The sequence below is a fragment of the Oncorhynchus clarkii genome, chromosome 2 (genome assembly GCF_045791955.1).
Source record: "Oncorhynchus clarkii lewisi isolate Uvic-CL-2024 chromosome 2, UVic_Ocla_1.0, whole genome shotgun sequence".
Classification (NCBI taxonomy): Eukaryota; Metazoa; Chordata; class Actinopteri; order Salmoniformes; family Salmonidae; genus Oncorhynchus; species Oncorhynchus clarkii.
In genome coordinates, this window is record NC_092148.1 from 44,982,968 (window position 1) to 45,559,683 (window position 576,716).

At 41.3% G+C, this 576,716-nt stretch overlaps 1 protein-coding gene across 2 annotated transcripts; it reads right to left on the bottom strand.

Moving 5' to 3' along the window:
- Positions 1 to 11,153: 11,153 nt before the first annotated feature.
- On the bottom strand, positions 11,154 to 270,146 carry LOC139368361 (leucine rich repeat and Ig domain containing 1a). Of its 2 annotated transcripts, XM_071107149.1 has the most exons (3): positions 269,940 to 270,146; positions 130,451 to 130,589; positions 11,154 to 14,980 (listed from the first exon to the last, which is right to left on the bottom strand). In XM_071107149.1, exon 3 carries the CDS (start codon positions 14,966 to 14,968, stop codon positions 13,121 to 13,123), a length of 1,848 nt encoding a protein of 615 aa, XP_070963250.1. In that variant the 5' UTR covers positions 14,969 to 14,980; positions 130,451 to 130,589; positions 269,940 to 270,146; the 3' UTR covers positions 11,154 to 13,120. The 2 variants fall into 2 exon arrangements, with proteins under 2 accessions (XP_070963250.1, XP_070963242.1); XM_071107141.1 differs by lacking the exons at positions 130,451 to 130,589; positions 269,940 to 270,146 and adding an exon at positions 61,903 to 62,317.
- Positions 270,147 to 576,716: the final 306,570 nt, after the last annotated feature.

A 576,716-nucleotide genomic window follows, 5' to 3' on the forward strand; every position in this document is an offset into this window, starting at 1 on the left:
AGGCTATGGTATGTCCCAGCCAAAATGGGACTTGGCAGATAGACTTTTTGGACCGAAACCCAGAGCTAGGCTTGGTCATCTTTGACTCGGCCAAAAGAAAGAACAAAAGCAGACAAAAGCAGGCAGTGAAAAGCGAGAGGGGATGCTCTGTTATGGGTTTTTTGTTTTTGTTTATGGACTATACAGAGCTTAAGGTCATTTCAGATCCGGAGTGTGAGTTTCCCTAGGAAGCTGCACCAGACATAAACCCCTCGACCCAGAAAGATGAAAAGTTTCGGAAAGACGGGAGTGCGAACGTTCACCTCTCTGCTAAACTGCTTCAAAATACATTTGAATATTTAGTTGTAGATGTAAATAGGGCACCCACCATGGAGTGACTACCTCCACTGATCACATGATGATTAGATGTGTAGAGGGGATATTTAAAGGCAACGCATAGGGGAATGATGCTATTTGGAGTCTCTCTGGGAGACTAATTTACCCATATTTACTTCATACACAAATGGCTGCTTAGCTTTCTATTTACAGTGCCTTAATTAAAATACGTTGATAATTAATTTGAGCATATACTATAGTATCCAGTGGCGAACCGTGGCTATTGGACCTAGGCCTGATTTTATTTTCCCAAAGCGTTGTACCAAACTCAAAAATCTAAAAGAACATAGAGACAGCACCCGCACTAATGTTACCAGCAACAACAACCACACTGCTTACACAACCTTTGGTAGCCTAACGCCATCAATATCACACTATCACCTTAAAGTGACAACAGTGACATCAAAGGATGTGAGTTTGACAAGCTTGTGATTCTGAAGGGACCCTAATACCTGCGCACTCCATGTAAAATAAAATATTAGTCTTATTGAACGTCGCTGATCCACAGACAACGGTGCTTTACCCAGTGGTGTTCTCTTGTAATATACTGCCTATGGGGAATGTTATCCTATGGGGAATGTTATCCTATGGGGAATGTTATCCTATGGGGAATGTTATCCTATGGGGAATGTTATCCTATGGGGAATGTTATCCTATGGGGAATGTTATCCTATGGGGAATGTTATCCTATGGGGACAGCTGGAGAAGCCTTTGTAGGTTTTATACTGAATGTTTCCCATGCTTCATGACCTAAAATACAACATCACAGAAATGTTCCATATGCACAAAAAGCTTTTTTTCTCTCAAATTTGTTTACATCCCTGTTAGTGAGCATTGCCAAGAAAATCCATCCACCTGACAGGCGTGGCATATCAAGAAGCTGATCATTACACAGGCCACTCTAAAATGTGCAGTTTTGTCACACAACACAATGCCACAGATGTCTCAAGTTTTTAGGGAGTGTGTGCAATCTGCATGCAGACTGTGGGAATGTCCAACAGAGCTGTTGCCATAGATTTGAAGGTTCATTTCTCTAACATAAGCTGCCTACAATGTTTTTTTTAGAGAATTTGGCAGTATATCCAGCTGGCCTCACAACCGCAGGCCACGTTTAACCACGCCAGCCCAGGACCTTCACATCTGGCTTCTTCACCTGCAGGATTGTCTGAGGAGGAGAGGCGGGTGCTGAGGCGATATGTCTGTAATAAAGCACTTTGTTTGGAAAAAATAATTCTGATTGGCTGGATCTGGCTCCCTAGTGGGTGAGCCTGGCTCCCAAGTGGGTGGGCCTATGCCCTCCTACACCTCATATGCTGCCGTATGAATGGAATAAATGAAATATTATTATTTAGTTTGGCACTTGGGAGCCACAGTCAGTCATGTGAAATTCATAGATTAGGGCCTAATGAATTTACTTCAATTGACTGATTTACTTCTATGAACTGTATTTTTCAAATTGTTGCATGTTGCATTTATATTTTTGTTCAGAATAGATAGGCTAAGCGTTTCCAAATCGAAATGTACAACTATTACTTCCCATTGCAAACATCGTTATCATGTTCTGCACACAAAGTAACCAGTGATCTAAAGATTAAATCCAACAATGTTTCACATGCATAACGCATTATTTTTTATTATAGATAGCTACAGCAAGCGAGCTGCCATAAAAATAAAAAATTCCACTCACCAGATGATGATCGTTTGAAACTTAACTTGAAAGTTAATCTTGAATAGTGCTAAGCGAAGAAATTGGCATCAACATCCTCTTCAATAGCATCTGCTACTGCAGCTACTGCCGCAACCTAGCCTTCAACAAAAATTAGCTAGCATAAACCGTCGGAAAACTACTGCTCGCTATTGCCCAGTGACCTGTCGGCTTTTGAGAAGGTGGAAGTTTCCATACATTTTGTTAAAAATGTGATTGGTTGATTCCACCGTCACTCCAAAATTCTGCTCTAATACAGTTGAATGGAAGATGCCTTCTACCAGAGAGGAAGAAGCGAAGCGACAGGGATAACTGGCCGTTTTTTTCCGCACACCAGGCGAGGAGGTTTTGTATGGAGGTCAATGAGAGTGTCGAATTTGGTTAACAATGAATTGAATGGCTTATTTGCTTCTGTTCTTTTTTAACAAAATATAAGATTCATAATGATTAGGTTGTTATACGGGTGTACTTTCCAACACAAACTGAAGAGGCTGAATCAGAATGACATTGAAAAGAAGAATATAATCCAAAATATAATTTAAATAATATTGAAAAGATAAAATATAATTGTTAAAATTGAACAATTATTTTATAAATCATTGGGCCTTCTCTGAAGGGATAGAAGGCCTTGACAGTTCTCCACTGATAGTATCCATACTTTAACAAAATAATAATGATCACTTTTGTAAACACTATAAAAAATAGAATGTTTTACATTTTTAACATTACTTTTCTTGGCATGCACATAGTAATTGGGGGTGAAAAAAACAGAAGAAGCAATTTTCATCTGGAAAGTGTACAAATAACATACCACTGGGATTGGGGTTGGGTCAGGGAGTTAATTGGGGTCCAGGATATACATTGATCCACAAATACTGGGACAGTGACACATTTATCAGTGACACATTTATCATACCCCAAAGACATGCTAACCTCTCACCACTACAATAACACAGGAGGTTAGCATTTTGTGTGGGTATGATATTTATGCCTCTGTATCTTTCTCACTCATCATTCAGGATTATCCGGATTCATGGCAGCATCCACATTAATGTAATAATGTATAGAAACACATTCTATTCTTATTTACAATAAAATAGACTCCAAAATAACATAAAACATTATTTATTATAAACTATTGGGCACTAAATAATCTATGAATATGGGACCAAAATACTTTTGACTACTTTAATAAGTTAATTTGGTCCCCTATAATATTGCTGTAATTTAAAATTAAAGCTGACAGTCTGCACTTTAACTTCATAGTCATTGTATAATTTAAAATCCAGTGCTGGAGTACAGAGCCAAAACAACAAAAAATGTGTCCCTGTCCAAATACTTTTGGAGCTCACTTTATATCAGTAAAACAATGCCCCTGCAGCATTATTTAACCGGTACTTACCACACAGCTCTTGTCATGCCTGTATGGCAGATAGCCAACTCTAACCTCTCCACAGTAAGGGTCATAGATTTCAGTGGGTACAGCCATCGTCTATAGTTTTCCGGTTTCCATGATCTTGTCATTAATGTATTTCAGCTACTACAACAGTAAAGTACTTCAGGTCTATTATGTGTACTCACTGTGTTAGTCATAGTTTATTTGATTAATGGGAGTCCTCTGCTCTGTTTTTAAATGTAAAAGCAATTACATTTGCTGCAAGTCTAAAAGAAGTGATATCAAACCATAAACTGTTTGAGCCCATAAGATTCCTATAATCATCTTATTCCCTCTTGCTCTCGTTTTGTCGAGTGCTGCTCATGTGTAGTGAATGTGATATCTCAGTGCATTGAGATGTATATTTTCACATGATGTAATTGACTATTGGAATCTGTGGTAAATATGTAGTGATAATGTAGAACTTGGATTATATTGTGGTATGCTAAATGGCACTGAAATGCTAAAAAGCAACTATTACTTAGAATGGCAAAAAAAATGACTGTATGACTTACATGCATCTCAGATCGTATAATGTCCTTGAGATGGAGGCGATTATTTATATAGATCTAAAGTAAACATTTCAGATCTACAGTAAACATACTCAATGCAATCTCAAGCTGAAGTATACCATACTAATTTTGGATGAAGAGGAACCCTCCCAACCTTCAGGCTATTCTCAAACAATATACAACCCAAGTACTCCATTCTGCCACCTCTGGTCTCTTGGCCCTGCTCAGCCCAGTCCAAGCTCTTCTCTGTCATGGCACCCCAATCTTCCAAAAACATCTTAAACCCTACCTCTTCAAAGAGTATCTTAAATAATCTGATAGCTACTTTATTGAGGAAAAATGTACTTACTATGGCTGTGATACAGTATGTAGTTTACCCACCTAGCTATCTTAAGATGAATGCAATAACTGTAAGCCACTCTGGATAAGCGCAGCTAAATTACTAAAATGTCATGTAAATGTAAGAGCCTGACAGTACAGTCTATTTGACATGTTAGTTATTTTTAAACAGTTCAAAGAATCGGGGTCAAAACAATGGGACTCAATGGGTAGGATCAATAGCTAGTTTAGTTGAATAAACCAGACTTAGTTGAATAAACTGATTTAATGTAAAGCACTGTTTTCAAAACTGGCTGTAAATACAGTAAATTAGAGAATGTTATGATGACAGTAGCCTCTACCATGTTTTTACCTCACATTTTGTTCTTGTCAGAAAAAGACTAAAAGAAGGTGGAGGGTATCCAAGCTGTCCTCCCCTTCCAACAATTGGAAAAGGCACATAGAAATATAGGTAGAAATTTGAAACCAAAAGCCAATCATTTTCAATGGATCCCACATGGGATAGTGTCATTACAACCAAATTATATAAAACATTCAATTTTTTTTTCTGAAATATCAATTTAAAAAACTAGACTGCTAGAAATGCAAGCACCGTAAATTAGATAATAATTAATTAATTTGCGCTTCTGAAGTTGGATGGAAAGGGTGGTTGTTTAAAAAAAACTGTCTACTTACAGCCAATCATCCAGCAGCCTCTTGAAATCAGCGCTCCACTCATACCTACTTTTCCAATATAAACTTCCAAAGGCTCTTGAGAACAACTTGAGCGAGGCCTGGAAGCTGAGGCTATGATGACAGCAATGTGAGGTAACATGTAAGTGGATCAAAGGTGTGGATGCTTCCATATGCAGATTTGTATGTGTGGCACCGTGAGAGGCATGGGCATAGGTGTTGCGGAAAGACTCCCAGTTCAGCACCATGGACAGAGCCAACACAGCACAGTAGACAGGTGCGCTCATTTCAGCATCATGGACAGCGGAACTCAGTTCAGCACTGCGCTGCTCACCCAACGCACCTGTGCAGGATTGCTTATCAGCACACCTGCAAGGCATTCCCTAATCAATTTACTGGCACAAAAGGGCAGGCTGGACCTCACTCAAGTGCAGCAGTTAGGATGGGACAACGTGCTTACCCTCCCACTGTGTTTCGTGCGCCTTCCACAGAATCATCAATAAGGAGAGTTACGGACTCTTTAACCACTCTCGTGCCTAGACAATAGACGCTAAAGTAAAAGCATCTGAAACTTCAACGTTTACTCATTGCAGCTTGTGTAGTCGGGCACAACCCACTGTTCCTGACAGTATGAAAAATAAAGCTATATATGTCAGCCATGTTAAATTGAATCATCACAGATACATATGGCAATGCTATGTGGAGCCATGGCAAACCTGCCATGAGTTCAAGATTCTACATATACAGTTGAAGTCGGAAGTTTACATCCACCTTCGCCAAATCAATTTCATCTCAGTCTTAAGTAATTTATTTTAAGAATATGAAATGTCAGACTAATAGTTGAGAGTGATTTATTTCAGCTTTTTTTCTTTCATCACATTCCCAGTGGGTCAGAAGTTTACATACACTCAATTAGTATTTGGTAGCATTACCTTTAAATTGTTTAACATTGGTCAAACGTTTCGGGTAGCCCTTCCACAAGCTTCCCACAATAAGTTGGGTGAATTTTGGCCCATTCAGGTCAGGGCTTTGTGATGGCCACTCCAATACCTTGACTATGTTGTCCTTACTGTAGTCTGGCATTTTTATGGTGGTTTTGGAGAAGTGGCTTCTTCCTTGCTGAGCGACCTTTCAGGTTATTTCAATATAGGACTCGTTTTACTGTGGATATAGATACTTTTGTACCATCTTCACAAGGTCAGTTGCTGTTGTTCTGGGATTGATTTGCACTTTTCGCACCAATGTACGTTCATCTCTAGGAGACAGAACGCGTCTCCTTCCTGAGCGGTATGACAGCTGCATGGTTCCATGGTGTTTATACTTGCGTACAGATGAATGTGGTACCTTCAGGAATTTGGAAATTGCTCCCAGAGATGGACCAGACTTGTGGAGGTCTACCATTTTTTTCTGAGGTCTTGGCTGATTTCTTTTGATTTTCCCATGATGTCAAGCAAAGAGGCACTGAGATTGAAGGCAGTCCTTGAAATACATTCACAGGTACACTTCCAATTGACTCAAATTATGTCAATTAGCCTATCAGAAGCTTCTAAAGCCATGACATCATTATCTGGAATTGTCCAAGCTGTTTAAAGGCATAGTCTAATTAGTGTATGTTAACTTCTTACCCACTGGAATTGTGATACAATGAACTATATGTGAAATAATCTGTCTGTAAACAATTGTTGGAAAAATGACTTGTGTCATGTCCTAACCGACTTGCCAAAACTATAGTTTGTTAACAAGAAAATTGTGGAGTGGTTGAAAGATTAATTTTAATGACTCCAACCTAAGTGTATGTAAACTTCCAACTTCAACTGTACATATGAATCTGATGACATGTGTTTATCTATCTAAACATTGTGTTACTCTGGGATACTGTAACCAGAGGTAAATTCTTATTTTCTGCTCTTTTTTTTACTGTATATCACTAGTTGGTCTAGTTCATTGAGACAATTGTAGGAAAATCACAAGTATATTTTATCCCTTACAAGTTTGTGTTTCAGAGTTATCCTTTGGTTCAAAAGGGGAATACGGATTGTGTGCTTTCATCAAGAAAAACTTGATAAACACAAGCGTAGAAGGGTAGCAATATAATAGCCATTTCTAACATTAAAACGGTACAATCTGCAATATTTACTGCCATTCAATAGTAATTTAAATCAACACATTGATTCTTGAACATTACCCTGAAAATATGCCTCTCATATGCCTAGTATAACTCTTCATTTAAAAATTTCTCCAGCCTTATCCTGCATAGACCTCATAGCAAACAAAGTCCAGGGCTGCCATTTGGATGTAAAACAAATGCAGGATTGTGGCTTTAATGTCTAATTTTCTTAATATTCCATGGTCCTTGATCTATTAGTGATAGAGAATGATTAACATTCAAGGGGGCAGGAAGCATAGCAAGGATTATGCTTCCCTGTAAACAGGAAATTAGCTAGCTTTAAAGCATCTGAATATCCCTGCTACAGTATAGCTAATTGGCTATAATGAGGAGTAGAAAGCAAAACCCCCAACCCCCCTTGGTAATCTACATCCGCCAGATCTGAAAGTCCTTTTCTTACATTTTTAGTGGTAGTTAGAAATAAATAAATGCTTTGAGTTTTAAATCAAGATAGGACTATTATCTGTTTAAAAAACTCCATAGATTGTTTAATACAACATACCATATTTTCAACAATTTAACATCAAGAAAAAAACGTACATAAAAAAAAAATCTGCATATTACCTTTATTGCACAGAACAATTTTAATGGATTTTTTTTTTCTTGGATTTTTAAATATATTTTCATATAAAGTTGGCTGGGACTACATGTTCAACATAGTCCTGGGTCAAAATAAAAAAAAGGAACAAGAGAAAGAAATGAGGTTCCCATGAATCTCTGACTCGACCGGGACCAAAAGACTAAGTACAGTTGCCACACTTTGAACAAAGCGAGCATTCATAATCAGCCAGGGAGGGAACCATGGTTTTCAGCAAAACGGATTACTCCAAAGCTGCTTGCTTCAGACCACTCCATGGGTGAAACCATCTGTGTCGATGCACCATCTGCATATTCAGTCCATACTTCCAACCCGTTACTGTGTGTCGTTGTCTGGAATGTCATCCATCATCAATAACATAGCCTTTATCCTGCACATATCCGCAAAGCCCAGCTGTCCACAGTGTGTAGTTGAAAAGATAAGGGCATTCATTACACATACTGTATATCCAGGAGGATCAGCAGGAAGTTACTTTTTAAAAATTCTTTACACCCTTTTTTGGGATATCATATAGTAAAATAAACCTGCAAAGGAATTTTTGTATGGGGGTGTGGTTGCGGAGGGTCGAGAAATTCAAACAATAATATTTCTGACAACCAAAGCTCCCTAACATGGGATTAAGTGTTTTACAGGTTGCTGAGCACATTAGTAACAAAGTAGAGCATCCCAACTTTTATTCTCCATAAAAATGTTAAGCACAACATAAGCCCATTATGTAAGACTCTTTAGAGTGCACTGTAACATAATTCAAAAGGCAGCAGATAAACAGATACCAAGGTATTCATGCAATAATATGCAATGGAATATACCAGCAGTTGTTGTCATATAGAGTGTAATCAACAGTAGCATCCAATTTTTTTTTGCTGGATTATCTTCTGAACAGAGAGAAGTGTGTGTGTGTGTATAATGTGTCATTTCTGTTATTTGTGTCATTGTTCATTGTTTGCGTATAGACTATGTTTAAAAACACCACATCGATTAGGCTGATTTTAGCTCCCCAGAGAAAAACAAAAATAAATAGATAAGGAACATTCAATGACGTCTTGGTAAGCAACTCGTATAGATTTGGTTTTGTGTTTTAGGTTTATTGTTCTGCTGAAAGGTGAACTAGTTTCTAAGTGTATGTTAGAAAGCAGACAGAACCAGGTTTTCCTCTAGGATTGTGCCTGTGCTTAGCTACATTCCTTTTCTTTTTATCCTGGAAAAACTTTGCAATCCTTTCTGACGACAAGCATACCCATATTATGATGCAGCCACCCCACGATTGAAAATATTGAGAATGGTACCCAGTGATTCAGGACAAAAATGGAATTCCTATGCCACATTTTTTGCAGTATTTTGCAGTTGTTGCAAACAGGATGCATGTTTTGGAATATTGTTTTATTCTGTACAGGCATCGTTCTTTTCACTCTGTCATTTAGGTTAGTATTTTGAAGTAACCACAATGTTTTTGAGCCATCCTCAGGTTTGTCATATTACAGCCATTAAACTCTGTTACTGTTTTATAATCACCATGGCCTCATGGTGAAATCCCTGAGCGGGTTTCTTTCTCTCCGGCAACTCAGTTCGGAAGGAAGTCTGTATCTTTGTAGTACCTGGGTGTATTCATACACCATCCAAAGCCTAATAAACAGCTTCACCATGCTCAAACGGATATTCAGTGTCTGCTTCATTATATTTACCAATCGGTTCCGTTCCTTTGTCAGGCATTGGAAAACTTCCCTGGTCTTTGTGGTTAAATCTGTGCTTGAAATTCACTGCTCGACTAAGGGACCTTACAGACAATTGTATGTGTGGGGTACAGAGATGGGCTAGTTATTAACAAATCATGTTAACCACTATTATTGCACACAGAGTGAGTGCATGCAATTTATTAAGCAAATGTTTACTCATGAACTTATTTAGGCTTGCCATAAAAGGGATTGAATATCTTTTTCAATTTGAAATTATTTGTATTTGACATTATGTGGTATTATGTGTGACCATTTTATATTCAGGCTGTCACAACAAAATGTGGAGAAAGTTAAGGGGTGTGAATGCACTCTATATTATCATTATATTTTATGAAATATGATAAAATAATGCAATGTTTATGGCCAATAAACATTGTGTGCCACAGTGTCTAGCACAAGAAAACAGAGATAATGAGATCTAATCTTGATAAATTAATTAATACATTTAGAGGGGTTTTGAGAAGAATCATGTTCGAACCAAAAGCCGCTATAGAGCAATGACTCAGCTAACCTTATATACAATAAAACTATGCCAACAAAATTACGTATTTGAAACTCCCTTGGTAACAGTTTAAATTAAGTTGCTATTTTACATTTGTAGTAATGATTAAATTACTCTACTAACAACATCAATCAGTAGCATGTTATAGTAATTGTAAAAAGTTGTCTTTGCTTTGTAAATGCATAGTAATGGAATTGTGCATTGTTTGTTATGACACAATAAAGAGTAGACTAAGAAACAGTAACTCAAATACTATACCATTACAATGCAATTACTAAATAATTATGTAGCATTGTTACTCCACTAAAAACAATGTGTTTACTAGAGGAATTACATTGCGCTCCACAGGTATAAAAACAACTTAATGTAAAGTGTACAGTCGTAGCCAAAAGTTTTGAGAATGACACAAATATAAATTTTCACAAAGTCTACTGCCTCAGCTTGTATGATGGCAATTTGCATATACTCCAGAATGTTATGAAGAGTGATCAGATGAATTGCAATTAATTGCAAAGTCCCTCTTTGCCATGCAAATGAACTGAATCCCCCAAAAACATTTCCACTGCATCTCAGCCCTGCCACAAAAGGACCAGCTGACATCATGTCAGGGATTCTCTCGTTAACACAGGTGTGAGTGTTGACGAGGACAAAGAAAACCCCACAAATTCTGACAAACTCCAAGCGTTGATTATGCAAGAATGGGCTGTCATCAGTCAGGATGTGGCCCAGAAGTTAATTGACAGCATGCCAGGGCAGATTGCAGAGGACTTGAAAAAGAAGGGTCAACACTGCAAATATTGACTCTGCATCAACTTCATGCAATTGTCAATAAAAGGCTTTGACACTTATGAAATACTTGTAACTATACTTCAGTATTCCATAGTAAAAACTTTACAAAAATATCTAAAGACAATGAAGCAGCAAACTGTGGAAAATAATATTTATGTAATTCTCAAAACTTTCGGCCACGACTGTAGTGAATGATATGGACGAGATACAGAACCCATATATACACACATACATATATATATATATATATATATATATATATATATATATGTTCCGTGTGTGTGTGTATATATATATATATATATATACACACACCAGTCAAAAGTTTGGACATACCTACTCATTCAAGGGTTTCCATGATTTTACTATTTTCTACGTTGTAGAATATTATTGAAGACATCAAAACTATGTAGTAACCAGAAAAAGTGTTAAACAAATCAAAATTATTTTATATTTGAGATTCTTCAAAGTAGCCACCCTTTGCCTTGAAGACACCTTTGCATTCTCTCAATCAGCTTCATGAGGTAGTCACCTGGAATGCATTTCAATTAACAGGTGTGCCTTGTTAAAAGTACATTTGTGGAATTTCTTTCCTTCTTAATGCGTTTGAGCCAAACAGTTCTGTTGTGACAAGGTAGGGGTGGTATACAGAAGATAGCCCTATTAGATAAAAGACCAAGTCCATATTATGATAAGAACAGCTCAAATAAGCAAAGAGAAACAACAGTCCATCATCACTTTAAGACATGAAGGTCAGTCAACCTGGAACATTTCAAGAACTTTGGCTCGCATGAGGACTGCCACAAGAAAGGAAGACCCAGAGTTACCTCTGCTGCAGAGGATAACTTCATTAGAGTTACCAGCCTCAGAAATTGCAGCCCAAATAAATGCTTCACAGAGTTCAGACACATCTCAACATCAACTGTTCAGAAGATATGGAGAGAATCAGGCCTTCATGGTCGAATTGCTGCAAAGAAACCACTACTAAAGAACACAAATAAGAAGAAGATACATGATTGAGCCAAGAAACATGAGTAATGGACATTAGACCGGTGCAAATCTGTCCTTTGCTCTGACGAGTCCAAATTGGAGATTTTTGGTTCCAACAGCCATGTCTTTGTGAGACGCAGAGTAGGTGAATGGATGATCTCTGCATGTGTGGTTCCCACCGTGAAGCATGGAGGAGTTGTGATGGTATTGGGGTGCTTTGCTGGTGACACTGTCATTGATTTATTTACACTTAACCAGCATGGCTACCACAGCATTCTGCAGTGATACGCCATCCCGTCTGGTTTGTGCTTTGTGGGACTATCATTTGTTTTTCAACAGGACAATGACCCAAAACACTTCCAGGCTGTGTAAGGGCTATTTGACCAAGAAGGAGAGTGATGGAATGCTGCATCAAGATTACCTGGTCTCCACAATCACCCGACCATAACCCAATTGAGATGGTTTGGGATGAGTTGTACAGCAGAGTGAAGGAAAAGCAGCCAACAAGTGCTCTGCATATGTGGAACTCCTTCAAGACTGTTGGAAAAGTATTCCAGGTGACGCTGGTTGAGAGAATGAAAATAGTGTGGTACGCTGTCATTAAGGCAAAGGGTGGCTACTTTGAAGAATCTAAAATCTAAATTATATTTTGATTTGTTTTAACACTTTTTTTGTTACTACATGATTCCATGTGTTATTTCATAGTTTTGATGTCTTCATTATTACTCTACAACGTAGAAAATAGTAAAAATAAAGAAAGACCCTTGAATGAGTAGGTGTGTCCAAACCTTTGACTGGTACTGTATATTCTGACTGACAAAGTACCAGAAGGGATTGTTTAAATGTGCTCATCAACCCATACAATCTACTCTTAACATTTTGGTAAACAAATATTTCAATTTCTGTAAAAAATCTATAAACTAAGAACACAGGCAAAAGGACAGTGAAGGCAGGTTATTACATACATAGAGAAGGGTTCATCTCTTTTTTTCTATAATTTCTTCCCAATATAAATCCACAAGAATATGAATCGCACACAACAAAATTAGCTTTCGAACAAACGTACCTAAAGGCCTTGCAGAAATTGCCAACGCTGTGGAGCGTCTGCTTTGCTATCATCCCCCTCATATACTCAACATATTACGAAAGCAAGGAACTTCTCTCTCCATCTCCAACAGTTAAGTCAGGGAAAACAGATTACTTCATGATTACATCCCAGGATCCACAGATTTGTAAGGGAGGATTTGACGTTTTTTTTTTTTTACAATTTCAAGTTAAGAGTCTGTTTGCTCCCTAGGTCCCGTTAAATCATTTTCATGTTAAACTTGCGAGGGGCGTCTGCGTTGCTGCTGCTCATCCCAGCGTCTGACTTGCGTGGCACATACTCAATCTCTATGTTGTGCTTTGTGGCCCCTTTACCTCTACTCCACAGAAAGAGTAGCACCAGACAAAACAGGACGACACCAAGGAAAGATATGAAACCCATAGTGGTGGCGATGATTAAGGTCTTGATGTCGAAGGGGAACGGGACGTTGGTTCGCGTCCCATTGCCACCATTCTCATTGGGCTGGTTGGAGATGAATGCAAAGGTCTTGTTGGGTTGGTGAGGCCAGTCTGGAGAGTAGCTATGGACGTGCAGGTGGGCGAGAGATGTGTCATTGCCACCGGCGTTGCTGGCTATACACACATACGTTCCATTATCCTGAATCTGCGCGTAGCGCACCTCAAGGGTGCCATCTGGGAATACTGTGAGCCGTCCGATGGTTTTGGTCGTGATGAACTGCTTCTGGGGTGAGAGCCACATGATGACTGGGGCGGGATCACCGTCCGCCTGGCATACAAAATGAACAGTAGTTCCCTCGTCCACAAATTTCTGCTGCGCCTTGCGGTCCCGGATCCTGGACTTGCGACACGTGAAGTAGTTGGGCTGCAGGACGTCCGGGAAATCTTTAAACTCTTTTCCCTGTACGAACTCAGGTGAAGCGCAGGTGGGTTGCTGCCGGTTGAAGTTGAGCCTCCAGCGTCTCCGGAACACCCACAGCAGCCGGCAGTCACATGCCAAGGGGTTATCGTAAAGCGCCAGAGTCTCCAGGTTGCCTACTGAGTGGAACGCAGACTCCTCCAAGGTGCTCAAGGCATTGCCAGACACATTGAAGATCTTCAGATAGTTTAGGCCCCGGAACGAGTAGGGCTCGATCATAGCCAGCCTGCCCCCAACCAGGTGAAACTCCTGGAGCCTCAGAAGGTCATGGAGCTTATTCCCCTCAATGGTGTGGATGGGGTTATAGGACAGATTCAGAAACCGTAGGTAGACCAAGTGCCGGAGAGCCACGTATGGGATGGAGGTCAGGTTGCCATTGGTGATGGTCAGCGAGGTGAGGTTCAGTCCATAGAGGCAATTGGAGGTCATGGTGTCCAGGTAGGGCCAGTTGGCGATCTCCAGCACTTTCAGCCGGTACAGTCTTTTGAAGGAGTAATCCTTAATAACATAGATGTTGAGGTGGCGCAGCCTGAGAAAGATCAAACTGTGAAGGTGGGTGAAGGCCTCGGTGGGCACCGAGGTCAGGTTGCACTTCTCCAAAGTCAGCTGCTCCAGGCTGCTGAGACCATGGAAGGCCCGATGGGAGATGAACACCAAGTCATTGTCGCCCACCTCCATGGAGCGCAAGTTGTACAGGTCTTGGAACATATAGTCCAGCAGGATGACTATCTTGTTCTCACTGATGTCCAACTGGGTGAGGTTGCTGAGGCCCGTGAACACACCCAGCTGGATGAGTTTGAGCTTGTTGCTGCGCAGCCCCAATGTCCGGAGGCCGTACAGGTTGTTGAAGGCGCCGGGCTCAATAGCGGAGATGGTGTTTTCGTTGAGCTCCAGCTCCTCCAGGTTGGGGTAGGTTGCGAACTCATCCATGTTGATGGTCTTGATGCGGTTCTTGCTGAGGTCCAGCAACCGCGTTTCTGTGGGGATGCCCTCAGGGACGGACATAAGCTTCTTGCGGTGGCATATGACTGAGCGCTCCTGGGCATTGCACTCGCAGCGGGACGGGCAACCTGTGGTGGAACCGGACAGTACGGTGCCCAGCATCAGAATCAGAATGGGCTGCCAGCAAGCCACCAGGTAGCTGTGCCCACTCGCTTCCCTGGCCCCCATCCTATCGGTTACCTATGGAGACACAAGAGAGACAGAGAAAGGACATGTCAGAAAAACAATCACTGATTAGATACTCTAAATAACACTGGGCTATTTCCTTATCATTAAAATTGGTGAAAAGTGAGATCACTTTTGTATTGTTTTGAAGCCACATTCTGCAGTATTGCTGCATATAAAATGCTTTGAAGTGTGAGAAAAGGAGTGTCCTATGAAAACATATTATACTATTTGTTCTCTTTTGAAAAATAGTGACTACTATTCTCTGCCAGGCATTTTGACGCCAACAATGAAAAGCAATAAAATGTAAAGCGATGCCATCCTCATGTGACACAATTTGAAATTGAGTGTAAAAGATTTGCTGCAATATTAATGGCACAAAGGAAATATGAATGGGGGTGAGGGGTTACTAGGAATAAGGTATGTATTTGCATAATGGAGAAAACTGACATATATGAATCCTGCAATGCTCACTACTCTACACAGAGCTTCAAAGGCATTTCAGATGCAGGAGGCTCCTGTGAACTGATGGAACATTGTTAGCTGAAGGATTTGCATGCAATGGTTATATCAGCACCATATTAGACTCATTCATGATCCATAAGAGGAAATGTTGAGCTCGGACAGACAGTAGATGTATCACAAAGAATTTGAATCAATTCCTGGCATTCGGGTGTGATGCTGCCTGGTTATGTTTTGTGTGTGTGCCCACTTATTTTTCAGTGGGCATTGAGTGTACTCACTTCTTAAATCTCCACTGCCGTTTCAATTAATAAGGCTGATGGAACAGATCCGAATGCTTAGCTTAAAATGTTGATATACTATTGATTCTTCACATTTTAGATGGGGCAATGTACCTTCGCGTGAATGTTCTAAAATGAAATTTGCAGGAAAAGGGCGTTCTAAAATGTGCATGGACAGAGATGGAAATATCCACAGGAAATGTAGAAAGAGGGGGGGGGGTTAAATATGCAACAATTATCATGGGTTGCTAATATGACCAAGATAATGTATTTTCCTAATAGACAATGAAAGAAAATTGAAAGAAAATCAATAGAACAGGATAAAGCATATGAGTAAGTCTTCATAAAAAATAAATTGCCTTCACATTTCTGTGGTGGGATTTTGTCTATAGGCTACTTTCAAGTAAGGTGAGACATACCTCATAATATGAAGTAACATGTCCTGGTTTCAAACAATTATTTTATTTATTTTTATTTGAACCTTTATTTAACTAGGGCAAGTCAGTTAAGAACAAATTCTTACTTACAATGACAACCTAGGAACAGTGGGTTAACTGCCTTGTTCAGGGGCAGAACGACAGATTTTTAACTTGTCAGCTCGGGGATTCGATTTAGCAACCTTTCGGTTACTGGCCCAATGCTTTAACCACTAGGCTACCTTTCACAGTACAGCTTGGGTTGGCCTGACTGTGAAAGACCAATACGGGATTTATAATTTTAGGTCGTTCAGAGTGTATGTCACTGTTTTTCATATATATTTTTCCTTCGTCGGGCGGGGCGTTTAGATTTTTTTGGGGGAAAATTCTTCCGGCACCATTACACCACTGTGTGTATGGCTTGCATGCATGCATAGCACCTTGCTCAAGATCAATCAGTCATTGCGAGCTCCCTAGTATTAAGTTATGGCATTTCAAAAAGGGGCCAGGTGCAGCTTGAATTAACCAATTTTGAGAAGGTTATCCAATTCATGCTGTTTCAGAGACACGTATGCTGAGCACATCTTTAGAGTGTACCGTTAGCATAAAATATTTCTTTTTTCTTTTTCACCCTGTATTTCCAGCGTGAATGTGCTGTGTGAGTTAAAACAGAGTGGGGAGTGGGGCAGCAGTAGCAATCAAAGACAAATGGTGTCAAGTCTGATGTATGTGCTATGGCTAACATTCAGCTGGAGCAATCTTTTACAATACAATATAGACCATGCAGAGCCAGGGCGGTGGCTTCAGAAAGATAGATACTGGTCTTAAAATCGTAATAACAAACAATATTTACTTTCTATCTTATCCGTCAGTGTTTTCCCCCTCCACTAACCCCGATCCCACACCTTACTCTAAATCGGGTTCATATCCTAATCCCAACCTCTCCATACACTGATACATTATACTATTTCCCTTCACGGTTTTGTTTAGTGTGATTTTTATATTTCTACAATTGTAAAGTGACTTTGGGTCCTTGAAAAGCACTATATAAGTCCCTTTTATTTGTATTATTATTACTAACAATGTCATTAATAATTGATTTTATAATTATACTTTCCATTTTTATGCAAAGAGCCATACTTACGTATTTATTGAAAAAGTTGGATTAAAGGCCCAGTACAGTCAGAAATGTGATTTTTCTGTGTCTTGTATATCTTTCCACACTATGAGGTTGGATTAATGCTGTGAAATTGTGAAAATGACAATAATACCCTTTTAGTTTAAGAGCTGTTTGAAAAGACCGCCTGAAATTTTTCCTGTTTTGGTGAGATGGAGTTTTTACCTGCCTGGTGACATCACCAGACGGTACACATTTGTTAAAACTTCTTGTAACTAGCGGGCAGTATTTTCATTTTTGGAAAAATAACGTTCCCAAAGTAAACGGGCTATTAGTTTACCAACAAAATGGGCGGATGGTGAAGTAGACCTATTTGGTAGTCATCTTAAAAAATATAAATGAACTTACCAAAATCAATTTCAATAGAAAGTTTGCAAAAATAGATAATATTATGCAACCATTAAAACCTTTTGTGACTAGGGGGCAGTATTTTCATTTTTGGAAAAATAACGTTCCCGTAGTAAACGGGATATTTTGTCAGGACAAGATGCTAGAATATGCATATAATTGACAGCTTAGGATAGAAAACACTCTAACGTTTCCAAAACTGTAAAAATATTGTCTGTGTGTATAACAGAACTGATATTGCAGGCGAAAGCCTGAGAAAAATCCAATCAAGAAGTGACTCATGTTTTGAAAGCTCTGCGTTCCAATGCGTCCCTATTGAGCAGTGAATGGGCTATCAACCAGATTCCTTTTTCTACGTATTCCCCAAGGCGTCTACAGCATTTTGATGTAGTTTCACGCATTTATGTTGAAGAATGAACGTAAGCGACTATATTGCGTAAGTAGCCATTTTTCCTCTCAGTCCTACTGAAAAGCAAATTGTCCCGGCGGATATATTATCGAATAGATATTTGTCGATATTATGGAGCTAATTTGGAATATTTTTCGCAGTTTTCGTGACCGCAATTTCCGGTCGATATCTCAGCCAAAGGTGAAGAACAAACGGCGCTATTTTGCCTACAAAAATAATATTTTGGGAAAAAAGGAACCGTTGCTATCTAACTGGGAGTCTCGTGAGTGAAAACATCCAAAGCTCATCAAAGGTAAACGATTTAATTTGATTGCTTTTCTGATTTTCGTGACCAGGTTGCCTGCTGCTAGCTAGGCAAAATGCTATGCTAGGCTATCGATAAACTTACACAAATGCTTGTCTTGCTTTGTCTGTAAAGCATATTTTCAAAATCTGAGATGACAGGGTGATTAACAAAAGGCTAAGCTGTGTTTCAATGTATTTCACTTGTGATTTCATGAATCTGAATATTTTCTAGTAATATTTATGTCCGTTGCGTTATGCTAATTAGTGTCAGATGATGATTACGCTCCCGGATCCGGGATGGGTAGTTACAACAGACCAATAAGAAAGAGAGTTCCAAACCTATCTGCCAACAACAGCTAGTTTTCAGTTTCCCCCTCCCAACTTAGACCACTCTCAGACAAAATGCTTGTTTGAGAAATTGGTCTTTGGTAAGAATCTATTTGACCGTAAGGTACAGTAAGGTACTTAATTGTTACCCAGAAATTATTTGATATCGAAACAAAAGGGGACATAATTCATGATATTCTCTCAAATTCTTCCCAAATTCCCAAATTAATTCTGTATAACAAATATTTTTCTCTTGTAAGTATGCAGAGACCTGTAACCCAATTTCATAGGTGGTGTATTGTTGGGTTTGTACACCCTATTTTTCAGGATGTGGAGCAGAACCCTCAAATGTCCTTAATAATCTTGTAATCTGGCCTTGCACACAAGTCAAGCAATACACAAAAATCTATCTTAAATACAATGTCACAAATTAAGATCCTAAACATTGACATTCACATCCATTCTCTGTGTTTTGTGTCTCAATAGCATCCATTAGCAACTATCAGTTAACCTTATAATTGGTTCTGGGTGGCACATACATCAAACTTGCATCAACACTGATGACAAAAACATTCCTCATGGATAAGTCATTGTTAGAAAAACATTTGGTCCAATTCAGATGTTAGGTACTATATTTATTGTATTTTCCTATAAATTAAAATGGCAAATCTGGGTGCAATCAATTAGATTAATTTCGCAGATAAAGTTATATTTCAACAAAATAATTTCGCAGGAACGCTTTTCTGTTTCAAAACAATCAGATGATGGGTGTCAAAATCCTCTTTCTTGTGATTTTTTGTACAAGAGAAGATAGAATTTCCCCCCATTCCTCTGACAGAGATGCCTATGTAGTTGATTGTGCATAGCCCTATCAAATTTGTGACTGTCTGAAGAACCACAATGACAGCTGAAAGAGGCACACACTTCTATAGGCTATACTGTAGGGTTTTCCTGTAGAGTTTATTAACTGAAATTGGGTCGCGTGTGCAGTGTCAATATTGCATGTGCTTTGAATTATGGAGATTTTGTGTGAAGTAAATACACTAAGCTAAAGGCTTCCATGCAACAATCTGATAAATAATGTGCAATTTAAAAAAAAAAATATTGTTATGGTAGACAGTTAATTAAATTGTGACATATAACTACCATTGTCAATAATTCTTTCTGCAAAGCCCCAAACTGACATTAGATGAATTAGAGGGGTTTATGTTTTTTTCCCTCACTCTCAATTTAATTTGATTCTTCTCGGGGGTCAAGGGTCAGATGGAGATTTTTTATTTATTTGAACCTTTATTTAACTAGGCAAGTCAGTTAAGAACAAATTATTGTTTACAATGATGGCCTAGGAACAGTGGGCTAACTGCCTTGTTCAGGGGCAAAATTGCAGATTTTTACCTTGTCAGCTCGGGGATTCGGTTACTGGCCCAACACTCTAATCATGAGGCTACTTGTCACCCCGCATGTCAATACCATCTCAAACCAATGAGAAAAGGTTTTATCGAAAACGTTTATAGGCACCATCTCTGCGGGATAGTGAATTGGGGTCAATGAGTCTGAAGAACTGCCCATATGTCCCAGAGCAGACATTGCGGCCTCCGAAGTAACTAAATTCTCCTTCTCCTGTTTGTTTTACATGAAAGGTGCACTATGCAGAAATCGCTCCGACATTTCCTGGTTGCTAAAATTCTAATAGTTTGCAACAAAACAAACAAGTATAGTATAGAGAATCATTGTACCATCTAAACCACTGTGATATATATGTTCATCTATTTGAAGATGGTGTACAAAACCAGAAAGTATAAGACTCAAAACCAAAACGTAACAGGAAGCATAGATATAGCGCGCATAGAAATGGTCTACCACTTCTTAGACTTGCTTTCAATGAGAATGACATGTCTATATCTCACATTTCTATGTGAAATTGGTCAGGACGCCTAAAAATATATACATTGCAGCTTTAGCCTAAATTGATCCAAGTTAAAGCAGTCTGATGAGGGAGCCATACAGGATGGATGGCTTAAGCAGCTGGTGGAACATCTGACAGGGGAGAGGAAGTGCAGCTGCCAATCCTTATTTTCCGCTCCACCTTTTTGCCTTTGCTGTGTGTGCCTATTACACATTGGATATCGCTCTCTGAGATGCTATTATGTCCCACATCTTCCTCATTGACACCAAAACCTAATCAAGGAAGCGCTCAACTGTAATCCCTTGCTGGTAAAGCTACATGGCTGCAACATTCGGAGTCTAGGACCACAGTAGGGTATTAGGATGGTAATGAGTACAGGCAGTCCTTCAACGTAAAACTGGGGTCAAAATCCAGATGAAATAATACCAGTCTGATTATTTCATTCTAGCACCTGATTTTCCGAGCCTCATATGAAACAAACAAAAAGCTCAATTGTTTCGATGCAGAAAAAAAAAATCCCTATTTCATTTCGTCCAAATGAAATGAAAGCAGTTTCACATCTTTTTCAAGACTGTTTTAAATAAGGATATGTCGGCAGCTAATGCTCCATTGCAATTACATAAGAAGACAGATAAAGGGAAAGATGCAGAGCACATGGCTATATGAAATGCTAGCCATGTTTAAACATTTATGGCTCCATTTTGTTAACAATCCTGTGTTATCTGTCCCTTGCAGGCATGGCAATCCGAATGCAATTCCTCACTCCAATCAACTCGCCATTGAAGAAATACATTAATTTCAGCAGTAGTGAGAAGAGACCTTCTTATTGGACCAAGACCAATGATAATATCAACGAACGACTAGATGAACGTGTAAGTGACAGCAAACTGGAGAGAAGTGGAAATGCTGCGTGAAATCATGCACAGAGGGTGTGGCTAATGCTATGTGCAATTGACAAGTTCTAGAGAAGTGTCACTTGTCGTGATTATATTCCCTGTTTACAAGATAATTATAGAGGACTGAGATTCTTATTCCAAAACACCAGGAATGGGTGATTGGCAGCTTCATAATTATGATCACAATACATTATTGGCATGAGCAAAAAAAATACTAATGATGCAGTGCTGTCACACAGACATATCACAGGTAAACAATGAATGTACATACCAAACAATTTCAGGACTTATTCACCTTTAGTGACCCTAGCCTGAAATTATGTCAATATAATGTAAAAGCTAACAGAAAATAAAGGTTCTCATTAAATGTTCTTATTTCTGGGGAAATGGAAGTCTCGGATTTATCATCTACAAATTGACCCAAAGAATTCTCTGCCTATTCATTCTTAGAACAATCAGATAAATACATAGAAATGCTCATATTTGAAGACAGTGTGGGAATATACTATATACACACGCACGCACGCACGCACGCACACACACAGTTGAAGTCGGAAGCTTAAATACACTTAGGTTGGAGCCATTAAAACTCGATTTTCAACCACTCCAAAAATTTCTTAACAAACTATAGTTTTGAAAAGTCGGTTAAGACATCTACTCTGTGCATGACACAAGTAATTTTTTCAACAATTGTTTAGAGACAGATTATTTCACTTATAATTCCCTGTATCACAATTCTAGTGGGTCAGAAGTTTACATACACTAAGTTGACCGTGCCTCTAAACAGCTTGGAAAATTCCAGAAAATGATGTCATGGCTTTAGAAGCTTCTGCTAATTGACATCATTTGGGTCAATTGGAGGTGGATGTGGATGTATTTCAAGGCCTACCTTCAAATGTAGTGCCTCTTTTCTCGACATCATGGGAAAATCAAAAGAATTCAGCCAAGAGCTTAGAAAAAAAATTGTAGACCTCTACAAGTCTGGTTCATCCTTGGGATGAAGGTACCACGTTCATCTGTACAAACAAGAGCAGGCAAATGGGACCACACAGCTGTCATACCGCTCGGGAAGGAGATGCGTTCTGTCTCCAAGAGATTAACGTACTTTGGTGCAAAAAGTTTGAATCAATCCCAGAACAACAGCAAAGGACCTTGTGAAGATGCTGGAGGAAACAGGTACAAAAGAATCTATATCCACAGTAAAACGAGTCCTATATCGACATAACCTGAAAGGCCGCTCAGCAAGGAAGAAGCCACTGCTCAGAAACCGCTGTAAAAAAGCCAGACTACGGTTGACCATTGAAAGGGATATCAACCATATTCCTTTTTCTATGGCTTCCCTAAGGTGTCTACAGCGTTTAGACATAGTTTCAGGCCTTTATTTTGAAGAATGAGCGTGAACACATTACGTAAGTGGTCAGGTGGGGGCTCTGAGTGATTTTTGCGCAAAAGAGAGAGGCGGCCATTGTTCCTCCCGGTCCTAGTGAAAAGCCAACTGTCCCGGTTGATATATTATCGAATAGATATTTGAAAAACACCTTGAGGTTTGATTATAAAAATTGTTTGACATGTTTCTGTTGACATTTTGTCTGCGTTGTCGTGACTGCTATTTCTGGTGGATTCCTGGGCATAACGCACCGAACTAACGGAGGTATTTGGATATAAAAAATATCTTTATGGAACAAAAGGAACATTTGCTGTCTAACTGGGAGTCTCGTGAGTGAAAACATCCAAAGATCAAAGGTAAACGGTTCATTTGATTGCTTTTCTGATTTTCTTGACCAAGCTTCCTGATGCTAAGTGTACATAATGCTATGCTAGGCTATCGATAAACTTACACAAACGCTTGTATTGCTTTCGCTGTAAAGCATAATTTCAAAATCTGAGACGACAGGGTGATTAACAAAAGGCTAAGCTGTGTTTCGCTATATTTCACTTGTGATTTCATGAATATTTTCTAGTAATATTTTTTGAGTGTTGCGCTATGCTAATCAGCGTTGCTGATGACAAATATACCGGATCCGGGATGGGTAGTTCTGGGTAGTTCTAAATTTAGAGGCAATGCAAACTTCTGACCCACTGTGAATGTGATGAAAGAAATAAAAGCTGAAATAAATCACTCTCAACTATTATTCTGACATTTCACATTCTTAAAATAATGTGGTGATCCTAACTGACCTAAGACAGGGAATTTTTACTAAGATTAAATGTTAGAAATTGTGAAAAATTGAGTTGAAATCTATTTGGCTAAGGTGTATGTAAACTTCAACTATATATACACTGCTCAAAAAAATAACTAAAATACACTAAAATAACACATCCTCGATCTGAATGAATGAAATATTCTTATTAAATACTTTTTTCTTTACATAGTTGAATGTGCAGACAACAAAATCACACAAATATTATCAATGGAAATCAAATTTATCAACCCATGGAGGTCTGGATTTGGAGTGACACTCAACATTAAAGTGGAAAACCACACTACTGGCTGATCCAACTTTGATGTAATGTCGTTAAAACAAATCAAAATGAGGCTCAGTAGTGTGTGTGACCTCCACGTGCCTGTTTGACCTCCCTACAACGCCTGGGCATGCTCCTGATGAGGTGGCGGATGGTCTCCTGAGGGATCTCCTCCCAGACCTGGACTAAAGCATCCGCCAACTCCTGGACAGTCTGTGGTGCAACGTGGCGTTGGTGGATGGAGCAAGACATGATGTCCCAGATGTGCTCAATTGGATTAAGGTCTGGGGAACGGGCGGGCCAGTACATAGCATCAATGCCTTCCTCTTGCAGGAACTGCTGACACACTCCAGCCACATGAGGTCTAGCATTGTCTTGCATTAGGAGGAACCCAGGGCCAACCGCACCAGCATATGGTCTCACAAGGGGTCTGAGGATCTCATCTCGGTACCTAATGGCAGGCTACCTCTGGAGAGCACATGGAGGGCTGTGCGGCCCCCCAAAGAAATGCCACCCCACACCATGACTGACCCACCGACAAACCGGTCATGCTGAAGGATGTTGCAGGCAGCAGAACGTTCTCCACGCCGTCTCCAGACTCTGTCACGTCTGTCATGTGCTCAGTTTGAACCTGCTTTCATCTGTGAAGAGCACAGGGCGCCAGTGGCGAATTTGCCAATCTTGGTGTTCTCTGGCAAATGCCAAACGTCCTGCACGGTGTTGGGCTGTAAGCACAACCCCCACCTGTGGACGTCGGGCCCTCATACCACCCTCATGAAGTCTGTTTCTGACCGTTTGAGCAGACACATGCACATTTGTGGCCTGCTGGAGGTCATATTGCAGGGCTCTGGCAGTGCTCCTCCTTGCACAAAGGCGGAGGTAGCGGTCCTGCTGCTGGGTTGTTGCCCTCCTACGGCCTCCTCCACGTCTCCTGATGTACTGGCCTGTCTCCTGGTAGCGCCTCCATGCTCTGGACACTACGCTGACAGACACAGCAAACATTCTTGCCACAGCTCGCATTGATGTCCCATCCTGGATGAGCTGCACTACCTGAGCCACTTGTGTGGGTTGTAGACTCCGTCTCATGCTACCACTAGAGTGAAAGCATCGCCAGCATTCAAAAGTGACCAAAACATCAGCCAGGAAGCATAGGAACTGAGAAGTGGTCTGTGGTCACCAACTACAGAACCACTCCTTTATTGGGGGTGTCTTGCTAATTGCCTATCATTTCCACCTGTTGTCTATTCCATTTGCACAACAGCATGTGAAATTTATTGTCAATCAGTGTTGCTTCCTAAGTGGACAGTTTAATTTCACAGAAGTGTGATTGACTTGGAGTTACATTGTGTTGTTTAAGTGTGCCCTTTATTTTTTTGAGCAGTGTATAAGTGTCAAAACAAGATGTACAATTATTATCACAGTAACACCATTGTACAGTACAAATGATCCACCACAACCAGCACATCCACAAAGATGAGCAGAGGGGCTGCATTGTGTTTAGCTACAGCTGGAACATGTATTCTACCTGTCACATTATCTCAGTGCCAAACCAATCCCTCTTAACTACTCTGGTTAAATACCTGTGAGCCTGAGGAAAATCCTTCTGATGATGCTGACAGTGTCTGTCCCACAAAGTGTTAAAAGAAAGCCCTAAGCCAACGCCAAGACACACTGCTCACTCAGCTCCCAGTCTAATCCTGAGGGCCCCCCTCCTCTCCTTTTTATTAGTATTATATGTTCATGACTTTGCTAGTATACAACCATCTGCAATATGTAGAGTGGGATTCGAAATTGACACCCTTTGGACAGTCTCTAGCGCATCTACAGATGGACTATCAGTACAATTTCAACTATCAATCTACTAACATTAACCTTTAACCCTAAAATTAAACCTAACCCTAACCTTAGCAAACAGTTGCTTATCAACAGATGGTCATAATATCAACAAATCTGTAGAGCATAAGGGCATTTAAGTCCGTAGACAGATGGCCATTTAACCATTTCTTTGTGGATTTTGATTGGGTTATTGTCTTGCTGGACCATACACTTGCAGCCAAGTTTCAGCCCCCTGGCAGACGCAACAATGTTTTTGGCTAAAATGTCCTGGTAGTGGGTAAAGTTCATGATGCCGCTGACCTTACCAAGGGCCCCAGGACCAGTGGAAGCAAAATAGCTCCATAACATCAAAGATCCACAACTGTATTTTATAGTAGGTATGTGGTTATTTTCTGCTCATGCATTCTCATGTAATCTGTCCAAAGCACTGGTTACAATCCAATCCGTTTAGCATTTGCTCCCTAAATAGGATTGATACAGTTACATATCGGGATATTATTATTGGTGATATACAGTGCCTTGCGAAAGTATTCGGCCCCCTTGAACTTTGCGACCTTTTGCCACATTTCAGGCTTCAAACATAAAGATATAAAACTGTATTTTTTTGTGAAGAATCAACAACAAGTGGGACACAATAATGAAGTGGAACGACATTTATTGGATATTTCAAACATTTTTAACAAATCAAAAACTGAAAAATTGGGCGTGCAAAATTATTCAGCCCCCTTAAGTTAATACTTTGTAGCGCCACCTTTTGCTGCGATTACAGCTGTAAGTCGCTTGGGGTATGTCTCTATCAGTTTTGCACATCGAGAGACTGACATTTTTTCCCATTCCTCCTTGCAAAACAGCTCGAGCTCAGTGAGGTTGGATGGAGAGCATTTGTGAACAGCAGTTTTCAGTTCTTTCCACAGATTCTCGATTGGATTCAGGTCTGGACTTTGACTTGGCCATTCTAACACCTGGATATGTTTATTTTTGAACCATTCCATTGTAGATTTTGCTTTATGTTTTGGATCATTGTCTTGTTGGAAGACAAATTTCCATCCCAGTCTCAGGTCTTTTGCAGACTCTTTTCTTCCAGAATGGTCCTGTATTTGGCTCCATCCATCTACAATTGGGCCTTTTCAAAACAGACACATCTTTACCTCATGTCGGCCTTCTATATTGCCATTGATTTGGCGGCAACTGAGCAAGAGACATTCAACTTTGACCCTGTTGTTGCGACCCTTGTCATGGTAACCTGCAAATAGCAACGTTGATCAAGTTCTAAGTTACGCCAAAAAGACAGAATGCACTGCTTTAATTTCTTCACATTCCTACCAGTAAGTTAGCAGTTCGCCATACTTAACTACCTTGTAATGTATCTCCAGTTAATCTCAAAACATTGTCAGATATGTTTTGGTAATTTATATGAGATGGCTATAGCCAAGTTAGCTAACAAGCTAGCACTAAATAGTCTTGGGTGGTATACCGTATTCTGGGCTTGGAAATAGCCATGGGATGTTTTTTTTCTTAAAAGTTTTTTTTATAAAAAGTAGAAACAAATATTCAAATGTTAGGTAAATACCTGCAGTGAACTTGTGCAATATGTTAGGAGATAAATACAAATGCATTCTTTATTAAACCTGTCAAATAATTATTTGTTTACAAGTCACTCACTGTTGTGCAGCATGAGGCAGGTGACCTAGTTGGAGTACGGAATTCACAACTAAATATTTGCCAACTAGATATCTTATCACTATTAAGTTAACGGTCTAAATGCTCTGCAGTTGTGCATTTGGTTAGCTAACTAGCTACTTAGCTAAGGTTAGCTTCTTCCAAAATTAAGTTTTGCTTGCCGGTAAAAGCAGAGAATCCCCTACTGGATCAAGAACCTTGCTGTGTAGTATTTGTTTTGTGCGTGCAGCAAACTGAGTAAAAAAAATGTGTTACTTGTATAACTTCATGAGCTGGGATGTCTGTCCTGAAAATAGTTTAGGTCACAGACTGTATAAAATGTTTGCAATGTGCTCATTAGCTCATTCTCTATGGGATTTTCATGTACATGTACCTGTTAGCATTGCTAACCTTTGGGTTACAAAGGCTCAGTGGGGTTTGAAAATAGCGCTCCATGTGTTCAGTGCCAGTATTACCAAATATCCCAGTTTGGTAAAACGTTGGTATTAAGGTATGACTGTGTGGATAACGCCCAAGCCTAGCACTAAACCAAAACGTTGTCTAGAAAGTTGCTTTTAATTGCCTGGTTTGCTAGGCTTGGGCGTTATCCTAAATACATTTTTTAAACAGATGTTTTTTTGTTGCAAAAAATAGAGCAGATACCGTTATTATTTGGACCAGGTTTTGGCATGCAGACAGACGTAAAAAAAAAAAAAACTTTTTCATATTGACAAAGGCAAGTTTGATGTTGGAGAAAAATAGAATGTTCATGATTTAATGTATGACAAAAGCCGGTAAGATGAAAGGGGACAATCATACTGAGGGGTTGGCAGGAATATTTAAACATAATACCTCATGACCATGTCGGCTGGCGGAAAAAAAGTTACAGCTTTGTTGGCGGCAATACCTTTTAGACAAAGAAAAGTCTACATGCTAAAGCTGACGGAAAACCTTTTGGTTTGAAAGGTGTATAAGTCCCACATTTCCTCACCTATCCTCACTTCTCTGACAGAATCTGAAGGCAAAGGTGACCCTCTGTCATTGTGATGCTCAGCCAAGTGGTAGGACATCTCTGGCTGCCCTTGATATGGCAAGGCTTAGATTTGAGTTGACGCCAGACAGATGGGTCGCAAAGCTTTAATCCTGCAGAAAGAAGCAGGTCGGTGCAACAAGGTACAGAATTCCAACAGCGGCCAGCTGTTCCACACCGACTCAGACTGTCGACACACACGTCCCGAACCCGACCTCCAACAGGGTCGGAGACTCACCACCTCCCTCCACCTTACTGAGGCCCAACAACGCTGAAAACTCATACATGCAAGTATTTTGAATCGAGTGAACAGATGTTTCGCAGAAGACCGGCAAAATGTTTCACTTCTTTGCTAGACACTTTTGGAGCTTTGAGAATAACAAGTGTATCCCAATTGCTTAGTAGGATGAAAATGTATAAAAACACACTGTGACTCTGTGTTTTTGCCATGCTGCATCTCACTAAGCACAGAGTTTGGATGCTGACCTGAAATGCCTTAGTATACAGTGCAATCGGAAAGTATTCAGACCCCTTGACTTCTTCCACACTTTGTTACGTTACAGCTTTATTCTAAAATTGATTAAATTGTTATTTCCCTCAATCTACACACAATATCCTATAATGACAAAAGAAAAACTAATTTCATATCACATTTACATGGATCTCTTTCTACTTTGCTCTGTTCATCTGTCATGTGCCTTTTTACTAAGGAGTGGCTTCCGTCTGGCCACCTCTACCATAAAGACCTGATTGGTGGAGTGCTACAGAGATGCTTGTCGTTCTGGAAGATTCTCCCATCTCCACAGAGGAACTCCGGAGCTCTGTCAGAGTGACCATCAGGTTCTTGGTCACCTTTGCGCAGATTGGCTGGGCGGCAAGCTCTAGGAAGAGTCTTGGTGGTTCCTAGGGTTGCAAAGGGTCAGAATTTTCCAGGACATTTTCCATGGGAAGTTAAGCCCGGAAATCTGGGGTATTATGCTTAAATTCATCAAAAACGTTAGTTTATAACAGTGAACATTTTGTGGGATATAATTAAGGCAATTCTAGGTCTCAAGATCTTGCACACTAATGAGATGCTATTGAGCCCACACTACCACATTGTCTGAGCCATGGACTACATGCTTTCTGGTAAGTTTGATTACAATACTGGGTGGGGTGAATATATTTTATATGACATACATTGGGGCAAAAAAGTATTTAGTCAGCCAGCAATTGTGCAAGTTCTCCCACTTAAAAGATGAGAGAGGCCTGTAATTTTCATCATAGGTACACTTCAACTATGACAGACAAAATGAGGAAAAAAATCCAGAAAATCACATTGTAGGATTTTTAATGAATTTATTTGCAAATTATGGTATACTGTGCCAAATCATATGTGAAGAATGCAACAAAGAAGAATAATCATCTGGCCAAGAGCATAAAGTTCCCTTAGCTCTCACAATAAGCAACCTCTGACAAAAGTCCCTCTACTTCTATTCGAGGTGAAAATTATGAATCAGACACCTTATCGATAGCAACAGATCATGGTCTTCCTGGAATCAGAAGTTTTTTTGACTCAATGGGAAACGTAGTCAGAGAAATGCTGATGAAAGTCTTGCTCGAGCTGTGTATGCAACTGGTTCACCCCTGATGCTCACAGGCAATGTGTATTGGAAGAGATTTTTTAATGTTCTTCGCCCAGTATACACCCCTCCAACCAGACATGCCTTATATACATCATGGCACTGAAAACAATGGATACACTCTACAAGAGAGCCAAGGAAATGGTTAGGTATGTGAAGGGTCATCCAATCATAGCAGTAATCTACCTCACCAAGCAAAGTGAGAAGAATAAGAGCACCACATTGAAGCTGCCCAGCAACACCCATTGTGGTGGTGTTGTCATCATGTTTGACAGTCTCCTGGACGGGAAGAAGTCTCTCCAAGATATGGGCACATCACAGTCTGCCGATATGGAGAGACCCATCAAGAGGATCCTCCTGGATGATGTATTTTAGGAGAGAGTGGTAAGCAGCCTGAAACCTATAGCAGTAGTCATTGCACGGATTGAGGGAGACAATGCCATCCAATGCCAAACATAAAATGACTATCCTACCGATCCTTGACTTTGGCGATGTCATTTACAAAATAGCCTCCAACACTCAGCAAATTGACTGTAGTCTATCACAGTGCCATCCGTTTTGTCACCAAAGCCCCATATACCACCCACCACTGTGACCTGTATATTCTCGTTGGCTGGCCCACGCTTCATATTCGTCGCCAAACCCACTGGCTCCAGGTCATCTGTAAGTCTTTGCTAGGTAAAGCACCGCCTTATCTCAGCTCACTGGTCACCATAGCAGCACCCACTCGTAGCACGCGCTCCAGCAGGTATATTTCACTGGTCATCCCCAACGCCAACTCCTCCTTTGGCCGCCAATGACTGGAACGAATTCCAAAAATCACTGAAGCTGGAGTCTTATATCTCCCTCTCTAACTTTAAGCATCAGCTGTCAGAGCAGCTTACCGATCATTGCAGCTGTACACAGTCCATCTGTAAATAGCCCACCCAACTACCTCATCCCCATGTTATTTATTTTTTGCTCCTTTGCACCCCAGTATCTCTACTTGCACATTCATCTTCTGCACATCTATCACTCCAGTGATTAATTGCTAAATTGTAATTATTTCGCCACTATGGCCTATTTATTGTCTTACCTCCCTGATCTTGCTACATTTGCACACACTTTTCTATTGTGTTATTGGCTGTACGTTTGTTTATCCCATGTGTAACTCTGTGTTGTTTGTGTCGTACTGCTTTGCTTTATCTTGGCCAGGTCGCAGTTGTAAATGAGAACTTGTTCTCAACTGGTCTACCAGGTTAAATAAAGGTGAAATATAATTTTAAAAATCATGTCTGATGTTCAGACTCTGCTTGCAGATGTAAAGAGAAGAAATCTGTAATGCCCTGCCCACTTCACTGTTGCTCCAAGCAGAGCAAACTGCAGTTCTGAAATACATAAAAAAGCGTGAAGACTTCTGCCTGAAGCCCATAGACGCTGCAGCGTACATGTTGGACCCAAAGCATGCTGGCAAGAACATCCTGTCTGGTGTAGAGATCAACAAGGCCTATGGTGTTATCACTACTGTGTCTCGCCACCTTGTCCTGGATGACCACAAGGTTCTTAGCAGTCTGGCGAAGTACACTTCCAAGCAAGGGCTTTGGGATGGAGATGAAATATGGCAGTCGTGCCAACATATCTCATCAGCTACCTGGTAGAAGGGACTTTGTGGATCTGAGGTTCTTTCCCGTTGCCTCCATCATCCTCCAAATCCCACCAACATCAGCCGCCTCAGAGCGTAACTGGTCCTTGTTTGGGAACACACACACCAAAGCACGCAACATACTGACCAATAAAAGGGTTGAGAAATTGGTGGCCATCTGGGCAAATTTGAGAATTTTTGAGCCTGACAACAAGCCATCCTCAACAAGGTTGCAAAGTGACAGTGAAGATAAGGCCTCAGAGACTGATGTTCAAGAGATGGACATTGAGGAGGTCCAGGGAGAAGACAGGGAAGCCTGACAAGAAGACAACCAAAGCTTTAGTTTCTAGACTATAATTTTACAGATGCTTGTTAAAAAGGTTTTTTGGGGGAGCTATGATGGAACACTTGGGATCGTTCAATATTCCCTTTCTTTGGTTGTTCAGTGAAATAATTTAATTAAAGTTCAATTCGTAACTAAATTGTTTTTTACATTTATTTTGGAAGGATTTAATAATTTGCAAGTATGTCTACTTATGATAAGGTAAAAGGTTTATGTTTCTGTCTACATTTGATACATTTGAAAAGAAAAGTCCTCTGTCAACTGCGTTTATTTTCAGAAAACTTAACGTGTTAATATTTGCATGAACATAAGATTAAACAACTGAGACACAAACTGAACAATTTCCACAGACGTGATGAACAGAAATAGAATAATGTGTCCCTGTTCAAAATAAAAAGTAAGTCAGTATCTGGTGTGGCCACAAGCTGCATTAAGTACAGCAGTGCATTGCCTCCTCATGCACTGGACTGCACCAGATTTGCCAGTTCTTGCTGTGAGATGTTAACCCACTCTTCCACCAAGGCACCTGCAAGTTCCCGGCCATTTCTGGGGGGAATGGCCCTAGCCCTCACCAATGCAACAGGTCCCAGACGTGCTCAATGGGTTTGAGATTCGGGCTCTTCGCTGGCCATGGCAGAACACTGACATTCCTGTCTTGCAGGAAATCACGCACAGAACGAGCAGTGTGGCTGGTGGCATTGTCATGCTGGACAGTCATTTCAGGATGAGCCTGCAGGAAGGGTACCACATGAGGGAGGAGGATGTCTTCCCTGCAATGACAACAAGCTCAGTCCGATGATGCTGTGACACACCGCCCAAGAGCATGACGGACCCTCCACCTTCAAATCGATCCCGCTCCAAGCCCTCAGTCCAGCCTCTCAGCCTATTGCGGACAGTCTGAGCACTGATGGAGGGATTGTGTGTTCCTGGTGTAACTCTGGCAGATGTTGCCATCCTGTACCTGTCCCGCAGGTGTGATGTTTGGATGTACCAATTCTGTGCAGGTGATGTTACACGTGGTCTGCCACTGCGAGGACGATCAGCTGTCCGTCCTGTCTCCCTGTAGTGCTGTCAATAGGCGAGGACGATCAGCTGTCCGTCCTGTCTCCCTGTAGTGCTGTCAATAGGCGCCTCACATTGCAATGTATTGCCCTGGCCACATCTGCAGTCCTCATGCCACCTTGCAGCATGCCTAAATCACGTTCACGGAGATGAGCAGGGACCCTGGGCAACTTTCTTTTGGTGTTTTTCAGACAGTAGAAAGGCCTCTTTAGTGTCCGAAGTTTTCATAACTGTGACCTTAATTGCCTACCGTCTGTAAGCTGTTGTTAACAACCGTTCCACAGGTGCATGTTCATTCATTGTTTAAGGTTCATTGAACAAGCATGTGAAACAGTGTTTAAACCCTTTACAATGAACCCTTTGGATTTTTACGAATTATCTTTAAAGACAGGGTCCTGAAAAAGGGACATTTCTTTTTTTGCTGAGATTAGATCCAATGCAAAAAACATCTACATTTAAATGGTATTAATATTAATTTGCATTTATTTCCATTAATTCCGACGGGAAGTTTCCACCTCTGAATATTCCCCAAAATGTGCAACGCTAGTGGTTCCAAACTTATTCCATTTAAGAATTATGGAGGACACTGTGTTCTTGGGGACCTTCAAAGCTGCAGAAATGTTTTGGTTTCCATTAGGTTTGGTTTTTCCAATACCGTCAAAACCTTTGAAACTATTTCTTTGAAGATTTTAATAAAATGTTAATATTGGTAGCTACCTCATAAGTAAACACATGCAGTCAACTTGTGCAATTCGTTAGGAGATAAAGCAGATCACAGCCACGTGTTTGTTTGTAAATAGCACAACGGCCTCCACCGATCTACATTTCTTTGTCTGTCCTGTACCTTGTACACACCTGGTTCCCATTACGTTCAATATTATCGCTTGCACAGTGCTCCTTGGGATGTTTAAAGCTTGGGAAATCTTTTTGTATCCAAATCCGGCTTTAAACTTCTTCACAACAGTATCTCGGACCTGCCTGGTGTGTTCCTTGTTCTTCATGATGCTCTCTGCGCTTTTAACGGGCCTCTGAGACTATCACAGTGCAGGTGCATTTATACAGAGACTTGATTACACACAGGTGGAGTGTATTTATCATCATTAGTCATTTAGGTCAACATTGGATCATTCAGAGATCCTCACTGAACTTCTGGAGAGAGTTTGCTGCACTGAAAGTAAAGGGGCTGAATAATTTTGCACGCCCAATTTTTCAGTTTTTGATTTGTTAAAAAAGTTTGAATATATCCAATAAATGTCGATCCACTTCATGATTGTGTCCCACTTGTTGTTGATTCTTCACAAAAAATACAGTTTTATATCTTTATGTTTGAAGCCTGAAATGTGGCAAAAGGTCGCAAAGTTCAAGGGGGCTGAATACTTTCGCAAGGCACTGTATATATTACAGAAGTACAACTCTGTCTGTTTGGGAACCATACAAGTTAATGAACTTACAATGAAAAAGCAAGGTATGGTCATTATATTTTGAATGCTTTTCATAGAAAGAATGTAGCCAGCTACGTTTGCTAAAGTTAATCTTGCATTTTACCAGAGAAAAGTAAGCAACACTAGAAAGTACCAGAGAAAAGTCGAAACATATCAGGCAAGAGCAATGTCTGCTGATAGAATGACCGTGTGAATTCACATCCGAGTGGGGAAGTGTAACTGAAGCAGAAAATTAGTCTGATGCCGAGCAGATACTACAAAATAAGCGTGATAAAACGCAGCGTTGTATTTTTTTTCTCCTTGAAAAATGCTGAATTCTGCATTAACGAGACCCATAAGTTTAACTCGCTAGTTATTTACTAAGTAACCGGCTGAATTAATAAGGAGACGAGGCATCATATAGTGATAGCTTTCTGCCGTGTTTGAGAAATCTGTACAGCTCCCCCTGCTATCTTGATTTCCTTGTTTTTTTCTCCTCTTTGTTCTCGACCCGTCTGATCCTCTCTCCCTCTTCAATGAGCAGATAAGGCAGGCCTGTTCCCTAGCGACTCCAGACTCAAAACAGACACAGTGTGTACACATGATGCTCCAGAGCCAATACTGTTCTTCCTTCAGACAAGCATGCCTCAAAACTTTGTTCAGTTGCACAATGTCTCTCGTTCACAATCGCTTGCAAAGGTCCAAAATCACCAAAAATGACATTCAGTAGCCCCTTCCTATATACAGCGCCTTCGGAAAGTATTCAAACCCATTGACTTTATCCACATTTTGTTACGTTACAGCGGTATTCTAAAAAGGACCTAAAACAATTATCCTCAGCAATCTACACACAATACCTCATAATGACAAAGCAAAAACAGGTTTGTAGAAATGTTTGCCAAGCTATAAAAAAAAACTCAATACATTATTTACATAAGACTCAAAATTGAGCTCAGGTACATTCTGTTTCCATTTATGATCCTTGAGATGTTTCTACAACTTGGAGTCCACCTGTGGTAAATTAAATTGATAGGACATGATTTGGAAAGGCACACACCTGTCTATATAAAGTTCCCAATGTTGACAGCACACTTAAGAGCAAAAACCAAGCCATGAGGTTGAAGGATTTGTCTGTAGAGCTCTGAGACAGGATTGTGTCGAGGCACAGATCTGGGGAAGGGTACTAAAACATTTCTGCAGTATTGAAGGTCCCCAAGAACAGTGGCCTTGATCATTCTTAAAATGGAAGAAGTTTGGAACCACCTAGACTCTTCGTAGACCTGGCTGCCCGGTCAAACGGAGCAATCGGGGGAGAAGGCCTTGGTCAGGGAGGTGACCAAGAACACAATGGTCAACACTCTGACAAAGCTCTAGAGAAGAACAATCATTTCTGCAGCACTCCACCAATCAGGCCTTTATGGTAGAGTTGCCAGACGGAAGCCACTCCTCAGTAAAAGGCACATGACAGCCCGCTTGGAGTTTGCCAAAAGGCACTCAGACCATGAGAAACAAGATTATCTGGTCTGATGAAACCAAGATTGAACTATTTGGCCTGAATGCCAAGCGTCATGTCTACAATGAAGCATGGTGTTGGCCGCATCATGCGGTGGGTATGTTTTTCAGCGGCAGGGACTAGGAGACTAGTCACGATCGAGGCAAAGATCAACAGAGCAAAGTACTGAGAGATCCTTGATGAAAACCTGCTCAAGAGCGCTCAAGACCTCAGACTGGGTCGAAGGTTCCCCTTCCAACAGGACAACAACCCTAAGCACACAGCCAAGACAAAGCAGGAGTGGCTTCAGGATAAGTCTCTGAATGTCGAGTGGCCCAGGCAGAGCCGGGACTTGAACCCGATCAAACATCTGTGGAAAGACCTGAAAATAGCTGTGCACCGACGTTCCCCATTCAACTTGACAGAGCTTGAGAGGATCTGCAGAGAAGAATGGGAGAACTCCCCAAAATACAGGTGTGCCAAGCTTGTAGCGTTATACCTAAGAAGACTTGACTCTGTAATCGCTCCCAAAAGGTGCTTCAACTGAGTACTGTGAAGGGTCTGAATACTTATGGAAATATAATATTTCATTTTGCAACAACAAAAAATATGTTTTTGCTTTGTCATTATGAGATATTGTGTGTAGATTGAGTGGGGGAAAAACAATTTAATCAACTTTAGAATAAGGCTGTAACCTAACACAATACGGAAAAGTCAAGGGGTCTCAACACCATCCGAAGGCACTGTATGTATAACTTCATGAACTGGATTACCTGTCTTTGCAATTTGTTTATATTCGTTTGCGCTTGTTAGCATATTCAGCTAGCAGTTTACATAGAAATTCGCTATTACTTGTGCAATTTATTTTAGCATTCTGATAGTAGACACCCAATGGGCTTTTTACAATTTTTGGGTCCCTCCTTGTGTACTCAACTGTTAATACAGTAAATCCTGGGATGAGAGAAAGACGATATGGAAGTCTGGATACCACCCAACCCTAATTTACATCACAGAGTAGTCCACAAAGTAGTCTAACTAGACCCGTCGCCTCAAAGGACTTTGTCTGCTGTCTCCCCAGTAGAGCAACATTAGCACTCCAAAATGGGTGATGAAGCCAGTGCACAGTTAGGATCTGTTACGTTTAATGATCATACCTTTTCTAGATTATAGCAGAAAGTTATATTCTGTTACTCCCAAGCCCTCAAGTCCTAATTAACACATTGTTTCTCAGATAGTGGAGGGTTTGTTCCTACTGAAGAGGTAGGGTCTCCATGCTCACGATTCCCTCATTAGGTCTGAAGTAGCTCATTATCCTCCTTCCCAAACTCTTTGAATGAATCAGAATTAGCCACAAATTGTTATGGTGCATCGTTTCAAAGGCGAAGCAGCAGAGTATGACGAGGCATTAAGGGCTATCACCCCAAAAAACGTGTGCTCCTCTTTTGATATCGCACTCCAGTGTTCCAATCAAAACATTAATTGACCAAAAAACAGGGGTGAACGCAAATCAATTAAACTTGGCATCTGCCCCACATTGAAGTTTCAATGTTGGGAGGAAACGCGATGACAAGAATAACTTGATTACAGATGAAAGATTGAAGTCCTGCTGAGCCACTGAGCTGTGGGGACTGACTATTCCAGTTACTTTAGTCTCAAAATGTTTTCCAGGCGGGAGGTCTGTTTTTCACACATAAAAACACACAACCTTGGAAATACAACTCAGCTCAGTTCAATGTTTGTACAATAAGGACAGGCCACATTCCCACCGGGAACCAACTTATTTCAGGGTGGAACAATCTCCCTAGACTTATAGCTGCAAACCTCCCCACACTCTGTCAGTTCTCCTGCCTCCCCAGGAGCAGACGACCTTCATAGCTCCTTAGTGCCACTTGCTTCTAAACTGGCGAAAATGAAAACTGCGCAGCCATGGATAAAGAAAATAGGTAATTGATTCAAAGGTCACCTTGTCTCATATTTCACACACCACCGCCGCTGCTTATTTAGCAGGGAGGATTCACAGTGGTAACAAGGCCCCCAAGGTGCTCTACAGAATTCTGTTTTAAAACGTGGGGGCCACAGAGTCTTGGACATGTGGTTAGTCATTCCATTCACACTTGCAGTAAGCAGGCAGAGTATGACCTTTTTCTCAGTGACTACCCACACAACAAAGTCCAGGAATTGGGCTCATTACAGAACCAACCAAGCAAAATGACAAATAGTTATGGCACTCCTGGTACAACAGGGCTTGTACAACAACATTTTTTGTCTTACAGGAATGACACACACTACATGACAAACTATTTCTGTATGGACCACGCTTTGTGCACGGGGGCATTGTCATGCTGAAACAGGAAAGGGCATTCCCCAAACGGTCAAAATGTCCTTGTATGCTGTAACTTTAAGATTTCCCTTTGCTGGAACTAAGGGGCCTAGCCCGTACCATGAAAAACAGCCCCAGACCATTATTCCTCCTCCGCCAAACTTTATAGTTTTACACCACTCCAGCCGAGGCTTGGCTTTGCACATGTTGATCTTAGGCTTGTGTGCCGCTGCTTGGCCATGGAAACCCATTTCATGAATTTCCAGACAAACAGTTGGCGTGCTGACGTTCCTTCCAGAGGCAGTTTGGAACAGACGTGCTACAACACTTGGCTGTCCCATTCTGTGAGCTTGTGTGGCCTACTACTTCGTGGCTGAGCCGTTGTTGCTCCTAGATGTTTCCACTCCACAAATTTATTGTTAACAAACTATAGTTTTGGCATGTCGGTTAGGACATCTACTTTGTGCATGACACAAGTGATATTTACAATAATTGTTTACAGACAGATTATTTCACGTATAATTCACTGTATCACTATTCCAGTCGGTCAGACGTTTGCATACACTAAGTTGACTGTGCCTTTAAACAGCTTGGAAAATTATGTCATGGCTTTAGAAGCTTCTGATAGGCTAATTTACATTATTTTAGTATAATAAAGATGTACCTGTGGATGTATTTCAAGTCCTACCTTCAAACGCAGTGCCTCTTTGCTTGATATCATGGAAAAATCCAAAGAAATCAGCCAAGACCTTGGAAAAAAAAATTGTAGACCTCCACAAGTTTGGTCCATCTTTGGGAGCAATTTCCAAACGCCTGAAAGTACCACGTTCATCTGTACAAACAATAGTACGCAAGTAAAAACACTATGGGACCACGCATACTGCTCAGGAAGGAGATACGTTCTGTCTCCTAGAGATGAACGTACTTTGGTGCAAAAAATGCAAATCAATCGCAGAACAACAGCAAAGGACCTGGTGAAGATGCTGGAGGAAACAGGTACAAAAGTATCTATATCCACAGTAAAACAAGTCCTATATTGACATAACCTGAAAAGCCGCTCAGCAAGGAAGAAGCCACTGCTCCAAAACTGCCATAAAAAAGCCAGACTGCGGTTTGCAACTGCACATGGGGACAAAGATCGTACTTTGTGGAGAAATGTCCTCTGGTCTGATGAAACAAAAATATAACCGTTTGGCCATAATGACCATGTTATGTTACGTTTGGAGGGAAAAGGGGGAGGATTGCAAGCCGAAGAACACCATCCCAACCGTGAAGCACGGGGGTAGCAGCATCATGTTGTGGGGGTGCTTTGCTGCAGGAGGGACTGGTGCACTTCACAAAATAGATGACATCATGAGGATGGAAAAGTATGTGGATATATTGAAGCAACATCTCAAGACACCAGTCAGGAAGATAGAGCTTGTTTGCAAATGGGTCTTCCAAATGGACAATGACGCCAAGCAGACTTCCAAAGTTGTTTTAAAATGGCTTAAGGACAACAAAGTCAAGGTATTGGAGTGGCCATCACAAAGCCCTGACCTCAATCCTATAGAAAATTTGTGGGCAAAACTGAAAAAGCTTGTGCGAGCAAGGAGACCTTCAAACCTGACTCAGTTACACCAGCTCTGTCAGGAGGAATGGGCCAAAATTCACCCAACTTATTGTGGGAAGCTTGTGGAAGGCTACCCGCAACATTTGACCCAAGTGAAACAATTGAAAGGCAATGCTACCAAATACTAATTGAGCATATGTAAACTTCTGACCCACTGGGAATGTGATGAAAGAAATAAAAGCTGAAATAAATCATTCTCTCTACTATTATTCTGACATTTCACATTCTTAAAATAAAGTGGTGATCCTAACTGACCTAAGACAGAGAATCTTTACAAAGGATTAAATCTGCAGGAGCCATGAAGTTACGCTGCCATTACGGCGCAATGCTGACCTAAATGATTCACACCCTTGATAAAGATGAGCAAAAATTACTGTATAAAATAAATAATTCAAATACTGAGCTTTATTATATGCTAAAAAAATTTAGACAAATATTTGTTTTACAAGTAATACATTTTTTTCTCAAAAATTTTGTCAAAATTATTGACACCCTTGTTTTCAATACCTCACCTTGCAAGGATAAAGGAACTGAGCCTTTTTCCTAAAAATGTTTTATGAGTGGGGAGGGATCTTATACCATTCCTCCATGCATAATCCTTCCATATCCTTGATATCCTTCATCTGTGCTTATGGACTGCCCTTTTCAATTCAACCACAGGTTTTGGGCAATATTGACTTTAATCACGGCTGGCATTTAAAGTCTTCCTCCCACTGCAGCAGAAAAATGTCCCAATCGCTTTGCTGGCCTGCAGCTCACAAAGACACATTTAGGAAATTAGCTGTAATTCATGCGGGGAGGAGAGACCCTGTGCTAGATAATGGCACAGCACCTCCAGGCTTCTAGTAGAGGCTATATCCCCACTGGATATAGCCTAATGAATTTATTTCAATTGATTGATTTCCTTATATGAACTGTAACTCAGTAAAATCTTTGAAAATGTTGCATGTTGCATTTATATTTTTGTTCAGTAAAGTTGATTTGATTAAACCACATAGGATGTGTCTATATATGGAATAATACAGATTTAAAAATGTTGACCAATCAATTGAAAGCCCTAGTGACTAATAAACTGGATATAAACATTGTATGGTCTAGAGTCCTCAAATTCAAATCTGGACATTGAACTCTGTTTTTTTCATTCTTTCCCTCTAACCAGGGACTGACTTAGACCTGGGATACCAGGTGGGTACAATTATATATCAGGTAGAACCAGCAGTGGTCTAGACCTCGTAGGGTAAGATTAGAATACCCCTGGGCTAAATAATTCAGATTAAAAGCCAGTCTTTGTGGAACAGTTAACAGCCTTGCAATAATTAAATCAGCATTTAAGGCTTTCCTCCCACGCCCATAGTACTACTTTATCAAACTCTGCCATTGGCTATCAATAGTCCTGGCGTACAACTCACAGGAAATGCATTCAAAAGAGAGCTAGGCTTTATATTTGAAGAGGCAAGTTATTTACCAACAGTAATACTTTTTAAAAAGGATATACTTTCAGAAGGTTTACCCCAACTCTGTGAGATATTAATCTTAAATTAAGAGTTTCCAAGAGACTCCAACTTCGTCCTCACCTCCAAACAAGTCTACAAACAGTGGAAGATTCAAGAGATGCAATTTCATCTCAGCGCGATCCATAAAGGAGGAAAAATGCCGTTGTTTTTCCAAAACAGTTCTTGATTTAGGGCCCTTAAATGCCCACGCTCTTGAATGATATATAAATAAATAAAACTGCCTCAGCAGTCACTTCTGTTTACTCATTAAAAATTGATCTTCTCAAATGTCAATGCAGTGACTTGAGAAAACAATTTATCATAAGTGCTTTATCAAAAAACGGCGGCAAATAAAAAAAAACGCACATGAACCAACACATTAACACACAGTGGGGGAAAAAAAGCGTAGTTGAGCCACAACCCAGAATTAGCTTACCTCCCCGCAATACTAGCAAAGTCAAAGGGCTTCATAAACCACCCACATAATCATAAACAGGTTGCCAGAATATAATATCGAGCTAGGGAAAGTTCTGCCTCTTAAGTCACCATTTAAAAGGCTCTGCTATGCTAGGTTTTAATGGGTGTCGAGCCCATCCTGTTGACTTTGGCCCACTACAAAGAGAACTCAGGACAACAGGCTGTTTAAAATCCAGGGACTGATGCCTCTGCCTAGCCAGTGAGTCAGTGTCCACGCCGCAACTACATTCGTAGAAAAAAAGTGCTATCTAGAACCTAAAAGGGTTCTTTGGCCATCCCCATAGGAGAACCATTTGAAGAACCCTTTTGGGTTCCATGTAGAACACCTTCCACAGAGGGTTCCTAATGGAACCAAAAAAGGTTCTACCTGAAACCAAAAAAGGGTTATGCTATGAGGACAGCCGAAGAACCCTTCTGGAACCATTATTTTCTAAGAGTGTAGAATGAATCTCCTGATTTAAAAATGCTCCAAAACATGTCCGCTTGGCAAGGCATCTGTATAATAGGCTACGGTCTAGTGGGTTATGGATTATATGGGTTAAAAGGAGAATTCAGACCTACCGGGGGTGTAATGTGAATGGTGAGACATTATCAGTTCACTGAAGGAAAAAACATTGCAAATTCTTAACTTAAAGACAGTTCGCCTACAAAACAAATACCAATACTTTCAAATGCATGCCTAAAACATCTCAAACATTATGGGTTGTTGACAACCTAGACTACTTTGAAGGGTTCAAAACACACCTCATCAATAGTATCATCTTCCTAGTACACACATAATCAAACCCTATCTACAAAACACACTAAACTTCAACTTCCATATAAGCCATGCATTGACGTTCATGGAATATATGCACAAATACCTAATTACACAAGCCTATATCTCAAGGATTTGGCCAGACTGCAGGAGGTCCATATTTCTCAATTTCCTGATCAGGTCTTTTCTCATTGCAAAAGAGAACAAACAAGGCCAGCAGGCCAGAGAGACTCCATCTTGGAGATAGCAGAGCCTAATCCCAGTCCTTGGAGAGAACGCATAGAAAGATGAAGCCTTAATTAGTCAGATAAAAACCCACTCAATGGCGATATTGATACTGACTTAGACATGGAAACTAGGCAGATTGAAGACTGGGCTGAGGGGTGGATGGTGGATAAAAAAGTAGTGGTTGGAAAAAGAAGCTGTCCACCCTTCACTCTGGTGTAGCCGCCCCCCCCCCGAGCAATCCCCACCTTCTCCAGTTCTACCTAAGAGGCTTATGGGAAAGAATTCAGACCTTCACATAATCAAAGATTATATGGGAAGAAAACAACAAACAATTTCAAAGTGTTTAAAAGTGGGGAGCTCATGGGAATTCTGTGTAATTAAAATACAAAATTACTTCTCTAAGCTGTCCTCCCATCCTTGTTTTCACCGCCTTTGTTTTCCTGCTATTGTGTGGGCTTAGGTCGTGAAGAAGATACCGAATGGAAGAAACCAAATCTTGGAAGCTCTGCTAATCCTAGAAGTTCATGAGGAGGCAGAATACTCCTGGCAGGGAAATCTATTTCAAACGTTATGGCTAGATCAATGACGAGGTGACCCTGTGTGGATACACAATGACAACGCCTTGACTTTTAACACCACAAACCCTTTGTCAACACTTGTGACCCTCAACAAGGAAATAAAAAATAATAAAACAATCACAAGGCCTCTTCTCAGCTCTCACTCACCCCAAAAAACATCTCCATGGCAATTTCAAAGCAATGAAAGATCTGACACTATTTCAGGTGGCTCATACGCATGTGAATTTACAGATCTCTTTGTGTTGGGAAATCTAATTAGGTCCCAAAAACATTTAATATCAAAACAAATCAAAACCTATCGGCGTGTTGAGATCTGTGATGCATTCTGCCACTCAGCCATTAATTTATGAGAATGACTTGTCTCTTGCTTTTGTTTCCTGTGAAATGAAAGTGTCTTCTATGAGAGGATTCCTTTATAAGCCAAGCACACACTCGCTGTTTGAGATGTGTTATCAAATACACCCTGTGGAAGGGCATCTTGCCTCCTTGTCAGAATAGTATCAATATGAAGCACTGTATTTGAACTGTGAGCTATAGCCAAGCTAGCCCCTGAGTGTGGTCTTTCTCCTATACCATTACATAGGTGGAGCACCCTTGCCCCATTCCTAGATATTGAACAGTAATATACCATGCAATGCATCATCTGTTGATATCAAACCATTTTGGAGACACTTTTAGAGATGCTTATCTCCATTGTGTAGTGTTGGTTTCCACATTGGTAGTGAATATGACATGGGACTTTTATACAGTAGTTTCTTATTTAAATTAGTTTCAATTGAATATACAACATGTAAAAATATTAAACTAGGGAAAATACTAAAATAGCAGGTTTCTTGACAAGGCAGATTCCTGAACGCGTGCCCAGGATTGCCCCAAGGCAAGAGACTTCAATTTGTCCACAGAGCCAACACTCGAGGCTGGCCGAGCAGCCAAGGTGAATGGCACTGACTGCTGGCATTCCTTATCGGCGCTCCTTATTAAAAACATATCAGGAGACAGCTCCATGAACGGCAAAGAATCTGAATTATTTATTTTACATTTGCATATCTACCAAATGCTCAGGCTGGGGGAAACTGCATTAGTGGGGGGAAATTAATTCCAAGGCTCCTTTTTAGGCATAGCCTAACACCGGCTTCACCAATTTACCAAGCCCATTACTTGTCATCTTAAGTAAAAAATTGAATGCATATAGGGAGCCGTATTACAGTTCAGTACAAGACACACAGGAGAAAAGTCATTTCTGCACTTTAGACACTCAATGTCTTCCTGAATTGATTTCCCTTTTTTTCAGTCCCACCTGCCGATCATCCCTAATGAGATAGAGTTGAGTTCACTTTGGCCCCCCTTCTTGCATCTTGGGGCCCCCAAAACCTGTTCTTTCCCCTTCCCAGTCCCGCAGGTACCCAACTACTTTGAGCTTCACAGACCGACAAGGTCAAATGGCATTTCATGTTCTTGTCTTTGATCGTCACTTTTACTCTTTCATCAATCTTGCCACTCTCCTCCATCTCTCCCGTTAAACTCGGTGTGCTCATCCCATTAACATTACATAATTTGATGGGAAGCAGGCGAGGGAAAATCCATCACTAAAGCCAAAGCATAGAACATCTGCATGGACGTGTACAGTTGAAGTCGGAAGTTTACATACAGTGGGGCAAAAAAGTATTTAGTCAGCCACCAATTGTGCAAGTTCTCCCACTTAAAAAGATGAGAGAGGCCTGTCATTTTCATCATAGGTACACTTCAACTATGACAGACAAAATGAGAAAATAAAATCCAGAAAATCACATTGTAGGATTTTTAATGAATTTATTTGCAAATTATGGTGGACAGAGGTCCAATATCAGCAACCATCACTCCTGTGTTCCAACGCTAATCCAAGTTTATCATTTTAAAAGGCTAATTTATCAATAGAAAACCCTTTTGCAATTATCTTAGCACAGCTGAAAACTGTATTGCTGATTAAAGAATCAATACAACTGGCCTTTTTTAGACTAGTTGAGTATCTGGAGCATCAGCATTTGTGGGTTTGATTAAAGGCTCAAAATGGCCAGAAACAAAGACCTTTCTTCTGAAACTCGTCAGTCTAATTCTTGTTCTGAGAAATTTAGGCTATTCCAAGTGAGAAACCGCCAAGAAACTGAGGATCTCGTACAACGCTATGTACTACTCTCTTCACAGAACAGCTCAAACTATCTCTAATCAGAATAGAAAGACGAGTGGGAGGCCCCGGTGCACAACTGAGCAAGAGGACAAGTACATTAGAGTGTCTAGTTTGCGAAACAGATGCCTCAAGTCCTCAACTGGCAGCTTCATTAAATAGTACACGCAAAATACCAGTCTTAACATCAACAGTGAAGAAGCGACTCCGGGATGCTGGCCTTCTAGGCAGAGTTGCAAAGAAAAAGCCATATCTCAGACTGGTCAATAAAAACAAAAGATTAAGATGAGCAAAAGTTCACAGACACTGGACAGAGGAAGATTGTAAAAAAAAAGTGTTGAGGACATTACCTCAACAAATTGACAACTATTTTGTTACATGGCAAAAGCCCTATTCGGACAGGATTCGTTTTTACTTAGGTCAGGTAATGTAATTAAGTGTATGAGCACAAAACAACACATCTGTAATTTTTGTCAAATCTGCTATGTCAGTAATTTTCACATTGTGGTAGTGTAATAATCCCAGCCCGAATAACCTACTTTTTTTGTCAACCTCCCAGGTCTTCTAATAATTCTTATCCCGTGTGAACCAACATTCCTGTGTTTTGAGGGATATTACTGTTTAAAAGGTGCTAAACATAGTTTTTGTTAGAACATGGGAACAAAATGATGCTTAAAACATAACTGACGCTCTATAGTAATACAAGTCCCGTACGAATAGGGCTTTAGACGACACATTATGGGTTATTACTCATTTGCTGGAAAACAGAGATTAGCAGTCAGTTTCAATTACCTAAAAGAAGATTGAAACAATTATGATATCCCTCATGCTCTTTAGGAATATTGGATGTTGGCGTATCAAATGTATCATTACTCAATTAATTAAATTATTTCCTCAAATCTTATTACATTCATACAATTAGCTATTAAGAGAATTTGGGTGGAGATTGGCAGAGAAGTCTTCTTCTATGGTGCATTCAAGAGTTGAATTGCAGGAGGTCTTATAGTTTAGAAACTCAGAGCAATAACACTTGACTGCAGTAAGTCAAATTAAAACAAGCATCAAATCAAATGTATTTATATAGCCCTTCTTACATCAGCTGATATCTCATAGTGCTGTACAGAAACCGAGCCTAAAAACCCAAACAGCAAGCAATGCAAGTGTAGAAGCACGGTGGCTAGGAAAAACTACCTAGAAAGGCCAAAACCTAGGAAGAAACCTAGAGAGGAACCAGGCTATGAGGGGTGGCCAGTCCTCTTCTGGCTGTGCCGGGTGGAGATTATAACAGAACCTGGCCAAGATGTTCAAATGTTCATAAATGACCAGCATGGTAAAATAATAATAATCACAGTAGTTGTCGAGGGTGCAGCAAGTCAGCACCTCAGGAGTAAATGTCAGTTTGCTTTTCATAGCCGATCATTAACCTCATGAAACTCTGGGGGCAGTATTTCATTATTGGATAAAAAACGTTCCCGTTTTAAACGGGATATTTTGTCACGACAATATGCTCGACTATGCATATAATTGACAGCTTTGGATAGAAAACACTCTGACGTTTCCAAAACTGCAAATATATTGTCAGTGGGTACAACAGAACTGATGTTACAGGCGAAACCCAGCTAGAAATCCAATCAGGAAGTGCCCCATATTTTGAAAGCGCTGCATGCCAATGACTCCTTATATGGCTGTGAATGGGCTACGAATGAGCTTACGCTTTCTACGTATTCCCCAAGGTGTCTACAGCATTGTGATGTCTTTTTACGCATTTATGTTGAAGAATAGCCGTAAGGGACCACATTGAGCAAGTGGTCACATGATGGCTCCCGCAGAAAATCTTGCGTAAAGTACACAAGTAGCCATTTTTCCAATCGCTTCTAATGAGAAACCAATTGTCCCGGTGGATATGTTATCGAATAGATACGTGAAAAACACCTTGAGGATTGATTCTAAACAACGTCGGTATTATGGAGCTAATTTTGAAAAAAGTTTGGCGTTGTAGTGACCGCATTTTCCGGTCGATTTCTCAGCCAAACGTGAAGAACAAACGGAGCTATTTCGCCTACAAAAATAATATTTTTGGAAAAAAGGAACATTTGCTATCTAACTGGGAGTCTCGTGAGTGAAAACATCCGAAGTTCTTCAAAGGTAAATGATTTAATTTGATTGCTTTTCTTATTTTCGTGAAAATGTTGCCTGCTGCTAGCAGGGCATAATGCTATGCTAGGCTTACACAAATGCTTGTCTAGCGTTGGCTGTAAAGCATATTTTGAAAATCTGAGATGACAGTGTGATTAACAAAAGGCTAAGCTGTGTCTCAATATATTTCATTTATGATTTTCATGAATAGGAACATTTTCTAGGGATATTTATGTCCGCTGCGTTATGCTAATTATTTGCAGGCGATGATTACGCTCCCGGATCCGGGATGGGTAGTATCAAGATTAAGAGTATCTCTACCGCTCCTGCTGTCTCAAGAGCATGAACCAACCATCTTCCCATCTCCTCTCTGCCGACTGGCATTACACCAACCTCTCCAAAAATCAAATATTGAATGCTCTTTTATTTTTTGACATAAAAATTGTTCTGCAAGGGCTCTTAATTTCGAAGGAAGAACTGTTGTTTTCATGATTTCCTTAATCGAAAATGGTAGATACCCCTATAGACCAACACTGAACAACCAGAGACTTCTCCCCGCCCTTTCAGGGCTGGGCGTCTCAGGTTCTGGACACTCTTGCATCCTACCTGGCTAGGCCGTTCCTACTAGAGGTCGACCGATTATGATTTTTCAACGCTGATACCGATACCGATTATTGGAAGACCCCAAAAAAAAGCCGATACCGATTAATCTGACGGTTTTTTATTTGTAATAATGACAATTACAACAATACTGAATGAACACTTATTTTAACTTAATATAATACATCAATAAAATCAATTTAGCCTCAAATGAATAATGAAACATGTTCAATTTGGTTTAAATAATGTGTTGGAGAAGAAAGTGCAATATGCGCCATGCAAGAAAGCTAACGTTTAAGTTCCTTGCTGAGAACATATGAAAGCTGGTGGTTCCTTTTAACATCTGCGCACGGAACCCGGTAGCGGGCTGAAATTCGACAACATACGGTGATCGCTACATAAATAGTCATATTAAACATTCATGAAATTACAAGTGTCTCACATGTTTTCGAAAGCCTAGAATCTTGCTAATCCAACTGCGTTGTCAGATTTAAAAAAGGATTTACTGTGAAAGAATACGATGCGATTATCTGAGGATAGAGCCCCATAAAAAACAACTATTTCAACCAGCACAGGCTGGCCGGGCAGCCAGCTCTATGAAGAGTCTTGGTGGTTTCAAACTTCTTCCATTTAAGAATATGGAGGCCACTGTGTTCTTAGGGACCTTCAATGCTGCAGACATTTTTTAGTTCCCCTCCCCAGATTTGTTTCTCAACACAATCTTGTCTCAGAGCTCTACGTACAATTCCTTCAACCTCATAGCTTGGTTTTTGCTCTGACATGCACTGTCAACTGTGGTACCTTATATAGACAGGTGTGTGCCTTTCCAAATCATGTCCAATCAATTGAATTTATCATAGGTGGACTCCAAGTTGTAGAAACATCTCAAGGTTGCTCAATGGAAACAGGATGTACCTGAGCTCAATTTCAAGTCTCATAGCAAAGGGTCTGAATATAAAAAAATAAAAATAAAAAAACCTGTTTTCGCTTTGTCATTGTGGTGTATTGTGCGCAGATAAAAAAAAAAGCATCTTTATTTAACTAGGCAAGTCAGTTAAGAACAAATGATTATTTACAATGACGGCCTACCCCGGGCAAACCCGGACGACACTGGGCCAATTGTGCACCGCCCTATGGGACTCCCAATCACGGCCGGATGTGATACTCAGATTGATGAGGAAATTGTTTAATTTAATCTATTTTAGAATAAGTCTGTAACGTAACAAAATGTGGAAAAGGGGAAGGGGTCTGAATACTTTCCTAATGCACTGTACACTAGATATCTCCTCCTGGAAGCATGCCTCCCTACTGGTCGATAAACTGAAATCTGACCTCTTGTTTCCTCCTGCACTTTCCCCTCCATCGATATCTTTATCACTCTGTTTTGAATCCCTCTCCATCTCTTCCACTATCTCTCAATCCATTCCTCTCTCCTTCCCTCTCTTTCTGACCGACCCTTATTAGAAGCCTGGTAAGAAAGCACAGGTTGTTTCTTTTGTTTAAGACATTGGCAAAAATATGTTTCTTAGAGAACACACACAACTGCTTTTCTTGACTTGCTCATTCCACAAAGCCACAGACTCATGAAAGGCTATGAACACTATTCTAATTCAGCTCTTTTAGAGTACTAAAATCAAGATTTTCCTTTGTTCCACTGGAAAAGGCCACATTATTGCAGACCATGAATATACTGGCTATGGCTGTTGACAGACCGATTAAAAGCAACCACATTGATCCCGTAAATTGAAGAGACAATGGGCTTGAAACACATTCAAATATTAGAATTATCTGAGAAGCTGTAATTCGAGCATCAGGGAGGGCCCATTTCCATGCAGTGGTTGAATGCAGAGAGCACGTCTTTAATGAATTCTAATGTGATTAACTGACATTAATGTCTCTCTGAGTCGGGGCAACAAAAAAAGGGGCCTCTGTTAGACGTCTGGATCTTATTGAAAATGTGTTCACTTTAAAGAGATGGGCACCCATTAAAATGTTAGATCTGGTTAAAAATGTATTGGCTTTGAGAGTATGCATTAAGAGCCTGTGGATATTTTTTTATATCCAGCAAAAGCTTTTCCATCAATCCAAAGCTGGTAACCAAAGGGCCTGCATCAATGTCGCTTTTGTAGGATAAAACAAATCTTTGCTTTGACAATACTGTGAACTGTTCTTAGTGATTTAATAAAAAATAACAAATGAAATCATTCTGATCTGAATTTGTCATTCAAGTCGAAATTGAAGGGTGCTGGGTTCCATGGGGTCGTGCGAACGCTCTGACTTTCTTTCTCATCAGTCGAAGGGGTAAGCTAACCGGAGGCAGATGAGAGTGTGGAGAAGAGCACTCATATTGAAACGTTGCACCAACTATCTCAACAGGGTATTTTCACAGCCATTATTTCTGGGATTTAGTACACAACTCTAGCCCTTATCCCCTACTTATTATCATTGAAAAATGCATGTCACACTGGAGTGTTGTTCTAGTAGTAACCATTGAAAACTCACTTATGCCTATGCATCTGTTTTACACCTGGATCAAAGTACAGTTTATCTCAAACAGAAATGGGCCACTAAAACCCTAAACTGTCGAAACGTAATGAATAATGAACCCTGTCACAGCTCCATAACATATACTGCTGAGTATACAAAACATTAAGAACACCTGTTCTATCCATGACAGACTGACCAGGTGAATCTAATTTTATTTGTCAAATGCCCCGAATACAACAGGTATACAACCTTACTGTGTAATGCTTACTTACAAGCTCTTACCAAACATTGCAGTTCAAGAAAAATACTTAAGAAAATATTAACTAAACAAACTAAGGTAAAAAATGTAAAGTAACACAATAACGAGGCTAATATACAGGGGGTACCGGTACAGAGTCAATGTGTGGGGGTACAGGTTAGTCGACGTAATTTGCACATGTAGGTAGGGGTAAAGTGACAATGCATAGATAATAAACTGTGAATAAAAGCAGTGTAAAAACAAAGGGGAAGAGGAGTGGGGGGGGTCAATGTAAATAGTCCAGGTGGCTATTTGATAAATTGTTCAGCAGTCTTATGGTTTGGGAATCCAAGTGATAGCTCCTTATCGATGTCACTTGTTAAATCCACTTCAATCAGTGTCGATGAAAGGGAGGATACAGGTTAAATAATACATTTTAAGCCTTGAGACAAGGATTGCGTATGTGTACCATTCAGAATGTCAAGACAAGTGCCTTTGAAAGGGGTATGGTAGTAGGTGCCAGGCACACTGGTTTGTGCTGCAACACTGCTGGGTTTTTCACGCTCAACAGTTTCCTGTGTGTATCAAGAATGGTCCACCACAGAAAGGTCATCCCGGCCAACTTGACACAAATGTGGGAAGCATTGGAGTCAACATCCCTGTGGAACACTTTCAACACCTTCCATGCCCCCTAACAAATTTAGGCTGTTCTGAGGGCAAAAGGGGAGGGTGCAACTAAATATTAGAACGGTGTTCCTAATGTTTTATAAACTCAGTGTATATCAATGTGGACGCCATAGAAAATAAACAAACCCAAATTACAGAACTGCTTTTGGGCACTGCTTACCTCAGCTACTTCTATTATTTTACCCAGGTGGTGCTAGCTGATGCTGGTTGTCTCTGCTCTCACATCGAGGCAGGAAACCCTACGGAGACCCCACGCTGGGCCGTTAACCGCCCATCTTAATGCAATTTACAGCTCCCCCCATTTGGCGAGTGACACGCATGTCCATCATCACATCCTTCCAATGATGGGAGATGCAGTTTAATTTGTTCCCGGCAATGCCGGCGCCGGCCGAGGCACTGATTGCCCCATGTGCACTGAATACTGATTTCCCCCCATGGAGGGCCACAGTAAGCACAATCACACCTCCAAAGCCCTTGACCCAAGACCTCGCCCAACAACACCACAACTGCCTTTTACAATAACGCATCCTCCTGTGCGCTGTATGACAGGCTGTTATTCCTACCACCAACTGAGATGACAGAGTGAACGTCAATGATGCATTTTACATGGCACAGGAGCTGGAGGATGTTGGATGTGCACAGGCAGCTGCTTCCCACAGTTGTGTCAAGTTGGCTGGATGTCCTTTGGGTGGTGGACCATTCTTGAAATGTGTGCGAAAGACCCAGCAGCAATGCAGTTCTTGACACACACAAACCGATGAGCCTGGCACCTACTACCATACCCCGCTCAAAGGCACTTAAATATTTTGCCTAGCCCATTCACTCTCTGAACGGCACACATACACAAAAAACGCATGAAAATGTATGCACTCACTACTGTAATTCGCTCTGGATAAGAGCGTCTGCTAAATGAATAAAATGTAAAATGTAAATGTCATGGAAAGAGCCTAATGTTTTGTACACTCAGTGTATATCAAGTATTTTCTAATCCAATGTGAGTGAATGCTCTCTACAGTTCCCTATTTACGCAACAGGGAGACAAAAGTTGAGCTTGGCAAGAAGTTGCTTGCTTTAATCCTAATGGCAGAATAAATGAGGCAAGGAACAGCTTCTGGAAATATCACTGTCGAAGTAAACGTCAGGCATCCAATTCGGGTGGCTATTGCCATTTTAAGACACGCAGCTATTGTTTCTGTTACCTCAGGGTTCACAATGTGTATGGGCAGTAACTCTGAACTTCATAAATGCCCACTGGCATTTCTCAAGGATCCAATCAGTCAGTGCATGGTCCATTTCAATTATCATTTGGTTCTTACAGACCTGCTTCTCTCCTTTGGTTCTTACGGACAACTCTCAGGGTTTAACACAGATGATTAAACTGGGTATGTCATTTCCAATTCATCGCATAGCAAAGTACCACATGGGGATTGAGCGGTGAACTGCAGTTGTGATCGATTACAACACTGCATTACTATGTTGTTAAAGCAGAAGTCCAAGGTTTGGTTTATTTTTTCAATTCACCAACATAATGTGCCTATCGGTGTAATAAAATGGAGAGTAATGGTAATTATCATAAGTGTAAGACATTTGGAGTTTACAATGGTATGCCCATGAATAGATAACAGTTCATGTGGCCAACAAAGCATCAGATTGCAACCTACCACCATTGTCTTGTAATACCCTCATGATCACCCATAAAGTATGTCCTGTCCTTTATGCAAGATGTAACCCTTTTCTCCGGTCTTAAAACTGTCCTTTCATTTTAAGGCACCTCGGCAAATCAAATAGAGAAAATAGTGATTCAACATGGCTCTTACCACTGAAGTGGAACATTTTATTTAAGGATTAGTGCTTGTTCTATTTAGCGGCTGTTCTATTTTTGCCAGTCTCAATGACAATACACCTGATTTGTTCTGAAAGTGGTTATGTACTAGCCATACTTCAGCTTTCTGAAAAGCTGAAATGCACAGTCATTATGCCAGAGCTTTTAGATCCACAACATGGTCTCCAAATGTGAATATGGCAACATGCACTCCATCTGACCAACTGTGACAGAGATATTTAGTGTAGGCCTTTGTTTAGTGGATCTGGGTCTTGTTTCCTCGATCTCGAACAAACCCCCAAAATCTGTTACGGGTCTCAGGCTAAGGTTCCATATACAGATGTAGAAACTATTATCCCATATGGAGATATAGAAACTATTATCCCATCCAATTTACAGATTTTAAAACAATTATCTGTAAATGGGGCCTCAGCGCAAGACCTGTAAAACCTCCATAGCGTTAAGTAAGAACCTGAATTACAAAAAAGTGCAATAAATCCCTTTCTACTGCATTGTTTGCATCTGAGTTGTTTCCCAAAAAAACACTGTTGCAACTAGTGCTGAGCGATTAACTGAAATATCAGATATTTTCGGTTGTTAAATAACTAAATGACCAATGTCGGTTCAAGTATTTGAATTCCATTTTGTCCTGTTTTTTTCTGTTAGCGCGATGTGCAGATTCTGTAGAAAGAAATCAGATCAAGCCTAAATTGTGCGATTTAGTAGGGACCTGTAGTTTCCAACAAGCCAATATTCTACATAGTTTAGCGCAGAACTTTTGGGGTAATTTGGTAATTAACTACAATGACCGTAATCCAATGTGCAACACAGAGACTGAGAGAAGAGAGAACACTCAATCGAGAGGGATAAAAAGCAGTTGCTTCGCAAGCCTAAAAATATATTCTCTAAGTGATTGATAGTTTGAAATAAAGTTATCAAATTAAACAAATATTTTATTAAAGTAAAGTCATGTGAATAAATGGTTAATAAGAGATAAACACTTTACCTGGGTATGGGGTAAGTTGAGCATACACTCAACTAAACCCACAACATGATTCTGCTACCCTCGTAATTCACGGTTGGGAGTGTTTTTCGGCTTGAAAGCCACCCCCTTTTTCCTCCAAACATAACGATGGTCATTATGGCCAAACAGTTCAATTTTTGTTTCATCAGACCAGAGGACATTTCTCCAAAAAGTATGATCTTTGTCCCCTCCAATCCACTCAAATTATGTCAATTAGTCTATTAGAAGCTTCTAAGCCATTACATAATTTTATGGAATTTTCCATGCTGTTCAAAGGCACAGTCAACTTAGAGTACATAAACTTCTGGCCCACTGGAATTGTTGGAAAACTTACTTGTGTCATGCACAAAGTAGATGTCCTAACCGACTTGACAAAACTATAGTTTGTTAACAAGAAATTTGTGGAGTGGTTGAAAAAAAGTTTTAATGACTCCAACCTAAGTGTATGTAAACTTCCGACTTCAATTGTACATGTCTTTGCAAGTAATCATTTCACTGTACCGTTTACACCTTCTGTATCCTGTGCATGTGACAAATAAACGTTGATTTGATATAGTATGTGTTTACCAGAGATGGTAATGTGAAAAACAACATGACCTGCATGCACCAAAGTCAAATTAGAATATAACGTTATGCCAACGAGACAGTGTCCAAGTTTTAAAATTCTCCGGTAGAATGCCCTGCTTTTATTTCGTCACACTCACAACTGTAAGCTATTTTCTGTAATTATCTTGCAAATAAGGATCTTGTTATAAGTTTATTTTCCTGGAATAATGAGTACAAACTAAGACCTTGTCAGCTATATGATATGGTAATTTCTTTGTCATAACGACAACGACTAGTTTGATGTCGGACAACAATAGTGTCACAGTGACATCATGAATATTCTATCTACAAACATGTCGATAGACGTAGTATAAACTAGCTTTAAGTCTTAATCTTTGGTTGTTTAGCACATGCCTCACATGTGAATCCTAAAAGAGATGGGCAGGGCTAAGGCTTAAGATGGTGTGAATGATGCAGAACGGATGTAGACAAAGAGGAGCTCTCCACTAGGTGCAGCAAAAATCTTTAAGGGTCATTTTCTCAAAAGTGGGTTTACAAGTTGATCAAAGCAGAATTACTTTCCAATTGTTCCTCAAATGTAGTATATTATATACCATTTTCTACCACTGAGTCTCTACTTTTATCCAATGTAACAAAGACCATTTAAAATGTTGCTACATAAGATCGAAACGAGCCAGTCGGCCACAAATTGCAATACTACTATGCATATTGGGCCAGATTCCGACTTAGGAAATCGCACTTCTGAGTAGGTGGTATTCAGACTTACCTTAAGAAGGTGCGTAACGGGCTTTGCAGGTGTGGTTCCCTTGAACAGGCTGAATAGATTAAATTAAACCGCTGAAAACCACACCACTTGCTGGCCAACAGATTTTCTTATGGAGTTTTCATTCAATAGGCTTTTCAGTACATTTATCTTTAGCCGTACCTTTAATTAGAATGTTGGCGACAGACGAGAGAACGGGTTCATGTATTAGGCATCAATGAAAGAAAGCCATCTAAATATATGCATATTCGTCTCCGTTTCAACACCAAGTGGTAGCTTTAAAAATACTCAGATCTTGTAGATTATTTAGGCAGATTTTAGTGTTAGGAAAGTATGTATGAATAAAAAATAACAGGTTTGGAGAGCCTTTATGCACTAAATATATTCATGAATAAAAAATGGTGGTTTGATTCATTCTGAAAATTGCCACAATTCAGTTCTTTAACCCATGGTACTGCTGGAAGATTAGTGTACACAGAATTATGATAGGGAGAATAGTGTACAATAGTAGGCTATACCCTGATCTATTGCCTGCACTAACCATGGAACTGTGTGATGACACAGCCAAGTATTGCGCCACGTGTCAGGTTCAAACTGTTAATGTTTGGTCTGCGCTCCATAACGTTTTAATTAGCCTACATGTCTTTTTTATATCATCACTTGTTACTAATAATCCTTAGCAACAACCACAAGGCTGTGACGCCATTTACAGAGGAGGTGAATGAAGGTAAACAAAACAATGGAATGATAATGTAGGCTATACCAACTGAAGGGAACTAACAGTAAATTGGCAGTTGAATATGTGTTATTATGCTTACTGATGGTCGACACTGATAGTGGCTAATATTTAACATGATATTAATAGGAAACAGAGAAAGTTTGCCTTTACTGAAGACATTAGAGTGCCCATCCCTGCAAGTTAAAAGGCAGTACAATTTAAATTCTGCATAATGGCATAGCATTTCATAAACTTTTCTGTGGGAAGGTTGATATGTTGATATACTTCAGTTTGCTGCCGTATGACTGTTTTACATTTGTTGGCAGCGATTATAAGGTAAAATGTACCTAAAAACAAGTGTAATTTATATTTACAATTCCCTTATCCAAACAGATTACTAATTTACCTAGCTCTTATCAATAGCTCTTACCACATTGACTAGTGAATTACAGTGCAAGGAGACTGCTGTGATTTCTATCTAAAAACAAATTAAGTAGATGCTTTTCCACTTGGAACCAGTAGGTTCGCTAGACCTTATTCATGGTTTCCTTGCGTGTGAAGGTGGTGGAATGAAGTCAAGGTCAGAATAGTATCTGTAGACACACCTCCGCCACACTTTAATTTATTAGATCTCCACCCAAAACGGAATCAGGGCCATTATGCATAAAACTGACCAAATGTAATCATTATTGGTATGGGGTATAGTGGCAACTTACCCCATGGGTTACTTCCAGCAGTACCATGGGTTAAAGAACTGAATTGTGGCAATTTTCAGAATGAAGGCAAACATTTTCACTATATTAGCCCACACTGCTATAAGGACAGAATTGCAAGCTAGGTTTACCACTGTATATTGTAGCAAACACCAACTGATGTCCAAAACAATCTACTTTTTGTTTAGATATAATAATCATGAAACCTATAATACAAATTCATTTTCAATTTGGCTCAACTTACCCCATTCTCCCCTACATGAAGCACACAGTATTAACATTGTAAGTTAGTTACGACGCCTCATAAACACCATCAAATGTGAAGGGGGGGGGGGGGGGGGGGGAACTAGGCTTTGGCTGTTTTACATGTCACTGAGTTTTATCTCAGGGCCATGGAAGGAAACAATAAATGTCATCATACTGAGGTTCAACCCTGACTGAGCGGAGAGAAGAGGAGAGAGGGATAAGGCAATGTAAAACAACTGTTCCCCAAGTGACACATTTGAAGACAAACCATCCACATCAAGCTGCTCGGGAGGATTTCACACCAGAAGGAGAAATGCAGCTCACTGCTGGAGTCCACAACTGAGGCAACATGAAACACTGCAACACAGCATCTTAACAAACACTGCCACCGCCACTCCAGCAGACCTTGAAAAATTGCATATGGCTGTCCTGGAATGAATCACACAGAGGAGACTGCTGCTACTAAGATTCAAAGGAGGACTACCAAGGACAAACACGGAGGTACAGAGGAGATTGGAAACCAAATAAAAAAGACACCTCCCGCTAACAAACTCAGTGCTAGCCTCGAACTGTCCTTTGAACAATGCATTTGCCTTGAGGCATTACACTGACAACATTGAGGTAGCATCGGGTGAAAAGGGCCAAGTAAACAACTTAATTGGTCTCCCCTATGTCAACTGAAAATAATGTGCTATGTCATCACAGAAATTACCAAATGACAGCCTCACAACGGGGACTAATAAACACCTTGTCAACACAGCAGAAGGTGTCAGCGTTACACCAAGGATGAGTGTCTCTCAGCGACACTGGAACACATCATAAGCCAATATTAGACTCACTGGCACTGCTGGTCATTTGGTGGAACTAAGTACTGCACTGTAGGTTGTCAAGCCTTCAGTCATGTTGTCTTATTTACACGCTACACTTATTTCCCAACCTTGAGGTCTAACTCCCATTAGACAGCTCTGCAAGCATTATGTTGTCAAAATAAGTTTGTAGGTGAGTACTTTAGGTTGTACTGTCTGGTTTTTCGTTTTTTTCCCAACCTCAAACGTGGCTATGTACTAGACACAGGTTACATATTGAATTGCAACCAGTCAAAATGCAAAATCTGATGAAGGTGATTATAATGCAGCAATAATCCCCTCTTGATGTTGAGATTATGTATGGTTTACTGCATGCATGACATGGGAATATCGGACTGTATTTGATCAAATAAAGACAATGTAACCATCAAATATGTCAAAACCTAATGGTATTAAGTGTAAGCTTTGCATTTGTCACAACAAATATACTATAAGGAAAATTCCTTTATTGCCGGTTGCTAAGTGCCTACCCATGTAGAGTATATATGGGTAGGCATAAGAACCCAGTAATATATTATAACATCTGCTTTGGGGTTGGGTTGCCCCAGTATCTGTACATTAGAGATGTCGACAATGAGTATGACGTGTCTCCTCTCTAACGCCCAGGAAGCTCCGATTCAAACTCCCATTAGACAGCTCTGCAAGCATTATGTTGTCAAAATAAGTTTGTTACTCACCAAAGATGGAGTTTCACTGAGCAACTACTTTCCTTTACTCCCATTACGTCCGGTGTGTTCTTCCTTATGATATAAAAATATTTCAACCTTTTTTGGAAGTACATAACGGCCGTAACGGGTGTAAAAGAAGATAGTTGGGTGCTCAGCGAAACTACACATATTTTGACATTATAATGCTTGCAAAGCTGTTTAATGGGAGTTTGAATCAGAGCTTCCTGGGCATTAAGGCTTGCACACTTCGCACCTAATGTGAATCTAGAGTTGGTCTGCCAATCGTTCAGCGCCCTGTGTTTTAGGTACCACCCGCTGTTGATCGTTGCGCACTCGGTTCTCAAATTACGTTCAGAATTGCTAAGTACTCTCCGACAGCAAACGCTATTGGTGTGTCTGAGCCCTTCCTGAGGAGAAATGTTATACTCATCGTCGACATCTTACACACAGATACTGGGGCATTTAATCTGCATCTGTCTATCCTTCATCGGGGGTGAAATGGTGAACGCCATTGACAGGCAGTGCAACAGCAAGGTTGCCAAGCTTTAATTTGTTTAATGAAGGCAGGGTGATTGGATAAAGCGGATAACACTTAGCCTACTATCAGCTGCGGTTAGCAGCAGCCCCCTTGATTTAATGCCCAGATAGGCATACAACCAAAAGCTCTTATGGAACAAACAACAACAATATTGGTGAAAACAATGAGAATACACACTGCCACACCCTTGCAGATGTTAAGCTGTCTCCAACATCTCCAGAGTTCAAGCATCCATCATCTACATGGCTTGTGTTTCACAGATAGCAGGGATGCTGCTTTATTATCTGAGATGACATCTACAGTGAAGCTGCTCTCCCTGTTTCTCTCCTCCCTTAGGCTATTTATAACCCAAAATACATCAGTTTATGAATGTCAGAAGGGCACCAGCATCGCACAGACTTATGATATAATATGTATATGATGTATAGTTATGACAATAAGAAACTAGTATTTGTTTTAAAAAAGGGGACAGACATTAGAATCCAGATAGGCTACAACAAAGGAACAATGTAGCATTATGCTCAAGTTAAATATGCAAGATATGGTCTTGGATAAAAACACATTTTAGCTGCATACTTGATCAACTAACATTATGGCAACCAGCATTGAGACTAATTTTGGATGCACATTATTCCAACGAAATCAACAACATAAGAACAATGAGTGGTTATTATGCTGCACATGTAGTGAGAGCCATCTGCCTCTTTTCAAATACTCTTTTCCCTATAAATAAAATATGACTGATCACAAAGCTCACTCCTGCGTCACAGTGTGACTGAGTTGTAATCCATACATTTTCACGGGCATAGGCGAGAAACCTTTTATGATACTGAATATACTCATCCTTCATCATCCTCACTGATAACACACACGCCACACAGAAAGATCACACACACGCATACACTATCATGGCACACACACACACAGAGAACAGAAAGAGAGGAGGGAGAGAGAGAAATACATGTCCTGAATCACCAACTGGTACCCCTTTTTCAGTAGTCTATCTAGAGGGTATAGTCTTAATTATCTCAATCATACCTACACGTACACAGGATGAATTAGAAAAGGTTACTACACTTGAATTAGCACATGAATGGTTTGGTAATTCACCTGAAGAGGATGTGAATATCTCTACTATTTATACTGCCTACTGCCTATTCAAATTCCTTACTATTGTCAGGGAAACGTACAACATTCAGCTTTCAGTCTCTATAAATCAAGTACATAATTAATATTGTATTGGAACATTATTAAAGGCAATTTAATTAATCATAGTCAGGTGTACGTTTTCACAATGACCACACATTTTAATGAATTGTGGTAATAAGAAAACGGAGGCATTTACGCATCTAAATGGTTTGAAATACAGTCTGTATTTGGATACCGATTTGGAAAGGCTACAATACATATTTCGAAACCCACGCACCAGTCTAGTAAACCGGAGCCCGCCCTGCTCTCTCCCCTTGCACCGTCTGTAACACGACTTTTGGCCGACACTGAGTAATGGTTACATGCACACAATAATACGATAATTGTGAATAGTAATGTAATAGTTCGATGTAAACATGTGCATGCGTTGCAAGAATAACGATTTCTCGATAAAAACCTGTTTACATGCACACATCTGAAATCAGACTAGCTGATGGGACTTTGATACATGCAGAAAATCGCCAATCAAAATAAACGTTCTACCACAGCGACCATGTTATTTTTGTGAAAAATAATTGATTCCGAGTTCGGACGTATAACGTTTGTATGGGAAAACTATTTCTAAAATGCATACTTTCCATTTTTCCGAACTCACTTCACTGGGGCAAAAGAAGGAGGCTCGCGCTGCTCTTGCTAGCACATGCGCAAATCAAATACACCACTGAAACGTAACGTTACACGTCTTAATAATTCGAAAGATTGCTCAGAAACCAATGTTTTAATTGGTATATGCTTGCATCAAATATGACTTTACGCCGATTAAGATAAACAAATGGCATTAATAATGCCATACTCGGCCTACTGCAATAATCAGTTTAATATCGAGTTATTAATATGCATGTAAACGTACTCATTATTGACATCAATTGAACATTAATATAAATGGTATCCATTTCGAGTGTCCTTTCTAAATTGATCAGGTTGGTACCACCGCAACAATACTAGCAGCGGGCGAGTCTAAAGGGATACTCACCTACTACTGCTGTTTCCAAACATCCTTACGCATATCTCCCAACGGCAACTCCCTGTCAAGAAAGAGGCAAATTGAGACCCCCTATCTCGAGTCCATTGCTTTGAAAGACACGATAAATTAAAAAAAAAAAAACACGGTTCCCCCAGATTCCGACACCGCCTGTTACTTAATAGAAATGGATAGTCCGGAGGAACTGCCTTGTTCTTCTGTCTACCGACGACGCACTGGTTCCTCTCTCCGCCAGCTCGCTATCCCTCGGTCGGAAAGGGGCTCCCAATGCGCCTTCAATCGTCCACTAGGAAAAGGATGCGAGTGAAGTGAGCAACTCCCACGCATTCGTTCCTAAGAACACTGTTCTCTCTCCTTGAGGCAAGTCTGCACGGTCAGACTCGAGATGGATATTGTGTGACTGTCGTCTGTAGCTGCAGTTCGCTTTCTTGTCCTCAGAGTTGAGGGAGGCACAACACTGATGCATGCACCTTGTTCGGACCACAGTCAGTGTATGTAGATTAGTGTTCTCACGCATGTTTGACGCATATTAATTTGCACGTGATTTTGCCTATTCATCCCACAGACACTTATTTTAGAGCGACCAGAGTGATGCATCGATTGGATGATTAAACTCAAAACTCCCTACTTAGTAATGCAGTTTTCATTAAATGAGATTATAAAGACATAGCCTATAGGGCCATTCATTCATATCAGTGGGTATGCACTCCAAGTAAACCCAATGGTCTTCAATAAACCTTCATCACTTGAAGACTGAGGGATGATGCTAGTCCATGAACCTGAATGTAGTGTATCTGATTTAAATACAGTTAAGATAATTAAGTCTTTAACATATAGGTTTCTAAAAAATAGCGCCTGTGCCTTTTCTGTAAAGAAAGCAGTACTTATTTTGAAGACCTGGTGGCACTGTCTGCCTCAAATAATCCACACACTCTGACTCCTCAACATTTACAGGGATTTTGGAAATGCCATGACACATGCTCTCAGATAATGTTGAGGAGGACGATATAATGGCTCATTGGTCTCTGCAATTGAAATAAATGTTATGTATCTATATATTGATCAAAGTATACCTCACCATTCCACTTAATGCAAGTACCTTTGCTTTTTCAGATAATACTGAAAAAGCCTTACAACATTGCCCCACCCACACTTTGTGATTTATATTCATGTTGAGAGTGCACTACCATTTTGGATGTATCTAATGTACTTGTCTCATGGTGTTAAAATACTTTTCCTCCACTCCATGTGTTCCCCAGCCTCTTGCATGGAATCTGTGGACCCCTCAGTGCAACTTTTGCCACCAAGGCATCCCAGCTACATGTGAATGTCATCAGCATCAGTTCACGCATGGGCAAGAGGCCCTGGCTTTGAGGACAAGGTGTTTTTTGAGGCATTGGCCTATGTGTTCAACCACTCCGTGGGGAAACATGCCTCAGCTTTCCGGAGCAATACATTGACTGGACATAATTGCACCGTCATATCACCAGCTCTCCCAGCTATATGGGAATCGAAAATCAGTGAGGGAGACAGAAACAGTCAACTTTAGCACGAGGGAAGAGTTTGTGAATGGTCCAAGTGAAATGTAAAGCCAGTTCTATGATTTTGTTCCTGTCTTCCTCAATATAATGTATTTTCTTTCTTTCTTTTTTCGCAGACTAAATGTTTTTTAGATTTTTCTAAACTTTGACCCCAATTTTTTTTTATCCCTAATTTCAAATAAAATATTATTAGTCAAATGCGCCGAATTCAATAGGTGTAGACCTTACAGTGAAATGCTTACTTACGAGCCCCTAACCAACAATGCAGTTTATAAAAATAAGAAATAAATAAGTAAAGAGCAGTAGCAAAACAACAATAGCGAGACTATATACAGGGGTGTACCGGTACAGAGTCAATGTGTGGGGGCACTGGTTAGTTGAGGTAATATGTATGTGTAGGTAGAGTTATTAAAGTGACTACGCATAGATGACAACAACAGATGTAGCAGCAGTGTAAAAGAGGGGGGGGGGGGGCAATGCAAATAGTCTGGGTAGCCATTTGACTAGATGTTCAGGAGTCTTATGGCTTGGGGGTAGAAGCTATTTAGAAGCCTCTTGGACCTAGACTTGGCGCTCCGGTACCGCTTGCCGTGCGGTAGCAGAGAGAACAGTCTATGACTAGGGTGGCTGCAGTCTTTGACAATTTTTAGGTTCTTCCTAACACCGCCTGATATAGAGATCCTGGATGGCAGAAAGCTTGGCCCCAGTGATGTACTGGGCAGTTGCCATACCAGGCAATGATGCAACCAGTCAGGATGCTCTCGATGGTGCAGCTGTAGAAACTTGTGAGGATCTGAGGACCCATGCCAATTCTTTTCAGTCTCCTGAGGGTTAATAGGTTTTGTTGTGCCCTCTTGGGTTCTCTTTTTCCTGTAGTCCACAATCATCTCCTTTGTCTTGATCACGTTGAGGGTGAGGTTGTTGTCCTGGCACCACATGACAAGGTCTCTGACCTCCTCCCTATAGGCTGTCTCATTGTTGTTGGTGATCAGGCCACTGATACCACTGTTGTGTCATCAGCAAATTTAATGATGGTGTTGGAGTCGTGCATGGCCGTGCAGTCATGAATGAACAGAGAGTACAGGAGGGGACTGAGCACGCACCCCTGAGGGTCCCCTGTGTTGAGGATCAGCGTGGGGGATGTGTTGTTACCTACCCTTACCACCTAGGGGAGACCCGTCCATTAGCAGAGGGAGGTGTTTAGTCCCAGGGTCCTTAGTTTATTGATGAGCTTTGAGGGCACTATGGTGTTGAACGCTGAGCTGTAGTCAATGAATAGCATTCTCACATAGGTGTTCCTTTTGTCCAGGTGGGAAAGGGCAGTGTGGAGTGCAATAGAGATTGCATCATCTGTAGATCTTTTAGGGCGGTATGCAAATTGGAGTGGGTCTAGGGTTTCTGGGATAATAGTTTTGATGTGAGCCATGACCAGCCTTTCAAAGCACAAAGCACAAAGTTCTACAGTTCGGTAGTCATTTAGGCAGGTTACCTTAGTGTTCTTGGGCACAGGCACTATGGTGGTCTGCTTAAAACATGTTGGTATTACAGACCCGGACAGGGAGAGGTTGAAAATGTCAGTGAAGACACTTGCCAGTTGGTCAGCGCATGCCCGCAGTACACGTCCTGGTAATCCATCTGACCCTGCGGCCTTGTGAATGTTGTCCTGTTTAAAGGTCTTACTCACGTCAGCTGCGGAGAGCGTGATCACGAAGTCTTCCGGAACAGCTGATGCTTTCATGTATGTTTCAGTGTTATTTGCCTCAAAGCGAGCATATAAGTAGTTTAGCTCGTCTGGGGTAGGCTCGTGTCACATGGCAGCTCTCGGCTGTGCTTCCCTTTGAAGTCTGTAATGGTTTGCAAGCCCTGCCACATCCGACAAACGTCAGTAGTATGATTCGATCTTCGTCCTGTATTGACGCTTTGCCTGTTTGATGGTTCATCGGAGGGCATAGCGGGATTTCTTATAAGCTTCCGGGTTAGAGTCCCGCTCCTTGAAAGCGACAGCTCTAGCCTTTAGCTCATTGCGGATGTTGCCTGTAATCCATGGCTTCTGGTTGGGGTATGTATGTATGGTCAATGTGGGGATGACGTCATCAATGCAGTTATTGATGAAGCCAATGACTGATGTGGTGTACTCCTCAATGCCATCGGAGGAATCCCAGAACATATTCCAGTCTGTGCTAGCAAAACAGTCCTGTAGCTTAGCATCTGCTTCATCTGACCACTTTTTTATTGATCTAGTCACTGGTGCTTCCTGCTTTAATTTTAGCTTGTGAGCAGGAATCAGGAGGATAGAATTATGGTCGGATTTGCCAAATGCAGGGCAAGGGAGAGGTTTGTGTGTGGAGTAAAGAGTAAAGAGTTTTTATGCTGATAGAAATTTGGTGAATCGGATTTAAGTTTCCCTGCATTAAAGTCCCCGGCTACTAGGAGCGCCGCCTCTGGGTGAGTGTTTTCTTGTTTACTTATGGCAGAATACTCATTAGCTCATTCATTGCTATCTTAGTGCCATCTCTGACTGTGGTGCTATGTAAACTCTCTAGGTAGATAGTGTGGTCTACAGCTTATCATGAGATGCTCTATCCCAGGCGAGCAAAAGCTCGAGACTTCCTTAGATATCGTGCACCAGTTGTTATTTACAAAAATACATAGTCCGCCGCACCTTGTCTTACCAGACATTGCTTTTCTATCCTGCCTGTAAGATCCTGGGTGTCGTGAGGGTGAAATCAGGCGTAGGAAAGCAGAGTTCAATAAAGTGCTACTTTAATGCACACACGGTGAACTACGGTCAACCCACTTACGGGTGCTCAAACCAAATGCCCCAGACACAGGGAAACGAAAACAGCCTAGCACTAAATACACAAACATGTACATCTAATGCAAACACCAGGGTTACAATAATCAATCCCGCACAAAGAACCAGGTGGGCCTGCTGACTAATAAAGCCTCACTAATTATAACCAACTCAAAACAGGTGTACTCAATAAACACATAAGGAGGGGGAGAAAATAATCAGTGGCAGCTAGTAGGCCGGCGACGACGACCGCCGAGCCCCACCCGAACGGGAAGGGTAGCCACCTTCGGTCAGAGTCGTGACACTGTCGGTGCAGCATATAACCAGCAAGCTGTATATTGATAGTGTCGTCGTTCAGCCACGACTCTGTGAAGCATAAGATATTACAGTTTTGAATGTCCCGTTGGTAATCTATTTTATTCTCCAGAGATTGCACGTTTGCTATCAGAATGGAAGGAAGTGGGGGTTTATTCGATCGCCTACGAATTCTCAGAAGGCAGCCCGTCCTCCGGAACCTTTTTCTAGGGAGAGGTGAAGGACAAGAGCCGTGCGTCTTCTGAAACACGACTCTGCCAAGACACACTGCTCCCTTAACCCGGAAGCCAGCCGCACCAAATGTGTCGGAGACTGAAGTCTGATTGCAGGCATGCCGGCCCGCCACAAGGAGTCGCTAGAGGGAGATGGGACAAGGACATCCCGGCCAGCCAAACCTTCCCCTATCCCAGTCACGGCCGGCTGTGACACAGCCTGGGATCGAACCCGTGTCTCTAGTGTCGCCTCAAGCACTGTGATGCACTTGGGAGGCATCAAATGTGTCTTGATGGAGAAGGAGCCTATGCTGAGCTTTAACACAACATAACAACAACAGATGTAACAGTAGAGACGTTTCAATGTGTTTGAAGGTGCAACGTCCATTATTATTTGACCTGTGGTGTTTTTAGTAGTCACATGAATGTTTGAATCGTCATGCATGCATGTTAGTGGGGTATTGATGTGGGTTTAGCATGATGCAAAGATTTTTACTCGAGGTCATTGAAACTTGTTCGACATTTTGAAAAGCACTGCATGTGCCACAGCATGGCACCAATCAACACAATAGCACACTGAATTCTTTCAAATATGTACAAAAAATATTTCAACAGATTGTGTGCGTTTTTTTGTGTGGCTTAATTTGTGTGAAAAGACACATTTTTGTGCGACTTCATTCATAGGAAAATACATTTTTGGGGGGCATACTTCGGAACAATATTTTGAAATGTATTAGAGCAATATATGATAGGACTTTCTTTTGTGTCCCACATTTATATAAAATTAAAAAAAATGTGTTAACAACCCAATATTGTTAATCAACCTTGTTGTCACCGAAATAATTACAATGTTTATTTATTTTTTATTAATGCCAATACTGTTTTTTATGCATGTTTTCACTTAATACTTGGGATACTGGTGCACTTGTAGTCCGAAAGGCCCTTTTTCGGTGTAGGCAACAATAGGCCTATGTGATTTTCTTCATAATGTACTTCGTATTTCGTGGAACCTACATTACACAATTTTCTTCATAAGGCATTTAATACAAGGTTCCACTTTTTAGTGTACATTACACCATTGCTTTCATAATGCATTTTATCCAAAGCTATGTTGAATTTTATGAGGGTTGCCTGATTGGAGAAAAATATGATGATGAAGGTATTTGATTGGGGGATGGGACATTATAATACACACCATAACACACACACACACACCATGTTACAGAAAACTCTTGACTTTTGTGTTAATAATTTTTTATAAATATTTGTATCTAGTTGTCATGTACTCATTATCTTTAACTGGTTAAATGTTTGTAGTATGCATTTTTCAGTAATGATTGACATGGTTAAATAGTCAAAAATCTCTGCTTGATTTAGCTTTTTGTATATTTGGCATTTTTACACATTCTGTTTTTCCACTGAAGAAAGCAATAATTAATCAACACACTAATGTAAATAAATGAACACTACCGGTTATAAAACAAAAATGGCTCTCCATAAATAAATGGTGAGAAATGCTCAGTCTGAAGCCAAGAATAGTGGTTTTATAGAGTTTGAAATGAATTAAATATCTTAATTAACACTAAGCTATGTTCAATGTCAGCAGCAATTTCCAGTGAGAAATGCTCAGTCTGAAGCCAATCGGGTATGGGTTTCACATCCCTATAATAATGATACAGGTTATATCAGCATAAAAAAGGGGTTATTTACAACCTATGGGGTATAATATGTAGGGCATAGTGGTATAGGAGACTCTGAAATTAATTAGGTTGCTTTGCTAATTTATTAAAAAATTAATACATATATATACACACTACTCAAAAAAATAAAGGGAACACTTAAACAACACAATGTAAATCCAAGTCAATCACACTTCTGTGAAATCAAACTGTCCACTTAGGAAGCAACACTGATTGACAATACATTTCACATGCTGTTGTGCAAATGGAATAGACAACAGGTGGAAACCATAGGCAATTAGCAAGACATCCCAAATAAAGGAGTGGTTCTGCAGGTGGTGACCACAGACCACTTCTCAGTTCCTATGCTTCCTGGCTGATGTTTTGGTCACTTTTGAATGCTGGTGGTGCTTTCACTCTAGTGGTAGCATGAGACGGAGTCTACAACCCACACAAGTGGCTCAGGTAGTGCAGCTCATCCAGGATGGGACATCAATGCGAGCTGTGGCAAGACGGTTTTCTGTGTCTGTCAGCGTAGTGTCCAGAGCATGGAGGCGCTACCAGGAGACAGGCCAATACATCAGGAGACGTGGAGGAGGCTGTAGGAGGGCAACAACCCAGCAGCAGGACCGCTACCTCTGCCTTTGTGCAAGGAGGAGTAGGAGGAGCACTGCCAGAGCCCTGCAAAATGACCTCCAGCAGGCCACAAATGTGCATGTGTCTGCTCAAACGGTCAGAAACAGACTCCATGAGGGTGGTATGAGAGCCCGACGTCCACAGGTGGGGGTTGTGCTTACAGCCCAACACCGTGCAGGACGTTTGGCATTTGCCAGAGAACACCAAGATTGGCAAATTCGCCACTGGCGCCCTGTCTAGAGACGCCGTGGAGAACGTTCTGCTGCCTGCAACATCCTCCAGCATGACCGGTTTGGCGGTGGGTCAGTCATGGTGTGGGGTGGAAGTTCTTTCGGGGGCCGCACAGCCCTCCATGTGCTCGCCAGAGGTTGCCTGACTGCCATTAGGTACCGAGATGAGATCCTCAGACCCCTTGTGAGACCATATGCTGGTGCGGTTGGCCCTGGGTTCCTCCTAATGCAAGACAATTCTAGACCTCATGTGGCTGGAGTGTGTCAGCAGTTCCTGCAAGAGGAAGGCATTGATGCTATGGACTGGTCCGCCCGTTCCCCAGACCTGAATCCAATTGAGCACATCTGGGACATCATGTCTCGCTCCCTGCACCACAGACTGTCCAGGAGTTGGCGGATGCTTTAGTCCAGGTCTGGGAGGAGATCCCTCAGGAGACCATCCGCCACCTCATCAGGAGCATGCCCAGGCGTTGTAGGGAGGTCATACAGGCATGTGGAGGCCACACACACTACTGAGCCTCATTTTGACTTGTTTTAAGGACATTACATCAAAGTTGGATTAGCCTGTAGTGTGGTTTTCCACTTTATTTTTGAGTGTGACTCCAAATCCAGACCTCCATGGGTTGATACATTTGATTTCCATTGATAATTTGTGTGATTTTGTTGTCAGCACATTCAACTATGTAAAGAAAAAAGTATTTAATAAGAACATTTCATTCATTCAGATCTAGGATGTGTTATTTTAGTGTTCCCTTTATTTTTTGAGCAGTGTATATGTATTATTTTAAAAAAAAGAGCAACACTTTCTACAAATGCTTTTGCTCTGTCATTATGCGGTACTGTGTATTTTTTAAATAAATTAGCAAAATATTCTACAATTGCTTTTGCTTTGGGATACATTTCAAATTAATTAATTCGCCCTAAACCTAAGCTATGTTCAATGTCAGCAGCAGTAGGAGAGTCTGACATGTACCTTGCCTTCGAAAAGTATTCAGACCCCTTGAACTTTTTCCACATTTTGTTAGGTCACAGCCTTATTCTAAAATGCATTCATATTTTTTTTTTTTCTTTCCCACATCAATCTATACACAGTACCCCATAATGACCAAGCAAAATCATTTGTAGAAAATGTTGCATATATATATATAGATATGTCACATATGTATCACATTTACATAAGTATTTAGACCCTTTACCCATTCTTCTCTGCAGATCCTCTCAACTCTGTCAGGTTGGATGGAGAGCGTTGCTGCACAGCTATTTTCAGGTCTCTCCAGAGATGTTCGAACGGGTTCAAGTCCGGGCTCTGGCTGGGCCACTCATGGTCATTCAGAGACATGTCCCGAAGCCATGATGCACATCACAGCCCACTTGCCAAACTCCAAGCGGGCTGTCATGTGCCTTTTACTGACAGGTGTGTGCCTTTCCAAATCATGTCCAAACAATTTAATTTACCACAGGTGGACTCCAATTAAGTTGTAGAAACATCAAGGACGATCAATGGAAAAATGATGCTCCTGAGCTAAATGTGTAGTCTCATAGCAAAGCGTCTGGATACTTATTTTAATAAGGTATTTCAGGTTTTTCATGTTTAATACATTTGAAAAAATTGCTTTATCATTATGGGGTATTGCATGTAGATTGCTGAGGAATTGTTTTATTTAATGCATTTTAGAATAAGTATGTAATGTAACAAAATAAAGGAAAAAGTCAACGGGTCTGAATACTTTGCGAAGGCACTGTAACCCCAGTTCAGCCTTTGGCAATAAGAACCAAGAGGGGCCTAGCTTCGTCCGTCATGACTGGGAAAGGCCTTGATTCTTGGCCGTAGAAAATCCTACATCCATCTCATAACAGGAGGGATCAACAGTGATTCATATTACTAGTTTTCCTCCTAAAAAAGGCTGGTTGTGTTGGCAGTGCATATGATGTGGATCATTGTCAGGTTATTTGATATATAAGCTTCAGGAACAGAAGAACACCATGGTTGTCATGACACTGTCATACCCTGACCTTAGTTCTTTGTTTTCCTTGTTATTCTGGTTAGGTCAGGGTGTGACATGGGTGCTGTAGGTGTTTTATCTTGTCTAGGGGTTTTGTATGTTTATGGGGCTTTTTCCTTTCTAGATAAATTGTATGTCTATGGTTGCCTAGATTGGTTCTCAATTTGAGGTAGCTGTCTATCGTTGTCTCTGATTGGGAACCATATTTAGGCTGCCATATTCTGTGGGTACTTAGTGGGTGATTATCTATGTCTATGTTAGTTGCTTGTGTCAGCACAGTTTTCTTATTATAGCTTCACGGTCGTTTTTTGTTTTGGTTCAGTTTACTTCATGTTCTTTCTTCAATAAAGAAGAATGTATACTAACCACGCTGCGTTTTGATCCTCACCTTCTACTCCATACGACGATCGTGACAGACACTTTAAACAGGTAGTTTGTAAATGTGTAGAATGTGTTTGCTTTGGGTCCACACTGGTAAGTAAATTAGACAGTCAGAGGATTTTCTTCTGAATAACTGGTCAGAGCATAGCCCTTTCCATTGAGCTTCAGGTAACTTGATCACACCTGTAGTGACTACTTCTTTCCTTCACACCCATTATTGCTTATATCACTAGATATGTCAATGTAATTACACCCAACACAATGTTGAAAAACAGAATGCTTCCCACCACTAGATCCCATAACTAAACGTGAGCTGGATGTGATCCCAACGCTGCCACCAGTGTAGCAGAAGAAAGTGAAAGCTGCAACAGGGATTCTAACCAGGCCTCATACGTGGCAAAGTGAGCTCTAATGGCCATTACCATGAAAGCCTAATAGTCCTCTGGGCAGTGGCAGTAGGTCCTACAATGCTGGCATATGCCTTGTTACAATAGTCTAAGTATATAACATGATGTACCCAACCATAATAATCATCATGAAACAGCCTTGGAAGTGCCATAATTGTAAGCCAACATAATTCATTATTTTATATTAACCTGTTTAACTGCATTGATATGGCTTAATTTATCAAATCAAATTGTATTGGTGACACACATATTTAGCAGATGATATTGCTGGTGTAGGGAAATGCTTGTGTTCCTAACTCCAACAGTGCAGTAGTATCTAACATACAACAATACACACAAATATAAAAGTAAAAGAATGGAATTAAGAAATATATAAATATTAGGATGAGCAATGTCAGAATGGCATTGACTAAAATACAATAGAATACAGTACATACATATCAAATTAGTAAAGCAGTATGTAAACATTAAAGTGAACCCTGATTCCATTTCTCTGTACATAGGTCAGCAGCCTCTAAAGTGCAGGGTTGAGTAACCAGGTGGTAGCCAGCTAATGATGGCTATTTAACAGTCAGATGGCTTTGAGATAGAACCTGTTTTTCAGTCTCTCGGTCCCACCTTTGATGCACCTGTACTGACCTCACCTTATGGATGACATCGTGATAAACAGGCCGTGTTTCAGGTGGTTGATATCCTTGATGATCATAATTCAGACTCGTTAAAGCTGCAAATACAATGCAGTTGCACCTGGGATTTCCCACATTTACTGATTAATTAATTTCCCATCGTGAAAATGTATCCCCATTCCCCAATTAAATACCTTCATCAATACCACAAAAAAAAAGACAAATACACCTTTACTCCATTCTGGAAACCCTCATGAAATCCGACCAGTATCCCAAAGTATTAAGCGAAAACAAGCATAGTGTAACGATTCTTGTCCTCCTCTTCTGAGGAGGAGTAGTAAGAAGGATCGGAGGACCAATGCGCAGCGTGGTAAGTGTTATTATATGAACACAAAACAGTCCTGAACGGTGAAATACAAAACACAGAACTGAAAAGAATCACCCACGAAACACAGGTGAAAAAAGGCTACCTAAGTATGATTCTAAATCAGAGACAACTAACGACACCTGCCTCTGATTGAGAACCATACCAGGCCAAACGCAAAGCACAACATAGAAAAACAAACATAGACAACCCACCCAACTCACGCCCTGACCATACTAAAACAAAGACATAATAAAAGAACTAAGGTCAGAACGTGACACATAGAAAACAACATTGGGATTAATCAAAAATGTAAAATAAACGTAAGGCCACTATTATATGTTTTTTGGTAATAACCTGGTTGATTAAAACCTGTTGTGACTAGGAGGCAGTATTTTCATTTTTGGAAAAGAAATGTACCCAAAGTAAACAGGATATTTTGTCAGGACAAGATGCTAGAATATACATATAATTGACAGCTTAGGATAGAAAACACTCAAAAGTTTCCAAAACTGTAAAAATATTGTCTGTGAGTATAACAGAACTGATGTTGCAGGCGAAAGCCTGAGAAAAATCCAATCCCAAAGTGCCTCTTATTTTGAAAGCTCTGCGTTCCAATGCGTCCCTATTGAGCAGTGAATGGGCTATCAACCAGATTAGTTTTTCTACGTATTCCCCAAGGTGTCTACAGCATTGTGACGTAGTTTCATGCCTTTATGTTGAAGAATACTCGTAAGCGGCTGCAATGTGTAAGTGGTCACCTGATGGCTCAGAGTGATTCTCGTGTAAAATACAGAGGTAGCCATTTTTCCAATCGGTCCTACTGAAAAACCAATTGTCCCGGTGGATATATTATCGAATAGATATTTGAAAAACACCTTGAGGATTGATTATAAACAGCGTTTACCATGTTTCTGTCGATATTATGGAGCCAATTTGGAATATTTTTAGGCGTTTTCGTGACCGCAATTTCCGGGCGATTTCTCAGCCAAACGTGAGGAACAAACGGAGCTATTTCGCCTTCAAAAAAGGAACATTTGCTATCTAACTGGGAGTCTCGTGAATTAAAACATCAGAAGCTCGTCAAAGGTAAACAATTTAATTTGATTGCTTTTCTGATTTTCGTGACCAAGTTACCTGCTGCTAGCTGGACATAATGCTATGCTAGGCTATCGATAAACTTACACAAATGCTTGTCTTGCTTTGGCTGTAAAGCATATTTTGAAAATCTGAGATGACAGGGTGATTAACAAAAGGCTATGCTGTGTTTCAATATATTTCACTTGTGATTTTCATGAATAGGAATATTTTCTAGTAATATTTATGTCCGTTGTGTTATGCTAATTAGTGTCAGAGACAACGATCCCGTTCACGGGATGGGAGTTACAACAAGTTAACGATATTTGGTTGTTAACACGTTTGTTTTTTAATATAAATAAATGTTGGACACAAAAAAAGGCACTGCAGAACACCATCGCCCAATAACGTAAAAAAATGCACAAGTTTGCCACCCAAATATACACGGATCAAAAAAATTAAGTGAACACTTAAACTACACAATGTAACTCCAAGTCAATCACACTTCTGTGAAATAAAACTGTCCACTTAGGAAGCAACACTGATTGACAATAAATTTCACATGCTGTTGTGCAAATGGAAAAAACTATAAGCAATTAGCAAGACACCCCCAATAAAGGAGTGGTTCTGCAGGTGGTGACCACAGACCACTTCTCAGTTCCTATGCTTCCTGGCTGATGTGTTGGTCACTTTTGAATGCTGGTGGTGCTTTCACTCTAGTGGTAGCATGAGACAGAGTCTACAACCCACACAAGTGGCTCAGGTAGTGCAGCTCATCCAGGATGGCACATCAATGCGAGCTGTGGCAAGAAGGTTTGCTGTATCTGTCAGCATAGTGTCCAGAGCATGGAGGCGCTACCAGGAAACAGGCCAGTACATTAGGAGACGTGGAGGAGGCTGTAGGAGGGCAACAACTCAGCAGCAGGACCGCTACCTCCGCCTTTGTGCAAGGAGCAGCAGGAGGAGCACTGCCAAAGCCCTGCAAAATGACCTCCAGCAGGCCACAAATGTGCATGTGTCTGCTCAAACGATCAGAAACAGACTCCATGAGGGTGGTATGAGAGCCCGACGTCAACAGGTGGGGGTTGTGCTTACAGCCCAACGCCTTGCAGGACGTTTTGCATTTGCCAGAGAACACCAAGATCGGCAAATTTGCCACTGGCGCCCTGTGCTCTTCACAGATGAAAGCAGGTTCACACTGAGCACATGTGACAGACGTGACAGTCTGGAGACGCCGTGGAGAACGTTCTGCTGCCTGCAACATCCTCCAGCATGACCGGTTTGGCGGTGGGTCAGTCATGGTGTGGGGTGGAAGTTCTTTCGGGGGCCGCACAGCCCTCCATGTGCTCGCCAGAGGTTGCCTGACTGCCATTAGGTACCGAGATGAGATCCTCAGACCCCTTGTGAGACCATATGCTGGTGCGGTTGGCCCTGGGTTCCTCCTAATGCAAGACAATGCTAGACCTCATGTGGGTGGAGTTTGTCAGCAGTTCCTGCAAGAGGAAGACATTGACGCTATGGACTGGCCCGCCCGTTCCCCAGACAATTCATCTGGGACATCATGTCTCGCTCCATCCACCAACGCCACATTGCACCACAGACTGTCCAGGAGTTGGCGGATGCTTTAGTCCAGGTCTGGGAGGAGATCCCTCAGGAGACCATCCGCCACCTCACCGCAGACTTGTTTTCGAGTTGCTGTGCGTTTTGTTGCCAACCTGTTTTGCTACCTGACAAATTTACGGTTTTTACTTTTTAATTACGGTTTATATATATATATTTTTTTCCTCAACTTTTTCACTCCGGACGCTTTATCTGGACATGGTTCGTCAGGACCTCCAACAGCCGAAGCTAAGTAGTAACATTAACATGATGCCTTCTAATTGCAGTCGCTGTACTCGCCTTACGGCGAGGATAGCTATGCTTCAAGCCCAGCTTCAGACGCAATCGTTAGGCAAGGGTAATTTCAGTGTAGGAAAGGATGAAACAGCGTCTGTGCCACCAGTAAGTACAGATAGTAGTATAAATCCCCTGGCACAGTCCCCGCAGCCGGACAACTTTCTCACGGTTTCTGGAAGGAAATGCTGTAGGAACGCTCAACCGGTGTCGTTCATTCAGCCGACAGAAACTTTCAACCGGTTTTCCCCATTAAGCAGCGGGTCGGAGTCAGAGGCCGAGTCTTCTCTGGTCTCTGCTCCTCCCGTTACGGGGTCTGAGACGCCGAAGCTTCCCACCATTAGCTCTGACAAATTGAAAACTCTAGTCATTGGCGACTCCATTACCCGCAGTATTAGACTTCAAACGAATCATCCAGCGATCACACACTGTTTACCGGGGGGCAGGGCTGCCGACGTTAAGGCTAATCTGAAGATGGTGCTGGCTAAAGCTAAAACTGGCGAGTGTAGCGAGTATAGAGATATTGTTATCCACGTCGGCACCAACGATGTTAGGATGAAACAGTCAGAGATCACCAAGCGCAACATAGCTTCTGCGTGTAAATCAGCTAGAAAGATGTGTCGGCATAGAGTAATTGTCTCTGGCCCCCTCCCAGTTAGGGGGAGTGATGAGCTCTACAGCAGAGTCTCACAACTCAATCGCTGGTTGAAAACTGTTTTCTGCCCCTCCCAAAAGATAGAATTTGTAGATAATTGGCCCTCTTTCTGGGACTCACCCACAAACAGGACCAAGCCTGACCTGCTGAGGAGTGACGGACTCCATCCTAGCTGGAGGGGTGCTCTCATTTTATCTACCAACATAGACAGGGCTCTAACTCCTCTAGCTCCACAATGAAATAGGGTGCAGGCCAGGCAGCAGGCTGTTAGCCAGCCTGCCAGCATAGTGGAGTCTGCCACTAGCACAGTCAGTGTAGTCAGCTTAGCTATCACCATTGATACCGTGTCTGTGCCTCGACCTAGGTTGGGCAAAACTAAACATGGCGGTGTTCGCCTTAGCAATCTCACTAGGATAAAGACCACCTCCATTCCTGTCATTATTGAAAGAGATCATGATACCTCACATCTCAAAATAGGGCTACTTAATGTTAGATCCCTTACTTCAAAGGCAATTATAGTCAATGAACTAATCACTGATCATAATCTTGATGTGATTGGCCTGACTGAAACATGGCTTAAGCCTGATGAATTTACTGTGTTAAATGAGGCCTCACCTCCTGGCTACACTAGTGACCAGATCCCCCGTGCATCCCGCAAAGGCGGAGGTGTTGCTAACATTTACGATAGCAAATTTCAATTTACAAAAAAAAAATGACGTTTTCGTCTTTTGAGCTTCTAGTCATGAAATCTATGCAGCCTACTCAATCACTTTTTATAGCTACTGTTTACAGGCCTCCTGGGCCATATACAGAGTTCCTCACTGAGTTCCCTGAATTCCTATCGGACCTTGTAGTCATAGCAGATAATATTCTAATCTTTGGTGACTTTAATATTCACCTGGAAAAGTCCACAGACCCACTCCAAAAGGCTTTCGGAGCCATCATCGACTCAGTGGGTTTTGTCCAACATGTCTCTGGACCCACTCACTGTCACAGTCATACGCTGGACCTAGTTTTGTCCCATGGAATAAATGTTGTGGATCTTAATGTTTTTCCTCATAATCCTGGACTATCGGACCACCATTTTATTACGTTTGCAATTGCAACAAATAATCTGCTCAGACCCCAACCAAGGAACATCAAAAGTAGTGCTATAAATTCACAGACAACACAAAGATTACTTGATGTCCTTCCAGATTCCCTCTGTCTACCCAAGGATGCCAGAGGACAAAAATCATTTAACCTCCTAACTGAGGAACTCAATTTAACCTTGCGCAATACCCTAGATGCAGTTGCACCCCTAAAAACTAAAAACATTTCTCATAAGAAACTGGCTCCCTGGTACACAGAAAATACCCGAGCTCTGAAGCAAGCTTCCAAAAAATTGGAACGGAAATGGCGCCACACCAAACTGGAAGTCTTCCGACTAGCTTGGAAAGACAGTACTGTGCAGTACCGAAGAGCCCTTACTGCTGCTCGATCATCCTATTTTTCTAACTTAATTGAGGAAAATAAGAACAATCCAAAATTCCTTTTTGATACTGTCGCAAAGCTAACTAAAAAGCAGCATTCCCCAAGAGAGGATGACTTTCACTTTAGCAGTGATAAATTCTTGAACTTCTTTGAGGAAAAGATTATGATTATTAGAAAGCAAATTACAGACTCCTCTTTAAATCTGCGTATTCCTTCAAAGCTCAGTTGTCCTGAGTCTGCACAACTCTGCCAGGACCTAGGATCAAGAGAGACGCTCAAGTGTTTTAGTACTATATCTCTTGACACAATGATGAAAATAATCATGGCCTCTAAACCTTCAAGCTGCATACTGGACCCTATTCCAACTAAACTACTGAAAGAGCTGCTTCCTGTGCTTTGCCCTCCTATGTTGAACATAATAAACGGCTCTCTATCCACCGGATGTGTACCAAACTCACTAAAAGTGGCAGTAATAAAACCTCTCTTGAAAAAGCCAAACCTTGACCCAGAAAATATAAAAAACTCACTGCCTTCCTGAAGACAAACAATGTATATGAAATGCTTCAGTCTGGTTTTAGACGCCATCATAGCACTGAGACGGCACTTGTGAAGGTGGTAAATGACATTTTAATGGCATCGGACCGAGGCTCTGCATCTGTCCTCGTGCTCCTAGACCTTAGTGCTGCTTTTGATACCATCGATCACCACATTCTTTTGGAGAGATTGGAAACCCAAATTGGTCTACACGGACAAGTTCTGGCCTGGTTTAGATCTTATCTGTCGGAAAGATATCAGTTTGTCTCTGTGAATGGTTTGTCCTCTGACAAATCAACCGTAAATTTCGGTGTTCCTCAAGGTTCCGTTTTAGGACCTTTTCACTATATATTTTACCTCTTGGGGATGTTATTCGAAAAAAAACATAATGTTAACTTTCACTGCTATGCGGATGACACACGGCTGTTCATTTCAATGAAACATGGTGAAGACCCACAATTGCCCTTGCTAGAAGCATGTGTTTCAGACATAAGGAAGTGGATGGCTGCAAACTTTCTACTTTTAAACTCGGACAAAACAGAGATGCTTGTTCTAGGTCCCAAGAAACAAAGAGATCTTCTGTTGAATCTGACAATTCATCTTAATAATATTGGTTGTACAGTCGTCTCAAATAAAACTGTGAAGGACCTCGGCGTTACTCTGTTCCCTGATCTCTCTTTTGAAGAACATATCAAGATCATTTCAAGGACAGCTTTTTTCCATCTACGTAACATTGCAAAAATCAGAAACTTTCTGTCCAAAAATGATGCAGAAAAATGTATCCATGCTTTTGTCACTTCTAGGTTAGACTACTGCAATGCTCTACTTTCCGGCTACCTGGATAAAGCACTAAATAAACTTCAGTTAGTGCTAAATACGGCTGCTAGAATCCTGACTAGAACCAAAAAATTAGATCATATTACTCCAGTGCTAGCCTCTCTACACTGGCTTCCTGTCAAAGCAAGGGCTGATTTCAAGGTTTTACTGCTAACCTACAAAGCATTACATGGACTTGCTCCTACCTATCTCTCTGATTTGGTCCTGCCGTACATACCTACACGTACGCTACGGTCACAAGACGCAGGCCACCTAATTGTCCCTAGAATTTCTAAGCCAACAGCTGGAGGCAGGGCTTTCTCCTATAGAGCTCCATTTTTATGGAACGGTCTGCCTACCCATGTCAGAGACGCAAACTCGGTCTCAACCTTTAATTCTTTACTGAAGACTCATCGCTTCAGTGGGTCATATGATTGAGTGTAGTCTGGTCCATGAGTGGGAAGGTGAACGGAAAGGCTGGAGCAACGAACCACCCTTTCTGTCTCTGCCTGGCCGGTTCCCCTCTTTCCATTGGGATTCTCTGCCTCAAACCCTATTACAGGGGCTGAGTCACTGGCTTACTGGGGCTCTCTCATGCCGTCCCTGGAGGGGGTGCGTCACCTGAGTGGGTTGATTCACTGATGTGGTCATCCTGTCTGGGTTGGCGCCTCCCCCCCTTGGGTTGTGCCGTGGCGGAGGTCTTTGTGGGCTATACTCAGCCTTGTCTCAGGATGGTAAGTTGGTGGTTGAAGATATCCCTCTAGTGGTGTGGGGGCTGTGCTTTGGCAAAGTGGGTGGGGTTATATCTTTCCTGTTTGGCCCTGTCCGGGGGTGTCCTCGGATGGGGCCACAGTGTCTCCTGACCCCTCCTGTCTCAGCCTCCAGTATTTATGCTGCAGTAGTTTATGTGTCGGGGGGGCTAGGGTCAGTTTGTTATATCTGGAGTACTTCTCCTGTCCTATTCGGTGTCCTGTGTGAATCTAAGTGTGCGTTCTCTAATTCTCTCCTTCTCTCTTTCTTTCTCTCTCTCGGAGGACCTGAGCCCGAGGACCATGCCCCAGGACTACCTGACATGATGACTCCTTGTAGTCCCCAGTCCACCTGGCCGTGCTGCTGCTCCAGTTTCAACTGACCTGAGCCCTAGGACCATGCCCCAGGACTACCTGACATGGTGACTCCTTGCTGTCCCCAGTCCACCTGACCGTGCTGCTGCTCCAGTTTCAACTGTTCTGCCTTATTATTATTCGACCATGCTGGTCATTTATTAACATTTGAACATCTTGGCCATGTTCTGTTATAATCTCCACCCGGCACAGCCAGAAGAGGACTGGCCACCCCACATAGCCTGGTTCCTCTCTAGGTTTCTTCCTAGGTTTTGGCCTTTCTAGGGAGTTTTTCCTAGCCACCGTGCTTCTACACCTGCATTGCTTGCTGTTTGGGGTTTTAGGCTGGGTTTCTGTACAGCACTTTGAGATATCAGCTGATGTACGAAGGGATATAAAAATAAATGTGATTTGATTTGATCAGGAGCATGCCCAGGCGTTGTAGGGAGGTCATACAGGCACGTGGAGGCCACACACACTACTGAGCCTCATTTTGACTTGTTTTAAGGACATAACATCAAAGTTGGATCAGCCTGTAGTGTGGTTTTCCACTTTAATTTTGAGTGTGACTCCAAATCCAGACCTCCATGGGTTGATAAATTTGATTTACATTGATCATTTTTGTGTGATTTTGTTGTCAGCACATTCAACTATGTAAAGAAAAAAGTATTTAATAAGAATATTTCATTCATTTAGATCTAGGATGTGTTATTTTAGTGTTCCCTTTATTTTTTGAGCAGTGTATTTTCCTATGAATGAAGTTGCACAAAAATGTGTCATTTCCTATGAATTAAGTCGCACAAATGTGTGTATTTTCGCGTTAATTAAGCTACCCAAAAACGCACAAAAACACACAATCTGCTGAAAAACCTTTTGTACATATTTGCACGAATTGAGTGTGAGATTGTGTTACACCCCTTGTCAGGGAAAAAGAGATTATACTTTTCAGTGTATCCCGTAACCACTTGAGCCTCAAAGTGTTTGAGGCCACCATAGCAAACTGCAATTTCTGATATCTACTGTATGTCTATGGCATGAACCCTGCTGTAGCACGAAGCGGGCCAGGAGCGTAGACCGTGTCCGAGTTTACAGTATGTGAAATTTCAAAAATGGAGTTTGCTTTAATAATACTGTATCATTAATAATAATAAAAACAAGCCAGAACAGAGACAATAAACAAATCTATATCCAGAGGAAATTAGAACAGAATTAAGAGGTCCTTGAAAGCTTTTCTGAACAGCACGGTCTTGAGCAGTGCCTTAAACATGGACAGAGACTCTTTAGCCCTAATAGTGTCTGGAAGTGTGTTCCACAGCCACGGATGTCATACTCATTTCGGCTTTTCATGTAGTAGAATTCACAGCACACTGGAGGAAGATAATCGTCTTTCCCGGCACAGGTGTGTTTGACAGCAGCTGATAGAGATGTGTCCTGTACCCAAATGAACAAATGGCGGGAATCAACACAATTGCAAATTAGATGAGGAATTCTCAGGATGGGTGAGCATAGTACGTTGATATTTGTTGCTGACTGAATTCGTTTTTACTAAACACTACATTCTAAGTAGTATGTCGTTTTATTAAGTAGTAGGCAAGATAGATTTTATGCAGGTCAGAACTCCAGGTTTGACCTACAGTATACAAGAGAGGGCACCCTATCTTACAAGCCTTTTTTTGCTGGCCCAAAAATAGCTTCCTGGTCACAACTCGAGTAGGTGATTGTGATCCAGACAATTTAGCCTTGTCTGAGACTGGTGGTGACTCTGGGTGAAAATTCAAAGTATCTGGGGAGATCACGCTATCGCTAGATGTAGAATGTGGATCTCTCCCTATGACAACTCCCTAGCCACCAACAATGTTTTAATTGTAGGTGCTGCTTGATCACCTCTGTAACAAATGAAGGCATCCCACTGAGCTTGTGGCATAGCAGAAAGTCCCACAAGTCTAAAAACATTGCATCTACCATTTGTGAGGGCATATCAATGTCCATATTGAATGTCTTGGAGATAATGTTGTATTTACAAGTTGTATCTAACATATATATGTATATATACAAAAAAGTATTTAGTCAGCCCCCAATTGTGCAAGTTCTCCCACTTAAAAAGATGAGAGAGGCCTGTAATTTTCATAATAGGTACACTTCAACTATGACAGACAAAATGAGAAGAAAAAAATCCAGAATATCACATTGTAGGATTTTTTATGAATTTATTTGCAAATTGTGGTGGAAAATAAGTATTTGGTCAATAACAAAAGTTTCTCAATACTTTGTTAGATACCCTTTGTTGGCAATGACAGAGGTCAAACGTTTTCTGTAAGTCTTCAAAAGGTTTTCACACACTGTTGCTGGTATTTTGGCCCATCCCTCCATGCAGATCTCCTCTAGAGCAGTGATGTTTTGGGGCTGTTGCTGGGCAACACAGACTTTCAACTCCCTCCAAAGATTTTTTATGGGGTTGGGATCTGGAGACTGGCTAGGCCACTCAGGACCTTGAAATGCTTCTTACGAAACCACTCGTTCGTTGCCTGGGCGGTGTGTTTGGGATCATTGTCATGCTGAAAGACCCAGCCACGTTTCATCTTCAATGCCCTTGCTGATGGAAGGAGGTTTTCACTCAAAATCTCACGATACATTCATAAAAAAAAAAAAAAAATTATGACACACGATCACCAGGAGCAGGCGAGAAGTCAAAAAGTTCCGTTACAGTCCGTAGAAACATGTCAAACGAAGTATAGAATCAATCTTTAGGATGTTTTTAACATAAATCTTCAATAATGCAATGGAACTCAAGCTAACTATCACATGAACACGCGTCACCAGCTCCTGGCACTCTGACAGACCACTGACTCAAAGAGTCCTCATTCCCCCCTCCTTTACAGTAGAAGCATCAAACAAGGTTCTAAAGACTGTTGACATCTATTGGAAGCCTTGGGAAGTGCAATTTGACCCCATAGATACTGTGTGCTCTCCATCCAACCTCACTGAGCTCGAGCTGTTTTGCAAGGTGGAATGGGAAAAAATTTCAGTCTCTCGATGTGCAAAACTGATAGAGACATACCCCAAGCGACTTACAGCTGTAATCACAGCAAAAGGTGGCGCTACAAAGTATTAACTTAAGGGGGCTGAATAATTTTGCACGCCCAATTTTTCAGTTTTTTATTTGTTAAAAAAGTTTGAAATATCCAATAAATGTCGTTCCACTTCATGATTGTGTCCCACTTGTTGTTGATTCTTCACAAAAAAATACAGTTTTATATCTTTATGTTTGAAGCCTGAAATGTGGCAAAAGGTCGCAAAGTTCAAGGGGGCCGAATACTTTCGCAAGGCACTGTAACAGTACACTTGAAATGAAACCATTTTCTGTGAAAATTAGAAATGTGTAATAGAGAAAATGTAGATAGCTGGAATATCTTGCATCTCCTGTCTGATGCCATGCATGGTTGCCCTTAGTTTGACCATGTAATCCAGACTGGAGTTTTCTCCATTGCCTTAGCTATTATACTCAAACTCCACTGATATCAAAACTCGGTCCTCCAGAAAGTGGAGAGCATACACATAATGTTAGCTAGCGAGCCAGCCAGCTCATTAGACATTAGGTTTATGCTACAAGATACATTTTTTAAAATCTACATTTGACACGATTACCTAGACATACTGACAGGGTCCAATAGACAGACACGTGCTATATGGCAGACCAATCCAAACTCTTTCGGCATGTCCAGCCCACTCATTATCTCAGCCAATCATGGCTAGCGGGAAGGTTGCTTGCATTTTCTGTGGCTAAACCAACTAGGCTTGTAATTTAACAATTGTATCGTATTTGCAGATGGCATACACGTTTGATATTAATGTTCTCATGTTCGAGAAGGCATTTCTTCCAAAATGAGCATTTTGATAAAAAAACATTTTTTTAAACGTTCAAACAGCTCTCCTGTGAAGTCGTGACTTGTGACATACGCCTAGTTTCCTGAATCGGGTCACATATGAACTTTTAACAAGTCACACCTGTTAATTGAAATGCATTATATCAGACTACCTCATGAAGCTGGTTGAGAGAATGCCAAGAGTGTGCAAAGCTGTCAAGGTGCATTATGATCATGCGACGTTTACAGATGCAGGCCAGTAGCATCATTTTCTTTATTAGAGAGGGTCAGATGCAGCATTTCCTGTTCATTGGAGAGCTGGTCATTCGTTCTTCCTTCCCATCCACCACCAATCTTGACAGATGTGTTACTGGAAAAAGGGTCTATTATGAATCGAGGCCAGACCCCCAGACCCCTAAAGGAATCTAGCTCATGGCCTCTGAAACAATGTCCTCTTTAATTTATTTTTTCCACTGGTGAGGCACAATTCATTGCTGGGCGGCCAAGCCTGTCATCTCATCGCACAGACAATAGCCCTGTGACATGAGGGCTCCTCGTAAAATATGTTGTAGGCCCCTGCGCTCTGCAGCACACATCTAATCTGGCCCAAAATCAAATCTCATCCCTTTATTTTTTTCAGGCGGTAGTGATCATGAGTGCTGGGCTAGGCTGCAGTAGGGTGCAGCAACGCCTGAAGAATAATCACTATTTCAGAAGGCTTTGGCGGTGGGGAAACACAAACCTGTATAAAAAGCCCTGAAGGGCATAGGGATTTCAATCACTTTAAAGCCTCCTGCGGCACCGTTGCTTTAGTAAATTGTGGACGGTCAAATCCCAGCCATATCCTTTGAGTGATTGCACACAATGAGTGGTCGATGCTGTTTTGCACTGGTTTCCTATTCATTACAAATACAGTGAGCTCCAAAAGTATTGGGACAGTGACACATTTTTTGTTGTTTGGCTCTGTACTCCTACACTTTGGATTTGAAATTATACAATGATTATGTTAAAGTGCAGACTGTCATCTTTAATTTGAAGGTATTTTCATCCATATCGGGTTAACCGTTTAGAAATTACAGCACTTTTTTGTACATAATCACCCCATTTTAGGGGAACAAAAGTATTGCAACAAATTCACTTAAAAGTGTATTAAAGAAGTCAAAAGTTAAGTATTTGGTCCCAAGCTAGTGACTCTAAACATTTGTTGGAAGCTTTCACTGTTTGTTTTGGTTCCGTTTCAGATTATTTCTTGAATAATGATGAAGGAGAAAAATACAGAATAAATAAATATCATACCACACCCCCAAAAAATCCTAACCTCCCCTGTTATTGTAATAGTGAGAGGATAGCATGTCTTGGGGGTATGATATTTGTGGGTTTGTTACTTTCTCACTCATCATTATTCATGATTCATTCAAAACTATCCGTAATCATGGTAGCATCATTAATGTAGAAGTGGTTAGTTAGAAACATATTCAAAACATTTGCATCTCTGTACCCCACACCAGTGGAGGCTGGTGGGTGGAGCTATAGGAGGATGGTCTCATTTCAATGGCTAGAATGGAATACATGGAATATTATCAAACATATGGAAACCACGTTTGACTCTATTTCAATATTACATTCCATTCATTACAATGAGCCCGCCCCCCTATAGCTCCTCCCACCAGCCTCCACTGCCTGACACAAACAATTATCTGTAAGGTCCTTCAGTTGAGCAGTGAACTTCAAACACAGATTCAACCACAAAGACCAGGGAGGTTTTCCAATGCCTCGCAAAGAAGCGTACCTATTGATACATGGGTAAAAAACTAAAAACTGTCATTGAATATCCCTTCGATCATGGTGAAGTTATTAACTCAGTTGCTGGAGAGGAAGGAAACTGCTCAGGGATTTCACCATGAGGCCAATGGTGATTAAAACAGTTACAGAGTTTAATGGCTGTGATAGGATAAAACTGAGGATGGATGAACAACATTGCAGTTACTCCACAATACTAACCTAAATGACATAGTGAAAAGAAAGAAGCCTATACGGAATACAAATATTCAAAAACATGTATTCTTTCTGCAACAAGGCGCTAAAGTAAAACTGCAAAAAATGTGGCAAAGAAATGAACTTTATGTCCTGAATGCAAAGCGTTAGGTTTGGGACAAATCCAACACAACACATCACTGAGTCTTCATATTTTCAAGCATGGTGGTGGCTGCATCATATTATGGGTATCATTGTCATCGGCAAGTACTAGACAGTTTTATTGGATAAAAATAAACAGAATAGAGCAAAGCACAGGCAAAATCCTAGAAGAAAACCTGATTCAGTCTGCTTTCCAACAGACATTGGGAGACATTCACCTTTCAGCAGGACAATAACCTAAAACACAAGGCCGAATATAGTCTGGAGTTGCTTACCAAGACGGCATTGACTGTTCTTCAGTGGCCTAGTTACAGTTTTGACTTAAATTGGCTTGAAAATCTATGGCAAGACTTGAAAATGGCTGTCTAGAAATGATCAACAACAAATAATGCTGAGTGACAAGTACTTTTATAGGTCGGTTTGATTTTGGTTTCAGTAATTTTTTAAAACATTAAATGTATTATGAAATGAAAAATATTTTTGCTTTTTAATAGCCAAAAAATTTAAAATATTTCATTGTCTCTGTCAGGTCCACATTGCATAGACATCAATAGAAACATTAGAGATTACATTTTTTGCATTTGTCTATATTACTTTGTTTTTATTTGATGACTTTATTATTTTAAAGTCATCATCTCATATCTGCTCAGGCAGTAGCAGCCAAACAGCCAGACAACGTTATCTCTGTAGTACCCATACTGTTCTGTTATTAGTCATCCTATTTAGCGAGGCTAGCTGCAGAGCTGTCTGACAAAATTATTTTAGTAGTTTGTCAAAGAAGATAAGGCATACTTTCACAAACTCTATTCCTCTCTCTTGTTGTTGTGTTGTGTACATTCCTCTCTCATGCAGTCTATGCGGTCTGTGTGTATCTAACCTAATGTAGCAGGCTTGAAAGTCAATCCATCTCTGCCTGAGATGGAAAAAACGTGCGCAATGGATTATGGTGATTGTAGTAATTACCATGTTTCTGCCTTGAACGAGGTTGAATATTTGTTGAATGAAAACTTCCTTCAGACCAGTATCCCACCGAGTTACTGAGTTAATTTTAATCGTGACTAATTTGATTTCTCACTAGAGAAACGACACGTTGGGCACACAAAAAAATAATAATACATGGAATTCAAGTAATTTTACCGATGTCGGTCAGTTAGTTGTTTAATAATCAAGAAAAACTATTTTCGGGGTTAATCACTCAGCAATAACAAACAACTTCACAGAGCTTGAATAACTTTTTAATTAATTTTGTGCAAATCAAAAAGAAAGGAGGACCAAGGCACTCTTCATATAATTGATTAAAATGCCTTTATTAGTGTGGCATGTTCAATAGAAACAAAGTTTTTAAAAACCGACGCGTTTCTGCTGCATGGCCTTCGTCAGTACACGGTTATCTTCCGGGTGACTCTCAAAAAACTTGGCTTGACCACAAACCCAAGGGCTCTTTTAAATGTAACCATTGAAACCATTGCAGTAATATTGCACAGAAGAAGTATTTTGTTGACACAGCTTCCAAAATGGAGTATTACGTCAAGCATTTCATTAACTGCAAAATCACTCATGTCATAGATTGGAATGTCCACAGTGCAAGGTGTTCTACATTGGACGGACAAAGACCCCTTCAAGACCGCTTAGCGGAACACAAGTATGCCATACGGGTAGGAAATGAAGACTACCCCATGGCAAGGCACTACAAGTCCCTACACCATGGCAGCCCTGCCTCCCTACAAGCTATGGGTATTGATCATATTCCGGCCTGTATTAGAAAAGGGGACCGTCTTAAACAGTTAAACCAAAGGGAAAGTTTTTGGATTTACAAACTACAGGCTACTAAATACCCTGCTTTAAGTGAAGATATGGATGTCTCACCCTTCCTGTCGTGATGGATCCATTTGTTCTCATCTAGTGGACATTTTGCTCAATTGCCCATAGCTATGGTTAGACTGTTGTTGTTCATGTTTTGCTGTGTTCTAGTGTACTATGGAATATTGATTTCTTATTCCTGACAATTCTCCCAGTTATACTTAAGGTTAGAACTACCTTTTAGTCTTCTGTTACTTCTAGCTTGGAGTTGTATTTTTATGATAACATAGCTAGAGTATTTCACCTTTTAATGTGTATAGTATTGCTTACTAGGTGTGTCCAATCAATTGTGTAACCACTCCCTCTTCCAATTAGGGCTAATTGAAAAGCTGTTCAAAAGAGGACATTGTATTCCTTTTTTTTTTTGTACTCGCTGACGAAGGCCATGCAGCCAAAACGCGTTGGTTTTTAACCTCTGGCACTTAGCCATCCGGGATCGTGAATACAGCCTCAAGCTCATTACCATAACGCAACGTTAACTATTCATGAAAATCGTAAATGAAATGAAATAAATATGCTAGCTCTCAAGCTTAGCATTTTGTTAACAACACTGTCATCTCAGATTTTCAAAATATGCTTCTCAACCATAGGAAAACAATCATTTGTGTAACAGTAGCTAGCTAGCGTAGCATTTAGCGTTAGCGTTAGCATTCAGCAGGCAACATTTTCACAAAAACCAGAAAAGCATTCAAATAAAATCATTTACCTTTGAAGAACTTCAGATGTTTTCAATGAGGAGACTCTGTTAGATAGCAAATGTTCAGTTTTTCCTGAAAGATTATTTGTTTAGGAGAAATCGCTCCGTTTGGTGCGTCACGTTTGGCTACCAAAAAAACAAAAATCCAGTCATCAAAACACCGGGCGGACCCCTGGAAAATGTAGTCTCTTATGGCCAATCTTCCAATGATATGCCTACAAATACGTCACAATGCTGCAGACATCTTGAAGAAACAACAGAAAGGGCAGGCTCGTTCCTGGTGCATTCACAGCCATATAAGGAGACATTGGAAAACAGAGCCTCAGAAATTCTGCTAATTTCCTGTTTGAAGTTTCATCTTGGTTTCGCCTGTAGCATGAGTTCTGTGGCACTCACAGATAATATCTTTGCAGTTTTGGAAACGTCAGACTGTTTTCTTTCCAAAGCTGTCAATTATATGCATAGTCGAGCATCTTTTCGTGACAAAATATTGCGCTTAAAACAGGCACGTTTTTTTATCCAATAATGAAATAGTGCCCCCATAGACTCAAATGGTTAAAAACTTTGTTTCTATTGAAAATGTCATACTAATAAAGGCATTTTAATCAATTATATGAAGAGTGCCTTGGTCCTCCTTTCTTTTTGATGAACAATTTACCCCTTTTACCAAAGAGCACCTTCTATCTACCAAAATGTACTGTATGTGTAGGTAGTGAATTTTATGTTTTCAATATATCAAACTGTTAATGCATATTATTGGCTATTGATTTGGACACTTAAAAGCAGGGTTTTGACATTGGACTATTTATCAAAAGCAGCGACGGCATATTTTTCAATTTATGTTTTAGGAATGTAGTGTAAATGGATCTCCAACAATGTCCAGTAGTATTCTACTTAATAATCAGGTAAAAACTGCCGAATGAGTCCAAAAACGTGCTATGATATATTTATTTTTAGGATATTTATTTTGCCAAAAAGAAACAGAGCCAACGAACAACATATCTTCGACTTGATCTTCTGCATGTGTATGCTAACTGATTTGTCCGGGCTACCATAGGCATATCCAGGAAGCACTACATCAAAAGGCAGCCTGTATTACTTGATTGTGATCACGTCTCGGCAGAGCCTCCCTCCCAAACTCATATACTTGCAACATTACAAACCATTGGTAACACATAGAAATTATTTCTCATTTGCTCACATTAATGCTCTTCGGGCATCAAAGATACAGTACATCACGATGCCACATGTCCACACAATGCATTATTTGTTTGCTTGGTAGAAGCCTTGTACTGGGAGTGACTACAAGACAGCTCACACATTAACCCTTCACACATTTCTCAGCTGTTTAAACTAAAGGCTAACACCATTTCAAACAATTGTGCATATCTCCATTATCTTTCAATGGTTTTAGGATCTAATCTCAATATTGCAAAAAACAAGCATGCAATGGACCATGTTACGGACTAAAAATTGGTTAGGCCTACTAAGCTATTATCTGAAGATTGAATAAAAATAAGAAGAGGCAAAAATGTGGGTTCATGGTCATGTTTTTATTATGTGCGCTGTTGATTCACTGTAGCCATAACGTAAAAGCACACTGAGGAACTTGTGCAGTAAATTCAATATATTTGTTATACTGGTGACGGAAACTACAATATATGAACAACATGATACCGATTTGGTTGGAGATACAGTGATACCTGATTTTACAGCTATATTGTATCTACCTATGGGAATTTACATCTAAAAGGACCCATAAGAACCCAGATGTGACATTGGTTGTCAAATGAAAGCTAAGAGTCTATACTTTTGAGAAATCAAGGCATTTTTCCAAAAATGTCAATCCTAAAAACTAGGAATAGGCCAAGTCATTGATTTCTGGTCAAACAGATGGAAAAGGGGTCTACCAGAAAAGTCTTAAAAAGGTATTAGAAATACATCGAAACACAATAATGTTGAAGTAAACACCCCTGCAAAATAATATCTACACTTATATTTAAATTTGTAAGTTGCACAAACATTGCATTGTGATTCCGTTACCAAAAATCCACTTTTAACCTGTTAGAGCTCTAGGGGCGCTATTTCATTTTTGGATAAAAAACGTTCCCGTTTTAAGCGCGATATTTTGTCACGAAAAGATGCTCGACTATGCATATTCTTGACAGTTTTGGAAAGAAAACACTCTGAAGTTTCAGAATCTGCAAAGATTTTGTCTGTAAGTGCCCCAGAACAGGGGGCACAGGCGAAACCAAGATGATGCATCACCCAGGAATTAGCAGAATTTCTGAAGCTCTGTTTTCCATTCTCTCCTTATATGGCTGTGATTGCGCAACGAATGAGCCTACACTTTCTGTCGTTCGCCAAAGGTCTTAGCAGCATTGTGACGTATTTGTAGGCATATCATTGGAAGATTGACCATAAGAGACTACATTTTCCAAGTGTCCGCCTGGTGTCCTGCGTCGAATTCGGTGCGCAATTGCCAGCTGCTTCTACTTTACCATTTGATTCAGGGGAGAAAGCATGTGTCCAAGAACGATGTATCAATGAAGAGATATGTGAAAAACACCTTGATGATTGATTCTTAACAACGTTTGCCATGTTTTCAGTCGATATTATGGAGTTAATTTGGAAAAAAGTTCGCGTTTTGAGGACTGAATTTTCGGATTTTTTTTGGTAGCCAAATGTGATGTATAAAACGGAGCTATTTCTAATACACAAGGAATCTTTTTGGAAAAACTGAGCATCTGCTATCTAACTGAGAGTATCCTCATTGAAAACATCAGAAGTTCTTCAAAGGTAAATTATTTTATTTGAAGGCTTTTATGTTTTTGTTAATGTTGCGTGCTGGATGCTAACGCTAAATGCTAATGCGAAATGCTAACGCTAGCTAGCTACTTTTACACAAATTATTGTTTTCCTATGGTTGAGAAGCATATTTTGAAAATCTGAGATGACAGTGTTGTTTACAAAAGGCTAAGCTTGAGAGATGGCATATTTATTTAATTTCATTTGCGATTTTCATAAATAGTTAACGTTGTGTTATGCTAATGAGCTTGCTGATAGATTTACACAATCCTGGATACAGGGGTTTTTTCATAGCTAAACGTGACGCAGAAAACGGAGCGATTTGTCCTAAACAAATAATCTTTCAGGAAAAACTGAACATTTGCTATCTGAGAGTCTCCTCATTGAAAACATCTGAAGTTCTTCAAAGGTAAATGATTTTATTTGAATGCTTTTCTGTTTTTTTGTGTAAATGTTGCCAGCTGAATGCTAATGCTAAATGCTACGTTAGCCATCAATACTGTTACACAAATGCTTGTTTTGCAATGGTTGAGAAGCATATTTTGAAAATCTGAGATGACAGTGTTGTTAACAAAAGGCTAAGCTTGAGAGCTAGCATATTTATTTCATTTCATTTGCGATTTTCATGAATAGTTAACGTTGCGTTATGGTAATGAGCTTGAGTCTGTATTCACGATCCCGGATCCGGGATGGGGAGATCAGAAAGGTTAAGATATTTTCGACCTTCTCTCCCTCATGAGGACAGATGATAATGACAGTTCACAGAAGTAACAAGTGAAGGTAGACCAACCAATTACTTAATGTTTTTAATTATATCAAGTTTGTATATTAATTATTAAGTGATTAAAACTTGTAATTATGTTACCAAATTAATAATGGAATTACTGCAATTGAATTGGCTGCAATGGAAAATTATAGTAGTCACAAACCACAGTTGAGTCACCTCTTCCTTTCCACTGGCATACTGTTATGTTCTGCTCCTAACTGTTTTTTTCTTCTTCTTCTTTCTGTCTGGTGGTCAGAACTAGACTGTGAAAACAGTCTGGACAACCCCTCCTTCTCCCTCTCTCTCTGCCTCTCTCTCACCACTTAATGTCACCTCTCAGCTCTTACTGACAAATACCATGACACCTAACTTTCTATTTACTATAACAAGCATCCTCACCCACTGAGCACTAACCAACACCGGATGTCCATGGACTTTGAAAAGAAGTAGAAATTTGGTCAGTCCGCTCTGGCCGGACCAAATCTGAACCAATCATAGACATCTATGTTTCACAGGTTTGGACAGCACATGGCAGTATGTACAGTAAAGCAGAGTAGAGAACATTACAGTAGAGTTCAGTACCGTAGAGCACACGAGTAAAGTACAGTATAATGTGCTTTATTGTACTGTACTCTACTGTACTGAACATTTCTACTTCAATGTACTGTACTGAACTCTACTGTGCTGTGCTCTACTGTGTTGTACTGGGATGTCGAAACTTGTGAAACATAGATGTCTACGATTGTTTCAGATTTGGTCTGGTCCGGACAAACCAAATGTGGTATTGTTTGCGGACGGAGCTCATTACAATTATACCCCGTTTATAGAATAGTACCGAAATATGCAAAAGAATGATATTGGAAAATAACCTCACACTCAACGTCAACAAAACTAAGGAGATGATTGTGGACTTCAGGAAACAGCAGAGGGAACACCCCCCTATCCACATCGATGGAACAGTAGTGGAGAAGGTAGCAAGTTTTAAGTTCCTCGGCATACACATCACAGACAAACTGAATTGGTCCACTCACACAGACAGCATCGTGAAGAAGGCGCAGCAGCGCCTCTTCAACCTCAGGAGGCTGAAGAAATTCGGCTTGTCACCAAAGGCACTCACAAACTTCTACAGATGCACAATCGAGAGCATCCTGTCGGGCTGTATCACCGCCTGGTACGGCAACTGCTCCGCCCTCAACCGTAAGGCTCTCCAGAGGGTAGTGAGGTCTGCACAACGCATCACCGGGGGCAAACTACCTGCCCTCCAGGACACCTACACCACCCGATGTTACAGGAAGGCCATCAAGGACATCAACCACCCGAGCCACTGCCTGTTCACCCCGCTATCATCCAGAAGGCGAGGTCAGTACAGGTGCATCAAAGCTGGGACCGAGAGACTGAAAAACAGCTTCTATCTCAAGGCCATCAGACTGTTAAACAGCCACCACTAACATTGAGTGGCTGCTGCCAACACACTGACAATGACACTGACTCACTCCAGCCACTTTAATAATAGGAATTGATAGGAAATGATGTAAATATATCACTAGCCACTTTAAACAAAGCTACCTTATATAATGTTACTTACCCTACATTATTCATCTCATATGCATACGTATATACTGTACTCTATATCATCGACTGCATCCTTATGTAATACATGTATCACTAGCCACTTTAACTATGCCACTTTGTTTACATACTCATCTCATATGTATATACTGTACTCAATATCATCTACATCTGAGGGAGATTTTACCTCAATTCTGTTACCAAAGTTTGTGTCTGCACAGTTCTTTCAGTAAATATGTTTTGGTGAAATATACTGTATAAATTGTTCAAAGAGAGTTGTATAGTTTGTTAAACTTTTTAATCAATGGTTTTTGTTTGGCATACATTTTAAAGTAAAAAATCTGAGTCAAAGCGTAATTCAGCTACCATGGAATTGCCCAGAATGAATATCAAATAGCAGATATTGTACTTACATATTGCACTTACATGAGGTTATAGAAAAAGAGTGATATCTATCAAAATGTTGAGGCATAGACCTTCAAATTACTACCACTATCAGACATTCTCCCCCCAGATGGTACCAATCGACCCCCAGGCTCATAGACTGTTAGGACAAATACCCACAATTGAAAGGTATCACAAAACTATTATCTATTATACATACAATTTCCAGCATTAAAACGTAGTTGTACTAACGCTGCCCAAACTTAGAAAGTGAGCCATGGCCCTTCAACAAAAAACAAACAAAAGCCTGCCCTTGACCGGTGAACTTTCCATGCCCTCTCTAAAACACTAACATGGAAGCGAAAAATGTGATCTAAGGGAGTGGAATAACTGTGTTTATGTAACAGCTATAACAAGGAGCCATATAATGTCATTCGGTTGAGGAGATTATACCGGGCTGTGTCCCTAACATTGTTTGGGTCAGACGAGGTCAGGGTTAAGATGATGCCATGCAAAAGGCTGAGAAAACAAATAAGAAGAGAAGGGGAGAGAAGTGAATCAAAACTAGCTGGGAGGTGAACAACAATGACATGGACTAGATTGGTGGGACACAGTCGCAGGCGCAGTCTCTGCAGGAACAAAAGATAGGACAAATTGCAAGTAACCTTCTACATACACAAAGACACATAAACCAATAAACGATTGCTAGCATGGGTTGTCTCATCCGCCAAATTTTGACACTGGTGAAGTCATTGGTTGTACAGGAGAGCCTTGACTTGTGTATTATATGGTGTATCGGCAAATCCTTGACTGAAAAGACTTAAAAAGAAGACATACCAATGGAGTGCAGTATCATTTCCGAAGATGGGAGCCATCTCAAATTCATAAAAACAGAGAGAGGATGTTCTTACCCTGCACCAAGTCTCCTTGAGGTTTGAGGCCATTGCACCCAAACTTAAAACTTAACTGTGACTTTCAAACTATTTCACACCTTATAAAGGAACCATTTTGGCCCATTCTGTCAGCACATACACTAAAACATAAACCAAACTATACTGACAAGACCTGCATGTTATAAAGTTGAATGACTCAATCAATATGTTTCACCTCAGAAACACACAGAAAGCTTAGAGGGTGCATACATTGTACTGGTAACTGATAGTATTTGTTATCGGAGAGAAGATGAATACGGCATCCATTCCACAGGATTAGGTGTCTAAAGGTAAACAAAGTACAGGCCTAGCGCACAGAATATCATTTAACCTCCACACCCCATTACCCCACCATTCCCCCAACATCACCCCCACCCTCATTCCCATAGACCGGATAACACCAGGGAGGCTAAGACATAAATAACACTGACTCTGTCTACACAACACTGTCTCCACGGAATCTCGTTATTTCAGTGCAGTTGTTGGGCAGATTATTGGCCAGAGAAATGTTATGTCAGATCTCAATTGCAAAGCTTTATTTGTTCCTGGGTAATGACAATTTCTCAACGTGTGGCTTCCAGCGAAACAAGGGACCCTCTTGGGAGGGGGGAGTGCGATCATTACCCACAATTCACCCCTGTAGAACAACATCAAAATCCAATGTGAAATGGTTGTCATGTCTGCTAGCGATTGACAGAAAGGTCAAAGGGGATTTTCTGCTTCTCTAATCCGTTAATTAGCCCATGCCGAAATGAACGGAGATAAGAGGCTGAATGTAGCACATCCTTGAACAATGGCTGAAGGTTTTATTCCATCTTCTATCCATTTCCAGCTTCCTAATTTCCTCCTTTTCAATAGACCCATCTTAATACGCTTCCGAAAAAAGCCTGTGAAAGCTTTACAGGGAGATCCAAATGGATGAGCATGACACAAGGGGAATGTGCATCAATAAAGCATTAATGCTGGGCTATAACTGTGTGTGCTACCTAAACCTCCCCGACTAGTCATTACACTCTTAGAGAAAAAGGTGCTATCTAGAACCTAAAGTTTTTTTGGGGCTGGCCCTTTGAAGAACCCTTTCTGGTTCCAGGTAGAACCCTTTCTACAGAAGGTTCTACAAGGAACTGTCACGTTCTGACCTGTATTTCCTTTGTTTTGTATTCATTTAGTATGGTCAGGGCGTGAGTTGGGTGGGCAGTCTATGTTTGTTTTTCTATGTTTTGGCCTAGTATGGTTCTCAATCAGAGGCAGGTGTCATTAGTTGTCTCTGATTGAGAATCATACTTAGGTAGCCTGGGTTTCACTGTGTGTTTGTGGGTGATTGTTCCTGTCTCTGTTTGCACCAGATAGGACCGTTTTAGGTTTTCTCACGTTTGTTGTTTTGTTAGTTTATTCATGTATAGTTTCTTTATTAAAGTACAATGAATAACAACCACGCTGCGTTTTGGTCCGCCTCTACTTCACCCCAAGAGAACCGTTACAGAATCACCCACCACAACAGGACCAAGCGGCGTGGTAACGGGCAGCAGCAGGAGCAGCGTAATAAGGACTTCTGGACTTGGGAAGAAATCCTCAACGGGAGAGGACCCTGGGCAAAGCCAGGGCAGTGTCGCCGCCCCAAGGTGCAGTAAGAGAAACAGCAGCAGGAGCAGCGAGAGGAATGGACATGGGAGGACGAATTGGACGGAGAAGGACCCTGGGCTCAGCCTGGAGAATATCGCCGCCCCACTGGAGGCGGCGAAAGCGGAGAGGCGCTGGCATGAGGAGGCAGCACGGCGACGCGGATGGAAGCCCGAGAGTCAGCCCCAAAAATGTATTGGGGGGGCTCACAGGGAGTATGGCGAGGCCAGGTAGGAGACCTACGGCAACTTCCTGTGCTTACCGGGAGGCTAGAGAGACCGGGCAGGCACCGTGCTATGCTGTGGAGCGCACGGTGTCCCGAGTGCGGGTGCATAGCCCGGTGCGGTACATTCCAGCTCAGCGTATCGGCCGGGCTAGAGTGAGCATTGAGCCAAGTGCCATGAAGCCGGATCTACGCAGCTGGTCTCCAGTGCGTCTCCTTGGGCCGGCTTACATGGCACCAGCCTTGCGCATGGTGTCCCCGGTTCACCTGCATAGCCCAGTGCGGGCTATTCCACCTCGCCGCACTGGCAGGGCGACCGGGAGCATTCAACCAGGTAAGGTTGGGCAGGCTCGGTGCTCAAGAGCTCCAGTGCGCCTGCACGGTCCGGTCTACCCAGTACCACCTCCACGCACCAGCCCTCCGGTGGCAGCTCCCCGCACCAGGCTTCCTGTGCGTGTTCTCGGCCCAGTACCACCAGTGCCAGCACCACGCATCAGGCCTACAGTGTGCCTCGCCTGTCCAGCGCTGCCAGAGTCTCCCGCCTATCTAGCGCTGCCAGAGCCTTCCTCCTCTACAGCGCTGCCGGAGTCTCCCGCCTGTTCAGCGCAGTCAGAGCCTTCCTCCTCTACAGCGCTGTCGGAGTCTCCCGCCTGTTCAGCGCAGTCAGAGTCTTCCTCCTCTACAGCGCTGCCGGAGTCTCCCGCCTGTTTAGCGCTACCAGAGCCTTCCGCCTCTACAGCGCTGCCGGAGTCTCCCGTCTGTTCAGAGCTGCCAGTCTGCAAGGAGCTGCCAGTCTGCAAGGAGCTGCCAGTCTGCAAGGAGCTGCCAGTCTGCAAGGAGCTGCCAGAGCTGCCAGTCTGCAGGATGCCGCCAGAGCTGCCAGTCTGCAAGGAGCCGCCAGAGCTGCCAGTCTGCAAGGAGCCGCTAGAGCCGCCAGTCAGCATGGAGCAGCCAGAGCCGCCAGTCAGCATGGAGCAGCCAGAGCCGCCAGTCAGCATGGAGCAGCCAGAGCCGCCAGTCAGCATGGAGCAGCCAGAGCCGCCAGTCAGCATGGAGCAGCCAGAGCAGCCAGTCAGCATGGAGCAGCCAGAACAGCCAGTCAGCATGGAGCAGCCAGAGCAGCCAGTCAGCATGAAGCAGCCAGAGCTGCCAGTCAGCATGGAGCAGCCAGAGCTGCCAGTCAGCCAGGATCTTCCAGATCCGCCAGTCACCTAGGATTTGTTTTGTATTTATTTAGTATGGTCAGGGCGTGAGTTGGGTGGGCAGTCTGTTTGTTTTTCTATGTTTTGGGTTATTTCTATATTTCTGCCTAGTATGGTTCTCAATCAGAGGCAGGTGTCATTAGTTGTCTCTGATTGAGAATCATACTTAGGTCGCCTGGGTTTCACTGTGTGTTTGTGGGTGATTGTTCCTGTCTCTGTGTTTGCACCAGATAGGACTGTTTTAGGTTTTCTCACGTTTGTTGTTTTGTTAGTTTATTCATGTATAGTTTCTTTATTAAAGTACAATGAATAACAAACACGCTGCGTTTTGGTCCGCCTCTACTTCACCCCAAGAGAACCGTTACAGGAACACAAAACGGTTCTACCTGGAACCAAAAAGGGTTCTCCTATGGCAACAGCTGAAGAACCCTTTTTTCCTAAGAGTGTATAGGACCTGCCAATGGGTAGTTAAACACTAAACAAACCCACTGGTAATCCTGAAAACCTCCCTGGGAGTAAAGAACCATCATGGAAAGCAGCATCTTCTCTAAGTCTGTACACAGTGGTGTGATTCAGAAATAAACCCTAGCCTCTGTACCCAAATGCATTTAATTTCATGTAGATCTGAAATAATTAGATAGATACAAGCATATTCTAGTAGCTCCATCTTGCCTTCTGATAAGTACATTCAGCCATATGTCTTATTGTATTCAATCCTTTTAAATCTACATAAGTGACCCCAGACAATGTTTACTTTTTTATTTGGGGGTTTGGCAGTAAATTGAAAAACATTCTAACAGTATTTCTGATTGACTTTTCAACTCACCATCACATACCTTTAATACGGAGTTATGATAGTCAATTGCAAATTGTCTCACATCCACTAATGAGATGAGTGTGCTTGATGCATGTAGTGTCGGAGCTTCTCAAAGTCAAAGGACGTGGTCGACAGTGCACCCCTCATCTCTGCTGTCACATCCAACCTGGATCGACATTTAGTTTCAATGCAGACGAGAGCACTGAATTCAGCTTCACACAGATATGAGCTGGCAAAGGGTAGACTACCATGAGTTTTATGGTACTTTCCAGACAACTGGGAACAAATCCATTTTTGTTGAATGAATAATGAATATACACTCAGAAAAATGTGTATATTCACGCGCAGAGTGCGGCAGGTGTTTATTTCGCCATCGCAGAAGGCAGGAATCGTGGTCACAGGCTGGCAATGGTCATAGAGGTAAAATCAATGAACAAAAATGAAAGTTCAAGAACACAACGTTGACTAAGAATATAAATACAGAACCTTAGAACTTCAGTGATCTTTAGGTCGGATGGCAGGGTATTCCCTTAGAGTCAGGAACCAAAGCTCCTTAGTGACCCATGAATGCATTGTCTGCAGCATTCGTTCACATGATAGCTTGATCAGCTATTCGATTTCACTTACTGGCATGTCAACTGATCCAGGATCACAGTCAAATGGATTGGGAAGTAGATCCCAAGTGCTCTTCCAAGCGTTGGAGGTGAGCAGTCATCACTCGTGTGAGATACTTACTGATGCTGTTTTCTGTTATTTTCTTTTCATTACACAGAAAGACAACCAAGTCTGTTTTGGAGTGAAATAGAACATTGTCATGCAATGATTCTATATCTCCAAATATTTTTGAGAGCAGGCGTGTGCACAGTGGATGTGGTTTGATGTAGTTTAAAATTGAATTTACCTGCTGGGTATACAGTATTGCCAAGTTCTGTGCTCCGCTCTTTTGCCCGCCAGTTGTTCTCTGTATCATACAATGCGTACATAAGGCAGAGGGAGACACATTCATAACTAGAGTGCAGAGGCCTGCCCGTTGCCCTGCCATAGATGGAGCCCCATCTGTGAAAGCCCCCCATTCGATCACATATGAAATCTGTTTTTCGTCAATATAGCCACGCAACACACTGAACATCCCTTATGCCGTTTCATGTGGGGTCGCAACCCTTAGTTTGGGAACCGCTGGCTTAGGGGGTGCCTAGGGGTTGTTTCTGTACAGGGCCGAAGGTCTTCATAAAAGAGGAAGGGTGTCAACACTAAGCCTACTCTGTGTGATTGTTTTATGACTTAATACGGTATGACATCATTGCTGATCCGTGACTGTCAGCACCGTGTGTATAGGTGGCAGGGAAGTCAGGCGCAGGAGAGTCAAAATGGAGTGTAAATGGAGTCTTTTAATAAATGTCCACGGAACATGCTCCATAACACTAAAAGTACAGACATGAACAAACATGGGTACGAGGACTCGTCGCGCACCAACACAACAAATAAACAACACTGACAATAAAACAATCTCTGACAAAGACATGAGGGGAAACAGAGGGTTAAATACACAACAGGTAATGAATGGGATTGAAAACAGGTGTGTGGGAAGACAAGACAAAACCAATGGAAAATGAAAAATGGATCAATGAAGACTAGAAGACCGGTGACGTCGAACGCCGAGCACCGCCCGAACAAGGAGAGGCAACGACTTCGGCAGAAGTTGTGACAGTGACACACAGTACCAGTCAAAAGTTTGGACATACCTACTCATTCAAGGGTTTTTATTTATTTTTTACAATTTTCTACATTTTAGAATAATAGTGAACACATCAAAACTATGAAATAACACATATGGAATCATGTAGTAACCAAATAATTGTTAAACATATCAAAACATATTCAGATCAGATTGTATTGGTCACATACATGTGTTATCAGGCGTTATTGCAGGTGTAACAAAATATTTGTACATATTTTAGATTCATCAAAGGAGCCTCCATCTGCCTTGATGACAGCTTTGCAACCTCTTGGTATTCTCTCAACAAGTTCCATGAAGAATGCTTTTCCAACAGTCTTGATGGAGTTCCCACATATGCTGAGCACTTTTCGGCTGCTTTTCCTTCACACTGGACAGTTCTGACTTAGAATATGTGGACGACTGTAAACTCTCCTTCCAGACTCACATTAAGCTTCTAGAATCCGCTTCCCATTTCGCAACAAAGAATCATTCACTCATTCTGTCGAACATACCCTTGTAAAAGTGACCATCCTACCGATCCTCGACTTCGGCGATGTCATTTACAAAATATTCTCCAACACTCAAGAAATTGGATGCAAGTCTATCACAGTGCCATCTGTTTTGTCACCAAAGCCCCATATACTACCCATCACTGCGACCTGTATGCTCTCATTGGCTGGCCTCGCTTCATACTCGTCACCAAACCCACTGGCTCCAGGTCATCTCGTCGCCTTTCCTTCCAGTTCTCTGCTGCCAATGACTGGAACAAACTGCAAAATCACTGAAGCTGGAGACTCATATCTCCCTCACTAACTTTAAGCACCAGCTGTCAGAGCAGCTCACAGATCACTGCACCTGTACATAGCCCATCTGTAAATAGCCCAGCCAGTTACCTCATCCCCATACTGTGTTTGTATTTATCTTGCTCCTTTGCACCCCAGCATCTCTACTTGCACATTCATCTTCTGCACATCTATCACTCCAGTGTTTAATTGCTATATAGTAATTACTTTGCCACCATGGCCTATTTATTGCCTTTACCTCCCTTATCTAACCTCATTTGCACACAATGTATATAGACTTGTTTCTAATGTATTATTGACTGTATGTTTGTTTTACTCCATGTGTAACTCTGTGTTGTTGTATGTGTCGAACTGCTTTGCTTTATTTTGGCCAGGTCGCAGTTGTAAATGAGAACTCGTTCTCAACTAGCCTACCTGGTTAAATAAAGGTGAAATATATATATATTTTTTTTAACTCTGCAGTCCAACTCATCCCAAACCATCTCAATTGGGTTGAGGTTCGGGTGATTGTGAAGGCCAGCTCTTCCGATGCAGCACTCCAACTCTTTCCTTCAAAAAGCCCTTACACAGCCTGGAGGTGTGTTATGGGTCAATGTCCTGTTGAAAACGAATGATAGTCCCACTAAGTGCAAACCAGATGGGATGGCGTATCGTTGCAGAATGCTGTGGTAGCCATGCTGGTTAAGTGTGCCTTTAATTCTAAATAAATCACAGACAGTGTCAACAGCAAAGCACCCCTACACCATCACACCTCCATCTCCAAGGTAGTAACCACACATGCAGAGATTACCCCATTCACCTCCTCTGGATCTCACAAAGACATGGAGTTTGGAACCAAAAATCTCAAATTTAGACTAATCAGATCAAAGGACAGATTTCCACTGGTCTAATGTCCATTGCTCGTGTTTCTTTGCCCAAGCAAGTCTCTTCTTCGTAATGGTTTCTTTGCAACAATTCAACCATGAATGCCTGATTCACACTGTATCCTCTGAACAGTTGATGTTGAGATGTGTCTGTTACTTGCATTTATTTGGGCTGCAATCCGAGGTGTAGTTAACTCTAATGAACTTATCCTCTGCAGCAGAGGTAACTCTGGGTCTTCCTTTCCTGTGGCGATCCTCATGAGAGCCAGTTTCATCATATCGCTTGATGATTTTTGCAACTGCACTTGAACAAAACTTTCAAAGTTCTTTAAATGTTCCTGATTGACTGACCGTCATGTTTTAAAGTAATGATGAACTGTCATTTCTCTTTTCTTATTTGAGCTGTTACCAAATAGGGCTATCTTCTGTATACCACCCCTACCTGTCACAACAGAACTGATTGGCTCGAATGCATTAAAAAGGAAAGACATTCCACAAATTAACAAGGTGTAACAGGGTTGGTTATGTTTCCACTTGCCTCTAAAGAAATGTGTATTTAATGTTCAAGCATTCTTATTGGTTAGTTCAACTCTGATGACAATAAGGTGTGTTGTGATTGGCCCCGCTTGCAGATAGGGGGAGATTGCGAACGTCAGGTCTTCCCAGCATGAAAATGTGATGCAAGGGGTAGGTCACGTTCTGAATACTGTTTTCTATTTTACAATGTGTACAAGTTTGCTGTACGTTACTGATTTATACATGTGTGGGTATATGGTACCTGTTAGGGATTGAGGGGGTTTCTGGGATGTGCTTTGGCATATGATTGCTGTAAATAAGTGTGTTAGCTAGCATACACCGATGTAATGGTCACATAAGCCACTGCTTACACAGTTGTCTTCATGCTACAGATTTATATACCGTTAATACCGTTAAGCCCTGCACAACTAACGTGCTGTTTCCCATTTAACAACATGTATTTACACATGTTGTATTTTTGTATTTTGTTCGCCCAGTATGAAAATGTGATGCAAGGGATTTTGCCATCGACAGCCATCAATACCGTTAAGCCCTGCACAACTAACGTGCTGTTTCCCATTTAACAACAGCAGAAATAAATGCTCAACTGGGACCACTGGCCGAAGTGATTTATTTTGAGAAAACACAACGCATGGAGAGGACATATACATCTGTTACAAAGGCACACCTGTTAATTGAAGTACATTGCAGGTGACTTGCTCATGAAGCTGGTTGAGAGAATGCCAAGAGTGTGCAAAGCTGTCATCAATGAAAAGGGTGGCTAATTTGAAGAATCTCAAAAATAAAATATATTTGATTTGTCTAACACTTTTTTGGTTAAAACATGTTTCCATAAGTGTTCTTGATGTCTTCACTATTATTTTACAATGTAGAAAATATTACAAAATAAAGAAAAACCATGGAATGAGTAGGTGTGTCCAAACTTTCGACTGCTACTGTATGTCATTCTCAAAGTGTGATTTTTCGAAGAATGTAAGCTACATTATTGGTATAGCTTTGTGTGATGTGGTGAAGGATTCCCTTGCTATTAAGGAATGGTTTGACAGCACAGATTGTCAAATATTAAAGCATGTCACCAGGAATTAAGTACTTGAGGTATTTTAAGAAAAGTTCTCGCTTCCAAAGGCCAATATTAAAATGCATATGACTTTTTTCCTTTGTTGCACAGACTGGTGTACTGAAGTTCTTGTTGAGAATAGGTCTTGACACACAAGGGGTTAATGGTGATTGGCTTATGCTCATAGATGTAAATTCAGAGAGGAGTTGAGGAAATAGAAAGAGAGAAATTGGTGCACCTTAAGAATGTCATAGCACCAATACCATGACTACCATGAAGTATTCTCTCTTGAAAAGATACAATAATAAGACATTATATTAGCTCAGCCTTCCTCAAGGCCAAGCCTTTGGCGTGTTACAATGTCAAAGTAGGTTCAGCCAGAACCCAACCAACCAAAACAAATCCTGCTGGATCATTGGAATGATATGAAAACCATGTTATCCATACATTTCTATATTCAACTACATACAACTGCACTGTGTAAAATCGTGTCCTCCAGCAAACATAATACATTAATTACATTATTGATTATGTTTTCACCTTGTCCTTCCACAGCTTTCTCCTCAAAACATCCTTTTTATATCCCTTACTCTTTCATATCTCTGACTCAGGGCCTCCCAGCGAAGATATTATTTTCTGTTTAATTCTGTTGTAAGAACAGAGGTTTTGAGACATTTTTCCATTTCATGACTACACTCTGTATACAGGCCTTTCTTTATACACCAGTCAACGAGAGAGGGATGAATCCCAGCATGGGCCTTGCATCAGAGAAGAGGGTGTTGATGCCAGTGAGAGGCTCTGTGTGACTGTGGAAGACAGAGTGATACTTGTACAGTGGGCATCGCTGGATTCGCCCCACACGGAGCTCAGGGCTTTCAAAGGGCAGCCGGTCGGCTGACTCAGCCACTGCCGATGTCCGCCCGACACCAAAGCCAATAATCTCTTGCTGCTCATAGCTGAACACAAATGCTGGGAGAGCAAAGGAAAGGTAGGGGTGTCTCTAGTTGATTTGTAATATGTGCCAGGTGGGAACTGACGACAGACTGCCGATACATGCGATAACACCCATAGAATAAGGAGTATCTCCACACGAAACAGGCCCCATCCACAGGGCACGAGTGGTCACTGAATGGTTTGATGAGCATGACAATTATTTAAACCAAATGCCATGGCCGTCTCAGTCACCAGATCTCAAACCAATTGAACACTTATGGGAGATTCTGGAGCGGTGCCTGAAACAGGGTTTTGCACCACCATCAACAAAACATAAAATTATGGAATTTCTTGTGGAAGAATATATTGTACAGTGCTGATATGTGACTGTGCTTGAAGGATTCTGGTGTCGCATGCCTCCAATAGTTCCAGACACTTGTAAAATCTTCATTGCGTATGTCTTCACACCCCAGAGCTAGTACTTGGTGGAAGTACCTTTGGCAGCCAATACAGCTGTGAATCAATTAGAATAAGAGTATACCAACTTTGCACACATATCCATTGACCTTTCAGGAAAACTCAACACCTATTGGAAAGTCATTCTAGTGTGTCTCTGGCACTAAAATGTGTGTAATTGTTCCACTGAAAAAAATAAAACTCTATCCAAGGTTTAAGTATTCCCGAAGACTGAGGCAGTGTTTCCTCTAACTTTACCTGTGCAATGATCTTTTTCTTATTTAAAAACAAATGTAAAGTAGGTTGGTAGAGAAAAGACTGTGCAAGGGGTGTGTAGACTTTTACTACGCCTGTAAGCCATTGATTCTTGAAGAATATAATTTAGAAATGCCTCATGAACTTAGTTCAACTGTCTAACCCCATCAAATATAAGCTTGTTTAACTGCTTTGTTTGTAAATAATGGAATTGTAAACAAACACTGTATAGCTTCAAAACATTGTTAAAATGATCATTTTGATCTCATGGATAGTCAGTCCTTGCATCCATAGCCTCTATGAATTTTAGAGTGGTTGCATTTCTCCAGCCCCTTCCCTAAGCTGTTTACCCAAAAAGCTGGTGGGGTGACCACTTTGTTGTTGTTTGAACTGCAGATTGCAGGTTTGAATTATAATGTAGGCTATACCAACTGAAGGGATATACGTTTAGTTGGTAATTGTTTACTTCCAATTTTGAGTGTTTACTGTATGATTCATATGCCATAATACTAATCATTCCCTTTCTCATTAAAACCATTTCAGTAAAAGAAAAACATCAGCCCCACTACTTGGAGACAAATAAAATGAGTTGCTAAAGAACACACCTGTCTGGTGTTTCTCAGCCAAGACACAGACAAGCACAGGTACATACTGTACAGGAAAGATGTAGCTTGCAATAGCTAATAAAGTTGGTAAGGTATACAAAGCTATGTTTCTGTCATAATAACTTGCTGTCAGCCAGTTGAAACTACCTAGCATCAGAATGAGTTGCTCTTTATGTGGCTGTTTATGTTATGGATAGGACATATGTTTTTGCATTTCACAAAATAGCTGCAGCATATGTGTCATTATGGTGGATTACGACTTAAACCAGGTACACAGTCAAATTGTGTTGACCTTTTACCAACCATTGGATTGCATTTTTCCTCCATTTAGAGCTATATACATTTGATGAAAGGGTGACAGCCACTTCTTTGCTTTCCAAACCAGACAAGTCTTTGTGGAATATGTCCCAGGGTGTGTCTGTGAAAATACAAACACCAAAGCAAACAGACCATGTCTAACCTGTTATGTAACGCTTGACTGGCATTGAGGCAGTACAGGAACATTGGAAAGAGTGGTAATAGAATAGTGGAAGTAGAAAGAGTGTTGTTTTCTTCGCTTCCATGTCATGTTATTGTGCTTTAGCCAGTGGTAGGAAAAGTACTCAATTGTCATACTTGATTAAAAGCAAAGATACACTACATGACCAAAAGTATGTGGACACCTGCACGCCGAACATCTCAATCCAAAATCATGGGCATTAGTAGGGAGTTGGTCTCCCCTTTGCTGCTATAACAGCCTCCACGCTTCTGGGAAAGTCTTCCACGAGATGTTGGAAAATTGATGCGGGGACTTACTTACATTCAGCCACAAGTGTTAGTGAGGTCGGGCACTGATGTTGGGCAATTAGGCCTGGCTCGCAGTCGTTGTTCCAATTCATCCCAAAGGTAGTCGATGGGGTTGAGGTCAGGGCTCTGTGCAGACCAGTCAAGTTTTTCGACACCGATCTTGACAAAACATTTCTGTATGGACCTCTCTTTGTGCGCGGGGACATTGTCATGCTGAAACAGGAAAGGGCCTTACCCAAACTGTTACCGTAAAAATTGGAAGCACAGAATTGTCTAGAATGTCATTGTGTTAAGATCTTCCTTCACTGGAACTAAGGGGCTTAGCTCGAACCATGAAAACAGCCCAGGGCCATTAAACTTTACAGTTGGCACTATGCATTGAGGCAGGTAGCCTTCTCCTGGCGTCGGACTGCCAGATGGTGAAGTGTGATTCATCACTCCAGAAAATGTGTTTCCACTGCTCCAGAGTCCAATGGTGGCGAGATTTACACCACTCCAACCGATGCTTGGCATTGCACATGGTGATCTTAGGCTTGTGTGCGGCTGCTTAGCCATGGAAACCCATTTTATGAAGCTCCCGAAGAACAGCTTTTTGCTGATGCTGCTTCTAGAGGCAGTTTGGAACTCGGTAGTGAGTGTTGCAACCGAGGACAGACAATTTTTACAAGCGACGCGCTTCATCACTCGGTGGTCCCGTTCTGTGAGCTTGTTTGAACCTACCACTTAGTGGCTGACCCATTGTTGCTCCTAGATGTTTCCACTTCACAATAACAGCACGTACAGTTGCCTGGGACAGCTTTAGTAGGACAGACATTTGAAAAACTGAATTGTTGGTGGTGACTGAGTCACTGAGCTCTTCCGTAAGGCCATTCTACTGCCAATGTTTGTCTATGGAGATTGCATGGCGGTGTGCTCAATTTTATACACCTTTCAGCAACAGATGTGGCTGAAATAGCCGAACCCAGTAATTTGAAGGGGTGTCCACATACTTTCCTATATATAGTGTACCTTAATAGAAAATGACTCAAAAAAAGTCACCCAGTAAAATACTACTAGAGTAAAAATACATTGTTTACATTTAGCAGACACTCTTATCCGTAGCGTCACAGGAGCAATTAGGGTTAAGTGCCTTGCTCAAGGGCACATCAACAGATTTTTCACATACTCTGCTCGGAAATTCGAATCAGCAACCTTTTAAATTACTGGCCTATTGCTCTTAATTAACGACTATGCTAGCCGCCTTAAGTATCTGATTTAAAATGTACTGAAGTGAAGTGGTGGGAAATGTACCCACTTATCATTCTTGACTAAAAGTAAATTCTACACATCAATTTCCTTATGTTAAGCTCAGAGATAATTTACAAAAGCAGTGTTTGTGTTTAGTAAATTCGCCAGATCAGAGGCTGTATGGATGAGAACGTGTTATATTGATAGGTGCGTATATGGACCAACATTCAAAATGTAATGAATACTTTTGGGTGTCAAGGAAAAAGTACATATTTTCATTAGGAATTTGTTGGAGAAAAAGTCAAAGTAAAAGTCCAAAATAAAAATAGTAAAGTAAAGTAAAAAATACTTCAGTAGTTCTTCAACTTACTTTACACCACTGGCTTTATTGTGTTAACGTTTTTGTCATTGCAAACAGTATATATAATCGAAAGTCGAAACTACAACATTATGTGTGCAAAGTGGTGCTTTGACATAAAGGAGCCAAATTGCTCAATTGAATCCAACATGGAGATAAACACTACATTATTCTAAGTCAATAAATGTTTTTCAGGCACTTGGAAAAGCAATGTATAATTGATGTTGAAGGTGTCCCAATGTTCACTGCACATATTTTTCAAGAAATGGTGAAAGTTTGCATTGTCTAAAGTTTTGGAATGCTCCATAGGGTATGTCAATAGTACTACAATCCAATTGTTATTTGCCTTCTATTACAGGGTTGTATGCTCACAAAGGGAATATTTTTGGAGGGTCGACAACTTGTGCAGTTGAAAACTTTTTCTTCGTGAAGTAGTTGTCACAGGGTCTGACTTTACACCCCAAATGGAGTTCCAATTAACACTTCAAATTTAAGGTCAAGGATTGTCCCTATAATCTATAGCGTTAATATCGTCACCCTAGAACATTTTGTGGGAGGCTCCTAGGTCTCTGTGCTCCGAGAACCTGTATGCAATGTAATCACATTGATACCTCTCGTTCCTGAAATGATTCATTCTGCCTTGCGCCTCCTCAATGATCCTCTTTACAGATCATTAAAGTGCCCTCGCCGAAACCTCAGTCTGGCACACATCTCCAGCCGTCTCCCAACTTCAGAAAACGATCCTTCATATGCCAAGACAAACAACACCCAACAAATTGTGTCTCAATGCGCAGTAAAATGATTCACTCACAATCAATGCTATTTTCCTTGGATGCTACACATTTGTTTTTGTCACCAGGCATGTTCGTAGGTAATTTGTCAAATGCCTTCTTTATGCATACTTTGGGCCGGGTTATCAGAATGGAGCTGTATAGGGCTATCCACAAAGGATTGGAGCATGATGGAAAATCACCCATTAGTATTCGGTTGAAATCCTATTGAAGCCTACCCTATTTAGAGTTGTCATGTGAAGAGCACAACCTGGCTACCCCACCTTCTCGACAAGTCCGTCCTAGCTCCATTGTACACCCGTTGCTCGTGAATTATTCCAGAGACCACCGTCTCGTGGCTTGACAGGCAGCAGGCATTGTTCTTGGTGGTGGATGGTCCACCCACTGAGCCATGTGAAGCCATTACTGGGACCCCCCCTCCCCTCGTCCCATCAGGCCCGGCTCTGCTGCTCTCTCCGCCTCTCCATGCCTCTCTGCGGCTCAGCTCACTGTAACCTATCACGCTCCATCAACACAAAAGCCAGGGTAATTGGCGGGATCCATTAAAGGTCTGCTTACAGTCACACTTGCACACTCCATCTCTGGGCCTTTTTTTACACTGTGTGGTTGCCAACATGATGAAGGGCCTCACCTGCACTCCAGCAATCCCACCACCGCTCTGGCTACTGATAATGGATGGCCTACGTATGAAGTTCCATTTCATAAAGAGGGATTTATTTCAAAGATGAAACTGTAAATTGCTTCAGTTGCCACAATGAGGGGCATGGGGGTTGGAGGGTTTGGGGGGGTTTGAGTGACGGGTATTAATTTGGGTGTTACGCATGTGGAGCTGCAGGCTATTGTTTGATGTCAATCTAATTCAGTCAAATCGTCTGTCAACTTGTCACACAAGCATATTGCGGTTGCTTTCGGCTAAACTTTTAAGTAGCTTTCCACTGCACTTTCCACTTCCACTGCAAGTATGTGGCAGGCGTATAGAACAGTTAATCAGGTAAGACTATAATTAAAACGGTATGCACATACTAGTTTAAGGTTCAGGTTAGCTAACCTGATATCTAATAGTTATGTGTGTGGTGACAATTAGCAGTAATCCTTGTTTTTTTCATCAGTTAAATTTTTGATGTTTCGAATTTATGTGTAATGGCGGGTTTCCATCTCTCTGGGGAAAATGTGATCTGCAATCTCTCTCTCTCCCCCCATCTCCCTGGCTTTCTTTTTCGTGACCTTGCAGTAATATCACAGAGATCAGTGTCCCGTCTCTCTCCTCTTCGTCCTCCTGACCAACCTCTCCCATCCACCCTCCCAACCTGACCTGTCAAGAGCTGATAAGCAGAGGGAATAACCAATAGTTGGGAGGGGCCTAAGTCTCCCCCTTTACAAATTATTAAATGTCACTGAGTGTGTGTTCATGTGTTTGTGTGTCTCTGTATGTGTCTGAGTGTGCGTGTCTGTGTGTAGGTGTCAGTATGGATGACTTGTCTGTGTGTGGGAGGTTCATTTACATTTACTCCAGCCTTACCTTTCCAAAGGCATAGCATTGAAGAATAACTCAAAAGAGCAACACAAAATAAACTTTGGAAATGCAAAATATTTTCCACGCATTACGATTGTCTGAGAAATTAGCTAATTTCTTTTCCTTAAAAACTTCTTAAGTATCGGCATCCCATCAACAGGACAGTTGTAAATCATGCAGCGCATTGTCAGGATCGCAGAGTTTAGATAATCAACAAATGTCGGTACATGTAGTGTCTTACATCGGCTGAAAGCTTAAATTCTTGTTAATATAACTGCACTGTCCAATTTACAATAGGTATTACTGCAAAAAAAATGCCATGCTATTGTTTGAGGAGAGCTCCTAACAACAAAACAGTTCTTTCACCGCGATAGGTTTGATAAATTCACCTCTGAAGGTGAAATGTGTACTTACATTCAGAAATGTTGCTCTGATTTATCATCCAAAGGGTCCCAGAGATAACATGAAGTGTTGTTTTTTTAGATAAAATCCTTTTTCATATCCTAAAAGCATCCATGATCAATTTTGTATTCCCACTCGTTCAATTTGCAAAGAAAGGAATCTGTGAAAATCTCACCCAAAACGTTGTTTCAAATGAGTCAAATCACATTTGTATCTATTCCTCAGAGATCCTAGAAGGTAACAAGACTTCACTATTTCGTTAGGGGTGTAGTATATCCTAGTACACCGTATTTGGTCATAGAGCAACGCCTTCATAGCATGCCGATGACGCGGGCGGCCATCACTTGAACGACTGTATCTTTGTCAAATAAGCACCAATCGGGGTCAAAAAAAGCTAGCTAGACAGCCAATGAGTTGGGCTTTACGGGAGTATATGTTGTAAAATGTAACCTTGTACTTGTAACATGTCTTTTCATTTTGGACAAAAAGTATAAGGATATTCAGTTATAAAAACTGGTTGTTTTGCAAATGTTGAACTATATGGCTACTAATACTTGGAAAGCTAAATCAAAGTCCAAGTATACAGATTTCACGATATTCTTGCAGAAAAATGGAATATGAATGCGAATGTCTCCTTCATGATTTTCCCAAATGTACCTGGGGTCTTCACACTAAAAGTCTGGAAGTTCAGTCATACTTGAAGTTATCCATCTGAAACTTTGCACATACACTGCTGCCATCTTGTAGACACTATCGGAATTCCAACCAGAGTGATGGCTATAACAGTGACTTTTCTCTGGCATTTCAAAAATGGTGGTAAAAAAACACGGGTTGCTTTTTCTTTGTTTTTTTCTTCTACCAGATCTATTGTGTTATATTCTCCTACATTCAATTCACATTTCCACAAACTTCAAAGTGTTTCCTTTCAAACGGTACCAAGAATATGCATATCTTTGCTACAGGCAGTTAGATTTGGGTATGTCATTTAGGCGAAAATTTAAAAAAAGGGGCTATCCCCTAAGAATAAACTTAAATACATATTTTTTTCTAAATTGTCACATCATATGTAAACCATTATCATGAAATAAAGAACACACTGAGCATTGTGTGTTCTTTTTAATATGAAAAGATAATTCATTATTAATCTACAGGGAATGGTAACAAAGTTAAAGTGCTGGATTATGCATGAATTGTCATATCGTGTCCCTGCATTTTTTGGAATATTCACAGATTTACATAATGTATTTGTAAAAAGACACTAGTGTTGCATTCAATTCACAGAATTAACCTGCACCAAGGTAAAATCCTGAATTTCATGTTAGGCTCTGCCATACTTTTCATTACAGAAGCACCCCCAAAGGTGACATAATTAAGCAAAGTGGTGGCCTGTTCAACCATTAATCCCTCTGTAAATCTTATCCAATTCCAGGGATGATTAAAATGCCTAGGCAATCCTTTCTAAATATATTGACTTGTGGCAAAATATACTATTTAAAGGTCTGATTGTAAATTCATACAATCACCTTATAAGTGAATAAGACTCCCAAGAGAAACAACTAGCTGGAGTGGAGAGAAGATTTAGAACATAGGAACTCAGCTTCCGATTTTCAGGCTATTTTTTACATTACTGCTTAAATCTTCAGATCTATCATCAAGCCAGTTACCATAGCATCAGACTTCTGTTTGGAATGTAGGATCTCTATAATTTAAACCATTACATTGATCAGGATGGATACATGCCTCATTTTCAGCATACCGAACGAATGAATTTAAATTAGATCAATATGGTTTAACAAATGAAGCATTCATCTCATTACTTCTCAGTCGAACGGTTTGGGCAGTACGAAGGCAGTTTACGAAATGCATTTAGATGGTAAAATAAAAAGGGGTGTGATAAAAAAGACGACAGAGTAACGTGTTGGAGGGGCTTTTGACAGGCTAAAGAAAAACAATATCCTATTACTTATTACTGACAGATAGTGGGGTGGAGAATACATAAATCAATGTAAATAGATGTAGCTTGCGTAATAAAAGCCTGAATTTACTGCATATTTGGAGCCACCCGTGTCTTCTCAACAGCGGCAGTGGCGTAAAGGTACTCAAGATATTTGTCTTCTAAGCAGCTACATTTCCTATTTCAAGTCAAGTCTAGGGATAAAGCCAGTGGCAAAAAGATTCTCAGCGATGGTATAATTTCAATTCGCTGCACCTGTATCAAAATAAGTGTCAAGGGAAAGCAGCCGTTTTATGGGCTCTGACCAACTTTGCGTTGATCTAAACTTTTTTGTACACAATGTTTCCACCATGACCCAAAAGAGCTTCTGGACATTGTTAGGATGAAGATTTCTACTTCAATGTATCAGAGACGCAGGACATGCCGCTCACCCCTGGAACAGGCCGAAAAATTGTTAACAATGGCTGGTGCTAAAAAATCTAATATTAAGGAAGTCTTGAGGTTCTGCTCGCCTGAGCTAGAATACCTCATGATAAGCGGTAGACCATACTGTTTACCAAGAGATTTTTCATTTATATTTTTTTGTAGCTATCTATTTATCACCAGAAACTGATGCTGGCATGAAGACCTCACTCAATGAGCTGAACAGGGCCATAAGCAAACAAGAAAATGCTCATCCAGAAACAGCGCACCTAGTGGCTGGTGATTTAAAATTTAATTTAAACACGTTAACGTTCAGACGGATTACCAGGACGCGTACTCAGAGCCTGTGCTGACCACCTGGCAAGTGTCTTCACTTACATTTTCAACCTCTCCCTGACCCAGTCTGTCATACCTACATGTTTTAAGCAGACCATCCTAGTCCCTGTGCCCAAGAATGGCAAGGTAACCTGTCTAAATGAATATCGCCCCGTGGCACTCACATATGTTGCAATGAAATGCTTCAAAAGGCTGGTCATGGCTCACATCAACACCATCATCCCAGACACCCTGGACCCACTCCAATTTGCATACCATCCCAACAGATCCACAGATGACACTCTCTATTGCACTCCACACTGACCTTTCCCACTTTGACAAGAGGAATACTGTTCAATGACTACAGCTCAACGTTCAACACCATAGTGTTCTCTAAGCTCATCACTAAGCTAAGGACCCTAGGACTGAAAACCTCCCTCTGCAACTATATCCTGGACTTCCTGACGGGCCTCCCCAGGTGGTGAGGGTAGGTAGCAACACATCTGCCACGCTGATCCTCAACAGTGGAGCTCCCCAGGGGTGTGTGCTCAGTCCCCTCCTGTACTCCCTGTTCACCCACGACTGCATGGCCAGGCACGACTCCAACACCATCATTAAGTTTGCTGATGACACAACAGTGGTAGGCCTGATCACCGACAACGACGAGACAGCCTATAGGGAGGAGGTCAGAGACCTGGCCGGGTGGTGCCAGAATAACAACCTATCCTTCATCGTAACCAAGACTAAGGAGATGATTGTGGACTACAGGAAAAGGAGCACCGAGCACGTCCCCATTCTCACCGACTGGGCTGTAGTGGAACAGGTTGAGAGCTTCAAATTCCTTGGTGTCCACATCAACAACAAACTAGAATGGTCCAAACACACCAAGACAGTCATGAAGAGGGCACGACAAAGCCTATTCCCCCTCAGGAAACTAAAAAGATTTGGCATGGGTTCTGAGATCCTCAAAAGGTTCTACAGCTGCAACATCGAGAGCATTCTGACCGGTTGCATCACTGCCTGGTATGGCAATTGCTCGGCCTCCGACCGCAAGGCACTAAAGAGGGTAGTGCGTACGGCCCAGTACATCACTGGGGCAAAGCTGCCTGCCATCCAGGACCTCTACACCAGGCGGTGTCAGAGGAAGGCCCTGAAAATTGTCAAAGACCCCAGCCACCCCATTCATAGACTGTTCTCTCTACTACTGCATGGCAAGCGGTACCGGAGTGCCAAGTCTAGGACAAAAAGGCTACTCAACAGTTTTTTTTACCCCCAAGTCATAAGACTTCTGAACAGGTAACCAAATGGTTACCCAGACTATTTGCATTGCCCCCCCCCCCTTCTTTTACGCTGCTGCTACTCTCTGTTTATCTTTTATGCATAGTCACTTTAGCTATACATTCATGTACATACTACCTCAATTGGCCCAACCAACCAGTGCTCCCGCACATTGGCTAACCGGGCGATCTTCATTGTGTCCCACCACCCGCCAGCCCCTCCTTTTACGCTACTGCTACTCCCTGTTCATCCTATATGCATAGTCACTTTAACCATACCCACATGTACATACTACCTCAATAAGCCTGACTAACCGATGTCTGTATATAGCCTTGCTACGGTTATTTTCAAATGTCTTCTTATTGTGTTTTTTTTCTTTACTTCACACTTTTTTTTCTTCGCACTATTGGTAAGAGCCTGTAAGTAAGGTCTACCTGTTGTATTCGGCGCACGTGACAAATAAACATTGATTTGATTTGACAGCCTGTAGGGAGTTTGTCAGAGACCTAGTAGTGTGGTGCCAGGGCAACAACTTCTCCCTCAACATCAGCAAGACAAAGGAGCTGATCGTGGACTACAGGAAACAGAGGGCAGAGCACACCCCCCATTCACATCGATGGGGCTGAAGTGAGAGCTTCAAGTTCCTTTGTGTCCACATCACAAAAGATCTATCATGGTCCAGACGCACCAACACAGTTGTGAAGAGTGCATGACACCCCTTCCCCCTCAGGAGGCTGAAAAGATTTGGCATGGGCCAAACACAGATTCAACCACAAAGACCAGGGAGGTTTTCCAAAGCCTTGCAAAAAAGGGCACCTATGGGTAAAAAAATAAAGAAGCAGACATTGGATATCCCTTTGAGCATGGTGAAGTTATTAATTACACTTTGGATGGGGTATCAATACACCCAGTCAAAACAAAGAGAGGCGTCCTTCCTAACTCAGTTGACAGAGAGGAAGGAAACTGCTCAGGGATTTAACCATGACCTTAAAACAGTTAGAGTTTAATGGCTACGATAGGAGAAAACTGAGGATGAATCAACAACAAATGTAGTTACTCCACAATACAAACCTAAATTACAGACGGTAAAGAAGGTAGCTTGTACAGAACACAAATATTCTAAACATGCATCAAGTAAAACTGCCAAAAATGTAGCAAAGAAATTAACTTTACGTCCTGAATACATTTGGGGAAATGTTTGGGGCAAATTCAACAAAACACATCACTGAGTACCACTTTTCATATTTTCAAGCATGGTGGTGATTGAATCATGTTATGGGTATGCTCGTCATCGGCATCGGGAAGGACTAGGGAGTTTTTTAGGATGAACAAAAAACTGAATACAGCTAAGCACAGGCAAAATTCTACAGGTAAACCTGGTTCAGTCTGCTTTCCAACCGACACTGGGAGACAAATTCACCTTTCAGCAAGAAAATAACCTAAAACACAAGGCCAAATGTACACAGGAGTTGCTTACTAAGATTACGTTGACTGTTCCTGAGTGGCCTAAGTTACAGTTTTGCTGGAAAATCTATGGCAAGACTTGAAAATGGCTCTCTAGCAATGACTAACACAACAAAGAACTTAAAGAATTTAAAAAAGAATACAGTACAAATATTGTACAATCCGGGAGTGCAAAGCTCTTAGAACTATCCGAGAAAGACTCCGCTTTCAAATGTGATTCTAACATGTATTGACCCAGGGGGTTAAATACTTATGTACCTTACGAATGTAATGAAGATATATTAGTGTTTAACATATATATAATATTTCTTTGCAAATGTTCAAATGTTTCTTACACTTTCACATTACAGAGTATTTTGTGAAGATCGTTGACAAATCAGGGGTGTGAATACTTTCTGAAGACACTGTAAATGTACATGTCTACGTCAATTACCTCGTACCCCTGCACATTGACTCGGTTCTGGTACCCTGTGTATATAGCCAAGTTATTATTACTCATTGTGTATTATACATTTCTATTATACACTGCTCAATAAAGGGAACACTAAAATAGCACATCCTAGATCTGAATGAATGAAATATTCTTATTAAATACTTTTTTCTTTACATAGTTGAATGTGCTGACAACAAAATCACACAAAAATTATCAATGGAAATCAAATTCATCAACCCATGGAGGTCTGGATTTGGAGTCACACTCAAAATTAAAGAGGAAAACCACACCTCAGGCTGATCCAACTTTGATGTAATGTCCGTAAAACAAGTCAAAATGAGTCTCAGTAGTGTGTGTGGCCTCCACGTGCCTGTATGACCTCCCTACAATGCCTGGGCATGCTCCTGATGAGGTGGCGGATGGTCTCCTGAGGGATCTACTCCCAGACCTGGACTAAAGCATCCGCCAACTCCTGGACAGTCGTGGTGGTTGTGGTGCAACGTGGCGTTGGTGGATGGAGCGAGACATGATGTCCCAGATGTGCTCAATTGGATTCAGGTCTGGGGAACGGGCGGGCCAGTCCATAGCATCAATGCCTTCCTCTTGCAGGAACTGCTGACACTCCAGCCACATGAGGTCTAGCATTGTCTTGCATTAGGAGGAACCCAGGGCCAACCGCACCAGCATATGGTCTCACAAGGGGTCTGAGGATCTCATCTCGGTACCTAATGGCAGTCAGGCTACCTCTGGCGAGCACATGGAGGGCTGTGCGGCCCCCGAAAGAAATGCCACCCCACACCATGACTGACCCACCGCCAAGCCGGTCATGCTGGAGGATGTTGCAGGCAGCAGAACGTTCTCCACGGCGTCTCCAGACTCTGTCACTTCTGTCACTTGCTACAGCTCGCATTGATGGCCCATCCTGGATGAGCTGCACTACCTGAGCCACTTGTGTGGGTTGTAGACTCCGTCTCATGCTACCCACTAGAGTGAAAGCACCGCCAGCATTCAAAAGTGACCAAAACATGAGCCAGGAAGCATAGGAACTGAGAAGTGGTCTGTGGTCACCACCTGCAGAACCACTCCTTTATTGGGGGTGTCTTGCTAATTGCCTATAATTTCCACCTGTTGTCTATTCCATTTGCACAACAGCATGTGAAATGTATTGTCAATCAGTGTTGCTTCCTAAGTGGACAGTTTGATTTCACAGAAGTGTGATTGACTTGGAGTTACATTGTGTTGTTTAAGTGTTCCCTTTATTTTTTTGAGCAGTGTATTTACAGTATCAGTCAAAAATGTGGACACCTACTCATTCCAGGTGTTTCTTTATTTTTTCTGTTATCTACATTGTAGAATAATAGCGAAGACATATAAACTATTACATTTCACATATCAACATATACTGTATATTTGAGATTCTTCAAAGTAGCCACCCTTTGCCTTGATGACAGCTCTGCACACTCTTGGCATTCTCTCAATCAGCTTCAACTGGAAAGCTTTTCTAACATTCTTGAAGGAGTTCCCACATATATGCTTAGCACTTGTTGGCTGCTTTTCCTTCACTCTGCAGTCCAACTCATCCCAAACCATCTCAATTGGGTTGAGGTCGGGTGTTTGTGGAGGCCAGGTCATCTCTGCAGAATGCTGGGTAAGTGTGCCTTAAATTCTAAGTAAATCACAGACAGTGTCACCAGCAAAGCACCCCCACACCATCAGACCTCCACCTCCATGCTTCATCCTCCTCTTCCATGCTTGTGAACAACACAGGCCAGAGATCATTCATTCACCTACTCTGCATCTCACAAAGACACGGCAGTTAGAACCAAAAATCTCAAATGTGGACTCATCGGACCAAAGGACATTGCTCATATTTCTTGGCCCAAACAAGTCTCCTTCTTATTGGTATCCTTTAGTAGTGGTTTCTTTGCAGCAATTTGACCATGACGGCCTGATTCACGCTGTCTCCTCTGAACAGTTGATGTTGAGATGTGTCTGTTACTTGAACTCTATGGAAGCATTTATTTGGGATGCAATTTATGAGGTGCAGTTAACCCCAACGAACGTATCCTCTGGGTCTTCCTTTCCTGAGGCGGTCCTCATGAGAGCAACTTTCAACATAGCGCTTGATGGTTTTTGCGACTGCACTTGAAAAAACGTTCAGTTCTTGACATTTTCCGGATTGACTGACCTTCATGTCTTTAAGTAATGATGGACTGTCTTTTCGCTTTGCTTATTTGAGCTTTTCTTGCCATAATGTGGACTTGATCTTTTGCCAAATAGGGTTATCTTCCGTTAATCAACGTTACCTTGTCACAACACAACTGGTTGGCTCAAACGCATTAAGAAGGAAAGACATTCCACAAAGGAACTTTTAACAAGGCACACCTGTTAATTGAAATGCATTCCAGGTGACCTCATGAAGCTGGTTGAGAGAATGCCAAAAGTGTGCAAAGCTGCCATCAAGGCAAATGGTGGCTACTTTGAGGAATCTCAAATATTTTTTGATTTGTTTAACGTTTTTTTGGTTACTACATGATTCCATGTGTGTTTTTTCATACGTTTGATGTCTTCACTATTATTCTGCAATGTCGAAAATAGTAAAAATAAAGAAAAACATTTGAATGAGTAGGTATGTCCAAACTTTTGACTGCTACTTATTAATATTTATATTTTCTCTCTGCATTTTTGGGATTGGCCCATTAGTAAACATTTCACTGTTAGTCCACACCTGTTGTTTACGAAGCATGTGACAAATAACAATTTATTTTACTTGAGATCATCAGCCAAGTTAAAGCCTCTACTTTCCCAATGCAGGGTCCTGACTCCTGTGTTAAAATGGCCTAAATGCCATTTCGAAAGGTGTGGTGCTGTGGTGACCTTCACAATGGCCTGACCACACCATAGAGATAACACTAAAAACCTTACAGGGGGGATTTTTTGGTCCCTAAGTGCAGTGAAGCTTTGAGAACTCTACTTGACCCATGTAGCATATTTAAGGCTCCCTGAATCAACAAATGGGTCACTTTTTGACCCCCAATTATACCTGCCGTCATTCAATTTATTTGTTTTCATACAAATTGCATGTCAGTTTATTTAATCTCATATTTTATGGTGCCTAATTATCCCATTATGACATACCTTCCCCACACAATGTAGGCTCATTTGTGTTGTTTCAAACTGAATCGCATTGGTTTCATTTGCGGCATTATGGAATATACTTGGTTCTTGGACTCCTCAGTATGCTGGTTCTCATTCCAGCCAAAGGTGTTAATTTAACTGAACACTGAACTTCGTGGGTGTGACTCTCAGTAAATTAGTGTCAATGGGAGGTCTCTATACTACCTGTGCTAGATTAGGGGGGTCCTTTGAAAATGAAATTAGATATCGACCCTAGACCTGGACTTCTCTGCTGTATGGTGGTTGGGTTGTGTGGGCTACAGCACTGGGCTCAAGCTAGCATACTGCAAACTCCAGAAAAACCCTGGACTTTTGCACTAGCTAGCACACCTCCTGCTGAGTGTCACTGTCTGACAGTGGCAGAATAGAGAGCTCACATTAATTTCCTGCTCTGACAGTGCACACTAGAGAGACCACAAAGAAACAATAGTCTTCCTATAGCTAGCTAGCGCAGCAGCGCCCATGGACTAGCCTGCCAAGTTCCAAATGTCACTCAAGGTTAAAGGCATGCCACCTTACACAAGACACACATGCCACCGCTGCCTTCGCCTGACGGGTCGAGAAGATCCTCAGGTGCCATTCGTGCACGCTTGTTCCCTGTGTGTGTGGAGGCTTATCGCAAAGCCCTGCCCTCCAAATCCCCTCATCTTCAGCATGGAAATATGCCCCCATCCAAGGCAAAGCTGACCTTGGATTCTCGCTTTGCGCCGTGAAGTGAGGATTAGAGGAAATCTTCCTCAGACACACATTTAGCTCCAAGATGTGTGCCTATTTAGCCCTAGATTTGCTTTAACATAGCAGAAACAAGTAATTTAGAGACGTGAGCGGAGCAGTGGAGGCAGCTCAGAAGAGTAAAACATTAAAAGTGAAACTTTTTCGATAAGTCTATACTAAATATATTCACGTCAACAAATAACCGATTTAAACACACTGTTTTGCAAAGAAGGTTTACAGTAGCCTCAACAGCACCCTCTAGGGTAGCACCATGGTGTAGCTGGAAGACAGATAGATATTTTCCATCCTCCTCTGGGTACATTGACTTCAACACAAATCCTAAGAGGCTCATGTTTTCACCATAAACATACACAGTAATTATGATGACGTCCGGAGGACATCCTCCAACCTATCAGAGTACTTGCAGTATGAACTGACATGTTGTACATCCAATCAAAGGATCAGAGAATGAATCTAGTACTGAAACCATAAGCTACAGTAGCAATGCAGTGCATAAAGTGGGGTGAGTAGGTGACAAAGAGAGAGAAAGACAATAGTCATTTTGAAAAAAAATTAAGGAGAAGCAGCAGAGTGAGAAAGAGAGAAGGCGATATTCTGTTTCACTAATTTAGCCTACTCAATCCGAGAATAATTATATGTATGTTAGCTAGCTTGCTAAAGCTATCCAACACTGCAACTCTTCCAAGTCAAGGTAAGCTTTCGGTTGTATTAATTTATTGCCACAGGGGCCACCTGGTGTAATTGCTAAACTGCTTGCTGTACACTGTACTGTGTGATTGTACACATGGATTATATTGTGTGGTATAATAACAAATTAGTTCTACTATGTTGACTATAACGTTAATATGGTGACAATGATGCCGGCTGTGTAGCGGTTAGCATTAGCGGTTGTGGAGAGGTTTTTGTGCCTGGTAACAGACAGCTGTTGTGTTGTGCACCACAAGCGAAAGGAAAAGATGAGAGGAGGAGAGTGCATATATGCGAGAAGGAATTATACAATGAGCAAAGTGACGATGTATGTGCGGGTGATCAGGGGTGTAATTCATTCCGACAATTCTGTTGCAAAATGTTTCTTTAACAGAAGCAAACTAAACGGGAGGGACCTACCTGAATTTGTCCAATAGAAACTTGTTTGAGTTGCAAAACAAAACCTTTTGCAACTGTTAGGACTAATGATTACACCCTAGATCCGCTAGATGCAGGCAAGAGTGTGCAAGGTGGTATTGAATGTGTCTGGCACCTTGATTAGTAAAAAATTCTCCACCTGTTGGTTGTAGCCACCTCATGATGGATATAGGGCCATTTAGAGTATCATGATATAGCCTAAACCTTTTCACTGTTACACTGAGCTGGGTGAATGGAATATGAATGACAGTCTTCCAAGATGCTGTAATAGAAATAACTCTATGCTCATGAAAAAAAAAACATCCTCCCTAATCTTAAACAGCACCGACCGCCACTGGAGTGGATATACATGTGTCCTCTAACACATGGCCTTTGACACCAGCTTCATTATCTTTTACTTGTTGTGCTAAAAACAGGTCAAGAACAAGTTGGGGAAAGTTTTTGTTTTGGGAAAAAATACTTTACAAAATCAAACTAAACCCCCAGACCCTTTGATCCCAGCCACAGTTCACAATGCTATGATCAATTAAACAGAAACTTTATGCAGTTATTCAGAAATAGGATGGTTAACAGCCTAGAAATGAAAATCATACACCATGAACAGTAACATAATGTCACAGAGAATGTTCCCAAAACATGTGTTCCCAAAATAGTACATTTTTGGACATATTCAATGTTCTTTGCTCTGTTATCATTGCTAGACCTGTAGGATCATTAACATTTTGGAAAACAAGACCTACAGAGTGCTTCTTTGGATCGACTCTTTTTTTATCTTCCTAGCTCTCAAGCTTTTAACACTTTTTCAACATGAAATAATGGGTAACAATAACAGCCCTACAACCTCCAACTGGAGTGCAAAACACATACTGTAATTTGGCACTGTAGTACATTACAGTTTACCCATAGAGACGTGTTGAGAGTGCAGTGGATATGCCACACGGGAAAGCAAAGGAGAGCTTTTTTCATAGTTACAATAATGTGAATTGACAATGTACACAAAGAAAGTTATATTTTATATAACTTGTGTGCTCAATTATCTCAAATGCTATACACTTTGCAAACATTCAAAAACATCCCACTGGGCACACAGAATCATTTCAATGTGGATAATTAGGCAATATCTGGTTGGGACGTTTATCAATGAGATTACAACCTATTTTCACCCACTCAAAAAGACAGTTATTTTAATTTAACCATATAAAAGTACAATCAAATTCCAATGGAAAAACAATGTCTGATTTTGGGTTTTGGTCACCCAAATTTCTCTCACTGCGTTTTTACCATTTAAAACTACAAAAAGTTCAAATGGGAATACAATGTCAGGTATCTTGTATTTATACAACAATTGAATGTGATATCACTGTGATTAATCTAATAGCACAACCAAATGACCTGGAATGCCATTGAGATTACACTAAAAGTACATAATGCAACTGAGCGGTTCTGAGCAGATTATTACTGAAATGGTGAAAATCTCCAAAGATCCACCACCTTTTCTTTCTATCTTGAACATGCATGCTTTCTATGATTACATAAGAAGACATTTATAGTTACAGTAGGTTAACCTCAAAATGTTGCCATGGATGCATTACTCATTTAAGTTTGAATAAATGCTGTTACATTAGTTTGTAAGATAGCCTTAACTAATATTGAATTGTGTTTGGTTGACAACACAGGAGAGTTTCATCTGAGCCACTGGTTTAATCCTATTTAACTTTTATTTTTGGTTTAGCTAACACAACGTGCCATTGGAACACAGGAGTGATGGATGCTGATAATGGGACTCGTTTTAAGCGCGATATTTTGTCACGAAAAGATGCTCGACTATGCATATTCTTGACAGTTTTTGAAAGAAAACACTCTGAAGTTTCAGAATCTGCAAAGATATTGTCTGTAAGTGCCCCAGAACTCATTCTACAGGCGAAACCAAGATGATGCGTCAAGCAGGAAATGAGCAGAATCTCTGAAGCTCTGTTTTCCATTGTCTCCTTATATGGCTGTGATTGCGCAAGGAATGAGCCTACACTTTCTGTCGTTTCCCCAAGGTGTTTACAGCATTGTGACGTATTTGTAGGCATATCATTGGAAGATTGACCATAAGAGACTACATTTTCCAAGTGTCCGCCTGGTGTCCTGCGTGGAATTCGGTGCGCAAACGCCAGCTGCTTGTACTTTTCCATTTGATTAAGGGGAGAAACCATGCTTCCACGAACGATATATCATTGAAGAGATATGTGAAAAACACCTTGAGGATTGATTCTAAACAACGTTTGCCATGTTTTCAGTCGATATTATGGAGTTAATTTGGAAAAAAGTTCGCGTTTTGAGGACTGAATTTTCGTTTTTTTTTTGGTAGCCAAATGTGATGTACAAAACGGAGCTATTTCTAATACATAAATAATCTTTTTTGGAAAAACTGAGCATCTGCTATCTAACTGAGAGTCTCCTCATTGAAAACATCCAAAGTTCTTCAAAGGTAAATGATTTTATTTGAAGGCTTTTATGTTTTTGTTGAAATCTTGCGTGCTGGATGCTAACGCTAATGCTAACGCTAAATGCTACGCTAGCTAGCCACTTTTACACAAATTATTGTTTTCCTATGGTTGAGAAGCATATTTTGAAAATCTGAGATGACAGTGTTGTTTACAAAAGGCTAAGCTTGAGAGATGGCATATTTATTTCATTTCCTTTGCGATTTTCATGAATAGTTAACGTTGCGTTATGGTAATGAGCTTAGGTCTGTAAATAGAATCCCGGATCCGGGTTTGGTCGACGCAACAGGTTAACAATGTCTACACTGAAAATCTAAATTTTTGTCCATTAAAATGTGATTTTCCTTCAAAAACAAGGATATATCTAAGTGACCCCAAACTTTGGCACCGTAGTGTACCTCTTTATTTTGGTTGATGGCTTGAAAAATACCATTTTACTATCAACATTGAAAAAAAGTCTAATCAAATATAACATTTTACATAATTTCAAACACTAGTAACACCTTCATAATATTGAGTACCCACCATCCATAGGGATGATGGTCCATGTTGGCTGGATGTCCTTTGGGTGGTAGACCATTCTTTAAACAAATGGGAAACTGTTGAGCATGAAAAATCCAGGAGCGTTACAGTTCTTGACACAAACCAGTGCGCCTGGCATCTACTACTAAACCTCGTTCAAAGGCACTTAAATCGTTGGTCTTGCCCATTCACCCTCTGAATGGCACACATACACAATCCTTGTCTCAATTGTCTCAAGGCTGTCTTTAACCTGTCTCTTCCCCTTTATCTACACCGATTGAAGTGGATGTAACAATAAAGGATCATAGCTTTCACCTGGATTCACCTAGGCAGTCTAGGTCATGGAAAGAATAGGTGTTCTTAATGCTTTGTATATTCAGTATAGGAAGAAGATTAGAAATGACACACGGAAACAACACAATTTCAATGTATACATAGTTCTGATGATTATGTTGAAATTAGATTGATGTAACAGCCTGTTAATCAGGTTAAGTCAGGTATTTAAGTTAAAGTTTTACCCTAATTTGAATGTTTACAACGCTGGTTAAAATGAGATGAAAGGTTGATTAATTTTTTCAAATCCATTGTATTTTCCAAGATCATTCCACGTCACAATTACGTTGATTCAACCAGTGTGTGCCCAGTGGGTCGTTAGGGTAGATAGGTTCTCTCTTCTCGCACAATTGGGTTATTATGCTGGCTTTTTCATTCAAGGCTTTTTGGTATCTCGGTTCTTTTGCCTAATTACGTCTATAGAGATTAGATTGGCTTTGAAAAAAACTGAAGTGATAAGGTTATAAAGGGAGAATACTTCAGCAATAAGCCCAATGGACCATTACTATCTTGCAACCCTTACAACAGACACCACTTTGAACCGTTAAGCTTGTGTCATTTCTAAAAACCCTCTCCGCGCCGCCTTTCGTGTCAATTGCATCCAAAACGGCCAATTTCCTGTGTAACTTGGTGTTTTCACATTTTCATCATCCCTGCCAGAGCTATCCGGAGGCACTTTGGCCATCACTCATCACTGTTGCGTTGAGAGGCAGCCAATGTGCAGTAAAACTGATGGACGGCATTCCGCATGACTAAAGACAAATGACATGCAGTTTTTTTTTACATTACATTTCTTTCTCTCACCACCAGAGGGTAGGTAAATAGAGAAATGTCCATGTTTATATCACTTCCAATTCAATCGACCACTTTGAACATAACATTTCAGTCAGTGGCAGATGCTGTGAGCAAAAACTCCCTGTCTGTTCCGTTGTTACAATACAAGAGGCGACAAGTAATACAGTTCATAGTCTATATTCTGTTTCATTTTGGACCTTCTCCTATAATCAGTTATTGAGTCTATACATTTGCATAATTACAGTATTGCTGTATTATACGCTCTACTGGGAGGGAAAAACACTGTGTTCTGAAACCTCTGCAGTCTGTCTTATGGCTTGACCTTTGCAATATGGACATTTTGCCTTGTATAAAACTACACATTCAGGACAGTCTCAAAGAGATGAATGCTAAGTAGCAGGTATGTAATAGAGTGAAATGCCTCAATGTGAACATATAGCTAATGACCAATGTAGATGCTGAGTTATAGCTTCTAAAATCCCTGTTCAGACCACAGAGAGCTAAACATGTAGTTATTTGTTACATTTGATTTGTAAAACCTAGAATTACTACTTATTTCTCTGAGAGTGAGGTGGATATACTGTACAGTGCATTCGGAAAGTATTCAGGACTTTTTTCACATTTTGTTGCGTTACAGCCTTCTTCTAAAACTGATTAAATATTTTTTTTACTCATCAATCTACACACAATACCCAAAAATGAAAAAGCAAAAATATGTTTTTAGAAATGTTTGCAAAAAAACTGAAATATCACATTGTTGAAACACTTTTGGCAGCGATTACAGCATCGGTTCTTCTTGGGTATGACGCTACATAGTTGGCACACCTGTACTTGTGGAGTTTCTCCCATTCTTCTCTGCAGATCCTTTCAAGCTCTGTCAGGTTGGATGGGGAGCATTACAGTACAGCTATTTTCAGATCTCTCCAGAGATGTTAGATCGGGTTCAGGGCTCTGGCTGGGCCACTCAAGGACATTCAGAGACTTGTTCCGAAGCTACTTCTGCGTTGTCTTCGCTGTGTGCTTAAAGTCATTGTCCTGTTGGAAGGTGAACCTTCACCACAGTTTGAGTTCCCGAGAGCTCTAGAGGTTTTCATCAACGATCTTACTGTTCATCGTCCCTCGTTCTTGACTAGTCTCCCAGTGGCTGCTGCTGACAAACATCCCCACAGCATTATGCTGCCACCACCATGCTTCACCGTAGGGATGGTGCGAGGTTTCTTGTGTTCTCATGGTCTGAGTCCTTTAGGTGCCTTTTGGCAAACTCCAAGCGGGCTGTCATGTGCATTTTACTGAGGAGTAGCTTCCGTCTGACCATTCTACCATAAAGACCTGATTGGTGGAGTGCTGCAGAGATGGCTGCCTTCTGGAAGGTTCTCACATCTCCACAGTGGAACTCTGGAGCTCTGTCCGAGTGACAATCGGGTTCTTGGTCACCTCCCTGACCAAGGCCCTTCTTTCACATTTGGCCAGGCAGCCATCTCTAGGAAGAGTCTTGGTGTTTCCAAACTTCTTCAATTTAAAAATGGAGGCCACTGTGTTCTTGTGGGCTTTAAATGCTGCAGAAATGTTTCAGTACCTTTCCCCAGATCTGTTCCTTGACATAATCCAGAGCGCTACAGAGAATTCCTTCAACCTCATGGCTTGGTTATTGCACTGACATGCACTGTCAACTGTGGGACCTTATATTGACAGGTGTGTGCCTTCCCAAATCATATCCAATCAATTGAATTTACCACAGGTGGACTCCAATCAAGTTGTATATGCTCAATGGAAACAGGATGCACCTGAGCTCAGTTTCAATTCTCATTGCAAAGGGTCCGAATATGTAAACTTTTTCATAAGTTCTTACAACAATAAAAGCTAATTTACCAACATTTCTGGAAATGGATATATAGTGTTTTGAAATTACACTCTTCACATAGTTCTGAAGATTATGTTAATCAAGTATTTGAGTTGAAGTTTTACCCTAATTTACATTTTTACAATGCTGGTTGAAATTATTTGAAATCAATACTGGTTGATTACTTTTTTTCAAATTCAATGTATTTTCCATGTTGATTCCACGTCACAATAAGTTGACAAATTCACATTAAAAAACAGTGTTAATTCAACTAGTGTGTGCCCAGTGGGAAGGTACTGTAAATAGCAATGATGTCTAAGAAATTGTCAAATATGAGTGTATACAGATGCGGTCCACCACAGCTTGTATGAACAGAGAAAATGTGTTCATCACCTTCTAATAAGGTGTGTGAAAACAACAGATCAGAATGTGTATTATAAATGTTTTTAATCGCACAGACAAGATGCAATGGGTCACCAGGTAATGATGCTCACATGTTATCAAAGGGGGCTCCCAGACAGACGAGTGTGTGTAATGGAATGATAGAGCTAGCAGTGGTGATGATGAGGCCTCCACCATGGGTGAGTGGGCGTGGACACATTACTGAGGTCAGCAGTAACATATGTCCCTGCTATTGGCGACCATTTAAATTACAACCTCAAACAGTTGTCATACACAGAGTGAGAAATGAGTCTGAACGGATGTGTTTTGTTGTTTTGAACATATGTTTTAATTGCTAATATGTATCTTTACCTAGGTGACATCCCAGGACCACAAATACTTCCTGCAGTTTAACTTCATAAAAAAAGGCAGTGTGCGCACAAGCATGTGTAAAAGAACTGAATGAATATTAAATTCATGCTCTATTGAAAAGCTTTGCTGGGTCTAATGCTTTTCAAATTGCCAATTTGCCATTATGCTTAAAAGGAGTGGATTGTGGTGCTGGAAATCATTTCCTTATTGACAAGCCATTAATCAAGCTCTGTGCTGGATATCAGCCAGAAAACCCTTAAAGACAGATGTGCCAAGACACAGCATTGTTGTGTATACATGTACACAGGTTTGTAGAGCTTCATCACCACACCAACACATATTGACCCATTTTGAAATGAGATATAAAGCATCAGAACTTGTCTATGAGAGGAAATAACTATGTTTTAAGATTAAAAACAGCAACTACCCAGGGGGGTTGCAGTGGAGTGTTGAATTAGTGCATCTGAAGCAGGGCTGGGTCAGGAATTCAGCCAACAATATCTCTGCTCATGGGACAAGTGCCAAATAATCTTTAATGTCCACAGTTAGTCAAGACCTTCTAGCTTGTCCGCCAAAAGACAAAACCCTTAGCGGGACAATGAGTAGCCCCTGCTGGCCCTCCAATACCAATGCTACCTGATATTCTGAGGTGCCCTGCTTAGCTTTCATGGGCCAGCTAGCAGATGGGTACAGGGTGGTATTCCTGCATACAGCCATATGGTGACACTATAATCTAGTTATATCTATTTTGATTGAGGAAGGGTAATATATTCACCCCAGACGTATCATCCATTTCATAACGTTTGACAAAAGAGATCTATCAGGTAAGAAGAATAATCTTCTCTGAAACGTAATCCATTTGGCTATCAAACATATAGGATTGATACACATGCAGGCGAAAACAATATGCAGTTTTAAATCAGAAAAGCATAGCTCTATCACAACAGATGTATTGGTATAGGTAAAATGCCATATACTTACAGGCAGTAAATGCTGGCCTGTTGATTCCAACTGGGACCTTGTCACTGCGAGGAGGGCAGAAGGCTGCTGGTGTGAGGTTGGCTCTGTCTCCCCTTAAACCACATTCCCTCGATGCATCCCTGCTCAACAGACCATCCACCTGCAACAGAAAACAACCCATTACAAACCTCAGTACAGGCTGGTGTATTGATGGCAAGACAGAAAGTGAAATACGAGTTATCGAAAGAACACATACTCTGATACCCAGGAAAGGTGCATAAGTTGATATTACACATTTTAAGGTTGTCCATCATGAAAGATGCATACTTAATTCAACAGAATGAAATATACAGTATTTGCATCCACTGGTCCATAGTACACAAACTGGTTATTGCCAGTCTAGTCACAACTCATATCTTTGTTGGTTATCATTGTGTTATATTTCATGAATATTTGATCATATAGTTAACACAATGATACATTGGGAGACTGTCAGAATACCTTCACTGAGCCATTACAACATAGTTGTTCCCGAGACAGTTCCTCAACACTTGAAAGTCCTGGTCTTTATTGTCAAATTTTAGACTGGAAAAAACAGCAGACAGCATTTACATAGATAATCAATTATTCCCTATGAAACATCAGGCAATGTTGTTATGCCAATAGAGGTAGCAACACACGAGCGGTAATGGCTCCGTGGTTGCCAATGATGACCAGAAGAATTTCAATACACAAACATCTTTTTAAATACAAGAAAAAAACTCTACCATGTCACACAAATCCACCGATTATCATACATTCTCATGATTAAGTCAGTTTTAGTGAAGGCACAAATTCATAATTTCAGCTCTGCCACAATACCTTACAGTTGTACATCATACCACTAATGACAACGTTCTGTTTAATTTTCCTCTGTAAGGGGAAGGTGAACAGATTTGGGAAATGTCAGAGATATGTCGAAGTTTTGGAGATCAGAGAAACCACAGGTAATGTCCTTTCAGACGGAAAAGGGAAATTAAGAAATGCTCACCGAAAACCCTCATGAACCCTATTGTATTGACTTAGTCATTGATGTTTTATTAAAGTATTTCATACTGCGGAATAAAATTTATGCACTGGGAAAGTTCAACCAATGATGTCATTGGTTGATTGAGCCTGCTGTCTGATAAAACAATGAATGAGGTTGTGTTTTGTAGCAATTGTTGTGGGCTTTGTGTTTTGCCGATGGTACAATCACGCTAGCAGCGTGAAGATATGGTTGTCTCAACGATGTTCCTATCTGCCACAATATCTACAGTAGCAGTCAAAAGTTTGGACATACCTACTCATTCCAGGGTTTATTTTTTATGATTTTCTACATCATGGAATCAGAGTGAAGACATCAAAACTATGAAATTGCACATATGGAATCATGTAGTAAAACAGTGTTAAACAAATCAAAATATATGTTTTATTTGAAATTCTTCAAAGTAGCCACCCTTTGCCTTGATGACTGCTCTGCACACTCTTGGCATTGTAGTTCGCTAGCTAGCTCGGTAACATTAGGGTTATACAACTCTCTGCTGTTGAAATCTAAATGTTAAGCTAAAAGAAATGTGAGATAATGTCTAAATGCTTTTTATAGTGGAGATCAAGTTCATAAATTGCCTGGCTGGGCTGATGAGACAGTGGATTGCGCAGTTAGTTGGAACAGAGTAAATACGCATTTTAACATCGTAGATTTAGCCGGTGGTAACTTGTGGAATAGAGACCGGCTGAAATGTGATTGTAACCAAAAAGCATTCAGGGTTAGACCCAACCGTTGTATACATAAGGCATGAGGTGGTGTGGTATATGGCCAACATACCAGCTAAGGGCTGTTCTTAAGCACAACTCAACGCGGAGCACCTGGATGCAGTCCTTAGCTGTGGAATATTGGCCATGTACCACACCACCTCATGCCATAAGTATACAACGGTTGGGTCTAACCCTGAATGCTTTAATGCTATTATAAACTCAGTACCAATGTAATTAAAGCAGTAAAAATCTGTTTACTCATACCCGTTGTAATGAATACTCAGGGAGAAAAAGGTGTAGATTCACGCGCAGTTCAGTTCTTTCTGTTTGTATGGTTGTGAGGCTTTGATTGCCTGCCTGTGCCTGCCGCGGCAGATGCTTATTAAGCCTTCGCAAAAGGCAGGAATCATGGTCGCAGGCAGGCAGGCAGGCAGGCAGGCAATCAAAACCAAAACCTCACAACCATACAAACTGAAAGAACTGAACTTGTTAAGTTCCCCAGTTTCTGTGTTGTGGATTGCATGCATGTGTTTCAGGAAAACGGCTTCCTGGAATCCCCCAAGCAGCTGATTGGAGTTGACCATGGTAAATTGGAGCTGAACCCACCCTCTCATCAGAGGACGCAGTTGCCTTCACTTACCAACTCCTTCTCCAGCTATATAAGCCAGTGTTTGGTTGCTCAGATGACAGATGATTGCTGAGAGAAGAGCGATGAGGGTGATAGTCTGTGTTGGTTGTTGTTAGGAGAAAGATTATTAGTGTGTCCTGTGTTGAGTGAGAGAGCTGATTGGTTGTGTATGTTGTGTGCCAATAGAATGCAGTGGTTTTGATTATTGAAATTGTTTTTGTTCCCAGGGGGGAAAGGGGAAGGCACCTAGGGAGTGCTTAGGCAAGAGGCCCGCGGGCATACATATACCCGTAGTATATATACTGTCTATACACACTAGGTAAGACCTGGGCAAACCACTCCCTTGTATTTTGGTTAGTGCACCAGGTGGTGCTAGTTAGGTAAGTAGTGGGTAGGCAGGTAAGGTAGGAGATGGGCTTTGATATTTACTTTCTTTGCCTTGGTTCTGTCCAGCCCCTTTTCCCCAAAATTACCGTGTGACGGAATACATTCCCTGTAAAACGGTACCACTCTCTGCCTTTGTCATTCTTACTCGCAACCAACAATCCCATACCTCTTTCGCTCCACATGGAGTTGAGTTGTAGCAGGGTGTTGTGTTCCCTCTTCCGAGAGGTCTACGTAACAGAACTAAATAGGGAGCTGATGAGACCAGGTGAGAAATGAACACAGGTGAAATCAATGAACAATAATAAGACAGGGCTACGTTCCAGAACACAAAGAAACAGGGCTTTGTTCAAGAACACAAGGTAGACTGAGAAAAGAAAAGCAGAACCTTACACCCGTGGTATACGGTCTGATATACCACGGCTGTCAGCCAATCAGCATTCAGTGCTCGACCCACCCAGTTTATAACGGCAAATTAACACATTTCTTGCAGCAAATACTGCCTCCGTATAAGCGGGATAATCAACTCTGGGTTCTATTCATTCTTTGAAAATAATGCAACTCCATCGAATGCATTGCTCCTCCTTGATTATCCCTTACTTAATCTGATCCTCTTTGACATGTTTAGATTCTAATGGTAAGAGAGTAATTACACATATGTAGTTTAGTTACATAAATATGAAGTGCCTTAACCTCTTGAAACTATTTTCATTTTTGGAAAAATAACGTTCCCAAAGTAAACGGGCTATTTTGTCAGGACATGATGAGCCATGATGTGGTAGTCAACCATGCAAAAGCAGAAAACCTGCCTTTGGGCAGAGCTTTAGCGGTGTGTCGACACTGACTTCGCACCACCCCCATGTAACATAGCTCCACTGTTGCTTTTGAACCATCACTACTTTGAAGAGAACGTGTGTCTTGGCATGCATTTATGGATGGCTGTTCTTACTGTCATCTAGACCACTTGCAATCTGGTGTGGGATTGGTAAGGCACAACAAGATTCCGTGCAAACCGCTTCAATTTCAGCTAGGCAACAAGACCAGCCAGTTGCTGGCATGCTTATCACACAACAAATGGCTGTGAAAGACAACTTGTCAGAACTGGCAATCTGCACCGACTCAAACTATTCCAGACTCACCTTCTTATGCCACTTTCCGTTTTGGAAACAAAAGCACAGGACTACTTTGAATGGCAAAGCAGTGAAAAACAAAGAGCTCATTCTAGCCTGCGATGACATCATAACCAAACACGACATACAGGTGTATTGGAAGAAAGTCAAGGGACATTCCAAATCACCTGGTCGTGCAAACTTGTCAACGACCATGCCAACAGCATGGCGAAATGTGGTACAATTCACAGCACCGAGGAATCCATGGTATCTGCGGTAGCCATGTAGCACTGTGGAAAACATCTTCGCAAGAACATAATGTGTTGCTAACTCATTCATTCCTGAATGGTGACCTAGTAGCAATACAACACCAAGATGTGTCCCTCGCCATTTTGATGGCTTTTTTGTCTGATCCTGTCAATCACCCAGTGTCCGAGCTGGCTTTGGCAGGCTCACACGACGCGTTCGCTGTGTACAACTAAGCAGCACCTCCCACTTGTAGAGGACCTACTGGTTTATGTTTCAGAAACCAACGCAACACAAAGGTGGGTGGTTCCTAAAACACAGTTCCTCAAACGCGCACGGGTACTGATGGCAATCAGAGCCACATACAGCCCTACTGGACGGAACCACACGAGATTGTGGTGAAGCTGTCACCTGTACTTTATCAAATCAGAATCAGCAAAGGTCGACAAAATAACACATTCAAGTGGGTCCAGAGGAACCAAATCAGGTGGTACCCTACCCTCATGGGAATAGAAGGTGTGCAAGCAAGCACCGAATAGATGGAAACTTAGCAAAGTCAGAGTCAGATAAAATTATTTAGTATCCTCAGCTGATACCTTCCAGGAGATCAGTATGTCGCAGATCAGTATGTTTCTTCTCTTCCCAGCTGTAAGACATATGTTCATTATCACTGTTGATATTTGTCACATCTTCTCCTGCTCCTCCCCTCCTGCGTACTAACCACGGGTCCTGGGATTCATCATTACGCACACCTGGCACTCATCATTATGCGAACCTGTTATCTCATTATGATTCACACCTGGACTTCATTACCTTCATCATATCCTCCCCTTTATATGTCACTCCTTTAAGTTCTCACCAGTTGGTATTTTTCTTATGGAATTGTGTTGATGCGGGTTTTGTTGTTTGATTAAACTGTTCACTTGCACCTGCTTTCTGACTCACAGCGCCGTTATTACAGAGTACCAACTCAAACTATGGAAGCAGCAGGTAGGTCGGAAATCTCTCAGACGGACAAGGACAAGGGTACCTTCTACGTCAACACCATGACCAGCCTGCTCAACTGGGGATGGCCAAGTATTAGAGGATACTCTAGAGCCAGTCTACCCAACGAGCCGGGCTCATTCAGCAACCCGCTCAGGTCAGCGATGCCCGTCTATCCCTCCCGGATAAATACGATGGTACACCATCCAAATGTTGTGGAGTCCTCCTTCAGTGCCGGGACGACAACCTCACCCTGGACGCACTCGTTGCGATGGCCATCCGCCTGGATAACCTTCTCCGGGAGAAGGTTATCTAGAGCAGAGTGATGGAGTGATGGTCACATGATGTTCCATCCCCTAGACCAGGAGTAGGTTGGTAGACGCATCTGAGGTGGCATAGGAGCAGTTTTGTCTCAAAGACAGGGTAACCCATTGAAATTGTTTCCTTGTGCTTTTTGTCTCTAAGAAACTGTCCTCCGCAGAGAGGAATTATGATGTCGGTGATTTGGAGCTCCTTGCGGTGAAGATGGGATTAGAGGAGTGGAGACACAGACCATCGGAACCTAGAGTACATAAGGACAGTGAGGAGACTGAATCCATGCCAAGCTAGGTTGGCACTTTTTTTCACCAGGTTCAACTTCACGCTGATCTATCACCCAGGTTCTAAAAACATCAAGGCCGATGCTCTGTCCCACATCTATGATTAGGGACAGGTTCCTGTCCAGAGGGCACCCATAATCCCATCCTCCTGAGTCGGGTGTCCAGCGGTTTGGGACATAGATGTGGCCATCCGCCAGGCTCTATAGAGGGAGTCTGCACCTGGGAATTGTCCTTCCGAGCTCATCTACGTTCCCACAGGGATAAGGGATCGGCTGCTGACCTGGACATCCAGATATTCTTCGCACCATCCACTCCATCTCTGAGAAATACTGGTAGCCCACCTTGGTGCAGGATGTTACTCGGTATGTCAACTCCTGTTCCATATGTGCTCAAACCAAGTCCCCCAGAATGCTCCAGCAGAGAAGCTCCTGTTGCTTCCCGTGCCTCAGTGACCTTGGTCACATCTATCCATAGACTTTGTAACTGATCTTCCCCCCTCTGATGGTTTCACCAGAATGGTGGTAGTGGATAGATTTTCAAAGTCATGTCGCTTAATCCCTCTTTCTGGTCTCCCCACTGCTCTCCAGGTCGCCGAGGCACTCTTTCAGCAAGTCTTCCAGCATTATGGCCTTCCAGTGGACATAGTCTCTGACCGTGGCCCCCAATTCACATCGAGTTTGGAGGGCCTACTTGGAGAGGCTTGGGGTCACGGCCAGTCTCACTTCTGGTTATCGGCCTCAGTCCAACAGGCAGGTGGAGAGGATGAACCAGGAGCTGGGGTACGCCCAGGACTCCCTACATCACTCCTCCACTGGGTTGACCCCCTTCCAGTGTGTTTTGGGTTTCCAGCTGGCTCTGGCCCCGTGGACCTTGGGCCAGACCACTGCTCTTGCTGTAGATGAATAGTTCCGGCGTGATGAGGAAGTGTGGAGTGGCATGTGAGACTCCATCCTGCGTGCCATCCATTGTCAGAAGGAACCCGAAGACCACCACAGCAGTGAGACCCCTGTGTTCCAGTTTGTGGGGCTGTTCAAGGTTCTCCCGAGGATCAACAAGGTGACACAGGTTACAACTACCCACTCACTATCGCATCTCACCCTCTTTTCATGTCTCCCTTCTAAGGCCAGTGGTTCCTGGTCCCCTAGCTGATACTGTCCCCCACAACACACATTGAGGGGGGCCCGGCGTATGCTGTCAGATCCCTACTGGATTCCCGATGTCTTGGGGGCCGGCTCCAGTATTTGGTGGTCTGGGAGGGGTATGGCCCAGAGGAGCATTGTTGGGTTTTGGTGGAGGACATTCTGGCCCCCCACATCATTTGTGATTTCCACCTTGACCGACCCGCTCCTCATCCTCTGGGTGGTCCCTCTGGTCGGCGTTGTCCTGCGGCTGGAGCTGCGCATTAGAGGGGGGGTACTGTCACATCTCCTCCTGCTCCTCCCCTCCGGTGTACGACGTCGCCAGAATACTAACCACCGGTCCTGGGATTCATTATTACGCACACCTGCTAATAATTAGGATTCACACCTGGAATCATTACCTTCATCATTTCCTCCCCTTTCCATGTCATTCCCTTGTGTATTGTTATTGTTTCCTGGTGTGTAGCCTTATGGAATTTTCTAGTTACTGGTTTTGTTGTTTTATTATTCGTTTCACCTGCACCTGCTTCCCGACTCTTCCCGATTCAATATTGTCCCACGCTGTGCTGAATTGGTTGTCCAAAAAAAATTGTTTACAAAAAACAAACCACTGAAATAGTTCAATATCTCCAATTATGCTTTTTTGTAGGCTGGAGTTTCATTGGCTGATCCTGACACTCTGCAACCTGGTCAAAACTAACCCAGCAGATGTACTCACAAGCTGACCTCTATGGAAATTGTTCTCCACAATTTTCCAGGACTCCTTATAACTAGATAAAGAAACCGTGTACCACCAACACATTCCAGCTGTGGCACATTTGAGTTGGGCCTGGGCAGACTGGTTCACCCAGGCAGTTAAGCACGCCCAGCTAGACAAGGCCCATATGTTGGCCCAACTCAAAGTTCAGTCACCCAGTCAGAAAAACGATTCATCGAGGCTCTACTCTCTATAGGTTCAGCCGTAGGGTCACTATTTGCTCTAGGTACCACTGCCATCAACGCAGTCAGTCTAGCCGCAGTCAAATTAAATGTTAGGGAGATTACTGAAGAGATGCCACTTCTCCAGCAACATATGAAATCACAGGCACTCAGGTTGCAACGTGGGAAAGTCTCTCCATGACACTATTCTGGTGGTAAACACACACGCCACTCTCCTGAACAAAACCCTCCTGTCGGTAGGAAAGCTAGTAGAGGTCACAAACCATGACTATACCCATGTACAATTGGTTTGATTGTTATTGGAGGATTTTCTCTATGAAGTTAGCTCTTCTATGGACCACTTGGCCATGAATATAATCTCCTCAAATCTAGTGCCCACTAGCCAGCTACCACTATAAAGCCATTACAGCCACATTTGTCTTATTGTAAGGAGTGTGTCCTGGCAGCAGAGAAGGCAGGCGCATGAGAGCAAAGACTGTGTTACAATGGCGTAGTTTAATATAAAAATCACCGTGAACAAAAACAATATATACAATGGGACAAAACCCCTTCGCACACCAGACATAATGTACACAAGCACTTACAATAAACAATTCCGGACAAGGACATGGGGGAAACAGACGGTTAAATACACAACATGCAATATTGGAATTGAAACCAGATGTGTGGGAAGACAAGACAAAGCAAATGGAAAATGAAAGGTGGATCGGCGATGGCTAGAAGGCCGGCGACGCCGACCGCCGAACGCCGCCCGAACAAGGAGAGGGACCGACTTCGGCGGAAGTCGTGACACCTATAGTCTGATTTTTACTGACAACGACAGATGTTGAACTGGAGAATATCTATAGATTGAAAGCAGTTCTAAACGTAGGGTTTTGGCGCCACACCCCCAGTTGTAGCTTATCAGGAACACAATCCAGATTTCTATCTTACCCCTCTTTGTGGACTTAAGCCTATAACCAGCGAAGTTTAAGTAGGACCATCCGGATATTCTCTTCAAATCATCGTCGCCTACACTGCTCTCATCACCACTCTGGGGATCATCAACATGGCGGATTTGCAGTCCTCAGACGACCACACTGGAGAAGGCCACCCGAAGAAGAAGGCCCAATCAAACCCTTCTCACAAAGCGGAACCCTTTCCAAGAAGAGCGGCAGTTCAGGCCAAGGTATTAGGGTTACTGTGAGCGTAGGTCCCAAATGTATCCAAGTGTTGCTTCCTCTCTCTCTTTAGCTTTCCATCTTGTGTAACAAGTGTCATTGTCTTTGTCCACGAGGGACCTGTTGTCATCGTATTAAGTTGTAATCAATAACCTATACCGTGTGTATGTGTATCCTGTGTTATCATTTAGTTTGTTAGTAAATAAATAATCAAACCAATTTGTGTGGTAGGGAATGATCAGTAAGACTTGTTTGTACAGATTCAATAACGTTCAGAATGAGACTGGTATGAGGTAATTGATCAATCAATAAGTGACTGGTATCGATATATATATATATATATATATATATATATATTCTTGAGTTCATTCGGGAGATGGTAACTTGGTAACTTGTTAAACAACTTCTCCCGTGGTGCCCCAAATTCCTAATGAGTTAATTGTTACATGGTTCATTTAATCTAGTAACATTTAAACATAGTAGGTAAATATTCAATAAATAAGTCATCACATTAATGAAAGTCATGTCACGACACCATCGAGAGCATCCTGACTGGTATGGCAACTGCTCGGCTTGCGGCCGCAAGGCACTACAGAGGGCAGTGCGTATGGCCCAGTACATCACTGGGGCCAAGCTACCTGCCATGCAGAACCTCTACACCAGCATTGTCAGAGGAAGGCCCTAAAAATTGCCCAAGACTCCCAAGACTCCAGTCACCCTAGTCATAGATTGTTCTCTCTGCTACCGCACGGTAAGCGGTTCCGGAGCACCAAGTCTATGTCCAAAAGGCTTCTTAACAGCTTCTACCCACAAACCATAGACTACTGAACAGCTAATGTAAGGGAAATGGACAAAAATGAATGGGTACATATTGGCACCGTACGAAACATATACACAATGTCCAATACCACTCAAATGGATGTCATTTCATTCAAAGCTTATGGCAAATGTCATATGGCAAATGCCAAGTGTCACACAGCAAAAATCCAATAGATGGCGAGTGTGTTCCACAGTAAATGTTCATATTGCAAATGCACATCAAGTCAAGACCCAAATTTTGAAAATTTGAAAGAAAATTCTAAACTTATCACCCCGTTAACTTCTTTGGGGTAGGGGGCAGTATTGGGTAGCTTGGATGAAAAACGTGCCCAAATTAAGCTGCCTGCTACTCAGCCGTAAAAGCTAGAATATGCATATAATTAATACATTTGTATAGAAAACACTCTGAAGGTTCTAAAACTGTTTGAATGATGTCTGAGTATAACAGAACTCATATGGCAGGCAAAAACCTGAGAAAAAATCCAACCAGGAAGTGGGAAATCTGAGGTTTGTAGTTTTTCAACTCAGCCCCCATTGAAGATACAGGGTGATATTAGTTTTGATTCACTTCTCAAGGCTTCCATTAGATGTCAACAGTATTTAGAACCTGTTTTGTGGATTCTACTCTAAAGGAGGTGCTCATAAGGGCTCTTTGAGTGAGTGGTCTGGCAGAGTGCTACAGCCTCGGTCTTGTGCGTTCACGTGAAAGGTAGCTACGTTCCACTTTATTTGTACAGACAAAGGAATTGTCCGATTGGAACATTAATTAAGTTTTATGTTAAAAACATCCTAAAGATTGATTCCATACTTAGGTTGGCATGTTTCTACGGGCTGTAACGGAACTTTTTGAACTTTTCGTCCGACGTTCGGCGCCACCTGAACGCGTTTTTGGATTTGTTTACCAACGCCCTAACAAAAGATGATATTTGGACATAACTGATGGACATTATCGAACAAATCAAACATTTATGGTGGAACTGGGTTTCCTGGGAGTGTATTCTGATGAAGATCATCAAATGTAAGTGAATATTTAAAATGCTGTTTCTAAGTAATGTTGACTACCCAATATGGCGGGTATCTTTTTGGCTGCTTTGTTGTCTAAAGGCTGTACTCAGATTATTGCATGGTTTGCTTTCTCCGTAAAGATTTTTGAAATCTGAAACAATGGTTGCATTTACAGCTCCCCCCTACTTTGTGCAATTTCCGCCTGAAGACATACCCAAATCTAACAGCCTGTAGCTCAGACAAAGAACCAAGGATATGCATATTCTTGGTACCATTTGAAAGAAAACACTCTGAAGTTTGTGTAAATGTGAATTGAATGTTGGAGAATATAACATAATTGATCTGGTTTAGATAAAACAATGAAAAAAAACATACGTTTTTTATTTTTATTTTTGTATCATCTTTAAAATGAACAAGATAAAACAAACATTCAGATAGGATGATGGGGAAAATTTCAGTGAAAAATATAAGAGGGAACAGTACTTGTGCAAAGTTTCAGAATGATAACTTCCAAAATGAGTGTGCTACATGACATTTATCATGAAGTCACCCAGGTGTCCCACACAAGTAGCCCAAATGTGGCCAAATTGGTGAAGGTATACATTTTGAAACAAATAACTATATACAAAATACCAAAATGGTATTCTAACACACTCCCCCAAAAAATGGAGAAAAAAATGAAAAGACAAAAATAGAAAAAAAAAAATATACATTTACAAAATAACATGGGTAACTATTTACACACTTTCAATATTTGGAACACCCTCAGTCCTCTATCAAATCAAATCTATTTATATAGCCCCAGCCTAAAACCCCAAACAGCAAGCAATGCAGGTGTAGAAGCACAGTGGCTAGGAAAAACTCCCTAGAAATGCAAAAACCTAGGAAGAAACCTAGAGAGGAACCAGGCTATGATGGGTGGCCAGTCCTCTTCTGGCTGTGCCGGGTGGAGATCACAGTGGTTGTAGAGGGTGCAACAGGACAGCACCTCAAGAGTAAAAATGAACAGTTTAGGGTTCCAAAGCCGCAGGCAGAACAGTTGAAACTGGAACAAAGGCAAGGCCAGGTGGACTGGGGACAGCAAGGAGTCATCATGCCAGGTATCCCTGATGCATGGTCCTAGGGCTCAGGTCCTCCGAGAGAGAGAAAGAGAGAATTAGAGAGAGCATACTTAAATTCACACAGGACACCGGATAAGACTCCCATTCGGAGTCAGTGTCACTGTGAAAGAAAATGTTCAGTTAGAATAGTTTCACATATGAGCCCTGTATCAACAGGTATAATAAACAGATTTATATAGAGAGTTAAAGGTTGAATATATTAGGTTGAATATATTATTATATTATTATTACATGCTAGATCTACTGTCTCTTTTATATTATGACAGACCAGCTAGATCTACTGTCTTTATTATATTACAACAGACCAGCTGTATCTACTGTCTCCATTTCACTTTGGCCATTGATGTGGTCCTGCCCTCTCCTCGACAGCCTCAAATAGGCTATTTCATGTGGTTTGGGGTGGGGCGGCAGACACACGCATCTCACATTTCATGACATTACATGTTTATTTATTGCTTCTAAATAAAAATAAAAAACACAAATAATATTTTATATTATTAATTTCAAACAAGGGCATTAGCATGATAAGAACTTACCAGTCCCAAACGATGTCCTCTCCCGTTCAAAAAATATTCCTCCACAATCGCTAAATGAAGCGTCCTACAACAATCTCTGTCTCACCTTCCCAATCAATTTATTCTAAAATTGTGTGTACATCTGTATATCTAGACTTAGATTTAGCTTTCCCTGACTTAGTCGCCATAATGATTGATATATAAACAGCTGAATCTGCGTGTTCACCAAACAATGCTGTGCGTAATATGCGTAGCTCCTTCCGGTATGAAACTTCAATAGCGAATGACTCACTTTACGCTGAAGCTTACTACATGGGTTGGTCTTGCAACACATAAACATGGCATATTGCCGTTTAGCTCAGCTCATTGGCTATCTACCCAGCTAGATTTCAAGACGATCAGTGGTCATTGGGTTAAAATACAGTCAATCAACGAAACAGCGGGCAAATCATTGGTGCACAATGATGTCATGACTTGTTGTCTTCAAATCGGTTTCTTTCAGTCAATACGTCCCGCGAAATGGCCCATCAGGTTTGATTGTGTTACAAACAAACCAGTTGATTGCAGTGAAACCAAACATGACTGGAAAAGTCACGTTCTGTGTGGGTTATTTACCTGGAATGTGTCGTCGAAAATGGAATGAGACGGAATTCACGACACAAGCGGTTCACAAAATGTTTCGTGTTAGGCTATAAAAACGGATTTCATCAAACAAAAGATCATTCATTGTGTAACAATGAGCGTTGGAATTGCAAACAGACGAAGATCGTCAAAGGTAAACAATTTATTTTAATGCAGTTTGTGATTATGCTACGCCTGTGCTGGTTAATTTATTTTTATTTTTATGGGGCTCTATGCTCAGATAATCTCATCGTATTCTTTCGCAGTAAATCCTTTTTGAAATCTGACAACGCAGTTGGATTAGCAAGATTCTAGGCTTTCGATACATGTGAGATGTGTATTTTCATGAATGTTTAATATGACTATTTATGTAGCGATCACCGTATGTTGTGGAATTTCAGCCCGCTAGTGGGTTCCGTGCGCAGAGGTTAAGGAGAAGTTTATATAAAGTTCCATGTATAATAGTCGTATCTTTATCAATGTTTATTATGAGTATTTCTGTAAATTGATGTGGCTCTCTGCAATATCACCGCATGTTTTAGAACTACTGAACGTAACGCGCCAATGCAAACTCAGATTTTTTTATATAAATATGAAATATGAAATATCTTTCTGCTTTTTGTGACTCCTCTCTTTGGCTGGAAAACATGTCTGTGTCTTTGTGGCGCTTTTGCTGTAAATCCTTTTTGAAATCAGACACTGTGGATGAATTAACGAGAATTCTATCTTTAAAATGATGTAACATACTTGTATGCTTGAGGAATTTTGATTTTGAGATTTTTGTGGTTTTGAATTTGTCGTCCTGCACTTTCACTGGCTGTTGCGGGACCCTGTTCCGCTAGCGGAACCCCATTCCTAGACAGGTTTAATAACCTTTTAGGGATAGGGGACAGCATTTTCACTTTGGATGAATTGCGTGCCCAAAGTGAACTGCCTCCTACTCTGTCCCAGATGCTAATATATGCATATTATTATTACTACTGGATAGAAAACACTCTGAAGTGTCTAAAACTGTTTGAATTATGTCTGTAGGTATAACAGAAATCATAGGGCAGGCAAACTTCCGAACAGGAAGTGGAAATTCTGGGGCTGGTTGATTTTCAACCCATCGCCTAGTCACATCAAAATAAGATATCGATCTATTCGCACTTCCTACGCCTTCCACTAGATGTCAACAGTCAGTAGAACGTGGAATGAAGCCTCTAGTGTGATGTGGGACCGGATGGCAGCTATTTGAGTCACTGGTCTGGCAGAATGCCAGTTCCTGGTTACGCGCAGTAGTCATTATATCGCCTTGCGTTCCATTACTCTGTAGACAAAACTAATGCTCCGGTTGGAATGTTATTGGATATATATGATAATAACATCCTGAAGATTGATTATCTACTTAGTTTGACCAGTTTATTCGACCTGGAATATAACTTTTTGAAATGTATGTCCGAGTTTGCCTGAACCAGCGCCAGCTTTTGGACATGTGAACTAAACCTGCTAGCAAAAGTAGCTAATTGGACACTAGTAATGGACATTTATGGAACAAAACAACAATTTATTGTGGAACTAGGATTCCGTGCACTGCATTCTGATGAAAGATCATCAAAGGTAAGGGAATATTTATGATGTAATTTCGTATTTCTGTTGACTCCAACATGGCGGAGAAATATATTTACATCTGAGCGACGTCTCAGATTATTGCTATCTGTCAGTGCCTTCTGATTAAAACCTCTTGCGACTCTAGGGGGAGTATTTTCATTTTTGGAGAAAAAAAACGTTCCCGTTTTAAACTGGATATTTTGTCAGGACAAGATGCTAGAATATGCATATAATTGACAGTTTAGGATAGAAAACACTCTAACGTTTCCAAAACTGTAAAGATATTGTCTGTGAGTATAACAGAACTGATGTTGCAGGCGAAAGCCTGAGAAAAATCCAATCCGGAAGTTTCCCAGGTTTTGAAAGCGCTGCGTTCCAATGAGTCCCTATTGAGCTGTGAATGAGCTATCAACCAGATTACGCTTTTCTACGTATTCCCCAAGGTGTCTACAGCACTGTGACGTAGTTTTAGGCATTTATGTTGAAGAATAGCCGTAGGCGGCTACATTGCGCAGGTGGTCACCTGATGGCTCCCAGGGTGACTCTCGCGTAAAATACAGAGGTAGCCATTACTCCAATCGGTCCTACTGAAAAACTAATTGTCCCGATGGATATATTATCGAATAGATATTTGAAAAACACCTTGAGGGTTGATTATAAACAACGTTTGCCATGTTTCTGTTTATATTATGGAGCTAATTTGGAATATTTTTCGTCGTTTTCGTGACTGCAATTTCCGGGCGATTTCTCAGCCAAACGTGAAGAACAAACGGAGCTATTTCGCTTACAAAAATAATATTTTTGGAAAAAAGGAACATTTGCTATTTAACTGGGAGTCTCGTGAGTGAAAACATCTGAAGCTCATCAAAGGTAAACGATTTAATTAGATTGCTCTTCTGATTTCCGTGACCAAGTTACCTGCTGCTAGCTGGACAAAATGCTATGCTAGGCTATCGATAAACGTACACAAATGCTTGTCTAGCTTTGGTTGTAAAGCATATTTTGAAAATCTGAGATGACAGGGTGATTAACAAAAGGCTAAGCTGTGTCTCAATATATTTATTTTGTGATTTTCATGAATAGGAATATTTTCTAGGTATATTTATGTCCGTTGCGTTATGCTAATTAGTTTCAGGCGATGATTACGCTCCCGCATGCGGGATAGGGAGTCAGAGGTTATTAAGACACTGATGCCCTTTGCAACCACGCACCTACAGTTGAAGTCGGAAGTTTACATACACTTAGGTTGGCTTAGGTTGGAGTCATTAAAACTTGTTTTTCAACCACTCCACAAATTTTACAGACAAATTATTTAACTTATAATTAACTGTATCACAATTCCAGTTGGTCAAAAGTTTGTGCCTTTAAACAGCTTGGAAAATTCCAGAAAATGATGTCATGCCTTTAGAAGCTTCTGATAGGCTAATTGACATCATTTGAGTAATTGGAGGTGTACTTGTGGATGTATTTCAAGGCATGCCTTCAAACTCAAAGAGTGCCTCTTTGCTTGACATCATAGGAAAATCAAAAGAAATCAGCCAAGACCTCAGAAGAACAATCCTTGGGAGCAGTTTCCAAATACCTGAAGGTACCACGTTTATCTGTACGAAAATTAGTATGCAAGTATAAACACCAAGTGACCACGCATCCGCTCATACCGCTCAGGAAGGAGACACGTTCTGTCTCCTAGAGATGAACTTAATTTGGTGCTAAAGGTCTAAATCAATCCCGGAACAACAGCAAAGGACCTTGTGAAGATGCTGGAGGAAACAGGTACAAAAGTATCTATATTCACAGTAAAACGAGTCCAATATCGACATAACCTAAAAGGGCGCTCAGCAAGGACGAAGCCACTACTCCAAAATTGCAATGAAAAAGCCAGACTACGGTTTGCAACTGCACCTGGGGACAAATAACATACTTTTTGGAGAAATATACTCTGGTCTGATGAAACAAAAATATAACTGTTCGGCCATCATGACCATTGTTATGTTTGGAGGAAAAAGGGGGAGGCTTGCAAGCCGAAGAACACCATCCCAACCGTGAATCACGGGGGTGGCAGCATCATGTTGTGGGGGTGCTTTGCTGCAGGAGGGACAGGTGCACTTCACAAAATAGATGGCTTCATGAAGAAGGACAATTATGTGGATATATTGAAGCAACATCTCAAGACATCAGTCAGGAAGTTAAAGCTTGGTCACAAGTGGGTCTTCCAAATGAACAATGACCCCAAGCAATTTTCCAAATTTGTGGCAAAATGGCTTAAGGACAACAAAGTCAAGGTATTGGAGTGGCCATCACAAAGCCCTGACCTCAAACCTATAAAACATTTGTGGGCAGAGCTGAAAAAGCGTGTGCGAGCAAGGAGGCCTACAAACCTGACTCCGTTACACCAGGTCTGTCAGGAGGAATGGGCCAAAATTCACCCAACGTATTGTGGGTATTTTGTGGAAGGCTACCCGAAATGTTTGACCTAATTTAAAGGCAATGCTACCAAATACTAATTGAGCGTATGTAAACTTCTGACCCACTGGGAATGTGATGAAAGAAATAAAAGCTGAAATAAATCATTCTCTCTAGTATTATTCTGACATTTCACATTCTTAAAATAAAGTGGTAATCCTAACTGACTTCAAACAGAGAATTTTTACTAGGATTAAATTTCAGTAATTGTGAAAAACTGAGTTTAAATGTATTTGTCAAAGTTGTATGTAAATTTCAGACTTCAATTGCAAATGTGATATTTCATTTTTTATTTTATTTGTCTTTATGTGGTATTGTGTTTAAATGAGGATAAAAAACTATTGAATACATTTTAGAATAAGGCTGTAACATAACAAACTGTGGAGAAAGTCAAGGGATCTGAATACTTTCCAAATGCACTCTATGTAAATTAGATATCTGTATTTAATTTTAAATACATTTTTCAAAAAAATGAAAAACATGCTTTTACTTTTTCATCATGAGGTATTGTGTGTAGATGGGTAAACTCAACCTAATCCATTTTTTATTCAGGCTGTAGCACAACAAGATGTGTAATAAGTCAAGGGTAAGTACACTTTTGAAGGCATTGTATGTCTTGTTGAATTAAGTGTGTTCCTTTGATAAACATGACTGCATCCCTGAATGAACCACCATCTCATAATGAGCTGAAATCTTTTTTGGCAGCAGATGGTTGGGATGTCAATATTTGGGGAGTTTGACCCATAAGAACTCAAGCAAGAGCCCTACAAAAGTTTCCTACTATAGAATTTGCAGCTGGGACTAATTGGCTATGATGTCACATCTTATTCCAGTCAACACAAAATCAGCTAAGCCAAGCTGACAAACCCACAGTTTGGAAAGGACCGTAGGAATGCCTTAGCAAATAGCAAATGCCCTCAATCTGAATGCTACATACATACATGCTGCATTGCGAAGTGGGTGACTACATGGAAATCAGAAGGGGAATATTTTTGCTTTGATTTTGTTGCAGGAGAAAAGGAAGCCATTCAAATGGATCCAAAGCAATGTATTCGCATCTGCGGTGTGATTTATGTGGTTGAGGTGCTGGCAGAAATGGGGAGATTTTGTTCTGCCCAAACAAAACATCTCACTTTTCATCTCCCTCATTACTGGCAAATCAATTTGAATGCAGATTGTTTTCAAGCAGCTGTGATGTGTTAATGGTGTGTTTATTGACGACAAACTATCTTGGCCAGAGTTGGATCAGGAACAAAAAGACAAAAGCCAATCATATGTGTAAAATGTGTGTTCACAAAAATCTTGGACTGTGAACTGAACACACAGACATGTTAATTGAGATGCTATGAAGTTATGAATTAATTTAAACATATTCAGTCGGCCGTAGAGCATTCCAAACTGTAAATAATAAACAATAAGGCAAGAGAGGAGCTGTGAGATGCTGTAACCAAACGAGATTAGGCTGTACACACCAAAAACAGGCCTTTTTAGCTTTCATACATATATTGACATATCAACATCACCTCCTCCAAAACCATCCCCCATCCTCCAAAATAATTAAATCCTCTCATAGTGGCTGTTGAGACTGTGTCCATGACTAGAGTAATTAATAAATGAGTCAATGCTAAGAGTGATGAATTAGATATTGATTGAGAGATCCTTGATGTGGATTTATGAAGCATTAGAGCTGGTAATTGTCCGATGCACTCAGTCACTGTGTGTAATTACACACTAGCTTACACTTTTCCTTTTGACTGACTGACTCCTATTAGCAGCTCTCTTGATGCCGCCTCTCCAGAGCTGGCTGTTACTTGGACTGAATTGTCTTTTTTATGTATTTGATTGACTTACATGCCCCTCCATATAGCCTACAAGAATACAAAAATAGTTGCTGAAAGCCCACCCTTGAGATAAATACTATATCGTCAGTATATGGAATTATAGGTATGGCTACAAATGCCAGGAAACATTAGTAGCAATACATTCATTTGACATGCATGGCCTTTCATGTATGTAAAATTCATGATATTTTGGAGCTTTTCAATAGAATTTTAGTCATTGCTTTACTGATGAAAGCTTTAATTACTTACAATTTCAAATAATTCCAAGGCTTGTCATAAAGTTCCAGTAATAACAGTAATCTTGGTGCCCCCCTTTCCATTCTACTACATGAAAATATCTGTTTGAATGGTGCAGCAGTAAAGAAAGAAATTCCCCACCATTGGGAGGCAAATGGCTGCTGGCATTTTGCAGTATCGCTGGATAAGGGAATGAATTGGCCCTTTTATCATCTATTGATAATTATATATTACCATGATCAAGTATCATGGCCTATTATCATTTATCAGTCTGTCTGTAATTATTCCTGCACCACCGTCACATTGACAGGACCACTGACGATTCTCTCTCCAGTCACATGTAGAAAAGTGTCTAATCTTGACCACTTCGGAGGGTAGAATTGATGGAGGATTGGTGGCACATGGAGGATTATTATGACAATGTAAGGAAAAGATGAGTAAACGACTGGGATGGAGTGGGGTGGGTTGGGTGGACAGTTCTTCAGACACCCACCCTCAGGAGAGGTGTCAGTGGAGAGAAGTGGAGGAGAGGCAATGGCATATCTGGTCATTGTGAAAAGTGACAGCACCAAGGAAGTGCAAAGGAGAGGAATTGTGGTGAGGGAGGGGGGATAATGGGATGGCGATATATGCAAAAGTCCTCGCAAGGGGAAAAAATAAACAAAATGGAAAGCCATATTCGATTGATGATAGGAGTCCAGTGCAAAGACACTACCAGCATGCCTGGGAACAGAAAGCAATTTCAAGGGCAAGAAGAGACGATAAGAAGCAGACTATAACTGTATGCATAAGTGAATTACAGAATAAACAGAAACGACCCCCAAAACGTTTTTCTTCTTGGTCGCTCGTGTTCGCGTGCATGTTACAAATTGTTTCCCTTAGCATGAGTCTTTGCCACCAATAGCTGAGGACATTTTCTCCAGCGCCTGTTGCAAGATTAGGCTATCTCCTTATGCACATGACTGACTCCTTAGGGCCAGTGGCATCCTTGTTTCCCCTCTCTCGATCCCAAGGCCAAAAACATTCATATTTTCAACAGGATTAGTTACCCCACAAGCCACCTGACAGGCGACAGAATTAGCCACACCGTTCATGCCCCTGGCACCCCACCGAACACATCATCTCCTCAATGACTAACAGGGAACATTGTAAGTCGACCTTATGCCAGTCCTTGTCAGTGGCATGTGGCATGTTTATTTCACTTTTATACACAGTCGCCAACTCTATTATACTGGACCCACTCACCATTTAACAATCAAGCATGTCTTCAAAAAACAACCCTGGGATACTCACAGGTGCTATATCTGATCTATGATAACCAGAAAATTGATTATGGTGTAAATGTCAGTCAAATCAGTTGCCAAGCCTTACTGGATTTCTATCTGAAATCCATTACTGACCCTTACAGAATCCAATAAGTCATGTCCCAAAGTTGGTAGCCCAACATAATGATTTATTCAATATGCATGCTAAAGTTTGACCAATATATTCCAAAAACGCTTACTCACTCCAGTTTATGTCTCTGCTATATGTTTACTCTGAAAACATTGTGTTGGTTAATGATTTCAAATTCCGTTGCTTATAGCAGTTCTCAATAATCGTTTACCTCATGCCGCCATATTACACCACTACTTTCCCTAAATCTAACCCTAGTAATCCTTCGCCAAGAATTCTTCAAACCAAGAATTTGAAGCAATAACTGAAACATTGACAGCAGTTTTTATACAGGAATACACTCAAATAAGTACAGCATGATTTTCAGGCTTTTAGTTTTAACCATTCATTTTTCTGCCATTCATATTGATGTATTTAGGTATGCTGGAATCAGTCAGCTATGCACTTTGTCCATTAGGTCAAATCAATCATGTAAAATGACTGGGGGGTATTTAATTATCGTATGTGAGATAACGCAATGACTTCGTATGCATTGGTTGTTAATTTAATTTGTAGCGTTAAAATTGACATCATCTGTCAGAAGACAGTGGCGAATATTGAGGCCATATCACCTGTGGGAAGACAGTGAGGGATATCTCCCATGTAGTCTTTCTCACACTTTTGCTAAATACAACTTTAATAGAAGATTACGTTTATTTTGCTAAAAAGTAGTGAGTAACCCTTCCGAGTAAGCCTTAGACAAGTAATCCAAGCCAGAACGACAGTAAGTGCTTCATCTTAGTGAATGTTTGCTTTTATTTATCATTTAAGGCTACCGTCATGTAGCTATCCGTCCTTACCTTTTATCTAGGGACTGTTAACTTTCCGAGAAACCAGGTATGTGCACTCTGCATCAAATCAGTAACAATGATCAATGTTGGTGCACTGAATGTTCTTAACCTGGTCCTCCAGGTATACTGTATGTGTGACTGAGAGTCTTCTGCGCTAACTACCTTAGGGCTCATGTTGTATTGATGCCATTCTAGTCCGGACAATAACACTTGTGGCTTTGATGGCCTTCCCCCTTGACATACCCATTAATTAATAAATAGCATGGAGGAGTGACTGCTGCTGACAAAAACACCATCCCAGCCCTACACCACAGCTCAGTCAACCCCAGTGAGCTCCTCAATGCAACTCTCAATCCCGGATGTCCTCTGTTGACATGCAAAGCAATTAAGTGGTCCCCCAAACCTCAATTTTCTGTGGTTTAAGAGACTTATTTACCACACTCTTCCTCAAAGAAGGCAGTTCAAAACTAACTCTCATGACTTCATTTGAGGCTACAAAACAATCTTGGTAATTAAGGGGGCCTCATCAGGCCTGGGAGACAGACAGGCCTAAATATGTGGCTTAGCAGCGACGCTCAAAGCCCTGCCACTGAATTAGTTACATTTCTAATCAGAGACGAGCAGTTTTAATAGAACTAGAGGAAGACGGCTGGGGACCCAGGCAGATCCACTTTAATTAAAGGAGCAACAATTAATCAATTACTCATTTGTTAGGTGCAAAGGTAATAAATCAGAATTTGCCAAATGAATTCTAAATTGTTGTGTGTTATTTGTTTGAAAAATACACTTTCTGTTTTGGGGGCCTTTTCAAGCTGTCACAGCTACTGCACAGGGCTCATTTGAAACCACATAAATAAGCAAATAAATAAATGAACAACTTTTTCGTATTTGAAATAGCGGATGGTTAATCACAAGTCATGCTCTTCTGGCAGACTTGACTTTTTACTGTACTGTACAATTTGCATGGGTAGTGATCCACAGAACAATTTATATTATTCCATGCCAATTTCCAGATCATCCATCATGCATTTGCTTCACACTGTCATATTAATCTTCAACCTGTAATTATAATACCGTTAAAATGCTACATATCCCGGAAAATAGGGAAATCGAAGTTCCGCAAATAGCACCAGGTTGTAGTCAGTGAGAGAAGTGTCAGACATAGACAAAGCCTGCATGATTTCTTACAGGCTGAAACTGGCAAAAGTATCAAGGATCCTTTCCAAGGGTATATTAGTTTTACACAGCATAAATGTGCTGAGTGAACCCACAGAGATGATATATAAATGCTTAAACTATAAAACTGCAACTATGTTGACATGCACAATTATTTGGACCATCAACAGGGGTCTCCCAAATGTGACTTGCAAATTCAATCAGCCAGTGTTCAGTCAAACTGAACATCTCAATGATTTATTAATTCAACTAGGCCCCAATGCTGAAGCAGATAACATTTTCTCAAATGTTACAAGAAGCTTTTAAAGTTTATCAGATAATTTGGTCTGCCTCCAAGAAGTGGGTTTTGCATTGACTGTGTCTAATTCCATGGAATCCTCCAATTTAAACAATGTAATGTCAAATTGAGATTGTTGATGAATATATAATGAATGTAAAAGTTAATGACTCAGTATTTCAGACAACTTTATAATGACGTGCTGTTGCTGACATAATACAGCCAGTGATGATTTTAGTAATATCTAATTATATATCTGTCTCTTATTTAAAAAGGGATAATTTAGCCCTCACTTATGGTAATTGCAGTTTGTCTGGTGTATTTCCTTAATATCTGCTAAATAAATCCAGTGAATGGATTTTAGAGTAAGGATATGGAAGCGTCAGACTAAAATGACTATCAACATTTGGGACAGTTTCCCAGACACAGATTTGAGATTCTCCATTAAGCTTGCTTTTTAGGGCATGACAAGACTTAATCTGTGTCCGAGAAACTGCCCCTATATGGCCAAAGTTGACCGCAGGACTAAAGTGCAACATGGTAGCATTACAAATATAATCACAAGAACTCAACAATGGGTGAACAAACAGTGTTGTATATGATTTCATAAATACTTCTCATTTATGTATGAGTCAAGGAGATACTGAGTTACATTTGTTTTCTAATGGTAAACTACATATTAACTTAAAGTTGGACGTCTGTTTGCAATATTATAGCAACAAGGACTCCAACAAACTTTTTCCCCCCTTGAACATCATTGCATGCGCAATGCAAAGTACAGTATGTACAGTATTATCATGATGATGAATGCACCTCTGCTCCATTTATTAAAACCGAACAATAACAAATGCACCTGGTGGCGCTGTTTCACTTTATGTGGATCTCATCGTTAAACTGAAAATTATCACAATTCAGCAGGAATGATTTACTATCTGTCTATTCTTCCTGACAATTTGCAGAAGTCCTCACAAGGATAGTAAAAAAAGGAACATGGGGACAATTCGCCAGTACGCACAAGGAAAAAGGCTGTTTTAGGCTAAAGGGTTAGGATTAGGATTAGAATTAGAGTTAGGGTTAGGTGTTAAGGTTAAGTTTAGGGTTAGGGAGCATAGGATTTTGAATAGGAATCAATCAATTGTTTGGTTTGGTTTGATCCACAAGGATAGTGCATGTGTGAGAATGCCTCTGAGTTCGTGTTTCATGACTCATGCTAACTGTCAAAGCCTGCAAAATGTGAATCTATTTCCATGCATCTGCTTGACGCAGGTTTACTGCCTTGCTTGCTCTACTTCTCAGAACGCCTGTTAATCATGCTAAATGCTGCACTGCTCAATGGGAAAAAAGAAGTAGGGCACCTTGCTATTGTGACTTTATGGAGAGACCAAACCATTTAATCCACAGAGGTCTTCACCTTGACTCCTACCCATTTAAGGCCAAAACAGGCAAGTTTCTGCTGACTGGGTCTTATACCGGCTAACCCTCCATCACTGACACAATCTTCCTCCCAGCACCTATTATTTTTCTCCACCAATGAAAACCAAGTCATTTATGGAAGAAGAAAGAACACTGCTCTGTCTCTGTAAACAAAAAATAACATGGCAGTGCCGTTTCGGGCCACCACAATGACTCAAGGTCCCATGATACATTCATTTTCATTTTCCCACACTGACTAGTATGAAAGTATTTATGCTAGCTGGCATTGGCCAGGGCCATATTCACTGTAAGGTGCTAGAGGCATAATAGTTAGTAAAAATTATATCCCAGGGATGTTAAATGCACAAATGGAAGGAAAATCAGTCCAAGAATAATAGGAAAACAGGCAAGTTCTTCTAGAGCGCCAGATGGTGTGAAATGACAAGATTTACTGCGTGACTAAGAAAAGAAATTGCTGGCAAAAGGAATGAAGCTTATTTCTTAAGCATAAACAAAATAAAGTGCAATGGAATGACATTTTTAAGTCCTGAGATTAATGGGGAATGCAAATTGTGATACAGCAAGACTTACTGTGCCTGGCTTGATCTCAGAAATATAGATGAGTCTGAATAATTTTTATGATGAGGCACATACTTCTGTAGAGACTTTCGGTGCTTTCTCCAAACATTTCACAATGGCTAGCAGAATCTGCCTATTAATAACTGTCACAATTTATCCAACTTACAAAATATGTCTGGTGATGAATACATGTTATTATCTTGTTCATGCATACGATACAGATGTTTGCTGACATAACAACATTGCACATGAACAGCAGGAAGTCTTTGATCATAAATCATACTTAGTTCCCAGCCTTAAGGACAAACTGTTTGGTCTTGTTCTCTAAACTGTTCTGGTCAGTCTTGATATTGTATCCCATGCCACCTCACATTACCAGATGCCCAATTTTCTGAACACTTACTATGCATAAAACAGTTGCAACCGTAACAAAATTATGGACAATGTGCACAGTTTCCGTCATCCCTGTACCTATATGAGAACAACCACAGAGAATACTCTGTAGTCTCAATGGCCTTATCTGTGATTTGCAACTGATGAACTACCAGGAGGATCCTCGGCTTCTCACGTATGGATCAACTGACAGAGAGAAAGGCCCTGATCCATTTCTCTCCCAGAGAGATAAGCACTGTCCATCAGCTTGACTGACATACTGTATCTAAGAGGACAGGTATAATTTAGCAGTCATTGTAGTGGGCTGGACTTGATAGGACTAGATAAACTTTCTCATCCATCCGTTGGACAGATTTCAAATGTAAAGTATACACATGGGAGGGAAAAGCTGCGCTGATATACTCATCAGATATCTACAACAGAGCAAAATGCCATATTCTTGCATTGTGTTCTTACTGAACCCTCTTTTCTCCCCAGGCTTTCAAGCTACATAAGGAGAAGCCTGGAAATCGAGGCTAGTATAACACCAAACTAAATCCCATGAGCAGTCTATTTGTATGAGTAAGGTTTAAGGGAGCTAAATACGACAGTACTCCACTGCTCTTGAGCATCCCTCAATCAGTATTCCACACTTCCCACTTGGCTTCCTCATCTTCACTCAGACAAAGGAACATTTCACCCTGGGGGAATCTGGATTTAATTTGATCATGTAACTGCCCACGAATAGGGCAGGTCTGGGCTTTGCACGCTGAACAATACACTCTATGACGACAACTGGCGTATATGGTCGAGGGGGGGGACATTTGCTTTGTGGCATATTGTGAAGCCTCTATGTTATATTGATTGCATTATCTGTTTTAATGCATGTAGATGTGGTTATCCATGTTTGATAGAGCCATTGGACGTCTTTCAGCATTGTTCCTATCGGCAGATTTATTGATAAATGTACAAAGTGACACATTTTTCCAGACTCTTTTAAGACTACAACTCGGTGTGGGGCGGTGCCTCCTACTCTTGTATCTCGATTGTAAAATGTTTTCTCTTTTTAGTCATAGATATGGCGAACTAAACAGCAAGCAACTGACTAGCCACCTAAACCAGCAACCTAAAGCTAGGTTTACCAGCAAATGTTAGAACATGACTGGAGTTGGCTAGTTAGCCAGGTTCCTGCAAGTTTGCCATGCGCCACACCTCACGTTTCTAACTTATTAGTCAATGTGTAACATTAGCTCTAAAAAACTCTAGGCAGCTTTCTGCCTTTTTTCCTACCGTTTTCAGTGGTAAGCTTCGCCCACGACAGGCTCATGTGAACTACAATCCCGAGGCTGTGTTTTAATGTTTAGAAACGCCAATAATTATCACTTGCAATACACCTTTCAAATCATATCTTATCTTTCATCAGCGAGAAATAATCCTTCAAATATAAAAGATGCAATTACTGTTGAAATTTTGCACTGTTCCATACAGCTATGGGTGCCTCCATCCAACAAAACTACACTTCCACTAACCTTCCAGTGTTATGCTGTAACAACAATATATTACTATGAGGGAATACTAAATCTAACCTGTGAAGGTGTGTATCAATTTAACCCTCAGTTTTTTTTATTAAGTATTTTTCATTGATATGAAAGATAAGGTCGGGCCTCCCGAGTGGCGCAGCAGTCTAAGGCACTGCATCGCAGTACTTGAGGCATCACTACAGACCCGGGTTCAATCCCAGGCTGTGTCTCAGCCAGCCGTGAATGGGAGACCCATGAGGCAGCGCACAATTGGCCCAGAGTAGTCCGGGTTAGGGAGGGTTTGGCCGGCCAGGATTTATTTGTCCCATCAGTCTCTAGCAACTTCTTGTGGCGGGCAGGGCACCTGCAAGCTGACTTCGGTCGCAAGCTGGACAGGGTTTCCTCCGCCACGTTGGTGCGGCTGGCTTTCAGGTTAAGTGAGCAGTGTGTCAAGAAGCAGTGCGGCTTGGCAGGATCATGTTTTGGAGGACGCATGGGCCTCTATCGAGTCATTAGGGGAGTTGCAGCAATTGAATATCTCGAAAATTGGGGAGGAAATAAACACTAAAATAAAAAAAGATAATGCGAGTTAATGTTCAGACTGAGCGTCGAGGTTCTTGACAACCCCCCTGCGGTACAAAAGATGCCTTCGTCCAATGGCTCTTATGTGTAATGTAATGAAATGGAGAGTCATCATCAAGGCCTAGCGTAACAAGTAAACCTAAATGTAACATAATTAACGAAGGTTGACATATTGGTTGTGATTATGACAGTAGAAGCATTTAAATATCACAAAATTATAGGCAAGATAAAGTTAAGATTCCAAACAGATGTAAATAAAAATGATTCTGTCCAGCAAGCTAGCTAGCTAGCTACATTTGCTGACAGTGAGGAGAAGCAATAATGCCAACATTTACTGCTGTAAATCTCTGACAAATATGCATGATAGACATAGTTAGGTACTGTCTGCCTACCTATGTACATTTGTACTGCCTGGTCACTGTGCAAAAGTTGAGGGCTAATTCATTTATTTTCAGGCTAGATATTGTTCTAAATAATCTCTGTGCCTGTGCACATGTATGTTCAGCTAGCCTACCCTAATGTTGATGTTATAATGGCATAGTTCCACTGTAGTTCAAACTGTACAATAAAGTATAATTTATTATATTTTTTGTCTTACAGACAATACTGTGTGGTGTGGTGCCTGGGATTCTTCATGAAGTGGATTCTAGATGTAGAGGACATAATTCCTTTGTCTGGGTGTTTAATTGGAGCCGAACTGTATCCCTCTAGAGGGATTTGACATTATGCTGGATTTCAAGCAGTAGATGACTCAAGAGGAGCTGAATGGCAGTTTGATCATGACAACACCACTCCCATAAATTTCTGATCAACAGATGTCTTCACTTTACACCTCAGACACACACACACACAACAGAGCAGCTGCAGTTAAATCACACTGCTGTGCAGGTATTTCCTGAACTTAACTACACTGATCATACTGTATTTTCTTAATTTGTCTCTTTTGAATGGCAATTTCACCATGACCAACTCTCCCATAAACTGCTGATCACCAGTTCTCTTCACTTTACTGCACATGAAACACACTCAGACACTACTTTACTGTATAACATTCAAATCCAATCAAATGTTATTGGTCGCAAACACATATCTAGCAGATGTTACTATGGATGTAGCGAAATGCTTGTGCTCCTAGTTACAACAGTGAAGTAAGTAATCTAATAACACACAACAATACATGCACATCTAAAAAGTAAAATGGAATTAAGAAAAATATACACAATAACACTCAAAAGTTTGGACACACCTACTCATTCAAGGGTTTTTCTTTATTTTTTTACTATTTTCTACATTGTAGAATAATAGTGAAGACATCAGAACTTTGAAATAACACATATATGGAATCATGTAGTAACCAAACAAGCTTTAAACAAATCAAAATATATTGTATATTTTAGATTCTTCAAAGTAGCCACCATTTGCCTTGATAACAGCTTTGCACACTCTTGGCATTCTCTTAACACGCTTAATGAGGTAGTCACCTGGAATTCATTTCAATAAACAGGTGTGCCTGTTAAAAGTTAATTTGTGAAATGTCTTTTCTTCTTAATGTGTTTGAGTCAATCAGTCGTGTTGTGACAAGGTAGGGGTGGAATACAGAAGGTATTCCTATTTAGTAAAAGACCAAGTCCATATCATAGCAAGAACAGCTCAAATAAGCAAAGAGAAATGACAGAATAGTAAAAATAAAGAAAAACCCTGGAATGAGTAGGTGTCCAAACTTTTGACTGGTACTGTATATTTATACTCCGGACTCTGACATTGCTGGTCCTAATATTTCTATTACATTGATCATCCTAATATTTCTATATTAGGATGAGCAAAGCCGGGATCCGGAGTATTGTCACGTTCGTCGTATTGATGAGACCAAGGCGCAGTGTGATATGAATACATACTTCCTTTAATAAAGAACAAGTACTTAACAAAACAACCGTGACGCTATATAAACTGAGTGCTGACAGGCAACTACACAGACGACAACCCACAAACCCACAAAACCAAAATGTAAAATGGCAACCTAAATAGGATCCCCAATCAGAGACAACGATAAACAGCTGCCTCTGATTGGGAACCAATTCAGGCCACCATAAACCTACATTACCTAGACATACAAAAACCATAGATATACAAAAACCCTAGACAGGACAAAAACCACATACCCACCCTTGTCACACCCTGACCTGACCAAAATAATACATAAAACACAGATAACTAAAGTCAGGGTGTGACAAGTATAAATATAAATATATATACAGTGTCCTCCCTGAATTGTTGCAACCCTATGTAAATGTGACCAAAAAATGGTTTTTAAAAAATGTCATTGTTGTTTATCAGCTTGATTTTACACTCAAAAGATGTGAATCTAACCTTTAACCATCTGTGTCACGATTATTGGCACATTTTTATAAACAAAATCAAATTGATGTATATTCCGATTAAGATTTTACTTTGAAAGTACATCTGAGTCTTTTTGGGAACTCTTAAACAGTCATCCATGAATTCCTGTTTCACTGAGGTATGAATATGAGGTGACACACAGGCTAAACTCCCTTAGTCATCCATCAACATGGGAAAGGCCATAGAATACACAAATGAAATGAGACAAAATGTTGTTGACCTTCACAAATCAGACAATGGCTATAAAAAGATAGCTAAAGGCTTGAAAATACCCATCTCCACTATTAGGGCAACAATTAAGAAATGTAAAACAACTGGAGCTGTGATGAACCTGCCTGGAAGAGAACACAAGTTTATTTTGCCCCAACGCACAGTGGGAAGGATGGTTGAAGTGGTAAAAAAATCTCCAAGGATCACAGTTGGAGAATTGCAGAAGATGGTTACATCTTGGGGTCACCAAAACTAGAAGGGTTGCCAGAAGAAAGCACCTGCTGTCATGAAACCACAAACATAAGCACCTGGAGTTTGCTTAAAATGTCATTGGAACTTTGATTGCAACCAGGTTCTATGGTCTGATGACACTAAAATATAGCTTTTTGGCAACAAAAACCGAAGATGCTTTTGGTGTAAAAAGAGCCGTAACCTAATCCCCACTGTGAAGTATGGTGGTGGATCTGTGATGTTGTGGGGCTGTTTTACTTCCAAAGGCCCTGTAAAACTTGTTAGGATACATGGCTTCTAGGACTCCATTAAGTACCAGGAGATTTTAGGCCAAAACCTGTCTGTCTCTGCCAGGTGGTTAACACTTGGTCATCGTTGGATCTTCCAACAGGACATCGATCCAAAGCATACCTCCAAATCCACACAAAAATGCTTCACTGACCATATAATCAATCTTTGCAATGGCCATCCCAGTCCCCTGACCCACCCCATTGAAAACCTGTGGGGTGAGCTGAAAAAGGATAGTCCACATGCGAGGACCAAGGACTCTGAAGGATCTGGAGAGTTTCTGTATAAATGAATGGTCTCAAATCCCTTCCTATGTGTTCTCCCACCACATCAAACATTATTCGCAAAGGGAGGAGGCACAAAGTATTAGATGCAGGGCTGCCAATTATTGAGAAATATTGACTTCTTGATGACAATATATATATTTTTTACCATTTGAAATAAAGCTTACATTCATATGATATTTTGAGAGAAACATCAAGCTAATAGACACAGACTTTTTTGTTCATATTTACCTAGGGTGCCGATAATTCAGGAGGGCACTGTATATATGATGGGATGTATATACATTATGGACAGTGTATGGATAGAGTATGTAGTATACAGTGGGGCAAAAAAGTATTTAGTCAGCCACCAATTGTGCAAGTTCTCCCACTTAAAAAGATGAGAGAGGCCTGTAATTTTCATCATAGGTACACTTCAACTATTACAGACAAAATGAGAAAATAAAATCCAGAAAATCACATTGTAGGATTTTTTATGAATTTATTTTCAAATACATAGGATAGAATAGTATATGTAGAGCTATAGTTCAATAGGATAGGCCTTGACTACAATACAGTATACAGTGCATTCAAAAAGTATTCAGACCCCTTGACTTTTTTCAAATGTTGTTACGCTACAGCCTTCTTCTAAAACGCCCAATTTTTCAGTTTTTGATTTGTTAAAAAAGTTTGAAATATCCAATAAATGTCGTTCCACTTCATGATTGTGTCCCACTTGTTGTTGATTCTTTCACAAAAAATACAGTTTTATATCTTTATGTTTGAAGCCTGAAATGTGGCAAAAGGTCGCAAAGTTCAAGGGGGCCGAATACTTTCGCAAGGCACTGTACCTTCAATTCCTTGGGTACAGGAACAATGGTGGTAATATTGAAGGAAGAGGGGACAGCGGACTGGGATAGGGAGGGATTGAATATATCCTTAAACATCCCAGCCAGCTGGTCTGCACATGCTCTTAGGATGCAGCTAGGGATGCCGTCTGGGCTGGCATCCTTGCGAGGGTTAACACGCTTAAATGACTGACTCACTTCATCCATGGTGTCGTGTTTTTGGCTATGCCGGATTAAGTGATATGACATGCTATTCCATAAAATCGTTTCTCCGTAATTAATATTACCTGATTGAGCTAATCATGTCAATGTAATTAACTAGAGAGTCGGGGAACCACAAAATAATATTTATAGAGCTTTTATCTTCCGAATAAACTCTTAAAGACCTAGTAATATTTTACATCAATACCAGTCAATATTAATCGTCATCTTAATTCAGTCTCATCTGAAAGTTGCAAATTATTGGTTATCTGCACGAACCCTGGCTAACAAGTTGAATCAGCAATACAAAATTGGGTTTAAATATTTATTTACTAAATACCTAACTAATCACACAATTACAAATACACATAAATAATTCATAACTTGATTACAAATTAAGTCATCAAGGAAAACGTCCCTAGCAGGCGGAACAGATATGACAGCTGGTTACACAAAAGAAAAAGGGCTGGGTTTGAGTGAAAGAGCGGGAAGACTGAGGAACAAAGGGCGAAGCTGTGCTATTGTAAATATCTTATGCATTCTAAATTACCGCCCATTTGGAATAGGAAAATGCAATAAATATTTACTCTGAGCTGCGCTTCGGTAGGTTGGTGGTAGATGGAAGGCCGTGTTGCCCAACCGAGTCCTTTGTCCTTTGAAGAATGTCTCTGCAGGTAAATTGAATACTTTGTAGTAACGTTGTTGTGTGGTAGTCGGGATACTCTGTCTGTTCCTTCCTAGCCCTCGTTTGCAGCGACTTTTGCTAACGCAACGGCTAAGAGGTATCACTTCCGTAGTGAATAAGAGTTAAAAGTTCATACCATTCGCAACCAAAGCTCACGCTGATGTTGGCTTCGTTTTGTGGTTATTATCTGAACCATTCTGACATCGGACCGTCGTCCCCACATCCTCAGAACAGGAGGATACATTGTCGTCAAGGCTTTACATAGGAAAGGAGAGGAGGGCGTGTCTGAAAAGTTGTACAGCCCATGTCCCTTCACAAGGGCGGGCCACCACAAATCTCACATTTTAGAAGCTAAAATCACATTTCATCCCATCGCAAATAATTTCATGTTCAAACATCTAAATTGAACAACAATTCCATGTGAATCCGATAACTATGATGTGTAGACTTTCCATCATCTTATCATTGATGAGAATGTCTTAGATGACAACCGAACTGACATCATATTCATTAAGTACCACCGCATATGTTCAATTGGTCAGATTACCAGAATATTGTTCATTTCCCCCCACCTTCTGATGTTCCCAGAATCTTTATGTTAACCAAGGGTTTTGCAAATGTAACATCAGTAGGGTAGAGAGAGGAAAAAGGGGGGAAGAGGTATTTATGACTGTCATAAACCTACCCCAGGCCAACGTCATGACAATGGAGAATGAGAGATCACAGTCCTCGGAAGCAGCGGTGGCCCACGTCGGCAGCACAGTGTTTTCCTCGAAGCAGGCGAAGAAGGTGTTTAGCTTGTCCGGTAGGAAGACGTCGGTGTCTGCATCGTGGCGGGTTTTCTTGTTGAATACCCAGTTCTCTTTTTCAGTTAGAATTAGTGTACACTCTAGTGGCATGCGAGTCAGCTGACTGTTTTGACTTTATAGCATCCCCAGAAGGTATGGATTATTGAGTCATTGTTACTTTTACACATAAGACATGACTCTGTTGTTTTGTTGTAGAATTTGTGCATTTTGTCTCTTGTATAATACATTCTATAAATGTCCTATGTTTAAGCATCGTTAGTATTTTATATTTTTTGTGGTCCACTTTTCCTATTGCCAATATTTCAGTTTTGTCCATGTACATTTTATATCATGTGATTTTAGAGTATTCTGAAATTATTTTTTAGAAATGGGGGCATTGCATTTCCAATATGGTTCAGGTATATCAGGAGCTCATCAGCAAATAAGTTTAGTTTATATTAATGTTTACCAATACTGATACGGGTTACGTTTGTGTCCTGTCTAATTCTTTCTGCAAGCGGTTCAATTGCCAGTGAAACAGAAGGGGGGAGAGAGGACATCCCTGTCTTGCACCCCCTTCTAAAGCAATTTCAGCTGTAGGATCAGTCCAACGGTTGTTTCATTCTGATTTATATACATCATTTATAGAAGCTTTTAAAAGTCTCATTAATAGCATTGTTGGTTCTAATTAAAGCATTTGTATCCTTATATTTTAAATTATAACTGGTTAGGTATGTATTCATTTAAAAGGGCTGTGAGATGTTTACCAGGTTTATTTGACATTAAATAGTATGCTTTATTTGAGTTTAACCTGTAGTTGATGGCTCTCTTCAAAAGTGATGATCATATTCCCGTTTAAATTCATCTTTACCTTGTAAAAAGCCTTTGGGCTTCTATCATTTCAGGTTTTAAATATGCGCTCTCTTCATGATACAGCAGAATGAGCCGATATCACTATGTCATGAATTATTGAACCCAGTACATTTGAGTGCATGGGACGTACAGTAACTTGTCATTGGAATAATAATCTCCGGGTGACCTGTAAATTATCTGTAGATTTCTGCCTCTTTGGAAGTGTCACGAATACCACCGAAGGTGGCTCCCCTTCCTGCTCGGGTGGCGCTCGGCAGTCGCCGTCGCCGGTCTATTAGCTGCCACCGATCCCTTTTTCCTTTTCGTTTGTTTTTGTCTAATTGTTTTCACCTGTTCCTTGTTGGGGTTTTGGGATGGGTGTTATGGGTGTTCGTTTTGCCCGCTGGTGTTTGTGCGGGCTTGTTGGTTGTTACGTTTGGTGATGTATCGTGTTTAGGTTTTAGGTTTTTTGCTGTCCAGTATTTGGGTTGGTTTAGCGCCAGTGTTTTGGGCATTAACCCATGTTTTGGACCTGTTGCGATTTGAAGGACATTAAAGCGTTTTCCTGTTCATTTCGCTCTCTGCATCTGACTCCTCACTCATTTCACTCACCCGTCGTTACAGAAGCCCGCAACCACCAGATGGAGTCAGCAGGAGCAGCGACCACCCCTCTCCCCACGATGGAGGAGAGAGTCCTTCATCATACGTCCATCCTCCATCGCATCGGATCAGCAATAGATTAAATGATGGGAGAGGATGGATCGTTGGGAGAGGAGTGGTCTCCCTACTACCCCACTTACCCTCCCACCAGCAACTCTACCATCTCCTCCAGCGGGATCCGGTGCCAGCGCTCTGCGCATCACGCCTCCGAGGGAGTACGATGGAGCGGCGGCGGGGTGCCAGGGATTTCTGCTACAACTATAGCTCTAACTGGCCACCGTTCGGCCTGCTCCCTCGGACTAGGAGAGCGTGAGTGTCCTCATCTTCTGCCTGACGGGTAGGGCACTGGAGTGGGCCAACGCCGTTTGGAACGGGCCCGACTCAGCGAGGGGCCACTACCTGGAATTCACGCGCCGTTTCCGGGCTGTGTTCGATCATCCTCCAGGGGCCAAGCGGGGGGTGAGAAGTTGTTCCATCTTCGGCAGGGGACGAGGAGCGCGCAGGACTTTGCGTTGGATATCCGGACTTTGGCCGCTGGAGCTGGGTGGAATGACAGGGCCCTGATAGACCATTATAGGTGTAGCCTAAGAGAGGACGTCCGCAGGGAGCTGGCTTGTCGGGACACTACGCTCAGCTTGTATGAGCTGATCGACATGTCTATCCGGCTAGACCATCTGCTGGCTGCTCGCGGACGTTCTGAAAGGGTCCTGTCAGTTCCACCACCTGCCCCCCCCTCCCGCTGCGTCTAGGGAGACCGGAGGAGGAGGCTCCTCCTGTACGCATTGTGGCCAGAGAGGGCACACTTCCGGTCGGCAGGCGGAACTCTCCTCGGTCACCCATGTGGGTGATAGGGAGTTGTTGGCCATGGTTAAGGCTCTGAAGGTGTGGAGACACTGGCTTGAGGGGGCTAAGCACCCTTTTGTCATCTGGACTGACCATCGTAACCTGGAGTATATCCGATCAGCTAGGAGACTGAATCCTCGTCAGGCAAAGTGGGCCATGTATTTCATCCGATTTCGTTTTACGATCTCGTATCGAACAGGTTCCCTCAATACTAAGGCCAACGCGCTGTCCCGCCTGTACGACACTGATGGCCGGTCCATCGATCCTACTCCCATCACTCCGGCTGCCAAGCTGGTAGCACCGGTAGTATGGGAGGTGGGACCCGGACATCGAGCGGGCACTAAGGGAGGAACCTGCGCCTCCACAGTGCCCGGAGGGTCGTAGGTATGTGCCGCTCGCTGTTCGTGATCAATTGATTCGATGGGCACATAGTCTACCCTCATCAGGTCATCCGGGTATTTCGAGGACGGTGCGAAGTCTTAGAGGGAAGTACTGGTGGCCTACCTTGGTGAGAGACATGCGATTCTATGTCTCCTCCTGTTCGGTATGCGCTCAGAGTAAGGCTCCTAGACATTTGCCACGAGGTGAATTACAACCCCTCCCCGTTCCACAACGGTTGTGGTCCCATCTATCGGTGGATTTTCTTACGGATCTTCCCCTATCTCAGGGGAACATGACAATCCTGGTCGTTGTGGATCAGTTCTCTAAGTCCTGCCGTCTTATCCCGTTGCCCGGACTCCCTACGGCCCTGCAGACTGCGGAGGCACTATTCATCCATGTCTTTCGGCACTACGGGGTGTCCGAGGATATCGTTTCTGATCGGGGTTCCCGGGTTTACGTCCAGAGTATGGAAAGCATTTATGGAGAGGCTGGGGGTCTCGGTCAGCCTGACCTTGGGTTATCACCCGGAGAGTAATGGGCAGGTGGAGAGAGTGAACCAGGAGGTGGGTAGGTTTCTGTGGTTGTATTGCCAGGACCGGCCAGGGGAGTGGGCGAGATACATCCCCTGGGCAGAAATGGCCCAGAACTCACTAAGCCACTCCTCTACCAACATGTCACCGTTTGAGTGCGTGTTGGGGAACCATCCGTTTCTGGCACCATGGCATCAGAGCCAGACCGAGGCTCCTGCGGTGGAGGAGTGGTTGCAGCGCTCTAAGGAGACCTGGAGAGCCGTCCAGGAGTCATTGCGTCAGGCGAGTGGACGGCAGAAGAAGAGCGCTGACCGTCACCGCAGTGAGACCCCCGTGTTTGCACCGGGGGACAGGGTCTGGCTCTCAACCCGAAACCTGCCCCTCCGCCTGCCCTGCGGAAGCTGGGTCCGCAGTGTGTAGGGCCATTTAAAGTCCTGAGCAGAATAAACGAGGTGTGTTATCGATTGTTACTCCCTTCGTATTATCGTACCCCTCGTTTCATGTGTCTCTCCTCAGGCCGGTGGTAGCTGGTCCCATGCAGGAAAGTGAGGTGCCGGAGGTCCCTCCGCCCCCTCTGGACATCGAGGGGTCCCCGGCGTACACGATACGGTCCATTCTGGACCCCATACTCCAGACGGGTGAGGGGCCTGCAGTACCTCGTGGACTGGGAGGGGTACGGGCCGGAGGAGAGGATCTGGGTCCCGGTGGGGGATATATTGGATCCCACTATACTAAGGGAGTTCCATCGCCTCCATCCAGATCGCCCTGCGCCTCGCACCCCCGGGTCGTCCCCAAGGCCGGTGTCAGCGTGCTGCGGGAGCTGAGCATCAGGGAGGGTACTCTCACGAATACCACCGAAGGTGGCTCCCCTTCCTGCTCGGGTGGCGCTCGGCGGTCGTCGTCGCCGGTCTGTTAGCTGCCACCGATCCCTTTTTCCTTTTCGTTTGTTTTTGTCTAATTGTTTTCACCTGTTCCTTGTTGGAGTTTTGGGATGGGTGTTATTTAAGTTCGTTTTGCCAGCTGGTGTTTGTGCGGGCTTGTTGGTTGTTACGTTTGGTGATGTATCGTGTTTTGGTTTTGGGTTTTTCGCTGTCCAGTGTGCGTCTAGGTTTTGGGTTGGTTTAGCGCCAGTGTTTTGGTCATTCACCAATGTTTTGGACCTGTTACGATTTGAAGGACATTAAAGCGTTTTCCCGTTCATTTCGCTCTCTGCATCTGACTCCTCACTCATTTCACTCACCCGTCATTACAGGAAGCTACTTGAATTAGCCTTTTTTATTGCTCTGTCTGTCTTTAGGTCACCTGCAAAAATAGTAGTTCCTGTCTGGCTTGAATCTAATATAGCTTGAATTCTATAAAAAAACACCAGATTTGTCTGAGGAGATATACAATTAAATCAATGTGTATTTTTCACCATGTAAGGTACAATTCAACATTAGAAAACGGCCTTCTTGGTCCAGTTCTCTACTGCCAATGACTGGAACGAATTGTAAAATTCGCTGAAGCTGGAGACTTATATATCCCTCACTAACTTTAAACAGCTATCTGAGCAGCTAACCGATCACTGCAGCTGTACATAGCCCATCTGTAAATAGCCCACCCAATCTACCTACCTCATCCCCATATTGTTTTTATTTACTTTTCTGCTCTTTTGCACACCAGTGGTTCTACTTGCACATCATCATCTGCTCATATATCACTCAGTGTTAACTTCTTGCGATTAGCAATTCCGGATCCGGGAGTGTAATCATAGCCTCAAATGAATTAGCATAACGCAGCAGACATAAATACCCCTAGAAACTTTTCCTATTCATGAAAATCGCAAATGAAATATATTCAAACACAAGCTTAGCCTTTTGTTAATCACACTGTCATCTCAGATTTTCAAAATATGCGTTACAGCCAACGCTAGACAAGCATTTGTGTAAGTTTATCATGGCATAATGCTATGCTAGGCTCTGCTGGCAGCAGGCAACATTTTCACAAAAATAAGAAAAGCAACCAAATTAAATAATTTACCTTTGAAGAACTTCGGATGTTTTCACTCAGGAGACTCCCAGTTAGATAGCAAATGTTCCTTTTTTCCAAAAATGTTATTTTTGTAGGCGAAATAGCTCCCGTTTGTTCATCATGCTTGGCTGAGAAATCGACAGGAAAATGCTACCACTACAACGCCAAACTTTTTTCCAAATTAGCTCCATAATATCGACAGAAACACGGCAAATGTTGTTTAGGATCAATCCTCAAGGTGTTTTTAACATATATATTCGATAATATATCCGTCGAGGCAATTGGTTTCTCATAAGAAGCGATTGGAAAAATGGCTACCTCATTATTTTACGCAAGATTTTCTGCGGGAGACACCATGTGACCACTTGCTAAATATGGTCCCTTACGGCTATTCTTCAACGGGAAATGCGTAAAAAGACGTCACAATGCTGTAGACACCTTGGGGAATACGTAGAAAATGTAAGCTCATTCGTAGCTCATTCACAGCCATATAAGGAGTCATAGCCATGAGGCGGTTTCAAAAAATGCGGCACTTCCTGGTTGAATTTTTATCTGGGTTTCGCCTGTAATATCAGTTCTGTTGCACTCACAGACAATATCTTTGCAGTTTTGGAAACATCAGAGTTTTTTCTATCCAAAGCTGTCAATTATATGCATAGTCGAGCATCTTTTCGTGACAAAATATCTTGTTTAAAACGGAAACGTTTTTCATCCAAAAATTAAAATAGCGCCCCCTACCACCAAAAGGTTAATTTGCTAAACTGTAATTACTTCGCTACTATGGCCTATTTATTGCCTTTCCTCCTCATGCCATTTGCACACACTGTATATTGACTTTATTTTTTCGCTATTGTGTTATTGACTGTACTCTTGTTTATTTCATGTGTAACTCTGTGTTGTTGTTTGTGTCGCACTGCTTTGCTTTATCTTGGCCAGGTCGCAGTTGTAAATGAGAACTTGTTCTCAACTAGCTTACCTGGTTAAAAAGGTGAAATAAAAAATGAAAAAAATTTAAGGGAAAAAGGTGTATTCTTATTTATCAAGATGCTTAACCGTCTGCTGTTACTACAGTCGGTGGCAGTATAGGCCTCTCTAACACAGCTCCTCTTTAAATATTCAATTTCTCCTTTTTTGAAAATGTAACTCTTGAAGGAAGACAACATCTATTGACAATGTCTTTAAATGTTCAAGAACCTTATGTTTGTTTGTGCCATTACTGAGCCTGTTCACATTCCATGTAATGTTGGATTTGACTTCTATAGAATTTTCTGTTCTGTATATCATTGAAGAACCAGAAAGAGCAGACATGTCATAATGAGAGCTGTGGACATTCCATGACAGAGGAGAGTCATAGTATGAATACATAGTTATTGTATACTTTACATACACTATATATACAAAGGTATGTGGACATCCCTTCAAATTAGTGGATTCGGCTATGTTTGCCACAACCGTTGCTGCCAGGTATAGAAAATCAAGCACACAGCCATACAATCTCCATAGACAAACATTGGCAGTAGACTGGCCTTACTGAAGAGCTCAGTGACATTCAACTTGGCACCGTCATAGGATGCCACCTTTCCAACAAGACAGTTCATCTAATTTATGTCACACTAGAGCTGCCCTGGTCAACTGTAAGTGCTGTTATTGTGAGGTAGAAACATCTAGGATCAACAACGGCTCAGCCGCAAAGTGGTATGCCACACAAGCTCACAGAACAGGACTGCCGAGTGCTGAAGCAAAGTAAAAATTGTCTGCCCTCAGTTAACACTCACTACCGAGTTCCAAACTGCCTCTGGAAGCAACTTCAGAAAAAGGAACTGATTGTCGGGAGCTTCATGAAATGGTTTTTCCATGGCTGAGCAGCCACACACAAGCCTAAGATCACCATGCGCAATGTCAAGCGTTGGCTGGAGTGGTGTAAAGCTCACCCCCATTGGGCTCTGGAGCAGTGGAAACGCATTCTCTGAAGTGGTGAATCACACGTTCAGCTGGCAGTCCGACAGGTAAATCTGGGTTTGGCGGATGCCACGAGAAGCCTACCTGCCCGAATGCAAAAATTAAATCAGATCAAATTGTATTTGTCACTTGCACCGAATACAACAGGTGTAGACCATACCGTGAAATGCTTACTTACAAGCCCTTTAGGGTTAGGTGTTCCGCTAGCAGGACAACTTCCGGTGAAACTGGACGGCGCGCAATTCAAATAAATAATCATACAAATTATGGATATTATACATTTAGGTACATATAAGTGTCTTATATCGGCTGAAAGCTTAAATTCTTGTTAATCTAACTGCACTGTCCAATTTAGAGTAACTATTACAGCGAAAACATGTCATGCGATTGTTTTAGGATGGCGCTCCACATCAAAATATTTTTCTACAGGCACAGGCTTCATAAATTCACAAATAGCACAAATTCCTCTGATTTGTCATCCAAAGGGTCCCAGCTATAACTTGTAGTGTCATTTTGTTAGATAAAATCCTTCTTTATATCCCAAAAAGTATGTTTAGTTGGCGCCACCGATTTGAATAATCCATTCATTTCAACAAGTCAAAATACAATTATATTTACTCCTCAGATACCCTAAAATGTAATCAAACTATAATATTTCTTACGGAAAGATGTATGTTCAGTAGGAAACCGATTTTAGCAGTTGCGTTCTGTCTTCATGGCGCGCAAACACGGATTTCCAAGACTGTGTCCATGTACTAAAACTGATATTTCTTATTAGTATTTGAAGTTACAAGCCTAAAACCTTGAACGTAGACTGCTGACACCCTGTGGATGCCATAGGAATTGCATCCAGGGAGCTAATATTCAATATGACCTTTTACTTGGCATTCTAAGAGGATGACCTCTCTCAAAAAGTATTCTGGTTGGTTTTCTTTGGGTTTTCTCCTACCATATCAATTGTGTTATATTCTCCTACATTATTTTAACATTTCTACAAACTTGAAAGTGTTTTCTTTTCAATGGTACCAATTATATGCATATCCTGGCTTCAGGGCCTGAGCAACAGGCAGTTTACTTTGGACACATCATTCAGGCAGAAATTGAGAAAAAAAAGGGGCCTAGCCCTAAGTATGCTTTCCAACAATGCAGTAAAATAAATATAGTTAATTAAATACTTACTAAATAAACTAAAGTTGTCACACCCTGATCTATTTCACCTGTCTTTTTGAATGTCTCCACCCCCCCTCCAGGTGTTGCCCATCTTCCCCATTATCCCCTGTGTATTTATCTCGGTGTTCTCTGTATGTTTGTTGCCAGTTCGACTTGTTTGTCAAGTCAACCAGCATTTTTCATCTCAGTTCCTGCTTCGCCCCAGTCTCTTTTTTTCTCACCCTCCTGGTTTTGACCCTTGTCCCGTCTCTGAGTCAGCCTGCCTGACCACTCTGCCTGCCCCTGACCCTGAGGTTGCTTGCCGTCCTGAACCTTTGCCCCACCTCTGGATTACTGACCTCTGCCTGACCCGACCCTGAGCCTGCCTGCCGTCCTGTACCTTTGCCCCACTACTCTGGGTATCGACCCCTGCCTGCCTTGACCTGTCGTTTTCCTGCCCTGTTGCCGTAATAAACATTGTTACTCCGACACAATCTGCATCTGGGTATGAACTGGACTGACCCAGCAGATGCAAGCCAGCTGACAGAAGCCATCTCCTCCCAAGGAGCCACCATCAGGAGGCACGAGGAACTGCTTCGTGGCCTTATGGAGGGGGTCCAAATGTTGGCGGAACGCCATGATTGGGCATTGGACAGTTTGCTGGAGCAATTCCGCGGATTGTCTGGGAGGCAGCCTACCACGGTGGTAACCCCACAGCCCCTCAGTAACACAACTGCTAGCAGCACCGTCTCATCGGCCACTCCACCTTCGTGGGAGCCGCGTTTACCCCCTCAGAACACTTCAATGGAGAGTCGAGCACTCTCGAGCATTTCTAGCTCAGTGTGCCCTCAGCTTCAGCCCTCCTCCTTCCCCTCAGATCTCAACCAAGATAGACTCTCATCACGCTGATGTCTGGGAGGGCTCTCACCTGGGCTACTGCTGTATGGCAACAGCAGCTGGCCATATGTGTTAGTCTGGAGGGGTTTGTGGGAAGGTGAAAACGTTTTTTTAGGCCCACTCCCCGGGAGAGAAGCTTCCCGGAAGCTAATCCAGCTTCGGCAGGACTCCTGCGGTGTAGCTGACTATCCAGTGGATTTCCACATGTTGGCAGCGGAGAGAGACTTTGTGGCAACTGTTTGGGGAAAGCCCTTCCCTGTTTCAACATGCCCCCGTGCACAAAGTGAGGTCTATACAGAAATGGTTTGTCGAGATCGGTGTGGAAGAACTTAACTGGCCTGCACAGAGCCCTGACCTCAACCACATTGAACACCTTTGGGATGAAATGGAACGCTGACTGCGAGCCATGCCTAATCGCCCAACATCATTGCCAGACCTCACTATTGCTCGTGGCTGAATGGAAGCAAGTCCCCGCAGCAATGTTCCAACATCTAGTGGAAAGCCTTCCCAGCAGAGTGGAGGCTTTTAAAGCAGCAAAGGGGGGACCAACTCCATATTAATGACCATGATTTTGAAATGAGATATTCAACGATACTTTTGGTCATGTAGTGTATATTTAAGTGGTAATGAGTTCGAAGCCGGTGTTTGGAGGATACACAATATATAGTACCAACACAAATCTAGGGTTGCTGCCCAAGCCACCTGGTTGTTCATTCTATCGGTTTGTTTGCTGGAGACGCAAACCAGTCATTCAGCCTTTTTGTTCTGTATCTATCGATGCGACCCAGTCGTTTGTTCTAAATGTACCATTGCCATATGGGCTGGTAATATTATTATCCCTTACTTGCTAGCTAGTCAACTACAGCTAAATTACAGTCACATCAAAAATAACAGAAAAGTAGCTGCAGTTGCATTTATTGAAGCTATTTCCTATTTGGATACAACCATAACAATGAGTTAATGAGGCATGACTTCGCCTGGCATAGAACATCTGCTCACTTGTCATGACATTGTTGTTCAAAGGAGCTAGCCAATGACAAAGCTAACACATATGCAAGCTGATTCATGATTTCTGGAGATTCAGCATTTGTGGGTTCGATTACAGGCTCAAAATGGTCTAGATGGCTAGCATCCCGGAGTCGCCTCTTCACTGTTGACGTTGAGACTGGTGTTTCACAGTTTCTATTTAATGAAGCTGCCAGTTGAGGACTTGTGAGGCGTTTGTTTCTCCAACTAGACACTCCAATGTACTTGCTCGACGCTCCAATGTACTTGTCCTCTTGCTCAGTTGTGCACCGGGGCCTCCCACTCCTCTTTCTATTATGGTTAGAGTTTGTTTGCGCTGCTCTGTGAAGGAAGTAGTACATAGCTTTGTAAGAGATATTCAGTTTCTTGGCAATTTCTTGCATGGAATAGCCTTTCTCAGAACAAGAATAGACTGACGAGTTTCAGAAGAAAGTTCTTTGTTTCTGGCCATTTTGAGCCTGTAAACGAACTCACAAATCCTGATGCTCCAGATAATCAACTAGTCTAAAGAAGGCCAGTCTTTAATCAGCACAACAGTTTTCAACTGTGCTAACATAATTGCAAAAGGGTTTTCTTATGATCAGTTAGCCTTTTAAAATTATAAACTTGGATTAACTAACACAATGTGCCATTGGAACACAGGAGTGATGGGCTTCTGTATGCCTATGTAGATATTCTATAAAAATCTGCCGTTTCAAGCTGCAATAGTAATTTTCAACATTAGCAATGTCTACACTGTATTTTTTGAACAATTTAATATTCTTTTAATGGGCAATAAAATGTGCTTTTCTTTCAAAAACAAGGACATTTCTAAGTGACCCAAACCTTTTAACGGTAGTGTAGGTAGGGGTAAAGTGACTATGCGTAGATAATAAACAAAGAATAGCAGCAGTGTAAAAACAAAGTGTGTGTTGGGGGGTGAGGGGGTGTCAATGTAAATAGTCTGTGTGGCCATTTGATTAATTGTTCAGCAGTCTTATGGCTTGGGGGTAGAAGCTGTTAAGGAGCCTTTTGGACCTAGACTTGGCGCTCCGGTACCGCTTGCCGTGCGGTAGCAGATAGAACAGCCTATGACTTGGGTGACTGGAGTCTTTGACAATTTTTGGGGCCTTCCTCTGACATTGTTATATTGGTCCTGGATGGCAGCGATGCAACTGGTCAGCTGTAGAGCGTTTTGAGGGTCTGGGAAACCATCCCATATCTTTTCAGTCTCCTGAGGGGGAAAAGGTGTCGTGCCCCTTCACGACTGTCTTGGTGTATTTGGACCATGATAATTTGTTGTGGATGTGGACAAAAAAGGAACTTGAAACTCTCAACCCACTCCATTCCCCCATCGATGTTAATGGGGGCATGTCTGCAGCATGATCTATTTTTCTGCATGTACATGTGATAGACAATTGTTTTATTGAGGCGCGTATCAATATTGCTGTAGAGTTAATTGTGGCCTGCAAGTAAATCAAACAACTTAAATTAACGCGTCACTCAGAAAAACAAATGATTCTCGAGTCAGTAAAAATAGTTTTTCAAAAAGAATGAATCGTTTGGGAACTGCACATCACTAATACAGACCTGAGAGCCAATCTGGAAACAAGGTGGAAAGAGCACTAGAGAGAAATGGGCGGATGGATACTTTATCTGTCCCTAGAGCCACCTGAGCTTAAATCACTATCATTATTTGGGGAGAAAAAAAGTGGCCTGTGGACTTGTTCAGTTCAATACATCACAAGTAAATGAACTAGAATGCAAAAAGAAAGAGATGTGGAGAGAGAGATGTGGTGAGAAAGAAAGAGATGTTTAGAGACATAGGAAGAGAGAGACAGGGAGATAGAGGGAAACAAAAGAGCAGCTTCACACTTTTCCTTGATACAGTATTGGGCATTTTGCCAAAACATCCACTGCCTGATTTTCTACTGCTCAAAGAGCCTGTATTTATTTTGACCAAGACCAGCAAGGAATCATAAGGCGGCTCGTACACCTCAGTAATAACAGGCCTCGTCTCATTGTTTTGTTGATCGGTAAGTAAGTAAGCGTGAGGCACTTCTCAGAACTGCCAAGCCCCCACAGGAGGCATTTTGCCTTTTGGTAGGTTGTCATTGTAAATAAGAATTTGTTCTTAACTGACTTGCCTAGTTAAATAAACGTTAAATAAAAATAAGGTGAACAAAAGCCTACCCGGGAACATTGCAATGGGGAGAAATGTGATACACATCAAACCAGGCAGCTTGACTGACAAAATCTTGACAATAAGTGTTTTCAAAATGCAAGATTCCAGGTCTAGTATTTTTTCAATGGTAAATCAAAAGTGATTGCACAGGGTCAAACCAGAAAGAAAATGCTTGAAGAAAGAACAGTCACAATGATTCACAGCTCAAAGACTGGGAGAAAATCGAGGCTACAGAAGCTTTTGCATTCACCTTTATGTCCTTCAAAAAAGCTTGTGAGCTTGCCCAAGCCGAGATGCCACTGGGAAGTAATTGCAAATTCTGCACAGAACCCAAGCTTCCATTCATCAGAAGCTGAAAGGTAGCGACACACTGCTTTTTTGGGGAGATAGAGGATTGATAGTTTGTACGGTGCTAAGTAATGATGAATTCTTGCATTTGTACAAGCTAGCCATTTTCTTTTGGTATGACTCATAAAGAATATTCCCACTTGGCACACCACGTAATTTCAACGTTGAAATGTGGGTAATATTTGGTTGATACGTTGGTCATTGAGGTTTCAACCTTTATTCAACCACTCAAAAAGATGGCCAGAAGTTTGCTGAATTCACAATGTGTTATTACTATGTTTCCATCCATCTTTTAGATGCATAACCAAATTTGATATGATTTGAAAAACTATGTCTGCACTCTGTTCCCTCTAATACCACAACCAAATAACCTGGATTGGCCTACTTAAGCAATAAAGCCTGAGGGGGTGGGGTATACGGCCAATATTCCACAATTAAGGGTTGTTCTTGGGCACGACGCAAAGCAGAGCTGCCTTATTGCTATTATTAACTGGTTACCACTTTTATATAAAGAAAAGAAGATAAATATTTCATTAAAATTAGGCAAATTAAGTGATATATCATTAAGTATGCACATATTTGCATATCGAGTCCAATCTGGAGACTGGATGTCAGCCTAAATATTTTGGTTTAATTTTGTTAAGACACTCCAGGACCGGACTTACACATAGCCAATTTTGGATGTAGACTTTTTTCATTTTTCTATCTGTAAAATAATAAAGAAAGGTACGTAAAAAATTATTTTGAGTGAATTGTTCGAAAGAAAATGTAATCTAAAGTAAAAGTTGGATAACATATCAACAATTTCCTATGTATAAGGCTGGAGAATATATATAAGGATTATCACACATTTTGTGAATGCAGATATTCTGAGGCTGAGAAAAATTAGTTGGTGTTTGGTAAGAGTCTGACTTTCAGGAAATGGCAGTTAGACAAGGGCACTGAATTTAGACTACCTAACGACAAACACCTACAGTGCCTTCAGAAAGTACCCATTTAAGGAAATACAAATTTATATTCTGAGAATGTTGTGGTAATATTAGATCAAACTTAAATACTGTGGAACATTTTTTAAATGTTCTGAGGACCTCCAAGACAAGGCAACATGTATATTGTGTGAACATCAGTGGAATATTATGTAAGGGAATACCCCCCTGAAATGGACAAAAATGAATGGGAAAACATTGGCATTGGACAAACCATGTGCACGGTGTCCAATACCACCCAATGTGGCGTTGATTCATGTAAAGTTGATTACAAATGCCATATGGCAAATGCCAGTTGTAACATTTCAAAAATCCAACAGGTGGCGGGTGCGCTCCACCGGGGTTTTTCATATTGCAAATGCAACCCAAGTCAACATCCAAAAGCAACATTTTGAAAAAGTGAATTTTTTTTCAAAAACTTATCACCCCCCAAAAAAGTGCTTTCTGGACCGTTTTTCAAAATTCTATCGATTTTTTTGTCAATTACACATGTGTAAGAACTGTATGAATATACTTTTGTCCAATTTTATTATCATCATTTTTTATTTTATTTTACTTGCGCATAAGGAATGTGTTTTGTCCATTTGCAATATGATTTCTTCACACACTCTTAAAAAAGTGCTTTCTGGACCGTTTTTTTGAGTCAATTACACATGTATAAGAATTGTATCAACATACTTCAGTCATATTTTATTATCAGCATTTTTTTTTACTTGTGCATAAGGCATATGTTTTCTCCATTTGGAATATGATTTCATAGGAAGTCAAAAGTCAAAAATAGCAAAATTTTATAAAAAACTTCACACACCCTTAAAAAAGTGCTTTCTGGACTGTTTTTTGAAATTCTTTCGAATTTTGTGTCAATTACACACGTATAAGAACTGTATCAACATACTGTTACGGATACAGTTATCCTGTGTGTGTGTGTATCCTGTGTGTGTGTGTTTCTTTTCTTTTCTCTCCTTCTCCCCTCACAGGTGAAAATCATCACTCCCCAATCAGTCAACAATCAACCCATCAATCAGAAGACACACCTCCTCCTGTTTCCTACCCTATCACAGTTCCTTCCCCATGGTTTAAAAACCCCATCATTTGTTTGCTCTAGAGCTCAATCTCTTTGTAAATGCCATGTTGGTAGATCTCTGTTCTTCATAGATTTCAGTAGCTCAATCTCTTTGTAAATGCCATGTTTGTAGATCTCTGTTCTTCGTAGATTTCAGTAGCTCAATCTCTTTGTAAATGCCATGTTTGTAGATCTCTGTTTTTCGACTCTCTCTCTTTGTGTCTTAAACCTCTCTTTTGTTTGAGCACCTCCAAATCACTTTGTCATCTCCTGTGAGTATTGTTTTTGCTTATGGTGTTTGCTGGTGGGAAAAGGGGGAAACCAAGACAAGTCACCCATGGGCATACACTACCCGTAGGTGAACTTTGTTAAATACACTAGTTAGAACTGGGCGGACCACCCACTGTATTTTTGGTTAGTTAGTTAGCTGTTGTTAAAGTAGGCTAGTCTAGCTTAGGGGTGTTTTTGCATATTTATTGTTTCTTTCCTTGGGTCCAGCTCAGCCCCTTTTCCTGCTCCCCCCATTACCGTGTGTTTATAAATAAACCCTGAGTTTGACGGTATTATTTCGGTTGTCGTGGTTATTTCGTTCACACTTACTTTGTCACAACTATAATTTGCATGATATGTTACGGGTCTCTACCATCCCCCCCTAGACTGTCAGGCCAAAAGGGATTCGTAACAATACTTTAGTTGTATTTTATTATCATAATTTTTGTAATTTTTTTTTACTTGTGCATAAGGCATATGTTTTGTCCATTTGCAATTTGATTTCATAGGAAGTCAAAAGTCGAAAATGTGAACTTTAAAATAAAAACTTATCACCCTCGTAAAAAAGTGCTTTCTGGACCGTTTTTCGAAATTGTTTCGATTTTATGTCAATTAATCATGTGTAAGAACTGTATGAATATACTTTTGTAAAATGTTATCATCTTTTTTTTTTTTTTACTTGCATAAGGAATATGATTTGTCCATTTGCAAATAGAATCATATTGCAAGTGCACGTGCATTTGCAATATGTTTCAATGGGCATTTACCATCACGAATTTGTCATGCTCAAAAATCATGCAGAATTGCAAAATTGACTTACCTGATGAACACAGGATGGCCGGGCAGTGATATTTGTTCCTTTCCATCACTCGTTGTGTTGATTTCATCATGTCCATTTGTTTTTTCACTATAGAATCATATTGCAAATGCACTTGCATTTGCAATATGTTTCAATGGGCATTTACATCACGAATTTGGCATGCTCAAAAATCCTGCAGAAATGCAACATTGACTGGCCTGATGAACACAGGATGGCCGGGCATTGATAGTGGGTCTTCTCCATCGCTCGTTGTGTTGATTTCATTATGTCCATTTGTTTATGTTTTCTCACTTTTGCAAAGTCACTGTGCGTTTGCAATATGGTTCAATGGGCATTTACCATCACGAATTTGTCATGCTATAAAAATCCTGCAGGAATGTGAAATTGACTGGCCCGATGAACTCGGGATGGCTAGGCAGTGATTCTGGTTCATCTCAATCGCTCGTTAGGGTTGATTTCAGAATGCCACTTTGGTGATGGTACCTCACTGTTTAAACATATTGCAAATGGACAAGAGTCACCAGCAAGTCACCCTCCATCAGTCAATTAGAGATCATTCTGACACCAAACCCACTTTTTCCAAATCGTTTAGTAGCCAACTATCACATACTTCAGAGCTGGCCCAAAATTCACAACGCCTTCGGTTCAAACCATAATAAAAACGTAAAACACGTAGTTACGTTCTAGCTGCGGGTCCATTTCTGATGTCATGTGTAGGCCTAGCTGAGGTGACCCCGAATCCAAAGTTTCGCCTCGATAGGTCATTTGGTGTCCGAGCTAGACCCTAATTGGTGCTGAAAATCCATTTTTTTCCATGACTTGCTACGGGGTCCTTGAATGAGCTATCGGACAGGAACGTTGGGGTCCGTCTATATGGGCCGAGACGGTCGCAATGCACCTAGTCTTGCGAATCTGGGACATTTCTAAATGTCGTCATTTTCGTGATGCAAAAGTGAATTGAAGTCATTGCAAATGTACGAGGCTGTTTCTCGGTACAAGAACCTTCTAGAGCCACGTAACTCACCACGCACTATCGACCTGAGGTCTAGAACAGGTTTCTAAAGTTTCAGAACTCTAGGTCTGACAGTTCTTTAAAAGTTCCAACAAGGTTAACTAATGCAGGCAGTGTATGTCTCTACGCACCCCAATGTGTCCCTTCTTCCAAGCTGTGTGTGATTTAGTTTTCCTTTGAAATTTTATGGGAAAATTGCCTAATCACTCATATGAAGTTTTGAAAAGATCTGACCTTTTTAACCCTTGGAAACAGCAACTATGACACCATTTAAGTCACTTCCGGTTGGCACAGGAAGCTATAAATAAACTCATAATCTGATTGGGGTATGCCTTTACAGAATCCTGAGTTTTAAGTCTTTACCTTAACTGAGCTATTTTACAGAGGGTTTAGTGAGTGTGTGTTATTTCAGAAAATCCTAGAAAATCACAGAAATCTCGCAGAGCTCCGCAGCACACTTTAAAAAGATTTGTATGAACACCCTGCAACTGGATCTGTAACTGTTTAAAAAAAACACCTATCATTGAACATCACCAATTTGTCATTGTACGATTTCTCTTAAATGACGATAGATAAATGGCTGGTTCTTTTTTTATTGACACCGGAGGCGTATTGGACCTTTAATCCCAGAGAAATGGCCATAACTCAAAAACCGTTGAGGCCTAGACGCCATCTTGTTCGGGGCCAACTGCCCATTATGCCAAACCTACGCTCACCAAGTTTCGGCTTCAAAATATTTTCCGTTTTGGAGATAAGGCCCCGTCGTGATTCGTGATGTTTTGTACAATTGCAATATGATTGCTTATGTCCTCTTGTGGGATTTTCCGGGACAGCAAAATTTGATTATTTTATAAAACGGAAACCGAATGTCCGATAAAGTTCGTTTGATGCCTGCCGCTCGGCCCGACGCCGTCCGCGAATTTTAGAAACTTTTTCGGACGTCTAGTAAGGGACCGTACATTTGCAATATGGACTTTCTCACTAACCATACAGCAAATGTCAAAATGTTCCCTTAAGGTATGTTAAACCTAAAACATATGTTATGAATGTCATAAAAACGAACTTATTTGGAAATTGTGGAACATTGTGGGAATGTTTTATACAACCTATGTGAATATCACAATAATATTTTTGCAACATCCCAGACAACTGGGATTGGGTCTAGTTTCCTGAATTTCCGCCTGACTGACGTGCCCAAAGTAAACTGCCTGTTACTCAGGCCCAGAAGCCAGAATATGCATATAATTGGTAGCAATGGATAGATAACACTAAAACTTTCTAAAACTATTATAGCAATGTCTGAGACTATAACATAATTTATATAGCAGGCGAAAATCAAAGAAAATCCAACCTGAATTTTATTTTTGAGTTCCAAGGCTCTTATGATGGGAACCTATTGTTTCTATGTAAATCTGTCTCCCAGATTGCAATTCCTATGGCTTCCACTAGATGTCAACAGTCTTTATTCAAGGTTTCAGGATTGTTTTTTGAAAAACGAACAAGTATTTGGAGCTTTGGTGAGAAGAGCACCGGAACAGAATCAGTCTTTCAGCTCATGAGGGAGTATGTGCGTGCTTACTAAATTTCCTTTCCTATTGAACATACTACTTTCATTATGAAATATTATAGTTTATTTACATTTTCGAGTACCTGAGGATTAAGTAGAAACGTCGTTTGACTTGTTTGGACAAAGTTTAGCGGTAGCTTTTTGGACTCTTTTGTCAGCATGTTGAACGAGTGGATTACGGAAATCAATGGCGCCAACTAAACTGACTTTATCTAACAAAACGACCATTCATGTTGTAGCTGGGACCCTTGGGATTGCAAACAGAGGAAGATCTTCAAAAGTAAGTGATTTATTTAATCGCCATTTGTGATTTTATGAAATCTGTGCTGGTTGAAAAATGTTGATGTGGGGCGCCGTTCTCAGACAATCGCATGGCATGCTTTCGCCGTAAAGCCTTTTTGAAATTGGACAAGGCAGTTAGATTAACAAGAATGTAAGCTTTTAAATGATATAAGACACTTGTATTTTCATGAATGTTTAATATTATGATTAATTATTTGAATTGGGCGCCCTTAAATTTCATTGGATTTTGATGGCTGGTGTCCCGCTAGCCAACAAGGGACGCCTAATCCCTAAGGAACAAAGACCAGGTGTTCTGTCAACATTCTTGCAAAACCAAAGGAACATTTTGTGCACCCTGATAGAACAATTATCTGAATTTCAGCACGTCCCCACAATGTTCCCACAACCGAAAGAAACATTATGTAAACCTTAAAAGAACAGACAAAATGTGTTCTGTGAACATTCTTGTAACATCAGGTGAATGTTTTTTACACCCTAAAAGAAACGTACAATCATCTGCACAACTGGACAGTTTTAGTGTTTTGTTCTCAGACTGTTCCCACAACCTAATGAAACATTCTGGGACAGATTAAATGTGTTCTAGGAATATTCTTGCAACATCAGGCAAAAACGTTTTACACAAACATTCTATAATCGACACGACAGGACTGTTCTTGTGTTATGAGAACATATGTCGCGACCTAACGAATGTTCTGTGAACTTTCACAGAATAAATTGTAGTTTGCTTGGTACAATCTTATAAAAAGGTACTATCTAGAACCTAAAAGGGTTCCTGCACCATTGGAGAACCTTTTGACAGAGGGTTCGACATGGAACCCAAAAGGGTTCTCCCTAGAACCAAAAAGTGTTCTCCTATGGGGACAGCCGAAGAACCCTTTTGGAACCTTTTTTTTTCTAAAAGTGTAGTGGTTGAGTGAGGAAGGAGCGTGCAGCTTCCGATTGAGTCATATATGAAGGTGACAGTATAGTGTACAAAGTTTGATTAATTGATTTACAATCCAATATGGAGGCCATTAATTAACATACAGCTGAGTCAACAACATATCAATAGTGTTGTTTTCTCTGTAATAGTGTGATGTAATCAATCAATCTCACACATTGACTAATAAATACAAGATTATAATAGGGGGCTCCCAAGTGGTGCAGCGGTCTAAAGCACTGCATCTCAGTGGTAGAGGGTTTGATTCCAGGCTGTATCACAACTGGCCGTGATTGGGAGTCCCACCCAATCACGGCCAGTTTTGCAAATAGAGTTTTTGTGAAACATAATCAGATTAAAGGTGTCACTCTACCTTGACCTTTCAACAGTGTTTAGAGGAACCCTATATTGACTGCATTAGCCCACCAACCTAAAGACTAGGCATTAGCTCAAGGAGGTAATATACAAGGCTTAACCTCTCAGGCAAGGTGATTCATTACACAAACAGCCTTAAATGGACTAAATTTAGTCTTTGTCATATTGCTTTCTTCTTTCCATTGTATTTAGATTGTGGCTGCTATCAACTGATAAGCCACCGAAAGTGACACTTTTGTGAAAATATACTGTGTGTATCAGATTCAGAGAGTCAACAAAATCAGTGGAGGAATCAACTTTCTCCTTTGATCTATAATAACAATAGTCTTGAACTAAGACAAGGTAAAGAAACTGCTCATTATCACACACTCCCTTCTCAGTAAAACCAGAATTGCCTCTCTATAAGAACACTGAAGGAACCATCATAAAACTGCAGTGGGTACCTTGTCAGCTACGTAAAGAAAAACTGCAGATCCTAAAACTATAAATCCCCTTCAAATGAATGATAGGTAGAGTACCATTTAATTGTAATGATAACATCACTTATGCACTACAGCCAGCAGATGACCACCAGACCTATCAGACATGTCACAGACCAGACATGACAGGTACTAGACTGCACACACTTCAATTAGCCGCAGGGAAATTGCAGACGTCAACTAGACAGAGCTCAAAATAGCATAGTGGGAACCTGGACACAGATGACTCCATCAATATTTTGTGTGATTTAGTTTACTGGGGAGCGATGAATAAATAACTATTGCATGGCCCAGTTCTTTTTCCATTGATCAAGTTCCCACTCTCATTTTGAGTCAAAACAATTATTTTGCAATTCCTTTGCACAATACAGAAGCCTTATAATGTTCGCCCCTCCTGTAGCCCATATGTTCTACAGCCACATACCTTTACTTTTATCAGGAGTTGACATAGAACTCCTTCTACAGTACTTAGCACACACATAACACTCAATAGCAACCATATAAATATTATATTTACATAGAAATAGAAATAGACCAGTACCAACAAGAAGACACAGAAGTACCAGAATTAAAAATTATCTGCAAAGACATTTTATTTCCAGATGCACGTCAAGAGAATGGAGTGTTCGAGGAAACCTACTGCCTTAATGACTTAGTCACTTAGCTGTCATTACAGGTTACAACCTGCTTAGTTGTGTGAAGACTGTTTGTTTTCCTCACTTACGCCAAAGGCAGATTATATTTTGTTTTGACAAGAATGTATTTTCCATTAGCTTGTTTGAATAATAACAGTCTCTTAGATCTATATGCTAAACATTAATATAAAGCTACCCTTTCCCACAATAGTACGTTTTTGGACATATTCAATGGTCTGTTGTTGTTGTTTTCAACTGTCATCTGTTGAAATGAAAAGAATGTCAGCAGAAGAAAAAGCAAGAGAGAGGGAGAAAGTGAAAAGCAAAAAGTGAGAGAGAAAATAAGAGAGGGAGAGAGAGAGAGAGATTGCATCCCCATACCCCTAACTTCCTCTCCCATTCTCAAACCACCAGGGAGACCTTGTAGGGAGGGAAAGGGGATATTTTTAGCAGGTCTCACAATTCCTCCTGTAAATAATTACCTGCGTTGTTGCAAAGCTGCCTGCTCATAGGATTGGCCATGTAATGCGGTGCTACATCACACTTCAAAAGCAGAAGCAGGGAAAGGAGAGGACTTACGTCATAGTGAGATCTGCAGTAGGACCCTTGGTGATACGAGGTCTTGTATCCTTACACCACATCATCATGAAGCAAAGGCTTTTGACACTCAAGAAGGCAGGGATGGAAGGGATGTAATAAGAAACGTGACCGGGCACATTTTATGTATAGTGTGTCAGAATTCAATTTATCCCTGAAGACTATGTCCTCCTGGTATGAATAATGGAAACCTAGAGTAGGTTGTTAGAACACTCAGTAATCACAGTTGTGCCGGTTGGATTGTGGCCCGGAAGTGTCTTTCCTTTCATCATTCAAATTCCTTGAAAAACTGGCCTGTAAAAACATATATACAGTTGAAGTCGGAAGTTGACATATACCTTAGCCAAATACATTACACTTAGCTTTTCACAATTCTTGACATTAAATCCTAGTAAAAGCCCCTGTCTTAGGTCAGTTAGGATCACCACTTTATTTTAAGAATGTGAAATGACAGAATAATAGTAGAGAGAATGATTTATTTCAGCTTTCATTTCTTTCATCACATTCCCAGTGGGTCAGAAGTTTACATACACTCAATAAGTATTTGGTAGCATCGCCTTTAAATTGTTTCACTTGGGTCAAACATTTCAGGTAGCCTTCCACAAGCTTCCCACAATAAGTTGGGTGAATTTTGGCCCATTACTCCTGACAGAGCGGTTGTAACTGAGTCAGGTTGGTAGGCCTCCTTGCTCACACACGCTTTTTCAGTTCTGCCCACAAATGTCCTATAAGATTGAGGTCAGGGCTTTGTGATGGCCACTCCAATACCTTTACTTTGTTTTCCTTAAGCCATTTTGCCACAACTTTGGAAGTATGCTTGGGGTCAATGTCCATTTGGAAGACCCATTTGCGACCAAGCTTTACCTTCCTGGCTGATGTCTTGAGATGTTGCTGCAATATATCCACATAATTGTCCTTCCTCATGATGCAATTTCTTTTGTGAAGTCCACCAGTCCCTCCTGAAGCAAAACACCCCACAACATGCTGCTGCCACCCCCGTGCTTCATGGTTGGGATGGTGTTCTTCGGCTTGCAAGCCTCCCCTTTTTCCTCCAAACATAATGATGGTCATTATGGCCAAAAAGTTATATATTTTTTCATCAGACCACAGGATATTTCTCCAAAAAGTATGATCTTTGTCCCCATGTGCAGTTGCAAACCTTAGTCTGGCTTTTGTATGGCGGTTTTGGAGAAGTGGCTTCTTCCTTGCTGAGCGGCCTTTCAGTTTATGTCAGTATAGGACTCCTTTAACTGTTTCCTCCAGCATCTTCACAAGGTCCTTTGCTGTTGTTCTGGGATTGATTTGCCCTTTTCGTACCAAAGTATGTTCATCTCTGAGACAGAACGCGTCTCCTTCCTGAGAGGTATGATGGCTGCATGGTCCCATGGTGTTTATACTTGCGTACTATTGTTTGTACAGATGAACCTGGTACCTTCAGGCGTTAAGAAATTGCCCCCAAGGATGAACCAGACATGGAGGTCTACAATTTTGTTTCTGAGGTCTTGGTTGATTTCTTTTGATGTTCCCATGATGTCAAGCAAAGAGGCACTGCGTTTGAAGAAAGGCCTTGAAATACATCCACAAGTACACCTCCAATTGACTCAAATGATGTCAACTAGCCTATCAGAAGCTTCAAATTTTCTGGAATTTTCCAAGCTGTTTAAAGGCACAGTGAAATGAGTGTATGTAAACTTCTGACATACTGGAATTGTGATACAGTGAATTATTAGTGAAATAATCTGTCTGTAAACAATTGTTGAAAAAATTACTTGTTTCATGCACAAAGTAGATGTCCTAACTGATTTGCCAAAACTATAGTTTGTTAACAAGAAATTTGTGGAGTGGTTGAAAAACAAGTTAATGACAACCTAAATGTATGTAAACTTCCGATTTCAACTGTACATATTTAATAAACAACTGCTATACAGGCATTAATACATTTCTATTTCAATTGAGACTGGATCAAGCATCAAGAGCACATGAATGAAAAAAATCTGACCTTACAGAGTTTGGGCCACAGTGACACCATGTTGGATTTTAGACAGCTACTAGGGCTGAGAATTACAAAGGACATCACAATACAATATTATCATTATATTTAGGTGCTGGTATTATATGCATTACGATTCAATACTGTGATTTCATTGTGATTTAATGTTCCAAACATATTGCTCACCATATGTCTGAAGCAAAGGGACAAGAGAGAGCCATGAGAACGAGTTTTGATCAGTCATAGAAATATAAGTGCTTAAAACAAATTGACTCCTTATTTAAAATAGAAGATGGGGAACGAGCTATGAAGGATAAGACTTCTTGGTACAGGTACAACCAATTAGCACAAAAGTAATGTTGCGTTATTGTCAAAAATAATATCTCTATGTAACTGTAGAAATGTTTCCCCATTACTAACATCTACACTAACCATAAGAAAAATAAGGTCGCAGAGTGCAATTTTCTAAGCGCAACCAACCTTGAGTCTTATAGACATTTTTTTAACATGCCTTGTCTCATCACCAGGTGAATGATAATGGCAAGGAGAAGTAACCTAATCAACATTTTAAAATGAATAGATTTGGCAGATATTATTATTTTGACCTCATTATAATTGGAAGAAGAAGTGTAATTAGCCACCACTAATATTGGTCAGTTTTAAATCAGTTTTGTCCAAAACAAATTTGTGAGAAAGGGTATGAAGGGTACCGTAACAGTTTAAATTTGGTTGGGTTTATTTCAATCCTGCCCACATCTGCTAGCACCCAAGTAATCATCCATTTGCAGAGCAACTGCAAGTAACCAGATCATAATGATCATGGTCAATTTTGTTTGACATTCGCTATCCCTATGGGCCTAGTTAGGGACCATCAGTAAATTACACAGTGTACTGTACATGGGACAATATTTTAAAATGTTAATAGCTCCAAATCTCAATTACCTAAAAATTCACATTCAAATATGTGAAAGCATTTAATGAGACAACTATTTTTTTCTAATTTATTGACGGTCCCTAACTAGTCCCAGAGTTGGCCTATCCAGTGTCAAACCAATTTTGCCACGGTCCCACTCCAGTCAAGATTGAAGCTAATTGGTGAAAGAAGTTGGCTAGCACTCGTAAAATCATTATTCTGCACTCTGGTACACTCAGTTGACAGTGTTTTGAAATTGCAGTAGCTAGCCAGAGTGAATTTACGAAAACACCCGAATGTCCATTGAGAACGCAAAACAACTATAGCATTTAGTTAAGCTAAGAATGATGCTCGAGGACGCCAGGCTGCCTTGCATCACGCACTCCTGCCTTCATCTATTATGCACACCTGCCTTCCCTTGTCACGCGCATCAGCGATATTGGACTCACTCATCACCTGTTTATTACCTCCCCTATATTTGTCAGTTCCCCAGCTATGTTCCCCGCTGCTGCATTGATTGTTCTTTGTCTGTGTTACCCGTGTGCTGATGCTGTTCCTGTCTCATTCTATGTCCGTTCCATATTAAATCTTTGACTCCCCATACCTGCTTCGCCTCTCCAGCATCATCCCCTGACAGAATGCAGCAGCCTTTACACGAAGCATCAGGGAGTTCTGGCATTCCGGATGGTGGTGACGTTGGTCCTGGGTCGCGGCCGATGGAACCGGGGGTGCCTAGCCAGCTCGTTGGGCTTCCATGCCCTGTTGGCTTGGCAGGTTTCCATCCCACGTCATGCTCAACCGGATCATCGGGCTCCCACGCCGCAGCGGGATCGACGGGGGTCCTTGCCTTAGCCGGCTCGACCAGGCTCCCACGTCCCTACCGATTCGTGGGGAGTTTACCCCCAGCCGGCTTGCCCAGCACCCATGTCTTGGCCGGTTCGCCCTAGAGGGGGGGTACTGTCACGCCTGCTCCCACTCTTCCCCCCTGGCACTCGAGGGCGCCAGACTGCCCTGCATCACGCACTCCTGCCTTCATCTATTGTGTACACCTACCTTCCCTTGTCACGCGCATTGGACTCACCTGGACGCACTCATTACCTGCTTATTACCTCCCCTATATTTGTCAGTTCCCCAGCTCTGTTCCTCGCTGCTGCATTGATTGCTCTTTGTCTGTGATGACACTGTTCCTGTCTCGTTCTATGACCGTTCCATATTAAATGTTTGACTCCCCATACCTGCTTCACCTCTCCAGCGTCATCCCCTGACAATAATCAAGTCAATAAACGTTGGGTAGTTAGTTAGATAGCCCATAGTTAATATACTGGCAAGTTTGATGTTTAAGTAGCAAATTAATGTTAGGTAGCTAGCTAACATTCCGGTACATACTGCTGTAGTGATATGCTATGTGGTTCATAAGGACCACATAACCTGTAAGGTATCTCATCTGAAAAGTAGTTACTTGATTACATTGCTCAACATTTTGTAAATATTTGTCATAATTTCGTTGGACTTCGGCTGCATATTTTCCACCATTTCTTCAAATCTGAAAACGATGTGGAGCCACGCCCATTTCCTGAAGAACTGCATTATGGGCCCTAAAGTACGGAAATAGTGTCCTCTGCGTTTAGCCTTCATATTTTGGTGAATTTAGTCTGACATCCGGGTACTTTTGGCATACTAACTATATCCATACTATGGCCAATAAGAATACTATATACTCAATTCACGTCACAAATATTACGGTTAGCTTGGGTAGTATGAGTATTCGAACACAGCTCTACTCTCACAGGCCATTCTGACTTTGAAAGTCGTCGTATTAAAGGGTTGGCGATGGAGGGAGTTTGTTGTCTATGAACTCTGTCAACAGGATTCCAATAGTACATTCAAACAGGCCTGCCAGTCATGGGGTAAACTATTAGGAGTTTCGGAAGCAGGAGACTTAGACAATGATGGTTCATAACATTCAGTGGGATGCTGCCATTGCACATTATATTACTGTGACTAAATGATTGTAAGAAATCAATATGAGGGTTATTCAGCTGTCCCCATAGGATAACCCTTTTTGGTTCAAGATAGAACTGTGGAAAGGGTTCTACATGGAACCAAAAATGGGTTTTCAAAGGATTCTCCTTTGGGAACAGCCAAAGAACCCTTATTGGTTCTAGAACACTGTCACGTCCTGACCTTAGTTCCTTTTTTATGTCTCTATTTTAGTTTGGTCAGGGCGTGAGTTGGGGTGGGCATTCTATGTTTTTGTTCCGTGTGTTATAGTTCTATGTGTTTGGCCTGGTATGGTTCCCAATCAGAGGCAGCTGGCCAATCGTTGTCTCTGATTGAGAACCATACTTAGGTAGCCTGTTCCCACCTGGTGTTGGTGGGTAGTTGTTTGCTGTTTTGTGTTTCGTCACCTGATAGGACTGTTACGATTTTCGTTGTTTCCCTTTGGTTATTTTGTATTCAGTGTTCAGTTATTTTTCATTAAAAAGGACACTTACAATGCTGCGTTTTGGTCAGATCTTTCATACTCCTCATCAGATGAAGAAGATCGTTGCAACCACCTTTTTTTCTAAGAGTGTATGCACTCTCACACACACATGCCATTTTCTCACACATTACACACACACACACACATACAACTTAGAATCATCTTATACCCTGCTGCTACTCTGTTAATCATATCCTATGCCTAGTCACCTTACACATTCAGTGCCTTCGGAAAGTGTTCAAACCCCTCGACTTTTTCCACATTTTGTTAAGTTACAGACTTATTCAAAAATGTATTAAATTGTTTTTTTTCTCTCATCAATCTACACACAATACCTCAGAACGACAAAGGCAAAACATTTTTGCTAATTTATGAATAAAACTGAAATATCATATTTACATAAGTATTTAGACCCTTTACTCAGTACTTTGTTGAAGCACCTTTGGCAGTGATTACAGTCTTCTTGGGTATGATGCTATAAGCTGTATTTGGAGAGTTTCTCCTATTCTTCCCTGCAGATCCTCTCATGCTCTGTCAGGTTGGATGGGGAGCGTGGCTGCACAGCTATTTTCAGGTCTCTCCGCTGTATGCTTAGGGACGTTGTCCTGTTGAATGGTGAATGTTCGCGCCAGTCTGAGGTCCTGAGCACTATGAAGTACGTTTTCATCAAGGATCTCTTTGTACTTTGCTCCGTTAATCTTTGTCTCGATCCTGACTAGTCTCCCAGTCCCTTACGTTGAAAAACATCCCTACAGCATGATGCTACCACCACCATGCTTCACTGTAGGGATAGTGCTAGGTTTTCTCCAGACTTCACAATGGGCATTTAGGCCAAAGGGTTCAATTTTGGTTTCATTAGACCAGAGAGTCTTGTTTCTCATGGTCTGAGAGACTTTAGTTGCCTTTGGGCAAACTCCAAGCGGGCTGTCATATGCTTTTTACTGTGGAGTGGCCTCTATGTGGCCACTCCACATAGAGAGTGGTTGCCCTTCTGGAATGTTCTCCCATCTCCACAGAGGAACTCTAGAGCTCTGTCAGAGTGGCCATCGGCTTCTTGGTCACCTCCCTGACCAAGGCCCTTCTCCCCCGATTGTTCAGTTTGGCCGGTTGGCCAGCACTAGGAAGAGCCTTGGTGGTTCCAAACTTCTTTAATTAAAAAATGGCCACTGTGTTCGTGGGGACCTTCAGTCTTGCAGAAATGTTTTGGTACCCTTCACCGATCTGTGCCTCGACACAATCGTGTCTCGGAGCTCTACGGACAATTCCTTCAACCTCATGGCTTGGTTTTTGCTCTGACATGCACTGTCAACTCGGACCTTATATAGACTGGTGTGTGCCTTTCCAAATCATGTCCAATCAAGTGAATTTATCACAGGTGGACCAATCAAGTTGTAGAAACATCACAAGGATTATAATTTGAAACAGGATGCACATTAGCTCAATTTCCAGTCTCATGGCAAAGGGTCCGAATACTCATGTAAATAAGGTATTTCCGTATTTTTATTTCTAAAAACTTGTTTTCGCTTTGTCATTATGGGGTATTGTGTGTAGATTGTTGAGGGAATTGATTTATTTAATCCATTATATAATAAAGTAACAAAATGTGAAAAAAGTCAAGGGGTGTGAATACCTTCCAAAGGCACTGTATCAAATCCTACCATCTAATCCTATCTCTGCATATTGTAAATATATACATATATTGTTCTTCTTGTTTGTATTTCTTGTGTGTTTTTGTTTTACTTGAATTTTGTATTTTCTTTATAGTACTACTGATTGACTGCTGCATTGTTGGGAAAGAGCAAAAAAGGCATTTCACTGTACTTGTGCATGTGCCATTAAAATTTAGAAATTTAAACGTTTAATTTCACACTCTTGAGAACTAAAACTCTATGAATAGAACACCAGACTCCAACTATTGTAATTCACCAGTAGCGATCAGAATTTATTTTGTAAATTACCATACAAGCTTAGTCCGTAACTTGTGACCATTTCAAAGCACTGACATATAAACTAAATTTCAAAACACACTTCATAATACATGTCAGAGATTTTACTGTACATCATGCATAACATATTGGTAATAAATTATGGCATGATTATGTAGGCTTTGCTGTATGCACTTACATTTAAATGTGTCTATAAATAACTTAAAACCATAAACTGAAGGGCACTGTTCCAATGTCTGACGAAAAGCATCCTTCAATGAGCCTGCTTCTATTCACTGCCAACTACTTGTCCAGTAGAATTTGCTTCGCTGTCTATCGTAACGACCTGCCAATCAACGTGTGCCCTGTCACTAACCATCTTGGGTGATTCATTTATGTTTGAAGTTACATAATATGTTATGCTTCTATCACTTCCATGATGACTGCACTCAGTTACAGTACAGTAGCAGAACAGCAACTGGAGAAGTATGTGATCCAACAACTCAATGTCTACAGAAATATTGACTGACCTCCAACTAACAATCTCTATTTTTAGATTGAAAGGAAAATGCTTTCCAGACAGTTTGTCAGCTGTAGACCTAGATAGAATATCACACTGATACGTTCTTGTAAAAACATACACTTGCTTGACAGTTCCATGTTTGTATGGTAGCTAATGTACATGCGATAGGTACTATATTTGTAGAAGTGTGTTATCTGTGATTACTGTATCAAGGCAAAGAGTGCAATGTTTAATTAAAACTTCTTCAGGCTAGGTTCTATTTTTCTCCACTTCCTGTATGACTGATGTGCCCAAAGTAAACTGCCTGTTACTCAGGCCCATAAGCCAGAATATGCATATAATTGGTACCATTGGAGGGAAAACCCTTTGAAGTTTGTAGAAATGTTAAAATAATGTATGGGAAGATAACACAATTGATATGGTAGGAGACAATCCAAAGAAAAAACAACCTGCATTTTTTTGAGAGAGAGCCCATGCTCTTACAATGGAAAGCTATATGCAATTCCAGCTCCCAGATTGCAATTCCTATGGCTTCCACTAGATGTCAAGTCTTTATTCAAGGTTTCAGGCCCAAACGAAGAAGAGCTGGAAATCAGTCTGTGCACGCGCGATGAAGAGGACGTGCACCTGCTTATTTTGCTTTCCTATTGAACATACTTCTTTCTGAATGAAATATCATAGTTTAATTACATTTAAGGGTACCTGACGATTAAATAGAAACGGATTTTGACTTGTTTTACCAAAGTCTAGAGGTAGATTTTTGGATTCCTTACTCTGCATGTTGAATGAGTGGAGTACTCAATTTGATGGTGCCAACTAAACAGTCTTTTGGGATATAAAGAAGGATTTTATCTAACAAAACGACCATGCATGTTGTAGCTGGGACCTTTTGGATTGCCAATCAGAGTAAGATTTTTAAAAAGTAAGTGAATATTTAATCGCTATTTGTGATTTTATGAAGCCTGTGCTGGTTTTAATGTGGGGCGCCGTCCTCAAACTATCGTATGGCACGCTTTCGCTGTAAAGCCTATTGGAAATCAGACAATGCAGTCAGATGAGCACGACTTTAAGCTTTTAACCAATATAAGACTATTGTATGTACCTAAATGTTTAATACCCATAATTTTAATGATTATTTATTTTAACTGCGCACCCTCCAATTTCACCGGAAGTTGTCGACAGGTGTCCCGCTGGTGGGACGTCTAGCCCTTTAAGACATAAAGATCAGTCAATCCGGAACATTCCAAGAACTTTGAAAATTTCTTAAAGTGCAGTCGCAAAAACCATCAAACTGGCTCTCATGAGGACCAACACATGAATGGAAGACGCAGAGAAACCTCTACTGCAGAGAATAAGTTCATTAGAATTATCAGCCTCAGAAATTGCATCCCAAATAAATGCTTCACAGAGTTCAAGTAACAGACACATCTCAACATCAATTGTTCAGAGGAGAATGTTTGAATCAGGCCTTCATGATTGAACTGCTTCAAAGAAACTACTAAAGAACACCAATAAGAAAAAGAGACTTGCTTGGGCCAAGAGACACGAACAATGGACATTAGACCGGTGGAAATGTGTCCTTTGGTCTGGAGTCCAAATTGGATATTTTTGTTCCAACCGCCGTGTCTTTATGAGATGCGGTGTGGGTGAACGGATGATCTCCGCATATGTATTTCCCACCTTAAAGAATGGAGCAAGAGCTGTGATTGTGTGGGGATGCTTTGCTGGTGACATTGTGATTTATTTAGAATTCAAGGCACATGTAACCAGCATGGCTACCACAGCATTCTGTAGAGATACGCCATCCCGTCTGGTTTGGGCTTCATTCGAAAACATAATGTTAACTTTCACTGCTATGCGGATGACACACAGCTGTACATTTCAATGAAACATGGTGAAGCCCCAAAATTGCCCTCGCTAGAAGCCTGTGTTTCAGGCATAAGGAGGTGGATGGCTGCAAACGTTCTACTTTTATACTCGGACAAAACAGAGATGCTTGTTCTAGGTCCCAAGAAACAAAGAGATCTTCTTTTGAATCGGACAATTAATCTTAATGGTTGTACAGTCATCTCAAATAAAACTGTGAAGGACCTCGACGTTACTCTGGACCCTGATCTCTCTATTAACAAACATATCAAGACTGTTTCAAGTACAGCTTTTTTCCATCTACGTAACATTGCAAAAATCAGAAACTTTCTGTCCAAAAATGATGCAGAATAATTCATCCATGCTTTTGTTACTTCAAGGTTAGACTACTGCAATGCTCTACTTTCCGGCTACCCGGATAAAGCACTAAATAAACTTCAGTTAGTGCTAAATACGGCTGCTAGAATCCTGACTAAAACCCCAAAATTTGATCATATTACTCCATTGCTAGCCTCCCTACACTGGCTTCCTGTCAAGGCAAGGGCTGATTTCAAGGTTTTACTGCTAACCGACAAAGCATTACATGTGCTTGCTCCTACCTATCTCTCTGATGTGGTCCTGCCGTACATACCAACACGTATGCTACAGTCACAAGACGCAGGCCTCCCAATTGTCCCTAGAATTTCTAAGCAAACAGCTGGAGGCAGGGCTTTCTCCTATAGAGCTCAATTTTTATGGAATGGTCTGCCCTTTCTTACAAACCGCCCTTTCTGTCTCTGCCTGGCCGGTTCCCCTCTTTCCACTGGCCTCTAACTATTACAGGGGCTGAGTCACTGGCTTACTGGTGCTCTTTCATGCTGTCCCTAGGAGGGGTGCGTCACTTGAGTGGGTTGAGTCACTGATGGGATCTTCCTGTCTTGGTTGGCGCCCCCCCTTAGGTTGTGCCGTGGCGGATATTTTTGTGGGCTATACTCGGACTTGTCTAAGGATGGTAAGTTGGTGGTTGAAGACATCCCTCTAGTGGTGTGGGGGCTGTGCTTTAGCAAAGTGGGTGAGGTTATATCCTTCCTGTTTGGCCCTGTCCGGGGTTATCATCGGATGGGGCCACAGTGTCTTCTGACCCCTCCTGTCTCAGCCTCCAATATTTATGCTGCAGTAGTTCATGCGTCGGGGTGCTGGGGTCAGTTTGTTATATCTGGAGTACTTCTCCTGTCTTATCCGGTGTCCTGTGTGAATTTAAGTATGCTCTCTCTAATTCTCTCTTTCTCTCTCTCTCTCTGAGGACCTGAGCCCTTGAACCATGCCTCAGGACTACCTGGCATGATGACTCCTTGCTGACCCCAGTCCACCTAGCCGTGCTGCTGCTCCAGTTTCAACTGTTCTGCCTGAGGCTATGGAATCCTGACCTATTCACCGGACGTGCTACCTGTCCCAGACCTATTATTTGACCATGCTGGTCATTTATGAACATTTGAACATCTTGGCCATGTTCTGTTATAATCTCCACCCGGCACAGCAGAAGCGGACTGGCCACCCCTCATAGCCTGGTTCCTCTCTATTTTTCTTCCTAGGTTTTGGCCTTTCTAGGGAGTTTTTCCTAGCCAACGTGCTTCAACACCTGCATTGCTTGCTGTTTGGGGTTTTAGGCTGGGTTTCTGAACAGCACTTTGAGATATCAGCTGATGTACGAAGTGCTATATAAATACATTTGATTTGGCTTAGTCCCACTATTATTTGTTTTTCAACAGGACAATGATCCAACACACCTCCAGGCTATGTAAGGTCTATTTTACCAAGAAGGAGTGATGGAGTGCTGCTTCAGATGACCTGGCCTCCACAATCCCCTGACCTCGACCAAATTAAAATAAATTCATTAAAAATCCTACAATGTGATTTTCTGGATTTTTTTTCTCATTTTGTCTGTCATAGTTGAAGTGTACCTATGATGAAAATTACAGGCCTCTCTCATCTTTTTAAGTGGGAGAACTTGCACAATTGGTGGCTGACAAAATACTTTTTTGCCCCACTGTATATAATATATTTTGATTTGTTTAACACTGTTTTGGTTACAAAATAATTCCATATTTGCTATTTCATAGTTTTTATGTCTTCATTAGTATTACACAATGTAGAAAATAGATTTTAAAAAATGAGTAGGTGTTCAAAACTTTTATCAAGTAGTGTACATGCAGGTAGAGTTAAAGTGAATATGCATAGATGATAAACAGAGAGTAGCAGTAGCATAAAAGAGAGAGGTTGGGGGGGTAGCCATTTCATTAGCTGTTCAGGAGTCTTATGGCTTGGGGGTAGAAGCCTTTTGGACCTAGACTTGGCGCTCCGGTACCGCTTGCCATGTGGTAGCAGAGAGAACAGTCCATGAAGAGTTTGGCTGGAGTCTTTGACAATTTTGACACCGCCTGTTATAGAGGCCCTGGATGGCAGGAAGCTTGGCCCCAGTGATGTACTGGGCCGTATGCATTACCCTCGCACTACGCACTACCTCAACTTGGTGGAATGGTCCATTATTTTCAAGGAATAAAGTGTTTGTATGACAGGGTTTAACTTAAAATGAAGGACAGACATAAATGCATCAATAATCACATGAATATAAATAATAATCTTCAGAAATGACTTCGTCAAAGTAAAAAAATAATTAGGCCTTTTCAATGATGTTGAAACTAGGATTTTTTTTAATAGATTAATTGGGTTTAAATCTTTCTAGAAGTGACATTAGCAATCCTTTACTCATATTAAAAATCTGGTTTATATTAAAGTGCACTTTATTTAATATATCCACCGTTTAAAATTCAATTTTGGTGCATAATTTCTTCATACAATATCTAAATACCATTTAGTGGGATGACCCAGCCATATGCTGACAGCCACAAATGGACAAGGTCCATTATAGTTAAGGTGCTTTCTGCAGGGCAGCAAAACAGGAATGCAAATGTCTTTCTTTATTACTTCAAAATCTACCTGTCTGCTCCTAAACCAAATTGACTTACAGTGCTAACTGGCATACAGCTCGGGATAGGGTAAACACACGACCCTTGGCATAATTTGAGCAGTTTCATAAGACTTCAACAGTGAATCAAAAGATGAACTAGAGGGGAGGTGTTTTATCATCTTCGTCTGCCTTGTACAGTATAGGGTATGAGTCATTTTGGATGTATTTTGTATTTTGTACTTTGAATTGAGTAACATCCCTGAAAAGAGAAGACTGACATATTTCTGTATATGCTATCCATAGATAGTATATTGTATGTTCTAGGTATACTATAGACCTATGCTCCTCATCTTACCAATTTTAATTTGGGGTGGCAGTTAGCCTAGTGGTTAGAGCATTGGGCTAGTAACTCCCGGACCTGACACAGTAAAAAATGGGTTGTTCTGCCCCATATCAAGGCTGTTAACCCACTGTTTCCTGGTAGGCTGTCATTGTAAGAATTTGTTCTTAACTGACTGAAAGGTAAAAAAAAATATATATATTCAAAGCCCTAGATTACACACAATCCTGACATAGTGGTACATTGAACAGTTCTGTATTACATCTACAAGAACTAGTGCTGACCAGAAGCTGGTGCACACTCCTTTTTTTTAAACATTTGGATCACTAAGCCTTCGAATGAATACCCCTGAGTTTCAACTCTATTGTAGCAAGATGAATGGATGAAGCCTGGGGCGAGGAGGGTACCCACACAACCCCACCACTGGACATAATGTGACATCCCTTTAGTGAACTCTGACAATTCCCACAAAACCGTCCTATTTTCATTAAGCTAAACTACATGTGACCCAGTGGCACTTCTTGGCATTGTTGCCAGCGCTTTCTATTTTCAGTCTCTGTGTTCAGCTGGAGAAGACAAGGGAGGCATTGGCCGTCATTCCTACAGGAAGTGCCCCAGTGCTCCATGTGCAAGAAAACTGGCCTGTTGTGAGTTATATCACCAGCATGCTCTACCTACCCTGAGGCCCAATTTACCCAGCTCTTACCCAACTTCCATCCAGTTTCGCTCTCATTCACAAAGCCAAGTGAATAGAAGATTAGCGGTTGATGTCAGCCTATATCGGGCAGTTTACTCCAAATGTAGGACCATTCTCCCAGCTTTTTGGGGTGAATTTAAGTCTTAAAGAGAGAAATACTATCTTCTTGTTTTTGTGTGTGTGTCTGAGACAGATGTCACCAGATAGGCAGTATGAGAGTGAGCAATCAGCATGTTTCCTGTCTGATACTTTAAAAGCAAAAATGACCTATGCACAACACATCATCTCAATGATTATATTCTACTATACATAATGTCAGCCTTTAAATACTGAATTGTTACAAAAGGCCATAGTCAATGTCTAACCACTTGGAGCTGTTTAGCCTCTAAATATTATGCTAAGGCTAAAATGAGGTGCTCTAGCCTTATCAGACTACAGCATTATGGAAGAATGCAGACTCCATAAGAGCTAGAATCTTCACTTCAATGGAAAGGATCAGTGTCCCATGTGTGCCTTCATTCTAGTCATGTCAAGTGGAGAAACTTGGACAACGCAAAGTATCGGTTTTCATCAGCAACAAATTCACAAGATGTGTAGGTCTAAAACTAAACATAAAAGGAGCCGGTGTCCTACATTCTAAATCTGGTAAAGGTACCAGTACCCTACATCTACACTGGCATTCTCTTTGCCAAAGATTGCATCCAAAATGTATGTTGCCTTTACTATTTAAGAGTTCCTCCTCAAAGGAGTACCATAATGTCTGATACAGCTAGTTACATTATACACAGGGCATAGCTATACCTCATCAAGTCCATCCACTTAGGGGTAGAGAGAAGTGGCCTAACTAACTAATTGGCTGTTTGTCGGGTTTACTCATTTTCTTTTAAACAGGTTTCTGTGGAACAGGTAAATGTTGCTATAGTGTGCAGGGTATTCCTGTAATCGGATTCTGGGCATGCCATGCTTGGCTGTACACATAAATTGTGTGAGTCCAAGTGCTTTAATTCAGTTAAAGATCCATATTAACCTCCAACCTGCAAGAACAAACTTCATCAAGGCTGAATTAGTTTCAAATTATTGGGGGAATTGAAAGTGAAAAAATAAAATATAAAGTGAGGTGTCTTGACTCTTTTTCTGCCTTCTTTGCAGTTTGGAAGGAATTGGTGTTCAATTGAGGCACTGCAATCTAATGTTGATTAGTGTGGTCCCTTTCAATAGGGTATTTTCTGTGAGTCATGGATCCAAACTGATATTATATTAATTAATTGAAATGTGTTCCAGGTGACTACCTCATGAAGCTGGTTGAGAGAATGCCAAGAGTGTGCAAAGCTGTCATCAAAGCAAAGGGTGGCTATTTGAAGAATATATTTTGATGTGTTTAACACTTTTTTGGTTACTTCATGATTCCATATGTGTTATTTCATAGTTTTGATGTCTTCACTATTATTCTACAATGTAGAAAATAGTAAAAATAAAGAAAAACCTTTGAATGAGTAGGTGTTCTAAAACTTTTGACCGGTAGTGTACATATTACCTTAATTACCTCGACTAACCGGTGCCCCCGCACATTAATTGACTTTGTACTGGTACCCCCCTGTATATAGTGTCACTACTGCTATTTAACTCTTTGTTACTTTTATTTCTTATTTTTTACTTATCTTTTTGTTACTTAACACGTATTTTTCTTACAACTGCATTGTTGGTTAAGGACTTGTAAGTAAGCATTTCCCTGTAAGGTCTACCTACACCTGTTGTATTCGGTGCATGTGACAAATAAAACTTGATTTGATTTATCTCAAACAAAGATTTAAATAATTGGTAGGAAGCTACATATAGTGGGGCAAAAAAGTATTTAGTCAGCCACCAATTGTGCAAGTTCTCCCACTTAAAAAGGTGAGAGTAATTTTTATCATAGGTACACTTCAACTATGACAGACAAAATGAGAAAAAAAAATCCAGAAAATCACATTGTAGGATTTTTAATGAAGTTATTTGCAAATTATGGTGGAAAATAAGTATTTGGTCACCTACAAACAAGCAAGATTTCTGGCTCTCACAGACCTGTAACTTCTTCTTTAAGAGGCTCCTCTGTCCTCCACTCGTTACCTTATTAATGGCACCTGTTTGAACTTGTTATCAGTATAAAAGACACCTGTCCACAACCTCAAACAGTCACACTCCAAACTCCACTATGGCCAAGACCAAAGAGCTGTCAAAGGACACCAGAAACAAAATTGTAGACCTGCACCAGGCTGGGAAGACTGAATCTGCAATAGGTAAGCAGCTTGGTTTGAAGAAAGAAGGGAGCAATTATTAGGAAATGGAAGAAATACAAGACCACTGATAATCTCCCTCGATCTGGGGCCCCACGCAAGATCTCACCCCGTGGGGTCAAAATGATCACAAGAACGGTGAGCAAAAATCCCAGAACCACACGGGGGGACCTAGTGAATGACCTGCAGAGATCTGGGACCAAAGTAACAAAACCTACCATCAGTAACACACTACGCCGCCAGGGACTCAAATCCTGCAGTGCCAGACGTGTCCCCCTGCTTAAGCCAGTACATGTCCAGGCCCGTCTGAAGTTTGCTAGAGAGCATTTGGATGATCCAGAAGAAGATTCGGAGAATGTCATATGGTCAGATGAAACCAAAATATAACTTTTTGGTAAAAACTCAACTCGTCGTGTTTGGAGGACAAATAATGCTGAGTTGCATCCAAAGAACACCATACCTACTGTGAAGCATGGGGGTGGAAACATCATGCTTTGGGGCTGTTTTTCTGCAAAGGGACCAGGACTACTGATCCGTGTAAAGGAAAGAATGAATGGGGCCATGTATCGTGAGATTTTGAGTGAAAACCTCCTTCCATCAGCAAGGGGATTAAAGATGAAACGTGGCTGGGTCTTTCAGCATGACAATGATCCCAAACACACCGCCCGGGCAACGAAGGAGTGGCTTTCGTAAGAAGTATTTCAAGGTTCTGGAGTGGCCTAGCCAGTCTCCAGATCTCAACCCCATAGAAAATCTTTGGAGGGAGTTGAAAGTCCGTGTTGACCAGCAACAGCCCCAAAACATCACTGCTCTAGAGGAGATCTGCATGGAGGAATGGGCCAAAATACCAGCAACAGTGTGTGAAACCTTGTGAAGACTTACAGAAAACGTTTGACCTCTGTCATTGCCAACAAAGGGTATATAACAAAGTATAGATATAAACTTTTGTTATTGACCAAATACTTATTTTCCACCATCATTTGCAAATAAATTCATTAAAAATCCTACAATGTGATTTTCTGGATTTTGTTTTCTCATTTTGTATGTCATAGTTGAAGTGTACCTATGATGAAAATTACAGGCCTCTCTCATATTTTTAATTGGGAGAACTTGCACAATTGGTGGCTGACTAAATATGTTTTTGCCCTACTGTGAGTGTCCATACAGGGTTGACAGACAGTCGTAAAAGTGCGGATACATTTTCTTAATTCATAGCATTGTAATGCCTGAGATGGGAAAGTGCTAAACATATCCTCCATGCAATTGAATGTTGAATGAAGAATTAACTTTAAAATATATCTTCTAAGTTTGCATGTCCAAAAGGCACCCATTTCGTGGAACGACACAGCTAGCATTAGTCACGAGGACTGTCAGATAGATCCCAGTGTTTGTGTACCTCTATTTGAGGCTTTAGTCACACTGGCATTGTACCTGCCACAGCACTTTGCACAGCATACATATGACATGTCTCCTCCCAGACAGATCGAGCTCAGATCAGATGACTTAGAGATCGCAAGGTGTCTCGATGCCAGATGATTCAGGGCGATTCAACTAGGGAGACTATTATCCATGGTGATAGAAAGACAGAGAGCTTTTCTTTTCACAACGTCGTCTCACTGTAACAACATGCAAATCATGAGAGAGGGAGGCAGGGGGAGAGATGGCAAAACATCTGAAGCTATGTGAAATCCTACTGTGCCTCCTCCCCCTCACTCTCATTATCACCATGTTCTACCCAGCCACTTTCAAAGTGTAAGTTGCAGACAAGAAGACATTGTTATTGCCAGGTTGTTTTCCTTTTTGTAATCCTCAGTTGACAGAGAATATATTGGGAGCCTTGCAAAACACTTAATAAGTGACCTAGAATAAAAATGTGCATCAATTTGACATATTTACAATATGACATATTTCATTCAACTTTGAATCCTTCCCTAATAAGGTAAATAAGCTAAACAAGTACGTGGAAAAAGTCAAACTCTGCATGATTTCGGTCAAATGGCGTCCATAATGACTTTGTCAGACATACACCACTAGACTGACAAATACAATGTGATATGTCTGATGCTATGAGAATGCTGAAGCAGAATATTAATAAGGCATGGAATATTCACAGCTTGTTGTTTCCTGGGAGAAGACAAAGGGCTGTTTACAGTTATGAAACAAGTCATTTCCATAAAATCAATTAAGGTAGGCCAGTTAAATCTTCGGAATATGTTAGTGTGCATCTGGCTGATCAGTCTTATGGCCTTGTGGATCAAATAATATTCCTCTAATACAACAAGGTGTCAAAAATGTATTGTGCTCTCGGTTAAACCTAATTTGCCTCTAAATCGACTACTTTGTTGTCCTCTGAAAAATGGATATAAGTGTGTAAGGGCTAAGTAACATCTAATTGGTATTATTTCCACATGAAGCTCTTTCTCAGCTCACTGACAATGATCACTAATAATAATTCCAAAGAAGAAGTGCCTTCTGAAATCTTATTAATTCATTAAACAAGGAGCACAAGCCCTCTGCTCAAGTAAATCCATTGTCTATCTACAAAATGTTTCAATTAGGTTGATAAAAAGGTAACAGAAAAAATCCATTAAAAGCAAGTTGGGAGTTAATCCTAAATCCTAGATGATATCACTTAATTTCCAAGCCTATTAAACATGTATGCTTTTAAATCTATCTGTGGCATTGCTGCGAGGAATCTTTTCTCAAACCTACATGGGTATCATATTATATTTGATGGGTTTGTGGTGACCCTTGTTAATTTCCCCTCCGGTCACAAGATAGTGAAATTGTTGATGGTGGAATTCAAATAGTATGTGTGTATGTATGTGTGTGTGTGTGTGTATGCATGCTTACACTCATATGCACTTGTTTTAGTGTTGAATAACTGTGTCAAAGGAATCTTGTAGTCCCAACTTCATCTTTCTGACTGAAGAAAATTGATGTACGCAATCTAGCCTGACCTTTGCTTGCTACACAGGGATGGCTGTGTCAACAGCATGATATACAGGACTGCATCCAATTTGCTCGTCATAAGGATGCCTGTAGGACACTCAGACACACTCATTACACTGCATGCTATTGATTTTCGACACATCTCAGAACGCATCAGGCATTCATGATTCAGTGGAGTAACGAGTGCTGCATCAACATATTCCCTCTCCCCGACTCGCACAACTAGTTAATGTCCTTGAGGTTAAGCTAGACACATCACCAACAGCTCAAAGCTGTCACTGACCTAGATTTACAGTAAACAATGTCAGCTATAGGAACAAGAAGTTCCGATCGGTTCCAATCCAAGTGCCAATGCCGTTTATTAAACTCCAGGCGGAGCAAGGGTCATATGACACGGAAATAGAGCTCTTCGGCCACACACACCAGCGGTGGGTTTGGCCTTCGAAAGAACAAAGCATATGAGATCGATTGGCTCGATTAGGTCTTATGTAGCAAAATTTGAAATTGGATAAAACTACTCAGAGCTATAAAAAAATGGTATATCATACTGTACAGTTGAGGAACAAATGGGAAAGTAATTCTGCTTTGAAACTTGTAACCCCACTTTTGAGAAATTGGCCCTTGAATGTTTTGGTACACGTATTAGTATAACTGATACATTTTAACACCAATAAACCCATCCGTTTGAAAATGTATTTAGTATATGTCAATCCAGCAAAACAGGCAATTTAAAGCAACTTTTAAACAATGTTTTGGTTAGGTTATATCTTGTTAGCTAGCTAAAAGAAAGACCACATCATATAGCTGACAACGTCTTAACTTTAGCTAATTTGTATTCATTATTACAGAAAAATAAACTTACAACAAGATCATTATTTACAAGTTAATGTCAAGCTAATTACAGATAATAGCTTACGGTTGTGAGTGTGACAAAATAAAAGCATGGCATTCTACCATATAATGTTTTTACTTGGACACTGTCTCGTTGGCCTAACGTTATATCCTAATTTGACTTTGGTGCAGGTCATGTTGTTCTTCTCATTATCGTCTCCGGTAAACACACACTATGTCAAAAAAATCTAAATGTATTTGTGACATGCACAGGATAAACAAGGTGTAAATGGTACAGTGAATTGGTACCTTGCATAGTGGAGTCTTTCGATTAGACATGTAGACAGCTAGACAGCTAGCTTAACATGAACCATAATCCCAACTCATAACATTATTACATTGCATGAATCTGCAGGTAGCTAACCAACTAGATGCAATGTTAGCTAGCTAGCTAACATTAGCCTATAACTAGCAATGGCTCTGAATTGCTCTGAGATACGATTATTCGTACACAGACCATACACGTAATGTTAGCTCGCGAGCCAGCCAGCTAACGTTAGCTAGTTAGCAATCAGTACACTTTAACATTCTGACAAAATTAGAAACGTATAAAATCTGGAAATGTAGCTAGCTAGACTCTCTTACCCGTATACATGGATGAACACTTCTCCCTCTCTGTCACGGATGCCATGGTTGCCCTTAGTTTAAAGATGTAATCCGGAGACAGGTGTTTTGTACAATAGCCTTCTGTGTGTCCCATCGCATATTTGCAGAATTTTCTCCATCTACATAGCTATCATACTCTGCTTCCACCAGACACTCCACTGATTTCTAATCTCTGTCTTCCAGAAAGTAGAGAGCAACACTTTTGCCATTATTCGTGATGTCTTTCAAAAAAGCCTCATTAGACAAGATTACACATACTGAGCAGCCCTTTGTTACAGACAGAAGTGTGCTACATGGCAGACCAATCTGAACTCATCGCTCGGCATGTCCAGCCCATCCATTATATTAGCCAGTCATGGCTAGCGGGAAGGTTCCTGAATTTTTCCATGGCCAAACCAACTAGGCACGTAATTTAACAATTGTATTCGTATTTACAGATGGCATACAAGTTTGATATTAAGGCACATGAAAGTTCACATGATCCAGAATGCATTTCGATAAAAAAAAATTTACGTTCAAATTAATCTCCTGTGAAGTAGTGGCGTGCGACATATACCTAGTTTCTTGAAACGAGTCACAAATGCAGAAAATACATCATCCCTACTGTAAAATATGGTGGTGGATCTTTGATGTTATGGGACTATTTTGCTTCTACTGGTCCTGGGCAAGTTAAGGTCTACGCTATCATGAACTTTAGCATGTACCAGGACATTTTAGCCAAAAACCTGGTTGCCTGCGTGGAGGCTGATACTTGGCCACGAGTGGATCTTCCAGATAAACAATAAGTCCAAGCACTTATCAAAATATTCCGGCAAGATAGAACTGCCAAAGGGGGTGGAGTTAACCTGCAGAGTTTTGTCATGCTATCCAGGTCTGTGCCCAAACAGTTTGAGCTTCTACTTTAAAAATCCACCTTTCCAGAAATAAGTCTCTCACTGTTGCTCCTTGTTACAGACCCCCTCAGCCCCCAGCTGTGCCCTGGACACCATATGTGAATTAATTACCCCCCATTTATCTTCAGAGTTTATACTGTTGGGTGACCTAAACTGGGATATGCTTAACACCTGTCCTACAATCTAAACCCTCAATCTCACACAAATTATCACGGAACCTGCCAGGTACAACCTTAAATCCGTAAACACAGGGTCCCTCATAGATATAATCCTGACCAACGTGCCCTCTAAATACACCTCTGCTGTCTTCAACCAGGATCTCAGCGATCACTGCCTCATCTGCGTCCGTAATGGGTCCGCGGTCAAACGACCACCCCTCATCACTGTCAAACACTCCCTAAAACACTTCAGCGAGCAGTTCTTTCTAATCGACCTGACCCGGGTATCCTGGAAGGATATTGAGCTCATTCCGTCAGTAGAGGATGCCTGGTTATTCTTTAAAAGTGCTTTACTCACCATCTTAAATAAGCATGCCGCATTCAAATAATGTAGAACTAAGAACAGGCATAGCGCTTGGTTCACTCCAAACTTGACTGCCCTTGACCAGCACAAAAACATCCTGTGGCATACTACATTAACATCAAATAGCCCACGTGATATGCAACTTTTCATGGAAGTTAGGAACCAATATACACAGGCAGTTAGGAAATCAAAGGCTAGATTTTTCAAACAGAAATGTGCATCCTGTAGCAGAAACTCCAGAAAGTTCAGAAAGTCCATGGAGAATAAGAGCACCTCCTCCCAGCTGCCCACTTCACTGAGGCAAGGAAACTCTGTCACCACCAATTAATCTACGATAATCGAGAATTTCAAGAAGCATTTTTCTACGGCTGGCCATGCTTTCCACCTGGCTACCCCAACCCCGGTCAACAGCTCTGTACCCCCCACAGCAACTTGCCAAAGCCTCCCCATTTCTCCTTTACCCAAACCCAGATAGCTGATGTTCTGAAAGAACTGAAACATTTGGACCCCTATAAATCAGCTGAGCTAGACAATCTGGCCCCTCTCTTTCTAAAATGATCAGTCAAAATTGTTGCAACCCCAATTACTAGCCTGTGCAACCTTTCTTTCGTATCGTCTGAGCTCCCTAAAGATTGGTAAGCTGCCTTGGTCATCCCACTCTTCAAAGGGGGAGACACTCTAGACCCAAACTGTTACAGACCTATATCTATCCTACCCTGCTTTTCTAAAGTCTTCGAAAGCCAAGTTAACAAACAGATCACCGACCATTTCGAATCCCACCATACCTTTTCCGCTATGCAATCTGGTTTCTGAGCAGGTCATGGGTGCACCTCAGCCACGCTCAAGGTCCTAAACGATATCATAACCTCCATCGATAAAAGACAATACTGTGCAGCCATCATCGTCGACCTGGCCTTGGTTTCTCAAATGACTGCCTTGCCTGGTTCACCAACTACTGTCAAATCAGAGGGCCTGTTGTCCGGATCTCTGGCAGTCTCTATGGTGGTGCCACAGGGTTCAATTCTCGGTCCGACTCTTTTCTCTGGATACATCAATGATGTCGCTCTTGCGGATGGTGATTCTCTGATCCACATCTATGCAGATGACACAATTCTGTTTACTTCTGTCCCTTCTTTGGACACCGTGTAAGCAAACCTCCAGACGAGCTTCAACACCATACAACACTCCTTCCGTGGCCTCAACCTGCTCTTAAATGCAAGTAAAACTAAATGCATGCTCTTCAAACGATCACTGCCTGCACCTGTGGATGTAGTCTATCACAGTTCCATCCGTTTTGTCACCAAAGCCCCATATACTACCCACCACTGCGTCCTGTATGCTCTCGTTGGCTGGCCCTCGCTTATTCGTCACCAAACCCACTGGCTCCAGGTCATCTATAAGTCTTTGCTAGGTAAAGCCCCGCTTTATCTCAGCTCACTGGTCACCATAGCAGCACCCACTCACTCGTAGCATGCGCTCAAGCACATATATTTCACTGGTCAACCCCAAAGCCAACTCCTCCTTTGGCCGCCTTTCCTTCCAGTTCTCTGCTGTCAATGACTGGAAAGAATTTCAAAAATCACTGAAGCTGGAGTCTTATATCTCCCTCACAAACTTTGAGCTTCTTACTGATCATTGCAGCTGTACAAAGGCCCATCTGTAAATAGCCCACCGACTACCTCATCCCCATATTGTTATTTTTTCTTTGCTCCTTTGCAACCCAGCATCTCTCCTTGCACATTCGTCTTCTGCACATCTATCACTCCAGTGTTTAATTGCTAAATTGTAATTATTTCACAACTATGGCCTATTTATTGCCTTACCTCCCTAATCTTACTACATTTGCACACTGTATACAGATTTTGTATACATGTGTAAATCTGTGTTGTGTCGTACGTCTTTTGCTTTATCTTGGCCAGGTTGCAGTTGTAAATGAGAAATTGTTCTCAACTGGCCTACCTGGTTAAATGAAGGTGAAATAAAAACAAAAATTTAAAAAATCAACAAAGAAATGGTAAATTCACCATAATATCCACATTTGCAATGGCCATCTCAGTCTCTGGACTTGAAGCCCATTGGAAACCTGTGGTTTGAATTGAAGAGGGCAGTCCATAATCCCAGAGGATATCAAAGATCTGGAAAGATTCTGTATGGAGGAATGGTGTAAGATACCTCCCAATGTGTTTTCCAATCTTATAAAACATTTTACAAAAAGGCTCAGTGTCATTATCTCCGCAAGGGGAGCGTGCTGGAGTATTGACAACAGGGGTTCCAAATATTTTGACCCCTATCTTTTTTTTGATGACTTAATTAACAAAATGTCTTTCTCTGAGCAATTGTATTAGTATTAAAACATATATTTAATCAATGTTGAATTCAGGCTGCAACACAACAAAATATGGAATAAGTCAAAGGGTATGAATACTTTCTGAAGGCACTGTATACAGTACCTAGTCTACGCACAGATGTTCCTGCCTTATAATTAAATCTAAAAAGGGATTGAATTGGATTTTCATCCCTAAAGATCTACACAACACAACCTACTCCACATTTTCAAAGTGAAAGAAAGTTATAGAACATTTTCCAAATTAATAAAAAAATAAAAAATATGTCTTTACACCCCAGAGTTAATACTTGGTGGAAGCACCATAATTTTCAATAAGATTCCACCAACTTCGCACAACTCTTAGGGCAACACATATCCATTATTTATGTCAAAATTGCTCAAGCTCAGTAAATTTATGGTAAATAAATGGCAGACAAAGGTGCTTCCAACAAATATTAACTCTGGGGTGTAAAGACATCCGCAATCAAGACATCATCATTTTTTATTTATTTTTTATTAATTTGGAAAATGTTATATTACTCTTTCACTTTGAAAATGTGGAGTAGGGTTGTGTAGGTCTGTAGGGATAAAATCTAATTGAATACTTTCACTAGGTCTAAACTGGCACCCTGTTATAGTGCACCATATAAGGAAAAGTGTACTATTTGGGACATACCAAATAGTAAAATACAGTACTGACTTGATGCTACAGCCTATATGGAAAATATTGCACAAATAATTTTATCAAAGATGTGAATGCAAAGAAAATATTGAGTTTTTTTTGTCATGGTTTCCTCTTTCTGACATATGAAGTAATTACTACTTGCTCTGCAAAAATACAGCATCAGAACATTGGTGGTGTAAGCCTCTATTTGCACGTGTGATTCACAGAGACTTTTCAGATAATTTGTAGACAGAAAAAAAAGTGTGTGGGTAGAAAATCGTGCTAGACTGTGCAGGCTTCATTATTAACTTGCTAAATAAACTCATCCAATGATGTGTGAACATCTATAATTTGAACTAAGTCTAAACTCTGTAAGTCAAAGCAAACATAATTTAGAGTTCAAAAGGCCATTTAGATGTTCTTGAAGTTTGACCACTAAGACATCACAAGTGCCAGAGCCACTAAGGGTACCATCTGAAATGCTGAAGATACAAGACAGTGTACTCTCCCCAGCACACTCTCAGTACATCATTGTGTAATGACAAAAACACATGCCCCAGTTCCAAAACAAGAACCCTGTTGTATGTTTAGTGGTGTAACCCTTTGGAACAGAATCACATTTTGGGAGGAAGGTGCTATTGGCGAAAGGGTCTACTTCAGCTTTACCTAATGGAGAGTTCAACTTTGAGCATGTTTTTTCTAGAGCATTTTCATTAGTGCAGTTAGAGAATTCACAGCCAATAGTATGTCCTTCTTCCCTGTCAAGTTGCCATAGAAACAAGAGGTGCAAAGGGGAACATGGGAAGTTACGTTATATTTTCCCAATGTACGAGGCTGGAGGGACACTCAAGGTATCAGGTTGAGTGATTGCAAAAATTCAGAAAACTGAATGAACAATTCATGACAGGTTATCTGTGCTGAAAATAACTGTAGAGTACATCACTTTAACAATCATAATATGCTGCAATTTCGATCAGTTGCAGCTGATGATCATCAGTAAGTACTGCCCATTATGTTCAACAATACTACTCCATGTAAACATGCATGGAATTGTTTGATAAACATCATTACTCCAACGTCAAATAAGAGTGAGATAATATTTGTTCAGTATTTTCTCACTCTTATTTGACTTTGGAGTAATGCTGTTTATCAATCAATCCCACACATGTTTAAGTGGAGTAGTATTGTTAAACATGCCATGCAGAGGCTGTCGCTTTGTCTTCATACTTTTTTTTAACGACAATAGAATGTGCACAATGTCACTACGACAATTGTCTACAGACTGTAAACCAGCCTTTACGGTCAACCCTGTTACAGTCAACCCTGTTACTTTATTTGATGCTTGATAGGCCTGATCACCGACAACGATGAGACAGCCTATAGGGAGGATGTCAGAGACCTGGCAGTGTGGTTCCAGGACAACAACCTCTCCCTCAACGTTAGCAAGACAAAGGCGATGATCGTGGAAAAAGATTACCGAGCACACCCCCATTCACATCTTCCGGGCTGTAGTGGAGTAGGTGGAGAGTTTCAAGTTCTTTGGTGTACACATCATAAACAAATTATCATGGTCCAAACACACCAAGACAGTCGTTAAGAGGCCACGACAACACCTTTTCCCCCTCAAAAGACTGAAAAGATTTGGCATGGTTTCACATACAGCGGCACTATCGAGAGCATCCTGACCGGTTGCCATGCATCTGACCATAAGGTGCTACAGAGGGTAGTGCGTATGGCCCAGTACATCACTGGGGCCAAGCTTCCTGCCATCCAGGACCTATATACTAGGCGGTGTCAGAGGAAAGCCTAGCAGCTTCTACCCCTAAGCCATATAACTGGTGTGTTATGGCTTGGGGGTAGAAGCTGTTAAGACTGGTGTGATTTTATCGCTGCTATTGATTAAATAAGGTACATAGTTTAAAGAGATTTACCGGAATGATGATTGTGGAATACCACTGAAAATACTTGTGTCATTTGATGAAAAAAACACTTAAAAGCCCAGGTCTGTGCATATCCCTATAGATGAGGAGACAAATATAAGAGCTTCATTTTGCCATGAGTGGCGGGCAAGGAGCTTGTGTAGGTCTCCGGTGAGAACAATTTTCACTCTCACTTAATAGAAACTCAAACACCACAACCCACTCATATCACAACAACATTTATCCATCTCCTATAGAAACATCTTTCATGGAGGATCTCACCAAGGGTCAATTTGACAGAAAATGAGGTGAGTGTTTTTTCCCTTCTAAACATTTGGCAAATCTGTCAGTGCCTTCGCTTTAACAAAGACATCAGCCCACATGATGCGCAATATTTCTTTGCTTAAACATAGCCTTGCACAACTCAGTATCCCCACCTGTCACGCTGGAGATCTGGGTTCAATTTCCCAACGGGAAGGAACATCTTTAGGGGAAATGAGACTGTGTTCATTCAACCCCACTTTGCCAGCAAGAAACACACATTTCCATTCCACATGAGGCATTTGCCTTCCTTCTTTTGAAATTGTTAAGTGAGGTAGCAATTCTAAATAATAATTTTGGTGCATCAGGAAACACTTTTATTCTGAGTGAACAAAGCTGTAATAGTAAGTCTTCCTATTCAAGAGACAATAAGATCCAACATGCCGAGGGCTAGATTCAATCACTAATAATGTTAACCTGTGAATACCGACAACTGCATAGCAGTTTCATTGATGTACCCCGAGATGAAATCTCAGACACCACTGGGCCGATTTTGAGGAAATATGGGTGAATATTGCGTCTTGCCATAGAGATTTACAAAAATATACTGATTGGCCTAAGGCGGGAGCTATAGTAAAGAACTTACATTTGTTAGTCACATGCGTTTCCTCAATTGTCCTAAGACAATCATTCATGGAGAACGACATTGCCTTGTTTTTATTTAGCTGATGTCAAGGTGTAACCGCGTTGGAGTTGTCAAATCAGCAAGCGGCTATCTGCGTTTATACCTATCGTGGATATTGTCATTGGAAGCATTAGTAATAATCCTATGCAGCCTCGTTACAAATTTGAACACTGGAACGTGTGTTGTAATCTACACCTTGATTATGCTGATATACACTGAGTATACAAAACATTAAGAACACTTGCTTTTTCCATGACAAAGACTGACTAGGTGAATCCAGGTGAAAGCTATGATCCCTTATTTATGTCACTTGTTAAATCCACTTCAATCAGTGTATATGAAGGAAGGGGGACAGGTTAAAGATGGATTTTTAAGCCTTGAGACATCTAAGACATGGATTTCGTATGTGTACCATTCAGAGGGTGAACGCGCAAGACAAAATATTTAAGTGCCTTTAAACGTGGTATGGTAGTAGATGCGAGGCTCACCGGTTTGTGTCAAAAACTGCAACACTGCTGGGTTTTTCATGTTCAACTGTTCCCCATGTGTGTCAATAATGGTCCAGCACCATAAGGACATCCAGACAACTTGACACAATTGTGGGAAGCATTGGAGTCAAGATGGCCCAGCATCCCTGTGGAAGGCTTTTGACACCTCGTAGAGTCCATGCCCCAATGAATTGAGGCTGTCCTGAGGGCAAAAGCGTGCGAGGGGGTGCAACTCAGTGTAATTCATTTTTATTTTGTTTAATTATTTTCAATTTGAGTGTCAATATTTCTATATGGCCTACACTTTCTCACTCTGAACTTCCGACAAGAGCAGCCGCTCACTGATTTGACAGCTCCAAAAAAGTTACACCTCCGGCATCGCCTAAACAAACACAATGAAACTGCTATGCAGTTGTCAATTATCAGTGGTTAGTGCTGAAATAGATTGAATCTAGACCTTAGACTTCAATATTGCAGATATTCTCTACGGTAATGCAAGGTCTCTTTCATGATCATGTGAAACGCCAATTGCTATGGAAATGCTGGGATGTGTTTTTCAATGATGTTCAATGTAAAACTAATTTTAAGACTATAGGCACTACATGTTACACATACAGAGACTCAACCATGCAAATTGGTGGGGTTATTATTTATTTGGACATCACACAATATAGTCTTATTCTCATACAGATATCGTACACACTCTCACTAAATCACATCCAATATCATACACATCAACTTACTCAGATTTACTACACACATAATATCTTGTCTCAATTTTCTAACATCTGTGGTGTTGGCTCACAGGCAAGGGAATAAAACAAATATTGCTAGAACCTATTTCTTGAATTCTAAATATCAGACATTTAAAAGCTCTAGTTTTGACCGTCATAATACTCTAATTATGCACTAATTATGGTCAATTTAGACTGAGAATAGTATCTGGTTATGGTAGGGGGGAAATAAGTGTAGCCAGTTATGATTAACGGTTTAGCAGATTATAAAAAAAGAAGATCAGCCTTTACATGGCTAAAAGATAAGGAATATAGCATATACTGTTTACAGGAAACTCACTCTACATCCTTAGATGAAATTGCATGGAAAAAGGAATGGGGTGGTGAAATAATTTTCACCATGCACAAAGGAACTCAAAGCGTGTGATTGTGCAAATAGTCAGGAATGATTCGCAAGGATCCTTTTGAATATGAAAGTGGACGAAAAGAGATTTGGCTCATCATACTTCTTCGAAAGTATGATGAAAACATTTATAAAAATGTATTGAACTTACAGTCAACAAATGATCTAATCATTATGGTAGGAGACTATAACATACTGTTAAGAACCTCAATGGACCGTAAAGGGAATCACTCTACCAACTATCATCACCGTGCCCTTAAGGAAATCACAAATATTGTGGATATTTGGAGACTTAAAAACCCTGACCTAGTGAGATATACATGGAGGACACTTAAACATGCTAGTTGTCTTCATTACTTTCTTGTCTCTTTCTCTCTTGCATCAAAGGTTAAAATAGTTTTAATTGGAGACAGAATGAAATCGGATCATCATCTAATTGGCATTCACTTAAGTCTTATAGATTTTCCACGTGGACGGGGCTATTGGAAATGTAATCAATGTTTACTGGAGGACAAGTTATATTGAACTAAGACAAAATCATTTATAACTGAATTTGTCCAGTGTAACATAGGTTCAGAAAATCCCTTTATGATTTGGGACACCTTTAAATGTACCTTCGGGGGTCATTCAATTCAATATTCATCAATAATAAAAAAACAGTTTCTGGCTAAACAATAACAAGGGAAATCCATGAACTAATAGTACAGGTAGACACAAAATAGGTTAGAGGAAAAACAAAAAGAACTTGAGGAACTTATTAAAAAACAATCTAACATTATCTAAATATTATCTAAAATATTAAAAAATAAAGCAAACTGGATGGAATATGGAGAGAAATGCACAAAATTATTCCTGAATCTCCAATACAGGAACGAACAAAAAGAATTTGCAGAAACTCGTTACTGAAGACAGAGTCATTTGTATGATTCTCCAAATTATATTTTAAAAGAGGAAGCTAATTATTTTAGGCAGATGTTCTCTTTTCCGTCTCATCCTCTCCCACTGAATGAAGATTATGGTAAGGAATTCTATCCAAATAATATAAAAAATTGAAAATTAACAAATGTACAGAAAGATCAGTGCAAAGGCCAAATTACAGAGGAATAACTTTTTGAGGCTAAATCTTTTCAGCCTGGAAAATCCCCAGGGCTTGATGGCATACCGGTAGCGTTATATCGAGTATTTTATGATATACAGTGCCTTGCGAAAGTATTCGGCCCCCTTGAACTTTGCGACCTTTTGCCACATTTCAGGCTTCAAACATAAAGATATAAAACTGTATTTTTTTGTGAAGAATCAACAACAAGTGGGACACAATCATGAAGTGGAACGACATTTATTGGATATTTAAAACTTTTTTAACAAATCAAAAACTGAAAAATTGGGTGTGCAAAATTATTCAGCCCCCTTAAGTTAATACTTTGTAGCGCCACCTTTTGCTGCGATTACAGCTGTAAGTCGCTTGGGGTATGTCTCTATCAGTTTTGCACATCGAGAGACTGACATTTTTTCCCATTCCTCCTTGCAAAACAGCTCGAGCTCAGTGAGGTTGGATGGAGAGCATTTGTGAACAGCAGTTTTCAGTTCTTTCCACAGATTCCCGATTGGATTCAGGTCTGGACTTTTACTTGGCCATTCTAACACCTGGATATGTTTATTATTGAACCATTCCATTGTAGATTTTGCTTTATGTTTTGGATCATTGTCTTGTTGGAAGACAAATCTCCGTCCCAGTCTCAGGTCTTTTGCAGACTCCATCAGGTTTTCTTCCAGAATGGTCCTGTATTTGGCTCCATCCATCTTCCCATCAATTTTAACCATCTTCCCTGTCCCTGCTGAAGAAAAGCAAGCCCAAACCATGATGCTGCCACCACCATGTTTGACAGTGGGTATGGTGTGTTCAGGGTGATGAGCTGTGTTGCTTTTACGCCAAACATAACGTTTTGCATTGTTGCCAAAAAGTTCAATTTTGGTTTCATCTGCCCAGAGCACCTTCTTCCACATGTTTGGTGTGTCTCCCAGGTGGCTTGTGGCAAACTTTAAACAACACTTTTTATGGATATCTTTAAGAAATGGCTTTCTTCTTGCCACTCTTCCATAAAGGCCAGATTTGTGCAATATACAACTGATTGTTGTCCTATGGACAGAGTCTCCCCCCTCAGCTGTAGATATCTGCAGTTCATCCAGAGTGATCATGGGCCTCTTGGCTGCATCTCTGATCAGTCTTCTCCTTGTATGAGCTGAAAGTTTAGAGGGACGGCCAGGTCTTGGTAGATTTGCAGTGGTCTGATACTCCTTCCATTTCAATATTATCACTTGCACAGTGCTCCTTGGGATGTTTAAAGCTTGGGAAATCTTTTTGTATCCAAATCCGGCTTTAAACTTCTTCACAACAGTATCTCGGACCTGCCTGGTGTGTTCCTTGTTCTTCATGATGCTCTCTGCGCTTTTAACGGACCTCTGAGACTATCACAGTGCAGGTGCATTTATACGGAGACTTGATTACACACAGGTGGATTGTCTTTATGATCATTAGTCATTTAGGTCAACAATGGATCATTCAGAGATCCTCACTGAACTTCTGGAGAGAGTTTGCTGCACTGAAAGTAAAGGGGCTGAATAATTTTGCACGCCCAATTTTTCAGTTTATGATTTGTTAAAAAAGTTTGAAATATCCAATAAATGTCGTTCCACTTCATGATTGTGTCCCACTTGTGGTTGATTCTTCACAAAAAAATACAGTTTTATATCTTTATGTTTGAAGCCTGAAATGTGGCAAAAGGTCGCAAAGTTCAAGGGGGCCGAATACTTTCGCAAGGCACTGTACTAAAAGCTCCATTGTTAGATTGTTTTTAACTACTCCTATAGAAATGGTAGTCTGTCAGGTACTCAGCAGGAAGGTCTGATTTCTCTATTATTAAAACAAGACCCAGATGGCTAATATAAAGACGCAGTCTATCTAAAACACTGGAGGCCACTTACACTTCAATGTTGTGATGCAAAAAATACTAGCGAAATGCATAGCACTCAGAATTAATTTGGTTTTTACCAGGTATTGTTCATCCTGATCAGACAGGTTCTTTACATGGACGATACATTGGAGATAATATACGACAACTACTAGAAATAATAGAAGATCATGAAACATATAAGAAGCCAGGAATGGTATTTATAGCACATTTTCAAAAGGCAGTTGATAAGGTAAGACTGGATTTTTTTCAAATTTGGTAATTCTCTTATAAAATGGTTAAAAAATAATGTATAGCAACCCGATGTGTAAAATAGAAAATAATGGCTACTTCTCAGAGAGTTTTGAATTGTCAAGAAGAGCCAAACGAGGGTGTCCGCTGTCACCATATCTATTTGTTATGGCCATTGAAATGCTAGCTATTAAAAGCAGATCCAATAACATTAGAGGATTAGAAATCCAAGGTATAAAACAAAGGTGTCCATGTATGCCAATGACTCAAGTTTTATATTACGTTTGCAAGTTAGATCCCTGCAATGTCTCATTGAAGATCTAGATAACTTTTCTGTACTCTCTGGACTTAAACCTAATTATGATAAGTGTACAATATTACGTATTGGATCTTTAAAAAATAAAACTTTTACATTACCTTGCAGTTTACCTATAAAATGGGCTGATGGTGAAGTAGACATACTCTGTGTTCATATCACAAAAATATATAAATAAGCTCTCCACAATGAATTTCAATGGAAAACATGTAAAAATAGACAAGATCCTGCAACCGTGGAGAGGTAAATACCTGCCTATTTATGGAAAAATTGCACTGATTAACTCCTTAGTCATATCTCAGTTTACTCACTTACTTATGGCGCTGCCTACTCCTGATGATTTGTTTTTTAAATCATTTGAGCAAATTTTTATTGCTTTATCTGGGACGCTAAACCAGACAAAATAAAACGTGGCTATTTATTTAATGGATTGGGTGGGTTGAGATTGTTAAATATAAAAGCACTAAACCTCTTTCAAAAGCTTCACTCATTCAAAAGTTTAGTTTGAACCCTAAATGGTTCTCAAGTAGTGTACTAAGAAAAGCTCATCTATTGTTTAAAAATTGCCTTTTTGCCTTTGTGCACATTGCCATGTCTCATTTCCGATTAATTGAAAAATATTATTTTTTTCAACATGTCTCTCTTTTCAAACAATCATTGCAGAGCTGTCTATAATTTCAATTTCATTTCCCTGAAAAGATAGGACAAATATTATGGATTAACTTCTCTCAGGTATGTGGGACACTAGCGTCCCATCCGGCCAACATCCAGTGAGGTTGCAGTGCGCCAAATTCAATTACAGAAATGCTCATTATAAAAATTCAGAAAACAAAACATATTTTACATAGGTTTAAAGATTAACTTTTTGTATCACCAACCACATTATCATATTTATAAAATGGTTTTCGGCGAAAGCATACCTAGCCCAGAACATACCTAGCCCAGAACATAGCCCAGTTGACAAATTATTACAAACAGTAACCAGCCAAGCAGAAGCGTTACAAAACTCAGAAATAGAGATAAAATTAATCCCTTACCTTTGATGAGCTTCATATGGTGGCAATCAGAAGACATTCATTTACTCAATAAATGTTCCTTTTGTTCGATGAAGTCTCTTTATATCCAAAAACCTCCGTTTTGTTAGCGCGTTTTCTTCAGTAATCCACAGTTCCAAACTCAGACAAAAAAATCCAAATTGTGTCCGTAAAGTTCATAGAAACATGTCAAACGATGTTTATATTCAAGCCTCAGGTTGTTTTTTTAGCCTAAATGATCTATAATATTTCAACCGGACAATAATGTCGTCGATATAAAAGGTAAACAAGAAAAGCACATGCGCCTGAAAAAACTCTGCGTCATGTTAGGGTCCACTCGTTCAGACTGGTCTTACTCCCTCATTTATAAGAATACAAGCCTGAAACGATTTCTAAAGACTGTTGACATCTAGTGGAAGGCATGGGAAATGCAAACGGAGTCCTAAGTCAATGGATACTGTAATGGCATTGAATAGAATTGTACAAAAACAAAAATAAAACTACTTCCTGAATGGATTTTTCTCAGCTTTTCGCCTGCTAAATTAGTTCTGTTATACTCACAGACACTATTTTAACAGTTTAAAAAAATTTATAACATTTTTGACATTAGTTTTTCTGGATTTTTTTGTTGTTATTCTGTCTCTCACTGTTCACATAAACCCACCATTAAAAATATAGACTGATAATTTCTTTGTCAGTGGGCAAACGTACAAAATTAGCAAGGGATCAAATACTTTTCCCCTCACTGTACCTATTCAATGGTACAGGGTGTATGAGTTGATATATAAAACAACGCAAGATTCCAGACTTTGTGCTTTTCAGCTAAAATTATTGTATGGATTTCTTGCCACCAACAACATGTTGAATATTTGGGGCAAAAAATCATCGAAGCTCTGCCGATTTTGTTTTGAGGATACAAAATCAATAGACCATTTATTTTGGTATTGCCCTCAGGTGGACTGTTTCTGGTCTCAGGTTCAGGAGTGGCTGAAAATATATAGCATTGATCTGGAAATAGTACTGTTAGGAGATCTGGAGAGACCGGGTCAGTCAATGACTAATATACTAATACTCTTAGTAAATGTATTTATCTTCAACTCGCAGTCTGTGGATTCTATTTGATTAGATAGATTGAAATTGTACGTTAAATATCACAGCATAGTTGAAAGATATGTGTTGCATAGAAACCCAAAGATGGTGGCAAGCAGAGATAGATGGGATGGGCTGAGGGAAGCTGAGGATTGGTATGTGGAATTGGAGACAAGTGGTAGTGGAGTTGCTCTGTGTAGATAGAAAGATTGTCAAAGATAAACGTTTTTAAAAAAGTCTAAATAAAAAGTACATTTGAATTTCACTGAGGGGCAGTGTTTTTATAGCTAATGCCGGTTTGCCTGAGAATGATGCCGTGCAGGAGTTTGTACACATGCATATGAACACAATCTCATTCAAATACACACATACACGGACACAAACATATGTAAATGGTGCCAGACACTCAAACATATACAGTTGGCCTTGCTGTTATGATTTTAGTTGTCCTTGATGTCCTTCGTTTTTTGTCCTTTGTCTTTTTCTTTTTTCTCATGAGTTCATTTTCTTGGTTGGTGGTACATTTGGGGGTGGGGGTGGGGTGGGTTCTTGGGGGTGAGGAATGGAATCAATTAGATTTTTTATTATTTTATTTTATTTTTTTTTGGGGGGGGGGGTGACTGTGGGAGGGGTCTCCGATGGTTGAGGGACAGCTATGGGGAACTGTGGGGGAATCTTGGAGGTTTGGCGTCCCTGTTTCTTTTGGCTTTGTGAGAGATCTGTTGACATGCCCTTGAGCAGGGCGTTGACCCTGGATGCTTCTGTGTGTCGCTCTGAATGGGAGTCTGTTGGATGACTGGTGTGGTGTAGTAGTTGAGCGGCTTCACTGCAAGTATATTGTATGTTTTGGATATTCAATTAGGAAAAACAATGAAACTGCCATGCAGTTGTCAATTATCACTGGTTAGCACTGAAATTGACCTTAGTCTTCAATATTGCAAATAGTCGATTTCCGCACAGCATGTCCCAGATGGAAAGAGTTCAAACTATATTGGCACTTTGTTTTGTGACCTGTTTGTGACCATAGCCCGGTTTCCCAAAAGCATGTTAAGGCTACGTTTTTCATTAGAACCTTTGTAGGAGCATCGTTAAATCTCAAAGCTGTTTCCTAAATCCATTTTTTCTAAAGTTCCACTTGAAAAGGCTTGTTATTTAACAACTGCCTCAGACTAATGGTAGAACAGCTAAGTGCGTTGTCCGATACTTTTTTTGCCAACTTTATACACATTAGATCTCCGATAGAAACAATATCATGATGTTTATCTGTATTTTTTGCCATATTTGTAGACATAATAATATCTCATAGTAGCTGATCCGTCGTCAGTAATGTGCAATAATGTTAAGGTAAGATTTGAAAGGGAGAATGTTGATCCGAGAGCAGCGCTGTCTTTCTTTCGATTCTATCATTATCAACACATGCCTCATCAACCTACTTAGTGAACGTTTTATCTGCGTTGTGTTTTGGGAAATGCATGTTTCATCGTTGGCCGTTGTTACATCTTTGGCCGTTGTAGTAAAGATGCATCATTTGAACACTCGTAAGCGTAACGCTATTGGGAACCGGGCCCTGTTTAGTACTAACAGCAACTGAGAAGGCATCCTAGTTGTTGGGTTCATAATGTCAGTCAGTCATGACGTCTATGGGATTTATTCTTCTGATGACCCTGACTACTATCAGAGCTGTTTGTAACATAGAAATAACACATTGCTCTCTCCAGCCACATTAAGCTATGCACTTGGTAAATGCCCCTCAGTGGTAAATAATTGATAACCTGTTCTTGTTCAACACGTCTCCCTCCGCCTGCTCTTCTTCGACACTTCTCCCTCTGCCTGCCTTTGTCTTTAGTTAATAATAGGCTGTAGACCCAGTAATCTAGAGGGGAGTGTCACAGGGAGAAAAGTCACACATGACAGGAGCAATGATGGTTGGATGGCCACCGTTTTTCAAGCTCCGACCCAACTTTGCTATTTTGTGATTATTTTGTTGTTTATTTATATTATATTTTCAGAAAATGTATCCGTTATTATTTCTTATAACCGATAGAAACTCTTCAGAACATCAGATCAGCAGTTACTTACCCCAATTCCGGCTTCTACTTTGACTGATCTGCCCTGGGCGTTTTTGTAATTCCAACCCAGTTTTTGGGCTAGCCAAGAGGAAACGCTAGCATTACAGAGGCAAGAGAGGGGGGATCCTGGTGAGATTAAGGCAAAGGGAACACCGGCCAGCTCTTCCCTCCATTCTACTGGCCCTTGATAATAAGAGGACCTACAATCGCGGATTTGCTGCCAATGGGGACTCTCGGAACTGCAATATCTTTGCTTTTCAGAAACATGGATACGCCGCAAGGCTATCCAACTCAATGGATTCTCCATTCACCGCGCAGACAGGACAGTGGAGTCGGGGAAATCGAGGGGGGGGAGGGGGTTGCCTCTTCATCAACTCCAACTGGTGTGCTAATTTGGCGTCACTAAGACACGTGATGCCCAACTTCCATCAACATGTCCCCAATGCCACTAGGGGCGATAAAGTCCAAGACCACTGCTATTGTACCCACAAGCAAGCCTACGAGGCACTCCCTAGTCCACCATTTGGCAAATAAGATCATAACTCCATACTCTTGCTTCCTGTTTACAAGCAGAAGCTGAAATAGGAAATACCCACGATTTGCTCCGTTGAGAAATGGTCACCAGAATCAGCGGTAATGCTACAGAACTGCTTTACTAGCGCTGATTGGGACATTTTTTGAGACTCTGCCTATAACATTGACGAGCTATCCACTTCAGTCACAAGCTTCATTAGAAAATGCACTGGTGACATTGTACCCATGGTGAGGGTTTGCTGCTTCCCCAATCAAAAGCCCTGGATTAACACAGAGGTTGGCGCAAAACTAAAGAATGGGACTACCGCACAGAGAGCTATTGTAGACAACCCTAATGCTATGGCCGAAGACAGGAATAAGTACAAGAGGACCAAGAAGACCTAGACTGCTATGACCTCTGCAAAGTCATGAAAAGAGCAAAATGACAATATAGGAATAAAGTGGAATCATAATACACAGGCTCTGACGTCCACCACATGTGGCACGTGCTACAATCCATTATGGATTACAAAGGAAGACCCAAACTTTATCTACCCAACAATACCTCTCTTCCAGACAAACTCAATACATTTTTGCACGCTTTAACAACAACAACATTGAGCCAGGTGTGAGGGCCATCAACAACCCAGAGGATTGGGTGATCTCACTCTCCGAGGCCGACGTGAGAAGGGTCTTTAATCAGGTCAACATCCACAAGACTGTGGGCCCTGGCGGTATTCCAGGGCGAGTTCTCAAAACATGAGCAGAACAGCTGGCTGGCATATTCACATTCATTTTCAACCTCTCCATGTCCCAGTCTGTAATCCCCACGTTTTAACTTCTTGGTGACAGGGGGCAGTATTTTCACGTCCGGATGAAATGCATGCCCAAATTCAACTGCCTGCTACTCCTCCCCAGAAGATAAGACATGCATATTATTTGGATAGAAACCACTCTGAAGTTTCTAAAACTGTTTAAATCATGTCTGTGAGGGTAACAGAACTTATTTAGCAGGTGAAACCCTGAGGACAAACCGTTCAGATTTTTTTTTTTTTTTAGGTCACTCACTTTTCAATGAATTACATTGGGAATCCAGATTTCTAAGGGACCTTCTTGCAGTTCCTATCGCTTCCACTGGATGTCAACAGTCTTTAGAAATTGTTTGAGGTTATTCCTTTGTGTAATGAAGAAGTACGGCCATCTTGAACGAGGGTCACTTGAAGTGTACTGTTAGATAGAGGCCCGTGACCAGAAAGCATGCTTCAGTTTGTTTTCTTCCTGTATTTTTTTTAACCTTTATTTAAATAGGCAAGTCAGTTAAGAACAAATTCTTATTGTCAATGACGGCCTAGGAACAGTGGGTTAACCATCTTGTTCAGGGGCAGAACGACAGATTTGTACCTTGTCAGCTGGGGGATTCGAACTTGCAAAATGTCGGTTACTAGACTAATGCTCTAACAACTAGGCTACCCTGCCGCCCCACACAGATCATCCCGTCTTCAATTTTATCTATTATTTATGTTAAAAAAATACCTAACGTTGTATTACAAAAGTAGTTTGAAATGTTTTGGCAAAGTTTACAGGTAACTTTTGAGATATTTTGTAGTCACGTTGCTCAAGTTGGAACCAGTGTTTTTCTGGATCAAACAAGCCAAATAAATGGACATTTTGGATATATATATCCCACGGAAGTAATCGAACAAAAGGACAATTTGTGATGTTTATGGGACATATTGGAGTGCCAACAAAAGAAGATCGTCAAAGGCATGAATTATATTTTTATTTCTGCGTTTTGTGTTGCTCCTGCAGGGTTCAAATATGCTTTCTCTCTTTTTTTTACGGAGGTGCTATCCTCAGATAATAGCATTGTTTGCTTTTCCCGAAAAGCTTTTTTGAAATCTGACATGTTGGCTGGATTCACAACAAGTGTAGCTTTAATGAAAGTTTGATTTTTATAGTAATTTATTTGAATTTGGCACTCTGCATTTTCCCTGGCTTTTGACCAGGTAGGACACTAGCGTCCCACATATCCCAGAGAGGTTAAAATGATCACAATCCTTCCTTTTCCTGAGAACTCTTTTGACCTAAATTGCTTTTGTTTTAGAGATGAGTATTAAATTGCACATTTAAAAGTTTCCCGTACAATAAGGGGATCTGCTTTATCTATTATATTATTTGACAACTGGTTAGATGGTGTTATAAAAGAATGTTAGCTATTTGAGGTTATCTTAGCCAGCAAGCTAACGTTAGCTATTTAACCAACTAACTATTAGCCTACCCAGAATATCCAACAACAGCAGACCAGTTAGAACACAACTAATACAACACAACTAAACATAACCTCAGATCAAAAGCAAAGAGAGAGCAGAGACTTACAGGTTGAAGGTTGGGGCCCATCCGATGAAAAAACTTTAAATGAGGGAAATCCAACGGCTAAAGCTATAGTGAGAAAAGTCCCAAATACATAGAGTCCAGATGTCAGTCAAATAGCGCACTAGCACTAAGTCAAGGTGGAAAACGTTACAAAACTCCAATAGCCTACTTTACAAAAAAGGAGAACAGACAAGGTACTACACAATGAGAGCAAGGTATGATTTTATATTTTTTTTGGAGCTCATGCCAAGAAGGCACTAGATCCTGCCATGCTAACTGGTTCCCTCTAGCCACACAGTCAGTGAAGAGCATGAGGATGATAACAAACATACAAACTTGGTAGCACAGAGTAGATTTTCCATATGACGTTGAGAAACAGTGTATTGTGGGTAAGTTAATAAATATGTAATAAACCAAAAACATAACTATGTTTGTAGTTATAGGTAACCAGAATGTGACAACTAAGTTACTAAGTCTGACCACATTGTGTTGTTACTTTGGTGAGTAAAAATTTGGTGAGTTTCCTACCCCTTAATGGGGAAATCTGGAGTTGCTACATACATTTTTGGACTGATATATGAATGATATATCCCCATTTGATTTAATTTATGAATGCCTCATGAGCTTAGTTCCACTGTCGTACCCCATTCGAACCCAAAACATAAGCATGTTTTACTCCAATGTTTGTAAACATTGTGCATGTAATCAGGCATTAAAACATGCTTAAAAATATAATTTGAATATATTGGATTGTCAGTTCTTGCATTCATAGCACTGTCTATGCATTTTAGAGTGGTTATATTTCTCCTGGCCCGTTCCTCAGCTATTTACCAAAACAAGTAGGGTGATGCTTTATCATTGCTTCAACTGCAGATTGCCACTTTAATGTAAGTCTTTCCTTCATACCCTTTTCTCTATTGGGCATAGTTGGGCTGTTGTTCACCTTCAACCCATCAGTGTGATTTACCAACCTTCCAACCTGCACTGACATTGACCTTTGTATTCTAAACAAGACATTGGGAATATACATTTTGTCGCTGTCGGGCATTATATATTTGTACAGCATTTACCTTGAGTGATGTCTGGTGGCAGGTCTTCATGTGAAAACGAGAAACAATTGTGCAGTTTCGAAAAACCACCATTCACGTAAACTTATATGCATAAATATCCATACTTGCAGATAATTAGTCAAATAACCTTGAATCTGCCAGGAGAACGAGGTGTCACTAATTATCTGTGTGCAGTAAGTGCTTAAACCTTCAGACCGAGTCCGGAGAACTGCCACAGGCAAAGAAATATGTCTCTGGATTTTACACAAGCACAGTATTTTTCAGGTAACAGCCATATGTGAGTGGCTGGGAGTAGCTTGACCAAATGGTGGCGAGAGCCCTACAATTGCAGGTCTGATTCGGACACATACGGTATGCTGTTCCCTACAGCAAGGTATTTAATACATTCCTTAAGAGTATTGAGAGAGATGTTTTTTTGCATAGTCTGTGTCTCAATCCACCGCATCAGCATATGTCTGCCTTCTGCATCTGGGATGGAAAATGGCAGAGCTTCAGCGCTGTTTGTCAGACCAGGAGGTATATAAAAAAATCTCACAAAAACATCTGTTGTGTCTGAACTATGGTGTTCTCTGTTTTGCTGTATGTCCCCCACAAGCCCCATAGGACTCGTCTGAAGCCGGTACCGCTGATCTGCCAACTTCTGTCTGTATTGTCCAATACGTTTGGGCTACAAACTACTATGACCCTAATATGGAAAGGGGAGAATATCACGAACACAATGGCTTTCTCCATTTTGCCTCCAAGTGTTATAGGACTCGTCTGAAGGTCATCTGGCACCAGTTTTAAAAAAATATGGAATTATGGAGGTAGTTTTGAGCAAACAAAAAAAGGAGTTCAATTTGTTTCCAAAAAAACACAGAAACATTTCCTGACCTTTCTTACATCTCCTAGATATGGGACAGACACTTCAAAACCTTATTCCTTATGATTTATATTTTGACTGTCTTATTTGCCAAGGCTTAGACTATGCTTGAGTTCGACTCCACTCCACAATGCCAATATGTTGCGCATCTGTGAAAATACTAGAACTTGACCAAGTGGCTTCGTCTGAGAACCATTCAAAGTGTTCTTGATGTTGATGTAAACAAGTAATAAATGAGGCAAATCTTAAACACAGAGGAAGTGCATGCATTCCTTGCAGTGAGCACAACAAGATTAAATAATGTTCAAAAGAAAATCACAATGAATATTTCAACATAAATTAACTTATTTACACGGATATGACTACCCCTTCGGTGAAGTGAAAAAACATCCTGCCCTGTGGGTGACATGGGGTGTTAGAAACTAAACTTGACTTTTCTCATTCATGAGTTCAATCCTATTTCTTCATCTTGCCATGCCGTGATGTTTGTTTACCTTTGGTCTTGTCTTCTACTTAGCTGGATCTCGAGCATGACATTTACAGTAAAATTAGATGTTGCATGTCTGTATTGGTGAAACTTCTTTGGATCAAGGACATTTGTAAATATTGCATGAAGCATGAACATATTTTTCAGTATGATTTGATATGCTTAGTGTTATATCACTTTTCATTTAAATTGTATTGATTTTTTTATTAACGTTTAATTATTCAGTGGAGCCCAACATGATAATTAAATAAAAATTCTAAAAGAAACTACAGATTCACTACACAAATAAAGTATTGCAATCAACAGGGAATTCATCCCTCCCATAACTGAAAAACATTTAAAATGTGCAATCTCATGTTTCTTCCCAAAAGGCAAAATCTCAAGATCACTGAAAGACCTTTGGTTTGCTCTTGCTACTCCAGGCAAATACCTCTGACTCTGACATTTGAAGTGTAACTACTCATGTATGTTCATGACATGTTTACAGATGATATGCAGTAACTAAGTCACAACCGAGGGAGTACTGTTGTGTTTGACTATGCCTGATGAGATAGCTACAACAAGTTTGTTGTTCTGTCGGTGGTCACCTCAACCCCTGGATCTAGCTAACCTGTTAGGTAACTAAATCTTAGCTCTGGACCTTCTGAGCTAGTGACTGTATGCCAGTCTCTCTCTTCCTTTCAGACACTGCTAGCGAGCTACGCTGCTCTGCGCCACATTGGTAGAAGACATAAGTAATTATTGTGAATTATTTTAACCTGCAGTAGCACTATATGTCAAGAGTTTAATTTTCACTCACTGGTTTCCGGATCCGATTAAATAATCAAATTGAAGGTGTATTCCATTGTTTTTTGGATCTCAGTCTTTGTGATTAATTACTCTGGCATTTAGTTAATATTAAACGGTGATACAAAATAGAAAACTGCTCTTGAACTGTGGGCTGTAGTTTATTAATATCCACCGATCCAGCAGGTTTTCCTCTTCTAAAGGTGAGGGTTTTGTCAAGGCAAAGTATCTGAAAGGTGCTATCTGTATAATCTCAAATGCCAGCAGCCTCACAGTGAGCCCTCACAGTGAGCCCAACAGCCTCACAGTCAGCAAAAGTGGCCACTTCCTGAACAGTGCACCTCCCTTATAAACAATAGTGTGGTCATGATTTCCAATGAGGTCGTCTTGGACGCACACATCATTTCTTGTTGAAACAAATTATGAATGCAGACTGCAGAGTGAGGGGAGCAAGGCTAATACTGTAAGGGATTTCCTCCTCTTCATCTGAAGAGGAGAGGCGAGAAGGATCGGAGGACCAAAATGCAGGATGGTAAGTGTCCATGGTTTTTAAAGGAAAACTCAAACATGAAACACAACTACAAAGCAAGAAATGTGAAAACCCGAAAACAGTCCCATGTGGCACAAACACTGTCACAGGAGACAACCACCCACAAAATACCCAAAGAATATGGCTGCCTAAATATGGTTCCCAATCAGAGACAACGATAAACACCTGCCTCTGAGAACCACTCTAGGCAACCATAGACTTACCTAGACAACCACACTGAAAACAAACCCCATAAATCTAATAAACCCCTAGACAAGACGAAACACAATAAATCACCCATGTCACACCCTGGCCAAACCAAAATAATGAATAAAACACAGAATACTAAGGCCAGGGCGTGACAGTACCCCCCCCCCCCCCCCCCCCAAAGGTGCGGACTCCCGGCCGCACAACTAAACCCATAGGGGAGGGTCTGGGTGGGCGTCTGTCCACGGTGGCCGCTCTGGCGCGGGACGTGGACCCCACTCCAACATAGTCTTAGTCCGCTTTCTTAGCGTCCTTTGAGTGGCGACCCTTGCCGCCGACCTTGGCCTAGTAACCCTAACAAAGGGCCCACCTGGATTGAGGGGTGCCTCATTACTGAGGAAGCTCAGGACCAAGGGGTAGCTCAGGCCTGAGAGGTAGCTCAGGACTAAGAGATAGCTCAGGCAGGTTGACGGCTCTGGAAGATCCTGGCTGACTGGCGGCTCTGGCAGATCCTGGCTGACTGGCGGCTCTGGAGGATCCTGGCTGACTGGCGGCTCTGGAAGATCCTGGCTGACTGGAGGCTCTGGCGGCTCCATGCTGACTGGCGACTCTGGCGGCTCATGACAGACGGGAGACTCTGGCGGCTCATGACAGACGGGAGACTCTGGCGGCTCATGACAGACGGGAGACTCTGGCGTCTCATGACAGACGGGAGACTCTGGCGGCTCATGACAGACGGGAGACTCTGGCGGCCCATGACAGGCGGGAGACTATGGCGGCTCATGGCAGGCGGGAGACTCTGGCGGCTCATGGCAGGCGGGAGACTCTGGCGGGCTCTGGACAGGCGAGACGCACTGTAGGCCTGGTGCGTGGTTCCGGCGCTGGTGTTACTGGGCCGAGGACACTGACACAGGAGACAACCACCCAAAAAACCACCCAAAAATACCCAAAGAATATGGCTGCCTAAATATGGTTCCCAATCAGAGACAACGATAAACACCTGCCTCTGATTGAGAACCACTCTAGGCAACCATAGACTTACCTAGACAACTAAACTGAACACAAACCCCATAAATCTAATAAACCCATAGACAAGACGAAACACAATAAATCACCCACGTCACACCCTGGCCTAACCAAAATAATAAAGGAAACACAGAATACTAAGGCCAGGGTGTGACAAATACTCTCCCATTAAGACAGACTACCCAGCTACTACTCCCAAAGGGCATACTGTAGGTGTTATATACTGTTTATCATGAAATCAAGCAGACTTGGGTTCAAATACTATATAATACATTTGAAGTTAGTATGTTTTCTATGAAAATGGAATGTATTTGGAAATACACTTGGAAAGCATTGGAATGTTTTTCAAATACAAATGTGTAATAATGAAATGCATTTGGAAACAGATTTTAGAAAATAGGTTAAAATAATGTTTCTAAAAAATATATATAAAACATGTTCAAATACTTGGAATAGCCACATTATTTTAAAATACTCAAATACACAGAAAATAAGTATTTAAAATACATGTACTTAAATACGCATGTACAGTATATGAACCTAAGTCTGGAGCCATGATTATTGTAACCAGTGTTGCCAACTTGGTGACTTTGTCACAACTTAGGGAATTTATGGAACCCGTGCTGCACAGGAAAAGGCTTCTCTAGATGACGTAGTCTGGTAAGTATAGGTATATAGTGCATTTGGAAAGTATTCAGACCATTTGACTTGTTCCACATTCTGTTACGTTACAGCCTTACTCTAAAATTGATTAACGTCTTCAGTGTAGGGGGCAGCACTTTCATTTTTGGCTAAAAAAACATACCCATTTAGAAAACACACTAAAGTTAGAAAACACACTAAAGTTTCCAAAACTGTCAAACTATTGTTTGTGAGTATAACAGAACTGATATTGCAGGCGAAAACCTGAGGAAAATCAAATCAGGAAGTGGTGTTTTTCAAAAAATCTCTCTGTTCCATTGGATGCCTTGCCTCCATTTAAAGGGATATCAACCAGATTCATTTTCCTATGGCTTCCTCGAGGTGTCAACAGTCTTTAGACATAGTTTCAGGCTTTTATTTTGAAAAATGAGCGAGAAAGGTAACATCGCGTCAGTGGATAGCTGGGTGTTCGCAGAGTTTTACTTGCGCAACAGAGTGGGACAGCCATTGTCTCTCCATCTCCTATTGAAAAAGCGACAGTCCCGGTTGATATATTATCGATTATATATTTTAAAAACAACCTGAGGATTGATTATAAAAACCGTTTGACATGTTTCTGTGGACATTACGGATACTATTTGGAATTTTCGTCTGCGATGTCATGACCGCTCGAGTCTGTGGATTTCTGAACATAACGCGCCAAACAAATGGAGATATTTTGGATATAATAATAATAATCTTTATGGAACAAAATTAACATTTATTGTGTAACTGGGAGTTTCGTGAATGCAAACATCCGAAGATCATCAAAGGTAAGCGATTTAATCTATTGCTTTTCTGACTTTCGTGACCAATCTACTTGGCTGCTAGTGTTTGTAATATTTTGTCTACTGAGAGAGATGTTCTTACATAAATGCTTGTTATGCTTTCGTCAAAAAGCTGTATTGAAATCAGTTGGATTAAAAACAAGCTAAGCTGTGTTTTGCTATATTGCACTTGTGATTTCATGAAAATGTAATATTTTTAGTAATTTAACTTGAATTTGGCGTGCTGCATTTCAGCGGGTGTTGATGAAATTGATCCCGCTAAAGGGATGGGTGCGTCAAGAAGTTAAATCGTTTATTTCCCTCATCAATCTACACACAATACCCCATAATGACAAAGCAAAAACAGGTCTTTAGAAATGTTTACAAATGTATTAAAACATTTTTTGTTGAAACACCTTTGGCAGCGATTACAGCCTCAAATCTTCTTGGGTATGACGCTACAAGCTTGGCACACCAGTGTTTGTGGAGTTTCTACCATTCTTCTCTGCAGATCCTCTCAAGCTCTGTCAGGTTGGATGGGGAGAGTCGCTGCACAGCTATTTGCAGGTTTCTCCAGAGATGTTCAACCCTGTTAAAGTCCGGGCTCTGTCTGGGCCACTCAAGGACATACAGAGACTAGTCCCAAAGCCACTCCTGCGTTGTCTTGGCTGTGTGCTTAAGGTCGTTGTTTTGTTGTTAGTTGAACATTCACTCCAGTCTGAGGTCCTGAGTGCTCTATAGCAGGTTTTCATCAAGGATCTCTCTTTAATTTGCTCCATCTTTCCCTCGATCATGACTAGTCTACCAGTCCCTGCCACTGAAAAACATCCCCATAGCATGATACTGCCACCACCATGCTTCACCATAGGGATGCTGCCAGGTTTCCTCGAGACGTGATCTTTGGCTTTCAGGCCAAAGAGTTCAATCTTTGTTTCATCAGACGAGAGCAAGTTGTTTTTCATGGTCTGAGAGTCCTTTAAGTGTCTTTTGGCAAACTCCAAGTAGGCTGTCATGTGCCTTTTACTGAGGAGTGGCTTCCATCTGGCCACCATAAAGGCCTGATTGGTGGAGTGCTGCATAGATGGTTGTCCTTCTGGAAGGTTCTCCCATCTCCACAGAAGAGCTCTGTCCAAATGACCATCGGGTTCTTGGTCACCTCCCTGACCAAGGCCCTTCTCCACCGATTGCTCAGTTTGGATGGGGATGCCAGTTTGAGGAAGAGTCTTGGTGGTTCCAAACTTCTTCCATTTAAGAATTAGAGAGGCCACTGTGTTCTTGGGAACCTTCAATGCTGCAGATTTGTTTGGTACCCTTCTCCAGATCTGTGACTCGACACAATCCTGTCTCGGACAGTTCCTTCGACCTCATGGCTTGGTTTTTGCTCTGACAATTGTGGGACCTTATATAGACAGGTGTGTGTCTTTCCAAATCATGTCCAATCAATTTAATTCACCACAGGTGGACTCCAATCCGGTTGTAGAAACATCTCAAGGATGATCAATGGAAACAGGATGCACCTGAGCTCAATTTCGGGTCTCATAGCAAAGGGTCTGAGTACTTATGTAAATAAGGTATTTCTGTTTTGCAAAAATGTCTAAAAAACATGTCTTCACTTTGTCATTATGGAGTATTATGTGTAGAATGTTGAGGAAAACAATTAATTTAATCCATTTGAGAATAAGTCTATCACATAACAAAATGTAGAAAAAGTCAAGGGGTCTGAATACTTTCCAAATGCACTGTAAATAGCTAAACATTGTTTAGACTGGTACAGGGCCATAGGGCTAGTAGAATAAACACATATGTGTTACAGGACAGTAGAAGAAAGTGTCGTATATCTGAAAAGCATATAAGTACTACAAGTTACAACCCAAAATTGGATTTAACCAAATATTTAAAGACTTCTCTTACTGGTTTCTAACTCTCCTCTCAATTATAATAAGCTTTCAAAGTAGATGAAAAACATCCTTTGTCAAAGTGGTAAGTGGAAACTGCCATGTTACTGCCATAAATAATTCACTCGGAAATAGAAGGACAGCAGCCGTAGTGTTTATGGGAATGCCATGTATTGAAGTAAACCCTACTAATGGATAACTTGGCATGAACGCGATAGTATTTTCAAGACATTAATTTGTATTAGGGGAATTCCACGAAAACAGACTTTGAGCTGAGACTCAGATTTGTTTTGTATGCCAAACAAAACCCATTGTTTCCAACGTTTAACAAACCACACAAAACTATGCACAATGACTACTTTTAACAATTTACACAGAATATTTTAGCCTGGTTACCCGTGATACGTTTCAGTATTTGACGTCCATCCATGGATGTCGGGAGAAGGTGGTGGAAACCGGCCACTAAGGGCAACAGCGAGCGCTGTTACCTTCAAGTAGGTTCTGGTTTTTCTTGGGTTTTTTGGACAAGGATAGGGAAGGGGCATCAGCATCTGCCTCTGATTCCAAAAGTTGCAAGTTCGAATCTAGTGATAAAAAGTTTTTTTTGAGATTTCAAAGTTGCCTAAACTTAACCCTAACCACTTGGGATATAAAGAAGGACTTTATCGAACAAAACAACCATTCATTGTGTAGCTAGGACCCTTGGGATTGCAAACAGAGAAAGATCTTCAAAAGTAAGTGATTTATTTTATCGCTATTTTTTATTTTGTGATGCCTGTGCAGGTTTGGAAAATATGCTTATGTGCGGCGCAGTCCTCGGCTTTCGCCGTAAACAACGCAGTTCGATTGCCAAGATTCTAAGCTAAAGAATCATGTATGACACTTGCATTTTCATGAATGTTTAATATTACGATTTTGTATTTTGAATTTTGCGCGCTCCGATTTCACCGGATGTTGTCGAATTTGATCCTGCTAGCGCAGTCAAATATTGTAAGAGTTTCATTGTCTGCTTACACTCCGTTCAAAAGTTTGGGGTCACTTAGAAATGTCCCTGTTTTTGAAAGAAAAGCTCATTTTTTGTCCATTAAAATAACATTGAATGGTCAGAAATACAGTGAAGACATTGTTAATGTTGTAAATGAGTATTGTAGCTGGAAACGGCTGATTTTTAATGGAATATCTACATAGGCGTGTAGAGGCCCATTATCAGCAACCGTCACTCCTGTGTTAGTTAATCCAAGTTTATCATTTTAAAAGGCTAATTTATCATAAGAAAACCCTTTCACAATGATGCTAGCACAGCTGAAAACTGTTGTTCTGATTAAATAAAACTAGCCTTCTTTAGACTAGTTGAGTATCTGGAGCAACAGCATTTGCAGGTTCGATTACAGGCTCTAAATGGCCAGAAACAAATACTTTTTTCTGAAACTCGTCAATCTATTCTTGTTCTGAGAAATGAAGGCTATTACATGCAAGAAATTGCCAAGAAACCGAAGATCTCGTACAACGTTGTGTACTACTCCCTTCACAGAACAGCGCAAACTGGCTCTAACCAGAATAGAAAGAGGAGTGGGAGGCCCCGGTGAACAACTGAGCAAGAGCACAAGTACATTAGAGTGTGTAGTTTGAGAAACAGACCCCTCACAAGTCCTCAACTGGCAGCTTCATTAAATAGTACCTGCAAAACACCAGTCTCACATCAACAGTGAAGAGGTGACTCCGGGATGCTGGGCTCCTAGCAGAGTTGCAAAGAAAAGCCATATCTCAGACTGGGCCATAAAAATAAAGATTAAGATGGGCAAAAGATCACAGACACTTGACAGAGGAACTCAGCCTAGAAGGTCAGCATCCCGGAGTCGACTCTTCACAAGTTTAAATTCTTGTTAATCTAACTGCACTGTCCAATTTACAGTAGCTATTACAGTGAAAGTATAAGATAAGAGAATTTCCAATCCCAATGATAGAAACAATCAATTAATAGCTCTGACCAATTCCAGAGGTTTGTAAGACCATGGGTATAATAATAATTAGTCAAAGACTCAGCTTATACAAAAGGTTAGTACAGTTTATTCAGAGAACGTTCTAAAGTCAAGAATACAAAACAATTCATTTTATACTGACTTCTCACGCACACACATACACACAAACATACGCACACACGTCATGCTACGCACACACTGTCTGTCTCACTTCCCAGCCGACAGAGATAGTGACTTTGTCCTTGAGACATACTCCCCATTCTCTCCCAAATCTCTAGTCAGGTCGGCACCAAGCTCAGACAGTTTGTGTTTAAAATACCATAAAGGCATATTGTTTTATCCTAATTCTGACTAGGACTACACATTTATTGCTTATGATTTCATACATTCTAATCAATTCCATACAATTTTTAGGGCGGAATATTCTAATCATTCAATTAACAGACAATTCTCACCTATCAAATCCACCCTTAATGACTAAATAATACACACTGATACATCAATTGTATACAAGAATAATCCAGACTAGAGGTTGACCGATTAATCGGAATGGCCGATTAATTAGGGACGATTTCAAGTTTTCATAACAATCGGAAATCGGTATTTTTGGGTGCCGATTTGCAGTTTTTTTTTTTTACACCTTTATTTAATCTTTATTTAACCAGGCAAGTCAGTTAATTAAGAACACATTCCTATTTTCAATGACGGCCTAGGAACTGCGGGCTAACTGCCTGTTCAGGGGCAGAACGACAGATTTTCACCTTGTCAGCTCGGGGAACCAATCTTTCAACCTTACAGTTAACTAGTCCAACGCAATAACGACCTGCCTTTCTCTCGTTGCACTCCACAAGGAGACTGCCTGTTACGCAAATGCAGTAAGCCAAGGTAAGTTGCTAGCTAGCATTAAACTTATCTTATAAAAAACAATCAATCATAATCACTAGTTAACGATATTACTAGATATTATCTAGCGTGTCCTGTGTTGCATATAATCTGACAGAGCATACAAGCATACGAGTATCTGACTGAGTGGTGGTAGGTAGAAGCAGGCGCGTAAACATTCATTCAAACAGCACTTTCATGCGTTTTGCCAGCAGCTCTTCGTTGTGCATCAAGCATTGCGCTGTTTATAACTTCAAACCTATCAACTCCTGAGATGAGGCTGGTGTGACCGAAGTGAAATGGCTAGCTAGTTAGCGCGCGCTAATAGCGTTTCAAACTTCACTCGCTCTGAGCCTTGGGGTGGTTGTTTCCCTTGCTCTGCATGGCTAACGCTTCGATGTGGTGGCTGTTGTTGTTGTGTTGCTGGTTCGAGCCCAGGGAGGAGCGAGGAGAGGGACGGAAGCTATAGTGTTACACTGGCAATACTAAAGTGCCTATAAGAACATCCAATAGTCAAAGGTTAATGAAATACAACTGGCATAGAGGGAAATAGTCCTATAATAACTACAACCTTAAACTTCTTACCTGGGAATATTGAAGACTCATGTTAAAAGTAACCACCAGCTTTCATATGTTCTCATGTTCTGAGCAAGGAACTGAAACGTTAGCTTTCTTACATAGCACATATTGCACTTTTACGTTCTTCTCCAACACTTTGTTTTTGCATTATTTAAACCAAATTGAACATCTTTCATTATCTACTTGAGGCTAAATTGATTTTATTGATGTATTATATTAAGTTAAAATAAGTGTTAATTCAGTATTGTTGTAATTGTCAATATTTCAAAGAAAAATATATGTATTTTTAAATCGGCATCGGCTTTTTTGGTCCTCCAATAATCGGTATCGGTATCAGCGTTGAAAAATCATAATCGGTCGACCTCTAATCCAAACCAAATCATATCCTGCCATATTTTACGCCATCTATTGCAAGCCCAACGGTTTCTCCCCTCTCTGAGTGGGGAGACCTCCTTCCCTGCTATTAGATTCACAGTGGTCAGAAGATCTCTGCCACAGTTCCTTGTCTGCTATGATCCAAACACATTTCCATATGTTTTACAGTGACAGGGTGGAATCCTTTTAATTATTGCCTAAACATTAACTACAAACAAGGACACGTCTATTTTTATTAATATTGTCAATGTCAATCAAAATCAATCTCACAAAGTCAATATGTGTATTTTCAATCCTTGTCCATCAACGACAGTTACAGGTCTACATTAGGTATCCTAACCCATCATGCTATTGTTTGAGGAGAGTGCACAGTTATGAACTTGAAAATGTATTAATTACAAATTAGGCACATTTGGGCAGTCATCATACAACATTTGAACAGAAATTAAATGGCTCATTGGATCAGTCTAACACTTTGCACATGCCCTGCTGTCATCTAGTGGCCAAAATCTAAATTGCAGCTGGCTGCAATAATACATTATGGCCTTTCTCTTGCATTTCACAGATGTTCAATTTTTTTTAAAGGAACGCATGGTATTTGCTTTGTATTATCTTTTACCAGATCTAATGTGTTATATTCTCCTACATTCATTTCATATTTCCACAAACTTCAAAGGGTTTCCTTTCAAATGGAATCATGTAACGGCTGTTGGAAGGAGTGGAGGACCAAGGTGCAGCGTGGTACATTATTATTTGAACTGAACACTGATTAACAAAAATAACAACGAGAATGAACGCAAACCGAAACAGTTCTGTCTGGTGCAGAAAGATACAAAACAGAAAACAACTACCCACAAGACACAGGTGGGAAAAGGCTACCTAAGTATGGTTCTCAATCAAAGAGAACGATAGACAGCTGCTTCTGATTGAAAACCACACCCGGCCAAACACACAGAAATAGAAAACATAGAACACAAAAACATAGAATGCCCACCCCAACTCATGCCCTGACCAAACCAAATAAGAGACATAAAAGGATCTCTAAGGTCAGGGCGTGACAAATCACGAATTTGCGAATCCTTGCTTCACGTCCTGAGCTACAGGCAGTTCAATTTGGGTATGTCATTTTAGCCGAAAATTGAAAAAAAGGGGCGGATCCTTAAGAGTTAATCAAGTCAGCCATACCAGCTATGTTTTTTAAAAAGGAAGTCAAGGCTCTGTTGATAGCCAGGTGTAGCAGTGGTAAGGATTCACTCCATTGTGCTGAAAATACATTTCTGCTGTTGGGACAGTTTTATCTAGGCCCTAACAATTTGTCACCTTTAAAATGCAATTAATGTATTGTTTAGTGTTGTTTTTTGTTTTGTACTGGTTTTGCTGGCATGCATCTAAACCATTATTTTTGTAGTTTGCCCAACTAAGATTGCGTTTTTTTAAATTTCATCATGGGTTCCTGATCTGTACAAGTTATGTAGAGTAATAAGTAAAAATATTTTTTTTTACTGTACTGAACCTTTTCACGTGTGAGTTACAAATATCTCTAACGGTCGCACCAGGGTGAGTTTTTTTTTGGCTTGTTATGTCAGAATTGCGAATGGTCTAAAATGTGATTGTTACACAGGAGGACAGTTATAGACACTGTGTACTCTCCTTGGCTGGAAAATGGCTGTATGGTTTTCTGTGACTAGGTGCTGACCTAACATAATCGTTTGTTGTGCTTTCACCGTAAAGTCTATTTGAAATTGAACACTGTTGCTGGATTTACAATAAGTTTCTTTAAAATGGTGTAAAATACTTGTATGTTTGAGGAATATTTTTTTTTTACCCCCTTTTTCGTGGTATCCAATTGTTTTAATAGCTACTATCTTGTCTCATCGCTACAACTCCCGTACGGGCTTGGGAGAGACGAAGGTCGGAAGTCATGCACCCTCCGACACACAACCCAAACAAACTGCTTCTTAACACAGCGTGCATCCAACTCAGAAACCAGCCGCACCAATGTGTCAGAAGAAACACCGTGCACCTGGCAACCTTGGTTAGTGCGCACTGCTCCCAGCCCGCCACAGGAATCGCTGGTGCGCGATGAGACAAGGATACCCCTACCGGCCAAACCCTCTCTAACCCGGACGACGCTAGGCCAATTGTGTCGCCCCACAGACCTCCCGGTTGCGGCCGGTTATGACAGAGCCTGGGCAGGAACCCGGAGTCTCTGGTGGCACAGCTGGCGCTGCAGTACAGCACCCTTAACCACTGCACCACCCAGGAGGCTTGTTTGAGGAATTTTAATTATGGGATTTCTGTTGTTTTGAATTTGGCACCCTGCAATTTCACTGTACCCAATTCCAAACTTTTGACTGGTAAAGTAAGTTTGAGGCTTTACTGAATTGGATGAACTTCTCTCTGTCATGAGAGCCCAAGCACCTCCCCAGTGTCTCCCCAGATCAACTCGTCTATCACTAACTTTTTCCACCTGGCAAATTTTCTTTCTGGCGCTCGCATTGCCTTCATTCTTGTTTTCCTTACAAATAACAGCTTTGGACATCTGTGCGTGCGTTCCTATGAAAGTAAGTGCATTATTTTCTGTATATCGTGTATATCGTGTTGTCATTTGTACTGTAACACACCGTATGTATGGATCATAATATATTTAATGTTTTATTCACATGTTTTCAAGTACTGGTGAGTAATCATGCATTCTGATTCTTGCATAGATTGCGATGGACACATATGATGTGTGTAAAATCATGTACTGATTAAGATGATATAATGCTAAGCTATTTGCCAGCTATGTGTGGCGCCATGTTTGTTGACATTATACAAAGCATTTTGGGTGTCAGGTAAACGTCGGTCAGACCAAAGACGTTATAAAAACAATTAGGTGAGGGATGGTTCACTCATCTTCCGTGTAATGTTCCCGAATTGAATGAAGGGAAATTGATGATATTAGATGACACCCCCCTTTCAACATGCATACCACAAACAGACCAAACTCATCTTGTCTTCACTTCCTATCTTTGGTTGACCCGAAAAAACAAACATGGCGGCTCACACTACCTACTATCGTTGGATTACTTGACATTTTTTAGAAAGTGTTTTACTCAATTACTTCGATCAAAGGTGAGCTCACCCATGATGTGATGAATTGTAAATAGTTATTTCAATTAGCTAATTCATATTATGGTTTCTGTCAGCCAAGAGTTTGCTAAATATAACCGCTTGTGTCTGAACATTGCCTTGAAAAATAAACGTATTACATTCAGGACATAACGTTGTAAGGACTGTGTTTGTACAAAATGTTTCTAGGAAAAAAAAGAACAGTTTTGACAGGTAAAGAGCTGATTGTTGCGTCGAAACGATGACTGTTGCGTCAATCAAAACTGGACATTCTAAAAGCGTTCTAATCACACCAGTTTGAGCGTTCACTGCAGGGACCACTGTACAATAATCACACCTGTGTGTTGGTATGCGTCAAAGGATTAAGTAGATTTGTTATGTATCTGTACTTTACTATTGATAATTCTGTCAACTGACTTTTATTGCACTACATTGTCCAAAGAAAATGTATACTCATTCTCCAATACACCTTCATTACTCACTCAGCAAAACTTTGCCCAGGCATGTCCGAAATAGAACAATTATGTCCGACATCACTCCACCACCACCACCTCATCCAAATGATGAGGATTAACACCCTTAGCCGTATCTAAAATAAATATTTTATTTTCTCGGAAGGAAGGATTCATCCTAACAGATGAAATGTCTGTTTACCAAAAGTTCAGGAAATTCTAGCGTTCAAGAACTTGCCATCGAACCTGAAAAACACAATGGAGGTAAGTCAGCTATTAGCTTGCTAGCTACTGTATTTGGACTAACGTTTGCAGTTCGAGCAACATTTACCAACAAAGTTAGAAACATTAGCAAATCCTTTAGCTATATTTCAAAGGTTAAAAGTTGGATATGAAATGATGTAAGGTCTCTCACTCAAGTCGAATTTTACAATATATAACGTCTCACACAATTTTGAGGTCTAACATTTTTTTACTCTCATAACATAACTTAACGTACATAAATTGTAATGAAAATCAGTGGTCAGCTAGCTAATCTCAGCAAAAAAAATGACTTCCCTTTTTCAGGACCCAGTCTTTCAAGGATAATTTGCATTAATCCAAATATCTTCACTGATCTTCAATGTAAAGGGTTTAAACACTTTTTCCCATGCTTGTACAATGAACCAGAAACAATTAATGAACTACACCTGTGGAACGGTCGGACACTAACAGCTTACAGATGGTAGGTAATTAAGGTGACAGTTATGAAAACTTAGGACACTAAAGAAGCTTTTCTCCGACTGAAAAACATCAAAAGAAAAATGCCCAGCTGTATCTCATCTTCGTAAACGTGCCTTAGGCATGCGGCAAGGAGGCATAAGGACTGCAGATGTGGCTAGGGCAATAAATTGCAATGTCCGTACTGTGAGATGCCTAAGACAGTGCTACAGGGAGACAGGACGGACAGCTGATCATCCTCGCAGTGGCAGATCACGTATAACACCACCTGCACAGGATCGGTACATCTGAACATGACGCCTGCGGGACAGGTACATGATGGCAACAACAACTGCCAAAGTTACACCATGAACGCACAATCTCTTCCTCAGTGCTTAGACTGTCCGCAATAGGCTGAGAGAGGCTGGACTGAGGGCTTGTAGGCCTGTTGTAAGGCAGATCCTCACCAGACATCACCGGCAACAACGTCGCCTATGGGTACAAACCCATCGTCGCTGGACCAGGCAGGACTGGCAAAAAGTGCTCTTCACCGATGAGTCGCGGTTTTGTTGTACTCTGGAGCGGGATCGATTTGGAGGTGGAGGGTCCGTCATAGCCTGGGGCAGTGTGTTCCAACATCATCGGACTGAGCTTTTTGTCATTGCAGGCAATCTCAACAGGGAAGACCTCCCTCATGGTACCCTTCCTGCAGGCTCATCCTGACATGATCCTCCAGCCTGACAATGACACCAGCCATACTGTTCGTTCTGTACGTGATTTCCTGCTAGACAGGAATGTCAGTGTTCTGCCATAGCCAGTGAAGAGCCGGATCTCAATCCCATTGAGCACGTCTGGGACCTGTTGGATCGGAGGTGGAAGAGTTTGTTAACATCTCACAGCAAGAACTGGCAAATCTGATACAGTCCATGAGGAGGAGATCCACTGCAGTACTTAATGCAGCTGGTGGCCACACCAGATACTGACTGTTACTTTTGATTTTAACCCCCCTTTGTTCAAGGACACATTATTCAATTTATGTTAGTCATATGTCTGTGGAAGTTGTTCAGTTTATGTCTCAGTTGTTGAATCTTGTTATGTTCATACAAATATTTACACATGTTAAGTTTGCTGAAAAGAAATGCAGTTGACAGGGAGAGGACATTTATTTTTTTGCTGAGTTTAGAAGGGTGTATTTAGTCGCAAAACGTATCATTGTTTTCCAGTACATTTAAATGGTTTTAGTCCTCCAACCGCTAGAGGGCGTCCAAAGTTAAGGGATGTTCGAAGTTGTAGGAGCTAGCTAACCCACGTTTCAAGTTTTTAGTACAGTACAGTGAAATGCCTTTCTTGTATACTCAATGCTAATGCTACAAGCAGCTACAGTAATGCTACGTAGTGTTAGTTAATACTATCTAATCCTATAGCTAAACACTATCGATAGCTAGCTAGTAGCTGGCTAAAATGTGCTCTGATTCGGAAGCTACTATCTTGCTAACATGCTCATAGCTTACAGTAGTTAGCTGGTCAGCTTTGTTAGCTAACTAGCTAGCTAACATTAGTCTATCCAAATACCTTCTTTGTAAACATCTCTGGTCTAGCTAGCTAACTTAGCCAGCTAGCTAATGTTCACATTCTAATTTTAACTAACACCCACTAGCTTAGCCAGCCATTTTATTCCCTATGTTAGTTCATAAATTTGATAGATTTAAGGTACTGACATAAACTACTAGCTTGATCAATTGACATAGTTCTTTCTCATTATAATATTAAATGGTGATCATCAACTGTTAACTAGTGTTGATTATAGCTTTAACATTAGGATCCTATACCTTAAGTATTTGGGGATGGTAGATATCTAGCTAAGTAACTAATGGCTTATTCTTCTTAATCCTAGAAAACATTTACACCATTTTTAGAAGTATGGAGAACTGACAGCAAACAACCTAAAAAGAAAACATATTCCCGAGACTCTCTCCACCATCAAGCAGAGCACATTACTGAACACCATGACAGTGTCTCAGAAATCGATTGATAAAGCTGTGGTGAAGTATGTTATCCAGGGGCTACAATCATTCGCTGATGTTGAACAAGAACCATTCAGAGAGTTTGTCCAGGATATGAAGCCTAACTCAAATTTCATATAAAGTCCCACACCACACTCCAGGATTGATAAAGCCTCCAAGGAAATTAAGAAGAAGGTGACTGAGACCATAGGAAGAGATGACCATATCGCCACCACTGTTGACTGCTGGTCTGCAAGACGTGTTGGTGTTGGTGTTACAGCCTATTGGATAGACCCTGACAGACTCATCCGATGCTCTGCAGCCCTGTTTTGTAAACGGTTGAGAGGCTCGCACACCTTTGTTGTGTTAGCAGTCTCCCTAAATGACATCCATTCTGAGTTCAAAATCCGGGGTAAGATTGTAGGAACAACAACAGACAATGGCTCTAACTTCTTAAAGCTTTCCATGTTTTTGAAGAAGATGAAAACAACAACCACGCAGTCAAAGCAGTGGGTGGTGGTGGCAAAGCAGATCAGACAGGACAGGAAGATGATGAAGAGGAACAAGAGGAGAGTGAAGAAGTGGAGTTTGTTGATGTGGCAAGGATCCTGAAAGAAGATGATGGCTTCTGTCGAAGCACCAGCTTTGTGCTTGCTACCAACTCAACTTAGTATCTACGGTCCATGCACTGACAGCAACAGTCAATGAGGCTAACAAAAAGGTGTCCCGTTCAACATTTGGCAAGTGTCAAGCACTTTGAAACAAATGCAGAAGATCCTGAGGATCGTCAAAGACAAAGGAGTGGTGGCCATCAGTGTTTCCTGCACAGACTTCGAGGTTCCAATGTTAGTAAGGATTATTTATTATTTTATCATAAAAGGTCTTGAATGTTAACTAAATATGTTGCAGTGCTTCCAGAACCTTTGCTTGGGGAATAATAACTGTTTCACATATTGTAACCCTACGCTATCATTGATCTATTTAGTCAACTACTCATCCAGCCATTGATTACTGTAGTTGAATCCGGTTAAATGGTTAGTGGTCCCCTTTGTATTGGTTTAGGAGACACAGTAATTTTGTTTTGTTTTTGTCACAGGTTCAATCCAGCTGAACTCGCCTTCCTCACAGAGTTTGCTGCCACCATGAGCCAAGTCGTGAATGTCATCCGCATCCTGCAGGCTGAAACCAATGTCCAGATGGGGTGGCTACTTCCAACTATTAACGTGTTGATCACAAAACTTGAACGGATCAAGTTGTCACTAAAGTACTGTAAGCACTTGGAGTATGCTCAACAGCTGGGACTGAAGAAGAGCTTCAGCCGCATCTTTCAAGACCCTGAGTTGATTGCATATGAAATCCTTCTCCCCAAATTCACAACAACGTGGACAAAAGATGACACCACCATGGGTAAGACAACATGTGTCTAACGAACAATATTTTATTATTTTCAGACTTCATAGATTTGAAAACCACCCATTTTAACTACAATCCTGACTTCGTGGTTGAGTAAAATGGGTAGACTCCTTAGACCTGTTGCTTGGTTTTGTATAGATGGGGGATGGAGTAATGTAGGCTCACATAAACATGAACAAAATTCAAATGTTATTTGTCACATGCGCTGAATTCAACAGCAGTGAAATGCTTACTTACATGCCCTTAAAACCTCTTAAGGATCTGCCCCTTTTTTAAATGTTTGCCAAAAATGACATACCCAAATCTAACTGCCTGTATCTCATGCCCCGAAGCAAGTATATGCATATTCTTGGTACCATTTGAAAGGAAACACTTTGAAGTTTGTGGAAATGTGAAAGGAATGTAGGAGAATATAACACAATAGATCCTTTCTAGGGAGTTTTTCCTAGCCACTGTGCTTCTACACCTGCATTGCTTGCTGTTTGGGGTTTTAGGCTGGGTTCCTGTACAGCACTTTGCGATATCAGCTGATGTAAGAAGGGCTATATAAATACATTTGATTTGATTTGATTAAAAAAATAACTATTATTTTGTATTTTTGTCCAATCGTCTTTGAAATGCAAGAGAAAGGACATCATGTATTATTCCAGCTCAGGTGCAGTTTAGATGTTGGCCACTATATGGCAGCAGTGTATGTGCAAAGTTTTATACTGATCCAATGAACCATTGCATTTATGTTCAACATTTTGTGTCAAGACTGCTCAAATGTACCTAATTTGTGTATTAATAACTTTATGTTCAAAATTGTGCACTCTCCTCAAACAACAGCATGTTTTTATTTCACTGTAATAGCAACTGTAAATTGGACAGTGCAGTTAGATTAACAAGAATTTAAGCTTTCTGCCAATATCAGATATGTCTATGTCCTGGGAAGTTTTCTTGTTACTTTCTTGTTAGTCTGGGTAATTCATTTCCTGTTCAGGAGTCTTATGGATTGGGGTAGAAGCTGTTTAGAAGCCTATTGGACCTAGAATTGGCACTCTGGCACCGCATGTCGTGCAGTGGCATAGAGAACAGTCTATGACTTGGGTGGCTGGAGTCTTTGATAATTTTAAGGCCTTCCTCTGACACCGCCTGGTATAGAGGTCCTGGATGGCAGGAAGCTTGGCCCCGGTGATGTACTGGGCCATACGCACTGCCCTCTGTAGTGCCTTGCGGTTGGAGGCCGAGCAGTTGCCATACCAGGCATTGATGCTCTCAATGGGGTCGTGACATGACTTTCATTAATGTGTCTTGATGGTGCAGATGTAAACTTTTTGAAGATCTGAGGACCCATGTAAAATATATTCAGTCTCCTGAGAGGGAATAGGTTTTGTCGTGCCCTCTTCATGACTGTCTTGGAGTGCTTGGACCATGTTAGTTTGTTGGTGATGTGGACACCAAGGAACTTGAAGCTCTCAACCTGCTCCACTACAGCCCAGTCAATAAGAATGGGGGCGTGCTCGGTCCTCCTTCCTGTAGTCCACAATCATCTCCTTTGTCTTGATAACGTTGAGGGAGAGGTTGTTGTCCTTGCACCACACAGGTCTATGACCTCCTCCCTATAGGCTGTCTCATTGTTGTCGGTGATCAGTTCACCGTGGTTTGGAAGGAGTCAGTGGCTAACTGTGAGTTCAAGACAACTGGGAACTGGGAAAATACATTTTGAACTTGAACTCAACCAACCCAGAATTGTAAATCGGGAACTCGAGCCTCTTTCCAGAGCTATGACTTGAAGATCACTGACATCATCATGATTCAACCTTTTTTTCTTGAAAGCACCATAAATCCAGAAAATGACAGACTTTGATGACAAAGTTTGCCCATGAAGGATCACCACGCTACCATCCTGTTCAACTGAGGACAGCACTAAAAGGTGATTCCAAAAATGTATTGTATGCTGCTGCATAAATGACATAATATGCCTGGGAGATACTGTAGTTAAAAAAGTTATATGAAGTGTATGTTGTGTAGTAAGCTCTTTGTAGCCCATGTGCCTCACCGTAATAATTTGGTCTATTTTCACCTCTTAATTTCACCTACTGTTCTGACCTGGTGGTGCACATGTAGCCTATAACCTTTTTTTGAGAAATGTAATCATCAAATATTGTAAGAGCTTTCATTGTCTGCTTATTTGCCCCCTTTATTTATACTATGGTTGTAACGCTTGTCGAAATGGGAAGACCAAGGCACAGCGTTATTTGGGGTCATCATAATTAATTTGAATGAGAACCAGCAACAAAAACAAATAAGAGAAATAAACAAATGAACGTACAGCCATGTAGAGCTCAAAAGCAACAATACAAAAACAAGATCCCACAAACAACAGGTGGGAAAAGGCTACCTATACGTATATGATCCCCAATCAGAGACAACGATAAATAGCTGCCTCTGATTGGGAACCATACCAGGCCAACATAGACATACAAAAACTAGACTACACATATAAATAATAAACTAGAACACCCCCCAGTCACGCCCTGACCTACTCCACCATAGAAAATAAAGGCTTTCTATGGTCAGGACGTGACAATGGTTCTGACTTGGTGTACAGGGAGAATACTGTAAGAATGGCCCATGTTCTGAATAATGTTGCTGTACATTTCAAAGGTCTGACCAAATAGTTATAGGAATACCTCTTATCAGCTTGTGTCCCCTTATGCCTAATTTGTACAGTAGAAATCATATTTGTTTAATAACTTCTTATGGCAGGGGGCAGTATTGAGTAGCTTGGATGAATAAGGTGCCAAGAGTAAACTACCTGCTCCTCAGTCCCAGTTGCTAATATATGCATATTATTAATAAAACAGAACTCATATGGCAGGCAAAAACCAGAGAAAAAATCCTACCAGGAAGTGGGAAATCTGAGGTTGGACGATTTTCAACAACAAAAAAAAAATTATTCCAAGAAGGTGATTTGGGATTCAGAGGATAGACAATATTTCTTTGCTTTGTAATAACCTGTTCTTTGTCAATAGCAGACTCCCAATTGCATTTCCTTGATTCCTTGTGTCCTCTCTCCTCGCCAAATCCTCAAAACCTATTAGAGGATGCTTGGAATCAAGAAGTGAGGATGCAAGGAATCAAATAAATGCTATTGAGATTCTCCCAGTGAACATTAGCTATGTTCATATTGCACAGATTCAATAGGAGAAGCATGTCACCATGATATTTTATTCTGCACATTTTGGCCAACCACTGCCAAGGTGATTTTGTGGCTTATACTGTATATGGGGCAATGTAACAGTGCAGGTCAGGGTTGGAGTCAATTCCATTTCGATTCAGTCAATTCAGGAAGTAAACTGAAAGTCCAATTCCAATTTTAAAAAATTCTCAGGTGGCAATGAGGAAAATGTAATTTAAAAGGAATTGACCCCAAACCACTTGGAGTTGCTACAGTAAACTGTACTCTTTTTAAGTGTGAACCTTTGCACGGTGTGTTTTTTAAATGTGTATTTTTGCACTCGTCGCTTGTTATAGAAACACTATTTACATATTTGATATGTTCTTATTGTTACTGAAACAATATATTGATGTTATTCATGCATAGAAGCATGTCTTTGAAGGTGTCACAAAAAGCAGAAATATAGATACAATTAATCACAAACTTTTGACGATCTTCATCAGATGACACTCCCAGGACTCAATGTTACACAATACTTGTATGTTTTGTTCGATCAAGTTCATACTTATATCCAAAAACATCAGTTTACATTTGCTCCAAGTTCAGAAATGCCTCCAAAACATCAGGAGAAATTGCAGAGAGCCACATCAAATAACAAAAGTACTCATCATAAACTTTGATAAAAGATTAATGTTTTACATAGAATTAAAGATAAACTTGTTCTTAATGCAACCGCTGTGTCAGATTTCAAAAAAGCTTTACGGGCAAAAGCGCAATATTCAATAATCTGAGAACAGTGTTCAGCCACAAATGCAAGCCATACAGTTTACCGCCAAATTGTGGAGTCAACAAAAGTCATAAATAGCATTATAAATCTTCACTTACCTTTGCTGATCTTCATCGGAATGCACTCCCAGGACTCCCATTTCCACAATAAATGTTTGTTTTGTTCGATTGCGTCCATATTTATGTCCAAATACCTCCGTTTTGCTCGGGTGTTTAGTTCCCTATTGCAAAAGCACAATGCGCGGGCGCAAAATCCAGACGAGAAGTCAAAAGAGTTCCATTACAGTTTGTAGAAACATGTCAAACGATGTTTACAATAAATCCATAGGGTCTTTTTATAATAAATTCAATAATATTCCAACCGGACAATAGCGTATTCATTACAGAGGAAAAAGAAGGAATGGCGCTCCCGCTTGACCGCGCAGTAAACAACTGATTGGCCACAGCCTTGTCCACTTGTTGAAACAGCTCTTATTCGACCCCCTTCCACAATACAAGCCTCAAACAACTTTCTGAAGTCTGTTGACATCTGCTGGAAGCCTTGAGAAGTGCAATCTGGCCCCAGAGACACAGCATATTGGATAGCAAATCACTTAAATGAAAATACAAACCTCAGATTTCCCACTTCCTGGTTGGATTTGTCTCAGGTTTTCACCTGCCATATGAGTTCTGTTATACTCACAGACATCATTCAAACATTTTTAGAAACTTCAGAGTGTTTTCTATCCAATACTACTAATAATAGGCATATATTAGCATCTGGGACAGAGTAGCAGGCAGTTTACTCTGGGCACCTTATTCATCCAAGCTACTCAATACTGCTTCCCTGTCACCAAGAAGTTAACAAGAACACTTGTGGTACACTGACAGTACAGCATACTCAAATTATTCATTTTTCAAACTCAAATTGTTCAATGCATTCTGTTTCCTCTAAAAAATTTAGCAAACTTATCAGGTTTTACAGTGCATAATACGTTACAGGGACTCACTCTGTGTGCAACAATAGTGTTTAACATGATTTTTGAATGATTACCTCATATCTGTACCACACACATACATTTATCTGAAAGGTCCCTCAGTTGATCAGTGAATTTCAAACACAGATTCAATGACAAAGACCAGGGATGTTATCCAATGCCTTGAAAAAAAGGGCACCTATTGGTTGATTGGTAAGGTTTTTTAATACACTTTGAATTGTGTATCAATACATCCAGTCACTTCAAAGATACAGGCGTCCTTCCTAACTCAGTTGCTGGAGAGGAAGGAAACTGCTCAGAGATTTCACAATGAGGACAATGGTGACTTTAAAACAGTTACAGGGTTTAATGTCAGTGATAGGAGAAAACTGAGGATGGATCAACAACATTATTGAGCATGGTTACATGCACACAATAATGCAATTATTGTGAATAGTCAGGTTAATAGTTTGTTTAAAACATTTACATGCTTTACAAGAAGAACGATTTCCCTAATATTTCTGTTTACATGGACACATCTGAAATCAGGCTGATAGGACTTTTGATAAATGCAGAAAATCATCAATCAAAATAAATACTCTACCACAGTGACCATGTTTTTTAAAATGTATTCCGAGTTCAGACATATAATGTTTGTACGTGAAAACAATTTCTAAGATGCATATCTTTCAGCTTTTCCAAACTCACTTCACTCACGTTGGCTGGCGCTATCCAGTGCTGGCACATGCACAGATCAAATACACCAATAGAACTCTGATTAAGCTGTTTACATGTCCTAATAATTATATAGATTACTCAGACAACCAGGTGTTTTATTCAACATATGCATGCTTTGATTATGACCTTGTGCCGATTAACATTAGCAGAGTAAGGTATTTACATGACTAATGCCATACACTGCCTTCTGTCAATAATATCAAATTATTACTGTGCATGTAAACATACTCATTGTAGTTACTCCACAATACTAACCTAAATGACAGAGTGAAAAGAAGGAAACTTATACAGAACAAAAAATATTCTAAAACATGCATACTGTTTGCAATAAAGAAATTAACTCTATGTCCTGAATACAAAAGTGTAATGCTCTATTTGGGGCAAATCCAACACAACACATCATTGAGTACAACTCTTCATATTTTCAAGCATGGTGGTGGCTGCATCATGTTATGGGTATGCTTTTCATCGGCAGACAAAATATATTTTCAGTAGGACAATAACCTGAAACACAAGGCCAAATATATTGTATATTGTTGATTACTAAGACAACATTGAATGTTCCTGAGTGGCCTATCTAGAGTTTTGACTTAAATTGGCTTTGAAATCTATGGAAAGACTTGAAAATGGCTTTCAATCAATGATCAACAACCACCAATGTGCAAATATTGTACAATCCAGGTGTGAAAAGCTCTTAAAATAAAGACTAACCCAGAAAGATTCACAGCTGTAATTGCTGCCAAAGGTGATTGTAACATGTATTGACTCAGGGGTTTGAATATTATCTAAATGAGATATTTCTGTATTTCTTTTTCAATCAATCGGTGTGATGAGAAGGGTATATATATTATAGATATTTACTCAGACAAAAAGACCAGTCAGTAATCAATTGCTGAGCCCCACACAGAAACGTCAGAAATGGCAGATAGGATGTCTGGGAGGTGCACTTCCATTAAGTCTACAAAATGACCTGCTTCAAATTGTGGTGCACTGTAGTTACCAACACCATGTAAATACATTATTTTCACAATACAGTATTTCAGCGATTCTGACCATTCATTTTCTTAAAAAACCTGTCTATTGCTCCCTCAGAATCCCTGTCCAGTTATTCTGCTAATACTGCTGTCCAAAACCCTTGAGTAGAGATCACAGGCAGCTCACTGATACCACTTGGCTCTCTACTACTAGTATCTATTCCAATTTGGCTTATGTGTAGCATGCTCACCTGAGTCTGGCCTACTTTAGTAGTGGAGCCTCATGCTGACACCCAATCCTTCCTTCTTCAGCCCAGCCTGGCCATACTCCATAATCCTCTTTACACAAAAAAAGTCTGAGAGTTAACCTTGAGCAGAAGCGATGGTATTCACATTATGTATTGAAGTTTACAGGCTCCTGCTGTGGTCCAAAAATAGAGTTGAGGGGATCATCCTCCTTGACAATTACGAAATATTGGCGGTTTGCCATCTCCGATCTATTTGACATCCACGCCTTGATGTCATCCAGACAGCTGGTGAGGGTGTTTTTGGAAGATAGGGAGTCTGGGGTTGTTTTTATGTAGATCTGTGTGTCGTCAATGTAGCAGTGGAATTGGATGCCATGTTTCCTGATTAGAAGACAATGGGGAGCATGTAGATGATGAATAGGATGGGACCTAAGAGGGACGCCACAGGTGATCGTGGTGGGTTCTGACTTGGCATTTCCTATGGCAACCTATTGTGTGCGGTTGGAAATTAATAATGGTGAACCATATGTCGAGACCTATGTATTCCTTCAATCGACCCAGGGGGATGCTGTGGTCAACCGTGTCGAAGGCGGCACTGAGGTCAAGGAGGATGAGGATGTTTAAAGTCCACTGTCAGCTGACATGAGGAGGTCGTTTACCACTCTGACGAGGGCTGTTTCTGTACTGGGGTCTAGGGCACAGCTTGTGGCCTTCGGATTTGAGATAGTGGACAACATCTCAGGAGGTGAAGTGAAGCAGCTCATGGAAGGTCCTGATAGGTTAAGGGGGTGGGTGGTGGCTGGGGAGGGGTGAGGGGGGTAGATATGTCACACAGTGTTTTGCTCCATGTGACAAAAATGGTAGTAGGTACCCCTTAGTAGACTATCACAGTTTGAAATATCCAATAAACGTCGTTCCACTTCATGATTGCGTCCCACTTGTTGTTGATTCTTCACAAAAAATACAGTTTTATATCTTTATGTTTGAAGCCTGAAATGTGGCAAAAGGTCGCAAAGTTCAAGGGGGCCGAATACTTTCGCAAGGCACTGTACACCTGTTCTGAAAGGCTCTAGAGTCTGCAACACCACTAAGAAAGCTGCATCACCAAGCAAGCAGCACCATGAAGAACAATAAGCTCTCCAAACAGGTCAGGGATAATGTTGTGGAGAAGTACATATCAGGGTTGGGTCAGAAAAAAAATCTGAAACTTTGAACATCCCACGGAGCAAAATTAAATCCATTATTAAAAAATTGAAAGAATATGGCATCACAACAAACCTGCCAAGAGAGGGCCACCCACCAAAGCTCAGTGACTAGGCAAGGAGGGCAACAAAGATAACCCTGAAGGAGCTGCAAAGCTCCACAGTGGAGATTGGAGTATCTGTCAATAGGACCCCTTTAAGCCCTACACTCCACAGAGCCAGGCTTTACGGAAGAGTGGCCAGAAAAAAAGCCATTGCTAAAATAAAAAAATAAGCAAACACGTTTGGTGTTTGCCAGGAGGCATGTAGAAGACTCCCCAAACTTATGGAAGAAGCTACTGCCATCAAGGTAAATGCTATGTCTGGCGCAAACCAAGCACCTCTCATCACCCCGAGAAGACCATCCCATGTGAACACCATCCCCTGAGAACAACAGGGACTGGGAAACTGGTCAGAATTGAAGGAATGATGGATGGAGAATGACCCTAAGCATACTGCTAAAGCAACAGTTGAGTGGTTTAAGGGGAAACATTTAAATGTCTTGGAATGGCCTAGTTAAAGCCCAGACCTCAATCCAATTGAGAATCTGTGATATGACTTAAAGATTGCTGTAAACCAGCGGAACCCATCCAATCTGAAGAAGCTGGAGCAGTTTTGCCTTGAAGAATGGGCAAAATTCTCAGTTTCTAAATGTGCCAAACTTATAGAGACATAGCCCAAGAGACTTGCAGCTGTAATTCTTTAAAAAGATGGCTCTAACAAAGTATTGACTTTGAGAGGGTAAATAGTTATGCACGCTCAAGTTCAGTTTTTTGTCTTATTTCCATCTGCATCTTCAAAGAGTTAGGCATGTTGTGTAAATAAAATTATACTAACCCCCCAAAAATCTATTTTAATTCCAGGTTGTAAGGCAACAAAATATGAAAAATGCCAAGGGGGTGAATACTCCCCCAAGCCACTGTATATTATATAAATTCAACTGTTTAACTTTTCCAGTGATGAAGACATGGTTGGTGGGGTATGCAACATGTGTCAATTTTGAGCACCTTTATCTCCTGAATGTTATGGTATTCATGTTGAAAAAGTTACTTTCTGACCACTTCTATCATACGCGAATATACACTGCTCAAAAAAATAAAGGGAACACTTATACAACACAGTGTAACTCCAAGTCAATCACACTTCTGTGAAAACAAACTGTCCACTTAGGAAGCAACACTGATTGACAATAAATGTCACATGCTGTTGTGCAAATGGAATTGACAACAGGTGGACATTATAGGCAATTAGCAAGACACCCCCAATAAAGGAGTGGTTCTGCAGGTGGTGACCACAGATCACTTCTCAGTTCCTATGCTTCCTGGCTGATGTTTTGGTCACTTTTGAATGCTGGCGGTGCTTTCACTCTAGTGGTAGCATGAGACGGAGTCTACAACCCACACAAGTGGATCAGGTAGTGCAGCTCATCCAGGATGGCACATCAATGCGAGCTGTGGCAAGAAGGTTTGCTGTGTCTGTCAGAGTAGTTTCCAGAGAAAGGAGGCGCTACCAGGAGACAGGACAGTACATCAGGAGACGTGGAGGGGTCTGTTTGAGGGCAACAACCCAGCAGCAGGACCGCTACCTCCGCCTTTGTGCAAGGAGGAGCAGGAGGAGCCCTGCAAAATGACCTCCAGCAGGCCACAAATGTGCATGTGTCTGCTCAAACCGTCAGAAACAGACTCCATGAAGGTGGTATTGGGGTTACAGCCCAACACCGTGCAGGACGTTTGGCATTTGCCAGAGAACACCAAGATTGGCAAATTCGCCACTGGCGCCCTGTGCTCTTCACAGATGAAAGCAGGTTCACACTGAGCACATGTGACAGACGTGACAGAGTCTGGAGGCACCGTGGAGAACATTCTGCTGCCTGCAACATCCTCCAGCATGACCGTTTTGGCGGTGGGTTAGTCATGGTGTGGGGTGGCATTTCTTTGGGGGCCACACAGCCCTCCATGTGCTCGCCAGAGGTAGCCTGACTGCCATTAGGTACCGAGATGACATCCTCAGACCCCTTGTGAGACCATATGCTGGTGCGGTTGGCCCTGGGTTCCTCCTAATGCAAGACGATGCTGGACCTCATGTGGCTGGATTGTGTCAGCAGTTCCTGCAAGAGGAAGGCATTGATGCTATGGACTGGCCCGCCCGTTCCCCAGACCTGAATCCAATTGAGCACATCTGGGACATCATGTCTCGCTCCATCCACCAATGCCACGTTGCACCACAGACTGTCCAGGAGTTGGCGGATCCTTTAGTCCAGGTCTGGGAGGAGATCCCTCAGGAGACCATCCGCCACCTAATCAGGAGCATGCCCAGGCATTGTAGGGATGTCATACAGGCACGTGGAGGCCACACACACTACTGAGCCTCATTTTGACTTGTTTTAAGGACATTACATCAAAGTTGGATCAGCCTGTAGTGTGTTTTCCACTTTAATTTTGAGTGTGACTCCAAATCCAGACCTCCATAGGTTGATAAATTTGATTTCCATTGATCATTTTTGTGTGATTTTGTTGTCAGCACATTCAACTATGTAAAGATAAAAGTATTTAATAAGAATATTTCATTCATTCAGATCTAGGACATGTTATTTTAGTGTTCCCTTTATTTTTTTGAGCAGTGTATATAGAAAGTTTTGTTCAAATCAAAAGGGGTAGGTTCAAAAAGTGATTGAAATCAAACGGAACAACCCAGTAAGCTAATACTTTCTGTTATCCTACATAGCCCTTAAGCCAAACAAAACCCAGCTCCTTTGCCTAGTTCCATGGCTTATCTGGAAGTGAATATGGCAACTGACGCCCCTTTAGCAACAAGCCAATCCATGCTTGCTGGGTTGTATGCACTTTCACTCTACCTTATTCATAACCTGAGTCGAGTCAGCCTGATAACATATCTCAAGTCGTGTTGTCCTGATTAGAATACCAAGTGACCTAGAGTCATGTCATAATGAAGGCTATTTTCAAGGTTGAAACACCTTTGGATATGTGCTAAGAATCCAATAACTTGAATATATTCATAGCAAATGACTAAATCTAAGTGCTAGATTTGATATGCCATATATACAATGATAATAAACATTCTAATTTAATGACAATTGGAACCCTTCCAGCTATTTTGAAGTCAGAACATCCTCAGACACATTGTTGATGACTCACAATACTACTGTATGACACCTTGGGCTATTTTGACAACATGTTAAGTATAGTGTGTCTAAAGAGAATGTCTAAAGAAACTGCATTTCTCACAATTGTTATATCCCACATTTTTTCATAATATATAATTTATGCATTAATGCATTACGTATTGAATAAACCCAAATATTTTTCTCAATAATCATGGCACTGGTAGTACTTGGAAACTAAATGAAATTGTGTGGTATGTTTGGTCCTCAATTACCCCCAACAGTACACATTTTTATTGTAACCCTGGATAAGCACACTTGATTCAACTTGTCAACTAATCATCAAGCTTACAATGAGGCGTGTTCGTCAAGGGCTACAACGAAACTGTGTACTGTTGGGGGTACTCGAGGACCAAGGTTGGGAAATACTCTCTTATGAGATGGTTCTACCTTTCTTTGCTTGTAGAATCTTCTCTAGGCTAGCTTGCCAAAATGTTACACATACTGTATAGTGTGGTGGAGTTGAAGAAAATAGGCCAAGACCTTCAAAATAAATAAAATAAATGTATTTATGTTGGTGCCTAGGATCAACATTAGAGAAAGCATCAGAACAACATCATCAATACAAAAAGAGCTAAAAATCGACAACATACATGATGAAGTGCCACTGCTGAGGGGAGGATGGCTAATAATAATGTCTGGAATGGAGCAAATGGAATGGCATCAAACACATGGAAACCATGTGTTTGATGTATTTGATACAATTCCACTGATACCGCTCCAGACATTACCAACATCAATTAAGTACCACCAACCTCCTGTCGTGCCATCCTACACTAACTGGAACAGCACCAACTCATTGACTTGTGCAACTATTTCTAATGTGTTGGTCTTGCTGAGGGGGTTATTCAAATAAAACCAGACACAGTCTTATCCGGGTGATTGAAATGACAATAAATGACATTGAGGACAAGGAGAAGGAGGACATGACATGTGAGTACCTGAGACACGTCCTCTCATTCATGCAAAAAATCAGAGGAGTAGAGAAACAAAACAGATAGTTCCTGATCACAGCCGCATTGCTGACCTCGAGACACAGCCTGTCCTATAACAGAGAGTCCAGGAGGAAAAGCTCAGAGCATTGGAGGAAGAGATCAGACGCCTCCGTGAGACGGCCACACCCTTCAGGCATGGAGCAGAGGTACAGTCCACACCACATCCTACCCCAGCACCTCAGGTCACAGCACGTCATACTCTGAGTTCAAAATAAAGGACAGATAGGAGAAGGGGGACAGCGAGACAGGCTGACATACACCAATCTCCTCCATCAGATTGAGGCCAGGCTCCGGAAGGGACACTCCGAGACTGAGGTAATTGAGGCCGTGATTAGAGCAGTGAGCCCTGGACTTCAGCTCCGTGACATGCTGGAAATAAAAAGTGGGTTGACGCTGTCTATACTAAAACCATCCTAAAGGGGAATTATAAAGAAGACCGCTCATCTGACCTATATCACAAACTAATGAATGTGTCACAGGAGCCCCGAGAGTAAGCCAATAACTTCCTCTGAGCCATTGAGCTGAGGGAGAATCTACTGTGGTAGTCCACAGACAGGGATGATGAGGACAACAGCCACGACTGATCCAGCAAAAGTTTGCCTTTCATCGAAACCGGACTGCTAAGATATGTCATAAAGTTCCAGGTGAATGACATCACTGTTTCTGACGAAGAAGAGGATGAAATCTGGGATGGGTCCACGCGTTTGAGCTCCAGACTGACATTAGCAGCCAACCCCAAGGTCCCGCAGAGGGGAAGGGATACAGACCAGTGATGCCGAGGACAAGTGAAGTCAAAGAGAGTTTAATCCTAAGGTCCACAGATCACATCCGAAATCCACCAGCTCATAGAAGACATGAGGTCCGACGTCTGGGGGATGAGGTCTGACGTCTGGAAGATGAGGAAGGTGTTCCTGTTCCTCTAGCGATGGAGACCACCACTCAGCCATCACAGGGACTAAGGTACACTACTCAGCCATCACCAGGGAGAGATACACCTCTTATTCAGACCTACAACACAGACAAGCCATAGACCACGGGGCTGTGTGGAGTGTCAAGAGGCACACACAAGTGAGCAGTGCTACCACTGTTTCTGCTGCGGTGAGACAGGCCACATGTCAAGTGGTTGCAGGAAGCCAAGGCAGATGACGGGAAATGGGAATGGGCTGCTGAAACGGGATCAACAGTAGCTCCAACCCTGTGTCCCACCTAGAGCCAGACTCTCCAACCACAAGAGAATACAGCACCAGCACAAAAAACAGCAACTACAAGAGCAACCAGGTAGACTAAACACACCACTCACCACTAAATCCACAACAACTGCTCCCATCCCCAGTCAATATGTGAACACAAGCATTTCGCTACACTCGCAATAACATCTGCTAACCATGTGTAAGAGACCAATATAATTTGATTAGAACTATGTGAGGCCACTGCACAACACAGCTCATCAATCTGATTGGAAGGCAATGTTTAGTCAGCTGCAAGCTTGATGACATCACAGTAGAGGGCCTGTGGGACACTGGAGCTCAAGCCAGCATCATCAACGATGCCTGGAGGAAGAAATGCCTCCCACACACCACCTTCCGAGCCACGGAAGAGCTGTTGGGGCCCGGAATACTGACGGAACTGGCAGCCAATCAGAATGAAATCCCCTTCACTGGCTGGATTGAGGTACAGTTCAAACTGAGCAGAGAGTCATTCAAAGCCATCACCGCTCCCATCCTTGTGTCAGACAACCCCATCGTCAGATTTAACATTATTGAGGAGGTGGTGAAGGCACGCAGCACCGGTCACAACACAGAACCAGACACCATCCAAACAGTGAGTGCTGCATTCTCTCTTACAGCCAGGACATCCAAGATGTTGTTGAAGCTCATCCGCACTCCTGAGGAACGTGAAGATGTGGGACTGGTGAGAACAAGCCATAGGAGGATCTTCCTGTCTGCCAACAAAGTCATAACTATCTGTGTAACTACACATGTTGGAGCCAAGTTCAAAGGTCAAGAGATATTATTCACACCCAGTGAACTATACCCTCTCCCCCATGGCTTGGAAGAGACTGGGGGGGCTGATTAAGACAGCCTATGGGAAGAAAGTCTTTGTCACTATTACCATCGCGAACAACACCAACCACCCCATCGTACTCAACCAGCGCATCATCCTAGGCCACCTACAGACAGTGAAAGCTTTGTATCCTGCCGCCGCTGACTCCCAGACTCCCAAGCCAGTGTTCTGCAAGTGTTCTACAGTCAACCTAGCCCCAGTGAGTCAGCACAGGAAAGAGAAAGAGAACAACATCAAAGTGAAAAACAACGGACCAAGGTGGGACCCTCCAGTCTATGTGGACCCCTGACAGAGGAACAGAGAGAGAAAGTGAGAGAGACGTTGCATGAAGAATGTGAGGGCTTCGCATATGATGACTACATTGGTTGTATCCCATCTCTGAACGTGCATATCACCCTGAGCGACCCTACACTAGTGCAGAAAAAGTATGTGAACCCTTTGGAAATACCTGGATTTCTGCATAAATAAGGTCATCAAATTTGATCTGATCTTCATCTAAGAAACAACAATAGACAAACATAGTGTGCTTAAACTAATAACACACACATTATTGTATTTTCTTGTCTATATTGAATACATTATTTAAACATTCACAGTGTAGGTTGTAAAAAGTATGTGAACCGCTCGGCTAATGACTTCTCCATAAGCTAATTGGAGTCAGGAGTCAGCTAACCTGGAATCCAGTCAATGAGAAAAAAACAAGTCAGCAAAAAGAGTCGCTGAGAAGATCTTCAACGACTTGACCCTGAAGTTTGTTTTCGCCAGCAAAATCCCTCACACCATGGGCAAATAATTTGAGAACCAGCTGCTGACGGGGTTAAAAGAACTGAGTAGAGTACATGGATTCGACACCATTTATCACCCTGAAGGGGACGGTCAAGTTGCAAGGTTCAATAGAACACGGCTCAGAATGTTGAGGACCCTGACGGAAAAGGAAAAAGGCAGACTGGAAAACCTCACTTCCCAAGGTAGTGCATGCCTACAATTGCACATGCTCAGAGGCAACAGGGTACTTTCCTTTCGATCTTCTGTTCTGAAAGTCCCCAAGGCTTCCCATCGACCTGCTATTCATCCTGGAAGTAAATGGCGCAAAAGGCAGGAATGACAACTACGTCAGAAACTGGCAGGAGATAATGAAAGAGGGATACAACATCGCTGCAAATGAAGCCACAAAAGGGGATGAAAAAGGGAAAAGTCATTAGCCACGACAGGAAGGTCCCTGGTCAGGAGCTACAGCCCGGAGACAGAGTCCTTGTGAAAAACCTGTCTGAAAGAGAAAGGGTCAGACAAACTAAGGTCGAACTGGGAGGATTAAGTCCACATAGTCCTTCAAAGAAAACACCCTGAGAGTCCGGTGTTTGACGTGAAACGAGAGAATGGTCAAGGAGGAAAAAGAGTGTTCCACAGAAGCCGTCTACTGCCTTGTGATCACTTTCCTTTGGAGAAAACAGAAGTGACCTATGTACAAACAAATCAGACGGCCAAATAAATAATTCCCTACTTGTTCTCAAATAAATTGAAATTGAAAAACTGTTTGTCTGCGGTTATCTTGGCAAAAGGCTGTGCATCCAAGTACTAATTCTGGGGTGCCAATAATTGTGACCGACTGGATCGAATCAGTCTTACGTAGCAAGATAAAAGGATACAAGTAGAGACTCAGAGCTACAAAAGGGTGTACCATACAGTACAGTTGTGGTGTATGCTTTGAAAGTTGATAAACTGTAACCTCACTTTTGAGAAAATGGCCAATTAATGTTTTGGTAAACCTACTGGAGAGCTATTCTTTACACCCAGTCAACATCGTTCACACCCTCTTAAGACTTATCCCGACCCATCTCTTGAATGATTCACATGTGAGGCCATGTACTACACAACCAAAGATTTCAAGATTAAAGCCTGGTTTATACTACTTCTATCGACAGTTGTCGCAGTGACATCATGAACATTCTATTGTCGTCCAACATCAAACTTGTCGTTGTCGTTATGAAAAAGTATAAACACAAAAACTACAGGCTGCATGACATCAGCAGCCTTGTGATCCAAAATAACATCACTAGTGAATTTTAACACCAATAAATACACCCGTTTAAAAATGAATATAGTATATGTCAATCTAGCAAACCACATAACTAAAATAAACTTTCCAAACAATGTTTTGGTTAGTTTCTAGCTTGTTGGCTAGCTTGGTAATGTTAAGTTAGCTGGCTAGTCAATTCAAATAATAACTATATCATGTGGCTGACAATGTCTTCGCTTTAGCTCATTTATCTTCATTATTACAGGAAAATAAACTCACAACAAGATCATTATTTACAAGTTAATGGCGAGCCAATTGCAGAAAATAGCTTACAGTTGTGATTGTGACTAAATAAATGCAGGGCATTTTACCGGAGAATCGTTGGCCTAACATTATATCCTAATTTGACTTTGGTGCAGGTGTTATTCACATTCCCGTCTCTGGTAAACACACACTATATCAAATAAAATCAAAGTTGATTTGTCACATGCACATGATGCAGAAGGTGTAGTGAAATGGCTACTCTGCAGTCTTTTGTTTAGACATATAGCGAGCTAGCTAGCTAAACAATAAACCATAATTTCAACTCACACTTTACTCCCCTGCATGAATCTGCAGGTAGCTAACCAACCAGGTTCAGTGTTAACTCTTGGTACTACCCATCCCGGATCCGGGAGAATTGTCAGCAACTACACTAATTAGCATAGCGCAACGGTCAAATAATCTTACTAGAAAATATTCATATTCATGAAATCACAAGTGAAATATAGCGAAACACAGCTTAGCCTTTTGTTAATCACCCTGTCGTCACATATTTTGAAATTATGCTTTACAGCGATAGCAAGACAAGCGTTTGTGTAAGTTTATCGATAGCCTAGCATAGCATTATGTCCAGCTAGCAGCAGGAAGCTTGATCACGAAAATCAGAAAAGCAATCAAATGAACCGTTTACCTTTGATGATCTTCGGATCTTTTCACTGACGAGACTCCCAGTTAGACAGCAAATGTTCCTTTTGTTCCATAAAGATTATTTTTATACCCAAAATACTTCCGTTTGTTTGTCACATTATGTTCAGAAATCCACGGGAAATAGCGGTCACGACAACGACGAAAACATTTCCAAATTATCCATAATATCGACACAAGCATGGCAAACTTTTTTAATAATCAATCCTCAAGGTGGAAGGAAAGGAAAAATGGCTACCTCTGTCTTTTACGCAAGAATCACTCAGAGCCATCAGCTGGCCACTTACGCAATGTCTTCGTTTACGCTCATTCTTCAACATAAAGGCGTGAAACTACATCTAAAGGCTGTGACACCTTAGGGAAGACGTAGAAATAGGAATCTGGTTGATATCCCTTTCAATGGGCAATAGGGATGCATAGAAAGACAGGGATTTCAAAAAAATGGGTTGCTTCCTGATTGGATTTTTCTCAGGATTTTACCTGCAATATCAGTTCTGTTATACTCACAGACAATATTTTTATAGTTTTGGAAACTTTAGAGTGTTTTCTATCCTAAGCTGTCAATTATATGCATATTCTAGCATCTGGTCCTGAGAAATAGGCAGTTTACTTTGGGAACGTTATTTTTCCTAAAATAAAAATAGTCCCCCCTAGCTTCAAGAGGTTTTACGTAGCTTGCAGATATTAGGCCATAACTAGCAATGCAAATGACTCTGCGATATGAATAATATTACTACACAGATCATATACATAACGTTAGCTAGCGAGCCAGCCAGCTAACATTAGCTAGCTAGCTATCAGTATGCTTTAACTTGCAATGAAAACGATTTTCTGACCAAATTTGAATTGTATAATATCTGAAAATATAACTAGCTAGACTCTCTTACCCATATATATGGATGGATGCATCTCCCTCTGTCACGGATGCCATGGTTGCCCTTAGTTTGAAGATGTAATCTGGAGGTGGATGTTTTATACAACAGCCTTCTGTGTTCTCTTTTTGACTCCCTCTGCATATTTGCAATCAAAAGCCTGAATTTTTGCCATCTCCTTAGCTATCATACTCATACGAGGCATTCCACTGATTTCAAAACTCGGTCATCCAGAAAGTGGAGAACAACACTTTTGCAGATATACTATGTGATATCTTTAAAAAAAAGCTACGTTAGAGAGGAGTACCTACACATATTGAACAGCTTATGTTATAGACAGAAGCGTGCTACATGGCTAAACCAGCTAGCCTTGTAATTTGACAATTGTATTCGTATTTACAGATGGCAAATCAGTTTGTTATTAAGGCACATGAAAGTTCACATGTTCCAGAAAGCATTTCTGCCCAAAGAAAATGCATTTAGATTTTATTTTTAAATTTAAGTTCGAATGCCTTTCCTGTGAAGTAATGACATGCCCGACATTTCCTGAAACGAGTCACAATTTTGTACATGCCATTTGTCTTTATGTTTTTAAATTAAAATTGTAAACTTAAGTTTACTAAATAAAAGTGGTTCTGCAATGTTCAATATCCAATAACAAGGTGTGGAGGCAAAGTATTTAAACATTTCAACTTATTCTAGAAGTATTTTAAAAAGTACAACTGTAATCGCACAGGTGAAATACCTATGCCCATAATGTGGTTGTGAAAGCTCAAGGTAATGCTTGGGAATTTCAATCACTACTAAATAATTAGTTGGATTTATAAGACAGGGATGTTGCCTCTGTCAGCATAGGTCACATATACTGTAACTACCATTGTACTTAATTGGTAACATACAGTAACTAAGCTGGTTAAATGTCATTATTTTTACATATTCTAATGAGACCATATTGGTGCTATACCATGCATTGGCCTGAACATCTTCACTTCCTTCAACGAAAGAGTTGAAAGTAACAAGATATTCCACAACATACGGTGATCGCTACATAAATAGTCATATTAAACATTCATGAAATTACAAGTGTCTCACATGTATCGAAAGCATAGAATCTTGCTAATCCAGCTGCATTGTCAGATTTAAAAAAAGATTTACTGCGATTATCTGAGGATAGAGCCCAACGAAAGAGTTGAAAGTAACAAGATATTCCACAACATACGGTGATCGCTACATAAATAGTCATATTAAACATTCATGAAATTACAAGTGTCTCACATGTATCGAAAGCCTAGAATCTTGCTAATCCAGCTGCATTGTCAGATTTAAAAAAAGATTTACTGCGATTATCTGAGGATAGAGCCCCATAAAAAAAAACTATTTCAACCAGCACAGGCTAACAAAATCACAAACTGCATTATTAAAATAAATTGTTTACCTTTGACGATCTTCGTCTGTTTGCAATCCCAATGCTCATTGTTACACAATGAATGATCTTTTGTTTAATAAAATCTGTTTTTATAGCCTAACACGAAACATTTTGTGAACCGCTTGTGTCGTGAATTCCGTCTCATTGCATTTTTGACGACACATTTGAGGGTAAATACCCACACAAAACGTGACTTTTCCAGTCATGTTTCGTTTCATTGCAATCAACTGGTTTGTTTGTAACACAACCAACCCTGATGGGCCATTTCGCGGGACTGAAAGAAACCGATTTGAAGACAACAATTCATGACATCACTGTGCACCAATGATATGACCACTGTTTCGTTGATTGACTGTATTTTAACCCAATGACCACTGATCGTCTTGAAATCTAGCTGGGTAGATAGCCAATGAGCTGAGGTAAACGGCAATATGCAATGGTTATGTGTTGGAAGACCAACCCATGTAGTAAATTCCGGCATAAAGAGAGTCATTCGCTATTGAAGTTTTATACCGGAAGTAGCTACGCATATTACGCACAGCATTGTTTGGTAAACATGCAGATTCAGCTGTTTATATATCTATCAGTATGGCGACTAAGTCAGGGAAAGCTAAATCGAAGTCTAGATATACAGGTGTACAAACAATTTTAGAAGAAATTGATCGGAAAAGTGAGACAGATATTGTTGTAGGACGATTCATTTAGCGATTCCCAAGTGGAGGAATATTTTTTTGAACAGAGAGGACATGTTTTGGACTGGTAAGTTCTTCTCATGCTAATGCCCTTATTTGAAATGAATAATATAAAATATTATTTGTGATTTTTTATTTATTTTAGAAGCAATATATAAAATGTAATGCAATGAAATGTGAGATGCGTGTGTCTGCCGACCCACCCCAACCCACATGAAATAGCCTATTTGAGGCTGTTGAGGGGAGAGCAGGCCCACAACAATGACCAAAGTGAAATGGAGACAGTAGATACAGCTGGTCTGTTGTAAAATAATAAAGACAGTAGATCTAGCTGGTCTGTCATAATATAATAGAGACAGTAGATCTAGCTGAAATGTCATAATATAAAAGAGACTGTAGATCTAGCAGGTCGATAATAATATATTCAACCTTATGTTCCCTGTACTCTCTCTCTCCCTCTCTCTCTCTCTCTATATATATATATATATATATATATATATATATATATATATATATATACAGTGGGGCAAAAAAGTATTTAGTCAACCACCAATTGTGCAAGTTCTCCCACTTAAAAAAGATGAAGCCTGTAATTTTCATCATAGGTACACTTCAACTATGAGAAAATAAAATCCAGAAAATCACATTGTATGATTTTTTATGAATTTATTTGCAAATTATGGTGGAAAATAAGTATTTGGTCAATACCGAAAGTTTATCTCAATACTTTGTTAAATACCCTTTGTTGACAATGACAGAGGTCAAACGTTTTCTGTAAGTCTTTACAAGGTTTTCACACACTGCTGCTGGTATTTTGGCCTATTCCTCCAAGCAGATATCCTCTAGAGCAGTGATGTTTTGGGGCTGTTGCTGGGCCACACGGACTTTCAACTCCCTCCAAAGATTTTCTATAGGGTTGAGATCTGGAGACTGGCTAGGCCACTCCAGGACCTTGAAATGCTTCTTACGAAGCCACTCCTTCGTTGTCCGGGCGGTGTGTTTGGGATCATTGTCATGCTGAAAGACCCAGCCACGTTTCATCTTCAATGCCCTTGCTGATGGAAGGAGGTTTTCACTCAAAATCTCACGATACATGGCCCCATTCATTCTTTCCTTTACACGGATCAGTCGTCCTTGTCCCTTTGCAGAAAAACAGCCCCAAAGCATGATGTTTCCACCCCCATGCTTCACAGTAGGTATGGTGTTCTTTGGATGCAACTCAGCATTCACACGGGGTGAGATCTTGCGTGGAGCCCTAGATCGAGGGAGATTATCAGTGGTCTTGTATGTCTTCCATTTCCTATTAATTGCTCCCACAGTTGATTTCTTCAAACCAAGCTGCTTACCTATTGCAGATTCAGTCTTCCCAGCCTGGTGCAGGTCTACAGTTTTGTTTCTGGTGTCCTTTGGCAGCTCTTTGGTCTTGGCCATAGTGGAGTTTCATACTGATAACAAGTTCAAACAGGTACTATTAATACAGGTAACGAGTGGAGGACAGAGGAGCCTCTTAAAGACGAAGTTACAGGTCTGTGAGAGCCAGAAATCTTGCTTGTTTGTAGGTGACCAAATACTTATTTTCCACCATAATTTGCAAATAAATTCATTAAAAATCCTACAATGTGATTTTCTGATTTTTTTTTCTCATTTTGTCTGTCGTAGTTGAAGTGTACCTATGATGAAAATTACAGGCCTCTCTCATCTTTTTAAGTGGGAGAACTTGCACAATTGGTGGCTGACTAAATACCTTTTTCCCCACTGTATCTGTTTATTATACCTGTTGATACTCACTTTACAGCAGATAGAGACTGCTATGGCACCTGGCATCAGCAGCACAATATTGTGTAAAGCTTTGGCAAAGGGTTATATCCTTCCTGTTTGGCCCTGTCCGGGGGTCTCATCGGATGGGGCCACAGTGTCTCCTGACCCCTCCTGTCTCAGCCTCCAGTATTTATGCTGCAGTAGTTTATGTGTCGGGGGGCTAGGGTCAGTTTGTTATATCTGGAGTACTTCTTCTGTCTTATCCGGTGTCTTGTATGAATTTTAAGTACGCTCTCTCTAATTCTCTCTTTCTCTCTTTCGGAGGACCTGAGCCCTAGGACCATGTGTCAGGACTACCTGGCATGACGACACCTTGCTGTCCCCAGGCCACCTGGCCTTTCTTGCCATTCAAGTTTCAACTGTTCCACCTGCGGCTATGGAACCCTAAACTGTTCATATTTACTCTTGAGGTGCTGTCCTGTTGCATCCTCTACAACTACTGTGATTGTTATTATTTGACCCTGCTGGTCATCTATGAACGTTTGAAAATCTCGGCCATGTTCTGTTATAATTTCCACCCGGCACAGCCAGAAGAGGACTGGCCATCCCTCATAGCCAGGTTCCTCTCTAGGTTTCTTCCTAGGTTTTGGCCTTCCTAGGGAGTTTTTCCTAGCCACCGTGCTTCTACACCTGCATTTCTTGCTGTTTGGGGTTTTAGGCTGGGTTTCTGTACAGCACTTTGAATACCATTTTGTATATAGTTATTTGTTTCAAAATGTATACCGTCACCAATTTGGCCACTTGGTACATTTGGGCTACTTGTGTGGGACACCTGGGTGACTTCATGATAAATGTCATGTAGCACACTCATTTTGGAAGTTATCATTCTGAAACGTTGCACAAGTACTGTTGCCTTCTTATGTTTTTCACTGAAATTGTCCCCATCATCCTATCTGAATGTTTGTTTTATCTTGTTCATTTTAAAGATAATGATACAACAATACAAATAAAAAACGTATGGTTTTGTATTATCTAAACCAGATCTATTGTGTTATATTCTCCTACATTCAATTCACATTTACACAAACTTAAGAGTGTTTTCTTTCAAATGGTACCAAGAATATGCATATCCTTGCTCCTGGGCCCGAGCTACCGGCAGTTAGATTTGGGTATGTCTTCAGGCAGAAATTGAAAAAAGTAGGGGGTAGCTCTAAGAGGTTTTAAGGATGTGAATGACATTATGCTTTTTACAAAGAATAGAGTCAGTCGTTGTATGTCTGAAGAGAAAATACATAGCATGTGGCCATTTGAACTTTCAATATGCAACCCAACCAACCCCGCCTGAGTGCAGATTAAAAAAAATGAAATTAAATAGGGATGGAAACTAACTCTGCCCAGGGCAAGGTAATATGATTGATCTTTTATTGTTTTTCCAGCCTACAGTGTGTTATTGTGGTTTCTCCCCTGAAATGGGAAATGTGATAAATATTGATGTTCTTTACAGGAAAACCAGTCAGATGTTCACTATATGCAAGGCCTCCTCTATCAATCTCTAACATGTTTTCTTTTGACGGCATGGATATATGTGTACTGTAAGGCGACCCCCAACAAAATATATGTCTCCAAAGATGTAGGTCTGCCTAAAAGCCTTTCAAGCAGCATGTTTTCACTCTATTTTCAACAACAGCAGCAGTAAAATTTGCCGTTCTATACCTCATTCCTCATATATCTCATTCTCCAGCTGAACAGAATGTATTCCCTGGCAAGAAATATTCCATTTCCTAATACCATTAACCTACAAACTACAGTTCATTGTGAGTCATCTGCAGAATCAGTGGCTTAATAGGTCTATATTTTGAATCAGATTTTCAATAAACAACATAATACCATTAATAAATGCATAATTACTACAGTATCTGTTGTGGTATGCTAACACAGACAGACAATAGCCTATAGCCTATGGTGGCCCAAGATGCTGGCCATGCTAATCTTTTGTGAGGTCTTAGCACCTGTCAAGCATCACCGTCTGGAGAGCAGACAAATCAAAGATAGACGACAGCTGGTATATCTGCCACCTCAGCAGGAGAGTCCATAGGAAGGAGGATAACTTTGTTATAAGCCAAATGTTGAGGCAATAAATATCACTACCACACCTTGAGAGAGAAACCAAACACGCAAACACATGCACGCGTCGAAATATGCTTGTGCAAACACATATGCACACATACGAACACACTATAAACGTAATATTTTTACAGCAACCACTGATGTTACCTTAATGAGATTTCATTTAACAACATTGCAAAACAGCTACCTGCTACTTATCGCACAACTAATGCTGTCCTTGACAGGCAGAGCATGTAAAGTTGTCTCGGAGGGACTGGGGCTGAAAATAACACAAGATCGATATCAGATAGCAACTCTCGGGTAGCATTTTTTTACCCAGCCCTAACAGAATGAATCACACCACTGTAGCAACACAGATTTTCCCTAGTACTCTCCCCCTCTTTAGCCCTACCTCTTTTTCTCCTTCTCCATCTTCCTCTCTCTCCCTGTCCTAAATAGAGATATTGTTCCGGTACATTTATCAGCCCTGCATCCCATGATATGCTCTGCTTGCATCTGTCAATATGTTATGAAAAGTAAGCTCTTACCAGAACTGTGAAGAGAATTCCAAAATTGCCTGGTTCATTCCACAGGGCCACTTATTAAATCCAAGATGCCGGGGAAAGGATTGAGGATGCCATCGAAGGAAATGCCGACGGGAAAAAATCTGATTCTTAAAAACGTGGGAAATATGCAGGAGATGGCTGAGAGAAGCAGAGGAAGCTGGGAGGTTTCAGATATCCGAATCTGGAGCACTTTATAAAGGTGCCTCCATTGTATACACAGGCACATGCAATTCACACAACAACCCACACGAACACACACACTCACATACACAGGGTGTACCTACAGTCACATTCAGAGAGGCTGGAAGATAGAGGGCGAGAGAGGAAGATAGAGGGAGAGCAAAAGAGATGGAGCGGGAGATGGAGAGGGAGGGGGGGGCTGGAACAGAGCAAGGTAGAAAGAGGCGCTGCAGTGTGGGGAGAGATGGTGAGGAGGGATGGAGAGGAGAGGACCGAAGGGAGGGAGGGAGAGAAATATGAGGGTGCAACTAATGAAATTCTTTTGCCATATTTCCATCTAAAACACAGATGCGGCAATGAGTCAGTGAAATGCAGGGAAGACAAAGAGACTCAGGCTACAGAAACCATTTAGACATTTAGATCCCCCTTGCATCTAACAAATGAGTGATTCCCCTCAAATTGGATAAGCAACAATATACAGTATAAACAAACATATAAATGCAATATGCCACCATTTCTAAGATTTGACTGAGTTAAAGTTCATTTAAAGAAATCAGTGAATTGAAATAAATGAATTATGCCCTAATCTACGGTTTTCACATGACTGGGAAAATGTGGAGGGTTTTTAGAAGGTGGAATAGTGGGGACCAATTGGTGGTTTTACTTAGTAGCAATGCAAATATCATGGTACAGCTATGCAGACACTCAATCGTCATGTTACTTTTTAATGATACGTTTACAAACATATACAGTATTATGATAAATAGAAATAGAAACTTGTGTCTCATTAAGGTAATTGGTGAAATAAGTATAGCCAGTTATGAGTGTAATGGCTTGGCAGATAATTACAAAAGATGATCAGTATTTACCTGGCTAAAAGAGAAGGAATATAATATCTACTGTTTACAGGAAACTAATTCAACAAGTTTAGATGAAGTTTTGTGGAAAAAGGACTGAGGGGCTAAATATATTTATCCCATGGGCAAAAGGGGTGATGATATTAAGTAACAGTAATTTTGATTCAAATGTGCATTTTGTCCAAACAGATCATCAAGGTAGAGGGATGATTTTAAACATGTTAATGGACCGTAAACACACACTAACGTTCAAAACATTGGGGTTGCTTAGAAATGCCCTTTTTTTTGTCCTTTAAAATAACATCAAATTGATCAGAAATACAATGTAGACAATGCTAATGTTGTAAACGACTATTGTAGCTGGAAATGGCAGACTTTTTTATGAAATATCTACATAGACGTACAGAGGCCCATTATCAGCAACCATCACTCCTGTGTTCCAATGGCACGTTGTGTTAGCTAATCCAACTTTATCATTTAAAAAGGCTAATTGATCATTAGAAAACCCTTTGCAATTATGTTAGCACAGCTGAAAACTATTGTTCTGATTAAAGAAGCAGTAAAACCGCCCTTCTTGAGACTAGTTGAATATCTGGATCATGAGTATTTGTGGGTTCGATTACAGGCTCTAAATGGTCAGAAATAAAGACTTTCTTCTGAAACTCGTCAGTCTATTCTTGTTCTGAGAAATGAAGGCTATTCCATGTGAAAAATTGCCAAGAAACGGAAGATCTCGTCCAACGCTGTGTACTAGTCCCTTCACAGAACAGCGCAAACTGGCTCTAACCAGAATAGAAAGGGGAGTGGGAGGCCCCGGTGCACAACTGAGGAAGAGGACAAGTACATTAGAGTGTCTAGATTGAGAAATAGATGCCTCACAAGTCCTCAACTGGCAGCTTCATTAAATAGTACCCGCAATAAACCAGTCTCAATGTCAACAGTGAAGAGGCGACTCCGGGATGCTGGCCTTATAGGCAGAGTTGCAAAGAAAAAGCCATATCTCAGACTGGCCAATAAAAATAAAAGATTAAGATGGGCAAAATAACACAGACACTGGACAGAGGAACACTCCTATCGTGAAACAAACAAGAAATAAGACAAACAAATGGAAAACTTGAGCGTCAATAACTATTCACGCCCTCAAAAGTCAAAACTTTGAAGCGCCACCTTTTGCAGCAATTACATCTGCAAGTGTCTTGGGTTATGTCTCTATAAGCTAGCCACTGAAACTTGTTACAAATGATGGAGTCACACATGATTCACTGAACTACATTTTGAAACAGGAAGTAAAGTACTTTAAGCATAGGTTTTAGTTTGTCTCCTCCATCTCCACTAACTGAAGCCAATTATATGGATTTTTCCTATTAACAATGTAAAATTAACATCTGTACAGAAAGACCAAATTACACAGGAGGAACTTCTTGATGCAATTAAAGTATGCCCAAATCAAACTGCCTGCTACTTGGGCCCAGAGGATATGATATGCATATAACTTGTAGATTTGGATAGAAAACACTAATGTTTCCAAAACTGTTAGAATAGTGTCTGTGAGTATAACAGAACTGATTTGGCAGGCAAAAACCTGAGAAAAATCCATTCAGGAAGTCGTTTTTGGGGGGTTTTGTAGTTTTCTATTCAATGCCATTACACTATCCATTGACTTAGGACTCAAATTGCAGCTCCTATGCCTTCCACTACAGTCTTTAGAAATTGTTTCAGGGTTGTATTCTGAAAAATGAGGGAGTAAGAGCAGTCTGAATGAGTGGACACTGCTGTGTCAGAGCTTTTTCATGCTCGCGACCGAGAGGGTGCCTTTCTTGTTTACCTTTTACGTTGACAACGTTATTGCCCGGTTGAAATATTATCGATTATTTAGGCTAAAAACAACCTGAGGATTGAATATAAACATAGTTTGACATGTTTCTATAAACTTTACGGATACAATTTGGATATTTTTGTCTGCCTGTTTTGACTGCGTTTGAGCCTGTGGATTACTGAAGAAAAGGCGCGCACAAAACTGAGGTTTTTGGATATAAAAAGACTTTATCGAACAAAAGGAACATTTATTGAGTAACTTAAAACCTCTTAAGCTTACCCCCTCCTTTTTCGAACAATCTGTTAAAAATCGCGCAACATTTCAGCGTCCTGCTACTCATGCCAGGAATATAGTATATGCATATGATTAGTATGTGTGGATAGAAAACACTCTGAAGTTTCTAAAACTGGTTAAATCACGGCTGTGACTATAACAGAGCGTGTGTTTCATCGAAAAGCGCAAGAAAAACTGGTCACTGATAGCTGAAAATAATATCCATGCGCCACTTGCATGTATTGTTTAACTCTTACTTCTACCCCTTCCTTTTTCAAAAATTCTGTTAAAAATCGCGCAACTTTTCAGCGTCCTGCTACTCATGCCAGGAATATAGTATATGCATATGATTAGTATGTGTGGATAGAAAACACTCTGAAGTTTATAAAACTGGTTAAATCACGGCTGTGACTATAACAGATCGTGTGTTTCATTGAAAAACGCAAGAAAAACTGCTCTCTGAAAGCTAAAAATAATTTCCATAAGTCACTTCCACCAGTTATTAAAAGAGAACAGAATTTAATGGCGATCTGCCTGAAATTTATACAAATTCCGCACGATGGCGCCATTGTCCTAATTTTCAATTGAATTAATTGTTGGAAAATCCTTCTATCTGACCTCCAGTTTCCCAGTCTTCACCCGGATGCAGTTGAGGGAGATATTAGAAGCCATTGTTTTTGCAAGTGAAGACCTATTGAAAAGACATCGCCCTGTAATCATTTTGATAGATTATAAACGTTTACTAATACCTAAAGTTGGATTACAAAAGGATTTCGAAGTGTTTTGTGAAAGTTTATCGTCGACTTTTTTAATTTTAAAAAATTACGCAGCGTTTAAAAACAATGATTTTTTCTGAATGACACAGCTTCCATACAAAGCTATTTTGGGTATATATGGACCGATTTAAACGAAAAAAAGACCCAATAGTGATGTTTATGGGGCATATAGGAGTGCCAAGAAAGAAGCTCGTCAAAGGTAATGAATGTTTTATATTTTATTTCTGCGTTTTGGGTAGCGCCGGCTACCGCAAAATCTGTTGTTTACGTGTCGTGCATTTTAAAGCATTTTAAAAATCTGACTTGCTGGCTAGGTTCACAACGAGTGTAGCTTTAGTTCAATACCCTGCTTGTGAATTTTGATCAAAGATTGAGTTGTAACGAGTACATTTAGCATTTAGCGTAGCGCATTTGCATTTCCAGGGGCATACTTGGGACGTCTGCGTGTCAAGTATGCTCAAGAAGTTAAAGGACACCAAATTAAATATGGACACGGATGCAATTCCTACAGCTTCCACACGATGTCGCCATTGTCGTCATTTTCATGAGAGTTATTTCTTGGGAAAACAAAGGAGGGGGATTCCATTTCTTCCGGTCTCCGACAGGATGTTTTGGAGGAAAGTTTTCCGACCATGATTTCAAGACGTGGAGCTATTGAATACACATCGCCCCGTGATCATTTTGATAGATTATAAACGTTTACTAATACCTAAAGTTGGATTACAAAAGTATTTTGAAGTGTTTTGTGAAAGTTTATCGTCGACTTTTTTAATTTAAAAAAATGACGCAGCGTTTTGAAACAATGTTTTTTTCTGAATTACACAGTTTCCATAGATGGCTATTTTGGGTATATATGGACCGATTTAATCGAAAAAAAGACCCAATAGTGATGTTTATGGGGCATATAGGAGTGCCAAGAAAGAAGCTCGTCAAAGGTAATGAATGTTTTATATTTTATTTCTGCGTTTTTGTGTAGCGCCGGCTACGCTAATTATTTTGTTTACGTCGCCTTCAGGCATTTTGGGGTGTTGCATGCTATCAGATAATAGCTTCTCATGCTTTCGCCGAAAAGCATTTTAAAAATCTGACTTGGTGGCTAGATTCACAACGAGTGTAGCTTTAATTCAATACCCTGCATGTGTATTTTAATGAACGTTTGAGTTTTAACGAGTACATTTAGCGTAGCGCATTTGCATTTCCAGGTGCCTACTTGAGACGTCTGCGTCTCAAGTGGGATCAACAGGTTAATGTCTTCTGAGTGCAACCATATGAAGATCATCAAAGGTAAGGGATTCATTTTATCTCTATTTCTAACTATTCTGCTTGGCTGGTTAGTGTTTGTAATGATTTGTCTGCTTGGCTGTGTTCTCAAATAATTGTAAGGTAAGTTTTCGCCGTAAAGCATTTTTTAAAATCTGACACTGTGGTTGGATTCACAAGAAGTTCATCTTTAAACCTATGTAAAATACGTTTTTTATTTTTGTTATGAGTATTTCTGTATTTGAATTTGGCGCTCTGCAAACTCACTGCATGTTGGCCAGGTGGGACGCTAGTGTCCCACATACCCTAGAGAGGTTAAGTATGGGAAAACTCCAGGGCTGGATGGCATACCAGTGGAAGTATACCAAACTTTTTTTTCTATACTCAGAGGACCATTATTAGCATTGTTTAACCACTCCTATATAAATGGTAGATTATCGAACACTTAAACACGAACACTTAACCGACTTAAGGTCGGATTTCATTATTACTGAAACAGGATCCAAGTGGTATATATAAAGATCCAGTTCATTTAAAAAATGGGCGGCCTCTCAGTGTTGTGATGCAAAAATTCTAGCTAAATGCTTAGCGCATAGAATTAAAAAGTTTTGTCAGATATTATCCATCCTAATCAGACATGTTTTTACCTGGACGATACATTGGAGATAATATATATAACACTATGAAATATCAAGGAAACCAGGCCTGGCTTTCATAGCTGACTTTGTGGTTAGATTGTTGGACTACTAACTGAAAGGTTGCAAGTTCAAATCCCCAAGCTGACAAATTATAATTCTGTCATTCTGCCCCTGAACAAGCAGTTAACCACAGTTCCTAGGCTATCATTGAAGATAAGTATTTGTTCTTAACTGACTTGCCTAGTTAAATAAAAGTATGACTGGAGTTTATATATAAATGACTGGAATATTTCAATTTTAGAGAATCTCTTATAAAAATGGGTTAAAGGTAGGTACTAAATAGTAAATAATGGCTACATCTCAGAAAGTTTAAACTGTCAAGAGAAGTTCAACAAGGTTGTCCACTATCGACATATCTATTTATTATTGCTATCTAAATGTTAGCTGTTAAAATTAGATCCAATATTAATATTAAGGGATTAGGTGTCATTGTACGCTGATGATTCATCTTGTCTTTTAAATCCACAATAAGAATCCCTCCACGGCCTCATAGAGGATCTCTAGGTCTCTAGATTAAAAACAAATTATGATAAGTGTATTGGATCACAAAAATTCAAATTTTACCAATATTATGGTCTGACGGGGATGAGGACATACTCGGTATACATATCCTGAATGAAAGACATCTTAATAGAAAGTTAGCAAAAAAAGATAAGATCTTGCTACCATGGAAAGGAAAATACCTGTCTATTTGTGGAAAAATCACCCTGATTAACTCTTTAGTCATATCACAGTATACCTATTTGCTTATGCTTACACCTAACGACCTGCTACTAAATTACAAGAGCAAAAAGATATTACATTTTATTTGGAATGGCAAGCCAGACCAATTTAAAGGGCCTATTTATATAATGAATATGAATTTGGAGGGCAGAATGTTATTAAATATTAAAGCATTAGACCTCTCACTAAAGGCATCAGTCATACAAAAGTTATACTTAAATCTGAAATCGTTCTCTAGTAAATTAATAAGTATGTCTCACCCCATGATTAAATTAAGAATGGCATTTTTCCCTTTATTCCAATTACAACCGTTCGCTTTCGGTTATTTCAAAACAAAATCATATTGTTCAAAATAGTGTTATCATATTGTTCAAAATATATATATTTTTTAAACAAGCTATAGAAAGTTGGTTGCAATTTCAGTTTAATCCACCTTAAAGGCAGAAAAAATCATACAACAAATATTGTGGTTAAACTCAAATTGATAAAAAATATATATATTTTTCGATAACATTTAAAAGAAAAGGTAAACCTTTGTAAATTATATCATACATAGGACTGGTGGAGTTATGTCACACGTGAAGCTATCACAGCATATGGAAATGTCTGCTCTACCCAAAATTACAACCAACTAATTGCAGCATTACCACAAAAATGGAAGAGGCAACTGGAAAGGGGAAACCAGAAGGAACTTGTCTGTTGGTCCTTGGAAAATCGTGACAAATAAAAATATATACCAGTTTCATTTAAGGACCAAAACATTGACAGCTGTGCCATATAAATTGCAAAATAGTTGGGAAGAGATTTCCGATGTATCGATTCCATGGTACATGGTTTATGAATTGACACGCAAAATGACGCCGGATGCAAAACTTAGAATATTTCAATTTAAATTATTATGCAAAATTCTTGTAACCAATGGAATGTTATATATATGGGGGATACAATCAAATCAAATCAAATCAAATTTTATTTGTCACATACACATGGTTAGCAGATGTTAATGCGAGTGTAGCGAAATGCTTGTGCTTCTAGTTCCGACAATGCAGTAATAACCAACAAGTAATCTAACTAACAATTCCAAAACTACTGTCTTGTACACAGTGTGAGGGGATAAAGAATATGTACATAAGGATATATGAATGAGTGATGGTACAGAGCAGCATAGGCAGATACAGTAGATTGTATCGAGTACAGTATATACATATGAGATGAGTATGTAAACAAAGTGGCATAGTTAAAGTGGCTAGTGATACATGTATTACATAAGGATACAGTCGATGATATAGAGTACAGTATATACGTATGCCTATGAGATGAATAATGTAGGGTAAGTAACATTATATAATCTTCCCAGCTCTGCAGATGTTGCTGCAAGGAGGCAGAGTCATTAGATAATTTGTTTTGGTACTGTCCATATGTAGCTCGTTTTTGGTCACAGGTCCAGGAATGGCTGAAGAATTGCAACATTTACCTAGAACTAACGCTGCAGATAGCAATAGTGGATGATTTGAAAAGTCATAGTCAATCGATCAATAATATAATAATTATTTCACCAAATTTTTTTTTTTAATTTACAATCTGGAGAAACCATGAGAATAGAAAGGTTCAGTACTTTTGTGAAGCAGAAGTTGAAAAATATATGGCAAATGGAACGGGTTGAATGGAGCTGAGGGGTGGGACTAATAACAACAAGATAACAAATGTAAAACATACAGGGTTTGAAAAATTTATATAGGTTCAGAACTTTTGTGAAATAGCACAAATATATGGCAAATAGAACTGGATGGACATCAGAAATAGAAGAAGGCCAGGACTAAAAACAAACCTAATATAGCTATTGTAAAATAGATTGTGTATGTAAAATGTGTATAGTATGTATAAGCTGGAAGTAGAAGTCTAAGTGTTTTTGTTCATTAGTTTACTACAATTGGGGGAGGGGTGAAAGGGTTTGCAGGGAATAATAAAGGAAGGCATATTCAAAAAAAGTGTATGTGTATATATGTATGTACATTTATACATATTTATACGTGTGTGTGTGTGTGTGTGTGTGTGTGTGTTAGATTGATATATTTACCCCAAAAATATATGGGGAATTGGAAACGATGTAGACAATTACATTGATGGAAGCAACAATTTATCTGTAATATTAAAGCTGATATATTACCCCCAAAAATACTAAAATAAAATACGGATATGCATCTGTTGTACAGATACCTTAAAAAAAGTAGGGGATTGGATGAGACCACCAATTGCCTCATGCAGCGCTGCACATCTCCTTTGCATAGAGTTGATCAGGCTGTTGATTGTGGCCTGTGGAATGTTGTCACACTCCTCTTCAATGGATGTGCAAAGTTGCTGGATATTGGTGGAAACTGGAACACGCTGTCGTACATGTCAATCCAGAGCATCCCAAACATGCTTGAACGGGGACATGGTGAGTATGCAGGCCAGGAAAAACTGGGGACTTTTCAGCTTCCAGGAATTGTTTACAGATCCTCACGACATTACATTATCATGCTGAAACATGAGTTGATGGCGACGGATAAATAGCACAACAACGGGCCTCAGGATCTCGTCATGGTATCTCTGTGCATTCAAATTGCCATTGATTAAATGCAGTGGTGGAAAAAGTACCCAATTGTCCTACTTGAGTAAAAGTAAAGATACCTTTAAAAGAAAATTTCTCAAGTAAGTGAAAGTCACCCAGTAAAATTCTACTTGAGTAAAAGTCTAAAAGTATTTGGTTTTAAATGTACTTATACTTAAGTATCAAAAGTAAATGTAATTGACAAAATATACTTAAGTATGAAAATTAAAAGTACGAATAATTTCAAATTAATTATAATTATACAAACCAAACCTTATCAGTTTCTTGTTTTTGTTGTTGTTTACAGATAGCAAGGGGCACTTAGACATAATTTACAAACGAAGCATGTGTTTAATGAGTCCATCAGATCAGAGGCAGTAGAGATGACCAAGGATGTTCTCTTGATAAGTGTGGGAATTAGACAATTTTCCTGTCCTGCTAAGCATTCAAAATTAAACAAGTACTTTTGAGTGTCAGGGAAAATGTATGGAGTAAAAAGTACCCATTCGTTTTAGGAATGTGGTGAAGTAAAAGTAAAAGTATAGATAGCCCCTAAAAATAAAATAAGTAGTACTTTCAAGTATTTTTACTTCAGTACTTTACTCCATTGATAACATTTTATTGTGTTCGTTGTCCATAGCTTATGCATATCATAACCCCACCGCCACAATGGGGCACTGTGTTCACGACGTTGACATCAGCAAATTGCTCGCCCACACAATGACATACACTTGATTAGCGGTGGTCTCCGGTTGGGAGACCGGTTGGACATACTGACAAACTCTCTAAAACGAAGTTGGAGGCGGCTTATGGTAGAGAAATTAACATTAAATTATCTGGCAACAGCTCTGGTGGACATTCCTGTAGTCAGAATGCCAATTGCACACTGCCTCAAAACATGAGACATCTGTGGTATCACATTGTGTGACAAAACTGCACATTTTAGAGTGGCCTGTTATTGTCCTCAGCACAAGGTACACCTGTGTAACGATCATGCTGTTTAATCAGCTTCTTGATATGCCACACCTGTTAGGTGGATGGATTATCTTGGCAAAGGAGAAATTATCACTAACAGGGATGTCAACAAATATATATATACAGTATATATATACATATACACAGTATATATACCTTATTTACATAAGTATTAGAACTTGAAAATGAGCTCAGGTGCATCCTTTTTCTGTTGATCATCCTTGAGATGTTTCTACAACTTGATTGGAGTCCACCTGTGGTAAATTAAATTGATTGGACATGATTTGGAAAGGCACACACCTGTCTATATAAGGTCCCACAGTTGACAGTGCATGTCAGAGCAAAAACAAAGCTCTGAGGTTGAAGAAATGTTCCGTGAGCTCCAAGACAGGATACCAAAACATTTCTGCAGCATTGACGGCCCCCAAGAGCACTGTGGCCTCCATCATACATAAATGGAAGAACTTTGTAACCACCAACACTGTTCCTAGAGCTGGCCGCCCGAGCAAACCAAGCAATCGAGGGAGAAGGGCCTTGGTCAGGGAGGTGACCAAGAATCCGATGGTCACTTTGACAGAGCTCTAGAGTTCCTCTGTGGAGGTGCAAAAACCTTCCAGATGGACATCCATTTCTGCAGCATTCCACCGATCAGGCCTTCATGGTAGAGTGGCCAGATGGAAGCCACTCCTCAGTAAAAGCCACATGAAGTTTGCCAAAAGGCACCTAAATACATGATTCTCTGGTCTGATGAAACCAAAATTGTACTCTTTGGCCTGAATGCCAATTGTCACATCTGGAGTTGACACCATCCCTACGGTGAATTATGGTGGTGGCAGCATCATGCTGTGGGGGTGTTTTTCAGCGGCAGGGTCTGGGAGACTAGTCAGGATCACGTCAAAGATGAACAGAGCAGCGTACAAAGATATTCTTTATGAAAACCTGCTTCATAGTGCTCCGGACTTCAGACTGGGGTGAAAGTTCATCTTCCAACAGGACAACGACGCTAAGCACACAGCCAAGACAACGCAGGTGTGACTTTAGGACAAGTCTCTGAATGTCCTTGAGTGGCCCAGCGAGAGCCCGGACTTGAACCCGATCGAACATCTCTGGAAAGACCTGAAAATAGCTGTAGCGCAACGCTCCCCATCCAACCTGACAGAGCTTGAGAGGATCTGCAGAGAAGAATGGGAGAAACTGCCCATGTACAGCTGTGCCGAGCTCGTAGTCCACCTGGCCGTGCTGCTGCTCCAGTTTCAACTGTTCTTCCTGTGGCTATGGTACCCTGACCTGTTCACCAGATATGCTACCTGTCCCAGACCTGCTGTTTTCAACTCTCTAGAGACAGCAGGAGCGGTAGAGATACTCTGAATGATCGGCTATGAAAAGCCAACTGACATTTACTGAGGTGCTGACCTGTTGCACCCTCGACAACCACCTTGATTATTATTTTTTGACCCTGCTGGTCATCTATGAACATTTGAACATCTTGGCCATGTTCTGTTATAATCTCCACCCAGCACAGCCAGAAGAAGACTGGCCATCCCTCATAGCCTGGTTCCTCTCTAGGTTTCTTCCTAGGTTCTAGCCTTTCTAGGGAGTTTTTCCTAGCCCCGTGCTTCTACACCTGCATTGCTTGCTGTTTGGGGTTGTAGGCTGGGTTTCTGTGCAGCACTTTGAGATATCATCTGATGTATGAAGGGATTTATAAATACATTTGATATGATTAGTGCATACCCAAGAAGACTTGAGGCTGTAATTGCTGTTAAAGGTGCTTCAACAAAGTACTGAGTAAAGGGGTTTTGAGAGGGGTCTTAAGAGAAAGAGAGATATCATGAACAGATGGACTCCCACATTTTTCAGCATGTTTTTACAAAAAGATAGATTTAGAGTTAAATAAACTTGATTTTCCACAAGGACATATACAGAATTCTACCCTCCACAACATAACATTCACTCCAAATGAAAACTTCAAACCTACAACGTGATTTTGGACAAAATTACCTGGAAGGATTCCTACTACCAAAGGTTCTTATTTCCAAGGTCTATACAGCAAATGCTCTAGCAAACCAACAACCAAAAAAAGCACAAGAAACCTGAAAACAACATTCCAGCCTGGAACTGAATGAGTAATGTTTAGTCTGAAGCTACTTTTAAAGCCAAGAAGAAAAAATACAATAGAATTACACATTTTACTTTATAAGGATTGAATGCTAAGTTAAGGCTACCATGCTTGCTAGGACAGAACATATCAGATCAATGAGCACTGAGTTGTGAAGTGAAAGGTGTCAAAGCCCTTGAGCCCAAGAATGGCAGGAGAGTTTCACAGCCTGCCCCACCAAAATACAGAGGCATTTGAAGCCCCCTTCATCGGTGCAGAGGACATTACAATAGAGTACCCCCTGGATTTATCTCTATTTTGAACTGATATGCAGCCAGGACACTTCAACTGTAAATTACCTCAATAAGATACAATATTGTCGCTTTGATCACATCAGAAGATGTCCTCCTCGCAATCTCCAAAACACAACAGCCACAGGACAACTCTGTCTAGTACAGGTACCCCCGCCATGCTCCCCCCTCTCTCCCACGCTTTCACTCGCCTCCAGCACACGCACTGTTGGGGCGAGTGACTCTGAATTTACAATGGCTAGCCCCAAGTCGTTATATTTTTTCTTGTGCTTTATAATATTTGCCTTATGATTCCTGAGTGCTTTGTTGACTGTGAACTTGCTTGTTTACTCAACTGTGGGACAGACTGTTTGTTCCCACACTTGGGACTCTGACTCTCTATCGGTTACACGGACTTTGGCCTCCCGTCCTATTTTAACCACCTCTCCCAGGACTTTGTATTTATGTTACCTGATGGAATTGCTACACAATTTGAAGTTGTTGACATATAATGCACATTCAAATTTCATAAATCAACACTGCAGAGCTTTCCTTGTCCTCTGCCGTGCCCCAATTGTATTACTTCTGATGATATCTGAAAATGTGCATGTACACCTGGCCCATCTACTATTGCTAGCTCCAATTCTGACTTGTACTCTGATGTCTGCTTCAGTGATTTCTGCTTTCGTAAAAGCCTGGGGTTTCTGCACGTTAGCAGGAGAAGCTTATTACCTTGAAAGTGTGGGTTCACAGCTCCAATCCAGATGTGTTGGTCATTGCTGAGACGTGGTTAAGGAAGAGTGTTTTGAATACGGAAGTTAAACTTTCTGGTTATAACCTTTTTCGGCAAGACATATCTTCCAAAGGTGGGAGAGTGGCAATCTTTACCAAGGATCACCTTCAGTGCTCTGTTGTCTCCACTAAGTCTGTGCAAAACAATTTGATTTGCTGGTTTTAACTTCTTGATCCTACTTGAGACGCAGACGTCTCAAGTAGGCACCTGGAAATGCAAATGCGCTACGCTAAATGCTAAATGTACTCGTTAAAACTCAAACGTTCATTAAAACACACATACAGGGTATTGAATTAAAGCTACACTCGTTGTGAATCTAGCCAACAAGTCAGATTTTTAAAATGCTTTTCGGCGAAAGCATGAGAAGCTATTATCTGATAGCATGCAACACCCCAAAATGCCTGAAGGCGACGTAAACAAAATAATTAGCGTAGCCGGCGCTACACAAAAACGCAGAAATAAAATATAAAACATTCATTACCTTTGATGATATTCTTTGTTGGCACTCCTATATGTCCCATAAACATCACAAATTGGTATTTTTCCCGATTAAATCCGTCCATGAATGCCCAAAATATCCATTTGTATAGCCTGTCTGCATCAGGAAAAAAGCTCTCTTCCAACACGCAACGTCATGTTTAAAAATTATATAAGTTGCCTATATTCTTTGACAAAACACTTCAACCTACTTTTATAACCCAACTTTAGGTATTTGTAAACGTTAATAAGCGATCAAATTGATCACTGGGCGATCTGTATTCAATAGCAGCTACTCAAGAAAACATGTCCATTTTTCAATCTTCCAAAATCGATTGTTGTAGGCTGGATGGAATGAGGGATCTATTGGTAATGTCTCAAAGGATTTTTGTCAATGAAAATGACGTTTTTGGCGACATCGTGTGGAAGCTGTAGGGATTGCATCCGTCTCCATATTACATTTGGTTTCCTTTAAATACTCCATGAAAGGGGCGCATGGATACTTTTTTCAGATGTCAGTGACCAGTTTTTCTTGCGCTTTTCGATGAAACACACGCTCTGTTATAGTCACAGCCGTGATTTAACCAGTTTTAGAAACTTCAGAGTGTTTTCTATCCACACATACTAATCATATGCATATACTATATTCCTGGCATGAGTAGCAGGACGCTGAAATGTTGCACGATTTTTAACAGAATGTTCGAAAAAGGAGGGGGTAGGATGAAGAGGTTTTAAGCATTAAACTTTAAAATAGCTCTTTGTTGACTGTTTCTGGGTGCTACCGTCCTCCATCATCACCGGCCTGTACCCTACCTGCCTTAAGCGTTCTCGTGGCCACTTACACTAAGTCTGAATTTGTTTTGCTAGGTTAACCAAACTGGGGCTTGCTTAACTTCTTGGTGACGGGCAGTATTTTCACGTCCGGATGAAATGCATGCCCAAATTCAACTGCCTGCTACTCATCCCCAGAAGATAAGATATGCATAGTATCAGTAGATCTGGATAGGAAACACTTTGAAGTTTCTAAAACTGTTTGAATCATGTCTGTGAGTATAACCGAACTTATTTAGCAGGCGAAATGCCGAGGACAAACAATTCAGATTGTTTTTTTTTTTTTCACTCTCTATTCAATGAGGTTTAATTGGGAATCTGGATTTCTAAGGGACTTCTTGCAGTTACTACCGCTTCCACTGGATGCGACCAGCCTTTTGAAATTTGTTGAGGTTTTTCCTTTGTGTAATAAAGAAATACGGGCATCATGAACGAGGGTAACTTGAAGTGTACTGTTAGATAGAGGAGCGTGACCAGAAAGCATGCTACAGTTTGTTTTCCTCCTGTATTGAACACAGATCATCCTGTCTTCAATTTTATTGATTATTTACTTAAAAAAATACCTAAAGTTGTATTACAAAAGTAGTTTGAAATGTTTTGGCAAAGTTTACAGGTAACTTTTGAGATATTTTGTAGTCACGTTGCGTAAGTTGGCACCGTTTTTTCTGGATCAAACGCGCCAAATAAATGGACATTTTGGATATATATCGACGGAATTAATCGAACAAAAGGACAATTTGTGATGTTTATGGGACATATTGGAGTGCCAACAAAAGAAGCTCGTCAAAGGTAAGGCATGAATTATATTTTTATTTCTGCTTTTTGTGTGGCGCCTGTCGCACGGTTGAAAGATGCTTTTCTCTCTTTGTTTACTATGGTGCTATCCTCAGATAATAGCATTGTTTGCTTTCGCCGAAAAGCCTTTTTGAAATCTGACATGTTGACTGGATTCACAACAAGTGTAGCTTTAATTTGGCCTGGTGTGCTAAATACCTCTCTCAGAGAGTGCAGTGTATAAAATCAGAACATCTGATGTCTCAGCCACTGCTTGTCAACAAGGGAGTACCCCAAGGCTTGATCCTAGGCCCCACACTCTTCTCATTTTACATCAACAACATAGCTTAGGCAGTAGGAAACTCTCTCATCCATTTATACACAGATAATAGTCAGTTATACTCAACTGGCCCCTTCCCGGATTTTGTGTTAAATGCTCGACAACAAAGCTTTCTTAGGGTCCAACAAGCTTTCTCTGCCCTTAACCTTGTTCTAAACACCTCCAAAACAAAGGTCATGTGGTTTGGTAAGAAGAATAACTCTCTCCCCACTGGTGAGATTACTACTTCTGAAGGTTTAAAGCTTGAGGTAGTGACCTCATATAAGTACTTATAGGAGTATGGCTAGATGGTATGCTGTCCTTCTCTCAGCACATATAAAAACTGCAAGCTAAGGTTAAATCTAGACTTTGTTTCCTCTATCATATTTGCTCCTCTTTCACCCAGCTGCCAAAGTAAGCCAGATTCAGATGACCATTCTACCAATGCTAGATTATGGAGTTGCAATTTATAGATTGGCAGGTAAGGGTGCTCTCGAGCGGCTAGAATGCCTTTACCATTCAGTCATCAGATTTCCCGCCAATGCTCCTTATAGGACACATCACTGCACTCTATACTCCTCTGTAAACTGGTCATCTCTGTATACCCTTCTTAAGACCCACTGGTTGATGCTGATTTATAAAAACCTCTTAGGCCTCACTTCCCTCTATCTGAGATACCTACTGCAGTCCTCATCCTTCACATACAACACCCATTCTGCAAATCACATTCTGTTAAAGGTTCCCAAAGCACACACATCCCTGGGTCGCTCCTCTTTTCAGTTCGCTGCAGCTAGCGACTGGAAGGAGCTGGAAAAAACACTCAAACTGGACAGTTTTTTTTATCTCCATCTTTTCATTTAAAGTGGACAGTTTTTTTATCTCCATCTTTTCATTTAAAGACTCAATCATGGACACTCTTACTGACAGTTGTGACTGCTTCGCGTGATGTCGTGGAGCCTCTACCTTCCTGTCCTTTGTGTCCATGCCCAATAATGTTATTACCATGTCTTGTTTTGCTACCATGCTGTGTCGCTGCCATGCCAGGTCTCTCTGTATGACTTTTGTGGTGTCTCTCCTGTCGTGATGTGTGTTTTGTCCTATATTTTATTTGTTATTTTTAATCCCAGCCTCCATCCCTGCAGGAATCTTTTTGCCTTTTGGTAGGCTGTCATCGTAAATAATAATTCTTTATTAACTGACTTGCCTAATTAAATAAAGGTTAAATCTAAATAAAGGGTCTGAATACTTATGTAAATGTGATATTTCTATTTTTTATGTTAAATAAATTAGCAAAAAATTCAAAAAAACGTTTTGCTTTGTCATTATGGGATATTGTGTATAGATTGATGAGAAATGTTTTTTATTCAATTTTAGAATTTAAGGCAGTAACGTAACAAAATGTGGAGAAAGTCAATGGGCCTGAATATTTTCCGAATGCACTCTATATATTTAAAATAATAAATATTTACAAATGGGAGATTGGAAATTATGCAGAAATTTCCATTGATTATAAACCGAAATATACCTGTTGCGACTCTAGGGGCAGTATTTTCATTTTTGAAAAAAAAAACTTTCCCGTTTTAAACGGGATATTTTGTCAGGACAAGATGCTAGAATATACATATAATTGACAGCTTTTGATAGAAAACACTCTAACGTTTCCAAAACTGTAAAGATATTGTCTGTGAGTATAACAGAACTGATGTTGCAGGCAAAAGCCTGAGAAAAATCCAATCCGGAAGTGCCCCATATTTTGAAAGCGCTGCGTTCCAATGAGTCCCTATTGAGCTGTGAATGTGCTATCAACCAGCTTACGCTTTCTACGTATTCCCCAAGGTGTCTACAGCATTGTGACGTAGTTTTACGCATTTATGTTGAAGAATAGCCGTAGGCTATTGATGGCGCCCAGGGTGATTCTCGCGTAAAATACAGAGGTAGCCATTACTCCAATTGGTCCTACTGAAAAACGAATTGTCCCGACGGATATATTATCGAATAGATATTTGAAAAACACCTTGAGGATTGATTATAAACAACGTTTGCCATGTTTCTGTCGATATTATGGAGCTAATTTGGAATATTTTTCGCCGTTTTTGTGACTGCAATTTCCGGGCGATTTCTCAGCCAAACGTAAAGAACAAACGGAGCTATTTCGCCTACAAAAATAATATTTTGGGAAAAAATGAACTTTGGCTCTCTACCTGGGAGTCTTGTGAGTGAAAATATCTGAAGTTCATCGAAGGTAAACGATTTAATTTGATTGCTTTTCTGATTTGTGACAAGGTTGCCTGCTGCTAGCAAGGCATAATGCTATGCTAGGCTATCGATAAACTTACACAAATGCTTGTCTAGCTTTGGCTGTAAAGCATATTTTGAAAATCTGAGATGACAGGGTGATTAACAAAAAGCTAAGCTGTGTCTCAATATATTTCACTTGTGATTTCCATGAATAGGAATATTTTCTAGGCATATTTATGTCCGTTGCGTTATGCTAATTATTGTCAGGCGATGATTACGCCCCCGGACCCGGGATGGGGAGTCACAAGATTAATATTAAATTAAAGCTGATTATATTTTGTTTGCAATACTATGATCAACTGAAAGTACTTATCATTTGAAAGGACCAAAATACCGAATAATCAAATGTGTTATTGTTAAGCCCTCATTTGATTGTTTAAGTTAATTTTGAATGGAATCCTGTCTGTCCATCAAGATCCCTCAAACTCAACTCTGGTCATCGAAGCCAGTTACACTGCTTGTTTTCATTGTTCCACTCTAATCAGGGACTGATTTAGATCTGGCCCACCAGGTGGCTGCAATTCATTTTCAGATAGAACAGAAAACCAGCATGCTCCAGACCTTGAAGGGTAAGAGTTGAATACCCCTGATCTAGATGTTATTGGAATGAATCATGAGTTCATAGTTTGACAAACCTGACATTGATAAGAGCAATTATAGCTTCCCCAAAGGAGCTAGCTTTCTTGGAGCTGTGGTACCGTGTCTGGCTCTGTGCCCTCAGGATGTCAAGGGTGTCTCAAAACCTCACACTGCCCACCCAAAATGCCACACTGTTGTCAGAGGTGGGATTGGGATGACCTGGGATTGGGGTGACCACAGGAAGCATGGACGATGCGGAAGGGGCTTGAAAGAAAGTCGAAGCAAGGGGACGCACACGTCAGTGAACTGTATAGGTCAATGTTGTATAGCCATACAGTACAGTATATGGGAATTTCAAACCTCCTATTTAGCCAGTGAATTTCCATTCTTACGAAAACGGTTCAGCAAACATGTTATTCAATCTGCACATGTAGTTAGTTGCCTTGAGCTGATGTGACTGTTTTTGCATAATCCTACGCTGATGATTCACACTGAATTCACATGCACTGAAAGGTACTGTAGGAGTTAAAGGCATGGGTGGTAAAGAAGAGACACCCCACTGTGATGTATTCACTGATGGGATTAAGAGGCAGTGGTGGATGAAATGTAGGGATGGATGGGTGGGTAGAGCTTTGAACCCACACCTTTTTTGGTGGTGGTGCTATGATGTCATCCAAAGCCTAGAGTGATTCACACTCTTGAATGATTAAAAGAAATGACTGAAATACTTTACAAATGGGCTCAAATGTGATTGTTTTCAGTAGGCAAGCAACCAAGTAAAGGATTAAAGAAGCATCCTGAACTACATTTATTTGGTGAAAACAATCTAAGTAAATGAAAAAGAGAACCATCACCTATGATATGGGACTATAATTAAGGACATGGGACTATAAGGGTCTATCTGCAAAATGTATTGTTTTTTCATGACTCATGAAAGAGCACAGAACTGCTCTTTCATGACTCAATAAGTATACCACATTATTTTAGATTGTGTGATTGGATTGCAGATGGAACGTTATAGCACTTATTTAAAAAGTGTTTGCGCAGATAGAACTTTCAGATATTTCTTTTTTAAATTTTTTTAATTTAAAAATCTGACATATCCCACGTGTAGAGGACCACCTAAAGAGTGACTATGTGAATAACTTATTTTGACCAAAATGTCAGGTGGGACATGAATTGTACTGTGGCTTTGTCAGACACAGTTTGTGTCCCAATTGGCACATGATTCCCTACATAGTAGACTATATTTGACTAAAGCCCTTTTGCTTGACTGTATGTAGGGAATAGGGTGCCATTTGACACACAGTATACTATAGATGCCATGAGAGGAACCACACCTGTATAAGAAAATCTCCTCTTGGCGCAGCTGGTTGGCGCAATGAATACAGATGCTCCTGCCAGTGGTGTGGACAGGCTTGGCACTTGGAGCGAATTGTATACAGCCATGAATTATTAAACATCACCTCCAGCGACGCCTGATCTTTTTTGTGTCCATCCACACAGGAGATTCCAGCTTTATCTGAATCCAGGCTTTGCACTATCCTTTTTTAACATGTTCAGATCTTTCCCTTGGTATTATGGATGCAAACTGGAGTTACGTGCATTGCAGATTTCCCCCGCCCCCGAAAAAAAACATTGTGACCCCTTGAACAAGTGTGTCAACCCTAATTCCCTAGGATAACATCCAGACGGTGCAGCATATGCACGTCTGTTTGGGGAAAGATGTGGAATTGATGTTAATGAGTGTGAGGGTGTTGGTGAATGGAAAAATGCGGAGTCAGGCGCAGGACACAGATATGAGTAATAGTCCGAAATTTACTCAAAATATAGTAATGTTCCAACAAGGAAAAACACAATAATCCAGAGCACAAAAAACACAAACCCACATGACAAACAATACGGCACCAAACAGAGAGGGAAACCAGAGGGTTAAATAAGGAACATAATTAACGGAATGGAAACAAGGTGTGTATCATAAAGACAAAACAAAACGAAAATGAAACATGGATCGGTGGTGACTAGAAAGCCAGTGACATCGAACGGCGCCTGAACAAGGAGAGTGACCAACTACGGCAGAAGTCGTGACAATGAGCTACCCAATTGCTTGAACCCCATTGCAAATCGCAGGCATGCAAGCATCTGGTAGGATATTTTCTTGGTGAATTTAAACATGACGTTTACTCATATGTGACCAACTGGCTCTATCGGTCTTATGTCTCAAAATTTGAAATTGTGTTTTTTACATTTGATAAAAGTAGAAACTCAGAGCTGAAAATGGTATACCATACACTACAGTTGAGGAACAATGGGAAAGTAATACTGCTTTGAAAGTTGATAAACTTGTAACCTCACTTTTGAGAAATTGACCCTAGAATGTTTTGGTACACCTAATGGAGCGCTCCCCTTTGTCTACACCCATTCAGCATCGTTCACACCCTCTTTTAAGCATTAGCTCCAACCATCTCTTTAAGGATTCACATATGATGCCATGTACTAAACAACCAAAGATTTCAAGACTGAAGGTTGGTTAATACTATGGATGTGTGTGTAAATGTAAACTGGAGTGCCAGAGTGTGCTCGTGGTGTTCATAAACTCAGCGCGTTCAGAGCGCACACTGGATGCTCTGGCCAGGATGCTCTGGCCGAGGAGTCGGGTTGATAAGTGCGGGTCTAACAACAGCAGTTATGCACCCAAGCTAACTGGCTAACATGGGCTAGCTACTTACAGACACAATGAGAGAACAGCTCACTCTGATCATTTTACTCACCCTAGCAGAGCTAGTTAGGCTTTTTTTAATGTTATCCAGAGCGTTGGTGACTGCAACTGTGCTGCTGGCAACAATTTAATTATGCTGTTTTTGCCAACGTTTACTAACACCGGCCAAATTCAATGGATGCTGAAAGTTCGTAAATTTATCAGTTATTCTGCGCTCTGACACACTAAGACGAGATTGTTTTGAAAACGGATTAGATAGCCAGAGCAAATGTAGCTGTATATCGACAGTTGTTGCAGTGACATCATTAACATTCTATTGAAATGAATACTTGCATAGTGGAGTCTTTTATTTATACATGTAGCTAGCTAACTAAACAATGAACCATAATCCCAACTCATAACGTTACTACCATGCATGAATCTGCAGGTAGCTGTCACGTTCTGACCTTTATTTCCTTTGTTTTGTCTTTATTTAGTATGGTCAGGGCGTGAGTTGGGGTGGGCAGTCTGTTTGTTTTTCTATGTGGGTTTTTGTGTTCAGCCTAGTATGGTTCTCAATCAGAGGCAGGTGTTGTTAGCTGTCTCTGATTGAGAATCATACTTAGATAGCCTGGGTTTCACTGTTGGTTTGTGGGTGTTTGTTTTCTGTGTGAGTGTTTGTCGCCACACGGTACTGTTTCGTTTTTCGTTTTCATCACATCGTTTATTGTTTTGTATTTCATAGTGTTCAGTGCTTTTCTTTTTAATAAATCGTCATGAACACTTACCACGCTGCATCTTGGTCCGATCCTTACTAATCTTCAGACGAAGAGGAAATCTACCGTTACAGAAACACCCACCACAAAAGGACCAAGTGGCGTGGTAACGGGCAGCAACAGCAGCGAACACAAGACTCCTGGACTTGGGAGGAGATTATGGACAGTATAGGACCCTTGGCACAGCCAGGGGAATACAGTGCCTTGCGAAAGTATTCGGCCCCCTTGAACTTTGCGACCTTTTGCCACATTTCAGGCTTCAAACATAAAGATATAAAACTGTATTTTTTTGTGAAGAATCAAAAACAAGTGGGACACAATCAGGAAGTGGAACGACATTTATTGGATATTAACTTTTTTAACAAATCAAAAACTGAAAAATTGGGCGTGCAAAATTATTCAGCCCCTTTACTTTCAGTGCAGCAAACTCTCTCCAGAAGTTCAGTGAGGATCTCTGAATGATCCAATGTTGACCTAAATGACTAATGATGATAAATACAATCCACCTGTGTGTAATCAAGTCTCCGTATAAATGCACCTGCACTGTGATAGTCTCAGAGGTCCGTTAAAAGCGCAAAGAGCATCATGAAGAACAAGGAACACACCAGGCAGGTCCGAGATACTGTTGTGAAGAAGTTTAAAGCCGGATTTGGATACAAAAAGATCTCCCAAGCTTTAAACATCCCAAGGAGCACTGTGCAAGCGATAATATTGAAATGGAAGGAGTATCAGACCACTGCAAATCTACCAAGACCTGGCCGTCCCTCTAAACTTTCAGCTCATACAAGGAGAAGACTGATCAGAGATGCAGCCAAGAGGCCCATGATCACTCTGGATGAAATGCAGAGATCTACAGCTGAGGTGGGAGACTCTGTCCATAGGACAACAATCAGTCGTATATTGCACAAATCTGGCCTTTATGGAAGAGTGGCAAGAAGAAAGCCATTTCTTAAAGATATCCATAAAAAGTGTTGTTTAAAGTTTGCCACAAGCCACCTGGGAGACACACCAAACATGTGGAAGAAGGTGCTCTGGTCAGATGAAACCAAAATTGAACTTTTTGGCAACAATGCAAAACGTTATGTTTGGCGTAAAAGCAACACAGCTCATCACCCTGAACACACCATCCCCACTGTCAAACATGGTGGTGGCAGCATCATGGTTTGGGCCTGCTTTTCTTCAGCAGGGACAGGGAAGATGGTTAAAATTGATGGGAAGATGGATGGAGCCAAATACAGGACCATTCTGGAAGAAAACCTGATGGAGTCTGCAAAAGACCTGAGACTGGGACGGAGATTTGTCTTCCAACAAGACAATGATCAAAAACATAAAGCAAAATCTACAATGGAATGGTTCAAAAATAAACATATCCAGTTGATAGAATGGCCAAGTCAAAGTCCAGACCTGAATCCAATCGAGAATCTGTGGAAAGAACTGAAAACTGCTGTTCACAAATGCTCTCCATCCAACCTCACTGAGCTCGAGCTGTTTTGCAAGGAGGAATGGGAAAGAATTTCTGTCTCTCGATGTGCAAAACTGATAGAGACATACCCCAAGCGACTTACAGCTGTAATTAACTTAAGGGGGTTGAATAATTTTGCACGCCCAATTTTTCAGTTTTTGATTTGTTAAAAAAGTTTGAAATATCCAATAAATGTCGTTCCACTTCATGATTGTGTCCCACTTGTTGTTGATTCTTCACAAAAAAATACAGTTTTATATCTTTATGTTTGAAGCCTGAAATGTGGCAAAAGGTCGCAAAGTTCAAGGGGGCCGAATACTTTCGCAAGGCACTGTTTGTGGTTTGCGGTTGTGAGGCCAGTTGGACTTACTGCCAAATTCTCTAAAACAACCTTGTAGAGAATTTAAAATTATTTTTTCTGGCAACATCTCTGGTGGACATTCCTGCAGCCAGCATGCCAATTGCATGCTCCCAATTCTTGGCAGTGTCCTGTGTGACAAAATTGCACATTTTAGAGTGGTCTTTTATTGTCCCCAACACAAGGTGCACCTGTGTAATGATCATGCTTTTAAATCAGCTTCTTGATATGCCACACCTGTCAGGTGGATGGATTATCTTGGCAAAGGAAAATGATCACTAACAGGAATGTGAACATATTTGTGCACACAATTGGATAGAAATAAATGTTTTCTGTTTATGGAACATTTCCCGGATCCTTTTATTTCAGCTCATGAAAAATGGGAGCAACACTTTACATGTTGCATTTATATTTTTGATCAGTATTAGAATTTTAGCAACCAGGAGATGGCGGAGCACTTTCTGCACAGTGCACATTTAAATATCCACACCAGCACATACTGAAATTGGCACTTTGGTTAAGAAAATGTAAGGACACACCTTAAATATTGCCAGCCTTCCCACCTCAGCGCAAGCGAGCTCATATAAAACAGGTAATTTACCAATCCCGGCACTAGGGTTTTGAAATAGAACAGCACCGGCTTTAACAGGACAAAATTGCAAATGAGCATGCACTTGACAATTGCGCTGGCTTGACGCCAGCCAAAAATAGAGCCCAGCGTGTCCTCTTCGAGTTAACAAACAATACAAAATCAAAACTTCCACACAACATCTGAAGATTGAGAAGACAGCTAAATTCCTGAGGGTCACATTCCAGCATGACATGAAGTGGACAACCCACATTGCAAACAGTGAAACAGAGGGGAAAAAAATAATCAACCACCTGAAAGCCCTGTGTGGGAGGAGTACTGTCATAGCACCAACAACTGTGATGAAAGTATACCAAAGCAACATCAGGCCTGTATTCAAGTACTCCTCCCCAACTTAGATAATCACATCAACACAACAGAAAGACAAGCTACAAATAATCTAGAACACAGCAATAAGATCCTCCCTAAATGCATCCCTGTCACCTACTGTAACGAGATTCATCTTCCTCTGATGAGTAGTATGACAGATCGGACCAATGTGCAGCGTGGTAAGTGTTCGTAATTTTTTATGAAAAGTCACTGAACACGAAAATACAAAATAACAAAGTGAAAGACAGAAACGAAAAACGAAACAGTTCTGTATGGTGAAAACACAGACAGAAAACAATCACCCACAACTAAAATGGGGAAAACAGGCTACCTAAGTATGATTCTCAATCAGACAGCAAACGACACCTGCCTCTGATTGAGAACCATACTAGGCCAAACACGTAAATACTACATAGAAAAAAGAACATAGACTACCCACCCCAACTCACTCTCTGACCAAACTAACACAAATACATAATAAAGGAACTAAGGTCAGAACGTGACACCTACCTTCACAAAATCACAAAAAGAATCACAAAAAATAATTAACGAGCACCTGGACCTGCTGGGACAGAAATACATTTACAGGGGCCTCCCGTGTGGCGCAGGGGTCTAAGGCACTGCATCACAGCACTTGAAGCGTCACAACAGACCCGGGTTTGATCCCAGGTTGTGTCACAACCGGCCGTGACTGGGAGTCCCATAGGGCGGCAAACAATTGTCCCAGTGTTGTCCGGGTTAGGGGAAGGTTTGGTCTTACTTGGCTCATCGCGCTCTAGCATACTCCTTGTAGTGGGCCGGGCGCCCACAGGCTCACTTTGGTCATCTGTTGAACTGTATTTTACCGACACATTGGTGTGGTTGGCTTCCGGGGTAGGAAGCACGGTTTGGCGGGTCATGCTTAGAAGGAGACAAAGCACAGTTTGGCAGGTCATGTTTCAGAGAATGCATGACTTGAACTTCGCCTCTCCAGAGCCAGTTGCTGCCATGAGACAAGATTGAAATATGGGGAGTATATGGGTGTAGAAAATATAAAAAATAAGAAATAGATTTACATAGCAAAAAAACAATCAGTGAAGAAAATAATAGAAGAATACACTACCAAAACTCTCCTTTCTCCACCACACTGAGCACTACCAATCCCAAACCTTTCCCTAAACCGGGTTCAAATCCAAACACCAACCTCTATCAGGTCTATATCCCAACCCTCTATGCAGCCACTGAACAACTGCAATAAAGTGTAATATATAATAAAAGTGTAATATATAAGTAAAAAATTAAGTGAAGTGGATGGAATACGGGGAAAAATTGACCAAATAATTAAAATAATTACTGAAACCTGTTAGAAATGACCGAGTCACCCATGATTCACCAAACCAAATTTTTTAAAAGGAAGGAAGCAGAGTACTTTAAGCATATGTTTTAATTTCAGTCTCCTCAATCTCCACTAACCAAAGGTAATTGTATGGATTTTCCCTATTAATAATGTAAAATTAACAGCTGTACAGAAAGGATCATGTGAAGGCCAAATTAAAGCCTCTAAGTCTGGGAAAAACTCCAGGGCTGGATGGCATACCAGTTGAGGTATACCAAACCTTTTTTGATGTACTCAGAGGACTGTTATTAGCATGTTTTAACCCCTCCTATAAAATGTATTTATCATCAAATACTCAACAAGAAGGTCTGATTTCATTATTACTGAAACGGGAGCCAAGTCGTAAATATAAAGACACAGTACATTTAAAAAATTGGATGCCTCTTAATCTTCAGTCTTGTGATGCAAAATATTTTGCAAAATGCATAGCGCATAGAATTTAAAAGGTATTGTCCGATATTATTCATCCTAATGGACTTGAGAATGTCGAATCTATGAGAATAGAAAGGAAACATCACAGCACAGATGAAAAACATATGGCAAATAGAAATCAAAACTGGATGGTTCAGAGATAGATGGGAGGGGTTTAGTGGAGCTGAAGGATGGGGCTAAAAACAAACAAAATATAACTATTGTAAAATATACAGTGTGCAAAAATGTAGGTACTATGTACAGTGCCTTGCGAAAGTATTCGGCCCCCTTGAACTTTGCGACCTTTTGCCACATTTCAGGCTTCAAACATAAAGATATAAAACTGTATTTTTTTGTGAAGAATCAACAACAAGTGGGACACAATCATGAAGTGGAACGACATTTATTGGATATTTCAAACTTTTTTAACAAATCCAAAACTGAAAAATTGGGCGTGCAAAATTATTCAGCCCCTTTAAGGTAATACTTTGTAGCGCCACCTTTTGCTGCGATTACAGCTGTAAGTCGCTTGGGGTATGTCTCTATCAGTTTTGCACATCGAGAGACTGACATTTTTTCCCATTCCTCCTTGCAAAACAGCTCGAGCTCAGTGAGGTTGGATGGAGAGCATTTGTGAACAGCAGTTTTCAGTTCTTTCCACAGATTCTCGATTGGATTCAGGTCTGGACTTTGACTTGGCCATTCTAACACCTGGATATGTTTATTTTCGAACCATTCCATTGTAGATTTTGCTTTATGTTTTGGATCATTGTCTTGTTGGAAGACAAATCTCCGTCCCAGTCTCAGGTCTTTTGCAGACTCCATCAGGTTTTCTTCCAGAATGGTCCTGTATTTGGCTCCATCCATCTTCCCATCAATTTTAACCATCTTCCCTGTCCCTGCTGAAGAAAAGCAGGCCCAAACCATGATGCTGCCACCACCATGTTTGACAGTGGGGATGGTGTGTTCAGCTGTGTTGCTTTTACGCCAAACATAACGTTTTGCATTGTTGCCAAAAAGTTCAATTTTGGTTTCATCTGACCAGAGCACCTTCTTCCACATGTTTGGTGTGTCTCCCAGGTGGCTTGTGGCAAACTTTAAACGACACCTTTTATGGATATCTATAAGAAATGGCTTTCTTCTTGCCACTCTTCCATAAAGGCCAGATTTGTGCAATATACGACTGATTGTTGTCCTATGGACAGAGTCTCCCACCTCAGCTGTAGATCTCTGCAGTTCATCCAGAGTGATCATGGGCCTCTTGGCTGCATCTCTGATCAGTCTTCTCCTTGTATGAGCTGAAAGTTTAGAGGGACGGCCAGGTCTTGGTAGATTTGCAGTGGTCTGATACTCCTTCCATTTCAATATTATCGCTTGCACAGTGCTCCTTGGGATGTTTAAAGCTTGGGAAATCTTTTTGTATCCAAATCCGGCTTTAAACTTCTTCACAACAGTATCTCGGACCTTCCTGGTGTGTTCCTTGTTCTTCATGATGCTCTCTGCGCTTTTAACGGACCTCTGAGACTATCACAGTGCAGGTGCATTTGCACGGAGACTTGATTACACACAGGTGGATTGTATTTATCATCATTAGTCATTTAGGTCAACATTGGATCATTCAGAGATCCTGTTCACAAATGCTCTCCATCCAACCTCACTGAGCTCGAGCTGTTTTGCAAGGAGGAATGGGAAAGAATTTCAGTCTCTCGATGTGCAAAACTGATAGAGACATACCCCAAGCGACTTACAGCTGTAATCGCAGCAAAAGGTGGCGCTACAAAGTATTAACTTAAGGGGGCTGAATAATTTTGCACGCCCAATATTTCAGGTTTTGATTTGTTAAAAAAGTTTGAAATATCCAATAAATGTCGTTCCACTTCATGATTGTGTCCCACTTGTTGTTGATTCTTCACAAAAAAATACAGTTTTATATCTTTATGTTTGAAGCCTGAAATGTGGCAAAAGGTCGCAAAGTTCAAGGGGGCCGAATACTTTCGCAAGGCACTGTATAAGCTGGAAGTAGAAGCCTATGTGTGGTTGTCCACTAGTTTACTCCAATTAGGGTAGGGGTGGTAGGGTTAGGGGAAAATAATATAATAAAATAAAATATAAAAAAAATATATAATACCAGTCAAACATTTGGACACACCTACTCATTCCAAAGTTTTTCTTAATGTTTTACTATTTTCTACATTGTAGAATAAGACATCAAAACTATGAAGTAACAGATATGGAATCATGAAGTAACCAAAAAAGTATTGAACAAATCAAACTACATTTTATATTTGAGATTCTTCAAAGTAGCCACCCTTGATGACAGCTTTGCACACTCTTGACATTCTCTCAGCTTCATGAGGTAGTCACCTGGAATGTATTTCAGTTAACAGGTGTGCCAAGTTAATTTCTTTCCTTCTTAATGCGTTTCAGCCAATCTATTGTGTTGTGACAAGTTAGGGGTGGTATACAGAAGATAGACATATTTGGTAAAAGACCAAGTCCATATTATGGCAAGAACTGCAAATATAAGCAAATAAGCAAATAGAAATGACAGTCCATCCTTACTTTAAGACATGAAGGTCTGTCAATCCGGAAAATGTCAAGAACTTTGAAAGTTTCTTCAAGTGCAGTCGCAAAAACCCTCTAGTGCAATGATGAAACTGGCTCTCATGAGGACCGTCACAGAAAAGGAAGACACAGAGTTACTTCTGCTGCAGAAGATAAGTGCATTAGAGATACCAGCCTCAGAAATTGCTGCCCAAATAAATGCTTCTCAGAGTTCTAGTAACTGACACATCTCAACATCAACTGTTCAGAGGCGAATGTGTGAGTCAAGAAACCACTACTAAAGACACCAATAATAATGATATCTGTCCTTTGGTCTGATGTGTCCAAATTTGAAACTTTTGGTTCCAACCACCGTGTCTATTTGAGATGCAGAGTAGGGGAACAAATGATGTCCGCATGTGTGGTTCCCACTATGAAGCATGGTGGAGGAGGTGTGATGATGTAGGGGTGCTTTGCTGGTAACACGGTCTGTGATTTATTTAGAATTCAAGGCACACTTAACCAGCATGTCTACCACAGTATTCTGCAGCTATACGCCATCCCATCTGGCTTATCGGTTAGTGGGACTATCATTTGTTTTTCAACAGAACAATGATCCAACACACCTCTAGGTTGTGTAAGGGATATTTGACCAAGAAGGAGAGTGATGGAGTACTGCATCAGATGACCTGGACTCCACAATCACCTGACATCAACCCAATTGAGATGGTTTGCAATGAGTTGGACCACAGAGTTAGAGAAAAGCAGCCAACAAGTGCTCAGCATATGTAGGAACTCCTTCAAGACTGATGGAAAAGCATTCCAGTTGAAGCTGATTGAGAGAATGCCAAGAGCGTACAAATCTGTCAAGGCTACTTGGAAGAATCTAAAATATATATATAACATTTTATTGGTTACTACTTGATTCAATATGCGTTATTTCATAGTTTTGATGCCTTCACTATTATTCTACAATGCAGAAAATAGTACAATTAAAGAAAAACCTTTGAAGGAGTAGGTGTTTCCAAACGTTTGACTGGTTGTCATTGGAAATTATCAAGACAATTACATTGATGGAAGCCACAATCTATCTGCAATATTAAAGCAGATCTACCCACTGAAATTATATATAATAATAAAAAAAATACAAAATCCACTGAACAACTCCTAACATTCAACTAAACCCACAAGTATTACAAAAAATGGATTTGTTTATACTTATTTCATATTTTATCATACTTTACACTATACTATTCAAATAATTGTATGTATCCCTCGTACTACCTTTTTGCTATTACCCTACCTATGAGCTTATGCTCCTGAGTGGCACATCGGTCTACGGCACTGCATCTCAGTGCTAGAGGGGTCAATACAGACCCTGCTTCGATTCCAGGCTGTATCACAACTGGCCGTGATAGTACGGTGCACATTTGGCCCAACGTCGTCCGGACCGGGGTAGGCCGTTATTGTAAATAAGAATTTGTTCCTAACTGACTTGCCTAGTTAAATAAAACAAACACAAAAATCTAAATAAAAAATTATTTCCTTATCTCTTCAAAAACCCTGCCCACTTCACTTGTCTTCCTCCAGAACAGTAACCAATCAAACCAGAAGCAATAGTTGGAAAAGACTTCTGAGCAATCCATCCAAGACTACTAGTTTTACTTATGTGCAGCATGAATATATGATCAAAAATATAATTAGTAGTGCATTAGTTTATTACAAAATGTTGATTTAAGTCTGTGGATTAACCCATCCTTCTAAATTGAAACACTTAAAAAAAGGAAAACATTTATTTTCAGACAGGGGAGTGGTGTGCACAATATGACATGTTCTAGTCTATTTTACTGGTTCAAGTAACATTCTCTTCCCTTTATGGCGGAATGCCGTATGTATGAAGTAGCAGACCATTAGGTGTAGTGTTAATTGAACAGAAAAGTGATAGAGGTAGTTTGAGCAACAAATGAGGCATTGTGTCAACTTATGTATCAAGGTCACTAGACACAAGACATTATTAACGAGATAGTGATGAGCAGTGGTGCAATGCTGTAGGAAGGACGGGCTTGTTAGCAGATCTCTCTTTCTGTCTGATGAAGGCTATACACCCAAACCATTTTCTCTTCAATCTTGATCCTTGTTCATGAACATTGATTGGAAAGCGAGGTAGCAACCATCAAGCAGTATTCTTTTCCCAATACACTATAGACAAACAATGGAACTAAAACCCAATGACAAGTGAACTTGTGCCTTCGGAAAGTATTCATACCCTTGACTTTTTCCACATTTTGCTACGTTAGTCAGATTCTAAAATGTATTAAATATTTAAAACAAATCTCAGCAATCTACACACAATACCCCATAATGACAAAGCTAAAACAGGTTTTTAGAAATACAAATAGAAATACCTTATTTACATACTAATTATTCATACCCTTTGCTATGAGAATCAAAATTGAGCTCAGGTGCATCCTTTTTCCATTGATCATCGTTGAGATGTTTCTACAACTTGATTGGGTCCACCTGTGGTAAATTCAATTGACTGAACATGATTTGGAAACGCACTCACCTGTCTATATAAGGTCCCACAGTTGATAATGCATGTCAGAGAAAAAAGCCTTGAGGTCGAAGGAATTGTCCGTAGTGCTCTGAGACAGGAATGTGTCGAGGCACAGATCTGGGGAAAGGTAGCAAAACTGTTCTGCAGCATTGAATGTCCCCAATAACACAGTGACCTCCATCATTCTTAAATTTAAGAAGTTTGTAACCACCAAGATTCTTCCTAGAGCCGGCCACCCGGCCAAACTGAGCAACTGGAGGGGAAGGGCCTTTGTCAGGGAGGTGACCAAGAACCTGATGGTCACTCTGACAGAGCTCCAGAGTTCATCTGTGGAGATGGGAGAATCTCCCAAAAGGACAACCATCTCTGCAGCACTGCACCAAATCTGGCCTCCATTGTAGAGTGGTGAGAAGGTAGCCACTCCTCAGTGAAATGAAAAGCCCGCACATGAAAGCCCGCTTGGATTTTGCCAAAGGGCACCTAAAGACACTCAGACCATGAGAAGCAAGATTGAGAAACAAGATCTTTGGCCTGAATGCCAAGCATCACGCCTGGCGGAAACCTGGCACCATCCCTACGGTGAAGCATGGTGGTCGCAGCGTCATGCTGTGGGCATGTTTTTCAGCAGCAGGGACTGGGATATTATTCAGGATCGAGGTAAAGATGAACGGAGCAAAGTAAAGAGAGATCCTTGATGAAAACCTGCTCCAGAAAGCTCAGGACCTCAGATTGGGGTGAAGATTCACCTTCCAACAGGACAACGACCCTAAGCACCCAGACTTGAATGCAATCAAACATCTGTGGAGATACCTGAAAATAGCTGTGCAGAACGCTGCCCATCCAACCTGACAGAGCTAAAGAGGATCTACATAGGAATTGGAGAAACTCCCCAAATACAGGTGTGCCAAACTTGTAGCATCAACAAAGTACTGTGTAAAAGGTCTGAATGCTTATGGAAATGTGATATTTTTTTGTTGATATTTAATACATTTGCAAACATTTCTAAAAACCTGTTTTTGCTTTGTCACTAAGAGGTATTGTGTATCAATTTTAGAATATGACTGTAACGCAAAAGATTTTGGAAAAAGTCAAAGGGTCTGAATACAACCTACAGACTCATAACTTGAGATGTGCTTCTTGTGTGTGCCCCTAGGTGTGAAAACAGACAGTCTATTGCTACAGACAGCTGGCTTCAGTATTCCCACAGCAGAGGCCGCAACCACCCTTGACTCCTTCTCATTAGCCTGACCTCCGACCCTACATTTTTTATAATCCAAAAATATTGCTGCCTTCATTGACCTATGAATATTTATAAAGCCCTCATTATGCCATCACTCAAAGTAATCATTATCCTGGGGCCTATTATAGTTGAGTTTTGGCACTGTATGTGCTCTCTTTCGATGGACACAGCACAAATGAAAATGCCAGGTAGAGTTGTACACAGTGGGAAATCACAGGCGATACATTCAAACCCTCAGTTGTAATGACTACTTTCGTCTTAGACAACATAAAATGTATTCCCAGTTTTTTTTTTGCAGTCGTAGGTCTGTCACTCCTGAATAAAAATAAATGGCCTCTTATAAAGTTTCAAGTTTCAGTTTCAATTTTGGAGTAAACACAGCTTTTGGAGTTCTAAGACACATAACATGGGAGACTTCATTAATTCCTGACTACGTTGCAACTATGCCATTTGAAGTTAAATATTTTTTTTGGGGGGTAGTATAAATATACTCGTGATAACATGTATTCCCATCTGGAACTGAAATTAAATTAAAAGCAAACAATATGACACTACTACGATAAATAAGAATAGAGTCGTGATTTGATTTTCTATTCATTCAATGAAAGGTATGAAGCCTTTGTCTGAAAAGCTCTTGAGAACAAAACATACTTCACATTGAGAGTTTGCTGATGAAAAGAGTGGACCACACAATTGTAAATTGCATTCAGCAATGTGGAGATGTAACCTTGTTGAATCAATGGAACCAGGGCAATTTTTCTCCTCTTGTTCAATGTGAGAAGTGGACAAAAGCTTATTTCAAACCACTGAATATAACATCGTCCAATCCCAATAAAGACAGGAAGTGATATTTTTATACATAAGATTCAAGGTTACATTTTGTTTGCCATATGTAATTGATACATTGGACATGTTACCAGGGCCCTCATTTATCAAAGGTGCATGCACACAAAAAATACTCTAAACCTTGCGAACGCCGGCTTTCCTGCAAAGGTTGGTATTTATAAATGTTGAACTTGACCCGAAAGTGTGCACGTCACTACGCAAATCTCAAACCATGCGTACGCACAGCGTCTAGAAGGTTGATCAACTGTATTGCAAGTAGACAGATTTGTTCATTTTGGGAGGTGTTTAATGCATGGGAATTATAATAATAGTAGGCTAAGAAAAACATAATAATGTCGGCCTAATAATAAAACAGATGCATTTACCATTGGTAAGGAGATCGTATTGTAGCATGTCGTCTAAAATGTTTATTTTACTTTTATTATATAGGCCAAAATCATAATCATATTGCAGGACATGTCTCTCCTATTCTGATTTCAATTATTCCTGCAACACAACACATAGTAGGCTACCAACTATCATGGCCCAACATAGTTTCAACATCTCCAAATGAGGGCATTTCTGTTAGCATAAAAGGTGAATGGAGGGCATTTTTCAGGCAGTATATTAGATTTTAGATTATTCAAAGTTGCCTTGATGATAGCTTTGCACACTCTTGGCATTCTCTCAACCAGCTTCACAAGGAATTTTCCAACTGTCTTGAAGGAGTTCCCACATATGCTGAGCACTTGTTGGCTGTTTTTCCTACACTCTGTGGTCCGACTTATCCCAAACCATCTCAACTGGGTGGTTGTGGAGGCCAGGTATTCTGATCCAGCTCTCTATCAATCTCCTTCTTGGTCAAATAGGCCTCAAAAGAGCTGCAAAACCTGGACCCTTACAAATCATCTGGGCTAGACAATATGGACCCACTTTTTCTAAAATTATCAGCCGCTATTGTTGTAACCGCTATTACTAGTCTGTTCAACCTCTCTTTCGTATCGTCCAAGATTCCTAAAGATTGGAAAGCTGCCGCGGTCATCCCCCTCTTCAAAGGGGGTGACACTCTAGACCCAAACTGTTACAGACCTATATCCATCCTGCCCTGCCTTTCTAAAGTCTTCGAAAGCCAAGTTAACAAACAGATCACTGACCATTTTGAATCCCACCATACCTTCTTCGCTGTGCAATCCGGTTTCCGAGCTGGTCACGGGTGCACCTCAGCCACGCTCAAGGTACTAAACAATATCATAACCACAATCGATAAAAGACAGTACTGTGCAGCCGTCTTCAGCGACCTTGCCAAGGCTTTCGACTCTGTCAATCATCGTATTCTTATCGGCAGACTCGACAGTCTTGGTTTCTCAAATGACTGCCTAGCCTGGTTCACCAACTATTTCTCAGATAGAGTTCTGTGTGTCAAATCGGAGGGCCTGTTATCCAGACCTCTGGCAGTCTCTATGGGGGTACCACAGGGTTCAATTCTCGTACCAACTATTTTCTCTGTATATATCAATGATGTCGCTCTTGCTGCGGGTGATTCCTTAATCCACCTCTACGCAGACGACACCAGTTTGTATACATCTGGCCCTTCTTTGGACACTGTGTTAACAAACATCCAAATGAGCTTCAGTGCCGTACAACACTACTTCCATGGCCTCCAATTGATCTTAAACGCTAGCAGAACTAAATGCTTGCCCTTCAACCGATCACTGCCCGCACCCGCCTGCCCGACTAGCATCACTACTCTGGACGGTTCTAACTTAGAATATGTGGACAACTACAAAATCTAGGTGTCTGGCTAGACTATAAACTGTCCATCCAGACTCATATTAAGCATCTTCAATCCAAAGTTAAATCTAGAATTGGCTTTCTATTTTGTAACAAAGACTCCTTCACTCACGCTGCCAAACATACCCTCGTAAAACTGACTATCCTACCGATCCTCTACTTCGGCAATGTAATTTACAAAATAACCTCCATCCCTCTACTCAGCAAACTGGATGCAGTCTATCACAGAACCATCCGTTTTCTCACCAAAGCCCCATATACCTCCCACCATAAACCACTGTATGCTCTCGTCGGTTGGCCCTCGCTACATATTCGTCGCCAGACCCACTAGCTCCAGGTCATCTATAAGTCTTTGCTAGGTAAAGCTCCAACCTTTTCTCAGCTCACTGGTTACCCTAACAACACCAGTTCCAAGATGGCATAGCAGTTCAGACGTCTTTTGTCCTCGTCTTGTCCCGTATATATATATATATATATTAATATTAACTTTTTTCGCATACCTTTTTATATATGTATTTTTTTTATTTTCCATAAACTCATCTTCAAAACACTCTCCTGCAACCCGCCTCACCAATTTATATTTATTAAAAAATATATATATTTACCTCAAATCTGTAATCCTCCATAGAAGCTAACCAGAAGCTAACCAGAAGCTAGCCAGAAGCTAATCCAGAAGCTAGCCAGAAGCTAATCAGAAGCTAGTTAGCTTCTTTACTGGCTAATCATTAGTATTCAGCTAACCACGTTTTGTGGTCATCAGCTATCCTTTAGCTCGAAAATCTATCGGTAGTTTTGTACGGCGCGGCGCGGAACAGAACATACCGGACCTATTTTTCTCTCCATGTCCCTGGATTTCAACCGCTAACTCTGGACATTCATACCTGGATCTCGCAGCTAGCTAGCTGCTATCCGTGTGACTATCGGCTTTCGTCGATTCCGGAGCAAACATCAATTATTCCGGAGCTAGCCAGCTGAAGAGTTCCATCAATCACTCCTGGGCTACAATCACCTGTCCGGACCCATTTTACTGCCAACGCGGAGCCCCACCGGGCCTTCACAACTGGACTACCGACGTTATCTACCCGAAGGAGTTATCCGGCTGGATCCTCCGTCGCAACGTTACCTGAACGCCCATCTGCGGTCCGCTAACCATTAGCTGTCTTATCGGCTGCTATCTGAATAGATCTATCGGACAATTAAAAAAAAATATATATATATATATATATATATATTTTTTTTTATTGGGCCTCTATAACTATATCTATTGTTTTTTTTGTTGTGTGATTTGGATTCATCCCCTCTCCCACACGGAACCCCACTTATCCTACCGACGGAAACGCACGAGGTGGCTAATAACAGACCTACATCCTATGCTAGCTTGCTACAGATGGCCCGGCTAGCTGTCTTAATCGCCGTGACCCCAACCAACCTCTCTACTCACTGGACCCTTTTGATCACTCGACTAAGCATGCCTCTCCTTAATGTCAATATGCCTTGTCCATTGCTGTTCTGGTTAGTGTTTATTGGCTTATTTCACTGTAGAGCCTCTAGTCCTGCTCACTATACCTTATCCAACCTATTAGTTCCACCACCCACACATGCGATGACATCTTCTGGTTTCAATGATGTTTCTAGAGACAATATCTCTCTCTTCATCACTCAATACCTAGGTTTACCTCCACTGTATCACATCCTACCATACCTTTGTCTGTATATTATACCTTGAAGCTATTTTATCGCCCCCAGAAACCTCCTTTTACTCTCTGTTCCAGATGTTCTAGACAACCAATTCGTATTGCTTTTAGCCGTACCCTTATCCTACTCCTACTCTGTTCCTCTTGTGATGTAGAGGTGAATCCAGGCCCTGCAGTGCCTAGCTCCACTCCTATTCCCCAGGCGCTCTCTTTTGATGACTTCTGTAACCGTAATAGCCTTGGTTTCATGCATGTTAACATTAGAAGCCTCCTCCCTAAGTTTGCTCTATTCACTGCTTTAGCACACTCTGCCAACCCGGATATTCTAGCTGTGTCTGAATCCTGGCTTAGGAAGACCACCAATAATTCTGACATTTTTATCCCAAACGACAACATTTTCAGACAAGATAGAACTGCCAAAGGGGGCGGTGTTGCAATCTACTGCAAAGATAACCTGCAGAGTTCTGTCCTACTATCCAGGTCTGTACCCAAACAATTTGAACTTCTACTTTTAAAAATCCACCTCTCTAAAAACAAGTCTCTTACCGTTGCCGCCTGCTATAGACCACCCTCTGCCCCCAGCTGTGCTCTGGACACCATATGCGAACTGATTGCCCCCCATCTATCTTCAGAGCTCGTGCTGCTAGGCGACCTAAACTGGAACATGCTTAACACCCCAGCCATCCTACAATCTAAGCTTGATGCCCTCAATCTCACACAAATTATCAATGAACCTACCAGGTACCTCCCCAAAGCCATAAACACGGGCACCCTCATAGATATCATCCGAACCAACTTGCCCTCTAAATACACCTCTGCTGTCTTCAACCAAGATCTCAGCGATCACTGCCTCATTGCCTGCATCCGTAATGGGCCTTTCTAATCGACCTGGCCGGGGTATCCTGGAAGGATATTGATCTCATCCCGTCAGTAGAGGATGCCTGGATATTTTTTTTAAATGCCTTCCTAACCATCTTAAATAAGCATGTCCCATTCAAGAAATTTAGAACCAGACAGATATAGCCCTTGGTTCTCCCCAGACCTGACTGCCCTTAACCAACACAAAAACATCCTATGGCGTTCTGCATTAGCATCGAACAGCCCCCGTGATAAGCAGCTGTTCAGAGAAGCTAGAAACCATTAAACACAGGCAGTTAGAAAAGCCAAGGCTAGCTTTTTCAAGCAGAAATTTGTTTCCTGTAACACTAACTCAAAAAAGTTCTGGGACACTGTAATGTCCATGGAGAATAAGAACACCTCCTCCCAGCTGCCGACTGCACTGAAGATAGGAAACACTGTCACCACTGATAAATCCACCATAATTGAGAATTTCAATAAGCATTTTTCTACAGCTGGCCATGCTTTCCACCTGGCTACTCCTACCCCGGTCAACAGCACAGCACTCCCCACAGCAACTCGCCCAAGCCTTCCCCATTTATCCTTCTCCCAAATCCGTTCAGCTGATGTTCTGAAAGAGCTGCAAAATCTGGACCCCTACAAATCAGCCGGGCTAGACAATCTGGACCCTTTCTTTCTAAAATTATCTGCCGAAATTGTTGCCACCCCTATTACTAGCCTGTTCAACCTCTCTTTCGTGTCGTCTGAGATTCCCAAAGATTGGAAAGCAGCTGCGGTCATCCCCCTCTTCAAAGGGGGGGACACTCTTGACCCAAACTGCTACAGACCTAGATCTATCCTACCATGCCTTTCTAAGGTCTTCGAAAGCCAAGTCAACAAACAGATTACCGACCATTTCGAATCTCACCATACCTTCTCTGCTATGCAATCTGGTCATGGGTGCACCTCAGCCACGCTCAAGGTCCTAAACAATATCTTAACCGCCATCAATAAGAAACATTACTGTGCAGCCGTATTCATTGATCTGGCCAAGGCTTTCGACTCTGTCAATCACCACATCCTCATCGGCAGACTCGACAGCCTTGGTTTCTCTGATTGCCTCGCCTGGTTCACCAACTACTTCTCTGATAGAGTTCAGTGTGTCAAATCGGAGGGTCTGCTGTCCGGACCTCTGGCAGTCTCTATGGGGGTGCCACAGGGTTCAATTCCTGGACTGACTCTCTTCTCTGTATACATCAATGATGTCGCTCTTGCTGCTGGTGAGTCTCTGATCCACCTCTACGCAGACGACACCATTCTGTATACTTCTGGACCTTCTTTGGACACTGTGTTAACAACCCTCCAGGCAAGCTTCAATGCCATAGAACTCTCCTTCCGTGGCCTCCAATTGCTCTTAAATACAAGTCAAACTAAATGCATGCTCTTCAACCAACATCTCCAATCCAAAGTTAAATCTAGAATTGGCTTCCTATTTCGCAACAAAGCATCCTTCACTCATGCTGCCAAACATACCCTTGTAAAACTGACCATCCTACCAATCCTCGACTTCGGCGATGTCATTTACAAAATAGCCTCCAATACCCTACTCAACAAATTGGATGCAGTCTATCACAGTGCAATCCGTTTTGGCACCAAAGCCCCATATACTACCCACCTTTGCGACCTGTACGCTCTCATTGGCTGGCCCTCACTTCATACTCGTCACCAAACCCACTGGCTCCATGTCATCTACAAGACCCTGCTAGGTAAAGTCCCCCCTTATCTCAGCTCGCTGGTCACCATAGCATCTCCCACCTGTAGCACACGCTCCAGCAGGTATATCTCTCTAGTCACCCCCAAAACCAATTCTTTCTTTGGCCACCTCTCCTTCCAGTTCTCTGCGGCCAAGACTGGAACGAACTACACAAATCTCTGAAACTGGAAACACTTATCGCCCTCACTAGCTTTAAGCACCAACTGTCAGAACAGCTCACAGATTACTGCACCTGTACATAGCCCACCTATAATTTAGCCCAAACAGCTACCTCTTTCCCTGCTGTATTTAATTAATTAATGTTTTTATTTTGCTCCTTTGCACCCCATTATTTTTATTTCTACTTTGCACATTCTTCCACTGCAAATCTACCATTCAAATCAAATTATTTATTTATATAGCCCTTCGTACATCAGCTGATATCTCAAAGTGCTGTACAGAAACCCAGCCTAAAACCCCAAGCAATGCAGGTGTAGAAGCACGGTGGCTAGGAAAAACTCCCTAGAAAGGCCAAAACCTAGGAAGAAACCTAGAGAGGAACCAGGCTATGTGGGGTGGCCAGTCCTCTTCTGGCTGTGCCGGGTGGAGATTATAACAGAACATGGCCAAGATGTTCAAATGTTCATAAATGACCAGCATGGTCGAATAATAATAATAAGGCAGAACAGTTGAAACTGGAGCAGCAGCACAGTCAGGTGGACTGGGGACAGCAAGGAGTCATCATGTCAGGTATTCCTGGGGCATGGTCCTAGGGCTCAGGTCCTCCGAGAGAGAGAAAGAGAGAAGGAGAGAATTAGAGAACACACACTTAGATTCACACAGGACACCGAATAGGACAGGAGAAGTACTCCAGATATAACAAACTGACCCTAGCCCCCGGACACATAAACTACTGCAGCATAAATACTGGAGGCTGAGACAGGAGGGGTCAGGAGACACTGTGGCACCATCCGAGGACACCCCCGGACAGGGCCAAACAGGAAGGATATAACCCCACCAACTTTGCCAAAGCACAGCCCCCACACCACTAGAGGGGTATCTTCAACCACCAACTTACCATCCTGAGACAAGGCTGAGTATAGCCCACAAAGACCTCCGTCACGGCACAACCCAAGGGGGGGAGGCGCCAACCCAGACAGGATGACCACATCAGTGAATCAACCCACTCAGGTGACGCACCCCCTCCAGGGACGGCATGAGAGAGTCCCAGTAAGCCAGTGACTCAGCCCCTGTAATAGGGTTAGAGGCAGAGAATCCCAGTGGAAAGGGGGGAACCGGCCAGGCAGAGACAGCAAGGGCGGTTCGTTGCTCCAGAGCCTTTCCGTTCACCCTCCCACTCCTGGGCCAGACTACACTCAATCATATGACCCACTGAAGAGATGAGTCTTCAGTAAAGACTTAAAGCTTGAGACCGAGTTTGCGTCTCTGACATGGGTAGGCAGACCGTTCCATAAAAATGGAGCTCTATAGGAGAAAGCCCTGCCTCCAGCTGTTTGCTTAGAAATTCTAGGGACAATTAGGAGGCCTGCATCTTGTGACCGTAGCGTACGTGTAGGTATGTACGGCAGGACCAAATCAGAGAGATAGGTAGGAGCAAGCCCATGTAATGCTTTGTAGGTTAGCAGTAAAACCATGAAATTAGCCCTTGCTTTGACAGGAAGCCAGTGTAGAGAGGCTAGCACTGGAGTAATATGATCACATTTTTTGGTTCTAGTCAGGATTCTAGCAGCCGTATTTAGCAATAACTGAAGTTTATTTAGTGCTTTATCCGGGTAGCCGGAAAGTAGAGAACAGTAGTCTAACCTAGAAGTGACAAAAGCATGGATTAATTTTTCTGCATCATTTTTGGACAGAAAGTTTCTGATTTTTGCAATGTTACGTAGATGGAAAAAAGCTGTCCTTGAAATGGTCTTGATATGTTCTTCAAAAGAGAGATCAGGGTCCAGAGTAACGCCGAGGTCCTTCACAGTTTTATTTGAGACGACTGTACAACCATTAAGATGAATTGTCAGATTCAACAGAAGATCTCTTTGTTTCTTGGGACCTAGAACAAGCATCTCTGTTTTGTCCGAGTTTAAAAGTAGAAAGTTTGCAGCCATCCACTTCCTTATGTCTGAAACACATTCTTCTAGCAAGGGCAATTTTGGGGCTTCACCATGTTTCATTGAAATGTACAGCTGTGTGTCATCCGCATAGCAGTGAAAGTTAACATTATGTTTTCGAATAACATCCCCAATAGGTAAAATATATAGTGAAAAGGTCCTAAAACGGAACCTTGAGGAACACCGAAATTTACAGTTGATTTGTCAGAGGACAAAACATTTACAGAGACAAACTGATATCTTTCCGACAGATAAGATCTAAACCAGGCCAGAACTTGTCCGTGTAGACCAATTTGGGTTTCCAATCTCTCCAAAAGAATGTGGTGATTGATGGTATCAAAAGCAGCACTGAGGTCTAGGAGCACGAGGACAGATGTAGAGCCTCGGTCCGATGCCATTAAAATGTAATTTACCACCTTCACGAGTGCCGTCTCAGTGCTATGATGGTGTCTAAAACCAGACTGAAGCATTTCGTATACATTGTTTGTCTTCAGGAAGGCAGTGAGTTGTTGCGCAACAGCCTTTTCTAAAAATTTTGAGAGGAATGGAAGATTCAATATAGTCCGATAGTTTTTTATATTTTCTGGGTCAAGGTTTGGCTTTTTCAAGAGAGGCTTTATTACTGCCACTTTTAGTGAGTTTGGTACACATCCGGTGGATAGAGAGCCGTTTATTATGTTCAACATAGGAGGGCCAAGCACAGGAAGCAGCTCTTTCAGTAGAATAGTTGGAATAGGGTCCAGTATGCAGCTTGAAGGTTTAGAGGCCATGATTATTTTCATCATTGTGTCAAGAGATATAGTACTAAAACACTTGAGCGTCTCTCTTGATCCTAGGTCCTGGCAGAGTTGTGCAGACTCAGGACAACTGAGCTTTGAAGGAATACGCAGATTTAGTCCGTAATTTGCTTTCTAATAATCATAATGTTTTCCTCAAAGAAGTTCATGAATTTATCACTGCTAAAGTGAAAGTCATCCCCTCTGGGGTAATGCTGCTTTTTAGTTAGCTTTGCGACAGTATCAAAAAGGAATTTAGGATTGTTCTTATTTTCCTCAATTAAGTTAGAAAAATAGGATGATCGAAGTCGGAAGACTTCCAGTTTGGTGTGGCGCCATTTCCGTTCCAATTTTCTGGAAGCTTGCTTCAGAGCTTGGGTATTTTCTGTGTACCAGGGAGCTAGTTTCTTATGAGAAATGTTTTTAGTTTTTAGGGGTGCAACTGCATCTAGGGTATTGCGCAAGGTTAAATTGAGTTCCTCAGTTAGGTGGTTAACTGATTTTTGTCCTCTGGCGTCCTTGGGTAGACAGAGGGAATCTGGAAGGACATCAAGGAATCTTTGTGTTGTCTGTGAATTTATAGCACGACTTTTGATGATCCTTGGTTGGGGTCTGAGCAGATTATTTGTTGCAATTGCAAACGTAATAAAATGGTGGTCCGATAGTCCAGGATTATGAGGAAAAACATTAAGATCCACAACATTTATTCCATGGGACAAAACTAGGTCCAGCGTATGACTGTGACAGTGAGTGGGTCCAGAGACATGTTGGACAAAACCCACTGAGTCGATGATGGCTCCGAAAACCTTTTGGAGTGTGTCTGTGGACTTTTCCATGTGAATATTAAAGTCACCAAAGATTAGAATATTATCCGCTATGACTACAAGGTCCGATAGGAATTCAGGGAACTCAGTGAGGAACGCTGTATATGGCCCAGGAGGCCTGTAAACAGTAGCTATAAAAAGTAATTGAGTAGGCTGCATAGATTTCATGACTAGAAGCTCAAAAGACGAAAACGTCATTTTTTTTTTGTAAATTGAAATTTGCTATCGTAAATGTTAGCAACACCTCCGCCTTTGCGGGATGCACGGGGGATATGGTCACTAGTGTAGCCAGGAGGTGAGGCCTCATTTAACACAGTAAATTCATCAGGCTTGGTGCCGACGTGGATAACAATATCTCTATACTCTCTACACTCGCCAGTTTTAGCTTTAGCCAGCACCATCTTCAGATTAGCCTTAACGTCGGTAGCCCTGCCCCCCGGTAAACAGTGTGTGATCGCTGGATGATTCGTTTTAAGTCTAATACTGCGGGTAATGGAGTCTCCAATGACTAGAGTTTTCAATTTGTCAGAGCTAATGGCGGGAAGCTTCGGCGTCTCAGACCCCGTAACAGGAGGAGTACAGACCAGAGAAGACTCGGCCTCTGACTCCGACCCGCTGCTTAATGGGGAAAACCGGTTGAAAGTTTGTCGGCTGAATGAGCGACACCGGTTGAGCGTTCCTACAGCGTTTCCTTCCAGAAACCGGGCTGCGGGGACTGTGCCAGGGGATTTATACTACTGTCTGTACTTACTGGTGGCACAGACGCTGTTTCATCCTTTCCTACACTGAAATTACCCTTGCCTAACGATTGTGTCTGAAGCTGGGCTTGTAGCACAGCTATCCTCGCCGTAAGGCGAGTACAGCGACTGCAATTAGAAGGCATCATGTTCATGTTACTACTTAGCTTCGGCTGCTGGAGGTCCTGACGAATTGTGTCCACTTACAGCGTCCGGAGTGAAAAATTTGAGGAAAATATATATATATATAAACGGTAATTAACCTCTGATCTCTAGGGGCGCTATTTCATTTTTGGATAAAAAACGTTCCCGTTTTAAGCACGATATTTTGTCACGAAAAGATGCTCGACTATGCGTATTCTTGACAGTTTTTGAAAGAAAACACTCTGAAGTTTCAGAATCTGCAAAGATATTGTCTGTAAGTGCCCCAGAACTCATTCTACAGGCGAAACCAAGATGATGCGTCAACAAGGAAATGAGCAGAATCTCTGAAGCTCTGTTTTCCATTGTCTCCTTATATGGCTGTGTTGCGCAAGGAATGAGCCTACACTTTCTGTCGTTCCCCCAAGGTGTTAGCAGCATTGTGACGTATTTGTAGGCATATCATTGGAAGATTGACCATAAGAGACTACATTTTCCAAGTGTCCGTCTGGTGTCCTGCGTGGAATTCGGTGCGCAAACGCCAGCTGCTTGTACTTTTCCATTTGATTGAGGGGAGAAAACATGCTTCCACTAACAATATATCATTGAAGAGATATGTGAAAAACACCTTGAGGATTGATTCTAAACAACGTTTGCCATGTTTTCAGTCGATATTATGGAGTTAATTTGGAAAAAAGTTCACGTTTTGAGGACTGAATTTTCATTTTTTTTTTGGTAGCCAAATGTGATGTGCAAAACGGAGCTATTTCTAATACACAAAGAATCTTTTTGGGAAAAACTGAGCGTCTCCTCATTGAAAACATCCGATGTTCTTCAAAGGTAAATTATTTTATTTGAAGGCTTTTATGTTTTTGCTGGATGCTAACGCTAATGCTAACGCTAAATGCTACGCTAGCTAGCCACTTTTACACAAATGATTGTTTTCCTATGGTTGAGAAGCATATTTTGAAAATCTGAGATGACAGTGTTGTTTACAAAAGGCTAAGCTTGAGAGATGGCATATTTATTTCATTTCATTTGCGATTTTCATGAATAGTTAACGTTGCGTTATGGTAATGAGCTTAGGTCTGTAAATAGAATCCCGGATCCGGGTTTGGTAGACGCAACAGGTTAAAAAGTAAAAACCGTAAATTTGTCAGGTAGCAAAACAGGTTGGCAACAAGACGCAGAGCAACTCGAAAACAAGTCTGCTGTGTTTTACTTGCTATATTGTATTTACTTTGCCACCATGGCCTTTTTTTGCCTTTACCTCCCTTGTCTCACCTCATTTGCTCACATCGTATATAGACTTGTTTATACTGTATTGTCACGTTTCTTCAAAATCGAACCCAGAAGCAGACCAGGACAAGGAGAGTAAGTGAATGTGAATGGGTAGATATATCCAGGTGGCGTAGCGGGCAGCGGTGGTGAGTTGATGGGAGTAAATAGGTGGATCCAATGGGGAAGCGGAATCCTCCGACGACCAGGCGGGAATGGGGTAAATGATCCGGGTGAGTAACTGAAGACAGAACAAATGGAGGTAAGTTTAAGGCAAGCAATACGTAACAAAACAAATTCTATCCAACTTGAGGCTGATACTATGGCACAACATACTGTTCATGGCTAACGATCCGGCAGGGAATGGATGTCAGGTCCGGGCTTATGAAGAGGAGAGATGATGATCAAGACCAGGTGTGCAGATAGCTGATGGGATACAGGTGCGGGTAATCAGAACTCCCAACTGGCTACATTGCCCGGCAACCAGACAGGGTGCGTTCCAGGACGCCGGAAAAAACACTCCAGGACAGAACACAGGCAAAAAACAGACTCAGGAAACGGGATTCGTGACAGTATTATTGACTGTATGTTTTATTTTACTCCATCTGTAACTCTGTGTCGTTGTATGTGTCGAACTGCTTTGCTTTATCTTGGCCAGGTCGCAATTGTAAATGAGAACTTGTTCTCAACTTGCCTACCTGGTTAAATAAAGGTGAGATAAAAAAATAATAATAAATAAAACCCACCCGTAGCACACGCTCCAGCTGTATATCTCACTGGTCATCTCCAAAGCCAACACATCTTTTCCTTCCAGTTCTCTGCTGCCAATGACTGGAACAAATTGCAAAAATCACTGAAGCTGGAGACATATCTCCCTCAATAACTTTAAGCATCAGCTACCTGAGCAGCTTACTGATCGCTGCAGCTGTACATAGCCCATCCAACTACCTACCTCATCCCCATATTGTTTTTATTTACTTTTTTGCTATTATGCACACTGGTATTTCTCCTTGCACATCATTATCTGCACATCTATCACTCCAATGTTAATTTGCTAAAATGTAATTACTTTGCTACTATGGCCTATTTATTGCCTTACCTCCTTACTCCATTTGCACACACCATATATACATTTTTTCTATTGTGTAATTGACTGAACTTTTGTTTATCCCTCTGTGTTGTTGTTTTTTGTAGCACTGCTTTGCTCTATCTTTGCTAGGGCGCAGTTGTAAATGAGAATTTGTTCTCAACTGGCCTACCTGGTTAAATAAATACACAGCCTAGTGGTGTGTTGGGTCATTGTCCTGTTGAAAAACAAATTATAGTCCCATTATGCGCAAAAAAGATGGGATGGCGTATCGCTGCATAATTCTGTGGTAGCCATGCTGGTTAAGTGTGCCTTGAATGCTAAATAACTCACTGACAGTGTCACCAGAAAAGCACCCTCACACCATCACACCTTGTCCTCCTTGGTTCACGGTGGGAACCACACATGAGGAGATCATCCATTCACCTACTCTGCGTCTCACAAAGGCAAGGCGGTTGGAAGCAAAAATATCTCATTTGGACTCATCAGACCAAAGGACAGACAGTGGGTTCACTGGTAGGGCAGAAAGACAAATGTTTACCTAGTCAGCTCAGGGGTTCGATCCGGCAACCTTTCGGTTACTGGCCCAACGCTCTCACCACTAGGCAATCTGCCGCCCCATAATATCAATTTGGTATTTTACAAAATAGGGCTATCTCCTGTATATCACCCCTAACTTGTCACAACACAACTGATTGGCTCAAATGCATTAAGAAATTCCACAAATTAAGTTTTAACAAGGCACACCTGTTACCTCTTCATCCTACCCCCTCCTTTTTCGAACATTCTGTTAAAAATCGCGCAACTTTTCAGCGTCCTGCTACTCATGCCAGGAATATAGTATATGCATATGATTAGTATGTGTGGATAGAAAACACTCTGAAGTTTATAAAACTGGTTAAATCACGGCTGTGACTATAACAGAGCGTGTGTTTCATTGAAAAACGCAAGAAAAACTGCTCTCTGAAAACAAAAAATAATTTCCATAAGTCACTTCCACCAGTTGTTAAAGGAGAACAGAATTTAATGGGAATTTGCCTGCACCGTCTACAAATTCCGCACGATGGCGCCATTGTACTAATTTTCAATCGAATTAATTGTTGGAAAATCCATCTGTCTGACCCCAAGTTTTCCAGTCTTCACCCGGAAGCAGTTTAGGGAGAGATCAGATTGCATTGTTTTTGAAGTGAGGACCTATTGAAGAGACATCGCCCTGTAATCATTTAGATAGATTATAAACGTTTACTAATACCTAAAGTTGGATTACAAAAGGATTTCGAAGTGTTTTGTGAAAGTTTATCGTCGACTTTTTTAATTTTAAAAAATTACGCAGCGTTTAAAAACGATGAATTTTTCTGAATGACACTACTTCTATACAAAGCTATTTTGGGTATATATGGACCGATTTAAACGAAAAAAAGACCCAATAGTGATGTTTATGGGGCATATAGGAGTGCCAAGAAAGAAGCTCGTCTAAGGTAATGAATGTTTTATATTTTATTTCTGCGTTTTGGGTAGCGCCGTCTATCGCAAAATCTGTTGTTTACGTGTCGAGCTGGCATTTTGGGGGGTGCATGCTATCAGATAATAGCTTCTGATGCTTTCGCCGAAAAGCATTTTAAAAATCTGACTTGCTGGCTAGGTTCACAACGAGTGTAGCTTTAATTTAATACCCTGCTTGTGAATTTTGATCAAGGTTTGAGTTTTAACGAGTACATTTAGCATTTAGCGTAGCGCATTTGCATTTCCAGGTGCCTACTTGGGACATATGCGTCTCAAGTAGGAGCAAGAAGTTAAGTGAAATGCATTCCAGGTGACTACCTCATGAAGCTGGTTGAGATAATTCCAAGAGTGTGCAAAGCTGTCATCAAGGCAAAGGGTGGCTACGTTGAAGAATCTCAGATATTAAATATATGTTGATTTGTTTAACACATTTTTGGTTACTACATGATTCTATGTGTTATTTAATAGTTTTATGTTTTCACTATTATTCTACAATGTAGAACATAGTAAAAATAAAGAAAAACATTTGAATGAGTAGGTGTATCCAAACTTTTCACTGGTACAGTAGCTATACAGTTATCTCGTCTTGTTAGCTAGCTAACATTAGCTCACCTAGCTACCTAGCTGGCGAAATAAGTGGCTAGCTAGCTACAGTAGATAGCTACACAACTTGTCCAGGTTTGTAGCTAACTAGCTAGTTAAATTGCTAATTACTCTTGTCTCTGGGGTGGAGTTATGTGTAGCTGACATTAAGTTAACTAGCTACTCATCCTTAAGCTGAGTGGACAGTTTAATTGCTGGCTTAGCTAGCTAACATTAGTTACCCTTCATCCTCAAATGTGACCGACTGGCTCGATTTGGTCTTATGTAGCAACATTTGAAATTGTGTTTTTTACATTGGATAAAAGTAGAGACTCAGAGCTAGAAAATTGAATATCATACAATACAGTTTATAAACAATGGGAAAGTAATTCTGCTTTGAAAGTTGATTTAAATGTTTGTTTTTTAACCTTTATTTAACCATGAAGGGCTCATTGAGATTTGAAATGTCTTTTTAACGAGCCCCCGGGCCAAGATAGGAGGAACCAAGTCGTTACACAATTACAGATAGACAACATAAAAAACATAGTATTCACAAAAATAAAACAAAATCATAAGACAGCAAATCCTTCCTCAATGATTTAAAAACACTAATCGTGACAAGTTCTTCTAGTTTAAAAGTATTTTTTTTAAGGCATTCCAAGCCGATGGCACAGAGTACATAAAAGCCCTTTTACCAATTTCAGTTCGGACATTTGGTAAAAAAAAGATTTGAGACTAGTGGTCGACCGAATAATCGGAATGGCCGATTTCAAGTTTTCATAACAATCGGAAATCAGTATTTTTGGGCGCCAATCTTTTTTATTTAAATTTTTAATACGTTTATTTAACTAGGCAAGTCAGTTAAGAACACATTCTTATTTTCAATGATGGCCTAGGAACGGTGGGTTAACTTCCTTGTTCAGGGGCAGAATGAGAGATTTTCACCTTGTCAGCTCAGGGGGTCCAATTTTGCAACCTTACAGTTAACTAGTCCAACGCAATAACGACCTGCCTCTCTCTCGTTGCACTCCACAAGGAGTCTGCCTGTTACGCGAATGCAGTAAGCCAAGGTAAGTTGCTAGCTAGCATTAAACCTATCTTATAAAAAACAATTCATCATAATCACTAGTTAACTACACATGGTTGATGATATTACTAGATATTATCTAGCTTGTCCTGCGTTGCATATAATCTGACTGAGCATACAAGTATCTAAGTATCTGACTCAGCGGTGGTAGGCAGAAGCAGGTACGTAAGCATTCATTCAAACAGCACTTTCTTGCATTTTTCCAGCAGCTCTTCGTTGTGCGTCAAGCATTGCGCTGTTTATGACTTCAAGCCTATTAACTCCTGAGATGAGGCTGGTGTAACCAAAGTGAAATGGCTAGCTAGTTAGCGCGCGCTAATAGCATTTCAAACGTCACTCGCTCTGAGCCTTGCAGTGGTTGTTTCCCTTGCTCTGCATGGGTAACGCTGCTTCGATGGTGGCTGTTGTCATTGTGTTGCTGATTCGAGCCCAGGGAGGAGCGAGGAGAAGGACGGAAGCTATACTGTTACACTGGCAATACTAAAGTGCCTTTAACTTTTTATGGCTGCAGGGGAAGTATTGAGTAGCTTGGATGAAAAGGTGTCCATTATAAATGGCCAGCTCCTCAGTTTCAGTTGCTAATATATGCATATTATTATTAGTATTGGATAGAAAACACTCTAAAGTTTCCAAAACTGTCAAAATAGTGTCTGTCATTATAACAGAACTGATATTGCAGAACATTCCAAAAGTTTCCACAATGTCCATAGAAACATGTCAAACGTTTTTTTATAATCAATCAATTGTTTTAAAAATATATAATAGATAATATATCAACAGCAAATGTCTTTCACAGTAGGAGAGGGAAAAACAATAGCTGTCCAAATTCTGTTGCGCGAGCAAAACTCATGTGACCACTTGACGCGATGTTATCGTTCTGGCTCATTTTTCAAAATAAAAGCCTGAAACCATGTCTGAAGACTGTTGACACCTTGAGGAAGCGATAGGAAAAGTAATCTGGTTGATATCCCTTTCAATGAAGCAATGGGAGGCTATGGAACATGCAATTTTCAAAATAGAAGCCACTTCCTGGTTACATTTTTCTCAGGGTTTCGCCGGCAAAATCAGTTCTGTTATACTCACAGACAATATTTTGACAGTTTTGGAAACTTTAGAGTGTTTTCTATCCTAATCTGTCAATATATGCATATTCTAGCATCTGGTCCTGAGAAATAGGCCATTTACTTTGGGAATGTTATTTTCCAGAACATAAAAATAGTGCCCCCTAGCTTCAAGAGGTTATTAAACAACAATGAACAAAGTGCCAATAATGCCTAACATTACATTAGACTCAAACTAGAAAAGCAAACAGCTCTGGGAGTGGCAACAATGCCACAGTGTATCTTCTCTTCTTCTCTGCACCACCAAGCGTCTCAACTCCAGGCAAGCTTGATGGGCCCTGTTCACCCGGTTCAACTTCACCATCTCCTACCACCCAGGGTCTAAGAATTTTTTATTTTATTTTTTAATTTCACCTTTATTTAACCAGGTAGGCTAGTTGAGAACAAGTTCTCATTTGCAACTGCGACCTGGCCAAGATAAAGCATAGCAGTGTGAACAGACAACACAGAGTTACACATGGAGTAAACAATTAACAAGTCAATAACACAGTAGAAAAAAAGAGTCTATATACATTGTGTGCAAAAGGCATGAGGAGGTAGGTGAATAATTACAATTTTGCAAATTAACACTGGAGTGATAAATGATCAGATGGTCATGTACAGGTAGAGATATTGGTGTGCAAAAGAGCAGAAAAGTAAATAACTAAAAACAGTATGGGGATGAGGTAGGTAAAAATGGGTGGGCTATTTACCGATAGACTATGTACAGCTGCAGCGATCGGTTAGCTGCTCAGATAGCAGATGTTTGAAGTTGGTGAGGGAGATAAAAGTCTCCAACTTCAGCGATTTTTGCAATTCGTTCCAGTCACAGACAGCAGAGAACTGGAAGGAAAGGCGGCCAAATGAGGTGTTGGCTTTAGGGATGATCAGTGAGATACACTTGCTGGAGCGCGTGCTACGGGTGGGTGTTGCCATCGTGACCAGTGAACTGAGATAAGGCGGAGCTTGACCTAGCACGGACTTGTAGATGACCTGGAGCCAGTGGGTCTGCGACGAATATGTAACGAGGGCCAGCCGACTAGAGCATACAGGTCGCAGTGGTGGGTGGTATAAGGTGCTTTAGTGACAAAACGGATGGCACTGTGATAAACTGCATCCAGTTTGCTGAGTAGAGTGTTGGAAGCAATTTTGTAGATGACATCGCCGAAGTCGAGGATCGGTAGGATAGTCAGTTTTACTAGGGTAAGTTTGGCGGCGTGAGTGAAGGAGGCTTTGTTGCGGAATAGAAAGCCTACTCTAGATTTGATTTTCGATTGGAGATGTTTGATATGAGTCTGGAAGGAGAGTTTACAGTCTAGCCAGACACCTAGGTACTTATAGATGTCCACATATTCAAGGTCGGAACCATCCAGGGTGGTGATGCTAGTCAGGCGTGCGGGTGCAGGCAGCGAGCGGTTGAAAAGCAAGCATTTGGTTTTACTAGCGTTTAAGAGCAGTTGGGAGGCAACGGAAGGAGTGTTGTATGCCATTGAAGCTCGTTTGGAAGTTAGATAGCACAGTGTCCAAGGACAGGCCAGAAGTATATAGAATGGTGTCGTCTGCGTAGAGGTGGATCAGGGAATCGCCCGCAGCAAGAGCAACATCATTGATATATACAGAGAAAAGAGTTGGCCCGAGAACCCCCATAGAGACTGCCAGAGGAGCGGACCGCATGCCCTCCGATTTGACACACTGAACTCTGTCTGCAAAGTAGTTGGTGAACCAGGCAAGGCAGTCATCAGAAAAACCGAGGCTACTGAGTCTGCCGATAAGAATATGGTGATTGACAGAGTCGAAAGCCTTGGAAAGGTTGATGAAGACGGCTGCACAGTACTGTCTTTTATCGATGGCGGTTATGATATCGTTTAGTACCTTGAGCGTTGCTGAGGTGCACCCGTGACCGGCTCGGAGACCATGATTGCACAGCGGAGAAGGTACGGTGGGATTCGAGATGGTCAGTGACCTGTTTGTTGACTTGGCTTTCAAAGACCTTAGATAGGCAGGGCAGGATGGATATAGGTCTGTAACAGTTTGGGTCCAGGGTTTCTCCCCCTTTGAAGAGGGGGATGACTGCGGCCGCTTTCCAATCCTTGGGGATCTCAGACGATATGAAAGAGAGGTTGAACAGGCTGGTAATAGGGGTTGCGACAATGGCGGCGGATAGTTTCAGAAATAGAGGGTCCAGATTGTCAAGCCCAGCTGATTTGTACAGGTCCAGGTTTTGCAGCAGGGGGGGTGAGCTGTTGGCCGAGGTTGGAGTAGCCAGGCGGAAGGCATGGCCAGCCGTTGAGAAATGCTTGTTGAAGTTTTCGATAATCATGGATTTATCGGTGGTGACCGTGTTACCTAGCCTCAGTGCAGTGGGCAGCTGGGAGGAGGTGCTCTTGTTCTCTATGGACTTCACAGTGTCCCAGAACTTTTTGGAGTTGGAGCTCCAGGATGCAAATTTCTGCCTGAAGAAGCTGATCTTAGCTTTCCTGACTGACTGCGTGTATTGGTTCCTGACTTCCCTGAACAGTTGCATATCGCGGGGACTATTCGATGCTATTGCAGTCCGCCACAGGATGTTTTTGTGCTGGTCGAGGGCAGTCAGGTCTGGAGTGAACCAAGGGCTATATCTGTTCTTAGTTCTGCATTTTTTGAACGGAGCATGCTTATCTAAAATGGTGAGGAAGTTACTTTTAAAGAATGACCAGGCATCCTCAACTGACGGGATGAGGTCAATGTCCTTCCAGGATACCCGGGCCAGGTCTATTAGAAAGGCCTGCTCACAGAAGTGTTTTAGGGAGCGTTTGACAGTGATGAGGGGTGGTCGTTTGACTGCGGCTCCGTAGCGGATACAGGCAATGAGGCAGTGATCGCTGAGATCCTGGTTGAAGACAGCAGAGGTGTATTTGGAGGGCCAGTTGGTCAGGATGACGTCTATGAGGGTGCCCTTGTTTGTACCTGGTGGGTTCCTTGATGATTTGTGTGAGATTGAGGGCATCTAGCTTAGATTGTAGGACTGCCGGGGTGTTAAGCATATCCCAGTTTAGGTCACCTAACAGAACAAACTCTGAAGCTAGATGGGGGGCGATCAATTCACAAATTGTGTCCAGGGCACAGCTGGGAGCTGAGGGGGGTCGGTAGCAGGCGGCAACAGTGAGAGACTTATTTCTGGAGAGAGTAATTTTTAAAATTAGTAGTTCGAACTGTTTGGGTATGGACCTGGAAAGTATGACATTACTTTGCAGGATATCAACAAATGAGGGTGCCTGGGGACACGCAGGGCCTGGGTTTACCTCCACATCACCCGCGGAACAGAGGAGGAGTAGTATGAGGGTGCGGCTAAAGACTATCAAAACTGGTCGCCTAGAGCGTTGGGGACAGAGAATAAAATGAGCAGATTTCTGTGCATGGTAGAATATATTCAGGGCATAATGCGCAGACAGGGGTATGGTGGGGTGCGGGTACAGCGGAGGTAAGCCCAGGCACTGGGTGATGATGAGAGAGGTTGTATCTCTGGACATGCTGGTTGTAATGGGTGAGGTCACCGCATGTGTGGGAGGTGGGACAAAGGAGGTATCAGGGGTATGAAGAGTGGAACTAGGGGCTCCATTATAAACTAAAACAATGATAACTAACCTGAACAACAGTATACAAGGCATATTGACATTTGAGAGAGACATACAGCGAGGCATACAGTAATCACAGGTGTTGAATTGGGAGAGCTAGGTAAAACAGTAGGTGAGACAACAACAGCTAATCAGCTAGCACAACAACAGCAGGTAAAATGGCGTTGACTAGGCAGGGAGGGTCGGATTAACTACACACAGAGCCTGAGTGCGGCTGGGGCCGACAGATAAAACATAAACAAGCAGAATGGAGTACCGTGATTAATGGACAGTCCAGCATGCATCAGCTATGTAGCCAAGTGATCAGTGTCCAGGGGGCAGCGGTGGATGGGGCAGGGAAGCTAGACTGGCGAGTATTATCCAGGTTAAAAAAACTGGCTGGCTGTGCAGAAGGTAAAAGCCGCTAGCAGTGGCTAACAATGACTAAATAGATTGTAGCTAGTTAGCTGGTTAGCTTCTGAAGGTTCTTGAATGTGTTCTAAAAATTAAAAATAATAGCGATTCCGTATCACATTGGTTGAGGCAGGTTACCGGAAGGTATAATCGAATAAAAAATCGAAAAGAGATTGAAAGTAAATTTGGGTCCAGTGAGTGGTTGGGACGCGGCGATTCAGACAGTTAGCAGGCCTGTGCTAACAAGCTAACAGTTAGTAGGCCGGGGCTAAACAAGGTAGCAGTTAGCGGACCGGGGCTAAACAAGCTAGCAGTTAGCAGGCCGAATTAGCAAGCAAGCAGATAGCAAGGGCTAGAAAGTTAGCCTTTGGGGGATGTCGCGATGGGTGAGTCTGTTTATGCCTCTTCATGCGGTGACATTGATAGACCGGTCGTGGGTCCTGATATTGTAGCCCAGGAGTATGCTTCGGTGGTAGCACAGGAGCTCTGGCCGGGCTAGCTTCAAGCTAAGTGGATGGAAACGCTAGCCAGGAGTAATCATCCGGGGTTGCGGCTAGTTGTGAAGATCCATCTGAAAATGTTCCGTTTGCGGTGGGAATCCGGGGATAAAAATAATAGGTCCGTTATGCTCTGGTTAGAGTCGTGTTGTTCGAACTGGCGAGAGCTTTCCGAGCTAAAGGTTAGCTGATGACCGGTTAGCTGATGACCGCTAGCAATGGTTTGCTGACTGATAGCTGGTAGTTAGCTGGCTAGCTTCAGTTGAGGTGTTCCGGATCCGAAGTAAATATAAATACTTTAGAAAAAAAAGCAGATCCGCGCTACATTGGGTGAGGCGGGTTGCAGGAGAGTATTTAGAAGTTGAGGTTTAGCAAAATGTTTTAAAAGATATGCGAAGAAAAATATGTAAAAAAAAAAAAAAAACGATATATACAACGGAGACGACACGACAAGACGTCTGACTGCTACGCCATCTTGGATCGTTAGCTACTGATAAGCCGGATGCTCTTTCACATCGCTATTGCCCCGCTTCTACACCGTTGGACCCCAAGACCATTCTTCCTACCTCGTGCCTGGTGGCTACCCTAGTCTGGGGAATAAAGAACCAGGTCTGTGAGGAGCAGTGTTCCCCGGGGGGGTGGGGCGGCTAACCAGATGTTTGTCCCAGACGCTGCCCGCTCCCCGGTCTTGAAATGGGCTCATTCCTCCAGGCTTTCCTGTAGAACCCTGGCCTTTGTGCGACAACACTTTTCATTGCCACAATGGTTCCGGACGTCTCTGCGTTCGTTGCAGCCTGCACCGTCTGTGCTCAGAACAAGACTCCTCAGTATTCTCCAGCTGGCCTACTTCAACCTCTTCCTGTAGCTCAACGTCCCTGGTCATATATATCCCTGGACTTCCGGTGGACATGGTTTCCGACCGTGGTCCTCAGTTCTTGTCCCTGTTCTGGAAGGCGTTCTGCACACTCATTGGGTCGTCGGCCAGCCTGTCTTTCGGGTTTCATCCCCAATTCACGGCCAGTCAGAGCGTGCCAATCAGGACCTGGAGACGGCTCTTTGGTGTCTCGTCTCGGCCAACCCCACTACCTGGAGCCAGCAACTCGTGTGGGTGGAGTACACCCGGAACACCCATCGCTGCTCGGCTACGGGGCTCTCCCCCTTCTACTACTCTGTGGGTTATCAGCCCCTGCTCTTCCCACAGCAAGAGGAAGAGGTCAACATACCCTCCGCCTAGATGTTTGTCCGCCACTGTCGGCGTACCTGGAAGAGAGCTCGGTCCGCTCTTCTCAAGACCACCTCCAGGTATCGTCAACAGGTGGACCACCACCGGACCCTGGCTCACCACTAACATCTTGGGCAGAGGGTATGGTTGTCCACTCTGGATCTACCCCATCTCATTGGCCCTTTCCCCATCTCCAAGATGCTGCTCATCTTCTGTTGCCCCTGTCGTGTCTTTACTATGGATTAAATGATATGACATGCTATTTTACCAAATCAATTCTCTGTAATTCATATTACCTGATTAAACTAATCATGTTAATGTAATTCACTAGGAAGCCGGACCACCACGGAATAATGTTTATAGAGCAGTTGTCTTCCGAATAAACTCTTAAATATCTGGTAATCATTTCTATCAATGCAGTAAATGATTAATCGTCACCTTATTCATCTCATCTGAACATCGTAAAAGTCTTGGTCTTCACGAACCCTGGCTAACAAGTTGATTCAGCAATATAAAATTTGGTTTCATTATTTATTTTCTAAATACCTAAATAATCACACATAATTACATATACACAGGATGGAACACACATTGATTACTAATTATGTCATAAAAGAAAATGTCCCTGGCGGACGAAACCGATATGACGGCTGGTTACACAAAGAACGGGGGTTGGGTTTGAATGAAAGCGGGAAGACTGAGGAACAAAAGGATTGGGTCTCTATTGGACCTTACGAAACTATGCTATCGTAAATACAGAATCTTATGCATTCTAAATAACCGCCCATTCGGAAATACAGTGGGGCAAAAAAGTATCAGCCACCAATTATGCAAGTTCTCCCACTTAAAATGATGAGAGAGGCCTGTAATTTGCATCATAGGTATACTTCAACTATGACAGACAGAATTAGAAAAAAAATCCAGAAAATCACATTGTAGGATTATTAATGAATTTATTATGGTGGAAAATAAGTATTTGGTCACCTACAAACAAGCAAGATTTCTTGCTCTCACAGACCTGTAACTTCTTCTTTATGAGGCTCCCCTGTCCTCCACTCGTTACCTGTATTAATGGCACCTGTTTGAACTTGTTATCAGTATAAAAGACAGCTGTCCACAACCTCAAACAGTCACACTCCAAACTCCACTATGGCCAAGACCAAAGAGCTGTCAAAGGCCACCAGAAACAAAATTGTAGACCTGCACCAGGCTGGGAAGACTGAATCTGCAATAGGTAAGCAGCTTGGTTTGAAGAAATCAACTGTGGGAGCAATTATTAGGAAATGGAAGAAATACAAGACCACTGATAATCTCCCTCGATCTGGGGCTCCACGCAAGATCTCACCCCGTGGGGTAAAAATTATCACAAGAACTGTGAGAAAAAATACCAGAACCACACGGGTGGACCTAGTGAATGACCTGCAGAGAGCTGGGACCAAAGTTCCAAAGCCTACCATCAGTAACAAATTACGCCGCCAGGGACTCAAATCCTGCAGTGCCAGACGTGTCCCCCTGCTTAAGCCAGTACATGTCCAGGCCCGTCTGAAGTTTGCTAGAGAGCATTTGGATGATCCAGAAGAAGATTAGGAGAATGTCATATGGTCAGATGAAACCAAAATATAACTTTTTGGTAAAAACTCAACTCGTTGTGTTTGGAGAACAACGAATGCTGAGTTGCATCCAAAGAACACCATACCTACTGTGAAGCATGGGGGTGGAAACATCATGCTTTGGGGCTGTTTTTCTGCAAAGGGACCAGGACTATTGATCCGTGTAAAGGAAAGAATGAATGGGGCCATGTATCGTGAGATTTTGAATGAAAAACTCCTTCCACCAGCAAGGGCATTGAAGATGAAACATGGCTGGGTCTTTCAGCATGACAATGATCCCAAACACACCTCCCAGGCAACGAAGGAGTGGCTTCGTAAGAAGCATTTCAAGGTCCTGGAATTGGCCTAGCCAGTCTCCAGATCTCAACCCCGTAGAAAATCTTTGGAGGGAGTTGAAAACCTTGTGAAGACTTACAGAAAACGTTTGACCTCTGTCATTGCCAACACTGGGGTATATAACAAAGTATTGAGATAAACTTTTGTTATTGACCAAATACTTATTTTCCACCATAATTTGCAAATAAATTCATTAGAAATCCTACAATTGTCACATTCTGACCTTTATTTCCTTTGTTTTGTATTCATTATTTAGTATGGTCAGGGCGTGAGTTGGGGTGGGCAGTCTATGTTTGATTTTCTATGATTTGGGGATTTCTATGTTTCGACCTAGTATGGTTCTCAATCAGAGGCAGGTGTCATTAGTTGTCTCTGATTGAGAATCATACTTAGGTAGCCTGGGTTGCACTGTTTGTTTGTGGGTGATTGTCTATGTTAGTGGCTTGTGTCAGCACAGGTCTCAGTTGTAGCTTCACGGTCGTTATTTGTTTATTGTTTTTGTATTCAGTGTTCAGTGCTTTCTTTTATTAAATACTCATCATGAACACATACCACGCCGCATTTTGGTCCTCTGATCCTTCTCGCCTCTCCTCTTCAGATGAAGAGGAGGAAGACCGTGACAACAATGTGATTTTCTGGATAATTAATAATAAATAAAATTGTCTGTCATAGTTGAAGTGTACCTATGATGAAAATTACAGGCCTCTCTCATCTTTTTAAGTGGGAGAACTTGCACAATTGGTGGCTGACTAAATACTTTTTTGCGCCACTGTATATTTACTCTGAGCTGCACTTCGATAGATTATTTGAAGATGGAAGGCTGGGTTGCCCAGCAGAGATCTCCCTTGTCCTTTGAAGAATAATTATGGGTGGATACGTTGTAGTCTGTCGTCGTGTGGTAGAACGGAAACGTTGTAGTACCCTGTCATTCTGAAGAGATTGTCCGTCCTTTCCTAGGCCATGCACGTTTACAGCTGCTGCTGATAAACAACCTTTAGTGAATAAGAGTTCAAAGTTCATACCAAGTTGCCATACTAATCTCTTGCTATATTCTGGCTGGTGTAGTCATTGTTCCAGCTTGGCGATCGTCACCTCCACGTTGAAATTGAGCCCTTTTAATTGTTTGGTCATCGTGAACACAATGTTAATTTTGTTAGGTTGGTTGTAGTCGTTCAACCATTAACAACCACAGCTCACGCTGGGGTTGGCTTAGTTTGCATGAATTGGGTCACGGGAGCTCTTGTAGAAAAGGGGTTGGTTCATCATTTCCAACCAATGCCGATTCACGTGGGCATGGCCACTGAGTGAGCATATTTTACTTATGAAGGTATTTATGGGGGTCATAAACCTCACCAACAGGACAACGTCATGACACCACATACCCTTTGTATACATCCCACTTTTCATGTGTCTGGGAATAAACCTATGTCTCACAGCCCTTTGTCTCCTGTTTTGACCAATAATGTAATAATACTCTTAGTAAAAATGTTGATCCTTAATTACAATCTGTAGAAACTATGAGAATAAAAAAATTCTGAACTTTTGTGAAACATATATGTCCAGTAGAACTCAAACCTGCATGGTTTTCAGAGATAGATGGGAGGGGTTGAGGGCTGGGACAAAATTCAAATAAAAATATAACTAGTGTAAAATGTACTGTGTCCATAAAATGTATAAACTGGAAGTAAAAACAACTTATTGTTGTCCGTTAGTTTAATCCAATTAGGGGAGGGTGGTAGGGTTAGGGGGAAATTATAAAGAAGGAAAATATATATATAAAAATATATATATATATATATATATATATATTAGTATTTATGGGGGACTGGAAGTAATGCAGACAATTACATTGTCAGAACCCACAATATATCTCCAATGTTAAAGCTGATATACCCCTCATAGTGAAAAATTGTGTGCTGCCTGCTTGAGTGACAGGGGGCGGGGCTTGGTGTGTGTGGCCCGGAAAGTGGAAGCAAGCAGCCCCGGGAGGCAGCCTGTCTTGTTTGAACAGTTATAGATGAGAGTGTTGCGGCGAAATATTGTTAAGCCTTGAAATTTTTACTGGATTTTATTTTAGTCACACTGCTGCTCCCAAAATTAAACTCCAAGTCGCACAGCAAAAAAATTTGTTGCATATTTCGACTAAATTGGTCATACTTTAGAGCTCTGTGTACACACTACTATGAAGCTATTCACCATACAAGACGAGAAGGTGACAACGAGGCACAAGCCCATATTAACACTGAAAGACTAATAATTAATCACAGCATTATGCTGCCTCTTTGTTGCTCATTAGTCAAAAACACTACTCTAATGTTTCATTTCACCCACTGCATTTGCCCCTTTTGGGTTCACAGAGTGGAACAAATCCTGATCGGAGGAGGAGGAGGGGGGTGGGGGGGTTCTTCTTGGGGAACAAGGTGAAGACGTGCTAACTGATATGTCTCACGTTGAAGTAATGAGGCCTGACATTTAACACTTCTATTTCAGCCCCTGTGATTGCTCTGCCAGCTTTATTAGCCATGACCCAAGTTTCAGGGAGACCGGAGTGGCATTGACCCCTTGTTGCGACTGGTAATGAGTATCGCACGTTTTGGTGTGACAGCTGACTGTGAGGGTCAGCTTGGAGACAACCAAAAGGGTCAACGAGGATGATTGAAGCCAATCAAGGGGTAGGAGAGCCGTGGTCCACAACAGGCCTCCACTGCCACAGGTGCTGAATCTTGTTAGAATGTTAGTTTATCGCCTTTTCATGTTGTGTTTTACACTTTCCTATTCTGCTCTTTTCACTTCAAAAGGTATTGGGAAAATAACATTTTTGTTGTTGTTGTTTTGGCTCTGTATTCCTGCACTTGAAATGATACAATGACTAGGAGTTATGGTGCAGGTTGTCAGCTTTAATTTGAGGTTATTTTCATTCATATCGGGTGAACGGTTTAGACATTACTGCACTTTTTGTATATATAGTCCCCCATTTTAGGGGAACAAAAGTATTTGGGAAAATTCACTTATACTGTATGTGTATTAAAGCAGTCAAAAGTTAACTATTTAGTCCCATATTCCTAGCACGCAATGATTACATCAAGCTTGTGACTCTACAAACGTGTTGAATGCATTTGCTGTTAATTATGGTTGTGATTATTTTGTGCCCAATAGAGATTAATGGTAAATAATGGATTGTGTCATTTTGGAGTCCGAAGTGCTGGAGTACAGAGCCAAAACATAAAAAAATACCAATTATTTTGAAACTCCCTAAGTATAAGCATTGTAGTTGGGATTAGGCATAAGGTTCATATTAAAGTAAATGTAACCTGACTTTGCTAGTTTGCCATGGTTATAGCTTTCCTAACAGGGTTATCAAACAGCAAGTTCTAGTATAGTATTCTTGTCACTTTCAACTTCAAACTCCAAAATCAGAAAACTACTCACACAGCATATGTTGCTTCATTTTGTGGTTGACAAATAGGCCTACAGGAAACAGCCTGAAGAATTAATCTAATTATTCTGTATTTGCTGTATGCTCTGAAATTATGTCAAAGGCAATGGTATATGGTCATACGGATGAGAAAAATTGGAAGAGACTACTGGAGCATTATATCAATTTGTGACATTTCTGACACATTTGGTATTACTACATGAATTACTACATGAAGGTTGGCCCATCATGTCAAGAAATTGCTTCAAAATTATTCTGGTCCTCTGGTCCCAGTCTGTGAACAACAGAATTTTCAAATTGTTCTCTTTCATGTAACATATTCAAATCAGACAGGGGTAACCCGGTAAATAAATTGTTGGTACTAATGTGGCCTGCAATTCCTCCTTGGAATTTCTTATTTCGAGGTTGTGAAGTCGTCAGTACTACATGATTGTGTTGAAGTGCTTTGAAGTCCGAACAACTCTTTAACCAATAAGGTTTCAGCTAGTTGGATGAGATAGCTAATGATGATAACAAGATAGTTTGCTTGCTTGCTAATGTTGACAATATGGTCAAAAACATCTTTGTTCTATCATATTTTTATGATTTGAACAGTTGAAAGGTCAGTGATGAAACTTCACACCTTGTAAATTTAGGCATTCAAATTATCCCTGACATTCCCACTTGTTGACCTAATTCCGACTTGGACATTAGTGTTTTTTTCCAGTCGGAACCTCATATATCCAAAGTGCCGACAGCATTTGAAGGCAGTATAATGCTCTAAAAGGGGATTTAATCCCGTCAATGTTCAAAACCAAATTTTTACCTGAAAATAATTTGCATATGCTTATGTAAACTGATTTATTTTCTTGGGAGAATAGATTTTCATTGCCACCCGAAAGCCAAGAAAGGTTTATGAGCAAATAAGATTTGAATTTTAGCCATATTATAACCTGAAAATGTGGATATAATACTCTGAAATGGGATTAATCTAATATTTATCTCTTGGAACAGATAACAAAGCTTCAAAAGGCCTTTGTGCTTGTTGACAAGATAATGGAATATATTCAGTGAAATGATAATGGTAAGGCCTACATCTAGTTTAAAATGTTTTGTCAGAAAGCATGAAATATTTACACGTTTCCGGCAAAAAGGATTTTGATGTTGCCAGAAATTGACCACTTCGGTAGAGTATGGTACGGTTTCCCTCTTTGAAGAGGTGAGCAAAATTCCCCATAATAGTGAATGAAAATGTGGCCTCCTTTCTTTTGTCTCAATTTGGTCAAGTGTGGAAAGAGATTATAATCCTATTAAAAGGTTGTAAGCATCCCTCTCTCTCTCAACCCCAGGCCTTGTTAGCAATATTCTCACCTTTTTTAAAAGCGTTGTGTTCCCCCTCTAAATGTAGCTGAGTAGTCCACCGTGTTTGCGTCTGATGTGTTTCCTCTCGGCTAGTTTTCCTGTCTAGCTTGTATTTTTGTGCCTGTCTGCTTCGCTGACTGACAGCTTAGAGCTTGCTGTGACATGGAGGCCAGGAATGAGTGAAAGAGAGCTCTTTAGCCTGTGTGCCCAGCGATTTTCCATTTCCTCAAGTCTAATATAGTGGCATCATGGAGCCAAATGCTAGAAAAAGTTGCAAATCCAGAGAGAGAAGCCACACACACAGGCATGTACACAAACACACACAGATGTACGCACGCACACACACAGGCATACAGTGCCTTGGGAAAGTGTTCAAACTCCTTGAATTGTTCCACAGCCTTATCCTCATCAATCTACACACACTACCCAATAATAACAAAGTGAAAACAGATTTTTAGATATTTTTGCTAATTTCTTCAACAACAAAAAATATATATCTTATTTACATAAATATTCAGACTCTTTGCGATGAGCCTCGAAATTGAGCTGTTTCCACTGATCATCCTTGAGATGTTTCAAAAACTTAATTTGGCTTCCCCCTGTGGTAAATTCAATTGATTGGACATGTTTGGAAAAGCACACACCAGTCTATATAAGGTCCCATAGTTGAGAATTTGTTCTTAACTGACTTGCCTAGTAAAATAAAAAGACTCTTCCTAGAGCTGAGTAAGGCCCTTGGTCAGGGAGGTGACCAACAACCCAATGGTCACTCTGACAGAGCTCTAAAGTTCCTCTGTGGAGATGGGAGAACCTTCCAAAAGGACAACCTCTCTGCAGCGCTCCACCAATCAGGCCTTTATGGTAGAGTTGCCAGATGGAAGCCACTCCTCAGTAAGAGGCACAAACTCCTGCTTGGACTTTTCCTAAAGACTCTCAGACCATGAGAAACAAGATTATCTGGAGAAACCAAGATTGAACGTTTTGTCTATATGCCAAGCTTCACATCTGGAGAAAACCTGGCACCATCCCTACGGTGAAGCATGATGGTAGCAGCATCATGCTATGGGGATATTTTTCAGCGGCAAGGACTGGGAGACTAGTCAGAATCGAGGCAAAGATTAACAGAGCAAAGTATAGAGAGATCCTTGATGAAAACTTAATCCAGAGTGCTCAGGACCTCAGCAAAGGTTCACCTTCCAACTGGACAACGACCCTAAGCAGACAGCCAAGACAACTCAGGTGTGGCTTCGGGACAAGTTTCTGAATGTCCTTGAGTGTCCCAGCCAGAGCCCGGACTTGAACTTTGAGAGGATCTGAAGAGAAGAACGGGAGAAAATCCCCAAATAAAATGTTCAAATCAAATTGTATTTATCACATGCGCCAAAATCAACAGGTGCAGTGAAATGCTTACTTACACGCCCTTAACCAACAATGCAGTTTTAAGAAAAAAAGTGTAAAGAAAGTATTTACTAAAATAAACTGAAGTAAATAAAACAGTAGCAAGGCAATGTGCGAGGCCACCGGTTAGTTGAGGTAACTGAGGTAACATGTACGTGTACATGTAGGTAGAGGTAAGGTACATGGACAATAAAAAAAAGAGTAACAGCAGCATAAAAATGAGGGAGGGCTGGGGAAAATGCAAATAGTCCGGGTAGCCATTTCATTAGCTGTTCAGGCGTCGTTTGGCTTGGGGGTAGAAGCTGTTAAGAAGCCTTTTGGACCTAGACTTGGCACTTTGGTACCACTTGCCATGCAGTAGCAGAGAGAACCGTCTATGACTTTGGTAATTTTTTGAGCCTTCCTCTGATGCCACCTGGTACAGAGGTCCTGGATGCCAGGAAGCTTGAATGTACTGGGCCGTACACACCACCCTCTGTAGTGCCTTACGGTCAGAGGCCCGAGCAGTTGCCATACCAGGCGGTGATGCTCTCTATGGTGCAGCTGTGGAACATCTTGAGGATCTGAGGACCCATGCCACATCTTTTCAGTCTCCTGAGGGGAAATAGGCATTTTTGTGCCCTTTTCATGGTGATGTGGACACCAAGGAACTTGAAGCTCTCAACCTGTTACACCACCGTCCCGTGTGCTCAGTCCTCCTTTTTCTGTAGTCCACTATCATCTCCTTTGTCTTGATCATGTTGAGGGAGAGGTTGTTATCCTGGCACCACACTGCCAGGTTTCTTATCTCCCCCTATAGACTGTTTCATCGTTATCAGAGATCAGGCCTACCACTCTTGTGTCATCGGCAAACTTAATGATGGTGTCGGAGTCATGCTTAACCATGAAATCATGGATGAACAGAGAGTACAGAAGGGGACTGAGCATGCACCCCTGAGGGGCGCCCCTGTTGAGGATCAGCGTGGCAGTTGTGTTATTACCTACCCTTACCACCTGGGGGCGGCCCATCAGAAAGTCCAGGATCCAGTTGCAGAGGGAGATGTTTAGTCCCAGGGTCCTTCGCTTTTTGATGAGCTGTGAGGGCACTATGGTGTTGAATGCTGAGTTGTAGTCAATGAATAGCATTCTCATGTAGGTGTTAATTTTATCCAGGTGGGAAAGGGCAGTGTGGAGCACAATAGAGATCGCTTCATCTGTGGATATGTTGGGGTGGTATGCAAATTGGAGTGGGTCTAGGGTTTCTGGGATAATGGTGCGCCCAGCAACAGCCACCAATTGTGCAAGTTCTCCCACTTAAAAATATGAGAGGCCTGTAATTTTCATCATAGGTACACTTCAACTATGACAGACAAAATGAGAAAAAAAATCCAGAAAATCACATTGTGGGATTTTTTATGAAATTATTTGCAAATTATGGTGGAATATAAGTATTTGGTCAAAAACAAAAGTTTATCTCAATACCTTGTTATATACCCTTTGTTGGCAATGACAGAGGTCAAACTTTTTCTGTAAGTCTTCACAAGGTTTTCACACACTGTTGCTGGTATTTTGGCCCATTCCTCCATGCAGATCTCCTCTCGCAGTGATGTTTTGGGGCTGTTGCTGGGCAACACGGACTTTCAACTCCTTCCAAAGATTTTCTATGGGGTTGAGATCTGGAGACTGGTTAGGCCACTCCAGGACCTTGAAATGCTTCTTACGAAGCCACTCCTTCGTTGCGGTCGGTGTGTTTGGGATCATTGTCATGCTGAAAGACCCAGCCACGTTTCATCTTCAATGCTCTTGCTGATGGAAGGAGGTTTTCACTCAAAATCTCACGATACATGGCCCCATTCATTCTTTCCTTTACACGGATCAGTCGTCCTGGTCCCTTTGCAGAAAAACAGCCCCAAAGCATGATGTTTCCACCCACATGCTTCACAGTAGGTATGGTGTTCTTTGGATGCAACTCAGCATTCTTTGTCCTCCAAACACGACAAGTTGAGTTTTTACCAAAAAGTTATATTTTGGTTTCATCTGACCATATGACATTCTCCCAATCTTCTTCCGGATCATCCAAATGCTCTCTAGCAAACTTCAGACGGGCATGGACATGTACTAGCTTAAGCAGGGGGACACGTCTGGCACTGCAGGATTTGTGTCCCTGGCGGCGTAGTGTGTTACTGATGGTAGGCTTTGTTACTTTGGTCCCAGCTCTCTGCAGGTCATTCACTAGGTCCTCCCGTGTGGTTCTGGGATTTTTGCTCACCGTTCTTGTGATAATATTGACCCCACGGGGTGAGATCTTGCGTGGAGCCCCAGATCGAGGGAGATTATAACTGGTCTTGTATGTCTTCCATTTCCTAATAATTGCTCCCACAGTTGATTTCTTCAAACCAAGCTGCTTACCTATTGCAGATTCAGTCTTCCCAGCCTGGTGCAGGTCTACAATTTTGTTTCTGGTGGCCTTTGACAGCTCTTTGGTCTTGGCCATAGTGGAGTTTGGAGTGTGACTGTTTGAGGTTGTGGACAGCTGTCTTTTATACTGATAACAAGTTCAAACAGGTGCCATTAATACAGGTAACGAGTGGAGGACAGAGGAGCCTCTTAACCTATCTGGGAACGGGGTTCCGCTAGTGGAACAGCCAATGAAATTATGCCAATAGCCAATTAAATTTTAGGGTGCCAAATACAAATAAACAAAAATCTCATAAATCAAATTTCTCAAACATACAAGTATTAGGCACCATTTAAAGATACAATTTTCCTTAAGCTCCACAAACGATTATGTTAGGTCACCACCAACTCACAGAAAAATCCAGCCATTCTTCCAGCCAAAGAGAGGAGTCACAAAAAGCACAAATAGAGCCACTCATAGGACTTCATGTTACACAATACATGTATGTTTGGTTCGGTAAAGTACATTTTTATATCCAAAAATCTCATTTTACATTGGCGTGTTACGTTCAGTAGTTCCAAAACATGTAGTGATTTTGCAGAGAGCCACATGAATTTACAAAAATATTTATTATAAATGGTGATAAAAATACATGTGTTATACATGGAAATATAGATAAACTTCTCCTTAATGCAACCACTGTCAGATTTCAAAAAAGCTTTACGGAAAAAGCATAATGTGAGTACGGCGCTCAGAGCCCAAAATATCCGCCATGTTGCGCAGTCAACATTAGTCAGAAATAGCATTATAAATATTCAATTACCTTTGATGATCTTCATCAGAATGCACTCCAAGGAATCCCAGTTCGACACTAAATGTTTGATTTGTTCCATAAAGTCCATCAATTATGTCCAAATAGCTTCTTTTGTTAGGGCATGTGGTAAACAAATCCAAACGCGCGTTCAGGTCCAGTCGGATGAAAAGTTCAAAAAGTTATATTACAGGTCGTAGAAACTTGTCAAACTAAATATAGAATCAATCTTTATTATGTTTATATAATAAATGTTCAATAATTTTCCAACCGGAGAATTCCATTGTCTGTAGAAATGCAATGGAACGAGCGCTACCTCTCATGTGAAATGCACGTGACTGAGAACGCGGCTGCTGCCAGACCCTTTAGTCAAACAGCTCTCATCCGGCCCCCCTTCACAGTAGAAGCCTGAAACAACGTTCTAAAGACGGTTGACATCTAGTGGAAGTGCAAAATGACCCATATCCCACTGTGTATTCGATAGGGGCTGAGTTAAAAAACTACAAACCTCACTTCCTGTTTGGATTTTTTCTCAGGTTTTTGCCTGCCATATGGGTTATGTTATACTCACAGACATCATTCAAATAGTTTTAGAAACTTCAGAGTGTGTTCTATCCAATACTAATAATAATATGCATATATTAGCATCTGGGACTGAGTAGGAGGCAGTTTACTCTGGGCACGCCATTCATCCAAAAGTGAAAATGCTGCCCCCTATCCCAAAGAAGGTAACTGTAACCCTAACCCTAACCCTAACTGCTGTAACCTAAAAGAAATGGAAAAAGTCACGGTGTCTGAATACTTTGTGAAGGCACTGTATATACAACACACACATACACACACAAGCATGTACAGTATGCACACATATTGTGCGTGTTGTGCAATGACCTGGCCTGACTTGTCATTCTGTGTTAAGTCCCATTTTTTCCTTAGGTCTTTCAACTCCCACTGGTGCTGTGCAAGGTCTGCTGATAGAATAAGTGCCAAGTGCTTCATGCCAAACCAAAAATCTAAACTGAAAACTACATTGGGCAGAAATATAAACACAACATGCTTAAATTTCAAAGATTTTACTGAGTTACAGTTCATATAAGGAAATCAGTCAATTTAAATAAATTAATTAGGCCCTAATCTATAGATTTCACTTGACTGGGAATACAGATATGCATCTGTTAGTCACAGGTACACTACATGACCAAAAGTATGTGGACACCTGCTTGTCAAAAATCGAATTCAAAAATTATGGGCATCAATATGGAGTTGGTCCCCCCTTTGCTGCTATAACAGCCTCCACACTTCTGGGAAGGCTTTCCACTATATGCTGTAACATTGCTGTGGGGACTTGCTTCTATTCAGTCACAAGAGCATTAGTGAGATCGGGCACTGATGGTGGGCGATTAGGCCAGGCTTGCAGTCGGCGTTTCAGTACATCCAAAAAGTGTTCGTTTGGGTTAAGGTCAGGGCTCTGTACAGGCCAGTCAAGTTCTTCCACACCAATCTCCTCAAACCATTTGTGTGGACCTCGCTTTGTGCAAAAGGGCATTGTCATGCTGAAACAGGAAAGGGACTTCCCCAAACTGTTGCCACACAGTTGGAAGCACAGAATCTTCTAAAATGTAATTGTATGCTGTAGCGTTAAGATTTCTCTTCACTGGAACTAAGGGGCCTAGCCCGAACCATGAAAAACAGCCCCAAACCATTATTCCTACTCCTCCAAACTTTACAGTTGGCACTATGCATTGGGGAAGGTAGTGTTGTTGCTACCGGGGCAGCTCTAGCAGGGCAGAAATTTGACGAACTGACTTGTTGGAAAGGTGGCATCCTATGACAAGTGGCAGTTGAAAATCACTGTGGTCTTCGGTAAGGCCATTCTACTGACAATGTTTGTCTATGGAGATTGTATGGCTGTGTGCTCAAATTGTATACACCTGTCTGCAACGGTTGTGGATGAAATAGCTGAATCCATTCAATTGAAGGGGTGTCCACATACTTTTGTATGTATAGTGTACCTTAAAAAAAGGTAGGTGCATGGATCAGAAAACCAGTCATTGTCCGGTGTGATCACCTTTTGCCTCATGAAGCACACCACATCTCCTTCGCATAGAGTTGATCAGGCTGTTGAGTGTGGCCTGTGGAATGTTGTTCCACTTCTCTTCAGAGGTTATGCGAAGTTGCTGAATATTGGTGGGAACTGGAACATGCTGTCATACATATCGATCCAGAGCATCCCAAACATGCTCAATGTGTGACATGTCTGGTGAGTTTACAGGCCATGGAGATGGCGCGTCAATGGGCCTAAGGATCTTGTCACAGTATTGCTGTGCATTCAAATTGCCATCAATAAAATGCAGTTGTGTTCGTTGCCTGTAGCTTATGCCTGCCCATACCATAACTCCACCATGGGACACTCTGTTCACAATGTTGACATCAGCAAACCGCTCGCCCACATACCGCCAAACAGGCTGTCTGCCATTTGCCCGTTGGATTCATCCGTGAAAAGCACACTTCTCCAACGTGAAAGTGGCCATCGAAGGTGAGCATTTGCCCATTGAAGTCAGTTACGACGCCGCACTGCAGTCAGATTAAGACCCAGGTGAGGATGACGAGCACACAGATGAGCTTCCCTGAGGTGGTTTTTGACAGTTCGTGCAGAAATTATTCAGTTGTGCAAACCCACAGTTTCATCAGCTGTCCGAGTGGCTGGTCTCAGATGATCCGCAGGTGAAGAAGCCGGATATGGAGGTCTCGGGCTGGCATGGTTACACGTTGTCTGCGGTTGTGAGGCCAGTTGGATGCCAGTCCCAAATTCTCGCAAATGAGTTGGAGGCGGTTTATGGAATGGAAATTAACATTCATTTCTCTGGCAACAGCCTTGGTGGAGATTTATGCAATCATCATGTCAATTTCATGCTCCCTCAAAACTTGAGATCTCTGTGGCATTGCTATGTGTGACAAAACTGCACGTTTTAGATCTGCCTTTTATTTTCCCCAGCACAAAGTAGACCTGTGTTATGATCACGCTGTTTAATCAGCTTATTTGTCACGCCCTGGCCTTAGTATTCTGTGTTTTCGGTATTATTTTGGTTAGGCCAGGGTGTGACTGGGGATTTATGTGGTTTGTTTTGTCTGGGGTTGTTTGTAGTAATGGGATTGTGGTTAGAGTAGTACTCTAGGTAAGTCTATGGTTGCCTAGAGTGGTTCTCAACCAGAGGCAGGTGTTTATCGTTGTCTCTCATTGGGAACCATATTTAGGCAGCCATATTCTCTTGTGGGTTCCTGTCTCTGTGTTTGCACCAGATAGGGCTGTTTTGGTTTAGTAGATTGTTGTATTTTCATCTTTATTTAAGATGTACAAAAAAAATCACGCTGCATTTTGGTCCGCCTCTCTTTCACCAGAAGAAAACCGTTACATTATTGATTGCCACACCTGTCAGGTCGATTGATTATCTTAGCAAAGGAGAAATGCTCACTAACAGGGATGTAAAACAGGGATGTAAAGAGAAAGCTTTTGTATGTGTGTAGGGAACATTTCTGGGATATTTTATTTCAGCTGTTGATATATGGGACCAACCCTTCACTTAATGCATTTAGATTTTTGTTCAGTATACATGGTGATTAAGATCCTTGATTCATTGTCAAAAGAGATGATAGTACATTTTTTTGTGAAAATTTGTTTTAGATATGATGTTGCTACTCCCATGCTTTAAGTCTCATATACTTGTCAAGACAGTCAATTCTATATCTAAGACAAATGGTAGTTATTGACGATAATTTTGTTACTGTCTAAATCACAGCCTAAAAGCCAGCCAAATGTCAAGATTAGCTGAGTTTAGCACTCCTACCCACTCACTTTCAAGAGAATGAGGCGCAAGGTCATCTCATTGTAGAAAAATACACATGTATTGATTTCTCCGAATTATGAATATTGCCCTTTTGGGCCATCTTGACAATAAATCGTATTGGTTGATGCACTGTCCACTCACCTTAATTTAATGATTTGAAATGTATAATTTTGGATGATTTGGAGATATATACTTTTCTGTGATTGAAGAGATTAAATTATTAAACGTATCTGTAATTAAACATACAGTAGTTTTGCTGATGTTGTGAACAATTGGAAAACCTTTCAAATTTGGACATTGGAATAGTTATTTCTACTTGAGCGCATTACCATATCTACCAATTACAACAGCCCTTACTAAATGTACTTTACTCCACATGAGAAAAACGGGCTAACCTTTCGCTAAGTTGAACATACCAAAAAAGTATTCTCGACTGCTTAGTTTCACACTCACTAACATGGCTGACCTCTATCTGCCTTGCCCCTGTCCTCACTTTAATCCCTCAGTTACCATGTGTCTGTCCTGTTTTGGTCTGCACCATGAATAATGCATATGACAAGCATTAGGCAGAGACACACAGCCCCAAACCACTGTGAAACTCCTGCCAGTGCCACACATTTTTTCGGATACTTAATTTTCTTGACTGAGTTGCAATGTTTTACAAAGACTTCATGCCTCACAGGTGGCAGAAAAAAGGCCCGTCACATGGCAGGGTAAATAAGAGGTTTATCCTTGACTCCACTGGCTGCAGCAGAACTACGACACAACTCATTTTTCATACAGTCATAGTCACTTTTTTCTCAATTTGGCAAAATTACTATCAACATAGACTGCTGCCCACTGCTGTTTGTAGGTAGCCAGCAAGGGATAGCCAGAGGTACTTGGCAGATATCCCTCCAACATCCCAATGTAAACCTGACATTTAGATCACAGCAGATGACGCTATTGACACTTTGGATAGGCAGTAATTAGTTCTCGGTTTAGCATTCAGCGTGTGAGGCATTTCATCGCTAAATGTCAATTATCATGGCAGTTCCATTCAGCAGCTAACCTTCAGTCATCACTGTAAGGACTAAAGTGAGGGTTGCCTTCAAGAATAAGCCTGTTTTATCTTTTCTCAGACAGTTCTCTTGACAGGACTAAGTGTTATGGTAAAATGTAACATTCAAACAATGAGGAGGATTTGCAGGCTATTTGCAAATATTGCTTGTGGGGTGTAAGGATAGGTTAATTGCTTATTGGTCATATTTGGAGTCTTCTGTAGTTCATATCATGTTAAGAAGATGGCTATCAGACCATTTGATAGTGCTAACTTGATGGTCAGTTATCAAAGAAGAAAAAGAGGGTGATATACACAACCTAAACAAATACAGGTTTTTTACATTCTAAACAAATACTGGCGGTGTTCTAAAAAATGATATTGTGATAAAGGAATGACTCATTACATGAGGTTCCCATGACAGACCACATTTGTACTTCGACAGCTTGCCTCAAACAAAGGGCCGTAGAATGAGGTTTGTGCATAAAACCAAATGCACAAAAAATTATCCGAAGGGTCCTAAACTGGGATACGGTCATACAATGCACAGAAATACATTATCTGTCACAGTCCAGTGGTTGGCAAAGTGTTTTATATAAAATAGTGTACATCAACACTGTCTAAGCTTCAGTATGCTGACAGGGACTGCCTATGCTCAAATGCTTATGTTACACCTTCATGTCTTTTTTAGTGAGGTGATGCAAAACTTTTAGCTTAGCTAACACATTTTCCTACTGAGTAGCAGGGGCTTATGGAACCGGACAAGGATAAGGAAACTATTCATTTGGATACATAGCTATTGGGAGGCTGTGGGGAGGAAATCAAAAGAGATGCACTGAGCTGCAACCTGGAGTCCATCCAGATTGTCCCTCTGTGGGCATCACCCGACATGCACGTAAAGGACGTCACGCTGCTTGATTATTGATTACCACTTCTTCCAAATTTGACCCATACCTGCCGCGAACTTGGGACCTCTGCCTCACAAACACACTTGACCGTCCTCCCTCAAGCATTTTAGCTGATCGTGACACCTCAAAAGCTAGTTAATGAGGCGACGCAAGCGGGATACTTAAGGCTGAGGAGTAAGTTTCAGACATCCCCATCCTACACACACACAAACACGTTTTTTTTTTACTATCCTTGTGGAGACAAAACAATTGATTCCATTCAAAATCCTGTTTTCCCTAACCCTAACCTTAACCCCAAACCCCTAAACCTAACCATAACTGCTAAACCTAACCCATAACCCTAAAATAGCCTTTTTCCTTCTGGTCAAAATGTTCCCACTTGTCCGAATTGTCCTTGTTTGTGCTAAAGATACAGTACATACCCACTTTCTTTCATTCACATAAACACAGACACACACACACACACACACCCCGCTCTAAGCCCTCAGAGGCAAACCCCCTTTGGCATGGTGCATTAGCTGTCCCTTTTTAAAAGCCACTTTCGATAGCCCAGCCACTCCAATGACACAATGACAAGTTCAAATACGGCTCCCGTCAGTGTTACTCCATTAGTGTGACACCACGTGGCTCCGACTCAGTGTACAGCAGAGCAACCAAGGTGGAATGCAGTGGCACTCTGATGGTTGTCCTCCCAGGCAAGACACTGTTGACGTGCTTCTCTACTCTCGTGGTTGGTCAGGCAATACTGTCCATACTGGATTAAGCATCTTGTCTTTCTTCAGTGTAGTCTGGTTGTTGTACAATATGTCTCTTTCCTTCATGAAAGGTTTTAAATCCCTATCAGTGAATTGACATCCAAAGTTTTAGAGATGCATTTGTAACACTTACATTTAACCAAATTCATCACTCAACCCAACCCAGGGGGCATTCACAAGTATGTGTCTAATGTTAATATCAGTGCAGAGGCTGTAACAGAACAGACATTATTGCAGTTGAGTTTATAATTGACAGTGAAAAGTTAGTTAAGTGCACATGCACACACATTTGTGCTCATCACATTATGGGGGCCTGCTATTTATTCTGGTTAGCATTGTAAACAGTAGACAAAGACCAAGGTTATTGTATTCTCTGTACAGTTCACAATACATTGGACATTTGAGAGCTTAAACAGTGCAGCACGCATCTTCCCTTTTTCCTAATGCACGATGACAGTTTTCAACTTTTATACAGTGGTGTATAAAATGTTAATGAAAGAGGCAGTAGGTCACATATGCCATCCTTCCTTGCAGTAAAGCTGAATAGCTGTTGAAGTTGGCCGTGGGCGAACCTGAGTCATACAAACAGCAGCAAACAAATTGTGGGTCGATAATAGCTGGTTGACAGGGCGCAAATGACTTTTGAAGCTGTATGACACTTTGATTTCTGAATTTTCTCTACGGACCAATTTATCTACCTCCTGAGAAGCTGACTACTTTGTAATGGATGTTGGCATAGCATCTTTGTTTGTTTTTTTGCCCACCACATTGGATGAATCCCTCAGGAAACTTAATGGAATCTATGACAGATCTGTTACGCATAGAACTATGAAATGACTTCAAATAAAGCTGAAGTACATTTTCTAGACCAGTGTTTCCCAACTCCAGTCCTCAAGTACCCCCAACAGTAGTCGTTTTTGGTGGTTTCATGTGTGTGTATGTGAAATGTCTAGCAGTGCTCTAGCAGTGATGTCCCCCACTCTGAGACTTATAAATAGTTGTTTAACTTTCTCTTCAAGAGCTGTGTTTTTTGTGGCACAATGGGTAATGCTACTTTTTGGGAGACACGTGACAATGTGTTCAGAAAGTCACTGGTTGGGCCAACAAGAGTCATGGAAGAAACCACATTTCAAACCACCTGATAGAAATCTGATTCCTGGCCATCCGACTTCGATTTGAAAGGTCAAATCTGATATAATTTCCCTCAAGGGGTTTTTAGACTGTTATTTGGTATATATTGTTGCTTGCTAGCTACTCTGTTGACAGGAACATGTAGTAGCTAAGTAGCTTCTTAATTGTTTACAAACAAATTAGTGAATGTGCTAGAAAGCTAAATAGCTACCTAGCTAGCTAGTTGATTGCTGTGGCTAACCAAAAAGGACTTGTTTTGAAAGTTGAATCCTCTTATCCTTTGAGGCTTTAAAAGTCTTCTTACACTATAATTTTGAACATTCAAAGCAACTGGGAAACATCTGTCACCTTAGCTTGCTACATAACTTCTGAGTGATAGGAAGCACCATAACCAATCAGCCTCAACCATAGGGCACACACTCGTCGTTACTATGACAACTAGCGTAGACATGTCAATAAATGACTTCTGTGTGAACACTATACAATACTGCCCTGCGGCCCAGTCTCCGAAGGGAGGGGATCATGCTCTGCTTCAGTATGTCACAGTACATGTTGGCATTCATCGTTCCCTCAATGAACTGTAGCTCCTCAGTGCCGGCAGCACTCATGCAGCCCCAGACCATGACACTCCCACCACCATGCTTGACTGTAGGCAAGACAGGGTGGAAAGCGGTGTCTTAAAACATATATTTTGATTGGTTTAACACTTTTTTGTTTACTACATAATTCCATAGTTGTTATTTCATAGTTTTGATGTCTTTGCTATTATTCTATAATTAAGAAAATAGTCCAAATAAAGAAAAACCCTTGAATGAGTAGGTGTCCAAACTTTTGACTGGTTCTGTATTTTCAAAGAAGCATAGATAATCCTTATTTGGACCATTTTGATTTATTAAACAAATCTATTTATGGTCCAATAGCATATTTAAAGGGATCCACCTTCCTTGCGGATCTGTTTGGACAGTTCCTGAGCTGCCAGAGTCTCCCGTCTGTCCTGAGCTGCCAGAGTCTCCCGTCTGTCCTGAGCTGCCAGAGTCACCCGTCTGTCCTGAGCTGCCAGAGTCACCCGTCTGTCCTGAGCTGCCAGTCACCCGTCTGTCCTGAGCTGCCAGAGTCACCCGTCTGTCCTGAGCTGCCAGAGTCACCCGTCTGTCCTGAGCTGCCAGAGTCACCCGTCTGTCCTGAGCTGCCAGAGTCACCCGTCTGTCCTGAGCTGCCAGAGTCTCCCGTCTGTCCTGAGCTGCCAGAGCCGCCAGTCAGCCAGGAGCTGTCAGAGTCGTCCTTCACTCCGGTGCTGCCAGTATCTCCTGTCCATTCGGGACCCGGGTCTAGGGTCCCTAGTCCGAGGTCGGCGACAAGGGTCGCCGTTTTTAAGAGGCCATGGAGGTGGATAAAGAGGCGGAGAAAAACTATTGTGAAGTGGGGTCCACGTCGCCCAACCAGACCCTCCCCTATAGGTTTTGCGTCCGGAGACCTCACCTTACTGTCACGTTCTGACCTTAGTCCCTTTGTTTTATCTTTCTTTTAGTACGGTCAGGGCGTCAGTTGGGGTGGGCAGTCTGTTTGTTTCTCTATGTTGGGTTTTGAGTTTGTCCTCTCAATCAGAGGCAGGTGTCGTTAGTTGTCTCTGATTGAGAATCATACTTAGGTAGCCTTTTTCCACCTGTGTTGGGTGGGTGTTTATTTTCTGTTTTCTGTTGTGTCTGCATCAGCCAGAACTGTTTTAGGTTGTTTCTCTTTGTTATTTTTGTTATTTCCGTGTTCATTTAAATAAATATGGACACATACCATGCTGCACCTTGGTCCTCACCTTCTCCTTCATACGACGACCGTTACACTTGTCTTTGTGGGACTTAGTTTTAAGACTGGGCGTATAGCTAAGGTCCGCTTGGGTGCATGTGACATCCCGTGAGTTTACTATCACAGAAAGTCACATGTATGGAAACTTTCAGAAAGGAGCAAATTATAGTGTTTCGCAGTTGTGAAATCAGTTAGACGGTTGAGTCCTCGGGCTATCTTAAGTCTGCTCAGACAACAAAATAGCTTTTACACACTATCTGCTGACTGCCGCAAATGCTGAAAGGGGTTGTATGTATTGTCTCTATAAAAGAAGAAACCCCGGTTATGTTTGTTAAGCTTTCAACAATGAGCCATTCTTGGTCATGTTTGACATGCATAATTTTTGCATTTATTATAATAAGGTTTTTGAAAGAATCTGCGGTCTCTCTTCCCTTAAATAAGATCCACGGCAGCTCATGGGAGAAGTATACTCTATATCAACCCCCTAGTCCTTTTTACACACAACTTCATCTAAAAATGTAGAATGAGTTTCCTGTAAACTGTAGACATTCATTATATTTCAGCCAGGTAAAGACTTGTGTCTTTTCATATTATCTGCTAAGCCATTACAATTATAACTAGCTATATTTATTTCACCACTTACCATAATGAGATACAAGTTTCAATTATACTTATCATAATATATGTGTATAAACTTACACTTAAAAAGTACCATGATGATTGTGTGTCCATATAGCTATACTGTGATATTTGCACTGTTAAACATACTGTAGCTGTGACTGAGTAAACCTCCAATTGTCCAATATTCAATCCGCTAAAACCTTCCACCATCCCAAGGGGTTGTCATTCCCTGTGACTGGGCCTTTTAGAGATTGAGACCAATCCTTTGAAAAGAGCACAAAGTGCCACTACAGGACAGAACAGCCAACAGCATTTCTAACGCTTTTGCCTCAATTGAAAATAACATAAATATAAACGCAACATGTAAAGTGTTGGTCCCATGTTTCATGAGCTGAAATAAAAGATCCCAGACTATTTTAATACGCACAAAAAACGTACTTCTCAAAAACAAATGTCACACATTTGTTTCCATCCATGTTAGTAAGCATTTCTCCTTTGACAAGATAACCCACCCACCAAACAGGTGTGTTATATCAACAAGCTGACTAAACAGCATTATCATTGCACAGGTACACCTTGTGCTGGGGACAATAAAAGGCCACTCTAAAATGTGCAGTTTGTCAAAACACAATGCCACAGATGTCTCAAGTTTTGAGGGAGTGTCCACCAAAGCTGTTGCCAGATAATTGAATGTTCATTTTTCTATCAAAGCCACCTCCAATATAATTTTTGAAAATTTGGCAGTATGTCCAAATGGCCTCACAACCACAGACCAATTGTATGGAGTCGGGTGGGTGAGCTGTTTGCTGAACTGTAACTCAGTAAAATCGTTGAAATTGTAACTCAATGAGTTACTGTAACTCAATGAAATTGTTGCATGTTGAGTTTATATTTTTGTTCAGTATAGTTATAAAAAAATATTAATTTATTCCCACAATTTACAAATAGTATGTGTAATAACGCAGGCAACTCCTTCAAAGGATTGTTAAAGAAGGATTGTTAAGCCTTGAGACAATTGAGACATGGATTGTGTATGTGTGCCATTCAGAAGGTGAATGGGCAAGACAAAATATTTAAGTGCCTTTGAACAGGTTATTGTTGTATGTGTTGGGGTTTTCAAGTTCAACAGTTTCCCAAGTGTATCAATCATTTTCCACCACCCAAAAGACATCCAACCATCTTAGTGATAATAGTGATAATAATAATAATAATAATAGGCCATCATCCCTGTGGAACACTTTCGACACCTTGTTGAGTCCTTGCCCTGACAAAATGAGTCTGTTCTGAGGGCAAAAGGGGGTGCAACTCAACATTAGGAAGTTCCTAATGTTTGGTATACTCAGTGTGTGTGTGCACGTGTGCACTTGTGTATTTGTGTTTGTAGGGTAGAGGTGTTAGTGTGGGATGGGTGGGGTGTGTGCGTGTATGCATCCCACATCTGTTGCTATGGGGTGATGATGTTAGGGATACTATAGGATGGATCACAAGCTGTAATGTAACATGAATAACAATTGCTTGCAATATTTTTTTATTTTTCTACTGCTTGTCCTTGAAGGATCAAACCCTTTTTTTCAATTTTCGCCAAAAATGACATTCCGAAATCTAACTGCCTGTAGCTCAGGACCAGAAGCAAAAATATGCATATTATTGATACCATTTGAAAGGAAACACTTTGGAGATTGTGGAAATGTGAATATAATGTTGCATTTCTTTTTTTTATCAGCTTTGAAAGGCAAGAAATAGGCCAATATGTGACTTAGGAATCTATGTGCAATTTAGATTTTCGCCACGAGATGGCTGCAATGTATGTGCAAAGTTTTAGACTAATCCAATGAACCATTGTATCAAGACCTCCCAAATGTGCCTAAAGTTCATAACTGTGCACTATCCTCAAACAATAGCATGGTATTATTTCACTGTAATAGCTACTGTAAATTGGACTGTGTCGTTAGATTAACCAAAATTTACGTTTTCTGCCCATGTCCGAGGACATTTTCTTGTTACTTAAAATGTAATGTTAATCATATTAGCACATGTTATCTCAACCGTCCCTCGAGGGGGACACACCGATCCAGTAGAGATTGAACTCTTTTGGGATAGGGGGCAGCATTGTGCCCAGAGTGAACAGCCTCCTACTCTGTCCCAGATGCTAATATATGCATATTATTATTAGTATTGGATAGAAAACACTCTGAAGTTAATAAAAATGGTTGAATTATGTCTGTGAGTATAACAGAACTCATATGCCAGGCAAAAACCTGAGAAAAATAAAACCAGGAAGTGGGACATTTGAGGTTTGTAGTTTTTCAAAGCTTGGCCTACCGAATACACATTGAGATATGGATAAAGTTGCACTTCCTACGGCTTCCACTAGATGTCAACCGTCTTTAGAAACTTGAATAGGGATTCTACTGTAAAGGAGGGGCTCATGAGACCTCTTTGAGTCAGTTTCTTCAGACAAAGGATTTCTCCGGTTGGAACATTATTGATGTTTTATGTTAAAAACATCCTAACGATTGATTCCATACATTGTTTGATATGTTTCTAAAGGACTGTTACGGAAATCTCAGAGTTTTTGTCTGGACGAAGTGCCTGCGACTCATGAAGATGGATTACTGGGCTGAACACGCTAACAACAAGTTGCTATTTGGACATAAATTATGGACTTTATGGAACAAATCAGTCATTTATTGTCGAACTGGGATTCCTGGGAGTGCCTTCTGATGAAGATCATCAAAGGTAAGCGAATATTTATGTTGTAATTTCTAACTTCTGTTGACTCCAAAATGGCAGATATTCCTCTGGCTGTTTTCAAATCAAATCAAATCAAAATCAAATTTTATTTGTCACATACACATGGTTAGCAGATGTTAATGCGAGTGTAGCGAAATGCTTGTGCTTCTAGTTCCGACAATGCAGTAATAACCAACAAGTAATCTAACTAACAATTCCAAAACTACTGTCTTGTACACAGTGTGAGGGGATAAAGAATATGTACATAAGGATATATGAATGAGTGATGGTACAGAGCAGCATAGGCAGATACAGTAGATTGTATCGAGTACAGTATATACATATGAGATGAGTATGTAAACAAAGTGGCATAGTTAAAGTGGCTAGTGATACATGTATTACATAAGGATACAGTCGATGATATAGAGTACAGTATATACGTATGCCTATGAGATGAATAATGTAGGGTAAGTAACATTATATAAGGTAGCATTGTTTAAAGTGGCTAGTGATATATTTACATCATTTCCCATCAATCCCATTATTAAAGTGGCTGGAGTTGAGTCAGTGTCAGTGTGTTGGCAGCAGCCACTCAATGTTAGTGGTGGCTGTTTAACAGTCTGATAGCCTTGAGATAGAAGCTGTTTTTCAGTCTCTCGGTCCCAGCTTTGATGCACCTGTACTGACCTCGCCTTCTGGATGATAGCGGGGTGAACAGGCAGTGGCTCGGGTGGTTGATGTCCTTGATGATCTTTATGGCCTTCCTGTGACATCGGGTGGTGTAGGTGTCCTGGAGGGCAGGTAGTTTGCCCCCGGTGATGCGTTGTGCAGACCTCACTACCCTCTGGAGAGCCTTACGGTTGAGGGCGGAGCAGTTGCCGTACCAGGCGGTGATACAGCCCGCCAGGATGCTCTCGATTGTGCATCTGTAGAAGTTTGTGAGTGCTTTTGGTGACAAGCCGAATTTCTTCAGCCTCCTGAGGTTGAAGAGGCGCTGCTGCGCCTTCTTCACAATGCTGTCTGTGTGAGTGGACCAATTCAGTTTGTCTGTGATGTGTATGCCGAGGAACTTAAAACTTGCTACCCTCTCCACTACTGTTCCATCAATGTGGATAGGGGGGTGTTCCCTCTGCTGTTTCCTGAAGTCCACAATCATCTCCTTAGTTTTGTTGACGTTGAGTGTGAGGTTATTTTCCTGACACCACACTCCGAGGGCCCTCACCTCCTCCCTGTAGGCCGTCTCGTCGTTGTTGGTAATCAAGCCTACCACTGTTGTGTCGTCCGCAAACTTGATGATTGAGTTGGAGGCGTGCGTGGCCACGCAGTCGTGGGTGAACAGGGAGTACAGGAGAGGGCTCAGAACGCACCCTTGTGGGGCCCCAGTGTTGAGGATCAGCGGGGAGGAGATGTTGTTGCCTACCCTCACCACCTGGGGGCGGCCCGTCAGGAAGTCCAGTACCCAGTTGCACAGGGCGGGGTCGAGACCCAGGGTCTCGAGCTTGATGACGAGCTTGGAGGGTACTATGGTGTTGAATGCCGAGCTGTAGTCAATGAACAGCATTCTCACATAGGTATTCCTCTTGTCCAGATGGGTTAGGGCAGTGTGCAGTGTGGTTGAGATTGCATCGTCTGTGGACCTATTTGGGCGGTAAGCAAATTGGAGTGGGTCTAGGGTGTCAGGTAGGGTGGAGGTGATATTTTGGGTTCTGAGCACCGTTCTCAGATTATGCTTTTCCTGTAAAGTTATTTTTAAATCTGACACAGCACCAGTTAAGCATTAGGGGGCTCTATTAAAATTTTGTGATGAAAAATGTTCCTGTTTTAAACAAGATATTTTGTCACAAAAAGATGCTCGACTATGCATATAATTGACAGCTTTGGATAGAAAACACCCTGACGTTTCCAAAACTGCAAAGATATTGTCTGTGAGTGCCACAGAACTGATGTTACAGGCGAAACCCAGATAAAAATACAACCAGGAAGTGCCACATTTTTATAAACCGCCTCACAATAATTCCTTAAATGGCTGTGAATGAGCTACGAATGAGCATACGTTTTCCACGTATTCCCCAAGGTGTCTACAGCATTGTGACGTCTTTTTACGCATTTCCATTGAAGAATAGCCGTAAGGGACCATATATAGCAAGTGGTCACATGGTGTCTCCCGCAGAAAATCTTGCGTAAAATACTGAGGTAGCCATTTTTCCAATCGCTTCTTATGAGAAACCAATTGCCTCGACGGATATATTATCGAATATATATGTTAAAAACACAATGAGGATGGATCCTAAACAACGTTTGCCGTGTTTCTGTCGATATTATGGAGCTAATTTTGAAAAAAGTTTGGCGTTGTAGTGGTAGCATTTTCCGGTCGATTTCTCAGCGAAGCATGATGAACAAACGAGAGCTATTTCACCTACAAAAATAATATTTTGGGAAAAAAGGAACATTTGCTATCTAACTGGGAGTCTCCTGAGTGAAAGCATCTGAAGTTCTTCAAAGGTAAATAATTTAATTTGGTTGCTTTTCATATTTTTGTGAAAATGTTGCCTGCTGCCAGCAGAGCCTAGCATAGCATTATGCCATGATAAACTTACACAAATGCTTGTCTAGCGTTGGCTGTAACACATATTTTGAAAATCTGAGATGACAGTGTTGTTAACAAAAGGCTTGTGTTTGAATATATTTAATTCATTTCATTCATTTCATTCATTTCATTTGCGATTTTCATGAGTAGGAAAAGTTTCTAGGGGTATTTATGTCCACTGCGTTATGCTAATTCGTTTGAGGCTATGATTACGATCCCGGATCCGGGATTGCTAGTTTCAAGAGTTAAGGAGAAGTCTATCTTTTTAATTCTGTGTATAACAGTTGTATCTTTTGTCAATGTGTATTATGAGTATTTCTGCAAAATCACTAGTTGTTTTGGAATCAAAACATTACTGCACGTAACGCGCCAATGTAAACTGAGATTTTTGGATATAAATATGCACATTATCGAACAAAACATACATGTATTGTGTAACATGATGTCCTATGAGTGTCATTGGATGAAGACCATCAAAGGTTAGTGATTTATTTTATCTATATTTCTGCTTTTTTGAGTCCTCTCTTTGGCTAGCGGAACGCCTGCCTTAGAAAGGTTAACCTGTCTCCTCCCCTTTATCAACACTGATTAAAGTGTATTTAACAAGTGACATCAATAAGGGATCATAGCTTTCACCTGCATTCACCTGGTCAGCCTATGCCAAGGAACATACACACTCACAGTTGTTCCACAATTGTTCCATCGCCAGCCTTCCCAGGTACCTCTGTAAAGTCAGATCATTTGATAATTTTGTGCCGCCAGGGCCACAATAATTTTCCTCCTCTCTGATTGCCCTTCCCCCAATGGGTTACTGCATCCAGTTTTGCCAGCACTGCCACTAGCTGGGTGGGGTACTCCACCAGAATTTCCACCGGGTAGGTACGAGGTTATCAACGTTCTCATTAGCAGCTTTGATAAAATCCTTGTATATTATGCACTTCCCTCCAGGGTCTTTGGCTTTGTTGGACCAACCCTGTCAGGCATGCTCAGACTTTTGAGAGGGTGGTACTGCTTTAGTGGGTCTCTGACTGTGTTTGTCTTTCTGCCTTGGCTACGTAGGCTACTTGCCGTAGGTCAAAATAACAGGTAAGGACTTCTCCTTTGTGTGTGGGTTGCTCAGGTGGGTGTCTAGGGTACGTAAGGCAGCACACAGTTCTACACGCTGTTCATTCTCTCAGCATGCTGTCAATTCATTGGTGATGGGATGTTCATTATTATTTTATCAAAATGCATTTTTTGGCATAAATGCCTTCTTGAACATGAGAACTTTCATGTGCCTTAAAACAAACGTGTGTGCCATCTGTAAATAAGAATACAATTGTTAAATTATGAGCCAAGTAAGTTTAGCCACGGAAAAAGGCAGGAAACTTACTGCTAGCCGTGATTGGCTGAGATATTGCATGGGCTGGACATGCCAAGAGTTGGTCTGCAATGTAACACACTTCGGTCTATAACATGAGCTGCTCAGTATGTGTAGGCGACCCTTTCTAACACTGCTTTTTTTTCAAAGATATCAAAAAGAACTTCAAAAGTGTTGCTAAGGCTCCACACTTTCTGGAGGACTGCATTTTGAAATCATTTGGAATGCCTGGTGGAAGCAGAGTGTGATAGCTAAGGAGGTGGAGAAAAATCTGCCGTTTGATTTCAAATGTGGATGGGGTCGAAAAGAAAACAGGCAGTTGTATAAAACACCTGTCTCCGGACTACATCTTCAAACTAAGGGCAACCATGGCATCTGTGATAGAGAGGGAGAAGCGTTTATCCAGATATACGGGTAAGAAAGTCTAGCTAGCTACATTTTCAGATATTATACATTTCTAATCTTGTCAGATAGCCGTCTTCATTGTAAGAGGTTATAAACCTCTTAGGAATCCCTTAAGCTCGAATCCCGTTACCGGGATAGATTTGACAACATCCGGTGAAATTGCAGATCGCCAAATTCAAACTACAGAAATATAAATATTTAACATTAATTTAAATACAAGTGTAATACATCAAAGTAAATCTTAACTTCTTGCTAATCCAGCCGCCTTGAAAATAAAGGAGAGCCGCACACTCTAGGAGCTCAGATGCAAAAATGTAATGTCCAACGTTTGGACAGCCAAGCTGTCTTCATCAGGGTATGATCAAAAAATGCGGTATGACTCGTTTATATAGTGTCAAAAGGTGTCTGAATTCATGGCCAAGTGTGGCCTAATATCACTGGTTAATTATCAAATGGCATACAAAGAACAGCATACAAAAAAACATCTATGATGATGTGAATCTATGATCGTATGCTATCCATTTGTTTTTTGTATGCTGTTCTTTGTATGCCATTTTAATATTTGATAATTAACCAGTTTGTTGAGGGCTGACAGTTGTCACCCACTTCCCTTGAAAAATAGTTTGCCCTACAGCCAACTCTGTTGAGTAAAAAGAATTTGCAAAAAACATTCAGATTTCGACAGAAATATGGCTGAGATGCAAAGTAAATTCAAGGAGAGGGGGTACAAAAATTATCAGATTAATATTGGCATTGAGAAAATTCAAAACAATAAGAGTCATGACCTTTTTCAAGGTCAGTCTCGCAAAAAGACGCATTCTTGCGTTCTAACTACCCACTATTCTAAGTGCATTGAACAAATTATGGGAATTGTTCACAAACATTGGTACATTCTAAAATCTGATGATAGTCTCGGTAATGTATTTTCTGACCTTCCCTTGGTCGTATTCTCGCGGGGCAGAAATCTCAGAGACCAATTGATACACTCTGATTAACCACGCCAAAATATTGCTGAACAACCTCTCTTTGCGTCCCTACTGGAAGTAAATTTCAAGTGTAATGGCTGTGCTCAATGCAATGGCACTTATAAATGTAGATCCTTCAAACACCCACAAACAGGGACACAGATCCCAATAAAAGATGTTATTACGTACTCCACTAAGGCAGTTATTTATCTTATGAATTGTCCTTGTGGTAAAAATGATGTGGGTAAAACAAAGCGCGAATTAAAAGTATGTATCTCAGAGCATCGTAGCACCATTAGGTGCAAAAACTTGACTTACCCAGTTGCGGCTTACTTTTTGGAAGCAAACCACTCGATTTCGTCTCTGTGTTATATTGGCATCGAACATGTCACCCCCCCTAGGAGAGGGGGGTGACCTTGATAATTTATTGTTAAAATGAGAGGCTACCTGGATCTTTAATTTAAAGACCCTTGCTCCCTTCGGTCTCAACGTAGACTTTGATCTGAAGCCATTCTTGTGATTATTGTGACTTTGCCATTGTAATTGTTTGAAAGCTTGTGTAGTCTAAAATTATCGTATACTATCCATTTGTTTTTTTGTATGCTGTTCTTTGTATGCCATTTTAATATTTGATAATTAACCAAGATATTAGGCCACACTTTGCCATGATTACAGACACCTGTGTCTTTTGACACTACATAAACGAGTCATACAGCAGTGTTTGATCATACCTTGATGAAGACAGACAATCATGCCGGAAACACAAGACCCACTCCAATTCGCATACTGCCTCAACAGATCCACAGATGACGCAATCTCAATCGCACTCCACACTGCCCTTTCCCACCTGGACAAAAGGAACACCTATGTGAGAATGCTGTTGATTGACTACAGCCCAGCGTTCAATACCATAGTGCCCACAAAGCTCATCAGGACCCTGGGACTAAACACTTTCCTCCGCAACTGGATCCTGGACTTCCTGACGGGCTGCCCCCAGGTTGTAAGGGTAGGCAATAACACATCTGTCACACTGATCCTCAACCCTGGGGCCCCTCAGGGGTGCGTGCTTAGTCCCCTCTTGTACTCCCTGTTCACCCACGACTGCGTGGCCAAACACGACTTCAACACCATCATTAAGTTTGCTGACGACACAACAGTGGTAGGCCTAATCGCTGACAACGATGAGCCAGCATAAAGGGAGGAGGTCAGAGATCTGGCAGTGTGGTGCCAGGACAACAACCTCTCCCTCAATATGAGTAAGACAAAGGAAATGATCGTGGACTATAGGAAAAGGAGAGCTGAACAGGCCCCCATTAAGGATTCACATGTAGGTCATGTACTTTGGCTTGCGAAAGTATTTCCCCCTTTGGAATTTTTCCTATTTTGTTGCCTCACAACATGGAATTAAAAAATATTTTGGGGGGGGTTGTATCATTTAATTTACACTTTGAAAATGCTAAATATTTTTTATTTATTTTAAAAACAAGAAATAAGACAAACTAAAATCTTGAGCATGCATTACTATTCACCCCTCCCCCCCAAAGTTAATACTTTGTAGAGCCACCTTTCACAGCAATTACAGCTGCAAGTCTCTTGGGGTCTGTCTTGGCCCATCTAGCTACCGAGATGTTTGCCCATTCTTCAAGGAAAAACTGCACCAGCTCCATCAAGTTGGATGGGTTCCACTGCAGCATAACAATATTTAAGTCATACCACAGATTCTCAATTGGATTGAGGTCTGGGCTTTGACTAGGCCATTCCAAGACATTGGAATGTTTCCCCTTAAACCACTTTAGTGTTGCATTAGCAGTCTACCTAGGTTCATTGTCCTGCTGGAAGGTGAACATCTGTCCCAGTCTCAAATCTCTGGAAGACTGAAATTGGATTCCCTCAAGAATTTCTAAGTATTTAGCGTCATCCACCATTCCTTCAATTCTGACCACTTTCCCAGGCCCTGCCAATGAAAAACATGCCCACATTATGCCACCACACCATGCTTCATGGTGGGGATGGTGATCGTATACTATCCATTTGTTTTTTTGTTTGCTGTTCTTTGGGGTGATGAGAGGTGTTGGGTTTGCGCCAGACATAGTTTTTCTTGAGTTTGCTTGTTTTTTCTTTAGGCAATGGCTTTTTCTGGCCACTCTTCAGTAAAGCTCAGCTCTGTGGAGTGTATGGCTTAAAGTGGTCCTATGGACTGATACTCCAATCTCCGCTGTGGATCTTTGCAGCTCCTTCACATCTAGCTACTGAGATGTTACACATCTTTGGTATATTTGTTGCCTCTGATTAATGCCCTCGTTGCCTGGTCTGTGAGTTTTGGTGGGTAGCCCTCCCATGGCAGGTTTGTATTAGTGCCATATTCTTTATTGGTGCTCCGTGGGATGTTCAAAGTTTTGGATATTTTTTTATAACCCAACCATGATCTGTTCTTCTCCACAACTTTGTCCCTGGCCTGTTTGGAGAGCTCCTTGGTCTTCATGGTGACCCTTGCTTAGTGGTGCTCCAGACTCTGGGGTCTTTCAGAACAGGTGTGTATATATTTTGAGATCATGTGACAGATCATGTGACAGTTTGATTGCACACATGTGGACTTTATTTAACTAATTATTTGACTTCTGAAGGTAATTGGTTGCACCAGATCTTATTTGCAGGCCTCAATGCAAAGGGGATGAATACATATGCTCACACCACTTTTCAGTTTTCTATTGTTTACATTTTCTGAAACAACATTTTTTTTTATTTCACTTCACCAATTTGGACTATTTGGTGTATGTTCATTACATAAAATCCAAATAAAAATCTATTTAAATTACAGGTTGTAATGCTACAAAATAGGAAACATGCCAAGGGGGATGAATACTTTTGCAAGGCACTGTACTAAACAACCAAAGATTTCAAGACCAAAGGTTGGTTTATAGTACAGGTGTGTTTATAAATGTAATCTGAAGTGCGAGAGTGTGCTCTTGGCAATTGTAAACTCAGAGCATTGACAGATTGTCCGTTCAAAAATTCCGAGCATTTCACATTCGCATTCAGAGCGCACACTGGACTCTCTGGTGGAAGAGTAGGGTTGATCCGAGCCCTCTGAACTAACAACAGCAGTCAAGCGCCCAAGCTAACTGGCTAACGTTGGTTAGCTTGCTAGCTACTTCCAGACACAAATGAGAAAACAATTCACTGACCATTTTACTCACCCTAGCAGTGCTGGTTAGGCTGTTTTTATGTTATCCAGAGCAACGGTGACGGCAACTGTGCTGCTGGCAACAATTTAATTACGCATTTTTGCCATCATTTAATGACACTGTCCATATTCAGTGGGTGTGGAGCCTTCGTAAAATAGTCAGTTATTCTGCACTCTGGCACACAGATGAGTGCTCTGAATTCGGAGTAGATAGCCAGAGCGAATTTACCAGCTACGTCTATCGACAGTTGTCTCAGTGACATCATGAACATTCTATTGAAATGGTTACTTTTGTCTAGACATGTATCTAGCTAAACAATGAACCATATTCCCTACTCATAACGTTACTACCCTGAATGAATCTGCAGGTAGCTAACCAATGAGGTTGAAAATATCATTGAAGACACTTGCCAGTTGGTCAGCGTATGCTCAGAGTAAACATCCTGGTAATCTGTCTGGCCCTGCGGCCTTCTGAATGTTGACCTGTTTGAAAGTCTTACATTGTGTAATCACACTCTCCGCAGCCAGTCATCCTGAACATCTGATGCTCTCAGAAATGTTTCAGTGTTACTTGCCTCAAAGCGAGCATACAAGTTATTTAGCACGTCTGGTAGGCTTGTGTCACTGGGCAGCTCTTGGCTGTGCTTCCCTTTGTGGTCTGTTATAGTTTGTAACACCGAGCATCGGAGCCGGTGTAGTACGATTTGATCTTAATCCTGTATTGACGCTTTGCCTGTTTGATGGTTTGTCGGAGGGCGGGATTTCTTATAAGCTTCCAGGTTAGAGTTCCACTCCTTGAAAGTGGCAGCTCTATCCTTTAGCTCAGTGTGAATGTTGCCAGTAATCCAAGGCTTCTGGTTGGGGCATGAGGACGACGTCGTGCACGCCCCCCAAAAAAAAAAAAATTGACCTTAATTTAACTAGGCAAGTTAGTTAAGAACAAATTCTTATTTACAATGACAGCCTAGGAACAGTGGGTTAACTGCCTTGTTCAGGGGCAGAACGATAGATTTTTACCTTGTCAGCTCTGGGATTCGATCTCGCAACCTTTCAGTTACTGGCCCAACGCTCTGACCAGTAGACTACCTGCCGCCCCGGAAGTGCCATGGAAGAATCCCGGAACATATTCCAGTCTCTGATAACAAAGCAGTCCTGTCAATTATGGTCAGATTTGCCAAATGGAGGTGCGAGGGAGAACTTTGTACGTGTCTCTGTGTGTGGAGTAAAGGTGGTCGAGAATTATTTTTCCTCTGGTTGCACATTTATGATGATGATGGAAACTAGATAAAACTAATCTAAGTTTCCCTGCATTAAAGTCCCCGACCACTAGGAGCACCGCCTCATGATGAGTGTTTTCCTTTTTTGCTTTTGGCAGTATACAGCTAATTGAGCGTGGTTTTGATGCTAGCATCGATCTGATGTGGAATGTACACAGCCTTGAAAAATACAGAAGAAAACTCTCTAGGCAGATAGTGTGGTCTACAACTTATCATGAGATACTCTACCTCAGGTGAGCAAAACATTGAGACTTCCTTAAATATCGTGCACCAGCTGTTGTTCACATATATATATATATAGGCCACCTATATATATCTTACTAGAGGCTGCTCTTCTGTCCTGCAGATGGAGTGTATAACCCGCCAGCTGTCTGTTCTTAATGTTGTCGTTCGGCCACGACTCGGTGAAACATAAGATTTTTAATGTCCCGTTGGTAGGATATATGTGCTTTCAGATCGTCCCATTTATTTTACAGTGATTGAACATTAGCTAGCAGGACAGAAGGCATGGGCAGATTATCCACTTGTTGCCTGGTCCTCACAAGGCAACCGGATCTTTTTTCACTAAATCGCAGTTTTCTTCTCCAGCGAATAATGGGGATCTGGGCCTGATCAGGTGTCTGTAGTAGTATGTCCCTCCCGTCCGACTCATTGAAGAAGAACTCTTCGTCCAGTTTGAGGTGAGCAATTGCAGATCTGATGTCCAGAAGCTCTTTTCCGTCAGAAAAGACGGTAGCAGCAACATTATGTACAAAACAAGTCCCGAAAAACGAGAAAAAACTAACAAAATAGCATGCTTGGTTGAGAGCCGTTATGACAGCAGACCTCCCCTCCAGTGCCATCATATTCAGTTCTACTACGTGATATCTTTCAAAAAAGCAGCGCTAGAAAGGACAACCTACACATACTGACCGCCTCATTTTATAGACAGAAGCGCTCTACATGACAGACCAATCCAAACTCATATCTTGGCATGTCCAGCTCACTCATTATCTCAGCCAATCATGGCTAGTGGGAAGGTTGCTGACTTTTTCCATGACTAAACCAACTAGGCTAGTAATTTAACAATTGTATTCGTATTTACAGATGGCATACACGTTTCTATTAAGGCACATGTTCCAGAAGGAATTTCTGCCCAAAAACATTCAAATGGCTCTCCTGTGAAGTAGTGACGCTTGACATACACCAAGTTTCCTGAAACAAGTCAAATATTTGACAAATCAGATTATTATAAAAATGCATATAAAATGTTGTAGGCCTACACGTTCATGTACACGTTCATGTAATGTAGCCTATACAATATGATTATTAGGCAATAGCAGTGTGTTAGTGTGCAAGTCTGAAATAGGTAGGTCCTTATTAAGTTAATTCTTAATGGTCAATTTAAATCTGTTGGCTGTAGGCTACTTCCCTTTTCAACACACTAACACAATACATGTAAATCTACATTTCAAAGGGGAGGACTCATGTGAGATTCGAACCCTTGGTACAATATGCAACAATTACGCAAACTAGGTACTTTAAGAGCAATTTGACCAGCCAGGCAAATACACAAGATGGTTGCTTTGATGATCAGAATGTGCTGTTGGACTGAGATATGGACACTTCCATGAACAAGTGTTGGAACACATCCAACTACATTGACTATTTTAATTGGCTGAGGCTGAACTTGTTCCAGGATATAATCACTGCCACCTGGTGAGGTTAGCATAGGGCTAACATGTGCCATTTGATCTAATGGGAATAGCTATAATTAAGTATTCCACCACATGCAAGTAAATCAACAGTTTGAATTGGCTGATATGCATTTTCAGACGAATAAACTGTGTAAATTGAAATGGTTGCTTATGTTTGCAAGTATGGCCCCAGAATGATTATTCAAATTCTACGGTTGGTGTTGTTTGGCATGACAACAAATGAAAAAGCCAGGTAGGAGTTATGACATTGCAGGATCCAAAGTATTGGTATATGTTTCCCAGGGGACCCTAATCACATTTGAATATATGTTAAATTTAGACAAGGATTTTAGAAATGGCTATCTGAGATATATAAATATATATATAAATAAATGTAACATGCTTTGTAAACAGTAGGTGTGGACTAACAGTAAAATGCTTACTTAAGGGCCCTTCCCAACAATCCAGAGAGAAAGTAAATAGAGAAATAATAGAAAATTAAAACACGTAGTAATAATAGGTACACAATGAGTAACAGTAACTTGGCTATATACAAGGGTACCAGTACTGAGTCGATGTGCAGGGGTACGAGGTAATTGAGGTAGATATGTACATATAGTAACTAAGGTAAACAGTAGCAGAGGCATATGTGGTGAGTCAAAAAAGTTAGTACAAAAAGGGTCAATGCAGATGGTCTGGTTAACTAACTATTTAACAGTCTTATGGCTTGAGGGTAGAAGCTGTTCATGGTCCTGTTGGTTCCAGACTTGATGCATCAGTACTTCAACATGCTGATCTATACCACCACTGGTTGTAACCTGTATTAGAGCTAACGTTTGCTTTGCACAAGCTATTGCATTTAACTAAATGGCATTTAGGTAGACAGCTAACTAGTTAGTAATTAGCATTATTTTAGGCACTTGCCAGCTTCCTTAACTCGTGTTTTGCAAATAGCAACAGACCAAGTTATTTTTGAACTACTCTTTTTACTGACTCGTGAGTCATGATTCGTTTTTGAGAGTGATTTGTGTATTTTAGTCATTTGTTTGACCTGCTGGATTGATAAACGCTCCTCCGGCTCAGCGGCTTCAGAGACGTGCTCCGACCAACAACTGGCTGTCATAAAAAAAGTATTTAGTCAGCCACCAATTGTGCAAGTTCTCCCACTTAAAAATATGAGAGAGGCCTGTAATTTTCATCATAGGTAAACTTCAACTATGACAGACAAAATTAGGAAAAAAAATCCAGAAAATCACATTGTAGGATTTTTTATGAATTTATTTGCAAATTATGGTGGAAAATAAGTATTTGGTCACCTACAAACAGGCAAGAATTCTGGCTCTCACCGACCTGTAACTTCTTCTTTAAGAGGCTCCTCTGTCCTCCACTCGTTACCTGTATTAATGGCACCTGTTTTAAATTGTTATCAGTATAAAAGATACCTGTCAACAACCTCAAGACTGAATCTGCAATAGGTAAGCAGCTTGGTTTGAAGAACTCAACTGTGGAGCCATTATTAGGAAATGGAAGACATACAAGACCACTGATAATCTACCTCGATCTGGGGCTCGACGCAAGATCTCACCCCGTGGGGTCAAAATGATCACAAGAACGGTGAGCAAAAATCCCAGAACCACACGGGGGGACCTAGTGAATGACCTGCAGAGAGCTGGGACCAAAGCCTACCATCAGGAAAACACTACGCCGCCAGGGACTCAAATCCTGCAGTGCCAGACGTGTCCCCCTGCTTAAACCTCTTACAGCCCCCCCCCCGCCCTACTTTGTGCAATTTCCGCCTGAAGACATACCCAAATCTAACAGCCTGTAGCTCAGGCATAGATCCAAGGATATGCATATTCTTGGTACCATTTGAAATAAAACACTGAAGTTTGTGTACATGTGAATTGAATGTAGGAGAATATAACAGAATAGATCTGGTTTAGATAAAACAATGAAAAAAAACATACATTTTTTTTTATTTATTTTTGTATCATCATATTTAAAATGAACAAGATAAAACAACCATTCAGATAGGATGATGGGGACAAGTTCAGTGAAAAATATAAGAGGGCAACAGTACTTGTGCAAAGTTTCAGAATGATAACTTCCAAAATGAGTCTGCTACATGACATTTATCATGAAGTCACCCAGGTGTCCTGCACAAGTAGCCCAAATGTACCCAAGTGGCCAAATTGGTATACATTTTGAAACAAATAACTATATACAAAATACCAAAATGGTATTCTAACACACCCCCCCCAAAAAATGGAAAAAAATATAATTATTGATTAAAAAAATATATAAAAATATATATATTTATACATTTACAAAATAACATGGTAACTATTTACACACTTTCAATATTTGGAAGACCCTCAGTCCTCTATCAAATCAAATCCATTTATATAGCCCCAGCCTAAAACCCCAAACAACAAGCAATGCAGGTATTGAAGCACGGTGGCTAGGAAAAACTCTCTAGAAAGGCAAAAACCTAGGAAGAAACCTAGAGAGGAACCAGGCTATGAGGGGTGTGCCGGGTGGAGATCACAGTGGTTGTTGAGGGTGCAACAGGACAGCATCTCAAGAGTAAAAATGAACAGTTTAGGGTTCCATAGCCGCAGTCAGAACAGTTGAAACTGGAACAGCGGCAAGGCCAGGTGGACTGGGGACAGCAAGGAGTCATCATGCCAGGTAGTCCTGACGCATGGTCCTAGGGCTCAGGTCCTCCGAGAGAGAGAAAGAGAGAATTAGAGAGAGCATACTTAAATTCACATAGGACGCCGGATAAGACTCCCATTCGGAGTCAGTGTCACTGTGAAATAAAATGTTCAGTTAGAATAGTTTCACACATGAGCCCTGTATCAACAGGTATTATAAACAGATACAGTGCCTTGCGAAAGTATTCGGCCCCCTTGAACTTTGCGACCTTTTGCCACATTTCAGGCTTCAAACATAAAGATATAAAACTGTATTTTTTTGTGAAGAATCAACAACAAGTGGGACACAATCATGAAGTGGAACGACATTTATTGGATATTTCAAACTTTTTTAACAAATCAAAAACTGAAAAATTGGGCGTGCAAAATTATTCAGCCCCTTTACTTTCAGTGCAGCAAACTCTCTCCAGAAGTTCAGTGAGGATCTCTGAATGATCCAATGTTGACCTAAATGACTAATGATGATAAGTACAATCCACCTGTGTGTAATCAAGTCTCCGTATAAATGCACCTGCACTGTGATAGTCTCAGAGGTCCGTTAAAAGCGCAGAGAGCATCATGAAGAACAAGGAACACACCAGGCAGGTACGAGATACTGTTGTGAAGAAGTTTAAAGCCGGATTTGGATACAAAAAGATTTCCCAAGATTTAAACATCCCAAGGAGCACTGTGCAAGCAATAATATTGAAATGGAAGGAGTATCAGACCACTGCAAATCTACCAAGACCTGGCCGTCCCTCTAAACTTTCAGCTCATACAAGGAGAAGACTGATCAGAGATGCAGCCAAGAGGCCCATGATCACTCTGGATGAACTGCAGAGATCTACAGCTGAGGTGGGAGACTCTGTCCATAGGACAACAATCAGTCGTATATTGCACAAATCTGGCCTTTATGGAAGAGTGGCAAGAAGAAAGCCATTTCTTAAAGATATCCATAAAAAGTGTTGTTTAAAGTTTGCCACAAGCCACCTGGGAGACACACCAAACATGTGGAATAAAATGCTCTGGTCGGATGAAACCAAAATTTAACTTTTTGGCAACAATGCAAAACGTTATGTTTGGCGTAAAAGCAACACAGCTGAACACACCATCCCCACTGTCAAACATGGTGGTGGCAGCATCATGGTTTGGGCCTGCTTTTCTTCAGCAGGGACAGGGAAGATGGTTAAAATTGATGGGAAGATGGATGGAGCCAAATACAGGACCATTCTGGAAGAAAACCTGATGGAGTCTGCAAAAGACCTGAGACTGGGACGGAGATTTGTCTTCCAACAAGACAATGATCCAAAACATAAAGCAAAATCTACAATGGAATGGTTCAAAAATAAACATATCCAGGTGTTAGAATGGCCAAGCCAAAGTCCAGACCTGAATCCAATCGAGAATCTGTGAAAAGAACTGAAAACTGCTATTCACAAATGCTCTCCATCCAACCTCACTGAGCTCGAGCTGTTTTGCAAGGAGGAATGGGAAAAAATGTCAGTCTCTCGATGTGCAAAACTGATAGAGACATACCCCAAGCGACTTACAGCTGTAATCGCAGCAAAAGGTGGCGCTACAAAGTATTAACTTAAGGGGGCAGAATAATTTTGCATGCCCAATTTTTCAGTTTTTGAATTGTTAAAAAAGTTTGAAATATCCAATAAATGTCGTTCCACTTCATGATTGTGTCCCACTTGTTGTTGATTCTTCACAAAAAAATACAGTTTTATATCTTTATGTTTGAAGCCTGAAATGTGGCAAAAGGTCGCAAAGTTCAAGGGGGCCGAATACTTTCGCAAGGCACTGTAGAGAGTTGAAGGTTGAAGGTTAAATAATATTTTATATTATTAATTTCAAACAAGGGCATTAGCATGATAAGAACTTACCAGTCCAAAACGATGTCCTCTCCCATTCAAAAAAATGTCCTCCACAATCGCTAAATAAAGCGTCCTACAACAATCTATGTCTCACCTTCCCAATCAATTTATTCTAAAATTGTTTGTACATCTGTATATCTAGACTTAGATTTAGCTTTCCCTGACTTAGTCGCCATAATGATTGATATATATAAACAGCTGAATCTGCGCGTTCACCAAACAATGCTGTGCGTAATATGTGCTTCTTCTTCCGGTATGAAACTTCAGTAGCGAATGACTCTCGTTACGCTGGAGCTTACTACATGGGTTGGTCTTGCAACACATAAACATGGCATATTGCCGTTTAGCTCAGCTCATTGGCTATCTACCCAGCTAGATTTCAAGACGATCAGTGGGTTAAAAGACAGTCAATCAACGAAACAGCGGGCAAATCATTGTTGCACAATGATGTCATGACTTGTTGTCTTCAAATCGGTTTCTTTCAGTCAATACGTCCCGCGAAATGGCCCATCAGGTTTGATTGTGTTACAAACAAACCAGTTGATTGCAGTGAAACCCAACATGACTGGAAAAGTCATGTTCTGAGTGGGTTATTTACCTGGAATGTGTAGTCGAAAATGGAATGAGACGGAATTCACGACACAAGCGGTTCACAAAATGTTTCGTGTAAGGCTATAAAAACTGATTTTATCAAACAAAAGATCATTCATTGTGTAACAATGAGCATTGGGATTGCAAACAGACAAAGATCGTCATCAAAGGTAAATAATTTATTTTAATGCAGTTTGTGATTATGTTACACCTGTGCTGGTAAAATGTAAAAATGTTTATGGGGCTCTATGCTCAGATAATCACATCGTATTCTTTCGCGGTAAATCCTTTTTTAAATCTGACAACGCAGTTGGATTAGCAAGATTCTAAGCTTTCGATACATGTGAGACACTTGTATTTTCATGAATGTTTATTATGACTATTTATGTAGCGATCACCATATATTGTGGAATTTCATCCCGCTAGCGGGTTCCGTGCGCAGAGAGGTTAAGCCAGTACACGTCCAGGCCCGTCTGAAGTTTGCTAGAGAGCATTTGGATGATCCAGAAGAAGATTGGGAGAATGTCATATGGTCAGATGAAACCAAAATAGAACATTTTGGTAAAAACTCAACTCGTCGTGTTTGGAGGACAAAGAATGCTGAGTTGCATCCAAAGAACACCATACCTACTGTGAAGCATGGGGGTGGAAACATCATGCTTTGGGGCTGTTTTTCTGCAAAGTGACCAGGACTACTGATCCGTGTAAAGGAAAGAATGAATGGGGCCATGTATCGTGAGATTTTGAGTGAAAACCTTCCATCAGCAAGGGCATTGAAGATGAAACGTGGCTGGGTCTTTCAGCATGGCAATGATCCCAAACACACCGCCCGGGCAACGAAGGAGTGGCTTCGTAAGAAGCATTTCAAGGTCCTGGAGTGGCCTAGGCAGTCTCCAGATCTCAACCCCATAGAAAATCTTTGGAGGGAGTTGAAAGTCTGTGTTACCCAGCAACAGCCCCCAAACATCACTGCTCTAGAGGATCTGCATGGAGGAATGGGCCAAAATACCAGCAACAGTGTGTGAAAACCTTGTGAAGACTTACAGAAAACATTTGACCTCTGTCATTGCCAACAAAGGGTATACAACAAAGTATTGAGATAAACTTTTGTTATTAACCAAATACTTATTTTCCACCATAATTTGCAAATGAACTCATTAAAATCCTACAATGTGATTTTCAGATTTTTTTTCTTCTCATTTCATCTGTCATAGTTGAAGTGTACCTATGATGTAAATTACAGGCCTCTCATCTTTAAGTGGGAGAACTTGCACAATTGGTGGCTGACGAAATACTTTTTTGCCCCACTGTATATGACACAAGAAAATAGATCATGCAGCACGCAGCATAGAGAAGAAAAATCCATGTTTAGAACTGATAATTGATCGTGTGGTTCAATAATTAATTCAATTACTTGATTCTTGAATATTGTGACGGACACATTTTAAAGACCCAAAACTTATACAGCCTCTGCTCAACAAACTTGAACTTGAAAACAAATCACTCAAGGGGGCTGCAGTTTGCGAATTATATTGTGCTTATCACCCACATGGCAGTCAAGCAAAATCCATTCCGGCCAAGAGTTGTTCATAATCTAGTCTGGTTGCGGACACAACTAGACCTCGGTTTAAATGTTTCAAGAAATAATCTTGTTTGTATGCCTAGCAATCAACAGATGTGACCAACCGGATTGATTAGGTCTTATATAGCAACATTTGAAATTGTGTTTTTTAACATTGGATAAAGGTATAGACTCAGAACTAGAAAATAGTATACCATACACAACAGTTGAGGAACAATGGGTAAGTAATTATGCTTTGAAAGTTGATTAACTTTTAACCCCACTTTTGAGAAAATGGCCCTTAAATGTTTTGGTACATCTACTGGATAACTGACTGTTATTTGTATACGCCCAATCCCGCATCATTCACCCCCTATTAAGCCTTAGCCCCACCCGTTTTAAGGATTCATATGTGCGGCCATGTGTTTTTTTTAATCCTCAACAATCTACACACAATACCCCATATTGAAAAAGTGAAAACAGGTTTGTAGAAATTTTTGCACATTTATATAAAAATAGACAGAAATACCTTATTTACATATGTATTCAGACCCTTTGCTATATGATTCGAAATTGAGCTCACGTGCATTCTGTTTCCATTGATTATCAACTAAGATGTTTCAACAAGTTGATTGGAGTCCACCTGTGGTAAATTCAATTGATTGGACATGATTTGGAAAAGCACATACCTGTCTATATAAGGCCCCACATTTGACAGTGCATGTCAGAGCAAAAACCAAGCCATGAGGTCGAAGGAATTGTCCGTAGTGCTCCGAGACAGGATCTTGCCGTGTTACAGATCTGGGGAATGGTTACAAAAAAATTATTCAGCATTGAAGGTTCCCAAAAACACAGTGGCCTCCATCATTCTTAAATGGAAGAAGTTTGGAACCAAGATTCTTACTATAGCTGGCTGCCTGGCCAAACTGAGAAATCAGGGGAGAAGGGCCTTGGTCAGGGAGGTTACCAAGAACCTGATTGGTCTTCTGACAAAGCTCTAGAATTCCTCTGTGGAGATGGGAGAACCTTCCAGAAGGACAAACATCTCTGCAGCGCTCCACCAATCAGGCAGAGTGGCCAGACGGAAGCCACTCAGTAAAATGCACATGACAGCCCACTTAGAGTTTGCCTAAAGGCACCTAAAGACTCTCTGGTCTGATGAAACCAGGATTGAACCATTTGGCCTGAATGCCAAGCCATCACGTCTAGAGGAAACCTGGCACCATCCCTACGGTGAAGCATGGTGATGTCAGCATCATGCCGTTGGAATGTTTTTCAGTGGCAGGGACTGGGTGACTAGTCAGGATCGAGTTAAAGGTAGACGGAGCAAAGTACAGAGAGATCCTTGAATGAAACCTGCCCCAGAGTGCTCAGGACCTCAGACTGGAGCGAAGGTTCACCTTCCAACAGGACAACAAACTATGCACACAGCCAAGACAACGCAGGAGTGGCTTCGGGACAAGCTTATGAATGTCCTTGAGTGGGCCAGCCAGAGCCTTGAACCCGACCGAACACCAAAAAATAGCTGTGCAGCAACGCTCCCCATCCAACCTGACAGAGCTTGAGAAGATCTGCAGAGAAGAACGGGAGAAGCTCCCCAAATGCAGGTGTGCCAAGTTGGTAGCATTATACCTAAGAAGACTTGAGGCTGTAATCGCTGTCAAAGGTGCTTCAACAAAGTACTAAGTAAAAGGTCTGAATACTTACAGTACCAGTATTTAATTTTCATTTTTAATATATTAGCAAACATTTCAGAAAAAGTGTTTTTGTTGTGTCATTATTGGTGTGTAGATTGATGAGGGGAAATGTTTACTTGCATAGTGGAGTCTTTTGTTTAGTCATGTAGTTAGCTAGCTAGTTTGCTAAACAATTAACCATCATTCCAACTCATAACATTAATACCCTGCATTAATCTACAGGTAGCTAAAGCTAACCAACTAGGTTCAATGTTAGCTAAACTAGCTAATATTAGGCTACAACTAGCAATGCAAATGGTTCTGAGATACAAATAATATTACTACACAGATCATATACTAGCGAGACAGCCAAATCAAATTACATTTTGTTTGTCACATGCTCCGAATATAGCAGGTGTAGACCTTACTGTGAAATGCTTTATTACAAGCCCTTAACTCTATTTCTTGGGCTGCATTTTGTTGTTAAGAAAATATTTACTAAATAAACTAAAGTAAAAAAATATCTATAAAAATAACAAGAAAATAACATAACAATAAGGCTATACACAGGGTGTACCGGTACCGTGTCAATGTGCAGGGGTACAGGTTAGTCGAGGTAATTTTGCATCAATGCAAATAGTCAGGGTGTCCATTTGATTTATTGTTCAGCAGTCTAATGGCTTGGGGGTAGAAGCTGTTAAGGAGCCTTTTGGTCGTAGCCTTGGTGCTCCGGAACCTCTTGCCATGAGGTAGCAGAGAGAACAGTCTATGACTTGGATGACTGGAGTCTTTGACAATTTTTTGGGCCTTCCTCTGACACGGCCTAGTATATAGGTCCTGGATGTCTGGATGCTTGGCCCCAGTGATGTACTGGGCCGTATGCACTACCCTCTATTGCGCCTTTCTGTCAGATGCCGAGCATTTGCCATACCAGGCGGTGATGAAACCGGTCAGGATGCTCTTGATGGTGCAGCTGTAGAACTTTTTGAGGATCTGGGGACCCATGCTAAATCTTTTCAGTCTCCTGATGGGGAAAAGGTGTTGCCGTGCCCTCTTCACAACTGTCTTGGTGTGTTTGGACCATAATAGTTCGTTGGTGATGTGGGCACCAAGGAACTTGAAATTCTCGACCTGCTCCACTTTAGCCCCATCAATGTTAAAGAGAGGGAGTGAAAGATGCTGAATAGGTGTAGACAAAGAAGAGCTCAAATTTATCAACTTTCAAAGCAGAATTACTTTCCCATTGTTCCTCAACTGTAGTGTATGACATACAATTTTCTAGCTCAGAGTCTATACTTATTGTTACATAAGACCGAATCGAGCCAGTAGGTCACATATGGTTTGTTTGACTCAAGGAGGATGACAATTACAAAGTGTACACGCTTGTTATCATCATACAGATCGCATTATTGCAGTCATTTTAAATACGTTTATCGTGAGTCCGGAGGACAGTGTTAATGTAGGAAGACACTTGGATGTATCAGTATCAGATGGTGAATTACTTATTTTTGACAAAGTCATCAAACTCTCTGATTGGCCTTTTCTGTAGGGTACTAAAGGAACTCTAATCAACATAGCAATATCCTACCTTCATTCACATCAGATAGTGTCCTCCTTACTCTATAACCTACTAATGCATATGTGACTTTGTATGGTAAACCTCATTTCATGATGAACCCCATTAACCACCTTGGTCGTATTGCATATGTAGCCTCGGCTTCCAGGCGGTGAGGTGAACGCCTGGTGGAGTACTACCCATAGAGTGACTACACCCTCTCTGGTGAGGAGACATTAGTGTAGGCTATCATTAGTAGGGTATATTTAGGCTGTACTTACATGTAGGCCTACAGCGGTTTATATTCTACGCATTATTACAATCGTCCACTTCGTCAAATGCGTTTTGAAATGAGCATCATTGACCGGCAATGAACAGTTTTTTCCTCAACAAAAAAGCTTGATGCGAGGGGGGCTCAAACCCATGGTTAAAGTGCACTATTCATTTTGCGTCAACTGCTTAAGCAGTGTGTGTGATAATGGTAGCTTACATTACTATTATTTGACAAAACCATTAGGCTCTTCATTTTTTTATCGTGTACAACAAGTGTACATGTTGTAAGGACCTCATTTATCTCTTTCTTCGATAAAAGCATGTGTGAAACAAGTAAACAATAATGTGTCATATGTAAAAATGTTGTCTAGCCTAGTGAAGGATGCATCAATGCAATATTGGCACACAACTTTTTATTATAGACCAACGGAACAAAACTAAGCCTTGCATTTGCAGGTTTAAAACTTCTTAAGGCACTATTTTCACGTCAGGATGAAAAGTGTGCCCAAAGTAAACTGCCTGCTACTCAGGCCCAGAAGCTAGGATATGCATATTATTAGTAGATTTTGATAGATTCACTCTGAAGTTTCTAAAACTGTTTGAATGACGTCTGGAAGTATAACAGAACTTATTTGGCAGGCGAAACCCCTAGGACGAACCATCCAGGAATTTTTATATTTTGAGATCACTCTCTTTTCAATGGTCTTCCAATGGAAATCTAGAATTCTAAGGCAGTTGCTTGCAGTTCCTATCGCTTCCGCTAGATGTCAACAGTCTTTAGAAATCGGTTGATGTTTTTCCTTTGAGAAATGAAGAAGTAGGACAGTCCAGAATGAGGGTCGAGTGAAGTGTACTGTTGTGGTTGATGCGCACGACCTGAAAGCACGCTCCACTTTGTTTTCCTCCGGTATTGAACACAGTTTATTCCGTCTTAAATTTGATCGATTATTTACGTTAAAAAATACTTAAAGTTGGATTAGGAAAGTTTTTAAAAATTTTGGATCAAGTTTACAGGTAACTAATTAGATAATGTGTAGTCATGTTGCGGGAGTTGGAACTGGTGTATTTTCTGAATCATACGCGCCAAATAAATGAACGTTTTGGATATAGAACGACAGAATTTTTCGAACAAAAGGACCTTTTGTGATGTTTAATGGGCATATTGGAGTGCCAACAGAAGAAGATCTTCAAAGCTAAGGCATGCATTATATGTTATTTCTGACTTTTGTGTTGTGCCTGGCTTGTTGAATTATGATTGTCATGTGTATGTTTGACAGGGTTCTATCCTCAGATAATAGCATGGTTTGCTTTCGCGGTAAAGCCTTTTAGAAATCTGACACTGTGGCTGGATTAACAAGAAGTACATCTTTAAACCTACTTGTATCATTTATTAATTATTATTATCAGTATTTCTGTTTTTGAATTCGGAGCGCTGCTATTTCACTGGGTGTTTTCAAATCAATCCCGTTAGTAGGATTGGCGCGGGAAGGGATCACTAAGAAGTTAAAATATCACTCTAGCAGTTGGTGGATATAAAGTCTAAGATTTTTCATAGGGTGATGAAGAATTTGTTGCAGGATATAATCACTGCCATCGGGTGAGATTAGCATAGGACTAATATGTGCCATGTTATCTGATGGGACCAGCTACAACTTAGCGTTCTGTCCCATGCAAGTAAATCAATTGTCTTGTATGCATTTTGAACCGGAGAAACTGTTTAAATTGAAATGGCGGCCGATGTTCACAAGTATGGCCCCATAATTTCTGCGATTCCAGCAGTTCATATCTATATCGCAAGTCATATCGCAATATTTGGTTGAAAAATCTATATAATTTTTTTAGCCATATTGTGCAGCCCTTCTAACATCCTGGCAACTTTACCAGTATTATGCAAACATTTGGTGGCACAGTAAGAAAGGAAAAGTGAAATCAGGAGATAAGTAGGATTCATATAGGCCAAACCCCGACGACGCTGAACCAAATGTGCGTCGCCCTATGGGACCCCCAATCATGGCCGGATGTGATACAGCCTGGTAAAGACAACACTAGCGTCTCAGTAAGACCTTAATTAGCTGAATCAGGTATGTTTGGTTGGGGGTTGGACTGAAAACCTACAGAACAGTAGATCTCCAGAAAGAACTGGAGGGTCAACATGCACAAATTGGATTCTTGCTCAGATTATTGGTCTTAAAAGTGGAAAAGGACTAGCCTAACTGGCCTAGAATGACCACCAGACGTGTTATTTCAAAGCACTAAAAGCAGCCCGCTCCACCTTCTACTGTGCCCCGATAGACAATGGCAGAGGAAATCCCAGGACCTTGTTTTCCACCATCAGCTGTCTAATCCACCCAACAGATTCTGGCCCTCCCAAATCAACTACCGAACAATGCAACCGAAATGCTGAGTTAAAATCTAAAATCAACTCCATCCTCCAATCCCAACCCCATTCTGGCTCCTCTAAATCAGAGCTTCCCCAAACTTGATCCCTACAGTAAATACTGCAGTAAATTCAGCAAAAATACTGCAGTAATTACTATCGTATTTATACAGTAGTATGCTATAGTATTTGTTTCATGTGGGTTAAAACAGAATAAAATACAAAAATAATCTCAAAGTGCATAAAATGAAAAAATAATAATGTAAACAACAAAACAAATATATCTAACCATGAAAGCAATAATCAAAGTCTAGGAGGTAGGGAAGCCAGCCGATATAAATTAGTCTTAAGGCCTGATTTTAAAGCTCCAACAGTCTGAACATAGGCGTGGTGCATGGAGGAAAAGGTAAGGCCCCAACATTATGCGTAGTTCATGGAGCAGTTTGTTGGGGCTTGAACATAGGTTGCATGGAGGTTCATAGGATGGAGAGTAAATCTGACAGGTAGGCAGGTCCTTTGGCATTTATGGCTTTGAAGAGAAATGTTATAGTCAATTCTTAGAGGAACAGGTTGCAAGGATGAGGGTGGTGTGGGTAGACTTTTTGTTTGTGTCAGAATCCTTGTGGCACTGTAGTTAATGAATTGAATTTGCAGGCAGGCCACCAAGGTCTGCGTTCCCATAATCATTTTTGGAGAAAATACATGCATGGATTATCTTTTGACCAATTTTGGAGCTGAAGCATTCTATAGTCTACAACAGATGTCTAATTCTATTAAAAAAAATGTATTAAAATCATATATTTTTGTCTCAATGTAAACATTTCAAAAGTATTGAGTCAAACACCCTGCAAGTTCAGAAACTGTGTGGTATTATCCGAGACACATGTGATGCCATGACTCAAACTCAGCAAAAAAATAAACGTCTCTCACTGTCATCTGCGTTTATTTTCAGCAAATTTAATGTGTAAATATTTGTATAAACATAAGATTCAACAACAGACACAAACTGAACAAGTTCCACCGACATGTGACTGACAGAAATTGAAAAATGTGTCCCTGAACAAAGGGGGTTCAAAATTTAAAGTTAAAGTCAGTACCTAGTGTGGCCACCAGCTGCATTAAGAACTGCAGTGCATCTCCTCCTCATGGACTGCACAACATTTGCCAGTTCTTGCTGTGAAATGTTACCCCACTCTTCCAAAAAGGCACTGGTAAGTTCCCGGACATTTCTGGGTGGAATGGCCCTAGCCCTCACCCTCCGATCCAACTGGTCCCAGGTATGCTCAATGGGATTGAGATCTGGGCTCTTCACTGGCCATGCAGAACACTGACAGTCCTGTCTTGCAGGAAATCACGCACAGAACGAGCAGTATGGCTGGTGGCATTGTCATGCTGGAGGGTCATGTCAGGATGAGCCTGCAGGAAGGGCATCACATGAGGGAGGAGGATGTCTTCCCTGTAACGCACAGCGTTGAGATTGCCTACAATGACAATAAGCTCAGTCCGATGATGCTGTAGCATAACGCCCCAGACCATGACAGACCCTCCACCTCCAAATCGATCCTGCTCCAGAGTACCATCCTCGGTGTAAGGTTCATTCCTTTGACGATAAACGTGAATCCGACCATCACCCCTGGTGAGACAAAACCGCGACTTGTCAGTGAAGAGCACTTTTTGGTGCAGCGATGGTGGGTTTGTGCCCATACACAATGTTGTTGCTGGTGATGTCTGGTGATGACCTTCCTTACAACAGGCCTACAAGCCCTCAGTGCAGGCTCTCTCGGCCTATTGCGGACAGTCTGAGCACTGATGGAGGGATTGCGCGTTCTTGCTGTAACTCGGGCAGTTGTTGTTGCCATCCTCTGTCTTAGGCGTCTCACAGTACGGACACTGCAATTTATTTCCCTGGCCACTTCTGCAGTCCTCATGTTTCCTTGCAGCATGCCTAAGGCACGTTCACACAGATGAGCAGGGACTCTGGGCATCTTTATTTTGGTGTTTTTCAGAGTCAGTAGAAAGGCCTCTTTAGTGTCCTAAGTTTTCATAACTGTGACCTTAATTGTCTATCGTCTGTAAGCTATTAGTGTCTTAACGACCATCCACAGATGCATGTTCATGAATTGTTTATGGTTCATTGAACAAGCATGGGAAACAGTGTTTTAACCCTTTACAATGAAGATCTGTGAAGTTATTTAGATTTTTTGGAATTATCTTTGAAGGACAAGGTGCTGAAAATGGAACGTTTCTTTTTTTGCTGAGTTTAGTTCATAACATGATTTATTCACGTCACCCATGTGAAACAATAATGCACAAACACAATGAAAGTGCTATGTCTGTTTACTTGTTGGGGGCATTTCAGCTCAATAATAAATGTGTCAGTCAAAACCCATCACAATTATATCCCGCATCACATACATCAGTATCCTTCTGGGGGTTCTCTTCACCTTTTAAGTGGGTATGGCATCACTCCATTGTCAGAAATAGACAGGAAAAATCCCATTATAACTCCCAAGATAAATCAGGAAAGGAAATAGTCCTCTGGTGAAAGTTCAATGAAAGACATTTGAGGTAATGTGACATATGCTAGAAAACAGCCTACTAATATCCCTCCAGCATTTTATAAGCAGAATCCCATGGGGACTACTTCTCTACTACTGCTTCAGAGTGGGTAAAAATGGCAGAAACTCTTGATGCGGTCCAAATGTTTGCATATTAATATCAATTAGTAATGGCTTTAGAAACCATGAGCGGTACAGAATGCGACTGAAAGAGGCTAAGTGGGTTGTGGGTCACATTTGTACTACAACAAATGCATCCAACATAATGAAGCAGATTTTTGAACCTCATTGATAGTAGTAGTAGTTTGTGGTGGAATAACATCATATATGTTTGGAGGAACAGTTCTTTCATATTACTGTGCATTGCAGGCCCCGGCATATGTTGGGGCCTATGGGGATCTCAGGGGGCCAGGCTCGTCCTCCTCAGGACCTCCATGCCCTTTCAAACGATCTGGATTACCTGTTTGGTATTTATAGTGATTTATATAATTTCTAAATCCTGGGAAAAATGTCAAATGATTGCTGAAATATCTGGAAGTTAAAAAAATAATCACGCAAGAGATTATGCTAATGAAATGTGAAAGTGTTAGCTAAAAATAATATTTCAACAAAAAAAGATTTCAGTGTATCTGACTGCTGGTAAACTGACCCTTTACTCATATTCCAGACCAAACTTCCTACATGTGTCTTTTTTCTGACAGCCTATAAATGCTGTGACAATAAGTGCTACAGATATTTTGCATTTCATCATCTCTTTGGAGACCTGCCTGCTTGACACTTTCATCTACCCTAGGAATCCTGCCTACGTCACTACTTTATCCGCTTGAATAAAACACAAAATAGTAGCTGACAGCAAGATAGCAATCATGGAGTTTATTTTTAATAAGTGCATTTCGCAAAAGAGTCCACTGTGTTGCAAAGGTTCAGGTTTTCGAGACTAATTCTCAAAGGGGCGGCAGGGCCATAGCTCCCGTATCCTTAGTTTTAGACATTCACATTGTGCTTTTGTTTCAAACCTCAGCGGACAATGAACATAATAATTGCTTCCTAAATGGTGAGTCAGAAGCCATTGATGGGTTTTGGTAGATTTATTTTGTGTTTTGGAGTGAACCAGGATTTTGGGTGGATTTAGAAACCTTAATTTTGATTATTTGTTGGGTGGGTCATACACATAGGAGGAATCATCAACTATCACCGGTATCCAATCAAAGGCGCATTGTCATCAAGTGCACTGCCCTTGACTCACACTGTATGTCATGGAAATTGCCTTTAAAGGGCAAATCCATTGTTGAAACAATAACACAGCGGTCACCCAAACACTGTTTTGGTAAAAAGCTGAGGGATGGGGCTGGAGAAATGTTAACATTTTCAAGGACTTATCATTCATTATAACAGAATTATAGTTTTACCATGTTTTTAGGCTATACAGTGTTTGATTACATTTGTTGTTTACAATCATTAGAGTAAAACAAGCTTATATTTTGGGTTCTGATGGGATACGAAAGTAAAACTCAGTTCATGAGACATTTATAAGTTATATTTTTCAAGAATTAGTCAGTATATCTAATTAATTTATAAGTCCAAAAACAAATGTAGCAACTGCGGATTGCCCCTAAGTCAACATACTGCACAATGCACCCCGGCCCAGATAATATATAGATGTCTTATGGAACCGTCTTACATATTGTCTCTAATGAAACTGCTCAGGAGAGCTCAGTTGATGGATGTGTTGATACACAGTATATCACAAAAGTGAGTACACCCCTCACATTTTTGTAAATATTTGAGTATATCTTTTCAAGTGACAACACTGAAGAAATGACACTTTGCTACAATGAAAAGTAGTGAGTGTACAGCTTGTATAACAGTGTAAATTTGCTGTCCCCTCAAAATAACTCAACACACAGCCATTAATGTCTAAACCGCTGAAAACAAAAGTGAGTACACCCCTACTACTCCTGTACTCACTTTTGTGATATACTGTAGGCAAGGTAAAGAACCATTCCTACCCATGTCAGACTAACATTTAAATATGAAATTCTTCAACATTGGAAAAACAAATAGTAGATATAAAGTAACAGTCAAATGTTTGGACACACCTAATAATTAAAGTGTTTTTCTTTATTTTTACTATTTTCTACATTGTAGAATAATAATGAAGACAAAGTATGAAATCGTGCAGTAACCAAAAAAGTGTTAAACAAATCTAAATATTTTTTTGATTTTAGATTCTTCAAAAAGTCACCATTTGCCTTGGTGACAGCATTATACCAACCAGCTTCACCTGGAAAGTTTTTCCAACACTCTTGAAAAAATGCTGAGCACTTATTGGCTGCTTTTCCTTCACTATGCGGTCCAAATCATCCCAAACCATCTCAATTGGGTTGATGTCGGGGGATTGTGGTGGCAAGGTCATCTGATGCAGCTCTCCATCACTCTCCTTCTTGGTCAAATAGCCCTTACACAGCCTGCATGTGTGTTGGGCCATTGTCCTGTTGAAAAACAATTGATAATCCCACTAAGCGCAAACCAGATGGGCTAGTGTATCGATGCAGAATGCTGTGGTAGCCAAGCTGGTTAAGTGTGCCTTGAATTCTAAATAAATCACAGTGTCACCCACACCACCACACCATCACACCTTCTCCTCCATGCTTAATGGTAGGAACCCCACATGCGGAGGTCATCCGTTCACTTACTATGCGTCTCACATAGACACGACAGTTGGAACCAAAAATTATCTCAAATTTGCACTCATCAGACAGATTTCTACCGGTCTAATGTGCATTGCTCGTGTTTCTTGGCCCAAGCAAGTCTCTTCTTCTTATTGGTCTCCTTTATTAGTGGTTTCTTTGCAGCAATTTGACCATGAAGGCCTGATTCACGCAGTCTCCTCTGAACAGTTGATGTTGAGATGTGTCTGTTACTTGAGCTTTGTGAAGCATTTATTGTGGCTGCAATCTGAGGTGATGTTAACTCCAATGAATGTATCCTCTGAAGCAGAGGTAAATCTGGGTGTTCCTTTCCTGTGGTGGTCATGAGTGCCAGTTTCAACATAACGCTTGATGGTTTTTGCGACTACACTTGAAGAAACTTTCCAAGTTCTTGAACTGTTCCGCATTGACTGACCGTCATGTCTTCAAGTAATAATGGACTGTCATTTCTCTTATCTTATTTGAGCTGTACTTGCCATAATATGGACCTAGTTTTTTTTTCCAAATAGGGCTATCTCTTGTATACCACCACTACCTTGTCACAACACAACTGATTGACTCAAACACATTAAGAAGGAAATAAATTCCACAAATTGACTTAACAAGGCACACCTGTTCATTGAAATGCAATCCAGGTGACAGGTAATGACACTGCCATTGGAATTAAATGCCAATGAATTAGCCCCAATGATGCCTTTTAATTAAGTGTCAGATCATCAGCAGATTGGAAAGGTAGTGATTATTATTTACAACTTAGTTCTTCGAATGAACTCATCTGTCCTGGCACAAATTAAAGGGGAGGAGAGAAATGTCAATATTACAAAGTGAGCGTGGTGGCCATGGTAATACCTGCTTCATTATGAATTCTTTTTATTTCCACAATCGATGTGAGCTGAGGCTCTGGGAGTAAAATGGACTAAAGATTACCTTTGAGGGATCTCATAACGACCCAACATAATATCATTGATAAGCATTAATCTGGTACGATTTGGCAAAAAGATAGGCATCAAGAAACATGACCCTTATATGAATACATTGAATTCAATGGGGGGAGGGGGGGATATCAATCACACTATTGAAGCCAAGGGGATAGGCTCATGGACATTCAATAGGGTGACGATTAGTGTCAAAATATTGACGCCAAGAGATGGACATCAGAGACATGCTGCCTAAATGAGTACATTGCATTCAATGGTGGGGAGATTAGTGTCACAATATTTACACCTAGAGATAGGCATCAGAGACATGACAACTAAGTCAGTACATTGCATTCAATAAGATTGACTCATAGATATGTTTCAAGAATTTTACACAAATCAATGCATTCATGTCTGTCTGATTTCTCGCTCTTTATGTCTCTCTATCTATTCTCTAATCCCACCTCTCCATTTCTCCCTCTACTCTCTCTCCCCATCCCTCATTTTCATGCATCTCTCTATTCTCTAACCCCCCTCCCCATCTCTCGCTCACAAAAACACTGTGTTCCATCCTCTGAAACTCAGGGAGTGTCCCGCGATCCCAGGAAGTGAATTAATTGGGGGATCATAGGAGCGGTTTTTGTAACCTGGGGACCATCATGACCCAGCATATGAAATTTTAAATCAATCATATCTCTGTTGCTGCTGTTAGGGTGAGGTATGGCATTTTCTTAGGAGATTGAGTTGCATCTGGGAGAACATAAAAGAGGTTTGGAAGGTCCAAAAGAGTTATGAGGGTCTAATAAAGTGTTCTGAAGAGGCATGGTCAAAAAAACATATCAGGAAGTTTAAGTAAGTGATCTGGTATACTTCCCCTGATGGTCCAAGAAAGTTATCCAGGCTCCAATGGAGTGATGTGTGGTACTCCAACACACACAGAAAAGCCATTGCTTTTATCAACCATTATACTGGGGAGATAAAACAGTATAGGTACTACGTTTATTAAAAGGGTGAAATTTGATTCCTGAGATAAATTCTTATTAAAGTGTTCCCATAAAGCTAATTATTCAGTAAAGATCAATGGGTACTAGAACTAAGGAATGTCAACAAAAGATTGAATCCGAGCAAAACGTTACCACATGTTCTGGCAGATTAATTTTTATTTTGTTTTGTCAGTGATGGTGTTAAGACATTTTTTCAGAACGAAAATGTAGCACATCATGAACCCAAATTCTATTGCATGAAGATAAATGTGGTCTCCAGCTTGACAAACTAATCATAGCAGAACCTTTGCATTTCTCCTTTTAAGAGGGAAAAACAATACCCGCATGAAAAAGTACTTCTGAATTACTTATTAGTAATTTTAAAAACAGAGACTACATAGCTATAACAGAGGCTACAAGCAAGACCGTTTTGGTTAGCAATCTTTTTGATGTGGTAAAATGTTATATAAATATCTAAACAGCACCATGAAATTGTTCATAAAACATAAAGGAAAGTTATACTTAAAGATGGTGCCATCACAAGGGCTATGAAAGACAGGATGATGAAGGATGGAAGATGATTTGATGATTAACAGCAGCTAGCTAACAGCAACCAACTACTTCTTTTGTCTTCTTCTGCGGTCGCGAAAAGTCAGTGTAGTCTGGCTGTAATGATGTGACTACTTATTTACTAACAACATCAAATAGTAAAAACTCTACTGCACAAGCTTTTCAATAGTAATAAGGTATAGCTGTAGTGTTTGACTATTTACTATCAATATCAAATAGTACAAATCCCTGCCTGGTTACTGCTGGACACTACAAAACTCTACTTGTGTATCTTGAGTAGTGCATAAACTACACATTCACTACACAATCCCTACAAGTATCTACATAGTCACTACTGCAAGAATAGGTTTTATGTAGTAATTCAGTAGTACTTTCTCATGAGGGTATGAAAGGGAAAACACATTCTATGTTTAACATTTGTATAACAATATTTGCCCTTTCTGTGACATTTAATGTTGCCAATTAATTATAGTCAGCTCTTGTAATGAGATGAGAAATACCATCAGTATCAGTAAAAGGTTTACCTTGAATTAACTGCTGGATATGCTGTAGGTTTGTTTTCAGCTATGGGTTCTGTACACAATAGTTACCCTTGTGTTCAGGAGGGTGCAGCATGCTGAATGTTGCAGATAGAAATGTTATTACTAGAGACATGCTTCCTTACTCTACATGTCAGAGAAACATGTCTGTTCTACACAATACTGTATATTTATATCTGAACGGTTCACAACAATGTTCAACAATGTTACAGTCCAAAGCTTGGACTGACAAAGGACCTATGTGGGTTCAATTCCCGTTCAGGATACTCTCCAAAACCCTTGTATGGGTGACAGAAATAGCATATGCATATGCTGGTGGTATTGTAGAAAGGAGTCAAAGGACTGATTCATTCACTGATGTTACAAGACTCTCTGGAAATGGAGTATAGAATGTTTCTTTTAAGTGGGAACAAGAGGACCAAGTTAGGGTTGGCCAAGTAAGTCACCCTCTGGCTTCACTTTTTTCCAATTAAATTCTATTAAACCCACAATCACAACCAGTCCAATGCCAGGATATTGTAACTGTCTTTAACACAAAGAAACAGTACCTCTCTCAGCAGAATAAACCATCTAGAGAAAGGGCAGCATCACAACAGGGAAGTAGATGAAACATACTGAGCACACACATTTCCAAACGCTGTCTTACATTTCAGGATGCTGAAAGAGTTCAGACTGCGCTGCGATGTGCCAAAAGAGTCAACAATACAAAGACGAGAGGATTGAGGACCCACAACTTTATCATCAGTTCAGTTTTTAATCTTCCCTGCATTCTCTTTTGTCTTCCCCTGTTGTGAGCTTGGCTTTCCATCGCTATTGGATTGTTCCATATGCAAACTTAATTGAATCACTAAACAAAAGAGCGTAGTTCTTAGAGCTTTTGTGTGACTGAATTAAATTTTATTGCAGGGTAATACTTTTATCCCCTTTGTTTTGAAGTAGGGTAGGATCTGCTGTTGTTGCTTTCACTCAAACTAAAAGCAGCTTTATAATTAACACTCATAATATTTGGCACGGCTTCTTTCATTTGACAAAAAAGTCATAAATACTGTCTCTGGTGACACTTCAAGGAGAGTGCAGCTTTTGAAAATTATGTGCACTGAGTAGTTGGAATTGTTTCAGTGACTGATGAAAATAAGTCTGGGAGACATATTTGGTATGTTCTTAGTCATTAATATGGAAAAAACAACCTTTGTCCCTTTGGTATGGTGAGTTTAGGATGAAAGGACAGTTAGGTTGACCTAAGTTTGACCTACTGCTCTTACGGCTATGACAAAAAGATCTGACATAACATGCCTTGTCATTTTATGGCACACATTGTCCATGCCACATGCCATAAGTCTTAAATTATGCATTCAATGGAATGTATACTATTATCCAAGTTGTCAGACTGTAGCAACAGTGCAGCAAACCGTGATGATCATAAACTATGGCCTGAAATTTAAGAAAACTTAAGGCAGCTTGTCAAAAGTATATCTAACCATCTCTTGGTTTTTCACAAATTTGAGTTTTGGAATATTTTTCTGAGGGAAGTGCCAGAGATTTGAGGAAACTTGTTTGCTTAACTTTCAAAAAAGGATCAGTTCAACAATAATTCAAATATAGAACATCCTGCTTAGTTTCTCCTCTCTACACTCCTTACGGACACATTCCTCTCACAAGGGGAGGATGGTTTAGTCTGTAAAATGTTGCTGCTGCTACGGTGATGTAACATTTATTACATGAATACACTTTAACAATTCTGGTAATGTTGGTTGAAAAGGTTGGACATAGAGTTGGTTTATTTGCTATACCATAATGATAACAGTACCAACCTCTTGAATGATAGGGCAAAATTTAGATTTCCGCCTAAATAGACATACCCAAATGAAATTATTTTTCATGAGATGGCCAAAAACAATAGATGGTGATGTTGCATAGTTACAGTGCCTTGCGAAAGTATTCGGCCCCGTTGAACTTTGCGACCTTTTGCCACATTTCAGGCTTCAAACATAAAGATATAAAACTGTATTTTTTTGTGAAGAATCAACAACAAGTGGGACACAATCATGAAGTGAAATGACATTTATTGGATATTTCAAACTTTTTTAACAAATCAAAAACTGAAAAATTGGGCGTGCAAAATTATTCAGCCCCTTTACTTTCAGTGCAGCAAACTCTCTCCAGAAGTTCAGTGAGGATCTCTGAATGATCCAATGTTGACCTAAATGACTAATGATGATAAATACAATCCACCTGTGTGTAATCAAGTCTCCGTATAAATGCACCTGCACTGTGATAGTCTCAGAGGTCCGTTAAAAGCGCAGAGAGCATCATGAAGAACAAGGAACACACCAGGCAGGTCCGAGATACTGTTGTGAAGAAGTTTAAAGCCGGATTTGGATACAAAAAGATTTCCCAAGCTTTAAACATCCCAAAGAGCACTGTGCAAGCGATAATATTGAAATGGAAGGAGTATCAGACCACTGCAAATCTACCAAGACCTGGCCGTCCCTCTAAACTTTCAGCTCATACAAGGAGAAGACTGATCAGAGATGCAGCCAAGAGGCCCATGATCACTCTGGATGAACTGCAGAGATCTACAGCTGAGGTAGGAGACTCTGTCCATAGGACAACAATCAGTCGTATATTGCACAAATCTGGCCTTTATGGAAGAGTGGCAAGAAGAAAGCCATTTCTTAAAGATATCCATAAAAAGTGTCGTTTAAAGTTTGCCACAAGCCACATGGGAGACACACCAAACATGTGGAAGAAGGTGCTCTGGTCAGATGAAACCAAAATTGAACTTTTTGGCAACAATGCAAAACGTTATGTTTGGCGTAAAAGCAACACAGCTGAACACACCATCCCCACTGTCAAACATGGTGGTGGCAGCATCATGGTTTGGGCCTGCTTTTCTTCAGCAGGGACAGGGAAGATGGTTAAAATTGATGGGAAGATGGATGGAGCCAAATACAGGACCATTCTGGAAGAAAACCTGATGGAGTCTGCAAAAGACCTGTGACTGGGACGAAGATTTGTCTTCCAACAAGACAATGATCCAAAACATAAAGCAAAATCTACAATGGAATGGTTCAAAAATAAACATATCCAGGTGTTAGAATGGCCAAGTCAAAGTCCAGACCTGAATCCAATCGAGAATCTGTGGAAAGAACTGAAAACTGCTGTTCACAAATGCTCTCCATCCAACCTCACTGCAGCATTTGGAAATTTGGATGAAAGTGTGCCCAAATTAAAATGCCTGTTACTCAGGCCTAGAAGATAGGATATGCATATAATTGGTAGATTTGGATGGAAAACACTCTAAAGGTTCCAAAACTGTTAACATAGTGTCTGTAAGTATAACAGAACTGTTTTGGCAGGCGAAAACCTTAGAAAAATACATCCAGGAAGTATAATTTCTTTGTTGTTGTAGTTTTCTATTCAATTCCATTACAGTATCCATGGACTTAGGACTCAAATTGCAGTTCATATGCGTTCCACTAGATGTCAACAGTTTTTAGAAATTGTTTCAGGCTTGTATTCTGAAAAATTAGGGAGTAAGAGCAGTCTGAATGACTGAACCAAGCCGTGTCACAGAGCTTTTTCATGCGTGCGACCGATAGTGCCTTTCTTGTTAACCTTTTATATTGATGACGTTTTTGTCCAGTTGAAATATTATCGATTATTTAGGCTAAAAACAACCTGAGGGTTGAATATAAACATCCTTTGACATGTTTCTATGAACTTTACGGATACAATTTAGATTTTTTGTCTGCCTATTGTGACTGCGTTTGTCTGTGGATTACTGAAGAAAACGCGCAAAGGTTTTTGGATTTGAAGAGAGACTTTATCGAACAAAATGAACATTAATTGAGTAAATGAATGTCTTCTGAGTGCAACCATATGAAGATCATCAAAGGTAAGTGATTAATTTTATCTCTATTTCTAACTTGTGTAACTCTTCTACTTGGCTGGTTAATGTTTGTAATGATTTGTCTGCTGGGCGATGTTCTCAAATAATCATAAGGTATGCTTTCGCCGTAAAGCCTTTTTGATATCTGACACCGTGGTTGGATTCACAAGAAGTTCATCTTTAAACCTATGTAAAATACTTGTATGTTTTCTGAATTTTTATAATCAGTATTTCTGTATTTGAATTTGGCGCTCTGCAATTTCACTGGATGTTGGCAAGGTAGGACGCTAGCGTTCCACATAGCCTAGTGAGGTTAACAGGGAAATCAAGAGTAATAGAACACACCTGAGTGTCATAATTGTCTTTAGGATGGTCTCTGCCGCCCTCTGGTGACAGGTGGAACAATGACAGAAAGCGCATACAGTGGGCGACGTCATCAGCACAATGTTTTGGGACCGAGAGGCACGTTTTCAATATAATGTGTGGTGAACATGTTTGCTGCCCTCAAATGATTGCCAGCTAGCTAATATTTAGAAAAACTACTTTAGAGTTATGCTAACCCATTTGTAATCTCTTTAGCCTCGCTTGCTAGTTACAGAGGCTAGCTGGCTAGTTAGCTACTGCCCTCAAGTTGTTGTTGTGTTATTAACATATCAAGTTTTTATAACGATGACGCAGGGGTCATGGTCGCTGAGGCACGGGAAGCGGTAGTATCTTCCCTGCTGGAGCATTCAGGGGATACCTGGTTTGTGCACATACTGAACAGGAGTTGACATAACGAGTGACATACATCCTGCGCCAAGGTGGGCCACCAGTACTTCTCAGCGATGGAGTGGATGGTGCGAGAAATACCTGGATGTCCAGCAATGACAGCTGTGTGCGCCCAGGTCAGCAGCCAGGGTGCGCCAGGGAGGACAGTTCAGGGGTGTGGGCTCCCTCTCCGGAGCCTGGCAGATCTCAACATCTACGTCAAATTCCACAGGAGCTATCACTCGGGAGGATGGGATTATAGGCTCACTCAGGACAGGGCCCTCTCCCGAATAGTAGTGCGACAAGGCATCGGCCTTGGTGTTTTTTGAGCTTGGGCGATGCGTTTGCGTGAAGTTAAAACTTGTGAAGAAATGGACCCACCTTGCTTGCCGTGGATTCAGCCTCCTCGCTGTCCACATGTACTCCAGGTTCCTGTGGTCGGTGAGGTTGACAAATGGTTCCTTGATGCCCTCCAGCCAGTGTCTCCAATCCTCTAATGCCAACGTCACCACCAAGAGCTCCCGATCGCCAACGTCGTAGTTCCTCTCTGTAGGGGACTGTAGGGGACGGTTTCTTATAATAAAACTTCAGTGGGTTCCCCTGTCATTGAGACAAAACTGCCACCACTCCTACCTTGGAAGTGTCCACCACCACCACAAAGGATATCGTTGGATCTGGATGTTTCAGCGCTAGGGCGGAGGTGCAATGCCCCTTGAGAAGACGTAAGGCTTCGTCGGCTGCTGGACCCCACACCAACCTAAGGGGCTCTCCCTTACGGAGAGAGGTGAGAGGAGCGGCTACAGAGCTGAAGTTCCAGTTGAAACGACGGTAGATGTTGTCAAACCCCAAAAACTGTTGTAACCCTTTAATGATGGTTGGGACTGGCCATGACCTGACTGCATCTACTTTCTTGTCATCCATCGTCACTCCTTGCGGGCTGATTTGGTAACCCGAGAAGTAGACCGCCCTCTGATGGCATTGACACTTATCAGCCTTGACTACCAGGTGATGGGCAAGGAGGCGTTCAAATCAAATCAAAGTTTATTTGTCACGTGCGCCGAATACAACAGGTGTAGACCTTGCAGTTAAATGCTTACTTACAGGCTCAAACCAGTAGTGCAAAAACGGTATTAGGTGAACAATAGGTCAGTAAATAAGACAGTGAAAAACAGTAGCGAGGCTATGTACAGTAGTGAGGCTATAAAAGTAGCAAGGCTACATACAGACACCGGTTAGTCAGCCTGATTAAGGTAGTATGTACATGTAGATATGGTTAAAGCGACTATGCATATATGATGAACAGAGAGTAGCAGTAGCTTAAAGAGGAGTTGGCGGATGGTGAGTTGCGGGACACAATGCAGATAGCCCGGTTAGCCAATGTGCAGGAGCACTGGTTGGTCGGGCCAATTGAGGTAGTATGTACATGAATGTATAGTTAAAGTGATTGTGCATATATGATAAACAGAGAGTAGCAACAGTGTAAAAGAGGGGTTGGGGGGCACACAATGCAAATTGTCTTGGTAGCCATTTGATTACCTGTTCAGGAGACTTAATGGCTGTTAAAAACTGTTGAGAAGCCTTTTTGTCTGAGACTTGGCACTCCGGTACCACTTGCCATGCGGTAGTAGAGAGAACAGTTTATGACTGGCGTGGCTGGGGTCTTTGACAATTTTTAGGGCCTTCCTCTGACACCGCCTGGTGTAGAGGTCCTGGATGGCAGGCAGCTTAGCCCCAGTGATGTACTGGGCCGTACACACTATCATCTGTAGTGCCTTGCGGCCGGAGGCCGAGCAATTGCCGTACCAGGCAGTGAAGCAACCATGCTCTCGATGTTGCAGCTGTAGAACATTTTTGGGATCTCAGGACCCATAACAAATATTTTTAGTCTCCTGAGGGGGAATAGGCTTTGTTGTGCCCTCTTCACAACTGTCTTGGTGTGTTTGAACCATTCTAGTTTGTTGGTGATATGGACACCAAGGAACTTGAAGCTCTCAACATGCTCCACTACAGCCCCGTCGATGAGAATGGGGGCGTACTCGGTCCTCCTTTTCCTGTAGTCCACAATCATCTCCTTAGTCTTGGTTACATTGAGGGATAGGTTGATAATCTGGCACCACCCGGCAAGGTCTCTGAACTCCAACCTATAGGGTGTCTTGTCGTTGTCAGTGATCAGGCCTTCCACTGTTGTGTTGTCTGCAAACTTAATGATGGTGTTGGAGTCGTGCCTGGCCATGCAGTCGTGGGTGAACAGGGACTACAGAAGGGGACCGAGAACGCACCCCTGTGGGGCTCCAGTGTTAAGGATCAGCGTGGCAGATGTGTTGCTACCTACACTCACCACCTGGGGGCGGGCCGTCAGGAAGTCCAGGATCCAGTTGCAGAGGCTAGTATTTAGTCCCAGGATCCCATAGCTTATTGATGAGCTTTGAGGGTACTATGGTGTTGAACGTTGAGCTGTAGTCAATGAATAGCATTCTCACATAAGTGTTCCTTTTGTCCAGGTGGGAAAGGGCATTGTGGAGTGCAATAGAGATTGCATCATCTGTGGATCTCTTTGGATGGTATGCAAAATGGAGTGGGTCTGGTTTCTGGGATAATGGTGTTGATGTGAACCATTACCAGCCTTTCAAAGCACTTTATGGCTAAAGTACTACCCGTAAGTACTACGGGTCTGCAGTCATTTAGGCATGTTGCCTTTGTGTTCTTGGGCACAAGGACTATGGTGGTCTGCTTGAAACATGTTGGTATTACAGACTCAATCAGGGACAAGTTGAAAATGTCAGTGGAGACACCTGCCAGTTGGTCAGCACATGCCCGGAGCACACGTCCTGGTAATCCATCTGGCCCCTCAGCCTTGGGTATGTTGACCTGCTTAAAGGTCTTACTCACATCGGCCATGGAGAGCGTGATCACACAGTCGTCCGGAACAGCTGATGCTCTCATGCATGCCTCAGTGTTGCTTGCCTCGAAGCGAGCATAGAAGTGATTTAGCTCGTCTGGTAGGCTTGTGTCACTGGGCAGCTCGCGGCTGTGCTTCCCTTTGTAGTCTGTAATAGTTTGCAAGCCCTGCCACTTAAGATGAGCGTCGGAGACGGTGTAGTATGATTCAATCTTAGCCCTGTATTGACGCTTTACCTGTTTGATGGTTCGTCACAGAGCATAGCAGGATTTGTTTAAGCTTCTGGATTAGAGTCACGCACCTTGATAGCGGCAGCTCTACCCTTTAGCTCAGTGCGAATGTTGACTGTAATCCATGGCTTCTGGTTGGGGTATGTACATAGAGTCACTGTGGGGACGACATCCTCGATGCATTTATTGATAAAGCCAATGAATGATGTGGTGTACTCCTCAATGCCATCGGAAGAATCCCATAAAATCTTTCTTTATAAAAAAGCAGGAATCAGGAGGATAGAGTTGTGGTCGGATTTACCAAATGGAGGGCGAGGGAGAGCTTTGTACGCGTCTCTGTGTGTGGAGTACAGGAGATCTAGACTTTTTTTTCACTCTAGTTGCATATTTAACCTCTTGGAACACTGGGGGCGTTATTTCATTTTTGGATAAAAAACGTTCCTGTTTTAAACGGGATATTTTGTCACGACAAGAAGCTCGACTATGCATATAATTGACAGCTTTGGATAGAAAACGCTCTGACGTTTCCAAAACTGCAAAGATATTGTCTGTGAGTGCAACATAACTGATGTTACAGGCGAAACCCAGATAAAAATCCAATCAGGAAGTGCCCCATATTTTGAAAGCGCTGCATGCCAATGACTCCTTATATGGCTGTGAATGGGCTACGAATGAGCTTACGTTTTCTACATATTCCCCCAATGTGTCTACAGCATTGTGACGTCTTTTTACGCATTTATGTTGAAAAATAGACGTAAGGGACCACATTGAGCAAGTGGTCACATGATGGCTCCCGCAGAAAATCAAGTTAGCCGTTATTCCAATCGCTTCTAATGAGGAACCAATTGTCCCGACGGATATATTATCGAATAGATATGTGAAAAACACCTTGAGGATTGATTCTAAACAACGTTTGCCATGTTTCTGTCGATATTATGGAGCTAATTTGGAAAAAGGTTCGGCGTTGTAGTGACCGCATTTTCCGGTCGATTTCTCAACCAAACGTGAAGAACAAACGCCTACAAAAATTTTCTTTTTGGAAAAAAGGAACATTTACTATCTAACTGGGAGTCTCTTGAGTGAAAACAGTCGAAGTTCTTCAAAGGTAAATTATTTAATTTGATTGCTTTTCTTATTTTCGTGAAAATGTTGCCTGATGCTAGCAGGGCATAATGCTATGCTAGGCTATGATAAACTTACACAAATGCTTGTCTAGTGTTGGCTGTAAAGCGTATTTTGAAAATCTGAGATGACAGTGTGATTAACAAAAGGCTAAGCTGTGTCTCATATTTAATTTGTGATTTTCATGAATAGGAAGATTTTCTAGGGATATTTATGTCCGCTGCGTTATGCTAATTAGTTTGAGGCTATGATTACGCCCCCGGATCCGGGTTTGAGAGTCGCAAGAAGTTTTAACATGTTGATAGAAATTTGGTAGAACTGATTTACGTTTCCCTGCATTAAAGTCTCCGGCCACTAGGAGCGCCATCTCTCGGTGAGTGGTTTCCTGTTTGCTTATTTCCTTATACAGCTGACTGAGTGCGTTCTTAGTGCCAGCATCTGTCTGCGGTGGTAAATAAACAGCCATGTAAAGTATAGCTGAAATCTGGTTAGGCAAGTAGTGTGACCTGCAGTTTATCACAATATACTCTGCTTCAGGCGAGCAAAATCTAGAGACTTCCTCAGATTTCGTGCACCAGCTGTTGTTTACAAATATGAGTAATGTTGACGCTAACGGCAGATTTCCCACTCTCCTTCTGCGGGTCCTCATGAGGCATCCCGCTCTGTGTTCCCTGTACCTGCGCTTCTTCCTCTTGCAAATAATGGGGATGTTGGCCCTGTCGGGTGTTTGGAGAATCTCCTGTGCTTCTTGAAGAAAAAATGTTAGTCTAATCTGAGGTGAGTGATCGCTGTCCTGATAAGCAGAAGCTCTTTTTAGCCGTAAGATACGGTCGCAGAAACATTATGCACAAAATAAATTACAAATAATGCGAAAAAAACACATAATAGCACAATTGGTTGGGCACCCGTAAAACTGCTGCCATTTCTTCTGAAGCCATTTTAGAGATTGCTCGAATGTGTGTGATGTGATCCACCAGATTAACCGAGCAGATAAAGATGCCATAAATGTATACGATAACCTGGCGTCCGAGCATGTCCCTAAACACCTCGTTGACGAATGCCTGGAACAATGACGGAGCATTGCCTAAGCCAAAGAGCATCACCAAGTATTCGTAGTGACCAGATATTGTGCAGAACGCAGTCTTCCACTCATCCCCTCCCAGATACGGATAAGATTGTAGGCACTCCGCAGGTCCAGTTTGGTGAAGAACCGGGCAATGCGGAGCAGGAGAAGTGGACGTGCAGATGAACCGCTGTTGGAGCACCCCCTGAATGTTATCCTCCATGGCCTGGGTTTCAGCCACGGACAGAGGATAGATGTATCTGCTCGGAGGTGTTGCATCAGCAAGCAAGTCGATGGCACAGTCCCAGGGGTGATGAGGAGGGAGACAGGTGGCCCGGGTCTTGGGGAATACTTCCCTCAGATCCTGGTATACCTCTGGGATGTTGGGCTGAAGGGCAACCAAAGGACTCTCAAATGACATGGAATCACAGGGAAGCAGGTCCTCCGGCATTCAGGTGACCAGTCTGTGATTCTCATCCTCGGCCATAAAATGGTGGGGTTATGTTGTTGAAGCCAAGGGAGGCCGAGGATGATCTTGTGAACTGGTGAAGAAGATGGGGATACTCTCCTGATTAATGGACTCCATGGTGAGGGTGAGGGTGAGCGGTTGAGTGATGTGTGTAATGGTTCCGGATCCTAATGGTCGACAATTGAGGCCTTGCAACGGAAAAGGAGAGGAGAGCAGGTATGAAGTAATATTGATAGAGGCAAGGGTTTGATCCATAAAATTCCCTGTGGTACCGGAATCCACTAAAGCCATTGACACAGGACACGAGGGACTGTCAACCAACAAGATGGACACCAAAGAGCCTGAAGATGGAATTCTCACTCCTGGCCCTAGGGATGGCAGATCACGTGACTGTCCTTCTGTTCTAATAGATCCTGGATTCGGATGTGCCGGACACCGCTGGAGTCTGTGCCCTCCTTGACCACTGTACACACAGAGCCCCAGTTGTATGCATCTACGGTTCTCCGAGACACTGCAAACTGAGAAGGACATTTTCCATGGCCGTCCCGAGTTGTGCCAGCTGGTCATGGTGCTGACCCAGAAGGTAACCCTGTTCATCGACCATCTGAAAGATGTCCGATTTTCCTGCTGTTTCTATTGTTTGAGTTGGTATTCTGTAACGATGATGCCGAAAAGCAGGAGCAGGTAAAATGTTTAATGAAAACAACAAACATGAAACAAGACAGCGTAACAGAAGCAAGGTAACATGAACACAGGTGCAATACCAACTGATGAATGAGCAAAAGGAAGGGACCTATAAAGGTGAGGGAATAAGGTCCAGGTGTGAATCATAATGATGAGTGCCAGGTGTGCGCAACAATGATTCTCTGGACCGGTGGTTGGTATTCCGATGAAGTTGCACTCCGGAGGGGAGGAGCAGGAGTAGACGTGATAGTTTTAATGTCACATGCACAAGTAGAGTGAAATGCCTTTCTAGCAAATTCTTAACCAAACAATGCAGTCATCAATATCAATGTAATATTAAAAATACCATAATGTTGAACAAAAACACACAAAAAATACGAAGAACATGAGAAATTAAGAAGCTATATACAGGGTCAGTTTCAATACCATATTTACAATCTGCAGGGATCCTGGAGTGATCGAGGTAGATACAGTGCCCTCTGAAATTATTGGGACATTGAAGCATTTTTTCTTCTTTTGACCTTAAACTTCAAAATTAAACAAAGACTATGAGGTTAACCTCTTGAAACTAGGGGGAACTATTTTTATTTTTGGAAAAATAACCTCCCAAAGTAAACCGCCTATTTTTCAGGACCAGATGCTAGAATATGAATATAATTGACAGCTTAGGATAGAAAATTCTAAAGTTTCCAAAACTGTCAAAATATTGTCTGTGAGTATAACAGAACAGATATTGCAGGCGAAACCCTGAGGAAAATCCAATCAGGAAGTGCCTCTTATTTTGAAACCGTTGTGTTCCTATGCACCCCTATTGGCCATTGAAAGGGATATCAACCAGATTGCTTTTTCTACGTATTCCCTAAGGTGTCTACAGCATTTTGACGTAGTTTCACGCCTTTATGTTGAAGAATGAGTGTAAACGAATACATTGCGTAAGTGGCCAGCTGAGGGCTCTCAGAGTGATTCTTGCGTAAAAGACAGAGGTAGGCATTTTTCCTCTCGCTCCTACTGAAAAGCCAATTGTCCCAGTTGATATATTATCGAATAGATATTTGAAAAACACCTTGAGGATTGATTATAAAAAACCTTTGCCATGTTTCTGTCGATATTAGGGATCTAATTTGGATTTTTTTTCGACGTCGTCGTGACTGCAATTTCCGGTGGATTTCTCAACAAAACGTGAACAAGAAAAGGAGGTATTTCGGCTATAAAAATAATCTTTATGGAACAAAATGAACATTTGCTGTCTAACTGGGAGTCTCGTGAGTGAAAACATCCGAAGCTCATCAAAGGTAAACGATTTAATTTGATTGCTTTTCTGATTTTCTTGACCAAGCTTCCTGCTGCTAGCTGGACATAATGCTAGGCTATCGATAAACTTACACAAATGCTTGTCTCGCTTTGGCTGTAAAGCATAATTTCAAAATCTGAGATGACAGGGTGATTAACAAAAGGCTATTATGTGTTTCCCTATTTTTCACTTGTGATTTCATGAATATGAATATTTTCTAGTAAGATTTTTTGTCCGTTTCGTTATGCTAATTAGTGTAGTTGATGACAATTCTCCCGGATCCGGGAGGGGTTAATGTAACCGCTGTGTCAGATTAAAAAAAAACTTTACGGAAAAAGCATAATCTGAGAACGGCCCTCAGAGCCCAAACCAGCCAGAGAAATATCCGCCATGTTGGGTCGTCAAATTTATTCATAAATAGAATTATAAATATTCCCTTACCTTTGATGATCTTCATCAGAATGCACTCCCAGGAATCGAAGTTCCACAATAAATGCTTGTTTTGTTCGATAATGTCCATCCTTAATGTCCATTTATGTCCAATAGTCTATTTTGTTAGGGCTTTTGGTAAACAAATCCAAAAGTGCGATCTGGTCCAGTCGAACGAAACGTTCAAAAAGTTATATTACAGATCGAAGAAACTTGTCAAACTAAGTATAGAATCAATATTTAGGAGGTTTTTATCATACAAGTTTAATAATGTTCCAACCGGAGAATTCCAATGTCTGTAGAAAAGCCATGAAAAGCTAACGCTCTCGTGACCACGCGTCATGAGGCTGTGACACTCTGCCAGACCACTGACTCAAAGAGCTCTTATCCGGTCCCAATTCACAGTAGAAGCCTCATTCAAGTTTCTAAAGACGGTTGACATCTAGTGGAAGGCTTAGAAAGTGCATTTTGACCCATATCCCACTGTGTATTCGATAGGGCTGAGTTCAAAAACTACAAACCTCAAATTTCCCACTTCCTGTTTGGAATTTTTTTTTCAGGTTTTTGCCTGCCATATGAGTTCTGTTATACTCACAGACATCATCCAAACAGTTTTAGAAACTTCATAGTGTTTTCTATCCAATACTAATAACAATATGCATATCTTAACATCTGGCACTGAGTAGGAGGCAGTTCACTCTGGGCACGCTATTCATCCAAAAGTGAAAATGCTGCCCCCTTATCCCAAAGAAGATAAGATGAGTAGCAGCAGTGTATGTTAAGATTATATGTGAGTGTGTGTTTGCGTGTGTGTAATGTCAGTATAAACGTGTGTACATGTTATGTGTGTGTATGTGACAGTGCAAAAATAAAAATAAACTCAGATTGTCCATTTAGCCATTTCGTTACGATTTTTCCGGGTATTCCTTGCATACCAATTGACATAGAGGTTCTGAATGGCAGGGAGATTGGCGCCAGTGATGTACTGGGCTGTTTGTACCAGTTGTTGCCATACCAAGCAGTGATGCAGCCAGTCAAGATGCTCTCAATGGTGCAGCTGTATAATTTTTGGGGTATCTGAGGGCCCATGCCAAACCTTTCTAACCTCCAGAGAGGGAAGAGGCCCTTGTTCACGACTGTGTGGACTATTTTATATCCTTAGTGATTTGGACCCTGAGAAACTTGAAGATCTCGACCCGCTCCACTGCAGCCCCATCGATGTGGATTGGGGCGTGTTCCCCTGTTTTCTGTTGTCCACGATCACCTTTTTTGTTTTTGGTCTTACTAATGTTGAGGTGAAGGTTGTTGTTCCGGAATTACACTGTCAGGTCACCGACCTCCTCTCTACCATCATTGTGTTATCAGCAAACTTGATGATGGTGTCATGCGTGGCCATGAGGTTGTGGGTGAACAGGGAGTAAACACCAGTCTCAACGTCAACTGTGAAGAAGCGACTCTGGGAGTTATTCTGTCCAGTGTCTCTGTTCTTTTGCCCATCTTAATCTTTTCTTTTTATTGGCCAGTCTGAGATATGGATTTTTCTTTGAAACTCTGCCTAGAAGGCCAGCATCCCGGAGTCGCCTCTTCACTGTTGATGTTGAGACTGGTGTTTTCCGTGTACTATTTAAGTGAAGCTGCCAGTTGAGGGCTTCTCAGGCGTCTGTTTCTCAAACTATACACTCTAATGTACTTCTGCTCTTGCTCAGTTGTGCCCCGGGGTCTCCCACTCCTCTTTCTATTCTGGTTAGGGCCAGTTTGCGCTGTTCTGTGAAGGGAGTAGAACACAGCGTTATACGAGATCTTCAGTTTCTTGGCAATTTGTCGCATGGTATAGCCTTCATTTCTCAGAACAAGAATAGACTGATGTGTTTCAGAAGAAAGTAATTTGTTTCTGAACATTTTGAGCCTGTAATCGAACCCACAAATGTTTTATTGCTTCTTTAATCAGAACTACAGTTTTCAGCTGTGTTGACATAATTGCAAAAGGGTTATCTAATGATCAATTAGCCTTTTAAAATGATCAACATTGGATCAGTGAACACAACATGCTTTTGGAACACAGAAGTGATGGCTGCTTATAATGGGAATCTGTACGTGATATTGTAAGTGATATTCCATAAAATATCTGTCATTTCCACAACAATGTGTACACTGTATGTCTGATCAATTCAATGTTATTTTAATGGACAAAATGTTTAGCTTTTCTTTGAAAAACAATGACATTTCTAAGTGACCCCAAACTTTTGAACATACTGCACATAGTATAAATACATATACAGTGCCTTACAAAAGTATCCATCCCCCTTGCCGTTTTTCCTATTTTGTTGCATTACAACCTGTAATTTAAATTGATTTTCATGTGGATTTTATGTAAAGGACATGCACAAAATAGTCCAAATTGGCGAAGTGAAAAAGTGACTTGTTCGAAAATAAAAATAAAACAAATAATGGAAAAGCGGTGCTTGCATATGTATTCACCTTTGCTTTGAAAACCCTAAATAAGGTCTGGTAAAACCCATTATCTTCAAGTCACATAATTAGTTAAATAAAGTCTACCTGTGTGCAATCTAAGTATCACATGATCTGTCACAAGATCTCAGTACATATATATATATCTGTTCTGAAAGGCCCCCAGAGTCTGCAACACCACTAAGCAAGGCGCAACACCAAGCAAGGGTCACCATGAAGACCAAAGAGCTCTCCAAACAGGTCAGGGACAAAGTTGTGGAGAAGTACAGATCATGGTTGGGTTATTTAAAAAAATCTAAAACTTTGAACATCCCACGGAGCACCATTAAATCTATTATAAAAATGGAAAGAATATGGCACCACAACAAACCTGCCATGAGAGGGCCACCCACCAAAACTCACGGACCAGGCGAAGAGGGCATTAATCAGAGGCAACAAAGAGACCAAAGATAACCCTGAAGGAGCTGCAAAGCTCTGCAGTGGAGATTGGAGAATCTGTCCATAGGACCACTTTAAGCCGTACACTCCACAGAGCTGGGCTTTACCGAAGTGTGGCCAGAAAAAAACCATTGCTTAAAGAAAAAAATAAACAAACACGTTTGGTGTTTGCCAAAAGGCATGTGGGAGACTCCCCAAACATATGGAAGAAGGTACTCTGGTCAGATGAGACTAAAATGTAGCTCTTTGGCCATCAAGGAAAACACTATGTCTGGCGCAAACCCAACACCTCCCACCACCCCGAGAACGCCATCCCCAAAGTGAAAAACTTCAGAAGGTAATTGGTTGCACCAGATCTTATTTAGGGGCTTCATAGGAAAGGGGGTGAATACATATGCACGTACCAGTTTAATTTTTTAGAATTTTTTGAAACAAGTAATTTTTTCTATTAATTTCTCCAATTTGGACTATTTTGTGTATGTCCATTACATGAAATCCAAATAAAAATGCATTTAAAGTACAGGTTGTAATGCAAAAAAAAGAAAAAACGGCAAGTGGAATGAGTACTTTTGCAAGGCACTGTATGTTATGGTTTGTGAAGGCTGGCTGAATTCTGTCAGAGTATTCAGTATGTTCTTTTATCTCTTCAGATTCTCCCTTCTCCCTGTTTTTGTTTGCTTTTAAATGTTCATACTGCAGACATTTATCTGAAGAAACTGTGTAACCAAGTATGTATAGTGGCCAAGAAATGCATTGCCATTAATTGGAAGGTTGATTATCCTCCCACAATGTCAAGTTATGTATCATTAGATTTTATTTATTACAAGATTAAGGGTATACTGGGCAACTTTCATAAGGTCTGAATGCGTTATATGGGATACACTACGACTCTGTATTGAAAACATGCCCACGGGGAGGGGAGATACTTATTTAGGTAACCCCTAGTTGCTGGGCTTCTCAGTTCTGGCCCTGGGGGTCTGCCATCCTGTGGGTTGTCACTCTGGCCTTGGTCTAACACATCCAAAACCAATAACGTTTCACTAAGATCCTGAAGCTGAGCGGGTTGGGTTTGGGCCCTGCAGGGTGGTGGACCCCTAGGGACAGGACGGGGCGACCCAGCTACAAGAAGAGCTCTACAGTAATATTATTCCCAGATTAATTATATGGAGGTTTGGATGTTTCTTTGCGTTAATATACATTTGTATGTGCTTTTTTTCAATTTCATTTTTTCTAAATTGGGGGCAGTGGTGATTTTAGCATGTCAATCTTGTTGGGGCAAAAAAGTGCATTTTTTGGGATGCATGGCAGCAAAGCCACTACACAACGCAACACTAAACAATACATGAATTGCACTATAACAGTGACAAACAGTGCCCACAAACTGTTAGGGCCTACATAAAGCTCTCCCAGCAGCAGTCCCAACATCTTACCCCTGCTACACCTGGCTATCAGCCGAGCCTTGTCGGGCAGCAAAACAGTTCAGTCAGCCTCATTTACTGCCGTAAAAAAAAACATAACTGATATTTCTGACTTGCTTAAACAAATGTGGTTTCTAATGACAATTGAGATGTACAAACTATGGCATAAGGGGATAACAAGCCGATAAGAGGCAATCCATCATTTTGATTTAGACATTAATGAGTGAGCTAGGACTGATGTAATCAATATAACTATTTGTTTGGCACTTTTGAAATGTACAGCAACATGGGCCGTTTTTACAGTGTTCCCCCTGTTCACCAAGTCAAAACCGTAGGATAAATAAAGGGGGAAAATAAGCAGACAATGAAAGCTCTAACAAAATGTGATGATTACATTTCTCTAAAACAGGTTATAGGCTACATGTGCACCACCAAGTCAGAACAGTAGGTGAAATTAAGAGGGGTAAATAGACCAACTTATTAGGGTGAGGCACATGGGCTACTAATAGCTTACTACACAACATACAGTTAGTATTACTTTCTTAGTTACAGTATACATATCTCCCTGTCATATTACATACTTTATGCAGCAGCATACAATACATTTTGACTGTGCTCACTTGAACAGGAAGGTGGCACGCCGGTCCATTGTGGGCAAATTTTGTCATAAGTCTGGCATTCTCTGGATTTATGGTGTTTTCAAGACATCTAGGAACTCGGAAAAAACAAAGTTGAATCATGATGATATCATTGATCTTCAGGTCGTAGCTCTAGAAAGAGGCCTCATTTACAATTCTGAGTTGGATGACCATTCATAACGTTTTTCCCAGTCGGAGCTTGTTTTTTCTGTAATTCCGAGTTGTCTTCAACTCACTGAAGTCAAGTTTTAGCAGTTGTGGGTTAACAGTTGTTTTGATCCCAATCCGAATCATGCTTCATTGACAGCATGGCAAATATTTAATGTTTATAATTTTAAACTTGGAAAAGAGCCCCTTAATCCCAGATTTGGGACCACACTGTCACTGTCACTGATTCCTTCCAAACCACTCATTGTTGAATTTGCGATTTCCAACTTGTTGTGTAATGTTTATGTCCAATGGCCAATGAGCACCGATACATTTTATCTATAATTTATATTAATCATTTCTCTTCATGTAACAAGGAATAAAAAGGATTTGCCAGTAGATTGTTGACTTGGTTCATGATGATGACAGCTAGCTAAGATATTTTGATTTTGAGTCCAATCAAAGCTACTGTAGATGTAACGTGATTTGATGTCATTTTGTCTGTGGCCAATAACATTGAGCCTTCTTGGATGGGCACTCCTAATGTAATTCTATGGCAGCACCCAAGAGGCTAGGATTTCCGATGTCTCTCCTTATACTTGGCGGTGATGTAGTGTCCCCATGAGTGACAGAACACTGAGCCAATCACGGCGTAATGCTCCGTATTTTCAGCTGGCTTGTTCACCAAAACAGGTGGGGCAGAGCTGAATGACAGGTCGCCAATGGTTAGGAGAGTTGAGTTTTTGATTAGACTGGTGGGGTGGGCGTGCAGACAGCTCAGGATGGCTGGTCGGTCTGGCTGAAATTTGATGTCTTTATTAATAAAGACAATCAAAAGTCTTTGTTGTTCATTGGTTAGACTATTGGTTAAAGGTGCAACAGATGATTTATTATTGAATTTTTGTATTTTGTATTTTTTTTTATTTCACCTTTATTTAATCAGGTAGGCTAGTTGAGAACAAGTTCTCATTTGCAACTGCGACCTGGCCAAGATAAAGCGTAGCAATTCGACACATACAACAACACAGAGTTACACATGGAAAAAACAAAACATACAGTCAATAATACAGTAGAACAAAAGAAAACAAAAAGTCCATATACAGTGAGTGCAAATGAGGTAAGTTAAGGAAATAAATAGGCCATGGTGGCGAAGTAATTACAATAGAGCAATTAAATACTGGAATGGTAGATCGGCAGAAGATAAATGTGCAGGTAGAGATACCGGGGTGCAAAGGAGCAAAATAATTTAATAAATACCAGTATGGGGATAAGGTAGGTAGATAGATGGGCTGTTTACAGATGGGCTATGTACAGGTGCAGTGATCTGTAAGCTGCTCTGACAGCTGGTGCTTAAAGCTAGGGAGGGAGATGTGAGTCTCCAGCTTCAGAGATTTTTGCAATTCGTTCCAGTCATGGGCAGCAGAGAACTGGAAGGAAAGACAACCAAAGGAGGAATTGGCTTTGGGGGTGACCAGTGAGATATACCTGCTGGAGAGTGTGCTACGGGTGGGTGCTGCTATGGTGACCAGGGAGCTGAGATAAGGCGGGGCTTTACTTAGCAGAGACTTGTAGATAACCTGTAGCCAGTGGATTTGGCGACGAGTACGAAGTGAGGGCCAACCAACAAGAGTGTACAGGTCGCAATGGTGGGTAGTCTATGGGGCTTTGGTGACAAAACGGATGGCACTGTGATAGACTGCATCCAGTTTGTTGAGTAGAGTGTTGGAGGCTATTTTATAGATGACATCACCGAAGTCGAGGATTGGTAGGATGGTCAGTTTTACGAGGGTATGTTTGGCAGCATGAGTGAGGGATGCTTTGTTGCGATATAGGAAGCCGATTCTAGATTTAATTTTGGATTGGAGATGCTTAATGTAAGTCTGGAAGGAGAGTTTACAGTCTAACCAGACACCCAGGTATTTGTAGTTGTCCACATATTCTAAGTCAGAGCCGTCCAGAGTAGTGATGCTGGAGGGGCAAGCAGTTGGAGGCCACGGAAGGAGAGTTGTATGGCATTGAAGCTCATCTGGAGGTTAGTTAGCACAGTGTCCAAGGAGGGGCCAGAGGTATACAGAATGGTGTCGTCTGCGTAGAGGTGGATCAGAGAATCACCAGCAGCAAGAGCAACATCATTGATGTATACAGAAAAGAGAGTCGGCCCGAGAATTGAACACTGTGGCACATCCATAGAGACTGTCAGAGGTCCGGACAACAGTCCCTCTGATTTGACACACTGAACTCTATCAGAGAAGTAGTTGGTAAACCAGTTGAGGCAATCATTTGAGAAACCAAGGCTGTCGAGTCTGCCAATAAGAATGTTGTGATTGACAGAGTCGAAAGCCTTGGCCAGGTCGATGAATACGGCTGCACAGTAATGTCTCTTATTGATGGCGGTTATGATGTCGTTTAGAACCTTGAGCGTGGCTGAGGTGCACCCATGACCAGCTCTGAAACCAGATTGCATAGGGGAGAAGGTATGGTGGGTTTCGAAATGGTCAGTAATCTGTTTGTTAACTTGGCATTCGAAGACCTTAGAAAGACAGGGTAGGATAGATATAGGTCTGTAGCAGTTCGGGTCTAGAGTGTCACCCCCTTTGAAGAGGGGGATGACCGCGGCAGCTTTCCAATCTTTGGGAATCTCAGATGATACGAAAGAGAGGTTGAACAGGCTAGTAATAGGGGTTGCAACAATTTCGGCAGATCATTTTAGAAAGAGAGGGTCCAGATTGTCGAGCCCGGCTGATTTGTAGGGGTCCAGATTTTGCAGCTCTTTCAGAACTTCAACTACCTGGATTTGGGTAAAGGAGAAATGCTGGGGGCTTTGGCGGGTTGCTGTCGAGGGTGCCGGGCAGTTGACCGGGGTAGTGGTAGCCAAGTGGAAAGCATGGCCAGCCGTAGAGAAATGCTTATTGAAATTCTCAATTACTGGATTTATCGGTGGTGACAGTGTTTCCTAGCCTCAGAGCAATGGGCAGCTGGGAGGAGGTGCTCTTATTCTCCATGGACTTTACAGTGACCCAGAACTTTTTTGAGTTAGTACTACAGGATGCAAATTTCTGTTTGAAAAAGCTTCCCTTAGCTTTTCTAACTGCCTGTGTATATTTGTTCCTTACTTCCATACCTTAAGGGAACATTTCGGCATTTCGTGTATGATTAGTGAAAAAGTCCATATTGCAAATGTACGGTCCCTTACTAGACGTCCGAAATCGTTTGTAAAATTCGCGGTCGGCGTCGGGCCGTGCGGTAGGGCCGGACCTACCGGGAAGTCATCAAATGAACTTTGTCGGACATTCGGTTTCCGTTTTATAAAATAAACAAGTTTTTGACCGTTTTTCCGCTATCCCGGAAATTCCCACAAGAGGGCATACGGAATCATATGGCAATTTGGCAAAACATCACGAATCACGACGGGGCCTTATCTCGAAAACGGAAAATATTTCGAAGCCGAAACTTGGTGAGCGTAGGTTTGGCATAATGGGCAGTTGGCCCCGAACAAGATGGCGTCTAGGCCTCTACGATTTTTGAGTTATGGCCATTTTTCTGGGATTAAAGGTCCAAAATGGAAATAGAGAAATTATTTTTCCACTTCAGGTCAAAGTCAAGGAGCCTCCGGTGTCAATAAAAAAAGAACCAGCCATTTATCTATCGTCATTTAAGAGAAACGGAACAATGACAACTTGGTGATGTTCACAAATAGGCGGGGTTTTTTTTCAACGGTTACAGATCCAGTTGCAGGGTGTTCATACGAATCTTTTTAAAGTGTGCTGCGGAGCTCTGCGAGATTTCTGTGATTTTCTATGATTTTCTGAAATAACACACACATACTAAACCCTTTGTAAATAACTCAGTTCTTAACGTAAAGACTTAAAACTCAGGATTCTGTAAAAGCATACCCCAATGAGGATATGTGGTGACTTATAGCTTCATGTGCCAACCGGAAGTGCCATAATTGGTGTCTCAGGGGCTGTTTCGAAGGGTTATAAAAGTCAGATCTGTCCAAAACTTCATATATGTGATTAGGCAACCCCCATGAACTGTAAATCAGTCATTTTTCCCCAAAAAATCCAAGGAAAAAAAAAATCACACTAAAACACAACTTGGATGGAGGGACGTATTGGGGTGCGTAGAGACAGACAGTGGCTGCAATAGTTAGCTTTGTTGGAGCTAAAAAAGAACCGTCAGACCTAGAGTTCCGAAACTTTAGAAACCTGTTCTAGACCTCCGGTCGATGGTGCGTGGTGAGTTACGTGGCTCTAGACGGTTCTCGGACCGAGAAACATCCTCGTACATTTGCAATACCTTCAATTCATTTTGACCATTACGAAAATGACAACGTTTAGAAAAGTCTCAGAGACGCAAGGCTAGGTGCATTGAAACCGGCTTGGCCCATAGAGACGGACCCCAACGTTTCTGTCCGATAGCTCGTTCAAGGACCCCGTAGCAAGGCATGGAAAAAAGTGGATTTTCAGCACCAATTAGGGTTTTTCTCGGACACCAAATGACCTATCGAGCCGAAACTCGGGATTCGGGTTCGCCTCACATAGGACTTCACATAATGTCCGAACTGGACCCGTAGCTAGAACGTAACTATGTGTTTTACCTTTTTACCATGTTTTAAACAGAAGGCGCTGTGAATTATGGGCCTGCTCTGACATATGTGATAGTTGGCTTCTAAATGAGTAGGAAAAAGTGGGTTTGGTGTCAATTGATATCCGTTTGGTGTCATAATGACATCTAATTGACTGATGGACACTGACTTGCTAGTTGACTTTTGTGCATTTGCAATATGTTTAAACGGAGAGGGACCATCACCAAAATGTCATTCTGAAATCAACACAAAAAATGGCATCACCATAGTCTCCAGACTGTGCCGAGTTCAACGAGACGCCCCGCTTGACCGTAGCTCGTTCTGAGTGCAGCGAACTTGAAAAAAAGAAGGCTTCAAAATGAAGCCTGCCCCACAATGTCATTTGATTTTGGGTGGCAGTGAGAGAACCGTTAGGGTGAGCAGCACAATTCGACCTCAGGTACGTTCCTGAGGTCCTCCCGATCCGTGCAAGCCTAACCTTGACCGTGTGGCATTAACCCTTCACAGTAAAAAGGTGTTTACTTGAAACATCTTGCTTTGACTTCTCTCCCCATAGGAATACATTGCCTGCACCTCTAAATTCAACCTGAAGCCTATGTGGGTTATGAATGCCTTATGAACCTGTCTTCTATGACAGTCCATCAGGCCACTATGAGGTCTACCTGTGTCGAATCTAAGCTTCCTGGACCAACCAGAAGTGGTTAAAATCACCCTAAAAGTGTATACCCATACCCTGCCTGCAGTTTGATAGACATAGTGCATTCAACCCTGTGTAGATCAGTCAATTCTTAACGTAAAGACTTAAAACTCAGGATTCTGTAAGTGGCTATGTCAATCAAGATATGTGTTGACTTATAGCTTCCTGTGCCAACCAGAAGTGCCATAATTGGTGTCTCAGGGGCTGTTTCGAGGGGTTAAAAAAGTCTGATCTCTCCAAAATGTCATATGTGTGACTAGGTAACCCTTCTGAACTGTAAATCAGTCATTTCTCCCAACAGATGTCAAAGAAAAGCTCCCTCACACACACACAGGAAGGATGGAGTGATAAAGTGCGGTGCTTAAAGACACAGAGAGCAGGAAATGGCATTACCATAATCCCTAGGCCGTGCCGAGTTCAACGAGATATCCCGCTTGACCGTAGCTCGCTCGGTCTAGGCGCAGCGACCATTCGAATAGTAGGCCCAAAATGAAGCCTGCCCCACAACGTCATTTGATTTTGGGTGAGAGTGAGAGAACCGTTAGGGTGAGAAGAAAAATTCCACCACAGGAATGTTCCTAAGGTCCTCCCGATCCGTGCAAGCCTAACCTTGACCGTGTGGCATTAACCCTTAACAGTAAAACAGTGTTTTTTGATCTCACAGATTACAGTGTCATCTCTCCCCATAGGAATACATTGCCTGCACCCCTAATTTCAACCTGAAGTCTATATGGGTTATGAATGCCCTATGAACCTGTCTTCGGTACCAGTCCATCAGGCCACTATGAGGTCTACCTGTGTTGATTCTAAGCTTCCTGGACCAACCGGAAGTGGTTAAAATCACCCTAAAAGTGTTTACCCATACCCTGCCTGCAGTTTGATAGACATAGTGCATTCAACCCTGTGTAAATCAGTCAATTCTTAACGTAAGGACTTAAAACTCAGGATTCTGTAACAGCATACCCCAATGAGGATATGTGTTGATTTATAGCTTCCTGTGCCAACCGGAAGTGCCATAATTGGTGTCTCAGGGGCTGTTTCGAAGGGTTAAAAAGTCAGATCTGTCCAAAACTTCATATATGTGATTAGGCAACCCCCATGAACTGTAAATCAGTCATTTTTCCCCAAAAAATTCAAAGGAGAAAAAAAAATCACACTAAAACACAACTTGGAAGGAGGGACGTATTGGGGTGCGTAGAGACAGACAGTGGGTGCAATAGCTTTGTTCGAGCTAAAAAAGAACCGTCAGACCTAGAGTTCCGAAACTTTAGAAACCTGTTCTAGACCTCCGGTCGATGGTGCGTGGTGAGTTATGTGGCTCTAGACGGTTCTCGGACCGAGAAACAGCCTCGTACATTTGCAATACCTTCAATTCATTTTGACCATTACGAAAATGACGACGTTTAGAAAAGTCTCAGAGACGCAAGGCTAGGTGCATTGAAACCGGCTCGGCCCATAGAGACGGACCCCAACGTTTCTGTCCGATAGCTCGTTCAAGGACCCCGTAGCAAGGCATGGAAAAAAGTGGATTTTCAGCACCAATTAGGGTTTTTCTCGGACACCAAATGACCTATCGAGCCGAAACTCGGGATTCGGGGTCGCCTCACATAGGACTTCACATAATGTCCGAACTGGACCCGCAGCTAGAACGTAACTATGTGTTTTACCTTTTTATTATGTTTTAAACTAAAGGCGCTGTGAATTATGGGACTGCTCTGACATATGTGATAGTTGGCTTCTAAATGAGTAGGAAAAAGTGGGTTTGGTGTCATAATGACATCTAATTGACTGATGGACACTGACTTGCTAGTTGACTTTTGTGCATTTGCAATATGTTTAAACAGAGAGGGACCATCACCAAAATGGTATTCTGAAATCAACACAAAAAATGGCATCACCATAGTCTCCAGACTGTGCTGAGTTCAACGAGCTATCCCGCTTGACTGTAGCTCGCTCGGTCTAAGCGCAACGACCACTATAAAAGTAGGCCCAAAATGAAGCCTGCCCCACAATGTCATTTGCTTTTGAGTGACAGTGAGAGAACCGTTAGGGTGAGAAGAAAAATTCCACCACATGAATGTTCCTAAGGTCCTCCCGATCTGTGCAAGCCTAACCTTGACCGTGTGGCATTAACCCTTAACAGTAAAACAGTGTTTTTTGATCTCACAGATTACAGTGTCATCTCTCCCCATAGGAATACATTGCCTGCACCCCTAATTTCAACCTGAAGTCTATATGGGTTATGAATGCCGTATGAACCTGTCTTCGGTACCAGTCCATCAGGCCACTATGAGGTCTACCTGTGTTGATTCTAAGCTTCCTGGACCAACCGGAAGTGGTTAAAATCACCCTAAAAGTGTTTACCCATACCCTGCCTGCAGTTTGACAGACATAGTGCATTCAACCCTGTGTAAATCAGTCAATTCTTAACGTAAGGACTTAAAACTCAGGATTCTGTAACAGCATACCCCAATGAGGATATGTGTTGATTTATAGCTTCCTGTGCCAACCGGAAGTGCCATAATTGGTGTCTCAGGGGCTGTTTCGAGGGGTTAAAAAGTCTGATCTTTCCAAAACTTCATATGTGTGATTAGGCAACCCCCATGAACTGTAAATCAGTCATTTTTCCCAAAAAAATCCAAGGAAAAAAAAAATCACACTAAAACACAACTTGGATGGAGGGACGTATTGGGGTGCGTAGAGACAGACAGTGGCTGCAATAGTTAGCTTTGTTGGAGCTAAAAAAGAACCGTCAGACCTAGAGTTCCGAAACTTTAGAAACCTGTTCTAGACCTCCGGTCGATGGTGCGTGGTGAGTTACGTGGCTCTAGACGGTTCTCGGACCGAGAAACATCCTCGTACATTTGCAATACCTTCAATTCATTTTGACCATTACGAAAATGACAACGTTTAGAAAAGTCTCAGAGACGCAAGGCTAGGTGCATTGAAACCGGCTTGGCCCATAGAGACGGACCCCAACGTTTCTGTCCGATAGCTCGTTCAAGGACCCCGTAGCAAGGCATGGAAAAAAGTGGATTTTCAGCACCAATTAGGGTTTTTCTCGGACACCAAATGACCTATCGAGCCGAAACTCGGGATTCGGGTTCGCCTCACATAGGACTTCACATAATGTCCGAACTGGACCCGTAGCTAGAACGTAACTATGTGTTTTACCTTTTTATCATGTTTTAAACAGAAGGCGCTGTGAATTATGGGCCTGCTCTGACATATGTGATAGTTGGCTTCTAAATGAGTAGGAAAAAGTGGGTTTGGTGTCAATTGATATCCGTTTGGTGTCATAATGACATCTAATTGACTGATGGACACTGACTTGCTAGTTGACTTTTGTGCATTTGCAATATGTTTAAACGGAGAGGGACCATCACCAAAATGTCATTCTGAAATCAACACAAAAAAGGGCATCACCATAGTCTCCAGACTGTGCCGAGTTCAACGAGACGCCCCGCTTGACCGTAGCTCGTTCTGAGTGCAGCGAACTTGAAAAAAAGGAGGCCCAAAATGAAGCCTGCCCCACAATGTCATTTGATTTTGGGTGGCAGTGAGAGAACCGTTAGGGTGAGCAGCACAATTCGACCTCAGGTACGTTCCTGAGGTCCTCCCGATCCGTGCAAGCCTAACCTTGACCGTGTGGCATTAACCCTTCACAGTAAAAAGAAGGTGTTTACTTGAAACATCTTGCTTTGACTTCTCTCCCCATAGGAATACATTGCCTGCACCTCTAAATTCAACCTGAAGCCTATGTGGGTTATGAATGCCTTATGAACCTGTCTTCTATGACAGTCCATCAGGCCACTATGAGGTCTACCTGTGTCGAATCTAAGCTTCCTGGACCAACCAGAAGTGGTTAAAATCACCCTAAAAGTGTATACCCATACCCTGCCTGCAGTTTGATAGACATAGTGCGTTCAACCCTGTGTAGATCAGTCAATTCTTAACGTAAAGACTTAAAACTCAGGATTCTGTAAGTGGCTATGTCAATCAAGATATGTGTTGACTTATAGCTTCCTGTGCCAACCAGAAGTGCCATAATTGGTGTCTCAGGGGCTGTTTCGAGGGGTTAAAAAAGTCTGATCTCTCCAAAATGTCATATGTGTGACTAGGTAACCCTTCTGAACTGTAAATCAGTCATTTCTCCCAACAGATGTCAAAGAAAAGCTCCCTCACACACACACAGGAAAGATGGAGTGATAAAGTGTGGTGCTTAAAGACACAGAGAGCAGGAAATGGCATTACCATAATCCCTAGGCCGTGCCGAGTTCAACGAGATATCCCGCTTGACCGTAGCTCGCTCGGTCTAGGCGCAGCGACCATTCGAATAGTAGGCCCAAAATGAAGCCTGCCCCACAACGTCATTTGATTTTGGGTGAGAGTGAGAGAACCGTTAGGGTGAGAAGAAAAATTCCACCACAGGAATGTTCCTAAGGTCCTCCCGATCCGTGCAAGCCTAACCTTGACCGTGTGGCATTAACCCTTAACAGTAAAACAGTGTTTTTTGATCTCACAGATTACAGTGTCATCTCTCCCCATAGGAATACATTGCCTGCACCCCTAATTTCAACCTGAAGTCTATATGGGTTATGAATGCCCTATGAACCTGTCTTCGGTACCAGTCCATCAGGCCACTATGAGGTCTACCTGTGTTGATTCTAAGCTTCCTGGACCAACCGGAAGTGGTTAAAATCACCCTAAAAGTGTTTACCCATACCCTGCCTGCAGTTTGATAGACATAGTGCATTCAACCCTGTGTAAATCAGTCAATTCTTAACGTAAAGACTTAAAACTCAGGATTCTGTAACAGCATACCCCAATGAGGATATGTGTTGATTTATAGCTTCCTGTGCCAACCGGAAGTGCCATAATTGGTGTCTCAGGGGCTGTTTCGAAGGGTTAAAAAGTCAGATCTGTCCAAAACTTCATATATGTGATTAGGCAACCCCCATGAACTGTAAATCAGTCATTTTTCCCCAAAAAATTCAAAGGAGAAAAAAAAATCACACTAAAACACAACTTGGAAGGAGGGACGTATTGGGGTGCGTAGAGACAGACAGTGGGTGCAATAGCTTTGTTCGAGCTAAAAAAGAACCGTCAGACCTAGAGTTCCGAAACTTTAGAAACCTGTTCTAGACCTCCGGTCGATGGTGCGTGGTGAGTTACGTGGCTCTAGACGGTTCTCGGACCGAGAAACAGCCTCGTACATTTGCAATACCTTCAATTCATTTTGACCATTACGAAAATGACGACGTTTAGAAAAGTCTCAGAGACGCAAGGCTAGGTGCATTGAAACCGGCTCGGCCCATAGAGACGGACCCCAACGTTTCTGTCCGATAGCTCGTTCAAGGACCCCGTAGCAAGGCATGGAAAAAAGTGGATTTTCAGCACCAATTAGGGTTTTTCTCGGACACCAAATGACCTATCGAGCCGAAACTCGGGATTCGGGGTCGCCTCACATAGGACTTCACATAATGTCCGAACTGGACCCGCAGCTAGAACGTAACTATGTGTTTTACCTTTTTATTATGTTTTAAACTAAAGGCGCTGTGAATTATGGGACTGCTCTGACATATGTGATAGTTGGCTTCTAAATGAGTAGGAAAAAGTGGGTTTGGTGTCATAATGACATCTAATTGACTGATGGACACTGACTTGCTAGTTGACTTTTGTGCATTTGCAATATGTTTAAACAGAGAGGGACCATCACCAAAATGGTATTCTGAAATCAACACAAAAAATGGCATCACCATAGTCTCCAGACTGTGCTGAGTTCAACGAGCTATCCCGCTTGACTGTAGCTCGCTCGGTCTAAGCGCAACGACCACTATAAAAGTAGGCCCAAAATGAAGCCTGCCCCACAATGTCATTTGCTTTTGAGTGACAGTGAGAGAACCGTTAGGGTGAGAAGAAAAATTCCACCACATGAATGTTCCTAAGGTCCTCCCGATCTGTGCAAGCCTAACCTTGACCGTGTGGCATTAACCCTTAACAGTAAAACAGTGTTTTTTGATCTCACAGATTACAGTGTCATCTCTCCCCATAGGAATACATTGCCTGCACCCCTAATTTCAACCTGAAGTCTATATGGGTTATGAATGCCGTATGAACCTGTCTTCGGTACCAGTCCATCAGGCCACTATGAGGTCTACCTGTGTTGATTCTAAGCTTCCTGGACCAACCGGAAGTGGTTAAAATCACCCTAAAAGTGTTTACCCATACCCTGCCTGCAGTTTGACAGACATAGTGCATTCAACCCTGTGTAAATCAGTCAATTCTTAACGTAAGGACTTAAAACTCAGGATTCTGTAACAGCATACCCCAATGAGGATATGTGTTGATTTATAGCTTCCTGTGCCAACCGGAAGTGCCATAATTGGTGTCTCAGGGGCTGTTTCGAGGGGTTAAAAAGTCTGATCTTTCCAAAACTTCATATGTGTGATTAGGCAACCCCCATGAACTGTAAATCAGTCATTTTTCCCAAAAAAATCCAAGGAAAAAAAAAATCACACTAAAACACAACTTGGATGGAGGGACGTATTGGGGTGCGTAGAGACAGACAGTGGCTGCAATAGTTAGCTTTGTTGGAGCTAAAAAAGAACCGTCAGACCTAGAGTTCCGAAACTTTAGAAACCTGTTCTAGACCTCCGGTCGATGGTGCGTGGTGAGTTACGTGGCTCTAGACGGTTCTCGGACCGAGAAACATCCTCGTACATTTGCAATACCTTCAATTCATTTTGACCATTACGAAAATGACAACGTTTAGAAAAGTCTCAGAGACGCAAGGCTAGGTGCATTGAAACCGGCTTGGCCCATAGAGACGGACCCCAACGTTTCTGTCCGATAGCTCGTTCAAGGACCCCGTAGCAAGGCATGGAAAAAAGTGGATTTTCAGCACCAATTAGGGTTTTTCTCGGACACCAAATGACCTATCGAGCCGAAACTCGGGATTCGGGTTCGCCTCACATAGGACTTCACATAATGTCCGAACTGGACCCGTAGCTAGAACGTAACTATGTGTTTTACCTTTTTATCATGTTTTAAACAGAAGGCGCTGTGAATTATGGGCCTGCTCTGACATATGTGATAGTTGGCTTCTAAATGAGTAGGAAAAAGTGGGTTTGGTGTCAATTGATATCCGTTTGGTGTCATAATGACATCTAATTGACTGATGGACACTGACTTGCTAGTTGACTTTTGTGCATTTGCAATATGTTTAAACGGAGAGGGACCATCACCAAAATGTCATTCTGAAATCAACACAAAAAAGGGCATCACCATAGTCTCCAGACTGTGCCGAGTTCAACGAGACGCCCCGCTTGACCGTAGCTCGTTCTGAGTGCAGCGAACTTGAAAAAAAGGAGGCCCAAAATGAAGCCTGCCCCACAATGTCATTTGATTTTGGGTGGCAGTGAGAGAACCGTTAGGGTGAGCAGCACAATTCGACCTCAGGTACGTTCCTGAGGTCCTCCCGATCCGTGCAAGCCTAACCTTGACCGTGTGGCATTAACCCTTCACAGTAAAAAGAAGGTGTTTACTTGAAACATCTTGCTTTGACTTCTCTCCCCATAGGAATACATTGCCTGCACCTCTAAATTCAACCTGAAGCCTATGTGGGTTATGAATGCCTTATGAACCTGTCTTCTATGACAGTCCATCAGGCCACTATGAGGTCTACCTGTGTCGAATCTAAGCTTCCTGGACCAACCAGAAGTGGTTAAAATCACCCTAAAAGTGTATACCCATACCCTGCCTGCAGTTTGATAGACATAGTGCATTCAACCCTGTGTAGATCAGTCAATTCTTAACGTAAAGACTTAAAACTCAGGATTCTGTAAGTGGCTATGTCAATCAAGATATGTGTTGACTTATAGCTTCCTGTGCCAACCAGAAGTGCCATAATTGGTGTCTCAGGGGCTGTTTCGAGGGGTTAAAAAAGTCTGATCTCTCCAAAATGTCATATGTGTGACTAGGTAACCCTTCTGAACTGTAAATCAGTCATTTCTCCCAACAGATGTCAAAGAAAAGCTCCCTCACACACACACAGGAAAGATGGAGTGATAAAGTGCGGTGCTTAAAGACACAGAGAGCAGGAAATGGCATTACCATAATCCCTAGGCCGTGCCGAGTTCAACGAGATATCCCGCTTGACCGTAGCTCGCTCGGTCTAGGCGCAGCGACCATTCGAATAGTAGGCCCAAAATGAAGCCTGCCCCACAACGTCATTTGATTTTGGGTGAGAGTGAGAGAACCGTTAGGGTGAGAAGAAAAATTCCACCACAGGAATGTTCCTAAGGTCCTCCCGATCCGTGCAAGCCTAACCTTGACCGTGTGGCATTAACCCTTAACAGTAAAACAGTGTTTTTTGATCTCACAGATTACAGTGTCATCTCTCCCCATAGGAATACATTGCCTGCACCCCTAATTTCAACCTGAAGTCTATATGGGTTATGAATGCCCTATGAACCTGTCTTCGGTACCAGTCCATCAGGCCACTATGAGGTCTACCTGTGTTGATTCTAAGCTTCCTGGACCAACCGGAAGTGGTTAAAATCACCCTAAAAGTGTTTACCCATACCCTGCCTGCAGTTTGATAGACATAGTGCATTCAACCCTGTGTAAATCAGTCAATTCTTAACGTAAGGACTTAAAACTCAGGATTCTGTAACAGCATACCCCAATGAGGATATGTGTTGATTTATAGCTTCCTGTGCCAACCGGAAGTGCCATAATTGGTGTCTCAGGGGCTGTTTCGAAGGGTTAAAAAGTCAGATCTGTCCAAAACTTCATATATGTGATTAGGCAACCCCCATGAACTGTAAATCAGTCATTTTTCCCCAAAAAATTCAAAGGAGAAAAAAAAATCACACTAAAACACAACTTGGAAGGAGGGACGTATTGGGGTGCGTAGAGACAGACAGTGGGTGCAATAGCTTTGTTCGAGCTAAAAAAGAACCGTCAGACCTAGAGTTCCGAAACTTTAGAAACCTGTTCTAGACCTCCGGTCGATGGTGCGTGGTGAGTTACGTGGCTCTAGACGGTTCTCGGACCGAGAAACAGCCTCGTACATTTGCAATACCTTCAATTCATTTTGACCATCACGAAAATGACGACGTTTAGAAAAGTCTCAGAGACGCAAGGCTAGGTGCATTGAAACCGGCTCGGCCCATAGAGACGGACCCCAACGTTTCTGTCGGATAGCTCGTTCAAGGACCCCGTAGCAAGTCATGGAAAATAGTGGATTTTCAGCACCAATTAGGGTTTTTCTCGGACACCAAATGACCTATCGAGCCAAAACTTGAGATTCGGGGTCGCCTCAGCTAGGCCAACACATAACATAAGAAATGGACCCGCAGCTAGAACGTAACTACGTGTTTTATGGTTTTTTTATGGTTTGAACCAAAGGCGTTGTGAATTTTGGGCCAGCTCTGAAGTATGTAATAGTTGGCTACTAAACGAGTTGGAAAAAGTGGGTTTGGTGTCAGTTTGTATCAGTTTGGTGTCAGAATGATATCTAATTGACTGATGGACTCTTGTCCACTTGACTCTTGTACATTTGCAATATGTTTAAACAGTGAGGTACCATCACCAAAAGCGACATTCTGAAATCTACCCTAACGAGCGATTGAGATGAACCAGAATCACTGCAAAGCCATCCCGAGTTGATCGGGCCAGTCAATTTCACATTCCTGCAGGATTTTTATAGCATGACCAATTCGTGATGGTACCTGCCCATTGAAACATATTGCAAATGCACAGTGACTTTGAAAAAGTAAGGAAACATAAACAAATGGACATAATGAAATCAACATTTTTTTTATTTTTGGGTGACCAGTTGCACGTGCATTTGCAATATAATTCTATAGTGAAAAAACATCACCAAAAGCGACATTCTGAAATCAACCCAAACGAGCGATTGAGATGACCCAGAATCACTGCAAAGCCATCCCGAGTTCATCGGGCCAGTCAATTTCACATTTCTGCAGGATTTTTATAGCATGACCAATTCGTGATGGTACCTGCCCATTGAAACATATTGCAAATGCACAGTGACTTTGAAAAAGTAAGGAAACATAAACAAATGGACATAATGAAATCAACATTTTTTTTATTTTTGGGTGACCAGTTGCACGTGCATTTGCAATATGATTCTATAGTGAAAAAACATCACCAAAAGCGACATTCTGAAATCAACCCAAACGAGCGATTGAGATGACCCAGAATCACTGCAAAGCCATCCCGAGTTCATCGGGCCAGTCAATTTCACATTCCTGCAGGATTTTTATAGCATGACAAATTCGTGATGGTACCTGCCCATTAAAACATATTGCAAATGCACAGTGACTTTGAAAAAGTAAGGAAACATAAACAAATGGACATAATGAAATCAACATTTTTTTTATTTTTGGGTGACCAGTTGCACGTGCATTTGCAATATGATTCTATAGTGAAAAAACATCACCAAAAGCGACATTCTGAAATCAACCCTAACGAGCGATTGAGATGAACCTGAATCACTGCAAAGCCATCCCGAGTTCATCGGGCCAGTCAATTTCACATTCCTGCAGGATTTTTATAGCATGACAAATTTGTGATGGTACCTGCCCATTAAAACATATTGCAAATGCACAGTGACTTTGAAAAAGTAAGGAAACATAGAATCACATTTTTTTGGGGGGGTTACCAGTTGCACATTTCAGATCACCAGTTGCACATTTCAGATCACCAGTTGCACATTTCAGATCACCAGTTGCACGGAGGAAAATCGTTACTTTTGACTTTGACTTTTGACTTCCTATGACATCATATTGCAAATGGACAAATCATATTCCTTATGCACAAGTAAAACAAAAAAAAATTATGATAATACAAGTTGACAAAGGTATAGTTTTAGCAAAGTATAGTTTGAATTTTGAGCATGACAAATTCGTGATGGTACCTGCCCATTAAAACATATTGCAAATGCACAGTGACTTTGAAAAAGTAAGGAAACATAAACAAATGGACATAATGAAATCATCTTTTTTTTTTTCGGTTACCAGTTGCACGCGCATTTGCAATATGATTCTATAGTGAAAAAACATCACCAAATGGACATGATGAAATCAACACAACGAGTGATGGAAATGAACAACTATCACTGCCCGGCCGTCCCGAGTTCATCAGTTCAGTCAATTTTGGCCCCAAAAAAATTGACTTTTGACTTCCTATGAAATCATATTGCAAATGGACAAATCATATTCCTTATGCACAAGTAAAAAAAAAAATTATGATAACATTTTACAAAAGTATATTCATACACTTCTTACACATGATTAATTGTCTTAAAATCGAAACAATTTCGAAAAACGGTCCAGAAAGCACTTTTTTTTAGTTTTTAAAGTTAAAAAAAAAATCAAATTTTCGACTTTTGACATCCTATTAAATCATATTGCAAATGGACAAAACATATGCCTTATGCACAAATAAAAAATTTAAAAAAAATTATGATAATAAAATACGAATACAGTTCTTATACTTGTGTAATTGACACAAAATTCGAAAGAATTTTGAAAAACGGTCCAGAAAGCACTTTTTTAAGGGTGTGTGAAGTTTTTTATAAAATGTTGACATTTTTGACTTTTGACTTTTGACTTCCTATGAAATCATATTCCAAATGGAGAAAACATATGCCTTATGCACAAGTAAAAAAAAAAAAAATGATAATAAAGTATGACTAAAGTATGTTGATAAAGTTCTTATACATGTGTAATTGACACAAAAATTGAAAGAATTTTGAAAAATGGTCCAGAAAGCACTTTTTTAAGGATGTGTGAAGTTTTTTACCAAATTTTGACATTTTTGACTTTTGACTTCCTATGAAATCATATTGCAAATGGACAAAACATATGCCTTATGCGCATGTAATTAATTTTTTTTTTATATGATAACAAAATTGGACAAAAGTATATTCATACAGTTCTTACACATGTGTAATTGACAAAAAAATCGAAAGAATTTCGAAAAAAGGCCCAGAAAGCACTTTTTTAAGGGGTGAAAAGTTTTTGAAAAAATAATCCTTTTCTCAAAATGTTGCTTTTGGATGTTGACTTGGGTTGCATTCCCAATATGAAAAACCCAAGTGGAGCGCACTCGCCCCCTGTTGGATTTTTGAAGTGTTACAATTGGCAATTGCCATATGGCATTTGCCATATACTTTGCACGAATCAACGCCGCTTTGGGTGGTATTGGACATCGTGTATATGGTTTGTCCAATGCCAATATCTTGCCATTCATTTTTGTCCAATTCAGGGGGGTATTCCCTTACCTGAAAAGTTGCATATCACTGGGGCTATTCGATGCTAATGCAAAACGCCACAGGATGTTTTTGTGCTGGTCAAGGGCAGACAGGTCTGGAGTGAACCAAGGACTATGTCTATTCCTAGTTCTACATTTTTTGAAAGAGGCATGCTTATTTAAAATGGTGAGGAAGGCACTTTTAAAGAATAGCCAGGCATCATCTACTGACGGGATGAGGTCAATGTCATTCCAGGATACCCCGGCCAGGTCGATTAGAAAGGCCTGCTCGCAGAAGTGTTTCAGGGAGCGTTTGACAGTGATGAGGTGTATTTGGAGGGCGAATTAGTTAGGATGACATCTATGAGGGTGCCCGTGTTTACTGATTTGGGGTTGTACCTGGTAGGTTCATTGATAATTTGTGTGAGATTGAGGGCATCAAGCTTAGTTTGTAGGATGGCATGTCCCAGTTTAGGTCACCTAGTAGCACGAGCTCAGAAGATAGATGGGGGGCAATCAATTCACATTTGGTATCGAGGGCACAGCTGGGGGTAGAGGGAGGTCTATAGCAAGCGGCAACAGTGAGAGACTTGTTTCTGGAAAGGTCAATTTTTAGAAGTAGAAGCTCAAATTGTTTGGGTACAGACTTAGATAGCCTGCAGAGTTCTGTATTATTATTATCTTTGCGGTAGATTGCAACACCGCCCCCTTTGGCAGTTCTATCTTGGCGGAAAACGTTATAGTTAGGAATGGAAATGTCAAGGTTTTTGGTGGTTTTCCTAAGCCAGGATTCAGACACGGCTAAGACATCTGGGTTGGCAGAGTGTGCTAAAGCAGTGAGTAAAACAAACTTAGGGAGTAGGCTTCTAATGTTAACATGCATGAAACCAAGGCGTTTACGTTTACAGAAGTCAACAAATGAGAGCACCTGTGGGGTGGGAGTGGAGCTAGGCACTGCAGGACCTGGATTAACCTCCACATCACCAGAGGAACAGAGGAGAAGTAGGATAAGGGTACGGCTAAAGACTATACGAACTGTCCGTCTAGCACGTACAGAACAGAGAGTAAAAGGAGCAGGTTTCTGGGCACGATGGCATAGATTCAAGGCATAGTGTACAGACAAAGGTAAGGTAGGATGTGAGTACATTGGAGGTAAACCTAGGCATTAAATAATTAAGAGAGAGATATAGTCTCTAGAGATGTTTAAACCAGGTGATGTCATTGCATATGTAGGAGGTGGAACAACATGGTTGGTTAAGGCATATTGAGCAGGGCTAGAGGCTCTACAGTGAAATAAGACAGTAATCACTAACCAGGACAGTAATGGACAAAGCATATTGATATTAGAGAGAGGCATGCGTAGCCAAGTGAACATATGGGTCCAGTGAGTGGTTGGGCTGGCTGGGGACACAGCGATTCAGACAGTTAGCAGGCCGATGCTAACAAGCTAACAGTTAGTAGACCGGGTCTAAACAAGCTAGCAGCTAGTAGACCGGGGCAAGCTAGCAGTTAGCAGGCCGGGTTAGCAAGCAAGCAGTTAGCATGGGCTAGCAGTTACAGACCGGGCAGGTAAGCTAGCAGCTTGCAGGCCGGGGCTGGCAGCTAGCAGTTAGTAGACCGGGGCAAGCTAGCAGTTAGCAGGTTGGGTTTGCAAGCAGTTAGCAGGGGCTAGCAGTTAGCAGACCGGGCAAGCAAGCTAGCAGTTAGCAGACCGGGCCCGGCAAGCTAGCAGTTAGCAGACCGGGTTTGCAAGCAAGCAGATAGCAGGGGCTAGAAAGTTAGCCTTTGAGGGACGTCGCGGTGGGGGTAAGTCTTTTTTTGCCTCTTCGTGCAGTGACGTCGATAGACCAGTCATGGGATTAGTAGGGTTCCAAGTAGCTCTAGGTAGGTAGCAGGCCTAGCTGGTTAGCATAATGGACCTTCAGTGGGCGTCGCGACTGAGGGGCCTGTTGCCAACGAAAAATATGTAAAACGATATATACAAGGGACACGACAGGACAAAGACGTCTGACTGCTACGCCATCTTGGATTCTGGACCTTTGATATAGTTCAGTCTTATTAATCACTTAAATATATTTAATAATGATCTTGATGACAGTAAGTGTTTTTGCTTGCTTGCTTTTTGTTCTAAATAGAGAAGGCATATTGGATTGTGTAAAAATGCAGGAAATTAAATTTAGAGGACCCCCAGACCCCCAGCCAGGTTATGTCCACCCACTTCTAAATCAAAAGTGGCACCCCTGAAATTAGTTATACACATCATTGGTTAAATGGTTCTCTGGTCTCAAGATCCTAAGTCAAGCATAAAAATAGATTTAAGTATTCCTTTAGGATATGTGTACACAAGTTGCGGAGGGATAGTTGTTGGAGGGGAAAACAATATGTTACAACCAAATTGGGGAAAGATATTTTCAGCGTGACACCAAGTGTTTTATTGTATTATCTAAGCCTTTGAGTGGGTATTATTATTTTAAGTTAATATGTTAGACATTTGAATCAATTCATTTGCTAACAACTGTTTTAAGGGAATTTCAGCACATTTGGAGATTCTTGAGAGGTAGATGCACTTTTCCTCTGGAATTTTGGGAGATGGAGGTGGACATTGGCACCTTTTTGCTCTCAGCAGGAAGCTCAATTTTCAGCCTGAGGAACAGATTGTTCACCTGCATTTTTGTCAGCTCATCATTTCCAGCGCCGAAAGATTTTAGCTGATCATAGCACTGTTGGCAGACATGCCCCAGCCAATTTGTCAAACAAGATACAATTATTTATATAGCAGACTAACTATACAAAAAGACGGAGGGTGACACTTTCTTTCCACAAAACAGACCTTCTAAGTCTCCTAAAATACCATACTATTTGAAATACAAAACGAGTTTGGAATAAAACAGCTTGCGATTACATCGCTTTTGATAGTTGCAGGACAATTCACGATCCAAATACTGTGGTATCAAATTAGGTACAGTGCCTTCAGAAAGTATTCATACCCCTTGACTTATTCCACATTAGCTGTGGTACAGCTTGAATTCAAAATTGATTAAATAAAACAAATGCTCACCCATCTACACACAATACGCCATAATGAAAAATGTAAAACATGTTTGTAGAAATATTTGCTAATTTATTGAAAATGAAAAACAGAAATATCAAATTTACATAAGTATTCACCACTTAGTAAATACTTTGTAGAATCACCATTGGCAAGGATTACAGCTGTGAGTATATCTATGTAAGTCTCTAAGAGCTTTCCACACCTGGATTGTGCAACATTTGTCCATTACTCATTGAAAAAGTATTTAAGCTCTGAAAAATTGGTTGTTGATCATTGCTAGATAACCTTATTCAGGTCTTGCCATAGATTTTCAAATAGATTTTAGTCAAAACCATAACTCAGCCAGTCAAGAACATTCACTGTCTTCTAGTTAAGCAAGATCTTCATATGAGGCTAATCAGCTGCTTTGACGCTCCCAGCTTGAGTAGGATGGCCGTGTAGACAACCAATGATTTGAAGGGAATAACCGGTTGGTCCTTCTTGAATTCACCTTCTTAGATACAGTAGCATTGATTATTAAGATGTTCCTTTGTCCTCTTCCTTGTGTTGCATTTTGGGGTCACGACTAGTCGCAAACCTTGGCTGCAGCGTGTGGTATACTTAGTCTGCTATGTAAATTCTTAACTCATATGTTTTATACTCCAGGGTAAAAAGGGGCGTTCCCGTCTTTATGACACATTCTCTGTTCCCTGGGGAGTAGCTAGTTACAAGGCAAGGTATTAGAACTTACTATGATCTCGTTTAGACAACTAGAATCACAGTTCATCATTACAAAAACATTCTCTTTGATCTGGATATTTTCTACAAAAACGCACAGTATGTAAACATTGTAGATATTGTGAATGTTTTTGCTATAACGTCGTCGTTTTACTTTTAATGACATCACAAAAATCTACATTCATTTTCATATTCCATCTATCATTGTTACCACCATTTTTGCTGATGAAATATAATGTCCCAAAGTTCATTTATTGCATGTTACAGTTCTGAGGTAGATTCTCCACAAGACCCACACAGACATTACAGTCCCAAAAACTAAAGGACAAAAGATTTGTCTGCTGCCTTACAATTTCCATTGGTGTGAGATGTCATAACCCCATCCCCCCCCTTTTGGACATTATATTTAATCAGCCAATGGTGGTAAAAATGATAGATGGCATGGGAGCCAGGCCCTTGGGGGCCGGGCCCTCCACTGGGGAGCCAGGCCCAGCCAATCAGAATGAGTTTTTCCCCACAAAAGGGCTTTATACAGACAGAAATACTCTTCAGCTTTCCAGGTAGATGCTCTCAGACGATCCCCCTGGTGAAGAAGCCGGATGTGGAGGTCCTGAACTGGTACGGTTACATATGGTCTGCGGTTGTGAGGCTGGTTGGACATACTGCCAAATTGTATAAAATGTTGGAGGCGGCTTATGATAGAGAAATTAACATTCAATTCTCTGGCAAAAGCTCTGGTGGACATTCCTGCAGTCGGCATGCCAATTGCACGCTCCTTCAATACTTGAGATATCTGTGGCTTGTGTTGTGTGACAAAACAGCACATTTTAGAGTGCCATTTTATTGTTCCCAGCACAAGGTGCATCTGTGTATTGATCAGGCTGTTTAATCAGCTTTTTCATATGCCACACCTGTCAGGTGGATGGATTATCTTGGCAAAGGAGAAATTCTCACTAACAGGGATGAACGTATCTAAATCACTCATTTGAATTTCCTAACATGCAGGAACATTTCTGGGAAACAAAATTGTGTTCAAATTAAGATCCGACATCTGTACAATTAATTGAACTTCCTTCTAACTTGAAAGAAGTTGCCATTAATGGACATCAATCTGCCATGACTGTTCTTGACATCTTATGTCGGTAAAATGTTCCCGTTCAAATATACTGTATATATTTATTTTTTCATATGTAGGGATCTATTGATGTAGAGCTTGGGTTATACTGGGCCCTGGGGTATGCCACACAGTGTTCCTTTTACTGCTCAAAAATCAGAGTTGAGCATACACTTTAATTATAGAAGCTTGAGCTATGGGCGTCCTCTTAATGCAGAAATGTAAAACACGCTCCCACATCATCATCTGGAGGACACAAGATACTGTAAATGCTATGGTTCAAAGCATCAAACACCTCTCTATACATTTATGAATGTATACACGTGGACTCTCTTCAGTACATTTGATTACTCTTCAAAGCAGCCACCCTTTGCCTTGATGACAGCTTTGCACACGCTTGGCATTCTCTCAAACAGCTTCATGAGGTAGTCACCTGGAATGCATTTCAATTAACAGGTGTGCCTTGTTAAAAGTTCATTTGTGGAGTTTCGTTCCTTCTTAATGCGTTTGAGCCAATCAGTTGTGTTGTGACAAGGTAGGGGTAGTATACAGAAGATAGTCCTATTTGATAAAAGACCAAGTACATATTATGGCAAGAACAGCTCAAATAAGCAAAGGGAAATGACAGTCCATCATTACTTGAAGACATGAAGATCAGTCAATGCGGAAAAATTCAAGAACTTTAAAAGTTTCTTTAAGTGCAGTCACAAAAAATAATCAAGCGCTATGAGGAAACTGGCTCATGAGTAGTGACACAGGAAAGGAAGCCTCACAGTTACCTCTGCTGCAGAGGATAAGTTCCTTAAATTTGCCAGGCTGAGAAATTGAAGCCCAATTAAAGTTAAATTAACAGACACATCTCAACATCAACTGTTCAGAGGAGACTGCGTGAATCAGGCCTTCATGGTACAATTTCTGCAAAGAAACCATAACTAAAGGACACCATTATGAACTTGCTTGGGCCAAGAAACACAAGCAATGAACATTAGACCGGTGGAAATCTGTCCTTTGGTCTAATGAGTCCAAATTTGAGAATTGTGGTTCCAATCACCGTTTTTTTTTTTTTGAGAAGCAGAGTAGGTGAACGGATGATGTCGGCATCTGTGGTTCCCAACGTGACACATAGAGGAGGAGGTGTGATGGTGTGGGGACGCTTTTCTGGTGACACTGTCTGTGATTTATTTACAATTCAAGGCACCCTATCCCCACCCACAATATCCTGAGCGATATGCCATCCCATTTGGTTTGAGCTTAGTGGGAGTATCGTTTTGTTTTTCAAGAGAACAATGACCAAACACACCTCCAGGTATATATATATATATATATATGCAGTGCCTTGCGAAAGTATTCGGCCCCATTGAACTTTGCGACCTTTTGCCACATTTCAGGCTTCAAATATAAAGATATAAAACTGTATTTTTTTGTGAAGAATCAACAACAAGTGGGACACAATCATGAAGTGGAAAGACATTTATTGGATATTTCAAACTTTTTTAACAAATCAAAAACTGAACAATTGGGCGTGCAAAATTATTCAGCCCCTTTACTTTCAGTGCAGCAAACTCTCTCCAGAAGTTCAGTGAGGATCTCTGAATGATCCAATGTTGACCTAAATGACTAATGATGATACATGCAATCCACCTGTGTGTAATCAAGTCTCTGTATAAATGCACCTGCACTGTGATAGTCTCAGAGGTCCGTTAAAAGCGCAGAGAGCATCATGAAGAACAAGGAACACACCAGGCAGGTCCGAGATACTGTTGTGAAGAAGTTTAAAGCCGGATTTGTATACAAAAAGATTTCCCAAGCTTTAAACATCCCAAGGACCACTGTGCAAGCGATAATATTGAAATGGAAGGAGTATCAGACCACTGCAAATCTACCAAGACCTGGCCGTCCCTCTAAACCTTCAGCTCATACAAGGAGAAGACTGATCAGAGATGCAGCCAAGAGGCCCATGATCACTCTGGATGAACTGCAGAGATCTACAGCTGAGGTGGGAGACTCTGTCCATAGGACAACAATCAGTCGTATATAGCACAAATCTGGCCTTTATGGAAGAGTGGCAAGAAGAAAGCCATTTCTTAAAGATATCCATAAAAAGTGTTGTTTAAAGTTTGCCACAAGCCACCTGGGAGACACACCAAACATGTGGAAGAAGGTGCTCTGGTCAGATGAAACCAAAATTGAACTTTTTGGCAACAATGCAAAACGTTATGTTTGGCGTAAAAGCAACACAGCTCATCACCCTGAACACACCATCCCCACTGTCAAACATGGTGGTGGCAGCATCATGGTTTGGGCCTGCTTTTCTTCAGCAGGGACAGGGAAGATGGTTAAAATTGATGGGAAGATGGATGGAGCCAAATACAGGACCATTCTGGAAGAAAACCTGATGGAGTCTGCAAAAGACCTGAGACTGGGACGGAGATTTGTCTTCCAACAAGACAATGATCCAAAACATAAAGCAAAATCTACAATGGAATGGTTCAAAAATAAACATATCCAGGTGTTAGAATGGCCAAGTCAAAGTCCAGACCTGAATCCAATCGAGAATCTGTGGAAAGAACTGAAAACTGCTGTTCACAAATGCTCTCCATCCAACCTCACTGAGCTCGAGCTGTTTTGCAAGGAGGAATGGGAAAAACTTTCAGTCTCTCGATGTGCAAAACTGATAGAGACATACCCCAAGCGACTTACAGCTGTAATCGCAGCAAAAGGTGGCGCTACAAAGTATTAACTTAAGGGGGCAGAATAATTTTGCACGCCCAATCTTTCAGTTTTTGATTTGTTAAAAAGTTTGAAATATCCAATAAATGTCGTTCCACTTCATGATTGTGTCCCACTTGTTGTTGATTCTTCACAAAAAAATACAGTTTTATATCTTTATGTTTGAAGCCTGAAATGTGGCAAAAGGTCGCAAAGTTCAAGGGGGCCGAATACTTTTGCAAGGCACTGTATATATACAGTGCCTTGCAAAAGTATTCATCCCCCTTTGCATATTTCCTATTTTGTTGCATCACAACCTGTAATTTAAATGGATTTTTCTTTGTATTTCATGTAATGGACACACACAAAATAGTCCAAATTGGTGAAGTGAAATGGAAAAAATTACGTTTAAAAATTTTCAAAAAAATTAAACGATTTGGTGCAACCAATTAAGGGCAGCTTCATTAAATAGTACCCGCAAAACATGTCTCTCAACGGCAACAGTGAGGAGGCGACTCCAGGATGCTGGTCTTCTAGGCCGAGTTCCTCTGTCCAGTGGCTGTGTTATTTGTCCCATCTGAGAAATGGCTTTTTCTTTGCAACTCTGCTTAGAAGGCCAGCATCCCGGAGTCGCCTCCTCACTGTTGCCGTTGAGAGACATGTTTTGCGGGTACTATTTAATGAAGCTGCCAGTTGAGGACTTGTGAGGCTTCTGTTTCTCCAAGTAGACACTCTACTGTACTTGTCCTCTTGCTCAGATGTGCACCGGGGCCTCCCACTCCACTTTCTATTCTGGTTAGAGTCAGTTTGCGCTGTTCTGTGAAGGGAATAGTACACAGCGTTGTGGTATATATATACCCTTAATATAAAGTGTTAAATGTCAATATATTCGTTACAAAATGTTGTCTGGGCAACTTTCTAAAAGAAGAAAGCATAATTTGGTCTGTAGCATTGCCAATTCATCTACTTATCTACTTTGTAGATAGTAAACTACAATAGTAGATGTGAAATGTGTGATGTACTTCACACTGATGTGGGGATACATAACAAAAAATAACTCCAAAGAAACTTAGAACATTTATGAATTCGCCCTCTGTGCTACATACTACTAATTTTACTTCCATCCCTAAATATGCATTACTACTATTAGCATGGAAAATCCCTGTGAGGTGAGTGCCTTGGCAGAGTCGTGCCAGGAAAATAACCTCTCCCTCAACGTCAACAAAACTAAGGTGCTGCTCGTGGACTACAGGAGACAGCAGCGAGAGCACGCCCCCATCCACATCGAGGGTGCTGCAGTGGACAGGGTCAAAGCTTCAAGTTCCTCTGCGTGCACATCACTGACGACCTGAAATTGTCCCTAAACACAGACATATAGATTGCACTTGGATTACTGATACAGGGCAATTGGGGTATTTATTATATTCGTGATGACATTTCTTGTTGTTCTATCTGTTTTTTTATTATTTGTATTATATGTGTACCTGTTTGACATTTTACTGCGTTAGGAGCTAGTAAAATAAGCATTTCCCTTCACCTGCCATAACATCTGTGTGCGCAACCAATAAACTTTGATTTGATTTGGTTGATTTACTGCTACACATGGAGGCAGAGAAAGCGAGTGGGCCCACACTTCTAAGCCCAGGGGGTTTCATGCATATGCACTGCTTGAAACTCAAATAATGAACAGACTGAAAGTAATACCTAGTTAAATACTACACCTCCTGAGAGTACCTCAATAGTTACACTTCCACTTAATTACAACTTAATTATTGTAATATATGATCAATCTAGACATTAGTAGTGATAGGTAGAGTCATGATACAGTAGTTCTTTAGAATATGTATAACATCATTGGCAACACATTTTTACTGCATGAAGGAAAGGTTTCATGGGTGGGATAATGGAAACCATGTTCCAGAAATATGATTGGAAGAAAAGGTGAGGTGGGCAGTTTTTTTAAATTTTGTTCTGGACAGTTTTTACTGATTGTGGTTCTTTTGCATATTCATCAAGAGTCTAAGGTCCTAGATATTGAGTTTGTTTCTAGAGGAAATCTGCACAGCTCATGCAGGTGTTGTGTTCTGTATGTCCCTCAGCTTCAGTGTTTCAGTGATTTTAAGTTGCTGTAAGAAGGCATTAGGACACAGATTTGAATTTGAATGTCAATTAACTGAACTGTTTCATTTGCAGGCAGTTTTGTTTTCAACTTTTGGATTAACAGAGATACCTGTCCCAATGTATACATTTGTATTACTACCAGCTAGTCTTGGTATACTTTCATCAGTACAGTATGTTCACTAACTAATGAATAAACTGGACAAAGGGTCAAATAAATGTTTTCTCTTATAATGTACAGGGTGTGTTGCATTTAATTCAAACTAAATTAATAAAATCCATTCATCTGAGTTCAATGGTTCATGCAGCAAAGGAGTCAATGCTTTTCTCTATATACATCAACACTGGTGCATTTGGGAATTGTATTGTAATTTATTTGTAATGTAATTGGTACTTGTGAACATTAGAAAAAGTTCAAATTTGACCTGGACCTCCGTCTCAAAATGCGCATCAGCCAATTAAAATCACTGACGTAGTTGCACGTGATAAAACACTACATCTTAGCTGTTCCCATTAGATAACCTGGTACATTTAGCCCTTAGCTAACCTGCACAGCTGGAAGGGATTACACCCAGTTCAAATTCCGTATCAGCAAATTAAAATTGTCTACGTAGTTGGACGTGATCCAACACTTGTTCATGAAAGCGCACTTAACAGAAGTCCAATGGCACATTCTGATAATCAAAACAACTAGATCACATACATTTGACTGACTTGTCATATAGCTCACAGTGTAGATTGCCTAGCACTTTGTATTTGTTGCAGATTTTGACAAGTGTTCAAATCCCACATGAGATTTTTCCTACCTTTTGAAATGCAGAATTACAGTTATTGTTTTAGTGTCTTGAGAAGTGAAGTGCAGCCAACACCTTGAAAACTTAAGATTTAATTTAATAGGGAGCTGCGTCTTTCTTCTTCCTTGTAGACAAACACTGCTATGGCCTAATAGTCAAATTGCATAGTTTACATTATATGGATTATATTACATGGACGTGTACACATTTTATGTGCATTTTTATAATCATCTACTTTGTCACATATGCGTTATTTGACTCAAGGACCAACAGTCAGTGGTGTAAAAAGTACCCAATTGTCATACTTGAGTCAAAGTAAAGATACCTTAATAGAAAATGACTCAAGTGAAAGTCACCCAGTAAAATCCTACTTGAGTAAAAGTCTATAGTATTTGGTTTTAAATATACATAAGTATCAAGAGTAAATATAATTGCTAAAATATACTTAATTATCAAAAGTAAAAATATAAATACTTTGAAATTCCTTATATTAAGCAAACCAGAAGGCACCATTTTCTTGTTTTAATTCATTTACGGATTGCCAGGGGCATGCTAAGCTAACATATGGAATTGTTTTGAAATAGTCATACCAATTATCACTTAGCTATTTGATTTTGAATTTGAATGTGTCCAATAAAATTAAAGTTGGCATTACAGCTATTAGCCAATAGAAAAACATTGAATAACAAATTCATTGCATGGAACAACAGGTAGTCCCCCAAAAAATCTAAAGGAAGTTTGTTCTGAAGTGTCTCTCCTATATCTGAGAGATATAAGAAAGACCAAGAAACTTTTAATACATTTTTTTACATGTATTTATCCCCTTATTTTAGGCAGTAAACTATCTCCATATACAGTATAATTCCAGTCTTTCGTTTAACTGACCTTCAGCCAAGTTTTGTGAGGCTTGTGGAGGAAAAACACCATTGTGCTCGTAAGAGTCTCAGCTGTCCACCGAGGGGTTATATTAGTGTGGAACCCAAACTGTTCGGACGCTACAGATAGAAGTTGGTAGATCGACTTTACCGACTTCAAATAAGCACCAAGACATGGGTAGGGGTAGAGCAAAACAGAGAACACCATCGTGTTCATGAAAGTCTCATCTTAGTTTGTAGGCCTAACCCTTCAGACGCTACCGACAATTTTGTGAGAAGACCGATTTTTGGGATGTCTCATTGTTTGACAAACACCACTCTAGCTCTGTCACCTTTCACTGCAGATGTGAAAGTGTGACAAAGGCGTATGTGGTGGATTGAGACGCATCTAATGGGACCAGCTACAATGTAGCGTTCTTTCATGTGCAACTATGTTGCCGATTATAATTGGCTGACGCATATTTTGAGACGGAGGTCCAGGTTAAACTTAAACTTTTTCTAATGTTTGTAAGTATGACCCCAACATGATTAAAGAGATACTGTATGTTTGATTATTTTTCATGACTTTAAGACGGATTTAATAAAATTTATGCAATGTGTTTGCTATTCTGTTTTCAAATTATTGCCCATTGCTCCAATATGTTGCACTTAAAACTACTGTATATAGTAAAAACAATAGTCAAAACTATTTTCCAATTGTATTTTATGATGTTAATAATCTACTTAAAATATACTTTTATTGTGTATTCTGAAAGACTGCTAGTATTTGGCAGTATTTCAGGGCTTCTTTCCTCATACAATACACAATACAAATTTAATTGGAGCAAGATTAAAAGCTTTATTGACTCACATCTGAATTACTGTATTTACCCGGTAGATTATAAACATCATCAAATACAATTGGAAAAGTACTGAATTACTAACTTCAGTCGCTTTATGGTACACACCTCAGGTGTATGCCCATCAGCTAGCAGTAGCATAGGACTTTCCACCCCCTATCACTGCTAATCAATGAACAACACAGTGTGTTCCTTGGCACTGAGGCTCTCTAGAGACAGGCAGAGGCAGGCTCTCCCACACAAGCACACAGTTTTATTGGCTCTGCAGCTAGGCATATTAGACTGGCCTCAAGCTGTGCATTGTGAACCATGGTAATTGTATTTTACATAATTTCTTATTGTTGGGATATTTTATTCACCCATTTTATTTCCTGGAAATATCCTATGGCAATATTTACAGCTAGAAAGGCACTCTAGCCACTTCCACATTACACTCTTAAAAAAAGGGTTCCAAAAGGGTTCTTCGGCTGTCCTCTTTGAAGAACCCTTTTTTAATCCAGGGAATTATTTTAGGGTTCTGTATAGAATCCTCTGTAGAAAGAGTTCTATATGGAACCCAAAAGGGTTCTACCTGGAACCAAAAAGGTTATTCCGATGGTTCTCCTATGGGGCAGCCGTAGAACACCTTTAGGTTCTGAATAGAAAATAAATGCTGAGAGTGTACAAGCCACGAGAGACCAATGTAGAAGTTGTGATCACTGTTTTATCGTGGTACCACCCCAAGTCGGTATATTCATAATAGCTAATACTAAGGGCCGTATCCTAACTTGAGAAATGTATGTAGCTAGAGGGAGAATCCTGAAAGATTGATCCAAACAATTAAAGATGAATCTGATACATCAGCATGGAAATTCAAAATGTTTGCAATCAAAATTAAGTATTACCATGTACCGAGTACCCAAAAATGCTGCATTACATATTCTTAGCACATTCAGTTCATTTGCAAATTCAATACACAACCTTAACCACAGTTGCATATAAACAAACCCAGGTCCTGACAATGGGTAAGGGAGTGCCAACCTTTTTCCTTGTTATGGCTTCTCTGGCACAGAAACGCTGATTGTATTGCAGTGATACATTAAGGCTCAACAATCAGCCCCTGAGCGTGTACCCCTGGCCAACTCGCACCGCTCAAATATGTAGATTAATGGGGAGAGAAGGCACAATCCGCCCGTGGGCCGTGTTTGCGCCACAGAAAGGACCGCTGTGGAGGCACATGAATGAGTATGCACATCGAATGGACAATGGAAATAGATAGGGGAGCTGAACATTTAGACAGGCACCGGCATTCGGCTTTGAAGCACATTAGGTACGTTTGCTTCCTGTCATAACCTATGGTATTAATTATTGTTACTATAGTATAATATGTAATGTAATGAAGATAAATGTCTTTCATTTGGCAGGCACTGCTGTACCATGTGGGCCTAATAACAGTTTGCTGCTGAAAAGTGGGCCAACCTTCCAGTAGAAAGGTGCAGCAATCTCAATGATGAACACAATAAGTGTTTTTCTGCATTTATCTTGGACAAAGGCTGTGCAACCAAGTACTAACTACAGGGTGCCAATCATTTTGTCCATGCCATTTCTCTTTATTTTCAAAATCATTTTTTACAACTTCGAAATTACAGAAATAAAACGTTTTCTGAAATGTTGAAGATCCCATAACAAGTTTTGATGACTAAAAGTATTTTATACATTTGAGAAAACTGCAAGAGTGCCAAATTATTTGTCCAGAACTGTATGTGCATGCACGGTCAACAAACGCCCGACTATCACCGTGCCGCAACATTACAGCTCTCGCTTTGCTTTTCATATTCATTTGCCTCTTTTTGCACATGTCTATCTCTGTGATGGCTTGCTCTTTATAGTTCTCAGTTTCTCAAGTGCCAAATTAATGTTCGGAGCAGCTTAGAAGGAATCTATATCGTGTTTTTATCGCTAAGAATCCAGGACATGAAGATATTCCAATATTCCATTTGCCACAATATTCAATATTGTCTGCATTGGAAGTCACCCATAGGCTTTCTAGGAAAAAGGGCAGGAAATTAATAATTTGTTCCTCAGGCCTTGTGTTTTCTCTCCCTTTAGCACCACCTACCTACCACTACCCTGGCAAGCTTCACAGAACAAGGTCATCGGGAGATGGAAGGGAGAAGGGTGGAGGTGGTTCTGTCCACATGGGAGTCTAGATGGTTACTGGACATGATCCAGCGGCGGAACAGACAGGCAGAGAGAGGGAGGCTGTCATTGAGTGAGCCAAGCAGGCATGGTATGGCCAGGGAGCGGGCCAATCTCTCCGCAAGGCTGCCATCCTGCCCTAATGACCTGACGATCTGCCGCAGGGACCCACACATATAATCACAGTGGGAGTACCGGGGCCCCGTGAGGTCTATCGACATACAGCAGACAGAGCATGGCAAACACTACAAAACAAATTATGAAATGAAATGATGCAGTTGAGTTTCGTTGCCAAGTCTTGGGTTTTGCCTAGGAGTGGATATACTATCCTCACTTTTTTTGTGCTTTAGCATGTACGTATGTAGATGTTCAGATAAAGGGCTTAAATAGGATTAATAAAATGCAAGGAATGTGACCTGTCTTTATCTAGCAATGTAGATAAGTGATATGCTGGAGATGAGCAAAATAGAACAGTGAAATTAACAGTTAAATTCTCAGTTTAGCATTAGCAATAAGTGTCTCCAAATGATGTGATGTCAACAAATGGCATCTATGCTATCAAATCACATTTTATTTGTCACAAGATACTCTCAAAAACCGTAGCTATTTCTCAATACAAGTAAGGTCCATTAGCGATGCTGTAGTTCAAAACTAGTTGATGTGAAAGTGAAAGACATGTGACTACTGATAGCACTAAAAGGCAATCAACAAAGAAACAGACTGTGGTCCATAAAAGTCATCATCATCTCCCTCACTGGCATACATTTCAAAATAGTGTTTGACTCTTTAAAGGTTAAAACGGCTTCATTTGGCTTGCCTCTGCTCCAAGGGTACCAGAGAAGAAGCTCCTGCACATGTAGGGAGCACTGTGCATAGAGAGGAGGCTGATATGTTGAATTTTTTTCTTCAGTGTCGGATCATTGACTGTGCCTGTCGGAGAGCCTCTTAAGGGAGGACCGTCAAGTCTATATTTAGAGCAACTCAAATTACTTATTCAGGGCTGATTCACAAGCAAAACTCCCTTTGTGCATCCGGAACGTTACCATTGCATTTGCTGCTCACTACCACATTTATCACAAGAGGGCATGCATTTACACATATTACACACACGCACAAACATACTCCCACATCTGACACATGCACAAGATGATTACAAGTAAAAGGAGGACATCAAAATACAGGTACTGCACTGGGAATGTTGAGGTTTCTAGGTCCACATTTTTTCCGTGGCAAGCACATTTTCCCATTCAAATTAATGGAGACTACTGCACAAAACTATCTCTTAATTGCAATAACTTAAATACATGAAATATTGCTAATATTGTGTTGTTTCTGAAAACAACAGTGTTCTGATTGGCTATGATATTTGCCTATTCATTTTTCCCACCGTAGCATCATCTGCTGTCAAACTGGGAAAGCTGTCTTGACTTTGTGTCTTTGTTACCTGCTCCTCCAGAATGCCATTGGCCCACTCAACAAAGTCGTCTGCTGACCTCTTCACACCCTCAAAGTATCGGGCAGACTTTCTCAGGTTATCCTCCGTTCCTGTCACCAAGTTCTGTGCTGTTACAATATCCATGCCACGTGTTTGCAAGTATTTAGAGAGAGTCTGCTCAAAAATCCTACGAAAAACTTCAGCTGTAAGCATGGTTTCATACTTTAGGAGAGCATCCTTGTACCCTTGGGCCTTGCTTCTGACGAAAGGTATTATGGTCACATCCTTTTAAAGTTTTTCCATAGTGATGACCACATCCATGTAAAGTACACGGTCAGGCTTTGCAAAGCTTCCAAATACTTTCCTCAATGCCTCGTCTTTGGCCCACCAGTGTGTTTCACCAATTACATAAAGCCGTCTGTTTCTCCCGTCCTCACTGGTTTCCTCCCATTGCTTCATGTGCTTGTAGGAATCTCGAACGAACAGTGCAATGTTATTCAGTAATGAGAAAAAGGATTCACTTGCCACAACAACCCCAGTGCTGTCATTTAGCACAAGGTTGAGGACATATGAGTAACACCATATGTGTACTTAGGAGGTTAAGAGACTCTCCTGCGAGCAATGCAGAGAAGCCCCTGTATTGTCCCTGCATATTAGCTGCTCCATCTGTTATATTACCAACACAGTGTTTGATATCTATGTACATCTTCTCAGGGGTCTGTTTCACAATGTCCACAAAGTACTGTCCTGTCGATGACTCACGGTCAATGTGTGCAATGAGTCTCTCGTGGACCACATCAATGACATATCGCATAACTACTGCACACTGGTTAATAGATGTTAAATCCTGTGTTGTGTCCATTTGTATTGAGAACCTCCCTGCCTTTCTCACTTCAAGAGCAATTGTCTAAGCTGACAAGGTATTAATCTGTCGTTCTGTCCCTGAACAAGGCTGTTAACCCACTGTTCCTAGGCCGTCATTGTAAATTAGAATTTGTTCTTAACTGACTTCCCTCGTTAAATAAAAAAACATGAATCACATGTTCCATGACCTGCCTCCTCTTTCTGACCTGGTCTTGTTGAACTGACATTTGCTTATACCTCAGAAGGGTACGGATGTCTGCTTTGCTGGCTCTGAGGAAAAAGGCTTCTGCACTTTCTCTATGGGTCTTGCTTCTCTCATGCTCCTGTACTCTCTGAGTCTCTCAGTTAAATATCACACACAATGTATAAACCTTTGGAGCGGAATTGGAGCGGGCCAACCCTGCTGGATGTTTGCAGGGTGTGCAGGGTTCTGTTTCAGCCCAGCAATAAGACATGATTCAACTTATCAAATCTAATGAGTTGATAATCAAGTGTGTTGGGCTGGAATAGAAGTCTGCTCACCCAGTAGATCAGTGATCAGTGGAGCAAGGTTGGCCAACCACTGGTGTGGAGTTGTTTTTTGTTCACTTGAAATTCTGATTTCGTAACAAGCCTACTTGTTGCTAATCAATGGTCTATTGTTGTTTAGACTAAGATGTCTAATATTTACACTTTGAAGTGATGAAGTGTTTAAACTATTATTTAAATCGAACTAGTGTCAATTTTGATTAATCACATACAACCATCCTGCAGCAAAGAGGGGATAGGGGTTCTGTTTCTGTTTGTGTTTCTGTGTTGTATTCTATAATTTACATTTATTTTTTGTCTAGTTGTAAGATCTCCAATCTGATGTATTTGATTGTCACTTTCTCAGTATATCAGCTATGTGAATCAATTTAGCAGCTTATCGCATGGCTTGCATCAGCAATGCAGCCATAGGCCTACAGTATGATGGCACTACTGGCCTTATGGGCATCTGTCATCGTAAGCAGAGAATATCTAAACTCACACATTGTTTACATGTTGAGATACAGCAGCAATAAAAAGTATGTGAACACCTAGGCTAATGACTTATCCTAAAACTAATAGGAGTCAGGAGTACACTAACCTGGAATACAATCAATGAGACTAGATTGGAGATATTGGTTAATAAAGCTGCCCAGCTCTAAAATAAAAAATTCACAAAATTTTTGTTTGCTATTCGCAAGAAGCATTGCTTAATGTGAACCGTTCCTAGAACAAAATAGATTTCAGTAGACCTAAGATTAAGAATTGTTGACTTGCGCAGTAAAGCTGGAAAGGGTTACAAAAGTATCTCGAAAAGCCTTGATGTTCATCAGTACACGCTAAGACAAATTGTCAATAAATTGAGAAAGTTCGGCACTGTTGCTACTCTCCCTAGGAGGGGCCGTCCTGCAAAGATGACTGCAAAAGTACAGTGCATAATGCTCAATGAGGTTAAGAAGAATCCTAGTGTCAGATAAAGACTTAAAGACATTTCTGGAACAAGCTAACATCTCTGTTGAATACGTAAAACACTAAACAAGAATGGTGTTCATGGGAGGACACCCCGGAAGAAGCCACTGCTGTCCAAGTTCACGAAAGAGCACCTGACAAAATATTCTGTGGACAGATGAAACTAAAGTTGAATTGTTTGGAAGGGACACACAACACTGTGTGTGGAGAAAAAATGGTGCAGCACACCAACATCAAAACCTCATCCCAACTGTAACGTATGGTGGAGGGAGCATCATTGTTTGGGGCTAATTTGCTTTCTCAGGGCCTGAACACCTTGACCTCATCGACGGAAAAGTTAATTCCCAAGTTTATCAAGACATTTTGCAGGAGAATGTAAGGCTATCTGTCCGCCAAATGAAGCTCAGCAGAAGTTGAGTGATGAAACAGGACAACGATCCAAAACACAAAAATGATCAACAATCAGAATGGCTTCAACAGAAGAAAATACGAATTCTGGAGTGGCCAAGTCAGAGTCCTGACCTCAACCCGATAGAGATGCTGTGGCATGACCTCAAGAGAGTGGTTCACACCAGACATCCCAAGAATATTGATGAACTGAATCAGTTTTGTAAAGAGGATTGGTCCAAATTCCTCCTGAACATTGTGCATGTCTGATCAGCAACTACAGAAAACGTTTGGTTGAGGTTATTGCTGCCAAAGGAAGATCAAACCGTTATTAAATCCAAAGGTTCACATACTTTTCCCACCCTGCACTGTGAATGTTTACACGGTGTGTTCAATAAATATATGAAAACGTATAATTGTTTGTGTCTTATTATTAAACAGACTGTGTTTGTCTATTGTTGTGACTTAGATGAAGCTCAGATAAAATGTTATGACAATTTTATGCAGAAATCCAAGTAATTCCAAAGGGTTCACATACATTTTCTTGCCACTGTATATGTTCTCAAATTAAAATACCAGCAGACAATGTATATGAGGCAAACCATATACCCGATTTTGTACATGCCTTTTAAGACATATAAAATTGTTTTGTGCAAATCCAACCCTTTCAATTTAGGTACAGTGCGAAAGTAAGGAGATGGCAATCAAGCTACAATCAAGGTAACATTTCATTTGATTTAATTTCATTAATTTTAGCACTGCTACTTGCAAAATGATAGCAGTTGTTCCCATAGATCGACACTACATGACTGCTCTATGTATCACTAACCCTAGAAAAGCTAGCGACTTGACTAACACAGCTAATCTTTTAGGTCAATAATATGCTGTTTTTATAATCGTGAGAGAAATGTAACAAGATAGTAGCCAGCTAGTTAGTTATACCTAGGTAGTTTAAGAGATTAACTGATGTTTCTCAAAATTAACCTCATTGTGACTAGTTACTTCTTGTCCCTCATGCTAGCCCTTTGAGCCAATTATCACTTCAGAAATGTCAAAATGAAAAATATTGACGGGGTTACATCTTTTCATCATCATATTCATCACCATATTGTAAAGTTGTTGTTTTTTTAACTTATTTTTCAACATCTGCTAATAGAATGTTTGTAGGTCTTGATTATTTCAACACTACATGTTCAAGAAAAATAATAGTTATAAGTGAAACAATTGTAAGAATGACTATTTCTGCTCTATTCTCTAATTGAATATAAGATCAAATTGTTTGCTGGTCTGTTTTGCAGCTGGGTTAAATACTAAACTCAGCAAAAAAAATGTCAACTGCATTTATTTTCAGCAAACTTAACTTGTGTAAATATTTGTATAAATATAACAGGATTCAACAAATGAGACATAAACTTAACAAGTTCCACAGACATATGACTAACATTGTCCCTGAACAAAGGGGGGTCAAAATCAAAAGTAACTATATAGTCAATATCTGGTGTGTCCACCAGCTGCATTAAGTACTGCAGTGCATCTCCTCCTCATTGACTGGACTGCACTAGATTAGCCAGTTCTTGCTGTGAGATGTTACCCCACTCTTCCACCAAAGCATCTGCAAGTTCCCTGACATTTCTGGGGGGAATGGCCCTAGCCCTCACCTTCTGATCCAACAGGTCCCAGAGGTGCTCAATGGGATTGGGATCCAGGCTCTTCGCTGGCCATGGAAGAACACTGACATTCCTGTCTTGCAGGAAATTATGCACAGAATGAGCAGTATGGCTGGTGGCATTTTCATGCTGGAGGGTCATGTCAGGAGGAGCCTGCAGGAAGGGTACCACATGAGGGAGGAGGATGTCTTCCCTGTAACGCACAGTGTTGAGATTGCCTACAATGACAACAAGCTCAGTCCGATGACACTGTGACACACCGCCCTAGACCATGACAGACCCTCCACCCCCAAATCAATCCCGCTCCAGAGTACAGGCCTCGGTGTAACGCTCATTCCTTCGACGACAAACGCAAATCCAACCATCACCCCTGATGAGACAAAACCGCGACTCATCAGTGAAGAGCACTTTTTGCCAGTCCTGTCTGGTCCAGCGACGGTGGGCTTGTGCCCATAGGCGACATTGTTGCCATTCACGCAGATGAGCAGGGACCCTGGGCATCTTCCTTGTGGTGTTTTTCAGTCATTAGAAAGGCCTCTTTAGTGTCCTATGTTTCCATAACTGTGACCTTAATTGCCTACCGTCTGTAAGCTGTTAGTGTCTTAACGACCGTTGAATACGCATGGGAAAACATGTTTAAACCCTTTACAATGAAGATCTGTGAAGTTATTTAGATTTTTACGAATTATCTATGAAAGACAGGGTCTTGAAAAAGGGAAAATTATTTTTTAGCTGAGTTTACGTTCAATGCTAATGTGTAGCTAGCTGATGTCACTTACCAGCTTTGTTTAATTAACTGGCTAATGCTAATCAAAGCTAATGAGCAGCGAACAAATAGCTAGTTAGTGTTGCTAAAAGGCTGTCCATCAAACAGCTCATTAGCTTAAGAGTTGCTAATGAGTGGTTTGCTAACAAATGTTATTTTACTTATTTCCTTGCTAATAAGCTCTGGCTAGCTGCAGTTACCATTGGATTTGATTTGTTAAAATGTAGCCCCCCAGCTAACAATTCTAGGGAGAGAGAAAATGTTTGTATTGTTACCCGTATTGTTCTGCATTAGTTACCCAGAACGTAGTTACTATATTCTCAGAATATACAATATACATTTTCTAGACACGTTTCATTGGACTTTGCAAAAAATATGAATGTGTCAAGTTTTCTGAGGGTTAGCAGAATATTCCATCACACAACATGGTGGCTATGTTCTCAGATGAAAATATATGAATGTTCTAGACACGTTTCATGGGAAAGTTGTAAGAACATTCTTGTGTCCAAGGATGTCTAAAACATAGGACATTCAGTCAGATATCCAGGTTTTTGTCTACTTCTTGGCTTGTTCTGGGGACATCCCTTGAGACGTTTTAGTACATCGCATGATGGTCCCAAAGAAAGGTCCCCCCCCAAAAAAACATTTTATTACACATCACCCCCTGTTACTTTTGCCAAGTCCATTAAGGCCCTGATTGATGAACCACTGATCCATTCAGTTTGTCTGTTGGCAAGGTTAGGGACACCCACACACACAGTGCTTTCAACTTGTATATTTAACACACACAATTACATTGTGCATGTTTATTTATGCAGTTATTATCATACAACATTTCCTCACCTGGGACTTGAACTCACAAAGTCTTGGTTCACAGCATTCCAATCTTCCTGTCACGCCACCATCTGTCAATGACTAATTTCACCTGTATTGCTACACTCTGTTAAAATTACACTCAAGGAAAAATATTTTCTTGATCATAGTCAATGTAGATAGATTTTATTGTTACATCCCCCGGATTAGTGCAATGAAATGCATTGTTTAACAGGGTCAGCCATAGTGGTACGGAGCAAATTTGAGTTAAGTTCCTTGCTCAAGGGCACATCTACAGATTCTTCACTTTGTTGGCTCGGGTACTTGAATCAGCAACCTTTCAGCTTCTGGCACAACACTGTAAATGCTAGGCTACCTGCCTCCACAAGGATTAAGGGGTAATGTTAAAACAGACTACTAGTAAAAAATACTAATAAATGGACAACTTTGCAGAAAACCATCTCTAAAATGGCTGATGATGAACTGATAAAGGACACAGACATGGTGGCGTAGCAGGAAGAAATGTGTATAGAACATAAATATTTTATATTTGGAGAACATGGTAACCATATTCTGTGTATGATTTGTGTGACGCTGATTAAATATTCTCCTAACCCTCAGAAAACTGGACACTGGAATATTCTTGCAATGTTTCTATGGAACGTGTCTACAACATTATTATTGAATGTTCTGAGAACATTGTAACTACATTCTGGGAAAGTTTTGTTTGACATTAAGGGAATGGTCTCTTGGAAACAGTCCTTGCGTATCACTGGAACATTACTATGAAAACATTAGGTAATGACCAAATGAGACTCTTAATAAAGGAATGTTCTCTAACGTTTTGGGAACATTTGTTGTTAGCTGGCCTCTACTTCAACTATCACCAGTATGATTATGTAATCTATCCATTATGCTTTGAAAGTGGATTGTGTCACAATCGGTCAAATGTAAACAATTGAATAACATGTCATTTTTGGAGACATGTTATTGAAAGGGCAATAACATGTACCTAGCAAAAGACTGTAGGAGCAGTTGCTACCTAACTGTAAACAACATTAAATGGCTTGTTAAGTATATTGGCTAACTGGGGGGCAAAGCAATTCACTTATTTACAGTGAATTACTGCCTCACTGCTCTTCGTTAGGAAACGCAACATTGTCACCAGAACTGCTAGGTGTCTCCAGTAATGTTTACTTTTTTAAAACATTTGTAACGTCTTGACTTTCCAATAATAACGGCAATTGTGAATATTCCATTATATGAACTTTTATTCACGTTATGTGATTTCCATAGTAGGTTGCAGTATTCAACATTTTGGTTGGCTCCACCCACAGTGTGTTTTTGAATGGCTTCATAACAGACAGCTAATGTGATGTAAACAGGTGGAACATTATTTTCCAAGCATTTATCTAAATAAATTAACATTCATGAATAAAAATGAGAGCAAGGTTTCAACCTGAGAGAGGCTAAATGCATTATGCGTGGGAAGGCCAACTGTCAAGGAGATAAACTGGTAAAATCGCTTTTGATAACTCCGTGAATAGCTGTGTATAATTTTGGAATAGTGAATAGAACTGGAAATATATGTAGAGAAGCACTTACTGTGAACAAGGGTAACATTAAATGCCTTTAATGAGAATGATGGGTAACACTGTAGGACTGCCTGCAGGCTGCAGTAACTTGATCTATGATAAGTTATCCATGTCACTGGTCAATCATACAGGGAAATAGGGCTATTTTATATTGTTACATTATGGCTTTAAACCATTTGTATTGATGAGTTATCTGTAAGTAATTACCTGAACAAAATGGAACCTAGTAAAGTAGTATGTTTTTTACAAACCACACTTCACTTCACCTAACTTGTGTGAACTTTTAACTGGGAACAACTTTATTGAGGGAACAGGTTGACCCATCATCTTTGAACATAGAACGTGACATGCAAACATCAGAGTTGCCATGTCCTTTTGGCAACATTGACATATTGATTTCTGTCCTCCTATTGTTTTTCACTGAATGTCAAACACATGGCTTTAATGAGATGTCTGACAACTTCCCTGAAAGATTGACTGAGTTCTTAATGAATAATTTAAGTGAAACTTCACAGGCGGCTGAGAAGAATTGATTGTATTATTCTGGAGAAAGAGACTGTTCTGTGATGGACGGCCCGAGCACTTAAAAAGGGTCCTAAGAATACAAAGACACCTTAGGTAGTTGGAGTCAAAGCATTGCTCACCAGGTAGACCAGAGGATAGCTTTGTGCAATATGGTGTGGGTTTAAATTATTCCACTGCTCCAGTTTTCATTTGAAAGGATGGTCATTAATTCAGACAGACATTCATGCTCCAGCCCTCTAAGCCTCCAGAGAGATAAAAGGCCCATTGCTTTGGCAATGCCATGCATGCAATAGACTATTGAGGTCTCAGTGCAACATATTTCAAAACAGGAGAGCATTTGTGTGCCATCTTGTTTGACAGTGAGCTCACTCAATCATCAGACAATCAATGCTATGGTTATTTTCTATCTGAATTATTAAAATGAATACTATCACTGCAATGCCCAGGATTATTTCCTAGATGTGCTTCACTCTTTGTTACGTTGAGTGCTCATTGTGTCTTGCAGGGTAAAACTATACCTTATTAAATCCAACCATTGGAAAAAGGAGTTATTGTGACATGTCTTTTTGACTTTGCATCTTTCTGATCAGCAATCATTCTCAAACTATCAAGACATTAAATTGATTATCTTTATCCCAGCAAGATAATGGATCTAGGAATGTTCCATGCCGGAGCTAAATGTGGTTGTTTTCTTACTTTTCTATAACTACTTGACTGAATTGTTATTATTAACACTTTTTTTGGTTACTACAGTTTTGATGTCTTCACTATGATTCTACAATGTAGAAAAATATATATAATAAATGATACCTTGAATGAGTAGGTGCGTCCAAACTTTTGACTGGTAATGTATATGAACAATCTGAACTTGGTTGTGAAAAAAATAACAATATTGAACTTTGATAGCACCCTTCATGATCTATCAGCAGCCATCTAGAAGGCCTCTCACCCATTTGTGATAAACTACAGACTAAAGTACAATACTTGATGGATGATGTTATCAAGTTTAACTACCACAGAGCTATATACACTCCAACCTGTGAATCTGTCATCTTGTCAAGACATAGAGACCTCTTGTTCATAGTGTTTCTGGAAAAAATGAAGGACATTGTGTACAGTCGTTCTATCAAACGTATCTCAGGTAATGTACATACAACGCCACTGTCCAGAGCCATTAAGTTCATTTTTACATCATTTTACATAATAATACATTAAAAACATTTTTGAAGTATCTCTAACTATGGTTGACATGTGAGGACAAATGATGGAAAAGCAGTCTTTGTAGTAAATAATGTTCTCTTCATGTTGGAGAGGAGAGCATGGTGATTACATGTATCATACTGCACTTATTTCCATTGAAAGCCACTTAAATGATGATGATAATGATGACTGATGACAGCTGTGAGAACCTCTGTTGAGTGAATAATAAAGCCAAGCGTTGTAGTGGTGTGAGCAAAAGTGGTAAGACACTGGTCCCTGGCATGGTATTTATGAAGTGTTCACAAATGCATCAGATAAAACACTGTAGCATTACAGACATATTCATGTTTTTAAAAGAGATGTCAGAATCCAACCATCTAAGGGAAGGGCACAAGAGAGAGCTCTGGAAGTGAATGTGCAAGAGCAACAGAGCACTGCACTTGAAAGTTTGAGAATGTTAGATGAATTTTTTTTAAATAAAAAATGTCCTAAGCTGATACAAATCAGTGAGGACATCACACTTCATTTCCACATCTAAAATAAACAGATTACATCTCCAAATGGGTTTCTCAGGCACTTATCTTTGTTAAATGCCACCTCAAATTATTGCTAGCACTTATTTATCATGTGCCTGACCGTAGAGAAAAGTAATATTAATATTTATGAGGGGGGAAATGTTTCCAAAATAATTCACATAGTAAGTCAGAGTTTTCTGGTTGAGTTTTAGCATTAGTGATTTGAAACAGACTAATAACAATTCAGTCAAGTAGTTAAAAACGTATTTGGGATCGGTGTCCTGTCCACGAGACGGTTGACCTAACATAGGCTAATGCAATTAGCATCAGGTTGTAAGCAACAAGAACATTTCCCAGGACATAGACATATTTGATATTGTCAGAAAGCTTAAATTATTGTTAATCTAACTGCACTGTCCAATTTACAGTAGCTATTACAGTGAAATAATACCATGCTATTGTATGAGGAGAGTGCACAGTTTTGAACATGGAAAGTTATTAATAAACAAATTTGGCACATTGGCAGTCTTGATACAACATTTTCAACACAAATGCAATGGTTCATTGGATCAGTATAAAACTTTGCACATACACTGATGTCATCAAATGGCCAAAATCTAAATTGCAGCTGGGCTGGAATAATACATTATGGCCTTTCTCTTGCATTTCAAAGATGGTACAAAACAAATACAAAATAACAGTTGTTTTTTTCAGTGGCTGTCCGAAGTTGCTGGGATTTGGCGGGAACTGGAACACGCCGTCAAATGCGTTGATCCAGAACATCCCAAACATGCTCAATGGGTGACAATGCTATTGTGTTCATAGCCCATGCCATAACCCCACCTCCACCAAGGGGCACTCTGTTCACAATGTTGATTTCAGGAAATCGCTTGCCCACACGACTGACATCTGCCTGGTAAGGTTAAACTGGGATTCATCTTCTTGATATGCCACACCTGTCAGTCAGATGGATGGATTATCTTGGTAAAGGAGAAATGCTTACTAACAGGCAGGTAAACAAATGTGTGCACAAAATTGGAGAAAAATACCCGTTTTTAAGTATGGAACATTTCTGGGATCTTTTATTTCAGCTCATGAAACATGGGACCAACACTTTACATGTGGTTTATTGTTTTGTCAGTATACATTCCTTTGCTGTAATTATTTATTTTATTAATTTTTGTCCCACTTTTGTCTCACACGATCTATTCAGCTCTCCGGTGTCCTACCCCCAGAGTTCAACCAAGTGATATTCACAAAGCAATGGCTGATTCAATCACCTGTGAGTTTGAACTAGGCTTACCATCACAATTTAAACATTGGGACCGCATTTGCCTGTCTCTTTGTGGATTTGGTCTTTTTCTGTATTTTATTAGGATCCCCATTAAATGTTAAAAAACTTCTTAGGGCTGCAATCCCGTTAACAGCAAGCTAAACTGTGTTTTGCTATATCAATTTGGATTTCATGAAAATTAAATATTTTTAGTAATTTAATTTGAATTTGGCGCTCTGCAATTCAGCGGATGTAGATGAAAATGATCCCGCTAACGGGATGGGTGCGCCAAGAAGTTAATAGTCCTCACTTCATTTAGTCAGGATTCCATGCATCGTTGCCCATCCTCATCTCCCACCCCTTCTAATGTGACTAGCCCCAACGCTTCGCCCTCTTTTTCCCCTGCCCCGCTACAAAGTTTCTCCCTGCAGGCAGTCACTGAGTCCGAGGTGCTAAAGGAGCTCCTGAAACTTGAACCCCAAAAAACATCTGTTGGAAAAAAAACTGACTGGCTGGCTGTCTATGATATTCTCTTGGGTATGCAATCTGGTTTCCACTTAGGTTATGGATGTGTCAATGTGACCTTAAAGGTCCTCAAGGATCTCACCATTGCTCTTGAAGCAATATTGTGCTGCTATTTTTATTTACTTGTCCAAGGCTTTTGATACGGTAGACCATTCCATTCTTGTGGGCCGGCTAAGGAGTATTGATGTCTCTGAGGAGTATTTGGCCTGGTTTGCTAACTACCTCACTCAGAGTGCAGTGTATAAAGTCTGAACATCTGCTGTCTCAGTCATTGCCCTTCACCAAGGGAGTACCCCAAGGCTTGATCCTAGGCCCCATGCTTTTCACAGTTTACATCAACAACATAGCTCAGGCAGTAGGAGGCTCTATCATCCATTTATATGCAGATGCTACAGTCTTATTCTCAGCTGGCCCCTCCCCGGATTTTGTGTTAAATGCTCTACAACAAATTTGTCTTAGTGTCCAAAAAGCTTTCTCTACCCTTAACCTTGTTCTGAATACCTCCAAAACAAATTGAATGTGGTTTGGTATGAAGAATGCCCCTCTCCCCACAGGTGATTACTACCTCTAAGGGTGTAGAGCTTGAGGTAGTCACCTCATACAAGTACTTGGGAGCGTGGCTAGACATTGCATTGTCCTTCTTTGAGCACATATCAAAGCTGCAGGCTAAAGTAAAATCTAGTAATCGCTCCTCTTTGACCCCAACTGCCAAACTAACCCTGATTCAGATGACCATCCTACCCATGCTAGATTACAGAGACATAATTTAAAGATCGGCAGGTAAGGGTGCTCTCGGGCGGCTAGATGTGCTTTACCATTCGTCCATCAGAAAATTCCACCAATGCTCCTTATAGGACACATCACTGCACTCTACTCCTCTGTAAACTGGTAATCTCTGTATACCCGTCGCAAGACCCACTGGTTGATGCTTATTTATAAAACACTCTTAGGCCTCACTCCCCACTATCTAAGATATCTACTGCAGGTCTCATCCTCCATATACAACACCCGTTCTGCAAGTCACATTCTGTTAAAGGTCCCCAAAGCACACACATCCCTGGGACGCTCATCTTTTCAGTTTGCTGCAGCTAGCGACTGCAACAAACACTCGACTGCAACAAACACTCAAACTGGACAGTTTTATCTCAATCTCTTTATTCAAAGACTTAATCATGGACACTCTTACTGACAGTTGTGGCTGTTTTGCGTGATGTATTGTTTTCTCTACCTTCTTGCCCTGTTGTCTGTGCCCAATAATGTTTGTACCATCTTTATGCTGCCACCATTTGTTGTCGTGTTGTGTTGCTACCATGCTGTGTTGTCATGTTGCTGTATTGCTATGCTGTTGTCTTAGGTATGTCTTTATGTAGTGTTGTGTTGTCTCGTCGTGATGTCCTATATTTATGTATACTGTGTATATATATATATATATATATATATATATATATATATATATATATATATATAGTATTTTGTTTCCCAGCCCCCTTCCCCGCAAGAGGCCTTTTGCCTTTTGGTAGGCTGTCATTGTAAATAAGAATTTGTTCTTAACTGACTTGCCTAGTTAAATAAAGGTTAAATAAATAAAGAAATGATCATGCATGCTGCAAATGGAAACTAACTAACAATAAGTTCCTTGAATTTTCTTTTGCGTGTGCCTTTTCAGTATCTGACTTGTGGATTCTAGCTAACATTACACCAGTGGTCAAAACCATTCATATTGGGGCGATGGTGGGGAGGGGTTTGCAAAATTATATCACGCAATTATACATTATTTTAAATGGTCATATATATCCAAATTCAGTCAGTGCCATTTTAGATGAGGGAGGACAATTTTTTTTTCATGAGGATGGCTTTATTTCTATTACAGCATATACGATGACTCTCATTCATATTCCATTAACCCAGTTCAATGTAACAGTGATAGGTTTAGGCTACAATGTGATACTTGATTTTTCCCCATACCCATCATGAGGTTGCTTCAACCTAGCCTGTGAGAGTCAAATTTGAGAGAGACAAGACCGGACAGAAAATACCGCCCTACACACTCTTGCCTGCATTTAGGGTGTCATCATTAGTCCAACAGCTGCATATAAGAGTTTAAAAAAAGTTACATTTTTATTGAATATTTAAAACAAACAATATACTTGCAGTGAAGCCGCTCAACAACTACATCACATTAGTCATCTAACAGACTCACATCCAGAGCGACATATAGGAGCAACCAGGGTCAATGCCCTGCTCAAGGGCATGTTAACAGATCTCCCACAAGGTCAAAAACAGGGACCCAAACCAGCGATCCATCAGCCACTGGCACAAGTTCCCAACCGCCAGGCCACCAGCCCTCCAAGATCCCCCCCATAGTTCACCAAGAGCAAGAGCTGCCCCTCAAACATCCAAGACTGCCCCCCCCCCACAGTCCGTCCCCCCAGAAATACAAAATTAATACAAATAAAATAATTGATTACATTCCATACCCCTAAGACCAACCCCCAAAATGCAAATCAAGGCCTACAGAAATCATAACAGCAAAGCTAACTGAATATTTTATCCCTGTCCGGGGGTGTCCTCGGATGGGGAAACAGTGTCTCCTGACCCCTCCTGTCTCAGCCTCCAGTATTTATGCTGCAGTAGTTTATGTGTCGGGGGGCTAGAGTCAGTTTGTTATATCTGGAGTACTTCTCCTGTCCTATTCGGTGTCCTGTGTGAATCTAAGTGTGCGTTCTCTAATTCTCTCCGTCTCTCTTTCTTTCTCTCTCTCGGAGGACCTGAGCCCTAGGACCATGCCCCAGGACTACCTGACATGATGACTCCTTGCTGTCCTCAGTCCACCTGGCCGTGCTGCTGCTCCAGTTTCAACTGTTCTGCCTTATTATTATTCGACCATGCTGGTCATTTATGAACATTTGAACATCTTGGCCATGTTCTGTTATAATCTCCACCCGGCACAGCCAGAAGAGGACTGGCCACCCCACATAGCCTGGTTCCTCTCTAGGTTTCTTCCTAGGTTTTGCCTTTCTAGGGAGTTTTTCCTAGCCACCGTGCTTCTACACCTGCATTGCTTGCTGTTTGGGGTTTTAGGCTGGGTTTCTGTACAGCACTTTGAGATATCAGCTGATGTACGAAGGGCTATATGAATACATTTGATTTGATTTGATTTGAGTGCATGTATTTCACTATTCACATTGACTATTATTAATGATAACAATTATTATTACATTCCCCACCCCCAAGACACTCCCCACGAAATGCATCAACAACCAACAAAAGGAAAACAGAAGACTACAATGCAAAAAACTAAATACATGGGAAAGAAACAGCGATCAACAGTGATCGCTGTTTCTTTCCCATCACGGTCATCCGAAGACTCTACAATGTCTGGTTCAGTGAAAAGTTTTTTTTTACCAAAATCAGCTATTTCCTTATCATCTGATTCATTTTCAGAGTCAGAGAAAGTCAGCATGGCTCGATTGTCATCCAAAAAGTAGTCCATCACAACTTTTTCCCACAGATCTTTGTTGATAGCAATTCAGTGCAGCAATGTTGAGAGCAATAGCAACAATTTTGCAGGTCTCCATGATATCTTAAAAAAACTGCGGTAGCAAGGACAGACATACTGAGCAGCTCATGCTATAGACAGAAGCCTGCTACATGGCAGACCAATCTGAACTCATCTCTCAGCATGTCCATCCCATCCATTTTCTCAGCCAATCATGGCTAGCGGAAAGGTTCCTGTCCGTGGTTCTTAGGGATAGGCGTCCCACTTATATCGGCTGAAAGCTTAAATTATTGTTAATCTAACTGCCCTGTCCGATTTACAGTAGCTATTACAGCAGATGATTGTTTGAGGACGGGCCCCACATCAAAATATTTTCCCATCGGCACAGGTTTCATACATTCACAACTAACGATTAAATATTGACTTACTTTTTGAAAATCTTCCTCTGATTTGTCATCCAAAGGGTCCCAGCTATAACATGTAGTGTAATTTTGTTAGATCAAATCCTTTGTTATATCCCAAAAAGTCTGTTTAGTTGGCTCCATCGATTTGAGTAATCCACTTGTTCAACTTGCAGAGAAAGCAATTCGAAAATCTACCCCTATACTTTGTTTCAACAAGTCAAAATACGTTTCTATTTACTCCTCAGATACCCTCAAATGTAAACAAACTATAATATTTCTTACGGCAAGAAGTATGTTCAATAGGAAACCGATTTTAACAAGTGCGTCCTGTCTTCATGGCGCGCGCAAACAGAAATTTCCAAGACTGTGTCTCTGTACTAAAACTGATATTCCTTATTCATTTTTGAAGTTACAAGCCTGAAACCTTGAACTTAAAGATATACTTCTCCTTAATGCAACCACTGTGTCAGATTTCAAAAGCTTTACTGAACAAGCACACCATGCAATAATCTGAGTACAGTGCTCAGGCACCAAAACAAGCCATACAGATACCCGCCATGTTGTGGAGTCAACAGAAGTCAGAAATAGCATTATAAATATTCAGTTACCTTTAATGATCTTCATCAGAATGCACTCCCAGGAATCCCAGTTCTACAATAAATGTTTGTTTTGTTCGATAAAGTCCATAATTTATGTCCAAATACCTCCTTTTTGCTCACGCGTTTAGTTCACAAATCCAAATTCACGAGGCGCAGGCACTTAGTCCAGGCGAAAAGTCCAAAAAGTTATATTACAGTTTGTAGAAACATTTCAAACGATGTATAGAATCAATCTTTAGGATGTTTTTAACTTATTGGTGACAGGGGGCAGTATTTTCACTTCTGGATGAAATGCATGCCCAAATCAACTGCCTGCTACTCATCCCCAGAAGATAAGATATGCATATTATTAGTAGATATGGATAGAAAACACTATGAAGTTTCAAAAACTGTTTGAATCATGTCTGTGAGTATAACCTAACTTATTTAGCAGGCGAAACCCCGAAGACAAACCATTCAGATGTTGTTTTTTTTAGGTCACTCTATTTTCAATAATTTTCATTGGGAATCCAGATTTCTAAGGGACCTTCTTGCAGTTCCTATCGCTTCCACTCGATGTCAACAGTCTTAAGATATTGGTTGAGGTTATTCCTTTGTTAAATGAAAAAGTACGGCCATCTTGAACGACGGTCACTTGAAGTGTACTGTTAGATAGAGGCGCGTGACCAGAAAGCTAGCTGCAGTTTGTTATCCTCCTGTATTGAACACAGATCATCCCGTCTTCAATTGTATTGATTATTTATGTTAAAAAATACGTAAAGTTGTGTTACAAAAGTTTTTTTTAATGTTTTGGCAAAGTTTACAGGTAACTTTTGAGATATTTTGTAGTGACGTTGCGCAGGTTGGAAGCGATGTTTTTCTGGATCAAATGCGCCAAATAAAATTGACATTTTGGATATATATCGATGGAATTAATAAAAAAAAGGACCATTTGTGATGTTTATGGGACATATTGGAGTGCCAACAAAAGAAGCTTGTCAAAGGTAAGGCATGAATTATATTTTTATTTCTGCGTTTTGTGTCGCGCTTGCAGGGTTGAAATATGGTTTCTCTCTTTGTTTATGGAGGTGCTATCCTCAGATTATAGCATTGTTTGCTTTCACCGAAAAGCCTTTTTGTTGGCTGGATTCACAACAAGTGTAGCTTTAATTTGCTATCTTGCATGTGTGATTTAATGAAAGTTTGATTTTTATAGTATTTTATTTGAATTTGGCGCTATGCATTTTCCCTGGCTTTTGGCCAGGTGGGACGCTCGCTCACATATCCCAGAGAGGTTAATAACATAAATCTTTTGTCTTTAGAAATGAAAAGGAACGCAGCTCGCTCTCACGGCCGCGTGCATGATTTTGCTCATGGCATTCTGCCAGACCTCTTAGTCAAACAGCTCTTATTCGGCCCCCTTCACTGTAGAAGCCTGAAACAAGGTTATAAAGACTGTTGACATCTAGTGGAAGCATTAGGAAGTGCAATCGGACCAAATTTACACTGTGTCTTGGATAGGCAAAGACTTGAAAACCTTCAAGCCTTAGATTTCCCACTTTCTGGTTGGATTTCTTCTCTGATTTTTGCCTGCCATATCAGTTATTTTATACTCACAGACATCATTCAAACAGTTTCAGAAACTTCAGAGTGTTTTCTATCCAAATCTACTAATAATATACATATCTTAGCTTCTGGGCCTGAGTAGCAGGCAGTTTACTCTGGGCACCTTATTCATCCAAGCTACTCAATACTGCCCCTATCCATAAAACGATAAACTGCTGATACCCCGTGGAAGCCATAGGAATTGCATCCAGGGAGCTAATTTTCAATATGACACTTTACTTGCCTTTCTAAAAGGGTGGTCTCTCTCAAAAACAAAATTCCAGTTGGATTTTCTTTGGATTTTCTCCTACCATATCTATTGTGTTATATTCTCCTGCATTATTGCAAGATTTCTACAAACGTCAAAATGTTTTCTTTACAATGGCACCAATTATTTGCATATCCTGGCTTCAGGGCGTGAGCAACAGGCAGTTTACTTTGGGTACGTCATTCAGGCTGAAATTGTAATATAACTATTTTATTTTAATGTACAGATGCATACACAATTGTTTTTCTGGGCATTTGAAAGTGCCAAAAGGCATTTCTGCAAAATATGCATTTTGATAAAACAATAAATGTTTACGGTCAAATGGTAGCATTCAAATAAAACCCAACCCTGAAACAAAACCTAGGCTGAAAATAATTCAGAGGAAACGGTACCGCATTCACACAGAGTGTCCCCAAAGTGTGCAGTTTGAATTTGTCACTGCAAGCCCAAATATATCATACTTTGAATAAAAAGATGACTTATTACTTAAATCGTTTTACAACATCCTTGGTAAGCTCTGTCCATCGTCTTTCAAAAAGATTACTTCTTTTGGTGTGGGCATTTAAACATTAATCAGTAACAATTAACCCAATTTTGAGCACAACATTGCTTTGATCAGTCTCTCATTTGCGCAATCAGAATGAAAAATGTATGTATTTGTAAGAAATGTACATTTGTTATTCTCCACACTCGCACACGTTGTACTAAAGGACATGTCTCTTAGAAAAAGAAACATCCTACACAAGAGGTTGAGAGACCCTGTACTTGGTTGTCATTCGATTTTACTGAATATAGCAAAGAATGGACCTCAATGTAATTACTGTCATTGCTTCCTGCTTCCATCATTTTTAGAAGGTATTAGATGATAACTTGATTTGGGAAGAAAGTGCTGAGAATCAATTAAGCGTCCCCTGCAGTTTCCACACCCACGGTCCTGCGATGAGGCCCTTAACTGTAGTAACCCGCGGCCATATGCTAATCGGGTTCACAAAATGACGCCAGCGAGAGTATCAAAGAGCACTTAGGATTCAAAGGACAGAAGAGGACACAGGGACTGGGGAGATAGAGGCTAAGAAGAGGGAGAGGTATGGCCTGTGCATGTCTGCAGGGTTATGGTGTTGAGAAAAGGATGGTGAAATGGATGGAATAGTCTGGCTAGCAGCTCGCTGACAAATGGACAGGTTGCCAGCAGTGTCATTTTTTATTATTTTTTATTTCACCTTTATTTAACCAGGTAGGCAAGCTGAGAACAAGTTCTCATTTACAACTACGACCTGGCAAAGATAAAGCAAAGCAGTGCGACACAAACAACAACACAGAGTTACACATGGAATAAACAAACAGTCAATAAAATAATATAAAAAAGTATATATACAGTGTGTGCAAATGGTGTGAGGAGGTAAGGCAATAAATAAGCCATAGTAGCAAAGTAATGACAATTTAGCAAATTAACACTGGAGCGATAGATGTGCAGATGATGATGAAGTAGAAATACTGGCGTGCAAAGAAGTGTTGGCTTTGGGGATGACCAGTGAGATATACCTGCTGGAGTGCGTGCTACAGGTGGGTGTTGTTATCAGTGAGCTGAGATAAGGCGGAGCTTTACCTAGCAAAGACTTATAGATGATCTGGAAACAGTGGGTCTGGTGACGAATATGTAACGAGGGCCAGCCAACGAGAGCATACAGGTCACAGTGGTGGGTGCTATTTGGGGCTTTGGTTACAAAACGGATGGCACTGTGATATACTGCATCCAGTTTGCTGAGTAGAGTGTTGGAGGCAATTTTTTTTAAACATCGCCGAAGTCAAGGATCGGTAGGATAGTCAGTTTTACGAGGGTATGTTTGGCGGCGTGAGTGAAGGAGGCTTTGTTGAGAAATAGGAAGCCGATTCTAGATTTAATTTTGATTGTGTTACGGTGAGTGAATGAGGACCCAAAAGCGAATTAACTTAAACAGAGCTTCTTTAATAACCAAACATAGGTAGGCTCAGATAGACCGGCAGATTCCGACAGGACAGGACAAGGTTACAGCAAACATGACGATAGTCTGGTTCAGGCATGAAACACAACAAACAAGAATCCGACAAGGACAGGAACAGAAACAGAGAGAGATATAGGGACCTAATCAGAGGGAAAAAGGGAACAGGTGGGAAACGGGGTGAATGGGTAGTCAGAGGAGACAAGGAACAGCTGGGGGAAAGCGGGGGAGAAAAGGTAACCTAACAACGACCAGCAGAGGGAGACAGGGTGAAGGGAAAGGACAGAGACAAGACACAACATGGCAGTACATGACAGTACCCCCCCACTCACCGAGCGCCTCCTGGCGCACTCGAGGAGGAAACCTGGCGGCAACGGAGGAAATCCTCGATCAGCGCACGGTCCAGCACGTCCCGAGAGGGAACCCAACTCCTCTCCTCAGGACCGTACCCCTCCCAATCTACGAGGTACTGGTGACCACGGCCCCGAGGACGCATGTCCAAAATTCTACGGACCCTGTAGATGGGTGCGCCCTCGACAAGGATGGGGGGGGGGGGGGAAGACGAGCGGGGGCGCGAAGGACGGGCTTGATGCAGGAGACATGGAAGACCGGGTGGACGCGACGAAGGTATCGCGGAAGAAGAAGTCGAACTGCGACAGGATTAATGACCCGAGAAATACGGAACGGACCAATGAACCGCGGGGTCAACTTGCGAGAAGCCGTCTTAAGGGGAAGGTTCTGAGTGGAGAGCCAAACTCTCTGACCGCGACAATATCTAGGACTCTTAGTTCTACGCTTATTAGCAGCCCTCACAGTCTGCGTCCTATAACGGCAAAGTGCAGACCTGACCCTCTTCCAGGTGCGCTCGCAACGTTGGACAAAAGCCTGAGCGGAGGGGACGCTGGACTCGGCGAACTGAGATGAGAACAGCGGAGGCTGGTACCCGAGGCTACTCTGAAAAGGAGATAGCCCGGTCGCAGACGAAGGAAGCGAGTTGTGGGCGTATTCTGCCCAGGGGAGCTGTTCTGACCAAGACGCAGGGTTACGAAAAGAAAGACTGCGTAAGATGCGACCAATAGTCTGATTGGCCCGTTCTGCTTGACCGTTAGACTGGGGGTGAAAGCCGGAAGAGAGACTGACGGAAGCCCCAATCAAACGGCAAAACTCCCTCCAAAATTGAGACGTGAATTGCGGACCTCTGTCCGAAACGACGTCTGACGGAAGGCCATGAATTCTGAAAACATTCTCGATGATGATTTGTGCCGTCTCTTTAGCAGAAGGAAGCTTAGCAAGGGGAATGAAATGAGCCGCCTTAGAGAACCTATCGACAACCGTAAGAATAACAGTCTTCCCCGCTGACGAAGGCAGTCCGGTGACAAAATCTAAGGCGATGTGAGACCACGGTCGAGAGGGAATAGGAAGCGGCCTGAGACGGCCGGCAGGAGGAGAGTTACCGGACTTAGTCTGCGCGCAGACCGAACAAGCAGCCACGAAACGACGCGTGTCATGCTCCCGGGTGGGCCACCAAAAACGCTGGCGAATGGAAGCAAGCGTACCCCGAACGCCAGGGTGGCCAGCTAACTTGGCAGAGTGAGCCCACTGAAGAACGGCCAGACGAGTAGGAACGGGAACGAAAAGAAGGTTCCTAGGACAAGCGCGCGGCGACGGAGTGTGAGTGAGCGCTTGTTTTACCTGCCTCTCAATTCCCCAGACAGTCAACCCGACAACACGCCCCTCAGGGAGAATCCCCTCGGGGTCAGTGGAGGCTACTGAAGAACTGAAGAGACGAGACAAAGCATCAGGCTTGGTGTTCTTAGAGCCCGGACGATAAGAAATCACAAACTCGAAACGAGCGAAAAACAGCGCCCAACGCGCCTGACGCGCATTAAGTCGTTTGGCAGAACGGATGTACTCAAGGTTCCTATGGTCAGTCCAAACGACAAAAGGAACGGTCGCCCCCTCCAACCACTGTCGCCATTCGCCTAGGGCTAACCGGATGGCGAGCAGTTCGCGGTTACCCACATCATAGTTACGTTCCGACGGCGACAGGCGATGAGAAAAATACGCGCATGGGTGGACCTTGTCGTCAGAGAGGGAGCGCTGAGAAAGGATGGCTCCCACGCCCACCTCTGACGCGTCAACCTCGACAACGAACTGTCTAGAGACGTCAGGTGTAACAAGGATAGGAGCGGATGTAAAACGATTCTTGAGGAGATCAAAAGCTCCCTGGGCGGAAACGGACCACTTAAAGCACGTCTTGACAGAAGTAAGGGCTGTGAGAGGAGCTGCCACCTGACCGAAATTACGGATGAAACGACGATAGAAGTTCGCGAAGCCGAGAAAGCGCTGCAGCTCGACGCGTGACTTAGGGACGGGCCAATCAATGACAGCTTGGACCTTAGCGGGATCCATCTTAATGCCTTCAGCGGAAATAACAGAACCGAGAAATGTGACGGAGGAGGCATGAAAAGTGCACTTCTCAGCCTTCACAAAAAGACAATTCTCTAAAAGGCGCTGGAGGACACGTCGAACGTGCTGAACATGAATCTGGAGTGACGGTGAAAAAATCAGGATATCGTCAAGGTAAACGAAAACAAAGATGTTCAGCATGTCTCTCAGGACATCATTGACTAATGCCTGAAAGACAGCTGGAGCGTTAGCGAGGCCGAAAGGAAGAACCCGGTATTCAAAGTGCCCTAACGGAGTGTTAAACGCCGTCTTCCACTCGTCCCCCTCCCTGATGCGCACGAGATGGTAAGCGTTACGAAGGTCCAACTTAGTGAAAAACCTGGCTCCCTGCAGGATCTCGAAGGCTGAAGACATAAGAGGAAGCGGATAACGATTCTTCACTGTTATGTCATTCAGCCCTCGATAATCTATGCAGGGGCGCAGGGACCCGTCCTTCTTCTTGACAAAAAAAAACCCTGCTCCGGCGGGAGAGGAGGAGGGGACTATGGTACCGGCGTCAAGAGCTACAGACAAATAATCTTCGAGAGCCTTACGTTCGGGAGCCGACAGAGAGTATAGTCTACCCCGGGGGGGGGTGGTTCCCGGAAGGAGATCAATACTACAATCATACGACCGGTGTGGAGGAAGAGAGGTGGCCCTGGACCGACTGAACACCGTGCGCAGATCGTGATATTCCTCCGGCACCCCTGTCAAATCACCAGGCTCCTCCTGTGAAGAAGAGACAGAGGAAACAGGAGGGATAGCAGACATTAAACATTTCACATGACAAGAGACGTTCCAGGAGAGGATAGAATTACTAGACCAATTAATGGAAGGATTATGACAAACTAGCCAGGGATGGCCCAAAACAACAGGTGTAAAAGGTGAACGAAAAATTAAAAAAGAAATGGTTTCACTATGATTACCAGAAACAGTGAGGGTTAAAGGTAGCGTCTCACGCTGAATCCTGGGGAGAGGACTACCATCCAGGGCGAACAAGGCCGTGGGCTCCTTTAACTGTCTGAGAGGAATGTCATGTTCCCGAGCCCAGGTCTCGTCCATAAAACAGCCCTCCGCCCCAGAGTCTATTAAGGCACTGCAGGAAGCTGACGAACCGGTCCAGCGTAGATGGACCGACAAGGTAGTGCAGGATCTTGAAGGAGAGACAGGAGTAGTAGCGCTCACCAGTAGCCCTCCGCTTACTGATGAGCTCTGGCTTTTACTGGACATGAAGTGACAAAATGACCAGCAGAACCGCAATAGAGACAGAGGCGGTTGGTGATTCTCCGTTCCCTCTCCTTAGTCGAGATGCGGATACCTCCCAGCTGCATAGGCTCAGCTCCCGAGCCGGCAGAGGAAGATGGTAGTGATGCGGAGAGGGGGGCAACGGAGAACGCGAGCTCCTTTCCACGAGCTCGGTGACGAAGATCAACCCGTCGCTCAATGCGAATAGCGAGTTCAATCAAGGAATCCACGCTGGAAGGAACCTCCCGGGAGAGAATCTCATCCTTTACCTCTGCGCGGAGACCCTCCAGAAGACGAGCGAGCAAAGCCGGCTCGTTCCAGCCACTGGAGGCAGCAAGAGTGCGAAACTCAATAGAGTAGTCTGTTATGGATCGATTGCCTTGACATAGGGAAGACAGGGCCCTGGAAGCCTCCTCCCCAAAAACAGATCGATCAAAAACCCGTATCATCTCCTCCTTAAAGTCCTGATACTGGTTAGTACACTCAGCCCTTGCCTCCCAGATTGCCGTGCCCCACTCACGAGCCCGTCCAATAAGGAGAGATATGACGTAGGCGACACGAGCAGTGCTCCTGGAGTAAGTGTTGGGCTGGAGAGAAAACACAATATCACACTGGGTGAGGAACGAGCGGCATTCAGTGGGCTCCCCAGAGTAACACGGCGGGTTATTGATTCTGGGCTCCGGAGATTCGAAAGCCCTGGAAGTGGCCGGTGGATCGAGGCGGAGATGGTGAACCTGTTCTGTGAGGTTGGAGACTTGGGTGGCCAGGGTCTCAACGGCATGTCGAGCAGCAGACAATTCCTGCTCGTGTCTGCCTAGCATCGCTCCCTGGATCTCGACGGCTGAGTGGAGAGGATCCGAAGTCGCTGGGTCCATTCTTGGTCGGATTCTTCTGTTACGGTGAGTGAATGAGGACCCAAAAGCGAATTAACTTAAACAGAGCTTCTTTAATAACCAAACATAGGTAGGCTCAGATAGACCGGCAGATTCCGACAGGACAGGACAAGGTTACAGCAAACATGACGATAGTCTGGTTCAGGCATGAAACACAACAAACAAGAATCCGACAAGGACAGGAACAGAAACAGAGAGAGATATAGGGACCTAATCAGAGGGAAAAAGGGAACAGGTGGGAAACGGGGTGAATGGGTAGTCAGAGGAGACAAGGAACAGCTGGGGGAAAGCGGGGGAGAAAAGGTAACCTAACAACGACCAGCAGAGGGAGACAGGGTGAAGGGAAAGGACAGAGACAAGACACAACATGGCAGTACATGACAGATTGGAGATGTTTAATATGAGTCTGGAAGGAGAGTTTACAGTCTGTCCAGACATCTAGGTATTTGTAGTTGTCCACACATTCCACACATACTTATGTCATGCAAATTAATTACTTAAAAATCATACAATGTGATTTTCTGGATTTTTGTTTTAGATTACTTCTCTCACAGTTGAAGTGTACTTATGATAAAAAATTACAGACCTCTACATGCTTTGTAAGTAGGAAAACCTGCAAAATCAGCAGTGTATGAAATACTTGTTCTCCCCACTGTATACAGAGAAAAGAGTCGGCCCGAGAATTGAACCCTGTGGTACCCCCATAGAGACTGCCAGAGGTCCGGACAACAGGCCCTCCGATTTGACACACTATCTGAGAAGTAGTTGGTGAACCAGGCGAGGCGGTCATTTGAGAAACCAAGGCTGTTGAGTCTGCCGATAAGCATGTGATGTTTGACAGAGTCAAATGCCTTGGCCAGGTCGATAAAGACGGCTGCACAGTACTGTCTTTAATCGATTGCGGTTATGATATCGTTTAGGACCATGAGCGTGGCTGAGGTGCACCCGTGACCAGCTCGGAAACCAGATTGCACAGCGGATAATGTACGATGGGATTCGAAATGGTCAGTGATCTGTTTGTTAACTTGGCTTTCGGAGACTTTAGAAAGGCAGGGCAGGATGGATATAGGTCTGTAGCAGTTTGGGTCTAGAGTTTCACCCTCTTTGAAGAGGTGGATGACCACGGCAGCTTTCCAATCTTTAGGGATAATTATAGAAAGAGAGGGTCCAGATGGTCTAGCCTAGCTGATTTGTACGGGACTGGATTTTGCAGATCTTTCAGAACATCTCCTATATGGATTTGGGTGAAGGAGAAGCTGGAGAGGATTGGGCATGTAGCTGCAGGGGGTGTGGAGCTGTTGACCGGGGTTGGGGTAGCCAGGAGGAAAGCATGGCCAGCCGTAGATAAATGTTTATTGAAATTCTCAATTATCGTGGATTTATCGATGGTGCCAGTGTTTCCTAGCCTCAGTGCAGTGGGCAGCGGGGAGGAGGTGCTCTTATTCTCTATGGACTTTACAGTGTCCCAAAACTTTTCGGAGTAAATTTCTGTTTAAAAAAGCTAGCCTTTGCTTTCTAACTGACTGCGTGTATTGATTCCTGACTTCCCTGAAAAGTTGCATATCGTGGGGATTATTCAATGCTAGTGCTTTCCGCCACAGGATGTTTTTGTGCTTGTCGAGGGCAGTCAGGTCTGGAGTGAACCAAGGGCTATATCTGTTCTTAGTTCTACAGTTTTTGAAAGGGGTATGCTCATTCAAGATGTTGAGGAAATTACTTTTAAAGATTAACCAGGCTTCCTCCTCTAATGGGATGTGGTCAATATCCTTCCAGGATACCAGGTCCAGGTTGATTAGAAAGGACTGCTCGCAGAAGTTTTTTCGGGAGCGTTTGACAGTGATGAGGGGTGGTCATTTGACCACGGACCCATAGTGGATGCAGGCAATGAGGCAGTGATTGCTGAGATCCTGATTGAAAACAGCAGAGGTGTAAATGGAGAGCAAGTTGGTCACGATAAAATTTGAGGCTGCCCCTTGTTTACGGATTTAGGGTTGTACCTGGTGGTTTCCTTGATAATTTGTGTGAGATTCTTAACACCCTGACCGTCTTACAATCTATCTTAGATTGAAGGATGGTCAGGGTGTTAACAGTTTAGGTCACCTAACAGAATGAACTCTGAATATAGATGGGGGGGCAATCAATTCACATATGGTGTCCTTGGAACAGCTGGGAGCTGAGGGGGGTCGATAACAGGCGGCAACAGTGAGAGACTTTTTTCTGGAGAGATTTTTTTAAATTAGAAGCTCTAACTGTTTGGGCATAGACCTGGAAAGTATGATGGAACTTTTCAGGCTAACTCCTCCCTCTTTGGCAGTTATATCTTGATAGAACATGTTGTAGTTGGAAATCTCAGAATTATTGGTGGCCTTCCTAAGCCAGGTTTCAAACACAGCAAGGACATCAGGGTTAGTGGAGTGTGCTAAAGCAGTGAGTAAAACAAACTTAGGGAGGAGGCTTCTCATGTTAACATGCATGAAACCAAAGCTTTTACGGTTACAGAAGTCAACAAATGAGTGCACCTGGGGACACGCAGGACCTGGGATAACCTCCACATCACCCGAGGAACAAAGGAGGAGTAGGATGAGGGTACGTCTAATGGCTATCAACACTGGTTGTCTACTGCGTTGGGGACAGAGAATAAAAGGATAAGATTTCTGGGCGTGGTGGATAGACTCAGGGCATAATGTACAGACGGGTATGGTGCGATGATAAGAGAGGTTGCATCTCTGGACGCACTAGTTATGCTGGGTGAGGTCATGTGTGGGAAGTGGGACAAAAGAGATATCTGAGGCATGTTGAGTGGGACTAGGGGCTCTGCAGTGAACTAAAACAATGATAACTATCCTAATAACAGTTTACAAGGCATATTGACATTAGAGAGAGGCATAAAGCCAGGCATAAAACAATCACAGGTGTTGATTGGGAGAGCTAGCTAAGACAACAACGGATAAGACAACAACAGCTAATCAGCTAAGACAACAACAACAGGTAAAATGTCGATGAATGGGCAGAGAGGGTCAGTTAACTACACACAGGGTCTGAGTTTGAGGCTGGGGCTGACAGATAAACAAAAATAAACTAAATGGAGTACCGTGATTAATGAACAGTCCAGCAGGTATCAGCTATGTAGCCAAGTGATCATAGGGTTGTTGATACTCGGTTGGAGACCGGTGCCTATAAAAGGGTGCTAGAAAGAACAACTATTCATTTTTTATAGAAAAACATTGATTTGATTTTATTTTTGAGATGCTGGTTTATTTGAGTCAATGCGGGTAATGTATTTCTATCTTTAATATCTTAAAATAGCAGCATTTTTGTAAATGTTAACGTGTAATGCTGGTGTGACTGTATTGCATTGATACCAGATTGTCCATTCACCATATAAAAACATGGAGAGATCTTCGAAAAGGCACATACAGTGTTCGAAAGACAGACAAGGAAAAACAAAGGGTTGAGAGCACATTTGCACTGCGGTATATAGACATGAAGGCTGGGATGGAGGGAAGGGGAGAGGGACGTAAAGGGCATAAAAAGTGCCTCACTGCATTTAGAAGTGATGAGTGCATTTGACTTCTGGAGTATTTCACTTCACGTTATCAGTCTGGAATTCCCATAATTAAAACCTGTTGGTGCCTATGTCTGTAATGAAGGGCATTATTCGAAACAGATTTTTTTTGCGATTGTATCATCTTGTCTTTCTTCTGCAGTGCAATTCATTTTGAATTTTGATCTTAGTCCCTGTGTCGTCATACTACCCAGTCCATTTCTTCTCATGATACTTGTTTGGGATTTTCCAGTGTATGCATCATCTCAACATAGCGTGCTGTCTCTATTTATTCTGATAATTGTCTCAAGGCATTACCTGGGATGCACACAGATTCTGTCATAGCTTTCGCTCCAATTACTTTGCTCTTTCTTCTATAGAGGCTGCACTGAAAGAGGGGATGTGGTAGTCAGAATTCAGATGGTGGCCCATTAATCCCTAAAGAGATGTTGAAGTGCTCAGCCGGGATTTTCACCTAAGGCATCAATGTCTGTGTCACTGGACCACTAAGTCTGCTCTTATTGGAAGAGGGGATGGAGGTTGCATCATTCCCACGAGCAGTTGTAAATTGCATACACATTGTTGTGAACAGCCAGTGTAAATCAAGCATGAGTTCCTGTGTGTCTTCCTAAGCCAGGGAAAGAACAAATAGTACTATGAGCCAATTTGGAAGTCTGTGTGCACTCACGACTAAATGATTTTCCCTCCACAGCAAATCTCATGATGACACAAAGAAAGCATTTACAATGGCATAACAATTTTGTGCAACTGATCTACACACAGTACCCAACTATATCAAAGTGGAATTTTGTTTTCAGAAATGTTTACAAATGAACAAATAATGAAAACTGAAGCTAACATATGGAACTAAGATAACATAAGGAATTGTTTTAAGATGGTCATATCATGGATGCATTTTTTATTTTATACTTTAGTTCACCTTTTTTTAACCAGGTAGGCCAGTTGAGAACAATTTCTCATTTACAACTGCGACCTGGCCAAGATAAAGCAAAGCAGTGTGACACAAACAACAACACAGAGTTACACATGGAATAAACAAACATACAGTCAATAACACAATAGAAAAATATATATATACAGTGTGTGCAAATGAGGTAAGATTAGGAAGGTAAGGCAATAAATAGGCCGTAGTGGTAAAGTAATTACAATTTAGCAATTAAACACTGGGGTGATAGATGTGCAGAAGAAGAATGTGCAAGAAGAGATACTGGAGTGCAAAGGAGCAAAAAAAATAATAACAATATGGGGATGAAGTAGTTGGATGGGCTATTTACAGATGGGCTGTGTACAGGTGCAATGATCTGTGAGCTGTTCTGACAGCTGATGCATAAAGTTAGTGAGGGAGATATGAGTCTCCAGTTTCAGTGATTTTTTGCAATTCGTTCCAGTCATTGGCAGCAGAGAACTTGAAGGAAAAGCGGCCAAAGAGGATTTGGCTTTGGGGGTGACCAGTGAAATATACCTGCTGGAGTGCGTGCTACGGGTTGGTGCTGCTATGGTGACCAGTGAGCTGAGATAAGGCGTAGCTTTACCTATCAAAGACTTATAGATGACCTGGAGCCAGAGGGTTTGGCAACGAATTTGAGGGCCAGCCAAGGACAGCATACAGGTCACAGTGGTGGGTAGTATATGGGGCTTTGGTGACAAAACGGATGGCACTGTGATAGACTGCATCCAATTTGCTGAGTCGAGTGTTGGAGGTTATTTTATAAGTGACACCGCCGAAGTCAAGGATCGGTAGGATAGTCAGTTTTTTCAAGGGTATGTTTGGCAGCATGAGTGAAGGATGCTTTGTTGCAAAATAGGAAGCCAATTCTAGATTTAATTTTGGATTGGAGATGCTTAATGTGAGTCTGGAAGGAGAGTTTACAGTCTATCCAGACACCTAGGTATTTGTAATTGTCCACATATTCTAAGTCAGAGCCGACCAGAGTAGTGATTCTGGACGGGTGGGCAGGTGGAGGCAGCGGTCGGTTGAAGAGCATGCATTTAGTTTTACTTGCATTTAATAGCAGTTGGACATGACAGAAGGAGAGTTATATGGCATTGATGCTCGTCTGGAGGTTAGTTAACACAGTGTCCAAAGAAGGGCCAGAAGCTTACAGAATGGTGTCGTCTGCGTAGAGGTGGTTCAGAGACTCCCCAGCAGCATTGATATATACAGAGAAAAGAGACTGCCCGAGAATTAAACCCTGTGGCACCCCCATAGAGACTGCCAGAGGTCCAGACAACAACTCCTCTGATTTGACACACTGAACTCTGTCTGAGAAGTTGTTGGTGAATCAGGCGAGGCAGTCATTTGAGAAACCAAGGCTGTTGAGTCTGCCGATAAGATTATGGTGATTTACAGAGTCGAACGCCCGGATGAATACGGCTGCACAGTATTGTCTCTTATCGATGGCGGTTATGATATCGTTTAGGACCTTGACCATGGCTGAGGTGCACCCATGACCAGCTCGGACTCCAGATTGCACAGCGGACAAGGTATGGTGGGATTCAAAATGGTCGGTGATCTGTTTGCTAACTTGGCTTTCAAAAACCTTAGAAGGGCAGGGTAGAATAGATATAGGTCTGTAGCAGTTTGGGTCTAGAGTGTCTCCCCCTTTGAAGAGGGGGATGACCGTGGCAGCTTTCCAATCTTTGGGGATTTCAGATGATACGAAAGAGAGGTTAAACAGGCTAGTAATAGGAGTTGCAGCAATTGTGGTGGATAATTTTAGAAAGAGAGGGTCAGGATTTTCTAGCCCAGCTGATTTGTAGGGGTCCAGATTTTGCAACTCTTTCAGAACATCAGCTATCTGGATTTGGGTGAAGGAGAAATGGGGGTGGCTTGGGCAAGTTGCTGTGGGGTTTTGCAGGGCTATTGTCCGGGGTAGGGGTAGTCAGGTGGAAAACATGGCCAGCCGTAGAGAAACGCTTATTGAAATTCTCAATTATTGTGGATTTATCGGTGGTGACAGTGTTTCCTAGTCTCAGTGCAGTGGGCAGCTGGGAGGAGGTGCTCTTATTCTCCATGGACTTTACAGTGTCCCAGAACTTTTTGGAGTTAGTGCTACAGGATGAATATTTCTGTTTGAAAATGATAGCCTTTGCTTTCCAAACTGCCTGTGTATATTGGTTCCTAACTTACCTGAAAAGTTGCATATCGCGTGGGCTATTCGATGCTAATGCAGTACGCCACAGGATGTTTTTGTGCTGGTCAAGGGCAGTCAGGTCTGGTGTGAAATAAGGGCTATATCTGTTCCTGGTTCTACATTTTTTGAAAGGTGCATGCTTATTTAAGATGGTGAGGAAAGCACTTTTAAAGATTAACCAGGCATCCTATACTGACGGAATGAGGGCAATATCCTTCCAGGATTCCCGGTCCAGGTCGATTAGAAAGGCCTGCTCGCTGAAGTGTTTTAGGGAGCGTTTGACAGTGATGAGGGGTGGTCGTTTGACCGCAGACCCAATACGGACGCAGGCAATGAGGCAGTGATCGCTGAGATCCTGGTTGAAGACGGCAGGGGTGTATTTAGAGGGCAGGTTGGTCAGGATGATATCTATGAGGGTGCCCGTGTTTACAGATTTGGGGTTGTTTAGCTATTTTATGTGGAATTTTAGGACCCCTTTAGGTATTCCAAAATAATATGAAACAATAATGTGGCAAAGAAATCTACTTTCTGTCCTAAATAAACAGCATCATGTTTGTAGCAAATCCTTCACAACACATCAGTGAGTACCACTCTTCATACTTTCAAGCATGGTGTTTGCTGCATCATGTTTTGGATATGCTCATCATCGGCAAGGACTAGGGAGGTTTTTTGTTGATAAAAATAAACGGAATAAAGCTAATAGAGGTAAATGCACTAACTATAATTCACTAGGGATAAGAGTGTCTGTTAAATGACAAAACAAATGAAAAACATGTACATTTAAAGCACAGGCAAAATCTTAGAGGAAAACCAACCTCAGTCTCCTTTCCAATTGACACTGGGAGACAAATTCACCTTTCAGCAGGCCAATCAACTAAAACTCAAGGCCAAATAGAGTGCATTAGTACCCCTTGACTTTATCCACATTGTTTTTGTCCCCCGATCAATCTACACACAATAACCCATAATGAAAAAGCAGGACATTCAGACTTGTCCCGAAGCCACTCCTGTGTTGTCTTGGATGTGTGCTTAGGGTCGGGGGTCGTTGTCCTGTTGGAAGGTGAACTGTTTCCCTAGTCTGAGGTCCTGAGCGCTCTTTATCAGGTTGTGCGGCAATGCTCCCCATCCACTCTTACAGAGCATGAGATGATCTGCAGAGAAGAATGGGTGGATCCTTCCCAAATACAGGTGTGCCAAGCTTGTAGCGGCATACCCAAGAGGACAGAAGGCTGTACTGTAATTGCTGCCAAAGGTGCTTCAGCAAAGTAAAGGGTCTGTATACTTATGTAAATGTCATGTTTCTGTTTTTTAAATGTAATAAATAACCCCCAAAAAACACAACTGGGTTATTACACATGATTTGGGTATTGTGTGTAGATTTATGAGAGAAAATCACGATTTAATACATTTTAGAATAAGGCTGTAATGTAACAAAATGTGGAAAAAGCAGAGGTGTCTGAATACTTTCCGAAGGCACTGTATCTTTCCCTCGATCCTGACTAGTGTCACAGTCCCTGCCGCTGAAAAACATCCCCACAGGATGATGCTGCCACCACCATGCTTCACCGTCGGAATGGTGCCTGGTGTCCTCCAGGTGTGATGCTTGGCATTCAGGCCAAAGAGTTCGATCTTGGTTTCATCAGACCAGAGAATGTTTGATGAGAAAAGTATGATTCAACACAGTGGGTATCCTACCACACCCTCAAATGCGGTGTCTTGAAATATGCAGGGAGACAGAGTAAAAGTAAATTGATATTGTAAAACTTCTGACAGCCAATTCAACTTTTGGACTTTATAGCACTCCCAGAAGGCACGAGTCACTGTTAGTGTTACACTTCAGACATGACTCTACTGTTGTGTTGTCAAATTTGTGATTTTTTTGGTATTTTCTGTATAATAAATTCTGTACATTAGTTTTTACTGGATTAAGCGTACATTTTCGTTAACTGTAATTTTGTTAGTTATGTTCCAACACTCCCTCCATCTTGTGCCAATATCAGTTACTTTTAGGTCTTGGTTCCAAAAGTTTGTCAGTTGGATAGGATTTAGCATTGTTTTGTATAACTTATCATATGAGTATCATTCTCTGACTCAAATAGAATTCCCTCAACATTGCACTAATTCTGTCATGGAAATCATTGTATATCCTAGTACCAAGTCATTCTATGCCTTTAGTTTTCCATGTAGGCCAATTTATCAGTTCCATATTGTAATAGTTTTCTTAACTATGAAGTTGTTCATGTTTTTAGCTCCATCCTCTGAAAACAGACACGTGAAAAGATTCTGGGGATGAGCATGTGCATCTTCAATATGTAGCATTGTTCCTCTTTAGTCACAATAAAAGCCTTGGGTGGTAAGTTGATGCAAGGTTAAAACAACCTTTGGACTTAACTTTCCTAATAATTCTATGAGTTTTATTTCTCCATACAAGTGTCCCACTTGTTGTTGATTCTTCACAAAAAAATACAGTTTTATATCTTTATGTTTGAAGCCTGAAATGTGGCAAAAGGTCGCAAAGTTCAAGGGGGCCGAATACTTTCGCAAGGCACTGTATGAGAAGATGGTTCCATTTAACCTCACTAGGGTATGTGGGACGCTAGCGTCCCACATGGCCAACATCCAGTGAAATTACAGAGCGCCAAATTCAAATACAGAAATACTGATTATAAAAATTCTGAAAACATACAAGTATTTAACATAGGTTTAAAGATTAACGTCTTGTGAATCCAACCACGGTGTCAGATTTCAAAAAGGCTTTACGGCGAAAGCATACCTTACGATTATTTGAGAACATCGCCCAGCAAACAAATCATTACAAACAGTAACCAGCCAAGTAGAAGAGTTACATAAGTCAGAAATAGAGATAAAATTAATCACTTAGTACGTAATAAATGTATCACTAGTCACTTAAACAATACCACTTTATATCATGTTTACATACCCTACATTACTAATCTCATATGTATATTACTGCACGGTCGGAACTAGAAGCACAAGCATTTCGCTACACACGCATTAACATCTGATAACCATGTGTATGTGACCAATAACATTTGATTTGATTTGATTAATCAAACAAGGTTTATTACAAACAAATACGAGAACATGTTTCAGTATAATACAATACACTAAAAACAATATGAAGATTTACCACTAACGGCTGTTGATGCCGAAAAGGCTTTCGACTTGAATAGCCTTTCTACTGAAAACTTTGGAACACTTCAACTTTCCAGCTGCTATAATTCAATTCATAATATATAAATATCCTAAACAGAAATATACACAAATAATACATTATCTGAAGAAATTGCTTTAGAAAGTGGCACGAGACATGGATCTCCTCTCTCTCCCCTCCTGTTTGCACAGGCAATTGAACTGCTGTAACGGTTTTCTTCCGCTGAAGGAGAGGAGGACCAAAATGCAGCGTGGTTAGAGTTCAACATGTTTAATCAAGACCATACATGAGAACACTACAAAATACAAAACAATAAAAGTGAAAACCGAAACAGTCCTATCTGGTGCAATGACACAAATACAGAAGACAATCACCCACAAAATACCCAAAGAACATGGCTGCCTAAATATGGTTCCCAATCAGAGACAATGACAGACCATAGACATACAAAACTACCTAGAAAGGAAACAGCCCCATAAACATACAAAACCCCTAGACCAGGCGAAACACATAAATCCCCCATGTCACACCGTGACCTAACCAAAATAATAAAGAAAACAAAGACCAGGGCGTGACAGCTGCTTGCAGAAAGAATTAGACAGAACCCAAACATAACAGGTATCAGTATTGGTAAACATGAATATAAACTCAGCTTATTCACCAATTATCTCCCGATACACCTGACTAATGTTAAAAACTTAATGACCCGCTGTTAAAAATATTTTCTGAAAACTCTACAATCTCAGGATCTAACATGAATGAGGAAAAATTGAAATAATGGCGTTAGGTGAAAAATATAATATCTCATTATCTACATTAATCCTTTAAGTGGACCACAAACATTAGTAAATACTTAGGATGCTGAAAAAGTGACAACAAACAACACATATTGTGTATAAAGATAACTTGATCCCATTACTTAACAACATGGAATCAGATCTACAGTGCCTTGCGAAAGTATTCGGCCCCCTTGAACTTTGCGACCTTTTGCCACATTTCAGGCTTCAAACATAAAGATATAAAACTGTATTTTTTTGTGAAGAATCAACAACAAGTGGGACACAATCATGAAGTGGAACGACATTTATTGGATATTTCAAACTTTTTTAACAAATCAAAAACTGAAAAATTGGGCGTGCAAAATTATTTAGCTGTATGTAGCAACTGTTGATTGCCGCTTTAACAAGGGCCCCAGGACCAGTGGAAGCAAAATAACTCCATAACATCAAAGATCCACCACCATATTTGACCATAGGTATGAGGTACTTTTCTGCATATGCTTCTGTTTTTCAACACCAAACCCACATCGGATGTGAGTGGCCAAGAGCTCTATTTTCATGTCATCTGACCATAGGCACCAGTTCTAATCCAATTGCCAATACCGTTTATCAAACTCCAGGCGGTGCTATGGTCAGATGACATGAACATATTAATATTTTAGCCAAAAGCTCAATAACCCCAAGTACTAATCAAAATCCACAAAGAAATCAACATTTTGCTATTTCCATCTTAGTCAGCAAGACCAAGGAGGTGATCCTAGACTACAGGAAACAGGGGGAGGAGTGGATAGGGTTCCTTTGGGTCCACATCACTGAGGACTAAACATGGTCCTCTCACACCAGCACTGGCATGAAGAAGGCACGACAGCACCTCTACCCCCTCAGGAGATTGAAGAGATTTGTTATGGCCCATTATTCTATGATATTATATGCTGTTCTATTCCACCTATTGCAATGTAAATCACTGCATTGTGTCATTGCTTTGCACTTTTGTTCAGGACGAAGTTCAGGGACCCTGCTATTACAATCATTACTCACTGTTATCCAATGGAATGGATCTGTGAATTCTAAAGAGCTATAGCTCAACAACCGGCTTCCGTCATTTGCATGGATTAACAGAAACACAATGCAGGACAAACAAATGCACATGCACTGCATTGTGGGAAATGTGTTTTCTATGAAGGACTCGATGGACATCAAAAGGCTCATATTTATTGGCCCCCCTATACCACTGTTTGTCAAACCATCCCTGGGGGATGTCTAGGTTGTGCACATTGGTTTATCCCAGCCAAAGCGTACCTGTTTTAACTAGTAGAGGGTTCATATCCTACTTCCAGATATACAACGACTTTGCTTGAAAACATTGCGCCTCACAGTCCAAAAAATCACCTGAAACATATTGCTTAATCAGATTTTTTTCTCAGCTCTTCACACTACTCTGCAGCAAAATGCATTGATGCAGCAACACCTAAATGAGCATGATAACTCTGACTGTCAGTCACACGGTGAGTAGCATCTGTAACACACGGCTACTGAGTACAATATGTACCAGCTGACCACACAGAATGGCTCCCTTTCCCTCTTCATATGAACTACAGTGCCATTATTGCACCAGCACCACAGTATAAATCACCACCACGTCTGAGAGAAGGAGTAGGTGAAGAAGGTGAGGTCATCAAAGGATAGCAATCTTGTGGGGGAGGATTCACAGACAAGATGTCCTCCCAGCTTGATGATTCTCCTCTTTGGATCAATGCCACATGTTGACACTAGCACAGCATGGTACAAAATTGGGACAAAAGTCCCTGTTATTTTCCTTGTCTCTAGACACTCACTAACCCTGACAAAATATGGCTTGTCTGTTATTACATTGTTATGACAATGGCAGTAATTGGAAAACAATTATGGGAGCATTTAGCAGGAAACAGTCACTAAAACCATGATTATTGAGTCTGTACAGCTTCTAAATAAAGTATTGAACTGCACTAGACTACAAGTGGAAGTGGGGAGGCTGTGAAAATTTGTCAATTTTTCCCATTCAGCAAATGTAATTGTTACAATTTATTGGTGAAGAGGAGGGCTGGGGGTGATCTTGTGATGCTGACTGTGTGATATCAGCTTAGACCTCCCTGTGAATGTGTATCCTTTTATTTAAAAGTGTTAGATTATGCTTTCACTTGAGTCCCAGGAGGCTCTGCTTTGAAACGTCAGCCACATATTCTGTTCTCCTCCTTTTTATGAGCTAAACAGAGACAGCTGTTGTCGTTTTGTTTTGCATACAGACCCTTTAATTATTCAGTCTCCTTGTTGGAATTTTTTAGTTGCTCACACACACCTTACTATATTTTTAGGTTAGAAACATTACATTAATAATGAACTCCCTCTCTCCTGGGAAAACAAACTAATCAAATGTGGTTTCCTAGTTCGTGGAGCATTTTTAACTTTAAGTGGTTTGATTGAGAAATGACTTGCTTCAATAGGTGTACTATTACTGTGGTCTCCTGTCATTGAGGAACATTTTGCAGATATTGGCACATAAAATGTCTTGTTCATCATTATTATTTACACGTTACACATGTTCTACATCGCTCTGGTGGCTTAATCAATAATTATCTCTAGCGTTCTCTTTTTAATTGGCGTAATTAGTAGCGCTCGGTCCCCAAAGCCTGTAGTATGGGGATTTGAAAACAACACTAAAGCAACTGTTTCCCATTCCATGACGACCTCCTTCAACCTCTTAGTTTAGGACTGATTTAATTAGCCTTCCTGAGCTAAAGAACCGATTGCATATTTTATTAGTATGCGGAATTCTATGAATCTCAGTTCAGTCATATTGAGTTTGCTCATGGTTAATATGGTTACAGCTCCTAAACATTGTGAAGATGGAGCCCTGATTCAGCTCTGCTTCTGATCCTGTCGGGCCTGTGAAAGCCTGCTTAGAAACTGGTTCACCTTGGTTGACCCCGGAGTTCACTGCAGACAGGGTTTGATTAGGGAGTTAAGTGTACTGGGCCGCATTACGTGCCGTCCAAATGATTCATTCCAAACTTTCAAGATTAATTGGCCTTGATGAGCTGGGGGAGGAATACTAATAGAGATCAGAGATCTCCTTGTGGCTACGTGAGTAAATTCTGTTATGCTACAGTATATCACCTTTGATTTTGCAAGTGAAAGGACGTAAGTTGAAATCTATATATAGAAATACATGTTTATCTAAATCTTATGTCATCCAGATATCAGTATTTGAGGCAACACAGGTTGAAGAGGTGATCCTTTGCTCCCCAAACCTTTTGCCAAGAAAGAGTTTGCCAGCTCATCCTTGTGCTCCTGTTCTTGATGCCTTTACAAAAAATTGTTGCCTTGCAGGCTTTCTTCCAAAAGATTGCTTTGCTTCTCTGTTGTGTGGGACGCATTGAAGCTTGAGGACATGACTTAATTTCATTTCTGGCCCTTGTGCTGCCTGTGGATTTGTAAATAATGACAATATACTGCTTTAAAAGGGAACTTTTTGTGGATGTGTGAATAAATATGAGTCTAACTGATGCACTTTATGCATTCGCAAGCTGCAGTATTGGGAACTTGTTTTCTATATTTTCTATATATGTTTTCTATATTTTTGTTTTTGGTAAAATTGCTGCAATTACTAATTTGTAAATGAAGACATCAGAATTACTAGACTGGGTTCAATTTAATTGTAGCCTAAGATTTAAATAAACCCGATGTGAGGAAAAAATTATGCAGAGTGAAAAACTGGAAGGTTGACTATTATTTGAAGCAAACTGTTCTGCTTTGAATTAAAAATGTAAAACCAATATGAATTGTAGGCAATTGTATACAATGCTTGGATAAACATTGTGATCCATGTACCTGCTTATCTCCATCCAAACGTATTGTTCTGCTGTTTATGTACACTTACACGTAAAAAGAACATGTGTACATTATGAAAATGTTTAAACCAAACATTGCACATTATTAAAGGATAAGTTGACACTATTTGAAATAAATCTCTATTTTTGATGTCAATGGCATGTTACAGAAGGGCCCAGACACATTTTTTCTGCCATCTCACTTGTTTTTGAGAAAGTTACCCCATCAGCAATACACTCCTTCATACTCGTTCAGCGGTTATAGGGGCAGAGATAAAAATAAAAAAGTCTCCAAAAACACCCAAATACGTTATTTTAGAAACAAAATGCTCTCAGTATAGTGATGCAGGTCTTTAGATGTTGTACACGTAATTGTATCATTAAAAACATTATTTCCATTGTGTGAGACTGGAGTATTACTTCTCTTGGGTACTTGAAGGTAGACCTTGAAATAGATCCACAGGTACACCTCCAATTGACTCAAATGATCAATTAACATGCCATTTACAGCTGAAGTCAGAAGTTTACAAAAACTTAGGTTAAAGTCATTAAACTTGTTTTTCAACCACTCCACTCCAAATGTCTTGGTAACAAACTATAGTTTTGGAAAGTCGGTTAGGACATCTACTTTGAGCATGACACAAGTAATTTTTCCAACAATTGTTTACAGACAGATTATTTCACTATAATCCACTGTATCACAATTCCAGTGGGTCAGAAGTTTACATCACTAAGTTGACTGTGCCTTTAAACAGCTTGGAAAATTCCAGAAAATTATGTCATGTCTTTAGAAGATTCTGATAGGCTAATTGATCATTTGAGTCAATTGGAGGTGTACCTGTGGATCTATTTCAAGGTCTACCTTCAAACTCAGTGCCTCTTTGCTTGACATGATGGAAAAATCAAAAGAAATCAGCCAGGACCTCAGAATTTTTTTTTTGTAGATCTCCACAAGTCTGGCTCATCCTTGGGAGAAATTTGCAAACGCCTGAAGGTACCACGTTCATCTGTACAAACAATAGTATGCAAGTATAAACACCATGGGACCACGCTGCTCAGGAAGGAGACACTTTCTGTCTCCTAGAGATGAACGTACTTTGTTGCGAAAAGTGCAAATCAATCCCAGAACAACAGCAAAACGGGGGATGCTTGCAAGGCGAAGAACACCATCTCAACCGTGAAGCACGGGGGTCGCAGCGTGTTGTGCGTGTGCTTTGCTGCCAGAGGGACTGGTTCACTTCACAAAATAGATGGCATCATGAAGAGGAAAATTATGTGGATATATTGAAGCAACATCTCAAGATATCAGTCAGGAAGTTAAAGCTTGGTGTCACACCCTGACCATAGTTTGCTTTGTATGTTTCTATGTTTTGGTTGGTCAGGGTGTGAGCTGGGTGGGCATTCTATGTTACATGTCTAGTTTGTCTAGTTCTATGTTTGGCCTGATATGGTTCTCAATCAGAGGCAGGTGTTCGTCATTGTCTCTGATTGGGAACCATATTTAGGTAGCCTGTTTGGTGTTGAGTTTTGTGGGTGATTGTCCTTGTAACTGTCTAGTGTTAGTTTGCACCAGTTTCGGTTTTCACATTACGTTTATTGTTTTTGTATTGATTTGTGTTTACTTTGTTTTTATTAAACATGAATCTCAATAGCCACGCCGCATTTTGGTCCGACTCTCTTTCCCATACAGAAAACCGTGACACTTGGTCACAAATGGGTCTTCCAAATGGACAATGACCCCAATCATACTTCCATAGTTGTGGCAAAATGGCTTAAGGACAACAAAGTCAATGTATTATAGTGGCCGTCACAAAGCCCTGACCTTAATCCCAAGGCAATGCTGCCAAATACTAATTCAGTGTATTGTAACTTCTGACCCACTGGGAATGTGATTTAAGAAATAAAATCTGAAATAAATCACTATTATACACTCTACTATTATTCTGACGTTTCACATTCTTAACATTAAAGTGTTGATCCTAACTGACCTAAAACAGGGAATTTTTTCTCAGATTAAATGTCAGGAATTGTGAAAAACTGATTTTAAATGTATTTGGCTAAGGTGTATGTAAACTTCCGACTTCAACTGTACATGACAAATATAGATTTTGTTCAAATAAAGTCAAAGTCCTGGTATCTGTACATTGTCTACGGCACATCTTAATAAGGAAGTCATCATAATTGACTTTTAACATCTTAATGTAATGCGTGTCAAGGCACTAAAAGGTTTCATATCACTATACTTAAAGGAGCAATCACTTTGAGCTTACTGTTTGTGATGGTATTAGCCAACCAGCTAGTTCAAATGCCAAATCCATTCACCAGCTCTTGGTCATGTCCTAATTATACAGTATACAAGTGATTTTCATGATCTCTCAAGTGTATTATTTTTAAGGATGCACTACTCATATTTGTGGAGACACTTGCTGTGCTAAATTGCTTTCCTGCTGTTTAGACATTTAACAATTCTACATTCTTAGAAAAAAACATTGAGACCAAAAGTTCAGCAAGACCGCTATGCTGTAGTGGCACAAAGAATAGTGCACCATGCTGCAGCCGAGATAAACCAGATAAAGCATAATCTGTACATATTCTGAAAATATCCATTTTGTTATTATCAGAAATACAACCTAATATCAGTGTGTTCAGTTTTAGATAAGCTACCCTAGAAAGAGTTAAAATTAGATCATATAAATATATGTAGCCTCAGAAATGAAGTTAATGAGATTAGTCATTTCCTAATTATAGATAATATTGATAAATATATATATATATTTACACACAAAAAAATATTCACTTTGACAGCAGTAGGAATACAAATATACTGTATAACATCTGTAGAAAAGACAGGAATATCTAAGGGGGAGGGTGTTGCTGTGTACAGTGCCTTCGGAAAGTAGTCAGATCCCTTGACTTTTCCCACATTTTGTTATGCTACAGCTTTATTCTAAAATGTATTACATTTTTTTTTGTGTCATCAATCTACGCACAATACCCTATAATGACAATGCAAAAACAGGTATTTAGACATTTCTCCTAATTTATAAAAAATGAAAAAAATGTAATATCACATTTACATAAGTATTCAGACCCTTTACACAGTATTTTGTTGAACCACCTTTGGCAGCAATTACAGCCTTGAGTCTTCTTACGTATGATGCTACAAGCTCGGAACATCAATATTTGGGGAGTTTCTCTCATTCTTCACTGCAGATCCTCTCAAGTTCTGTCTGGTTGGATGGGGAGCTTTGCTGCACAGCTATTTTCAGGTCTCTCCAGAGATGTTCGATCGGGTTCAAGACCGAGCTCTGGCTGGGCCACTCAAGAACATTCAGAGACTTGTCCCGGAGCCACTCTTGCGTTGTCTTGGCTGTGTGCTTAGTGTCATTGTTCTGTTGGAAGGTGAACCTTCACCCCAGTCTGAGGTCCTGAGTGCTCTGGAGCAAGTTTTCATCAAGGACCTCACTATACTTTGCAATCTTCTTTGCACTTTCCCTCAATCCTGACTAAACTCCCAGTCTCTGCCGCTGGAAAGCTGATTGAGCGATTGCGAAGAGTGTGCAAAGCTGTCATCAAGGCAAAGGGTGACTATTTGAAAATCTAAAATCTAAAATATAGTTTGATTTGTTTAACACTTTTTTGGTTACTACATGATTCCATATGTGTTATTTCACAGTGTTGATGTCTTCACTATTATTCTACAATGTAGAAAATAGTAAAATAAAGAAAACCCCTTGAATGAGTGTCACGTTCGTCGTATTGAGGAGACCAAGGTGCAGCGTGATATGAATACATGTTGCTTTTAATAAAGACGAACACTAAACAAACTATACAAAATAACAAAATGAACGTGACGCTATACTACAAATGTGCAGACACTGACAACTAGACATAGACAATAACACACGAAATACCCAAAGAAGATGGCTGCCTAAATATGGTTCCCAATCAGAGACAAGGATAAACACCTGCCTCTAATTGAGAACCAATCTAGGCAACCATAGACCTACATAAACACCTAGATGGAAAACAACCCCATAAATCTACAAAACCCCTAGACAGTCCAAAACCCCTAGATGAGACAAAAACACACATGCCACCCTCGTCACACCCTGTCCTAACCAAAATATATAAAGAAAACAAAGAATAGTCAGGTCAGGGCGTGACAGTACCCCCCCCCCCACTAAGGTGCGGACTCCGGACGCAGAAACCTAATCTAAAGGGGAGGGTCCGGGTGGGCCTCTTTCACAGCGGCAGCTCGGGTGCGGGACGTTGACCCCTCTCTCAGTCTTGGCCCGCTTAGCAGCCTCACGAATTAGGACCCTTCGCAGCGGGCCCCGGACTGAAGATCATCGTAGAGGGCGCCACTGGACTGATGAGCGCCTCGGGACTGAGGGGCAGCTCCTGACTGAGGGGCAGCTCCATACTGGCTGACGGCTCTGGCAGCTCCTGGCTGGCTGACGGCTCTGGCGGCTCCTGGCTGGCTGACGGCTCTGGCGGCTCCTGGCTGGCTGACGGCTCTGGCGGCTCCTGGCTGACTGATGGCTCTGGCGCCTCCTGGCTGGCCGACGGCTCTGGCAGCTCAGGACAGACGGGAGTCTCTGGCAGCTCAGGACAGACGGGAGACTCTGGCAGCTCAGGACAGACGGGAGACTCTGGCAGCTCAGGACAGACGGGAGACTCTGGCAGCTCAGGACAGACGGGAGACTCTAGCAGCTCCGGACTGGTAGGTTCCGGACTGCGACCCGTCTTGGTAGGTTCTGGACTGTGACCCGTCGTGGTAGGTTCCGGACTGTGACCCGTCCTAGGAGGTTCCGGTCTGGGGCCCGTCGTAGGAGGTTCCGTTCTGCGGCCCGTCGTAGGAGGTTCCGTTCTGCGGCCCGTCGTAGGAGGTTCCGGTCTGTAGACTGTTGCCGGATGCTCTGGACTGGGTATCGTTGCCGGACGCTCTGGACTGGGTACTGTAGCCGGACGCTCTGGACTGGGTACTGTAGCCGGACGCTCTGGACTGGGTACTGTAGCCGGACGCTCTGGACTGGGTACTGTAGCCGGACGCTCTGGACTGGGTACTGTAGCCGGACGCTCTGGACTGGGTACTGTTGCCGGACGCTCTGGACTGGGTACTGTCGCCGGACGCTCTGGACTGGCGAGGCGCACTGTAGGCCTGGTGCATGGTGCTGGCACTGGTGGTACTGGGCCAAGGACACGCACCTCAGGGCGAGTGCGGGAGGAGGAACAGGGCGTACTGGACTGCCGAGGCGCACTATAGGCCTGGTGCGTGGTGCCGGCACTGGTGTTACCGGGCTGGGGACACGCACCTCAGGGCGAGTGCGGGGAGGAGGAACAGGGCGTACTAGACTGCCGAGGAGCACTATAGGCCTGGTGCATGTTGTTGGCACTGGTGGTACTGGGCCGAGGACACGCACCACAGGGCGAGTGCGGGGAGGAGGAACAGGGCGTACTAGACTGCCGAGGCGCACTATAGGCCTGTTACGTGGTGCCGGCACCGGTGGTACTGAGACGAGGACACGCACCTCAAGGCGAGTGTGGGGAAGAGGAACAGGGCTTATTAGACTGTCGAGGCACACTATAAGCCTGGTACGTGGTGCTGGCACTAGTGGTACAGGGCTGAGAACACGCACCTCAGGATGAGTGCGAGAAGCAGGCACAAAACACACCGGGTTGTGAAGGTGTACTGGAGACCTGGTGTGTATAGCCGGCATCAAATCTTCCAGAACTTTAACAAAAGTTTCAGGCTGAGTACGAGGAACTGACACAGGTGGCATCGGACAGCTAACATGCTCCTCAGGGCGAATGCCGTGCATACTACGCCAAACCAACAGCTCTCTCTCTTCCCTCTCCTCCAATTTCATCAACAACTCAAATGTCTCATAATCTCCTCTCTTTTCACTCTCCTCCAATCTGTCCAATAACTCCTCGACAATCTCAGACTCACCCCTCAACTTCACCGACTGCTCCAAATGCCTCCTCCCAATAAATTTTTGGGGCTACCTCTCGGGCTTCCAGCCACGCTGCCGTGCTGCCTCCTCATACCGGCGCCTCTCTGCTTTCGCTGCTTCCAGCTCTGCCTTTGAGCGGCGATATTCCCCTGGTTGTGCCCAGGGTCCTCCGCCGTCCAGAATTTCCTCCCAAGTCCATGAGTCCTGCGATCGCTGCTGCTGCCTTTTACCATGCTGCTTGGTCCTTTGTTGGTGGGTTATTCTGTCACGTTCGTCATATTGAGGAGACCAAGGCACAGCGTGATATGAATACATATTACTTTTAATAAAGACGGACACTAAACAAACTATACAAAATAACAAAACGACCGTGAAGCTATACTACAAATGTGCAGACACAGGCAACTAGACATAGACAATAACCCACAAAACACCCAAAGAAGATGGCTGCCTAAATATGGTTCCCAATCAGAGACCAGGATAAACACTTGCCTCTAATTGAGATCCAATCTAGGCAACCATAGACCTACATAAACACCTAGATGGATAACAACCCCATAAATCCACAAAACCCCTAGACAGTACAAAAACCCTAGATGAGACAAAAAACACACATACCACCCTTGTCACACCCTGACCTAACCAAAATATATAAAGAAAACAAAGAATACTCAGGTCAGGGCGTGACTATGAGTTGGTGTGTCCTAACCTATCGCTGCCATCCCTCCCGAATCGGAGTAAACTAATGGACAACACTTAGGCTTCTGCTTCCAGTTTATACATATTATATATATAAAAATAGACCATAATAACAAAAGGGGGAAAAGAAGCTAAATCAATGTGATTCCTCTCCCTATTCTTTATATTTTACGGACACAGTATATTTTAGAATAGTTATATATTTTTTGTTTTAGTCCCATCCTTCAGCTCCACTCAATCCCTCCCATCTGTCTCAGTTTTGATTTCTATTTGACATATTTATTTTCAATTATGCTGTGATGTTTCACAAAAGTTCTGAACCTTTCTATTCTCATAGATTCTACATTTTGTAATTGAAAAACAATCATTTTTGCTAAGAGTATTATTATATTATTGATCGATTGACTATTACTTTTTAAATCACCCAGCAGTGCTATATGCAGAAGGGAAGGCAGGGGGTCTGGGGGTCCTCACATTTTTGAAGGCAACTAAACCACATTTCCTGCATTTCTACATAATCTAATGTGACCCATGGCCCTTCTAGCCATCTCTATTTAGAACAACAAAAAGTAATCAAAAATGCCCAAAGTCATCAGGCTAGGTAAGAGATAATTATTTAAAAAAATGTTTAATCTTTATTTAACCAGGAAAAGCCCATTGAGACCCAGAGTCTCTTTTTCAAGGGAGTCTTGGCCAATAAGGCAGCAATAATCAATACAATACATATTTAAAACATACAACATGATCCAGCCTACTTCTCTTTCAAAGAAATGTGTCTTTTGCATTCAACCCACCCCTCTAAATCAGAGAGGTGCAGGAGGCTGCATTAATCAACATCCACATCTTCAGCACCCGGGGAACAGTGGATTAACTGGCTTGCTCAGGGGTAGACATTCCATTTTTACCTTGTCAACTCGGGGATTCGATCCAGCAACCTTTCGGTTACTGGCCCAATGCTTTAACCACTAGGCTACCTGCCGTGTCATTTTAAGAAACATTTGTGTGTTGAAAATGCCTAACCCCTTGTGTAATTTATTTGCAAACACTTCAGACAGACATACATACCCCAACAGACACGCCACTATGGGTTTCTTCACTGTACTCAATCCAAAAACAGATTTAATGCATTGCTCAGTTATGTATAGAGCCATGTCATTGTGGAAACCTCTGCCATCAGAGGTTTCTCAGGCAAAAGGCAAGTTTAGCACTAAAAAACTGATAAAAAAAACTTAGCACAGCACCACTCCTCTTTTTAAAGATCTAATTTAACTATATACAGTATATACTATATGAATATGAATGAATAGTGTGCAAATGTTGTTGTCTCTTGGTGTCTTTCCAATACATAACGCTTATTTGTTATTATATATATGTATATATATTGTTAAAACATTTTTTAAATTTTTTTTTTATGTCGTTGTCCATACCTGTTCTGTACTTTGTCATCAATTTGAATGCTTTATGTGGACCACAGAAAGAGTAGTTGCTGAATGTGTAGTAGCTAGCTATGGGGTTTCCTAACAAACTAAACCACAAAAAGTTCTATATGGAACCCTTTTGTAGGGTTCTTTTATCAGAATCCCAGGTGTTATTTTCATTGAACCAAAATTGGTTCCATATAGAACCCTTGGGTTCCATATAGGGTTCTTTATGGAACCAATTTCGGTTCTACATAGAACATTTAAGGGTGCCATATATGATGCAAGCATTAAAACCCTTTTTGGTTCTATCTAGAAACTGTTTTTCTAAGAGTGTACATAGTTAATGTGGCACCATGAAAGGCATGAGTATAGGGGTGGCTGAAAAATACCTGCTTCAGCACCATGGGAAGCACCGGGTGTCTCAGTGCGCTGGACAGCACCACCCTCACCAGCACCACGGACAGCATTACATTTAGCCCGATGGATCAAATCATGTTTTTCAGCATCATAGTGCCCGGAGTTTCAGTACCATGGACAGTGCCACTTGCCAAAGCACCAGGAAGAGCGCTACATGTCTCTCTATGGGCTGTACCATATGCTAAAAGCAACATGGACAGCACCATATTTCCCCCCTGGATTTTGGCACTCATTTCAGGACCATGGACAGGACCATATGCTTCGGCACCTTGGACAGTATCTCTCGCTTCAGCACAATGTGCATTGCCATACACTTCGGCATCATGGGCAGCACCACTCACTTCACCACTGTAGACAGCTGCACTCACCTCAGCACCATGGAGGCCTAGGACAGTGCCACAACTCTGCTCACTCAACACGCTCATGTATAATCACTAATAAACACAACTGCCAGGCAGTCCCAGTAAATGTAATTTACCTCTGAATTTTGCCTGGAATTTAAATTGCATCATATCAAATATGTGTACCTCATCAAACCAGATCGTTCTCATCCAACGACCTGTGGTATAGTTCAAACTAGCACAGGTTTAGCTAAATATCATGCACAATTCCTTCAATGTCTTTTGCAAATAATCTTGCAATTGACATCATATGCTTAGTTAAAAATAAGAAACCTACTAGAATCCAATGGATGACATGTTTTCTAAATTAAATGGAGTAATTTCCCCCTGTCAACACACCTGTATTCTTGTTCGGATGCAGAACTTCCACTTACTCTTGTTAGCTTCACAATGGGAGTATGATGAACCACCATTGAGGTCATAAGCATCTTCATTAGTATGTTAGGGGGCATCCAGAAGCTCCTGCGTAGAAGTGAGTGGGAGTCTCCTGTTGGCATATATCTGCTTTAAGTATACTGTTCTCTGACCCACTGAATGTCTGCTTAATAAAACCTCTGATTCACCCCTGATACAAGCCTAAGGGATCACCCCTTGGTTTTTTGTCTGCGTCTAATTAGTCACATATTAGAAATGCAGTAAGAAAAAATCTAATTAAGAACCGCCTGACTCAATTTGCTTGTGGAAAGTTCAGTAATCGAAGTGGGGAGAGAGCGGGGGCGAAACACAGGAGAATGCCGAGAGAGATGAGAAGCCTAATCTTATCCGTCCATCTCTCCGTGTCCCCCAATTAATGACTCTTGCTCGGCGAACAGGAGATGGACAGGCAGACCTGGGAAGCCAGCACAACCTGCAACATTTATCGATGGTGCGTCTCGGTATCTGTTCCTGCCACTAATCACAACCCATTTAGGGATTCCAGCATAGTTTTCAGCATTCATAAATGCATAAGCAATTTCGCCTGGATTCTGAGGAGGCATCTGTTCGGCAATTAAGCATTTATATTTGCACAAATTTTACTTAATACCTGTTGTGATGTTGTCAGACACTGTCCAACTGGATAACAATGAAAATTGCATTTGCTTTTGGTTATCATAATGTGTACATAGCTTAATTAACCAATGACTGGGAGAATTAAGGCTGTTTGAGTATGTCCTATGTCACTCTCTTATTTAAATTATTTATTGATCTATGTGGTAATTAATTCAATGCAATCTCAAAATGAAGGAGTGCACAGGGAATAGTCATAATTTCCCGAAAATATGGCTGTTTTTAATCGTGGATGTTTACAGTAGATCTTTGTTGATAACAGAATTAGACCATTGTAGTCCTCATTGCCATATTATAACATTTCAATATTTCATATTTAACTAGGCAAGTCAGTTAAGAACAAATCCTTATTTACAATGACTGCCTAGGAACAGTGGGTTAACTACCTTGTTCAGGGGCAGAACGACAGATTTTTACCTCGTCAGCTCGTTAAAGAGCCATGAGTAACATACTGTTGATCACTTCGTTTGATAATAATTTGATCATGTATGGCTTTCACTCTTTCATTATGAAAGCTATCTTCCACAACCATCTTCCCCATGTGAGCGAGAAAGGTGGTACATAGATGGACCATAAACAAATGGGCAACAGCTGGACCGCAATGTTCTGAAGGTCACTGGATTGACCTCTAATGGACCACTAAAGAAATCCCCAAGGAGCCAGTGAATGGGCCTCATTTTCTGTGACAGTTATTTATTTCAAAAGGCTTTGAATTAGCTGGAATCATCTGGTTAAATACTAAATAAATACTAAATACTAAATCTGGTTAAATACTCTGGCACGAAGTGCAGAATTACAATGTTTGGCTGCTATAGGAAAATCACAATGGAACACGTGTGCAATGTTGGATAAGGCAATACTGTACTTTCGATATCAATGGATTAAAAAAGAAATTGTTATTTAAAATGCGGCATTTTCAAATGAATTTATTTAATATAAATCACTATTAGTAAACTATATGTGACTCATTGATTACTAATATACTAAATAAGGGAGATATTAGTGAGCACTGAGTCAAAAAAGTGTGATTTTAGTTTCTGGTTTGTCACAAGACCTTTACTCCACCAAATGGGTGTACCATGAATTGCAGAAATGTTGCCAATCACTTGTTTTGATTTCAGCTTTCATGTCTGGACTGGAAATGTAGAAGTCCAACTTTCTAGTAACATGACCCTACACTGCACTTCTCTCACTGAGAGGCAGTGACATTTTGGTGGGGAAGTGCTATTGCTTGCTCAACAGGCAGCCAGTTCAATAAGCACAGATTAGTGTGCCCTTACAAAAACACTGTGAAAAATCACACGGGGAAAAAAACATGGTTTTCGGACATATGTACTGTATAAACACACGTTTGAACAAATTGATACATACTTCAGTCTGAGACTGCCATCATTGAAGTCAATTGTGGTGATGACAACATCAAGGGTGTTGCACGAAACAAAGTAATTAACGATTGGATCATCTCTAACCAATCAGAGCATCAAAGCCAAGGATGCATTTTCCAAAAATCGCTCCTTTACCTATGTGTGTTCTGACTCTGGCCCAACCCTTCGATTTCTGGTACCAATCAGAACGGTTAGAATGTTTTTCAGTTCTATAAATTGACAGGGACGTACTCAGATGTGGACTCATTGTGGAGAAGAAACTAACATCCATGGACGTGGCGTAGTGTCTGGCCGGAGCAAGGAAGCCAGGCGAATTAGAACATGGGTCTCTCATGGGAGAAGCCAATTTCTTGACCAATAGACCAAGAGGGCCAATATTGGGTTTCTGTTCGAATGTATATTTATTATCAGTTTGTCTCAATCTCAGAAAATGTACTGTTCAATTCAAAATAGGGCTGTGAAACGTTAAAAAAAATTAATCAAGTTAATCGCAGGATTTGCTGTGATTAATCATGATGAATCGCAAATTCAGATAAAAAAATATTTTGGGCCTAATACTTAAAAAAAATACTTATTCGTTTTAGACCACAACAGAATCACAACTAAATATACACTACATGAACAACAGTGTGTGGACACCTGGTCATCGAACATCTCATTACAAAATCATTCGCATTAATATTGAGTTGGTCCCACCTTTGCTGCTATAACAGCCTCCACTCTTCTAAGAAGGCTTTCCACTAGATGTCATTGTATGCTGTAGCATTAAGATTTCCCTTCAATGGAACTAAGGGGCCTAGCCCAAACCATGAAAATCAGCCACAGACCACTATTTCTCCTCTTCCAAACTTTACAGTTGGCAATATGCATTGGGGTTTCTCCTGGCAGCCACTAACCCAGATTCGTCTGTCGGACTGCCAGATGGTGAAGCGTGATTCATCACTCCAGAGAACATGTTTCCAATGCTCCAGAGTCCAATGGTGGTGAGCTTTACACCACTCCAGCCGACACTTGGCATTGCGAATGGTGATCTTGGGCTTGTGTGCGGCTACTCGGTAATGGAAAACCATTTCTTGAAGCCCCGACGGACAGTTATTATGCTGACATTGCTTCCAGAGTCATTTTGGAACTTAGTAGTGAGTGTTGCAACTGAGGACAGACGATTTCTACGTGCATCGGCACTCAGCGGTCCCATTCTGGCCTATCACTTCGCTGAGCCGTTATTGGTCCTGCACGTTTCCACTTCACAATAACTGTAGCAGGGTAGAAATTTGATGTATTGACTTGTTGGAAAGGTGGCATCCTATGATGGTGTCACTTTGAAGGTTACTGAGCTCTTAGTAAGACCAATCGACTGCCAGTGTTTGTCTATTGAGATTGCATGACTGTGTGGTCAATTTTACACATCTGTCAGCAACGGGTGTGGCTGAAATAGCCAAATCCACTAATTTGATGGGGTGTCCACAAACTTTTGTATATATAGTGTACTGTAGTGTTGGTCCCATGTTTCATGAGCTGAAATAGAATATCCCAGAAATGTACCATTTGCACAAAAAGCTTATTTCACTCAAATTTTGTGCATACATTTTTTTTACACCACTGTTCGTGATTATTTCTCCTCAGCCAAGATAATCCATCGACCTGATTAAACATCATGATCATTACACAGGTGCACCTTGTGCTTGGGCCAATAAGAGGCCACTCTAAAATGTGCAGTTTTGTCTCACAACACAATGTCACAGATGTCTCAAGTTTTGAGGGAGCATGCTGACTGCAGGAATATCCACCAGAGCTGTTGCCAGAGAATATAATGTTAATTTATCTACCATAAGCAGCCTCCAAAGGTAATTTTAGATAATTTGGCAGTACGTCCAGCCGATCTCACAACCACAGACCACGTGTAACCATGCCAGCCCAGGACCTCCTCGTCCAGCTTCTTCACCTGCGGGATTGTCTCTGAGACCAGCCAGCAGGACAGCTGGAACTGTGGATTTACACAACCAAATAATTTCTGAGCAAACTGTCAGAAACCATCTCATTGAAGCTCATCTGCGTGCTTGTTGTCCTCACCAAAGTTTTGACCTGACTGCATGACAGCGTCATAACCGACTTCAGTGGGTAAATGCTCACCTTCTATGGACACTGGCACGCTGGAGAAGTGTGCTCTTCATGGATGAATCCCGGTTTCAACTGTACCGGGCAAATGGTAGACAGTATGGTGTCATGTGGGCGAATGGTTGCTGATGTCAACGTTGTGAACAGATTGCCCCATGGTGGTTGAGGGGTTATGGTATGGGCAGGCATAAGCTATGGACAATGAACGCAATTGCATTTTATCGATGGCAATTTGAATGCACACACTTGCACTTCTACACTCGCATACATGCACAGACATACACATGTCCACCGACACCTGTCCATTTAAAACATGTACAATTTATCTCCTGTTAGGGCCTATACATTTTTAAACAAATATACACTATAATAATTATCCTACATCAGATAGAATAAGTAACCAAATTACTATCGTTTCCATACTATAGATTTCATTAATTACTATTTTGTGGTGCCAGCGGTTTGAGCCAGTTTGTAGTTATCTGTTTAAGTGTTGTTATTCTCATAATTCTGGAGAGGTATTCGAGGACCAGTGCGTGCATGAGGCGCTCTCCCCACGATTATGTGTTCTAGATTCAGAGAAACTGAGCGTTCAAACATATTATCCAAAACTTTGTATACTTTGGTCTAGAACTGATTGAGGACGAGGCAGGAATATAATGTGTGGGTGTGGTTAGCCCTGCTCTCCCGACATTTATGCCAGCAACTTGGTGTGATGTCTTGGTTGTATTTTGATTGTATTATAAGAGTTAGGAAAAATGTTGACTGAATTTTCCAAGAGTATCCCTCTAGAGTAGAGAGTTGGTTGTCTTTGACGTGTTTCTAAATATGTCCTTTCAGTCCTCTTGGGTTATTACTATTTGCAGCTCATCTTCCCAATTAGTTACCGCTCATCTTTTGTTTATTCTTTGATAATTCTGAATATGCGCCCCAGCACATTCTTCGCATTTTCCTTGTTATGTGTGTTTGCTATATATCTAATTAAGGGATGTACAGTGCATTAGGAAAGTATTCAGACAACTTGACTTATTCTAAAATGGATACATTGTTTTTGTCCCTCAATCTACACACAATACCCTATAATGACAAAGCAAAAAAATCTTTTTATTTTTAAAAATGTATAAAAAATGAAAAAGAGAAATATCACATTCACATACTGTAAGTATTCAGACACTTTACTCAAAACCTTATTGGCTTCTCTTAGTATGATGCTACAAGCTTGGCACACATGTATTTGGGGAATTTCTCCCATTCTTCTCTGTAGATCCTCTCAAGCTCAGTCAGGTTGGATGGGGAGCGTCACTGTACAGCTATTGTCAGGTCTCTCAAGAGATGTTCGATCCGGCCGAGCTCTGGCCGTCCCACTCACGGACATTCAGAGACATGTCCCGAAGCCACTCCTGCGTAGTCTTCTGGTTTCCTCCAGAAGTGACACTTGGCAATCAGGCCAAAGAGTTCAATATTGGTTTCATCAGACCAGAGAATCTTGTTTCTCATGGTGTGAGAGTCTGTAGGGGTCTTTGGCAAACTCACAGCAGGATGGCATGTGCATTTTACTGAGGAGTGGCTTCCATCTGGCAACTCTACCATAAAGGCCTGATTGGTGGAGTTCTGCAGAGATGGCTGTCCTTCTGGAAGGTTCGCCCATCTCACAGAGGAACTCTAGAGTTCTTTCAGAGTGACCCTCGGGTTCTTGGTCAACTCCCCGACCAAGGCCCTTCTGCCCCGATTGCTCAGTTTGGCCGGGCGGCCAGCTCTAGGAAGAGTCTTGGTGGTTCCAAATTTCTTCCATTTAAGAATGATGGAGGTCATTGCGTTCTTGGGGACCTTCAATGCTGCAGACCATTTTTGGTACCCTTCCCCAGATCTGTGCCTCGACACAATCCTGTCTCTGAGCTCTATGGACAATTACTTCGACCTCATGGCTTGGTTTTTGCTCTGACATGCATGGTCAACCGTTAGACCTTATATAGATTGGGTTGTGCCTTTCCAAATCATGTCCAATGAATTGAATTAACCACAGGTGGACTCCAATTAAGTTGCAGAAACATCTCAAGGATGATCAATTGAAACAGGATTCACCTGAGCTCAGATTCGAGATTCATAGCAAAGGGTCTGAATACTTATGTAGATAAGGTATGTGTTTTATGTTTTTAATACATTTGCAAACATTTCTAAAAAATGGTTTTGCTTCATCATCATGGGGTATTGCTGAGGATTTTTTGTATTTAATCCATTTTAGAATGTAATGTTATAAAATGCGGAAAAAGTCAAGTGGTCTGAATACTTTTTGAAGGCACTGTATATATATTAATGCAGACTAGCTAAAAAATAAGTACATATTCTCACAAATTATCCAATGGATTATGATAATTTTCTTGAAAAAAAAAAGTTTAGGTGCAAAAACATTTTCTCCGTGCTCAGATGGCCAAGCAGACACAAGGCAATTTCAAATCAAATAAAAAAATGTTTGGTCACATACACGTGTTTAGCAGATGTTATTGCGGGTATAGTGAAATGCTTTTGTTTCTAGCTCCAACAATGCAGTAATATCGAACAAGTAATATCGAACAATTTCACAACAATAAAGTAAAGGAATCGAATTAAGAATATATAAATATTTGGACGAGCAATGTCAGTGGCATAGACTCAAATAAAATACAATTTTGATTTTAGTCAAATCAAATGTATTTGTCACATACACATGGTTAGCAGATGTTATTGTGAGTGTAGTGAAATGCAGTAGAATAGAATATAGTATATACACTACCGGTCAAAAGTTTTAGAACACCTGCTCATTCAAGGGTTTTTCTTTATTTTTACTATTTTCTACATTGTAGAATAACAGTGAAGATATGAAAATTATGAAATGACACATATGGAATCATGTAGTAACCAAAAAGTGTTAAACAAATCGAAATATATTTTATATTTGAGATTCTTCAAAATGCCCCCATTTGCCTTGATGACAGTTTTGCACACTCTTGGTATTTTCTCAACCAGCTTCATGAGGTAGTCACCTGCAATGCATTTAAATTAACAGGTGTGCCTTCTTAAAGTTAATTTGTGTAATTTCTTTCCTCTTAATGTGTTTGAGCCAATCAGATGTGTTGTGACAAGGTAGGGGTGGTATACAGAAGATAGCTCAATTTAGTAAAAGACCAAGTCCATATTATGGCAAGAACAGCTCAAATATGCAAAGATAAATTACAGTCCATCATTACATTAAGACATTAAGGTCAGTCACTACTACAGGACACCAATATTAGGAAGAGACTTGCTTGGGCCAAGAATTACCAGCAATGGAAATGTGTCCTTTGGTCTGGAGTCCAAATTGTCTTTGTAAGACACAGTGTTGTTGAACGGATGATCTCAACATGTGTATTTCCCACCGTAAAGAATGGAGGAGGAGGTGTTATGGTGTGGGGGTGTATTGCTGGTGACACTGTCTGTTATTCATTTCGAATTCAAGGCACACTTAAACAGCACTTAACCACAGCATTCTACAACGATACCCCAAACCTGTCTGAGTTGGGCTTATTGGGACTATCATTTGTTTTTCAACAGAACAATGACCCAACACACCTCCAGGCTGTGTATAGGCTATATTACCAAGAAGAAGAGTGATGGAGTGCTGCATCAGATGACCTGGACTCCATAATCCCCCGACCTCAACCAAATTGAGATGGTTTGGGATGAGTCGGACTACAGAGTGAAGGGAAAGCAGCTAACAAGTGCTCAGCATATGTGGGAACTCCTTCAAGATTGTTGGGAAAGCATTCCAGGTGAAGCAGGTTGAGAGAAAGCCAAGGGCGTGCAAAGCTATCATCAAGGCAAAGGGTGGCTACTTTGAAAAATCTCAAATATAAAATATATTTTGATTTGTTTAACCCTTGTTTGGATAAGACATGATTCCATATGTGTTATTTCATAGTTTTAATGTCTTCACTATTATTCTACAATGTAGAAAATAGTAAAAATAAAGAAAAACCCTTGAATGAGTAGGTGTTCTAAAACTTTTTACCGGTAGTGTACATATGAGATGAGTAATGAAAAATATGTACTGTAAAAATTATTAAAGTGACTCTTGTTCCATTATTAAAGTGGGCAGTGATTTCAAGTCTATGTCCTTATGTAGGGCAGCAGCCTCTGATTTGGCTCATCTCAGTTGTGAAGAGGAATAACTTTGCAGATGATTCTGATGAATTAACAATGCCATGCTGGTCGGTGTTAACACTCAAATAAAGCCCAGCCCTGAAACAAAATGAAGTCTGAAAATAATTTGTATGTTATATCATTGACAACGCATTCAGACAATCAAGATTTTCTGACTTTCTGAATCTGGTTGTAGTCTTTACTCAGAGACATACTTACTGGTTTCAATTGAATGGAGCCCATTTCTCTGAGAAAAAAAAACTAATAGAAAATGGAATATCGATAATCATGTAATCATTCCTTCAACACAGTAATAGCATACTAATTACAGTTTGTGTGTAGGTCGTAGGTCAAGTAAATGACAGTGATACTTACATGCCACCCTTAGCATACATACAACATGAGGCCTAAGCCAGCTGGTGCTATTCAGAAAGCTGTTGTGTGGCTGGCTCTGGCATTAGGACTGGGTGGGAACAGCTTGTGTTTAGGAGATGGGTTATAGCGTTGAAAAAGCTCCAGGGTTTGATAAATGAGGCTGTGTGGCTGGTTGCAGTACTAAACTGCTTCGCTGCTCAGCTGTGGTGACAGTGTGATTAATATTTGCACAGCATTAAGATAATTTATCATGGCCACGTGCGAGCCTCTGGGAGAAAATAGTCTGTCACATGGAGGCTGAGTCGGAGAGGAAAAAAAGTGTTGGCAGAGTATGACAGCAATTAATTCAAGCAGGAATAAACAAAGAAATGGAGACTCTATAGACGAAGATGGGGGTCACATTTCTATAGGAGCAGCAGAAAGCAAGGTGCTCGCACAAGGTGTTTGTTTCTGTCAGAATTGCCATGCAAGGTGACAGCATTGCTTTGTGTGGACCCATATTGCTGCTGTATTATGTTGCAAAACATTGTTATCCCATAAAGTATAAAGGCTCATGAAATATGAGCAAACCAAACAGGTCAAGCTATTTTTGAAACTGACAATGCAATGCTCGAGTCCAGTTTTACCACTCAGCACTGAGCGCCACTGACATAATTGAAGTTTGTATTTCACCATTTGAATAAATCAAGTGTGAAATCATTAGAATCAGGCTAACTAGGAGGGGCAACAGAAAGGCAAGGAATTGACAAAATGGCAAACACTAAATATTGCAACCTCACAAAATGCACCATCTGCAGTCTAACTTTTTCAAAAAATGTGTAATCTCCAACACACAAAAGCCAAGATACACTACCATCTGCTCCACTTAGACTCAAACTCTTGTGCTTTCCTATAGTGAATGTAATTCTTGTATTTTCCAAATCCCAGGTAAGATTACGAATGGCAGCAAAACATATCCATATAGAGATTAGTGCACTTGTTTTGAGGGTGCCTTGAGAATGCACATACTTATACACAAGTCCATCTCGGCCTACTGAACTACATTGCCCCACTTTATCTCAGCCCAGAGTCCCAATAATTAGATTTTCATAGCAAGCTAGGATGACTGATGGTTTGGTTAGCTACTGGAAACTAACAAGTCACTTTGTTTGTTTACGAAGTTAACTACTTGCTAGTGTCATATCCTGATCTGTTTCACCTGTCCTTGTGCTTGTCTCCACCCCCTCCAGGTGTCAACCATCTTCCCCATTATCACCTGGGCATTTAAACCTGTGTTTTCTGTCTGTCTGTCCAATTTCTTCTTGTATGTTCCAAGTCAACCAGTGTGTTTTTCCCGTGCTCCTGCCTTTTCTGTTATTTTTTTGCTAGTCCTCCCGGTCTTGACCCGTGCCTGTTTTCTGGACTCTGTACCTGCCTGTCTGACCATTCTGCCTACCCTGACCTCGAGCCCACCTGCCACCCTGTACCTCCTGGACTCTGAACTGGTTTTGACCCTTTGCTTGTCCACGACCATTCTCTTGCCTAACCCTTTTTTGGATTATTAATAAATATCAAAGACTCAAACCATCTGCCTCCCGTGTCTGTGTCTGTGTCTCGCCTTGTGCCCTTATAGTACGAACTGTCCATGACAGACTCAGCAGACTTGGACCAGCTCCACCACGCTGTCTCCCTCCAGGGGGGCATGAGGAGCTACTGCTGGACCTTTTGGAAAGGCTTCGTTCCCTGACCGAACACTATGACCAAGGGTTCAAGGCTACTATGAAGCTAATCAGTGAGTTGGTGCATAGGCAGCCTGCCACCTCTTAGACCTCCCAACCACCCAGTAACCTGTCTACTACCAGTGGTGGGTTTGTACAGCCTACCACGGCTCCCCGAGAACCCCGCTTACCTTCTCCGGAGCAATATTCTGGGTATCCTGGAACCTGCCATGGTTTTCTTTCTCAATGCTCCCTTATTTTTGAGCTACAGCCATCTTCGTTCCCTTCGGCCCAGTCGACAATAGCGTATATTATTATGTAAATGTTGGGAATGGTGCTGTCCTGGGCACGGCAGTTTGGGATCAACAATCTGCCATTTGTCGTCATCTGGAAGATTTCATGGGAGATGTGAAGAACGTGTTCGATTCTCCAGTATCCAAGACTCCCGTAGTGTGGCAGACTACGCAGTACATTTTCACACATTGGCCGCCGAGAGTGCCTGGAATCCGGAGTCCCTATTCGATACCGTCCTTCATGGACTCTGAGGAAATAAAAGAAGAACTAGCAGCTTGGGAGTTACCCCTGGGCCTCGATTCCCTTATCGTCCTTACTCTTAGGATTGATGGGCGTCTACAGGAACGCTAGAGTGAGGAGGTCTAGTCTTGGGCACACTCGTTCATCCCCTACTACTCGTTCATCTCCAAAGGAATCTGGAAGTCCCCGAAGGCTGTATTTCCAAGAAGACCCAAAGCCACCCAAGTTCCCTTGCGAATCATCGGCGAAGGGTGAGTCAGATACACCGGAACCTATGCAACTGGGCAGAGCTAGATTGTGGCTGAGGGAATGTTCACATAGACTAAGTTCCAACAGTTGTCTGTACTGTGGGACATTTTATAGCCACCTGCCCGGTTAAAGTACCTATTTTGTTAGTAGGTACAAGCACTCGGGTGAGCCAGACTGGGAATACTCTAATTCCCATCAACCACACTCCTTTTTTGTGATACTGCAGTGAGGAGACAAATCTAAGTATCTACGGGTGCTCATTGACTCTGGGGCGGATGAGCGTTTTATGGACGCTACCCTAGTTTCTTAAGGAGGTATCCCCACTCAAATCCTCTCTGTTCCCATGGATGCTAGAGTGCTGGATGGCCGCTCCATTGGTAGAGTTACCCACAGCACTGTTCCTATTAACCTCTCTTGGGTAGGGGGCAGTATTTTCACATCCGGATGATAAGCATGCCCAAAGTAAACTGCCTGTTACTCAGGCCCAGAAGCTAGGATATAATTTGTAGATTTGGATAGAAAACACCCTAAACGTTCTAAACCTGTTAAAGGGATGTCTGTGAGTGGACAACCCATTAAAAAAAATATCAGCCTACCACTGTTTCCAATGGCTTTAATGTTTATTATGAGGCGAAGTCCTCCCAGATTGCAGTTTTTTTTGCGTATTAGGGTACCTACGGTTTGATTATAAACGTTGTTAGACTTGTTTGGATAAATTTATTGGTAACGTTTGGGACGTTTGAATTTTGTATGAATTTTGATGGAGGGAAACCGGTGGATTATTGAATGAAGCGTGCCAGCTAAACTGAGTATTTATGGCTATAAAGAACGACTTTATCGAACAAAAGGACCATTTGTGATGTAACTGGGACCTTTTAGAGTGCCAACAGAAGAAGATCTTCAAAGGTAAGGCATTTATTATATCGCTATTTCTGACTTTCGTGTCGCACCTACCTGGTTGAAAAATATTTGTAATGTTTTTGTATGCGGGGCGCTTTCCTCAGAAAATCACATGGTGTGCTTTTGCCGTAAAGCCTTTTGACACAATAGCTGGATTAACAAGAGGTTAAGCTTTATTTTGATGTATAATATTTGTATTTTCATTAATGTTAAATATGTATAATTCTGAACTTTGAAATTCACGCTCTGCAATTTCACCGCATGTTGGCCAGTTGGACGCTTCCGCCAATCAGAAGTTTGTCTGCAGGTTTCAGGAAATCACAGTGACACTATACAGCTTCTCCTCATTTAGTCCCCCAATGTTCCTAAGTCCCCCAATGTTCCAAAAACACAACCCCGTTATTGACTGGACCATAAGTTCCATCCTGGGTTGGAGTCTGTTCTGCCATTCCCATTGCCTCAAAGCAGAGCAGCCTTCCCCGAGATGGCCTCCTCGGGGCTTAAGTCAAGCCTTGGATTTCTTTGCCATCCCCGCAGAGTACCAAGACCTACAGGAGATCTTCAGTAAGGCACGGGCTAATTCTCTTCCCCAGCATCGTCCCTACGATTGTGCAATTGACATTCTCCCAGGCCACCTTGTGATCGTCTATATTTCCTATCCGGCCTGGAGACCAAGGCCATTGAGGAGTATATTGAGGACTCTCTGGCTGCTGGAGGCATCCATCCTTCTGCATCCCCTGCCGGCGCAGGGTTTTTCTTTGTGGAAATGAAGGACAAGACCCTGCGTCCGTGCATTGACTACCAGGGCCTTAATGACATAATGATCAAGAATCGTTACCCCTTGCCTCGCCTTAGTTTTCGAACCTTCTCCAAGGGGCTACCATCATCTCCAAGCTGGACCTTCGGAATGCCTACCACCTGGTTCGGATACTCGAAGGGGATGAGTGGAAGACAGCCTTCAACACTGCCAGCGGACATTTATGAGTACCGGGTCATGCCGTTTGGACTCAAAAAACGCCCCCGTGGTCTTCCAGGCCCTGGTAAACGATGTGATGTGGGTCTTGTTCAACCGTTTCGAGTTTGTCTACCTCAACGACATCCCATTTTTTTCCCCGTTCTGCCCAAGAACATGTCCTCCATGTTCGACAAGTCCTTCAGCGCCACCTGGACAAGCATTTATTTGTGAAAGCGGAGAAATGTGAGTTACACCATTCTACCCTTTCCTTTCTGGAATATGTCTTCGCTGAAGGAAATGTCCAGATGGAGTCGGAAAAGGTGAGAGCAAAATTGGATTGGCCCCAACCTACATGTGGCTACAACGTTTCCTGGGATTTGTCCATTTCTACCAGCGTATCATTTGAGGCTACAGCACCCTGGTGTCCCCCCTCTCGACACTCACCTCTCCCAAAATACTGTTCCCATGGTCCCCAGCGGTTGACAGGGCCTTTGTGGACCTGAAGCGCCGGTTCACTACCGCCCCCATCCGGACCCGTCTCGTCAGTTTGTGGTTGAGGTCAATGCTTCTGACGTTGGAATGGGGGCTATCCTGTCCCAGCAATCCGTCCATGACCAAAAGCTCCATCCTTGTGCCTTCCTGTCCCATCATCTCAACTCTGCAGAAAGAAACTACAACGTGGGTAACTGAGAACTCCTGGTTGTCAAGATGGCACTGGGGGAGTGGAGACACTGGCTGGAGGGAGCAGAACATTCATTTTTGGTTTGGGCTGACCACAAGAATTTGGAAAATCTCCACACAGCCAAGCGCCTTAACTCCATACAGGCCCGGTGGGCTCTGTTGTTCAACAAATGTTCCTATTGCCCAAGGTCCAAGAATGTTAAGGCCTGACATCCTCTCTCGCATGTACAGTCCCTCCGCCACATCTGACTCTGAGACCATCCTCCCTACCTCGCGGCTGCTGTGAGCTAGGGTATTGAGACCCTGGTCCCTATGGCACAACGTTCTCAGCCTGCCCCTGGAGAGGGCCCAGCTAACCGGCTGTTTGTCCCTAATTCAGTCTGGTCCCTGGTCATGGAATGGACTCATTCTTCCTGGCTTACCTGTCATCCGGTTTCCCGTCTAACCCTGGCCTTTCTCCGACAACGTTTCTGGTTTCCCACAATGGTTCCTGATGCATTTGCCTTCAAAACAGCTTGCACTGTTTGTTCAGAATAAGACCCCTTCCGGCCTCCTTCAGCCACTACCTGTCCCTCATCATCCCTGGTCCCATATCTCCCTGGACTTTGTCACTCCTTCTGATGGCAACACCATCATTCTAACGGTAGCGGATCGGTTTTCCAAGGCCATCCATTTCATCCCTCTCCCCAAACTACCCTCTGCCAAAGAGACGGCCCAGCTCAGGATCCACGGACTTCCGGTGGACATGGTCTCCGACCGGGGTTCTGGATGGCATTCTGCACCCTTATTTGGTCGTAGGCCAGCCTGTCCTCCAGATTCCATCCCCAATCCAACAGCCAGTCGGAGCAGGCAAACCAAGACCTGGAAAGAATCTTAAGATACTTTGTCTCGACCAACCCCACTACCTGGAGCCGACAACTAGTTTGGGTTGAGTATGCCCAGAACACCCTTCCCTGTTCGGCCATGGGACTCACCCCATGGAGCACTCAAAAGGGGAATCAGCCTCCTCTCTTTTCAGAACAGGAAGTCAACTTACCCTCGGCCCAGATGTTCATCCACCTCTGTCGGCGTACCTGGAGAAGATCCTGGGCGGCGCTTCTCAAGACCAACTCCAGGTATCGTCGACAAGCGGATCGCCACCGGATTCCAGCTCCTCGCTATCGCAGATGGTATGGCTCTCCACACGGGACCTGCCCCTTCAACTTTACCCCCATTTCATTGGCTCTTTCCCCATCTCTAAAGTCCTTAGTTCCACTACTGTTCATCTTTTGGTACCTCTTACACTCACTGTTCACCCTACATTCCATATGGTTAAACTTAAGACCGTGTCTCACAGCCCTTTGTCTTCTGTTTCCAGGCCCACCCCTCCGCCCGTGTCTTTGATGGCCATCCGGTGTATATGGTGAGATGCCTCCTGAGTGGTCAACCGCGGGGCAGGGGTTTCCAGTACCTGGTTGACTGGGAGAGTTATGGCCCGGAGGAGAGGTGCTGGGTCCCCGCTAGACACATCCTGGACCCAGCCCTCATCCCCGACTTCCACCGCCGGCACGCCATTCAACCAGGTATGTGCCCGGGTAGGATGCCAGATGGAGCCCCTAGAGGGGGTAAGGAGGTACTGTCATACCCTGTCATACCATATCTGTTTCACCTGTGCTTATCTCCATCCCCTCCAGGTGTCACCCATCTCCCCCATTATCCCCTGGGTATTTAAACCTGTTTTCTGTCTGTGCCAGTTCGCCTTTATGTTCTATGCAACCAGCGTGTTTTTCCCGTGCTCCTGCCTTTTCTATTCTCTTTTGCTAGTCCTCCCGGTTTTGACCCTTGCCTGTTTTCTGGACTCTGTACCTGCCTGCCCTGACCTCAAGCCTGCCTGCTACACTATACTTCCTGGACTCTGAACTAGTTTGACCTTTTGTCTGTCCACGAACATTCTCTTGCCTCTTTTGGATTATTAATAAATATCAAAGACTCAAACCATCTGCATCTGGGTCTCGCCTTGTGCCCTTATACAGTGGGTCAAAAAAGTATTTAGTCCGCCAACAATTGTGCAAGTTCTCCCACTTAAAAAGATGAGAGAGGCCTTTAATTGTCATCATTGGTACACTTCAACTATGACAGACAAAATTAGAAAAAAATCCAGAAAATCACATTATAGGATTTTTTATTAATTGATTTGCAAATTATGGTGGAAAATAAGATGTAGCCAGTCCCCAGCTTGTCTAAATTGTCCTCCCCTCCATTTATGGCATTTTATTCCATGATGTCTGGTTTTTTATGTTGCTGGCCACAGATTCTCCCATCCCATCCACACATTTTTGCCTTCCTTTGGCACGTAGGACACTAGGGACGTGTCAGCCATGAACACAAACTTAGAAAAAAAAAGTGATAGGCCTGTTCCATGTATTCAACAGTTGCGGTGGGAGCTCTGGCTTTTTTCGTACTGTTCCTACCATCATCAGCTTCCTCGTGAGGGTTTCCTGTCCCAGCAAGTGCGAATTAAAAAAGTTATTGCATGTGATGTTGTGGCCACGGGGTCCGTGTCACGTCCAGGTCAACCCGGATCCCTTGGTTCTTATCAGGGGCTTCTCCATCTAGCTTCCCTGTATGCACTTGCAAGTTTCATGCATTTAACCTTTTTGGGATAGGGGGCAGCATTTTCACTTTTGGATGAATAGCGTGCCCAGAGTAAACTGTCTCCTACTCTGTCCCAGATGTTAATTTATGCATATTAGTATTGGATAGAAAACACTCTGAAGTTTCTAAAACTGTTTGAATGATGTCTGTGAGTATAACAGAACTCATATGGCAGGCGAAAACTTGAGAAATCCAACCTGGAAGTGGGAAATCTGAGGTTTGTAGTTTTTCAACTCAGCCCCATTGAAGATACAGGGTGATATTAGTTATGTTTCACTTCCCAAGGCTTCCACTAGATGTCAACAGTATTTAGAACCTGTTTTGAAGATTCTACTCTAAAGGAGGGGCTCATAAGGGCTCTTTGAGTGAGTGGTCTGGCATAGTTTTACGTTAAAAACATCCTAAAGATTGATTCCATACTTAGTTTGGCATGTTTCTACGGGCTGTAACGGAACTTTTTGAACTTTTCGTCCGACGTTCGGCGCGACCTGAACGCGCTTTTGGATTTGTTTAGCAAACACCCAAACAAAAAGAAGATATTTGGACATAACTGATGGACATTATCGAACAAATCAAAACATTTATGGTGGAACTGGGAGTCCTGGGAGTGCATTCTGATGAAGATCATCAAAGGAAGGTGAATATGTAAAATGCTATTTCTGAGTAATGTTGACTACCCAATATGGTGGGTATCTTTTTGGCTGCTTTGTTGTCTAAAGTCTGTACTCAGATTATTGTATGGTTTGCTTTCTCCGTAAAGTTTTTTTGAAATCTGACACAGCAGTTGTATTAATGAAGCAGCCTCACAGGCAGCCCAGATCTTGATTCCAAATTCTGCAGGTTTAGATGGTATGTACTGCCTGAAGAGGCAGCGGCCCCTAAATGGCATAAGCTGCTCATCAACAGTAACGTTGGGCCCAGGGTTGTAAAACAGGGGAAGACGGTCCACCCACTTGTCCAACACTCATCTGATTGCAACTCTCTGCCGCCAAGCTGGTCTGGTGTCTCAGTTATCGAAAAAGATAATCCTGGAAATAATGAGACATTGATCCACAGAAAAGTTATCTGCCAGTTTCTGCATCCCTTAGGGATTCTGTGGATTCCCCACTGGATCTGAAACCACCAGCAAGGATAAGAACCCCAAGATAAGAACTACCATCTCTCTCCAAAAACACGCCTTCCCTCAAAATTAGTGCAATCCAGAATGACTTTCTGAATGGTGTCTGGGATGAAAAATACAAAAGAAGACTTTGTCCTGCACATGAGTAACCGCCATCCGCGACGAAGGCCCTGGTTGCATCCTTTTCACATTGGTAGCCATGCCGGGTGGCTCATTCCTTGGGCAAGAAGAACATTCAATTTCACAATTTTTTGACATCCAGGTCCTGGGGCTAGCTGCTGACGAGCTGGTCTTAGAGCTGGCTGAGGGTCAATCTCATCCTCTTCTTCCAACTCACTGTCATATTCTGAATTGACCGAGACATGATCCTCATATTCTGAAAACTCTTCATCTTCCAAAATGGAAGACTGTCACGTATACTCCCTCTCCAGCGCTCTAGGTCACCAGTCTTCTCATTATTATGCACACCTGTCACCATCGTTACGCACACCAGCGCCTCATCAGACTCACTTGGACTTCATCACCTTCCTGATTACCTTCCCAAAATCTGTCACTCGCTTTGGTTCCTTCCCCATGCGTTATTGTTTCTGTTCCGGTGTTCATGTCTGTACGCTACCCGTGTCAAATCAAATTTATTTATATAGACCTTCTTACATCAGCTGATATCTCCAGTGCTGTACAGAAACCCAGCCTAAAACCCCAAACAGCAAGCAATGCAGGTGTAGAAGCATGGTGGCTAGGAAAAACACCCTAGAAAGGCCAAAACCTAGGAAGAAACCGAGAGAGGAACCAGGCTATGAGGGGTGGCCTCTTCTGGCTGTGCCGGGTGGCGATTATAACACAACATGGCCAAGATGTTCAAATATTCATTAATGTAAATAATAATAATCACAGTAGTTGTCGAGGGTGCAACAAGTCAGCACCTCAGGAGTAAGTGTCAGTTGGCTTTCCATAGCCGATCATTAAGAGTATCTCTACCGCTCCTGCTGTCTCTAGATAGTTGCAGGTCTGGGACAGGTAGCACGTCCGGTGAACAGATCAGGGTTCCATGGCCGCAGGCAGAACAGTTGAAACTGGAGCAGCAGCACGGCCGGGTGGACTGGGGACAGCAAGGAGTCATCATGCCAGGTAGTCCTGAGGCATGGTCCTAGGGCTCAGGTCCTCCGAGAGAGAGAGAATTAGAGCGAGCATACTTAAATTCACACAGGACACCAGATAAGACAGGAGAAGTACTCCAGATATAACAGACTGACCCTAGACCCCTGACACAAATTACTGCAACATAAATACTGGAGGCTGAGACATGAGGGGTCTGGAGACACTGTGGCCCCATCCGATGATATCCCCGGACAGGGACAAACAGACAGGATATAACCCCACCCACTTTGCCAAAGCACAGCCCCCACACCACTAGAGGGATATCTTCAACCATCAGCTTACCATCTTACCGAGGCCAGGTATAGCCCACAAAGATCTCCGCCACGGCACAACCCAAGGGGGGGGCGCCAACCCAGACAGGAAGATCAAGTGACGCACCCCTCCTAGGGACGGCATGGAAGAGCACCAGTAAGCCAGTGACTCAGCCCCTGTAATAGGGTTAGAGGCAGATAATCCCAGTGGAGAGAGGGGAACCGGCCAGGCAGAGACAGCAAGGAGGGTACGTTGCTCCAGAGCCTTTCTGTTCACCTTCACACTCCTGGGCCAGTCTACACTCAATCATATGACCTACTGAAGAGATGAGTCTTCAGTAAAGACTTAAAGGTTGAGACCGAGTCTGCGTCCCATATGGGTAGGCAGACCATTCCATAAAAATGGAGCTGTTTGCTTAGAAATTGTAGGGACAATTAGGAGGCCTGCGCCTTGGGACCGTAGCGTACGTGTAGGTATGTACGGCAGGACCAAATCGGAAAGACAGGTAAGAGCAAGCCCATGTAATGCTTTAGGTTAGCAGTAAAAGGTTGAAATCAGCCCTTGCCTTAACAGGAAGCCAGTGTAGAGAGGCTAGCACTGGAGTAATATGATAAAAAATGTGGGTTCTAGTCAGGATTCTAGCAGCCTTATTTAGCACTAACTGAAGTTTATTTAGTGCTTTATCTGGGTAGCCGGAAGGTAGAGCATTGCAGTAGTCGAACCTAGAAGTAACAAAAGCATGGATACATTTTTCTTAATCATTTTTGGACAGAACGTTCCTGATGTTTGCAATGTTACGCAGACGGAACAAAGCTGTCCTTGAAGCAGTCTTGATATGTTCGTCAAAAGATAGATCAGGGTCCAGAGTAACGCTGAGGTCCTTCACAGTTTTATTTGAGACGACACAACCATTAAGATTAATTGTCAGATTCAACAGAAGATCTCTTTGTTTCTTGGCACCTAGAACAAGCACCTCTGTTTTGTCCGAGTTTAAAAGTAGAAAGCTTGCAGCCATCCACTTCCTTATGTATGAAACACAGGCTTCTAGCGTGGACAATTTTGGGGCTTCACCATGTTTCATTGAAATGTACAGCTGTGTGTCATCTGCATAGCAGTGAAAGTTAACATTATGTTTTCGAATGACATCCCCAAGAGGTAAAATATATAGTGAAAACAATAGTGGTCCTAAAACGGAACATTGAGGAACACCAAAATTTACAGTTGACTTCTAAGAGGACAAACCATTCACAGAGACAAACTGATATCTTTCCGACAGATAAGATCTAAACCAGGCCAGAACTTGTCCGTGTAGACCAATTTGGGTTTCCAATCTCTCCAAAAGAATGTGGTGATCGATGGTATCAAAGGCAGCACTAAGGTCTAGGAGCATGAGGGCAGATGCAGAGCCTTGGTCTGACGCCATTAAAAGGTAATTTACCACCTTCACAAGTGCAGTCTCAGTGCTATGATGGGGTCTAAAACCAGACTGAAGCGTTTCGTATACATTGATTGTCTTCAGGAAGGCAGTGAGTTGCTGCGCAACAGCTTTTTCAAAACATTTTGAGAGGAATGGAAGATTCGATATAGACCGATAGTTTTTAAAATATTTTCTGGGTCAAGGTTTGGCTTTTTCTAGAGAGGCTTTATCACTGCCACTTTTAGTGAGTTTGGTACACATTCGGTGGATAGAGAGCCGTTTATTATGTTCAACATAGGAGGGCTAAGCACAGAAAGCAGCTCTTTCAGTAGTTTAGTTGGAATAGGGTCCAGTATGCAGCTTGAAGGTTTAGAGGCCATGATTTACTTCATCATTGTGTCAAGAGATATAGTACTAAAACACTTGAGTGTCTCTCTGGATCCAAGGTCCTGGCAGAGTTGTGCAGACTCAGGACAACTGAGCTTTGGAGGATTATGCAGATTTACAGAGGAGTCCGTAATTTGCTTTCTAATGATCATGACCTTTTCCTCAAAGAAGTTCATGAATTTATTACTGCTGAAGTGAAAGCCATCCTCTCTTTGGGAATGCTGCTTTTTAGTTAGCTTTGCGACAGTATCAAAAAGAAATGTAGGAATGTTCTTATTTTCCTCAATTAAGTTGGAATAATAGGATGATTGAGCAGCAGTGAGGGCTCTTCAATACTGCACGGTACTGTTTTTCCAAGCTAGTCTGAAGACTTCCAGTTTGGTGTGGCGCCATTTCCGTTCCAATTTTCTGGAAGCTTGCTTCAGAGCTCGGGTATTTTCTGTATACCAGGGAGCTAGTTTCTTATGACAATTTTTTTTTGTTTTTAGGGGTGCAACTACATTTAGGGTATTGCGCAAGGTTAAATTGAATTCCTCAGGTGATTAACTGATTTTTGTTCTCTGACGTCCTTGGGTAGGCAGAGGGAGTCTGGAAGGGCATCAAGGAATCTTTGGGTTGTCTGAGAATGTATAGCACAACTTTGATGCTCCTTGGTTGTTGTCTGAGCAGATTATTTGTTGTGATTGCAAACGTGATAACATGGTGGTCCAATAGTTCAGGATTATGAGGAAAAACATTAAGATCCAAAATGTTTATTACATGGGACAAAACTAGGTCCAGAGTATGACTGTGACAGTGAGTAGGTCCAGAGACATGTTGGACAAAACCCACTGAGTCGATGATGGCTCTGAAAGCCTTTTGAAGTGGGTCTGTGGACTTTTCCATGTGAATATTAAAATCACCAAACATTTGAATATTATCTGCTATGACTACAAGGTCTGATAGGAATTTAGGGAACTCAGTGAGGAATGCTGTATATGGCCCAGGAGGCCTGTAAACAGTAACTATAAAACGTGATTGAGTAGGCTGCATGGATTTCATGACTAGAAGCTCAAAAGACGAAAACATATTTTTTTTGTAAATTGAAATTTGCTATCATAAATGTTAGCAACACCTCTGCCTTTGCGGGGGATATGGTCACTAGTGTAACGAGGAGGTGAGGCCTCATTTAACACAGTAAATTCATCAGGCTTAAGCCATGTTTCAGTCAGGCCAATCACATCAAGATTATGATCAGTGATAAGTTCATTGACTATAACTGCCATTGAAGTGAGGGATCTAACATTAAGTAGACCTATTTTGAGATGTGAGGTATCACAATCTCTTTCAACAATGGCAGGAATGGAGGAGGTCTTTATTCTAGTGAGTTTGCTAAGGCAAACACCGCCATGTTTGGTTTTGCCCAACCTAGGTCGAGGCACAGACACGGTCTCAATGGGGATTGCTGGGCTGACTACACTGACTGTGCTAGTGGCAGACTCCACTAAGCTGGCAGGCTGGCTAACAGCCTGCTGCCTTGCCTGCACCCTATTTCATTGTGGAGCTAGAGGAGTTAGAGCCCTGTCTATGTTGGTAGATAAGATGAGAGCACCCCTCCAGCTAGGAAGGAGTCCGTCACTCCTCAGCAGGCCAGGCTTGGTCCTGTTTGTTGGTGAGTCCCAGAAAGAGGGCCAATTATCTACAAATTCCATCTTTTGGGAGGGACAGAAAACAGTTTTCAATCAGCGATTGAGTTGTGAGACTCTGCTGTAGAGCTCATCACTCCCCCTAACTGGGAGGGGGCCTGAGACAATTACTCGATGCCGACACATCTTTCTAGCTGATTTACACGCTGAAGCTATGTTTCGCTTGGTGACCTCTGACTGTTTCATCCTGACATCATTGGTGCCGACGTGGATAACAATATCTCTATATTCTCTACACTCTGCAATTTTAGCCTTAGCCAGCACCATCTTCAGATCAGCCTTAACGTCAGTAACCCTGCCCCCTGATAAACAGTGTATGATCGCTGAATGATTTGTTTTAAGTCTAATACTGCGGGCAATGGAGTTGCCAATGACTAGGGTTTTCAATTTGTCAGAGCTAATGGTGGGAAGCTTTGACGTTTTAGACCCCGTAACGGGAGAAGTAGAGACCAGAGAAGGCTCGGCCTCAGACTCCGACCCATTGCTTAATGGGGAAAACAGGTTGAAAGTTTCTGTCGGCTGAACGAGCGACACAGGTTGAGCATTCCTACAGCATTTCCCTCCAGAAGCAACGAGAAAGTTGTCCTGCTGCGGGGACTGAGCGAGTGGATTTATACTATCTGTACTTACTGGTGGCACTAACGCTGTTTCATCCTTTCCTACACTGAAATTACCCTTGCCTAATGATTGCCTCTGAAGCTGGGCTTGTAATACAGCTATCCTCGTCGTAAGGTTTTCCTGTATATTTTGAGTACAGCGACTGCAATTAGAAGGCATCATGTTAATGTTACTACTTAGCTTCGGCTGTTGGAAGTCCTGACGAACCATGTCCAGATAAAGAGTCCGGAGTGAAAAAGTTTAATGAATTGAGTGAGGGAAAAACTAAAAATATAAACAGTAATTAAAAAGGTAAGGTAGGGTAGCAACAAAACGCACAGCGACACGTAAACAAGTCTGCAAGTTCCAACCTGAAATTAGGGAATCCCACAGAGTTTTATAGACCAATGAAGGAATCATACTGTTTGGTGTTTCTTGTTTTGTTCCATGTTCGATTATTTAGTAAAATAGTCACTCCCTGTACTTGCTTCCCGACTCCCAGCATACACGTTAGAGAAGACGCTCCATGCACACTATCTTCTCTCTCTGGAATTTTTTTTAAGGCCCTCTGAGCAGAGATTATTTTTGACATAATAATTTATTGTGCTAAGGTGCTACACATGCAAAGTTGGCTGGGGTGTGGGGAAAATACAGATTTTTTTCACAATGTCTCAAAATAATTAGTATTGAAATAATGTATTATGAAAACTGTGCAGTTTCCCGCAAGACGGTAGACGGTAGACTGTAGATTGTGTAGAAAAACAGGGGACAGGCAGGGAGAGAGACAGACAGGTTCTTGGTGCAATGTTGAAACAGCAGGCCCGATGAGGAGGATGACAGAGTGAAGGCACACAGCAAACATTTTGTTACATTTTTCTTGTTTTTACCTACACACACACTTTTATTTTCACATATGTAATATAAATGTGTAGGGGCTTGCAGTGTACACTGAATGAAAATGTGTTATTTTACATGTTCTTCACAGAAAATGAGCCAAGGCCAATGAGTCAGGTTAAAAAAATGATTAATTGTATAATTTATTTTTTTAGTAAACAATGAAAATGGGTCCAACAGACTCGAACATCTCACAAGGGTTAAACCAAATTGCTAGCTGTTGTCATTGGGAGACATGGCACAATTAATAATGTAGATTTGTTTTGTATATAGTTTTATACCTGTCATGTGACATTTTACTTGTCTCCTTCTCTATTTCTTGATAAATGCCAGCTTCCGTCCACAATGCTGCCTGAGGAAGACTAGTTTTCGAAATCTGTTACAGTTGTGCGTCCTGATGTACTATGCTGACTGCTCCTATATGTATTATTTTGTAAATGTATTCTGTTCATAGTTCACTTAAAGTTAATTGCAACGTACCGGCTGCCTCTATTTAGGGGCCTACCATCCCACTGCCCTAATCTCACCAAATAATTAATTAACTTCTTGGTGACTGTATTGAGTAGATTGGATGAATAAGGTGCCCAGAGTAAACTTCCTGCTACTCAGCCACAAAAGCTAGAATATGCGTGACGTGCGGTCATGTGAAAGTTAGCTTGCCTTCCATTGCTTTTCTACAGACAAAGGAATTCTCCGGTTGGAACATTATTGAAGATTTATGATAAAAACATCCTAAAGATTGATTCTATACTTCGTTTGACATGTTTCTACGACGTGCAATATAACCTTTTGGACTTTTCGTCCGACCTTTCGGCTGGACTTGCACGCGCGGTTGGATAGGTTTACAAATGGCCTAACAAAAGGAGCTATTTGGACATAAATTATGAACATTATCGAACAAATCAAACATTTATTGTGGAACTGGGATTCCTGGGAGTGCATTCTGATGAAGATCATCAAAGGTAAGTGAATATTTATAATGTTGTTTCAGACTTCTGTTGACTGCACAAAATGGCAGATACATTTTTGGCTTGTTTGGTCTCTGAGAGCCGTACTCAGATTATAGGCATATGGTATGCTTTTTCCGTAAAGTTTTTTTTAAATCTGACACAGCGGTTGTGTTAAAACCTCTTTAGAGCCCACCTACTTTTTTCAATTTCCGCCTGAAGACATACCCAAATCTAACAGCCTGTAGCTCAGGCACAGAACCAAGGATATGCATTTGAAAGAAAACACTCTGAAGTATGTGTAAATGTGAATTGAATGTAGGAGAATATAACACAATAGATCTGGTTTAGATAATACAATGAAAAAAAACATATGTTTTTTCTTTGTATCATCATCTTTAAATGAACAAGATAAAACAAACATTCAGATAGGATGATGGGGACAATTTCAGTGAAAAACATAAGAGGGCAACAGTACTTGTTTCAGAATGAATGATAACTTCCAAAATGAGTGTGCTACATGACATTTATCATGAAGTCACCCAGATGTCCCACACAAGTAGCCCAAGTGGCCAAATTGGTGAAGGTATACATTTTGAAACAAATAACTATATACAAAATACCAAAATGGTATTCTAACACACCCCCCCCAAAAAAAAAAAAAAATTGAAAAAGATGTGGGGAAAAAAATATGAAGAAAAAATATATACATTTACAAAATAACATGGGTAACTATTTCCACACTTTCAATATTTGGAAGACTTTAAGACTCTATCAAATCAAATGTATTTATAGAGCCCTTCGTACATCAGCTAATATCTCAAAGTGCTGTACAGAAACCCAGCCTAAAACCCCAAACAGCAAGCAATGCACAGTGGCTAGGAAAAACTCCATAGAAAGGCCAAAACCTAGGAAGAAACCTAGAGGGGTGGCCAGTCCTCTTCCGGCTGTGCCAAGATTATAACAGAACATGGCCGAGATTTTCAAATGTTCATAGATGACCAGCAGGGTCAAATAATAATAATCACAGTAGTTGTAGAGGATGCAACAGGACAGCACCTCAAGAGTAAATATGAAAAGGTTAGGGTTCCATAGCCGCAGGCAGAACAGTTGAAACTGGAACAGCATCCAGGCCAGGTAGTCCTGACGCATGGTCCTAGGGCTCAGGTCTTCCGAGAGAGAGAATTAGAGAGAGCATACTTAAATTCACACAGGGCACCGGATAAGACAGAAGAAGTACTCCAGATATAACAAACTGACGCTAGCCCCCTGACACATAAACTACTGCAGCATAAATACTGGAGGCTAAGACAGGAGGGTCAGGAGACACTGTGGCCCCATCCGATGAGACCCCCGGACAGGGCCAAACAGGCAGGATATAACCCCACCCACTTTGCCAAAGCTCTACACAATATTGTGCTGCTGATGCCAGGTGCCATAGCAGTCTCTTTCTGCTGTAAAGCAGAGGGTCACCAAGCATGTGGTGCAGGTGATGGGGGACTTAATTTTGCAAAGAACACAGCGACGCCTCCATGCTGTGCCCTTTTGGCCCTGAGGCACATCCATGCCTGCAGAAATACATTTGGGCAGATGAACACCACTTGTGGCAGTTGCTGGATGAACCAGCTTCAGTGGGGGATGGACACCTTGGACCTGGGGGCTGCCATTCGGAGTCAGTGTCACTGTGAAAGAAAATGTTCATTTAGAATAGTTTCACATATGAGCCCTGTATCAACAGGTATGATAAACAGATGTATATATATATAGAGTACAGGGAACATAAGGTTGAATATATTATGACAGACCAGCTAGATCTACTGTTTTTATTATATTACAACAGACCAGCTGTATCTACGGTCTCCATTTCACTTTGGCCATTGTTGTGGGCCTGCCCTCCCCTCAACAGCCTCAAAAAGGCTATTTCATGTGGGTTGGGGCGGCAGACACACACATCTCACATTTCATGACATTACATGTTTATATATTGCTTCAAAAAATTACAAAAATTCACAAATAATATTTTACATTATTAATTTCAAACAAGGGCATTAGCATGAGATGAATTACCAGTCCAAAACGATGTCCTCCACGCCAAATGAATCGTCCTACAAAAATCTCTTTCTCACTTTCCCAATCAATTTATTCTAAAATTGTGTGTACATCTGTATATCTAGACTTAGATTTAGCTTTTCCTGACTTAGTCACCATAATGATTGATATATAAACAGCTGAATCTGTTTACCGAAACAACGCTGTGCGTAATATGTGTTGCTCCTTCCGGTATGAAACTTCAATAGCGAATTTACACCGGAGCTTACTACATGGGTTGGTCTTGCAAAACATAAACATGACCTATTGCCGTTTACCTCAGCTCATTGGCTATCTACCCAGCTAGATTTCAAGACGACCAGTTGTCATTGGGTTAAAATACAGTCAATCAACGAAACAGCGGGCAAATCATTGGTGCACAATGATATCACCACTTGTTGTCTTCAAATCGGTTTCTTTCAGTCAAAAAATGACCCATCAGGTTTGATTGTGTTACAAAAAAAACAGTTGATTGCAGTGAAACCAAACATAGATTTCAAGTGATTGCAGTGAAACCAAACACAAAGCTAGATTTCAAGACGACCAGTTGTCATTGGGTTAAAATACAGTCAATCAACGAAACAGCGGGCAAATCATTGGTGCACAATGATATCACCACTTGTTGTCTTCAAATCGGTTTCTTTCAGTCAAAAAATGACCCATCAGGTTTGATTGTGTTACAAAAAAAACAGTTGATTGCAGTGAAACCAAACATGACTGGAAAAGTCACGTTCTGTGTGGGATATTTACCTGGAATGTGTCGTCGAAAATGGAATGAGACGGAATTCACGACACAAGCGGTTCACAAAATGTTTCGTGTTAGGCTATAAAAATGGATTTTATCAAACAAAAGATCATTCATTGTGTAACAATGAGCTTTGGGATTGCAAACAGACGAAGATCGTCAGAGGTAAACAATTTATTTTAATGCAGTTTGTGATTATGTTACGCCTGTGCTGGTTGATTTTTTTTTTTTTTATGGGGCTCTAAACTCAGATAATTGCATCGTATTCTTTTGCAGTAAATCCTTTTTTAAATCTGTCAACGCAGTTGGATTAGCAAGATTCTAGGCTTTCGATACATGTGAGACACTTGTATTTCCATGAATGTTTAATATGACTATTTATGTAGCGATCACCGTATGTTGTGGAATTTCAGCCCGCAACCGGGTTTTGTGCTCAGAGAGGTTAACCATTAGGGGGCGCTCTTTTAATTTTTGGATAAAAAAACGTTCCCGTTTTAAACAAGATATTTTGTCATGAAAAGATGCTCGACTATGCATATAATTGACAGCTTTGGAAAGAAAACACTGACATTTCCAAAACTGAAAAGATATTGTCTGTGAGTGCCAGAACTAATGCTACAGGCGAAACCAAGATGAAATTTCATACAGGAAGTACCCCAGATTTTAAATGCGCTGTGTTCCAATGTCTCCTTATATGGCTGTGAATTCGCCAGGAATGATTCTACACTTTCTGTCGTTTCCCCAAGGTGTCTGCAGCATTGTGACGTATTTGTAGGCATATCATTGGAAGATTGACCATAAGAGACTACATTTACCAGGTGCCCGCATGGTGTCCTCCGTCGAAATTATTGCGTAATCTCCAGCTGCGTGCATTTTTCCATTTGGTTCAGAGGAGAAACCAAACTGCCAGGAATGATTTATCATCGAATAGATATGTGAAAAACACCTTGAGGATTGATTCTAAACAACGTTTGCCATGTTTCTGTCGATATTATGGAGTTAATTTGGAAAAAAGTTTGGCGTTGTAATGACTGAATTTTCATTTTTTTTTTCTTAGTCAAACGTGATGAACAAAACGGAGCGATTTCTCCTACACAAATAATATTTTTGGAAAAACTGAACATTTGCTATCTAACTGAGAGTCTCCTCATTGAAAACATCCGAAGTTCTTCAAAGGTAAATTATTTTATTTTTATGCTTTTCTTGTTTTTGTGAAAATGTTGCCTGCTGAATGCTAGACTTAATCTTATGCTAGCTATCAATACTCTTACACAAATGCTTGTGTAGCTATGGTTGAAAAGCATATTTTGAAAATCTGAGATGACAGTGTTGTTAACAAAAGGCTAAGCTTGTGAGCCAATATATTTATTTCATTTCATTTGCGATTTTCATGAATAGTTAACGTTGCATTATGCTAATGAGCTAGAGGCTATGATTACGCTCCCGGATACGGGATTGCTCGAAGCTAGAGGTTAAGGAGATGTTTATCTAAAGTTCCATGTGTAATAGTTGTGTCTTTTATCAATCTTTATTATGAGTATTTCTTTAAATTGATGTGGCTCTCTCCAAAATCATCTCATCTTTTGGAACTACTGAACGTAACACGTCAATGTAAAATGAGATTTTTGGATATAAATATGGACTTTATCGAACAAAACATACATGTATTGTGTAACATGAAGTCCTATGAGTGTCATCTGATGAAGATCAAAGGTTAGTGAATCATTTCGCTGGAAAAATGGCTGGAAAAATGACTGTTTTTTTGTGTCTTGGTGGTGACCTAACATAATCGTTTGTGGTGCTTTCGCTGTAAAGCCTTTTTGAAATTAGACACTGTGGCTGGATTAAGAATTGTATCTTTGAAATTGTGTAAAATACTTGTATGCTTGAGGAATTTTAATTATGAATTTGGCTCCCTGCACTTTCACTGGCTGTTGGCGGGGTGGGACGCTACCATCCCGAATATCCCAGAGAGGGTAAAACACACTGTTTTGCAAAGGACTTCAGTGGACTCAACAGCACTCTGTAGGGTATCACCATAATGTAGCCGGAGGATAGCTAATTTCCGTCTACCTCTGGGTACATTTACTTCAATACAAAACCTAGGAGGCTCATGGTTCTCACCCATTCCATAGACTGACAGTAGTAGTTATGACAACTTCCGGAGGACGTCACCCAACCTTTCAGAGCTCTTGCAGCATGAACTGACATGTTGTCCACCCAATCAAAGGATCAGATAATGAATCCAGTACTGAAAGCATAAGATACAGCTAGCTAACACTGCAGTGCAGTGCATACATGTAGTGAGTAGCTGACTCAAAGAGATAGAAAGACAATCATTTAAGTTAACTAATTTATTTATATAAAATAAAGGAAAAGAGGGCGAGAGCTATATTTCATTGTTTTCCTTTCACTTAGCTAGCAAATGCAGCTAGCTGGTTTAGCCTGCTCAAACACCTGGCTCAAACAGAGAGGGATGTTATGTTAGCTAGCTGGCTATGGCTACCCAGCATTGGAGCTCTTCCAAGTCAAGGTCAGTTTTTGGTTTTACACATCTATTACCACTGGGGCCCTCCGGTGTAACTGCTAAACTGCTTGCTGAATGTACACTACTTTTTGATTGTAGAGGGTTTACTAACGTTATTTTTTGTAGTTATGTTTACTATGATGTTAGCTAACATGGTGACAACAATGTAGGCTATGTGTAGCGGTTAGCTGATCTGTTTTGCACGGAAGGGAAAAGGTAAGAGGAGGAGAGCATGTAGATGCGAGGAGGAATTCTATCATGAGCAAAATGATCATGCTGTTTGTATGTGGCTGCTATGAAAGTGAACTGTGTTTGCATGTTTTTTTATTTGTTATTATTAAACCTTTTATTTAACCAGATAAAACCCATTGAGACCCAGAGTCTCCTTTTCAAGGAAGACCAGGCCAAGAAGGCAGCAACAATCAATACATTACATAATTAAAACATACAACAATAGAACAAAACATGATCCAGCCTAAAAAAAAACATTTACACTCCTCCGTAACGGTCTCCCATTAATATTTTTAATTAATTAATTGGCCCTAACATATCTAGATTAAGCATGAATTGTAGACTATTCCATGTCTCTGGTGCACAAGAAGAGAAGGCAGTCTTGCCTAATACTGTGAATGTCCTGGGGACTTTAAGGTGCAATCACCTAGCAGACTGGGTATAGTAACTGCTTGTGGTGATCGAGACCAGTCTACAGATGTAATGAGGGAGTTTACCCAAAAGGGATTTTTAGATGAGCACATATATAGTGAGGTCCAACATACCATTTAGTACGAAGTGCAATGGTGGGTGAGTGACTTGACATTTGTAATAAAGCAAAAGGATGCATGATCAACAGAGTCCAGTCTCTGTAAGACGGAGAAGGTTGCATGGATATACAACAAGTCACCATAATCAATTACAGAGAGAAAAGTGGCCTGAACAAAATTATTTCTAGCCGTAAGCGGGAAGCAAACCTTATTACGAAAATAAAAACCCAATTTCAAATTAGGCTTCGTCACAAGATTATCCACAGGAACATTAAAGGACAATTTGTCATCCAACCAAGTACCTAGGTATTTGCAGGATGACACTTTTTCAATGGATAAGCCACCAGATGTGACAATGCTAACCTTCTCTGGCAGAGTTCTAGCTCTGGAAAAGGTCATGAATGTATTTTTTCGTACATTCAAGACCAGTTTGAGACCATAAAGGGAGGCCTGCAGTGACTGAAAAGCCGTCTGGAGCTCGTCAACAGCCTGAACCAGAGAAGGAGCACATGAATATATGACTGTATAATCTACATATAGATGCCACTTTGCTGGTTGCATCCCATTTCCCAAATCATTAATAAAATTGAGAACAACACAGGAGATAAAATGGAACCCTGGGGCACACCTCTATTAATTTCAAGAAAGCTAGACTTGTGATTGTCAGTATATACAGATTGTGTTCTGTCAAAAAGATAGTTCCGAGACCAATGTTTCTGAGTCTAGCTTGCAATAAGTCATGGTCAAGTGAATCAAAGGCCTTTGATAAATCCACAAACAGATCAGCACAATGTTGCTTTTTATCTAGAGCATTAATGATGTCTTTTGCCACTGCCATAGCTGCAGTTGTGGTGCTGTGCCCCGATCTAATGCCAGACTGGATCACGCTCAGTATGTTCTTTTCAATTAAGATGTTTTTTAACTGTGAGTTCATAGACTTCGACAAGGATAGGGAGTTTGGAGATAGGACGATAGTTATTAGCATCTGAGGGATCTCCAGTGGGGGGTCATTAGCTGATTTCCAAATGCTGAATATGGAATTGGTCAAGGGAATCAAGTTGAAAATGTGAGCCACAAGTTCAGCAATAATACCAGCTGCTATCTATAAGAGGTAGGGGCCCAGGTTGTCAGGACCTGCAGACTTTTTAGTGCCTATTGCCTTTAGTGTTTTATAGACCTCAGTATAAAAAACAGGCTCAAAGTTCAAATGATTCACGAGGGCTTACAGTGCCTTGCGAAAGTATTCGCCCCCCTTGAACTTTGCGACCTTTTGCCACATTTCAGGCTTCAAACATAAAGATATAAAACTGTATTTTTTTGTGAAGAATCAACAACAAGTGGGACACAATCATGAAGTGGAACAATATTTATTGGATATTTCAAACTTTTTTAACAAATCAAAAACTGAAGAATTGGGCGTGCAAAATTATTCAGCCCCCTTAAGTTAATACTTTGTAGCGCCACCTTTTGCTGCGATTACAGCTGTAAGTCGCTTGGGGTATGTCTCTATCAGTTTTGCACATCGAGAGACTGACATTTTTTCCCATTCCTCCTTGCAAAACAGCTCGAGCTCAGTGAGGTTGGATGGAGAGCATTTGTGAACAGCATTTTTCAGTTCTTTCCACAGATTCTCGATTGGATTCAGGTCTGGACTTTGACTTGGCCATTCTAACACCCGGATATGTTTATTTTTGAACCATTCCATTGTAGATTTTGCTTTATGTTTTGGATAATTGTCTTGTTGGAAGACAAATCTCCGTCCCAGTCTCAGGTCTTTTGCAGGCAATCAGGTTTTCTTCCAGAATGGTCCTGTATTTGGCTCCATCCATCTTCCCATCAATTTTAACCATCTTCCCTGTCCCTGCTGAAGAAAAGCAGGCCCAAACCATGATGCTGCCACCACCATGTTTGACAGTGGGGATGGTGTGTTCAGCTGTGTTGCTTTTACGCCAAACATAACGTTTTGCATTGTTGCCAAAAAGTTCAATTTTGGTTTCATCTGACCAGAGCATCTTCTTCCACATGTTTGGTGTGTCTCCCAGGTGGCTTGTGGCAAACTTTAAACAACACTTTTTATGGATATCTTTAAGAAATGTCTTTCTTCTTGCCATTCTTCCATAAAGGCCAGATTTGTGCAATATACGACTGATTGTTGTCCTATGGACAGAGTCTCCCACCTCAGCTGTAGATCTCTGCAGTTCATCCAGAGTGATCATGGGCCTCTTGGCTGCATCTCTGATCAGTCTTCTCCTTGTATGAGCTGAAAGTTTAGAGGGAAGGCCAGGTCTTGGTAGATTTGCAGTGGTCTGATACTCCTTCCATTTCAATATTATCGCTTGCTCCTTGGGATGTTTAAAGCTTGGGAAATCTTTTTGTATCCAAATCTGGCTTTAAACTTCTTCACAACAGTATCTCGGACCTGCCTTGTGTGTTCCTTGTTCTTCATGATGCTCTCTGCGCTTTTAACGGACCTCTGAGACTATCACAGTGCAGGTGCATTTATACGGAGACTTTATTACACACAGGTGGATTGTATTTATCATCATTTGTCATTTAGGTCAACATTGGATCATTCAGAGATCCTCACTGAACTTCTGGAGAGAGTTTGCTGCACTGAAAGTAAAGGGGCTGAATAATTTTGCACGCCCAATTTTTCAGTTTTTGATTTGTTAAAAAAGTTTGAAATATCCAATAAATGTCGTTCTACTTCATGATTGTGTCCCACTTGTTGTTGATTCTTCACAAAAAAATACAGTTTTATATCTTTATGTTTGAAGCCTGAAATGTGGCAAAAGGTCGCAAAGTTCAATGGGGCCGAATACTTTCGCAAGGCACTGTATATCATAGTTGACTGTAATAGAGCTTACATTAGAGGATTGGGCCCCACCATTAACAAAAATAGAACCAGCAGATATGAAGTGCTTGTTAAAAACCCTTACAATATTGGCGTTATCCTTCACTTCATTAGAATCCATCATTAAATGGTCAGGAAGGCCAGAGGATACATTAGAACCTGACACTGATTTGATTACCTTCCAGAACTTGTTAGGGTTGTTTAGGTTCTCTGTGACCGCATTTAAATAGTAATCTGATTTGGACTTCCTGATCAATCCTGTGCATTTGTTTCTTAGTGCTCTGAAGGAGGCCCAGTCAACAGGAGCATTTGTATGTCTAGTTTGAGCCCAAGAGATATTTTTCTCTTTCTAATTAATTCCGGCATTGTTATCTGAAAACCAGGGATTGTCCCTTCCATAGATTCAATATTTCTTCACAAGGTTATGCTTATCACAAATGGGCACAAATTTCATATAAAAATAGTCCCAGGCAGTGTCAGCATCGGGAATCAGACTTACTCTGTCAATACTATAGTACAGATCATGTAAGAACGCTTGCTCATCAAACTGTCTAAAATGTCTTTTAAAAATATAACGGGTTTTGGATTTGGTCATAATTTGTATTTCTAACACAATCAATTGCACAGTGATCACTGACATCATTACAGAATATCCCAGTCAATGTGTATTTGTGAGGGTTATTCATTAGAATAATGTCCAATAGCGTTGATTTGATAGATGCTCTGGCATTCGGTCTTGTAGGCGCATTCATTAATTGAGTGAGATACAGAGAGTCACACAGTTCTTTAAAAGAGTCCGATACTAGATGCCTGGATGTAAGCATGTCCCAGTTAAAATCTCCTAAAATAATGAATTCTGAATCATTTAGCTTGTGCAGGACATCAGAAAGATGTGCATCTCCCGATGCTGAGGGCGGTCTGTAGCAGCCGACTACAGTGATGTGGGAGTCCTTAAATACGTTCACTTTAACCGCAAGCAATTCAAAATGTTTGGCTTTGGTAAGCGAGAGAATTTCAGAGGTGTTAAACTCGGATTTAAGATAAATTGCAACCCCTCAACCCCCCCTCCTCCTCCTGCAACCCCTCCTGGATTCATCCAATCTATTCTGAAAACCGAGTACCCATCAATAGAAATTGAGTTATTTGACATAGATTTGTTTAGCCAAGTTTCTGATAAAACCATTATGTCTGCATAATTATGTCTGTTTTGGCCAATATTCTAATCATGTCTATTTTTGGAAATTGACTTCTGACATTGACATGCAAGAGGCCATAGGGAGTTGATAGAGATTGCATGGTATCTACCGGCCCAGGGTTTGGTCGCACATTACCAGAGATCAACAATAAAAGCATAACAATATATCTCAGTTGCCCAATGCGTGAGGACTTGGTGGAGCCAGCACATTGTCAATAAAACGAACTGAGTCTTTCGACACAGAAAAAAGTAAATCAATAGTTTGCGATTTTAGAAGTTTGCCATCAAATGTAGGTCCAGTTGAGTTTGAGAGTGGAACAAATGCAATTGCAGAGAGAGACCAAGTTCCTGGTGGTATTGACATGGTCTCGTCGGAGTGTTTGCTAATTGTAGGGCACAAGGCGAAGATAATTCACTCACTCATTGATCATTCAGTCTATTTAATCCAGGATGCCATTGAGTAAAGAGCAGGCACAGTGACAGATGCATAATGCAGGTTAATAGAGGTATTTCAGCACAGGTGTGCAACGAGCAGTTGTGTAGAACAACGTAGATTTTCCCATGTGATCATTGGTGTATTCTTTCTGCCGATAAACATTTCTTAAATGGAAGCAAATGGAACGAAATGGGGATAAACATACCTGAATTTGTCAATAGAAACCTATGTTTGCAACTGTTGGACTACTGATTACACCCTAGATCAGCTAGATGCAGCCAAGAGTGTGCTGTTTGTCACCTAATAGCGACCTCATAAGGGTATAGGGAAAATTCTAGTATCATGTAGTAGCCTAAACCTATTGATGTTGCATTGAGCTGGGAGAATGGAATATGAATGACAGTCATCCAATATGCTGTAATAGAAGCAAGGCCATGCTCGTACGAAAAATCTTAAACGTCTCCGACCGCCACTGTTGTGTGTGTGTGTGCGTGCATGTGCATGTGTCTCAGTCAACAGATCTCAACCCAATTAAACACTCATGGGATATTCTGGAGCGGCACCCAAGACTGTGTTTTCCAAGACTGTGTCACACTATAGAATCTATGCCAAGGTGCATTGAAGCTGTTCTGGTGGCTCGTGGTGGATCAACGCTATTAAGACACTTGGGGTCTCCTTTATTTTGCTAGTTACCTGTATATCACGATGCATCCTTGACTAGTCTACTTTTGTTAAACAAAATTCAAAAGGCATGTTTGTGTATATGACCAATCTGTTTCATGTGCTTTCACAGGAAAAAAAGATGTAGGAGGATTACACAACATGCAATTTTATACTTGTACATCAACAAAAAAGTAGAAGACACTTAGGCTGTGATGCAGTTACCCCATACTGCTGTGACTAACTATTGGTGTGATGCAGTAAGCCTGGAGAAGGTGAGACAAAACAGTTTGAATCCCACTTGGGGTAAGGTTTTTCTTTAAGGAAAAATGCTCCGCTGCTGGTCCTCAAGACAAATTATACATATTTAACAAAGTAAATGATTATAAAAATGCATATAAAACGTTATAGGCCGACATGTATGTGTACACGTCCATGTAATATATGCAATAATATGGTGCTTATTATGATCATTAGGCCCTAAAAGTGAGTTTGTATACAAGCCTGAAGAAAGAGGTAACTCCTTTTTCAATTCATTTTTAATCTTCATTTTCAAGGTTTTGAATGCTCTTCTGTTATCAATACACTAACAAAATACATGTAATTCTACATTTCAAAGGGGAAAAAAACTTTAGAACAATTGCCGCAATCTGACAATCTCGGCTCTCCACACTCTGAATCATTTGAACAGTCACTTAAATACACATTATCAAATGACTTTGATCATCTTAAAACTATAGACCTCCATTCTTTCTTTTCTTTCCTAAACACTTGAGCGTGCTGTCTCTGATCAACTTTCTCATTTCTCTCAGAACGATCTTCTTGACCCTAACCAGTCAGGCTTCAAGACGGGTCACTCAACCGAGACTGCTGTGTCACGGAGGCTCTACGCACTGCCAAAGCTGACTCTCTCTCCTCTGTTCTCATCCTCCTAGATCTATCCTCTACTTTTGATACCGTGAACCATCAGATACTCCTCTCCACCCTGTCAGGGCTGGGCGTCTCATTCTTTGCACACTTTTGGATTGCATCCTACCTGGCAGGCAGGTAGGACGTGGAGAAGATCTGTGTCTGCACCACGTATTCTCACTACTGGTGTCCCCCAGGGCTCGGTTCTATTTTTCTCCTCCCCCCTTCTAATACCCAGGTGGCGACACACATCTCTATGTGCCTGGCAGGTATCTCAACTTGGATCTCTGGCCCACCACATCAAGCTGAACCTTAACAAGACAGAATTGCTCTTCCTCCTGGGGAAGTCCTGCCCGTTCACAGACCTCTCCATCGTGGTTGGAAACTCCAGTGTCGCTCTCTCAGAGTGCAAAGAACCTTGGAGTGACCCTGGACAACACCCTGTCATTCTCTCTATACATCAAAGCAGTGACCGCTCCTGCAGATTCGTGCTCTACCACATCCGTGAAGTACGACCCTAACTCACACAGAAATTGGCGCAGGTCCTAATCCAGGCACTTGATCTACTATCTGGACTACTGCAACTCGCTGTTGGCTGGGCTCCCCGCTTGTGCCATTAAACCTGTAAAATATATCCAGAATGCTGCAACCCCCTTTCTTTTCAAGTTTTCTCAAGTCTCCCCTCTCCTCCGCATACTTTACTGGCTTCCAGTCGAAGCTCGCATCCACTACAAGAACATGTTACTTTTCTACAGAACAGCTAGAGGAACTGCCCCTCCCTACCTTCAGTCTATTCTCAAACCCTACACCCCAACCCAAGCACCCCGCTCAGCCACCTCAGGTTTCTTGGCCCTTCCACCCCCAGTTCAAGCTCTTTTCTGTCCTGGCACCCTAATGGTGGAACCAGCTTCCCCCTGAAGCTATGACAGAAAAGTCCCTGCCCATCTTCTGAAATCATCTGACACCGTATCTCTTCAAACAGTATCTTAAATAATCCTACACCTCACTTTGTAAGGAGTTAGGCCTATGACTTTCTTTGGACTTCTTCACAAACACACTGCTAGGACCTAATAATATCATAGCATATAAGGATGTATGTACACTTGCCTACAGGTAGGTTATGCCTACAAAATGTTATATGCATTTCTATAATCATTATCTAGCCTATCTTGTCACCCGTGTAACAAAGTGTAAATTGACTAGTCTGACTAGGTTCCACAAGCGTCCAGTAGAGGGCACAGCTACTCCAGGAATCCACTAAGGTGAAGCCTAGCCTCCTCTTGGCTTCGTACTTTCCTGTCAATTCTGTAACACATGCTATTGACGTAGTGACCTAGCCTATTTACAGTGGGTCTTCCTTTAAAAGTTTTGAGCTTATGCTGCGACCGTTTGTGGTAGACGGTGGCAGTTTGTGGTAAATTGCGTCATTCTGTCAACAATGGCTGACACATAAATAATGTGCCATAGAATTCTGTGGAACCCCGCAAGCTGTGCTGCAGTACGCCACAACTTTTAACTTGTTTGGGATAGGGGGCAGTATTTTGACGTCCGGATGAAAAGAGTGCCCAAAGTAAACGGCCTGTTACTGAGGCCTAGAAGCTAGGATATGCATTTAATTGGTAGATTCGGATAGAAAACACTCTAGCGTTTCTAAAACTGTTAAAATTATGTATTATGTCTGTGAGTATAACAGAACTGATATGGCAGGCAAAACAACGAGGACCAACACAACCCCCCCAAAAAATCAGCTTACCACTATTTTCAATGGCTAGTAATTTAATTATAAGGCCAAGTCCTCCCAGATTGCAGTTCCTAGGGCTTTCACTAGATGTCAACAGTCTTTAGAAAGTTTCAGGCTGGTTTTTGGAAAAATGAGCCAGAAATTGTAGTTTTTCTAGGTGGCTCCCATTTTGACTGTAGTGTTTCCAAGAGGGTGGATGAAAGCACGTTCTTTCTTATTTATCTCCGGTAATGAACATACTATTCTCAGTTAACGTCCCCATGTTTTAAATTATATAGTTTATTTGCGTATTAGGAAACCTAAGGTTTGATTATAAACGTTGTTTGACCTTGTTTGCAAAAGTTTACTAGTAAAGTTTGGGATTCATTTTGTAAACATTTTGATGGAGGGAAACTGGATGGATTATTGACTGAAGAGCACCAGCCAAACTGAGTTTTTATGGATATAAAGAAGGACATTATCGAACAAAAGGACCATTTGTGATGTAACTGGGACCTTTTGGAGTGCCAACAGAAGAAGATCATCAAAGGTAAGGCATTTTTTAAATCGCTATTTCTGACTTTGAAATATGTTTTTTGTGTGTTTGTATGCGGGGCGCTGTCCTCAGATAATCGCATGGTTTGCTTTCGCCGTAAAGATTGTTAAAATCTGACACGGTGGCTGGATTAACAAGAAGTTATGCTTTATTTTGATGTATTACACTTGTGATTTTATGAAAGTTAAATATTTATAGTAATTTAATTTGAATTTGGTGCTCTGCATATTTTTGGACACTGTCCATTAGCTATTTAAACCGACTGTGTCCAAAAAGGGAAGCCAAACCTACTATAGATTGAATGTTGCACTCATTCACACCAGATAGGTTATAGCACAGATGATACTATTGCATATTGGACTTTAGTATAGTCTACACTTCAAATATTTTTTAGGCCTACGCTAATTGTGCTTGTATTGTAAGTCGAAGAGCAGACAACACATAGTAAATTAATAATATATGTATGAAAGGAGCATCTTGCAGTCAAAACACAGGCAATGGGATAGGCCTTAAACAGAAATATGTCACTAAAATAAATATAGGCAATATTACATAGACAGATTGGTTGTTTAGCAACAAAACTGAAGCGTGGGCAACTAAAACTGACAGGGTTGGCACAGATTGTTGACAACATGAAAAACTATTTTTGGTTTTCAATGTTTATTGACAACAAATACCGTTTCACAATGAGTACCTGTTGTCTCTCAAACACATCATTGCAGTTATTGGTTAGCAAGCTAATTTTAGCCATATTAGCATAGACATGACATCAGTCAAAACACCTCAAAAGACATCCCACTGGGCACAGATGTCAATTCAACGCCACATTGGTTCAATGTAATTTCATTAAAATGATGTGGAGACAACATTGATTTAACCAGCGCGGTATCAAGAACAAGATAAAACTAGCTTAAACTAACCATCTACGATTCCTCACATGGCGCAGTTCAAGACTAGAGACTCCTCGTTTTTTAGAGACTCAGTTTGTTTTACTTTTACAACAAACTACCTAGTTAGCTAATAAAAGTTTATAGTTTTCCTATTCATACTCCGTCACATTTTCCTGTGACAGAGTTATCGTTAACGCTGGGACCACTGATATATGTCCCGGGATCCTTGCTCAAACAAGGTGGTACTACACTGGCGAAGTGGCTAGTCTAGCTGCTAGCTATCAAGCTAGGGAACTTGGTAGGGTACTTCCGGATACAAAGCCCGCTAAGCGGTTAGCCCTTATGGCTAGGGCTGCACTCCTATTTGTCTTGGGTTTAGGACTACTGATTTCAGGAGTGTTCTCCTGCCCGCAACTCTGATTAACCTCACTGGGATCTTTTGGAACGCTAGCGTCCCACCTCGCCAACAGCCAGTGAAATTGCAGGGCGCCAAATTCAAAACGACAGAAATCTCATAATTAAAATTCCTCAACCATACAAGTATTTCACACCATTTTAAAGATACACTTCTCGTTAATCCAACCACAGTGTCCGATTTCAAAAAGGCTTTTCGGTGAAAGCAGAACATATCATTATGTTAGATTAGCAACTAGTCACAGAAAGTATTCAGCTGTTTTCGAACGAAAGAGAGCTGTCGCAAAAAGCAGAAATATAGATAGAATTCATCATTAACCTTTGACGATCTTCATCAGATGACACTCCCATGACTCAATGTTACACAATACATGTATGTTTTGTTCGTTCAAGTTCATATTTATATCCAAAAACCTCAGTTTACATTGGCACCATGTTCAGAAATGCCTCCAAAACATCCGGAGAAATTGCAGAGAGCCACATCAAATAACAGGAATACTCATCATAAACTTTGATGAAAGATACATGTTTTACATAGAATTAAAGATAAACTTGTTCTTAATGCAACCGCTGTGTCAGATTTCAAAAAAGCTTTACGACAAAAGCACAATATTCAATAATCTGAGAACAGCTTTCAGCCACAAAAGCAAGCCATACAGTTACCAGCAAAGTTGTGGAGTCAACAGACGTCATAAATAGCATTATAAATCTTCTCTTACCTTTGCTGATCTTCGTCGGAATGCACTCCCAGGACTCCCACAAGAAATGTTTGTTTTGTTCAATTACATCCATATTTATGTCCAAATAGCTCTGTTTTGTTCGCGTTTACTTCACTATTCCAAAGGCTTAATGCGCGAGTGCAAAATCCAGACAAAAGGTCAAGAGTTCCATTACAGTTTGTAGAAACATGTCAAACGATGTTTACAATCAATCCTTAGGGTCTTTTTATAATAAATCTTCAATACTATTCCAACCGGACAATAGTGTATTCATTACAGAGGAAAAAGAAGGAACGGCGCGCCCGTGTGACCGCTCAATAAACAACTGATTGGCCTCAGCCTAGTCCACTTGTTGAAACAGCTCTTATTCGATACCCTTCCACAATAGAAGCCTCAAACAACTTTCTAAAGACTGTTGACATCTGCTGGAAGCCTTGGGAAGTGTAATCTGGCCCCATAGACACAGCATATTGGATAGGCAATCACTTAAATGAAACTACAAACCCCAGATTTCCCACTTCCGGGTTGGATTTGTCTCAGGTTTTCGTGTGCCATATGAGTTCTGTTATACTCAGACATTCAAACAGTTTTAGAAACTTCAGAGTGTTGTCTATCCAATACCACTAATAATATGCTTATATTAGCATCTCGGACAGAGTAGCGGGCAGTTTACTCTGGGAACCTTATTCAACCAAGCTACTCAATACTGCCCCCCTGTCACCAAGAAGAACCTGTTTAAGATGCTGTGAATTTTTGCAGTTTTTTGTTAAAAATCTTGCAACATTTCAACATCCTGCTACTCATGGCAGGAATATAGTATATGCATATGAGTATGTATGGATAGAAAACACTCTGAAGTCTCTAAAACTGGTTAAATCATGTCTGTGGCTTTAACAGAACATGTTTAGGAGTAAAAATCCTGAGGAAAACTGTTCACAAAAAGCACAAAAAAAATATCCGTCCGCCAGTCTATGTATTGTCTACGGCAAGGGAAAATAGATAGAGACCCGTTTACAATGCCTACAGCTTCCACACGATGTCGCCAGTACTGGCATGTTATTGGTAGTTTATCCTTGGTGTGATGAAGAATAGGCACTTCCTGTCTTGGGGTCCACCGAAGGAAGTTATGAAAGGGAAATATGGACGATGATTTCAAAACTTGCTGCTATCGAATACAGATCGCCCCGTGATCAATTTTATCGATTATTAACGTTTATTAATACCTAAAGTTGGTTTACAAAAGTAGTTTGAAGTGATTTGTAAAAGTTTATAGGCAACTTTTAGTAATTTTAAACAATGACGTTGCGTTTTGGAAAGGCGCTTTTTCCTGGATCAGTCGGGCTTCATAAATCGACATTTTGGGTATACTTTGACGGATTTAATCGGGAAAAAGACCCAATTGTGATGTTTATGGGACATATAGGAGTGCCAACAAAGAAGCTCGTCAAAGGTAATGAATGTTTTATATTTTATTTCTGTGTTTTGTGTAGCGCCGGCTACGCTAATTCTTTTGTTTGCATCTCGTTCAGGTATTTCGGGGGTGCATGCTATCAGATAATAGCTTCTCAAGCTTTTGCCGAAAAGCATTTTACTAATCTGACATGTTGGCTAGATTCACAACGAGTGTAGCTTTAATTAAGTACCCTGCATGTGTGTTTTAATGAAAGTTTGAGTTTTATCGAGTACTACAGTTGGCGCTCTGAAATTTCTGTGGATTTTGGTCCCTGTACAGGGATTGCAGCCATAACAAAACTGCAAGAATGTGGCAAAGAAATTATTAACTTTATGTCCTTAGTACAAATATTTATGTTTGGGGCAAATCCAACACAACACACCACTCTTCATATTTTCAATGCTTGAACAGGTGAGCATGTAGAGTGCATTCATGAGGCGCATGTGCGTACCGATAGGAGGCATGGGGTGTGTGTAGCTCAATTTTGTACCGATGTAGAAGCCAGAAAACAATATTTAAAATAAACCTCTAATATCGATAGATCAATATGTCCACAAGCAACTGGGACAGAGTGAGCAGACAGTTATGCACAACAGTTAACCAATTAGTTGGCAAAGAGGCGTGGTGACACAAATTCAACAAGCCAAGGCTTCACCCAGGTGAAAATATAAGGAGCAACTTGGAGATGCAAACGAGAGTAATGAACAGCTAAAGGATATCCAGGAAAAGATCACTAAAATGCTTTCAATGCACACCAAAACAAACAAACTACTACAATCTGTTGTTAAAAAGTAGATTAGCTCGAAAATAAAGTAGAGTCTTGACATTGTGTCAGACATGCACATACAAGGTGTATGCATGAACAAACAAGACAACACAATTTGCCTTCTGGAAACAAAGTTGCAAACTTTAGAAGATTAATTGTACCAGCAAGAAAACAGAATGAGATGAAACAACATGCAGATATTTTACTTACTGGTAGACGAGGAAAAAGGAGACCTTTCTAGCTATGTGATCAAACTGATATCAGAGGAACTTGAAGTGGATATACCACTAGAGGGTCTGGAACAATGCCATATGATCGGCGTGAAACAGAAGCACTCTAAATACCCTTGCATGGTAATCTTCAAGATGTAGAATTATCTGAACAAGGTCAATATCCTGAACTCACACACAGGGGGGAAAGAAGATCAAAATCCATGGCCAGTCCATTCGATTCATCCAGGACTTGTCTGCTCGACTGAGAAAAAATGCAAGGAATATATTCTGATGGATTCAAATCTAAATTTTTCCGCCAGCGCTGTGGGCATGGAAAGGAACGCAAAGGATAAACAAGCTGCAAGAATCCTTTCCAGCCGAAGGCAGAGATCCCCCTGCCCTGAGGAGAAGCAGCAGAAAAAAGCGATAAGCACACCAGGTTACATACAGAACAGCTTATCGTAAATTTGAACAATATTATTTCCCCCTTCCCCTAATACAATCTACACTCTACTTTCCCCAAGTAACTGTTCATCTCAAGGAAGTAACAATTGAAATAGCCGATACCAATGAGCTACATGGACACTAAAATACAATACAAACGAGGAAATATAGCAAGTATGTCAATAACTGTTCTATGGATGTGTGTGGGTAGGTGGGTGTATGTGAGTGTGTGTGTCTATGCATATGAATGAGGCTCCCGAGTGATATTACAAGGTATACAAGGTATTACAAACTGACCACAGTATTTAACTTCTTGATCCTACTTGAGACGCAGATGTCTCAACTAGGCACCTGGAAATGCAAATGCGCTACGCTAAATGCTAAATGTACTCGTTAAAACTCAAACGTTCATCAAAATACACATGCAGGGTATAGAATTAAAGCTACACTCGTTGTGAATCTAGCCAACAAGTCAGATTTTTAAAATGCTTTTCGGCGAAAGCATGAGAAGCTATTATCTGATAGCATGCAACACCCCAAAATGCCTGAATGCGACGTAAACAAAAGATTTAGCGTACCCGGCGATACACAAACGCAGAAATAAAATATAAAACATTCATTACCTTTGACGAGCTTCTTTCTTGGCACTCCTATATGCCCCATAAACATCACTATTGGGTCTTTTTTTTGGTCCATATATACCCAAAATAGCCATCTATGGAAGCTGTGTAATTCAGAAAAAAACATTGTTTTAAAACGCAGCGTCATTTTTTTAAATTAAAAAAGTAGACGATAAACTTTCACAAAACACTTCGAAATACTTTTGTAATCCAACTTTGGGTATTAGTAAACGTTTATAATCTATCAAAATGATTACAGGGCGATGTGTATTCAATAGCTCCTCGTCTTCAAATCAATGGCCGACAATGTGCACTTCAAAACATCCTGGCGGAGACCGGAAGAAATGGAATCCAGTTAGTTGGATTTACCAACAAAAAACTCCCCGGATAATGACGACAATGGTGTGGAATCTGTAGGAATTGCATGCAGGTCCATAATTAATTTTGTGCCCTTTTAACAATCCATGAAAGTGACGCATGGATATTATTTTTAGCTTTCAGTGAGCAGTTTTTCTTGTGCTTTTTGATGAAACACACGATCTGTTATAGTCACAGCCGTGATTTAACCAGTTTTAGAAACTTCAGAGTGTTTTCTATCCACACATACTAATCATATGCATATACTATATTCCTGGCATGAGTAGCAGGACGCTGAAAAGTTGCGCGATTTTTTACAGAATGTTCGAAAAAGGAGGGGGTAGGCTTAACAGGTTTTAAGTGGCAGTCTTTCTCCAATATATTTACAATGTGGTACATTAGGTCGAGGAGTGCGAGCTTAAAAAGTTATAGCACCTTAAAGTACAAAGTAATTGCTTAATGTTTTTTGTTTTTTCTCTGTTACTGTTTCCTTAGCCTACATGTTCACATGGTTTATATGAACATGTTCACATGTTTATATACAAAACATTAAGGACACATGCTCCTTCCGTGACATAGACTGACCAGGTGAATCCAGGTGAAAGCTATGATCTCTTGTGAGTGTCACTTAAATCCACTTCATTCAGTGTAGATGAAGGGGAGGAGACAGTATTTTTAAGCCTTGAGACAATTGAGACATGGAGAGTAAGATTGCGCCGACAGATATGCCAGCTCTGCTTATAGCTCCTAAGCAACTTTGCAGCATTTCGTTTTTTTTGTGTGTTATTTCTTACATTATTAGCCCAGAAAATGTTTATTACATACAGCCGGAAATAAGATTTGGATATCAGAGCGGCAGTAACTCACCAGCATTACGACCAGGAATATGACTATCCTGAATTGCATCCTTTGTTCATAACCCCCAGGGCAATTTAATTTATTCCAGAGGCTGCTTCAAAACATCACCTGCGGAGAAGAGGTATTCGGAGTAGACTTCTAGTCCGACTCAGGAGGCATGCACACCATCCACCGCTTCTGCGTATATTACTCGCTAATGTTCAGTCTCTTTGTAATAAATTAGATGGCCGAGGATCTCCTTCCAGAGAGTCATCAGGGATTGTTACATACTCTGTTTCACGGAAACATGGCTCTGTCGGGATATACTGTGCCCGTCCATTCAGCCATCTGGGTTCTTAGTACATTGCACATACAGGAATAAAGAATTCTCTGGGATGAAGAAAGGCGGGTGTGTATGTTTCATGATCAACCACTCATGTACGAACGGCATGTGATTATGATGACATACAGAAACTCCAGTCCTTTTGTTCACCCAACCTAGAATACTTCACAATCAAATGCCGATCGTATTACCTCCCAAGAGAATTTTCTTTGTGTCATGTCTAATCCCGCTCTTGCCCTCTGGCGTTCAACATTGCCGGTTTACTAACTATCGGTCCTGGGAACAATCATTACATGCACCTGTCATTCATCATTACATGCACCTGCGCTTCATCATTAGGCACACCCGGACTCTATTACCTCACTCATTATCTGTCTCACTCATTATCTGTTGTATCTGTTGTTCATGTCTAGACGCTACTCCTACGTTGTATTGTTCCATGTTACTTGTTAAATTAAACTTACCACCTGCACCTACTTCTTGATTCCCAGCGTCTACGTTACACTATGGTTATAGTCACTGCTGTGTATATTCCCCCTCAAGCCGATATCACAATGGCCTCAAAGAACTACACTGGACTTTATGCAAACAGGAAAGCACATATCCTGAGACCATATTTATTGTTGCATGGGATTTTAACAAAACAAATTTGAGGAACGCTATCAAAGTTCTACCAAAACATTGGAACTTTTCCATATGCTTACTAGGCCACCCCTCGTACTACCTTTGGCAAATTTGATCATGACTCCATTTTGCTCCTCGCTTCCTATAGGCAGAAACTCAAACAGGAGTTACCCATGCTAAGGTCTATTCAACGCTGGTCTGTCTAATCAGAATCCATGCTTCAAGATGATTTTGTTCATGCAGACTGGGTTTATGTTCTTGGTAGCCTCTGAGAATAACATTGATGAATACACGTATACAGTGACTGAGTTCATCAGGAAGTGCATAGGAGATGTTGTACCGACTATTAAAACATACCCAAACCAGAAAAATGAAAGCGTGAACCACTGCATTTAACCATGGCAAGATGACTGGAAATATCTTCAAATAGAAACAGTGTAGTTATCCCTTACATAACCTGTTTTGGAGAGTGGAATTTGTTGGAATTGTGGATGACTGACGTGCCCAAACTAAACTGCCTGTTACTCAGGTCCTGAAGCTAGGATATGCATATACTTGGTAGCATTGGATAGAAAACACACTGACGTTTCTAAAACTGTTACAATAATGTCTGTTAGTATAACATAACTGATATGGCAGGCGAAAACCTGAGGAAAATCCATCCAAAATGGTTTCTTTTGTTGGTCACAGGCCAGTTCTTGCCTATGGGATATATACATAGATATCTTCCACTAGATGTCAACAGTCTTTAGAAAGGGTTCCTAGCTTGTATTTATGAAAAATGAACAAGTAGTTGGAAGAACAAGGTGTTTCTCATTAGAAAATAGGTCTTCTTGGCGCGTGACTGAGGTGTGCGCTATTCGTTATTTATCTTCCCTATTGAACATACTATTCTATGTCTTAAATATCCTGTTAAAGCGTTCCTCTCGGGGAATGCCACCCCCCCTCCCCCCCTTCAGCTCAAACCGTGGCGCAGGCAATGCAAAAATATTCTTAGAAATATTTAACCTCCACACATTAACAAGTCCAATACCTCAAATGAAAGAAAGACCTTGTTCATCTACCCAGCATGTCAGATTTTTTATATGTTTTACGGCGAAAACACACCACATATTTATATTAGACCACCACCGAAACAAAGACAAGAGGCAGTCATTTTGTCCCAGAAAATATAAAATTATAAAAGCAGGATTAAAAAATAAATCATTCACTAACCTTTTGAAAATCTTCATCAGATGACAGTAATGACATGTTACACAGTAAAAACAATTTTTTTCAATAATATGCCATTTATATCCATAAATGTCCATTTACATTGAATTCATGTTCAGAAAATACTCAAAAATGTCAGGAGAAATTATAGATAGTGCCGCAAGATAACATAAATAGACATCATAAACTTTGACTAAATATACATGTTCTACATATAGTTAGAAAGATACACTGTTAATGCAATCACTTTGTCACATTTCTTTTTAACGTTACAGAAATCACTCACTATTCAATAATCTGAGACGGCGCTCAGACATAAGCAATATTTCTCCGCTATGTTGGAGTCAACAGAAACACAAAATTACAACATAAATATTCCCTTACCTTTGATGGTCTTCGTTCAGAATGTAATGGAAGGGGTCATACTTACCCAAAACATTGTTTGGTTTCAAGTCGTGTGTCTTTGTATTAGCATCTGCTAGCAGTTTCAGATGAAATGCACCCAAAATTTCCTCTGGTCCCGAAAAGTTGCGCATCAAAACTTCAAAATTACATATTATATGTCGACTAAACTGGTCAAACTAAGTGAAGAATCAAGCTTTAGGATGTTCTAAACGTACAAAACAATTCTCAATTCAACCGGTCAATGTTACTTCTTCTCAGGCGAGCTGGAACAAAGGAATGACTGTGTCCAATTCGCGCCCTAACGCACAGGTATTTTCTCACGACACGCACTCAATTCCCTCCCAAAGGGTCAAAACTCGCGGGATTTGAACAATTAAACGCTGTACTGAATGAGGACATCTAGTGGAAGACATATAAAGTGTCCCCAGATCCATAGCTGGTTGGGAAGGGTGGGGGCGATGGCGTCAAAGTTGCCCCAACTTTCATGATCCCAAAACTAGTTTGAGAGATTTCCTGCCCTGTGAGTTCTGCTATACTTACAGACATAATTCCAACGGTTTTAGAAGCTTTAGAGTGTTTTCTATCCAATAATAAATATTATATGCATATATTAGCAATTTTGGACAGATTTTCTTTCAGTTTACCATGGGCACGCAATTCCTCCAAAGGGGGCAGTATTCTGCCTAGCCCTAACAGGTTTTAAGATCATTTATTTAGATATTAGAGTACCTGGGGATTAATTAGAAACATCGTTTGACTTGTTTGAATGAACTTTACTGGTAACTTTTTGGATTCATTTGTATGTATGTTGAATGAGTGGATTACTGAGATCATTGGCACCTAACTAAACAGACTTTATTGAACAAAACGATCATTCATTGTGTATCTTGGACCCTTGGGATTGCAAACGGAGGAAGATCTTCAAAGTTAAGTGATTTATTTAATCGCTATGTTGTGATTTTGTGATGCCTGTGCTGGTTGAAAAAGTATTTTTGTGTGGGGCGCTGTCCTCAGATAACCGCATGGTATGCTTTCGCAGTTGGATTAACATTGAAGTTAAGTTTTTAAATGATGTATGACATTTGTATTTTCATAAATATTTAATATTACAATTTTTGTATTTTGAATTTCGCACTCTGCAATTTTACCGGATGTTGTCGTAGGTGTCCCGCTAGCAGTTCATGTGCCAAAAGAGGATAAGACAATTAAACAGGAAAAAGGTCAGGACAGAGACAAAGTGGAGTTGCAATTCAATGACTTAGACATGAGATGTATGTGGCTGGGTCTACAGATAATCATGGACTAGAAAGGGAAAACCAGCCACGTCACGGACACGACTTCTTGCTTCCGGACAAGCTAAACACCTTCGCCCGCTATGACGATAACACAGTGCCACCGACACGGCCCGCTTCCAAGGACTGTCGGCTCTCCTTCTCCGTGGCTGAAGTGCGTTAGACATTTAAATGTGTTAACCCTAAAAGGCTGCCGGCCCAGACGACATACCTAGACGAAGTCCTCAGAGCATGCTCAGACCCGCTGGCTGGACGTTTACAGACATATTCAATCTCTCCCTATCCAAGTCTGCTGTCCCCACTTGCTTCAAGATGTCCACTATTGTTTCTGTACCCAAGAAAGCAAAGGTAACTGAACTAGATGACTATCGCCCCGTAGCACTCACTTCTGTCAAGTGCTTTGAGAGGCTAGTTAACTAAGGATCATATCACCTCTACCTTACCTAACACCTTAGAACCACTTCTTCGCCTGCTTTGAGGATAACACAGTGCCACCATAGTACCCTCCCAGCTGGCCCCAATAGATCCACAGACGATGCAATCGCCATCGCTCTGCACACTGCCCTATTCCATCTGGACAAGAGGAATACCTTTGTAAGAATGTTGTTCATTGACTATAGCTCAGCATTCAGCACCATAGTACCCTCCAAGCTCATCATTACACTTAGGGCCCTGGGTCTGAACCCTGCCCTGTGCAACTGGGTCCCAGACTTCCTGACGGGCCGCTCCCAGGTGGTGAAGATGGGAATCTACACCTCCACTTTGCTGATCCTCAACACAGGGGCCCCACAAGGGTGCATATTCAGCCCCTCCTGTACTCCCTGTTCACCCATGACTGTGTGGCCACGCAATCATCAAGTTTGCAGACGACACAACAGTAGTAGGCCTGATTACCAACAATGACGAGACAGCCTACAGGGAGGAGGTGAGGGCCCTGGGAGAGTGGTGCCAGGATAATTACCTCTCACTCATTATCAATGAATCAAAACAGATGATTGTGAACTTCAGGAAACAGCAGAGGGAGCACCCCCCCTTTCCACATTGACGGGAGTTCAGTGGAGAAGGAGGAAAGCTTTAAGTTCCTCAGTGTACATATCACTGATGAACAGGAAATGGTACACCCACACGGACAGTGTGGTGAAGAAATCTCAGGAGGTTGAAGAAATGTGGCTTAGCCCCTAAAACCTTCAAACTTTTACGGAAGTTTAACTTTTCATGGCTTTTATAAATGGTTCTCACAGCTTGTTTTTCAGCTCACAACTTAGTTGAAATGTTAATGAAGCAAAACCAACCAAATTGAAGTGTCTTGAGATTTGTGTTCTACATTCTTGTAAAGATAAGGGGGTGACTGAGACAGGTAATTCATAATAGTTTTAGGAAAAGCTTTTGCAAACATGCACCTTACATCGGATCATATTGCAACTTTCTCCGTAAAGCTATCTTTCATCAAGGATGTATATGGTCTATAATATTTTTTTCTCTTTCCATTGTCAGTGTCCTTTTACAGCATTATGACATCTGTAACACCCATAGCGGTTGTGGATGTGATAAATATTGATGTATCATATCTTAGCTTCAAAAGCTTGTACATTAACCATATTTTGTGTGCTTGTTCTGAGATGTATTCCTCAGACCTTAACTGAAGCAATTAGTTGATAACTTGTCAACTACGTGTTCTAAACTCTTTTGGCGCATGAACCGCTAGCGCGACACCTACGACAACATCCGGTGAAATTGCAGAGTGCGAAATTCAAAATACTAAAATTGTAATATTAAATATTCATGAAAATACAAGTGTCATACATAATTTAAAACAGCAATGTCAGATTTCAAAAAGGCTTTACTGCGAAAGCATACCATGCTATTATCTGAGAACAGCGTCCAACAACAAAATACTTTTTCAACCAGCACAGGCGTCAAAAAAATCACAAATAGCGATGGAATAAATTACTTACCTTTAAAAATCTTTCTCTGTTTGCAATCCCAAGGGTCCCAGCTACACAATGGAGAATCGTTTTGTTCGATAGTCCTTTATATCCAAAGAAGTCTGTTTAGTTGGCACCAATGATCTCGTAATCCACTCATTCAACAAGCATACAAACGAATCCAAAATGTTACTGGTAAAGTTCGTCCAAGTAAGTCAAACAGTGTTTCTAATTAATCCTCAGGAACTCTAATATCTAAATAAATTATCATATTTAAGACGGAGAATAGTATGTTCAATGGGGAAGATAAATAACGAAGACCGTGCACCTCATTCACGCGCCAACAAGACCACTTTTCTAATGAGACACCTTGTAGTTCTTCCAACCACTTGCTCATTTTTCAAAAAACAAGCCTAGTGGAAGCCATAGGAATTGCAATCTGGGTCCTATCTATTTGTATTTCCCATAGGCAAGCACTGAAATGGCCTGTGACCTAAAAAAGAAAAATTACGGATAGATTTTCCTCTGGTTTTTGCCTGCCATATCAGTTATATTATGCTAACAGGCATTATTGTAACAGTTTTAGAAACTTCAGTGTGTTTTCTATCCAATGCTACCACGTATATGCATATCCTAGCTTCTGGGTCTGAGTAAGAGGCAGTTTTCTTTGGGCACGTCAGCCATCCGAAAATCCGAACAAAAATACGCTAGCTATATATTTTGTTACATTATTTCAGATAAAAATAAATATATAAAAATCGTACTTTGTCTCTAAATTCAACTGGTAAAGGTAATTTTGTATTTACAGTGCCTTGCGAAAGTATTCGGCCCCCTTGAACTTTGCGACCTTTTGCCACATTTCAGGCTTCAAACAAAGATATAAAACTGTATTTTTTTGTGAAGAATCAACAACAAGTGGGACACAATCATGAAGTAGAACGACATTTATTGGATATTTCAAACTTTTTTAACAAATCAAAAACTGAAAAATTGGGCGTGCAAAATTATTCAGCCCCTTTACTTTCAGTGCAGCAAACTCTCTCCAGAAGTTCAGTGAGGATCTCTGAATGATCCAATGTTGACCTAAATGACTAATGATGATAAATACAATCCACCTGTGTGTAATAAAGTCTCCGTATCAATGCACCTGCACTGTGATAGTCTCAGAGGTCAGTTAAAAGCGCAGAGAGCATCATGAAGAACAAGGAACACACCAGGCAGGTCCGAGATGCTGTTGTGAAGAAGTTTAAAGCCGGATTTGGATACAAAAAGATTTCCCAAGCTTTAAACATCCCAAGGAGCACTGTGCAAGCGATAATATTGAAATGGAAGGAGTATCAGACCACTGCAAATCTACCAAGACCTGGCCGTCCCTCTAAACTTTCAGCTCATACAAGGAGAAGACTGATCAGAGATGCAGCCAAGAGGCCCATGATCACTCTGGATGAACTGCAGAGATCTACAGCTGAGGTGGGAGACTCTGTCCATAGGACAACAATCAGTCGTATATTGCACAAATCTGGCCTTTATGGAAGAGTGGCAAGAAGAAAGCCATTTCTTAAAGATATCCATAAAAAGTGTCGTTTAAAGTTTGCCACAAGCCACCTGGGAGACATACCAAACATGTGGAAGAAGGTGCTCTGGTCAGATGAAACCAAAATTGAACTTTTTGGCAACAATGCAAAACGTTATGTTTGGCGTAAAAGCAACACAGCTCATCACCCTGAACACACCATCCCCACTGTCAAACATGGTGGTGGCAGCATCATGGTTTGGGCCTGCTTTTCTTCAGCAGGGACAGGGAAGATGGTTAAAATTGATGGGAAGATGGATGGAGCCAAATACAGGACCATTCTGGAAGAAAACCTGATGGAGTCTGCAAAAGACCTGAGACTGGGACGGAGATTTGTCTTCCAACAAGACAATGATCCAAAACATAAAGCAAAATCTACAATGGAATGGTTCAAAAATAAACATATCCAGGTGTTAGAATGGCCAAGTCAAAGTCCAGACCTGAATCCAATCGAGAATCTGTGGAAAGAACTGAAAACTGCTGTTCACAAATGCTCTCCATCCAACCTCACTGAGCTCGAGCTGTTTTGCAAGGAGGAATAGGAACAAATGTCAGTCTCTCGATGTGGAAAACTGATAGAGACATACCCCAAGCGACTTACAGCTGTAATCACAGCAAAAGGTGGCGCTACAAAGTATTAACTTAAGGTTAATTGATTTGATTAAGGTTTTTGATTTGTTAAAAAAGTTTGAAATATCCAATAAATATCCAATAAATGTCGTTCCACTTCATGATTGTGTCCCACTTGTTGTTGAATACAGTTTTATATCTTTATGTTTGAAGCCTGAAATGTGGCAAAAGGTCGCATAGTTCAAGGGGGCCGAATACTTTCGCAAGGCACTGTATATAGAGGAAAAAAAATCACTGTCAGGGTGTTGTGCCTGGACTTCTATACTACTGTTATTTTGTTACGTGTAATTATACAATCCTTAGGTCCTATTTCTTCTGACATTTTAAAAACAATGCAAAGGAAAGCAAATGTGCTATGATAAATGATTTGATAGATTTTGATCAATAAATCTTAAAGATTTGAATATATGTTTCAAAATGTAACATTTGTAACTGTTATTTGTCCTCTCTAAAGTAATAATGGAAATGACAATATTTTTAAAATTATTGTTTTGTGTTCAGGCAAGCCTTTCCTTTGAAATGGCAATCCAAGTTTTGACCTAAGACTTACAAATGTAAAGACTTTAGCTGTTCAGTCTCCCCCAAAAAATTCCATCTCATGTATCATCCATAAAGCTATTTACTTGCTTTATTTCTCCAACATGTCAATATGTACAAGTCCTCTTTTTGGGGTATACACTCCTTCCAAGGGTTACTGTACACACACATCAAAAGTTTCATTTATATATTTTTTGTCCATTCTGTGAGACATTAAAGTTGTGCTATTGTGTGCAATGGAATATCCATAATACTGGAATAATAACCCACCAAACACACCTAGCTAAATGAATTGGTCATGTAATCATCTAGCTAAGTGTGGATGGGTCTTTTTTGTTTAGACATGAAGCTAGCTAGCTCAACAAGTTCACGAACCGTAATCCCAACCCATGGCGTACAGTATAGCAATTGCCACCATGCATGAAATGATGCAGTATGAATCTGCAGGTCAAGCTAATCAAGGTTTTATCTTGGACACAAGAAATGTAGGATGGATACAAAGGGTGCGGGTCAACAGAAGACAAACAGCAGAGGGGCTAAGGATTTTAGAGATGGGTAAAGGGCAGATTAAATGGGGGGGAAGTTTACGGGACTCCATCCGGAGGGGAAGATCTCAGCCATACCCTCTGCCCAAGCCAATAGCGGGGAGCAGATCCGGTGGTGATCCGCTTGTCGCCAATACCAGGATGTGGTCTTCAAAAGAGCGTCCCGGGCTCTCTTCCAGGTATGGTGACAGAGGCGGATGAATATCTGGGCAGAGGGTATAATGACTTCTTCTTTTTTCTCAGGGAAGAGCATGGGCTGATATCCCAAGGAACTTTATAAGGGTGAGAGACCAGTGGACGAGCAGGGAAGGGTCTTACAGGCGTATTCCACCCACACAAGTTGCTGGCTCCAGGTGGTGGGGTTTGCAGAGACGAAGGGAGACGGCCCTCTCCAGGTCCTGATTGGCTCGCCCCAACTGGCCATTAGATTTGCGGTGGAAACCAGAGGACAGGCCGGCTGATGACCCAATGAGGGTGCAGAACACCTTCCAGAACCAGGCCGAGAATTGAGGTCCACGATCGGAGACCAGGGGTTGAATTTAAGGCAAGATCGGAGACCGTGGACTGGAAGTTCATAGATCCGGAAGGAGGACGTGTTCTTGAGTTGAACGGGAAAAGACAAGGATGTCATTGAGGTAGACAAACACGAACTGGTTGAGCATGTCCCTGAGCACATCGTTGTCCAGGGCCTGGAACACCGCAGGAGCGTTGGTCAGTCCAAGTGGCATAACTAAGTATTCATAGTGCCCGCTAGCCTGTTAACCTGTTGCGTCTACCAAACCCGGATCCGGGATTCTATTTACAGACCTAAGCTCATTACCATAACGCAACGATAACTATTCATGAAAATCGCAAATGAAATGAAATAAATATGCCATCTCTCAAGCTTAGCCTTTTGTAAACAACACTGTCATCTCAGATTTTCAAAATAGGCTTCTCAACCATAGGAAAACAATAATTTGTGTAAAAGTGGCTAGCTAGCGTAGCATTTAGCGTTAGCATTAGCGTTAGCATCCAGCACGCAAGATTTCAACAAAAACATAAAAGCCTTCAAATAAAATCATTTACCTTTGAAGAACTTCGGATGTTTTCAATGAGGAGACTCTCAGTTAGATAGCAGATGCTCAGTTTTTCCAAAAAAGATTATTTGTGAATTCGAAATAGCTCCGTTTTATACATCACATTTGGCTACCAAAAAAAAAACGAAAATTCAGTCCTCAAAACGCGAACTTTTTTCCAAATTAACTCCATAATATCGACTGAAAACATGGCAAACGTTGTTTAGAATCAATCCTCAAGGTGTTTTTCACATATCTCTCCAATGATATATCGTTCGTGGAAGCATGGTTTCTCCCCTCAATCAAATGGAAAAGTACAAGCAGCTGGCGTTTGCGCACCGAATTCCACGCAGGACACCAGGCGGACACTTGGAAAATGTAGTCTCTTATGGTCAATCTTCCAATGATATGCCTACAAATACGTCACAATGCTGCTAACACCTTGGGGGAACGACAGAAAGTGTAGGCTCATTCCTTGCGCAATCACAGCCATATAAGGAGACAATGGAAAACAGAGCTTCAGAGATTCTGCTCATTTCCTGCTTGACGCATCATCTTGGTTTCGCCTGTAGAATGAGTTCTGGGGCACTTACAGACAATATCTTTGCAGATTCTGAAACTTCAGAGTGTTTTCTTTCAAAAACTGTCAAGAATATGCATAGTCGAGCATCTTTTCGTGACAAAATATCGCGCTTAAAACGGGAACGTTTTTTATCCAAAAATGAAATGGCGCCCCTAGAGATCCAACAGGTTAACCTGTTGCGACGACCAAACCCGGATCCGGGATTCTATTTATAGACCTAAGCTCATTACCATAACGCAACGTTAACTATTCATGAAAATCGCAAATGAAATGAAATAAATATGCTAGCTCTCAAGCTTAGCCTTTTGTTAACAACACTGTCATCTCAGATTTTCAAAATATGCTTTTCAACCATAGGAAAACAATCATTTGTGTAACAGTAGCTAGCTAGCGTAGCATTTAGCGTTAGCATTAGCGTTAGCATTAGCGTTAGCATTTAGCAGGCAACTATCACAAAAACAAGTAAAGCCTTCAAATAAAATAACTTACCTTTGAAGAACTTCTGATGTTTTCAATGAGGAGACTCTCAGTTAGATAGCAGATGCTCCGTTTTTCCAAAAAGATTCTTTGTGTATTAGAAATAGCTCCGTTTTGTACATCACATTTGGCTACCAAAAAAAAAAAAAAAAAAAAAAAAAAAAAACGAAAATTCAGCCCTCAAAACGCGAACTTTTTTCCAAATTAACTCCATAATATCGACTGAAACATGGCAAACGTGGTTTAGAATCAATCCTCAAGGTGTTTTTCCACATATCTCTTCAATGATATATCCTTCGTGGAAGCCTGGTTTCTCCTTGCTCTCAAATGGAAAAATAATTGCACCTGGCTTTACGCTCCAATTTCGACGCAGGGACACCAGGCGGACACTTGGAAAATGTAGTCTCTTATGGTCAATCTTCCAATGATATGCCTACAAATACGTCACAATGCTGCTAACACTTTGGGGGAACGACAGAAAGTGTAGGCTCATTCCTTGCGCAATCACAGCCATATAAGGAGACAATGGAAAACAGAGCTTCAGAAATTCTGATCATTTCCTGGTTGATGCATCATCTTGGTTTCGCCTGTAGAATGAGTTCTGGGGCACTTACAGACAATATCTTTGCAGATTCTGAAACTTCAGAGTGTTTTCTTTCAAAAACTGTCAAGAATATGCATAGTCGAGCATCTTTTCGTGACAAAATATCGCGCTTAAAACGGGAACGTTTTTTATCCAAAAATGAAATAGCGCCCCTAGAGATCAAAGAGGTTAAAGGCGGTTTTGCATTCGTCTCCCTCCCTTATCCAAATCAGATGGTAGGCTTTCCTAAGGTCCAACTTAGAATATGGTCGCTCCCTGAAGGTTCGAAAGCCGAGGAGATGAGCGGTAGAGGGTAACGGTTTTTAACCACAATGTTATTTAGGCCCCTGTAGTCGATACACGGGTGCAGGGTTCTTCTTTGTGGAGAAGAAGGACAAAACCCTGGGAGAGGCCAATGGACACGGTGGGAGAGGCCAATGGACAAATTTTCCCTGCAGCGAGAGAGTTTTCAATGTACTCCTCCATAGCCTTGCTGACAGGGAGTAAAAGCACCCCCGGGAAGGTATAGTGCCAGCAAGAAGGTCAATAGCGCAGTCATAGGGTCGATGCGGAGGGAGAGACGTAGCGCATGCTTTGAATGAATGCCGCCATCTTTTGTATTCTCCAGAGAGTTGCACCACCTTCGGTTGTCCCTTAAAAAGTTTTCTGTTGGGTTATGATTGTCACTGGTTTCAGTAGCCACTTTCCAGCTTCATTTTTAGCATTTTTCCTCTTATTCTTCTTATTTTTCATGGAATGAGAGGTCACTGTTGCAGACTCGGGCTCACCAGGTACCAACTCCAATCTTTCATCCACTCTGTCTTCGTCCTTGGGAGCCAAGGAATTATCCTCTTCAACCTCAAACTAATGTTCAGTCATTTCAGCTGAGATATGTGATACTTCTGCTTTACTCATGGTCACAGGATTTTTGTCCTGCCTGCACATAGTGTTAAAAAGTATATTCCATCCACCTTTTGTTGTCCAGTGTAGTAGTAGTACTCTACCATCTCCTGACCTACTCTAGCGTGGGATTGTGTCAGCCAGTCCTTTCTACATGCAGGACCTTGTCCATCATAAAATAATTTGATCCAGTGAGGGCCCATCTTTACAAACCGTGTTATAGGAATGATGGGTGCTGCCTCAACATATACAAAACGATCTCCATTGCAGCAGTTTGTAAATTGACCCTCGTATCTTATCATGCCCCTCATTAATCTCTCCATCACCTTACATCCAGCTTTAGCCAGAAACTCAGTCACAACACTATCATCTGCTGATTCAGGTAGTTCTTTAATTGTAACTTGAATTGAGGTCTGGTCAGCCATGCGTGAATTCAAACTCAATGGATTATTTTCTTTGAGCACAACATGTTTTCCTCTGACTGTTATTCCTCTGATCAGAAGCTTTGCCCTTGCTTCCTTACTGAGAATATATATAATCCAGAGTGCACGTACTCTCTATACTGACCTCAAGTGGTTTGGATGAATTTCCTGTATGAGACGGTAGTAGAGCTCCTCCTCCTTAATGTGATTGGCTATGGCCTACTCCTTTGTCAGGATTTCTCTCTCCATGATAAAAATAGGTTAAACAGTCTACTTAGGGGCAGTTTGACCCACAACCTTGCTCCAGGTCTCATTTTCCTTGACATCAGTCATACCGGCTGGCAATGTTCTTATCACCTTGCTTGCTAGCTAGCCAACTATCGCTAACTTATTCATATCAAACAACAAAGCTGCAGAATTTGTTTACAATGAGCTAACAATGCGCAATTTTACCTGCCATAAATGTGCTCTCTTGTCAGGACACTGTTATTCAGAGGAGCTGAATAACACAATTACTTCAAACTGAAGCTGGAACAATGCAAACTAGCTGCACTTCGTTTCGTTTTACCGGTTTTCTATTGATAGTTATTTGTATGTATCCATAAAAATAATAATGATTCATGATTTCGACTGGATAAGAAAATCTGCCTGGCTGTCTGTCTCATCCCGACTGCCAAGACATCCATTACTATAGGACAGCTGGAATCTAATGTGATGTTTCAAATGTCAGAGAGACAGACAGCAAGGTTTATACAAATCTCCACTAACTAAATGTTAGTCTAAAAGAAATGTGAGATCACGTCTTGATGCTTTTATAGCGGAGATCAAGTCTATAAATTGCCTGGCTGGGCTGATGAGACAGTGGATTGCACAGTCAGATGGAACAGAGTAAATAGGAATTTAAATTAAATCACTGACTTAGCCGGTGGTTTCAGCCCTTTGCTCCCTCAGTTATATCTTCTAAACCAGGGGTCGGCAACCCAAATGAGAGGGAGAGACATTTTTCAACTTCCGGTCACCAATAATACAATACCTCAGTGGGTCAAGGGCCATATAATTTTACATATTTGAGCCAATCATAATAAAAATTACTTGAGATGCTGAGATAAGTATTTTTTATCTCAGAAAATGCAATTTGGGCTGCTGGAATACTGACAAAAGGTCAAGGTCATAGTGATTGAACATACATTGCGCTCCAAAAGTATTGGGACAGTGACGTTATTATATATTTTTGGCTCCAGTACTTTGGATTTGAAATGATACCATGAATGAGATTAAAGTGCAGGCTATCATCTTTAATGTAAATGTATTTTCATCTTCATCGGGTGACCCATTAAGAAATTACAGCACTTTTTGTATGTAGTCACCCCATTTTAGCTGACCAAAAGTATTTGGGCAAATTCACTTGTGTATTAAAATAGTAAAAATTTTAAGTATTTGGTCCCATATTCATAGCAAGTAATGACTACATCAAGCTTGTGACTACAAATTTGTTGGATGCATTTGCTCTTTGTTTTGGTTGTGAATCAGATAATTTTGTGCCCAATAGAAATGAATGGTAAATAATGTATTGTGTCATGTTGGGGTCACTTTTTATTGTAAATAAGAATAGAATACATTTCAAACACTTCTACATTAACATGAATGCTACTTTGATTACGGATAACCCTGAATTAATTGTGAATAATGATGAGTTATTACAAAAACAGCAGAGGTTAGCACTCTTGGATGTGCGATTTACATTTTTAATTGGTCACATCATTGCGACTTACATATTCTAGCTGGTCTCACTCAAAACTTCTTATTTCTGGGCGGCTAAAACCATTATTTGATCAAACAAAACGCCTAAGGTAAAGTGCATTAATTTCTGCCGTGAAAGTGCCTGCCTTGCCCCTGACAGTGCCCGTTTCGCCGGGCTGCCTGCTGTGGCTCACTCATACTCTCTCTCACTCCAGCTGTGCACTCTATTTAGAGGGAGAGAAAATATAATCTTTCAAAATGTAATCACGGGTAAAACACTTTGAAAACTGGTATGCTGTTGTTAGTTGAAGTGAGGAAAGTATCAGCTTTCTAAGGGTCTAAATATTTTTTCTTAACTCTCAATTATGAGCGATTTAAAAACCAAAGTTTCTCATTTGTCTTTGAGATGCAGAGCGCGCAAGGTGCACGTTGGCCATTTGCGGTGAGTGTTAGTAAGCCTACCGTTGGAAAAGTTTAATGACATTCAATTTACTGTTAGATTAATAAATTACAGCCAATCAGCGATATTTACAATTAGCGATCTAGCCAATGTGTTTTAAGTTTTTGAAAGTGACAAGGAGGGCATGACAAAAAATGTCACCAGTTGGACCTTGACAGTTTTTAGTGACTGTGCTGTCCACCACTCTGTGGTGACTTTAAATTGGCAAACTGAAACAATCTGCATTTTTATGCTGAGCACTATGCAGTCAGCATTGGGACACTGGGACGCCGATATACAATCAATATTATAGCGAACAAGAACTTAACATCAAACAATGTTTTCACATCCATGCTGAAAACATTCACGCATAAACAAAAGCACAGGTAACAACGTCATCCTGCCATTTCCCCAGCGGACCTGCAGAAGCTAAATGCCTCACCTGTCCATTCTCCAATCACATCCACAGGTCTGGTGCGCAAAGTGTGGCTAGTCATTCAGCTACTGGTGAGGTAGAGTTGAGTTTAGTTTATTAGGATCCCTATTAGCTACTGCACATGCAGCAGCAACTCTTCCTGTGGTCCACATAAAACATACAAATGCATGACATTACAAAACAGTTATAGAAAATAAAAACAAAAGATATTACATCCAATTCCAAATAAAAAAAGATACAAAATAAGAGTTATATATTGGAAAGACACAGAGACAACAAAAATAGTGTTTACACATCAATCATGTTTTTACTGAACAAAAATGTAAATGCAACATGTAAAGTGTTTGCCCCATGTTTCATGACCTGAAATATAAGATTCCAGAAATGTTCCATATACACAAAAAGCTTATTTTCTCAAATGTTGTGCACAAATGTGTTCCTTGTTAGTGAGCATTTCTCCTTTGCCAATATAATCCATCCACCTTACAGGTGTGGCATATCAAGAAGCATAATAAACAGCACGATAAATAATCCTCTTATGGTGTAGGGGACGCTTGTGTCCCACTTGGCAAAAAAAACAGGGAAAATGCAGCGCGGCAAATTCAAATAATGTCACGAATCCCGTTTCCTGAGTCTGTTTTTGCCTGTGTTCTGTCCTGTAGTGTTTTTTTCCGGCGTCCTGGAACGCACCCTGTCTGGTTGCCGGGCAATGTAGCCAGTTGGGAGTTCTGATTACCCGCACCTGTATCCCATCAGCTATCTGCACACCTGGTCCTGATCATCATCTCTCCTCTTCATAAGCCCGGACCTGACATCCATTCCCTGCCGGATCGTTAGCCATGAACATTATGTTGTGCCATAGTATCAGCCTCAAGTTGGATAGAATTTGTTTTGTTGTTTTTTTACGTATTGCTTGCCTTAAACTTACCTCCGTTTGTTCTGTCTTCAGTTACTCACCCGGATCATTTACCCCATTCCCGCCTGGTCGTCGGAGGATTCCGCTTCCCCATTGTATCCACCTATTTACTCCCATCAACTCACCACGGCTGCCCGCTACGCCACCTGTATATATCTACCCATTCACATTCACTTGTAAATAAATACTCACCTTCTTCCTACTCTCCTTGTCCTGGTCTGCTTCTGGGTTTGATTTTGAAGAAACGTGACAAATAAATTTATATAAAAATCTAACTTTCATTAAATCACACATGTAAGATACTCAATTAAAGCTACACTCATTGTGAATCCAGCCAACATGTCAGATTTTAAAAAGGCTTTTCGGTGAAAGCATAAGAAGCTATTATCTGATGGTAGCACAACAGTAAACAAAAAGAGTAGCATATTTCAACCCTGCAGGCGCTACACAAAACGCATAAATAAAATATAAAACATGCCTTACCTTTGACGAGCTTATTTTGTTTGCACTCCAATATGTCCCATAAACATCACAATTGGTCCTTTTGTTCGATTAATTCCGTCCATATATATCCAAAATGTCAATTTATTTGTCGCGTTTGATCCAGAAAAAAACAGCTTCCAAAATGCGCAACGTCACTACAAAATATTTCAAAAGTTGCCCATGAACTTTGCCAAAATATTTCAAACTACTTTTGTAGACGGGTCTATCTGTTTTCAATAAAGGACGAGAGGAAACTAACGCTACTTTTCAAGTCTTGGCCAACTCTCAACAGCGTTACCCTTTTCCAGGATGGCCCTACTTCTTCATTGCACAAATGAATAACCTCAACCAAATTCCAAAGACTGGTGAAAGCCAGCGGTAGGAACTGAAAACAAGTAACTAAGAAATATTGTTGGCCAATGAGAACTCAGTAAACAGACAGAGACCTCAAAAAAAAAGAAATTCTGAATGGTTAGTCCTCCGGGTTTTGCCTGCTACATAAGTTCTGTTATACTCACAGACATGATTCAAACAGTTTTAGAAACTTCAGAGTGTTTTCTATCCAAATCCCATATTCTTGGCATGAGTAGCAGGAAGTTGAGTAGCAGGAAGCCCCCTTATTCATTAAGAAGTTAATGTACAGGTGAACCTTGTGCTCGGGACAAGGGGAAAATCTCATTCTGATTGGCTGGGCCTGGCTCCCCAGCAGGTAGGCCTGGCTCCCAAGTTGCCTGCCCAGTTATGTGAAATCCATAGATTAGGGCCTAAATAATTAATTTTAACTGATTTCCTTATATGAACTGTAACTCAGGAAAATCATTTGAATTGTTGCATGTTGCATTTATATTTTTCTTCAGTATACATATTCTTATATATAGTGCAGTTAAATTAGATCTTTAGAAAGAGGAGAGTCATGACAATGTTTTTTATCTGTTTCTTCAAGCTAAACTTGCTTTTTGCCTGAGTAACCTCTGATGGCAAAGCATTCCACGATGACATGGCTCTATACACAACTGAGTGATGCATTCAATCTGTTTTGGAGTTGGGTACCATGAATAAACCCATAGTGACATGTCTGGTGGGGTATGCATGTCTGTTTGAAGTGTAAGCAAATTGATTATACAAGTGGTTAGCCATTTCCAACACACAAATGTTTCTTAAAACTAGAAGGGAAGTGGTCAATTTCTCCTCAACCATGTAAGACTGTCATGTATGTTGATGATGTTAGTTTTTTGTGTGCAGTTAATGGCAAGGCATGCTGCTTTGTTTTGAGCCAGCTGAAGCTTTGCTGGGTCTTTCTTTGCTGCACTTGACCATATTACTTGATAGTCAATAAGATGGGACAAGATCCGAACCAAAACTACTCGTACAGTTGATCTTTGTGTCAAAAACACAGATCATCTTTTTACAACAGACATACCTCTCCCTATCTTCACAACAACTTTGTCAATATGACTTGACCATGATAACTGACCACCCAATGTTACTCCTAGGAGTTCAGCTTCTTCAACTTGTTAGAGTTGGTAGAGAGGGCCTGAGAGAACAAAAACTAAATTCCTTCATGGTCAGGAAGGATGAAAACGGATTGGATTATGTGTTCCTGCTCTTCAACAAGGCAACAAAGGAGCAGCTCAGTCATGTATGACACACCTGTAGATCCTAATTGTGACATCCATCACATGCATGACAGTACAGCGAAGTTATAGACAAGAACAACATAAGATAATACATTAAATTCAAAATAAAAAAATGTAATAAGTGTTATATATGCGTCAGTTACTTGATGTGGAATAGAGTTCCATGTAGTCATGGCTCTATGTAGTATCGTGTGCCTCTCATAGTCTGTTCTGGACTTGGGGACAGTGAAGAGAACTCTTGTGGCATGTCTTGTGGGGTATGCATGGGTGGCTGAGCTGTATGCCAGTAGTTTAGACAGACAGCTCAGTATATTAAACTTGTCAATACTTCTCATAAATAACAGTAGTGATGCAATCAATCTCTACACAATTTTCAGCCAGGAGAGATTGACATGTGTATTATTAATATTAGCTCTCCGTGTACATACAAGGGCCAGACATGCTGCTCTATTCTGAGCCAATTGCAATTTTCCTAAGTCCTTTTTATTTAGGGCTAACTTATTCCTTGCCACCCACTCTGAAACTAACTGCAGCTCTTTGTTGAGTGTTTCAGTAATTTAAGTCGCTGTAGTAGCTGACATGTATAGTGTTGAGTCATCATCATACATAGAAACTCTGGCTTTACTCAAAGTCAGTGGGATGTAGTTAGTAAACATTTTAAAAAGCAAGGGGCCTAAACAGCTACCCTGGGGAATTCCTGATTCTAACTGGATTATATTTGATAGGCTTCAAGGTTTGATTATAAATGTTGTTTGAATAAGTTTATTGGTAACGTTTGGAATTAAGTTTGTATGCATTTTGAAGGAGGGAACCTGGTGGATTATTGACTGAAGTGCGCCAGCTAAACTGAGTATTTATCAATATAAAGAAGGACTTTACCGAACAAAAGGACCATTTGTAATGTAACTGGGACCTTTTGGAGTGCCAACAGAAGATCTTCAAAGGTAAGGCATATATTATAGCGCTATTTCTGACTTTCGTGTCGCAACTGCCTGGTTGAAAATTATTTGTCATGCATTTGTATGCGGGGCACTGTGCTCAGATAATCACATGGTTTGCTTTCGCCGTAAAGTATTTTTGAAATCTGAAACCTTGGCTGGATTAACAAGAAGTTAAGCTTTATTTTTTATGTATTGCACTTGTGATTTTATGAAAGTTAAATATTTATAGTACTGTAGTTTGAATTTCGTGCTCTGCAATTTCACCGGATGTTGTCGAGGTGTGCCGCTAAAATAGTTTGCAATATCAGTGGCCTTTGTGATGACTGAGCCATCTGATTCAATAAATGAAGGAGCCGAGTTGGCTTTTTTCCCAAAATTTTATTTAAGGTGCCCCAAAGCTTTTTATCATCATTCTTTATATTTTTGTTTCAAAGTGTAGTTTATTTTATTTAGTTTAATCACATGATTTCTTAATTTGCAGTATGTTTGCCAATCAGATGGGCTGCCAGGCTTTATTGCCATACCTTTTGCGTCATCCCTCTCAACCATACCATTTTTTTAGCAATCCAAGGGTATATAACAGTTTTTACAGTCATTTTGGGTGTGTGCTTATTAGTAACTGAATAAATAAGTAGTTTCATAAATGTGTCAAGTGCAGCGCCTGGTTGCTCCTCATTACAGACCACAGACCAGAAAATATTCTTTACATCATCAACATATGAATCACTACAAAACTACTTGAATGACTTCTTATGCACTATGTTAGGCCCAGCCTGTGTAACTTTGGTTTTCCTAGATATGGCTATTTTATTGTGTTCACCACATCCTATGGATTTGGATACTGCTTTAAGCTTTATTAAAGCAAATATCTGCAGCGTTAGTAAAAGTGTGATCAATACATGTTGATGATTTAATTCCTGTGCTGTTTGTAACTACGCTGGTAGGTTGACTGACAACCTGATCCAGGGTTGTCAGTGCTAACAGTGTAGCTCTGATTTATAGGCTCTTAGATTATTCGATTTTTAGAAAGAAGAGAGACTTAATGCAATATGTTTTTTATCAGTTTTATAAAGCTAACTTGCTTTTTGCCTGAGTAACCTCTGGTGGCAAAGCATTCACAATGATATGGTTCTATACATAACTGACCGATGAATTAAATCTGATTTTGGGTTGGGTGCCTTGAAGAAACCCATAGTGGCATAGTGGCATGTCTGGTAGGGTATGTATGTCCTTGTGTGTATGCAAATAGATTATACAAGTGATTAAGGATTTTCAACACACAAATGTTTCTTAAAAATATTAAAAGAGATGTAGTCAATTTCTCCTCAATCCTAAACTATTAAAGATGATCGTGCATGTAGTTCAAATCAAATTGTATTTGTCATATGTGTCGAAAAGAACAGGTAAAATGCTTACTTACAAGCCCTTAACCAACATTGCAGTTTTAAGAAAATAGAGTTAAGAAAATATTTACTAAATAAACTAAAGTAAAAAAAATAATAATAATAATAAAAACATTTTTGGGATAGGAGGCAGCATTTTCACTTTTGGATGAAAAGCATGCCCAGATTGAACTGCCTCCTACTCTGTCCCAGCTGCTAATATATGCATATTATTAGTAGTATTGGATAGAAAACACTGAAGTTTCTAGAACTGTTTGAATGATGTCTGTGAGTATAACAGAACTCATATGGTAGGCGAAAACCCGAGAAAAATCCATCCCGGAAGTGGGACATCTGAGGTTTGCAGTTTTTCAAAGTTTGGCCTGAGATATGGATAAACTTGCACTTCCTACGGCTTCCACAAGATGTCAGGCGTCTTTAGAAACTTGAATGAGGATTCTACTATAAAGGAGGGGCCCATGAGACCTCTTTGAGTCAGTGGTCTGGCAGAGAGCCTTGGTCTCATGACGCGCGCTCCCGACAGTTACCTCTCGTTCCAGTGCTTTTCTGAAGACAAAGGAATTCTCCGGTTGGAACATTATTGATGTTTTATGTTAAAAACATCCTAAAGATTGATTCCATACATCGTTTGACATGTTTCTAAAGGACTGTAACGGAACATTTTGAGTTCTTGTCTGGATGAAGTGCCTGCGCCTCATGAAGATGGATTACTGGGCTGAACATGCTAACAACAAGTGGCTATTTGGTCAAAAATGACGGAACTTTATGGAACAAATCAGTCATTTATTTACAAACTGGGATTCCTGGGAGTGCCTTCTGATGAAGATCATCAAAGGTAAGTGAATATTTATGGTGTTGTTTCTAACTTTGTTGATTCCAAAATGGCGGCTATTCCTCTGGCTGTTTTGGGTTCTGAGCGCCGTTCTCAGATTATGCGTTTTCCGTAAAGTTTTTTGGAATTCTGACACAGCGGTTGCATTAAGGAGGAGTCTATCTTTAATTCTGTGAATAACACTTGTATCTTTTATCAATGTTTGTTATGAGTATATCTGCAAAATCACCAGATGTTTTGGAATCAAAACGTTACGGCACGTAAGGCGCCAATGTAAACTGTGATTTTTGGATATAAATATACACATTATCGAATAAAACATACATGTATTGTGTAACATGATGTTCTATGAGTGTCATCTGATGAAGATCATCAAAGGTTAGTGATTCATTTTATCTATATTTCTGCTTTTTGTGACACCTATCTTTGTCTGGAAAAATGGCTGTGTAATTTTTCGACTTGGCTATGACCTAACATATGTTGTGCTTTAGCTGTAAAGCATTTTTTAAATCGAACACGATGGGTAGATTAACAAGATGTTTATCTTTCATTTGCTGTATTGGACTTGTTATTAATGTGTGAAAGTTACATATTTAAAAAAATATATTTGAATTTCGCAAGCTGCCTTTCAGCGGAATGTTGTCGAGGGGTTCCGCTAGCTTAACGCCTGCGCTAGAAAGGTTAACGTGGCAATCAACAGTTGCTACATACATTTTTGTCATGCGGCGCGGAACAGGTAAGGGAAAGACAGGTAAGAGCAGACTCAGACACTAGCGGAACCCCTGTGCTAGAAAGGTTGACACAATAAAACAACAATAATTAGTCACCGGTATCTAGTCAATGTGCTTAGGGGGAAAGGTTAGTCAAGATAATTTGTACATGAAAAATGACGATGCATAGTGTAACTCTGTGTTGTTGGATGTGTCTAACTGCTTTGCTTTACCATCTTGGCCAGGTCGCAGTTGTAAATGAGAACTTGTTCTCAACTAGCCTACCTGGTTAAAATAAAGGTGAAATAATATAAAAATAAACAATTATTCTCTGCAGATCCTCTCAAGTTCTGTCAGGTTGGATGGGGAGCGTGGCTGCGCAGCTATTTTCAAGTCTCTCCATAATGATGTTCGATCAGGTTCAAGGCGAGGCTCTGGCTAGGCCATTCAAGGACATTCAGAGACTTGTTCCGAAGCCACTCCTGTGTTGTCTTGGCTGTGTGCTTAGGGTCGTTGTACTGCTGGAAGGTGAACCTTCGCCCTAGTCTGAGGTCCTGAGTGCTCTGGAGCAGGTTTTCATCAAGATTTTCTCTGTACTTTGCTCCGTTCATCTTTCCCTCGATCCTGACTAGTCTCCCAGTTCCTGCCACTGAAAAACAACCCACAGCATGATGCTGCCACCACCATGTTTCAACGTATGGGTGGTGCCAGGTTTCCTCCAGATGTGACGCCTGGCATTCAGTCCAATGGCAATGCAAATAGTCCCAGTAGGGGCAATGCAAATAGTCCCAGTAGCCATTTCATTAGCTGTTCAGAAGTATTTTGGCTTGAATCTGTTAGGAAGCCTTTTGGATCTCCGGCACCACTTGCTGTCCGGTAGTAGAGAGAACAGTCTATGACTAGGGTGGCTGTAGTGTTTGGCAATTTTCTGGGCCTTCCTCTGACACTGCCTGACACTGCCTGGTATAGAGGTTCTGGATAGCAGGAAGCTTAGCCCCAGTGATGAACTGGGCCGAAACGCATTACCCTCTCAGAGGCTGCGCAGTTTCCATACCAGGCGGTGATGCAACCAGCCAGGATGCTCTCGATGGTGCAGCTGTATAACTTTTTGAGGATCTGAGGACCAATGGAAAATATTTTCTGTCTCCTGAGAGGGAATAGGAGTTGTCATGCCCTCTTCACAACTGTGTTGGTGTGTTTTGACCATGATAGTTTGTTGGTGATGTGGACACCAAGGAAACTGACACTCTCAACCTGCTCCATTACAGCCCGGTCGATGAGAATGGGGGCCTGCTCGGTCACATTGAGGGAGAGGTTGTTATAGTGGCACCACACTGTCTCATCGTTGTCGGTGATCAGGCATACCACTGTTGTGTCGTCAGCAAACTTAATGATGGTGTTGGAGTCATGGTTGGTCATGCAGTCATGGGTGAACAGGGAGTACAGGAGGGGACTGAGCATGCACCCCTGAGGGGCCCCTGTGTTGAGGATCAGCTTGGTAGATGTGTAGTTACCAACACTTACCACCTGTGAGCGGCCCGTCAGGAAGTCCAAGATCCAGTTGCAGAGGGAGGTGTTTAGTCCCAGGGTCCTTAGCTTAGTGATGACCTTTGAGGATACCATAGTGTTGAATGCTGAGCTGTAATCAATGAATAGCCTTCTCATATAGGTGTTTTTTTTGTCCAGGTGGGAAAGGGCAGTGTGGAGTGCAATAGAGATTACATCATCTGTGGATCTGTTGGGACGGTATGCAAATTGGAGTGGGTATATGGTTTCTTGGATAATGCTGTTGATGTGAGCCCTGACCAGCATTTGGCCTTGATGTTCTTGGGCACAGGGTGGTCTGCTTGAAACATGTTGGTATTACAGACTCGTTCAGGGACAGATTGAAAATGTCAGTGAAGACACTTACCAGTTGGTCAGTGAATGCTAGGAGTACACGTCCTGGTAATCCGTCTGGCCCTGCGGCCATGTGAGTGGACCTGTTTAAAGGTCTTACTCACATCGGCAATGGAGAGCATGATCACACAGTCGTCCAGAACAGCTGATGCTCTAATGCATGCTTCAGTGTTGCTAGCCTCAAAGCGAGCATAGAAGTTATTTACCTCGTCTGGTAGGCTCGTGTCACTAGGCAGCTCGCGTCTGTGCTTCCCTTTGTAGTCCGTAATAGTTTTCAATCCCTGCCACATCCAACAAGCGTCAGAGCTGGTGTAGTGAGATTCAATCTTAGTCCTGTATTTATGCTTTGCCTGTTTGATGGTTCATCGGAGGGAATATCGGGATTTAGTGTCAGCATCTGGGTTAGAGTCCCGCTCCTTGAATCCATGGCTTCTGGTTGGGGTATGTATGTACGGTCACTGTGGGGATGATGTCATCGATGCACTTATTGATGAAGCCAGTGTCTGATTTGGTGTACTCCTCAATGCCATCGGAAGAATTCCCAAAACATAATTCCAGCCTGTGCTAGCAAAACTGTCCTGTAGCTTAGCCTCTGCGTCATCTGATCACTTCCTTATTGAGCGAGTCACTGGTACTTCCTGCTTTAGTTTTTGCTTGTAAGCAGGAATCAGGAAGAGTTAAGGTCATATTTGCCAAAATTAGGGCAAAAGAGAGCTTTGTATGCGTCTCTGTGTGTGGAGTAAAGGTGCTCTAGAGTTTTTTTTTCCTCTGGGTGGACATTTAACGTGCTGGTAGAAATTAGGTCATATGGATTTAAGTTTCCCTGCATTAAAGTCCCCGGGCCACTAGGAGAGCCGCCTCTGAATGAGCATTTTCTTGTTTGCTTATGGCCTTATACAGCTCGTTGAGTGCCGTCTTAGTGCCAGCATCGGTTTGTGGTGGTAAATAGACAGCTATGAAATTTGTGAATTGTTTCCCGAGTGGAAAAGACATAAAAAAATCTCTATTGCAAATATGTTTTTGATCACTCTTTTGTTGCTAAAAATGTCCCATCAATGTAGGAAATGCAAACTTTTAGTTTATTTTAGTTTTAATAAGGCTTCTAATGTTTGTAATTTTCACACTGAAATTTCAGACTTGATTTGCCCAAAGGAAAAACACCTACAAAAAATGTCCATTAATTATAATCATATTTCACATTTTCTGTTGCTGAAGGATTGTTTTCCTGCTGTAGCAAACTGGCTCAAATTAAGATCCTATATCTGTACCCTAAATCTTAGCTGAAGCCTACATCTTTTTCCAACTTGGGTAATTCGTTACTGTGGCCAGCCATAAATCTAACGCTGGCTGAGACATCTAATTACATCCCATAAAAAGGTGACAGTTAACAGTTCTCTTTCTCCTCGGGCATTATACAGGAAGAGGGAGACTCAAGGACAATGTGGAACAAAGAATGTGTCCCAAATGGCACCCTATTCCATATGTGACGCACTACTTTTGACCATGTCACATATGCCTCTGGTCAAAAGTGGTGCACTATATAGGGAAGAGGGTGCCATTTGAGGACATAGAGTGGCCATGAATATGCAAATAGTGCTTTTAGATAAGACTCACTGTATATTGTGCTTAACATGCATTGCTAATGTAATACATCACCATCAATGCATATTTTCTGTGGTGATCTGTAATCAGGAGACTTCATACTAATAGACTGGGCATGACACTAACCGTAACATATTTCCTGGAATATATAACCTGGAACATAACCTGGGCATATTTCTTGATGTGTCTTGATGTTTATCTGGAATAGAGCAAACACATCAGAATCATGATTAGATGCTTGGCCACATGAAATAACATGATATGTTATTGCAACCGACATAACTCTAATTTCCGCACCTCTATCATGCAATCTTGCAATATGGCACAGCAAAACGTTATGGAAATTAAATTAGGATTTAAACCTAAAGGAGGCATTAAGGTATTCCAATGCTACCATCGACAATGTTATCTCCTGGTAAATTGTCAAGTGGTGTGACTGGAGTGTATCGATTAGTCAACCTCATTACGGTCCGTTGTGCTGTGTTCATAACAATGGCTTGTCAGCATTATAATGGATTCAAGGCTGTGAGTGACACTTCATACCAAGCATGCAATGTATAAATAGCACTGAAATGCAGATCTATTTGAAATGATAGCCACATCACGGCAAAGATTTCTATTACAGGGGGTATTATACGCTATCCAGAGTGAACCTCTTTGGCCAAGGTCAAAAGGAGACAGAGTCAGAAGATGAGCAGCTAGTCAATGAGGGTGTGGGGGATGGATGATAGAGGAGGATATAAATCAAAGTGTATTTATCGTATACATAGTTTAGCAGATGCTAAAGCAGGTGCAGCCTAAATGCTAGTGTTTTTCTAGCTCCAGCAGTACAGTAAATGTCTAACAGTACAATACTAATAAACAAATAATTTCAGAAGAAAAGAAGATATCAAGATATTAAGAAATATCAGAACTAACAATATTGTAATTAGCAATGTCAGAGTCCGGAATATAAATACATGGTGTGTATAGACATTATGGACAATGTAGGAAAAAGGTACTGTATGTACAGCAATAGCTATATGGATGAGTTATGTTAAAATTAAATTACATTTCAACTTAATAATGTTGCAGGAAAATCATATATTTACTACAGAAACAATTTCAGAGCAATAAACATTATGTAAATATTATTAAAGTGTTCAATGACTGTGCATACACATTGGATCCAGGTAGAACCCTTTTGGTTCCAGGTAAAACCCAATGGGGTCCATGTAGAACATTTTCCCCGGAGTTTTCTACGTTGATCCCAAAACAGTTCTACCTAGAACCAGAAAGGGTTTGCCAATAGGGACAGCCAAATAACCCTTTTAGAACCCTTTTTTCTAAGAGTCTAGGGCAACAATCTCTAAGGTGTAGGGTAGAGTACCGGGTGGAAGCCGGCTAGTGACAGTGTCTAAGGTGCAGGGCAGGGTACAAGGCAGAGACCAGCTAGTAATGACTGTTCAACTGTCTGATGGCTGGAGATATAAGCTGTTTTTCAGTATCTCAGTCCCAGCTTTCATGTACATGTACTGTATCTGCCTGCTAGATGGTGGCAGGGTGAACAGGCCATGGCTTGGGTATCTGAGGTCCTTGATGATCTTCTTGGCCTTCCTGTGAACTGTAGATGTCCTGGAGGGCAGGCAGTGTGCCCCCGGTGATGTGTTGGGCTGACCACACCACCCTCTGGAGAGCCCTGTGGTTGTGAGTTGACTTACCAGGCAGTGATACAGCCCTACAGAATGCTCTCTGATGCATCTGTAGAAGTTTGTGAGAGTCTTAGGGGCCATGCCGAATTGTAGAGGCGCTGTTGTTCCTTCTTCATCACATTGTCGGTGTGGAGGGACCATTTCAGGTCCTTAGTGATGTGCACGTCAAGGAACTTTTTAACCTATCCACTGTGGCCCCGTCGATGTGGATGGGGGCGTGCTCTCTCTGCTGTCTGTTGTAGTCCACCACCTGAGGTCGGCCTGTCAGGAGGTCTAGGACTCAGATGCACAGGGAAGAGTTGAGCCCAGTGCCCTGAGCTTAGTGATGAGCTTAGAGGGCACTATGGTTTTGAAGGATGAACTTTAGTCGATGAACAGCATTCTCACATAGGTATTCTTCTTATCCAGGTGGGATAGGGCAGTGTGCAGTGCATGGCAATTGCATAGTCTGTGGATCTGTTGGAGCGGTATTCAAATTGTATGGGGGCTAGTGTGTGGGGTAGGGGGATGATGAATGAAGTGAGTACTACAGCACTATAGCCATTTAGATGAGTGACCTTCACTTTCTTGGGTACAGGAACAATGGGGAAGATCTTGAAACAAGTGGGGACAACAGATTGGGATAGGGAGAGATTGAATATGTCCGTAAACACTCATGCCAGCCAGTCTGCACATGCTCTGAAGAAAGGGCTTTGGATGCCGTCTGGGCAGGCAGCCTTGAAATGGTTAACACGCTATTGGCAACAGAGATCGGGAGCACATGGTCTTCATGGGCGGCTGGGGCCCACGTCACAGGCTCAATGTTGTTTTCCTTTATTAAGTGGCTGAAGAAAGTGTTTCGCTTTTCCAGGAGCGAGGCGTCGTGTCCATGACGTGTCGTGCTTCCCTTTATAATCTGTTATTGTTTGGAGTCCTTGCCAGATGCGTTGTGTGTCTGAGATGTTGAATTGTGACTCCACTTTGGCCCTGTACTGTCCTTTTGCATCTTTGATTGCCTTACGGAGGTCATAGCTGGTCTGTTTGTACACGTCCATGTTCCCATTAATTTTACCATGGTTAAATGTGGTGGTTTGTGCTTTTAGTTTTGCTTTAATGCTGCAATCTGGAGGCATGATTTGCTTTTCCAAAGTTGGGGCAGGGGAGGGTCTTGTAGCCATCCCATATTCCAGATTGGGAGAACATAAGGACTTGAGTTCCTGTGCGTTACCACAATCACACCATGAGTTGTTAATCATGAGACGTACCACTCCACCTTTGTTATTTCCCAATAGTTATTTCTTCCTGTCCATGCGATGGCTTGGCACCTAAAACCCTCACAAACTTTAACAGACGCACAATTGAGAGCATCCTGTCAGGCTGTATCTCCACCTGGTACGGCAACTGCACCGCCCACAACCGCCAGGCTCTCCAGAGGGTGGTGCGGTCTTCCCAACGCATCACCAGGGGTAAACTACCTGCCCTCCAGGACACCTACAGCACCCGATGTCACAGGAAGGCCAGAAACATCATCGAGGACAGCAACCATCCAAGCCACTGCCTGTTTACCCCGCTATTATCCAGAAGGTGAGGTCAGTACAGGTGCATCAAAGCTGGCACTGAGAGACTGAAAACAGATTCTATCTCAAGGCCATCAGACTGTTAAATAGCCATCACTAGCACCTTAGAGGCTGCTGCGTATTTTGTGTATTGTTGTGAAATAGTTCAATATTACTGCACTGTTGGAGCTATAAACACAAGCATTTTGCTAAACATGTGTATGTGACCAATAACATTTGATTTGATATACGGAGAACCCCACTGGCTGTATGGACAGGGACAATATATCCACGGAGAGCCATGATTCCATAAAACAGAGTATGTTACAGACCCTTATGTCTCTCTGAAAGGATATCCTCACCCTGAGCTTGTCTACTTTATTGTCCAGGGATTGAATGTCAGCTTGTAATATAATCATGAAGCGATGGATGGTTTGCTCGCCAGGTGAGCCTGTCTAGAACCCCAGCTCTCCTTCGGTGTCATCTTTTTGGTGGAGCACCCGGCATAAATGGGGCTGCCTCGGCAAGTCCAAACAAAGGATCCATGTCAGGGAGGTCGAATTTCTGTGCTACTGGAGCACCTTTGCGGGCATACTGTCAGGCTGCATCACAACTCCACCGTCTCGGACCGCAAGGCTCTTCAGAGGGTGCAGCTGAACGCACCATTGGGTGCACACCGCCTGCCCTACAAGATACCTACAACTCCAGGTGTCGCAGGAAGGCCAAGAAGATCATCAGAGACCCCAGCCATTCCCTGTTCTTCCCACTTCAATCACTCAGACGCGGGCAGTAGAGGAGCATCGTGTAAAAAACGGAAAGGCTGGCCAATAGTTTCTCCCCTCAGACAATCAGCCTGCTGAACAGCCACCACTAGTCAGCTAACTGCTCCCCTCTCCCTCTATAGACATTCCCCCCACTACTCCTCCCCATGGACCCCCCACGCCACACACACACACACACACAAACACACCCTCAACTCTCACTTAAATTACCTGCTACTCCCCTTATGGACATTCTTCCTCCTGCTGTTTAGTCATTTACCACATTGAGTATGCGGAGACATGAGTTCAAATGCAGAGCAGCAAAAGGAATTCTTTGTTAGCTAACTACAATGTCAGTTGATATGTTGAATATGCACATTGTAATATGCCACTGGGTATAGTGATATTGTCTCTTATTTAGAGTAACTGCTGACTGGACAGTGCTTTGGTGTCATTGAAGTCCCCCTTGGGGAAATAAAATGATTAAATCCAGTTCAACTCACCCTAGCAGTTCCTGTAAAGTTTAGTGGTGGGCAAGTAAGTCCCTTGTCAGAAATCCATTTCCCTGCTGAGTGTAACGATGTGCGCTGAGAGTCGGGAAGCAAGTTTAGGGAGCGAGTCTTTTAATAGATAAACCTAACATAACACAAAACAAGAAACCACGAACAATGCCCAGACATGACACAGAAACAGAAACAATGACGCCTGGAAAAGGAGCCAAAGGGAGTGACATATATAGGGAAGGTAATCAGGGAAGCGATAGAGTCCAGGTGAGCATAACAATGGTTAGAGGTGTGCTGTCTAAAAAACATAATTCCACTTTGACATTATGAGGTATTTTGTGGAGGCCAGTGACATAACATCACTTAAATTCAGGCTCTAAGACAACAACATTTTAAAAAGTCAAGGGGTGTGTATAGAATAACACAGTTTGAGTCATAATACCCATAAAACCTAGCGGTCAAACAGGGAAATGGTTCCAATCATTTTTCCCTTACGGGATTTTAAAAATACTTAAAATATGGGCAGTGTTTCGTTAATGCTTACCCTGGTGTGACGTTTTGATGACCATGTAAATCTCTCTCAAACAAGGTGACTTATCAATATGTTCGCTTGTATACCACCAACAAATTAAATGCTAATTAGCTGCTATTGCACCGTGATGATCTGGACTAGATTGCCTAAATTAAGGCAAAGGTAAGAATCTCTGGATTAAATATATAATGTTAGCTAAAAGTAGTAATAAATAAATTGGTAAAATTTCTTTCAATTGACAATTTGTGAACTGTCTTGGGCAAGTTTTAAATTGACACAATAACTGTTCGCAAGGTGTCAGCTGGAGATGACGTGCAGGAGCTTGCAGGGATTTGTAGTCTTGCATAGTCTACTTTGATGCTAATTAGCATTTTTCAAATCTCCATTCCCTGCTCGGACACTGGTCTCTCGACCTTCGATTGTTCCTTGGGATGTCAGCCCCCGTTCTTCTCTGAGCAAGAGGAAGAGCAAGAGGAAGAAGTCAGTACACCCTCTGCCCAGATGTTCGTCTGCTGCTGTCGCCGTACCTGGAAGAGAGCCCGATCTGCTCTTCTCAAGACCACCTCCAGGTATCGGCGACAAAGCACACCGCAACTGGACCACTGCTCCCCGCTATTGGCTCAGGCAGAGGGTATGGCTTTCCACTCAGGATCTGGCCCTCCGGCTGGAATCCCACAAACTTTCCCCCCACTTTATCGGCCCTTTCCCGATCTCTAAAATCCTTAGCCCCACTGCTGTTTGGCTTCTGTTGCCCCGCACTCTCCCACTTTTTATGTGTCTAGGATTAAACCTCTCTCTCACAGCCCTTTGTCTCCTGGTTCCAGGCTCACACAGGGAGGTGCCTCGTGAGTATTCGACCTCTGGGCAGGGGATTCCAGTACCTGGTTGACTGGGAGGGTTATGGCCCGGAGGAGAGGTGCTGGGTCCCCACTAGGAACATCCTGGACCCAGACGTCATCGCTGATTTCCACCGCCGACAACACAGTCAATCAGGTATGTGCCCAGGTAGGACGTCGAGTGTTGCCCCTAGATGGGGGGGTACTGTCACACCCTGATCTGCTTCACCTGTCTTGTGCTTGTCTCCACCCCCCTCCAGGTGTCTCCCATTTTCCCCATTATCCCCTAATACCTGTTTTCTGTTTATATGTTGCCAGTTCATAATGTTTGGTCAGGTCTTACCAGCGTGCTGTTCTCAAGTTTTTGTTTTCTAGTTTTACCAGTTCTGACCTTTCTGCCTGTCCTGACCCTGAGCCTGCTTGCCGTCCTGTACCTGCCTGCCTCTGACCTCGTTTACAAACTTCTGCCTGCCCTCGACCTGCCTTTTGCCTGGCCTTTTGTTATATTAAATATTCTGAGAATCGAACTACCTGCCTTCTGTGTCTTCATCTGGGTCATATCCTGAGTCGTGATACCAGCCTCCCTGGGGGATACTTTCGACAACTTGTAGAGTTCATGACCCGACTAATTGAGGCTGTTCTGATGGAACTAAAATCTAGGATGGTGTTCTTAATCTTTTCTGCACTCAATGTATTTGTTTTTTAGTATTTTATTGTTTATGGACAGTGACAGTCAGAAGGTAGAGGGAGACTGGTAGAGAGGGAGATCGACATGGGATTCTTAACTCCGTCACCAGCGGGTATGTGTGGCCCGGAGCCGGCAGCACTACCACTAGGCCAGACTCCTATAACCAGGCACCTAATGCAACATTTTACACTTTTATAACTTGCAGGATATTCATTTTATTGTGACTCTGACCGCTCGTTGCAAATCTTTACCAACGGCAGCTTTTCTCTTGGTGTTATCAACCCCGGGTGACTGCTGTCTACTCAGTGTGCATTAAGACAGTCCGAGCTATAACACCAGTGTCAGGGACAGTGAGTCACAAACAAAAACACATCAAAGTGATGCATAAATCCACATCAGTGCACTGACTAATGTATTCACATTGGCTTGGCCACTTTCATGGCCAGGAGGAGAATTTAACTTTGCTATGAAGCAGCTCTAATCATACAAGCAGACACACACACGCACACACGTGGAATGAGGGTCTCAGTCTTGATTGTGAGCACTGGTTGATCCCATCAGAAATGAAATCATACATATACTGAGTGTGTATTGCATGTTTATTCAGATGATCTAAGTAAGTATCAGTGGTATTTAAATTATATCTGTGCTCCATTGTCCTAGATAAAATAATGCATTCTTTTGTGAGGTTATTTTGCCATATAGTGCATGCGAAAGTATTCGGCCCCCTTGAACTTTGCGACCTTTTGCCACATTTCAGGCTTCAAACATAAAGATATAAAACTGTATTTTTTTGTGAAAAATCAACAACAAGTGGGACACAATCATGAAGTGGAACGACATTTATTGGATATTTCAAACTTTTTTAACAAATCAAAAACTGAAAAATTGGGCGTGCAAAATTATTCAGCCCCCTTAAGTTAATACTTTGTAGCGCCACCTTTTGCTGCGATTACAGCTGTAAGTCGCTTGGGGTATGTCTCTATCAGTTTTGCACATCGAGAGACTGAATTTTTTTCCCATTCCTCCTTGCAAAACAGCTCGAGCTCAGTGAGGTTGGATGGAGAGCATTTGTGAACAGCAGTTTTCAGTTCTTTCCACAGATTCTCGATTGGATTCAGGTCTGGACTTTGACTTGGCCATTCTAACACCTGGATATGTTTATTTTTGAACCATTCCATTGTAGATTTTGCTTTATGTTTTGGATCATTGTCTTGTTGGAAGACAAAATCCTCGTCCCAGTCTCAGGTCTTTTGCAGACTCCATCAGGTTTTCTTCCAGAATGGTCCTGTATTTGGCTCCATCCATCTTCCCATCAATTTTAACCATCTTCCCTGTCCCTGCTGAAGAAAAGCAGGCCCAAACCATGATGCTGCCACCACCATGTTTGACAGTGGGGATGGTGTGTTCAGGGTGATGAGCTGTGTTGCTTTTACGCCAAACATAACGTTTTGCATTGTTGCCAAAAAGTTCAATTTTGGTTTCATCTGACCAGAGCACCTTCTTCCACATGTTTGGTGTGTCTCCCAGGTGGCTTGTGGCAAACTTTAAACAACACTTTTTATGGATATCTTTAAGAAATGGCTTTCTTCTTGCCACTCTTCCATAAAGGCCAGATTTGTGCAATATACGACTGATTGTTGTCCTATGGACAGAGTCTCCCACCTCAGCTGTAGATCTCTGCAGTTCATCCAGAGTGATCATGGGCCTCTTGGCTGCATCTCTGATCAGTCTTCTCCTTGTATGAGCTGAAAGTTTAGAGGGACGGCCAGGTCTTGGTAGATTTGCAGTGGTCTGATACTCCTTCCATTTCAATATTATCGCTTGCACAGTGCTCCTTGGGATGTTTAAAGCTTGGGAAATCTTTTTGTATCCAAATCCGGCTTTAAACTTCTTCACAACAGTATCTCGGACCTGCCTGGTGTGTTCCTTGTTCTTCATGATGCTCTCTGCGCTTTTAACGGACCTCTGAGACTATCACAGTGCAGGTGCATTTATACGGAGACTTGATTACACACAGGTGGATTGTATTTATCATCATTAGTCATTTAGGTCAACATTGGATCATTCAGAGATCCTCACTGAACTTCTGGAGAGAGTTTGCTGCACTGAAAGTAAAGGGGCTGAATAATTTTGCACGCCCAATTTTTCAGTTTTTGATTTTTTTTAAAAGTTTGAAATATCCAATAAATGTCGTTCCACTTCATGATTGTGTCCCACTTGTTGTTGATTCTTCACAAAAAAATACAGTTTTATATCTTTATGTTTGAAGCCTGAAATGTGGCAAAAGGTCGCAAAGTTCAAGGGGGCCAAATACTTTCGCAAGGCACTGTATGTGCATATTTTATTAGTTTTCAACAGTACTCCTGTTTCCTGAGACGAAGGAGCTCTTTTTCATCCAGCATCTGTCTCATCTGTCTCACCTTAGCTTGTTCCACAGATTTTAGTGTGTGTTTTTTTTTTTACTTTTAGGTCTCCAGCGTTCAAGATTTTAGAATAACGTCTTGTCTCTGGTAATTTCACAGTCTTTGGCCAGTTGCCTAAAGTAACTCTGCTGAAAAGACGCTGATATTTGAAGGGACAACTGAAGACATGATGTCTGATGTGAAGACGGATCCAGAAGAGCCCAATCTATTTTTAGTGGCCACCCCACACTATCAGTCCCCTGAGTTTTGAGGACTTGATTGTGTAATCAGCCTGGAGAAGAAGAGACATTCACGCTTATGGGGAGAAAAAGCTCTCTCAAAACGAAAACCGGAGCAACTGTCCACGTTCACCGAAGCCCTACCCAGAATATCGGATTTTACAGTAGACCACAGACAATCACTTGCACTTTAGAGACTGTTTTCACTGACTGTCTTCACCTGCTTCTCAAGATACTTTTTGCACTGACCCTCACTCACACACAGACATATACAATGAAGTCGGAAGTTTACATACACCTTAGCCCTTCGATTGTTCCTTGGGATGTTAGCCCCCGCTGTCAGCCCCTTATACATTTAAACTCAGTTTTCACAATTCCTGACATTTAATCCTAGTAAAAATGCCCTGTCTTCGGTCAGTTATGATCACCACTTTTTTTTAATTAAGAATGTGAAATGTCAGAATAATAGTAGAGAGAATTATTTATTTCAGCTTTTATTTCTTTCATCACATTCCCAGTGGGTCAGAAGATTACATACACTCAATTAGTATTTGGTAGCATTGCCTTTAAACTGTTTAACTTGGGTCAAGCGTGTCGGGTAGCCTTCCACAAGCTTCCCACAATAAGTTGGGTGAATTTTGGCCCATTCCTCCTGACATTGCTGGTGTAACTGAGTCAGGTTCGTAGGCCTCCTTGCTCGCACACACTTTTTCAGTTCTTCCCACAAATGTTCTATAGGATTGAGGTGAGGGGTTGTGATGGCAACTCCACTACTTTGACTTTGTTGGCCATAAGCCATTTTGCCACAACTTTGGAAGTATGCTTGGGGTCATTGTCATTTGGAAGACCCATTTGCGACCAAGCTTTAACTTTAACTGATGTCTTGAGATGTTGCTTCAATATATCCATATAACTTTCCCTTCCTCATGAAGCCATCTATTTTGTGAAGTGCACCAGTCTCTCCTGCAGCAAAGCTCCCCCACAACATGATGCTACCACCCCTGTGTTTCATGGTTGGGATGGTGTTCTTCGGCTTGCAAGCATCCCCCTTTTCCCTCCAAACATAACAATGGTCATTAAGACCAAACAGTTAAATTTTTGTTTAATCAGACCAGAGGACTTTTCTCCAAGAAGTACGATCTTTGTCCCATGTGCAGTTACAAACCGTAGTCTGACTTTTATGGCGGTTTTGGAGCAGTGGCTTTTTCCTAGCCTAGCGGCCTTTCAGGTTATGTCGATATTGGACTCGTTTTAATGTGGATAAAGATACTTTTGTACTTGTTTCCTCCAGCATCTTCACAAGGTCCTTTGCTGTTGTTCTGAGATTTATTTAAACTTTTCGCACCAAAAATATGCTCATCTCTAGGAGACAGAACGTGTCTCCTTCCTGAGCGGTATGACGGCTGTGTGGTCCCATGGTGTTTATAGTTGCATACTATATTATTATTATTATTATTATTATTATGTGTATATATTTTCAAACAGTCTTCTTTTTAATTATCTTTATTACTAGTGTAATAAAGTATACATGTTTTTATACATTTCTTGATATTGTGTATTTGTTGATAAATGTGTATTGCACTGATGAGGAGAGCTTGCAAGTAACCGTGTTATGGAATTGGAGAGCACCACACCTTGTCCTCACCTATAACCTCTCCACCATTACCCTCCCCCTGTCCTCTTCCTGTTACCATGCCCAGACAGAGTGGGGGAGGTGTCTTAGAGCTCTCTGGACAAATGGAACAACAATTTACACACACCATTAATAGTTTGACAATACCGAGAGCAGAGGAGTCAATCTCCGTTGTGAAGGAAATGTGTGCTGAGCTGAAAGATGTTATGGATGACATGAAGAACTCAAAGGGAAAATTGATTTATGATTGAACAATCTCAAAAGGAGACATCTAATGAGAGAGACAAATTACAGACCTTCAACTGGAGGAGCTACACCATGAGGTGATGCAGTGATTTTCCCTTCTGGACCAACACCCTGCACCTCCCTCAGTGTTTACCTCTGCCATTAAAGAGAAACTTCACTGCTAGACTCTATTTGAGGTGTTTTTCCAGTGAGTGATGAGAGGTGTTTCAGGCATAATTATGTACCATGGCGCGGTTATAGAATTTTCACGCCAGGAGAGTTCAACCAATGACGTCGTTGTTTGATTGAGCCTGCTGTAATTTAAAAATGATTAGAATCATGTATTGTAGCAATTTTTGTGGCTTTTGTGTTTTGCCGATTGCACGATCACACAAGCATTGAGTAGATATGGTTATCCTTGTTCAACAGAGCCATTCCTATCTGTCAAGACATTGCAGGATATTTCCTTTGACTCATTTTCCCTGGCTTTGTAAAGACTACAGCCTGATAGTATGTGGACACCTGACACACTTTACACTAGATGTGGGAACATTGCTGCACGTGCATTTGCAATATGTTTCAATGGGCATTTACCATCACGAATTTGTCATGCTCAAAAATCATGCAGAAATGCAAAATTGACTGGCCTGATGAACACAGAATGGCCGGGCAGTGATAGTTGTTCCTTTCCATCGCTCGTTGTGTTGGCTTCATCATGTCCATTTGGTTATGTTTTTTCACTGTTGAATCATATTGCAAGTGCACGTGCATTTGCAATATGTTTCAATGGGCATTTACCATCACGAATTTGTCATGCTATAAAAATCCTGCAGGAATGCGAAATTGACTGGCCCGATGAACTCGGGATGGCTGGGCAGTGATTCTGGTTCCTCTCCATCGCTCGTTAGGGTTGATTTCAGAATGTCACTTTGGTGATGGTACCTCACTGTTTAAACATATTGCAAATGGACAAGAGTCACCAGCAAGTCACCGTCCATCAGTCAATTAGATATCATTCTGACACCAAACTGATACAAACTGACACCAAACTGTCTTTTTACAACTCGTTTAGTAGCCAACTATCACATACTTCAGAGCTGGCCAGAAATTCAAAGCGCCTTCTGTTCAAACCATAATAAAAACGTAAAACACGTAGTTACGTTCTAGCTGCGAGTCCAGTTCTGATGTTATGTGTAGGCCTAGCTGAGGCGACCCCGAATCCCAAGTTTCGGCTCAATAGGTAATTTGGTGCCCGAGCAAGACCCTAATTGGTGCTGAAAATCCACTTTCTTCCATGCCTTGCTACGGGGTCCTTGAATGAGCAATTGGACAGAAACGTTGGAGTCCGTCTATATGGGCCAAGGTGGTCGCAATGCACCTAGTCTTGCGACTCTGGGACATTTCTAAAAGTTATTGCAAATGTACGAGGCTGTTTCTCGGTCCGAGAACCTTCTAGAGCCACGTAACTCACCACGGACTATCGACTTGAGGTCTAGAACAGGTTTCTAAAGTTTCGGAACTCTAGGTTTGATGGTTCTTTAAAAGTTCCAACAAGGTTAACTAATGCAGGCAGTGTATGTCTCTACGCACCCCAATGTGTCCCTCCTTCCAAGCTGTGTGTGTGTGTGATTTAGTTTTTCTTTGAAATTTTATGGGAAAAATTACTGATTTACAGTTCATGGGGGTTGCCTAATAACGCATATGAAGTTTTGGAAATATCTGACTTTTTTAACCCTTCAAAACAGCCCCTGTGACACCAATTATGGCACTTCCGGTTGGCACAGGAAGCTATAAATAAACTCATATCCTGATTGGGGTAAGCCTTTACAGAATCCTGAGTTTTAAGTCTTTACATTAAGAACTGAGTTATTTACGGAGGGTTTAGTGAGTGTGTGTTATTTCAGAAAATCATAGAAATCTCACAGAGCTCCGCAGCACACTTTAAAAAGATTCGTATGAACACCCTGCAACCGGATCTGTAACTGTTTTAAAAATGACGATAGATAAATGGCTGGTTCTTTTTTTATTGACACCGGAGGCTCCTTGACTTTGACGTGAAGCAGAAAAATTATTGCTCTATTTTCATTTTGGACCTTTTTTTCCCAGAAAAAAAGGCCATAACTCAAAAACCGTTGAGGCCTAGACACCATCTTGTTCGGGGCCAACTGCCCATTATGCCAAACCTATGCTCGGCAAGTTTCGGCTTCAAAATATTTTCCGTTTAGGAGATAAGGCCACGTCGTGATTCGTGATGTTTTGCACATTTGCAATATGATTGCTTATGCCCTCTTGTGGGATTTACCGGGACAGCGGAAAAATGACCAAAATGTGATTATTTTATAAAACGGAAACCGAATGTCCGAGAGAGTTTGTTTGATGACTTCCCGGTAGATCCGGCCCGACGCCGTCTGCAAATTTTACAAACGTTTTCGGACGTCTAGTAAGTACATTTGCAATATGGAATTTCTCACTAACCATATGGCGAATGTCAAAATGTTCCCATAAGGTATGTAAAAGCTGATAAACTTTGAACCCCACTTTTGAGAAAATGGCACTTGAATGTTTTGGTACACCAACTGGAGAACTCCTATTGGAAAGCTCCTTTGAGGATGAGTGTGAAGCAGGGCCAATACAGGATTTTGCCTTCGAGTTCTATATAGGAGATTGAAGGCCAACATTACTGAACAGGAGGAAAGGGTCAAACTCATTTTAAAGAACATTGATCCTCGCCTTACCACCCAACTTCGCAAATGTTTGCAGATTGTGGAGGATCTGATGTGTCTTGGGACCTAGTTTGGGAAGGACTGGGAGCACCACCAAACTCAAACCCCTCTTCCTTCATCCCAGAGTCTCTGTTTGATCGGCCAGAAGGTCCTTGGGAAAATCTTTTTAAAGAAATCCAAGACTGTTAATTCAAGAAAACTAGAACACACGTGCACATCATCACTTCGTGACTATGTTCGAAATTGAGTTATCCCACGCACACTACGTTGGCAAAAAGAGCCTCCACGTGGTCAATGCATTGAAGAGTTTTGTGAACGATGGTGTGCTATAGTTAATTGGACCTGATGACTCTTATCATTGAACAACTTAAAAAGGATATTACCGAGATCGTAACCTCAGTTGAAAATTCACAGCAAGCTCTACGAGATGAGCTTAATGACCCTATCAAACTGGATGATGTCATTAAGAGTAATGCTGACCTTCAGACTAAGATTATGACCGAACTGATGAGAGGAAAATCAAGAAGTATAAACGCGATTTGGAAGAAAATAACAATGGACTAATATACCTCTGGCTAGATCCTGAGCAAAAGAAACCACAAAAACCAGACGAGACAAGCCGATGACAGACCGAGTTCCTCTGTCAGACCAACTATCCACAGACCGCACTAACTCTGGCTCCTCTACCAACGGTGAGCATTTTTTCTACACTGGGGACAAAGTCGAGGACAACACCCCCAGCATGTAAGAGTGTTCGGCATATAGGTCGGGGGAGGAAGAAATCCACCACCACCCCGCAACACCTACCAATTGAGATTCAGGACGGGCCCTCAGTCCAACAGGAGCTAAATATCTTCAACTTATCAAGTAAGACCCTGATATCAGCTCACCTTAGTGTTCTCAATAAGGGTTTAGCATTTGCACCCACTGCATGCATTAATGATTTTGACGTCCAGATAGATCTATTCAAGTTTTTCCGTAATCTGAGATTGCGTGAGTTCTTTGATAGTGACTCCACTTGATATGTCATCCTCAGTGAGATGAATACATAGGTCTACCATGCTAATAAATAGACTTACCTGTCCTACCGTGAGTCAAGGAGGAGATGGATTCATTAACCTGTTGGATCTCTAGGGGCGCTATTTCATTTTTGGATAAAAAACGTTCCCGTTTTAAGCGCAATATTTTGTCACGAAAAGATGCTCGACATATTCTTGACAGTTTTTGAAAGAAAACACTCTGAAGTTTCAGAATCTGCAAAGATATTGTCTGTAAGTGCCCCAGAACTCATTCTACAGGCGAAACCAAGATGATGCGTCAACCAGGAAATTAGCAGAATTTCTGAAGCTCTGTTTTCCATTGTCTCCTTATATGGCTGTGATTGCGCAAGGAATGAGCCTACACTTTCTGTCGTTCCCCCAAGGTGTTAGCAGCATTGTGACGTATTTGTAGGCATATCATTGGAAGATTGACCATAAGAGACTACATTTTCCAAGTGTCCGCCTGGTGTCCTGCGTGGAATTCGGTGCGCAATTGCCAGCTGCTTGTACTTTTCCATTTGATTGAGGGGAGAAACCATGCTTCCAAGAACGATATATCAATGAAGAGATATGTGAAAAACACCTTGAGGATTGATTCTAAACAACGTTTGCCATGTTTTCAGTCGATATTATGGAGTTAATTTGGAAAAAAGTTCGCGTTTTGAGGACTGAATTTTCGGGTTTTTTTGGTAGCCAAATGTGATGTATAAAACGGAGCTATTTCTAATACACAAAGAATCTTTTTGGAAAAACTGAGCATCTGCTATCTAACTGAGAGTATCCTCATTGAAAACATCAGAAGTTCTTCAAAGGTAAATTATTTTATTTGAAGGCTTTTATGTTTTTGTTGAAATGTTGCGTGCTGGATGCTAACGCTAATGCTAACGCTAAATGCTACGCTAGCTAGCTACTTTTACACAAATTATTGTTTTCCTATGGTTGAGAAGCATATTTTGAAAATCTGAGATGACAGTGTTGTTTACAAAAGGCTAAGCTTGAGAGATGGCATATTTATTTCATTTCATTTGCGATTTTCATGAATAGTTAACGTTGCGTTATGGTAATGAGCTTGAGTCTGTATTCCTGATACCGGATCCGGGATGGGGAGATCAGAGAGGTTAACCTTTCTGGCACAGGTGTTCCACTAGCGATCACCCTCGACAACATCCGGTGAAATTGCAGAGCGCCAAATTCAAAATACAGAAATAGCCATAATAAACATTCATAAAAAAAACAAGTGTTATACATCAGCTTAAATATGAACTTCTGGTTAATCTAGCCGCTTTGTCAGATTTCAAAAAGGCTTCATGGCTTAATTAAGCATACCAGGCGATTATCTGAGGACAGTGCCCCGCTTACAAAAGCATACATTTTACAACCAAGTAAAGGAATTACAAAAGTCAGAAATAGCGATAAAATGAATCACTTACCGTTGAAGATCTTCATATGGTTGCAGTCACAAGAGTCCCAGCTACACAATAAATGTTTGTTTTGTTCGACAAAGTCCCTCTTTATATCCCAAAAACTCAGTTTTATTGGCGTGTTTTGTTCAGTAATCCACTGGCTCCACTGGCTCCACTGGCTCAAATCCACTGGCTCCAAACATGCAGATGAATACATCCTAATAGTACCGAACCATGTCAAACGATGTTTATAATTAATCCTCAGGTTGTCAATTGTCTAAATAATCAATAATATTTCAACCGGACAATAGCGTATTCAATAGAAAGGAAAAACAATGAAGGGCGTGCAATCAGTCGTACGCGCAAACCAGCTCTGCATTCTTCCTCAGTCCACTGACAAAAACGTTTCATTCTTCTTCATTTTTCAGAAAGCAAGCCCGAAATAATGTCTAAAGACTGTTGACATCTAGTGGAAGCCATAGGAACTGCAATCTGGGTCCTAACCCATTAGATGCTGTATAGGCATTCAATTGAAAATACCCACATCAAAAAAATACTACTTCCTGGATGGATTTTCCTCAGGTTTTCGCCTGCCATATCAGTTCTGTTATACTCACAGACATTATTTTAACAGTTTCGAAACTTTAGAGTGTTTTCTATCCAATTATATGCATATCCTAGCTTCTGGACCTGAGTAACAGGCAGTTTACTTTGGGCACACTTCTCATCCAGATGTCGAAATACTGCCCCCAAGCCATAAGAAGTTAACCCAGCTGAGGTACCTGAGAACTCTGAGAGAACCACATTTAGAGCAAAAATTATTTTTTTTACCTCCCTACTGAAATACAAACAGAAGCACAAATCCTATGATAACCTGAGTTAGCGCAAGTGAGTAGCTGACCTGAGTAGCGCAAGTGAACAACAAACATGGTTTCTAAAAACAAATAAAGTAATACCTCATGACACAACGCCTCTCCCCCATGTGACCTAATTATTGTGTATATGTACTGACATGTATGTGTAACATAGATGCACAACACAGACTACATGTTAATGTTGTCAAATGTGTGTAAATTGTAAAGTATTTGTATGTACTGTTGTATTCATTATGTGTCGGACCCCAGTAAGACTAACTGTCACCATTGGAGTCGGTTAATGGAGATCCTAAAAAATCAGATCAAATAAATAAAAAACGTCATCCATGAAGCTCACCTGATTGTCCTCAACAACTCCTGTTTCCCCTGACTGTTAGGAAGTAAGGCCTTAAAGGAAAATTCTGTTTTGTTAAGTCCACTGTTGACATGCTAAATGTTAAATGTTTAGCTTGTCAGCCATTACATTTTCAAGATACAGAAAACTATAACGTATTCACTGAGAGTCGAGAAGTAGGTGCAGGTGGTAAGTTTATGATAACAAATACCATGAAACAATACAACATAGGTGTAGCATCTACAGTCGTGGCCAAAAGTTTTGAGAATGACACAAATATACATTTTCAGAGTCTGCTGCCACAGTTTGTATGATGGCAATTTGCATATACTCCAGAATGTTATGAAGAGTGATCAGATGAATTGCAATTAATTGCAAAGTTCCTCTTTGCCATGCAAATTAAATGAATCCCCCAAAAACATTTCCACTGCATCTCAGCCCTGCCACAAAAGGACCAGCTGACATCATGTCAGTGATTCTCTCGTTAACACAGGTGTGAGTGTTGACGAGGACATGGCTGGAGATCACTCTGTCATGCTGATTGAGTTCGAATAACAGACTAGAAGCTTCAAAAGGAGGTTGGTGCTTGGAATCATTGTTCTTCCTCTGTCAGCCATGGTTACCTGCAAGGAAACACGTGCCGTCATCATTGCTTTGCACAAAAAGGGCTTCACAGGCAAGGATATTGCTGCCAGTAAGATTGCACCTAAATCAACCATTTATCGGATCATCAAGAACTTCAAGGAGAGTGGTTCAATTGTTGTGAAGAAGGCTTCAGGGCGCCCAAGAAAGTCCAGCAAGCACCAGGACCGTCTCCTAAAGTGTATTCAGCTATGGGATCGGGGCACCACTAGTACAGAGCTTGCTCGGGAATGGCAGCATGCAGGTGTGAGTGTATCTGCACGCACAGTGAGGCGACGGCTTTTGGAGGATGGCCTGGTGTCAAGAAGGGCAGCAAAGAAGCCACTTCTCTCCAGGAAAAACATCAGGGACAGACTGATATTCTGCAAAAGCTACAGGGATTGGACTGCTGAGGACTGGGGTAAAGACATTTTCTCTGATGAATTCCCTTTCCGATTGTTTGGGGCATCTGGAAAAAAGCTTGTCCAGAGAAGGCAAGGTGAGTGCTACCATCAGTCCTGTGTCATGCCAACAGTAAAGCATCCTGAGACCATTCATGTGTAGGGTTGCTTCTCAGCCAAGGGAGTGGGCTCATTCACAATTTTGCCTAAGAACACAGCCATGAATAAAGAATGGTACCAACACATCCTTCGAGAGCAACTTCTCCCAACCATCCAGGAACAGTTTGGTGATGAACAATGCCTTTTCCAGCATGATGGAGCACCTTGCCATAAGGCAAAAGTGATAACTAAGTGGATCGGGGAACAAAACATTGATATTTTGGGTCCATGGCCAGGAAACTTCCCAGACCTTAATCCCATTGAGAACTTTTTTATTTATTTTATTTATTTCACCTTTATTTAACCAGGTAGGCAAGTTGAGAACAATTTCTAATTTACAATTGCGACCTGGCCAAGATAAAGCAAAGCAGTTCGACACATACAACGACACAGAGTTACACATGGAGTAAAACAAACATACAGTCAATAATACAGTATAAACAAGTCTATATACGATGTGAGCAAATGAGGTGAGAAGGGAGGTAAAGGCAAAAAAGGCCATGGTGGCAAAGTAAATACAATATAGCAAGTAAAACACTGGAATGGTAGTTTTGCAATGGAAGAATGTGCAAAGTATAAATAAAAATAATGGGGTGCAAAGGAGCAAAATAAATAAATAAAATAAAAACAGTAGGGAAAGAGGTAGTTGTTTGGGCTAAATTATAGGTGGGCTATGTACAGGTGCAGTAATCTGTGAGCTGCTCTGACAGTTGGTGCTTAAAGCTAGTGAGGGAGATAAGTGTTTCCAGTTTCAGAGATTTTTGTAGTTCGTTCCAGTCATTGGCAGCAGAGAACTGGAAGGAGAGGCGGCCAAAGAAAGAATTGGTTTTGGGGTTGACTAGAGAGATATACCTGCTGGAGTGTGTGCTACAGGTGGGAGATGCTATGGTGACCAGCGAGCTGAGATAAGGGGGGACTTTACCTAGCAGGGTAAACTTGTTATCAATCCTCAAGAGGCAAGAGACAAACAAAACCCCACAAATTCTGACAATCTCAAAGCATTGATTATGCAAGAATGGGCTGCCATCAATCAGGATGTGGCACAGAAGTGAATTGACAGCATGCCAGGGCGGATTGCAGAGGTCTTGAAAAAGAAGGGTCAACACTGCAAATATTGACTCTTTGCATCAACTTCATGTAATTGTCAATAAAAGCCTTTGACACTTAAGAAATGCTTGTAATTATACTTCAGTATTCCATAGTAACATCTGACAAAAATATCTAAAGACATTGAAGCTGCAAATTTTGTGAAAATGTATATTTGTGTCATTCTCAAAACATTTGGCCATGACTGTAGACATTACACTTAATAACAGGGCCTACCTTGCTTGGCATGGATTCAGCCTCCTCGCTGTCCGTATGTACTCCAGGTTCTGATTGCAAATGAAAATGACAAATTTGTCCTTGGCGCCCCCCAGCCAGTGTCTCAACTCCTCTCATGCCAACTTCACTGCCAGGAGCTCTCGGTCACAGACGTTGTAATTCCTCTCTGCAGGGGACAGTTTCTTAGAGTAATACACACACGGATACAATTTTTGTGGATTACCTTGTCGTTGAGACAGAACTGTCACGCCCTCCTCTGAAGTGTCCACCTCCACCACAAAGGATATTGTGGGATCTGGGTGTTTGAGCAATGGGGAGGAGGCAAAACATCCCTTGAGTAGGCTGAACTCTACAAGGGGACCACCCTTGAGGAGAGCAGTGAGAGGAGCGGCGATGGAGCTGAAGTTCCTGATGAAACGGCAGTAGAAGTTGGCAAACCCCAAAAAACGTTGTAAACCCTTAATGGTGGTTGGGATTGGCCATGACCTGACCACATCTACCTTCTTGACATCCATCTTCACTCCTTGTGGGCTGATTTGGTAGCCAAGAAAGGAGGCAGCCTCCTGATGAAACTTGTACATCTCAGACTTGGAAAAAAGGTGTTTAGCCAGGAGGCCTTCCAGGACTGCTCGGACGTGAGCGATGTGATCCGCCAAGGTTACCGAATAGATCAGGATGTCCACGCAGGAGAAGTGGATCTGCAGATGAAACCTTGTTGGAGCGCCTCATGGAGGTTTGGCTTGGGTTTCAGCCACCTACAGAGGGTAGATTTGTCTGTGCGAGGGAGCAGAGCCTGAAAGCAGGTTGATGCTTTCCAGGTTTTGGAAAATACCTCTAGCCGCTCCTGGTGTATCTCCGGGATGTTGGGCTGAAGTGCAACCACAGGACTCTCAACCGACATGGAACTTCAGGGGACGGGGAAGCAGGTCCTCTGGCACTTGGGTGCCCAGTCTGTGATTTTCATCCTCAACCATGAGATGCTGTGGTTGTGGCGTTAAAACCAATGGAGGCCAAGGTGATGAAGAAGGGGTGGTCTCCTGATGAATGGACTCCATGGTGAAGGTGAGCGGTTTGGTGACGTGTGTGACGGTCCCGGAACCTAACAGCCAATTATCAAGGGATTGAACATGGTAAAGGCAGGAGAGCGGTTATGAGGTGTGGTTGAGAGAGGAGGCAACGGTCTGGACTTTAAAGTTCCTTGCGGCACCGGAATCCATTAATTCTGTAGAAACAGTACACGAGGGACAGTGAAATAGTGTGAAAAAGTGTTTGGCGCAAAGTGATGAAGAGGGGTTACTCACACCTGTCCCAGGAGGTGGAAAATCATGTGACCGTCCCTCTGCTTTCGTGGAGTTAGGACGTAGCGGATGCCGCTGGAACTGCCCTCCTTGAACACAAAAGAGACAGAGCCCCAGCTGTCTCCGTCTGCGTCGCATGTGACCCAGACTTCCATAGGGTCAGGCTCTGATCCAAAGTGTTCACTGAGGGAGGCATAGAAGTGATGACAGTGCCAACGCTCCCGAAGAAGGTTATCTAGACAAATGGCCATCGCAATGAGTGAGTCCAAGGAGAGGTTGTCGTCTCGACAGGCATTCTGTCTGAACCTCCTCCTCTTCTGAATAGCATACGAAGCGCTGGCTCATTCCACCCGCTGGATGCTGCATACTCGGCATCCATCTGGTCCTGCTGCCACTGTTGTAGGCGCTCACCCCACTCTCTGCCCTCTG

Coding starts and splice junctions, on each gene's coding strand:
- LOC139368361 (XM_071107149.1), bottom strand. CDS start 14,968: ATGGGGGCCAGGGAAGCGAGTGGGCACAGCTACCTGGTGGCTTGCTGG.